The 576716-nt window shown below is 42.7% G+C and overlaps 4 protein-coding genes across 12 annotated transcripts; 2 read left to right on the top strand and 2 right to left on the bottom strand.

Moving 5' to 3' along the window:
* Positions 1-140443: 140443 nt before the first annotated feature.
* On the bottom strand, positions 140444-274043 carry LOC132822256 (macrophage-stimulating protein receptor-like). 2 transcript variants are annotated; one of them, XM_060835390.1, is made up of 21 exons: positions 273834-274043; positions 249674-251142; positions 213173-213340; positions 201016-201132; positions 194990-195160; positions 191116-191276; positions 179080-179218; positions 177709-177845; positions 174494-174664; positions 171421-171514; positions 169603-169821; positions 168269-168412; positions 167487-167643; positions 161549-161641; positions 159573-159776; positions 156373-156453; positions 153247-153428; positions 151073-151182; positions 148359-148524; positions 145833-145969; positions 140444-144403 (listed from the first exon to the last, which is right to left on the bottom strand). In XM_060835390.1, exons 2-21 carry the CDS (start codon positions 250880-250882, stop codon positions 144196-144198), a joined length of 4068 nt encoding a protein of 1355 aa, XP_060691373.1. In that variant the 5' UTR covers positions 250883-251142; positions 273834-274043; the 3' UTR covers positions 140444-144195. The 2 variants fall into 2 exon arrangements, with proteins under 2 accessions (XP_060691373.1, XP_060691374.1); XM_060835391.1 differs by lacking the exon at positions 273834-274043 and adding an exon at positions 259438-259479.
* Positions 274044-285103: 11060 nt separating this feature from the next.
* On the bottom strand, positions 285104-346064 carry mon1a (MON1 secretory trafficking family member A). Of its 4 annotated transcripts, none has more exons than XM_060835394.1 (7): positions 346027-346064; positions 343142-343317; positions 306180-306325; positions 299444-299896; positions 295325-296090; positions 291867-292014; positions 285104-290208 (listed from the first exon to the last, which is right to left on the bottom strand). In XM_060835394.1, the coding sequence occupies exons 3-7, from the start codon at positions 306304-306306 to the stop codon at positions 290068-290070; spliced, it is 1635 nt and encodes a 544-aa protein (XP_060691377.1). In that variant the 5' UTR covers positions 306307-306325; positions 343142-343317; positions 346027-346064; the 3' UTR covers positions 285104-290067. The 4 variants fall into 4 exon arrangements, with proteins under 4 accessions (XP_060691377.1, XP_060691379.1, XP_060691376.1 ...); XM_060835396.1 differs by lacking the exon at positions 346027-346064 and adding an exon at positions 343669-343699; XM_060835393.1 differs by lacking the exons at positions 343142-343317; positions 346027-346064 and adding an exon at positions 316856-317021.
* Positions 346065-346422: 358 nt separating this feature from the next.
* Positions 346423-396767, top strand: LOC132822259 (RNA-binding protein 5-like). Of its 2 annotated transcripts, none has more exons than XM_060835397.1 (25): positions 346423-346530; positions 350019-350116; positions 350655-350868; positions 352999-353154; positions 354574-354646; positions 361485-361558; positions 363206-363286; positions 365921-365981; positions 366480-366542; positions 367871-368031; positions 369935-370032; positions 371526-371613; positions 372047-372127; positions 372494-372584; positions 373360-373433; positions 373753-373813; positions 373900-373991; positions 377506-377673; positions 378649-378795; positions 381239-381325; positions 385126-385317; positions 385829-385903; positions 392350-392447; positions 395093-395222; positions 396466-396767. In XM_060835397.1, the coding sequence occupies exons 2-25, from the start codon at positions 350091-350093 to the stop codon at positions 396589-396591; spliced, it is 2517 nt and encodes an 838-aa protein (XP_060691380.1). In that variant the 5' UTR covers positions 346423-346530; positions 350019-350090; the 3' UTR covers positions 396592-396767. The 2 variants fall into 2 exon arrangements, with proteins under 2 accessions (XP_060691380.1, XP_060691381.1); XM_060835398.1 differs by having other exon boundaries at positions 363209-363286.
* A 13983-nt stretch (positions 396768-410750) lies between these two features.
* Positions 410751-450665, top strand: LOC132822260 (RNA-binding protein 5-like). 4 transcript variants are annotated; one of them, XM_060835399.1, is made up of 25 exons: positions 410751-410852; positions 416922-416995; positions 418051-418237; positions 420929-421081; positions 423070-423142; positions 423940-424013; positions 427949-428035; positions 428522-428582; positions 430509-430574; positions 433207-433367; positions 434802-434899; positions 435764-435851; positions 437020-437100; positions 439997-440087; positions 441569-441657; positions 442414-442492; positions 442652-442743; positions 443394-443558; positions 444617-444766; positions 444877-444960; positions 448338-448532; positions 448639-448713; positions 448799-448896; positions 449524-449653; positions 450176-450665. In XM_060835399.1, the coding sequence occupies exons 2-25, from the start codon at positions 416979-416981 to the stop codon at positions 450299-450301; spliced, it is 2520 nt and encodes an 839-aa protein (XP_060691382.1). In that variant the 5' UTR covers positions 410751-410852; positions 416922-416978; the 3' UTR covers positions 450302-450665. The 4 variants fall into 4 exon arrangements, with proteins under 4 accessions (XP_060691382.1, XP_060691385.1, XP_060691384.1 ...); XM_060835402.1 differs by having other exon boundaries at positions 444880-444960; XM_060835401.1 differs by having other exon boundaries at positions 442417-442492.
* The last annotated feature ends 126051 nt before the right edge of the window (positions 450666-576716 follow it).

A 576716-nucleotide genomic window follows, 5' to 3' on the forward strand; every position in this document is an offset into this window, starting at 1 on the left:
TCCATGGGGGAAGATCAGGTTAAAAGAATGTTCAATCCAATTATCCTTGTGTTGGGTATGGCCTGTTGTAGTGGGTGTGTAGAACCATTAGAAATAGATGCAGGAGGAAGCCGTTCAGCCTCTTGAGCTTACTTCGCTATTTGATAGGATCATGGTTGATCCGACAATCCTCACATTCATTTTTGTGCCTTTTCCTCAGAATCCTTGATTCCGTTCCTGATCAAGAATCTATCTCAGCCTTAACTATACATTAGGACTTTGTCCCCGCAAATCTCTGTGGCAAGGAGTTCCAAAGACTCTCTGAGTGAACAAATTCCTTCTCATCTCAGTCTCAAATTGGCACCCTTTTATTCTGAGACTACATCTTTTGGTCCTAGGCTCTTGCATGAGGGGAAACACTCTCTCAGCACTTTCCCTGTCAAGACCCTTAAGAATTTTATATGAGATCAAAGCTCATTCTTCCAAAGAGAGTAGAGTCTCCACCTGCTTAGCCTTTGCTTATAAGACAATCCCTCTATACCAGGGATCCTCCTCGTGGACCTTCTCTGAACTGCCTCCAATGAAATAATATCTTTCCTTAAGTAACTGTTCACAGTATAGTACATGCCCAATTGTTTTGCTGCTACATATCTTCTAGGAAAAATAAGGGGTTAGGTGTAATTGTGTATTATATCAATAAGATATAGCAATGTCACATGATCTTGCTCCCCCTTGCAGTCTTGTGGTAAGCTGAATCAGTGAAAAGGGGCACAATGGCCTTGTGGTATTATCACTGCGCGTTAGTCTAGAGACCCAGCTAATGGGCTGTGTTTGAATCCCACCATGGAAGGTGGTGGAATTTGAATTCAATAAAAATCTGGGATTAAGAGTCTAACGATGACCATGAAACCATTGTTTACTGTCAGGGGGAAAAAAAGCCATCTGGTTCTCTAATGTCCTTTAGGGAAGAAAACAGCAATCCTTCTGTGGTCTGTCTTACATGTGACCCACAGCAATGTGGTTGACTCTTAACTGCTCTCTGGCATGAGTCAACGATGCCCTCGCCCATGAATGAATTTTTTAAAATGACCAAGGGTATTGTAATAAGCATTTTTTTTCTTTGGCTAGCCAAAACTGTGTTTCAGAGATTAGGACAGTGGATATTTAGCAGTGGGTTAACATTAGCTAATGCTTTCCCCGTACTGATAAAATGCTCTGCTGCATGTTATTCTCCTGAGCTGTGTCTAACTGGGAACTACTAAGTTATCGACAATGTTATTTGTTTGAAACTTAAAAGTTTTACAGCTGTGATTTTGAAATTAGTCAATCAAATGTTACAGTATATGACATATCTTTATGTTGTAATACAATGACAAAAGGCGGGCTTGAAATTTATATCTCAAAATCATGTGCAGATTTTATCAGATTTTTCTGTACTTTGAAGGCAGCTATTTTTTAATTAAACCAGTTTTGATTGAAGCTGCAAAAATATTCAGGTCCAGTGTTAATTATTTAAAGTTGATCTAATTCGAGCACCCACCCACCCCACCTTCCGCTGGCCCCAGTGTTGGTCACTACTTTGTAGAACTGATGTGACGATTCTTAAGATGGTGCAGAGGAAATTTACCAGCATGGGTTCCAGGGGTCAGCAAAACTCATAAGTCAGGTTGGAGAAGCCAAGGTGACTCTGATGAAAGAAATAGTGACAGAGTAAAGGACCTGATAAAAGTGTGCATGGGTAATGACCGGTTTAGATATGGTATAAAAAGGAAAGGAGTTCATATTAACTGTTGGAGCAAGGTCATGGGACAAAGATTTAAGAATTTGGATGAAAACTGTGAGAATTTATATATATATATATTGTGTGTGTGTACAGATTGCTATTAGGAATTCACTGCCAACAGTGGCGTCACAGGTAGATAGGATAGTGAAGGAGGTGTTTGGTATGCTTGCCCTTATTGGTAAGACCATTGAGGATAGGAGGGGGGGTATCATGTTGCAGCTGTACAGGATATTGCTTAGGCTACTTTTGGAATATTGTTTGCAATTCTGGTCTCCTTCCTATCGGAAGAATGTTGTGAAACTTGAAAAGGTTCAGAAAAAACTTACAAGGATTTTGCTAGAGTTAGAGGATTTGAACTATAGGGAGAGGTTGAATAGGCTGGGGCTGTTTTCCCTAGAGTGTCAGAGACTGAGGGGTGACCTTACAGAGGTTCATAAAATTATGAGGAGCACAGATAGGGTAAATAGACAAGATATTTTCACTAGTATAGGGGAGTCCAGACCTAGATGGCACTCTAGGTTTAGGGTGAAAGGGAAAAAATTTAAAAGGTACCTAAGGGGCAACCTTTTCACACAGAGGGTGGTGCGTATATGGAATGAGCTGAAGAAGTTATGGAGGCTGGTATAATTACAACATTTAAAAGGCATCTGGATGGGTAAATGAATAGGAAGGGCTTAGAGGGATATGGGCCAAGTGCTGGCAAATGGTACTAGATTAGGTTAGGACATCTGGTTGGCATGGACGAGTTAGATCAAAGGGTCTGTTTCCATGCTGTCCATCTCTATGACTCTAAGTATGGTGAAAATGGAGATTAGGAATGGTTTCAAGAAGAAATTCAATTGGCACTTGAGGGAAATAAACTTGCAAAACTCCAGAGATAGTACAGGGGAACAAATGAGTCTGAGTAGATTGCTGCACAGAGTATCAGTACAAATTCAGTAGACTGAATGGCCTTCTATGTCCTTAAGGTTCTATATGATTTCTTCTTGAATTGCATCAAAAGCAACGTCAAGATGGCAGACACATTTGGTGAGGGGGCGGAGTTGAAATTGGTGTTGTGAATTGGGCTGGTAACAAACCAGCCACCATCCTGTTTTATACTCTCCCAATGTAACAAATTGGAATCAGTGTCAAAATGGCAGATGATTGGCTAATGATTCATTCTACATGACTGCCACTGTCTAATTTCACTTCTCAGCTTTTTGTATTGGATATAATCCAGTGAAGAAATATTTCAGTGCTCCATTTTAACTCAGAGATTTGAAGTTTGCTACAGCAAGACAAACCAAATAAGAAAAATACATGTTTATTAAATATTCAGAAATAGGTCACTGTATTTTCCTTCCTGAAGGCATTTATCATGAAATAATGCATTGGGAGTCATAATATTTATCTACTTAATGCAGCTAATTCTTTTCTATCTTTATTTCCTCATGGAATTCAGCTAATTATTACAGCATACTTGTGAAATAAGGATTTGAAGGTCACCAGGCCGAGGGTATTTGGAGAATTTAAACAGAATCATGTCAGTTTAATTTAAAAATAAGGTTTCAAATCAGTTCACCATTTTTAACAACTTTGATTTCCTTAATTAATCTCATCCCATGTAATGAGGCTGAGACTCAGACTGGCTCACTTGGCAATAGTGTGTGGCCAATAAATTATATGGAGCATGCAATTTTGACATGAGTTTGTGTGTTGCTTGAAAGCACCATTTGTAGGGATCGACTCCAGTGAGACAGCTGCTGAACTTTTGGATGTAAAAAGATTATCAACAATACAATTTGTTTTCCTAATGTGGTTTTTACACTGTGGGGGGTAGAAGGTCTAGCCAGTAAACAGCGTGTGTGGTTGCAGGGAGGCAGATTCTTTCCTTAAATCCCACTGCTACTGCAGGAGCTGCCACTGAAATTCTCACACCCATGCAGGAAGAATATGTGTTTAATCTCACTGTGGAACCCATATGTAAGAGAAGACCAAGAATACGTGAGCCAGACCTAGCCAGTAGGGATGAATTGCATCTCAGCTTTGTTTTCAAACAAATTACTTTAATAATGAACAGTAGTGATTCCAGTGCTGGGCTAACAAACCACAGGTCTTCAGTATAAATCCAACATAGAAAGTAATGAAATTGATCATTTATGGACTAGGGCAGGAGAATAATGACCATGAAACCTGAGAGATGGACATTAAAAGCCAATTGAATGACTCTTAGCCTTTAGGGAAAGGAACCTGTCCAACTGACTCATGGTCCCAATCTTACATTACATAGTTTAGTTTCAATGCTTTCTGAAGTCATTATTGCCAATCCTCATGCTGAGCATGATTCTTCTTTCATAGAACCCCGACAGTGTGGAAACAGGCCATTTTGGTCCAACCAAGCCTCTGAGGAGTATCCCACCCAGACCCATTCCCCTACTGTATTACTCTACATTTACCTCTGACTAATGCATCTAACCTACACATCCCTGAACACTATGGGACAATTTAGCATGGCCAATTCACCTTAATTAACCTGCACATCTTTGGATTGTGGGAGGAAACCAGAGCACCCAGAGGAAACCCATACAGACACAGGGAGAATATGTAAAATCCACAAAGAAAGTTACCCGAGGCTGGAATCAAACTCCGATCCCTGATGCTGTGAGGCAGCAATGCTAAACACTGAGCCACCATGCCCCCTTTGTGGAGATCTGGGTGAAAGTGAAGTGTTATGTTGGCTATGGCTTCCCAGATGTTTTACGAAACTTTTCTTAACCTTGTCAGCTCTCCATCAATGGGGAAATTGGATTGCCACTGGTGGTGGCAGATAGTTGGTGACGGTAGCCTACCCCACTCTCTGTCACTCTCTCTTTGTAAATCACAGCTCCTCTAGGAACGTGCTCCCTGGTGCAGTTCTGAGGAGGTGCCGTTTTGTTTGAGTATTCTGACAGTACGTCCTTTCCATCTCAGATGATGAGAGATGGCCATGACCACGATATGTTGAGCATGGCCTCTATATACAATATTGGCATTTCTATGACTTGCAGGAAGGTTATGCTTGTTCTTTCATCTTCCCATTTAAATTATCAGGCCACTCTGTTCATTGTTCTAATAGATTGTCTCCCATCTTGTGTACCTTTATAACAAAGAACAGCTAGGGATGATCTATAAAATATGGCCTTGCTCATACATTCCATATCCTGAGAATATTTGTTTGTTTTTAATTGGAAACTGATTTAGATAACTGCTGGACATAGTAAGGGGAGATTACTGCATGTTGGGAGTTGGGAGATCATGTTGCAGCTGTACAGGACATTGGTTAGGCCACTTTTGGAATACTGCATTTAATCCTAGTCTCCCTGGCATAGGAAGGATGTTGTGAAAGAGTTCAGAAAAGATTTACAAAGATGTTACCAGGTTTGGAGGGTTTGAGCTGTAAGGAGAGGCTGAATAATCTGGGACTAGTTTCCCAGCAGTGTGGGAGGCTGAGGGATGACCTTATTAAGGTTTATAAAATCATGAAGGCATGGATAGGATAAATAGTGAAGGTCTTTTTTCCACAGTAGAGGCATCCAAAATTAGGGGGCATAGCATTAAGATGAGAGGGGAAAGATACAAAAAAAACCCAAGAGGCAAATTTTTCTTGTAAAGGGTGGTGAGTGTAGGGAATGAGCTGCCAGAGGAAGTGGTGGAGGCTGGTACAATTACAACATTTAAAAGGCATCTGGATGGGTACATGAATAAGAAGTTTCTAGAAGGCAAATGGGACTAGATTAATTTAGGATATTGGGTGGCATGGACAAGTTGGACCGAAGAATCTATTTCTATGCTGTACATCTCTATTACTCTATGACTATGTCCCACAGAGCACCAGATCGATTTAATCAGGCTGTCAAAGATCTACAAAGATCATGTTTAAAATTGTGCACTGACCTACACTGGCTCCCAGTTAAGGAATGCCTTGATTTTAAAGTTCTCATCCTTGTTTCCTAAGCAGATCTTACCTATTCCTCAAATAAAACAAAGATCTGCAGATGCTGAAGATCTGAAACAAAATGAAAATTGCTGGAGAAACACAGCATGTCTGACAGCATCTGTGAAGAGAGAAGCAGAGTTAACAGAGTCTAGTGACTTGAAACATTAATTCTGCTTTCTCTCCACAAATGCTGCCAGGCTTGCTGAGTTTCTCCACCAATTTTTGTTTTTGTTTCTTTCTTCTCTATTTTTCTGTATTCTTCTCCAGCTGTAAAACCATCTACAATATTAATGCTTTACCAATTCTGGTCTCTCATTTTAATTTCCCCACCATTGGTAGCCATGACTTCAATTCCCAGTTAAGTGGCCTTTTTGCCTCCAAACCCACCACTTCCAGGAACACAAGATTCTTCCCCACCCATTCACCTGTCTACGTAGAATGCTAATATGTCATTTTTTATGTCACTTCTCACTCTCAATGGGTTTGTTTAGAGATACTGCAATCTGTCTCTTAATGAAAGACAATAAAAAGCAGAATTTGGCCATCTTTACCAATGCCAATTTGTTGGTATTGTTTTAAAGTCTTGATTGTTATCATAATAAGCCAGATTCTCCCATTTTCTCATACTCTTTGTTGTTAACACATTCAATTTCAAATCTCTGCACATGTTGTAATTGCCCAACAATTCTACCCTGCAATGTGTAATGTCAACTGGTATTCACATAACTTGTCCAAACCTGTAAAATGTTCTGAAGTGCCTGGCAAGAACATATTCAGACATAACCTGACAGTCAGCCAAATCTGGAGATATTCAGACAGATGAGCAAAACTTTGGACATTAGTAAGGCCACTTCTGGAGTATTGTGTCCAGTTCTGGTTGCCTGGGTTATCAGAAGGATATTATTAAGCTGGAGAAGATTCAGAAAGGTTTATCAGGGTGCTGGGAATGGAACATTTGAGTTATAGGCTAGGACTTCTTTCACTGGAGTGTAGGAGGTTGAGGGGTGACCTTATAGAGGCTGACAAAATCATGAGGGGTGTAGATAAGGTGAATGGCAGGTATATCTTTTTCCTAGGATGGGGAAGTTCAAGACAAGGGGGTATATTGTTAAGGAGAGCAGAGAACAATTTAAGGAGGACATGAGGGGCAACTTTTGTACACACAGAGTGGTTCATTTGTGGAATGAACTTCCTGAGGAAGTGCTGGATGTGGAAACAGTTACAACATTTGAAAGACATTTGGATAAGTACATGAATAAGAAATGTTTGGAGGGATATGGGCCAAAGGCAGGCAGGTGGGACTAGTTTAGTTTGGGATTATGGTTAGAACATCTGTTTCTGTGCTGCCAGACTCTATGACTCCATGAAGTCTTATTCTGAAAATTAAGAGCACAGACTGGAGTTAGGTACGGACAGGCAGTATACTTTAGATGCTGGAAATTGAAAGAAAATGCTTGAAAACTTCCACAGGTTAGATCATATCTGTGGAAAGCGGGGGGAACAGCATTGACGTTTCAGGTCTGTAACCTTTCAGCAGAATGTGAGGGTTCGTTTTCCAACTGGAAGCCTGTGTCCAGTAGGTTTCCCCAGGGATCAGTATTGGGGGCCTTGCTGTTTGTGGTTTATATAAGTGATTTAGACTTGAATGCAGAGGTTGATCAGTAAGTTCACATTGTGAGGTGGCAAATGATGAGGAGGACAGGAAGATATAGGCGGGCTGGTCAGGTGAGCTAATCAATGGCAAATGGAATTCAATCTGGATAAATGTGAGGTGATGCACTTCGAAAGGACAAACAAAGCAAGGAAATACATGATGAATGGTAGGACCCTGGGAATTGAATTGAATTGAATTTATTGTTATGCGTACCGAGGTACAGTGAAAAGCTTTGTCCTGTGAGCAATATAGGAAGCCCACACAGTTAAGTAGCATAGATAGGTAAATAATAGGTAAACAGCGGCAAAAACAAAAACACAGGTACAGGCAAATGTTAAGATTTGTGAGTCCATTCAGTATTCTAATAACAGAAGGGTAGAAACTGATTTGAAACTGGTTGGTGCGTGTTCAGGCTTCTGTACCTTCTCCCCAATGGTAGAGGTTGGAGAAAAACATTACCAGGGTGGGATAGGTCTTTGAGAATGCTGACAGTGGGCCTGGTAGATGGATTCTACAGATTGTCCAGGCCGAGTTCACGACTTTCTGTAACCGTATCCAATCTTGAACAGTAAGCTTAAATGAGGTGTCTTGGTGTGTGTGTCTACTGGTCACTTAAGTTATCAGGACAGCTTGATAAAGTGGTAAGGACATCATACTTGCCTTTATTAGCCAAGACATACAGTTTAAAAGCAGAAGGTTAAGCTGGAACTGTATAAAATATTGGTTAGGCCACAGCTGCAGTAATGGGTGCAGTTCTGGGATCCACATATTGGGAGGAATGTGTTAGCGCTGTAAAGAGTGGAGAGGAAATCTACCAGGATGTTGCCTGGGGTGGAGAGTTTAAATTATGAAGAAGGATTGGACTGACTGGGATTGTTTTACTAATGCAAAGGAGATTGATCGGGAACATGACTGAGATGAATAAAATTATGAGGAGTGCAGGTACGGTCGAGAGGAAGAAACATTCCCCCTTGAAGGAAGGATCAATGATCGGGGGCCATGGATTTAAGGTGAGGGGCAGAATGTTTTGAGGAGGATGTGAGAAAACAGTTTTTCACCCAGAGGATGGTGGGAATCTGGGACACACTGCCTGAAAGGGTGGTAGCAACAGAAACCCCATAATATTTAGGAAGCATTTAGAAGTACACTTTCAATGCCAAGGCATACACGCTTATAGACCAAGCGCTGTAAAAAGGTATTAGAATGGTTAGGTTACGGTTCTTAGCTAGCATGGATGCAATGGACCAAAGGGCTTCCTTCCATGATGTAGATCTTGATGACTCTAAACATGAGATTATTATGTTGGATGTCGAGTTGGATTGATGCTTCTCAGTGCCAATAATCCATTGTAGAATCCCTACAGTGCAGAAAGAGGCTATCCAGCTTATCGAATCTGCACTGACCCAGACTCGTACCCCATCTCCAGAACCCACATTTCCATGGCTAGCCTGCACCAGACAGAAAACACAGCATTGCGAATCCACCTCAGTTGCACATCTGTAGAAGAAAACCAGAGCATCTAGAGGAAGCCCCACATAGTCACAGGAAGAACATGCAAACTCCATGCAGACAGTCACCTGAGGGTGGAATTGAACCTGGGTCCCTGGGGTTGTGATGCAGCAGTGTTAACTACTGAGCCACCATGTCATGTAAAAACTGAAAAAGGCCCTTTAGGCTGTAAAACCTGTGTCAGTGAAAAACTACCACCCTACCTATTCTAATCCAATTTTCCAGCACTTGGCTTTGTATGTCTTGACAACTCAATTAAATACTTCTTAAAAGTTATGAGGGTTTCTGCCTCTGCCCTCCTTGCAGATAGTCACTTCCAGATTCCCATCATGCTCCAGGAGACTCCTCCCCACTCTCAACCTCCTGCCCCTTAATAAATCCTGGAACTCCCATCCTGTGGAGATATTTACAAATCAATCTGTTCAGAGATATTATTACACATCTCTGGAACTGGTTGGGACTTGAACCCAACTCTCTTTCAGAGATAAGGACACCACCACTGACCATAAGGGGTGTCCAATAGCTGCACCATTTCTGCTTTCTCCTGTTGCCTTTTGCTTCTTAAGGATTTTGATTTCACTTCATGTAGAAAGAAACCACCTTCAATGTATGGGGAACATGCTTGTTTAAGACTACTTTTAACTTTAAAAGTAAGCCAATGTTTCTAAAATACTGAATCTTGCAATGGCAACCATATGTTTCACTATGGTAGATGTTACATGCCAAGATATGAGTTACCTCAAATTATATCTGTGTAAATATGGCAGCACTAAAAACAACACAACTGATGTTTCTGATAAAATCCAAGATTCAGCTTCACGTAGATTTTTATAATTCGAACACCATGTGCAAGCAGTTAAGAGACAGCTTTACTCAGGAAAACTGTGTTCCAGTTTGAGTTGATAAGTATTCCTTCAAAGTATTTTTATAAGACACTTCAGACCCTGTCTACATTTGTGATATAACCAGCTAGTGCAAACCACTCCACTTTAACTGGTCTTTAAATTCAGTCAGGTTAATTTAGTCGCAATCTGTCAAGTAGCACTCAGGCTCACTAGCAGACAGCATATCACACAGTCTGGTTATGTGTTTGGCACCTGGTCAGACGCACGAATTTCTTACTGGAGTCTGAAACATTGGCTTGGAAGGAAGTAATGCTGTTCACAGGAATTTAGTTGCTAATAGACAACTGAATGAATGTCATTGCGTTTTTGCAAATGCACATTGGAAGTATTTCTTTCCTCTTCAGTTTATAAATTGGATTATTCAGAGATATGGGTTCAATTTTAAAACAGAATGTTATCATCGTGGGGTTTTGGTGATTAATGTCATACTGCAATTCTGCGGTTGAATTTATTTATTATTGTCGCTAGTTAAGAATGACAGATGGCCCCATTTCTCCACACTATTAAACAAATTAATGTGTTTCCTTCCCTAATAATTTTAGAAGCTTGGTAAAACATGCCTATCTGCTATGTGGTGTGCATACCCAACAATGCTGCACATGCTCCATAGTAACCTAACATATCCAGAACAGGTGGGACACTGGTTTAACGTCCTAACCAATGTTACTGCCTAGTGAATTCAGTGAAGGCTATTTGCAGGTGGACGTAAAACAATATTCCTCCTCATCCTGTAAGTTACCCACCTTGCAACTGAACTGGAATAGCCATATAAATACTATGGCCACAAGGGTAAGAGACTGGGAATTCTGTGCTAAGTAGAATGACTCCTTCCCATCATTATCAAGGCACAAGCCTGCAGTGTAATGAAATATGCTCCACTTACCTGCATGAATGCAGATCCAACAAAACCCATGAAGCTTGATGCCTCGAACCCTGTTTCCACCTTAATTATTTTACCATCTTCATCACAGTACCATTCGTTCGACTCACTGAAATTTCTTCAACACCTTTCAAACCCACAACCTCTACAACCTAGAAGAATGAACCATGCAGGCAAATGGAAACAATACCAGCTGGAATCCATCCTTAGATCAAGTACCACCTTGACTTGGATCCATACCACTGTTCCTTCACTGTTGCTGGGATAGAATCCTGTAACATTTTCTGAACCCCACTGTGATGTACCTGAAGCAGACAAACTACAGCATCTCAGATAAGCAGCTCACCGTCACCTTCTCAAGAGAGATTAAGTTTTGACAATAAATCTGCCTGGTAGTGATTCTCTGAATAGATTTTTTAAAATATTCTCCATCTTATTTTATCAATGATGTTGAGGTGCTGGTGTTGGACTGGGGTGGACAAATTTTAAAATCACACAACACCAGGTTATAGTCCAGAAGGTTTATTTGAAAATACAAGCTTTTGGAGTGCTGCTCCTTCGTCAGGTGGCTAGTGGGGCAGGATTGTAGAACACAGAATTTATGGTAAACAACAAAGTCTCATACACAGATGAGATATACATGCACGTGTGTGTACACACACACACACACACACACACACACACACACACACACACACACACACACACACACACACACACACACACACCCCTTCTACCGCAGAAGAGATTCCAAAGATCTAAAAATGTGAACCCTTTGCCAATGCACCAGCTCCTCAGCCATGCATTCATCTGCACCATCCTCCTATCCCTACTCTCACTAGCGCGTAGCACCCGGGAGTAATCCAGATATCACTACAATGCTGCACATGTTCCATAGTAACCCAGCACATCCCAGAACAGATGGGGCACTGGTTTAACATCCCAACCAATTGTTGAGGATCTTCTTTTTAAATTCCTGCCTAACTTTCTATATTCTCCCTTCAGAATCTCATCCTTTTCCCTTCCGATGCTGTTAGTTCCAATGTGTACAATGATCTCCTGTTGGTCCCTCTCCTCTTTGAGAACATTCTACACCCTCTCTGAGACATCCTTGATCCTGGCACCAGGGAGGCAAAAGACCATTCTGATTTTTCGTTGCTGGCCACAGAAACATCTTTCTGTGTACAGGGTGATGGACTCTCAGAGCATTGTAACATAAACAGCCAAGTTTCTGGTATCAAGATAGGCTGTAGTGCAATGAGGGGTACGTCGGGTTCCAAGTGATCGATTGTGATAGGGGAGTCTCTAGTCAGAGGCACGGATAGGCATTTCCCATAGTGTTAAGGGATGGAGAGGAAGTTGTAAACAGTGTACAAGAAAATTTTCTGAGTCAGTATGTTGATGTACCTACTAGAGAAGGTGCAAACCTTGACCTACTCTTGGGAAATAGGCAGGGCAGGTGACTGAGATGTCAGTAGAGGAGCACTTTGGGGCCAGTGAAAAGGATAGAACAGATCTAAAAGTTGAAGTTCTAAATTGGAGGAAGGCTAATTTGTTGCAATTGTACTAGCCTCCACCACTTCTTCTGACAGCTTATTCCATACACATACCACCTTCTGCATGAAAAAGTTGCCGGTTACATCTTATATCTTATCTCTTATCTCTAATCTCTTATCTCTTATCTCTTATATCTTTCCCCTCTCACTCTCAACCTGTGCCCTCTAGTTCTGGACTCCCCCACCCAAGGGAAGAGACTTTATCTATTTATCCTATCCATGCCCCTTATGACTTTATAAACCTCTATAAGGTCACCCCTCAGCCTCCTTGCAATCCTTCACATTGTTTGTATTTAAATAATCATCTGAAGCCCTCTTGAATACCTTCATGAACAAATATCCATTACATTTACAAGTAGAGCGTTCCAGACCTGAATAACACAATATGTGAAGAATGTTTTTTTCTAAATATCATGTTTGCTTCTTTTGTAAAATCACTTTAAATTTGTGCCCTTCTATTCTTGACCCTTTTATGAGTGGAAACAATTACTTCCTATCTGCTCTGTCCAGACTCCTCAAGATTTTGAAAGTTTCAGTCAAATCTACTTCTCCTTAGCTTTCCCCTCTCCTTGGAAAACAGCCCCCATTTCCAATCTGTCATTACTGAAATTTCCCATTTCTGGAACCATTCTCATAAACCTCCACTGTACTACCTCCAGTGTGTTCACAATCTTCCGACAGTGTGGCACCTGGAACTGTCCACAATACATCAGCTGAAGTCTAACTCGTGTATTATACTGGTTCAGCAGAACTCCCCTCTTCTTGTATCCTGTACCACTGTGCCTTAATGATAGGAAGCTGAGGGTAATAGTGGAAGAATGCTTGTCGGACTAGAGGCCTGTGACTGGTGGAGTGCCTCAGGGATCAGTGCTGGGCCCATTAATGTTTATTATCTTTATCAATGATTTGGATGAGAATGTATAAGGCATGATTAGTAAGTTTGCAGATGACACTAAAGTAGGCAGTATCGTAGACAGTGAGGAAGGTTATCAGAAATTGCAGCAGGGCCTTGATCAGCTGGGGAAGTGGTATGGCAAATGGAGTTTAATACAGATCTGTGTGAGGTCTTGCATTTTTGAAAATCAATTAAGGTCGGATTTCATGGTGAATAGTAGGGTCTTAAGGAACAAAGGGACCTTGGAGTTCAGGTTCTCTGAAAGCGGAGTCACAGGTAGACAGGGCAGTGAACAAGGCTTTTGGTACACTGGCCTTCATAGTCAGGGCATTGAGTATAGAAGTTGGGAAGTTATGGTGCAGTTGTACGGGACATTGGTAAGGCCACACTTGGAGTATTGTGTTCAGTTTTGGTCACCTTGTTATAGGAAGGATGTTATTAACCTGTAAAGAATGTAGAAGAAATTTACAAGGATGTTGCCAGAACTCAAGGATCTGAATTATAGGGAGAGGTTGGACAAGCCAGAACCTTTTTCTTTGGAGCGTAGGAGACTGAGGGGGGATCCTATAGAAGTGTATAAGATCATGAGAGGCATGGATAGGGAGAATGCACTCAGTCTTTTTCCCAGAGTTGGAGAATTCAGGGCTAGACGACATCAGTTTAAGGTTGGAGGGAAAAGAAGAAAAGGGAACCTGAGGGGCAATGTTTTTACACAGAGGGTGGTATGCATATCTGCCAGCATAAGTGGTAGAGGCGGATATGTTAACAACATTTAAGAGGCATTTGGACAAATACATACATAGGGAGGGATTAGAAGGATATGGGTCAAGTGCAGGGAAATGGGGTCAGCATGGATGGACATTTTGGTCAGCATGGAGCAGTTTGAGCCAAAGGACCTGCCTCCATGCCTTAGGACTCTATATGACTCTATTAATACATACTGTTGATGTGAGTTTTGCTCCACCAGAGTATTATACCTGATGCAGCAATATTCACACTATCTCCCATAACATAACACAGGCATTAATCTCCCACCAGCCTGAAAAATATCCACCAACCATTACTTTGTGTTTTTGAATCTCAGTCAATTTTGTAATTTTTCAATTTTTCAAATTGCTATTGTCCCTCTTATTCTATGCACTGCAGCTTTTCACACAAATCTGTTGTGCAGCACAATATCAAATACCTTTTTGGTCACCATATGTACACCACATCAGCAGCATTGCCCTCATCAGCCCTCACTGTTACCTCTTCAAAGAACTCCAGTGCGTTCATTAAGATGATATTCTACCGACAAAATCCATCCTGTCTCTTCCACATTTGTCTATGTAACTGTTAATTCTATCTCAAAGTTTTGTTTCTAGAACTACCGAAGTTAAACTGACTGGCCTTACAAAGATGTATCTGCAACTGCTGGATTTATTTTTACAACCTATTTGTGAACAAAAGTGAAATGTTGGCAATTCTCCAGTCCTTGGACACCATTCAACAGGGAAGATGCAAAGTGACTCTGTAATGTCCACTCTTACATCCTTCAATATTCTTGGATGCATCTCATCTGGACCTGATGTCGTGTCAACTCTATGTACTAACAGTTTATTCAATGCCTTTTCCTTACCATTTTGGTATCAATCCAATGACTGAGTATTCTGTTCTGCCAATATGCCTGGACAACATTGCTTCTTGATAAAGACAAAATATTAAGTTAATATTTTTTTCATGCCCCCTGCCTCCATTGTAAATTTCCTGTCTGGTCCCCAGTTGGTCCTAATCCTCCTTTCACCATTCTCTATTATTTATTTGAAACAACTTGCCTTGTTCAAGGAAGACAGCAATAATGCACAATTATGTCCTAAGCCTACAAAATGTACACATGGAACTTTAATGAAACTCAAGAAAAAAATTCAAATATAAAGAAATCTTGTGCTATGCAATATGAGAATTGTCTTTAAAGTTTTTGTCAGTCATTTTAAAAAATGTATTATTTATCATGCGGAGGTGCTTGAAATCATCTCATGACCCCTTGATTTTTTATCTATTTGTTCATGGGATGTGGGCATCACAAGTATTTATTGCCATCTCTGATGGCCCTTGAGAAGGTGGTGGGGAGATGTCTTCTTGACCTGCTGAAGTCCATGTGGTATGGTGCCTCCACAGTGCTATTTGGAAGTGACAGCAGCCAAGCTGAAACCTTGATCTATACACAAGGCCAAAGTAGAGTACAGGAGGACTGAATGGGCTCTAGCTGTGAGGAAAGTCAATACATGAGAACTTTGTTAGCCACGCGCATGAGGATTTTCTACAGGCTTGCCAACATTTCCCAAATTGTCAGGGAGTCTCAGGGACAATGAGAGGCAATGTTAGCAACCTTTCTTTGCTGATGCAAAATTGACAGTGCCAACAGAGGGACAACTCCACCATGCTTCAAATATAGATTGTCCTGCAGCCATGGAAACCAACTGCCAACCCCAACCCCACCATTCATGTCTTAACATGCCATTCCAGCTCTTTGAAGAAAATAATGTGATGGGAAACAATGAGGAAGTGTCATGTCAATGAATGTCACATAATTGAATACAATGTGGTCAAACATCTTACAATTGATGGTCACATGTTAAATGCCTCTATGATTACTTCTTACCAGAGTTGGGCTACTTTTGAGGCAATAAGCATAATGTCTCTTTAAATGGGTAACGGTTCATGAGAATTATGCACCTGGGAACATATTCCAATTAGTCCTTGCACCACACCTCTATCCGAATGTACATATTAACAACTACACATGAGCTTACCAAAGGTTCCAATGCTCCTTCAAATGTGAACTACAAAGGGCAGTTTACCTTTGAACAGCACTGCAATTGTTTTAGAGATTGTTCTGGCCATGTTTTCATACTAGATGCCAATGATTATTTCATTCTACTGTGCTCTTTTCAGCATTAATATTGAAATAGCTCGTAGACGTTTCCTAATCAACTTGTTCAGTGATGCTGTTACACAAGGCTGGGACAGGTGGGCTTTGTGGCTTATGCACAAAACATCAACTCTCCTGCTCCTCGAATGCTGCCTGACCTGCTGTGCTTTTCTAGCGCCACACGTTTTGACTCTGATCTCCAGCATCTGCAGCCTTTACTTTCTCCTTGAACTCCAGTCTCCTAGTTCAAAGGTAGGGACATTACCATGACACTTCACAATACCCTCTTTTAAAGTGGATCTTAAGTAAAGCTCTAAATGTTACGGTACCTGAAGTAAATCAGGAAATGCAAGCTGATGGTATAGGGAGAGCTAAATAAAGAAATTGCAATTTGCATGTTGTTTGAAACTAATTGATCTATACAGAGGCATTAAAATGGATTCCTATTGATCTGCCATGACATATCTTGGGTAAGTCATATACAGTTTTAAAGAATTTTTATAACACGTAAAATGAGGGCAAATTTTCTGAGAGCTTCCACATTTCAGCAAACATTGGGTTCAAGTCATGGTGGAAAAGGGGAACAAGAAGCAAAACAATCTACCTGATTGTTCTGCTGCTAATGCATAGGGTGGGGTGGTGGGAAAATCTGCAGGAGTTCTAGTATGACAGGAGCAAAGTAGAATTCCCATCCATCCTGGTATCCTGCAGCATCATTGGCTATGCCAGCATTTATTGGCAACAGGGCAGTTGAGAGTCAACTACTTTGCTGTGGGTCTGGAGTCATATGTAGGCCAGACCAGGTAAGGATGGCAGCTTCCTTCCCTAATGGACATTATGAAACTGATAGGTTTTCGAGTAAAAAGTGAGGTCTGCAGATGCTGGAGATCACAGCTGAAAATGTGTTGCTGGTCAAAGCACAGCAGGCCAGGCAGCATCTCAGGAATAGGGAATTCGACGTTTCGAGCATAAGCCCTTCATCAGCTCGAAACGTCGAATTCCCTATTCCTGAGATGCTGCCTGGCCTGCTGTGCTTTGACCAGCAACACATTTTCAACTGATAGGTTTTCCCAACAATTGATTCATAGTCATCATCATCAGACTCTTAATTCCAGATTTTCATTGAATTCAAAATTCACCATCTGCCATGGTGGGATTTGAACCCATGTCCCAAGAACATTACTTGGGTCTCTGGATTTATAGTCCAAAAACTAATAATGTCACTAGGCCATTACCTCCTCCATAAAGTGAGAAAAAGGTTAGCAAAGTCTTGTTTTGAGGCAGCCCATAGAGTCTAAGGATGACTTTCTTCCACTCTCCAGAGTTGTGTGTCCTGAGGGAACAAACAAGTCCAGTGCTAAGCTGCGCACACAGAGGGTAGGGGCCTTTTCAAGAGGTGGGTAGCCAACACAATCAGATTTCCACATGCTCTTTCTACTATTTGTGCTTCGCCTCCCATCAGGCCTGAAAGAGATATTCGAGATGATTAGCACCTTTGAAGGTGCTTTTCCTCCAGTTTAAATAGTCTTGCGCAAGAGATTCTGATGGGCCAGTGATGATATCGCATTTTTCAGGAGAGTTTTGAGGACAAGTTTGAAGTGTTTTCTCTGCCCTTCCTGTTAACCCCTTGCCATGACAAAGCTTGGAGGAGGGAACTTGCTCTCAAAGTCAAGAGTGTGGCGCTGGAGAAGCACAGCCGGTCAGGCAGCATCTGAGGAGCAGGAGAATCGACGTTTCAGGGATAAACCCTTCATCCTGATTCTCCTGGTCCTCGGTTGTTGCCTGACCTGCTGTGCTTTTCCAGCACCACACTCTCGACTCTGATCTCTAGCATCTGCAGTCCTCACTTTCTTCCAGCTTGTTCTCAAAGTCTTGTGCTAAGCATATTTAGATTAGATTACTTACAGTGTGGAAGCAGGCCCTTCAGTCCAACAAGTCCACATTGACCCTCTGAAGAGCAACCCCTACATTTACCCCTTCACCTAATACTACAGGCAATTTAGCATGGCGAATTCACCTAACCTACACAGTTTTGGACTCAGGAAGGAAACCCACGCAGACACGGGGAGAATGTACAAACTCCACAAAGACAGTTGCCTGAGGCAGGAATCAAACCCAGGTCTCTGGCGCTGTGAGGCAGCAGTGCTAACCACTGTGCCACCATGCCGCCCATCATAGAGCTATCTAATGCAGCTGACTGACCATAACAAGTGCCTCAATACTGGGGGTATGGCCTGAGAGAACACATTGTCATTGGAGCATCTGATATAAGACTTATAAACTTTTGTGGGGGTATCTCTGGTGGTGTTATTTCTCATGATATTTGAGATGTTTGCTCTTCACAGCTCTGATACACCCGGAATTTAAAGTCTAATGTTGACCATGAAATTCACATCAATTGTCGTGAACTCCCATCTGGTTCACTAATGTCTTTTAGAGAAGGAAGACTTCCATCCTGACCTAGTCTGGCTGGTGTGCAGCTCCAGATCCATAGCAATATGATTGATTCTTAACTGCTCTCTGAAATGGCCTAGAAAACCATTCAGTTCAAACAATTAGAGATGGATAGCAAAAGCTAGCCAAGCCAGATTCCCATGAATGAATAAAGAATAAGTGCAGAAGGGCAGGTAACGTGACTGCACGTAGATCATGAGCTTGGTGCTGGGCTTAAGGTTGTCGTCACTAGATACTCTGTTTCTCAGATGGTCAAAGGCTGGGCTGACACACAGGAGATAATGTTGAGATTCATTAACAATGTCTGTCCTTTCTGAAGGGAGGTCTTGAAGGTGTGAGAATTGATCCAATGGTTCACTGTGGATGAAGGAAGTTGGGTGACAGTGTTGCGCAATGAGAGCAAGATAGTGGAGGACTTTTGTCTCAGGCGGTTCAGCCTAACACCCATTCTCTCATAACCAATCCCTGAATGGATCAATGATTTAAGCACCAAGGTTAAGGCAGGCAAGTGACATATCAGAGCTCCAGGACTTAAAAAAACATCAAAAACTGATAAGTCCGAATTATATTAATGCTCCTCTGAGATCAATTGGCTTTTGTGTCCAGAACCTGCGCTAGCCTAATTAGCAAAATGTTAAAATATTTTGAAGGCAGTGCCATTAGGGGGCGGCACGGTGGCACAGTGGTTAGCACTGCTGCCTCACGGGACCTGGGTTCAATTCCCGCCTCAGGCGACTGACTGTGTGGAGTTTGCACGTTCTCCCTGTGTCTGCGTGGGTTTCCTCCGGGTGCTCCGGTTTCCTCCCACAGTCCAAAGATGTGCGGGTCAGGTGAATTGGCCATGCTAAATTGCCCGTAGTGTTAGGTAAGGGGTATATGTAGGGGTATGGGTGGGTTGTGCTTCGGCGGGTCAGTGTGGACTTGTTGGGCCGAAGGGCCTGTTTCCACACTATAAGTAATCTAATCTAATTTCTGTGTGCCCTTGTCAAAAAGTTTTGCGCGTCCTACCCCAAGCCACTGGGAAAGATATAGATTACTGAAAATACTCAACAAAGAAACTTTCTGTGCCAATGTTTATACATCACATGACACCCCTTCTATCTTTCTTTCTCTAACCAACAGGATTTTGGATGAGCCATTAAAGTGATGGTCCCCTTTGCTTTTTCAGTTGAATGGTTGTAGTCTCATAGCTCTACCCAAAGAAAAGGAAGGAATTGTGGGTGGCATGGTGGCACAGTGGTTAGCACTGCTGCCTCACAGCGCCTGGAGACCTGGGTTCAATTCCCGACTCAGGCGACTGACTGTGTGGAGTTTGCACGTTCTCCCCTGTGTCTGCGTGGGTTTCCTCCGGGTGCTCCGGTTTCCTCCCACAGTCCAAAGATGTGTGGGTCAGGTGAATTGGCCATGCTAAATTGCCCATCGTGGTAAGGGGTAAATGTAGGGGTATGGGTGGGTTGCACTTCGGCGGGTCGGTGTGGACTTGTTGGGCCGAAGGGCCTGTTTCCACACTGTAAGTAATCTAATCTAATCTAGAATTCTGCCCAACATTTATGACACAATCATAAAAACAACTTGATGGTGTGGTCAATATGTGTGGGTGATTGTGGGAGCTTGCCGTTCATAAATAGCCTGCCACATTTCCTGTGGATATTTCATTGGTCGTAAAGGACCTTTGCATATTCTAAAGACTTGAAAGGTACTATGTAAATTCAAGTACTTCATTTTATTGCAATAGTGAATTGTTCCCTTCTTGGTTGCTTGATATGGTAAGTACGTTGAAATCAAATTAATCGTTGATTAATAAATTCATCCTTACGATCATTAGCATTACATTTGGGTTGGAAGATAGAGAGTCAGATTACAGAATCAGCTGAAGCCTGCAGAAGCTGGCTCTCAATGAACTATGCAAGTTAAAGAGAATCAGTATAGGGTACTTTCTTTTCAGGGTAAATCTAACCAGAGTCTCTGGAAAACTCAGTAAACCACTGGAAACGTGAACTGATTGTGGCTCCCCATTAAACCTGCAAGAGAAACAAGAAATACTGGAAATACTCAGCAGGTCTAGCAGCATCTGTGGAGAATTTCAAAGTTTCAGATCTGTGACATTGCATCGGAATTGTTAACTCTGCTTTTCTCCCTGCAGATATTGCCAGTTACTGAGTATTTCTGTTTTGATTCCAGATCTTCAGAATCCACAGTCATTTGTTTTTATATTAAACGGAGCAATTTGAGTACACGCTGCACTGTTATTTATGCAGCTGTACACTGATTCCCTTCCAGTAAGGTATGAATAGACATTGCCTGAGGGAATGTCCAGATAATTTTGACAAGTTCCCTTAATGCAGAAACAGAGGAAATGAATTAACCATTACATTTGAGAAATACCTCAGAGTATATTTATTCAGTCAATTTGACTGCACCATTTACAGAACAGCATCAGTCAATGAGGATGTTTGACAGCTCACAACAATTTAGATATACATTGCCATTTCTTCATGTCTGGGTCAAATTTCTAGATCTCACTATTTAACAGGTCTTTGAGACTACTCTCACACACAAAGGAAGTTGGATATCGATGTAAAGAGCCAAAAATGTGCAGACTGAGGAGCAAATGGCTGGTGAGTCGGTCTGGTTAAATTGCACTTGTGAGCTGGCATGAACACAAAGGGATAAATAGCCTCCCTCTGTGCAATCACCACTGTATGATTCTACATGGTGGCTCAATGGTTAGCACTGCTGCCTCACAGTGCTAGGGATGTAGGTTCAATTCCACCCTCAGACTGACAGTCTGTGTGGTATTTGCACATTCTCCCTGTGTCTGCGTGGGTTTACTACAGTTTCTTCTTGCAGTCCAAAGATGTGCAGGTTAGTTAGGTGGATTGGTTGTACTAAACCGCCTATAGTGTCCATGATTGTGAAGGCTAGGTGGGTTAGCCATGGGAAATGCAGGGTTATAGGGTAGGGGCTGGGTGGGATGCTCTTTGGAGGGTCAGCATGAACTTGATGGGCCAAATGGCCTCTCACCATAGGGCTTGCATGATTCTCGCAAGGTCCATTGATAATGAAGTGTGAGGAATTATCATAGAATCCATACAGAATATAAACAGGCCATTAAAGAACTGGTGTCCGGTCTCCCTCCTCAGCACGGACTACAAATTTTTTGCCAGGGTGTTGTCTTCTCGCCTGGCTTCCGTGCTGGCCCACATGATTCACCCGGTCCCAGACCGGAGGATACATGACAACGTCCACCTGGCCCGGGACCTGATCCACTTCTGTCGACGGGCTGGTCTGCCAAGCACCTTCCTGTCTCTCGACCAGGAGAAGGCATTCGACAGGGTCGACCACGAGTACCTGCTCAGGACTCTGTGGGCATTCGGGTTTGGGACACAGTTCGTCACCCAGATCTGACTTTTGTAGGCCGCCACAGAGTGTCTGGTTAAAGTTAACGGGTCCCTGACGGCGCCCCTTCGCTTCAGAAGAGGAGTACGTCAAGGCTGCCCCCTGTCCGGTCAGCTGTATTCCCTGTGCGTGGAGCCTTTCCTGCGCCTCTTGCAGAGGAGGTTGTCGGGGCTGGTTCTGCGTGGCGAGGGGTGGTCCTCTCGGCCTACGCTGATGACGTTCTCCTCACTTTCACCGACCTGGCTGACCTGGGGAGGATGCGCGAGGGCCAGGCCGTGTACTCGGCAGCGTCTTCCGCCAGGATCAACTGGGCCGAATGTTCCGGACTACTGGTCGGTCCATGGCAGGTGGACTCTCTGCCGGAGTTACGGGGATTCAGCTGGAGTACCACCCATCTCCTCTACCTCAGGGTCTACCTCAGCCCAGCTGAAGAATCCTGGCCGGTCAACTGCCAGGAGCTGGAGACCAAAGTCTCGGCTCGCCTAGGCCGCTGGACAGGACTGCTCCGAGTGCTATCTTACAGGACCCGAGTGCTGGTCATCAACCAGCTGGTGGCCACCATGCTGTGGTACCGGCTGGTCACTTTGGTCCCTCCTCCTGGCTTTGTCGCTGACATCCAGAGAACGTTGGTCGACTTCTTCTGGGACAAAAAGATGCACTGGGTCACTGCGCAGGTTCTGTGTCTCCCTATTGAGGAGGCCTGTCAGTCGCTGGTGTGAGTCCGCACCCAGGTCACGTCCTTCCGCCTTCAGACCTTGCAGGGATACCTTTACATCGAGCCTCCTCCTAGGTGGTGCGCCCTGGTGACGTAACCTCAACTACAACACGCAGCTCCTGCTCGTCGACCAAGGAGGTCACTCTCAAGACACTGCCTGTCTTTTACAAGGGCCTGATCACTGTCTGGAACGTGGTCGCGCCTACCCACCGGCAGGAGTAGCGGCTGTCGTCAGGGAGCCGTTGCTCAGGAATCCGCACCTCCGTACTCGCGGGTTCGAGTGGCTGTTGGAGGGGAGGGCTGTGGCGGCGAGGGTGACCAGGGTCGGGGACATGCTGAGTGCCAGGGGCCTGGGCTGGACGCTGCCATAGGTCATAGTGAGCAGGGCATCGGTAGACGTCCGGTATGTGGCCACCGCCATCCCACGCCTTTAAATGGCGATGTTCGGACCCGACATAGTGCACCAGTTGGAGGATGCTTAGGTGTGTGGTGGGATCCCATCCGCACTCACCCCAGCCCAGACGGAATTTCACATTGGCCCCAAGGTCCCACACTTCCCGCGGGAGCCTGTGCCCCACAACCTGAGCCGTCTCCGGAATTTTAGTTTTGTCCCTTTTAAGGACATAAAATGGCGAGCCCTGTATCGACTGCTGCTGCACACCGTCCACCTCTTCTCCCTCATCCACCATCCGGACACACCTTGGCGTGCCCATTTGCCACCGGGCGGTGGGGATCCCCAGTGGAGGGCTCTCTACGCGGGAGTCCTCCCCCTTTCTCTCGGGGATCTGGGGTGGAGGGTGCTGCACGCAGCAGTCCCATGCAACCGCAGATTGCGGTGGTTCACGGACTCCCAGCCCAACTGCTTGTTCTGTGGTGCTGTGGAGTCCGTGGACCATGTGTATGTTGGGTGTGGGCGTTTGCACTCCCTTTTTGATTTTCTTAAAAACCTCCTCCTTTGCTTTTGGTTGCACTTCAGTCCCACGCTCCTGATCTTCGGGCACCCGGTGCGGAGGAGGGAGGGCAGGTCTGAAGACCTCCTCGTGGGTCTGCTCCTGGGCCTGGCCAAACTGGCCATAAACAGGTCCAGGCAGCGGGCCGTGGAGGGGGTCGTTAGGGCCGACTGCCTGCCCCTCTTCTGTGGTTATGTTAAGGCTGGGTGTCCTTGGAGAAGAAGCATGTAGTCTCCACCAACACCCTGGAGTTGTTCAGGGAGAGGTGAGCGCCTCAAGGAGTGGAGTGCATTATTTCCCCCTCCAACTCCATTTTGATTTCATCCCTGCCCTCCCTTTCACTGTTTTGATCACACAGCATTGCCCTTTGATGTGAAGGGCACTCGGGTGTTTCCTTTCTTCCTGGTGGTGGAAACTGAATAAAGATTTGTGCACCTTGTGTCTTTCACTGTGTCTCACACCTGCACACACACACCATGGGGGCTGGGGGAAAAAAGTAAGCACTACCGCAGTTAGATGGTAGTGTGAGGGTAAAAGAAAAGTAACAAAAGAAAACAAGGGAAAAAAGAAGAACAGGAGTGTCAGACATCCTGAAACCCTGAGTGCTGGCTCTGAGGGAACTAGATCAATGTCAAGGACTTTACACACAACATGGGTGCTGGGGAAAACAAGCAAAAAAAAGAAAAAATGGAAACAGGCTATTGGGCTCAACAGGTCTACACTGACCCACCCAGATCTAATCCCCTACCCTATTACTGGACGTTTCCCTGATTAATGCACCTAACTTACACATCCCTGGACACTATGGGCAATTCAGCATGGCCAATCCACCTAACCTAGGCACAAGTGAGGACTGCAGATGCTGGAAACCAGAGTTTAGATCAGTGGTGCTGGAAAAGCACAGCAGGTCGGGCAGCATCCGAGGAGCAGGAAAATCAACGTTTCAAGAATAGAGGCAGGAAGCCTTCAGGGTGGAGAGATTAATGGGGGAGGAAGGGCTGGGGAGAAGGTAGCAATGGGTACAATAGGTGAATGGGGGTGAGGATGGAGGTGATAGGTCAGAGAGGAGGGTGGAGTGGATAGATGGGAAGGGAGATAGGCAGGTAGGACAAGTCATGGGGACAGTGCTGAGCTGGAAGGTTGGAACTGAGGTGAGGTGAGGGGAGGGGAAATGAGGAAACTGGTGAAGTCCGCATCGATGCCCTGGAGTTGAAGTGTTCCGAGACGGAAGGTGAGGTGTTCTTCCTCTAGGTGTCAGGTGGTGAGGGAGCGGCAGTGGAGGAGGCCCAGGATCTGCATGTCTTTGGCAGAGTGGGAGGGGGAGTTGAAATGTTGGGCCACCGGGCGGTGTGGTTGATTGGTGCGGGTGTCCCAGAGATGTTCCCTAAAGCGTTCTGCGAGGAGGCATCCAGTCTCCCCAATGTAGAGGAGACTGCATCAGGAGAAACGGATACAATAAATGACATTGGTGGATGTGCAGGTAAAGCTTTGGACCTGACCAGGTAGTCACGGAGGAAATGGTCTTTGCGGAAGGCGGAAAGTGGTGGGTAGGGAAATATATACCTGGTGGTGGGGTCTGTTGGGAGGTGGTGGAAATGTTGTCGGATGATGTGGTTTAAGCAAAGGTTGATAGGGTGGAAGGTGAACACCAGGGGAGTTCTGTCCTTGTTATGGTTGGAGGGGTGGAGTTTGAGGGCAGAAGTGCAGGATGTGGACGAGATGCGTTGGAGGGCACCTTTAACCATGTGGGAAGGGAAATTGAGGTCTCTAAAGAAGGAGGCCATCTGATGTGTTCTGTGGTGGAACTGGTCCTCCTTTCTCAGCGTCTGCCTCCATAACCAACTCATCCCACACAGACTCCGGCCCACCTTTAAACCAACAGAGCTCGGAACCAAACAGGACAAGCAGTACAGACTACAGATTCAAAACCACCAGCAACGGTTCTCCTTCAAGATCCTTCATTCCACATACGCAGCAATGTGCCGGCACTTAATCTCTCTACAGTCAGCCCTGTCTCAGCTCAGGGCCACACCCTCTCAGAACTGCAAAGGACCCCTTCTGTGCTATATTCTCAGGAGAATTCATACTCTCAGCAAACAGTACTTCAACACATCTCAAACATCAAAAACTGTAAGTACAACAAACTTTTATAAACCCACCTCCATAACCAGCACTTATCAAACATTCCAGAACATTCCCCTGGCCTCTGGAACTGCTCGGATGCCATTAGCCATGCGGTTGCTGCAGCTACCATCCCCACAGTGATGGATGACATCACTTCCGCTTCCACAGCCACTTCTGACCCTCACCATTCCTCATGCACCACACGAGACATCACTTCCACCCTTCACTTCATCGCTGATGTCACACGCTCAGTGACTTCCGCCCCCCCCCCCGCAGCCGTGTTCGTCACCACTTCCGCCCCTACCAACACCACTCACCTGCATTCTGCTGACACGCCCCCACCCCCTCCCCACCACTGATCCCGTTGTCACCATCCCCGCCCCCAAGAACCCTGAGAGGAACACCACCTCTGCTCGCGACTCCACCCCCATTCCCCCCTAGCACCACACCCACTCCAGTTACTGGCTCCGACCCCACTCCCAGCTCCACACCCACACCAGATCCCAGTTCCCAGCCCTGCCGAGTTTTCACTATCCCTCCAGACCTCCCCCTCACTGAGGACAAATGATCAGTCCTCAGCAAAGGCCTCACCTTTATCCCCCTCCATCCACGCATCAATGAATTTAATACACGCCGTGACGTCAAACACTCCTTCCGCCACCTCCGCCTCTGAGCGTACTTTCACAATCAGGACTCCCATCCACCTTCCGAGGACCCTTCACCCCCCTCCAACACACTGCATCCACCTGGATACCCCATGCTGGCCTATTAACCGCCCTCGATCTCTTCATTACCAACTGCCGCCGGGACATTAACCGCCTCAACCTGTCTACCTCCCTCCCCCACTCCAACCTCTCACCCTCACAACGCGCAGCCCTCCACTCTCTCTGCTCCAATCCCAACCTCACCATCAAACCAGCAGATAAAGAGGGTGCTGTGGTAGTTTGGTGCACTGAAGCCAGACGCCAACTCGAAGACACCTTCTCCTACCGCCCTCTCGACCATGACCCCACCCCCCTTCACCAAACTGTCATCTCCCATACCATACTGAACCTCATCCCCTCAGGAGATCTCCCCACAGCTTCCAACCTCATAGTCCAGGAACCCCACACTGCCCGAATCTACCGCCTTTCCAAGATCCACAAGCCTGACCACCTGGCCGACCCATTGTCTCAGCCTGCTCCTGGCCCACCAAACTCATCTCCACCTACCTTGACACTGTCCTATCCCTCCTAGTCCAAGAACTCCCCACATACTTTCGAGACACCACCCACACCCTCCACCTCCTCTAAGACCTCCGTTTCCCTAGCCCCCAATGCCTCATCTTCACCATGGATATCCGATCCCTCTACACCTACATCCACCATGACGAGGCCCTCCAAGCCCTCCGTTTCTTACTCTCCCGACATCCCCAACAGTACCCTTCCACCCACACTCTCATTTGTTTGGCTGAACTGGTCCTCACCCTTAACAATTTCTCCTTCGAATCCTTCCACTTCCTCCAGATCAAAAGGGTAGCCATGGGCACCTGTATGGGCCCCAGCTATGTCTGTCTCTTTGTCAGCTACTTGGAACACTTCATCTTCCATAGTTACACAAGCACCACTCCCCAACTCTTCCTCCGTTACATTGATGACTGCATCAACACAACCTCATGCTCCCGCGAGGAGGTTGAGCAATTCATCAACTTCACCAACACATTCTACCATTTCACTCTTCCATCTCAGATCCACACCCCCCAACAACCCATCCTCCCATCCTGGCACCTTCCCCTGCCACCGCAGGAATTGCAAAACCTGCGCCCACACCTCCCCCTCACCTCTGTCCAAGGCTTCAAAGGAGCCTTCCACATCCATCAAAGTTCCACCTGCACATCCACCAATATCATTTATTGTATCCGTTGTTCCCAATGCAGTCTCCTCTACACTGGGGAGACTGGACATCTCCTAGTAGACCGCTTCAGGGAACATCTCTGGGACCCCCCCACCAATAAACCACACCATCCTGTGGCCCAACATTTCAACTCCCCCTCCCACTCTGCCAAGGACATGCAGGTCTTGGGCCTCCTCCACCACTGCTCCCTCACCACCCGATGCCTGGAGGAAGAACAGCTCATCTTCCGCCTTGGAACACTTCAACCCATGGCATCAATGTGGATTTCACCAGTTTCCTCATTTCCCCTTCCCCCACCTCACACAGCTCCAATCTTCCAGCTTAGCACATTCCCCATGACCTGCCCTACCTTCCTATCTTCCTTTCCACCTATCCACTCCACCCTCCTCTCTGACCCATCACCTTCATCCCACCCCCATTCACCTATTGTACTCTATGCTACTTTCTCCCCATCCCCACCCTCCTCTCATTTATCTCCCCACTCTGCAGACACCCTTCCTCTATTCCTGATGAAGGGCTTTTGCCTTAAACGTCGATTTTCCTGCTCCTCGGATGCTGCCTGACCTGCTGTGCTTTTCCAGCACCACTCTAATCTAGACTCTGGTTTCCAGCTTCTGTAGTCCTTGTTTTTACCCAGTATGACCAGGGAAGCTGGGGAGAAAGATATGAGTCTAGTTCAAGATATATGTGCATCTCAGTTCAAAAGTATTGAGCTCCTAAGGTGTTAAGAGTTTGAATGTCCTTGCTTCTCTGACTTATCAGAGCTCACTGAACTTCAAACTCAAGGGATATTGAAGATTTTCACTGAGGCTCAACATGGTGAAGAGAGCATTTGGCTCTCGTTATGTTATTATCCGACATCAGATTACAGCACAAGTTGAAAGAGTGTATTCAAATCCAACTCAATCATACTTCATCAAATATTAAATGTGCCATAATTGCCCAATCAATGCTTGCATTTTCAAACAATATGAGGGAACACTTGATGCCAGTGCAGAGTTAAAATTGCTTCATAATGTAGTCTTCCCATAGCTTTGTTACGAAATTGTTCAGAAGTAGAATTGATTTTCATAGACTCAATATTTTCAGCACCAATTTTCTGAATAATTTAGCCTTCCTCCCTCCACCCGCACACCACCCCATCCACACCACCACCCCCTCACCCCCCACAGGTGTTTCTTTAAAACTTTGATTTGCATTTCCAGAAAGATTCTTTCGATTGTCCACTTTATTTCTAAGGAACTTTTTGAAACTTTATCTTCGGCTAGTCTTTGTGCTTAGTAAGCATTGACTCTTTTAAATTGGAAAGGTCTACAAAGCAGGCTGTTCAAGGCTGTTGGAAAAATTGCATTAGAGCTACAAAAGACATCACTCTCTTTGGAAATTGCAGCATCTGAATAGACGTCAAATGATCATGATTTCATTGTTGCAGTCGAGGGAGGACTAGCTTTTCAAGGCTTCTTTCCAATAACCAGATTTCTCCAAAACAAAGGTAATATATACATGCCAAACATAAAATCATTGAAAGTTTATAACACAGAAGGAGGCCATTTGGCCCACTGTTTCTGGCTGTGTGCAAGAATGGCTCAGTGAGGATTGCTTCTTCGGCCTTTCGTTACAGACCTGCAAATTTGTCTTCTGGTACTTAGCTGCTTCTCTTTCAAAAGCTATGATTGAACATGCCGACCCTACACTTGTTTTCCAAATCCTAACTACTCACTGCATTTAAAAAAAGGTTTTCCTCAGGACACTATTGGTTCTTTTGAAATTCACCTTAAATCAACATTAGTGTTTCACTCAACTTTGTTAGACCTGCGATGAGTAAGGTGACCTATCATGTCTACTTTGATTATTTTGAGCTATCAGAAGAAGCAGCCGGAACGAGCAAATGGATTGATTCTCAGATATATTCTCACTGATTCTTACTAGGGGAAGATCAAAAGTCTGTAAGATATAGGAGCAGAATTAGGGCATTCGGCTCATGAATTCTCCTCTGCCATCAGATATTAGGGAGGAAATGGCCCAGTGGCGTTATTGCTGGACTATTAACCCAGAAACCCAGATGATGTCCTGGAGACTAGGGTTCAAATCCTGCCAAGGCAGATAGTGGATTTGAATTCAATGAAATGTCTGGAATTAAGAGTCTAATGATGATCATAAATTAATTGTCGGAAAAGTCTATCTGGTTCACTAATGCCCTTTAGGCAAGGGAACTACCATCCTTACCTGGTCTGGCCTAGATGTGACTTCAGACCCACAGCAATGTGGTTGACTCTTAACTGCCCTCTGGGCAATTAGGAATGGGCAATAAATACTGACCTAGCCAGAGACACCCACGTCCCATTCATGAATAAATGAAAAAAAGTCAATACATCACTGATATGTCTCTCAATCCCATTCTCCTGCCTTCTCCCCATAATCTTTGATCCCCTTACCAATAAAGAACCTACCTATCTCTTGTCTTAAATACACTCACTGACGTGGCCTCCACGGCCCTCTGCAGTAATAGATTAACCACCCTCTGGCTGAAGAAATTCCACCTCATCTCAGTTCTAAATGGTCTTTTTTTCACTCTGACGCTCTGCCCTTGGGTTCTAGTTTCTCCTACTAGTGGAAACATCTTGTCCACGTCCACTCAAACCAGGACTCTCAGTACTCTGCAAGTTTCAATCAGATCACTCATTCTCCTTCTAAACTCCATTGAGTACAGACCCAGAGCCCTGAACCACTGCTCATATGATGAGCCCTTCATCCTTGGGATAATTCTTGTAAACCACATCTGGACCCCCTCTTATACCAGCATACCATTGCTTAGATATGGGGCTATAAACTACTCACAATATTCCAAATGCACTCTGACCAGAGCCTTATACAGCATCAACAATGCATTTCTGCTCTTGTTTTGGAGCCCTCTCAAAATGAATGCTAACATTACATTTGCCTTCTATCTGCCAACTGAAACTTCTTATTAACCTTAGGAGAAGGTACGGCATGGTGGCTCAGTGGTTAGCACTGCTGCCTCATAGCACCAGGGTCCCAGGTTCAATTCCAGCCTCGGGCGACTGTCTGTGTGGAGTTTGAACATTCTCCCCATGTCTGCGGGGGTTTCCTCTGGGTGCTATAGTTTCCTCCCCCAGTCCAAAGATGTGCAGATCAAGTGAATTGGCTGTGCTAAATTGCCTGTAGTGTTAGATGCATTAGTTAGAGGGAAATGGGTCTGGGTGGGTTGCTCTTCGGAGGATCAGTGTGGACTGGTTGGGCCGAAGGGAATCTAATCTAATCTAGAATCCTGAACTATGTCTCCTGTCCCATTGCATGTCTCTTCCTCCCTCTTGAATGGCTCCCTGTACTATGGTCAGTTTGCTCAACCTCCCTAAAGTCCCCACTCTCATCCACACAGGGAGTAATAATCTTTAAACTGTTAGACAAGCTCAAGGGCTGAAGCTCCCTCAGCACTACCTCCTGGATCTCTCTACCTTCCTCGCTTGTCATCACCTCCCCTTCCCCCAGGCCTTGATTGTTGACTGAATTCAAGGCAATTAATCTAAGGGGCGTGACTGCCTCCTGAAAACAACGTCCAGGTAACTCTCATCCTCCCCGATGTGTCACAATGTTCAAAATTTAGATTCCAGCTCATCAACTCTGAGTCGGAGTTCCTCAAGTAACTAACATTTACTGTAGATGTGGTCACCATGAATCACATTGGGATCCACTAGCTCTCATATCATGCAGTTACAACACATTGCCTGGCCCTGCGTCTGTATTTTATTTACTTAGTTTCAATTTGATATTTAAAATCTTTGTACTGATCTTTAAATTTATAATCTGTAAAGATTTCCCCTATTTACCTTCAATCTGAAAATAACCCATAACATATAGTCAATAACCTATCACCAACAAATGAACTTATGGTTTACCTGTGATATCACTCTTTTGTGCCAAGCTACTGATCCTGGGATTCAATTTATGCTGTTAGAAAAAGACTGATAAACCATGCGTCAGGAAACCAAGCAAAAAGTACCCCTTTCCCTTCTTCACCAAATTCCCACACAGCCTGCAAATTCCCCAGTGTAAAGTGGCTCAATGGTTAGCACTGTTGTCTCACAGCGCCAGAGACCCAGGTCCAGTTCCAGCCTTGGATGATGCTCTGTGTGGAGTTTGCACATTATCCCCCATGTCTGCATGGATTTCCTCCCACAGTCCAAAGATATGCAGGTGAGGTGGATTGTCAGTGCTAAATTGCCCGTAGTGTCCAGAGATGTGTAGGTTAGGTGTGCTGGTCAGGGACAAATGAAGAGTTGTTGGGTAGGGGAATGTTGGGCCGAAAGGTCTGCTTCCACACTGTAGGGATTCTTCTTCTACGTACTTGGGTAGTGTCTCACTCTGCATGTAATCGATCCTTCCTGACCCACTAAAAAGCCAGATTTCTATCAATTATATCAGGATTTTAGCTCTCTTCCATAACTGATGGTGGAAAAGGAGTAGATCATTCAAGCTGTTCCACCATTCAAGTAGCTTACAAATAAACTAAGTCTTTGTATCTTACTTGCCTTACAGAATCAGACCATTCCTGGGATGCAGGCATCTTTCAGATTCCTTTGGGTCTGGAGTCAGATAAAAGCCAAACAAGGATGGCACCTTCATTTTCCTGAAGGACATTAATGAATCAGATTTGTGATAATCAGGATTGATGACAATAGCTTTATGTTCCAGATTTAGTAATTAAATTTGAACTTCATCAGATGCCATGGTGAGATTTGAACCCATCCCTCAAGAGCATTATTCAGGGCTCCCTGGATTACTAGGAGAACGTGAGGTCCGCAGATGCTCGAGAGTCTGAATCGAAAAGAGTGGCGCTGGAAAAACACTTCAGGCCAAGCAGCATCCGAGGAGCAGGACAGTCGACGATTCGGTCCTAAGCCCTTCATCGGGAATGTGGTGGGGTAAGGGGGCTGAGAGATAAATAGAGCTGTGGGGCTGGGGGGTAGGTAGGTGTTAGGTGGATGCAGGTGGGAAGTAGCTGTGATAGGTCGGTGGGGAGGGTGGAGCAGATAGATGGAAAGGAAGATGGACAGGTCAGGAGTGTGGTGCTAAGTTGCAACGTTGGATCTGGGATGAGGTGGGGAAAAGGGAGATTTGGAAACTAGTGAAGTTGATGTTGATGCCATGTGGTTTAAGGGTCCCAAGGCGGAAGATGAGGAGTTCTTCCTTGTTTGGAGTGAGTGTCCCAGAGATGGTCTCTGAAACGTTCCGTGAACTGGCGTTCTGTCTTCCCAATGTAGAGTAGACCACATTGAGAGCAGTAGACACAGTAGATGAGGTGTTTGAAAGTCTCTGCTGGATGTGAAAAGATCCCTTGGAGCCATGGACAGAGGTGAGGGAGAGGTGTGGGCACAGGTTTTACACCTTTTGCAGTGGCAAGGGAAGGTGCCGGGTATGGAGAGTGGATTGGTGAGGGGCAAGCACCTAACAAGGGAGTCGTGAAGGGAATGGTCTCTGTGGAATGCAGATAGGGCTGGGGAGGGAAATATATCTTCGGTGGTGGGGTCTGACTGTAAGTGGGGGGAAATGCTGAAGGATAATGCACTATATCCAGAGATTGGTGGGGTGGAAGGTGAGGACCTGGGAGGGTACTATCCTTGTCACGGTTAGAGAGGTGGGAATTGTGGGAAGTGGAGGAGATGTGCTTTAGGGCATTGTTGCTCACATGGGAGGGGAAATTACAGTCCTTAACATAAGAGGTCATCTGGTGTGTCATTGAGTGGAATTGATTCTCCTTGGAGCAGATAAAGTGGAGGGAGAAGAATTGGGAGTAAGGGAGCATGATTTTACATGGGGGGGGGTTGGAGGAGGTGTAGTCTAGGTAGCTGTGGGAGTCAGTGGGTTTGAAACAGATGTCTGGATTGATTCAGTCGTCAGAGAAGGAGACGGAGAGGTCCAAGAAAGGCAGACATGTGTCCAAGATAGCCCAGGTGAACTTGAAGATATTGGTGAAGTTGATGATAACCTCATGGGAGCATGAGGTGGGGGAGCCGATACAGTCATTGATGTAGCGGAGAAAACAGGGGATGGTGCTGGTGTAACTACAGATGGATTGTTCCATGTACCCTATGAAGCAGCAGGCATAGCTGGGGCCCGTGCAGGTGCCCATAGCTTTGGTCTGGAGGAAGTGGGAGGATTTGAAGGAGAAGCCATTGAGGGAGAAGGCCAGTTCCCCCAACTGAATGAGTGTGTCAGTGGAGGAGACTGGTTGGGTTGGTGGGAGAGGAAGAAAAGGAGGACATGGAGGTTTTCGCCATGGCGGATGGACGTGTATAGGGACTGGATGGTGAAGATTAGGCACTGGGGGCCGAGGAATAGAAAGTCATGGAGGAGGTGTCCCAAATATGTGTGGGGAGTTCCTGGACCAAGGCTGACCAGACGGAATGGAGATATGAGAAGATGTTACTGCTACAACTCAGTTTCTCACTGTGAGTGCTACCCTCTGCTCTCCTACTTTTTCAATTCAGTCCTGAAATTCTTTTCCTTCACAAGTACATATTTTGAAATCCTAACTTAGCAAATACCTATCAGTGTTAGTTTTGGAAACCCCAATTGATTCAACACCCACAACATTCACAGGAAAGAAAAGGTTCTGGTGTACTGTATCCCTTCAGTGATGATTTCTCTTTTAAATGTCTTTGTTCTGATTCCATGGCCATGTCTCCTGGCTCTCCTGTCGATTGGCACAGGAATTGATTTTTGTCTGTACCCATCTTATTTTAAATCCTTCGAACATGATTCTCTCAAATTACAACAGGACCTTGATCAGATGGGCCAATGGACCAAGGAGCGGCAGACAGAGTTTAACTTAAATAAATGTGAGGTCCTGCATTTTGGTAAGGCAAACCAGGGCAGGATTTATGCAGTTAATGGTGGGGCCCTGGGAAGCGTTGCTGAACCACGAGACCTAAGCAGGTACATAATTTCTTGAAAGTGGAGTCTCAAGTAGACAGGGTAGTGACGAAGACATTTGGCATGCTTACCTTTACTAGTCATAACATTGAGTACAAGAGATAGAATATCAAGTTGCAGCTGTACAGAACATTGGTTAAGCTACTTCTGGAATACGGTGTACAGTTCTAGTTGTCTTTCTCTCGGAAGGATGATGTTAAACTTGAAAGCGTGCAGAAAAGATTTATAAGGATGTTACTGGGACTGGAGGGTTTGAGTTACAGAGAGAGGCCCATTTGGTCAAGATCTTGTAATCTGAGGTAATCCTCTTCATTGTACACTACATCTCCAATTTTGGTGTCATCTGCAAACTTACTAACTGTACCTCTTATGCTCGCATCCAAATCATTTATGTAAAGTAGAGGACCCAACACCGAACCTTGTGGCACTCCATTGGTCACAGGTCTCCAGTCTAAAAAACAACCCTCCACCATCGCCCTCTGTCTTCTACCTTTGAGCCAGTTCTGTATCCAAATGGCTAGTTCTCCCTGTATTCCATGAGATCTAACCTTGCTAATCAGTCTCCCAATGGGAACCTTGTGGAATGCCTTACTGAAGTCCGTATAGATCACATCTACTGCTCTGCCCTCATCAATCCTCTTTGTTACTTCTTCAAAAAACTCATGTTTGTGAGACATGATTTCCCACGCACAAAGCCATGTTGACTATCCCTAATCAGTCCTTGCCTTTCTAAATACATGTACATCCTGTCCCTCAGGATTCCCTCCAGCAACATGCCCACCACCTACGTCAGGCTCACTGGTCTATAGTTCCCTGGCTTGTCCTTATCACCCTTCTTAACAGTGGCACCACGTTAGTCAACCTCCAGTCTTCTGGCACCTCACCTGTCACTATCGATGATACAAATATCTCAGCAAGAGGCCCAGCAATCACTTCTCTAGTTTCCCACAGAGTTCTAGGGAACACCTGATCAGGTCCCGGGGATTGATCCACCCTTACCCGTTTCAAGACATCCAGCACTTCCTCCTCTGTAATATGGACATTTTGCAAGATGTCACCATTTATTTCCCTAAAGTCTATATTTTCCATATCCTTTTCCATAGTAAATACTGATGCAAAATTCTCATTTAGTATCTCCCCCATCTCCTGCGGCTCCACATAAAGACTGCCTTGCTGATCTTTGAGGGGCCCTACTCTCTCCCTAGCTATCCTTATGTCCTTAATGTATTTGTAAAAACTCTTTGGATTCTCCTGAATTCTATTTGCCAAAGCTATCTCATGTCCCCTTTTTTCCCTCCTGAGTTTCCTCTTAAATATATTACTACTTCCTTTATACTCTTCTAAGGATTCACTTGATCTATCCTGTCTATACCTGACATATGCTTCCTTCTTTTTCTCAACCAAATTCTTGATTTCTTTAGCCATCCAGCATTCCCAATACCTACCAGCCTTCCCTTTCACCCTGACAGGAATATATTTTCGCTGGATTGTTGTTATCTCATTTCTGAAGGCTTCCCGTTTTCCAGCCATCCCTTTTCATGTGAACATCTGCCTCCAATCAGCTCTCGAAAGTTCTTGCCTAATACCGTCAAAATTGGCCTTTCTCCAATTTAGAACTTCAACTTTTAGGTCTGGTCTATCCTTTTCCATCAATATTTTAAATCTAATAGAATTTTGGTCGCTGGCCCCAAAGTCCTCCCCCACTGATACCTCAGTCACCTTTGCACTTTCTCTAGTAGGTACATCCACATACTGAATCAGAAGATTGTCTTGTACAGACTTTACAAATTCCTCTCCATCTAAACCCTTAACACTATGGCAGTCCCAGTCTATGTTTGGAAAGTTAAAATCTCCTACCATAACCACCCTATTTTTCTTACAGATAGCCAAGATCTCCTTACAAGTTTGTTTCTCAATTTCCCTCTGATTATTAGGGGGTCTGTAATACAATCCCAATAAGGGTATCATCCTTTTCTTAGTTCTCAGTTCCACCCAAATAACTTCTCTGGATGTATTTCTGGGAATATCCTTCCTTAGTACATCTGTAATGCTATCCCTTATTAAAAATGCCACTCCCCCTCCTCTCTTGCCTCCCTTTCTATCCTTCGTGTAGCATTTGTATCCTGGAACATTAAGCTGCCAGTTCTGTCTATCCCTGTGCCATGTTTCTGTAATTGCTGTGATATCCCAGTCCCATGTTCCTAACCATGCCCTGAGTTCATCTGCCTTTCCCGTTAGGCCCCTTGAATTGAAATAAATACAGTTTAATTTAGTCGCCCTACCTTGTCCCTGCCTGCCCTGACTGTTTGACTCATTTCTGTTCTCAACTGTACCAGTCTCAGATTGATCAGTTTCCTCACTATCTCCCTGGGTGCCCCACCTCCCCCATCCCCACCACCATGTTACTGTTCATCCCTTTATATTCCAAACGCAACACCAAAAAAAAGGCAAAGTTTGGTGATTCAATTTGCAGATTTGGTACAGTCTGTGGTGCAGTGATTCCAGTTCAAAGGTGATCCAGTGCCTGATTGACAATTCCAGCATCAGGAAGTCATCTTCTGCCGGAGAGATCTTAATGCTGTGATTTTAGTTATCTTGGCCCTAAGTTCTTGAACCCCCTACCTGAACCCTTCAGTCTCTCTGTCCCTTTTTGATCCTTTAAGATGTTTCATTAGTGACACAATGTCAAATTGCCTGTACCAATGATGAAGGGCTTATGCTCGAAACGTCGAATTCTCTATTCCTGAGATGCTGCCTGGCCTGCTGTGCTTTGACCAGCAACACATTTGCAACTGTTTACCAATGCTGTTTACCATCATTCCCGATGAAGGGCTTTTGCCTGAACCATTGATTTTCCTGCTCCTCGGATGCTGCCTGACCTACTGTGCTTTTCCAGCAATACTCTAATCTTGACTCTAATCTCCAGCATCTGCAGTACCCACTTTCACCTACCAACGCTTCGGTCAACTACCTGGGGCTGTTTCCTTGCAATTAACCCCCTACTGAATGAAATTGAAAACAGAGTGTTGGAGAATTTCAGCACGGCTGGAAACATCTGTGGAAAGATGAATAGAGTTGATGTTTTGAGTCTGATATTTTCATCCAAACTCAGACCTGAACTGACTCATGTTGTATACCACAAAACAGAGTTCCGGTTTAACCAGTATGAATATTTCCAAATACTAGTGTCTTTATTTAACTGGTTTCTTCCTCTCTCAGTGAGTATGCTAACAATGCTTTTCTTGCTCCAAAGAATCCCAATACTGTGGAAGCAGGCCATTCAACCCATTGAGTTTACACTGGCCCTCTGATGAGCCTCCCACCCTCTTCCTGTAACCCTGCATTTCCCATGGCTAATCAGTTTGGTCTGCGCAACTTTGGACTCTATTTTAGCATGGCCAAACCATCTAATCTACATATCTTTGGACTGTGGGAGGAGACCAAAGCACCTAGAGGAAATCTAGGCAGACACAGAGAGAATGTGCAAATTTCACCCAGACAGTCGCCCGAGGGTGGAATCAAACCCAGGTCCCTAGTGTTGTGAGGTAGCAGTGCTAACCACTGAGCCACCGTGCCAGGGGGTCCAGGTTCAAATCCCATCTCCTCCAGGGGTGTGTCATAATGTGTTTGAACAGCTTGCAGAGAAAATATTTCAATTGAAGTTGGAAGGAAAACAAACCATTCAATTGCCTTTTTTTTCCATGTGCTAATATCCCACCCGTTGAGCAAGCCCAGAACCTTGCTCGATATTTTGGCTTTTCATCTCCCGGGCTTGTTAGAAAAGCCGGTTTGGAGACTATTAAGAGTTCACCATTCATTTCTATCCCCTTTTTGTGTCAGAGTTAGCAAAGAGATGGGAGATGCAGCTGGCACGTATAACAGAGGCTGCACAGGCCAATGTTGCTATAGCGATGTGCTTAAAAGCAGTGAAAAAAAAGTACGAAAGGAAATGGAGCTGTTATAAAATAAGAGCCTTCAGTTAGGGACTATTTCTAAAGTGCTGTGTCCTACCAAAAGTGTAAAATATTTTGTTTTCCTTGTGGATAATAATGTCCCATACACTTCTCCTGTTTCTTTGTCTGAGTAAAGGTTATCAAAACAGAGATCCATAGAGAATGTAAAGCACAAAGTAGGATATATGCATCAAAAAAGCTTCCATCCGGATTAAATTTAAGGTCTGATGCTGCATACCAAAAATCATGACCAACGTTTTTATGGATCTTTTGTGGCGATGGGGTGAACCTTTCAGTATTTAATCTTATAATTCTGGAGGAGTACAAAGGATTGGAAAGCTGTTAATGTGATACCTCTATACAAAAAGAGAGGAAGGCAAAAAGCAAGTGACTATAGGCTAATTAGCCTCACCATATTCCTGATGAAGGACTTTTGCCCGAAATGTTGATTTTCCTGCTCCTCAGATGCTGCCTGACCTACTGTGTTTTTCCAGCGCCACTCTCATCTGGATTCTGATTTCCAGCATCTGCAGTCCTCACTTTCGCCTAATTAGCCTCACGTCTGAATTAGAATTAGAATCCCTACAGTATGGAAATAGGCTCATCAGCCCAATAAGTCCGCACCAACCTTCCAAAGAGTACCCACCCAGACCGGTTCTCCTATCCTATATTTGTCCGACTAATGCACCTGACCTACACATCCCTGTGGGCAATTTAGCTTGACCAATTGACCTAACCTGCACAAGTTTGGATTGTGGAAGGAAACCAGGGCATCCGGAGAAAACCCATGCAGACATGGGGAAAATGGGCAAACTCCACATAGACAGTTGCCCAAGGCTGGAATCAAACCCAGGTCCCTGGCGCTGTGAGGAATCTGTGCTAACCACTGAGCCACCCTGCTGCCCCAAAAGTATTGGAACCAATTGTTAAGTGAGTAGTAGCACGTGCCTTAGTCGGTTTCTGCCAGATGCTCTGGTTTCCTCCCACACTTCAAAGATGCGCAGGCTAGGTGGATTGGCCATGCTAAATTGCACATAGTATTCAGGGATGTGTAGATTAGGTGGGTTAGTCATTGGATACACAGGGGTAGGGTCGGGGAGGGTGGGATGGTCTTCAGAGGGCTGGTGTAGACCTGGTGTAGACCAAATGGCCTGTTGCAACTCTCTAGGGATTCAATAAAAAAAGAGTTAGAATTTCATAACCTAATCAAGCAAAGTCAGCCTGGTTTCATGAAAAGGGAATTGTGTCTGACTAATTTATTAGAGTTTTTTGAGGAATTCTCAACCAGAGTGAAGAGAGGGAAACAGCAGATGTACTTTGACTTCCAGAAGGTGTTCAATAATGTTCCTCTCAAAAGGTTAAGTCATAAGATAAGAGCTCACAGAGTTGGAGGTAGTATATTGACATGGATAGAGAACTGGCTCATGGATAGGACATAGCGAGTGGACACAGGGGGTTATTTTTCAGGTTGGTGACCCATGACCAGAGGAGGTCCGTGCAGATTGGTGCTGGGACCACAGATGCTTATGATATTTATTAATGATTTGATGGAAGGAAGTGAATGTACTGTCATCAAATTTGCAAAGAACTCAAAGATGGATGCAAAAGCAGGCTGTGAGACAGATACAAACAGTTTATAGAGAGATATTGATAAAGTAAGTGGACAGAAAGTTGTGAGTATTTGGAATTCCTTGCCACAGAGAACTGTGGGTGTAGATTCCTTCTGCTTATTTAAGGCTGAGACAGATTCTTCATGAGCAGGAGAATGAAAGATTATAGGGAAAAACAGAAAACTGGACCTGAAGAATGTTGGATCAGCCATGATCCTGCTAAATAGTGGAGCGGGCTTGAGTGGGCTGAATGGCCTAATACTGTTCCATGCCCTTGATAAAATAGCACAAGCATCATTGACTAAGGCAAAATAAAGGCTGTGTGGTTCATAACTGGAAAAATTGTGCACTCACCTGCTTTATTCTGCAACAGAGGTTCAACCACCATCTGTACAATGATGGAATAAAAGACATTTTATTCGTATTTGTCACAGATTTATTGTTAGGACCCTTTGTTACTCCCTGTGAGCTGTCAACGCAGCATTACATTTTAAGGGAAACTTGCTGTGTTGTCTCCCCCTGTTGACATGGAGATGGTGTAACACCCATCTCCTCAAAACAAGACCTCTCGGATCTGAATGGATCTGAATCTGACAAATGTTTTGCTTTCAGATTAACATGGTGCGGGCTGTGGTTTCTTAAGGAAGACACCATTACACTCTATACATTTGTTAGTCTCACTCAGAGTGCCTGTTAAATGAGATCACCATCCAGTCCTCTCCCAGTCATGTGATTACCTTTATTCATTCATGGGACATGGGCATCATCAGCTAAGCCAGCATTGATTGGCTATCCCTAATTGTTGAGAGGCAGTTGAGAGCCAATAACACTGCTACAAGTCTGGAGTCACACATCTTAAACAAACTGGGTAAGAAGGGCAAATTTTCTTCCCTGGTGGGCATTGATGAACTAGACGGGTTTTAAACAATAATCACCAGTCACCAGTGGGCTAGTATTTTTAATTAATACTACATTTATGTTATTGAGTACAAACCTCTCCTCTGCCAGTAGTTGATTGAAACCTATGTCCCTAGATGAGTTTCTGGATTGCTAGTTCAATGACATCACTACTATCCCGCCACCTCCCAGCATCATGGACTCAAGACTTTAGAAACCATTTGCTCCACAACTCATCTCGCAAATGAAACCTGTTTCTTCATGTGCATGTGATCTAACTAACTTTAGTCTTCAAAATACTGTTTCTTAAATCCAAGTGCTTTCTTTAAAACTCTTTACTTACAGCATTATAGGTACATACATGCTCTGTAGATCCTCCCTGTCTTTCTCAATCTCTCACATGGCACTGACAACGTTATTGTATCATTATTCATCAGCATCACTCCACATTCTGCTGATGTCTCATTGCTCTATAACACCCAGCGGATCTAAATGGCATTGACATTCAGTGCATTGAGTGGAGTTATCCAGGTGCACCGTGGTTAAGCTTCACTGGATGTGACAACTCTCTTCAGGTCTCTTTCACTTAGAGGAGACAACAAAGCCAATTCTCCTTAGGCACAGGCAGTGAGTTCTACAAAATCTGGAATTGTAGCTCCAGTACCATATCGAAGGAGTTGGCAGACCTCCCTTACTCCATCCATCTGCTTAACTTACAACAGCCTTTGACAGACTCTCTCAGACTCATACTGAGTTGGGTATTTGGAATTGACATGAAGATTTATGAGGATGTTGCCAGGGTTAGAGGATTTGAGCTATAGGGAGAGGCTGAATAGGCTGGGACTGTTTTCCCTGGCGGCTGAGGGGTGACATTATAGAGGCTTACAAAATCATGAGGGGCATGGATAGGGTGAAAAGGTCTTTTTCCCAGGTTAGGGGAGTCCAAACTAAAGGGCACTGGTTTAAGATGAGAGAGGAAAAATTTAAAAGGGACCCAAGGGGCAATGTTTTCACACAGAGGATGAAGCACGTATGGAATGAGCTATCAGAGGAAGTGGAGGCTGGTACAATTACATTTAAAAGACATCTGAATGGGTATATGAATTGGAAGGGTTTGGAGGGAAATGGGCCAAATGCCTGCAAATGGGACTAGATTAATTTAGGATTTCTGGTCGGCATGGACGAGTTGGACCAAACAGTCTGTTTCTCGACCGCGCATCTCTATGACCGTACTAAAAGTTGATGACAATGGCAATGCTATAGCTGGGGTTCTCTGCAAACAAAGTCCTCTCTCTCAAAAATATTCAAACAGGGGAGAACTATTCTGCAAATAATAAATCATGAAGAAGCAACACGGCAAATTCAAAACCACGGCAAAATTAAATTCTCCAGTAACTTCTTAATCCCAGATTTAAGAACGAATGCTCAACAGTTGTTTGGAAACCACAAGGTGAATTAATAAAAAACGATAGAGGTGTAAGGCATCAATTATCTTTCAAAACAATTGGTAGTTTCTTTTATGCACTTGAGGGATGTGGGCCAATATTTATTACCTGTTTTAAATCTGGAGAAACTGCAGCTGCATTAACATATAGAAAGCAATGGTTTGTCACCTAATATTAAGTGACAGCTTGAAGCACCTCCATGAATCAGCCTTATTAATTCCTTGATTTAAATTAATGGAGACACACTCTTGAGTGAAGAGGGCATTTTGAGCCACAGAAGGAAAGTTATGTTGCTTGAGGGAACCTGAAGGGAAACTCATGACATCTGGCTACATGTTGGTACCTTCACTTGGGGGATTTCCAATTTAAGGGAAGATGGATAAGATCATTCAATTTGGTAGGAATAACAGCAAAATGGTGAAAAGTAGCAGCATACTGCTATGCAGAGGGACCTGGGTGTCCTTGCACATATTGGTTTGCACATGCAGTGGGTAATTAAGAATGCAAATAAAATGTTGTCCTTCATTGCTAGATGGATGGACTTTAAAAACAGGGAGGTTATGCTGCAACTGTAAAGGGAGCTGCTGAGGCGACATCTAAGACCATAAGACACAGGAGTGGAAGCAAGGCCAGTCAGCTCACTTAATCATGGCTGATGGATATTTCAATGCCATTTACCTGCACTCTCCCCATATCCCTTAATTCCTTGCACGATCAAGAATTTATCAATCTCTGCCTTGAAGACATTTAACATCCTGGCATCCACTGCATCTGTGGCAATGAATTCCACTCTCTGGCTGAAGAAATGTCGCCTCATTTCTGTTCTAAATTGACTCCCTCTAATTCGAAGGCTGTGCCCATGGGTCCTAGTATCCCCACGTAATTGAAACAACTTCCCAGCATCTACCCTTTCTAAGCCATGCATTATCTGGTAAGTTTTTATTAGATCTCCCCTCAATCTTCTAAACGCCAATGACTACAATCCCAGGATCCTTAGCCGTTCATCGTATGTTAGGCCTACCATTCCAGGGATCATCCGTGAGAATCTCCACTGGACACGCTACAGGGCCAGTATATCCTTCCTGAGGCGTGGGGCTCAGATTGGACACAGTATTCTAAATGGGGACTAACTAGAGCTTTATAAAGTCTCAGAAGCACATCACTGCTTTTATATTCCAACTCTCTTAAGATAACTGACAACATTATATTCATTTTCTTAATCACTGACTCAACCTGCAAGAGAAACCTGGACTAGCACTCCCAGATTCCTTTGTACTTTGGCTTTATGAATGTTCTCACTGTTTAGAAAATAGTCCATGCCTGTATCCTTTCTTCCAAAGTACAAGACTCACATTGAATTTCATCAGCCATTTCCTGGACCACTCTCTTAAACTGTCTAAACTCTTCAGCAGCCTCCCCATCTCCTCAGAACTACCTGCCTGTCCACTTAACTTTGTATTATCGGCAAACTTCACCAGAATGCCCCCAGTCCCTTCATCCAGATCATTGATGTATAAAGTGAACAGCTGTGGCCTCACTACTGAACCCTGCGGGACACCACTTGTCACCTGCTGCCATTCCGAAAAAGAACCTTTCATCCCAACTCTCTGCTAACCTGGAGTACTGTGCACAGTTTTGGTCTGCTAATTTGAGAACGGATGTACTGGCACTGGAGGGAGTGTGGAGGGGGTTTACTATTTTGGTTCTGGAATTGAGAGGGTTGACTTATAATGAGAGATTGGATAAACTGGGGCTATACTCATTGGAATTTAGAAGAATTTGGGTGGAGGGATCTAATAGAAACACATAAAATTATAAAGGGAATGGATAAGATAGAAGCAGATGGATAAGATAGAAGCACTGGTGGCTGAAACTAGAATTAGGGGGCATAACCTCAAAAAGGGGGAACTGATATAGGACAGAGGAGGAACTTTTTCACCCAAAGGGTTGTGAATCTGTGGAATTCAATGAAGCAGTTGAGGCTACCTCATTGAATGTTTGCAAGGCAAAGATAGATAAATATAATGAACAGTAAAGGAATTAAGGGTTATGGTGAGTGGGCAGGTAAGTGAAGATGAGTGGAGCCGGTCGAGGGATCAAATGGCTTACTCCTGCTCCTAGTTCTTATATTCTTAGGTACATATACAGTATCCCTGCAAGGGGTGGGCCTGATGATTCATTCTCATGCCTTTTGTCATATTTTTGTGATTTAAGACCATAAGACATAGGAGCAGACATTAGGCCATTCAGCCCATCGAGTCTGCTCCATCATCAATCATTCAATCATTTCTGGTTTCACCTTTTGCACAAATCAGCCAGATGAAATAATTTTTGCACAACAGAATGTAAAAAAAAATTTAGAGATGGTCCCTGAAAACAACACCAGGCTCTTTCTCTGGTCGTAAAACTGAATTAAATGACAGGCCTGTTAAGCACTTAATCCGATATACATCCGCCTCTGCAATGGTTTCATCTTCAGAGCCTCCCCTGTAATTAGTTCAGCAGAAGCTTCAGCTTATTTCCTTGCAAGACAATGGAAACAGGTTTGCAGTTGCTCAGTTTTCCTTCGAACATGATGTCCATGATGGAAAGGTAGTGGTTGGACTTCTCTTGCAAATTACTGATGCTCTGACTCTTTCTACAACGGAAAGGAAACAAAAGCTTGCTAAAGACTTATTAAAGGAATTTGATTTGACGTGTACCAAGTTATAACAGGAGAATATAGCCTGTTCATTAATTGTAATCAGGAGAAAGTGAGGACTGCAGATGCTGGAGATCAGAGTTGAAGAGTGTGGTGCTGGAAAAGCACAACCAGTCAGGCAGTGTCCAAGGAAAAGGAAAGTCAAAGTTTCAGGTATAATTCTGCCTGAAACATCGATTCCCCTGCTCCCTGGATGCTACCTGACCAGCTGTGCTTTTCCAGCACCACATTAATTGTAATCAACCAAGCGTAGCACATTTGAGCAGTTGACATACAGAGGCATAATTGTCATTACCTGATCGCTGTCTATGGCTGAGATGCAACCTTCATCATTCCTTTTCAAAACCAACTCTCTCCTCAACTTATTAAGAAAAGCTTAGGATCCTTATAGTTTGATTCTCACAATTATTGCCAGTGCTAATTAATTATAGCATAACAAGTGTTACTGCGAACAAGAGCACTAGAAAGGAAACTTTTACTTCAAAACAACAGATGCCAACTTGTTTTCATCTTGTCTCAATTGTTCCAATTCTTATCACAAATGGGTCTTGGCTAACCGTCCTACAACATGGTCGTAAAAAGGCGCATATCATACATCCTGCAGTTTTATGAAACATTTAAACCAGAATGTCTGCTGATATCTAGCCTGACAGATTAAATTCTAATACATCCCAGCACTGTATAACGTTTAGCTATTTCATTAGGTCAAAAGAAACCTAAAACTTGAATCATTCCAATATTTGAGGCTGCAGGATGATTAAACATTAATGATGTTGAGAAAAAGGATTGAGCTGAGTCCAGTAACCTGATACACTTCGACCATTAATTGAATGCTTTCAAAGATGCAGCCTCAGAAGGCTCCTTGTGGTTTGTGGTACTATAATCTCAATCCAATAGATAGTGTAGGGAAACCAGTATATTGCTAAAAGCCAGTCAGCTTTGAGCAAACATTGTGTGACTTGGGCACATGCTCCTTGATATTAAGCTAGGCACCCTGGTGGAAGTTACAATCATACGTCCATATATGCAAGTTGACTCAATGTGGGACAGAAAGTGAATAAAAAATACAAAGTTACAGATGTATATTCTCAGATTCTTTTTCTATTCAGAATCTCTATCTGCGAAGTTAACTGCAGTTGACTTACACTGGACTGCAACCGCCCTCAACAATATCTCATGGTCTCATACTTGTTCAAGATGCTCAGATCCAGGAAATACAAAAATCCATATCGATATCGATCTTTGGCTGTCATTACCAGTCATGCAACAATGCTTTTCATGTTACAAAGTTTGCAACTCTTATGAGCCCAAAGGGTGAATGTTTGTACTAAGTTTTGGAAATTCCTTGTACAAACCTGTCAAATTCAGAACTCATTTCCACCACTTTTAACACCCTGAGTAATCAAAGCATCTCATAGTTTTGACAAAATACATGAGATGCAGTACAGAAAGGTACCAAAATAGCCTAAATCCTTACACGGTTTGGATCTTCAATGAAATACCTAAATGATAAAATCTAAATATACTTCAGTGCTTGTAAAGTAGGATCCACATTTGGGTTCCCATTTCAATATAATTTTAGTCCAATATTCCTTCTTTTAAAATTTTTTCCATCATTTTCCTGTTATCTGCTGAATATGCTTGTCTATTTTTATTCCATGCTTGGCACATGATTTCCTCTTTTTAACTTGATTATTTAGTGTATGCATGAACTTCATCAATTTTCTAATGAGGTTCCATAAGAACCATATTTCAGTGGCTGTTTTGGAGCAGCAGGGTAGAATGAAGGTTATATTAACGTATACTGTCGATCATAGCCATGATGTGGAGGTTTTGGTGATGGACTGGGGTGGACACAGTCAGAAGTCACGTGACACCAGATTTTGGTCTAATACATTTACCTGAAATCACAAGCTTTCGGAGAGTTGTTCCTTCATCACTTGCCCAATGAAGAAGCAGTGCGCTGAAAGCTTATGATATAAATCTATTGGACTATAACTTCGTGTTGTGTGACTTCTGAATTAATTTATAACATCAAGACTTGGATGTCGCTCGCTTTCTCTGTCTCTCTTGATTTCTCTCAACCTCAGAAGATGACATCCAAAAGAAAAGTAAGTTGGAAAGATAAATCAATCACCACGAACTCAGGGGTATCTATAAACTTTTGCTACTGTTCAGTCAACATTGAGTCAACTGCCATCTCGGTTTAGAAAATCTAACACCTCAACATCTCTGAGGACTTTATGTAGTCTTCACTCTTCCCATCTGTGCCAATCATTTTCTCCTTCCTAAACATGTTACCTGTGTTTGTGCGCACATTTAATGTTGCATTATTATTATTTTTTTCCAGGACTAATCCATAATTAGTAATCTTTTTTTCTCTCAGGAACATCTTGTAATTGGCTCATCTGTTTTGATCTAGTTAACTGCATCGTTAAATGCAGTGTGATATCAGCAGGCTAAAAATAATTGTTATGATCCCAGATGAGTTACTGGATAAATCAGATTCCAGGCTCAAATATGGCTTGATAAAACATATTCTGTGAGTTTGACATCAGTGATGGGTGAGTTCTTGGAGGGCATTCTGAGAGATGGAATTTACATGCATTTGCAGAGGCACGGACTGACTAAGCATAGTCAGTATGGCTTTGTACGTGAGAAATGGTGTCTCAAAACTTACCAGTAAACTATTAAACCATTTCATGTGCACAGACTAAATCCACATGGCACTAGTTCAAATCCAAAATCTGAAAACAATTATATGAAAATAAAGATGAATCACACCTCTTACAAATCACAAAAAAATACAATTATTTGTTACAACCAATAAGCGGAGGGTTAATAATTGAGACAATTTCCCCTGTTCACCTGTTTGTAACCAGGTCAAGTGAATTGGCCATGCTAAATTGCCCGTAGTGTTAGATAAAGGGGTAAATGTAGGGGAATGGGTGGGTTGCGCTTCGGCGGGTCTTGTTAGACTTGTTGGGCTGAAGGGCCTGTTTCCACACTGTAAGTAATCTAATCTAATCTAATCTAATCTAATCTAAAAATAGTATTCTAACTGATTTGAACAATCTTTCAGAACCCATTAATTATTTTACATGATTGAACATTATCTCTAGTCCACTTTTTCAAAGTGTTCCTACAGTATACATTCCTCTGAATATGTGGTTCTGTTTGCCGAGCTGGGAATTTGTGTTGCAGACGTTTCGTCCCCTGTCTAAGTGACATTCTCAGTGATTGGGAGCCTCCTGTGAAATGCTTCTGTGATCTTTCCACCGGCATTTGTGATCTTTCCTCTAGAAGCGCTTCACAGGAGGCTCCCAAACACTGAGGATGTCACCTAGACCGGGGTCGAAACGTCTGCAACACAAATTCCCAGCTCGGCGAACAGAACCACAACAACGAGCACCCAAGCTACAAATCTTCTCCCAAACTTTGAATTCCTCTGAATAATTATACATCCCCACTGACATATTTCACTGTGTTGTCATTGATTTATTACAGTCATTTGAAAAGGCACAATGTTTTCCTCATTCCAGAATTGGTGCCTGTGTGTTCAGCCCATCCTGTGCCTCAGGATTCTTATTACTTTTAAAGTCTATATAAATTGATTTAATTTTTCCGTCTCCAAGTCTGTGTTACATCTTTTCGACATTCGCAATCATCTGGAAAATAAAACATCATTAAGTTTTCTCGCATATGAGATGAGGAACAGGTGTCAGTTGGGCAGATTCCCCACTGCCGTGGATCTATCAGTGCTGAGCTTTTCAGTTGTCAATTCTGCTTTGCAAAGCCACCTTTTGTGTTACTTAACTAAAAATGAACACATATGTCAGAGACATGAATATTCATATGACATTCCAGTTTTTAAAAAATTCAACTTGGGATGATTCTACAACTGCATGAGCAGCATTTACTTCAACCTGAGTTTTATTTGAATTTTAAATATCAATTCCGGTTTGTTTTTGCAGTATTGTTGCAATCTACCCTTCATGATCGCCTCAGCTGTGATTATAATTTTAAATCTGACTCCATGCCAACCAGCACTCTAGGTTTGAAATGATTAAACAATTATAGCATAAACATTTTAGGCTGGATGCAATTTTTTGTGATTTAACAAACATTCTGTGCCCTGTTGCCAAAGAATCAGTGCCTCTTTGAATAAGAATGACCACCACCTTCTGTTTTCATGGTTGCTAACATTTCTGGGGAGGTCAACAATTCTCTTGCATGATGCTGCAGTGGTCGCTTCAGTTAAATGCTATTGTAACAGCTAAGAGCTCAAATGCCATCAGTAGAGGCACTCAATAATTGACCAATAACATCATAGAGTCACAGAGTCATAGAGATGCCAGCATGGAAACAGACCATTCGGCTCAACTCATCCAGATATTCTAAATTCATCTAGTCCCACCTACCAGCACCTGGCCCATATCCCTCCTAACCCTTCCTATTCATATCCCCAGCTGAAAATGTGTTGCTGGTTAAAGCACAGCAGGTCAGGCAGCATCCAAGGAACAGGAAATTCGACGTTTCGGGCCAGAGCCCTTCATCAGGAATATCCCCATCCAGATGTCTTTTAAATGTTGCAATTGTACCAGCCTGTACCACTTCCTCTGGCAGCTCAGTCTAAACACATACCACCCTCTCCGTGAAAAGGTAACCCCTTAGGTCCCATTTAAATCTTTCCCATCTCACCTTAAACCTATGCCCTCTAGTTTTGGACGTTCCTACTCTGAGGAAAGGACCTTGTCTGTTTACCCTAACCATGCTCCTAATGATTTCATAAACCTCTATAAGGTCACCCCTCAGCCTCTGACAGTCCAAAGAAAACAGCCCCAGCCTATTCAGTCTCTCCCTATAGCTCAAACCCTCAAAATCATGAGTCGTACAGCACAGAAACAGATTCCTCAGTCCAACTCATCAATGCCGACCACATATCTTAAATTAATCTAGTCCCATTTGCCAGCAAATGGCACAAATCATTGGCTACATTTTTGTGAACTGTAAGATAGCCTGTCAATGACTTTTATCGATTGAGAGTGGATGAAATTGGAACAATTAACACTTCTTTCATCCAAAGACAATATGATTTAAATCCTCAAGCACCTGTTGGTATATTGTAATACATTGACAATGCTATTGGGTTGGTGATCAAAAACCCTGTATGATCCAAAGTTTTGAATATAAATCTCTTCCAATCAGTGTAAACTTAAAATTTGCTTTATCAAATAACTCTGAAATACTAACAAACAAAAACAGAAACTACTGGAGAAACCCAAAGGACTGTGAGTCCACTGACCCTTCTTCAAATCCACTGGATTCGAAACGTTAACTCTTTTCCCTCGACAGATGCTGCCAGGCCTGCTGAGTTTCTCCCGCAATTTCTGTTTTTGTTTGTTTCAGACTTCTCACATCTACAGGTCTTTGTTATTTGTCTGAAATGATAACTATTGAATTGTCATTTAAAACAAGTTTTTTTAGGAAGGAAATTAGTTGTCTTTAGCTGGTCTGGCCTCTGATTGCTAACCCAGTGCAATGTGGTTTTCTGAAATTGAATTTTAAGGCAAAGTTAGATATATTTTTGAACTTTTAAGGCAAAGATAGATTTTTGAACAGTAAAGGAATTAAGGGCTTTGGTGAGTGGGTGGGTAAGTGGACTTGTGTCAATGAAAAGATCAGACATGAGCTTATTGAATGGTGGAGCAGGCTCAATGGGCCTACTCCTGCTCCTATTTCTTATGTTGTTATGATCATATGTAAATGGCCCAGAAAGCCACTTCATTCTGGATGGAAGTTTGCTCGCTGAGCTGGACGGTTCATTTTCAGATGTTTCATCACCATACTAAGTAATACTATCAGTGAGACTCTGGTGAAGCATGGTGGTATGGCCCACTTTTTATTTATGTGTTTAGGTTTCCTTGGGTTGGTGATGTCATTTCCTGTGATGATGCCATTTCCTGTTCTTTTTCTCAGGGGTGGTTAATGGGATCCAAGTCAATGTATTTGTTGATAGAGTTCCAGCTGGAGTGCCATGCTTCGAGGAATTCTCGCGCATGTCTCTGTTTGTCTTGACCTAGGATATACAAGTTGTCCAAGTTGAAGTGGAGATCTTCCTCATCTTTATGTAAAGATACTAGTGAGAGTGGGTCATGTCTTTTTGTGGCTAATTGATGTCCTTGTGTCCTGGTGGCTAGTTTTCTGCCTGTTTGTCCAATGTAGTGCTTGTTACAGTTCTTACACGGTATTTTGTAAGCTAGCCACTTCATTATAAACATCTTCTCAAATACAACTCAGAACAGATAATAATCACTGACCTTGATAGTGATGCCTCCATACTGTGAATGAGTTAAAAACAATACCATCCAGTAACCATTTGCTGCTATATATCACAGGAGTGGGAGAATATTTAAAGTTTGCAGATTTATAACAAAGTTATTACTTTGAGATGTTTCTAATATAATTCTATTACATTGCACCATCTACTCTTAAGTCATTAGATTGTTTAGTAGAGTTAGGAGCGAGGATCTCAGGAACGGGATGACACAACTTTGACAGGAAGCAATCCAGGATACAATGTACCCTTGGAGTGGAATTGTCAAAACGCCTCAACATTTCTAACAGGCAATTCTTCATCCTGAGGGCGAGTCTAGTGAAAGGGGGAAACCAATAGATACACATATCGAGAAATTGAAGTTGCAGATTTCATAAAGGACACATTGCACTGATAAAGTAGAGTTTCAAGACTATTATTAAATTTAATTAATATGCATGCTTTTCATTTGATCACCAACGGTGATCGTATTTAACTTTTTAAGATAATCCCCCTGTTGTGCTTCTTGTGATTTATTTATTTCTTGTCTCGTGTTACATAATACAGTGAGAAGTGTTTTATAGTGTAGCCACTGCCCATGTTAAAACGCAGCAAACTAAACCAAAATATTGTCAGGGTTAGAGGATTTGAGCTACAGAGAGAGGCTGAATAGGCTGGGGCTGTTTTCCCTGGAGTGTTGGAGACCGAGGGATGACCTTATAGTGGTTTATAAAATCATGAGGGGCATGGATAGGGTAAACAGACAAGGTCTTTTCTCTGGAGTTGGGGAGTCCAGAACTAGAGGACATAGGTTTAGGGTGAGAGGAGAAAGATTTAAAAGGGAGCTAAGGGGCAACATTTTCACGCAGTGGATAATGAGTGTATGGAATGAGCTGTCAGAGGAAGTGAGACGAGTACAATTACAAAAGTTAAAAGGTATCCTGATGATATATGAGTAGGAAGGATTGGAGGGAAATGGGCCAAATGCTGGCAAATGGGACTAAATTAGGTTAGGATACCTGGGTGGCTTGGACAAGTTGGACCAAAGGGTCTGTTTCTGTGCTATACATCTCTATGAACCTATGACTCTGTATAGAATATGAAGACAGAAAAATGAAGAAATAAAGAACGTGTCCAACTTTACAGTCCATCGTGTTAAGTGTTTCACCATGGACCATGGGCCACAGGCCTGAGGGTCAGGCCCCAGTCCCCTTCACCATGACACTGCCGTTGCAAGGGAAGTGCTACTCTTCGGCGCCATCTAGCCTCCACCAACATAACTGTCACCATCTTGACTACACAGTTGATTATAAAACCGGAATTGGAAAAAGTAAATAAGTAGAAATAAACAAAGTAAAGCCAAAAGGGGTGAGAAATGACTAGATATTCAATTCTCATTTAAGTCTTAATACCATGCAGGCACCTGGGCTGAGCCGCAGCCGGGAGTCTTGGGAGGAGGGGAGTGTTTGCTGTCCAATCTCCTCCTGCTGCTCCTGGAACATGCTCAGGGCCTGCTCATAACCTCCAAAAGCCGGATCCCTCACTGTCCGAGTGCCGGATCCCTCATGACCTCTGACCGGCAGATCCCTCTCAGTATCTGACCACCAGATTGCTCACAGCCTCCGATTTATGGATCCCTCATAGTCCCCGATCACCAGATCCCTCAGAGTCTCTGATCACTGGATCCCTTGCAGCCTCCAATTGCTGGATTCTGTAACATGCTTGGGCAGGGCATAGTCACAGCCACTGTTTGTGGGACACTGATAGTGTCCCTACTCTGACCTAGGTGGCCAGGGTTCATGCCCTGCCTGCTGAAGGGGTGTGTCAAAACAGATTGATTAAAAATGTCCTCAACGTACATTATTTTATGCCTTGTGGTGCAATTATAGTGTCCTTACCTCCTGGCTAGAAGGTCCAGGTTCAAGCCCCTTCAGTGCTGTGCAAACCAACAGGTTCATTAAAATTAATTAGTTCACTTCCTTTGTTAGAATAGAATCTGTATACTCTGGAAACAGACCATCTGGCCCAACAAGTCCACACTGACCCTCCAAAGAGTATCCCACCCATGCCCCAACACGTCTCCTGACTAATGCACCTAACTTACACATCCCTGAGCATTATGGGGCAATTTAACATGGCCAATTAACTTTACCTGCACATCTCTGGATTGTGAGAGGGAACCAGACCACCCAGATGAAACACATGTAGACACGGGGGAGAATGTGCAAACTCCACACTGTCGCCCAAGGGTGGAATTGAATCTGGGTCTCTGGCACCGTGAGGCAGCAGTGGTAACTACCGAGCCACCGTGCCACCCAACCACTGAGCCACCATGCTACCCTCATTGAATTTGGCCAGACCCAGAGCCAAAAATAAGGCATTTATTTAAGAAGGGCCTTACAGCCAACTCACAGGCTTTTACATCCAAGTCTCTGCTCCAAACCTGTCATTGCTGCCACAGGGTTCACAAACCCAACTGCTCACTATGCGGTCCCAGACCCAGAGGTTCACAACCATCACTATGGGAACACTTGACTAAGAGTAGAGCAAAAGTTTAAGAACTAATTGATACATCATTTAATACTGATTCAGCTACTAATAAATTCAATCTTTTTTTCATTTGTCCATGGAATAGGAACATGATAGTGTAATACAATTGCACTTGAGGGCTCATGGTCATCCAGGGGCTATGCTTGTAATTGTTGGGCTCTTGTGGTGCAATGATAGTGTTCCTGCCTCTAAACCAGGAGATCAAGATTCATGCTCCAACTATTATGGAGGTGTATAATGAGTGGATAAAAGAGTGGAGGTGGAACAAAATACAGCAGGTCAAGCAGCATTGGAGGAGAAGGGGAGTCAATGCTTCAGGTCGGAACCTTGTATCAGGACTGTGAACTGGTTCATCAGAAAACTCCTTTTTCTTTTATCACAACACTGAAGGGAAGAGTGTGCTGAATGTCAAGCCGCACTGGTCTACGAGCCAAACCGAAATGGTCAATTTCTTTTACTTTTTTGCTGTTTTTTGGAGCGAACAAAAACAAAGCACCACTACTTTAGCTGTAATTGTCCTCAAGGGAATAGCTTCTGGAACTTGTGCTGTCAAATCCAAAACGATAAGGATATATTTGAGTCCTGATTTCTATTTTGGTAATGGCCCCACACAATGTGGAATGGTATCTGGTTGAAAATGTGAGTTTGATAGAGAATTAAACATGACTAATTAGTTAAATGCACACAGACATGAAAAAAAAATAAAAAGATAAAGATTTGTAAAGGAGTCAGCTGTGAAAACCTCCATCAAAGCCAGCAGGGGAAAAGGAAAACTCATGTAAAACATTAATTATATTTGTACTCAGCACAGACATTTAAAAAAAAATCAACAATAGTTTAATTATTAAAAAGGGAATGTGGAATGACAAAACCACGTCATACAAGAGTATGAAAGTAAATTGTTAACGTCAGAATCCTTATTGCATCGATACTGTTGGAAACCAGGAGAAGACAACACTGATAAAAGGCAGAAAAATGTAACACCTTTACTGATCAACGTTTATTGAAAGATTGTTTCATATTAAAATAATTAGAGAGAGAGAGAAAGATGAAAGGAATATCCCCAAAATAAAAATGAAACATCTTTACTGTTAAATGTTTAACAAAGAATTCTTTTGAGTTTGAAAGATTAAGGGAGAGAAGACAGAATAAAAAGAACTTCAGAAACTGGTGTGGGTATTAAAGGAGCCAGTTTGATTCTACGTTGAGGTTTTCCCAGTACCTGTTACAGACAGCATATTTTATAGAATTGTTCTGTGTCCTTATGAAAAGTTGGCCAGGTAATATTCCTCTTTATCAGTATTTGAGTTTTCCATATTTCTATGTGCTCTTGTACAGGAATTTCATGTGATACACATAATATCTCTTTATGATATCTGGGCAATACTATAATCTTTGATCAATTGGCCACTCCATCTACAAATCTCTGAGGATATCTCCATATTCTTCTCAGAATTACATTTTAACTTAATAACACTGGAGAACTCAATAAACCTTGACTTCAGTACATGCTCAATGTGCTAACTTGCCTAACTCCTCAATAAATGAAGACTTACTGAACATTCCTTTTGAAATATTCCCATCTATAAAGAAGGCTTCAGTTGCTCTATCTGCTTGTGATATCACTTTGATCTCTGGAATAGCTGGCCATGACCCACACCAGGAAAATACCAGGAACCTGTTCTTGTAACCGCTCCATGTCTTTAACCTCACTTTGGAGGCTCCGTGTCTGTGGATGAAGCTAAGTCTCTCACTCCAGGCTAATCAATATTTAGGAATAAGTCAGTCCATCAATGGTTCATTACTGAATAATTCTGACTGTCACTGTTCTGGATTTTAAGTCATATTCTAAGTGCATGGTATATAACAGAACAAATATATATTCTCCATCAATTATATTTATTAAAACGTTAGCCTTCTCTGAAGGATAAATGATATATTTCTCCAGGAACAGAGTTCACGTAGTTCTTGTATTCCTTGTATCTCTGATCTACATTATTCACCTCTCCTGCATTCATAGTAGTGTTTACCTTTGGTCTCATAATTGTATTTAAAGGTACAATTAGATCCGTGGTATTTTCCTTGTAAGCTCTATTTTCAGAACTCCAACAAATCCCATGGACTTCCCTCACAACCTCCAGCATTCTGAACAAGGGTGTTCCACTTTACTGCAAGTGAAGCACTCTCGTCTTCAATTCTCACTTCCACCCTAAACACCTTCCTTTCCCCACCAAGACTCGATAACATCATCAGTGGGAGTCTCTGGTGAAGTGCTAGTGGTATGCCTCACCTCTCTATTTATAGGTCTTGGTTTCTTAAGGTTGGTGATGTCATTTCTGGTTCTTTTTTTCAAGGGAATACTTAAACTTCAGAAACAGTCATCCCAACACACACAAACGGAGCTGCAGAAAGACATTATCACGAAGAGCTACATCACACTGCAGCACCCGAGAACGACAAAAAAGAGAAGAAAAATATCTATACAATGTTTTCAAGAAAACTGGTACCCGATAAACATAATCCGTCGATTCCTGAGAAACAAACCCAAACAAGCAGATATAATGCAACCAAAAACTATAGCCACGTTACTTTACATCAAAGACTTATCAGAAACGACTTCCAGACTACTCAGACCGCTTGGCATCATGGTAGCCTACAAACCTATAAACACACTTAAACAGTGACAAATGAACCTAAAGGATCCAATTGATACCACCATCAAAACTAACGTCATTTACACGATACCAAGTAGGAACTGTAAAAAAAACACTACATCGGAAAAACTAGCAGGGAATCTGCCACCAGAATACATGAACACCAACTGACCACCAAAAGGTATGACCCGCTATCACTAGTTTCTATACATACAAAGAAGGACACCACTTTGACTGGGACACATCCTAGGTCAAGCAAAACAAAGACACTCATGAGAATTCTTAGAGGCATGGCATTTTAACCAGAACTCCATCAATAAACCTTAAGAAACCAGGACTTCTCAATAGAGAGGGGGACATACCACCAGCGCTTCACTGGAGAATCTCATTGATGGTGCTACCTTGTATGGTGATGAATCGTCTGAAAACAAACCTTCTAGCTCAAATTTTCCACCATCTGACTCTGGCTAGCTGCTACTGCTACCTTCTCATCTTCAATCTTCTGGGATTTGTGGAGTAACAGACAAAAGGTTTGATTTTATTGATCAGCTCATAATTGTCAGCACTTCCCGCTACCTTTCTAGCTATTGGAACCCCATTGATCTTTAAACACAGTTTTTGATTATTGAAGATAGTGAATTTTTAAAGTTTCTCTAAGAGAATGATTTCTCTTGAGGGTTACATGCATTGCATTTATTTCTAACGCCCATATCCAACTCAAAATTGCTTTCCCCTTTCAAATTCAGTAAAGATCTATCCAGGCTGTTTCCTTCCACTTAAAAACGTTTGCATGTATGCTTCAGGAACTAACTCATACATACTTAAAGTAATCTTTTTTACTGTGTCAAAATACATTGGAGCCACTTCTGACAGTGTTAACCTGCTCTGCTGTGTCCATGTTTCCTTCAACTACTTCCTACAAACAATCTAAACGCACCTCCAAATCCTTTGCCTCAAATAATGGTGGGAGAAAGTGAGGACTGCAGATGCTGGAGATCAGAGCTGAAAAATGTGTTGCTGAAAAAGCGCAGCAGGTCAGGCAGCATCCAAGGAGCAGGAGAATCGACGTTTCGGGCATAAGCCTGAAAATGATGGTGGGTCCTATACAAATTTCCTTACAACACTTTAGATACAACTCATTCCTGATGAAGGGCTTATGCCCGGAATGTCGATTTTCCTGCTCCTCAGATGCTGCTTTTCCAGCACCACATTCTTGACTCTAATCTCCAGCATCTGCAGTCCTCACTTTCACCTTTAGATATAACTATGTCTCTCCTCATCAGAACCCATACTCTACACATGAGATCTCCTTTTTAACTCCAACCTTCTAAGTTGATAGTGTTGTCTTGATTCTCTTTATTATTCTTTTCTCTTTTGAACCTCTGGTTTTAAGCTTTTAAATGATTTCTCATTTTCTCCCTTCTTTCTCTGAAGTTCAATTGTATTAAATTCTAATTCTCTTTCCATCCTTCTCAATTCTAAAGTTGTTTCCTTTTTCAGTTTCAAGTCGCTTTATATTGTTCATACTCAATCTACTTTACCCCCTGTAATTGATTTCTTGTTATCTAAAGAGGCTCATTATGTGTTGGGCCTGGTCTCTATTGTAGTTCTGCCAATCTCAAATGCTCAGCTAGTATTTCAATTATCTCTGTGTTCTTAGCTTTTACAAGGTATTCGACCTTGAACTCCTTTGCCAGTTCTCTCACCTTAGCCTGAGTTAAAACTTGCAATCCAGTCCGGGATACCTCCTGCAACTTCAAGAAAGTTCACACACATACAAACTGTGGGAAAAGATTTGCTAACCCATGATAGACCCACAAAAGCAAATTGGTCACATAGTACCAGGACACCTAGAATTCCCGAGCAGCTCATGAACTGGGTCAGATGGCAGGCAGACAATGGAATACGCTTTCAAGTTCGCATGGATATGACAAGAGGCTCAAAGCCCTAACGGCAGTTTCACAACACAGCAACAGCAAAGCCACACAAAGAGTAGGACAGGCAGACAGGCACCACAGGACAGTGGAAGCACCTCAACACTCCAGAAAAGACTTTAACACCTACCTGTGAAGATGAATGGAACCATGATACTGTCAGGATGTTGCATTGTGTGAAGGAACCGGACATTCATCCGATAAACTGGTTTCAATTAGCACCCTTGCAACTAAATTACTCCATTTTCAGAAACATTGTATTTTCCCATTTCTTAATCAGTATCATTGTGCAGCATTACTACAAAGCTGGTCTCATCCTCAGCTCTGGGAGGAGAAATCAAATTCTCTGTGCAGACTGCCAGTTCTGTGTCAAGTTAAAAATCACAAAACACCAGGTTATAGTCCAACAGGTTTAATTGGAAGCACACTAGCTTTCGGAGCGACGCTCCTTCATCAGGTGATTGTGGAGGGCTCGATCGTAACACAGAATTTATAGCAAAAATTTGCAGTGTGATGCAATGTGACAGCTAGTCTGTTTTCTCCTCCAGCGATATCGCTCACAATAAATGGTTTGTCAATTTCACTTCGAGCTGTGTTTTGTGATCTCTAACCTTCTGGGCAAATCTCTCTGACACAAGCCCATACCTACCCACCCACCCCAGTATAGGGACACTTCAAGAGAACAAAATAAAAGGTTGGAATGAGGTCACTTTCTCACTGAGCATTTGGTTTCTTTTCAACAAGATCATGTTGACATCAGTAGATGATGAAAACCTTTCATTCCAGTAGCTGGTCAGTTGGACGTACATGTCATAATTGTGGAGAAAGTGAGGACTACAGTTGCTGGAGATCAGAGCCAAAACGTGTGGGACTACAGTTGCTGGAGATCAGAGCCAAAAAGTGTGATGCTGGAAAAGCACAGCAAATCAGGCAGCATCTGAGGACCAGGAGAATTGATGTTTTGGGCATAAGCCCTTTGTCAGGAATCTCATAACTGTATCAAAGGTTCAACCTACAGTGTTTATGAAAAGTTCAGAGATATTGATTTCTGGAGCTTTTTTGGATTTGCAGGAAAAACTTCATTGGGATGTTTCCTCAACTGTATCTCTTTAAGTGTTATATTGTTACTAACTGAAAGAGAGATGGAGAGAGAGGGAAAACATTGCTTGTTTGTAAACCTATCCTCAACTAAACAACTCTCAAACTGTGGCAAGACAGAAACCAAAGGTTCAGAGGCTGTTTACAGGCAGCATTCAACACTCAACCTATTCCGTCGTGTAGTCTGTTTATCTAGTACTTAGGGTCATTAAATAATCCTATATCTCTTTTGAACTACTTATTCCAAAGCCTCTTGGAATTTTTGTAATCAGGATACAATCCTTAGCACTTTTGACTGAGCTTTTTTCATTCAATAAGTAACATGGCAGCTCCTTTGTAATTCAGAAATGGTCCAATTCCAATTTGCCAATTCTCTGAATCCACAAATATATAGATATTCCCAACAACAGAAACAACTTTAAGGTATCATCCATTAACATTAGAATATCATTGTTAACCATAGAATCTAGTTTCCAATTTACACACGGCTCTCAAAATGTCAACACATAACCTGGAATGATGTCCTAAGTTACATGCAACCCAGTACACATTTAGCATGGAATACGATCTTTCTGTATAAGAGTGAACAGCCGGGTTCTCTCCAGCAGTATGTCTGTCTGCAAGCTTGCGTGTGTTAGTCAGGCAGTTGGAAAGAAGATTTGCCCCTCCATGTTTAATCCCACCACCCATCTCAAAGGGAATTTACCCAGTCTGGTTTATTCACAGTTGACAATTTGCCACCATTATTTTTATATTTCATTTCAAATTCATTGCTAATGCAATATTATCAGAGCAATGGCCTTAAGGGTTATTCAAGACTGTAAACAAAAAAGAACCAAAGAACAATGGATGCTGGGAACCTGAAATAAAGAAAGGAATTGCTGGGGAACTTCAGCAGGTCTGACAGCATCTGTGGAGAGGGAGCGGAAGAAGGGTCATGGGACCTGAAAAGTTAACTCTGCTTTTTATCCACAGATGTAGTCAGACCTGCTGAGTTTCTCCAACAATTCCTGTTTTTATTCAAGATTCTCATACGGGATAACCACATTGACAAAAATTGATCAATTGTTTATTTAATTATTTCTTGGCAATTTTTGTTTAGTTGGGAAAGCATCTCTTGAGGCTGAGTAAAAGACATAAAGTTAAATATGTGTTTTATAACGAGGAATTAGGAGGGCAAGTGGTCTGTTTGTTCTTACTGCAAGAGTTGGAGTAAAAACGTGAGAAGCCTTATAGCTATTACATAGGGCTCTGGTAAGATCACACCTGAAGTATTGTGGACAGTTATCTCACTCACTTTCCATATTCTTTTATAGGATATGAAGATCATTGCCAGCAGCAATATTTAATGTCCATTTCTAATTACTGTTGAATTGAAGGACTTGTTAAGTCATTTCAAAGGCAGTTAAAATTCAACTATATTACAGTGAGTCTGGAGCCTCAGACCAGACAAAGATGGCAGATTTCCTTCTGTCAAGGACGTTAGTGAATCAGATGATTTCAATTCAATATAGTTTCATGGTCACTATTATTGAGATTAGTTTGAAATTCCTGACCTTTAATAATTTAGTCCAAAGTGTTAGGATTTGAACCTATGTTCCCAGTGACTATGGTTTTGGATTGCATATCCAGTGACACTGCTTATAGCAGACTCTTTTCATTTTAAGGAAGGGTCGATTTAGCTTAGAAGGATCATAATAAAAATCGACTAAACTGATTCCAGAGTTGAGAAGGATGAGAAGTGATCCCTTTACAATCTAGAAATTTCCTGAAGAGTCGGGTAGGGTAGATGCTGTTTTCCCTAATAGGGAATCTCACATTGAGGTCATAGCTACACAGGGTTGGTCACATAGAACTGAGATAAGGAGAAACGTTTTCACTTAAAGGGTTGTTCAGTGACTAAGTATTTTCAAGACTAAGAATGACAGATTATTTTGCACACCGTGGGACAGGCTGAGAAAGTGGAGCTGAGGTAGATCAGTTGCAGAAAATGTGTTGCTGGAAAAGCGCAGCAAGTCAGGCAGCATCCAAGGAGCAGGAGAATTGATGTTTTGGGCATGAGCTCTTCAGGAAAGTTGAGTTTCAAACACATTGCTGTGGGTCTGGAGTCACATGTAGGCCAGACCAGATGAGGATGAGAATCAGATCAGTTGCATCCTGACTGAATAATGGAAATGGCTTGAGGGGTCCACATGGTCCACTCCTGTATTTATTTCTGATGCCCTTGTATTAGATTAAACTCTAAAGCTGTAGGCACTGCAAAGAAATGATAGTTGAGAATTAGCACCAGCAAACAAATAAACCAGAATTGTGTAAGATAAAGGGATCTGCAGGCATTACAGATCTCCATAAGAAAAACCCAAGTTGAGAGCTGTAACTTCTAATTTTGTAAATTGAAATGTCTCATTATTCTTATGAGGAGTACACCTCTGAATATAACTGCAATGTTAAAGTCTTACAAAATCCAACAGAGGATAAATTGGACAGAAATAACATGACAGATCAGGAAAAGACATGCATTCTAAATTAACATTTCAGATTAATAATTAGGAATAAATCATCCTGGATTTGCAAAATTGCTTCAGTTAAATTGAGCACTGAGATCAAGAAATTAATAGAATGGTTGAATTTTTAGATACAGTCAAATTGACTCAGCTTCTATAATCGATGTTGCAGTCACTTAAGCATTTGGTATTAAAAAGATTGAAGCTGAAAGAGTATAAAGTATGTGAATTGGATGCAATCATTTATCGTGAATTCTTTGAGACTTTCAAACATGCATGCATGTTATATACTATTTTATAAATGTATACATCCAATATGTGCATTTATCTGTCTGCAGAATTAATAGGATGGATACCTATTCTGTATTGAACATTATCTGTTGTGTTTGTGAAGATAGGTTTATCAGTGACAATCCCTTCCACAGCAATCAGCATTAATCCAGGGTTCATTGATTGTTTATCCTCCTACCGGAGTCTCTTTCTTACCATCTGATGATTTCTTTTTTGTTATTCACTCATGGGATGTGGTCATCGCTGGCTGACCAGCATTTATTGCCTGTCCCTAGTTGCCTTTGAACTGTGTGGCTTGCTAGGCAACTTCAGGGGGCAGTTGAGATTCAAACACATTGCTGTGGGTCTGGAGTCACATGTAGGCCAGACCAGGTGAGGATTGGAATTTCCTTCCTGAATGAACCAAATGGGTTTTTCCAACAATCAACAATGGTTTCCTGGTCATCAGTCGATTCGTAATTCCAGATGGCTGTTGAATTCAAATTCCACCATCTGCCATGGTGGAGTTTGAACCCGGGACCCCAGAACGTTAGCTGAATTTCTGGGTTAATAGACGAGCAACAATATCACTCAGCTGTTGCCTCTTCTGGCCCTCCGTCCTTTCCACATCCTTGCTAACCACTCGTTTACCGACACTCTAGTCAGTAGTAAGGATTTCCCATATATTAACCCTGATCCTGGTCAACCTGCCCTCCTTTCAGACATCCTTGCATCGCGGATATGAACAACCTGTTGATCACATGCCTATTGTAAACTTGCCATGGAGCATGTCTTTAAGGATACGACCAACATCCAATAGACTCACGTGACCCAACCAGGTATGTCTCTGCTGACTCACAAATTTTTAAAAAATTATTTCTTGGGCTATAGGTATCATTATCAAGGCCAGCAATGATCCCAAATTGCTCTTGTACTTCGTGACCTGCACGGCTATTACAGACAGCCATTTAGGGTTAACACACCGCTGTGGGTCTGGAGTGACGTGTCGGTCAAGACAGGCAAAGATGGCAGATTTCCTCCCAAAAAGGACATTAGGGAGCCAAATGGATTTTTAGAACAATAGATGACAGAAGTAATAGTCACTATTTCTGACCCTAGCATTTAATTCCAGTTTTGTTATCAATTGAATTCAAATTCCATCAGCTGCTGTGGTGAGTTTTGAACCAATGTTCCCAGACATAGTGGATTTGTAGCTCTGTGACATAACGTAGAAGCAGAAGTGGGGCTTATGGTTTCTTGAGCTCCACCATTCAATATAATCGTGACTGATCTGTTTCAAATCCACTTTCTCACCTGCCCCTTTATGTGCCTGGGTGTGCTGACAGGCCAAAAGCTTTTCTTCCTATCTCAAAATATCTTCAAAAACAGAGAACTCCAAAAGCTTAATAACCCTCTGAGTGAAATAATTTCTTCTTAATTCAGTCCTAAGTACTGGACTCCTTATCCTGACATTGTACCCAGTGAGCGAGATTCTGCTGCAAGTGCAAACAACTTCTGGTCTACCCTGTCAAACCCCTTCAACATCTTGGTTCCATGAAATCATCTCTCAAACTTCTCAACACCAGTCTATGTAGACCCAAGGTACTCAATGTCTCATCATTGGTTGGACATCGCCCAGGAATCAATCCAATGACCCTTAGCTGTAGTGTCTCTGAAGCATATTTCCTTCTTTAAATTTGGAGATCAGATATGAACATAATCCACACGGGATCCCACCAAAATCTTGACCAATTGTAACAAGACTATTGTTGCATTCCAATCCTTTGCTACAAATGGCCAACACATCATCACATTCCTAATTGTTTGCTGTATCAGCATGCTAACCTTGTCTAAATAAAAACCGAAAGGCTTACGGATGCTTTAGATTAGAAACAAAAACACAGTTTGCTGGAAAAGCTCAGCAGGTCTGCCAGCATCTGCGGAGAGAAGTCCGAGTTAACGTTTTGAGTCCATTCTGAGGAAGGGTTACCGGACCTGAAACGTTAACTCTGATTTCTCTGCACAGATTCTGTCAGACTTGCTGAGCTTTTCCAGCAACTTCTGTTTTTGTTGCTAATTTTCTGTCTGAATAGACCCAAGTTTTTGTGAACATTAACATTTCAAAGTTTCAGACTTTAATTAAAAGGATCTAATTTTCTACTCTAATGTCCAAATTGAGTAAACTCAAACTTCGCATCATGTTTCATTTAACACTTTGTTTCCCATTCGCTTTGCAAGTTCTTTTTCTCTTCATTTCACCCTACACTCTCACCTGGCTTTGTGTCATAACTAATCTGGGATTTCTGTATTATTTCAAGAAAATAATAGAAAGTTGTTATGATTCCACGCTGATATTAATACCAGACATTTCAGATCCCAGACTGAAACTTAGCTCCATAGCTTAGTTGCTTGCTTTATTTTCTCACTCCGGTGGTCAGTTGCTGAATATATTGACAGGAGTGAAAACAGAGAATGTTGGAGGTTCAGGGAGCATCCATGGTGAGAGAGCAAGCTAATGTTTCAAGTTCTGGATTACTCATCATCAGAGATCTCATTGAGACTCGAAACATTAGCTTGCTTTCTGTCTATGGATGCTGCCTGACCTGCTATGATTTCCAGCATTTTTTGTTTTTAGTACAGATTCCAGCATCTGCTGTAATTTGCTCTTGTATTGATGGGTGTCTCTAGGTGTTCCTTGAACACAGAATAAAACAAAACCTGAAAGAAGGGAAATAGATGGTGACATCTTGAAAAATGTCCATATTACAGAGAAGGAAGTGCTGGATGTCTTGAAACGGTTAAAAGTGGATAAATCCCCAGGACCTGAACAGGTGTACCCGAGAACTCTGTGGGAAGCTAGAGAGGTGATTGCTGGGCCTCTTGCTGAGATATTTGTATCGTCAATAGTCACAGGTGAGGTGCTGGAAGACTGGAGATTGGCAAACATGATGCCACTGTTTAAGAAGGGTGGTAAAGACAAGCCAGGGAACTATAGACCGGTGAGCCTGACCTCAGTGGTGAGCAAGCTGTTGGAGGGAATCCTGAGGGACAGGATGTGCATGTATTTGGAAAGGCAAGGACTGATTCGGGATAGTCAATATGGCTTTGTGCGTGGGAAATTATGTCTCACAAACTTGATTGAGTTTTTTAAAGAAGTAACAAAGAAGATTGATGAGGGCAGAACAGTAGATGTGATCTATATGGACTTCAGTCAGGCGTTCGACAAGGTTCCCCATGGGAGACTGATTAGCAAGGTTAGATCTCATGGAATACAGGGAGAACTAGCCATTTGAACTGGCTCAAAGGTGGAAGACAGAGGGTGGTGGTGGAGGGTTGTTTTTCAGACTGGAGGCCTGTGACCAGTGGAGTGCCACAGGGATTGGTGCTGGGCCCTCTACTTTTTGTCATTTACATAAATGATTTGGATGCGAGCATAAGAGGTACAGTTAGTAAGTTTGCAGATGACACCAAAATTGGAGGTGTAGTGGACAGCAAAGAGGATTACCTCAGATTACAACAGGTTCTGGACCAGCTGGGCTAATGGGCTGAAAAGTGGCAGATGGCGTTTAATTCAGATAAATATGAGATGCTGCATTTTGGGAAAGCAAATCTTAGCAGGACTTATACACTTAATGGTAAGGTCCTAGGGAGTGTTGCTGAACAAAGAGACCTTGGAGTGCAGGTTCATAGCTCCTTGAAAGTGGAGTCACAGGTAGATAGGATAGTGAAGAAGCTGTTTGGTATGTTTTCCTTTATTGGTCAGAGTATTGAATACAGGAGTTGGTAGGTCATGTTGCAGCTGTACAGGACATTGGTCAGGCCACTGTTGGAATATTGCATGCAATTCTGGTCTCCTTCCTATCGGAAAGATGTCATGAAACTTGAAAGGGTTCAGAAAAGATTTACAAGGATGTTGCCAAGGTTGGAGGACCTGAGCTACAGGGAGAGGCTGAACAGGCTGGGGCTGTTTTCCCTGGAGCGTTGGAGACTGAGGGGTGATCTTATAGAGGTTTACAAAATTATGAGGGGCATGGATAGGATAAATAGACAAAGTCTTTTCCCTGGGATTGGGGAGTCCAGAACTAGAGGGCATAGGTTTAGGGTGAGAGGGGAAAGATATAAAAGAGACCTAAGGGGCAACTTTTTTTCACACAGAGGGTGGTATGTGTAAGAAATGAGCTGCCAGTGGATGTGGTGGAGGCTGGTACAATTGCAACATTTAAAAGGCATTTGGATGGGTATATGAATAGGAAGGGTTTGGAGGGATGTGGGTCAGGTGCTGGCAGGTGGGACTAGATTGGGTTGGGATATCTGGTCGGCATGGACAGATTGGACCGAAGGGTCTGTTTCCGTGCTGTACATCTCTATGATTCTATGACTATATAACTGGATTCGTAATTGAGTTCAGCTATTTTAGGGTTTGAGGCACATCTATATGTCCTTACCCCATTTCCTCACACACCAGACCTTATTATCACATGGTCTGCTATTACTCACCGCTCATAATTGTCCCCATTAGGAGCTATTTATTCTCCCAGGCTGATCGTTATTGACCCCTTTGTCCATCCAGCTGTTCTTCTGCCTCTTTGAACTCTACCTCCACCTGTAACTCACTCCTTACCCACTCCTGACACCGTCACCTCTGCATAAAAATCATCTTCTTCCTAGTCACTGGACCCAAAATGTTAACTTTGATTTCTCTCCACATTTGCTGCCAGACTTGCTGAAGTTTTCCAGCAATTACTGTTTTTGCTTCTGACACAGAATAAAACCTTTATTTGAGAAGAAAAACAAGAGATATATCAATCACTGACAAAACGGTTGGAAAGCTTTCATGACAAACGTCGTAAAAAGGAACAAATTTGCTATTCCTTTTAGTCAAAAAGTGTGGTGCTGGAAAAGCACAGCCAGTCAGGCAGCATCCAAGGATCAGAAGAGTCAACATTTTGAGCATAAGCTCTTCATCTTATCTTCCTGATGAAGAGCTGACACTCGAAACGTTGACTCTCCTGCTGTTCGGATGCTGCCTGACCGGCTGTGCTTTTCCTGTGCCACACTTTTTGACTCTGAACTCCAGCATCTGCAGTCCTCACTTTTGCCTCACTATTGTTTTTATCCAAGCAATATCTTTACAAACCAAAACCCCAGCAAAGTTTTCGCACTATCACTGTATCAAGGATTCTAGCTCAGACTAGCACAGTGGCAATTGGTTTCCTGCCAGGAATTGTCTGCACAGACACTAAGGTGCCTTTTCTTCAACTGGTATCTCCTCCTGAGGCACCTAAACCCTTGGAGCAAAAAACACACATTCCCTAATCTCAGTTTTGAGCAGTCTTGCCAGATTGCTTACCAGAGTTCAATATTTCTAACTCCACTCTCTGGCACACAGATGCACACACTGACTGACTCCCTTTCTGGATTTGACTGTCTCTCTCACTGTGTCCCTCAACCCTTGTCACTAGGCAACAGTACAGATTTGCTTTTTCCTACCTCTTTTCTCACTGAACTGTACAAAAATCACAACTCTTCGCTTCCCCGCACCTCCCCCCCCTTCACAACATACAAAACACAAATATAACTTAAAACTGTACGTTATTCCAACCCTTTTGATGAGAATTGGCTGAATAGTGTGGTGAATGCCAGAATACATCATGACAATGATGTAAGACAATGAAGCCTTCACTAAAGAATTAGTCATGTAAGAAGTCTCCATTTTATAATCTTTACATACAGTCAATTGTCAGTTCAACAGATTACTAGTTTGCTGGTCGATCTGTTAGTCAGCTGGTCATCTATGTATGTAATACAGTAATAATATAATGAGGTATAGAAACTAGAATGTACATGTGAGACTTATTGAGCATATTAGTGCACAGTTAGCTGTTAATAATCTTCCAGAGACTTGTCTCAAAATGAAACTTTTTCTTTATTATATTTTGTTATGTGGGCTTAAAAGCACATTAAACAGGAAGAGTGGGACTTAATGTATTGCTTTTACAAAGGGCAAGCACTGGTATGATGGGTCAAATGCCAGTCTCTTGCACTGTATGAATGTGCAAGATTGTAATTTGCACAGAGCAACACATGGAATCCTGGGTTTAACCCTCAATCTCTTGGTGCACAGACATGCCACAAACTTGTGCCACGTTTTACTGCAGTGAATGCCATTCTTGTCACCTTAACGCAGTCAAGGAGCTCAAAGAAATCTGCTAAGAGAGCATATTCTAATTATAAACTCAAGTGCATCTGCAGTCAATTATTTATTGGAAACATGAATAATGGCTGTATCCTTACAGTCTGAAAATAATGCAGAAAGTAGGTTGCAAAATGAGTCTAAAAAGAATTCTGTTTCAGTCTTTAATAATAAAGGCAAACATTAAGAAGACAATGAAATACTCACATCTAAGTTTCTTTCCTGATACCTCAACTTTTACCAATAAGATAAGGGTGAGTGGGCACAGAAATTAACTTCATTGACTGATTCTTTAGCAAAGGCTCCATTGTCTTACCAGACCACAGGGCTGCTGCTCTCTCATTAGAAAGAGATAATTGACAGCAGTTTTAATCTTAGGATCACCACATCTCAGGCAAGTCATGTCTTCATGGTAACCTCAGGCAGTGCAGGAATTGAGCCCACACTGTTGACATTCCTCTGCCTTGCAAACCAGGTTTCCAGCCAACTGAACTAGGGCATTCATTGATCACAACCCGACAGAATTATGCTTAGATTTATGAAAGTAACCTTTCCACATAGAGAACAATTAGTGTCTGGCAATGCTTTACTAGTTGCAGTTGGGGCAAAACTAAAGCACAATTTTAAAATGGGATTCATTGAAAAAGGAAGGATATGAAGGAGTACAGGGTAAAAGAGCAAGAATCTAGGTTTGGAATGAACATTCCTGAGTGGCCCCCCTCCAATGCTATATTTCTTATGATTTCATTGCAGGCTAGGTTTAGGCCAGAGACATATTCCTTGCATTGGTTAAATGACTAACACATGACCAACTCATTAATTGCTCACCAAATGAGTAGGTCAGGCAGCATCCAAGGAGCAGGAGAATTGACGTTTTGGGCATGAGCCCTTCTTCAGGAATCCTGAAGAAGGGCTCATGCCCGAAACGTCGATTCTCCTGCTCCTTGGATGCTGCCTGACCTGCTGCGCTTTTCCAGCAACACATTTTCAGCTCTGATCTCCAGCATCCACAGTCCTCACTTTCTCCACCAAATGAGTACCCAGGTCTAATTAACCACTCTCCCAAGGATATGGAAATCACACTGGTGTTCTTGTTTTCTCTCTAAGTCAGTAATTGTAGCCCTACTGTAGGTTTGTGAAAGGGAGGAGGGGAGTTCGCCAGGGGTGGTGCCTGGGGAGAAAGGAAGGGAATATACTTATGGTTCCAAACATGGAGCCAGCACTATCTTTTCTAACTTGTCACAAAACATTCAGACATGGAGTGAGCAGATAATGGAACCGATTCCCATTGCTCATTAATATGCCATGAATCCTGTGGTTCTTCGGTTTGTCTTGTGCACTCAAGAATTCAACTTTTCCCCTCGGGACTGGATGTTCAGAAAAATGGTCAGATAGTGAGCCTTTTGACAGCTACGAATCCAGTTTACTACCATAGTAAAGGATGTGTCCCATTAACAACTGCCAGATAGGCATGTCACTGCATCAGTGTCCCAGCTGGGCTCCGTCAATAGCAATAAAAATATCAGGTTTTTCATTCTGACCTTTTTGTGATGAATAATTTCTTGCTTCCCTCGCAACTCTCTCAGTCCCCTTTTATTTCAGCAGCACAAAATTGGAAGGAATTCTTTCACAGGGAAAGCGTGTCTTCCAAGTGTAAAACTTAATCTCCTACCTGTGACCTATCCCTCTACAGGAATACAGACTAGCTGCACACCAGCTTAATGTTGAGATGAGGAGACATTTCTTCACCCAGAGAGTGGTGAGCCTGCGGAATTCTCCGCTGCAGAAAGCAGTTGAAGTCAAAGCACTGAATATTTTCAAGAAAGGGTTAGGTATGGTTCTCGGGGATAAAGAGATCAGAGGGTATCTGGAGAAAGCGGGAACAGAGTTGAATGAGAAGACACGTTCATATTGAATGGCGGAACAGGCTTGTAGGACCAAATGGCCCACTTCTGCTCTGATGTTCTATGCTTCTCTCTAACTGTGCCACGGGCCATTAATATCACAGTATTCCCTTTGCTAGTGGAAAATGATACTATTTTAATAATTCACAATTGCAATTCAATCCATAATAAAACATTTGACTTTTTTTCTGAGTTTTTTGATCCTTCAGAATTTCATGTGCATGAATAAGAATTGAAATTCCATGTAATGAGCATGAATAGCAAGTGATTTGGCTCCTTAGAACACCAAAGGACGGGAACAAGATAGAAGTTCAATCTGTACAACACAGAATTAGCTAGTCACTGATTCAACAATGGGCAGGTACTCTTCTTGTATCTTCATGCATGCTGTGACAAATGGGTGGAATTCAAAATTGTTACAGAATGTAGCACGGTTAAGCTGTGGGAAAATTGTGAAACACCATTATCAAGGACAAAATTAGTTCTCCTAAGAAAAGCATAGGTTAACAGCAGATATCCAGTGCAAATTTAAGGCAAATTGTGTTAAACAGATTTAATTTGGCCAGCAAAGAAATAGCAATATATTATGTCAATATGGACTGTCAAAGTGTATCACAAAACACATTTATTTAAAGATAGAAGCACAATGATTAATGAGACAGGAAAGGAGGCTAGAGAACCCAGGCCCAAAGGACAGTCAAGCCAGGCTTGAAATATCAACTTTACTTCTGTTCCACAAATGCTGCCTGATCTGCTGAGTTTCTCCAGCATTGTCTGTGTTTGATGCAGATTTCCAGCAGCTGCTGTGTTTTGCTTTTATGGCTTTCACACGCAGCTTTAAGGTCATTTGACTTTCTAAAATCATGCTTTTAACAGGAAGAGCAATCACCTGTCCATGACATTGTGCTGGTGTCCCTGCCTCCAGTCCAGAAGGTTCAGGTTCAAGTGCCACCTGCCCTGGGTGTGCATCAATCATCCCATATTCAAACTGGCTGATTTAAAAAGAAATCAATAGGTTTCAAATGTTGGTGTTAGACAATTGTGATTGATTTCTGGCATGCAATCACCAGGTGATTTCAAAGAACATTATTGCATTGACACTGCGATGCATTGCAGAACAAATGATGAAAGACACTTGGGTTAGGGCCGGATTTAACATGAGACTGTAAATCAGATGATAAAAGGCCAGTCACCCACATTACTTACCTCCCCAATTTCATTTCCACTACCATTTGTTTTGAATGAGGTCCCTGATTCATTTGTTTTGCATGGCTGTACAAACTCAAGAATTACTTTATGTGCTTTGCACATTCGCTGCAGTGCATCTGTGTCCTCTCTTGATCTGCATTTTCTGTGGTAAAACCAACAAATTCTTGGAAGAAAGATCAGTGCTGTGAAATGATGAGTGTCATGATCCAGAGACAGCACGTGGCCCAGTTTTGCGAAGTTTTGGGAATCATTTAACTTCCATGCCTCAATAATGTTTGGCTTCTTTGTTTCAGACTCCTCTTTTGGATGAGCCTTAGTTACATGCACCCTTGAGAATGCTTTCATTCAGCTTGCTGTCTGAAATATTGTGTTAAAAATTACACAACATCAGGTTATAATCCAACAGCTGAAAATGTGTCTGTTTGAGGCAGCATCTCAGGAATAGGGAATTCGACGTTTCGAGCATAAGCCCTTCATCAGGAATGAGAGAGAGTAGCCAAGCAGGCTAAGATAAAAGGTAGGGGAGGAGGGACTTGGGGGAGGGGCGATGGAGGTGGGATAGGGGAAGGAGGTCAAGGTGAGGGTGATAGGCCGGAGTGGGGTGGGGGCGGAGAGGTCAGTAAGGAGGTTGCAGGTTAGGAGGGCGGTGCTGAGTTGAGGGAACCAACTGAGACAAGGTGGGGGGAGGGGAAATGAGGAAACTGGAGAAATCTGAATTCATACCTTGTGGTTGGAGGGTTCCCAGGCGGAAGATGAGGCGCTCCTCCTCCAGCGTCGTGTTGTTATGTTCTGCCGGTGGAGGAGTCCAAGGACCTGCATGTCCTCGGTGGAGTGGGAGAGAGAGTTAAAGTGTTGAGCCACGGGGTGGTTGGGTTGGTTGGTCCGGGCGGCCCAGAGGTGTTCTCTGAAGCATTCCGCAAGTAAGCGGCCTGTCTCCCCAATATAGAGGAGGCCACATCGGGTGCAGCAGATGCAATAGATGATGTGTGTGGAGGTACAGGTGAACTTGTGGCAGCCATGCGTCGCCACTTACACTCTCTGCAATCAGCCCTACCCCAACTCAGGACCCCCACCTTGTCTCAGTCGGTTCCCTCAACTCAGCACCGTCCTCCTAACCTGCAATCTCCTTCCTGACCTCTCCGCCCCCACCCCACTCCGGCCTATCACCCTCACCTTGACCTCCTTCCACCTATCCCACCTCCATCGCCCCTCCCCCAAGTCCCTCCTCCCTACCTTTTATCTTAGCCTGCTTGACTACTCTCTCTCATTCCTGACGAAGGGCTTATGCTCGAAACGTCGAATTCCCTATTCCTGAGATGCTGCCTAACCTGCTGTGCTTTAACCAGCAACACATTTTCAGCTGTGATCCCCAGCATCTGCAGACCTCATTTTTTACTCGAAGATATAATCCAACAGGTTTATTTGGAAGTATATGCTGTCGGAATTGTGCTCCTTCATCAGGTAACTAGTAGAGTAGGTTCATAAGACACAGAATTTAGAGCAAATTTTGGGTGGCACGGTGACTGAGTGGTTAGCACTACTGCCTCACAGCGCCAGGGACTTGGGTTCAATTCCCGCCTCTTGCAACTGTCTGTGTGGAGTTTGCACATTCTCCCCATGTCTGTGTGGGTTTCCTCCGGGTGCTCCGGTTTCCTCCCACAGTCCAAAGATGTGCAGGTTAGGTGAATTGGCCATGCTAAATTGCCTGTAATGCTAGGTGCATTAGTAGGGGCAAATGTAGGGGAATGGGACTGATTGGGTTGCTCTTTGGAGGGTAGGCGTGGACTTGTTGGGCCGAAGGGCCTGTTTCCACACTATCGGTAATGCAAAAGTTCAAGGTAGGCTACATGGATGCAAGAACAGAACTTCAATACTCTACCAAGGGAAATAGTGTGAACTAAGGAGCAGTGCAGAATTTCAAAAAGACATAGATTGGGGGATTGAGAAGACAATGAACACAAAAAGACAGTAGAAAACCACAATCTTATGATTCTACTCCACTAATCCTGTTCCTCTAATGCTGTCTGACCTGCTGTGTGCTTTGCCAGTGCAATTCCTTTAGAATTGTATCTTTGTGGTTTTCTATTGTCTTTTTGTGTTCATTGTAAGATCATAAGATTCTACTCCACTAGCTACCTGATGAAGGAGCAGCGCTCCGAAATCTTGAACTTTCAAATAAACTTGTTGGACTATTACCTGGTGTTGTGTGATTTTTATCTGTCCACCCTAGTCCAACACTGGCACATCCACATCATGAAATATTATGGCCTGTCCTGAGTTTTTAAAAGAATGTTACAGCAACTAGTCTTATTCAGCGCCTCCATAAACTCACCTTCTCTTGAAAAAAATAGACACAATCCAATGTAGGACCATTTTTAAGGCCTTAAATTCCAATTATGTTAAGCAATATAAAGAATAACAACATCTAACTACTGTCACAGTAATGATCGAACTGTGGAGGCTCTTCTTACTGAGCTACAAATCTTCTACAAATCTTCTCAAACCTTGTCTTCTTACTGTACATAATAGTGAAAATTCATAGAATACGTAAAAGCTGTGCTATGATTAATATTTCATGCAGTGCCTTAAGTCCTTTCTCGCCAATTATATTTTATTGAGAAGGCTAATTCTCCTCAAAAGCGTTCAATCAGACAGCCTCTTTTCAAAGGTTCTGAATCAAACTTACAGAATATAGTCTCATATACCACTTTGAGAATAGAAACAAGAGCCAAGCTGAATTTAAGTAATTACCACCTTTCTAAATTTAAGAGACAATCCAAAATATTCATAACCGAATTGCACAGTCTGTGAGAGTTTTGCTTTTTCTTCAAAGGGCTGAAAATGTGTTGCTGGAAAAGCGCAGCAGGTCAGGCAGCATCTGAGGAGCAGGAGAATTGACATTTTGGGCATGAGCCCTTCTTCAGGAATGAGGAGAGTGTACCAAGCAGGCCAAGACAAAAGGGAGGGAGGAGGGACTTGGGGGAGGGGCGTTGGAGGTGCGATAGGTGGAAGGAGGTTGGAGGGTGATAGGCCGGAGTGAGGGTGGGGGCAGAGAGGTCAGGAAGAAGATTGCAGGCTAGGAAGATGGTGCTGAGTTCAAGGGTTGGGACTGAGACAAAGTGAGGGGAGGGGAAATGAGGAAACTGGAGAAATCTGAGTTCATCCCTTGTGGTTGGAGGGTTCCTAGGCAGAACATGAGGCGCTCTTCCTCCAGCCGTCGTGTTGCTATGGTCTGGTGATGGAGGAGTCCAAGGTCCTGCATATCCTTGGTGGAGTGGGAGGGGGAGTTGAAGTGTTGAGTCACGGAATGGTTGGGTTGGTTGGTCCGGGTGTCCCAGAGGTGTTCTCTGAAACGTTCCGCAAGTAGGCGGCCTGTCTCCCCAATATAGAGGAGGCCACATCGGGTGCAGCAGATGCAGTAAATGATGTATGTGGAGGTGCAGGTGAATTTGTGGTGGATATGGAAGGATCCCTTGGGGCCTTGGAGGGAAGTGAGGGGGGAGGTGTGGGCGCAAGTTTTGCATTCCTTGAGGTTGCAGGGGAAGGTACCAGGAGTGGAGGTTGGGTTGGTGAGGGTGTGTGGACCTGACGAGGGAGTGGTCTTTTCGGAACGCTGATAGGGGAGGGGAGGGAAATATATCCCTGGTGGTGGGGTCCGTTTGGAGGTGGTGGAAATGACGACGGATGATATGTTGTATATGGAGGTTGGTGGGGTGGTAGGTGAAGACTAGTGGGCTTCTGTTCTGGTGGCGATTGGAGGTGCGGGGCTCAAGAGCGGAGGAGCGGGAAGTGGAGGAGATGCGGTGAAGGGCATCGTCGATCACTTCTGGGGGGAAAATTGCGGTCTTTGAAGAAGGAGGCCATCTGGGTTGTTCAGTATTGGAACTGGTCCTCCTGGGAGCAGATGCGGCAAAAACGAAGGAATTGGGAATATGGGATGGCGTTTTTACAGGGGGCAGGTTGGGAGGAGGTGTAGTCTAGGTAGCTGTGGGAGTCAGTTGGTTTATAGTAAATGTCCGTGTTGATTCGGTCGTCTGAGATAGAAATGGAAAGGTCTAGGAAGGGGACGGAGGAGTCTGAGATGGTTCAGGTAAATTTGAGATTGGGGTGGAAGGTGTTGGGAAAGTGGATGAACTGTTCAACCTCCTCATGGGAGCATGAGGCAGCGCCAATACAGTCATCGATGTAGTGGAGGAAAAGGTAGGGGGTAGTGCCAGTGTAGCTGCGGAAGATGGACTGTTCCACATATCCTACGAAGAGACAGGCATAGCTGGGGCCCATTTTCTTCAAAGGGACCTGCCTGCTGACCAGCTATTGCAACACGCTCAGATTGTATGACAGTTGTTACAAGTAGACTCTGCACAAAGATTTCCCCTTTGTCACAACTCCAGACAGGATACTGCAAACTTTCCGGTGAGGAGTGATGGAATCGGTTCTCTTTCTTTATCCAACTACCCCCTCAGTTGGCAGAAACAAGGTCAATTCTTAAAGTTTCATTTCCCTTGTGATTATATTTCTCCCAGATGAAATGAACTTATGTTGTAAATTTAACCATACTTTCTTAAGTTAACAAAGTCAATTTATTAGTTAATATTCAGGATTTCTTTTAATACAACTCACAAAGACACAGATTAGAAAGACATGTCCAAAAAAAAATTAAAGTTTAAAAGACAACACAATATACAGTTCAGTATTTGATTTGTTCATGAAGAACAAATAGTTGAAAGTTGTAACCTTTGCAGTGACTGTTAACAGTAGGTTTGATGTTGGGGTTGAGCAGTCACTTTCACGGACCTTAATTTTGCAGATTGGGTGCAATTCGGTAATTCTAATTCCTTTAGACAATAATTAAATTCTAGAATTTAGGATAAGATAAAGTTCTTTTGTTGTTCTGTTATTCTTTTGTCTGGCTGCCAGTTAGCTGACTAATAGCACTGAGAGAGATAGCATGTACAGTAGAACCTCAGTTATCTGAGTGTCAATTATCTGAATTTTGGATTATCCAAACAAGATCTCAAGGTCCTGTGAAAATGGCATTAGGGAACTCAGCATTCAGTTATCAGTTAACCTGCATTATAGCGGGTATTGCCAGATAACCGTGAAATGTTCAATAACCAGCACTCAATTACCGCTTGTTTACGATAAATCGGTTATCGGTTAAATGGCGTTATGGCTTACATTACTGGATAACCAAGAAATATTCAAATAATCAGCACTCAAATTATTGTTTGTTTCTAGTTATCCAAACGACCAAATATCCAAACAAAATACTCCCCGCCCATCTTGTTCATTTAATTGAACTTCTATTGTATTTACCTGTAATGCAGGGGTGCTCAGGTGATAATCTTTGTCTGTGACTTTCACAGCAAACTAATGCTTAACCTAGGCTGATACATATGACAGTATGCAGTTCCAGCTTGCTATTTTAGTGCTTACTCACTCACTCTGATCCCACTTAAATGTTCACAAGATTTCTGCCTTGAAATACCATGCCTTGATTTTTTTTTGTGCTTTTCCCTTTCAGCCAGAGATACCAGGGTCATGTTGCTGATGGTGTGTAATAGTGCACAATTAGCTGTTAATAATCTTCCAGATACATGTCTCAATATAAGCCTATTGTCTGTGGCATATGTTACATGGGCTAATATATAGAAGAAACGCAAGAAGCACTTTAAACAGGAGGAATGCAATTCAGTGCATAGCTCTTTCAAAGGGCCAGCATAGGCATGATAGGTCAAACACTTCCATTTTGACTTGTCATTTGGTGCAGACAAAAAGCCAGAAAGCTTGGCCTCAGTCAAGTCAACAAAGGAAGCCTTCACTCAAGGAATGTTAGTACAGAAAGTGAGCTCTACTCTCTGATACCAGTCCAGACGTTTGAACATGGTCAGTCAGTCACTCAGGGTGGTCAGAGTCTGTATGTGCTCAGCATAAGGGGTTGAAGGCAGTCCCTTGCCCATTTTGATTCTTTCTGCCTGACTGTGGGCTACACTCCTCTGGGAATGGGTGCGAGGCAGACACTATGGGAGGTGAAAGTGGGTGGTTCAGCTGTTACTTTCAGAGGATGTATGGAGGTGTCCCGAGTAGGCAGAGAGAACGCGAGTTTAGTGGGGTCAGGGATTGGAGGTGGGTGAAACTGAGGGGAAGATGCTGCTGAGAGTGGGCGATGCTGTGCGTTGGTGGGAGTTGAGCAACGTTCCCTGTAACCTTCCCTGCACAGCCATTGGGAGATTCCGCACATGCCTATCAGCATGCCAACCGTTGACTTCCGTATGTGAAAATCACTCCCGTCCACAGAACTCTGAGGAAACAAAAGTTAGGGCAGCATTGGTGGTGGGTACAATAGCAGAAATTGAGGTATCATGGAGAAAATGGTAGCACACATGTTGGTGAAATGGGGAAGGCCATTGAAGTTCTTCCTATGGTGTAGAGCATTTCTACAGATACCTCAGGTTTCACAGATTTGGGTGCAAATCTCAGACCAGGCTGGCATGGTTTGAAGTCATGGTCCTCAATGCTTCTGGGGAGAGGAAGATAATGCCTTTGTATAAACCCATCCAACAGGACCTTCAGTCCCAGCCTGTCAATTTCACCCTTTTGGAGATATCTATAGGAAACGTCAGGAATCCTGCTGGGCAGATCCAGACTGGCAGTGCTTTTCCTGATGCACTGTGAAATTTTAAAGATGGCACAGATGCAAAGAGTGCTGGTCTTTCAGTAGATATCCACTTAGTAGTAAGTTGTTCCTGGAACAGCAGTGGTAAGATGGAGTTGGATTCAGATGAGTGGGACACCACAGGGATTTGATAGGTAGGTAATGAAGTGAGCTTGGTAAGGTAAGTGAAAACATTTGGTAAGAAATCTCATAATGCCTCACTGCAATAAAACTTCAAAATGTTTGATGCAACTCACACTTAGTAAAAACAACTTAAGGTGCAGCATTATGTTTCAATGTACAAAAACCAATGCTTTATGAAACTTAGTACAGACGGCAGTGGGGCAATGTCATAAGGTCATTGGGTCTTAGACCACAGAAACAGACCCCTTGGTCCAACTCATCCATGTCAACCAGATATCCTAAATTAATCTCGTCCCATATGCCAGCATTTGGCCCAAATCCTTCCAAACCCTTCCTATTCATATACCCATCCCGGTGCTTTTTAAATGTTTTAATTATACCAGCCTGCACCACTTCCTTATTCCAGACATGTACCACCCTCTGCATGAAGAAGTTGCTCCTTAGGTCTCTTTTAAATCTTTCCCCTCTCACTTTAAACTTCTGCCCTCTAGTTCTGGACTCCTCCACCCTAGAACAACACCTTTGCTATTTATGCTATCCATGCTCCCTTATGATTTTATAAACCTCTATAAGGTTACCCCTCAGCCTCTGACACTCCAGGGGAAAAAGCCTGACCTTATTCAGCCTGTCTATAACTCAAGCATTCCAATCCTGGCAACATCCATGTGAATCTTTTCTGCGCTCTCTCAAGTTTAACAACATCCTTGTTACAGAAGGGCGACCAGAATTGTTTGCAGAATTCAAAAAGTGGCCTCACCAATGTCCTGTATAGCAGCAGCATGACCCCCCCAACTCCTGTACTTAGTGTCCTGCCCAATGAATGCAAGTATGCCTAACACTTTCTTCACCACCCTGCCTACCTGTGACTCCATTGTCAAAGAACTATGCATTTGCACCCTTAGACTTCTTTGTATGGGAACACTCCCCAGGATCCTACCATTACTGCATAAGTCCTGCCCTGCCCTGGTTTGTCTTACCAAGATGCAACATTTCACCTTTATCCAAATTAAACTCCATCTGCCACTCCTCACACCATTGACTCATCTGATTGAAGTTATAGAGTCACAGAGATTTACAGCACGGGAACAGACCTTTCAGTCCAACTTGTCCATGCCAACCAGATATCCCAATCTAATGTAGTCCCACTTGCCAGCACCCAGCCCATATTCCTACAAACCCTTCGTATTCATATACCCATCTAGATGCCTTTTAAATGTTACAATTATACCAGCCTCCATGACTTCCTCTGGCAGTTCATTCCATACACGTACGACTCTCCACATGAAAAAGTTGTCCCTTTAATCTCTTTTATATCTTTCCCCTCTCACGCTAGACCTATACCCTCTGGATATCCCCCCACCCTAAGGAAAAGACTTTGCCTATTTATCCTATCCATATCCCTCATGATTTTTTAAACCTCTCCCTGATCAAAACCACCACTCCCCTCCTCTCTTGCCTCCCTTTCTGTCCTTCCTGTAGGATTTGTATCCCCCTGGAACATTAAGCTGCCAGGCTTGTCCATCCCTGAGCCAATTTTCTGTAATTGCTATAATATTTTCCTGCTGTACTCTGAGATAATTTTCTTCACTGTCCTCTACACCACCTATTTTGGTGCCATCTGCAAGCCTACTAACTATACCTCCTATCTTGACATCCAAATCTTTTATATAAATTATGTAAAGCAGTAGACCAAGCACTGATCCTTGTGACACACCACTGGTCAAAGGCCTCCAGTCTAAAAATAACCCTGTACCTCACCACTGACACATGGCTCACCAATCTATAGCTCCCTAGCTTTTCCTTACAGCCTTTCTTAAATAATAGCACCACATTAGCCAACATCCTGTCTTCCAGCACCTCACTCATGGTGGTCAATGATACAAATATTTCATCAAGCCACCCAGGAATCTCTTCCCTAGCTTCCCACAATGTTCTGGGAAACACCTGATCAGATCCCAGGGATTTATCTACCTTGATGCATTTTAAGATTTCCAGCACCTCATTTTCTGTAATATGAACTCATTTTAAGATATTGCTATTTTCCCCAAGTCCTATAACATCTATGTCCTTCTCCACCGTAAATATTGATGTGAAATATTTATTTAGTATCTCACCCAAGGTTCCACACATAGACAGCCACATTGATCTTTAAGGGGATATATTTTCTCCCTAGTTACTCTTTCGCCCTTAAAGTACTTATAGAATCTCTTTGGATTCTCCTTCAAGCTACAGCTAACTCATATCCCCTTTTTTCCCCTCCTCATTTCCATCTTAGTATACTCCTACAGCCCTTATACACCTCTAGGGATTCACTCAATCCCAGAGATATGCCTCCTTTTTCTTGACCAGAGCCTCAATTTCTCCAGTTATTCTCTCCACCTACCAGCCTTGCCCTTCACACTAATGGAAACACAATGTCTCTGAACTCTCGTTATCTCATACTTAAAGGCCTTCCACTTCCCAAACATTCCTTGACCCGCAAATCGTCTCCCCAATCAAACTTTGAAAGTTCCTGAGTCAGACCATCAAAATGACCCTTCCTCCAATTTAGAACTTTAACTTTTTGATCAGTTCTATCCTGTTCCATAATTATTTTAAAACTAATAGAGTTATGATCACTCGCATCAAAGCGCTCCCCCACTGACACCTCTGGCACATGCCCTATTTCCCAAGAGAAAATCACGTTATGCCCCTTCTCTACTAGGTACATTCACGTATTGAATAAGAAAGTTTTCATGAACACACAACAAATTCTTCCCCATCCAAGCCTTTAACACTATGACAGAGCCAGTCTATGTTTAGAAATTTCAAACCCCCTGCCATATACAATCTTATTATTCTTACAGATAACTGAGATCTCATTACTAACTTGGTTCTCAGTTTCCTGCTGACATTTGAGGGACCTATAATACAACCCCAACAAAGTGACCAACCCTTTCAGCTCAATTCCACTCATATAATTTCACTGGATGATCACCCAGGAATATCCTCCCTAAGTACAGATGTAATGTTATCCTTAATGACAACCATCACTCCCCCTCATCTCTTTCTACCCTTTCCCTGCTTCCTACAACATCTATGCCCCGAAACATTAAGCTGCCAGTCCTGTCTATCCCTGAGTCATGATTCTGTAATCACTATGATATCTCAGTTCCATGTTCCCAACCATGCCCTAAATTCATCTGCCTTACCTGATAGGCCTCTTATTTTGAAGTAATTGCAGTTTAATTTATCAGTCTTACCTCATACTCTGCCAAGCGAGTAATACTAATAAATTTTCCCTCAGGGATTTTAGTTCCCTTGCAATTCAGGTGGAGCCCTCTGAAACAGTGCATTTTTACCCCTGAAGAGATACCAATGGTCAAAAACATGAATCCTTGCTCCCTGCACCAGTTCAAACCTATACAAATTGTTGATTAACCATCCACTTGTATATTGTCTCCAGGCTTGCTCGCATTAGTTAGGAATTAATCAAATAATGAGAGCTCAGATGTTTCGGGGAGATTATTTCTGACTGTCTTTTTTTTAAAAATGCACTTTTCTTCTAAGCTGAATGGTGGATCAGACTCCCTGGGATTGTATTATTTAATAGAATTACAGGTGATTCCAGTCTAATCTATATCATCTGCTGTGGCTCAGTCATTAACTGGAATGCTTGCCTCCGAGTCAGAAAGTTTTAGATAAAAGGCTCACTCCAACAATTCAAGCAGAAAAATGAAGACAGCACTGTTTTTGCCTGTTCTCACAAATTCCATGGTACTGTTTTGAAGAACAGCAGCAGAGTTACCTCTGGAGTCTTGGTTAATAGCTGAAATAACATTGGTCTAATTTCTTTAAAAATTAGCTGATCATTGTCATTTAGATGGCATAGTGATTCAGTGGTTAGCACTGCTGCCTCACAGCACCAGGTTCGATTCCAGCCTCGGGCGACTGTCTGAGTTTGCACATTCTCCCTGTATTTGCGTGGGTTTCCTCTTGCAGTCCAAAGATGTGCAGGTCAGGTGAGTGGGCCATGCTAGATTGCCCACAGTGTTCGGTGCATTAGTCAGAGGGAAATGGGTCTGGGTGGGTTACTCTTCAGAGGGTCAGTGTGGACTGGTTGGGCTGTAGGGAATCTAATCTAATCTTTGCTATTTGAGGGATCTGGCTGTGCTTGTGGGATGAGCTGCTGCATTTTCTATATTCCAAGTTACTGCATTTCAAAAATTATTTTATTGGCTCTAATGCACTTATGGGCATGACAAGGTTAAGAAAGGTGCAACACAAATGCGAATCTACATTTTTGAATCTTGTTGCATCTGATTGCAGGTCAGAGGACAGGGCACAAAGCACCAACTTTGTGTCATCAGTTCATAAAAGGATTGATGTTCAACAAACTAATTCAATTACACACAATTAGCAGAGATTATTGAAGCAGAAGAGACAATGGGCAGATGGTATCTGTATGGTTCAGACACTTAACAGCCATCAAATACCTAGGTGTCAAAACACTTCCACAAAGATAGATTGTAATTCATGAAACGTTAGCAAGACTCTGTGATTTCTTTCTCAGTTTCCAGATGCAACACTGCTAGCTGATATTAAAGAAATATTCAAATTTCCATGTAGAAGGTTCCCCTCTTTGGGAATGTTGCAAAAGAATCCCTACAGTGTGGAAATAGGCCATTCAGCCCATTGAGTCCCCACCAACCCTCCAAAGAGCATCCCACCCAGAATCCCTCCACCATATCCCTGTAACCCTGAACTTCCCATGGCTAATCCACCTGGTCTATGCATCCTTGGATACTATGGACAACTTGATTTGATTTGATTTGATTGGATTGGATTTATTATTGTCACATGTACCTAAGTACAGTGAAAAGTTTAGTTTCCCTTGCAGTATGGGAGGATCATAACATACAAAGGTCAGAGGGTGATTGAACAGACCGAGGAATACAAAAGAAAAGCTGCAAAGAAGATGCCCAAAAAGCAAGATCAGTGTTAGATTTGAAATTCGAGAGATCCATTCAACAGTCTAGCCATGGCTCATCCATCTCACCTGCAGATCTTTGGCAAAAGGTCTGAAAATAATGGTTCCTTTACACCATTTAGAATGCTCGTATGAACATAAATATTGTCAGTGCTACAGTCATCTGGATGAACCCTCTTTCTTTCAATTAGGTGTGCGCTCATGTCCCACCTCAGAGGTATGCTGTTGTAGGTGCTGATGTGTGTATGTACAGTTAAATGGAAGTCCCATTAGTACTCTCTGGCAGATGTAGAATGTCCCACAGTCTATTTCAAAGTTCTCCCCATTAACCTGCCCAATATTTAACAATCGATCGACAGTACGTACTCAGTACGTACTTGTGGGCGGCACGGTGGCACAGTGGTTAGCACTGCTGCCTCACAGCGCCTGTAGACCCGGGTTCAATTCCCGACTCAGGCGACTGACTGTGTGGAGTTTGCACATTCTCCCCGTGTCTGCGTGGGTTTCCTCCGGGTGCTCCGGTTTCCTCCCACAGTCCAAAGATGTGCGGGTCAGGTGAGTTGGCCAAGCTAAATTGCCCGTAGTGTTAGGTAAGGGGTAAATGTAGGGGTATGGGTGGGTTGCGCTTCGGCGGGTCGGTGTGGAGTTGTTGGGCCGAAGGGCCTGTTTCCACACTGTAAGTCTAATCTTTACCTGGTCATTATTACACAGTTGTCCGCATGGGTTTGTGGAGCCCAGATTGGCTGTTTGCTCTTCCTACGAAAGCTTCCTGCAAAACTTTTAGAGGCACCCTATGGCTTAAACAGGGCTAAATAAATATAAATCCTAGGGTCTTATGGAGTGGCATCCCTACCTCTGCATTTAAAATGTCTACATTTAAGTCACGCCTGTCCTGCAGTTGTGTCATTAAATGCCTGAACAGTTTGGTTAAAATAGTTATAAATGCAATTTGTTTTCTTTCACTAGCTTTGCTCACTGGTCTTCAGCAGCTATTTAAATTGTGATCTACTTGGACCCGAGTAACTCGTGCATTTAGATTTGATCTCAACATGTCACAGAGAGTGTCCCACTCTAGGCTATACCAGCCCACACCATGCTCCAGAGAGTGTCCCATTCCTGGCTATACCAGCACACACTGCACCACAGAGAGTCTCTCACTCCAGGCTACACCAGCACACACCATACCACAGAGAGTGTCCCACTCCGGGCTGCACCAGCACACACCATGCCACAGAGAGTGTCCCACTCCGGGATGCACCAGCACACACCATGCTACAGAGAGTGTCCCACTCTGGGCTATACCAGCACACACCATAACACAGATAGTATCCCACTCCAGGCTGTATCAGCCCACACCATGCCACAGAGAGTGTCCCACTCTGGGCTACACCAGCAGATGCCATGCCACAGACAGTGTTCCATTCTGGTAATACCAGCCCACACCATGTTGCAGAGAGTGTACCATTCCAGCCTATACCAGCCCACACTGTGGTCCTGAGATTGCCCCACTCCAGGATTCCTCGGCCACGTCATGCCGCAGAGTGTCCCACTCTGGGATTCCCAGCCCACACCATGCCACTGCTAGGATCCCACTCCACACGGATGCAAGAGTCCCACTCCAGACTTCACAGGCTGACCGACCATCTCTGCAGCCTGCCCCAGACCAACCCCAGCCACACTGTCTCTGAAGACACCATTGCTCCAGAGCCATTGAGGCCCATCGTCGGCCAAAGAGCTCTCTATATCCGGTATGTTTGAGAAAAAGAAGAAAAAAAAGAGATAAAAGTGCAGAGAAAGGGGAGAAGCCTGGGCACAGGAGCCCGTACTTTGCCTGTTCTGCTCTTTGGGTTGCTCAACATCACTAATATCAAAGAATCATAGAATCCCTGCAGTGTGGAAGCAAGCCATTCGGCCCATCAAGTCCACACCATTCATCTGAAGAGTATCCCAAGTAAACCCAAATCCCTACTCTATTCCCATAACCCTGCATATCCTACAGCCAATCCACCTACTTATTTTTGGACTGTGGGAGAATGCCAGAGCACCTGGAGGAAACCCATGCAGACACGAGGGATATGTTTGAGTTGTCCACAAAGTTTAGATACAAAAGACACGGGTGACAATTTTAAAAGATGGTGGGTAATCAGCTTCAACTTAACTACTTTATGCAAACTGGTAAACGTTTCCCAGGCATCTGGCCAGTTCAGTTAGCTAGATGGTGAATATATATTCAACTTCAACACCAACACTACACGTTCAATTCCCATTTCAACCGACCTCCTCCTCCTGAGAGTGGAAGGCAATGGCAAGACACATCACAGGTTGAAACATCAGAGGTGGTGTTGGTCAAGTAGGACACCCAGTGAAAACAGAAGTCAACATGACCCTGCAGCTCACAGAGGCAGCTACGCCAGAGTAATGTGGTATCAATGGGCAGTCACTCAACTGTGGGAATCAGCCCTTTTGGTCATGTTTGAACCCATGCTGTAATGTGAGTTGGTATTTAGTCATCCTGACAGAAGTCCCATCACTGCTCTGACAAAATGTCCCAGACCTTAATCCTCAACTTTATCCCTCTCACCAAAGTTCTCTCCAGTGCATTATGCTTTCAATTCAGATTTCCACCATCTGCAGTCATTTACTTCTGCTAATGAAGGTGATGGTCTTATCACTGGATTGTTAATCCAGAGACACAACTGATGTTCTAGAGATCTGGGTTTAAACCCTGCCATGGCAGATGGTGGAATTTGTACCCGATAAAAATCTAGAATTAATGACGACCATGAATCAATTGTTGGAAAAACTCATTTGGGTCCCTAATGTCCTTTAGGGAAGGAAACAGGCATCCTTACCTGGTCTGGTCTTTATGTGACTCCTGACCAACAGCAATATGGTTGACTCTTAACTGCTCTCTGGGCAATAAATATTGGCCTAGCCAACGATGCCCTCATCCCATGAATGAATTTTGTCCAAAAATGGAAGAGAGTTGACCACTAAGACACAGAAAATTCCCTCACGCAATGGAAGGTTGTGAGGCAAATACTCCAATCCCCTCAATATTCAATTCTCGACCCCACTGTATTGGAATGAAGTGGCCAGCATAGAGTTAATTCTGTTAGTCAGCAATCTGTTCCTCAAAACTACGATTCTGTCGAAAAAAGATTTTACTTCCAACATCTAGTCACACCTTAGGCTTGTTAATTCTGTACTTGTTCCAGTTCTACTTTCAAGTTAAACTCCATTCGACTACACAAACTAATAAAGTGATGCTGGCCAGATGGCATCTGTCGAGTCAGACATCAAACCATTCAGTTCCTCCAAATGTGGTGAAAAAGGCTGCAGCTAAACAACTCGCTTGATTCTTCTTTTGGAGTTCTCTGCCTGAAGGCATATCCTTGGCAATTATTCACCAAACCATGGCAAGGTACCATGTGTCTTTTTTAATATGGGTATCGGGTGAAGAGGCAGAATCTGACTGTAGCTAAACTGTTTGCATGAATCTGATCTACACACAGGCTAACTAGTCTATTCTACTCAACTGACAAATTGATCACTTATAACTTAATCAATTGATAGCTTTAAAACTGAGATTGATGAATGATTTTCTTTTTGCTAGACAAGGTATGTAAGCAAGATGGCTGAATGAAATTAGGATGAAAATGAGTCATGCTTTCAATGAATGAAAAGTTGTCTCAAAACGTTAACCAGCCAAACTCCCGTTCATACGCTAAAATCAAAGAGTTGCGGATGCTGAAGATCTGAGAGTAAAACAGAAATTGCTGAAGGAACTCAGCAGGTCTGGCAGCACCTATGGAGAACAAGCAAAGTTTGAATCCGATGCTGGCAAAGACCCACAGGACTTGATATGTTAACTCTGCTTCCTCTCTGTAGGTGCTGCCAGACCTGCTGAGTTCCTCCAGCAATTTCTGATTTCACTCCTGTTTGGATGCTGATGAGCTGCGTTCAGGGGCTGCTGCTATGCACAGCAAATATATGTATGTGAGTTATACAAGCAGGCCCAGTCAATGTTTATTATTGAGAAAGAAAGACAGTTGAGGCCCCAATTAACTTAACCCCTTAACCTGTTACTGCTGTAACCATGGCAATTCATGGCTTGCAGCAATTGTAAAAGTTAAGAAAAATTGCTATTAAGTAATCCCGTGTTACATCTTTAGGATGGCATAAAACATGTCACAATCTATCAATTATTTTCTGAAATGTAGTCACTGTTATGTCAGAAATTGTGGCAATCATGTTATGCACAGGAAGATGCCACAAATTGGCACAGTGGCTCAGTGGTTAGCACTGCTGCCTAACAGCACCAGGGTCCCAGATTTCATTCCAGCCTCGGGCGACTGTGTGGAGTTTACACATTCTCCCCATGTCTGCATGGGTTTCCTCCGGGTGCTCTGGTCTCCTCCCACAGTCCAAAGACGTGCAGGTCAGGTAAATTGGCCATGCTACATTGCCCATAGTGTGAGGTGCATTAGTCAGAGGGAAATGGGTCTGGGTGCGTTACTCTTCGGAGGGGCAGTGTGGACTGGTTGGGTCGAAGGGCCTGTTTCCACACTGTAGGGAATCTAATCTAAAATCAGCAAAGGAAAGGATGACCAATTTATCATCCTTTATCATGCTTGACCTGCAAAGCTAACAGGCTTTCACCAGGACCACTTAACTCCAGATCTCCATATATCCTTAGTCAAATACAGAACTGTACACCAAAGGTGAAGAGAGGGTGACTGTTCATGACATCAAGGCAGCTTTTTACCAGGCCTGGCATCATTGAAACTTAATGAAATGTAAGTCAATGAGAATTAAAAAGAAAACTCTCCACTATTGAAGTCAGACCTAGCACAATTATTTCAGTCCGAGGATAATTCCACAGGGCTTCCTCAGGTTAGTGGTCCGAGGCCAAAATGTCTTCAACTGTTTCATCAATTACCATTTTCTCCATTCAGTTTGAGCTATAAGGAGAGGCTAAATTGGCTGGAGATTTTGTCCCTGGAGTGTCGGAGGCTGAGGGCTGACCTTAGAGAGGTTTATAAAATCATGAGGGGCATGGGTAGGGTGAATAGCCAAGGTCCTTTTCCCAAGGTAGGGGAGTCCAAATGGAGAAAGTTAAGGTGAGAGGGGAAAGCGTTAAAAGGGACCCAAGGGGCAACATTTTCACGCAGAGGGTGGTGCATGTATGGAATGAGCTGCCAGAGGATGTGGTGAAGGCTGCTACAGTTCAAAAGACATGTGGATAGATACATGAAATAGAAGGGTTTGAAAGGAAATGGGCCCAATGCTGGCAAATGGGACTAGATCAGTTTGGATGTCTAGTCGGTGCAGGTGAGTTGGAACAAAGGGTCTGTTTCCGTGCTGCATAACTCTCTGACTCTATGATAGTTGTGGAACTTGGGTGTCATTGATTGGGCCAGCATTTACTGTCCATCCCTTGTGACATTGGAAACATGGCAGTCTCCTTGAACCATTGCAGTCCATTCATTGCAAGGAGACCCACAATGTTGTTTAGGCAGGATTAGATTAGATTAGATTACTTAGTGTGAAAACAGGCCCTGCAGCCCAACAAGTCCACAACGATCCTCTGAAGAGCAACCCACCCAGACCCATTCCCCTACACCTCCCTATTTTTAAGCTCCATCCAACTCACAATGAAGGACAACATTCTCATTACCTTCTTAGTTATCTGCTGTACATGCAACCAATGTTTTGCTATTCACTGCCATTTGTAGCCAACCAGATCTTTTGGTTGTGGAATTGCTTAGCTCTGTTTATAATTTGTTGCGAATCCTGTTTGGCATGCAAGTAGTCCTATTTGGTAGCTTCAGCAGGGTGACACCACATTTTTAAGTATGCCTGGAACTGCATTCTCCATTGAAGGATTGAACCCTTGGCTCGATGGGGCAATGGTAGAGTGGGGGATGGGCTGGGCCTTGAGTTATGGATTGTATTGGAGAATGACTGCTGTTGATGGCCCACAGTGCCACATGGATGCCAAGACTTGAGTTGCAAGGTTTGTTCAAAGTCATCCATTTCGTTATGTGATCATGCCACATAACAAGATGGAGGAGAGTTTCAACAGAAATGGGGCTGTTCATTGATGACTGCAGAGTGTTCCCCACCAAATAAACTCCTCAAACTGCCTGTGCTTTCATGCAGAAAGACCTGAACAAAGTCTAGTTTTGGCCTCTCTTTGGCAAGAAACATTCATAACACACAAGTGGCCTGGGGAAGTGGAAGAGTGTTTGGCTCCCCAGGCAACCTTCAGCCTTGTATTCCCTTAACGTCCCAAATTTAACATTAAAAAAATAAAAGGTAATATGAATATAAGTTATGCATTTATAGTTACCGTTTACATAGGAACCTCCATTATCCAAATATCAATTTTCCTAATATCGGATTATCCAAAGAGGATTTCAAGGTCCCAATAGAAACATTACGTCAAAGAGCTGTTTTAACCCTGATCGCATCTTTTGTTTACAGGTACAATGATTAAAACGAACTTGGCTCACTGAAATGCTGCCGAGAACACTTCTGGACAGTCCAAGCACTCTCTCTCTCTCGCGCTCTCCCCCCCCGCCCCCGCCACCTCACACTTTCTCTGGAGTTCTACACAGGGGTGAACCCTAAACTCCCCCCACCCCCTCAGATAATGTCTCCAACACTGTCCGGTACAGGGCAGAGGTGGGACCTGTCAAAAAGTGTGCGCTTGTGCACGTGTGTGCTATTTGGAGACTTACCGCACAAAGGCAGCAGCAGTCTTACTGTTGGTGTACAGTCCAGCTGCCCCGGAAGGGGAGGGGGCTGACGGGAGGGGACGGGGGCGGGGGGGGGGGGGGGGGGGGGGGAGGGGGGCAGTATTGGATGGAGTTGGGAGATGGGCAGGGTGGGAGCGGATGGGGTTGGGGGTGGTTGAGGGTTGCTGTGTAGAGTCGACAGGGTTGGGGATGGGCAGGGGCGGGGTCTCACGCGCAGTGTGCTGCTGCCTAGTCTCCTGAACGGGGTGCAGACTTCACAGAAAATTCCAAGACCCAGAGGAAATCAATTAACTGAATAATCAGTTATCCAAACGAAATAGTGCCTCCCCATCTCGTTCGGATAATTGAGGTTCCTCCGTATTTCTCACGGAACGGAGAATATGATGATACTGATTGCATATTCTCACTGTCATAGGGTCATAGAGATGTACAGCACAGAAACAAAGCCTTCAGTCCAACTCGTCCATGCTGAACAGATATCCTAACTTAATCTAGTCCCATTTGCCAGCACTTGGCCCATACCCCTCTTAAACCCTTTCTAATCATATACCCATCCAGATGCCTTTTAAATGTTGCAATTGTACCAGCCTCCACCTCTTCCTCTGGCAGCTCATTCCATACATGTACCACCCTCTGAGTGAAAAAGTTGCCTTTCTATATTATTTACAGAACATGTACCAGAAGAAATACACATCACAATGTGAAATATTGTCCACTGATTCTGCATCTGTTACAAATGAGTTTACACGCAATTTACATAATAAATAACCATCACATGAAGGTGGGCTGCATTAAATTAGGTACTTTAAAATTATTTACTGGTTCATAACTTTCAGAATAGTCATCAGGATGTACACATTTCAAAACTGCTGCACAGACAGGATTAGGAACACGGTTGGGAATTCTGGGAAAGTCTGCAATGCGAACATCTGGTCATTGATGTGTAATTGTAAATTAACGATCGAAATGCTTCATTCCTACCCTTCAGTCAGTTTGTTTACTTGTGTAGTTCCATGAATAGATAATTCAGGACATTGATGGCACTTCCTCCAAAATTTGCCAAACCTAGCCACACCCTTGTTTGCCCAGGTCTTTCAAAACCAAGAGCAAATCTAACCATCTCCCCTTGGGCAGGTCAGAAAATGGGAATTCTGCAGCACCTCCCAAAGCCTATCCACATCTCCATGGCACACTTCAGGAACGTAAAACATGGGACATAGAACAGTACAGCACAGGAATGGGCCCTTTCGGCCCACCATATTGTGCCAAACAAAATGCCAAATTAATCCCCCTGCCGGCCCTTGGTCCATATCCAGGCGAAAGTGAGTACTGTAGATGCTGGAGATTACAGCCAAGAATGTGGTGCTGGAAAAGCACAGCAGATCAGGCCGCATCCAAGGAGCAGAAAACTCGACATTTCAGGTTTTTCATCGGGAATGAACAGCTTTTGCCCGAAACATCAATTCTCCTGCTCCTCAGATGCTGCCTGACCTGCTGTGCTTTTCTAGCACCGCACTCCAGGTCATATCCCTCCATTCCTTGCATATGCATGTGATTATCTAAAAATCTCTTACAAGCCCCTATCATATCTGCCTCCAGCACCAATCCTGGTGCCCAGGAATGCACTCTACTTGCTTGGCCTTTGGCAGCTCCAACAACATTCAAAAAACTCGACAGAGTTTGGTACAAAACAGCCTTTGTTTAAAAGCAATATTTTGCAGGCTGCAGGTTTTGATGGATGGTCCAGCATCCATTGCCCACCCATTGATCAAAACCTTAAATATTCACCCCCTCTACCACCAGCGCACAATGGGAGCAGTGTGCAGCTTCTACAGAATCCACAGCAGAAACTCACTAAGTCTTCGATGACAGCACCTTCTAAATCATCTGTGACCTCTACCATCTCATGGAACGAAACCAACTGAGAAAACTATCAACTGCAAGTTTCAGCCACCCATTAACACACCACCTAGTCGAGGAACTAAATCACACTAACAGCACTCTATGCATTTACCAATACACATAACTTGCAGTGATTCAAGAAACCAGCTCATTATCACCTTCTCAAGGGCACTTAGGGATAGACAGTAAATACCAGCCTTGCCAGAGATGCCCACAACCTATGAATGAATTAAAAAGAAGAATCCTTCTCTTCCTATAGCTCCACAAGGTTTGATATCTCCATGTAAATAGCCAGATGGGACCATCAGTTGTATGCCATTTGACAAATGGCACTTATAACATTACAGTGTTCCCAGAAAACCAGGTTTTACAGTGAGAGAGGACCACACAGCCGCCTGAGTCAGTGGTGAGATTGAAGCAATTGAACATTGTACCTTGAAAATCTGCTTGAGTTTAGTAGGAACCATGGATTCAGTTTTGCAAAAAACGACACCAGGCTCCACCAATAAAAGTGTAAGTGCACTTCAAGGCATGAAACCGTGGTGAAAGTTCTAGAGTCGTAGAATTACAGCATGGGAACAGACTCTTTGGTCCAAGCCGACCATAACTCCAAACTAAACTAGTCCCACTTGTCTGTATTTGACACATATTCATCAAACATTTCTTATTCATGTACTTATCTAAATGCTTTTTACATGTTGTAACTGCACCTGCATCCATCACTTCCTCTGGACATTCATTCCACACATTAATTATTCTCTGCGTGTAAAAATATTGCCCCTCATGTTCTTTTTAAATCTTTCCCCTCTTAAACCTTAAAAGTATACTCCCTAGTCTTGAAATCCCTAATCCTAATGAAAAGACTCCTGCCATTCACCTTATCAATACCCCTTGACATTTTACAAACCTTTTCAAGGTCACCCCTCAACCTCCTATGCTCCAGTTAAAAAAGTCCTAGCCTATCCAGCCTCTCTTTTTAACCCAAACCCTCCCTTCCTAGCAACATGCTGGTAAATCTTTTCTGAACCCACTCCACCTTAATAATATCCTTCCTATAACAGAGCGACCAGAACTGGGCTCAATGTTCCAGAAGAGGTCTCACCAACATCTTGTGCAATCTCAATATGATGTCCCAACTCCTATACTCAAAAGACTGCGCAATGAAGACAAGTGTGCCAAATGGCTTCTTCACCACCCTATCTATATGTGAAACAAATTTCCAAGAATTATGTACCTGAACCCCTGGGTCTCTCTGTTCTACAGCACTAATCAGAGTCTTACTTACAGAAAACCATTGTTGAAGCAGTTAGTGTAGGACATAAAATTGTAATTGTGTCGGGTATTCTACAGTGCAGACATGAGAATTGTGGGAAATAATGAGAGCACATCAAATGCATGAATAAGCGTTGTTAGAATAGAGACATATTGCAAAAATCTCTTCTATGCTGCACCATGTAACACCAACAATTATTATTCTATGCAGGTTCAAAGAAAAAGAGTTGACACCAACAATCTTTCACACACGCAGGAACAAAGTTGTACATTTTAAATGGCGTCTTAGCTTACCTGGTAATGTTAGTTGACCGACACATTGTCTTCTTAGATTACATGGAAAGCAAAAAGACTGATTATCTAATTGGTGACTTTTGACTGTCAATCAAACAACCATATTTTTCCTAATTATAATTTTCTTTCTATTTGGTAAAGAGAAGTGTTCAAAGAAAATGACAAAAAAAAAATTCAAGTACTAAATACTTTCAGCCAGGCCTTATCCATTGCAGTCTTCTGAAGTTTGATCGTTAATTCCTGGAGACTCCAAGCCTCCATGAAGGGCCAGAAACCCTAAACTCAACCCATTTTCGGATGGATGTTTACAAACTGCAGGAGTTTACCATTTCTTTGTGATTAGACTCATTTTCTTCAAAGTTATTTGGACATTGCTTTGCGAAAGGAGCTTCACTAAATGTTGACCAAGAGGTGCAATGCTCTTATAGAGCCATAAGGTCAGACAGTCAAAGTCATACAGCACAGAAGAGGCCCTTCCGTCTGTCAAATCTGTGTTTACACTCATCCCACTTTCCAGCACTTGGTCTGTAGCCATGAATGTTATGAAACTTCAAGTGCTCATCCAAATACTTTTTAAAGGATAAGACATTTCCCGTTGTGCTATGCTCCTAGGCAGTTGGGATACCCATCATCCTCTGTGTGAAAAAAGACTTTTCTCAAATTGCTTCCATACTCTTACCCTTCACCTTAAAATTATACCCCCCTCGTTATTCACTCTTCAACGAAGGGAAACAATTGTTTCCTATCCACCCTGCCTCTCATAAGCTTCGACACCTCTCTCAACCTTCTCCGTTCTAATGAAAACAATCTGAGCTTATCCAGTCTCTGTCTATAACTCAACTGTCGTGTCCCAGGCAACAATTTGGTGAACCTCCTTTGCACCTCTTGGTCAACATTTAGTGAAGCTGCTTTAGCAAAGCAACGTCCAAATAACTTTGAAGAGAATGAATCTAATCCCCAAGAAATGGTAAACTCCTGCAGTTTGTAAACATCCTTCTGAAAATGGGGTGAGTTTAGGGTTTCTGGCCCTCCACAGAGCCTTGAAGTCTCCAGGAATTAACAATCAAACTTCGGAAGACTGCAATAGATAAAGCCTGGTTGAAAGTAATTAGGGTGTTGAATTATTTTTTGTAATTTTCTTTGAACACTTGTCTTTACCAAATATAAAAAAAATTATAAATAGGAAAGAAATGGTTGTTTGGTTGACAGTCAAATATCACCAATTAGATAATCAGTCTTTTTACTTTCTGTGTAGTCTAGGAAGACAATGTGTAAGTTAATTTGAGTGCAGGGGCAAGTCATGTAATGAAATCTCCAAGTATGCATTTATTCATTGATGGCAACCTCATTTGGCTCCCTTCAGTATTTAAGACAGAAATGAGGAAAAATGTCTTCCTTCAGAGGGTAGTACGTTTGTGGAATTGTTTATGACAGAGGACTGTAGACTTCGGATTATTAAGAATACTCAAGGCTGGGATATTATACAGGAATTGGAGGTTCTGGGGCAAAGGTGTGAATGTGAAGTTGACGACTATCAGATCAGCCACAATCTCAATGAATGCCAGAGGAGACTCGAAGGAGCTGAAGTAGGCCATTCTGCCCAATGGGAAAGGGAGGACTGCAGATGCTGGAAAGTTAGAGTTGAAAAGGGTGGTGCTAGAAGAGCACAACAGGTCAGGAAGCAGCCAAGGAGCAGGAGAGTCAATGTTTCAGGCATAAGCCTTTCTGCTCCTATGTCTTGTGGACATATTTTTCTGACAATGAGTTGAACTCATGCAATCGTCTGATGATAGGTCAGATTCCCTTTAAATATCCAGTTATGAGCACAACAGATATTCATTTGAAGATGCAACCTATTCCCTTTTTGAACATGGTTTTCTTCCTAATTGGGTTTCCTTGGCTCCAGCACTCCTTCAACGTTATTATGTTGACTACAATAACAAAGTTGCCTTAACAGTTTCTTTTATAAATTTGCTTTTCAATGGATGTTACAGCACTGCCTCATTGAGCTATCAATAACAGCCTTTGGTCACGGTAACCATAATTGTCTCTAAGATGTAAGGCCTGCGTATCTCTGTCCATCTTACTGAAACACAACTGGATAGCTCATGCAGTTTTTAACTCTGTTGCTGATAAAGATCCTCATAATAATTGCTAATTGACGAGGCCGATTGATTTCTGAGCAAGCACACCTGGCTCTCTTTCGCAAAAACGTTCCACAATGAGAATGATTTTCCACTTTCTTTCTTAAATGTGGGGTTTGCTTGTTAGATAAAAAGTGAGGTCTGCAGATGCTGGAGATCAGAGCTGAAAATGTGTTGCTGGTTAAAGCACAGCAGGTTAGGCAGCATCCAAGGATCAGGAAATTCGACATTTTGGGCCAGAGCCTGATGAAGGCTAACCTGCTGTGCTTTAACCAGCAACACATTTTCAGCTTTGCTTGTTAGGTGGCAATCAACATACCTACCCAGCCCTCACTCTGGTAGGTGATCTGTTGGATTACCTCACCAATCAGCTCATTAAGAGTTGATAGGCAAGGAAGGGTAAGTTCCTCGCCCTATCTCAAGCCCTGACACTAGCCACCTGGATCACCAGAATCTGCCCGCCAGTTACTGACTGACAGAATAAACGTCCATCAGTCAAATCTTCCTCAAAGTAAGGGGTGTCTACTGAAAAGAAGGTAAGTCAGACAGTAAGACATAGCAACAAAAATAGGCCATAGAAGCTGCTTTAAAATTTGATAAGAAAGAGTTAATCTTATTCCATTAGTCTCTGATTTCTTCTCATGCTGTTGGGCAAAGTTGGAAATCACACGACACCAGGTTTTGGTCCAACAGGTTCACTGTGCTTTTGGGGAAGGGGTAGTGGTGAGAGAGGGCTCAGAGCCAAGGACAGCAAGCTTACTTACAGAGGCTACTGCCATGCTTCCCAATTCATGTCTCTGCTTCTCTTCTGATTGGAGCATATGGAAGCCCCTTACACCACTTGCCCTGGTTACCCAGTTGGAAATGTAATAGATTTCTCACATGACATGAAGGCAAGTGATTGGAGAGGTGGTATATTAGTGGCCATTAATCAGCTAATTAAGGAACCTAATTGTTGCTTGGTCAGAAAAAACTCCAAGGACATTCTCACCCTGCATTTAATTCGTAAGGTGGCTAGAAAGGGTTTCACTCGAGGGCCAACTCACCTCCCATCACCTCCAGTAAAGGCAACATCATGCCCACTGGCTTTATTCATTCTTGATGGTACTGTCTGGTTTTGCTGCTCTTCAGCAGTTTTTCATTTTAATATGAGCCTTTTTAAGCACGAATCCCAGCTCCCAAATCACACTGGCTAAATCTCCAGCTTCAAAATTATGTCAAATCACAAGGTGACTGATTCTCATGGGAAAGCCTAAGGGATACATTGTCACTGGGGAGCACAGAAGAAAAGTATTTCCCTTTTGCACAGCACCCAACTTTTTTTAAAGAAATTAATTCATGGGATGTGGGTGTTGCTGGCAGGGGCAGCATTTATTGGCCATGGGAGTAATTAAGAGTCCACTGCATTGCTGTCACTCATATGTAGGCTTGACCAGGTAAGGATGGTAAATTTCCTTCACTGAAGGGCATTTGTGAAACAGATGGGTTTTAGCAACAATGGTCACCATAAATAAGACAGACTACATTTCAGATTTGTTCATTCAATGTAAATGCCACCAGGTGCTATGGAAGGGTTTGAACCCACATGCCCATGAGCCTCAGGATTGTTAGTCTTATGACATTGCCTTCACCCCACCATCTCTCCAACAAGGGATTGTTGAGACAAATAGCAAAAATACATGCTATGGAGGATGGCCTAGTGGTATTATTGACTATTAATCCAAATACCCAGGTAATGTTCTGGGATGTGGGTTTGAATCCCACCATGGCAGATGGTAGAATTTGAATTTTAAAAAAAATTCTGGAATTAAAAGTCTACTCATACTCATTGTCAACTATCTGGGGAAACCATAATGACCTTCATCACCATAATCCTCACCTGGTCCAGATCCACAGCAATGAATGTGGTTGGTTCTGAAATGGTGCAGCAAACCAGTCAGTTATACCAATCACTACAAAGTCTCAACAAAGAATTGAAATGGGACAACTTACCTTGCATTGACCTAGACACTGGAAAAGACAACAGCAGAAACAGTCTTGTCACCCCAGCAAAGTCCTCCTCATTAACATCTGGGGGCTGGAGCCAAAATTGGGAGAGCTGTCACACAGCGTAGTCAAGCCTGACATAGTCAGATTCACGGAATTGTACCTTACAGGCAATGTCCCAGACACCACCATCACCATCTCTGGATTTGTCCTGTCCCACTGGAAGGAGAGACTTAGCAAAAGTGACAGCACAGTGGTATGTAGTCAGGAAGGAGTTGTCTTTAGAGTCCTCAATGTTGACTGCGGCTGTCATGCATTGTAATGGCTTCACCGGGTTGACACCTCATTTTTAGGATGCTTGGTGCTGCTCTTAGCATGCCCTCCTGCACTCTCCCTTGAACCAGGGTAGATTCCCCTTTATTGATGGTAATAGTTGATTGGGGGATTTGCTGGCCAAACATGGGTGATTACCTGCTAATTACCACGTACCATCCACCCTCAGCAGATGAACCAGTACTCCTCTATGTTGAACAACGCTTGGGCACAAAATGTACTCTGGGTGGGGGATTTCAATGTCCACCACCAAGAGTAGCTCAGCAGCAGTACTATTAATCGAGCTGGTTGGGTCCTAAAGGACAAAACATCTAGATTGGGTCTGTGGTAGATGACGAGGCAACAAATGACAGGGAAAAATATACTTGATCTCATCCTTACCAATTTGTCAGCTGCAGATCATCTGTCCATGACAGTATTGAGTAACCAGCGCATAGTCTTTGTGAAGACAAAGCTCTGCCGTCATACTGAAAAAAACCCCCATCATGTTGTGTGCCACTATCATCATGAACAGATTTAGCAACTCAAGACTGGACATCCATGAGGCACTGTGGGTCATCAACAGCAGTAGAACTGTATTCAAACACTATCTGTAACTTCATGGCCTGACAAATTCCCCAATCAATCATTACCATTAAGACAGAGGATCTACGGAGAGTGGAGGAGGGTATGCTAGAAGCAGCACCAAGCATACCTAAAAATGAGGCGTCTACCTGGTGAAGCTGCTAAACAGGACTATCTGCGTACCAAACAGTGTAAGCAGCAAGTCATGGGTAGAGCCAAGCAATCCCACAACCAATGGATTGGAGCTCAGCTCTACAGTCCTGCCACAGGCACTTGTAAATGGCGGACGATTAAACAACTCACTGGAGAAGGAAGTTCCACAAATATTGCCATCCCCAATGATGGGAGAGCTCAGCACATCAGCGCACAAGATAAGGCTGAAGCTTTTGCACCAATCTTCAGCCAGAAGTGCTGAGTGGATGATCCATCTCAGCCTCCTCCAGTGGTCCTCAGCATCATAGACACCAGTCTTCAGCTAATTCATTCACTCTATATCAAGAAATGGTTGGAGGCACTGAACACTGCAAAAGCAATGAGCCCTGACAACATTCCGGCAGTAGTACTGAAGACTTGTGCTCCAGAACTTGCTGCTTTCCTAACCAAGATCTTCCAGCACAGTTACAACACAGGCATTTGCCCAACAAGGTGAAAAATTGCCCAACTATATCCTGCATTTAAAAAACAGGATAAATCTAGCCCAGCCACTTATCATCCCATCGGTAAAGTGGTGGATGGTGTCATCAACAGTGCTATCAAGCAGCACTTATTCAGCAGTAACCTGCTTAGTGACACCCAGTTTGAGTTCAGCTAGGGCCACGCAGCTCCTGACATCAATATTGCCTCAGTTCAAGCATAAACAAAGGAGTTGAATTCCAGAGGTGAAGTGAGAGTGACAGCTCTTGACATCAAGACTGCATTTGACCAAGTGTGACATCAAGGGGCCTTAGCAAAACTGGAATCAATGGGTATCAGGGGACAAACTCTCTGCTGGTTGGAGTCATACCTGACACATAGGAAGATGTTGTGGATATTGGAGGTCAGTCATCTCAGTTCAAGGACATCTCTGCAGGAGTTCCTCAGAGTGGTGTCCGAGGCCCAACTATCTTCAGCTGCTTCCTCCATGGCTCTCCCTCCATCATAAGGTCAGAAATGGAGATGTTCGCCAAATGTCCAGCATTGTTCACAACTCCTCAGATACTGAAGCAGTCTATATTCAAATGCAACAAGAACTGGACAATGTCCAGGCTTGGGCTGAGAAGTGGTAAGTAACAATCGTGCCACTCAAATGTCAGGCAATGACCATCTCCAATAAGAGACAATCTAATCACCGCCTCTTGACATTCAATGGTATTATCATCACTGAATTTTCCACTTCCAACATTCTGGAGGTTACCATTGACCAGTAACTCAATTGGATTCACCACATAATCACAGTGGCTATAACAGCTGGTCAGACGCTAGGAATACTGCTGCTAATAACTTGCCTCCTGACTCCCCAAAGCCTGTCAACCACCTATGGACCCAAGTATGAGGGAATAATCCCCACTTGCCTGGATGACTGCAGCTCCACAACACTCAAGAAGCTTGACACAATCCAGGACAAAGCAACCTGCTTGATTGGCACCTCATCAACAAACATCCACTGCTTCCAACCCTGATGCTCAGTAGCTGAAGTGTGTACTATCTGTTAAAAAATTCACCGAAGATCCTAAGACAGCACCTTCCAAACCCACGACCACTTCCACCTAGATAAACAAGGGCAGCAGATACATGGGAACACCACCACCTGCAAACTCTCCTCCAAGCCACTCCACTTCCTGACTTGGAAATATATTGCTGTTCCTTCAGTATCGCTGGCTCAAGATCCTGGAACTTCCTCCATGATGTCAACCCAAGCACACCGACTGCAGCGACTTCAAGAAAGCAGCTCACCACCACCTTTGGGCAAGAAGTGCTGCCCAGACAGTGACGCCCATGTCCCACAAGAGAATTTTTAAGGCAAATTCAGAACAATACATGGGAAGAACAAAATAGAAAGGAGTGCCAAATGATTGAGACAATGCAGAACTTGTAGATATTCACATGAAAGATGGACACAAGCATGGATAGGTTGGACTGAAAGATCTGTTTCTGTTCTGTGGATCAATTGCAATTCAGTGTGGAAATATAGCACACTGCATTTATAGTATACAGAAGCTCGCTATGATATTTTCGCAACGTCGTTACCACTTTTGCAGCATAGCACACATTTGTTAATGGAAGCTGCAGCTGTTCCCACTTGACATGCTGTGGGAGAGCAGAAATTGGCATGCAGCGAATATGTTACAAATGTAAATCATTCCGTTCAAACTTCAATGCATCGTGCAACTCAACAGCAGATAATTGAAGTGGTTCTAATGAAGAAGTACAGGGGCATAGGTAAAGATGGCGAGAGGGGATAGAAACATGGCCTTCTGATCAGGGAGCTGGCCCAAGATTTATTTTGTATAGATTGTGCCTTCGAAGTCCAGGTGGGCTGCAATGTTGTATAGGAGCAGTCCTCTCCCTCCCGAATGTCCTCAGTACAGTTTACTATGACTGAGAGAGCACAGATACCACAACTGCAAATTATATAATCTGGTTCCAGCAGGGTCAACAGCTCAGTTGACAGAGAGTGTCTTGGGAGAAATACTTCCTCCAGTTTCGTGGATGGACAGGCTTGGATAATTACATGCCCGTCGGTCTGGTTTGAAGTGGCTCAGGTCTGCTGAGAGCCATTGATTAATCATGCAAGGTTGACCTGGTTGGTAGTACAGAATCGAAAAGGACAGTTTCTGGCTGGAAAGCATTTTAAAGCTTCCCTCATCCCTTGTAGCTGTTCAGATGATAAAGATTATGCTATTCTTGGGCATTTAGTGACTACAATGTCAATCTTCAACTAAACATATATGTCACTTCTTGTTGCGAGTTCCTCTTGGAATTTTCTGAGTGTGGGGCAAGCTATGCAGTGTCAGATATAAATGCAAAGGATATGGGTTCCATTTCCATTTTAGGATTTTAGCACAAATTCTAAGGGAGTGTGGCAACATTGGAGATAACACCACTCTTTGGATGTTAAAACAAGGCTATGTCTGCTCTTGAAAGGGAATTTAAAACATCATTTCAGAAAAGGGCAGCAATGTGGAGACAATAAGGACTGAGACGGGCACAGCTGAGAACAGAAGCTAGTCAAACAGTCAGGGACAAGGTAGGACTAATAAATTTAAACTGCATTTATTTCAATACAAGGGGCCGAACAGGGAAGGCAAATGAACTCAGGGCATGGTTAGGAACATGGGACTGGGATATCATAACAATTACAGAAACATGGCTCAGGAATGAGCAGGACTGGCAGCTTCATGTTCCAGGATATAAATGCTACAGGAAAGATAGAAAGGGAGGCAAGAGAGGAGGGGGAGTGATGTTTTTGATAAGGGAGTATTACAGCTGTGCTGAGGGAGGAAATTCCTTGAAATACATCCAGAGCAGTTATTTGGGTGGAACTAAGAAAGGGATGATAACCTTATTGGGATTGTATTATAGACCCCCTAATAGTCAGAGGGAAATTGAGAAACAAACTTGTAAGGAGATCTCAGCTATCTGTAAGAATAATAGGGCGGTTATGGTTGGGGATTTTAACTTTCCAAACATCGACTGGGACTGCCATAGTGTTAAGGGTTTAGATGGAGAAGAATTTGTTTCGTGTGTACAAGAAAATATTCAGATTCAGTATGTGGATGTTCCTACTAGGGAAGGTACAAAGCTTGACCTACTCTTGGGAAATAAGGCAGGGCAGGTGATTGAGGTATCAGTGGGGGAGCACTTTGGGGCCAGCGACCATAATTCTATTAGATTTAAAATAGTAATGGAAAAGGATAGACCAGATCTAAAAGTTGAAGTTCTAAATTGGAGAAAGGCCAATTTCGACAGAATTAGGCAAGAGCTTTTGAAAGCTGATTGGGGGCAGATGTTCGCATGAAAAGGGACGGCTGGAAAATGGGAAGCCTTCAGAAATGAGATAACAAGACTCCAGAGAAAGTATATTCCTGTCAGGGTGAAAGGAAAGGCTGGTAGGTATAGGGAATGCTGGATGGCTAAAGAAGTTAAGGGTTTGGTTAAGAAAATGAAGAAAGCACATGTCAGGTATAGACAGGATAGATTGAGTGAACCCTTAGAAGAGTATAAAGAAAGTAGGAGTATACTTAAGAGGGAAATCAGGAGGGCAAAAAGGGGACACGAAATAGCTTTGGCAAATAGAATTAAGGAAAATCCAAAGGGTTTTTACAAATACATTAAAGGATAACTAGGAAGAGAATAGGGCGCCTCAAAGATCAGCAAGGCAACCTTTGTGTGGAGTTGCAGGAGATGGGGCAGATACTAAACAAGTATTTTGCATCAATATTACCTGTAGAAATGGATATGGAAGATATAGAAATTAGCGAAATAGATGGTGACACCTTGCAAAATGGCCATATTACAGAGAGGAGGAAGTGCTAGATGTCTCGAAATGGGGAAAGGTGGATAAATCCCCAGGACCTGATCAGGTGCACCCTAGAACTCTGTGGGAAGCTAGGGAAGTGATTGCTGGGCCTCTTGCTGAGATATTTGCATCATCGATAGTCACAGGTGAAATGCCAGAAGACTGGAGGTTGGCTAACGTGGTGCCACTGTTTAAGAAGGGTAGTAATGAGAAGACAGGGAAGTATAGACCAGTGACCCTGATGTCGGTGATGGACAAGTTGTTGGAGGGAATCCTGAGGGACAGGATGTACATGTATTTGGAAAGGCAAGGACTGATTAGGATAGTCAACATGGTTTTGTGTGTGGGAAATCATGTCTCACAAACTTGTTTGAGTTTTTTGAAGAAGTAACAAAGAGGATTGAAGAGGACAGAATGGAAGATGTGATCTATATGGACTTCAGTAATGTGTTTGACAAAGTTCCCTATGGGAGACTGGTTAGCAAGGTTAGATCTCACAGAATAAAGGGAGAACTAGCCATTTGGATACAGAACTGGCTCAAAGGTAGAAGGCAGGGTGGTTGTGGAGGGTTATTTTTCAGACTGGAGGCCTGTGACCAGTGGAGTGCCACAAGGATCGGTGCTGTGTCCTCAACTTTTTATTATTTACATAAATGATTTGGATGCAAGCATAAGAGGTACAGTTAGTAATTTTGCAGATGACACCAAAATTGGAAGTGTAGTGGACAGTGAAGAAGCTTACCTCAGATTACAATAGGGTCTGGACCAGATGGACCGATAGGCCAATGGGCAGATGGAATTTAATTCAGATAAATGTGAGGTGCTGCATTTTGGGAAAGCAAATCTTAGCAGGACTTATAAACTTAATGGTAATGTCTTAGGGAGTGTTGCTGAACAGAGACCTTGGCATTCAGGTTCATAGCTCCTTGAAAGTGGAGTCACCGGTAGATAGGATAGTGAAGAAGGCGTTTGGTATGCTTTCTTTTATTGTTCAGAGTATTGAGTACAGGTGTTGGGAGGTCATGTTGTGGCTGTACAGGACATTGGTTAGGCCACTGTTGGAATATTGCGTGCAATTCTGGTCTCCTTCGTATCAGAAAGATGTGAAACTTGAAAGGGTTTAGAAAATACTTACAAGGATGTTGCCAAGGTTGGAGGATTTGAGCTATAGGGAGAATAGGGAGAGGCTGAACAGGCTGGGGCTGTTGTCCCTGGTGCATTAGAGGCTGAGGGGTGACCTTATAGAGGTTTACAAAATTATGAGGAGCATGGATAGGATAAATAGACAAAGTCTTTTCTCTGGGGTGGGGAGTCCAGAACTAGAGGGCATAGGTTTAGGGTGAGAGGGGAAGGATATAAAAGAGACCTAAGGGGCAATTTTTTCACGCAGAGGGTGGTACATGTATGGAATGAGCTGCCAGAGGGTGTGGTGGAGGCTGGTACAATTGCAACATTTAAGAGGCATTTGGATGGGTATATGAATAGGAAGAGTTTGGAGGGATATGGGCTGGGCGCTGGCAGGTGGGACTAGATTGGGTTGGGATATCTGGTTGGTATGGACGGATTGGGCCGAAGGGTCTGTTTTCATGTTGTACATCTCTGTGACTCTATGACTGCAGATGTTGGAAGCCAGAGTCAATAGATGTGAAGGTGAAAAATCACAGTAGGTCAGACAGCATCCAAGTAAGAGGAAAATTAACATTTCCGACCTGACGGAAGGTTTCAGCCTGCCTTTTCTGCTGCTCGGATGCTGTCTGACCTGCTGTCCTTTTCCAGCTTCATTTCTATTGACAAGAGCAGTAATGTTCCAGACAATAATTATTCCTAAGCCAATCAATAAAAAACGTAGAGTGTCTATTCATGACCAAGTTTAAAAAAAGAGGCATGCATTTGTCAAAGCTTTACATCTTACACTCATCTTTTGCAAGAATACAAATTCAAGGAGATAAAAGCTAATACTGCATGAGAGGAGTGTGCTGATTGGTTGGCAAAGTGGATTCTGATTGTTGGCACCAATACCACAGAGAATGCACCCATTAATGTTGATTGACAGTTAACTATCAGACTTTGCTAAATTTTATACTGGACACTTTAACTCTGGGTCTGGGCACTGCTCTAAGAAATTGACAGGGAATGGCTGTCACCACACGTTGCTAATTTGAAACAGGTGCTGTGTATGTAAATGTTTGTGCTGTCTGCAATATGTATACTTGTATGTTAATATACGTAACTCCTGGTGTGCACAAGTGAGCCACATTACAAGCCTGACAATGTAATTCCTTGAAATGTGAGGGAATGCATTTTGGTAGAAATAACATGGAGAGTCAATGCAAGCTCAATGATCCAACACTGCGGGGAGTTCAGGTGCAGAGGGATCTTGGGGTTCATGTGCATTATTCTATGAGTGTGGCCAGACAAGTTGAAACAGTTATTAAGGAGGATTATAGGATCCTTGCATTTAAAAATAGAGGCAGAGAATATAAAAGCAAGGCAATGATGCTATATCTCTACAAATTATTGGTCAGACCACATTTGAAGGACTGTGTTCAGTTCTGAGCACCTTATTGAAAGAAGGATGTTAGATCATTGTAGACCATGCAAAGAAGATGTACTAAAATGATATCAGGATTGAGGGACTTTAGCTGGAAGGAAAGGTTAGAAGAATTGAGCTTATTCCCTTTGAAGCAGAGAAGATTAAGAAGTGTCCTTATTGTGATGTTCAAAATTATGAACAATTCTGACAGGGTAAAAAAGGCTATCAGTAACTAGGGGTCACAATTTCATGATTGTCAGCAAGAGAGCTAGGAGATAGAGATGAGGAGAAGCCTCTTTTCTGAGACAGTTGTTAGGTTCTGGAATGTGCTGCCTGGGAGAGCCGTGGAACTTTTCATAGGCGTTTTCAAAAGCTAGATGTATATTTGAAAGGGATGAATTTAAAGGGCTATGGAGATGGGGCTGAAGAATGAGACAAGTTGGTTAGCTCTTTCGGGAGCTGGTACAGACACGATGGGTTGAATGGCCACCTCCTATACTGCAAATGTCTATGACTCTAAAACGGTATCTCACCACTATCTTCTCACCGGCAATTAGGGATGTGTAATAAATATCAGCCGAGCCAACAGAGCCCACATCCTATGAATGCATAAAACTAAAATATGAATCACAGCGGTTTTGTCAGTGGGCAAAAATTAATAAATTGAACTTAGAGAATTATAATATTTCTCCTATTTGCTTCTTGGAATTTAGAGGAATGTGAGGTGATCTAATTGAGACATTAGATTCAGTAAATGTATGGCTAAGAACTAAGCCTCATGAGAAAATGACCCAGTCTCATGCATACATCAGGTTACTGTAGAAAACAGGAAGCAAGATGCAAGATGGGCGGTACGGTGGCACGGTGGTTAGCACTGCTGCCTCATAGCGCCAGAGACCCGGGTTCAATTCCCACCTCAGGCGACTGACTCCCCGTGTCTGTGTGGGTTTCCTCCGGGTGCTCCAGTTTCCTCCCACAGTCCAAAAATGTGCAGGTTAGGTGAATTGGCCATGCTGACTTGCCCGTAGTGTAAGGTGAAAGGGTAAATGTAGGGGAATGGGTCTGGGTGGGTTGCACTTCGGCGGGTTGGTGTGGACTTGTTGGGTCAAAGGGCCTGTTTCCACACTGTAAGTAATTGAACAAAGCCAGACTGCTGACTCAGCAAATTCCTTTGGGTGAAGGGGCATTTGACCTTTATGTTTGCAAGAGTTACTAAGTTAAGGGCAGATAAAGGAGCAATGGAACAGATGTGTCCTGTTTACTCAACGCTGGATGGATGATCTCAGGGTCATGGGGTTCGTGGACAAGAGAAAGTTATCCAACGTTCTGGAAGATTGAAAGAAATATATAAAAGAAGGAACATCGAGGACATTGGTAATGACCACCCTGGGACAACTATCGCGGGAGGAAGACACTAAGTTCAGAACTCAGAGAAGGCTTTAACCCATTGGAGTAAATCTTGCCAGGCCACCTCACATTGGCGATATCTAAGACCAAGTGTATCTTGTGATTTAGTGTGCTGTGTGAGAAGCTAGAATGGTGAGTTAAATGCAAGTTATTCAATTAAATGAATTGCGCACCTGTACATTTTAAGTGATTCAAGTACTAATAAATACAGGGCGGCCCCCATATCTGTGGAATCATTTTCCGTGGTTTCAGTTAACTGTGGATTACCACGTCATGAACATATTATAGGGAACCAGCGACTAGGAAGCTGCTGGGAAGGTATATTGTCCATTGAAATGAATGGGGTCACTCCCTTCCACAGTGTCAGGCTTCTGATGTAGGACCTGGAATGTATCCCCTGCGGGTACAGGGGGACTACTGTACTGAGTTGTATGAGGCTTTAGTCTGAGTGTCAGTTTGTCTACCACGTCAGTTGAAAACCCTATAGAGTAAAAAATTCTAATGGGGATTGACAGGGTGGATGACTCCCCTCCTGGGATAATCTAGATAAAAGAGCTTCCATATAAGATGGAGTGGGGAGAAATTTAACAAACGATCAGTAACTGTGGAACTCATTTCCGCAGTGATCAGGAGAGGCTTTGTCATTAAATATATTCAATTTAAGTTCAAACCTGGGTTAAACAGATTTCTTTTACTGGAGAGGGAAGCAGAGGTACAATCGGCTTAACCATGATGTTATTGAAAGGCAGAGCAGGCTGGAGGGCCAACTGGCCTGCTCTCGGCTTATTTTATAATCCCACGTTTCTGATAAGCACCTAACAGCACTAATAAATGACTTTAACTTGGAAAGAGTATGTAAATGTATGTATGTTGTTGTTACTCCTTCAAATCTTGGTGATATTCTGCCCTGGGGTCTGGTCCTTCACTTAAATGTCTCCAAGATTAAACAGTCTAGCAAATAGGAATAAAATGTTCTGGGATTCTGCTAAATGGCTCACTCTACAGTAATATAATGTCTTTCTTGAAATGCTGAGTGAATTCTAACATGCTATAAGATTGTAATAATAGGAACTCAGCTAGACTATTTGGCTCATTAATCTGTTCTGCCATTCCATCGTGGCTGATATATTTCTCATCCCCATTCTCCTGCCTTCTCCCTGTAATCCTTGGTCCTCCTACTATTCAAGAACTTATCTATCTCTGTCTTAAATACACTCATTGACTTGGCCTCCACAGCCTTCTGTGGCAATGGGTTCCACAGCGTGACCACCCTCTGGCTGAAGAAATTCCTCCTCCTTTCAGTCCTAAAGGGGCGTCCCTAAACTTTGAGGCTATGCCCTGAGGGCCGTGTCTCTCTTACCAGTGGAAACATCTTCTCCATAACCACTCTATCCAGGCATCTCAGTATTCTCTAAGTTTCAATCAGAAACTCATCCTACTAAACTCCATCGAGTAGAGATCCAGAGTCCTCATCTATTCCTCATATGACAAACTCTTCATCCTCGGGATTATTATTGTGAACTTCCTGTGGACCCCCTCAAAGTCCAGCATATCCTTGCTTAGATAGGGGACCCAAAACTGCTCATAGTATTCCAAAAGAGGCTATATACAGCCTCAGCAGTATATTCTACAAAATGCCTACATTTGCATTTTGCCTTTCTCAGTGTGAACTGAACCTGGATGTTAACCTTAGGAGAATCCTAAATTAGGACTCCCTTTGCGCTTCAGATTTTCCCCATTTAGAAAATAGTCTATGTCTCTGTAGCTAACTTTTCTTTATATGAGTAACATGGGCAAAAGCAAAAATCTGATAAAACCCAGCTGAAGTTGTGCATAATCTGGATTAGTGGTGCTGGAAAAGCACAGCAGTTCAGACAGCATCCGAGGAGCGGTAAAATCAAAGTTTCGGGCAAAAGCCCTTCACCTGGAATATCTGATGAAGGGCTTTTGCCCGAAACTTTGATTTTACCGCTCCTCGGATGCTGCCTGAACTGCTGTGCTTTTCCAGCACCACTAATCCAGAATCTGGTTTCCAGCATCTGCAGTCATTGTTTTTACCTGACATTGTGCATAGTCTGGTGCCTGGAGGATAATGCATTTATGTTTTGAAATTTTACGAAATTTTCTAGGTGAACAAGACCCACGGCAAGGATTGCTACCACAGATGATTTTCATGTTACCCTGGACAATCAATTTAATGCTGTGGCTCACATACCTCCTACGGTCAACTCATCACTATTCCCATCAACTAATGACCTATTATTTTTGCTGTCGCAAATTTCTTTAAAATGACAAAGATTGGCTCTGTTTGTTTCCATTGCCTCAACAGCATCCAGATTCTGTTAGTCAGAAAATACTAGCTTTTTATGTGCACAGTTCCTTTGGATCATTCCTTGATTACTTGCTTTAACATTGTACAGAAAAGCAACATATGGAGCATATAACAGGCTCTAAAAGCCTTTAAATAAACTAACAGATTGCCTATCACGTTACTTCTGACAAATTGATGATGAGCTGTCAACAACAGGAGCTTTATCTCATACACGAAGAGATCAATTATTTTACTGCCAAGGTGTAACTGTCTTTCCCGTTACAATTGCAAAGTCTAATTGGTTTTCAGAACATCCTAAAGTGCTTCACAGCCAACATGATGAATAGTCACTACTTTGTCGACAACGTAGCAACCAATTTCTGCATATCAGGGTCCAATAAACAGCAGTGATAAATGACCAGGCACTCAGTTTGTCATTGGCATTGGTTGATGGAGAAATGGTGGCCTGTGCCCCAGGGGAGAATTCAACTGCCCACCTGTCAATAAAGAGGAAAGAAAGATAAGTAATACTTGAAAATGATGCAAACCGCTCTGACTGATATTATATGCCTGAAAATGATGCGTGATGAGAATGTTTGTTTCCCAGCATTATTGTTTGATTTTCCTGATATAATCTTTATCCGCCATGAGATCATTTACGTCCAAATGAACCATCTTCAATTTAATGTCTCACCCACAAAACAGCACCTTCCAGACATGATCTCAGAATAAAAGGGTGCTGATTTAAAACTGAGATGACAAGGAATTTCTTCTCTCAGAGAGTTGAGTCTTTGGAACTCTTTGCCACAGAGAGCTGTGGGGACAGAGAGTATATTTAAGGCTGAGATAGATAGATTCTTCGCCTGTAAGGGAATCAAGGGTTAAAGACACGGGTGTGGACATGAGGACTGTCAGAACAGCCATGATCTTATTAAATGACAGAGCAGCCTCATGGGGTCACATGGTCTACTCCTGTTCCTATTCCTTATGAAAGTGTCAGCCCTACATAATGTGCTCAAGTCTCTGAAGTAGGGCTTCCAGCCTCAGAAATCAGATAATGAGCAAATATGACAGCAAAGTGAATTTCTAACAGGCTACTAGGCACAGTGTATTGTTATGAAGATATGGGTGAACTATACCTTGTAAAAGAGTTAAAAGCCAGCAGTGACAGCACCAAGTGTTCCCAATAAGACACCATGTAACATGTGCTCCAGCTACTGGAGTAGCTGGTTGCCTGGAAATGACAAAAAAAACAGACTCAAATTCAGCCAATCAGTTTAAGTTATTCCCTGAAAAAAAAACAATTTCCAATCAAATTTGAATTGAGTATATTAACAATCTTAAAAGCCAATGACACAATCTGATGCTCTGGGATATTAAGACCAGGGAAAAATTGAACAGTTAGGAGGAAAACTGCCAAACTCAGCAACTGCCTGAAAAACTGCTCTCTTAAAAGGTACCTTTTTAATCAGTAACCTGTGATGCAGAAATTCCTAAGAAGTAGAAAAGAAGGCACAAGAAGATCCAAAAAGCTGCTTAGTTTTGAGATAAGAAGTGTTACTTTGTAAATCTTAATTGGGAGTTTTATCGGGCTAGTATTATACAAGGGAAGGTAACAAATAGGTTAGAGGAAGGAGTTGTACAATGTTGTTAGTTAATTATTCTCTTTTATACTTTAAGAAATAAAGTTGCTAATTTTTACTTTAAATAGTTCTTGGACACTCGACGTTTTACAGATTATTGCACGGGATAAATATTTTCTGTGTTGCTGATTTTAAATTAAGCAGGAGAGTTTACCCTGTATCCTAACAGTATACATAGATAAAGTTACAACATGAAAGTAGTTTCTTCTACCTCTGCCAGTTATATGCAATTAGAAATTCCTTATGTCACTGTGAAGCATCTTAGGAATGTTTGCCCACACCGAAAATACTATAACAAATGGAAAGGCAGAAAGCTACATTTTAAATGGGTAGGTAAATAGATAGATTATAGAATTTCATTTACAGGCCTCTATTAACTAAATTCCATGTTCAGTATATTAATGTCCATTTCTGAATTTTAAACGTATAGATTTTATATTGTATATGTTGTATTGTTATACACTAATATATATCCAATTCATCTCGACATAAAGGCTTTCCATGGATGAAATGACCACCTTTTATGTTTTTATAATCTGTCAAAGAGGAGGAAGCTAATGAAGGGGAGTGAGACATTAGCACCCTCGATTGTAAGACTTTAGTATTGCAATACACCACAGGGGCCGATATTACAGGAAACTGTAGATCTCCAATAAAACACACATTGACAGCACAGTCAAGAGCACATCAAATCTCAGAACTTCAGCAGGCTGCAAAAATGTCAGACCAACCAATAACATGCAAAATGTTCACTCATAAGAATATCAAAAATAGGTCCAAGTGAAGACCATTTAACTATTTTAAGATGACAGCTGATCTTAGACTATCTGGATATCCCTTGTTCCCTGGCACCTAAAAGTCTTACTGACCTCTGTCTCAAAACCATTCAATGACTAATGATCTACAGTCCTCAGAGTAGGGGATTCCAAGCATTCACTCCCTTTTGAGTGAAGAAATGCCTCATTTCAATCCTGACGGATTAACTTGCAGATGAACAACTTCATACTTCTCTCCATCATTATGAATCTACCTGCCATGGTCTTGTCCACTCTTACAACCCCTTGGAATCCCCTTTGCATCTTCCTTGTATCCTCATCACAATTATATATTTACAACAGACTTGGACATATTTGTTATGGTAACTTTGAATAGTCAACCACAGGAGTCTTGAATACATGTATTTGATCATACATACAAAATTACGCAGGGAGAGTGTATCTTAGGGTTTGTTGCAAAACTCAGGACATATAAGAAAGGACATTATATATAAATATTTTGCCAAATGGGCATCTCATTATCTAAGTTCCAATCTTGCTTCATAAAACAGATGTTCATTTGAGAGCATGGGCTAATGTTGTTAATGTCTTCTTCTTCACCCAGTCTTTTTATTCTGACAAAGGTTTTGCCTCCATCCCTTATCAGTGTCCATCATCTCCCTGTCTCTGAACTTCTCTCTAAGGCTTCACTACAATACTTTGGTAGCACTAATTGTTATTTATAGGCTCCTGCTGATACTATCCTCAAGGTTACATTAGGTTCATCGAGTACAAGATTTGTGAATTACCTGCTCATTTCATTTTCTCTGATTAACCTTTACAGCTTAACTGCTTCTAACACCTTAGACTCAGTCCCTTCATCTTCAAGATTGATAAAGATTTTAAATAGAGTTTCTGGGCAGAGGAGATGACCTGGGGGGTGCAGTGAGAGAGGGACTCACTGAAATCCTTGTAGAGGGAGGAAGAGAGCTTCTTCAAGGAAGGAGTCCTCTTACAAAGATTTTAAATAACTGACATACAGGCATTAACCTTTGCAGTACCCCACTAGTTACATCCTGACAACCCCATAGTAACCCATTTATTCTTATTTCCTATTTACTGTCTATTAATGAATCCTCTACACAAGTTAATGTATTAATCCCACTCTAACTGACCTGAATTTGATATAATAACCTCTTTGAGTAGCAGCTTTTCAAATGTCTTTTCAGGCCCGAACGCGAAACACCCAAAGATTCCCCTTTCTATCCTGTTAGTTAGCCTGATTATCTCATGACCAAGAAAAGTTTAAGTCAAGATGTATCAGAACATTGAAGAATGAAAAGAGATACTAGCAACTTCACCTCCTAATGCACACAGCAAGCAGAACTTGATATTTTTCAACCATTAATAACATTCCCAGTGTTTGTGTCAAAGTCGGCCCATGTGTTCAGTGCAGCAAACACACTCAAAACTTTTCATTTACTTCCACAGAAATGCCTTCAGGTACGGTTATATGACGCTGATTTTACAATATCCCCAATATGGAAGGATACTCTGCAACCAGTGATGTGACGTATAAAAAAAATGCAGTGTCACAACATCAGCCAACATGGATACCATTTGGAACCAACGTTAAGGTACTGCTGCAACTGAAATCAGCATTCGGTATATCTAATCTGCTCCCAGCTCCTGTTCAGTTTATCTTCGACTTTTTGAATGTAATGAGCTCTTGTAAACAATAGGGAAGCAGCGAAATCTCATTCAGTTTATCTTTTCTACACTTTCTTTTCTGTTTTTTTATTCACTTGTGAAACGCGAACATCACTGGCTGGGCCCAGCATGTATCACCCGTCCCTGGTTGCCCTTGAGAAGATGGTGGTGAGCTGCCTTCTAGAACCTCTGAAGTCCATGTGCTGTAGATTGATCTGCAATTCCATTTGGGAGGGAATTCCAGAATTTTGACCCAGCAACAGTGAAGGAACATTAGTACATTTCCAAGTCAGGATGGTGATTGGCTTAAAAGGGAACTTGCTGGTGGTTGTGTTCCCATGTATCTGCTGCTCATGTCCTTCCAGGTGGAAGTATTCATGGGTTTGGAAGGTGTTGTCTAAAGATTTTTGATGAATTTCTGCAGTGCATCTTGTAGATAATACACACTGTTGTGACTGAGCATCGATGGTGGGGAGAGTGGATGCTTGTAGATGTGGGCCAATCAAGCTGCCAGCTTTCTTCTGGATGGTGTCAAACCTCCTGCTCGTTGTTGGAGCTGGAGCCATCCAGGCAAGTAGGGAGTAGTCTATCACACTCCTGACTTGTGCCTTGTAGATGGTAGATGGGCTTTGGGGAGTCAGAAGGTGGGTTACTAGCCACAATATTCCTAGCCCCTGCCTTGTAGCTCCATGTATTTATATCACAAGTCCAGTTGAGTTTCTGGTCAACAGTAATGCCCAGGATGTTGATAGTGAGGGATTCAGTGATGCTAACATCATCGAGTGTCAAGGCGTGGTGGTTAGGTTGTCTCTTGTTGAAGGTGGTCATTTCCTGGCATTTGTACAGTGCAAATATTACTTGCCACTTGTCTGCCCAAGCCTGGATATTGTCCAGACCTTGTTGCATTTGTATGTGGGCTACTTCAACGTCTGACAAGTCGTGAATGGTGCTGAACATTATGCAATTATCGGCGATGATCCCCACCTTTGACCTTATGATGGAGGGAAGATCACTGATAAAGCTGCTGAAGTTGATTGTGCCCAGGGAACTACCCTGAGGAACTCTTGCAGAGATGCCCTGGAGCTGAGATAACTGACCTCCAACTATCTTGCTATGAGCCAGGTATGACTCTAACCAGCAGAGAGTGTGCTGCCTGATACCCATTGATTCCAGTTTTGCTAGGGCTCCGAGATGCCATACTCAGTCAAATGCAGCTGTCACCCTCACCTCACCTCTGGAATTCAGCTCTTTTGTCCATATTTGATCCAATGCTGTAATGAGGTCAGGATCTGAGTAGTCCTGGTGGAACCCAAGCTGGACACCACTGAGCAGGTTATTGCTGAGCAAGTGCTGCTCATAGCACTGTTGATGACACTTTTCATCACTTTATTAGTAGACTGTATGTGACTATAATTGGCTGGGTTAGATTTGTCCGGCTTTTTGTGTCCAGTGTTGTAACTGCACTGGAACAGCTTGGCTCGGGGAACAGCAAGTTCTGGAGCACAGGTCTTCAGTACCATGGTCAGGATATTGTCAGCTCCTATAGCCTTTGCAGAATCCAGTGTCTCCAACTGTTTCTTAATACCACATGGAGTGAACCAAATTTGCTGAAGTTTGGAATCTGTAATGTTGGGGATCACTGGAAGAGGCCGAGCTGGATTATCTACTCCGCACTTCTAGCTGAAGATTGCTGCAAAAGCTTCAGCCTTACCTTTTGCACTGATGTGCTAGATTCTTCCATCATTCAGGATGGGGATATTTGTTGAGCTTCCTCCTCCAGTGAGTTTATTAATTGTCCCCCTCCATTCACGACTGGATGTGACAAAACTAAAGAAGTAAGATTTGATTCATTGATTGTGAGATCTCTTAGCTTTTGGATGTAGGTTTGCTCACTGAGCTGGAGGGTTCATTTCCAGATGTTTCATCACCCTACTAGGTAACATCTTCAGTGGACATCAGGCAAAGCACTGCTGATAATTCCTGTTTCCTATTTGTTTCTTTGAGTTGGTATGTCATTTCCTGTGGTGAAGTCACTTCCTGTTCCTTTTCTCAGGGAATGGTAGATGGGTCTAACTAGTGTGTTTGTTGATAGAGTTACGGTTGGAATGCCATGCTTCTAGGAATTCTCATGCGTGTCTTTGTCCCAAAGAAACCCAAACATATGAATAGAAAGCAGGAATTTTCAGCATTGCTTCACCTGAGGCCCACTGAAAATGTTACCTAGTAGGGTGATGAAATGTCTGGAAACGAACCTTCCAGCTCAGCGAGCAAACCTACATGAAAAACCTCAAACTGAACTACAAATCTTCTGAAAACTCGCTATCACTTAGCTCTGTCTATCACTTGCTGCTTATGCTGTTTGGCATAGAAGTAGCCTTGTTTGGAACTTCACAAGGTTGACACCTCACCCTTCCCGCCTTCCACAAAGACCGTTCCCTCCGTGACTACCTGGTCAGGTCCACGCCCCCCTACGACCCACCCTCCCATCCTGGCACTTGCCCCTGCCACCACAGGAACTGTAAAACCTGCGCCCACACCTCCTCCCTCACCTCTATCTAAGGCCCTAAAGGAACCTTCCACATCCATCAAAGTTTTAGCTGCACATCCACAAATATCATTTATTGTATCTGTTGCTCCCGATGCGGTCTCCTCTACATTGGGGAGACTGGGCGCCTCCTAGCAGAGCGCTTTAGGGAACATCTCCGGGACACCCGTACCAATCAACAACTCTGCCCCGTGGCCCAACATTTCAACTCCCCCTCCCACTCTGCCGAGGACATGGAGGTCCTGGGCCTCCTTCACCGCCGCTCCCTCACCACCAGATGCCTGGAGGAAGAATACCTCATCTTCCACCTTGGAATACTTCAACCCCAGGGCATCAATGTGGACTTCAACAGTTTCCTCATTTCCCCTTCCCCCACCTCACCCTAGTTCCAAACTTCCAGCTCAGCACTGTCCCCATGACTTGTCTGGACTTGTCCTACCTGCCTATCTCCTTTTCCACCTATCCACTCCACCCTCTCCTCCCTGACCTATCACCTTCATCCCCTCCCCCACTCACCTATTGTACTCTATGCTACTTTCTCCCCACCCCCACCCTCCTCTAGCTTATCTCTCCACCCTTCACGCTCACTGCCTTTATTCCTGATGAAGGGCTTTTGCCTGAAACATCGATTTTACTGCTCCTTGGATGCTGCCTGAACTGCTGTGCTCTTCCAGCACCACTGATCCAGAACCTCATATTTAAGTATACCTGGTGCTGCTCCTACCATATCATCATGCATTCCTCACTGAACCAGAGTTGATCTCCTGTCTTGATGGTAATAGTTGACTGGGGCATTACTGGGCCATGAGGTTACAGGTTGTGCTGGAGTATAATTCTGCTACTGTTGACGGGCCACAGTGTCTCATAGATGCACAGTCTTGAGTTGCTATGTGTTTGAAGTTTGTACCACTTAACACGGTGATAGTGCCACACCACATGATGGAGAATTTTCCAATGTGAAGGTGGGAGTTTGTTTCCGCAATGACTGTGCTATGTTCACTTTAATAGATACTAGTTTGGAAGAGGTTAAGTGTGTTTTTCTCACTTATTAGTCCCCTTACCACTTGTCACAGGCATAGTCTAGCAGCTACGTCCTTCAGCTCGATCAGTAGTGCTGTTGCTGCGCCACTCTGGCTAGGGGATTTCAATTTTGCACCCTTGCCACACTCAATGTTTCCGTTAAAGTTCATCATGTGGTGCCATCATTGTCCAAAGATGATATAATCATTTAAACAAAAGCATAAGAATTGGGAGCAGGATTAGACCATTTGCCTCATTGAACCTTTCTCCACCATTCAATAGAATTATGACTGATCTCAGACTTCAACTGCACTTTCCCACCCACTGACTATTTTTCTAGATTCCTTGAAAGATCAGATTTCACTATATTTCTTCCAAGTTTAGGGTGTAGAGGAACCCGGGAGAGAGGGAAAGAAAGAGAAAGAGTCTTTCAGTCTTGTTATAATGTCTGCTCTACTGCTCAAAGCAGCTGCTCAAATATAATTCGGTGTGTATCCCTGAGTCTGGTTTCATAGGCTTTGCAAACTGGCTAACTGGAAGGCAAACCTTTCAGTTTTTTAAAAATTCATTCATGGGATGTGGGCATAGCTGGCAGGGCTCGCAGCATTTTTCCCATCCTTGAGAAAATGAAGAAATCTGCCTCCATAAACCACCATGGCCCATTTCATAATATATGAGATTATTATAAAGGTATGAATTAAAACTGGAGCTGCACATTTCTTGACAATGTTTTGTCTTGATATGCTTGGATCAAATGATAAATTCACTGCTTTTTGTTTCATTTATTGTGCATTGGCATCCAAGATTTGCCTCAGGCTGTGGTAAGGTGATCATGGCAGCCATTTTAGGTCAGTATTTGTCATTTTATTTAAAACACTTTAGACCATGACAGATCACAGGCATAATAATCAGATATTGGTCAGTGTTGAGTACAGGAGCTGGGAGGTCATGTTGCAGCTGGACAGGACATTGGTTAGGCCACTGTTGGAATATTGCGTGCAATTCTGGTCTCCTTCCTATTGGAAAGATGTGAAACTTGAAAGGGTTCAGAAAAGATTTACAAAGATTTGAGTTATAGGGAGAGGTTGAATAGGCTAGGGCTGTTTTCCCTGGAGTATTGGAGGCTGAGGGGTGACCTTATAGAGGTTTATAAAATCATGAGGTGCATGGATAGGATAAATAGAGGAAGCCTTTTCCCTGGGGTGGGGGAGGCCAGAACTAGAGGGCATAGGTTTAGGGTGAGAGGGGTAAGATATAAAAAAGGCCTAAGGGGCAACGTTTCCACACAGAAGGTGATACTTGTATGGAATGAGCTGCCAGAGGATGTGATGGAGGCTGGTACAATGGTAACATTTAAGAGGTATTTGGATGGGTATATGAATAGGAAGAATTTGGAGGGATATGGGTCGGGTGCTGGCAGGTGCGACTAGATTGGATTGGAATATCTGGTTGGCGTGGATGAGTTGGATCGAAGGGTCTGTTTCCGTGCTGCACATCTCTATGACTCTAATGGGCATTAACATTTGATCATACATTTTCACTTTAAAGCATATCCTTCTTTAAATATGGAAATTAAAACTGCATACAGTACTCAAGTTCTGATCTCACCAAAGCCAGTACAATTGCAGAAAGACTGTGCCATAATTTCATGTCAAGGATGCATAGATTTTGAACCTGCTTGCTGCTGTTATCCTCTATGGGGGTGGCACAGCGGCTAGCACTGCTGCCTCACACCACCAGTTTTATTCCACCTCCTGGTAAGTGTGTGGAGTTTGTATATTCTCCCCGTGTCTGCATGGGTTTCCTCCCACAGTCCAAAGATGTGTAGGCTAGGTGGGTTAGCCATGGGAAGTGCAGGGTTACAGGGTAGGGGTTTGTGAATGGGTGGGATTCTCCTTGCAGGGTTGGTGTGGACTCGATGGGCTGAATGGCCTGCCTCCATATTATAGGAATTCTGATACATTATATCCTAGTAATCTAAGCTAAGAGACCTCCCTTCCTCTATTTTATATGTGGAATAGATATCCAACAATGGATTGTTTGCATAGTGGTGAGAGGTTTTTAATGACCACATTCCTGTGGTCAAGTTTTCAAAGGAGCTTTTGAATTGTTAAGAGGCATTGTGCATATAAACTGTCATTGAGGTAAATCAAGATGACATTGTTTATTTGACACAGAAATCAGCACAGCAGGATTGACAAGCCTGTATTATTTATAATGTTTATATGAATAATAGCAAACTAACTGCTTGAGAGGTGTTCGGAAAACCATTCTTGCTTGTACATTGAGATTAATATTTTCCAAACCTCTGAGTCCAATCACCAAGTCAAGAATCACAAGGTTTGAAAATCTCCCATGATTCAAATGCTGGCTTGAAAAAACTACAAGGAAAGGCAAGCGTCAAAGGTGGAAGTAATATTTGACTGATTGCGTTATAAAATGGATGAGTGTGTTGATGGCTTACTGTAGACCCTGACCAATTTCCCTTTCAATCACTGAAACCACTGGAGATAAGGTCAGATGAGTTGTAAGCTATTTACTATTTGAAAGGCAGAATACTTTGGTGAAAATGTGAAAAAATAAAGCAAAAAGCCCTGGAGATTTTCAACAGATTAAGCAGCATCTGCGGAACGAGAAACAGAATTAACATTTCAGATAAATGCCCTTTCGTCAGAACGGGGTAAAGTTAGAACTGCAAAAGGTTTTGCGAAAGGGTTGGGTGGGACATGAACAAATGGGATAACTGGGGATCAGATAAAGCACTGGAGAGGTTGAATGATAGGAAGTCAATCTTCCAGGGCGAAAGGAATGGTGATGGGACAGGAAAACCACTGAAATATTTGTCTTGTACAGTCTTGGTGTCATCAGAAGGCCAAAGCATAAGAAAAAAAGACTTACACAGGCAAAGAAAAAGGGAACAAAACAGGGGATGACATTATAGTTTGAAATTACTGAACTCACTGTTGAGTTCAGAAGGCTATAAAGTGCCCAATCAAAACATAAGGGTGCTGTTCCTGAAGTGTGTATTAAGCTTCACTGGAACAATGCAGCAGGCCAGGGACAGAGATGTCAGTGTGAGAACGAGGTGGAACAGTAAGAAGAAACTTGAAAGGGTTCAGAAAAATTTACAAGGATGCTGCCAGGGTTGGAGGGTTTGAGCTACAGGGAGAGGTGGAATGGGCTGAGGCTATTTCCCCTGGCACATCAGAGATGGAAGGGATGACCTTTTGGAGTTTGTAAAATCATGGTGAGCATGGATAGGGTAGGGGGGTCCAAAATTAGAGCCCATAGGTGTAAGGTGAGAAGAGAAAGATTTAAAAGGGACCTAAGGGGTAACTTTTTCACAGAGGTTGGTACATCTATGAAATGAGCTGCCAAAGGATGTGGTGGAGACTGGTACAGTTACGACATTTAAAAAGCCTCTAGGTGAGTACATGAATAGGAAGGGCTTACAGAGATATGGGCCAAGTGCTGGCAAAACGTACTGGATTAATTTAGGATATCTGGTCGGCATGGACAAGTTGAAATGAAGGGTCTGTTTCTGTTCTCTTAGACTCTGTGACTCTATGACATGCCACCAGAAGGTCAACGTCATCTTTCCACCCAATCAGAGGTGTTGTTCTACAACATAGTCACTCACTCTGTGTTTAGACTGTACAATTTAGAGAAGAAAATATTGTGAGCCATGGAGAAATGGAGAGCGCTCATGGTTCAGTGAGCAGTGAATACAGCAGACTAATTGGAAGGAGTACACAAATTGCTGCTTCACCAGCTGGGGACAATGTTAGGGACCTTGAATGGACAGAGAGAGGAACTTATAAAACAGATATTTGCCTAGGAAGGGGCCTGGGCAGTGTGGGAGGAGGGGTTGAGCACCACACCATCACGATGGGACTATTTACAATTGCCTGTTTTTACGGTATGGTGGAAGCAGATTTTTCAAATCCCATAATCTCTAGAAGTCTTCTAAGCTTGTTAACCCTGAGCAATCTGTAGAATTCCCAACTTCATACATTAAAAGGGAATAAAAATTCAATTTTAAGTAAAGTGCCTGATTGGCCTCAGCTAAGTTGTACCCATGATCAAAACATTTTTCTCCTTGAATGTGCTTGTGTTTGACACTTTGCAATCTAAATCAATCAATATTTATAGCCATATGTTTCTCGTTCTTGGGTTCTATTCGCAACTAATTAATTTATCTGTTTTGGACTGCTATGTCCCACTTCCTTTCAATTCAAATTAATTAGTAATTCTGCAGACAGCCTTCTAATAGTTTCAGAATAAAAGGATTTTGGAAGATGCAAGAAACTCAAAACCAATAGCAGAGGCCAAGAGGTAGACAGATTGACACTGTTGCCATATTGGTTTCAGTCAAGTTGTATCCCATTTACACTGACCAGCTCCGAATGCAAATCTCTTTTGCTTAGGTGGGAGGTTTGAACAGATGGTAGCGCCCTCATCTCTGAGGCAGAATATCCGGAGTTCAGGTTCCACTTCCAGAGATTCAAGTATTATATCCAGACTGACAGTGTAGCCTGAGAAATGGAGAGCACTCAGTGGCTCAGTAATAATACAGAGCATGAAGATAGACACCTTACTAAAACATTTTATTTTGCACTCATCAGGACAAATGGATGGATGCCAAATTTCAAACAGTTACAACAAGTTATACCACAGGACAGCAGATTGTTTGACACGTTGACTCAGATGAGCTGAGATATTGGCATGGAGAAGGCAACTTTTGTGATCCTATTGAATTTGGCATTCTTGCATTTGTCCTGATGAGTATGAAATGAAAAGCTTTGAAACCAAAAGGTCATAACAGCACCAGACCAAAAGATGTAGGAGCAGAAATAGTCCATTCAGCCTGTCCATCTGTCTCACCATTCAATGAGATCATGGCTGAACTGATAATCCACAGCTCTACTTTTCCTTATAACTCTTGATTTCCCTTGCTGATTAAAAATATCTCTATCTCTGCCATCAACCTATTTAATGACCCAGCCTCAATAACCCTCTGTGATAAAGAGTTCCACAGATCTACCTCACTCCAAGGAAATAAATTTCTCTTAAATTTGTGACCAATTACTCTGAAATTCTGTCTTCTTGTCCTAGACTGTACTACAAAGGGAAAAATATTTACCTTGTCAAATCCCAAAGAATCTTGTATATTTTGATGCAGTTTCCTCTCATTCTTTTAAAATCCAGTGAGCCTCAACCTCCACAAGACACTCCTCATGAAAGAGTCCTTCCATAGCTGGTGTCAGTGCAGTGATCCCAATGTGGACTGCCTCCAAGGCCGTTGGGCAGAACTGGGTACTGCAGATGCTAGAGATTACAGTCAAAATTAGAGTGGTGCTGGAAAAGCACAGCAGGTCAGGCAGCATCCAAGGAGCAGGAACTTTCTGATGAAGGGCTTTTGCACAAAACATCAATTTTCCTGCTCCTCAGATGCTGCCTGACCTGCTGTGTTTTTTCAGCACCACTCTAATCTTGGCTCCAATGCCAGTATATCTTTCTTTTAATCAGAGCTGTATTCCAGCCACAATCTGACTAATGCCTTGTATAGTTCCAGCAAAACCTCCTTATTTTTCAACCCCATTCCCTTCCCTGTCACCCACTGAATTTGGATGCTAGCTTTTTGTGTTTTTTTTTAAATCATTCACAGGACATAGACAATGCTGACTAGGTCAACATTTATTGCTCTTCCCTGATTGCCCAGGAAGCAGTTGGGAGTGAACAACATTGTGTGGGTCCAGAAATACACCAAGGCTAAACCATGTAAATATAGCAATTTCCTCCATTAAAGGACACAAGTGAATCAGATGGGTTTTTCCTGTATGGTCAACATTAGACTCTTAACTACAGATTTTGTTTGAAATCAACTTCAAATTCCACCTGAGTCTCTAGATTAACAGTCTAGTGATAGTATCACTGCGTTATTTGTTTGCCCCAGAGATACCCAAATCCCACTGTTCTGTAGCTTTCTGCAATCATTCTCCATTTTAATTATGTTCAGCTCCTTCTGTCTTCCAATCAAAGTGCATAACCTCATACTTCCCCACAATGTATGCCAGGTTTTTGCCCACTCAACATGTCAATATTCCTCTGACAGGGAGTATAACACGGGTAAATGGAAATTTTGCACATTTTGGCTAGAAAAATTGTACGTGGGAATCAGGTGTGATGTACCAAAGGCATTTAATAAGAGCACATGGTGTACACTGCAGCAAAAAAGTTAAAAGATTAGTTAACTAACAGGCAGCTGGGAATCGTGACAAATGGGCACTGTGGCTCAGTGCTCAGCACTGAGAGCCAGGGACCCAGGTTCGATTCTAGCCTCGGGCGATTGTCCGTGTGGAGTTTGCACATTCTCCCCGTGTCTGCGTGGGTTTCCTCCGAGTGCTCTGGTTTTCTCCCACAGTCCAAAGATGTGGAGGTTAGATGAATTGACCATGCTAAATTGTTCAAAATGTTCATGGATGTGCATGATAGGTGCATTAGTCGGGGGAAATAGAGAGTAATAGGATAGGGGAATGGGTCTGGGTAGGATACACTTCGGAGGTTGGTGTGGACTTGTTGGGCCAAATGGCCTGTTTCTAAACTGTAAGGATTCTGTGATTGTTGGGTTGGAATTTTCCAAGTGCTCGAGTGTCCCAGAAATCAATGCTGGATCTTTCAACTATATAGTTGCAATCTATAGCAATGATTTGGAATGAAGGGACCCAGTAGTTAGTGTTGCTGCTCCATAGTCAGGGATCCGGGTTTGATTCCACCCATAAGCTACTGTCTGCGTGGAGTTTGTATATTCTCCCCGTGTCTGCATGGGCTTCTGCCAGGTGCTCCAGTTTCCTCCCACAGTCCAAGATGTGCAGGCTAGATGAACTGGCCGTGTTAAGTTGTCCATAGTGTCCAGGGATATGCAAGTTAGGAGGATTAGCCAAGGGCAATACATGGTTACAGGGATGGGGTGGATCTGGGTGGAACACTCTTCACAGGGTTAATGTGGACTCAATGGGCCAAATGGCCTGCTTCCACACTATAGGGATTCTATGAGGGGATTGAAAGTAGCAGACCTTAAATTTACCAACAAAGCCAAGATAGTGGTCAAGATGAAGTAGAGAATTTGCACAGGGATGTAGACAAAATTAGAATTAGCTTTACTGATGTGTTCAATGCACGGACGAGAATTTGACAAATGCAGTGTGATGTGGGTAATTGTGGAGTTGTACATTTTGGCTAGATGAGTTGAAAAGCAGTATACTATTCAAGTGGAAAAAAATTGCAAAAGTCAGTCTCACAGTCAGACCTGTACGCTCTGGTATACACAATAAAAAGTGAAGGTTATTATACAGATACAAGCAGTTGAGTGCTGTCATTTATTGCAAGAAGAATAGAATACAAAAGTAGGGAAGTTTTGCTGTAGCCACACAGGCACATACTGAGACCACATCCAAAGTCCTTGCATGGTTTTGGTCTTGAAAAAAAAGATATAATTGCTTTAGAAGCCATCGAGAGATTGTTTACTCAACTCATTCCTGGGATGAGGGATTGTTTGTGAAGAATGTTCATATCCAATTGAATTTAAGAGAATGAGAGGTCATCCGACTGAAACATCAGTTCTTGAGGGGACTCACTACTGTAGAAAATTGGAGAATGTTTCCTCTTGTACAGCAGACTAAAAGTATGGGATATGGTTTATAAGAGGTCTTCTTTTCAAGATAGCCGTAAGTCAAATTTCTTGCTCAAATGTTATTAGAATGTAAGATTCTCTTTCAAAGGCAGGAAAGGAGGCTGAGTATGGTCACAGCATTGCATACAGGAGTTGGGAGGTCATGTTGTGGCTGTACAGGACATTGGTTAGGCCACTTTTGGAAAATTTTGTGCAATTCTAGCCTCCTATTATCGGAAGAATGTTGTGAAACTTGAAACTCTGCTGCTATACAGTCAGAGAGTCATAGAGACGTACAGCATGGAAACAGACCCTTCAGTCCAACCCGTCCATGCCGACCATATATCCCAACCCAATCTAGTCCCACCTGCCAGCACCTGGCCCATATCCCTCCAAACCCTTCCTATTCATATACCCATCCAGATGTCTTTTAAATGTTGCAATTGTACTAGCCTCCACCACTTCCTGTGACAGCTCACTCCACACACGCACCACCCTCTGAGTGAAAAAGTTGCCCCTTACATCTCCTTTATATCTTGCCCCTCTCACCCTAAACCTATGCCCTCGAGTTCTGGACTCCCCCAACACAGTGAAAAGACTTTGTCTATTTATCCTATCCATGTCCCTCATAATTTTCTAAACCTCTGTAAGGTCAACACTCAGCCTCCCACGCTCCAGGGAAAATAGCCCCAGCCTGTTCAACCTCTCCCTATAGCTCAAATACTCCAACCCTGGCAATATCCTTATAAATCTTTTCTGAACCCTTTCAAGTTTCACATCACCTTTCCACTAGGAAGGAGACCAGAATTGCACGCAATATTCCAACAGTGGCCTCACAAATGTCCTGTACAGCTGCAATATGACCTCCCAACTCCTGTACTCAATACTGCGACCAATAAAGGAAAGCATATCAAACACCTTCTTCACTATCCTATCTACCTGCAACTCCATTTTCAAGGAGCTAAGAGCCTGCACTCCAAGGTCTCTTTGTTCAGCAACTCTCCCTAGGACATTACCATTAAGTGTATAAGTCCTGCTAAGATTTGCTTTCCCAAAATGCAGCACCTCGCATTTATCCGAATTAAACTCCATCTTCCACTTCTTAGCCCATTATTCAAAGCCTTGCTTCTTTATATGGCTTTGCCAGCCTAGCAGCACTGAATAGAGATAATAACGCTGAAACCCTAATTCAGTAACCTTAAACGCAGCAACTCAAATTATTTAACATTTATATTTCAAACGTTGTGAAATATATATCTTTCATGTCACAGGGTGCACTGCCACCCACTGGTGCACTGCTGTATGTGCAGATCCTCTCCACTATTTCTGAGCGTGAAGTTGAGTACTGTATTCTACTAGGAGGACTGCAGATGCTGGAGATCAGAAGTCGAGAGTGTGGTGCTGGAAAAACACAGCAGGTCAGGCAGCATCCAAGGAGCAGGAGAATCGATGTTTCAAGCATAAGCCCTTCATCAGGAATGAGTCTTTGAGGTGATGGGTCTTGCCCACATCTCATATAAAAACAACTTTTCAACTCAGCTTAACAAAAAACAGAATCTTATATGAATAATCTAACCTGCTCTGTTATCATAGAATCATAGAGTCCTACATCACCTCAAAGACTCATTCCTGATGACGGCCCAAACTGGCCCATGCTGACCAAAATGTCCATCCACTCTGACCCCATTTCCCTCCACTTGGCCCATATCCTTCTAATTCTGGATTAGTGGTGCTGGAAGAGCACAGCAGTTCAGGCAGCATCCAAGGAGCAGTGAAATCGATGTTTTGGGCAAAAGCCCTTCATCAAGAATTTTCCCCCATATCCTTCTAAGTCTAGATTAGAGTGGTGCTGAAAAAGCACAGTAGGTCAGGCAGCATCCGAGGAGCAGGAAAGTCAACGTTTCGGACAAAAGCCCTTCATCGGGAATTCCTGATGAAGGGCTTTTGCCAGAAACATCAATTTTCCTGCTCCTCGGATGCTGCCTGACCTGCTGTGCTTTTCCAGCACCACTCTAATCTTGACTCTGGTTTCCAGCAACTGCAGTCTTTGTTTTTACCATATCCTTCTAATCCATTCCTATCCATATATTTGTCCAAATGCCTTTTAAATATTGTTAATGTACTCAGCTCAACCACTTCCATTGGCAGCTCATTCCATAAGCACACCATTTCTCTGTGTAACGAAGTTGCCCCTTAGGTTCCCTTTTATTCTTTCCCCTCTAACCTTAAACTGATGCCCTCTAGTCCTCAATTCCCCAATTCTGGAAAAAAGACTGAGTGCATTCACCCTATTTATGCCTCTCATGATCTTATACACTTCTATAAAATCCCCCCTTCTGTCTTCTATGCTCTAAAGAAAAAGGTTCTAGTTTGTCCAACCTCTACAACTCAATCCCTTGAACAGAACCTGTCGTTTAAAAAGGCAATGTTCCTTAATTTATAATTTATATTTTAAATGTGACACGTCACTGTTGATTCAAAGGATGACAAGTGGAAAGACATTGGTGTTTTAACTTGAACGAGGAACATTCATCATTACCAGACTTTCCCTTCCATGTGAACAAGTGAAGGTGGCACGGTGGCTCAGTGGTTAGCACTGCTGCCTCACCGTGTCAAGGACCTGGGTTTGATTCCTGCCTCAGGCAACTGTCTGTGTGGAGTTTGCACATTCTCCCCATGTTTGTATGGGTTTGCTCCAGTTTCCTCCCACAGTCCAAAGATGTGCAGGTGAATTGGCCATGCTAAATTGCCCGTAATGTTAGATGCATTATTCAGGGGATGGGTCTGGGTGAGATGCTCTTCAGAGGGTCAGTCAGGACTTGTTGGGCTGAAGGGTCTGTTTCCACACTATGGGAAATCTAACCTAATTAAGTGCCTCTAACAACCTGTATTCAAGTTCCTTTCTTTTCTTATCCTCTCCCACCACTGTAAATGTTCTGTTTTGCCTCAAGCAATAACCTAGGAAGTGCATCTTATAACTCCTCGTCTAAAGAAATATTGCCTGCCCTCTGCTCTCTTTCCTGTCTCATTTGCCCTCAATGCATCACAAAACATGTCGGAGTGTGTTTTTTTTTAACCAAGCCTCATGTTCAGCCAAGTACTCTTAGGACACATGGTATTATCAATTATTCACAAAGCACCATCTGTAATCATTGAGGAAGATACAAATGCAATCTTGAGTCTGGTTTATACAGCTGGATTTAGTCTGTTTATTCCAATTCATTCCACATGCCTGCGACAACACATTATCACTAACTCTCTAGATATCTTTGTATATATAGAGACAGATGTGGCAGTCTGATCTCTCAGTGACTACTCAGATCGCATTTCTCCATACCTTGTCCACTGAGCTGATTTCAATAACGTCCTCAAATCCCAGGGGAGCCATTATTACAAATCAGTGTCCACATCCTGTTACTCTTGACCTCTCTAGAGATAGCTTGTCAGATTTCTGCAATTTCTTTACAAGTTTGGCTTCTTGCTCACTCTATTCTGTCAAGAGAGAGCGTAGCTTTATGGGATGTGGTTTAACCTGGTCCTGATCTTAAATTTAAGGACAGGTTGCATTTAAACAGTGGATGTAATGTTGTGATTAGTCCCACTCCACAGGAAACTTTACCAGACAAAATTTGACCTCAGCTGCAAGGCGATATTTGGCCAAGTGACTAAGCATTTGACCGAAGAGATAAGTTTTGAGGAATGGCTCAAAAAAAAAGGGAGGGTTCTAGGGAGAAAATTCCAGGGTGTAGGGCTGAGGAATGTTAAAGCAAGGCTTACAATATTGAAAATGTGTTGCTGGAAAAGCGCAGCAGGTCAGGAAGCATCCAAGGAACAGGAGATTCGACGTTTCGGGCATAAGCCCTTCTTCAGGAAATGTCGAATCTCCTGTTCCTTGGATGCTGCCTGACCTACTGTGCTTTTCCAGCAACACATTTTCAGCTCTGATCTCCAGCATCTGCAGTCCTCACTTTCTCCTCCAAGGCTTACTATGCTCAAACACCAAAATTCAGGGGCTGTGCAATAGGGCAAGATAGAAGGAGTGCAGACATCATGATGGTTGTAGGGCTGGAGAAAGTTTCCAGATATTGGGAGTTTTCTACGAAACCATGGGAGACTGAGCTAACAACACGCTGTGCTGTTAAAGCTTGAAGCTGCAGATGATGCAGTGGCCTAGCACATTGTAGCAATGGGAGTCCAGGGGGTTGCATAGCAACAGATATCAAAACTGCTAAGTTCCTAATTTGGAGCACAGTGCCATGGCAAGAGGCTTTTTTTTTGTTTTCTTTTTGAAGCGAACGAAGCAGGAAGGGGAAAGAGCTATTTGTGACACACACTTTTGCTGCCAAGGGCTAAAATAGAATGCTGTAGCCATCCCACTTAGTTAACCCATCTGTATTGTTGTTTGTCTCTGTACATGAACAGTGGTCCAAATCTGAACAGGCCACCCTGCTATCTATCGCCCTTTCCCTCAACCACTTTGTATTGGCAGAAGACTATCAGCTCCACCTTTGTACTTGGGAAATGAAACAAGATATGCTTTGGCATCCGGAGGGGTCAACAGTTATGCAGCAGGACACCCCACAGCAATATCGTTGTCTCAATATGTGGCTGAACGTGAATTGCTCTACTGGGTTCTGGATCAGTGGTGCTGGAAGTGTACAGCAGTTCAGGCAGCATCCAATAAGCAGCGAAATTGACGTTTTGGGCAAAAGCTCTTCAGGAATTATTCCTGATGAAGGGCCTTTGCCCGAAACATTGATTTCGCTGCTCGTTGGATGCTGCCTGAACTGCTGTGCTCTTCCAGCACCACTGATCCAGAATCTGGTTTCCAGCATCTGCAGTCATCGTTTTTACTTCGTGAATTGCTCTACAGTAAGTGTGGAGAATTTGGGCACACTTGCACTCCCACACTGTCCAAGTGCCTCATTGGAAGCTCAGGACTGTTGCTAAGGTGTGCAAAGAGCCCTGGAGGGTGTCATAGCAATCTCATCCATCAGCTCAATCCACCACTGCTGAGGTGCTGTGCTGGCCATGGCTCTAGACCGAGTGGGTGCAGTGGACAATGAGGGCTCTCAGGCCTTTGGCTACTTGGGGATGTCGGTCGAGGCCATCTGCAGTGCCCCCTGAGTGAACATCAGCAGCTTAACCATTGGCCATGCTGTAGCCACTGGGGAAACACAGTCTGCATATACCAACACAAGCAAATGAGAGTGTACATTCACCACAACCATCTGACCATAAATTCCAAATGTGCTTGCTCACCTACAATTTTTTTTTAAATACACATACGCATAGACATAGGACAAAGCACAGTACAGGCCCTTCGGTCCTCGATGTTGACCAGCCCTTTATCCTACTCTAAGATCAGACTAACCTACATTATACTATCTTCTATGTGCCCATCTATGAGTCATTTAAATATCCCTAATGTATCTGACTTGACTACCACCACCGGCAGTGCATTCCATACACCCATCACTCTCTGTGTAAAGAACCCACCTCTGGCATCTCCCCTAAACCTTCCTCCAATCATTTGAAACTTATGCCCCCTCCTGATAGCCATTTCCACCATGGGAAAAGTCTCTGGCTATCCATTCTATCTATACCTCTAATCATCTTGTGCACCTCTATCAAGTCACCTCCCATCCTTCTTTGCTCCAATGAGAAAAACCCTAGTTCCCTCAATCTTTCTTCATAAAACAGACCCTCCAGCCCAGGCAGCATCCTGGTATCTCTCCTCTGCACCCTCCATAAAGCTTCCAGACCTTTCCAATAATGGGGTGACCAGAACTGAACACAATATTCTAAGTGTGGGCTAACCAGGGTTCCATAGAGCTGCAGCATAATGTTTGCAACAACATGCATTGTAAAGCTGGGAGCAAATTACTGCAGATACTGGAATCTGTACTGAAAACAACAAATGTTGGAGATCACAACAGGTCAGGCAGCATCCATGGAAAGAAAGCTGGTGAAGAGTCATTGAGACACAAAACAATAACATGGTCTCTATCTATGGATGCTGTCTGACCTGCTGTGACCTCCAGCATTTGTTGTTTTCAGTGCAATATAAAGCTGATATTTTTTTAAAAACATCTAAACAACCACTTAATTTAGCACTTCTTTCCTCTTCCCCAATTTTCTTTTCTCTCTTGAGAAAAGTGGTGCTGGAAAAGCACAGCAGGTGAGGCAGCATCTGAGGAGTGGGAGAGGCAACGTTTTGGAATCCTGATGAAGGGCCTATGTTCGAAATGTCAATTCTCCTGCTCTTCGGATGCTGCCTGACCTGCTGTGTGCTTTTCCAGCGCCACACTTTTTGACTCTGATCTCCAGCGTCTGCATTCTTCACATTCACCTATATTTTTTCCACTTCAGGCATTATTAGCTCTCAGTGAACAGAGACCATCAGGATTTGCCTCATGCAAAAGCAGGAATAAACTACAAGAGCTGGCAAGTATCTCCATGTCCAGCCTGGAACCATAAAAATACATTCAATTTAATCCCCATGGTAAACTTCACAGACACTGTCAAAGCAGTTGTCACTGCATCAAAATGGTGGGTTTAAATGAGGGCACCCTGACTGTGTTCTGTATTGGCACAGTATTCTGTATTCACACAGTGTTCTGTATTGGAAGTGTGCTGTATTGACACAGTGTACTATATGGACACAGTGCTCTTTACTGACAGTATTCTGCGTTGACAGTCTACAGCATTGGCAATGTTCTATATTGACAGTGTTCCATATTGACAAACTGTACTGTGTTCACAGTGTTATGTCTTGACATTGTGTATTGTATTGCCACAGTGTGCTTTATTGACAGTGTTCTGTATCGACATATTGTCATGTATTGACACAGTGTTCTGTATTGGCAGTGTACTGCATTGACACACTATACTGTAATGACACAGTGTAATTCATTGACAGTATTCTGTATTGACTGGCTTCTGTATTGCCAGTGGTCTGTATTGACACACTGCACTGTGGCCACAGTGTCATCTATTGACATTGTGTACTGTATTGTTGTTCTGTATTGGCATAGTGTGCTTTATTGACAGCGTTCTGTATTGACGCATTGTTCTGTATCAACACTGTGTGCTGTATTTACAGTTCTGTATTGACTCAGTGTTCTGTATTGACAGTCTTCATTATTGACAGTGTACTGTATTTACAGTGTTCCGTATTGACACAGTATTTTGTATTGACAATGTTCTGTATTGACAGTGTTCAGTATTGACACAATGTACGGTATTGACAGTTGTGTATTGAAGCAGTGTACTGTATTGACTCAGTGTTCTGTATTGACACAGTGACCTGTATTTACAGTGTGCTGTATTGACACAGTGCTCTGTATTGACACAGTGACCTGTATTTACAGTGTACTGTATTGACACAGTGTTCTGTACTGATTCAGTGTTCTGTATTGATTCCATGTTGTGTGTTGACCAAGTTCTGTATGGACAGTGTACTGTATTATCACAATGTACTGTATTGACACAGTCTACTGTATTGACACAGAGTATTGTGTTGTCACAGTATACTGTATTGACACAGTGTTCTGTACTGACAGTGTGCTGTATTGACACAGTGTTCTGTATTGATTCCATGTTGTGTGTTGACCAAGTTCTGTATGGGCAGTGTACTGTATTGTCACAGTGTACTGTATTGACACAGTGTTCTGGTTTGAAAATATTCTGTATTGACACAGTGTACTGTATTGACAGTGTACTGTATTGACACAGTGTACTGTAATGACAGTGTTCTGTATTGTCACAGTGTACTGTATTGGCACAGTGTTCTGGATTGAAAATATTCTGTATTGACACAGTGTACTGTATTGACACAATGTACTGTATTGACAGTGTATTGACACAGTGTTCTGTATTAACAGTGTTCTGTATTGACACTATTCAGTATTGACATTGTGTTCTGTGTTGACAGTGTACTGTATGGATAGTGTTCCGCATTACACAGTGTTGTATTTTGACAGTGTTCTGTATTGACACAGCATACTGTGTTGTCACAGTGTACTGTATTGACACAGTGACCTGTATTTACCGTGTTCTGTATTGACAGTGTGCTGTGTTGACACAGTGTTCTGTATTGAGAGTATTCTGTATGGACAGTGTACTGTATTGTCACAATGTACTGTATTGACAAAATGGTCTGTGTTGACAGTGTTCTGTATTGGCAGTGTGCTATATTGTCACAGTGCACTATATTGACACAGTGTACTGTAATGACAGTGTTCTGTATTGACAGTGTATTGATTGTCACAGTGTACTGTATTGACACAGTGTTCTGTAATGACAGTGTTCTGTGTTGGCAGTATTCTGTATTGACACATCATACTGTATTGACACAGTGTAGTGTATTGACATTTTCTGTTTTGACATGGTATTGTATTGACAAAATGTACTGAATAGACATAGTGACCTGAGTTTACAGTGTTCTGTACAGTGTTCTGTATTGACACGGTGTACTGTATTGACGGTGTTCTGTATTGATTCCGTGTTGTGTGTTGATAGTGTACTGTATTGTCACAATGTACTGTATTGATACAGTGTTCTGTATTGACACAGTATTCTGTATTGACAGTGTACTGTGTTTTCACAATGTACTGGATTGACAAAGTGGTCTGTATTGACTGTGTACTGTATTGTCACAGTGTACTGTATTGACAGTGTTCTGTTTTGACAGTATTCTGTTTGACACAGTGTACTGTAATGATAGTGTACTGTGTTTTCACAATGTACTGGATTGACAAAGTGGTCTGTATTGTCAGTGTACTGTATTGACAGTGTTCTGTTTTGACAGTATTCTGTTTGACACACTGTACTGTAATGACAGTGTTCTGTGTTGGCAGTATTCTGTATTGCCACAGCATTCTGTATTGACACAGTGTAGTGTATTGACGCTTTTTGTATGATGGAGTACTGTATTGACACAGTGATCTGTATTTACAGTGTTCTGGACTGACAATGTTCTGTATTGACACAGTGTACTGTATTGACAGTGTTCTGTATTGATCCTGTGTTGTGTGTTGACAGAGTTCTGTATTGACAGTGTACTGTATTGTCACAGAGTACTCTATTGAACAGTGTTTTGTTTTGACAGTGTTCTGTGCTGGCAGTGTTCTGTATTGACACAGCATACTGTACTGACACAGTGTAGTGTATTGACGCCTTCTTATTGACATGGAACTGTTTTGACACAGTGATCTGTATTGGCATAGTGTACATTATTCACACTGTGTACTGTATTGACACAGTACTGTATTGTCACAATGTAATGTATTGACAAAGTGATCTGTATTGATAGTGTTCTGTATTGACACAGTGTTCTGTTTTGACAGGCATTGGAACGAGTGCAGAGGAGGTTTACCAGGATGTTGCCTGGCATGGTAGGAAGATCGTATGAGGAAAGGCTGAGGCACTTGGGCCTGTTCTCATTGGAGAAAAGAAGGTTTAGGGGAGATTTGATAGAGGTGTATAAGATGATTAGGGGTTTAGATAGGGTAGACACTGAGAACCTTTTACCGCTAATGGAGTCAGCTGTTACTAGGGGACACAGCTTTAAATTAAGGGGTGGTAGGTATAGGACAGATGTTAGGGGTAGATTCTTTACGCAGCAGGTTGTGAGTTCATGGAATGCCCTGCCAGTAGCAGTGGTGAACTCTCCCTCTTTATGGTCATTTAAGCAGGCATTGGATAGGCATATGGAAGTTATTGGGCTAGTGTAGGTTTGGTAGGATTTGGTCGGCGCAACATCGAGGGCCGAAGGGCCTGTACTGCGCTGTATTTTTCTATGTTCTATATTCTGTTTTGACACAGTGTACTGCGTTAACAGTGCTCTGCATTGGCAGCATACTGTTTTGGCACAGGCTACTGTATTGACAGTGTACGATGTTGAAGGGCCTGACGAAGGGCCTTTGCCCGAAACCTTCATTTTCCTACTCCTCGGATGCTGCCTGACCTGCTGTGCTTTTCCAGCACCATTCTAATCTAGACTTTTGCCTTGTATTGACACGTTATTCTGTAATGACAATGTTCTGTGTTGGCAGTACTCTGTATTGACACAGCATACTGTATTGACACAGTGTAGTGTATTGATGTTTTCTGTATTTACAAGGTATTGACAAAATGTACTGTATAGACACAGTGACCTGTATTGACACAGTGTTCTGTACTGACAGCATTCTGTATTGACACAGTGTTCTGCATTGATTCCGTGTTGTGTGTTGACAGAGTTCTGTATTGATAGTGTACTGTATTGACACCGTGTACTGTATTGACACAGTGTTCTGTATTGATTCCGTGTTGTGTGTTGACAGAGTTCTGTATTGATAGTGTACTGTATTGACACAGTGTACTGTATTGACACAGTGTTCTGTTTTGACAGTATTCTGTTTTAACTCAGTGTACTGTATAAACAGTGCTCTGCATTGGCAGCGTACTATTTTGGCACAGGCTACTGTATTGACAGTGTACTGTAATGAAGGGCCTGATGAAGGGCTTTTGCCCGAAACATTAATTTTCCTATTCCTCGGATGCTGCCTGACCTGCTGTGCTTTTCCAGCACCATTCTAATCTAGATTTTGCCTTGTATTGACACAGTGTTCTGTAATGACAGTGTTCTGTGTTGTCAGTATTCTGTATTGACACAGTGTATTGTATTGATGCTTTCTGTATTGACAGGGTGCTGTATTGACACAATGTACTGTATTGACACGGTGACTAATATTTACAGTGTTCTGTACTGACAGTGTTCTGTCTTGACACAGCGTACTGTATTGATGATGTTCTTATTGATCCCGTGTTGTGTGTTGACGGAGTTCTGTATTAAAAGTATACTCTATTGTCACAATGTACTGTATTGACACAGTGTAGTGTATTGGCGCTTTCTGTATTGACAGTGTACAGTGTTGACACAGTGATATGTATTGTCACAGTGTACTGTATTGACATGGTGACCCGAATTTACCGTGTTCTGTAATGACAGTGTACTGTATTGACACAGTGGTATGCATTGTCACAGTGTACTGTATTGACACAAGCTACTGTATTGACACGGTGACTAATATTTACAGTGTTCTGTACTGACAGTGTTCTGTCTTGACACAGCGTACTGTATTGATGATGTTCTTATTGATCCCGTGTTGTGTGTTGATGGAGTTCTGTATTAAAAGTATACTCTATTGTCACAATGTACTGTATTGACACAGTGTAGTGTATTGGCGCTTTCTGTATTGACAGTGTACAGTGTTGACACAGTGATATGTATTGTCACAGTGTACTGTATTGACATGGTGACCCGAATTTACCGTGTTCTGTAATGACAGTGTACTGTATTGACACAGTGTTCTGTACTGACAGTGTTCTGTATTGATCCCGTGTTGTGTGTTGACAGAGTTCTGTACTGACAGTGTTCTGTATTGACACAGTGTACTGTATTGACAGTGTTCTGTATTGATCCCGTGTTGTGCGTTGACAGAGTTCTGTATTGACAGTGTTACTATGTTGCCACAGTGTACTGTATTGACACAGTGTTCTGTTTTGACAGTATTCTGTTTTAACCCAGTGTACTGTATTAACAGTGCTCTGCATTGGCCGCGTACAGTTTTGGCACAGGCTACTGTATTGACAGTGTTCTGTATTAAAGGGCCTGACGAAGGGCTTTTGCCCAAAACATCAATTTTCCTACTCCTCGGATGCTGCCTGACCTGCTGTGCTTTTTCAGCACCATTCTAATCTAGACTTATGCCTTGTATTGACACAGTGTTCTGTATTGACACAGCATACTATATTGACACAGTGTAATGTATTGACGCTTTCTGTATTGATAGGGTACTGTATTGACACAGTGATCTGTATTGGCATAGTGTACTCTATTGACACATTGTTCTGTATTGACACAGTGTACTATATTGGCAGTGTTCTGTATTGACTCTGTGCTCTGTATTGACGCAGTATTCTGTATTAACAGCGCTCTGTTTTGACACTGTTCAGTATTGACATCGTGTTCTGTATTGACATAGTGTCCGCTTTTGACAGTATTCTGTATTGACACCGTTTCCTGTATTGACAGTGTTCTGTATTGACACAGTGTTCTGTATTGAAAGTGTACTGTAATGACACAGTGTGCTGTATTGACTGTTCAGTACTGAAACAGTATACTATATTGACACAGCGTACTGTATTGACAGTTTCCTATATTGACACAGTGTACTATATTGACAGTGTCCTGTACTGACACAGTGTACTGTATTGCAACAGTGTGCTGTATTGGCACAGTGTTCTGTGTGGCAGTGTCCTGTATTGACAGTGTATTATGTTGTCACAGTGTACCGTATTGACACAGTGCTCCAGTTTAACAGAGTTCTGACACAGTGTCTTGTATTAAAAATGTTCTGCATTGGCAGCATACTGTTTTGACAGTGGTACTGTATTGACAGAGTGTTCTGTTTTGGCAGTGTTCTGTTTTGACTCAGTGTACTGTATTGACAGCGTTTTGTATTGGCAGTGTGATGTATTGACAGTGCACTGTATTGACAGTGTTCTGTATTGACATAGTGTTCTTTACTGACAGTGTCCTGTACTGATACACTGTACTGTATTGAAACAGTATGCTGTATTGACAATGTTCTGTATTCTGAAGAAGGGCTTATGCCCGAAACGTTGATTCTCCTGCTCCTTGGATGCTGCCTGACCTGTTGCGCTTTTCCAGCAACACATTTTTCAGCTCTGATCTCCAGCATCTGCCATCCTCACTTTCTCCCAGTGTTCTGTATTGACCATGATGACAGTGTACTGCATTGACACTGTTCCGTTTTGACACAGTGTTCTGTATTAACAGTGTTCTGTATTGACAGTGTTCTGTATTGACAGTGTTCTGTATTGACAGTGTTCTGTCTTGAGAATGTTCAGTATTGGCTCAGTGTACTGTATTGACAGTGTTCTGTATTGACAGTGTTCTGTATTGACAGTGTTCTGTATTGACAGTGTTCTGTCTTGAGAATGTTCAGTATTGGCTCAGTGTACTGTATTGACAATTTTCTTTATTGACAGTGATCTGTATTGACACCATGTATTCTTTTGACAGTGTTCTGTATTGTCACAGTGTACTGTATTGTCATTGTGTCAATACAGTACACTGTGTTCTGTATTGACAGTGTCCTATGTTGAAACAGCGCACTGTATTGACACGGAATTCCATATTTACAGTGACATTGTATTGACAGTGTTTTGTATTGACCCAGCGATATGTGTGTTGACAGTGTTCTGTATTGACAGTGTAGTATATTGTCACAGTGATCTGTATTGATGCAGTGTTCTGTATTGCAACAGTGCACTGTATTGATACTGTGTTCCGTACTGACACACTGTTCTGTAACGACAGGGTACTATATTGAGACAGTGATCTGTATTGGCATAGTGTACTCTATTGACACAGTGTACTGTATTGACAGATTTCTGTGTTGACACAGTGTTCTGTACTGAAACAGTGTACTGTATTGACAGTGCTCTGTATTGACAGTATTGACAGTGTTTTGTTCTAACACTGCTCATTATTGACATCGTGTTTTGTATTGACACATTCTACAGTATTGACTGTGTTCTGTGTTGACACAGTGTACTGTATTGATGGTATTCTGTGTTGACTCAGTGTATTGTATTGATGGTGTTCTGTGTTGACAGTGTACTGTATTGATGATGTTCTGTATTGATTCAGTGTATTGTATTGATGCAGAGTTCTGTATTGACACAGTGTACTGTATTGACAGTGTTCAGTATTGACATGGTGTTCTGGTTTGACAGTGTTTTGCATTGACAGTGTTTTGTATGGGCACATTGTACTGTATTGACACTGTGTCAATACAGTACACTGTGTTCTATATTGACACAATGTTCTGTATTGACAATATACTGTATTAGCACTTCTGTATTGAATCAGTCAATACAGAGCACACACCACTTTCTGTAATGACAGTGTTCTGTATTGATGCCGTGTTCTGTATGACGTTTCCTGCTAATCCTCGATAAATGCAACTTTCTGCTTAGAGTCATTGAGTCATACAGGTTTGCAGCACAGAAAAAGACCCTTCGGCCCATCATGCTAACACCTGTCAAAAACAACTGCCTTATCCGATTTGGCTCATCGCCTTTGTATGCATTTGTATCACAAGTGCACATAGAGTCATCGGTTGTGCAGATTCATGTACCAATATACAGGGCGACCCTCGTATCCACAGAATCATTTTCTGCGGTTTCAGTTACCCAAACATATTAAAGGAAACCTTCTGGAACCAGAGACTGGGGGCTGCTGGAAAGGAACGTTACCCATTTCAATGAATAGGTTCTCACCAATCTGTGGTTTCAAGTTCTGCGGTAGGCCTTGGAACGTATGCCCCACGGGTACAGGGGGACTACTGTAGATTTCTTTTAAATGTTGTAATTGTACCTAGCTCCACGACCTCCTCTGGCAATGTATTTCATACACGCACCACCCTCTCCCTGTTGATCTTGGCAATTTAAAGTAGCTGCAGAAAGCATCAAACACGTCTGGAATTGAAACGACATCCACTAAAAGATAGCCATCAACTAACCTGTAATTGCTCAAGTCCCCTTTAATCTTTTCCCCGCTCTCCTTAAACCTCTAGTTTTGGACTCCCCTACCCTGGAAAAAAGACCTTGGCTGTTCCCCCTATCCACGTCCCTCATGATTTCCTAAACCTCTATAAGGTCACTCCTCAGCCTCTGACGGTCCAGGGAAAACCGTCCCAGTCTATTCAGCCTCTTCAACACATGGCACTATCTTAGCTACAAAGTAGATTTAAATCTTACATATGAAATGTAGAGAAAATTTTAAAAATGTTACGCTACATTGCAGGTAAGTAATGTATAGTATAAGTTAGATAAAGACTGCAATGTCTATTTTTTTTATTTCTCTAAGGGTTTCCATGTGTCTGTCCAGGTTCCACTGGCTCCCAACCAGTAGCCATCTTCACTCCAGGTCCATTGACTATCCCTGCTCCACTCCAGACACTGGCCATCCCTGCTCTGTTCCAGGCCTGCTGGCCATCCCTGCTCCACTCCGGGCAGAAGAAGAAAATGACAGAAGAGAAACTACAAATATGAGAGAGAAGAAAAAGAAAAAAAAACAAAGAAAGGGAACGATGGAGTGGATGAATTCTTGCTGGAGCATCCTCGTCTGCTGCCATCTTGGAACTGGGAGAATGAGAGTTTAAAGTGAAGCTGACCCCGGCTTGAGTAAGTAGGCATATGTACTGGCAGTCCATACTCCTCAGTATGCCGCAAGGGAGATGGTATACAGAAAACAAAAACAGTGAGACATTACCACACAGCTCTGCATCTGCTAAACAATGGCACTGTTACATCACAATCCATTTCTGGCGGAAATGTCTTGAAATTAGCTTCTTCGCACAGCACTGCACAGATGGTTCATCTACTTCTTTAACGAAGCAATCAGCCCATTTATTTCAAACAGGTCATAGACTGTTCAACATCAAATAAAGAAAATTTGTTCAAATCCACGAAGTACTCAGAGAGCCGAATTTCAAGGCCATCATTATTATAATTTAAAAAATACAAAAATTTACAAAAATAAATGCTGCTTGGTAGCAGCCTGTACACGTTTCACTATTAGAAAATTTCACCAGATGTACAATTTGTTTTTTAATCCCATCAACTCCAGGTAAAGGTGGACTTGATTCTAAATATAATTCTCATCCATTCTTAGAATCTGAATAGTTCAAACTACTTCTCATTCACTCCAATTCCACACAATAAGGCAGAACATTTAAATACAAAGCACTTCTGCAATTATTCACATTTCTAATGCCGAACACAGTCCAATCAACCCGTTGTCCAGCTAAATCTGGAGACAGCAGCAATTTTTCAAAAGCTATGATCCAAAATCTAATGTTTCACACATCTTTTTTAGGTTGATTTACTGGGGTCATAACTGCAGATAAACTGCTCAGATTTGTTCAGTTAAGCATCTGCTGGCAAAGGAGTTAACATTTGGTGCAAGTGAATTAAACTGTGGCTATTGTTTTAAGTGTTTTAAGTGTGAACTTAGTTCCAATGTATATACCCAGCACAAACTGCATTGGAGAATGTGCAGAGATGAGCTTTTAAATTGATTTCGTGTCAATATTAATGAATTAATCAGGCATTGTACCATCTAGATAGAAAGCAGTCAATGGTGATCCTTAATATGATGCATTAAGTATATGGCACAGGAAAAAAACTGTACATCAAAGTAAGCAGCAGGTGCAGTAGGGGACAGCCCAGTGGCTCAGTGGTTAGCACTGCTGCCTCACAGTGCCAGGGACCCAGGTTTGAGTCCAGTCTTGGGCAACTGTCTGTGTGGAGCTTGCACGTTCTCCCCATGTCTGTGTGAGTTTCCTCTTGGTGCTCCAGATTCCTCCCACAGTCCAATAATATGCAGATTAAGTAGACTGGCTGTGTTAAATTGCCCCTAGTGTCTAGGGATGTACAGGCCAAGTAGATTAGCCATGGGAGATGCAGGGTTAAAGGGATGTGAGGTTGGGGGAGGGTCTAGGTGGGATGGTTTTTGGAGGGTCGGTGTAGACTCGATGGGCCGAATGGCCTGTTTTCACACTGTAGGGATTCTAGTCTATGAGAGAAGATGTCGAAGAGTGCGGTACTGGAAAAGCACAGCCAGTCAGGCAGCATTCAAAGAGCAGGGGAATTGACATTTTGAGCATAAGCCCTTCATCAGGAATGTCAGAAGATGCCAAGATGAATGAAGTGAGAAGCAAATTCAAAGCAGACATTCCAGGAGCATTCATTGAAACAGTGATCAACAATCAGACAGGGTGTAGCAAGCCATACAATTAAGCATTGGGGTGTTGCAAATGTAGTTAGATGCTATATTAGACTCCTGTAGGGATTAACTCTGTTGGGCTAAATGGCTATTTCCCAGCCTGAAGCTCGAGAATATTCATTACTCAAACTGACAAGGAATTGAGCAGCAAGTTAACCAGCCAAACACTGGTCTCATAGCAGGGATTGAACATGCAGATTGTGGGGAAATGATAGACACACGGACTTGTTCATTTCATTCTTCAAGTGGCAATATTCATGCAAGCTCAGGTTCACTGGGTTTGGACACACTGCAAATGTTTTACCCTGTCAATAATTCCTTGTCTGCTCACATGAGATAAAATCCCAGAGCTTTCCACTGTTTGATATCCATATTATGCAGGGAATGGAAATGAAAGTTAGACAGGATGAGCAGCTTGTCTTGGGGATAGGTTGACTTGCTTCCATTGGAGTCTACCTGTGTTTGTTTTGGGGGGTGGGGGGATAACCTGACTGAAGAGTGCACATTCGACAAAGAAGATGTCTCCTCACCTGGGCTGGGCTCTAGCTTAATGGCACCATTTTCACATTAAAGATTGCCCTTTCAGACGAGGAGTGAGGAGATCTTTGTTTCCCTCCCAGTGGCTCATGAGGCTTTAGAACTCTCGGCTTCAGGGGCGAGAGGGATCATTTAACATGGTTAAGACAGATACCTGTTTGGCAGGATTTTCAGGAGTTTGTGGAGTTTGGAACATAAACAGTTCAGCTATGACCTTATTGAAGGGCAGAGCTGGCTCAAGGGGCCACAAGGTCCTGTGTGTGTGCATACAGTGGCAGGAAGACTAGAAGCGGAGGGTCAATAATACATCAGTCACCCCTTAATCACTGTAGTGCAAAGGTCCAGCAAATTAGGAAAGCAAAGTGAATGCAAATGTTAGATTCTGCTTTCTTAAATGTTCCTGGTGAATGGCCTCTCCCTAATGCAGCCACAGTGGTGGCACAGTGGCTCAGTGGTTAGCACTGCTACCTCATAGTACCGGGGACCTGGGTTTGATTCCGCCCTTGGGGCGACTATCTGTGTGAAGTTTGCACATTCTCCCCGTGTCTATGTGGGTGTGCTCTGGTGTCCTCTCACAATCCAGAGATGTGCAGGTTAGGTGAATTGGCTGTGCTAAATTGCCCATAATGTGCAGGCTAGGTGGATTAGCCATGGGGAAGGCAGGGTTACAGAGATGGGGTGGGTCTGGGTAGTGTGGACTCGATGGGTTGAATGGCCTGCTTCCACATTGTAGGTATTCTATGATTTCCAATTTCATGAATAGCTAACACAGTATGGTGGTAGAAAGAATAACAGCTTGTTACTGGCATGATCGTACTTTTAACCTCAGAACTTTTTAACTTATCTACAAAACGTTTTGTCAAGGCAAGATGATTGATGGAATGTTTCATTCCTCACTGCTTGCACAGAACAATCAACTAAATTTCAACAAGAAATGAATGGAAGCCATATCTTTGAACAGAACTCTGTATTTGTTTTCCCTTGCATTGCAGTTTGGATGCATGCAACTGGCACCAATAAGGCTTATTCCTTTCTATTATTATTAATTGAAAAACATCCACCTTACCCTGAGAGCATCATTTCATAATTCCTCCTTTCAGCAAAGCCCCTTCGCTGGTTGTGAATCCAGGGGAGAGGAGACTGCAATGGCTTCTCACGACATGTTGCCATCAGTAAGAACCGTCTCACTGGGCCAAAGGGCCTCTTCTGCACTGTGTCATCTCACCAACTCTTACGTTCCTGAGGATAATGTGGTGCACTGATGACTTACATAGGCATCCAGTTAAGCACTGACTTGTTTTTAAAAGTGCCTTTGTGCTTTCAGACCCCTCTATGGATTCCCTTCCTTTCTATCCCTGAAAGTTCTGCCAGTATCCGAGATGTGTGCACTTTTCATGCTCTGGTCACAGGAGCATTCTCAATTTTAAGCACTTCACTCCCAGCTCTAGAATTCCCTCCCCAACATGCTTTGCCTTGTTACACCTCATTCCTCTTTAAGATACTCCCTATAACCTACTCTGAACAAGCTTTTCGCTATCTCCCTTCACGTCTCCTTACGTGGCCCGGTGTCAAATTTTATTGACCGTGCTCCTGTGAACTGCCTTTGAACATCTTGATGCCACATCAATAGAAGTTGTAGTCGATAAAAACCTTTACTCGGCCTTTAAGAAAATCGTCATTGCCTGGATTTGCACAGAACTGTTGGTTGCAAAGTTGCAACTGACCACTTGGGCACCCATAAACTGTTTGCACTGACCACAGGAATTAGCAGAGACAGGTTACCGGAGGGAAAACACAGGGGAGAAATAGTAGCTGGACTGCAGGAATGGCTTCCGTTGTGCTTAGAGATAGCATTCTCCTGAAATTCAAGTCAACATATGAACAGAAGTATTATCACGTGCAGCAAAACGCATTCAGTCTGAATCCAGGTCTTGCTCATCATCAGTAGTGTCGACTGCAGGGTAGGGCTGGTCATTCCCTAAATTCACATAATTTACTTGCAAGTTGATGTAGTGCTCTCCTTGTAACATGGATTGAATCGCTTGAATTTCATAGACAATTTCAGTAAATTGTGGTCGCATTTCAGGTTTTGGATCCCAGCAGTGCAGCATAATGCTATACCTGTACAAGGAAGAAGGTCATTGAAACAATGGCTTGTGAGTCAAAGTTAGAACTCTACCTCTTCCAGCTTTCAGGCTGGAGGATGTTGAGTTCCCAACATATTCCTGGCAAACCTTCCCGATTCTGTACTCGTTCATTATACCATCCACTCTCCCACCTACTCAACTGAAGGGTGATAGATTCAGGACTGAAAATGTGTTGGTGGAAAAGTGCAGCAGGTCAGGCAGCATCCAAAGAGCAGAAGAATCGACGTTTCGGGCATAAGCCCTTCTTCATTCCTGAAGAAGGGCTTATGCCCGAAACGTCGATTCTTCTGCTCTTTGGATGCTGCCTGACCTGCTGCACTTTTCCAGCAACACATTTTCAGCTCTGAGCTCCAGCATCTGCAGTCCTCACTTTCTTCTGAGAGATTCAGGAGCCAGGACTGTTCACAATCTTTACAGCTACATAAGCGATACAAGCAAAAACTTGGCCCTTCCTCTTTCTCTCTAACCACGTTTCACCAGCCCGGCCCACCCCCACCCACTCCAGGGGCCAATTAATCTTCACAACAAAAGCTCAACAAAGAAAGGTTGTTGGGGCCTGTTCAAATGCAGAGATTCAAGGAAATCAAAATGCCAATAATAATGCAAATTATTATTAAAGCAAAATACTGCGGATGCTGGAAATCAGAAACAAACACAGAGGAACTCGGCAGGTCTGGCAGTATTTGTGGAGAGAGAAACAGAAATAATGTCTAGAGTCCGGTGTGACTCTGCTTTTGAACTGATGTCAAGTCAGTTCGTGGGATGTGGGTGTCACAGGCAAGGTCAGCATTTAATGCCCATTCCTTATTGCCCTTGAACTTTGTGGATTGCTCAGCCATTCCAGAGGGTAGTTCAGAGTCAGCCACTTTATTGTAGACTTGGTTCCCCAAGCAGCCAGACCAAGTAAGGTCAGATTTCCTTCCCCATGGGACGCCAGTGAACCGGATGTTGTTTATTTAACAAAGATCCTTTCCTTTTCGTAACTGAACTTAAACAACACCATCGGCCCTGGTGGAATTTTCACCGATGACCCCAGCTGAGGGTGGAGCTTCGAGATTACCAGAGTCAAGAGTGTGGCGCTGGAAAAGCACAACAGGTCAGGCAGCATCCGAGGAGCAGGAGAATCGACGTTTCGGGCATAAGTGTTGCGTCAGGAATGGGGAAGGGGATGAGAGATAGATAATGGGGTGGGGTTGGAGCTGGGGAGAAGTTAGATAGGAAGATGATAGGTGGATGCAGATAGGGGGTAACTGTGAGTGGGGAGGGGGATCTGCAGTCCTCACTTTATCCTTCTAGATTACTAGCCCAGTTATATTACCGCCATGTCACTGTCTCCCACATTAATACAGGTATAATAAACTTTGAAATGAAAGGAAGATAGCCAGACAGAAACAAACACTCACAGCTCATCCGGACAATATTCGGGTTGAGGCAATCTTCGTCCCTTTAACAAAAATCTTGTAATGTCATAAGGGTCGATTTCCGGATAGGGTGGTGCCCCTCGAGTCAATAGCTCCCACATCAACACTCCAAATGACCACTAAACAGAACAATACCAACACAGAGAATGGTCAAGCCTGCAGGACTTACACAAAGCCACACTGGTGAGGTTAATACAAATTGGATTTGATCCTCACACCCTCTGTTACTTCCAGCATTTCCCAGAGCGATTGAAAATACACTTAGAGGTTAAAACTTTCCTAGTCATGTGTTAGTCACCAATTTGGTGTAAAAGTGTTATATGAACAGTTGTAAACCCATTCAGTCTTGTTTACTATGATGCATTTGAAATGATTCATTGTGGAATTTCACACAATCATTTTCCACTCTGGTTCAGTCCTTGCGAACTTGAATTTAGTAAAATAGAGGAACACATTGAGGGTCGGGGTGTTCCAGGGAATTTTCCTCTAAGGTCTGGTGGTGGGCATCATGATGTGCAGGATATTCCCCCACCACTACAAAGTCCGTTGTATCTTGTCAGGCACTTAAGTGGTCACCTGGTGGGCTTTCCGGATCCTGAGATGGTGATGTCCCATCTCACCTGATGGTGCCTGCTGCTCAGGGGCCAGGAGCAGTGCCTATCAAGGCATGATGGGCCGAATAGCCACCGTAACAATTCTGTGAAGCTATTGGGAACAACGAAGCCACTTTAGAGGCTGAGGTTTCTGGGTGCCACTGAAGAGCAGGACCAGCGGGCAAGGCTGGTGATTTTTCGGGAAGGATGCAGAGGAAGAAAGAGGGGTGGGAAGGGTCATAGCTAGGACACGGGGTGGCTTTCAGCAAACACACTCCTGTCTCTATCCATGTTCCCAATCACCTCCAGATTGAGGCCCCCACACCACCGCAACCCCCCGCCTCAGCAGACAGACTATTCTGTTTCGCCAATCAGGCAGTCTGCCAGAGTCCTCATCAGCCAGGAATGGATTTAATCCTGGCATGAAGAGGACCTTATCTGACCATTCATTGACCACGTAAGAGCATCAATTGGTGGTGAGCAAGGAAGGCAAAGCTTGGGCCTCCCTGCCCAGAATTTAATTCCTGTGGCAAGGGGAAAGTCAGCCGAGTGTTCCCCTATGCGGAACCAATCCAATTATCTTCCCCTCCCACCACCTTCCTGGCCACATCTCAGCAGGACAGGTCTCCTCCCTATAATTTGAAGAAGATTGGTTCCAGATTACCTCACTGGGAAGTCTAAGGATCTTCTGAAGTGCTGAATACCAGGAGTTATAGGGACAAATAGTTTTGATCTCCCCAAGGTCAAAGTGGGCAGTAACTTGTGAGGAAGACATTGCGTTTCTAGAGACAGATAAGCAAGGTCAGTCCAGCCTCTAAATATTCCATGCTTATGTGAAATGCAAACTCACTGTGTCTTGTACTGTGACCATCACATAATTGCAGTGTAGGTGGATGCATGATCACACACATTGCAAAACTGAGTAAAGACCTAAATATATAGTGAGCAAAGAGCAAGACAATCAGTTTGTGGTGTTCATGGAATGCTCAACATATCAGTTAAAGACCAGGCAATGTTTGTTTCTGAAATAGATTTTGTCCAGTCACCAAACCATCAGTAATCCTGTCCATGGAGTCGACTGGATAATGAGCTGGTCAGAAGGGAAAGTACAGATTCGGGTTCTCATTGCAGCCTTGAGTGGGGAGTGGGACAATGTTCCCAGTTATAGAGGTGCAGGAGATGGTCACTTAGCTACTATTTAAACTGGAGGATGGTGTGGGACACAGAAATACTTCACAGGAGAAGCAGAGTATACAACATAAAGCACTGTCTCGAGGAAGCCTGAACTCCAGCCTCAAACATGCAGTACAAGACACAGTGAGTTTGCATTTCACATAAGCATGGAATATTTAGAGGCTGGACTGACCTTGCTTATCTGTCTCTAGAAACGCAATGTCTTCCTCACAAGTTACTGCCCACTTTGACCTTGGGGAGATCAAAACTATTTATCCCTATAACTCCCGGTATTCAGCACTTCAGAAGATCCTTAGACTTCCTAGTGAGGTAATCTGGAACCAATCTTCTTCAAATTATAGGGAGGAGACTTGTCCTCCCGCGATGTAGCCAGGAAGGCTGCTTTATGAGGAGAAAACATAAGGCTCACAGTACGGATCCCTGTCACAAGAAGATCCAGGTTGTGTTGGTACTAAATGTTATAACACATCCTACGGGGCCACGTGTTGATCATCTCAGCATCCCAAGGACATATCAAAAGGACATATCATGTGCCCATACTGATCAGTAATAGGGTGAGGGGTTACTACCATAAATCTCACAGCATGCATCCGGAAGGAGATACCCAGGGAGAAGAACTGTATGTGTAATTATAACCAGAACTTGACAATTTAATGAGGAAAGAAAGTAGAAGCTGGCCACGCACAGCAGCAGTGCCCACATGGAACAGATGAAAACCTACCACATCTGATTTAGTTGTGAACTTTTGAGTCTGCAGACTTTCAAGTGCCATCCATTTCACAGGGAGCTTGGCCTTCCGATGGTCCTGAATGCTATAATACTCTTTGTCCAACACATCCCGTGCCATTCCAAAGTCTGCCACCTTCACCACATAGGTCTCATCCAGCCTGGAGCATTCAAGGACATACACAAGTCATACACAGGGAAATCCTCAAGTACAATTGCAAGAGCAGGTCCTTAAAGAAATCCCTTCTGTATCCCTTTTCAAAAATTGATCAACTCTGACATTTTCTTGGACCACTTATCACATTCAATAGGGGTCAACGGGACAGGAAATGGATACTTATACTTGAGCATTTGATGCAGAAATCGCACTGTTGTTGCTTGTGATAGCTGTAGCTCAGTTGGTAGCACCCTTGCTCCTGATTCATAAGGTTCTGCACTCAAGTCCCACTCTGGTCAACTTGTTATAAAGACCATGGACACCTCTCTCCATTACAGAGAGACAATAAGTTACATGTGCAATTTAACTCTGCAATGTGTGTGAGTGTAGGAAGGCAGGCAATACAGGGATTGAAGCTGAAAATGTGTTGCTGGAAAAGTGCAGCAGGTCAGACAGCATCCAAGGAGCAGGAGAGTCGACGTTTCGGGCACGAGCCCTTCTTCAGGAATCCTGAAGAAGGGCTCATGCCCAAGATGTCGACTCTCCTGGTCCTTGGATGCTGTCTAACCTGCTGCACTTTTCCAGCAACACATTTTCAGCTCTGATCTCCAGCATCTGCAGTCCTCACTTTCTCCAATACAGGGATTGAACCCATGCTGGGGGTGGGGTGGCATCGTTCTGCACCAGACTGTAGTTCACGGTAGCTCAGTGGTTAGCACTGCTGCCTCGCAACACCACGGCCCCGGTTCAATTGTAGCTTCTGGCGACTGTCAGTATGGAGCTTGCACGTCCTCCATGTGCGATTCCTCCCAAGGGCCAAAGATGTGCAACTTGGGTGGAATGTCCATGCTAAATTGCTCATAGTGTCCAGGGATGTATGGGTTAGGGAGGTTAGCCATGGGAAATGGAGGGCTACAGGGATAGGGGAGGGGAGTGGGCTTGGGTGTGATGCTTTTTGGAGGGTTGATGTGAACTCAATGGCCCGAATGGCCTGCTTCCACACTGTGATTCTATTCTATGAAATGACCCCAGGATATAAAAAAATCAACTCTAACCCTCCGGCTGCCAGCACTAAGGGAGGTTGCCTGGCAGAGATGCTATTATTTAGAAGAGGTGTTAAGCTGAGGCCCTATTTACTTCCTGTAAACTAATGAGAAAGACCCCAACAGAACTACTTTAAAGAGGAGAAGGCAAGTTATCCCTGGCCTCCTTGATAATGTTTAGCCCACAACCAATTTCACAAAAAGAGATTGGTTGATCATGATCACATTGGTGTTTGTGGGAGCTTTCTCTGCATAGATTGCCCACCTAGTTTCCTCCATTACAACATAGCTACACTTCAAAAGCACATCATTGGCGAGAAAGTGTCTTGTGACAGCAGGTGGTCATGAAATATGGAAGTGTAAAGTGTTCTGTTTCCATGTGTATACATTGACCAGAATCAAGCTTCTAACAGACTCAAAACACAAAATTGTAAGTCAGGTTCTGAACAAATACCTAAACATCTGATAAAAGCAAAACACTGCGAGGATGAAAATCTGAAACAAAACAAGCACTTGAAGAGAGAAACAGAGTTAAAATTTTGCATCTGGTCTGAGTCTTCTTTGGAACTCAACCAGCTGATGTTAACCTCACATTCAAAATTGATAACTTTGATATACAAAGCTTATTTTTAAAAAGCTCCTCATTATTTCCTTGTTCCTCAGCCACTTGGCTCTCTTTGCCTCCGAAAGCCACAGGGTTTTACATAAGGTTTGGTTTCTCTAAGGTTTCTGCTCAAGGGGCAAATCTTCATGAGCCTCAGGAGAATTGAATGTAAATTATTTAATCAAGGAAAGCATCATTGTTGAGCCTAATATCACCATCATCCCACATCCAAGTGCATGCATCTTTCAACTGCTCTCTGGAGCTGATCTCTCTCTCTCTCTCTCTCTCTCTCTCTCTCATGCTGATGTTGAGGTTAATTGAATGCGGCTCAACTCTCATTTTCACAATATCAGCTAACTCAGCATGGACCAAGAGTGTCTAATTGATCTGGATTTGTTGTTGGTGGCGCCAATCCTGATTCAGCTGCTAAACAAAGCATTGTGTCACTTTTAGTTTCAGAACGTTGTATAGCACTGAATGTTAAATTCTCAGCAAAGTTATTTTGTAAAGTTTTCCCACATCTTTACATTTCCATAGAGAGAGGTCAATTAGAGCATCTTTGACAATAGACAATAGGTGCAGGAGTAGGCCATTCTGCCCTTCGAGCCTGCACCACCATCCAATATGATCATGGCTGATCATCCTTAATCAGTATCCTGTTCCTGCCTTATCTCCATAACCCTTGATTCCACAATCCTTGAGAGCTCTATCCAACTCTTTCTTAAATGAATCCAGAGACTGGGCCTCCACTGCCCTCTGGGGCAGAGCATTTCACACAGCCACCACCCTCTGGGTGAAGAAGTTTCTCCTCATCTCTGTCCTAAAATTGAAAATCAATTATAAAATATTTGGTATCTCTCCCAATACAACAGACTGTCAACTTTATAATTTACTCATGTACTTACATGCAGTTTCTTGCTGCAAGATCCCTATGAACAAATTTCATTAGTGCGAGGTATTCCATTCCTTTGGCAACCTGTAGCCCAAAGCCTATTAAGTCTTTCACTGTTGGATTCTGTATATGAAAATGGAAAGATACAAACATTTGCAATCAGTTATGACACTCAACAGAATAAGTGGACACAGAGCATCTTCCATCAATGCCAGTCCAAACTGCTCACCAACGCGATATTTTAAAAAATATCTATTTCCTCCAACCCTTTCTAGGAATGATGTCACAGCATCCGCTTTGTAGGACTATGTGAACGCCAATTTCTATCTTGGCCATTAGGAAGGGTGCTGGTTGGTTGGCAAGTTGACACTGATTGGCTGAGGCATTGCCTTTGCAGAAGGCAGTGGGGAACAAATGACACCCTCAACCTCTAGGAGATTTCAAGAGCAAGGCACAAGGCTTGAACATATCCCATTTTTTGGCAGGGAATGTGTCACTCACACCTTGTTATACACAAAATCGTTATCTGCAGATCCCAGTCCACGGGAGGATTTTCACATAGAATCCCTACAGTGTGGAAAAAGATCGTTCAGCCCAACAAGTTCACACCGACCCTCCAAAAAGTAACCCACCCAGACCCACTCCCCCTATATTTACCCCTGACTAATGCATCTAACCTACACATCCATGAACACTATGGGCAATTTAGCATGGCCAATTCATCTAACCTGCACAACTTTGGATTGTGGGTGGAAACCAGAGCACCCGAAGGAAACCCACGCAGACATGGGGCGAATGTACAAACACCACAGAGACAGTCGCTTGAGGCTGGAATCGAACCCAGGTGCCTAGTGTTGTGAAGCAGCTAACCACTGAGCCACTGTGCCACCCTAATGCGGCAGGTCCTAATGCATCTCAGCTTCCCTTGTGGTAGATACAGGAATTCTATGGTCTGATATTCCAGCACAGTGTAGCAACAATCAGAAGCTGCACTTTACTTTCTATGCTACGACTGTGTGACATGGTCCTCAAAAGCAACATTCCACTGAGACTGTTAGCAAGGGATACCGTGTTGACATCGGGACACCTCTACATCATCAATGATTGGCCAGTGACAATGGATCACACCTGGTTAATCATCCAACTCGATTCGTAAGTTGGAAAATTAGGAACCAGAGTGAAATTAGGTCATTGACATCCAAAGATCCACTGAAATCTTTATAAACTTTATAAATCTGATGTAGATTTTGAGGCTGAGATTGGAAGATCCTGAAAGACAAAGAGTTCAGGAAACTAATACAAATTTGAGTGGTGTGACATTACAGATCTACTACAGAATTACTGGTCCTTCAGCTGTAGCCACAATTGTTTACAAAATTATTTCCTGCCTGGCTTTATAAATATCATTATAAATAGATCAGACCCCCTTGTTACTTCCACAAGGATGAAGGGATGGAGATTTGCCAAGTAAATGCAATTCAAGTGTTCATGGCCAGGAATAGGAGGCAATTTTAACTTCTGTCGATGACTCAAGAAACAGTCGATATTGGACTTGCCACTACATTCTTTTCATTCACCCTCACAGGATGAGGGTATCGTTGGCTAGGCCAACATTTACTGTCCTTCCCTAATTGCCCAGGGGCAGTTAAGAGTCAACCAAATTACTGTGGTCTGGAGTCCGGGTAAAATGGCAGTTTTTTTCCTTAAAAGACATGAGTGAATCAGATGGGTTTTCCCATTTGCCGTGGTGGGATTCAAACCTGGGTCCAAGAACATTACCTTGGTCTCTGGATTAACAGTCGAAGAGAGTGGTGCTGGAAAAGCACAGCCAGTCAGGCAGCATCCAAGGAGGAGGAGCGTCAGTGTTTCGAGCATAAACTCTTTGTCAAGATCCTGATGAAGGGCTTATGCTCAAAAGGTCAATTCTCCTGCTCCTCGGACGCTGCCTGACCGGCTGTGCTATTCCAGCACCACTCTTTCCGACTCTAACCTCCAGCATCTGCAGTCCTCACTTTCTATGAATTATCATTCCAGCAATAATACCACTCAGCCATCGCCTTCCCCATAGATACTTGGCGTGGCCCTAATGGTTTACACACGATTAAAATTACTCCCAATGTCCACAATGTATAATAGGCTGCATCCCCAGTATATTATACCGTTACTATTGAATTAATCTTCACATACCCGGCTTTCCTGACGAATAAAATGCCGAAGGTCTCCATGCTTCATATACGGTAATACTACCAACGGTAACCCTTCCTTAGGAAGGAAAATTCCGAGCAAAGATAGAACATTTTCATGGTGAAAATCCTTCATGATAATCCCTTCTTTCAAAAACTGTTCCACCTCTTCAACATCTGAAATTCCTATTGAAACACCACAGCACAATGAGGATGATTATCAACATGAAGCAGACTGATTTTATTTTGTATTTTTGTTTCTGGACAGGAGGGTTTTGAATATTGATTTTGTGCTGCGCATTGGTCTTCCTCCACAAGGAGGCACACTGAAATTCATGGCTTGGGGTTTCTCGGAATCCTGTTTCTGGAGGTATCACAGAACTATAGAGGAATATATAAAATACCTATATGGAATACTGTAGGTTAGATGGGCTTCAGATTGGTATGACAGGTCGGCGCAACATCGAGGTCTGAAGGGCCTGTGTAACGCTGTAATGTTCTATGTTCTAACATCATTACAGCACAGAAGTAGGCCATTTTGCCCATCAAGTCTATGCTGGCATTTTGTAGACTAACCCAGTGAGTTCCATTCACCCACTCCATCCATGTAAACTTAAAGTTTATAGGAACAACTAATCATTTTCCTTCTTAATCTAAACTTGCTAATAACCTTGTTCATCTTTATCAATTTTTTTCTCGATCCTTTTTCTGCAAGTAAAATAACTCTAGCATTTCCAATCAATTCTCACACCTAAAATGTCTCACCCTGGACTCACTCTAATGAATGTACTCTGCACCCTCTCAAGGACATACAGACAGAGAATAGAATACGTGTAGCATGTAAGCAGGCCATTCAGCCCATACAGATCCTCTGAAGAGCATCCTTCCTATACCCAGATCCCTACGCTATAATCCTGTGTTTCCTATGGCTAACCCACCTAACCTGCCCATTCCTGGGGACCATGGTCAATTTAACATGGCCAATCCACCAAACAGCACATCTTTGGACTGAGAGAGGAAATCAGAGCACCCAAAGGAAACACATACAGAGAGAGAGAAAATGTGCAAACTCCTCACAGACAGTCACACAAGACTGGAATTGAACACAGGTCTCTGACTCTGTGAGCAATGCTAACCACTGAGCCAGCATGCCACTTAATTCAACATTGCTTCTGCTCTTTTGTACTCAATACCTCTACTTCTGAAGCCCAGCGTAAAGATAGCATCTAGAATTGGAGGAGTCATTTGAGGGCTGCCACTACTTGCAAGCAGTTGCATCAGTAGTTGCGACACAGTGCATAGCTAGTTCCCTTTTCTTAAGGTGGAATGACTGAAATGAAAAATTGGCTTTTAAAAATCTCAAAACTCCTTCTGGATTGACACTGCTCAGAGAATCCCTTCTATCTCAATTGTCTTATTGAATAATGGCGTGGAGCCATCCAAAGGTGTAAATGATTGTCAACAATGAAAGGGATCATAAATCATAGCCCAAAATCTCTCATCAGTACATCTCCCTGATGTTGGGAATGATTGGGAGTGCTCTACCCACAATATCTCTTTAGCTGAGAGCGATTTAAACATCTCGGAGGAACAGATTCTCAGGCAGGTGAGGTGCTATGTGGTTCCTCGGGTGCCCCCACGAGAAACAGGATTTATACTTCGCCGACCCAGGAGGTTTGAAGCCATTGAGTCTGATTTTAACCCTGAATAGAGAATGAGTTTTCAATAAATTGAAATCTTCACCCATTGTCTCACCACATTCACTGAATTGCCCAATCTCAGTCAGTCCAGTGAAGAAAGTTGAGGGGGGGGATTGGGGTGAGACACAAGACTTACATCCATGGACAATGTAGTGGCTTTCCCACTACACAGTCATGCTGGTGGGTCTCATACATACCTCCTTGGTTTAGAAATAGAATAGACTTGTCAGCCAGTGCGACAGTGAGTGCGGCAAGAAAAACACATAAAATGGGAGGGAAGCAGAACAGCTTAACACTGATTCTAATTACACTAAAGGTGTATTGTTGCATATGAATTATTATTGTAATAAACTTCAAACCATGCAGGATGGTGCAGAACCATTAAGACAAGAATCCCATATTTAACTAAAACAGACGTTGTTGGAAAAGCTCAGCAGGTCTGGCAGCATCTGTGAAGAGAAATCAGAGTTAACATTTCGGGGCCAGTGACCCTTCCTCAGAACTCACCAGACCTGAGATGTTGACTCTGATTTCTCTTCACATATGCTGTCAGGCCTGCTGAGCTTTTCCAACAACTCCTGGTTTTGTCTCTGACTTACAGCATCCGCAGTTCTTTTATGTTTTATCTTATATTTAATCCCTAGTCTCTTCCAAGCTAGCATAGGACAGGCACAGAGTTAAGAGAGAATTATAATTGGTCTTAAAGTCACAGGGCACAGACGAGGTTCAAGAGGAAAAAAACAGAACACTTTTACTTTAAGATTTGAAATATGTAAATATACAATTCAGTAGGTGACAGGTTAGTTGCCATCTAGCGTGTGGTGTGGAAAGATGGAAACTGATGCAGAGAACTGATATAAAGGAGTCAATTTAACAGGAAAACTAAGATTTATACTGGTTGAGAGAAAAATATTGATTGGTTGGCAAGTGGAATCCGATTGCTAACTGTGTTGTCATGGAGAATGCACCAGAGTCCAGATTAGAGTGGTGCTGGAAAAGCACAGCAGTTCAGGCAGCATCCGAGGAGCAGTAAAAACGACGTTTCGGGCAAAAGCCCTTCATCAGGAATACAGCTGTATTCCTGATGAAGGGCTTTTGCCCGAAATGCCGATTTTCTGCTCCTCGGATGCTGCCTGAACTGCTGCGCTTTTCCAGCACCACTCTAATCCAGACTCTGGTTTCCAGCATCTGCAGTCACTGTTTTTACCCCATGGAGAATGCACCCACTAACATTGATTGACAGTTTCTCTTTATTTGAACTGAAATAGAGGAAGACCAAGCACTTTGATATTTGAACAACTGGGTAGAAGATGAATATGGAAAGGCACAGAGGACAAAAAAAATGTCAAGAAAATCTAAACGAATTATTAAGGTATAAAGAAAGAAATCATGGAACAATGACAGCATACTATTTGTATTCTAGTACGTACTATTCAGAGACTTCACAGCACAGTGGATTTCTTTCTTATTCTGGTCTTTGTACAGCCCATGGTAAACACTACCAAAATGTCCTGTAAAGAGAGGCACCATTACTTTAACATTCCTTTTACTTCACCAATTTTACTCTTCACCTCCAGTGTTGAACAAAGCAATTATTGACTATTGCTACAAACACTTTTCTTTTTTGTTAAAGTTTTTCATCTTGCGCTGATCAGGACATTTCCCAAAAATACAATTCAAGAAGAAAACCAACATTTATATTGCATGTGAGGACAGTACCCAGTGATTGGCAAGTGGACTCTAGTAGAGATGTTTTCATGAAGAATTCCCCCATTATTGTTGATTGACAGTTAACTGCCAGGCTTTGCTTAAATTTTAAGTGAGGTGTATTTTTCAAGACATTGCCCTCAGAAATGAACCAATGATTGTCTTTTTTCTTATATATCCAGAAGTGCTCTTACATACAATTAAATGTTGTTTTTACTGCCCATCACCAAATCATCATGTAATGTTTTCATTGATTAAACACCATCAGTAAATCACTTATGTTCTCTAATTGGTCAATTTACATGCAAAGCCCATTTAAGGCAATGCAGACCACCAAAGGGAAGGGCGGTCAATGACTGTCACCTATTGTGTTAAGTTGAAACAGGTGCAGTGCATGCACTTGTTTTGCTGCCTGCCCCTTAAATTGGTATTCTTGCAAAATGTCCTGACAATGGAAAGCTCTGAAAAATGTATTTTCTCAGAGATATTCAAAGCAAAGTTTGACATAACTTCTCTCACAGCTTTATGGCCAGGTAGGGAGTTGCCAAATATAAAAATCTTGCTTGGTACAAATTAAATGACCATGAAATCCATGAGGGTTGCTGATTGCGCAGTAGTAGCTACACCCACCCATTTATCTCAAAGTAAATTCAAGGTTCAGGGATTCCAGGCTGCACTTGAGGACTGCTGATGTTTAATAAATCAACACCCAGTGGTCTGGATCTTTCCAAGATCGGGGGTTAGTGAAGGTTGTGGTTCTATGCAGTACTGGTAGCAGCCACTGCCTTCCCGATAGCGCTGCAGAGAAGAATTGACTAGCTGCATTTAGAGGGCATGACCTCTTACACCAGGGTGCATGACCCAAGGGAAAGACATGCCACTGGCTTCTTAAAGTACCAATGGAATGAGACTTTCATTGAAGGCGGCAACACAGACACTTCGGCCAGCAAGCGAGACCCCAATGCCATTTCCAAAGGAATCCATCATGGGAACCAGTCATTCAATGTGTTTTCTTTTTCCCCAGTATCGACTGGTCTAACTGAGGGCAGTCTGGGCTCTTGAAGCTGGAGAGCCAGAAGTCACCCAGATTGAAATCTGCAGCAGCCTACAGTCGAAGCTAACTAAGGGAGAGCACATTTGTGTTCAAAATGGCACCCTCTCTTCAATTCTGTCAAACATTAACTTCAAAAGTTAAGGGAGCGACGGGAGACCCTTTACAAGATGGCAAGACAATAAGATATAAGGCCATTCAGACTATCAAGTCTGCTTTGCCATTCCATTGTGGCAGTTATATTTCTCAACCACATTCCCCTGCCTTCTCCCTGTAACCCTTTATCCCTTTACTAATCAAGAACTTATCTGTCTTCTGTCATAAATACACTCAGCAACTTGGCCTCCACAGCAATGAGTACCACATTGGAAGAAATTCCTCCTCAACTCACTTCTAAAGGGTCTGACCCTTCACTCTGATGCTGTGCCCACCAGGTCTTAGTGCTGGTGTCCAATGTTGAAACCAGGTAGGGGAGAGCTTCTGAGACTAGAGAACTGGTTCCCCAGTCTGCCACCTGCAGGCCACCTCTAAGTGACTCGGCTGGCCTCCCAGCTCCTCCAGGAGCATTTATATGGCCTCATGTGATCCTAAGAAAATCACAGTGGAAACACATGGCACTGTCCCTGAAATTGGCTGGTCGGGTGGTGGATGGAATGACTGAATTAGCTAACCAATCAAACAATTTTTTTTATAGATTCATAGAATCCAGAATATGTAAACAGGACGTTTGACCCAACAAGTCCACACCAACCCTCTTAAGAGTATCCCACCCAGATCCATTCTCCCACCTTACCACTCTGCATTTCCAATGACTAATGCACCTAACCTACACATCCCTGAACACTATGGGGCAATTTAGCATGGCCAATTTGCCTAACCTGCATATCTTTGGACTGTGGGAGGAAACTGGGCAAAGCCAAGCAGACACGGGGAGAATGTGCAAGCTCTATACAGTCACTTCTGTAGCTTATCCTCTGACTTTCTAATGAAAATAATCCTAATCTACTCAACTTCTCTTCATAGTTATAGCCCTCCATACCAGGCAATATCCTGGTGAACCTCCTTTGCAAAGCATCCACATCCTTTTGGTAATGTGGTGACCAGAACTGTACACAGTATTCCAAATGTGGCTGAACCAAAGTCTTATACAACAGTAACATGATCGACCAACTCTTGTACTCAATACCCCGTCCAATGAAGGAAAGCATGTCATATGCCTTCTTAACCACTCTATTGACCTGCATTGTCACCTTCAGGGAAGAATGGACCTGAACACCCAGATTTTGCTGTACATCAATTTTCCCCAGGACTTCTCCCTTGTGTCTTGGCTTCACATGTGCACATCTAAATACTTCTTAAATATCAGGGATTCTGCCTCTACCAACCTTGCAGGCAGCGAGTTCCCACCACCCTCTGGGTAAAAAAAAGATATTCCTCCCATCCCTTCTAAACCTCCGACCCCTTACCTTAAATCTATCAGATGGTCATTGATCCCTCCATCAAGGGGAAACGTTTGTTCCCGTCCACCCTATCTATTATGGTGATTAATCATTAAACTGGTTACTGAATATCCCAGAGCCCCTGACAGTGGATTTGGGATGTGGGAACAGCCCCAACTTCTGTTTGCTCCTCTCCCAAGATAAAAACCAGCATCAAGACAAACAGAATGAGAAATTGGGAAAGACAGAAAAGAAAGGAAATGGGCAGACTGTATACACATATTAAAAGTGACCCATACTAACTTCCATGAGAACCTTCATAGCCATGGGAATTTGAGGAGATAATGCTTCAGTCCAGTTTAATGCTGGGCAGTACAGTCTTAAAAACCAGTTGCAGGAACGTTAATGAATCAACAATTGAGCACATACCAACCTTTTCCAATCACCTGGTCCATGTAAGCAGTTAAACATTCTTGAGGGATCAGAATATCTTTTACTTCTTCCAGTAGCTCCGGCCTCAGGTTTTGTGGTTGGATTTCTTTAGGACTTAACAAGGGGATCGCTGCACAGTCAGCGCTGCCTTTATAGCCTCGAAATGTGATTCCACTGGACCCAGACGTTGTGTTGGGACTGAGACCTAACCAAGAGAAAAAAAAACTTTCCTTGAAGAGGCCATATCCTCTCACTTTTATTTATTTGGTTATCTTTTGGAAATGTTCAATTTTAAGACATGTTCTGGAACTCTTTGTTACCCTGCCAGACACACCATGTCTCTCAGTGACAATCTTTGTATATCGGTGATTACTATTAAACAGAGATTTCCAGATGGTTCCATTCTGCATTAGTACATTTCCATGTGAAAGAGAAAATAGAAAGAATGTTTGCATTCATATAGAGGCTTTTCATAATTTCACAAGGTCTCAAAGCATTTTTCTACCAATTAAGTCCTTCTGTGATGTAGGAAATATGGTAGCCAATTTGCACAAAGTAAGCTCCCACAAAAGGCAATGAATTATTTTTGGTGATTTGGCTGAGGAATAAATATTGGCCCTCACACTAACAGGAACAAGGTTTCTCTTCACTGAGGTAACACCATGTAAAGATAAAAATATATATAAACAATTGGAAATGAGTATTCAATGGAATGCAAACATTCCTCTTTCAGGGTGGCTTCAGTTACCAATAAAAGCAAACACAGTCTCTGGGTGTTTTCCATAGGGGCCTACGCAGGAATGGAAAAAGCACACTACATAACAAATTCTTCACTTTCAACAGCTACATCAGTTACGATCAGTCAGAAATACCATTAAAGCTCAGAAAAACTGGGTGTAAACAGCCAGATACAAATGTCTTTCACGTGCCATGAGCAGGTACAGAAAATAAACACAAAGGTTAATGGAATGATGGCCATAATACCAAAGGGACTGGGATAAAAGGCTGCACAAAATCTTATTTTAGATCTTAACTGGAGTATTATGAACCGTTCTAGACACCACATCTTAAGAAGGATGTATTGACTACAAAGGGAGTGCACCACAGGTTGACAAGAATAATGCATGGACACCAAGGGTTTAAAGATGAAGAGAGATTACACATATTAGGGTGTTATTTCGTAAAGGCTTAAGGATTCATTTGATCCAGGTTTGCAAGACTTTGAGGGGAATTCCTGTGGTAGATAGAGAGAAACTATTTGCTCTATTGGAGTCTAGGACAAGGTACGAGAAAGTGAGGACTGCAGATGCTGGAGATCAGAGCTGAAAATGTGTTGCTGGAAAAGCGCAGCAGATCAGGCAGCATCCAAGGAGCAGGAGAGTCAACATTTCAGGCATGATTCCTGAAGAAGGGCTCATGCCTGAAACGCGACTCTCCTGCTCCTTGGATGCTGCCTGACCTGCTGCGCTTTTTTAGGACAAGGTCCTCCAAATATAAGAGGTAAATGTTTTAGGAGTGAATTTAGGGAACACGCACAGAGTGATGACATTTTATAACTCTCTCCTACAAATGGTAGTTGATGGAAGATCAATTGTAACTTGTGAATACAACAGCAATATAATTTCACTAAGCATTAATCATGGCTCTCTCAAATAAGATAACGTAAAAACATTATTTTAAAAATTTCATCTGGGCACCAATCTCACTAGATCTGCAGGGAGAACCTAATTGATATCGGTAAACTGAACACATAATAACCATGGGTTGAAGTACTCATGTCCTTCCATCGACAACCACAGAGTCAAACCTCAACAAGTGCCAGTCCTTAAATTTAAAATGGCGCTGCTTTGTTTAAAGAAAAACAACTTTCTCTTGAAGAACGAGACTTCCTTGCACTTAACAAAGGAATGTTAAAGTAAAATTGCTGACGGGAAACAGATTTTGTGGCATTAGAAGCTGAATTTATACTGGACTCACGAGAATCCCTGTAGTCGCTGGGAGCAGGTGGGACTGCATTGAGAGATATCATATTCACCGATGCCTCCAAACGGTTCAGTAAGTCTGCATGATCTGGAAGACAAGATAGCATTTTTGTCAGCTGGCTTAAAACTTCATACTAAAAGCTTATTTGAACCAAACACAAAGCATTATAATTAAATAATATACCTAGCAAAGATATGTGTATATTAAGGGTTGGTTCACTTTCAGCAAATGGATATCTCACATCACTTTACACCGGATAATCTTGAATGCCGGTAATCAAATGACCTTTCTGCCACGATTCAGAGGGTGCAGTCTCTTCTGGTTGAAGCCAGCATTTGTGGCCTATCCCTAATTGCCTTTGAGGAGATCATGGCAAGTCACATTTTTGAATCACTGAAGTCCATGGGGGTCAGGCCTTCCAGGATTTTGACCCAGTGACAGGAAATGAATGGTGGTGAAGTTTCAAGTCAGGATGTTGAGTGGGATCAAAGGGAAACTTGCAGGCAGTGATGTTTCTATGCATCTGCTCCCCATGTCTTTCTAGATGGTAGAGATCATGGGATTGGAAGGTACTGCTGAAGGAGCTTCAGAGAGTTGTTGCAGTGCAATGTAGCTTGTACACACCACTGCCACTGGTGAATGTTTAAAGTTGTGGACTGGGCATCAAACAAATAGAATTACTACACTGCAGAAAGGGGCCAATCAGCCCATTGAGTCTACATCACCCCAGATCCATTCCCAACATAACCCTGCATAGCTAACCCACCCATCCCTGGACACTATGGAATGCTTTTTTAAAAATATAAGCACAACTAATCCTCCTAACCTGAACATTTTTCAGCACTGAGAGGAAACCCACACAGACATGGGGAGAACATGCAAACTTCACACAGACAGACAGTCATCCAAGGCTGGAACCCTAGAGCTGTGAGGCAGCAACACTAACCCTGGGCTGCTTTGTTCCAATAGCACTGAATTTCTCCACTATTGTTAGAACGGCACCCATCCAGGCAAGTGGAGTCTTTTCCATCCTTGGAACCCCTAGAGTGTGGAAACAGGCCACTGAGCCCAACATTTTCACACCAACTCTCTCCACAGCATCCCACCCAGACCCATCCTCATCTGTGTAACCCTGCGTTTCTCCATGGCTAACCCACCTAACCTACACATCCCTGGATACTGTGGGTAATTCAGCACGGTCAATCCACCTAACCTGCACATCTTTGACTGTGGGAGGAAACCAGACCACCCAGCAGAAACCCATATAGACACAGGGAGAACATGCAAACTTCACACAGACACATACCTATGGGAAGAATCAAACCCAGGTCCCTAGTGCCATGAGGCAGCAATGCTAACTACTGAGCCACTGTGCCACCCTGGCCCATTCTGTGTAGTTGATGCTGTTGGGTATAAGGAGATTATAGTGATAAAATGCCTCCCAGTGAATTCAGCATCCATAATCATTCAGGTGGATTATCGGTGTGGGCCAAAACATGGTTTCTGAGTCTAGTACCAGAATTGGATTTAACAGTGCAAAACACCCCATGTGCCCAAACTAGCAGATATAAGATTTTAGCTGAACGGAGAAAATTGAGAATCCAAAGGATCATGGGGAGAGAACAAAAAGAACTTTCATTTGCAGATCGCCTTTCACATCGAAAAGGGATGGTTTGTTTGCCTTCAGCAGGGTATCTTTAACTGATGTGGCAATGCTTATGTTATCCCATGTAACAGAAGAAACTGGGAAATATACAACTATTATCTTCACAGGTGCATTCACATCAGGGCTAACGTTAAGCTGCTCAGTTAGAAAGAGGAACATGCTTCCAATGGTATGTCATGTTCAAGTGGTCTGAGCTAAGATAGATCTTTATACCCACAGGTCTGATCATATCACAATCATGTCTCTTAAAAATATACTGATAGTAAGAATTTGCACAATATCCCCATTTTATTTAACCAAAGATAGTGAATTATCTCAAAAAACAACATGGTTGTACATCACATGTTGTCAATTCAATAATTATACAAACAGGTTAAAAAATGTAGAAGATTTACAATTTAAACTCCAAAGTTAAGTTTGTTTTGGGAGGTCTAACAGCTCATCCTGATTTGGTGAGCCACACATGTCTGGAAATATTTGCATAGTTCTCTGTTGCACTTGACTATCTTGTCACTTAACATCAACCCACAATTATCACCAGAGCTTTCATTCCTAATTGCTCTGTGCATGACTAGTATGTTATGCATCGGTCTGAGCTGGTTTTGCTTCCTACTCATTACAGCACCGTGATCAGTAATGACTTTGCATAGATCTAGATTGATTGCATATTTTAGAAAACTTTGCTTATATTCGAGACTTTGCATGCAATTTAGGGGAGGTTCTGGCATTGTGCCAATACTATGAGCCAATAACCAAAAGCTCCTGGCTAATGTCATGGCGACAAAACAAAGAACTGCAGATGCTGAAGATTTGAGACAAAAACAGAAATTGCTGGAAAACACAGTGCGTCTGGCAGCATCTGAAGAGAAAGTAGAGTTAATGTTTTAAATCCAGTGAGCCTTCTTCAGAATGGCTTCAGACTGTTGTGGGGAAATGGATTAAATCACAATGGCAGTTAGTGAAATTGGAACTGTGCACTGTGAGACTGTTTCTTACAAGTTGTATTATGGAGTGCCACTTTGACTTGATTTGAACTATTACTGTCACATGTACCTGGGTACAGTGAAAAGCTGTGTTTTGCGTACAGTACAGGCAGAACATACCATGCAAAGTGCATTAGGGTAATAGAACAGACCAGGGAATACAATGTTACAGCTGCGGAGAAAGGGCACAAAGAGCGAGATCAACATTAAATTTAAAAAATAAACCTGAAAGAACTATTAATACTGTAAATCAGAAACAAAAGCCGAAGTTGCTGGAAAAGCTCAGCTCCTCACAACTGACAGTAGCTCGGAAAATTTTGGTTTATACATGAGAAAGGGTCACCGGATCCAAAATGTTAAGTCTGACTTCTTTTTACAGATGCTGCCAGACCTGCTGAGCTTTTCCAGCAACTTCTGTTTTTGTTTCTGATTTAAGTTTAAAATCTGAGGTCCATTCAGAATTCTGCTAACAGCGGGGGAAGAACCTGTTCTTGAATCTGTTGCTGCGTGTGTTTAAGTTTTTGTATCTTCTGCCCGTCAGAAGAGTTTGGACGAGATTATAAATCAAGGTGGGAGGGAGCTTTGATTACTTTGGGTGCCTTCGCGGGGCAGTGAGAAGTGTAGATGGAGTCAATGGATGGGAGATTGGCTTGCGTAACGGACTGGGCTGTGTTCACAACTTTCTGTAGTTTCTTGTGGTTCTGGCCAAAGCAATTGCTGTACCAAGCTGTGATGCATCCATTCAGAATGCTTTCCATGATGCGTACATAAAAATTGGTAAGAGTCTTTACGGACATGCCGAATTTCCTGAGCTTCTGAGCAAGTAGAAATGTTGTCGTGCTTTCTTGACCGGAGCATCAACATGGGGTGGACCAGAACAGATTGTTGGCGAGCTGAGGTCGATGCCTTTCAGGATACATAATGGCAATGTGTGGGCGGCACGGTGGCTCAGTGGTTAGCACTGCTGACTCACGGTACCAGGTTCGATTCCAGCCTCGGGTGACTGTCTGTGTGGAGTTTGCACATTCTCCCCGTGTCTGCGTGGGTTTCCTCTGGGTGCTCTGGTTTCCTCCCACAGTCCAAAGATGTGCAAGTCAAATGAATTGGCCATGTTAAATTGCCCATAGTGTTAGGTGCATTAGTCAGAGGGATATGGGTCTGGGTGGGTAATTCTTTGCAGGGTCGGTGTGGACTGGTTGGGCCAAAGGGCCTGTTTCCACACTGTAGGGAATCTAATTTAATATGTTGGCATTAGCTCCTAAGCCTTGCCCTTTCAGGAGTTATGATACTAACAGTTGCAAAAGCTTCTGATTGCCATAAATTGTTGACATGGCGCATGAGTTAACAATACGGAGAGCTTGACCACCTTGTGAAAATTGCCTTTTATTTGATTGGCTCTGACCCTCATTGATGCGTTTGCATTTACACACCTTCTGAGCATTTTTTCTTACTGCCAGATGGTGGTGTTGTGTTGGCTTGTTGGTAACTTGTTTTTCATTCTGGCATCTGGCTCAGCTTTTCAGAAACTGATTTCCTGCACTTCTGTAACCTATGTCCCCTGGTGCCAGATGTTGGGAAAATCTTGACAACATTTGGGTAGGTACATCAAACTCTATCTGTCGCGGAGTTTGCTGGGTTGGAGAGCTTTGCTGTTCTTCGCAACAGTGTTTGATGCACTCAAAGCACATGATTGCTGTTGACCTGCCATTATGGCTTCATACTTGTGCCCATGCTCAAGCAATGAGTCAATGCTATGGCTCCTTTCCTTTCCCAGGAGATCCTTCCTGAAGGCTTTATTGAGTGTTCGGGTGATGACTAACTCAACGTCAATTGCACTTTGGCAAAACCACACTCGCGTCTTTTGCTGCAGCACCTTCTGACAAACTGGTCAGTAGACTATTGGAGTTGCTGTCTGTATGACTTAGGTTGGACTCTGTTAGACCTGAAATTAATTCTTAACAAGCTATTAAGTACATTCTGGAGATCAGAAATGCTAATTCTGCAAATTTGATGCTAATTAATTGCAAGCAGGATTTTTACAGCTCCTTTCTTGGGATCAACTATTGCTCGATCTATGGAAGGAACTCTACTCATTGTTTAAGCAGTAGTGTGGTAAAGGAATCATTGAATGCTCAGTTCATGATTAACTTTATGCTTTCCAATTCTGTGTTTTTTGAAGTAGAGTGCAGTGCTCAATCATTTCTTTTACATTTTTTTCTTTTCCTCTTTCTTCTTGTTTTCTTTTATACTTCTTGTTGTTACTGTTTTATTCACCTAGGTCCGTTCCAGAGTGCTGTTTTAAAGAGTAGTCTTGTATTCAAAATTGCAGATTTCAGCCAATAGATATTGTCTGCACCAAATAAGGAGGGATGACATCATACCGGCTTCCCTCCCCTTTTATGCCAGTTTGAAGAAAAATAGTGAAGCAAACTCTTGCCATAGGTAAGTCTTCTTAGAGCTAAATATATTTTTGAGTATCTTTTAGCTGTGCTTTCTTTCAGGAGGGGTTTGTAACTATGCTTTCAGGGCCAGACTGCTGCTACTTTTTAACTTTTCTTAAAATTTCATGCAAAGGGTGGTGTGTGTATGAAATGAGCTGCTAGAGGCAGTGGTGGAGGCTGGTATAATTGCAACATTTAAAAGGCATCTGGATGGGTATATAATTAGGAAGGGGTTTGAGGGACAAGTGCTGGATAATGGGACTAGATTAGATTGGGATATCTGGTCAGCATGGATGAGTTGGACTGAAGGGTCTGTTTCCTTGCTGTCCTTCTCTATGACTCGATGACTCTATCAGAACATCGGGCTGGAAGTTCATTTCATTTTGAAGGGGAGAGGAAAGGAAGTAAAGTAATCATTGCCTCAGCTCAAGTCTGTAACCTTCAGCCTTTTGTTTCTACATTAGAGGATTCATATAGATTTCTAGTATTTAGAAGGAATGTAGATTGTAATTGAAAAGCCTTGGGCCTGCTCTGCCATTCAACAGAATCACGGTTTATCCAACATTCCTGACGACCACTTTCCTGCCCTTCGATACAACGCTATAAAGTGAGGTCAGCTTTTTTCCACTGTGGATTTTGTTTCATTCTGTCAGCTCACCTCCCCCCCACCCTTGCCCTCACCACTCCCTGTTTCCCAAACTGTTTGTTCTTTCTTTCCCTCCATGTGTTGGCTTGGATGATGAGACTTGCCGGTACTGGAATAGTACCGGCAAGTACCGGGATACCCCACTGGAATAGTTCTTCCAAGGACAGGAAAGGAGTAAAGAAAAAGGCAAAGTTACCTCTATTTTTCTTCCTGTATATCAACAGGATGGCCACAAAAATCAATGCCACCAACAAAATCACAATAATGCCAATGATAATTCCCAAAATGGTTCCAAGACTTTCTTCGACGTAGATGACGTACCCAATGTCCTTCTCCACATTATTCACCCAGAGCTAAGGGGACAAATGAGAGAAGAACAATGACATTTTTTTAATAAAAAGTCCTAACAGAAAATGTTATTAAGGACTAGATTTCCCACCCATTAGTTTGGGGCTGACAGTGGTGTAGTGATAATATCACTGGACCAGTAATCCAGAACCCCAGGCAAATGTTCTTGGGACAAGGTTTCATATCCTAACCAAGGTAAAATTTGAATCCATTCAATGAAAAAGCATATCTTCTTTGGTGAATTAGCTTAAATCTGTGACCTCTAGTTCTCGATGCTAGAGTGTGACACTAGGGGCATGGACAGAAATCACGGGTCCTGATGTGCCTTAGCACAGTGGGGACCCTATACCCACAGGCCCTGTTAATGGGCCTAATGTTCACCCCCTCTCCAGTGTCTCAGGTCCAGGCGGCACCCAACAGTGGGCATAGAGAAATGACAAACGAGATGTGTCACATTATGGTGGAGCAAGATGATACAACACATTGAGGCACGAGAGATAAATCCCTCTGTGACCTTCTGGGAATCATAACTACAAAGGTGTCCATGAAGAAAATGCTGCAAATCTCACAACAAAACAGCAGAAAATATAGCGAGAACATGTAGAGAGATAAATAGATCAATATGCCAACCTTGACTGGAAGCCCTTCACTTGGGATCCTTTCAGTTTCAACAGTGCAGGTGATCTCTTGCACTAGGATCTTTGGTTCACAAGTCATGTCTCCTACCAAAAGGGTCACATTCAGACAGTTCTTCAGATCGAACAACTTTGCATGCTGTCTCCATGGAAACAAAATGAAAATCATGTCAAAAAGAAGTTGATAAATAAACAGATTGCCTTCCAATCTTCTCCCCTACTTCCAGTAAAATGACTTTTCATGTAGAAACATAATGTTTTTTTTTCCCTCACCTTCAGCCCCATGTTTGAAATCATCAAATAGTGGCCTGTGATTTGCCTAATGCCCAACATGTCTCCTCGAGCAACTGTCCACTTAAGCACCCTTTACAGAATGGTTTCTTTAGAAAATGAAGGGGGATCCGATGGATGTGTTTAATATGGAGTGGCACAATGGAAGGCCAATCAGCCCATCAAGTCCAGACTGGCTCTCTGGAATAATCCAATCAGTCCCAATGCCCCCACTCCATTGTTACATTGCCTTTCCCTCACGTGTTTCGTCAAGTTCCCTTAGAAATGAACTTTTGAAAAGGTGATTAAAGGATTGGATGGAGTAGAGGGAGAGAGAAAAATTTACCTCTGGATATGGCATCTAGATAAAAGGGAGGGGCACATATAGTTTACGATCGAGCTGGGTAACTCAGGATGAATGTTAAATGGCTGGATTTATTTGAGTCACAACACGAATGGGAGTAGGACCTACAACCATCATGTCAGCAGTCTGTGTTAAAACAAATTAGTTGACTCCACCGTGGAACACCTCATTCCAGTCAGCAGCATCACATAGCATCATTCAACAAACGTTGCAAGCTTATTGAGCCTAACTTAATCACATGAAGATACTTGAAAAATAAACTGGGCATCCTTTTTCTCAGTGCAAGCTTTACTCCTTAGCTGGCAACGTTTCACCCACTGTGCAAGTTTCAACACTCTTGATATTCTCAGGATGCCAGCACCGGTCAACACCTACTGATGCAACAGTACCTGGTTTCCATGCACGGGTGCTAATGGTTGAGGGTCTCATCTGTACAGCTAAACCAATGTCAATGCTGAGACATCTGTCAGGCATTGCATAAGCAGCAACCTGAATAACCCCACATTTGGTTTATACATCAGTCCCTTTCAAGACATATTTCTTCTTGTTTCTTTCTTGTTCACAAATTGATGTGTAAATTTCAAAATAACGATTCCAAGAAAGCATCCCAATAATACAGAATTTTTAATCTACATGCAAATACCTCTCCCATTTTATAATGGGAGGTGAAAAGCCAGAAAAAAAGATCAACTCACTTTGAACTCAATTTCATCTTGGTCCTTGGTTAGCTTGTATATATAATGCTCATCATCAAATGGAAAGACCTCATAGTCTTCCTTGTACTCGACCTCAAATGTCTTCAGGTTCTGCACACCATCCATAATCACTGTGAGCTTTCCTTCCACTTCCTCATCCTCAATTGAAGGGGTTTCACACGTCATAGTCTCAGAAGACACTGGTGGCGGGTTACATAACTGCAGTCAGGAAGAAGGGTATTTAGGATTGCGCAAATTCTAATACATCCCACTGATTCACAGAGGAGGCTATAAGAGACCAAGAAAATGCTGGCTGGGAAAAGTCAAGATCCCCAATTCGGGGCCACAGAAGGAATGACAGAAAGATTTCTTTTCTCTTTTTCAAACCTTTATGGAAGAGAGACAGAGTAAGACAGACAGAGAAACAAAGCAATAATAAAGTGGAATGGAAAGAAATAATATCCGTCCATGTACACCACATCCATCTCATTGGCCTCATTGAGGAAGTTAGTTAAACATAATTAGCTTGTGACAAATCCATGATCAATTTCATAGAACATAGAACATAGAACAATACAGCACAGAACAGGCCCTTCGGCCCACGATGTTGTGCCGAACATCTATCCTAGATTAAGCACCCATCCATGTACCTATCCAATTGCCGCTTAAAGGTCGCCAATGATTCTGACTCTACCACTCCCACGGGCAGCACATTCCATGCCCCCACCACTCTCTGGGTAAAGAACCCACCCCTGACATCTCCCCTATACCTTCCACCCTTCACCTTAAATTTATGTCCCCTTGTAACACTCTGTTGTACCCGGGGAAAAAGTTTCTGACTGTCTACTCTATCTATTCCTCTGATCAGCTTATAAACCTCTATCAAGTCACCCCTCATCCTTCGCCGTTCCAACGAGAAAAGGCCGAGAACTCTAAACCTATCCTCGTACGACCTATTCTCCATTTCCTTAATAAATCAATAATTGTCAAAGTGACTGTTAATTTTGTCTCAAGGTATTGTTTTTGAAGGCTTTCCCACTGCTCATTGTGGGGTCAGTTGGCTGGATAGCTGGTTTGCAATGCAGAGTGATGGGGTTTAATTCCCACACCAGCTGAGGTTACCATGGAAGACACTCCTTTTCAGTTTCTCCCCTCATCTGAGGCATGGTGACCCTCAGGTTAAACCACTACCAGTTCTCTCTCTCTCTCTCTCTCTGTAATGAGTCTGGTAAGATTATGGTGACTTTACCTTTCCTCACCACCAAGGTTAAATCAACTGGCCTATCCTTGCTGAGCTCATCCTAGCATCCTTTGTTGAACAGGATATAATATTCACAATTCACCACTCTACTACCACCTCCCCTCATTATCCTTTGATGGACCTCATCCCAATCCTGTTGACTTTGCATTTTTAAATGTGCCTGCCTCTCTAATGGTGTTGCAATGTACTACAGCAACATGCACATCATAGTCTGGAGCTATGGAAGGTGACAGGCGAGACAGCAATTTTCTTTCCCTCATGCCGCTGACTAGAAATGACTTCTTGCTCTTACATGAGTTGGGAGGAATTGCAGTTTTGTTATGCAACCTGATTGGCCATATTACGATCACACATTCCTTGGCTACCAAGGCTTGGAGTGAGACTTCAACCCAAAGCTCTTGGTTCAGAGGCAGGAACACTACCCACTTCACCACAAGCCAACCAACCAATCAAATAAGTCCTCTTTGCTACCTTTTTTCAAATGAATTTTCAGCCGATCCAGTTTTGTGGGGAAGAACGTGAAGCCAAGATGAAACATTTTTAATTCAAAAACATACCTTTACAAATGTATCATTTTTGTCGTCGGTAAATACTAGTTTCGGTTGATAAACAGAGTTCAGATTGGTACCACTGATGGTGATGTTGAGGCCACTGCAGGAACAATGGAATAATAGATACGTGAAAGAGAGAGGGTCAGACTTGCAGACAGAGAGCCACAAACACACATACACACTCTGCACAGTCAACATTGGCAGGAGACTGAGTAACTTCTTTACTTCTCTGGGAAGTAATCAATTATCAGTCCAGACCACAAAGAGAAGATCATCACTGGGCACAGTGGGAAATTCTTCCACCCTGAGAAACACTTCAATAAAGGCCCAGACATAAGCAGTTCCTGCCTGTGTGTGAGTACGCTGAGGGTGTGCAAATACTGTTATTTGAAAAAATAACTTCAGTTTTCTGCACATCACCTCCTGGCAGAAGCCGAGGAAATGCGTGAGAAAGAGGATGTGATTTACACTGCAGCCATTGGGATTGCTGTGGGTGAGTATTTTGTTTTTAAATCTTGAGTTTAGAAACGTAGGAACAAGAGGAGAGCAGGGAATCATCGGGTCATAGAGAAATACAGCACGGAAACAGACCCTTTGCTCCAACTCGTTCATGATGACCAGATATTGCAACCTAATCTAGTCCCATTTGCCAGCACCAGGCCCATATCCCTCCAAACTCTTCCTATTCACATCCCCATCCAGATGTCTTTTAAATGCTGCAATTGTATTCGTCTTCACCACTTCATCTGGCAGCCCATTCCACACATGTACCACCTCTGCGTGAAAAAGTTGCCCCTTAGGTCTCTTTTATATCTTTCCTCTCTCAACCTAAACCTATGCCCTCTAGTTCTTGACTCCCCCACTCCAGGGAAAAGACTTTGTCTATTTACCCTATCCATGCCCCTCATGATTTTATAAGATAACCCCTCAGCCTCCGACGCTCCAGGGAAAACAGCCCCAGCCTGTTCAGCCTCTCCCTGTAGCTCAAATTCTCCAACACTGACAACATCCTTGTAAATCTTTTCTGAACCCTTTCAAGTTTCACAACATCCTTCTGATAGGAAGGAAACCAGAACTGCATGCAATATTCCAACAGTGGTCTAACCAATGTCCTGTACAGCTGTGACATGACCCCCCAACCCCTGTACTCAATACTCTAACCAATAAAGGAAAGCATACCAAACACCTTCTTTGCTATCCTATTTTCCTGCTGCTCCATTTTCAAGGAACAATGAACCTGCACTCCAAGGTCTCTATTCAGCAACACTCCCTAGGATCTTTATTAAGTGTGTAAGTCCTGCTAAGATTTGCTTTCCCAAAATGCAACACCTTGCATTTATTTAAATTAAACCCCACCTGCCACTCCTCAGCCCCCCGTCTGATCAAGATCCTGTTGTAATCTGAGGTAACTCTCTTCGCTGTCCACTACACCTTTAATTTTGGTGTCATCTGCAAACTTACTAACTCTCTCTCTTATGCTCACATCCAAATCATTTATATAAATGATGAAAAGTAGTGGACCCAGCAGCGATCCTTGTGGCACTCCACTGATCACAGGCCTCCAGTCTGAAAAACAACCCTCCACCACCACCCTCTGTCTTCTACCTTTGAGTCAGCCCTTGAACCTGTTCTGCATTCAATAGATTGTGGCTAATCTATGATTTAACTCCATCAAAAACTTCTATTTTTCTTGTACTTCTTTTACATTTGGCTCACAGAATGTACTAAACTCAGTTCTAAAATTAACAATTTACAAAAACACATGCTAAATTTTAAACTGCATCTCACAGTCCTAGACTCTCCAACAAGTGGAAAATAATTTTGTTCTATCTGCCTTATCAGTCAGACTGTCAGTTTTACCAGATTGTAAGAGCTTTGATGTTTCCTTTAGAAGTGCATTTCTAAGCTTTCCATTGCTATTACGCAGCTCCTGAGTTGTGGACATAGTGGATACTGGGTGAGTGGTTAGGGAGCATGTGACAGGGTGGGGGATGGGGCACGAGAACATCAGAAACAAAAGTAAGAGTTGACCTTTGAACCTACTTCCCTCATCAATAGAATCATGGCTGATCTTGATGAGACTTGAAGTCTACTTCCTTGCCCATAAAATCAAAAATCCGTCTGACTGAGTCACGTGTGTATTGAGTGATCTAGAATGACATGGTAGCTCAATTGTTACCTCTACTGCCTCATAGCACCAGGGATCCAAGTTCAATTCCACCCTTGGACAACTGTCTGTGTGGAGTTTGCACGTTCTCCTTCTATCTGTGCAGATTTCCTCAGGGTGCTCCAGTTTTCTCTCATGGTCCAAAGATGCGCAGGTTAGGTGGATTGGTGATGCTAAATTGTCCATAGTGTCCAGGGATGTTCAGGCTAGTGAACTATCCATGGGAAATGGAGAATTGACGTTTCGGGCATGAGCACTTCTTTAGAAATGTGGAGAGTTTGCCAAGCAAGCTAAGATAAAAGGTAGGGAGGAGGGACTTGGGGGAGGGGCGTTGGAAATGCGATAGGTGGAAGGAGGTTAAGGTGAGGGTCACAGGCCGGAGTGGGGGTGGGGGCGGAGAGGTCAGGAAGAAGATTGCAGGTTAGGAAGGTGGTGCTGAGTTCGAGGGTTGGGACTGAGACAAGGTGGGGGGAGGGGAAATGAGGAAACTGGAGAAATCTGAGTTCATCCCATGTGGTTGGAGGGTTCCTAGACGGAAGATGAGGTGCTCTTCCTCCAGCCGTCATGTTGCTATGGTCTGGCGATGGAGGAGTCCAAGGACCTGCATGTCCTTGGTGGAGTGGGATGGGGAGTTGAAGTGTTGAACCACGGGGTGGTTGGGTTGGTTGGTCCGGGTGTCGCAGAGGAAGTGCGGAATGTTTCAGAGAACACCTCTGGGACACCTAAGGGTCTTTTTCCCCTTAGAATTTCTCAGCTCTATCCATACTGACTCTACATCCCCTGATTCTAGGTCCCCCCACGCAAGGGACTGAATATCATCCCTTACCAACATGGCCACCCCACCCCCCTCTGCCCATCAGTCTGTCCTTACGATAGCACGTGTAGCCTTCAATATTCATTTCCCAGGCTTACCTCTGGGTGCTGCAGCTTGGGGAGATGCTGTTAATAACAGGGTTCTTTCGGTACTGGAACTTGAAGTTTCCCTTAGCTGTTACCTTCGCAGAGTCTATCACCACAACAGGAGGCTCTTCCTTCAACAAATCCATTTTTGGAGTTATGCATTCGATACAAGTGCTATTCTTGCTGGCAAACAAAGGTGTAAAAAGAAAATTAGGATGAGAAACATTGGACATTTTCCAAGATGTACTGATATCAGTAAAAGGCACTGAAGTGCTCAATGGACACAATAAATGGAGGATCACACGCAAGGGCTACTTCTGTTCCAGCGTTCTGTTCTACTTGAGAACTTAAACAACAGAGCAGGAAATATTACAGCTATCATTGCTACTCTGTTGTGAACTGAAGAGTACATGGAAAGATGACACTTTATCTTCTGCTATTTGCTGCCTTCTGCCATTCTGGAATCTAAATCACTTTCGTAAATTGGTCATTGTCAGTTGGAGTTGGACAGACCCTTGGAGAACCTCAGCAGGTTTGGCAGCATCTCTGGAGAGAAAGCAAGACTTGACATTTCCGGTCAGGTGACCCTTCTTCAGAACCCTGAACCCAGCATCCTTCTGAAGAAGGGTGACTGGACCCAAAACATAAACACTGCTTTCTCTCAACGTCCCTGTTGAGTTTCTTCAGAAATTTCTGGTTTTGTTTCAGATTTCAAGCATCCACAGTTCTTTGTTTTATTTATTATTATGGACAGGTTTTTATTAGGCAAGGGCAAAAAAAAGACTTATGGATAGAATTAAAATGTAGATCAGCCACAATTTAACTGAATGGCAGAACAGGTTGAGGGGCTGAGTGGCCTCTTCGTACATCCATGTCTCAAGTAATCTTTCATGGACACCTTCAACGTGAAGAACAAAGTGGTTTTCCCGTCAAGTTGGAACTCCTGAACCTCAGAAAACTTGAGTTCCAAATTCCATGAGAGAGGAGGTAACCAGCAACCTACTTACCCATTAATAATAAAACAAATAGGTGCATATTTGAACTGACAAAGATTATGTATGCTGACAGACAAGGTCTGCTTAAGGAAATCACAGAGAAATGTGGAGGGATGCTTCCCAGCAGACCAGCTGGAGTGGTGACTGACAGCTTTATAACGTGGTACGAAGCTTATTTTAGTGTGTGATGTCTTTGGCCCAACATTTATATACAAGATAGCGAAGTGTGAAGTGCTTTAAAACACAGAACAAAGAATATTCCAGTGCAGTACAGACCCTTCGGCCCTCGATGTTGTGCTGAGCTGTGGAACCAATCTGAAGCCCGTCTAACCTACACTATTCCATTTTCATCCACATGTCTATCCAATGACCATTTAACTGCCCTCAAAGTTGGCAAATAAAGATGCAAAGTTAAAACAAGACGTACTGGTCTCAGAAAATCTTTAAACTCTGTTGCTGATACTTCAAAGGTCTGGTTATTTGGTAGTTTTATAGGGCTGTAGCAACAACAATTTTCTTTTAAGAAAAGATTATGAATGGATGTTTTCTAAGCAGTGCCAGACAAGTTCATTACGAGCTTGACAATTTTTTTCGTTCAAAGAACCATTTGCAAATGTAAAGTGGAATGAAATAATTAACTATCTGACCATAAGACATAGGAGTGGAAGTAAGCCCAATCGGCCCATCGAGTCCACTCCGCCATTCAATCATGGCTGATGGGCATTTCAACTCCACTTACCCGCATTCTCCCCATAGCCCTTAATTGCTCGAGACATCAAGAATCTATCAATCTCTGCCTTAAAGACATTTAGCGTCCCGGCCTTCACTGCACTCTGTGGCAATGAATTCCACAGGCCCACCACTCTTTGGCTGAAGAAATGTCTCCGCATTTCTGTTCTGAATTGACCTCCTCTAATTTTAAGGCTGTGTCCACGGGTCCTAGTCTCCTCGCCTAATGGAAAAAATTTCCTAGCGTCTACCCTTTCCAAGCCATGTACTATCTTGTAAGTTTCTATTAAGTCTCCCCTTAATCTTCTAAACTCCAATGAATACAATCCCAGGATCCTCAGCCGTTCCTCGTATGTTAGACCAACCATTCCAGGGATCATCCGTATGAATCTCCGCTGGACACGTTCCAGTGCCAGTATGTCCTTCCTGAGGTGTGGGGACCAAAACTGGACACAGTACTCCAAATGGGGCCTAACCAGAGCTTTATAAAGTCTCAGTAGCACAACGGTGCTTTTATATTCCAACCCTCTTGAGATAAGTGACAACATTGCATTCGCTTTCTTAATCACGGACTCAACCTGCATGCTTACCTTTAGAGAATCCTTGACTAGCACTCCCAGATCCCTTTGTACTTTGACTTTACGAATTTTCTCACCGTTTAGAAAGTAGTCTATGCTTTTATTCTTTTTGCCAAAGTGCAAGACCTCGCATTTAACACTTTACACCCACCATAAAAATACAACCTTGTATTCTTGACTTCATTTTTTTGGTTTGTTTTGCCCCATATTAATGTGATCCAACAAGAAGAGACTGACAGTTGGGAACCACCCTCCTCTCATGCTCACATTTCTATCCTGGGTCTGCTGCTTTGTTCCAATTAAGTACAACGCAAGCTCAAGGAACAACACCTTATTTTACACTTGAGCACTTTCCACCCTGAAGATTTCAACAGTGACTTCAATAACTTCAGATACTGAGTGCTTGACATCCATTTTCCATTTATCTTGCATTCTTTCCCTCCTCCCACCTCCCCCCACCCGTTCCACCACAGTCAAAATTATACCTTTTGTACTTGGCTTTAGCAGAAAGGGCCAATTCTCCCCTTTAATTTGCACCTTCCTACATATTTTCTCTACCATTAAAAACAGCTTTGTTTTCCGCATCTGCCCTCTTGCTCCCCTTCTGGCCCCGTCAAAAATTTAAAACAAACATTATTTTCAGAGGAAGACATTTTTGACTAGGCTGTAATTTTCCCCAGACAGATCAAATCGTGGCATGATAGACATGCCCATTAAACTGTAGAGCCAATTGGCAGTTCAGAAACATTAACTCTGTTTCCCTCTGAAGAGGTACTGACAGACCTGCTGAGCTTCTCCAGCATTCTCTTGAGTTTATTTCAGATTTCCAGTGTCTGCAGAATTGCGCCTTTATTTGGAACCAGGCGATGTGCTTCAAAGTTAAGGCTTTGAATAGCTGCAGTTTGTTCCACTCTCCCGCTCTTACCTCTTTATGAGACAGTCTTTCCCACCAATTGTCACTTTCTGTCCATTGCCAACTGTCAGATGTTTCCCCAGGAATGTGACCAAGGTCCCACCGTCTTGAGGGCCATATGTTGGAGTCACCCGAGTTATAATAGGTTCCTACAAAAAAATAATTATATGGGTTCACAGCTACCTCATTGTTCCTACGATTTGCAGAAATTATAGACCACTGCGGTATCCAAATACATTGGAGCCATTGCTACAATAAGTGTATGTGTTAAGACATTATAGCAGAGGGACAGTTCATTCCTTGATCTTTACAGAGCTAAGTGATTCCAGCAGGGGACAGCTGAAAGAGTGCAACTCGCTTTACAGTTAATGACTACAGGAAATTCCAAGCATGGAAAACTTCTACTTTTCATCAGCAACAAAGACACAAAAAGGAAGACAGAAAATGCTGGGAATCACAGCAGATCAGGCAGCATCCATGGAGAGAGAGCAAGCTAACGTTTGAAATCTAGATTACTCTTCATCAGAGCTTAAGATAGAGGGAAGGCTAGATTGAGTATGGCTGTGGGACCTTCCACAGCCAAAATGGTTCCTGACTCTGGTCTTCCACCAAACAACAGCCACTTGAGGCTATTACAGGAAAATAAGCCAGAATACTAAAACCTCAGCCAGGTTTTCAGAATAGCCCCAACCTTGCTCAGTGGTTAGCACCGCTACCTCACAGCGCCAGGGAGCTGGCTGCAATCACACTCTTGGGCCACTGTCTGCGTGGGTTTCCTCTGGGTGCTCTGGTTTCTTCCCATAGTTTTAAGATGTGCAGGTGAGGTGGATTGGCCATGGGGAAATTGTCCACAGTGTCCAGGGATCTGCAGGTGAGGTGGATTGGCCATGGGAAATTGCCCACAGTGTCCAGGGATGTGTGGTACGGTGAATTAGCAATGGGAAATGCAGGGTTACAGGGATTGCATGGGTCTGGGTGGAATGTTCCTCAGAGGTACCGTGTGGGATTAATGGACAAAGTGGCCTGCTTCCACACTATAGGGATTCTATGACTGTGGAAGGGATGAAATTTGCAATCCGATCTATTCAGATCAATGGAGGTGTTACACAGAAATGGGCTGCATTTGGAAGCCCAGTTGAGTAAGGTGAGCTGCAAGGGGACAGCTATGGGCTGCTTATAACTTTCTCCGGTCCAGTTCTTTTCCCATTGTTACATATTGTAAGTTCACAATGCGAATGACTCAAGTTCTACACTGAAGCCTCAGAAAACTAAACAACAACCTTATGACAGGAGCATATACATTCTAAAGGGGGCATCTTCATGACAAAGTACAGTACTCGAAACCTACTTGTGGGAAAAAGAAACCACAATGATGATGCTCACCACAAATTCAAATCCAGAGAGGGAGGTGGATCCACTGATGACGAACTCCCCGTTATGACTTGCCTCTCGAATGGTGATCTTGATGGCGGTCGAATTGACGGGCTGAGGCTTTCCAGTGATTTCCAGTTTACATGTCAACCTGCCACAAGACACGAGACGCTTGTAATTAAAAATTACATTAAGCATGCACTTAATTCAAAACGAGGCTCAGTGGTTAGCAATGCTGCCTCACAACACCGAGGAACTGGGTTCGATACCATGCTCAGGCGACTGTCCGTGTGGAGTTGGCATATTCTCCCCATATATGTGTAGGTTTCCACCAGGTTAGGTGGATTGGCCATGCTAAATTGCCCAGAGTGTCCAGGTATGGATAGGTTAAGTGGACTAGCCATGAGGAAATGCAGAGTTGCAAGGAATAAGGTTGGGGGGAATGGGTCTAGGTAGGATACTTTTTGGAGGGTGGGTGTGGACTAGATGGGCTGAATGGTCTGCTTCTGCAATAAAGGGATTCTATGACTTGCAACTGACATGCGCTCCCTTGGTCTAACAAGAATGCATTCAATAAGAAGGACAGATGTGTGGGAGGGGAAACGTATTTGATTGCCATCATGCTTTTTAGGAGAATTTCAACTGAATTATCACCCATACTCCAAGAGAGATTTTGGACAAGGTTTGGTCCTTTGAGTCCAAATAGTGTCACGACCCCACACTGTACGGAAACAGCAACCAGGCTGTAATTTTTCCCAGACTGGCCAAACCGTGGTCAGAGGGTGGCTTGGCATCTAATGAAAGATGGTAGACATGTTCATGAAACTGGAGGGCCAATTGGCAGTCTGGAAACATGTCGTGAGTAGTCACCAGCTGGTCTGGTCTACAACACCTGGTAAGGCCCACAGAGCAACTGAGAAATTCTACTCAACTTCCAACCTGTAGGCTTTTAACTGTCCATTATTTAGCTGCCTGCTGTCGTGTATGGCCAACCCTGTCTCCCCTTCATCCCGTAATGATCCAAGGGTGGGAAGGTGCTGGAAAATTGGCATGTATCTCACACCTTGCTGCCTACCACATCGGGGAGGACTGCAGATGCTGGAGAGTCAGAATCGAGAGTGTGGTGCTGGAAAAGCACAGCAGGTCAGGCAGCATCCGAGGAGCAGTAGAATCGATGTTTCGGGCATAGGCCCTTCATCAGTTTATTGCCGAAACGTCTATTTTCCTGCTCCTCGGATGCTGCCTGACCTGCTGCGCTTTTCCAGCACCACACTCTCGACTGCCTTTCACATCTGCCCCTCGCTGTACCCCTCACATATAGGACGGAAACTTTTATGCTAATATTGAAACGATGCTGATATGGTGTTGTCTCTGTTGAGCTCAATGGGCAGATTCCATTAGCAAGTATCTCCAAAGAACAGAAGGAAATGAATGGCTTCCATATTTTTTAAGCAAATAAAGCAACTCTTCATCAGAACTTACACTTATTGCATTAGAAATTTTGTGAAGTCAAGACACTTGGACTACGATGATTTAGCAATGTGCAGTAAGCTCATGACACCTTCTGGTCATACGTAGAATCATTGCCATTGAAACAACAGAAGTAAATTGCTTTGAAACATGTCTGAGCAACAAATGAAAATTCTATAAAGAGTAATTCTTTTCTTTCTTTACCATTATGGTGCACTTTTAAATATCATTTTTAATTCAGATTCTGTGAAAATTGTTTTACTATTATGAGGATGCTACCTCGTGCAGTGAATCACTGTTTGACAGCCAGAAGCTAATCCATTAATAAACTATATGCACAGCCATAATAGATTGTGAAAGGTGTTTTTTTCTGAAGGCAAATGCAATAAATGGAGCACCACCTATTTTTAAATCGATTACAACACAGGATGCACGTTGCCATGGGAACAATTAGAGCACAATGCAACAGATCTCCAAAACACTACATTGCTTTGGTATGTAATGAATTACAGTCAAACCTTGCTCTAAAATTTTGCTTCTAAGCCGAACAAGAATAGGCCATTCGGCCTCTCAATCCTGTTCCACTACTCAATTAGATCATGGCTGACTCCATGTGGATTACATTCAACTGCCCTCAATATCATAGCCTAACAAGAGTTGACCAATCTCAGTTTTTCATAAAATTCCAATTTATGGAATGTCAATATCACAGGCAAGGCAAGGGTCTCACTCTCATCTCCATTTTTTGGGTGGTACGGTGGCTCAGTAGTTAGCACTGCTGCCCCATAGAGCCAGGGACCTGGGTTCGATTCCACCCTCGGGCGACTGTCTGTGTGGAGTTCGCACATTCTTCCCCTTGTCTGCATGGGTTTCCTCTGGGTGCTCCGGTTTCCTCCCACAGTCCAAAGTTGGATTGGCCATGCTAAATTATCTGCAGTGTCCAAAGGGGTGGATTAGCCATGGTAACATGTGAGGTTATGGGGGTAGGCCATTGGACTGGAACTGGGTGGGATGGTCTTCTGAGCGTTGGGATGGATTCGATGGGCCAAATGGCCTCTTTCCATTGTAGGGGTTCTATGAATGGCTAGCTATGCCATTGCTCTGGAAGAACATATAGTTCAAATCAGAAAAGAATTATAGACTTCCCTCCTTTATAAAGGGCATTAATGAACCAAATCAATTTTTCTAACAATCGTTGGCAGTTTCACAGTCACTATTACGGAGACCAAATTTTACCAACTGAACTGAAATTCCACCAGATGCCATGGAAGGATTGAATCCTTGCCACTCGGTGAATTCACTGGGTTTCTGTATTATAATTCAGTGCCAATACCACCACCACCATCTCTCCTGCTGACGACCCAGCCTCAATTGTGTTTTTGTGTAAGAGATTTCCTTATTCCATTAATCAAGAGCAAACATCATCTTGTAGTTTGGAGGGTGGGTGTGTAATCTATTCCACTTTAGAAGGCAGCTCAGTGCATCCAAAGGATGTTTTCAGCTTTTCTCCCCCCAGTAGGGAAATCCTCCAGCCTCAGCAGTCTCCTCACATTGCAGAACCCAGCAGATAGAGGAGCTGATGTTTATCGCCTAGGTAGCATGTGAGATTAGATTAGATTAGATTCCCTAGAGTGTGGAAACAGGTCCTTTGGTCCAACAAGTCCACACCGACCCTCCGAAGAGTAACCCACTCAGACCCATTTCCCTCTGACTAATGCATTTAACACTATTGCTAAGGTTGCTAAGCCTCTTCCTCCCTCTCCACAGGAGTCGTACCGGAGGATTGGAAGGAGGCGAATCTTGTTCCTCTTTTCAAGAAGGGTAATAGGGAAATCCCTGGCAATTATAGTCTTATCTCTGTGGTCAGCAAAGGTTTGGAAAGAATTCTGAGGGATAGGATTTATGACTATTTAGCAAAGCAAAGTGTGATTAAAGGTAGTCAGCATGGCTTTGTGAGGGGCAGGTCATGCCTCACCAATCTTACTGAGTTCTTTGGGAGGTGTCAAGGCAGGTCAACGACAGTACAGACAGGATGCAGAGCTGGGCTGAGAAATGGCAGATGGAGTTCAACCTGGATAAATGTGAAGTGATTTTGGAAGGTCGAACTCGAATGCTGAATACAGGATTAAAGACAGGATTCTTGGCAGTGTGGAGGAACAGAGGGATCTGGGTGTGCAAGTACATAGATCTCTCAAAGTTGCCACCCGAGTGGATAGTGTTGTTAAGAAAACATATGGTGTTTTGGCCTTCATTAACAAGGGGATCGAGTTTAAGAGCCGTGAGGTTTTGCTGTAGCTCTACAAGTCCCTGGTGAGACCACACTTGGAATACCATGTCCAGTTCTGGTCGCCCTACTATAGGAAAGATACAGAGGCTTTGGAGAGGGTGATGAGAAGGTTTACCAGGATGCTGCCTAGACTGGAGGGCTTGCCTTATGAAGAAAGGTTGAATAAGCTCGGACTTTTCTCTCTAGAGAGAAGGAGAAAGACAGGAGACCTGATCGAGGTGTACAAAATAATGAGTGGAATAGATAGAGTCAATAGCCAGAGACTTTTCCCCAGGGCAGGATTGACTGGTATGAGAAGTCATAGTTTGAAGATATTAGGAGGAAGGTATAAAGGAGGCGTCAGAGGTAGGTTCTTTACACAGGGAGTTGTGACTGCATGGAATGCGTTGCCAGCTGTGGTGGTGGAAGCAGAATCATTGGGGACATTTAAGCGACTGCTGGACATGCACATGGATAGCAGTGAGTTGAGGGGTGTGTAGGTTAAGTTACTATATTTTACATTAGGATTAAATCTTGGCACAACATCGTGGGCCAAAAGGCCTGTTCTGTGCTGTACTTTTCTATGTTTTATGTCCTATTGGCAATTTAGCACAGCCAATTCACCTGGCCTGCACACCTTCGGACAGTGGGAGTAAACTGGAGCACGCAGAGAAAACCCACGCAGACACAGGGAGAATGTGCAAACTCCACACAGACAGTCGCTCGATCCTGGAATTGAACCTGGGACCCTAGCGTTGTGAGGCAGCAGTGCCAACCACTAGGCACATGTGCTAGGCTATTTCTTTCTGAAATGATTAGATTTTATCGCAGCAAAATATTTTCGACAAAGGTAATTCTCATTCAAAGGAGACACGAAAATGGGGTATCGTGACCAAATGTTCTTTGAGCAATCCAGTATCAGCATTATTACCCAAATGCTTTTCACTAGAGGGAGTGAAGAATACTTATACCACACTCACATCACACATCAAAAATAACCAACTCCAGTAAAAGATAATTATGAACATCTGCAAAAGTCACAAGTTTCATTTTAAAATTCTAATCTAAGTTATACATCATGTTTTATGCCAAATCTTAATATCCTTAATCTAGGACTTTATAAGAGATAGTATGAATTTATTCAACATGTTTGAATCTGTTTAGGATGCTGCAGGAGGAGAGAGCTAAGTATAATGTAACCTTATGAACATTTTGAATTGTCATAAATAAATTTTGACTCGAGATATATTTCCATGTTCAGTGCATCAGGTTGCTACCACAAATATGCATGCTCCCTGCCAACCGGGAAGACATATAAACATGCCTAATGCCTGGGCAATTTCAAGACTTATTAAGTTGTTTATTATAGTCATACAGCACCACGGTTGATGGCAAAAACTGAAATTAATCCAAAAGAACTCCTAGCCTAACGGTGACAAGAAATGCTGGCTCAACCAGCGACACAAACATCCTGAGAACAAATAAGGAAAAAAAGGTGTTCACAAAGTGCTGCTAGGGAGAGAGATCCAGGGTTTTAGCCCAACAAAACTGAAAAACAGCAATATATCTCATAGCTAGCGCGATGTTTGTCAGAAATGGAACTTAGTTGTGATGAAAATCCTGTGCCATATTCAAGAGAGTTCATCCTGGTGTCCTGGACATAGGACGCAGGACAGGAGCAGGCCCTTTGGCCCACATGTCTGTGCCATTAAAAGATGCAATTCTAAACTAAGCCTATCTGCCTACACATGGTCCATGTCAGTCTCCTGCCTGCTTTTCGTGTGCCTGTCTCAAACATTGTTATCGTTGTGCTTCTACCACTCCCCCCAGCAGTGCATTCCAGGCACCTACCCCCCCATGTACAAAAAAACCTGCCTCGCACATCTCCTTTAAACTTACCCCCTCCCACCTTAAAATGATTCCCTCCCGTCTTTGACATTTTCACTCTAGAAATAGATTCTGACTATTCACCACACCTCTCATAGTTTTGTATAATTTTATCAGGTTGCTCCCTCAGCCTCCTGTGAAACAATCTAAGTTTGTCCAACCTCCCCTTATAGTTAATACATGCCAACCCAGGCAACTTCCTGGTAAACCTTCTCAAAGCCTCCACATCCTTCCTATAGTGTGGCGAACAGAACTGTGCACAATATGTCTAATATTGTATTGATCTAACAATATAAAATTCCAATGACTAACCCAAGATTGGGAGCGAATTTCTCCTACACAGGCAACATAACATTGGTGCAGGGGTCATGCATCGAGGTCATTAACTGAGTGTTTCACATTTTTTCAACTGGGAGCTACATGGTGGGGTAGTTGTTGAGAGGAGGCGTGGTAGAGGATGTGTTCTCCAATCAGACAACTGCCATTTATTTACTTATTTAAGGGCTATGGGTAACACTGGCTGAGCCAGCATTGAGTGCGTGTCCCTATTTGCCCTCGAGAAGGTGGTGGTGAGCTGCCTTCTTGAATTATTGCAGTCCATTGGCTGCAAGGGGACCCACAATGCATCTGCTGCATCTGCTCGGACGAGAAGATATTCCACTCCCAAGCATCCCAGTTTCAAGGCCTTAGGCAGGAAGTGTCAGGATTTTGATCCAGCGACACTGAAGAAGCAGCAACATATTTCCAAGTCAGGATGGTGAGTGGCCTGGAGGGGAAACTCTCAGCTCATTTTGTTCCCATCAATCCACTTCCAGCCGCACAAGGCTGCCATCTGCCTGATGCAATTTGCAGATGGACCAATCAAAGAGCAAGCAGCCCAGAAACAGGTAATTAATTATTTTGTAAGTTCATTTTTCATTTAGTTTTGTGGGAAGTGGGTATCAGCCTTTGTCATTCTTGAACGGGGTGGCTTGCGGGATCATTTAAGGGGGCAGTTCTGAGTCAGCCATACTGCTCTGGGTGTGAAGTCAGTAGTTGCCCAGACCTCCGTCTCTGATGAATCAGAAGGGTAGTGACAACAATCAATGACAGCTTTGTGGCTAGCAATGCCGAAACTAGCCTACTATTTCAGTCTGTTAATTGAATTCAAATTGCACCAGCTGTATGATGGGAACTGAACTGCTGATCCCAGAGCATTGGAAGCTGAGTGGAGGACATGCCCCTGTCTGTAGCAATGGTGCTAAGGTGGAGATGATCAAGAACTTTGAGTTCTTGGGAGTAAATATCACCAGGGAGAAAGTGAGGCCTGCAGATGCTGGAGATCAGAGCTGAAAATGTGTCGCTGAAAAAGCGCAGCAGGTCAGGCAGCATCCAGGGAACAGGAGATTAGATGTTTCGGCATTCCTGAAGATGGGCTTATGCCCGAAATGTCGAATCTCCTGTTCCCTGGATGCTGCCTGACCTGCTGCACTTTTTCAGCAACACATTTTCAGCAGTAAATATCACCAACCAACCACATCAATACTACAATCAAGAAAGTACACCAACACTTCTACATCTTCAGGAGGCTAAGGAAATTTAGCATGTCCACAATGACTCTTACTAACTTACCCGGATGCATCACGACTTGCTATGGCAACTGTTCTGCCCAAACTACAGAGAGTTGTGAACACAGCCCAGTCCATCTCACAAACCAGCCTTCCATCCATTGACCCAATCTATACTTCCCTCTGCCTTGGGAAAGAGCCAACATAACCAAGGACCCCTCCCACCCTGGTTATGCTATCTTCCACTCTCTTCCATTGAGCAGAAGATACAAAAGCCTAAACACACATATAAACAGACTCGAGAACAGCTTCTTCCCCGCTGTTATTAGACTTCTAAATGGGCCTCTCAAATTTTAAATTGAATGTTGTTCTCACTCTTTCTGCACCTTCTCTGCAGCTGTAATATTGTATTCCTCATTCTGTTCTATTACCCCAATGCACTTTATACTGCATGCAAAACAAAACTTTTCACTGTACCTAGACATTTGACAATCATAAATCAAATCAAAAATAAAAGTTGGAAAACACACACCGGCAGATTTACAAACAGCTTCTTCCTCTCGGTTATCAGATTTACGAACAGATCTCTCATATGTTAGAGTTGATCTTTCTCTGTAGCTGTAACACTACATTCTGCATTCTGTTCTACTGTCCTGATCTACTGACGTAAGGCATGATTTGTCTGGTTAGCATGCAAAACGATACTTTTCATTGCATCTCGGTACGTGTAATAACAATAAATGAAATCAATCGGGGGAACATCTTCCCTACATCCAGTTTGCCCAGCCCTGTTAGAATTTGACATGTTTAAGTCAGATCCCCTCTCATCCTTCTAGATTTGAGTGAATACAGAGCCAGTCAAACTCCTTCTCCTTATTGGACACCTCTGCCAGCCCTGGTATCAGCCTAGTGAACCTTTACTGCACTAAATGGGGAAAATGAATCCTGTTTTAAAATTCCTTTTTGTTGTTTATACATGGATATTATCTATATGATGTATACCATTATAGGAGCAAAACAATTCATAAAAACAAAAGAACTTGCATTTATATACTGCCTTTTGTAACCTCAGCCATTGAAGCGCTTTTGCGATATAATCACTGATCCAATATAGAAACATGGCAACCAATTTAGTCATAATAAACTCGCACAACCTGCAATGTGGTAATTTACCAATCTGTTTTAGTGATGCTTTTGTTGACTATTTAAGGGCATACAATTTCCTTCTCTTCTTTCAAATGTGCCAAGGGGGTCTTTGACATCCCCCCCCCACCCCCTCCTAAAAGAGCACAAAGACACTCACAAGTTAGCTTAGAATCTCAGCTCAAAGATAGCGCCTCTGACAGTACAGAACTGCACGGGTGTCAACTGAGATTAAGTGCTCAAGGGTACCTTGTTGTATGCTATAAGCAAAGTGTTGCATTTCTCAGTTTACAGTCGTCTGTCTGCTATGAATCACACAGAGAAAAAAACTTAAGCCATCATGATGTTAAAGATATCACCTTTCTTGATCATTCATCCATTGAATTAACCAGTATCAAAACACGAAGTGAATCAACCCTTCTTGAATGAAGGCACTTATGCAAAGAGACCTATTGGACATTTCGTTCACAGTTATGACCTAAGAAGTAATCAGAGGTTGCAATCTATAGATGAATACTGTGTCATTGTACTAGCCCCAGGAATAATATAGAAGCTGGGCAAAAAACAAGTTCAGAGATAGCAAATCTTTCCAACGTACAATGGAAAACGAGTGCCTATGCAATCCCCAAATGTATAACCACAAATCAGGGCAGTCGAAGACAGTCCTGCCTAACCTCAGGGAGAGTTTGTTTAGTTTTTCAGCATTCTGGGCACAGGTAAAAGATTCTGTTCCCAAGGCTTTTCATAGAATCCTACTCAATCTCCTTCTCACGTGCTGCAGGCATTAGAAGAAAATTGTTAAGACTGCAAAAATGGAGAAAGTGAGGACTGCAGACGCTGGAGATCAGAGTCGGAGAGCGTGGTGCTGAAAAAGCACAGCAGGTCAGGCTGCATCCGAGGAGCAGAAGAGTCGACATTTCGAGCAAGAGCCCTTCATCAGGAATGAGGCCTCAAGGAATTGAAACATCGATTCTCCTGCGCCTCGGATGCTGCCTTACTGGCTGTGCTTTTCCAGCACCACACGCTTTGAAACTGCGAAAAGAGCAAATGTTAAAAAGGATGAGAGGAAGAAGCAGAGGAAACGATAGGACAGGAAGAGAGAGAGAAGAGAAATATTAGAGAATGGAAGACAAAAAGTGGAGAAAGGAAAAGAGATGTGGCAACAAAAGCGAGCAAACAGCCAAAAACACCCACAAAAGTGAGGGAGTAGATCAAGGGGGGCACATATAAAACAAGGAAGAAGTTGAGGGCTGTGTAGAAGGATCAGAAGAAAAGGAGGAACAATCAAAATAGAAGAGGAACAGAAGTGAAGAAATCTAGAAGGGTGCTCACTAGAGATGCCACTGAAGGGAAATGAAACAGATGTGCAACAAAGGTCGCAAGGCAAAAAAGGTAGGGAAAAGGAAAAGGGAAAACGAGAGGTGGAATGGGAAAGCGAAGGTAGAAAGTCAAGCAGAAGAAAATAAATAAATGATAGAGGAGATTGAGATGGCAAAATCGAAAGAGTGAGACAGCAGCAAGAATTGGACAGCAGTGAAATGGGTGTGAGAAATTGACTTAGTTTTGAAGAGTTGAATACAAAGAAGTTTGAGGGGGGTGATTCAGATAGCTTTGTACAAACCTGCCGTCAAGAATAACGATTTGCTTGAGCATGTTTTGCATTTTGGTGAGTGAGTGAGCCTGAAACACCCAGGTCATTGTTTGGTTGCTGGTTGGTTCAGTTTATGAAGTCAGAGTATTTAGTAAATGTCACTGGTGTCTATGGATTGAGTTGACAAACTATTAACAGTGAGCCAGGAAAATCTCCTCCCAACATTTCCAAGGTAAATTCACCATTTCCTTTACAGGATTAGACTTGAGCGATCGAAAGGGATACATTACTCATGTGAAGCTACCAACTCTTCATGGGCTTGACTGAATATTTTCCTGCCTTCCCCCATCCCTAGCTTAATCTTAATTGACAACCTCAGGGCAGAATGGAATCAATGCTCTCCATCCAGCTGAATTAGGGATGGGAACAAAGCCAGGTCTATCAGATTTCCTGTTGCTCCATGTGTTTGCAAACATATTCTATAAAGCACAGAAACAGGCAATTTGGCCCAACCAGTCCATGCTGGATTTTATGCTAGTTTATTGTCCACATGAACCTTCACCTCCAACCCTGTGACAAAGGCCAGAGGTACGTCATTCCAAAGGGGTTTTGTGGAGATGGGGCGGAAGGGTGTAAAGGTGTCAGCAGGATAATGTTTGGTGCCTGTACCACCCCACCCCATCCTTAATCCTTTGATCAAGCATTGAATGTCTCTGAACAATGGACACACCCCTACCCCAGAAACAGCAAGCTGGTGCGTGGTTTTATTTGTCATACATCAACAGATCAATGCCCTCTCTCACTGGGTTAGCAGCGGTGACATAAAGCACTTAAGAAGCTTACATGGCAATGGGGAATTCCCATCTTGAACCTTTCCAACTTAATTCTAATGGAGTGGGGGGTGTGGTTCCACCACCATCCCGCCAAATTAAATATCCTTCCCACCTCAAAGCATAAACTGAGAAAGGAACTAAAATTCCCCAGCTCACTACAGGCCGGGACATGATCTTTACACACCATAAACCCCTGGAGCTACTGACAGGAGTGTATTACAAGATAGAAGATAACAAAAGTTAAAGAGACACTCTAAAAAAAATGGGGCCTTTCAATTTGAAGGCATTACCAACTTCCCTCTCGCACAGCCGTGGCCCCACTGCTGTATGTCACCCTGACCTACAGTCCTGATTGGACACGGAGTCCTCCTCTACTCCCGGAATTAGCTACCTTCCTACCAGATGGTCACCAATTAGCGATTCGGCATGCGTTTGGATGAGCTGAGGAAATAGTAGGTGAGGCAGGCTAGCAGGCTGCCATCTTAGATTCTGATTCACTGCTCTTACTTCACACCGCCCGACACCCGACCCCTCAAAACCCTATAAAAAACCCAGCTCCATGTTCGACTGCAGCTACATTCGGTTATACGGTGAACATTGAACCAGACGCTTGAAGCAAGGTGTTGCACATAGAATCCCTACAGTGTGAAAACAGGCCATTTGGCCCAACAAGTCCACACCGACCCTTCAAAGAGTATCCCACCCAGACCCATTTCCTACCCTATTACTCTACAATTCCTATGACTCATGATCTAACCTACACAATCTGAACACTAAGGGTAATTTAACATGGTCAATTCACCTAACCCGAACATCTTTGGACTGTGGGGTAAAACCAGAGCACCTGGAGGAAACCCACGGAGACACAGGGAGAATGTGCAAACTCCACACAGACAGTTGCCCAAGACTGGAATTGAACCCAGGTCCCTTGTATTGTGAGACAGCAGTGCTAACCATTGCGCCACCTTGGTGCCCCCATTCAGGTTAACACCGTCTCTGTCTCCACTTGCTCCCTGCCTCAGAAATCTAGGAAGTGGAAATGATCTCTGCAATGGTTTCCCTGACCTTTGCGTCACCAGAGTGGACAATCCCCTGGATCAAGGATTGGGAAAACTAATCCTGTAAAGTGACAGCTTCAACCTGTATGGTTGATACATATTTACAAGCAGTAGCTACAAAGTTGAGCAATTTGCCCCATAGCAGGATTTTACCCATGAAAAGGAAAAAAAAACATTGTAAGGAGACTCCTTGACCTAAACTTTTTTTCGTACGAAGATCTTAAATGGGCAAGAATGAAAGGTAGGAACTTACGTCCTGGCATTGCTGCTTTTAGGGATGACTTTGCAAGGCCGGTTTCCCACTTGAACCACATGGGAGGCTGGTGTTATTGGCGGCCCATGTGGAGATTGGAAATCCCGGCCGCATAGTGTTAGCATGGTCTCGCCATCGACAGGAGCACTTTTGGGTTGAAACTGCAATTTAAAGGAAATAAAGAGAAAAAGTACAATGAGAAATGAGTACGTGAGTTCTAATGAAGCAGCAGAAACAGTTAGAGAATGCAAGTTTTTTTTAATTCAGGCACTTGCTCTGATTTACATCTCAATTATCTTGTAATTTTCAAATAGACTTCAACTTTAATTTATTGAAGAGTACTTTGCTCTTTTGCAAATGGCCAATTCTTTCTGCACGGTATAATAATACTGATGGTGTTTGTAGAGGATAATTTGACTGTTCCTTTCCATGGACATTCTGAATGCTAACTGCCTTTACAGAACTTTATTTGGAAAAAGCAAAGCACTCCAATGGACAATACATCTCTCATCTTTCATCATGAAACAATATCTATCACACCCTTGGGGCTATAAGTTTTTGCCCCACTGGATGTGATCACAGAGGGAAGCAGAAACGGAATCTCACATGTTAGGGTGTGTCAAGAATGATGGGGGCAAGATCTGTTGAGCAGGCAGAGTGGAATGAAGCAAGGGTATGGCATCCAGTGGATGGGAGGTGGGTGGCATCTTGAGGGGGATGTGCCTTGTGGTGAGCAAGACCTTCCCACCTTTGTGCATACAGGCCTTCAAAAGCGGCCTGCCCAGTCCCACCTGACCACCCCTGCCTGCTATTATATGGCAAGGACAGTACATTGTTCAGCTCATTAGCCTCATTAATAAGTCGAACTGACCTTTGATCATTGATTTAAATATGGTGGTTAGAGCCATACAGCACAGAAACAGACCCTTCAGCCCAACTCCTCCATGATGGCCTGGTTTCCCAAACTAAACTAGCCCCATTTGCCTGCATTTAGCCCACATCCCTCTAAATGTTTCCTATTCATATACCTGTTCAAATGTCATAATTGCACCTGCCTCTACCAATTCCTCTGGCAGTTCATTCCACATAAGATCCCCTTCATGTTCAGAAATTTAATAGAGGGGTTTAAATTCATGAAAGGGTTCGATAAAACCAATGAGTGGTAAGTGTTTCTACTGGCAGAGAGAGCAGCCATCAGAGGACACAGGTTTAAGGTGAAGGAACTGGAAGGGAGATGAGGATTTTCTTTTTTGAACACAGTGACTTGATGTGGCCTGGAATGAACTGCCTGGCAGGGGAGAGAAAGCAGATTGAGTTTGAATTTTCAAAAGGAAATCCAATAAACCCAAGAAATACCAAAATTTGCAGGACCAAGAGGAATAGAGCAGGGGATTGAGACTCATTGCACAGCTCTTTCAAAGAGTTGCCAAACGCACAAATGAGCCAAATCGTACCTTTCTGAGCTCGGATTCTGAACAGCGTTGTTGATCCAAACAGATTGGAGATAATTAGTAGAATAGTTACAGGATGACAACTTGACTGCCAGCATCGTGGGAAGTTATTCGGCTGCTCTAAAGCAAAACCATTTTCTGTTTGTGATTTTTCTGCAATTTCCTATTGGTAAAAATTTCAGGGTTTGGATTTTTTTTTAGCTACTTTGCACGTGTCAAGCTACAATACATTCCGTTTAATGAGCCACTGCCATTGCTTCTCATAGGCTCAATCATTCTGTTGGCTCAGTGCTGACAATGAAGACGTACCAAACCCACATTCATGTACACTCAGTGGACTTCTGCTGGAAAAAACCAGCAAGGTTGTGCAATCATAAAAGGCTTAAAGTCCAATTTTCAACTGACAAAACTCAAAGGTCATTTGGAAACAGCAACAGAATGTTGGAGTCTGATCACTTTCAGATGAAGTAGGTTCAGGTTAACTCTTTATGCATAAGACAGGCTGTGAAAATGTGGGTTCAGAAATTGGCCATTTGTATCTGCGATTTATGCAAACTTCAAATCTAAATCAAGCTCGACTTAGGAGAATAATTCCAATATCGAACCATTCACTTTACAACCAGGAACATGTAAATTTAAAACAGTAGGAAAACTTGAATTATTACACACCCTCAACAGTTTGACCAATAGCTTTTCTTCACAATTCTCTGACAAATGTTTGTTCATCTGCACTTCTCCCCACCTCCAACACCAACTAAATGGTCTTTCTTCAAGTGTGAGTATTACATGGAGTGCTGGCAAGTCACACAACAATGGATGATATCTCTGCTGAGCACAATTCAGTAATTTTCAGCAGGATATGTTCTTCCAACAGTGGGAATCCTAGCTTGTCTTTTCCTCTCTGATCACTGGGTATCCAGGCCAGCTTTTGCACTCGTATTGCTGATCTGATTGGTCCATACAGGCTAGTGAGAAAAGGAGGTGGAAGGAACAAAGTGGAAAAGGATGACAGAGGGGAAAGGAAAAGCAGGAGGGTGGAAGCAAAGGGTTAGGGCAGGGGAAAGGAGAGGAATAGGATGGAAGTTGTATCTATGTAACATTTTCACACAACCCCAAAGCACTTTATAGCCAATTAAGTGCAATTATATTATCAGATTTGCCACTTTGTGCATTTTGCTCAAAGAAAAATTAAATTTACCGACTACAGGCAGTCTCTGGATTGCAAACAGCTTCCATTTTGGAGTCCGTTCACAAGTCAAATTATATGCAAGTTAGAACACAATCCAGGACATTGGAAAGCAGCTGTTGATAAGTATAGGAAATGTTTGTGCGTCAGGACTTTAAAACTAAATTCTGCATGGGATCATGTTTGTTAAGTTGGATGTTTTTAAATCGGGGGCCTCCTGTATGTTAATTACTGTAGTGCAGGTTGAACGGTAAATCTTGCTGAAGTCACTTTGAGAACTCCCCTACCCAACTTCTAATCTTGCCAGGGATCTGTTATGTGCAGAGAGAGTAGGGTTTAATCTCTGATCTGCAACACAACACCACTCACATATAAATAAACTGCAATTATGAAGAGAGGTTGACTGAGCTCGGACGTTTCTCATTGGAGAAAAGGAGGAGTAGAGGAGGAGTACCTAATTGAGGTATACAAGATAATGAGAGGCATAGCTGAAAATGTGTTGCTGGAAAAGCACAGCAGGTCAGGCAGCATCCAAGGAGCAGGAGAATCGATGTTTCGGGCATGAGCCCTTCTCCTTCTCCTGCTCCTTGGATGCTGCCTGACCTGCTGCGCTTTTCCAGCAACACATTTTCAGCTCTGATCTCCAGCATCTGCAGTCCTCACTTTCTCTAAATGAGAGGCATAGATAGAGTCAATAGCCAGAGACTATTTCCCAGGGCAGAAATGGCTAACATGGGGGGTCATAGTTTTAAGCTGGTTGGAGGAAAGTATAGAGGGGACGTCAGAGGCGAGTTCTTTACACAGAGAGTTGTGAGAGCATGGAGTGCATTGCCAGCAGCAGCTGTGGAGGCAGGGTCATTGGGGACGTTTAAGAGACTGCTGGACATGCATATGGCCACAGAAATTTGAGGGTGCATACATGAGGATCAATGGTCGGCACAACATCGTGGGCTGAAGGGCCTGTTCTGTGCTGTACTGTTCTATGTTCTAATTATTATAAACCTTTCATAACCACTGGAACGAGCCAAAGCCAATGAAGTACAGCATTGAATGGAAACTGTGTGCACAAGTCCCTGGAGTGGTACTTGAACCAATAGCCTTTTGACTGGGAGCTGAGAGTCTGACAAAGAGATCCCAGATCAGTAATGGTCAGCATAGCCAATAGATCCACTGGCTGGCTCACCAGGAGAACCAATCTGCTTCACAAGAGTAGTTTTACACATTGTTGTAAACATACCTCAACAATAACAGGTGTACACGTATCTGGCAACCACTTCTTCTGACATTCCTGTTGCCGGGTACAGGACCCCTCACACCAACCACATTTCATGAAGGAAGGTGCAATCTGACATGATTTACAGGTCAGGAAGTGTTGACAGCCTGGTCCGTCAACTGGTACTTTAGTCACCTGAAATCAAAACAAAAAAAGGAAAGCTGCATATTCCTTTGCATTAAACAGAACATTCCAGAGATATATCGACTATGAAGGGAGACTAGGTAGGCTGGGGTTGAGCAGAGAGGAGAGTGTGGTGCTGGAAAAACACAGCAGGTCAGGCAGCATCTGAGGAGCAGGAGAATTGGCGTTTTGGGCAAAAGCTCTTCATCAGAAATGAACAGAGAAGGCTGACAGAGCTCCTGATTGAGATGATCAAAGTTATGAGGTACATACATGGCCTAGATAGATTAGATTAGATTACTTACAGTGTGGAAACAGGCCCTTCGGCCCAACAAGTCCACACCAACCCGCCTGAGCGCAACCCATCCATACCCCTACATTTGCCCCTTACCTAACACTACAGGCAATTTAGCATAGCCAATTCACCTGACCCGCACATCTTTGGACTATGGGAGGAAACTGGAGCACCCGGAGGAAACCCACGCAGACACGGGGAGAATGTGCAAACTCCACACAGTCAGTTGCCTGAGGTGGGAATTGAACCCGGGTCTCTGGCGCTGTGAGGCACCAGTGCTAAGCACTGTGCCACCGTGCCGCCCAATAGGGAGTAACTATTCCCCTTAGCACAGGCGTCAATAATTATAGAATAGATGTAAGTTCAGGGGTAAGACATTTCGAGAGAATTTGAGGAAATATCTTTTCACCCAGAGCATGGTGGGTATTTGGAACATACTGTGTGAAAGGGTGTTAAAGGCAGGAACCCTCAACACATACAATACTGCAGGCCAAGTCCAATGGGATCAGAATAGATAGATGCTCGATGACCAACACTGACATGCTGAGCTGAAGGGCCTTTTCCCATGCTGTAAAAACTCTATGACTCTACTTCTAACTCAAGGCAATGTATTGTCCTCACTACACAAGATGCAGTTATTCACATGGATGGAAATCTCATTGAGATGTACTAGATGCTGAGGGGATTGAAAAAGCTAAAATAATGTTTCCATTTGGAGGAGAGACTGGAACTCGGGACACAGTTTGACAATCAGGGGTCTGATCATGTAAAGTAATAGTTAACTTATTAGGAAAGTGGTGGGAGGAGATTTCCCAGGCTTACTGTTAATAAAAAGGATGTCAGTGCAGTGTTGTGGTCAGAATCAGGTCAACCCATGCTCTTATTGTCTCACGGAGAGTAGACTCAAGGTGATGAATGGCATATACCCACCCCTAATTTGCATGTTTAAATGCATTTGCTGATTGTATTACACTCTTGAAATACAACTCCAGCCTATGTTAGTCTGTATTACATAAAGAGTTGAATATAAAATTGCTTGATTTGTTTTGCACAAGTATATCAATGATTGTTAATCAACCTGCTCAGAGGAGTTTTTACACATCTCCAGAGAAGGTGGGACTTAAACTCTGGGCCTCCTGGTTCTGAGACAGGGACACTGGTGCACCATTTGGAGCCCTCCCCATGATAGTGTATGCTTTGGCTCTTCTATAAATATTTCTTGAACAGCCCGACAGCTCTCATCTCTACCACCCTGAGTTCCACACCATACTTCCCCCTGAGTGGGAGAGAAACACCCTCTCATTTATCGCCTTGCCTTAAACCCCATGCCCTCCTGTGTTAGTCACCTCTTCACTAAGAGGAAACATTTCTCCCAAGTTACCCTATGTCCCTCAGAACTTTATACAGCTCCGTCCTCCTCCGTAAGGAGAGCAATCCCAACTTGCAGAGTGTGTCTTTGTAGTTGAATCTCTTCCAAGAGATTTGATTTGATTTGTTGTTGCATGCGCCAAGGCGTGTGCTGTCCAGACAGGTCATGCCTTGTAATAAGTACATCAGGGTAATAGAACAGAATGCAGAATATAGTGTTACAGCTACAGAGAAGGCGCAGAGAAAGATCAACTCAAATAAATGAGAGGTCCGTTCATAAGTCTGATATCAGCGGGGAAGAAGCTGTTTTTGAATCTATTAAAATATGTTATCAAACTTTTGTACCTTCTGGCTGATGAAAAAGGGTGGAAGAGAGTATAACTAGGGTGGGAGGGGTCATTGATTATGTTGGCAAAAATGAGGACTGCAGATGCTGGAGATCAGAGTCAAGCTCTGAGTGGTGCTGGAAAAGCACAGCAGGTCAGGCAGCATCCGAGGAGCAGGTAAATTGACATTTCGGGCAAAAGCCCTTCATCAGGAATGACTGATGTAAGGCTTTTGGCTGAAACGTCGATTTTCCTGTTCCTCGGATGCTGCCTGACCTGCTGTGCTTTTCCAGCATTACTCTAATCTTAATCATTGATGAAGTTGGCTGCTTTCCCGAGGCAGCAGGGAGTGTAGACAGAGTCAATGGATGGGGGGCTGGTTTTCATGATGGATTGGGCTGTGTTCACAACTCCCTGTAATGTCTTGCAGCCTTGGGAAGAGCAGCTGCCGTAGCGAGCTGTGATGCATCAGGATAGGATACTGTCTAGGGTGCATCTATACACATTAGTAAGACTCATTGTGGAGATGCCGAAATTCCTTAGAGTCCTGAGGAAGTAGCGGCATTTTTGACCTTGTGCACCAATGTGCATGGACCAGGACAAATCGTTTGCGAAATTTACTCCTCGGACCTTGAAGCTTTCAACCATCTCCAGCTCAGCACCATTGATACTAACAGGGGCATGTCCTCCACTCCGCTTTCTGAAGTCGATGACCAGCTTTTGCTGGCATTGAGGGGGAGATTATTATCTTTACACCATGCCACTGAGCTCTCTATCTCTTTCCTGTACTCTGTCCTGGTGAATCTCCGCTGCATTCCCTCTCCAGATTCTTCCTCCAGATACTTGCCTTTATCAGTGAAACCTTGGTGGATGATGAGTTGAAAAGCATCACATTGAGTTAACTATATGCCTTTTGATCCTGCTTCACAGCTACCCGATGAAGAAGCACCGATTTATAGCTTTAAATTAAGGGGTGGTAGGAATAGGACTGATGTTAGGGGTAGATTCTATACTCAGTGAGTCGTGAGTTCATGGAATTCCCTGCCAGTAACAGTGGTGGACTCTCCCTCTTTATGGGCATTTAAACGGGCATTGGATAGGCATATGGAGGATAGTGGGCTAGTGTAGGTTAGGTGGGCTTAGGTCGGCGCAACATCGAGGGCCGAAGGGCCTGTACTGCGCTGTATTTTTCTATGTTCTATGTATATCTCAGGAGGAGCTGCTGATCATTAGACTGTCCAACATCTCAGACACCACCTTGTCAGAATTTCAAACAACTGCTGCTGCATGCGTACATTCGTCAGCAACAATATTTCACAACATATTTCCAAATGCTTCAGAGATTTGAAAGCAAAACACTGAAAGGTTACAGGATGTTGTTGCACCAACATGTTATATTACAGACTATTAGTTCATCAGTTCCCTTTTTATTCCTGGCCCCGTTCCATCTGAGCTGTCCTCAGAAAGGATTAGCTCAGCAAATTTTTACGCAAGAAGGCAGTCAATTTAAAAAAACACACAAGTTGTGAGTTTTATATTAATTCAGGGGTCATGTGCATCACTACGAACGGCAGCACTTACTGCCATCCCTAATTGCCCTTGAGAAGGTGGTAATGAGTTACCTTCTTGAATCATCACAGTGGTGCTATTAGGAAGGAAGTTTCAGGAATTTGACCCAGCAACAGGAAAGAAACAATGGAATAGTTCCAAGTTAGGATAGGACTTGGCTGGACAGTGGGTTTTGTCTGTGCCCATGTGCTGCCCTATTTCTCATTCTTGGCACAGAGAATATCACTGGATTAGTGGTGCTGGAAGAGCACAGCAGTTCAGGCAGCATCCAAGGAGCAGCAAAATCGACGTTTCGGGCAAAAGCCCGTCATCAGGAATAAAGGCAGTGAGCCTGAAACGTGGAGAGATAAGCGAGAGGAGGGTGGGGGTGGGGAGAAAGTAGCATAGAGTACAATGGGTGAGTGGGGGAGGGGATGAAGGTGATAGGTCAGGGAAGAGAGGGTGGAGTGGATAGGTGGAAAAGGAGATAGGCAGGTAGGACAAGTCCGGACAAGTCATGGGGATAGTGCTGAGCTAGAAGTTTGGAACTAGGGTGAGGTGGGGGAAGGGGAAATGAGGAAACTATTGAAGTCCACATTGATACCCTGGGGTTGAAGTGTTCCGAGGCGGAAGATGAGGTGTTCTTCCTCCAGGTGTCTGGTGGTGAGGGAGCAGTGGTGAAGGAGGCCCAGGATCTCCATGTTGTCGACAGAGTGGGAGGGGAGTTGAAATGTTGGGCCACGGGGCGGTGTGGTTGATTGGTGCGGGTGTCCCGGAGATGTTCCCTAAAGCGCTCTGCTAGGAGGCGCCCAGTCTCCCCAATGTAGAGGAGACCGCATCGGGAGCAACAGATACAATAAATGATATTAGTGGATGTGCAGGTAAAACTTTGATGGATGTGGAAGGCTCCTTTAGGGCTTTGGATAGAGGTGAGGGAGGTGGTGTGGGCACAGGTTTTACATTTCCTGCGGTGGCAGGGGAAAGTGCCAGGATGGGAGGGTGGGTTGTAGGGGGGTGTGGACCTGACCAGGTAGTCACGGAGGGAACGGTCTTTGTGGAAGGCAGAAAGGCGTGGGGAGGGAAATATAGCCCTGGTGGTGGGGTCTTTTTGGAGGTGGTGGAAATGTCGGCGGATGATTTGGTTTATGCGAAGGTTTGTAGGGTGGAAGGTGAGCACCAGGGGCGTTCTGTCCTTGTTACGGTTGGAGGAGTGGGGTCTGAGGGCGGAGGTGCGGGATGTGGACGAGATGCGTTGGAGGGCATCGTTAGCCACGTGTGAAGGGAAATTGCGGTCTCTAAAGAAGGAGGCCATCTGGTGTGTTCTATGGGGGAACTGGTCCTCCTGGGAGCAGATACAGCGGAGGCGGAGGAATTGGGAATACGGGATGGCATTTTTGCAAGAGGTAGGGTGGGAAGAGGTGTAATCCAGGTAGCTGTGGGTATCAGTGAGTTTGTAAAAAATGTCAGTGTCAAGTCGGTCGTCATTAATGGAGATGGAGAGGTCCAGGAAGGGGAGGGAGGTGTCGGAGATAGTCCAGGTAAATTTAAGGTCAGGGTGGAATGTGTTGGTGAAGTTGATGAATTGCTCAACCTCCTCGCGGGAGCACGAGGTGGCGCCAATGCAGTCATTCCCACCCTACCTCTGCAACAGTGAAGGTACAGATTATCTTCTGAGGTTTGGCTAGTGACCTTGGGAGGGGTGGTGTTCCCATGTAACTGCTGCCTTTGTCCACCTCAAGTCTAGATTAGAGTGGTGCTGGAATAGCACAGCAGGTCAGGCAGCATCCGAGGAGCAGGAAAATTGATGTTTCAGGCAAATGCCCTTCATCAGGTTTTTGCCTGAAACATCAATTTTCCTGCTCCTCGGATGCTGCCAGACCTGCTGTGCTTTTCCAGCACCACTCTAATCTAGACTCTGATCTCCAGCATCTGCAGTACCCACTTTCGCCTTTGTCCAACCCAAACCTATTGTTGGTGATTCAACAATAAGCCTAAGAGATTTAAGTTATTAAATTAATTAAGAAGGTTATAAAAGTTGGGGTTCAAACAAAATCATGTCGAGAAAATACAGGAAGGAAATATTTTCTAAATTTTGGTGCTGTGAGATTCTCCCAGAGCCTCCATATGAACTGCAAGGCAAAACCAAAACCCGTCTGTAAAAGGTAGGAACATATGTAATGTAATCTTGTGTCATGGTTTGAAGTTAAAACCAGGAAGTTGTGAACAGAAGGTTGGTTGCATCAGTGACATCTGGGGTTCTGACCGGTTTGCGATCAATTCATCCCCTGTCCAAGTTGAATATCAGTAGCTTCCTCCTGTTTAATTCTTACCTTCGAGCCAGTAACAAACAGCACGGAGTCATCCAAGCGGGCAACTTTTCGAGAAACTGGATCTGTCTCACTCAAGCTGAAATTCGCATGTGGTTTAAATGATCGTTGAATGATCACCTACAAGTGATAAAGGAATTCAGAACTTTTGAAAGTAGTTCAGAAATAAGAGCAAAGGCTGTTCACAACAACAGCCTTCTCAGACCACACCCTTAATCACTGAATGGTTATAGTGTCGTCATAGTCTTACCAGATCATAGGGGCTGCTCTCTTGTTAGATTGTGGTGATTTAACCTGAGGGCCACCAGACCTCAAACGAGGGAAGAGATTGAGAAGGAGAGTTCTTCATGGTAACCTCAAACTAGTGATGGGAATTGAACCCACACTGTTGGCATCACACAGCTCTACAAAACAACAATCCAGCTAACGAAGCTAAACCAATGCCCAGTTATAGCGTAGGAGCAGACTGTTTGTGCTGGCTTTCTGAATGTGAAATCCCCCTCCTTGTCTCATGGCCCTGCACATTTGTCCTCTTCAGTGATAATGATCATTAAGTGATTGTTGAAAAAATTCTCCTGGTTCACCAATGTCCATGAGAAACCTTAACCTGGTCTATCCTATGGGTGTGATTCCAAATCCACAACAATGTGACTGACTCTTAACCACCGAATGAAATGGTCAAGCAAGCCATTCAGCTCAAGGGAGACTCAGGATGGACAATAAATGCTGTCTTTGCCAGTGACATCCACATCCCAATATTAAGTAACAGAAATAAAAGCACAATCAAATTTGGTGTCTTCATTCCCATATCTCTTCCTCTTACTCACCCCTACTGACTCCATTTAACCCAAACTAACTATTTCATATCCCACCATATTGGTCTTCTGCACATTGAGACAGCATTTCAAATTTGGTGGCAGAAAACAGCTACCATCTAGATTCTAACCTCTAAAGCTTTCACCCAAATTCCTTCCCTTTGTTACTTCTCCTGCCGTTCCTGTTCGCAAAGTTCTCCTTGAAATGTATTCTTATCAACTTGCCTTTCATCAGCTTTCAAAACATTCCTATTCCTGCTTTTCCATTCTTTCTGATGTGAAATGATTTGGAATATTTTGGTGAATCAGATACACCATTCAGGCAGCAGCTACGGCAGGACAAATGATTAATATCTGCCTAGAAAATTAAATCAGAATATGACGTTTTGAGAGATTTCAAGAGATTGCAAGCATAGTTTCGCAAATCCAGAGGCTGTACTTTCAGTGTTGTGATTGGAATAATGTGATGAAATTCCCTCCAAAAACACAAATTCCCTTGGACTCAGGGAAATTAAAAACAGAAGGGGAAATGTAATTGTTAGATGCAGCTTAAAAGGTTGACCTTTTGTTCCATTTCCCTTCATTGGGTTGGCTGTGCAAAAAGTGGAAAACAGAGGGAAGCCCATGCTTCTTTTTAATGCAAGTTGTTCACGGATGAGCAGCACCAAAGCAAAAACCCCTTTATTAAAGGACACTGATCTTAAGCAGCCGAGCATTGCCAAGACTGGGCTCAATTAGGGTTTAAGGAGAACAATTAGTGGCAGGAAAAATCAAGTACTTGAACTACATCACTCAGTTCCTGTAAAGTAAACAGACGCTTGGGCTAAACCTCCATTCACATAAGGATTGTAGATTGAAATTTCAACATGAACGGAGGGGTCAGGGATCAAAAGAATTATTACAGGCTATTAGAACAGATTCCAAAATAAGACCAGCTTTTGTTGGCATATAACAGGGACAACACAACCCATGCAGTGCACACAGGAAAACTGACCATGTAACTGGGACAGGCCATGAGACAAGCTTTGCTCAACCACAATCTTATAAGAGCTAGGAGTAAGGGTAGGCCATTCAGCCCCTTGAGCCTGTTCTGCCATATAATACGATTATGGCTGATTTCATCTCGGCCTCAATTCCACTTTCCCGCCCATTCCCCACAATCCTTCAACCCATTACTAACTAAATATCCTTAAACTTAGTCAATGTCCCAACATGCACCGCACTCTGGGGTAATGCCTTCTACAGATTCACGAACGCTTATCCTAACACTATGGCCCATCAATTGCACATTGAAGATTTGAAGGAAAACCCCATGATAGTTCATCAAATATTTCTTTCACTGCATTTTTTTTAAAGTTAGAGCACATATTTTGGTACTGGCTATCGAAACTGTGCAACAATTGCTTGATGCACTGAATTATAGAATCAGGGAATCCCTACAGTGTGGAAAGAGGCCATTCGGCCCATCGAGTCTGCATCAACCCTCGGAAGTGCAGCCCATCCAAACCCACCCGACTCACTACCTCTGCAACCCTGCATTTCTCAAGGCTAACCCACCTCGCCTGCACATCCCTGGACACTGTGGGGCAATTTACTATGGCTAATCAACTTAACCTACATATCATTGGAATATGGGAGGGAAACTCATGCAGATACAGAGAGAACATGCAAACCTTACACTGTTGCCCAAGGTTAGAATAAAATTTAGGGTCCTGGCACGGTGAGGCAGCAGTGCTAACCACTAGACCACTGTGCCACCCACTGGCAATGTTAATATTCAATCTCTTTCCAAGTTGGGATTAAACTGTAATGAGGTCTACATGAAGTCACATCTCTTTCTAATCTAGTTTCCAGCAGTATCATGTCAGTACTTGGATGAAAGTAAACAAGAATGTAATCAGCAATAAAAGCGGGTGTGGATTAGTTGGTAATTAGGCTCAGATTGGGAATGTGCCAGAGCCATTTGCTGCTAAGATGGGTGTTGGGTCCACTGCTTTTCATCATTTACATAAATGACCTGGATGTGAACACAGGAGGTATGTTTAGTAAGTTTGCAGATGACACTAAAATTAGTGGTATAGTGGACAGTGAAAAATGTTATCACAGAGCACAATGGGATCTTGATCAGATAGACCAATGGAGCAGCTGATAGATAAATGTGAGGTGTTGCATTTTAGTAAGACAAACCAAGGCAGGGCTTATACTCTTCCTGTGGAGTGCTGCTGAACAAAGAGACCTTGGTTTTGGGGCGGGCGGGGGGAGAGTGGATGGAAGGAAGCAGGTTCATAGTTTCTTGAAGGTAAAGTAGCAGGTAAACAGGGTGGTGAAAAAAGTATTTGGCACGCTTTCCTTCACTGGTGGGAACATTTGAGTATAGGGGTTTTGGGGGGGGACATCATGTTGTGGCTGTACAAAGCACTGGTGAGACCACTTTTAGAATTCAATTCTGGTCTCCCTGATATGGGAAGGATGTTGTGACACTTAAACGGTTGCAGAAAAAATCTACAGGGATGTTGCAGGGGATGGAGGCTGAATAGACTGGGGCCATTTTCCCTGGAGCATCAGAGGTGATCTTATGGAGGTTTATCAAATCATGAGGGGCACGGATAGGGAGAACAGCCACAGTCTTTTATCCAGGGTAGGGAAGTCCAAAACTAGAGGCCATAGGTTGAAAGTGAGAGGGGAAAGATATAAAAGGGACCTGAGGGTCAACCTTTTCACACACATGGTGGTGTGTGTAGGGAATGAGCTGCCAGAGTTGGAGAGGCTGGAACAATTACAACATTTAAAAGGCATAGATAGAAAGGGTTTTGAAGGATATGGGCCAAATGCTGGCAAATGGGACTAGGTCAGTTTAGGAAATCTGGACAGCGCGGATGAGTTGGACTGAAGGTCTGTTTTCAAGCTGTATAACTCTTTAACTTTATATGCTCCACAGCATAAAGAAAAGCTACATGTGACAATAATAAATCAAATCAGATTGAAAATCCTGAAAAGGCCGGTTCTGCTACAAGTGACGCACATGAAACTGAGCCATCCATCACTCAAATTATATCATCGGAGTGCAGACCAAGTTGGCTGACTGTTAGTTGCCTTCTCATGTTTCATTCTTTTTTATCTTAGTCTTCCATGGACTAAGCTCCAGTGCGTGACTGTTGTTTAAGCTATAATAACACAGAGAAAACTCCCCTTTGTTTTCTTGCCACCGCTCAGTTCATTCTGCCTTTACCTGGGCCATTGTTCCTCAGTTAATCAAACCTGGTAAACTAGTTGAATTCTCAGGAATGTCTCTTCAATTATCTCTCCCCCAGCAATTGCCCACAGAGAAAAAAAAAGATTTATGCCCGTTGTAAGGCAGAGAAGCCAGTTCAGTCACATTCTGTCAGCTTCTTTCTAACAGGGTCCGCCTTATAGTGTTTTCCTCTTTCAAATTCGGCGGTTACAAAGATGGCCGACACTAGTGTCCCCACCCAAGCCAGTATCCGCTGGGCAGAACACTTCATCTGTCTGCTTGATACCAGATTCCTGAAGCAAATAATCACCTCAGATCTCAGTTGGGATGGGAGACTCATAAGAGGATAAGAAAAAAACACTTTAGTGATGCCCTCAAAGCACTCAAAGCAGTGATTCAGACCCTGGCTTGTGACTGACTAAACTGGAGAAGGTTTATCTGGAAAGTTACCCAACACTGGAGGAGGCTTTGTCAGAGATATGCACTATTTTACATTCTTTCTGTTTAAGTCATCATCCAATACCCTCTTGAATCCCTCAGTTGATCCTGACTCCACCACATTTCCAGGCAGCGCATGCCAGGTCGAATTATTTGCGATGTAAAGAACTCCTTTTTTTTCTGGCCTTGCTTCTCTTCTGTTATAAAACATTTTAAAACCGTGCTTTCTGATTCTTGACCCATTTTACCCATTCTGACCTAACCCCTCATGATTTCGATTTTGTGACTAATGTGGTATCACATTTAACAGCAGTCGCCCAGTCAGGTCATTTTAGTCCGTTTTCCAAACGTTTATGCAATTTCTTTTTCCTTTGCAAGTACATGGGAAAATTACTCACTTGGCTCTACACAGGCCAACTGAACAATGTTATTTTAGGCATGAGCTGACCTTACATAAAAATTACATATTGTTTGTAATATTTTGGATTGATCACTGTATCAACACATCCCTTTAATTCCACTGTGTGTTCTCACAGCCTGCCTGATCTTCTTTGAAAAACTCCTTCGTTTCAATTACTAATCAATTATATGAACAAGTTTTGATCCTCAACAGGATCAGCCAATCATCCTTCCTTGCAATTTAAACTGCAGGTTTCCCTTTGGGTATTTTAATCTATTTCTTTGCCAGAAACTGCTCAGGGACCAACAGTAAAAATTTTTTAAAACTCTCCAAACCACACCGCAGTATAAAGATCCAAGATACGGTCACCACAACATTCCCTCAGACAGAAAAGCAAGCTCTTAACCACAATGCTTTAACGATTTTCAATTTTGACATGCAGAGAGACCACAACACACAATCTAAGCTTCTAATATAGCACAATGTCATAGATGGTGGGAGGGGTGTGTGGGGGGTAGCTGGATGTCTAGAAAGGTCAGAGATTCCTTAAGTGGGCTGACACCCCATTCTGCCATGTTCCAAACCTCACCTGGGTTAGCTAGCTGGGACCCCTGTGTTCAATAGCACTTCCTTCCCAGGTCCCCCCATGCCCCTGCCACACCCATTCCAATAGCTCCACCCCTTTCCTTGTACTCTCCAATTTTCTTATTTGTTTTAATTTCTACTCAGGATGAGCAACATTTTATATAAAATGTATTGGGGGTGCAGGTCTGTGGAAATATAATTGAACAAGCTTGTTGACTTGAATGGGGAATCGAACAAGAGAATTGCGTGAGAGAGTGTGGAACTGCAGCAATCTGACCGAGAAGGCCAAACTGCGAACTGACCAATCCTGCATTTTCAGTGGTGAGAGCTACTCAGCAGGAGAAAAAGGCAAACACCTTCGCCATTTCGGGGGTATCCTTGCCATTTCCTTGCAGGATGAGTTCCCTGACTTGGAGGTCCTGGAGTTTGCTCATACAATCAACACACACTCGTTACTAAGCCAATGATATCTGCACTGGCTCGCTCATGTTCACCAGACAGATAAGAGTCATTGAGACACAAAGCACAGAAACAGACCCTTTGGTCCAACCAGTCCCTGCCAACAATCATTCCAAACTAAAACTACTCCGACCTGCCTGTGCTTGGCCATATCCCTCCAAACATTTCTTATTCAAATACATATATAAATGGTTTTTAAAGTTACAACTGTACCCGCATCCACCATTTCCTCTGGAAGTTCATCCCACACATAAACCACTCTCTGTGTAAAAACGTTGCCTCTCATTCTTTTTCAAATCTTCTCCTCTCACCTCAAAAATATGCTCGTCATGAAATTATCCATGCTAGGTAAAAGACACCTGCTATTCACCTTATGTATGCCCCTCATGATTTTACAAACCTCTATAACGTCATCTTTCAACCCCTTATGTTCCAGTGAAAAATGTCCCAGCCTATCCAGCCTTTCTTTGTAACTCAAACCCTCCGTTCCTGGCCACATGCTGGTAAGTTGGCATGGGCGAGTTGGATGGAAGGGTCTGTTTCCATGCTGTACATCTCTTTGACCCTATAAATCTCTCCTGAACGCTGTAAGTGCAGAGACCTTTCGAACTGTGAACTGGACATTGGGTCACAACTTCCTGGCTGTCCATAACTCCACTAGAGAGACACATGCCAGTGGGATATGAAGATGGCGGATATTGACACTGACTACAGGGATACAATCACCGGCAACCATGACCTTGGGAGGTTACCTCTTCGCAAGGGAATTAGAAGAGGCAAACAGAAATAGAAAGCTCTTCTAATCAAGAAGAGGGCCCAGAGGAAAAATTAAGCCAGTGAATCATGCACTTTCTAAGCCTCTGAGGCAGATATTAGGAGATTCTTATCACAGAGTGGACCATCATGGTGCAAACCATTATCTGAGGAGACAGGAGGCTGCCATGGAACTAGGAGAATCTTCAATGCAGAGATCTTTAACTTGAACACAGCACCTACAGCCACTTGGATATCTGTGGAAGGGGGACAAGAAACTGACAAACTTGAAGAAGAATCTTTCCCAGCTAATCAGGCAACAGTAGTTAGAAAAAGCAAAAGCCCTCACAAGACAGCACATAATTCTAAATTCCTGAGTGGGAGTTGGTCAGAATTCACTCAATTCCAATAAGACTTCCAGTGTTTCAATGTTGCCGGACAAAGAGACCTTGGAATGCAGGTTGACAGTTGCTTGAAAGTGGAGTCACAGGTAGGCAGGGTGGTGAAGTAAACATTTGGTATGCTTACCTTTATTGGTCAGTGCATTGAGCATAGGAATTGGGAAGTCACGTTGCAACTGTACAGCTCATTGGTTAGTCCACTTTTGGAATACATTCAATTCTGATCCCCCTGCTATAGGAAGGATGAAACTTGAAAGGATTGAGAAAAGATTTACAAGGATGTTGCCAGGATTGGAGATTTGAGCAATAGGAAGAGGCTGAATAGGTTGGAGCAGCATGGCTGAGAGGTGACCTTATAGAGGTTTATAAAATCCAGATGGACATGGATGGGATGAATAGTCAAGGTCTTTCCCCCAGAATGGGGGAGACCAAAACTAGAAGCCATATGTTTAGGGTGAGAGGGGAAAAAGTTAAAAGGGACCTAAAGGGCAACTTTTCCATGCAGAGGGTGGTGGGTGTACTTAGAGGAAGTGGTGGAAGCTGGAACAAACACAACATGGACAAGTTGAACTGAAGGGCCCATTTTCATTCTGTACATCTCTGACTCTATGACTAAGACGTTGAATGGGCATTTCACTTAATGAAATACTCAATTAAAAAAAGTACACAGTTGGAAGAACTGTCCCACTGAGATCTGTGTGCTTTTCATAACTACAGGGTTGGGAAAGAATCAGAAACACATCTGGAAAAATAATAATTCTGAAGAGTAACCAATTGTTGTTGTTCTGCTTGAAATACAAACTCCCACGCTGAGAGCAAATACTGAAACTCACTTCACACTTAATGGTTCAGGTATCATCACAAAACCACCATCACTTTGTAATGTCAAAACTTTCCATTGTCTGATCAGTAACAATAAGGGTGCTATCACGGTTCTGAATTAGCAACTACACATCATGAGCTTGGATCCCATGACAGCAAATTATTAAACTGTGTTGAGAACGACCAGCTGACTAGCACCAAAAGAAAATCCAGCCTGAGATAACCAGAATCCAACCAGTTCACCAATAAAGATTTTTTTTTTGACTTAACTAGCACCTTTTAAGATTTCAGGACTTCTTGAAGTAAGGTGTTGTGCCCAAAGAGATGCTTTTCTTCCGTGACATCAAAAACTCAGCAGCCAATTTGCAGAAAGCAAGCACCCACAAACTGCAACGTGAAAATGATTGGATAATCTGTTTCTTTGTTCGGTGAGGGAGTGGAGACACTTAGGAATAAAGGTACAACATTTTGTATAATATTGCCAAAGGACTGGATTTTTGATTTATTTATTAATTCATTTGTGGGATGTGGGTGTCGCTGGCTGGGCCAACATTTATTGCCAATCCCTAGTTGCCCCTTGAGAAGGTGGTGTTGAGATGCCTTCTTGAAACGCTGCAGTCCACCTGCTGTGGGTAGACTCCCAATGCCAATAGGGAGGGGATTCCAGGATTTTGATCCAGCCAGTGAAGGAACAGTGATATATTTCCAAGTCAGCCACTGAAAAGGGCCTATATATAAATCGGAATCAAAAATACAACATTGCTGACAGTGCAACATTCCTTCATTGCTGTAGTGGAGCATCAGCGTGGATTTTGCAATTACTCGCAGTTTGGGGGCCATTTTGGAGGCAGAGCCAATTGGCCAGCACCGCTTCACCCCTCTCCAGTCCATTCTCCAGGAATAAGGAACACCATTCTCCCACAAAAAAAAATGTAGGCTATTCAGGGGATTTGTCACTCAAAACTGATTTTCTAAAAAAAACATTCACAGTGTTACTAGCTAGGCCAGCATTTACTGCATATCCCTAATCATCTAGAGGGTAGTTAAGAGTCAATCACATTGCCATGGAGTCACATGTAGGCCAGGTAAGGATGGCAGTTTCCTTCCCTAAACCACATTAGTGAACCAGATGGGTTTTTCCAACAATTGTCAATGGATTCATTCCAATATGGTCATCATCATATTCTTAATTCCAGATTTTTATTGAATTCAAATTCCACCATCTACTGGGGTGGGATTTGAACCCAGGTCCCCAGAACATTACCCGGGTCTCTGGATTCACAGTCCAGCAATGACACCACTCAGCCATCACTTCTTATTTTTAAGGAGGAAGCATTCCCAAGGATAAAGAGGTGTTTTGAGGAAAGGCTGGACAAATTGGGTCTGTGTATATTAAGTTTATATGGTTGAAAGGTTATCCTGAGAGGATCATCATCATAAGAAATGGGAGCAGAAATGGGCCATTCAGCCCATTGAGTCTACTCCACCATTCAATGAGATATTTTGATAATCCTCAACTCTACTTCCACTGCCTTTTCCCTATCTGCTTGACTCCATTATGGATTAAAGGTCCATCTGTCTCAGCCTTGAATGTACTTACATGACGCAGTTTCAAGAGCCCTCTATGGTAAAGAATTTCACAGATTTACTACCCACAGAAGAAAGATTCCATGACAGGACAGATTCTGAAATCATGCTTACCCTGTGGGAGAAGTTGGGATTGGGGGCATAGTTTAAACATAAGAGGTTTCCCATTAATGACTGAGACAAAGAGGAGGTTAGGACCTTTTGGAAATCTCTTCCTCAGAGAATGACAGAGTGACAGAGGCAGTGTCGTTTAATGTTATCAAAGCAGTGGTAGTACCTTGACTAATAAGGGTACTAGCGGTGGGCAGGAAAGTGGAGTCAGCCATGATTTATTGAATGGTGGAGCATGCTCAGGGGTGGGGGGGATGCTGAATGGCCTAATTCTCCTCCTAATTCCTATGTTTGTGAAAACCCACAGACTGGAAATTTCCATTCAGCTTGTACCCTCATTTACACTCCCCACCCCACCCCCTCCGAACTTTGTCACTGTCCAATGACAGGTAGTGGGGCTGGAACGGGGGTCGGGTAGTATTAGTGCTTTTGAATCCTCTCTGCCTAGCCGCTGGCCATTGCCCTCCCTCTGGATATGGCTCCGTCTTCGGCAACGGACGGCCACTTTATTAACTTTAAAACTTACAAAGGTGGAGAGAAAGTGACTCAAGCCAGGAGGTCCCTCTCCCTCTCTTACCTGGACTCTCAAGTGGTTCTTCAGCATACAGGATGCAGGCAGTGTCCTCACTGAATGAAAGTGATGAGCCTGTCCCTGGTCACCAAAGGGTCTATTTGGCAAAAGGTTACAGCCCAGGGTGGGTGGCTGTTTCCCACTGGAGGGCAGGGCTCTGAGGACTACTTGATCCCAGGGTTGGTGTCCCAAGCAAAAACTCAAAACCCTATCCTAACCTCTCTGGAACAGACCTTGAAACTTCTGTCAGAAGTGACAGGTGGAATTCAACTTGGATAAATGCGAGGCATTGTATTTTGGTAAAACAACCAAAGGTAAGACATATATAATTTAAAGTACGGCCTTGGGTAGTGTTCTAGAACAGAGAGACATAGGGATTCAGGTGCATTATTCTTTGAAGTTTACATAATATCTAGATACGATGGTTAAGAAGGCATTTAGCACATTTGCCTTCATTGCTCAGATGTTTCAGTATAGGTATTAGGATGTTATACTGAGGTTGTACAGGACATTGGTGAGGCCTCTTCTGGAGTATTGTGTCCAGTTCTGGTTGCCCAGTTATAGGAAGGATATTATTAAGCTGAAGAGGGTTCAGTTGACATTTACCAGCATGTTGCTAGGTATGGAAGGTTTGAGCTACAAGGAGAAGCTGAATAAGCTGGGACATTTTTCACCACAGCGAACGGGTTTGAGGGGTGATCTTATAGAGATTTATAAAATCATCAGGGTTATAGACAAGGTAAATGCCAGGTGTCTTTCCCCTACACTGGGGGATTTCAAGACCAGGAGGCATATTTTTAAGGTGAGAGGAGGAAGGTTTAAAACAGACAGGTGGGTTTATTTTACACAGAGCGGTTCATTGCGTGGAATGAACTTCCTGAGGAAGTGGTGAATACTGGTCCAGTTCCAGCATTTAAAAGACATCTAGGTAAGTACATCAATAAGGGGAATTGGTCTGGGCGGTTTATATAGAAGGTATTTGATATTCAAAGGGACTGGGGTATAAAAGTAGGGAGGTTTTTTTTAAACTATGCGAAGTACTAGTCGGACCACAACTGGAAAACTGTGATCAGTTTTCAGTCCCATATCGAAATGAAAACTGTCCCACGAGGAAAGGACTGTACCCGCTGGGAGTTAGAAGAATGAGAGGTGACCTTATTGAAACATGACTTGACCGGATGGATGCGGAAAAGTTGTTTCCTGTTGTGGGAGAGTCTAGGACCTGAGGGCTCAATCTCAGAGTAAGGTATCACGCATTTAAGACAGAGATGAGCAGGTAGTTCTTTTTTTAAGAAGAATCCTTACAGTTTGGAAACAGGCCCTTCGGCCAAACAAGTTCACACCGACCCTCAAAAGAATAACCCACCCAAACCCATTTCCCTACATTTACCCCTGACTAATGCCCCTAGCCTACACATCCCTAAACACAATGAGCAATTTTCCATGGCCAATTCAACAAACCTGCACAGGAGTGTGGGAGGAAACCGGAACACCCAGAGGAAACCCATGGAGACACGGGGAGAATGTGCAACTCCACACAGACAGTTGCCCCAGGTAGGAATCAAACCTGGGCCCCTGCCACTGTGAGGCAGCAGTGCTAACCATTGAGTCACCATGCTAACTCTCTCAGAGGACTGTTAACTATGGAATAGGACAGTAGAGGCTAGGTCATTAAGCTTCTTCAAGGCTGAGAGCAGCAATTACTAATTAGTAAGGAAATCAAGCGTTCTGGGGAAAAGGTAGAAAAATGGAATTGAGGATTATCGAATCAGCCATAATCTCACTGAATGGCAGGGCAGACTCAATGGGCTGAATGGCCTGAATTTGTTCCTGTGTCTTATGGAGTCTTATAGCAACTGGGCTGTGCCATACCACTGAAGAGAGGTGAAGGAGGGTAAATGCATCCTTCCTCCAGCAACAGCCATAAGTCAGTACCAATGAGCCAGTTACAAGCCACAAACCACATGCTGTTCAAACCGCTCTTACCTGTAAGATTCTTCCATCAGCTGTTCCAAGGTGACCCACTGTGTAGTTGCCTATCACTGATACAACGATGGAAGTCAGTTTGGTGTCATCCAGCTCTCCATCAAATCGATCAATTCGGTTGAGAGCTTGCGAGGTCTTGGTTGGTTTGTCCCAACACTTTCTCTGCCACTGAAAAAAAAGCAAGGAGAAAGCAAAGGTAAGTCATTGTAATTGCAATGAATCGTCTATCAGTCTGCAGGCTGCTGAACAAGGGGCAATATTGTTCATCTGGAAGATACGGATGTACTCTTTAGGATGACCAATGGATGACATACAATCTTGCAAGATGGAAGTTAGCTTGCGGTGGATGTTTATCAGTGTGTGGAATCTTTAGAATGATCTACCTCTGCAACATGAGCTTTCAGAAAGACTTTCATAAGGAAGACTGCAACCAATTTTTGACCATTCCTCAGGGAGTGGAGCCCAGCTTCATTTTCTTTAAAGAGACAAAAAAGACTGCAAACGCCAGAATCCAAGGTAGACAAGTGGGAGGTTGGAAGAACACAGCAAGCCAGGCAGCGTCAGGAGGTGGAGAAGTCAACGTTTTGGGTGTAACCTTTCTTCAGGGCTAAAGAAGGGTCACACCCGAAATGTTGACTTCTTCACCTCCTGATGCTGCCTGACTTACTGTGTTCTTCCAACCTCCCACTTGTCTACCTTGTTTCCTTTAAAGCATTGCTGAAAGTGTGTTGCTGGAAAAGCGCAGCAGGTCAGGCAGCATCCAAGGAACAGGAGATTCGACGTTTCGGGCATAAGCCCTTGATGCTGCCTGACCTGCTGCGCTTTTCCAGCAACACATTTTCAGCTCTGATCTCCAGCATCTGCAGTCCTTACTTTCTCCTTTAAAGCACGGTTGAGAAAACAGCCATGTTGCTGAAGCTTTCCATTTCTCACTCAGCAGGACCGAGACTCAAGAATATAAAACCTCAAAGTGAACGATGATTTCTTTTTTGGTTTGGTATTCTTGCAATTTTGTTCTGATTCTTGCAAAATGGAAAGCTTCAACAACGCCTCTGTTTTCAACAATACTCAAGTTCAGAGCAACCAAGCAACATTTTTTTTTGAAATGTTAATCTTGTCCTCATTTTCTCCAGCATCTGAAATAGATTTGTTTGTACAATAACGAAGAATCCCTCTACATTTTCAGTCGATACGTACGGTAGAAAATTGAAAAATGCAAAGAAAGCAAAATTCTATATTTGCTCATGTTCTTTGTCATTCATCAACCTGCCCCTGGTAACAGTTAATCTAGCCAGATAATCAAATCTGTTCGAAAGGGATCTCAGATGGTATAAATGAAAGGAAGACCAATGCAGGACACATGGTCAGTAAACATAGGTTACAGAGTCATTGATTCATAGAGTTATACAGTGCAGAAACAGACCCTTCAGCCCAACTTATCGATGGCGACCAGATAACCTAAATCAATCTAGTTCCATTTGCTAGCATTTGATCCATTTCCATCTAAACCTTCTTATTCATGTACCCATCCAGAGATCTTTTAAATATCTTAATTGTACCCACCTCCACTACTTCCTCTGGCAGCTCGTTCCATACGCGCACACCACCCTCTACATGAAAGATTTGCCCTTTAGGTCCCTTTTAAATATTGCCCCGCTCATCTTAAGTCTATGCCCTCTAGTTTTGGACTCCCCTACCCCAGGGAAAAGACCTTATCTATTCTTCCTATCCATGTCCTTCATGATTTTATAAACCTCCATAAGGTCACCCCCTCAGCCTCCAATGCTCCAGGGAAAACAGCCCCAGCTGATCAAACTCTCCCTGTCGCTCAAACCCTCCAACTCTGGTAACATCCTTGTAAACCATTTCTGCATCTTTATCAAGTTAATAAAAAAAACCATGGATGTTGAAGATTTGAAATAAAACAGAGTATGCCAGGGAAGAAGCAATCTACAGATTTGTTTGGCACTTTCTGTTTTAGTTACAGATTCATTTAGCATGGATTCAAAACAGAGAAGGTAATAAACGATAACAGATACAAGGAGGAAGGCTGGCAAAAAGGGTAAATGCAGGAACCCATTTCAGGATAGACTGGACAGGCTAAAAAAATGTAAGGGTGTGAATGACCAAGAAATGTGGCAATGATAAAAAGCATTGATGGTGGAGTTGGGATTGGAATAGCAAAACCTAAAGTTAAAAGTTTACAATCAAAACCATGAGCCTTAGACCCTGACAAAGCGTGTTACAAAATATAACAGTTACACTTCAACAGGATTTCAGCAATTTCTGAGCCAAATTAAAGACCTTTTATAAAACCTCTTACTCTACAGTGCCTAATAGGCCATTCAGACCGTCACATCTGTACTGACCTTCCGAAGACCATCCTCCCCTATTCGTCTCACCCCACAGTTACCATGGTTAGACCACCCAGCCTGCATATCCTGTACACTATGAGCAATTTAGTATTGTCCAATCCACCTAAGCTGTGCATCTTTGGACTGTGGGAGGAAACTAGAGCAAACCCACACAGTGTAGGTTTAAACCAGCTCAGCAGGGGGATGGGGACCTATGGTGTAGTGCCAGTGCACAGGAGGATGTTAGTAGGGAGGACATGATCAGGATTTCACAGTCACAGGAATGTGCTGGCAGACAACAAGTCTACTTTAGCACCAGAAGTATCCAGAATAATGTAGGTGAGCTTTCAGCATGGATAGGTATGTGGGACTTTGATGTTGTGGCCATATCGGAGACATGGAGAGAGCAGGGTCAGGAATGGATGTTGCAGATTCTAGGGTTTAGATCTTTCATTAAGAACAGGGAAGGTGATTAAAAAAAGGGGAGGAGATGTGGCTTTATTAGTCAAGGACAGTATAATGGTGGGGGAAAGAACTTTTGACGAGGACTCATCTACTGAGGTAGTATGAGTTGAGATGATGAACAGGAGAGGAGAGGTCACACTGCTGAGAGTTTTTTATAGGCCTTCACAAAGTTCCAAAGATGTGGAGGAGAGGATTGGCAAAACGACTCTGGATATGATTGAAAGGAACAGAGTGATCATTATGGGGGACTTTAACTTCCCCAACATTGACTGGAAATGCTATAACTCTAGTACATCAGATCGATCAGTTTTTGTCCAAAGTGTGGAGGAGGGTCTCCTACGACAGTTTGTTGAAGGGCCGACAAGAGGGGTGGCCACACTGGATTAGATTAGATTCCCTACAGTGTGGAAATGGTCAATTCACCTAATCTGCACATCGTTGGACTGTGGGAGGAAACTCACACAGACATGGGGAGAATCTGCAAACTCCACACAGACAGTTGCCCGAGGCGGGAATTGAACCCAGGTCCCTGGCACTGTTTGACAGCAGTGCTAACCACTGAGCTACCGTGCCGCCCAAAAAGCATTGTGGAGAATGTGGGCATCGATCCCACTACCTCGCACATGCTAAGCGAGCACGCTACCATTTGAGATAATTCCCCAACGGCACTTGGTAATGAACCAGGCCAGGTATTTGATTTAGTGGTAGGTGAGCGCTTTCGAGACAGTGACCATAATTGGGTTATGTTTAGTTTAGTGATGGAAAGGGATAGCTGCATGCCACAGGACAAGAGTTATAGATGAGGGAAGGGCAATTTTAATGCAATTCAGCAAGTCTAAGGAAGCATAGAATGGGGCAGAAAAATGCAGGGGATGGGCCAATTGAAATGTGGAGCTGGGTCAAGGAGCAGATATTGCGTGCCCTTGATAGGTTCGTTCCTGTCAGGCAGGGAGGAAGTGATAAGAAAGGGTACCATGGTTTACTAAAGAAATTGTATCTCTTGTTAAGTGGAAGAAGGAGGCTTACATGACATTAAGACGAGATGGTTCAGACGAGGCGATGGAGAGTTACAGATTAGCTAGGAAGGATTTGACGAGAGAGTTAAGAAGAGCAAGGAGGGGACATGAGCTGTCTATAACAGGTAGAATAAAGGAAAAGCCTAAAACTTTCCACAGGTAAGTGAGGAATAAGAGGATGACTAGGGTAGTAATAGGGCCAGTCAAAGACAGAAGTGGAAAGTTGTGTGTGAACATTGTGGAGATCGGAGAGGTATTAAACAAATATTTCTCATCTGTTTTCATTCAGGAAAAGGAGAATATTGTAGAGGAGAAGACTGAGATATGGGCTATTAGAATAGAAAGGATTGAGGTTAGTAAGGAGAGGGTGTTATCAATTCTAGAAGGTGTGAAAGTAGATATGTCCCCTAGGCCAAATGGGATTTATCCGAGGATTCTCTGGGAAGCAAGAGATGAGATGGCAAAGCTTTTGACCTTGATCTTTGAGTCATCATTGTCTACAGGTTTAGTCTCATAGGACTGGAGGATTGGAAATGTTGTGCCCTTGTTCAGGAAGGGCAGCAGAGATGACCCAGGTAATTATAGACCAGTGGGCCTTATGTCTGTTGTAGGAAAAAAATTGGAATGGATTATAAGAGATAGAATTTATAACCATCTAGCAAGCAACAATTTAATTGCAGGTAGTCAACATGGTTTCGTCAAGGGCAGGTCATGTCTCACAAACCTCAATGAGTCTTTTGAGAAGGTGACCAAGCATGTGGATGCATGTAGGGAAGTTGACATGGTGTACATGGACTTCAGTAAAGTCTTTGATAAGGTTCCACATGGAAGGCTGTTGGAGAAAATGCAGAGGCATGGGATTGAGGGTGACTTAGCAATTTGGATTAGAAACTGGCTTTTTGTAAGAAGGCAGCGAGTAGTGGTTAATGGAAAATATTCAGTCTGGAGTCTGGTTACGAGTGATATACCACAAGGATCTGTTTTGGGACAACTGCTGTTTGTCATTTTTATAACTGATTTAGACACAGGCATCGGTGAATGGGTTAGTAAGTTTGCAGATGACACTAAAGTCGGTGGTGTGGTGGACAGTGTGGAAGAATGATGCAGGTTGCAGAGTGACTTGGATAAACTGCAGAATTGGGCTGAGAGGTTCAATGCAGACAAATGTGAGGTGATTCACTTTGGGAAGAATAACAGGAAGGCAGAATACTGGGTCAATGGAAAGATTCTTGATTGTGTAGATGTGCAGAGGGACATTGGTGTCCGTGTGCATAGATCCCTGCAAGTTGCCACTCAGGTTGATAATGCTGTCAAGAAGCCATACAGTATTTTAGGTGTTATTAGTAGAGGGATTGAGTTCTAGAGCCGTGATGTCATGCTGCAACTGTACAAAACGCTAGTGTGGCCACACTTGGAATATTGTGTACAGTTCTGGTCCCCCCATTACAGGAAGGGATGTGGAAGCATTGGAAAAGGTCCAGTGGAGGTTTAGCAGGATGTTGCCTGGTCTGGAGGGAAGGTCTTGTGAGGAAAGGTTGAGAGATTTGGGTCTGTTCTCATTGGAGAGAAGAAGGCTAAAGGGGGATTTAATAGAGACATACAAGATGATCAGAGGATTAGATAGGGTAAACAGTGACAGCCTTTTTCCTAGGATGATGGCGTCGGCTTGTATGAGGGGGCACAGCTGCAAATTGAGGGATGATAGATGTCAGAGGCAGGTTCTTCACTCAGAGAGTGGTAAGGGCATGGAATGCCCTACCAGTCAATGTTGTTAACTCAGCCACATTAGGGGCATTTAAACAGTCCTTGGATAAGCACATGGATGATGACAGGATAGTGTAGGGTGATGGGCTTAGATTAGTTCACAGGTCGGCGCAACATCGAGGTCCAAAGGGCCTGTTCTCTGCTGTATTGTTCTATGTTCCATAACACGGGGAGAATGTGCAAACCCCATACAGCTAGTCACCTAAGGCTGGAATCAAACCTGGGTCCCTGGCACTGTAAGACAGCAGTGTCAACCACTGTGCCACCCAAAATTGTTGATTTCCTTCTAGAAGTAATAAAACATTAGGCTGGGATCTGGTGCGGGCATCAGAGCAAGTGTGGAAGCCCCTGAGCTCAGCTACTGCACTATAATGTTTATTTGAAAATGTATTTTTCTGACTGTAATGTCAATTCTTTGACTATGTCTTATTTCTAACTTATTCTTTAAACACTGTAATGAAATGCAACAACCTTTCTGTTTATAGTCCTCTTTTGTAGCTAAGATTTGTACCTAAGATGGTGCTAGAAAGGCAACATTGTAAAAACTTGTCACATGTGACAATAAAGGTGAAACAGGTGATCATTTTATTATAATTATATAGTTATTATTATTAAGACTTGCTTTTAGTTCCAAACTTTATTTCAATTCTATTTTTTGCCATGAATGGGATTTGAACCCATGCCCCAGCTCAGTATCCTGGTTCACTAGGCTAGTGTTATTGCCACCACTCCACCCCTCAAATTTAATTAATTATGGCATAAAGTTTAAGATTGTAACTGGGCAGGAAAATAACTCGTGTACGTATTAGGAGTTGAAGAATTCCACTCACCCCCTTGAGTCTGTTTCATCATTCAGTAATGTCAGTATTGATCTGATAATTCGCATTGCTGCCTACTCTAATTAATCTTTCATTTCATGATTACCAAGAATTTGTGTACCTCCTTCATAAAAACATTTCGATGACACTGTTTCTGTCACCTTTTGAGGGAGAGTTCCTCATGACCCTTTGTTATAGAAAAAAATCATTTCATCTGTTTTATTTGGGTGACTCCCTATTGTTAAACAATGACCCCTAGTTATAGACTCCCATTCAACATCCCCCCATATCAGGAAACCTCCTTTCCAAACCCACTCAGTGAAGACCCCTCAGGAACCTGTACGTTTCAATCAAGTTGCCTCATACTTTTCCCAAACTCCAGTGGTACAAGCCAAGCCTGTGCACAATTTCCTCCTGGGGTGAAGAAAATAATTTTCAATGAATATTTTAAGTAGTTTGATTGTGAGTTAATAAAAGGAGAAATGGGTTATTTGTCAAAAAAACACAGTCAGATCTCTCCCAAGCCTCCAACACCAATTCAGAGTTGAAGGGATTTGTGCAGTCTCCTGGGAATAGGGGGAGATTAAACTTGCCAGGCAATTTCTGCAAGATACATGCCTCTGGGTTTTGTCCAAAAAAGCCAGGCAGTGATAGCATCTCCATTTCTAGGACAGGAGGCACGGGTTCAAGTCCCATCTGTCCTGGGGTGTACAATAACATTCCTGATCAGATTGATTAAAGTAAGTCTAAAGAAACAAATTGGCCCATTTTTTGACCTATCCTGTTGTGCCTTGTCTTGTTCCGGTCTCCTTTTAATTCAGTTCAGATCATTTCCCTCAGCCTTCCGGATAGTTCCTCGTTACAAATTCAGCTACTTGATTCACTGAGCTGCCTGGCTTACTGGAATATGGACTGCGTGTTCGACTGTAACTTGTCAAAAGTTCGTGTATGTAATTTCTGCAAAATTAAAAATGTAGATTATTGAACGCAAGGGCCACAATTCAGTATCAGTTACTCACTCCTGGTTCTGCCACTTCCATTGAGAGCTGTTTGCTTTGGTCAACAGTCTGTCAGGATCCACACTATTTTGGTGTGATGTGTTTGTGTATGTCTGCAAATACGTTCCAGGATAACACTACTCATGCAAGCAATCCACAAGTTACTGACTCAACATCAAATACACAACAGAGACTTATCGTGACATAATGTTCTCAAGGTTTTTCACAGGAGCATTATTAGACTGGGCTTCAGTTTAAGAAGTCTTAAGGGAAGATGGTGAGATGGGGAGGTTAGCGGGCTAAGGCAGCTGAGCGAGCAGTCACCAATGGAAACGCGAATAAAATCAGAGACGCTGAAAAGGTTCAAGTTAGATGAGAATAGGTATGACAGAGGGTTATGAGGCTGGTCAATATGACTGCGATGGAGTGGGGGAGGGAGGCCAAGGCTAGGTTTGTAAATGACGATAAGAATTTAAAATCAAGGCATTGTTTGACTAGAAGCCATCGCAGTGTACAGGGGTACTGAGTGAGCAGGGCAATGTGCGAGCAAGGACACTGGGATGGACATGTTCTAGATGACCTCCAATTTATGGAAAGGAGCTAGCCAGCTGGGAGTACATTGGAATACACATGTTTACCGATAACAGGCATCATTTATGTGAGGGAGGAGCAAAACTAAACGATATTACCTTGGAAATAGGTGGTTTGCACATATCGTTGGCAGCTCAGGAGCAAATCTGACAGCTAGGTTGTGAATAGGGTCAGACAATTACCTGGGGTTTGTGTTGGTAGCTCAGGAACAACATTTAGAGATGGGGCTAGATACAGCTCCTGACCTTTGCAGGTCGGAAATGTCATAGGATCACCCACCCCACAATCACCAGTGCAACACCAGCCCCCACATATCCCCTGCATCTCCTCACACCTTGGCATCCCCCTGTCCCGCTCCATCCCCAGCCTCGTCTCTGCTGAGCTACCCACTACCAGCTGGTATACCAAAGGAAATACTATAATTGACCCAATGGCCATGATAGCTTTCAGATATTGGGCTCGGAAGAGAATTCGTTTTTAAAAAAAATACAAAATATCACAGAAATTACTTCATAAGTGAACTTAGAGAACCATTTTGTAACTAATTTAATATACTTGTGTTTATATACAAAACATTAATATTAAACTTGTCCCATTTCATTTATTGGACTATCAACGTAAACTTCTAAGATCGCGACCCTTTACAGAGGCAGGAACACAGAATTCTTGGCTCACATCCAGAGATCCTGTCTTTCTGATGAGGCATTAAACCAGACAGTTCTGTTAGTAGGATATAAAAGATCCCAAAATTTAGAAATTTGTTGTTCTCAATGTCCTGACCAATATTTATCCCTCAATCAACATTATGTAAACTGATTATATGGTCATGATGATATAGCTGTCTGTGAGAGCTTGCCATGCTGCCTGTTTCTCGACAGCACACGAGCAACTTCCCTTCAGATGTGCTTCGGGACATTCTATGATCGCAAAACAAATGCAAGACTTTACTTTCCAAAATGATCAATGCATCCATCGTAACTTTACAGATTGTGTACAGATGCTGCTACTTTGGTAAGTTCACTTTCTGAATTCGACTCTCTGTGAGAAATCAAAGTTGCAGAGTACGTGCTGTAGTCAATGTTTATATCTTTCATTTGTAAAGTTTAGAAATGGCCATTTGGACATTTGAAAGATAAAGTTTTCAGAGGACATGGGCCCCAGAGCTGAACTGATCCAAAAGTGTTCTGAAAGTACAACAATTCCTCTTTAAGTATATTGACTCAGTTGCAAGAAGTGCATGACTATAAGGGTATCTCATGTTGATTCATGGTCCATTACTCTTAGTCAACCATCAGGTTGGGTATTGAAAGATCAAATCTGTAAGCTCATAGCTCACTAAACATGAACTATTTCTGAACCCAGCATTTTTTTTATACATCACACAAAGTGAATCAACATGCTGAGATTATCCCCTGTTCTACCAATTTCAAACAATTCCGGTATTCTTCCCCAGGTAGACTCAGGTCCTATGTCTCCGAGTCAACATTGCAAAAATAGCAAAAGCTTCCTGCGAATCTTGTATTAATCCACAGCACAAACATCACACAATCCTCAGCAAACATCCCACCACATCATAGAATAGAAAATGTTGAGCCATCTGCCCTGCTATTGCAGCCTTTCATTGTGTTAACTCCCTCGATAGTTTTGAAGATAATCTGGGGTGAGATAAATACACCATATATGAACTGAACAAAATGGTTTCAGTAGTCATAGGTCTATAAACCAGTAATAAACTGGGCACAACTGTTGAATTCACTGTGTGTTAAGGTCAGTGAGTCTCATTGTGTAAGCAAGTTGGACAGATGAAAGCAGGCGCTGAGAAAAGAACATAGATTCCGTGAACGGGTAAAACTGCGGCAACGCATGGATGGATTTGGGAGTTTTTGTATTGAATCAACAAAACTCCACTGCACAGTTATGAAATATAGCCAAACAAGCTAATAGAATGCCGCCCTTTATCCATAGGGAATTGGAAGTGGACTATGTCCCTGCTATACAGTCTTGACAGAACTCTACGTGAAATCTTGCAAACTCTACCTAAGCAAGGATCGCAGCTTTGCAAATGATTGAAGAACAGATAAACAGAACTATCCAAGGATGTAAGGGGTTACATTATGAGCACTGAGTTTTATAAACTTGGCTTGTAGTCTCAAGTCAAACCAGTTCATCAAATTCTTTGATAGGACAGAATATGAATATTGCATAGAAAAGATACCTTATCTTTCATCTTGCACTGGTCAGGACAATTTGCAAGAATACCAATAAAGGGCAACATTTTAGTCATATGTGAGAGGAGACTGCTGATTAGCTGGTAAATTGACTCTGATTAGTAAAAGCATGAAGAATGTAGCAGTTAATGATGATTGACACTTCTCGGCAATGCCCTGACCAATTAGAATCAATCTGTTTTGTCTGAAATCTTACACATAGCCTGACAGTTAACTATCAATCATTAACTGCATCATTGCAACATGTTCACCAATCAGATTCCACATATCAACCAATCAAAATTCATATCATGTTATATAAATGTTAGTTTTTCCCCTTTATTGGTGTTTTTGTGAATTGTCCTGATGAGTACCAAGACAAAAAGCATTGACAAAACGTGTCGTTTTTTTTAATAATCCTCAAGATTGATCTAATTGAGATGTTGAAAGTATGCAGACCAGCTATGATTTAACTCAAAGGCAGAACAGGCTCAACCGACTGAATACCCTGTTGCTGGATGAAAGTCTCTTATGGGGCATGGGTGTTTACACACTGCAGTCTACATCCTGTGAGTTCATCAGTCAAAGGAGCTTCTAAATTCTGAGTGGCCTAGGGTGGAGGAGGGGTCAGAATCACCAGCCATGGTTCCTGCTCTCGAGTCATTCACATTGGCGAGGTATTGCAAATTTAGCAATGGCTAAGAGAAGGACAGAACTTGGCTACAACACCTGTATTGATGGAGAACCTGCTGAGACCTGTTCTCTCTGCTCATGAGTAAGCGTCAGCAGAAATGGACAAAGTACCTTCGGGCCTGCCATCACAAACTGAACATTAATTCATTCTCCATTTTTAAGGGAAGAGAACATCAGAGGGAATTTATTTCTAAAGAGACAACCAAGGCCCAACACTGTGTTCCCCATTTCAGTACGTCAACTCTGATTAACTGTGAAAAGTGAGGCCAGTCTGTGTTGGAACAGTGACATACAAACAGAAATTGCTGGGGAAACTCAGCAGGTCTGGCAGCATCTGTGCAGAGAAAGCAGAGTTAATGTTTGGAGTCCAATGATTCTTCTTCAGAACACAGTATGTTGCTTTTATTTCAGTTGGAATAGCTTTGATACCAAAACATATTTTCTTTAAGGACCAGGGGTTAGAATGGGGTGGGATCACCTCCTTTCTTTATGAAAAACTGTACAATAAACTGAACCCCAAGGTTAAACAATAGAGACACTGGAGATCAGTCTCTGAGAGTAGAATCTAATTGAGAGCACGAAGGAGGTGGTAGACTTCAAGGCCAAAATTTTAAATAACAGTTTTTTTAATCTGACCAAGTATTGCAACTGATTGTCTGGCATTTATTCCATAAACCAATTTTAGGAGAAGGAAGATGCAGAAAAAGGAGCCTGTTTTTCTGATTTATTTTGCCATGCACATATTAAATATTGTCGATGATGTGTAATAAGCTTTCAGATATAATTTGTGTCTTATTTAACATTGCATTCAGACCAAGTAATCCAGTAACCTCCATTTCATGACCAAGCAGTTAAAATTCACCTCCATGTCCAAGCTTCTCATTTATGCTGGGAACCGATAAGATCTGACAAACTTAATTGGGGTGGGGGGCAGTTTGCTGAGAAGAGGAAATATTCTGCCCAAGGGTCTCCTGGTCAAGAAGAGAATAAGATCATAAAGTGTAGGAGCAGAATTAGGCCATTCAACCCGTCAAGTCTGCTCCTCCATTTACAGCATCATGGCTGATCTGATGAGCCTCAACTCCAGTTTCCTGTCTTTGCCCCCTAACCCTTAATTCCCTCATTGATTAAAAATCTATCTCAATGTTGAAAATACTTAATGACTCAGCCTCTACAGCCCCTGAGGTAAAGAATTCCACAGATTCACTTCTCTCTGAGAGAAGAAATTTCATCTCGTCTCTGTCTTAAGTAGATGACCCCTTACTCTGAGATAATGCCCTTGGGTCACTTCTTTCCCACAAGGGGAAACCACCTTACCAGATCTATCCAGTCAGGTACCCTAACAATCTATCATGCTTCAACAAGGTCACCTCTATTCTTTAAACTCCAAGGAGTACTGGTCCAACCTTCTCAAACTCTCCTCTTAAGAAAGTCCCTCCACACCCAGAATCAGTCTGGTGAAACCTCTCTGGGCTGCTTCCAATATATCTTTCCCAATAAGAGTACCAAGATTGTTCATGGTATTCCAAGTGTGGTCTGACTAGTGCCATGTGTAGTTTTAGCCAAATCACGCTATTTTTATGAACCATTCCCTTTGAAATAAAGGCCAATGGTCTGTATGCCTTCCCCAGGCTTTGGGTACTACTGTTTCATGGGTACTAAGTTCATGCATGACGACTCCCAATTCTTTCTGAGCTGCAGCCTGCTGCAGTCTTTCCCCATTCAAACAATATTCAACTCTTCTACTCTTCCTGCCAAAGTGCATAACTTCATAGTTCCCACATTACATTCCATCTGCTGAGTTTTTGCCCAATCATCTGAACTATCTAAATCCTTCTGCAGAGTCTATGACATTCTCACCACTTACCTTCCAATCAAAAGCAGGACTGCGGATGATGTATTGAAATAGATACATATGGACCGTAAATACATGTAAGGTTTAACACTCAACACTAAGGTACAATGAATTGGAGCTAGATATTGGTTATGGTTCCAATTCATGGCACAATGATGCTTCAGTTCAATTATAGAATTCAGAATTTTGCAACGTGTCACCATGCATTATTTATTTTGTAATCGTCCAACAGGTTTATTTGGAAGTACTAGCTTTTGGAGCACTGTTCCTTCATCAGGTAGCTGTGGGATGGGATCATAAGACACAAAATTTATAGCAAAAGGTTGCAGTGTCATGCAATTGAAATAATATACTGTATATACTCAAGTAACAGTCAAAATTTTCTGACTACTTTTTAAGGTTACAATTATGGTGTCGACTATTACATGGATAGTATTTTTGAGGGGCTGAAATTCACGCCCGTCAAAATTCATACTGTACCATTAGCAGAAGCCCAATTGATGTTCAAATAAATAAAAGGAAGAAAAAAAGAATTATGGTAATTTTGAAAACCCAGAGCGGAGCACAACAGCCAGCGGACTGGAAGACTGGGAGCAGCGTGGAACAACCGGCAGACTGGAAAGCTGGAGTGGAACACTGACTCTTAAATGTTGATCTGTTATCTGTGAAGAACTAAGGTCAACTTTTACATGAGATATATGGAAAATTCCAGTTATTTGGCCAAAAATAGGGGCTTGACTTTTACTGGAGTATATGTAGTACTGAACAAACCTCGATGTTGTTAATTCTTTCATCTTTTAGAATGGGTTGCAGGTTTCAGTTCTTTAATATGTAAATCCCAGAACTTCTTTTAAGTCACAATCTCGAGATAAGGTTTTATAAAAAAAGGTAACATCTCAGCTCAGCTGTTGGACTATAACCTGGTGTTGTGTGATTCTTAACTTTGTCCATCCCAGTCCAACACTGGCTCCTCCACATAATATTTTGTAATTGTTCAACTAGTTTCTTGTTTTACATGGTCCACTACTTTGACCTTGTCTTTTGGGAATGCACCTATTCACTGGAAGCTCAGTAAGATGTGGAAGAAGCTTTCTACAAAACCCACTTTCATTAATACTCCTCAACACAATAAAAACACGCAATGTGCTTCACAGAAGTGTTATTACTTTGAATTTGACAGCAAAGGAATGAGGACAGATGATCAAATGCTTAGACAGGAAGGCAGATATTAAAGAGAAATGAGAAGTGGAGAGATATAAGGAGAGAATTCCAGGGATTGGGTTTATCCAGTTGAAAGTGCAGCCAACAATAATCCAGTGATTAAAACTGGGTATGCACAAGGTGCTGGAAATGAACAAATACAGACATCAGGGACACTTGGAGGAATTCCTGATGAAGGGCTTTTGCCCGAAACGTCGATTTTCCTGCTCTTCCGATGCTGCCTGAACTGCTGTGCTTTTCCAGCACCACTCTAATCCACACTTGGAGGAACGGATGAGATTACAAAGACAGGGAGAGTGAGAAAATGTAGAAATTTGAGAACATAATGAGAATCAAACATTGTTGGAGGAAATTGCATCGCCATTGAAAAGATGCTTCACATTGCACCTTTAAAAAGCAACTGGACTTGCATTAGATCAAGTCTGTATTTTCATTGGAGATTTTTTTTACACTGAACACAATCATTTACACTCAGTATAAAATACCACAACCCTGACCTTCCATTGACCCATGTCCACTGAGACCCATGAACAATTTACACTGCACCTGCTCCAGTGGGTCATATAACCTGGCAAACAGAAAGGAAGGGGATTTAACTGCTACACACCAATAATAATTCCCAATGGAATCCAAAACAGATGAGCTGGACCATTCCGTGCTGTATGACTCTATATCTCACAAGTCCTGAGAATTGGGTATTTCCGCAAGGAAAGCACACCCTTACAAGCTTCCATAATGAAACAAAGTTGGAAACCAAAACGTTTAAGTATTTGCAGGAGGAGAAAGAATGTCAAAGGGTATTGTCACTGAAAGAAGTAAAACACAAATTTTGGACAAGCCCCTCCTTTGGCAGGATTGGGAACTGGAGCGGAGAGTTTGAATTTAATCTGCAATGAGTACAGCCAATTCTTCTATAATGTGATGGTTGTGTTTTTGTGCAACCCCGTATTACAGAAAAATCGCACTTTAGAAACAATGTTAAAAGCATTGGCGCTATAATCGCATTACAGCCAATAACCATTTGCTTTATGTGAAACAGCATCCCCAATTTGTCAATCGTGTTACAGAGAATTTGCGTTAACAAAACATATTATAACAGAACGACCCGTAATGCACAGCTCAAGTGCATTTCTTTTTAATACATTCACAGGATGAGGGCTCGGCCAACATTAATTACCCATCTCCAATGCCTAGAGGGCAGTTAAGAGTCGAAACCTGTAGGTCTTGAATCACATGTATGTTCCGTAAAGGGTATCAGTGAACCAGATTGGATTTTCCCCAACAATTGGCATTGGATTTGTGGTCATCTTGAGATTCATAGTTCCAGATTTTTACTGAATTCAAATTCCACCATCTAACATCACGAGATTTGAACCCAGGTCCCCCAGAGCCTTACCTAGGTTTCCGGATTAACAGTCCAGTGATAATTCCACTCGGTCATCACCTTCCCTTGATGAATGGAATGATGTGGTTGTCTATATTAGTTCACATAACATACCACAGAGGCTGACTGTTACATTTTTTGGCTAAGTCTGACTTGTGTTGAGTTTTTTGGAGGGATTCCCACCATGAGGTCTAGTAGAATTTCTCAGCGCATTTTACCAAACTTGCCTTATTAAAGACCTACCTGCTCCAATGGTCTGTATCCTGTCCGACTCTGGCCGTAGCTAAACATGCGCTGTTTCTCAAACACTCGCCACTCATTGGACAACTGCTGAAACAGCAGCATCACTTGTGTACACCTCTTGCAGATGGTACCATGATTCCCTGGCAGGGGACCTGTGAGTCCTTGTTGAGGGATAGTTCAAAGAAGTGCTCTTCCTGGAGGACCGGCAGGCGAGGCTATACTACCACATCCTGACAGCCTGGTCCGAGGATGCAACCCGGGTGAGTGCAGGGGAATGGCCAGTAGTGTTGTAAGAAGGTCAATGCCATTCTCCATTCCACCAGAGTAAGTGCTACACTCCGCTGTCTCTCTGCTTTCTCACACACTCCATTTCTGCAATTGCACCCACCTCCTACCAAGGCTGCCACTCTCATGATTGCCTGCAAGATCTTCCTTCAACTGCTGTTGACCTCCTCCCCCCAACCCGAGCTCCCACACTGCCCTCTGCACTGCCTACTCACTCCCCGGGAACATCTCGCCACCTTTTGCCCACTTCCGTCAACGGTACCATCCACTTTCATCTTGCTCAGTACCTCCGTTTTTCTCATTCCAGGAGAAGGCAGAGCAGAGAGGGGCATGGGTAGAAGATATCTGACATTAGACTCTTAACCCCATTCGGGGAGGGAACCCTCCCTTTCACTGGAGAAGACCAGGACCATTTCTTTGGAGATGCCAAAACATCCATTTCCTGCCAACTGAGTAAGCATCACACTTTATACAACAGCAACTCCCCTAGTAGTGTATTCCTGATGAAGGGCTTATGCCCAAAATGGAACATGGAACATTACAGCACAGTACAGGCCCTTTGGCCCTCGATGTTGCGCCGACTTGCAGAACCAATCTGAAGCCTACATATCCTAGGATATTTCATTTTCATCAACATATTTATCCAATGACTATTTAAATGTCCTTAAAGTTGGTGTGTCTACCACTTCCGACTACTACTGTCAAAATGTCAACTCTCCTGCTCCTTGGATGCTGACTGACCTGCTGTGCTTTTCCAGCACCACATCTTGCAACTCTGACTCTCCAGCATCTGCAGTCCTCACTTTGTCTTAGTGGCATTTTAACCAGACTATTAATCCAGGGACCTCAGCAATGATCTGGAGATCCAACATAGAATCACACCATGGCAAATGATGGACTTTGGACTCAATTATAAATCTGGAATTAAAAGTCAAATGGTGACCATGAGTCTGATTCACTGATAGCCTTTAGGATAGGAAACTTTCTGCTTTAGTCTATATTTGATTCCAGACCCACAGCAATGTGGATGACTCTTAACTGCACTCTGGTCAATAAACACTGGTCCAATCAGCAAAACCCTCATGATGTGTGGTTCACAGGATTCCCCAGGATTCAACATCCTCATCTGACCTTAACTCCGCTGTCAGTGTCATTCATTGCACACCGTTTCTAACCACTGTCCTTCCCTCTTGTGTCTTGTCTAAAAATTGATGTTGTGAATGAGCTGTTGTGATGTCTGTGGGGTCATTGTCTGAAAATGAAAAACTTGTAGCACCCTGGCAGAAAAGGCCGGTGTGTTGGATTGGACAGTTTGCTCCTTCCAGCACAGGCGCAACTGTTCAAATAATCTCCTTTTGTGTCATAACTAGTTTATGGTTCTAGAACAAACCGTTTAACTGGCAACAAAAGGACAGTTCGTCAAACAAAGCTGTCTTGTAAGATTGGTTTTAATGGTGGGGGTGTTACAGGATGAATTGGAGGAAGTGATGAAAAAGAATTAGGAAGAAAACGTGTGGAGATTGAAGTAAGAGGAATCACAAAAAATGGAGAGATGAAAGAGAGAAAGAGAACAAAAAGTGAAAAGGTATAAAACTATAAAACCAAACAGAAATAAAATATCCTCAATTGCCTGTCAGGTCAAAGGAGCTGTTCCTCTGCCAAAATTTCAGGCTGTTTCCAAATTATTTGTCCAGCCCCATTAAGATAACAAATATTTGTTCATTTTAACTTCGATGCTTACTACAAGCCTTTAGCACTAAACATGAGCTAAATGAAACAAGCTGTTTATAGTGCCTCACATCTGTCACCATAACCCTGTAAAGGGAGCACCGCACCAGCAGAATGCAGTCCTGACCTTATACAAGTGCAATATCGTCACTGTTCCAGAAACAAAACACCAGTCTGATACGGGAGCTGGCGAATGCTGATAACAGGGCTTTCTCTTAGAGACAACAGAATTACCCAGAAAGAGAAAAAGAGGTATTTTGTGTCCATCTACAGTTTATAAGTTTGTACATTCATGAGATAGAGGAGCAGAATTTGGCTATTTGGCCCATCAAGTCTGCTCCGCCATTCGATCATGGCTGATGTGTTCCTCCCCCTCATTTTCCTGCCTTCTCTCTATATCGTTTCAACCCATTACCAATTAAAAGTCTGTTTAACTCCTCCTTAAATTTACTCACTGTCCCAGCATCCACCACACTTTCGGGTAGTGAACTCCACAGATTCACAACCCTGAGGGAGAAGTAGTTCCTTCCCAACTCGGTTTTAAATTTGCTGCCCCTTATCCACAGACTGTGGCCTCTCGTCTGAGAATGCCCCACAAGAGGAAGCATCTGCACCACGTCTATTTTATCCACACTGTTAAGGTCCTTCATTTACTGCATTTCAATGTGTTTCTTTTTAAATATTAAAAGAGTACACGGACACAAACTAAATAATCTAATGCTTGCACAACTACGTATTGGTTGATGTAATCAGTACATTGGCAAGTGCCACTATAAACTGAACGCAGGAGGAGATAAAAAAAGGGAGTGCCAGTTTGAAATGGAGTATTGAAAAAAATGAAAATTGAATTGCAAAAGCATACTGGGAAGGAAGGAAGAAGTGGGAAAGAGAGAGAGAGCGAGGATTAGGTTTAGAATGGCGACTTGTAACTAGTGCCACAAGAATTAGTGCTGGAGCCATAATTCCTTACAATACATAAGAATGAATGATGAAAATAAATGTACTGTCGCCAAATGGGGGATGATCAAAAAACAGGCAGGAAGGCACGTGGTAAGGATGACAGAAAGTGTCTGAAGACGGATATAGAGTCAAAAAGTGTGGCGCTGGAAAAGCACAACAGGTCAAGCAGCATCCGAGGAACAAGAGACTCAACTTCTTGGGCATATGTCCTTCATCAGCCGAGGCAGGATAAGTGAATGGGTGAAAATGTGGAGGATGGAATCTAATGTGCAAAAATGTGAAGTTGTGCACTTTGGCAGGAAGAATAGAGGAGCTGAATATTATGTAAATGGAGCGAAACTGCAGGAGACTGCAGCTCAGAGGGATTGACATGAATCACAATAAGTTAGCATGCAAGTTCAGCAAGTAATAGGAAAGGGAACTGCAGTGTTAGCCTTTAGTGCAAAGCAAATGAGGTCTTACTAAAACAATACAAAGCACTAGGAAGACCACATCTGGAACAGTGAACATTTCTCGTCTCCTTAGTCTACAACAAGTTAAAAACAGAAAAAAAAACATAGAAACTAAGAGCAGGAGTAGGCCATTTGGCCCTTTGAGCTGTTATACTATTCAATATGATCCACTATCACAACCTCACATTCCCACTTTCTCTCCATTCCCCTCGATGCCTTTAATATCTAAAAATATAGCAGTCTCTTTCCTGATTACAGTCAGTGATCTGGCCTCCACAGTCCTGCCCAGTATGGGACTGAATTTCATAGGCTGACTACCCGCCCAGGGAAGAAACTTTCCTCATCCCAATCCTAAATAGTCTGCCCTGTCTCCTAGTTCTAGACTGCCCAACCAGAGGAAACCTCCTCCATGCATCCAGTCTGTCTAGCCCTGGTGGAATTTTATACATTACAATCAGATCCTCTCTCAACATTCTGCACTCTAGTGACTCCAGGCCCAGTTGAACCAAACCCCATTCTGTTTCAGACAGACTACGAGATGAAAGAGCTGACAACAGCAAGAAAGTGGGTATGAGGTCATTAATTAAGGTCAACTTCCTGCCACTTTGCCTACATCAGGAGGGTCCACTTTGATATGGGGAGCATGTTAGGACCTTCCAGCAGGGATCAAGGGACATGAGCCTTTTTTGATCAACACACTATAGCCATGGAAGGTACACCTAACAGTAATATGGCAGCCCCCACTATGTCGACTATCCCTCCCCCTCAACCGAACACTGGGGCCTGCTCCCCACTCACTCGAGACACCCACCGCAGTGCCGTCTGAGAATGCTGGTACTGCTGAGGGTGCCAGGGAATGGGTCCTCCGATTAGGTTAACACTTCTTCAGCTAGGAAGCAATCCTCAGTGAGTAGTAACCCCAGCAATCTCAAATCAGCATGTGTCAACAAATACCACTCCCTAGAAACGGGAGCCTTTCCCACTCAGGGCTCCAGCTGCAGGATTACAAGTTGCCAAACCATTCAAAATCCAGCCCCAAGTCTTGTCTTTTTTTTGTGAGCGAGTGTGTTCTGGGGAGCTGGCCATAAAATGAAACCGGAGAGAAAATAAACGCTGACACACTTCTAGCAATGTTGAATCACTATGACAACACTGGTTACACATGTACAGGTTAATACACTCGTTGCCTAACAGAGATACATCTGCACGCAAACACACATTTTTAGACACTCCTTTGCATTCCACCAATTCCATCTGAATTAATGCAACAAATGGGTGATTTTATCAACTTCCCCAAATAATAGGTACAGGTTGTTCTGCTGTAACGCGATTGACGAACTGGGGACACTGTTTCTAAAGTGCAAACTTTTGAAGCGTGTATTGGTTATAATACAATTCTGGTCCCATTAGTTTAAATGGTCTAGTATGACATGATTTTCTTATAGCACAGGATTGCATGAGAACGGAACGGCTACGTTATAGCAGAACTGACTGAGTTGCCCAATAGTTTTTTTTTGGTGACGTTCTCCAGGAATATGATGTGGGGTTGAATCATGGCAAATTGTTGGAGTAAAGCAATTCTCTTCCATTCTCTAGGTAGCTCAGGGAGAGCAGTCAGGAACATTGAACTTACTGAGAGGTGAAGCATCGAATGGAACTACTTTGTTATGGGCAGATCTATTCGCAGACGACATGAGGATCAATGGGACTAGTCATCTCATGCTTGATGAAGCAGGACATTAAGATGAAGCTCCATCCACAATTTGGCATGTTGATGGCTCCAAGAAGCATCTTTGCACCTTTCTCTATGCTACAATTCGCTATTTTGTCATCCAGGAATCAGGGATGGGGTCTCTTCAGCTCAACAAACAGTCAGCTCGCTTCTCCTCTTTGTCCGTGCTACTCCTTTCCAATTTCCCTTGGACAAGCATTTTCTTTCCAGGACGCTCCTTTATTTCAACTGCCTCACACTGATCTATTGATAAATGGTAAATGATGCATTTTGTTCTGTGACTACCGAATTTCCAATCCTCCCCAGAACAGCACTTCCCAATTTACTGAACTGAATAATTGGTTTTCCAACCTTGTATAATGTTGCCCTTTGCAAACCCCAATGTGGGCATACACATAAATCAGCTCACCACCAACTTGGAGTGGTCACCAAGCCAGCGACATCTGCATCCTATCAATGAATTTTTTAAAAAAACATTTCACCACAGCTTTTAAAATTCATAAAGTAATCACAATTGGAGGAGGCAATCTTTACTTGTGTGGTATGGTGGCTCAGTGGTTACCACTGCTGCCTTACAGCACCAGGGACCTGGCTTCGATTCCAGCCCCAGCTGACTGTGGAGCTTCCAAGTTCTCCGCATGTGTGCGTGGGTTTCCTCCCACAGAGCAAGAATGTGCAGTTTGGTGGATTGCCCCAAAGTGTCCAGGGGTATATGGATGGGAAACGCAGAGGTATAGGAGGGTGATTCTGGGTGGGACACTCTTTGGAGGGCCAGTGTGAATTTGATGGGCCAAGCGGCCTGCTTCCACACAGTAGGGATTCTATGGTCATTCAGGTCAGTTCTTTGGCTCCTCCCCCTAAAGGAAGCCAACTGGATCTAAATACTTTCCAAAGCTTTCACCTTCATGAGTACATTGAGGATAACTCGATAGTAAGAACAATAATCGACGTTTAAAGTGCCTTTAACATAACAAAACACCCAAGGTACTTCACAGAAGCATTACTAAATAAAATATGCCATTAGAGCCCCAAAAAGATCATCAAAACTGTTATCGAAGCATAAGATGACATTTTAACATATAGATAGCCCAAAGATCAAGAAACAGGGATTATTTATTCCACTGGCATCAGGTCATTACAAATATGAAGGGAAATCAAACAAGGAAGACACAACATTTGTATGAAATTAGACCCATTGTTTACATCTAGTTAAGGAAATCCTTTATCTAATCCTTCTCCTCATGATTTGGAGATGACGGTGTTGGACTGGGGTGTACAAAGTTAAAAATCACACAACACCAGGTTAAAGTCCAATAGGTTTAATTGGAAGCACACTAGCTTTTGGAGCGCCGCTCCTTCATCAGGTGATAGCGTCGCTCCGAAAACTAGTGTGCTTCCAATTAAACCTGTTGGACTATAACCTGTTGTTGTGTGATTTTTAACTTTCTCCTCATGAGGCCTACTTCCCCAAAAGACATCCTTTTCCCGAAAGAGGCTCCATTTGACTGTTTTAGCTGCCCTCCCTTAGCATCGCCATCTGCTCCTAGGGTTTGGTTATAAAGGTATTAGGCTCGAAGGAGTATCTTAAAGGAAGTGTGCAATACAATGAAGCAAAGAAACATTAGGAGGGTATTCCAGTGCTTTGGGGCCCTAGTAACTAAAGGCACAACCACTAATGGATGAATTGCAGAATCCACAAGAAGCCAGAATTAGTGAAGATTAACTATCTCAGAGTTGTGAGAGGGAGGAGATTACAGAGACAGGCTTTAAAATCTCAATTCTAAATTTACTTTCTAAATTAAATATTTAGAATCTATGGCCCCTACTCCCAAATATACAAGTTAAAGTAATTTTCCATGGAGTATCATAATCGGCTATTTAAGAGCATAACATGGAGACGCAAAGGTAGGCCATTCAGCCCATCAAGTCTGCTCCATCATGGCTGATCTGATAATCGTCAACTCCATTTTCCTGCCTTTTCTTCACAACCTTAGATTCCTGATTAAATATCTGTCTGTCTCCACCTTGAATATATTTAACGACCCAGTTTCGACAGCCCTCTGTGATAAAGAATCCCACAGATTCACTTCTCCCTGAGAGAAGAAATTTCTCCTCATCACTGTCTTAAATATGTGACCCCTTAACCTGAGATTGTACCCACTGACCTGAGACTCTCCCACAAAGGGAAACAACTTTCCCCTCAGGATCTTCTATGTTTCAATAACGTCGCCTCTCATTCTTCTAAATTCTAATGAACAAAGGCTCAATCTACTCAATCTCCCTTCAGACCCAGGTATAGTCTAGTGAACCTTCTCTGGACTATTCTGAGGAAGGGTCACTGGCCCTGAAATGTTAACACTGATTTCTCTTCACAGATGCTGCCAGATCTGCTGAGGGTTTTCCAGCAATTTCTGTTTTTATTTCTGATTTACATCATCCACGGTCTTTTTATGTTTTTTATTTAGCCAGTACCTCTTTCTTTGACAAGGGTCCCAAACTGCTCACACTAGGGCTGCACGATGGCTCAGTGATTAGCACTGCTGCCTCACAGTGCTAGGGGCCGAGGTTCAATTCTAGCCTTGGACTGTGGAGTTTGTACTTTCTTTCCAGTGTCTGTGTGGGTTTCCTCCTTAAGGTGACTATGATACCAGCTGTACTTGGGTGAGACATTTATCCTCCTACTTTTAGATTCCATTCCCTTTGAAATAAAGGCCAACATTCCATTTGCCTTCCTGATTGTTCCATGAATTTGTATGGCAACTCTTTGTGATTTGTGCACAAGGATTCCCTCTGGTCCATAGCCTTCTGCAGTCTCTTTCCAATCCAGCTCCTCTACTCTTCCTGTCAAAGTGCATTTTCCCACATTATGTTGCACCTCCCCACTCACTTATTCTGCCTACAAATCTCTGCAGACTCTTTTTATCATGTCCTCCTACCTATTTCGGTCCTTCCTGCGTGGCATGCATTCTCTTTAAGTCTGCATCAGAGTGCTGATTGTTCTTCTCTCAATCCTGATGAAGGGCTTATGTCCGAACCATCAATTCTCCTGCTCCTCGAATGCTGCCTGACCGGCTGTGCTTTTCCAGCATCACACTCTTTAAACTGCCTTTTTTTTAGATTACTTACAGTGTGGAAATAGGCCCTTCGGCCCAACAAGTCCACACCTACCCATTCCCCTATATTTACCCCTGCACCTAACATTATGGTCAATTTAGCATGGCCCCTTCACCTAACCTGCACATTTTTGGACTGCGGAAGGAAACCGGAGCACCCAGAGGAAAAGCAAGCAGATACGGGAAGAATGTGCAAACTCCACGCAGTCAGTCGCCTGAGGCAGGAATTAAACCCAGGTTTCTGGTGCTGTGAGGCAGCAGTGCTAACCACTGTGCCACCCACTTAAAGACAAAGCTGAAGCATTCACAGTCCCTTTCAGCCAGAAGTGCTGAGTATGCAAACTCCACACAGACAGTTGGTCGAGGCTAGAATTGAACCCAGGACCCTGGCACAGTGCTAACCACTGAGCCACTCTGCCTTCTCTCCACCATCTCCCCCCCCCCACCCACACACCCCCAGCCCTCCATCCTCTTTACAGCAGCTGCTACACATGTGTCTCCTCCTTGGGGTCTGGTCACATCTCTTTGTATATTGACTGCTTTCTCACTCACACTGCTTCCAGGTCAAGGGTCACGTGGATCAATATTTCTTCATTTCCAATAAAACTACAACTGATCCTATCCTGCATCCTCTCTACTGTGCTGCTTCAGGATCAAATATTATCAGGTCACAAAGTTAATCTTCACAAAAGATGGATGGGAAATGTACCAGAGCCACATCCATTCTCTCAGCTGGACACAAAAGGTCCCATAGCATTACTTGTAAGAAGAACAGGGGCATATCCATCCCTCAGTGGATGTCACAAAAAAAAACCAGATGATCTTGTCATTCTTCTGTTGCTGTTGCTAGGAGCTTGCTTTGTTGCAATTGGTTGCTGTGCTTCCTTTCAGAGTCAAAAGGTGTGATGCTGAAAAAGCACAGCCAGTCAGACAGCATCCGAGGAGTTGGAGAGTCAATGTTTCAAGCTTAAGCTCTTCATCAGGAAGAGCTGTGTTTCCTATGTTTATTGACTATAAGTGCTTGAGAATGATCTTGAGGATAAAGGTGATTTAAAATGCAAATCCCCTTCTTCTCCTGACTTTCTGTTTCTCATCTAATCCCAAGAGCTGCCAATCTTAAGAGACCTTGGTATTAAAATTTATCTAATCCCTTTATTAAACCAGAAGCAAATTGAAACCAGCCAAGTATTAGCTGAAACAGGATCACTTTTAAGGGTTATCATGTTAGATCTTGGGGAAACCCATTTACAGGTGGTGTGACTTTCCTGTTTGTTTTTGTCATTACCTCATTGATGAGGCAGAGTCTACTGCACTATGACTTATTATAGATAGCCCAACCCTGTCTGCATAAGTGCTTCTCAACATTGAGTAACCTCATAAAAAAACACCTTATACTAACAATGGTAAAAACATGACAAACATTCCTGCTTCACAATCCCAAAATGGACACACATGCTGCTACCTTCCATGGATTGGGATGGAATGGGATGAAACAAAAATGCAAAGGACATTTCTGAAACAGAGCGATTATCCCAAAATGGCTGTCGGCGCATGTGTAGATGGGGCCAGTGATGTCCTTTCACCATGACATAGCTTTCTTCGGCAGACTGCCAGTTAAACTCACTGTTTGCTGTGATGGGTGCACAAGTGTGGGGCTGGAAAATCACAGCAGGTCGGGCAGCATCCGAGGAGCAGGAGAGTCAACGTTTTGGGCATAAGCCCTTCATCAGGAATGTCCTTACTTTCTCCCTGTTCGCTGTGATGAGTCTTCTTTCTTGTTAAAAGAGAAAGAGAGAGAGAGAGCCTCCCACACCCAGTGAGACTAACATTCCACTACATTCCCACAAGCTCATTTCAGAGCCCCTTCAGGCTTCACTGTGATTTCTACACTTTAGTCCCTTCGTAGGGTCAAAATGGCTGTGGCAGAGCTTCAGGAAGGCTGCTCACCACCAATTCAGGATGGGCCCAGCCATCAAGGCCACATCCCTTTCAAGGTCTGAAATTTCAGGTTGAAATACTTTTCATGGCCATCGCAGCATGAGGTGAAATGTCTGTCTTTGTGCGCTTCCTCAGTCACTGTGCCACTTCATGATGGCAGTTCCCATAAACATAGCTGTTGTGGGTTTCCTCAGGATAGTGGAAGGGGTTTCTGAACTCCACATCAAGCCGCAACGTGGCTGGGAAACAGTCCCACAGCAGGTGGGTGGGGGTAGGTTCTCATTGGAAGACAAGGTGGTGCAGGCACACTAGCTGGCATTGTATCCATAGTAACCAGATGCCTCTGCCATCACTCTAGCAGAGTCATTAAATCCCCTAAATTCAGATAGCTCAATAGGGAAAAAAGAACCAGCATGTCAAGGCCAGATGGCAAAATATCCAACTTGACCCTAAACTCAGTCAGGCGTTGGCTGACACAAAAAAAAAATCAGTTTACCTGAAGTTGTGTGTTTTATACAATGCAGATGTAGAACTACATGTCTAGACAAGGCTAAGTTAACATTTCCAGTCAATTTTGCCTTAGGCATGTCATGAGCACTATTGCTGGAATTCAGAGGTCTTGGGTTCAGGTCTCGTTCAGGAATCCTGAGCATAACCAACTATATCAGCACTCCAGCGCAGTACTGAGAGCATCATCAGAGGTGCCATCTTTCACATGAGACTTTAACCAAGGTCCTGTCTGCTAATGTGTGTAGTGACTGTAACAAGGTCAGCCAGGTGATTAGATTAGATTACTTACAGATTAGATTAGATTAGATTACTTACAGTGTGGAAACAGGCCCTTCGGCCCAACAAGTCCACACCGACCCGCCGAAGCGCAACCCACCCATACCCCTACATATACCCCTTACCTAACACTAGGGGCAATTTAGCATGGCCAATTGACCTGGCCCACACATCTTTGGACTGCGGGAGGAAACCGGAGCACCCGGAGGAAACCCACGCAGACACGGGGAGAACGTGCAAACTCCACACAGTCAGTCGCCTGAGGCGGGAATTGAACCCAGGTCCCTGGCGCTGTGAGGCAGCAGTGCTAACCACTGTGCCACCGTGCCGCCCTCAAAGGTGGACCTCATAGAATATGATTTGTCTGATTGGGACTGTTAATCTGGTCCAATCAGGGAGTCCTGGCTGACAGATAAAAGGGTAATTGTTGCACATTTCTTTTTGATCACGCAGCATTGCCCTTCGATGTGAAGGGCACTGCTTGTCACTGGCCACTCAGGTGTTTCCTTTCTTCCTGGTGGTGGAAATTTGAATAAAGATTGGTGCACCTTGTGTCTTTCACTGTGTCTCACACCTGCACACACACAACACGGGGGCTGGGGGAAAAAATAAGCACTACCGCAGTTAGGCGGTAGTGTGGGGGTAACAAAGAAAAAAAAGAAAAAAAGAAAAAGAGAAAAAAAAACAGGAGTGTCAGATATCCTGTTCACTTAAAAAAAAGGGTAAGTGTTGCCCACTTCTTTTTGATCACGCAACATTGCCCTTTGATATGAAGGGCACTGCTTGTCCCTGGCCACTTGAGTGTTTCCTTTCTTCCTGGTGGTAGAAATTGAATAAAGATTCGTAAACCTGTTGTCTTTCACTGTGTCTCACACCTGCACACACACATCATGGAGGCTGGGGAAAATACCACAGTTAGGCGGTAGTGTGGGGGAAAGATTAAAAGAAATAAACATAAAAAGGGGAATTATCAGTGATACTGGCACTCTGGTACCTGATTCTGAATGAGCAGTACTAAAGTCAAGCTCTGTTCATGTGTATACGAAGGGAGACTTGGTGACGGGATAACGGTCGCTGTGGAGTTTTTCCAGTGACAACAAGAGTAAAGCACAATCCTGCAGAAACACGCCTGCAACAGTTGTCTTTAAGTTGGGGAAAGCATTTTTCACATCATGCCTTTGTTTGGGAAGTTTGACTCATTCAGCCCTGCTGTCGATGATTGGGTTCATTGTGTGGAAAGAACGTGCCATTTTTTCTGGCAGATGAAAAACAGCAAATAATTCTCTTGACTGCCTGTGGAGCTGCAGGTTTTTCTGTCATTAGGAACCTCACTTTCCCTAAAGCAGCAGATACTAAAACCTTTCAAGAATTTACTGACATAGTTAAGGAATCATCAAACCAGACCAATTCGCTAAATGGGCAGTATCGGTCATACCGATTTTGAAGCCAGACAGATGGATTGGCCTTTGAGGGGATCTTAAACAAATGGTAAGTTGTTTTTTTGCAGCTGGTCAAATTGACAATCCCTCAAATAGGGGATGGATACGGAAAGCTGGCACGGCGGCTTCTTCATGACTTACAATTGGATTTAGACCACAATGCCCATGGGTATACCACAACTAATACCCATAAGGCCTTGTATCAATATACAAGATTGCCACTTGGTGTATTGCCAGCCTGTTCAATTGTTCAGCAGACAATGGAGAACACTTTGCAAGGTTTGCCCTAGGTCGCCATTTTCCTAGATGATGTCTTGATAACAGGGACACTTAGAGAACTTGGATGCAGTCCTAAGGGGTTTTCCCAAAGCAGGTGTATGGCGAAGAGGAGAAATATGTGTTCCAGGCCCCTCCAAGAAGCCTCTCTCTTGGCTTACAGCATCGACAAGACCAGCACACCACCATTGGAAGGTTATTTTTAGATTTCATACAAAGTCAATCTGAAGATCTCCTTGCCTTCATTGTTCAGACCTTTGAGTATAGGAACTGGGACATCATGTTGAGGTTGTACAGGATGTTGTGAGGCCCCTTCGGGAGTGCTGTGTGCAGTTGTGGTGGGCCTGCTAAAGGAAGAATATTAAAACTGGAGAGGGTTCAGAAATGATATATCAGAATGTTGCCAGGAAAGGAGGGTTTGAGTATTAAATAGAAAGGAAAGGCTGGGACCTTTTTCATTGGAATGTAGGTGGTTAAAGGGTGACTTTATAAAGGTTTATATTATGTATATTATCTATATATTATGCATATCATATTTTCCTTCTTTAAAGTAAAAGCTAATATATTACAAAGCTCTTAACAGCACAAGCTCACAGTGATTAATGTCTGACAAGATAGTCCTACTCCACATCAACACTTGATATCATTCCTGTTTGTTACTGGAACTATAAAGTAATCTTAGTGCATCATAAAAACACAGCCGATTGATGTCAAAGATATCAGAACCTTCTTATAAACAAAGTTGAGGTGCAAAACCGCTTTATTATGATTCAAATACACGAGTCCTAAATGTAAACCATAGAGAATGTGCTAAATCTACATTAAACATGGACTCATTATCTGGAATCACGTGGACAATTAGAAAAAAGGTAAAGGTATGGAAAACATACAGAGGTTTACCAGGATTTTACCAGGATTGTGCTGGAGTAGGAGACATCAGTTTGTGAAGATTTGGAAATATTTAGACTCTTAACCTTAGAACGTGGGAAGTTAAGGTAAGTAAACATCAGTCAGGGAATCAGGGATCGTATGGGGAAAAGGCAGGAAAGAGGAGTTGAGAATTATCAGATCAGCCATGATCCCATTGAATGGCTGAGCAGACTCGATGGGCTGAATGGCCTACCTCAACTCATATGTCTTATGCATTAAGAGGTAACCAAAAGGAGAGTTTCTGGATGTTAAGAGATTTGCCATGATTCCCGTTCAATCCCTCTGTTGAATGAGTCAATAGAAGTTACAGATTTAAAATTACAACAGGCTTCCTGACCACACAAAATCCAATGACTGTCAATGGTCACTGCTGATCATTTCTGACTGTGCCTGCGCAGAGATAAAATAAAAATAAAGATCCTCATTTCTAAAACATATTATTTTTCTAACACAATATAGTATTTCACTTTTCATTTTCAGGTATTTCTCACACTTTTAAAAATGTATTTAGGACCGAAATCACCACTAGTTCATGTGTCCTATCTCACGTGTGTGAATATGTAAGAGTGTATGCATGCATGTATGTGTGTGTCTGTGTGCATATGCGTATGCGTGTGTGTGTGTGTGTGTGTGTGTGTGTGTGTGTCTGTGTGTGTGTGTGTGTGTGAGAGAGAGAGAGAGTAAAGAGAGAGACAGAGAGCAAGCACAGCATTTGTATTTTACTCTGTGCCTTTCCAGTTTCAACAGAGACTGCAGGTCAGACCATGAAGTCAAAACACCCTCCACAATCCAGCCCCTGCTGCTAAGGATTTTTTTTATTATTTAAAAGATTTTAAGTTGCAGAAAGACCACCCCTGGCTCAAGAAGCACCCTTCCCACCCATCTTACTCACCTGCAAAGGCAGTCTGCTGCCTCTCGGAGCTTATCCACCTTGGCACCTTGTAGCCTCTTCTCCTGTCTCTTTAATTTACTTCATACTTTTTCCCAGTTATAACAATGGCAAGGATCCAAAATATAAACTTACAGGAATGGGAAAACGATCTGAAAGTAGTGGCTTTACCATGTGTTTACCCTCAGAGTTTCACTGCTTTCATTTCCTGCCTCTCCCCATCCCCTCCACCAGTTCCCACAAATCCGAAACAAACTTCCCAACAGTTTTCGCTTATCTGATTGATACAGATTTTGCGTTCAGGGTTTGATTTTGTTACTGGGTCCTGAAACCAGCCCCAAGGGGAGGTGGTCCCATGTCGGGGCTGAGACGGAGGAATCCTTTAACTGTCACAGAGACTGGTTCTTTCCCTCTTTACCGATGCTGCCAGAACTGCCAAACTTCTCTGGCAGTCCCTGGGTTTGGTCGGGGTAGGCTGATACAGTTGAAGGTAGGGGCAGAGGGGTGCATGCAGTTTCAGGCTGTAGCAGCAACAGGCTGTAGGAGCTGGAGCGTGTCAGAGAGAGTGCAGCTGCTGTGGGTCAGGGGTCACACCCAACATGGCAGCCAATGGCAGGCAGAGAGTTAGGAGATCCTTCCATCTCTTCACATCGCATTGAGTGGACAACCCCAGCAGGCCTGCTTTAGGCATCTTAGGATTCCTACAGTGTGAGGAAAGGCCATTCGGTCCATCGAGTCCACACCAAGCCTCTGAACGACATCCCACCCAAACCCTGCATCTCCCAGGGTTAATCCACCTAGTCTGCACATCCCTGGAAAATTTAGCATGGCCTATCCATCTAGCATGCATAACATTGGGCTGTGAACCAAATAGGCTGGGGCTGTACTCCCTGGAGTTTTGGAGGCTGAGGGGTGACCTTATCCAGGTTTATAAGATCATGAGGAGTATGGATAGGGTAAATAGGGGTCTTCTGTTGGATGTGTGAGATGCAAACTTTTCCCCAGAGTGGGAGAGTCTAGAACTAGAGGGCATAGGTTTAGGGGGAGAGGCGGAACATTTAAAAAAGGACCTAATGCGAAGCTTTTTCTCGCAGAGAGTGGTGCATGTATGGAATGAGCTGCCAAGGGAAGTGGTGGAGGCACAACATGTAAAAGGCATCTGGAGGGTACATGAATAGGAAGGTTTAGAGGGATATTGGCCAAGTGCTGGCAAATGGGACCAGATTAATTTAGGATATCTGGTCAATATGGACAAGTTGTTTCCATGCTGTACATCTCAATGACACAGAGGAAATCTACTCAGACACAAGGAGAATGAACAAACTCCACATAGACAGACAGTCACCTGAGAGCAGAATCGAACCCGTCTCCCTGGAGCTGTGAAGTAGCTGTGCCATCCTTTACCACCATTGACAGGGCCCTTCATAGGGAGCTCTGCTGTGCTTTATCAGCACCACATTCAAAGCTGGGTATTGCTGGGCCTTGAACCCACCTCTCCAAGAGGGGCGACTGCTGGAAGTGGGGGCCAGAAACTTGCAAAATCAGCCAATAATCGGTCTTTTTGGGACCCAGTTGTGGATTTGCACCAGGTTGATTCACGTGCAAAAACCCACACTCAGGGCTTCATAGTATCTTAAATTACAATAAGGCCACTGACAAAAGGAATCGGTGAATGCATGTTGCCTCAGGGGTCTTCTGTTAGCTATGTGAGATGTAAATTCTTGCTCTCTGGCTGGTAGAGTCAGCTTCCAGAGAATATATCTATGGCCTCCTGCCCTGATTCCCATACTCCTTCGACCACCGTAAAAGGGAAATGTATGCAACATCCAGATATTTCAAAAATGTCTCCAGTGCGCAACGTGTGGAATGTTTCTAAATATTTCTAGTGCTTAGATTAACAAGCAATTGTTTAAACAACAGTTGACAACGATGGGGGGTGGTCGTTTCATCTCAAATGCAATCACTCTTTTGAAAGAGCCACATTTTCTCGATCACTTGCTGAGAAATCCTGCTACTTACACGGGATTGGACAGGGAGTATGCAGTTTTGGGAGAGGCAGGGGCTGCAGGGGATTGGAGGGGGGAGTAGGTGTAACTGATTAAAAGTTCAGCACGGCAACATCATCGCATCAGTTCTCGCTGGCGAGGTCACCATCAGCCATCTTAAAATCGCCAATTAATACGCCACTAAGGCATCTCACACCCAACTGCCTCCACCTTACCATTGCCATAGCATTTACCACACGCAGGCTGTGACATTATTTGGGAGGCAGCTAAAACCCACACACAGATGGACGGAGGGGATCGGAGGAAAAATGTTTTCCCAAGGAGGGTGATGGGACCCTGGAGTGCACTACATGGAAAAGTATCACGGGTAGGAAACCTTGAAACTTTTACAACATACTTGGGTGAGCGCTAGAAATGTCACAATATTCAAGGCTATGGCCCAAAGTGGGACCAGTGTGGATAGGTCCGCAGAGATTTGATGGACTGAAGGGCCTCTTCTGTACTGTATGACTCTACAAGAGGCCACTTCAGGTGAAGCCCAAGATCACTCACAAATCAGAATGAATGGCAGATCAAACTTGATTTGCCAAACATGGTACTCCTGCCACAGTTTCTTAATAGCTGCACAGCTTTGTCAGCAGGAGGACAACAACAGCTTTGCAACCATACAGCGCCTTTAAAACTTCCCATTGTGAGAGACAGAGAAGGAAAGGTTCAATGTCTATACTTCTCTCTCCATTCAAATTGCCATAGTGTCCCAAGCGCAGTTTACAGTAGGCAGAACATACAGGCTCAGTCGCTCTGGACTTGTTGAAGCAAGTCTGCCATCGATTACAGTTCCGCAGCATAAAATTCACAACCCACGTTTGTTAGCCTTTCCAAAGCCAAACTGAAACCTCAGAAATGAAAGGCTGCTTAGCATTCATGGGGAAAAGGGCTCATGCCCGAAACGTCGATTCTCCTGCTCCTTGGATGCTGCCTGACCTGCTGCGCTTTTCCAGCAACACATTTTCAATTCAAGGGGAAAAGAAAATCACAGAAAAAGCAACAAAAAGTATCTGAATGAGAAAGAGTCAGGCCCATATTGTGAATGGAGAAGTTTAAACAGCCACCATTAAGTTTCCATAAATATTCCTGAAATATTGCCTTATTGTTTCCCTTCCCTTTGGAGTCAAAAGGTATGTCCAACATTATCACATTTTGTTTAAATTTTGCATTTCTTTTTCTATCTAATCTGTAACAGTAGTGCTGCCTGTGTCACCAGTGACAGGTTTTTATAAGCAGGATCCATTAACATTGCTGTGGGTTGTAGTTTGGGTTAGGATCAATAGATCCAGTGGATGGCTAGGCTGTTAATCAATTTTGGTTGAGAGTGTGGTGCTGGAAAAGCACAGAGGGTCAGGCAGCATCCTAGGAGCAGGAGAATCAATGTTTTGGTTCAGAGCCCTTTTCATTAATTTTACCTTTTATTTAACTTTATCTTCTAATTATATACAGAATAGGGTTTAGTGCAAGGTTTCACAAACCATCTCTCAGTTGACTGTCATGTGATCTTACATCATCAATTTACATATTAAATATGAACATTTGTTACAACTGCCATAAAAATGGATTATTAGCATTCAACTTGTCTGGCCAAAACTAGTCCATCATCTACAAGGCATAAGTCAGGAGTGCGATGGAATACTCCCCACTTGCCTGGATGTGTGCAGTTCCAAGAACACTTAAGAAGCTTGAGACCATCCAGGACAAAGCCGCCCATTTAATTGACACCACATCCACAAACACCTAATCCCTCCACCACTGACAGTAGCAGCAACATGCAGTATCTACAAGATGTGCTGCAGAAATTCACCAAAGATCGTCAGACAGCACCTTCCAAATCAATGACCACTTCTATCTAGAAGGACAAGGACAGCAGATACATAGTCATATGGCACAGAGACAACCTTCGGTCCAAACAGTCAATGCTGAACATACTCCCAAACTAAACCAATCCTTTCCTGGCCCATTTCCCTCTGATCCTTTCCTATTCATGTATCCATCCAAATGTCTTTTAAACATGATAATTGTATCTGCATCCATCACTTCCTAAGGAAGTTCATTCCACACATGGGAACACCATCTCCTGCAAGTACTCCTCCGAGGCACTCAGCATCCTGACTTGGAAATATATCGCTGTTCCTTCACTGTCACTGGCTCAAAATCCTGGAATTCTCTCCCTAATGCCATTTTAGGTCAACCCACTGTATGTGGATGGCAGTGGTTCAAGAAGGCAGCTCACCATCACCTTCTCAAAGGCCACTAGGGACATGCAATAAATGCTGGCCCAGCTAGCAAAGCCTACATCTCATGAGTGAATATCTTTCATCATCTGATTCCATATTGAGACCTTCCACGGGCTAGAAACGTTTTTTGTTTAAGAACAGGATAAGCATTGAATTAAAATGGCGGCTGAGATCACCTGACCACAAAGTGAGGCAAGCCTGGGAACCCATATGAAAGAAAGGAAACTGAGTGTATTAAAATCTACATTTATCTAAAAAAAATCAACCAGCTATGTCAGTGGCAAGAAATTTGCATCTTCGTTTAATTCATACTTGCACGATAAATGAGAAATGAATGGTTATCTATGGAGTATTCTGTTTAGGAGGACAATGGAGCAGACTCAGGAACGTACAAATAGACATAGATCAACAGCTGCTTTGAGCAATAAAGAAATACAAATGGAAAACAGAAAGGAAACTGCAGGCGTTGTTCTCCCTGTCTCTCAACCATGAGCCAGTGAAGGAGCCTTTTAAAAAAAAACATTACCAAGTACTTGAGAATATCTACAAATTTTACCACTGATGTAGAACAGGAGTCAACCATCAGATTTAAAATGCAACACCTCCAGGACTCGAAGGACATTTTTTTCCTATCTGCACCAGGCACTTTCTCTGTAAAACTTATTACCTGTGTTTGTGTATATGTATTTTGTCCTTTTTAGGGGCTTGGTAATAAGATTCCTCTTTCAATTAATTAAGGAAACCTTGTAATCCGCATCCTTACTTTGACCTAGTCAATTCTGTTTTATTTGAAGCTAAAAACAAATTGCGACAAACAAAGAGAAGGGTCCACTTATTTCTCATCCCTGGTCATAATATCCGTTATGCCATAGTGGCCTAATGATATTATCACGAGACTCTTAATCCAGAGACACAGGTAGTATGCTGGGGACTCAGGTTCAAATCTCACCACAGCAGATGGTGGAATTTGAATTCAATAAATATCTGAAGTCTAATGATGACCATGAATTCATGGCCAATTGTTAGAAAATCCCATCTGGTTCACTAAAATCCTTTAGGAAACTGTCATCTTTACCTGGTCTGGCCTACATGTGACTCCAGACCCACAGCAATGTAGTTGACTCTTAACTGCCCTCTGGGCAATTAGGGATAGGTAATAAATGCTGGCCTAGCCAGCAACATCTTCATCCTGAGAATGAATTTAAAAAGAACCATAAAGGAGACGGGGAGCAAAGAACAATTACGCATTTGAAAAAGTTATTGGACATCCTTCGGCTTTCATGCTTAAAGAAAATCATCAGCCTAAAACTGGTCAACTGATGGCATTTATAAATAGAAAATAGTTTACTGGCCTTCTTCGTAAGTATCTGTACGACTACCTTTAGTATCATTTCCTCCACTTGACTTCCCCTTCAAACATCTCATTAGCTATTGTATTATAACTCATTCGAATAAAAAGGCTCCCATTGCTGGCCATACCTGAAATGTTTCAGTGATCTGCAGTCATGATGCTAAAACCTCTATATCACATCAGAACAAGCCAATCAAGATCAAACCAGCCTGGAGAGTGGACAGTTTAATCAGTCTGCATATTTTATCAGAGCATAAGGAAATATAAAGGAAGAAATGGTTGCAGACATTTTTAATCAACTTCTTCAAATATGACACACATCAAGAGCTGGCGGGATTTGAACCCAGACTGTTTAGCTCATACTCACACTGCGCTACAAGTGCCATTAGAAATGGTTCTATCATCTATTGTACTGCTACCTCTAAGGAGGTCCACCAAAAATTCATCCCCCAACATCAATCAGTCTTCTGAGTTTAGTGAGTTAGGTATAGACCCAAAGGTGCTGGCAAATTTCAGGCACACACGCAAGCTTAATGGCAATCATGAGACCTGAATCTTATTCAATGCAATCCTTCTTCCCAGCCATATTCCCGCAATCGGTGTTGTGGTTAATTAGCCTTCATTTCAGATTTGAGCACAGGCATTCGGTGGTTCTGAACAGTGCCTGAAGAGAGATAGGGATAGAAAGAAGAAAAATGGGGCAAGAAGTTTATACTCACTTCCGAAGGGCAGTACTCCACCTGCTGGTAGAATTCCAGCCCCCTCTTCGGAGGTTCCTCTGATCCCATACAACAGTCATCCATCCCTTCTTTGATGAACTTATCAATCATTTTGACTGGGTAGGTGCACAGGGCTGACCTGCTCCTCACGTCTTTGCTCTGGGGATCACTCTTTGCGAAAACCCCAAACAGCACGTCATCACTTTGAGAAACACCCAGCTCCTTGGCAAGATGTGCACCCGGTTTGGCCAGGTAAGCGGCTTGCAATATATTGTACCAGGTCTCCTCCCCAGCGGCTGTTCTTCGTCTCCGTCTGGGCTCATACTGGCATTCCAGAACCAGCTCGCGGTAATTCCCCACCTCATACTCGCCATGCTTCAGGCGGGCAACTCTTGTCTGGTATGAGCTTTTCAAACTCGTGCTGTCCTTCTGGACGGTTAGAAAATAGATGTAATCTTCAGTGCTGAAAGAGTAAACATAATCTATAGGATAGGTGTCAAGGAATTCATTCAGGACAGTCAATGAAGACTTGTTTTGAGAAGGAAGTTCAAACCCATCCAAGGATTCCAGCAAACGCTTCATTGATATTGATTTCGGACTGTACGCTTTTGCCACTGAACTATTGAGTGTGGCACCAATGAAAAAATAAGTGACAAATGACTCTGTGCGGACATGCACCTGGGTTCCCAATGGGCTCGCCACACAGTCAGGACAATGGTCAGGCCTGTTGTTTCCCTCTTTGAATAGACAATTTACTTCACTGAAATCTCCACGCTCCATGTTGTGAAGGTAGCAGATGCCGTGTTGAGAACTTCCGCAGTTATACAAGAATGGATCAAATGTATCGAACACAAGGACCTCATTGTTATTGTCTTCCAACCCCCCTGCTGGTTCCCAATTAGTGGTGCAAATATTACAAACTTTACATTCTGGACTGCCAACTGGACCCATCCGCAGCTCAGACGCCTTTTCAAGGGTTACATTTAATGCATACAGCCAGTTTCTCACAGCTAGGTAGATACTCTTCGGATCCAAATCGTACACCACGATATTCTGGATAGGACGCCCTGCATCGAAGCTGGTCATGTTGTAGCGTACGTTGAAGTCGAAGTGTTCTGTCTCTCTCGGACACTGTTGAGAATCGCAGGAGGGAAGGTTTGTCCATAAACAGATTGTCAGCCAAAGGAAGGTTTCTGCTCCAAATTGCATCCTGTTGTCAGAGGTGAGGAGGGAGGCGTAGAGATCGACAGGGACCGAACTTTCACAGGATCAAGGAAAACGGGCGAGAGGCCTGAGCTTGCAAGGGTCCTGTCTTATTTCTGGTATCATGACAAAATAATGAAGAAAAGGGGGACAGAATACATTGCCTTATGCGTAAGAAATGAAATAAATGTTGTACAGTCCAAATTCAGAATGGTATCCACTTCACTGACGTTCTCTTCTTATGGAGATGGGAAGGCTATCCTATTCTACAAAAGTGAGAAAAAAGAACAGTTAGCCAGCTAGAAATTGAGGATGGTAGCAACAACTTAGTTATGGAGTCATAAAGATGTACAGATCCTTCGATCCAACTCCTGCATGCAGACCAGATATCCCAACCCAATCTAGTCCCACCTGCCAGCACCTGGCCCATATCCCTCCAAACCCTTCCTATTCATATACCCATCCAAATGCCTTTAAATGTTGCAATTGTACCAGCCTCCACCACTTCCTCTGGCAGCTCATTCTATTCCCTCTGTGTGAAAATGTTGCCCCTTAGGTCTCTTTTAGATTTTTCTCCTCTCACAGTGGCTCAGTGGTTAGCACTGCTGCCTGACAGCGCCAGAGACCCGGGATCAATTCCCACCTTGGGCAACTGTCTGTGTGGAGTTTGCACGTTCTCCCCGTGTCTGCGTGGGTTTCCTCCAGGTGCTCCAGTTTCCTCCCACAATCCAAAGATGTGCAGGTTAGGTGAATTGGCCATGCTAAATTGCCCGTAGTGTTAGGTGCATTAATCAGGGGTGAATATGGTGGAATGTATCTGGGTGGGTTGCTCTTCGGAGAGTCGGTGTGGACTTGTTGGGCCGAAGGGCCGGTTTCCACACTGTAGGGAATGTAATCTCTAATCTAATCTAATCTCAACCTAAACCCATGCCCTCTAGTTCTGGAATTCCCCACCCAGGGAAAAGACTTGTCTGTTTATCCTATCCAAGTCCCTCATGATTTGATAAACCTCTATAAGGTTATCCCTCAGCCTCCCACGCTGCAGGGAAAACAGCCCCAGCCTATTCAGCTCTCCCTATAGCTCAAATCCTCCAACGCTGGCAACATTCTTGTAAATCTTTTCTGACCCTTTCAAGTTCCACAACATCCTTCTGATAGGATGGAGATCAGAATTGCACGCAATATTCCAAAAGTGGCCTAACCAATGTCCTGTACGACCGCAACATGACCTCCCAACTCCTGTACTCAATACTCTAACCAATAACGGAAAGCATACCAAACACCTTCTTCACTATCCTATCTACCTGCGACTCCACTTTCAAGGAGCTATGAACCTGCACTCCAAGGCCTCTTTGTTCAGCAACACTCCCTAGGACTTTACCATTAAGTGTATATGTCTCCTCTCGTTATGTGTAATGGCTCCTGTGTAATGAAAAGAAATCACAAAAAACCTCACGGAACACTCCATTTGTTAACATACTCACAACACCAAAAGCATGTTCTTTGATGTACCCTGGAAACTTTTAAAATTCTTACCTCAGGGAAAGAAAGTCAAAACAGTTTTTGGATTGGATTTTTGCTTTTGAGAATTTTTCCAACACACGGTCAGTAAGGGTTAAGCTTCTGGGTGGGGTTCATTGATTTTAAAAAAACACTGAAACATAACGGGGGGAACCATAAGATACAGGTTGAGAATCCAGCCACATGAAGATGTGTTGTAGCACGTCCAAGCAGGTTGATTGAAAAAAATAATTAAAAAGGGAAACAAGGCTGATTTATTTTAATCAATTACAACTTTTCAAAGACAAGTACATAGAGAGGAAACGTTTACAGGGATATGGGCCAAACACAGGCAGATGGGACTGGTTTAATTTGGGAAGCCTGGTCAGTACAGATGAGTTGGGCTAAAGGGCCTGTTTCTGTGCTGAGTAAGACATCCAAGGGTTACAGGGGTAAGGCAGGCAAGTAGAGTGGCAGAGTATGGGATCAGCCATGATCTCATTGACTCTGCTCTGCCATTCAATAGCAGCTCCTTTGAGTTTTGGTCCCGTGGTGTTACGGTATACCAAGGGCTGTGATAAGCACGGTACAGTTGTTCAGTCAATAAACTCTTTCACAAGGAAAAGATGTCCTCAATTCACCAGTGGGTTCAGCCCCGACTTAACACTCAGCAGGCCCCAGTTAGATTAAGGCATCCTGGTAGACCCTAATATTGCGCCATGGAGACAGGAGCAGGATTTAACCCATTGATTCCAGGTGGCCTCACATGGAGGTCATAGGGTGGGACTGGTTAGAAGGCCTACCCCAGTTCCCTGGGATTTTGTCTAAGAAGATTTGGAAGCTGTTCAGCCCGCTCTCCCTCATCCTTCACATCCCCTCTCACTTGCTCACTATCTTCATCCCATCCCATCCTATCCCATTCCCACCACATCCCCAACCACTCCACATACCATCATGCCACCCCCATCAACCAGCACCCAGCACAGAGGCACACCTCTGCAGCCATATAGAGATGAAAAAGAATCATCGACCAATCTAAAGAGATCTCGCTATTATACATTTGACAATGAAAACCATTCAAAGTGTTTAAACATCAAATGTTAATCTCTTATATAAAAATAAATTCATTTCTGGATGTAGGTTTGCTCGCTGGGCTGGAAGGTTCATTTCCAGACGTTTCGTCACCCTGCTAGGTGACATCTTCAGGCGAAGCACTGCTGAAAATTCCTGCTTTCTATTTATATGCTTGGGTTTCTTTGGGTTGGTGATGTCATTTTCTGTGGTGAAATCACTTCCTGTTCCTTTTCTCAGGGGGTGGTAGATGGAGTCTAACTCGATGTGTTTGTTGATGATACCCTTACTGGCGTAAAATTCATTAAAGAGGAGGAAAGTAACAAACTGCCATTCCTAGATGTCACAGTAGAGCAGCTAATGAACCGTGTATTCAAAAAGAATGGTACCCAATGAACACAGTCTGCTGATTTCTCAGCAACAAACCCAAACAAGCAGACAAAACACATCCAGAAACTCTAGCCACTCTTCCCTGCATCAAAGACATCTCAGAAGTGACTGCCAGACTACTCAGGCCCATTGGCATCACGGTAGCCCACAAACCCACCAACACACTAAAACAGCAGCTAATGAACTTGAAAGACCTTATACAGACACTAAGCAAAACTAATGTCATTTACAAAATACCGTGCAAGGACTGTAGCAAACACTACATTGGACAAACAGGCAGAAAACTAGCCACCAGCATACATGAATACCAACTAGCCACAAAAATACATGACCCTCTCTCACTGGTATCCTTACATACAGAGGAGGAAGGACACCACCTTGACTGGGACAACACATCCATCCTAGGACAAACCAAACAAAGACACACTCGAGAATTCCTAGAAGCACGGCATTCCAACTGGAATTCTATCAACAAACACATTGAGTTAGACCCCATCTACCACCCCGAGAAAAGGAACAGGAAGTGACTTCACCACAGGAAATAACACCACCACAGGAAATGACATCACCAACCCAAAGAAACTCAAACATAGAAATAGAAAGCAGGAATTTTCAGCATTGCTTCGCCTGAGGCCCACTGAAGATGTTACCTAGCAGGGTGACGAAACGTCTGGAAATGAACCTTGCAGCTCAGCGAGCAACCCTACATCCAAAACTGCAACCTGAGCTACAAATCTTCTCAAAACTCGCCAAATTAATTTCTATTCAGACTCCCCAAAATTAGCTGATCCTTTAATAGTTTCCTTAAACTATCAATCAGATGGTAAACTCAACCTCTTGCTAAACGACATCAATCTGTTAAAACTCAGTCAAGCATTTATTATGATAATAACTCTTTGTTCTGTTGTAACTGCATGATTAAATTTCAATGCCTTTCTCTAACTGGTCATCAAACAATGCAATTGAGCAGATTTTGTTTTCCAATTTTCACTGACAACAGCAGGTTTTTAAAAAAAATCTTAAAACTGTTTAAATAGCAGAAGATGGGAACATGCAAAAACTACAGTTCATGACACATCTTATTGCCCTTCAGATAAGTGCACGCTGCTGCAACCGTCTGTGACCTCCACACCATGTTGCACCAGCCAAAACCACATTAAGTTTAAAAGTCAGGTTTCCCTCCTGCATGAGTCATGTCCTATTCGTTCCCGGTCGTGTACATACTGGATCTGCCAGAAACGGGACAGGTCCTTGGACTGAGTGTCTTTCCAAACACTCAGAAACTCAGCTCACAGAATAACTATACTCTGACTCACTCATTTCAAGCCATACAGCACAGAAACAACCCTTCGGCCCAACCAGTCCATGCCGACCATCATCCCAAAGCAAACTCATCCCACCTGCCTCCGTTTGGCCTGTATCCCTCCAAATATTTCTTATGCATGTACTCATCTAAATGTCTTCCAAACGTTGTAAGTGCACCCACATCCACCACTTCCTCTGGAAGTTCGTTCCACATATAAACCACTCTCGGTGTAAAAAAAAAGTGCCCCCGTGTCTTTTTAAACCTTTCTCCTCTCACCTTAAAAATTTGTCCCCAAGCCTTGAAAACCCCACCCAAGGGAAAAGACACCTGTCATTCACCTTACTTATACCCCTCATGATTGTATAAATCTCTATAAGGTCACCCCTCAACTGCCTCCGTCCAGTGAATAAAGTCCTAGCCTATCCTTATAATTCATACCTTCCATTCCCAGCAACATCCTAGTAAATCTCTTCTGAGCTTTCTCCAACGTGATTAGATTAGAATCCCTGCAGTATGGAAACAGGCCCATCGGCCCAGCAAGTCTACACCGTCCCTCCGAAGAGTAACCCACCCAGACACATTCCCCTAAATTTACCTCTGACTAATGTACCTAACACTATGGGCAATTTAGCATGGCCAATTCACCTGACCTGCACGTCTTTGAGCTGTGGGAGGAAACCGGAGCACCCGGAGGAAACCCACGCAGACACGGGGTGAATTTGCAAGCTCCACACAGATAGTCACCTGAGAAAGGAATCGAACCTGGGTCCCTGGCGCTATGAGGCCGCAGTGCCAACCACTGAGCCACCGTATCGCCTGTAGCCAATGTGCCATCTAATTATTCCAAAGTCCTCACCCCAAATTGCTACAAAAACAGGAAGAGTCTCCCTCACAGACCCAATTCTGATGCCATTCCCAGTTTTATTGAGTCATTAACATCCACTGCAAGAAAAAGGCCCTTCAGCCCATCAAGCTTGCAATATGATAGTGGCCAGAAACGATGGCCTTGCATCTATGTAGCCCGATCTCAATGCAGCATCCTGGATTGTCATCAGTAGATACCAGGGTATCCCGGTCCACCAACATTGTAATGAAAGTCAAGAAAGCGTAACCACATCTCTACTGCCTCAGGAGGCTAAGGAAATTCAGCACATCCACAATGACTGTGAGAACTTTTTTATAGCTGCACCACAGAAAGCATCCTATCTGGATGCAACACAGCTTGGTTTGGCAACTGCTCTGCCTAAGACTGCAAGAAACTACAGAGAATCGTGCACACAGCCCAGTCCATCACATGAACCAATGTTCCATTCATTGATTCCACCTATACTTACTGCTGTCTCAGGAAAGAAACAACTTAATCAAAAACCTCGCCCACCCCATTCAACTGTCTTCCTCCTTCTTTCATCAGTCAAAAGATATAAAAGTTTTCAAACATGTACAAATAGATTTAAGAACAGCTTCTTTTCTCCTGTGATCAGTCTTTTGAACTGACCTCTCAAATGCTAATGCTGATCTCTCTCTCTGCACCTTCCCTGCGGCTGTAACACTGTATTTTGCACTCTGTTCTGTAACCCTGATGCACTTTGCATTGTACAATCTGCCTGTTTAACATGCAAAACAACATTTTTCACTGCATATCGGTACAAGGGACAACAATAAATCAATCAATCACTCAATCATCGTCTCCTCTACATTGGGAAATGAAGTGTAGACTGAGCGACCACTTCGCAGAACATCTACTATTTGTCCACAATAATGACACTGAACTTCCAGTTGCCTGCCACTTTAACACCCTACCCTGTTCCGTGGCCAACGTCTCTGTCTCAGGCTTGCTGCAGTGATCCAGCGAAGCTCAGCACAAGCTGGAAAGCCAACACCTTATTTTCCACTTGGGGACCCTGTAGTCTCTAGACTGAAGATCAAGTTCAACAATTTTAGGTTTGAGGCATCTTCTCCCATGTCCTTACCCCAATCCCACATCCCAGGCCTTGTTGTCACACATTCTGCTGCTCCACACAACCCTTGTTAGCCACTAAACAGTCCCCATTAGTAGTGATTAGATGAGTACATGCATAAGAAATATTTGGAGGGATACAGGCCAAACAGTCCCCTATTCATTGCCCCACTCATATTGTTATTCCCTCCAGCCTCTTACTCTGCCACCATCTTGGATTCTACCCCCACCTATCATTTGCTCCTTAAACCCACCCTCCAAAGTATTTTCTGCATATAAACCAACATTTTCCTCGCTACCATCAGTTCTGAGGAAGGGTCACTCGACCTGAAACGTTATCTCTGATTTCTCTTCACAGATGCTGCCAGACCTGCTGAATTTTTCCAGCAATTTCTGTTTTCCAATCAACTGCATGTCCCAAGATGCTGTTGAAAAATCACAGACCTAAAGCCAGCACACTCTGATGTTATCAGGTTCAGTTAATCAATTCAAGTCAATGAATAGCGCTGTGTAACCGAGAATACTTCACCTTATCCTGCTGCACTCAACCCAGACATAACCCAGATCTAAAGGCTCAGAGTGTGATCCAATCATGTCGATGGGTGTTTTCCCTCTGTATATCAGCAGCTTTTCACCTTCTGCGACACACTTTACACAAATCCTTAAAGGACAAGCTTTCAGTTCGAGAAGGGAGAGAACTTCAGCTTTCATAAAATACTTTGAAGTTTTGCCTTATGAAATTTGGCTAGTGACTCAATTATTAGTAACAAAACCCACATTTTCCAACTTCTTAATTAAAAACAAAACATTTTAGCCTCCTATAAACATTCCACAAAATCTAACCCTCCCACTACAACACAGTCAACAAATACTAATGATACTTTTGATATTAATGGTTACAAGATATTCCCCTTTTAGGTTTCAAAATTCAATAACCTTGATATGATACTAAGTGGCCATTATTAATTTGCAAAATGCACTCCAAATCATCACACACACACACACACACACACACACACACACACACACACACACACACACACACACACACACACACACACACACCCTTACACTCCCACACCTCCGCATTCACACACACCCCACATTCTCATACTCTCCTGCACTCACACACCCCTGCACTCACACCCCCTGCACTCTCACACACCCTCATTCTCACACTCCTGCACTCTCACACACCCCCTTACACACTCCACACTCTCACGCCCCCTCACACCCCCGCCATCTCACACACCCCTGTCCTCCCCCACACCCCTATACTCTCACACCCACTCACATCCCTCTGCACTCTCTCTCACACCCTGTCACACACCCCCACACCCTTACACTCTCACACTCACTCACATCCCCCTGCACTCTCTTACACACATTCTCATACCCCCACACTCTCACGCATCCCCCACACACTGCCAGACTCTCACACACAATGCCACACTCTCACACCCCCATACTCTCACACACACTCTCATACCCCCACACTCTCACACCCCACTGAACTCTCATACCCCCTCACACCCCCAACCTTTCACACACACTCACACCTCACCACACTCACCACGTTTCTCCTTTCCTCATTTTTCCACTTTGCAAACAGAAAGCAGCCTTTCCTTTGTTCTGGGTAAATGCATCTCAAGGAGTAATAGTGCCTATTGTTTTTCATCCATTTACATGAGTTGGATTTCTCAACATTCATCACCCATCCAAAACTGCTCTTGGCCAAGTGGGAGACCCATTTCCCAATGTTGTCCAGAGGGGACCACATTGCCATGAATCCTCATTCAAATACAAGCCAGACCAGAGTAAAGACAAAGATATCCTTCCCTAAGGGACATGACTGAATCAGTTACAATGATCCAGCAGTTCTACAAGTCATCCGCATTGACACCTTTTTCTTTAAAATTCCAGATTCGTTTCTTCATTAAAGTTCCCCAACTGCTGGAAGTTCGTCAATGCCGTAAAGAAACTGAGATGTTCTGAAGTTGTAAAAGGTGCTCGACAACTGCAAGTCTTTCTTACGCCAACATGGAGGATAAGATAAAGAATGATGATTGTGACTACGAGAATAATCGTCTGCACAAAACAAATCTCATCTTGCAGAGCAGCTCATTAAAAGCTGGAACATTGCAATGTGAATCCCTTTCCCCCATCTGCTTTACATTTCTCTTTCTAATGGCATGCGGCTGGCTGATTGGAAGAGAGATACAAGAATAATGTCCTATTTTGTTGCACTTAGTGACTGTTTAGCTAGACAAAAGCATCTCATTTTCTACATTAACCACAGCAGTTGCACTCTTGAACATTTGTGCTCATATCATTTACCGTTATCATCAGGAGAAGCCACATCCTAATGAGGCACTATCTACAAACCTCCGGGCAAGTGTGTCTGAAACAAGGCAGAACAGAAGACGTGTGGGCATCGTTCCAGGGCTGAAGGACTCAAATTGGGTGGATCCATTGGTGAGGCTAGGGCCCTTTATCAGTGAAGGCAACAGGTTTAGAACGAGATTGGATGGAGGTGTTTAAGATTGTGCGTGGTTTGGACAGCGTGGATGGGGACAGACTGTAACTACTAATGGAATGTTTGAGAAACAGAGAACAGCGAGATTGGGTAATGAACATACAAGCAAGAGTTGACACTAGGACTTGCGGTGGGTGATGCCCGGGACTATGATGGTAGCAGATTCCATTGAAGCTTTCCAGTGTGAACTGGATAACTATCTTTTTTTTAGATTACTTACAGTGTGGAAACAGGCCCTTCGGCCCAACAAGTCCACACCGACCCGCCGAAGCGCAACCCACCCATACCCCTACATTTACCCCTTACCTAACGCTACGGGCAATTTAGCATGGCCAATTCACCTGACCCGCACATCTTTGGACTGTGGGAGGAAACCGGAGCACCCAGAGGAAACCCACGCAGACACGGGGAGAACGTGCAAACTCCACACAGTCAGTCGCCTGAGTCGGGAATTGAACCCGGGTCTCAGGCGCTGTGAGGCAGCAGTGCTAACCACTGTGCCACCGTGCCGCCCACTAACTGAACAGCAAAACTAATTTGCGGGATGAGGAAAGGGCAGTAGGCCTGATTCTGTTGCTCTTGCGTTGATGGGCCAAATGGACTCCCTGTCCGCTGAATTCATTTCTTGACTCGACCCAATAATTCCAGTCGGTGCTCTGCCAAATCATTCGTGCCCACCCGCCACCTCATCCCCATTAACAAGAAGGGGTTAGATTTCATTTTGTAAATATTTCAAAATCATAGCAATGACTTCAATTTCTGGCAGTTTAAGAAGACACCTTAACATCCCATTTTTAAAGGAGTCATAGAGTCATACAGCATGGAAACAGACTCTTCGATCCAAGCAGTCCATGTTGATCATAATCCCAAAATAAACTAGTCCCACCTGCCTGCTCCGGACCCATTTCCCACCAAACCTTTCCGATTCAGGGACTTATCTAAATATCTTGTAAACATTGCAACTGTGCCCCCTTCCTCTGGAGGCTCATTCCACACATGATACGCTCTCTACGTAAAAACATTGCTCCTCATGTCCCCTAGTCTTGAAATCCCCTATCCTAGGGAAAATACACCTACCATTAACCCTATCTATACCCCTCATTATGTTATAAACCTCTGTAAGGGTCACCCCTCAGCCCCCTACACTCTAGTGAATGAAGTTCCAACCTACCCAGTGTCTCCTGATAAGTCAAATCCTCCAATCCTGGCAACATCCCAGTAAATCCCTTCTGAACCCTCTCTAGTTTAATAATATCCTTCCTGTGACAGGGAGACCAGGACTGGGCACAGTACTCCAAAAGAGGTCTCACCAACTTTCTGTACAACTCTTCCACTCAAAGGTTGAGCAATTAAAGCAAGCGTGCTAAACATTTCCTTAACCACCCTGTATAAATGTGATGCAAACTTAAAGAATTATGAATCCGAACAAAGGGAAGTAATGATAATAAAGGAAGGAGCAATAAAACTGCACATGAGAAAGGAAGCCTATTATTTATTGTGTTGAGTAATCACCCAGAGCTCTAAGGCGAAAAGTCCCTTCCATTTATACCCATCAGATGTGTCTATTTTGATATCTTTAAACTGTGATTGGGTTAGCGATAACACCACTGCTGTACATCAAAGTCTTTTCTTTACCTATCTCCCATGCCCTCTTCCTCTGGCTAATGCAATGAGTTATCTACAGTTCTTTTTCACAAAACCAGTTTCAACAAAGCTCTTCAAATTTGTCAGCAACCTCTTTCATTGTCAGTATGACGTTCTTGCTGCCAGAAGAAAAGTTTCCTGAACTCCTCCAAAATTTCCCATGGGCAAAGTAAACAGCCGATATAAACTACAGAAGGTTAACACATCAGACAAAAGGCCAACACTCCAATAGAATCAATGATGGTGGCAAAAAGAATCAAATGCATTCAATTTTAGTCAACTTGGAATATACCTGGGTGGAAGCAATCCAATTGCAAACCAAATTAAGAAACTGGTTCCTCTTCAGAAACAGCACAGTGCAAATCTATGTCAGGAAACCGTCTCAAAATCGCCAGTGAATAATTGCAGGTTGTTGGCGTCAGAGTTTGCAAAAATCGCATCACGGCAACTCAGAAATACAAAAGATGTGCAGCTAAAAATCAGGAATAAGTCATAAATCCAACACTCAATTACTCAATGGCTTACCACAAACATTTACACACATAATTGTATCCAAATTACTCTATTTAAATCCTTTCAGTGTTGAGTAAAACTTGAGTACTGCTGAGACAAAGATGAACTTTGTCAAAGCTGTTTGTCTTGCACTCATCAGGATGACTGGCAAGAAATGCCAAGGTAAAAGGGAGCAATATTTTTATACCAACCGAGCAGAGAGTGTTGATTGGTTGGCAATTAGTTCGACGCCTGACAGTTAGCTTTGTTTAAGTTTAAACCAGGCAGGTTGATCCTGATTTAACAAGGCATTGCACTCAGCAAAACGCCAGAGGATGGCTTTCATTTAGTTAGTTTTGTTGGAACAGGCACTGTGTGTTTATTTTGCTCTCTTTCTTGTCCTGGTACAAAACGTTTTGACAGAATCTGTCTATTTTTGGTAGTGCTTATGTACTGTGCCAACAAATATCTATTTAACTAGTAAAACATCCCAAGAAGCTTTACACAGGCATTATCACATTGTAATCGATAGTTACATTATGAGCAAGTTACCAAAAACTTGCTGAAAAGATAGGCTTAAGGACTAACAGAGAAGGAGAGAGCGAGAGATGGAAAAGTTTCAGGATGGAATTCAGGGACTTGAGCAATTGAGAACACTGAATGTGAAGGGAAGGAATTGGAATCCACGTGAGGTCGGAAATGGAGTAGGAAATAGATTGTCGAGAGTCGCTGTACAGTTTGAGTCAGGAAAAACATCAAATTGAATACAAATTTGCCCTAGCTTCAAACATTGTCTATCTCCAAGTTTCAAATGAGTTATTTAGCAGACACGCAGTGAAGCCTGCTCCCAGGCTGACTGCTGTGAATCCTAGGTAGAAAGGATGAACAGGTCACGGTTTAGTTTTTCTATCATGGTCCAAGGACAGGGTCAGTCAGGCAAGGATCAGCAGACTGAGACCCACATAGAGATAGTATTGTAAACAAAAAGCACATGTAACGGCTCAATGCAACTCCAATGACATGTTTACGAATTCCATTCTCCTTTTGACCTCAGAAGATATGCCCTTGTAAACTACAATGCCCCTCAGGAGTCACATGTCTTGACACAACAGCAAAGGGAGCTAGTTTGAAAACTGAAGTGATATCTCTGCTACCTGATAATGAACATGGTCAGAGACAAAATAACTGCAGACACTGGAATCCAAAGTAGACAGGCAGGAGGCTGGAAGAACACAGCAAGCCAGGCAGCATCAGGGAGGTGGAGAAGTCGACGTTTCAGGCGTAACCCTTCTCAGGACTAGCGTGAGCTGCAGAAAAAGGGGGAGGTGGGGGTGGGGTGGTGGAGTGGAGATAGGTAAAGACAGGTAGAGGGTACAACCTGGTTGGTCAATGGGAGGAATGATGCCGGTTGGTGGCAGGGAGGAGTGGAAGGGATGTGAAGTGAGTCAGGAGATGGGAGTGGAGGTTATTTGAAATCGGAGAGTTCAAATGGTGAGTCCTCCGGGCTATAGGCTGCCCAGGCAGAAGATGAGGTGTTGTTCCTCCAATTAGTGGTGTGGTTCATTGTGGTAATAGAGGAGACTAAGGATGGTTATGTCGGAAAGGGAGTGGGAAGAAAAATTGAAATGGGCAGTGACTGGGAGGTCTCCCCCTACACCTAACCCCAGCCCTGAAAAAAGGTTACACCCAAAATGTCGACTTCATCACCTCCTGATGCTTCCGGGCTTGCTGTGTTATTCCAGCCTCCTGCCTGTCGACCGGATCATGGACAGCTGGATTAAATCTATCAGGTAGATCCCTGGCTCTGTTTTCTGTTGCACTGAGTTAGATGGCCTCCAGTGGATTGGTTGGAAAGGACGTTGGAAATGGAAATTCCAATGCCTGATGCAAATCCAATGACTTTGCTGGATCAGAGGATTTTGGGCAAGGTTTAGGATTGAATTTATTGCTTCTTTAGCGCAGCAGGTCAGGCAGCATCCAAGGAGCAGGAGAATCGACGTTTCGGGCATAAGCCCTTCTTCAGGAATGAGGAGGGTGTGCCAAGCAGGCTAAGATAAAAGGTAGGGAGAGAGACTTGGGGAGGGGCGTTGGGAATGCGATAGGTGGAAGGAGGTCAAGGTGAGGGTGATAGGCCGGAGAGGGGGTGGGGGCGGAGAGGTCGGGAAGAAGATTGCAGGTCAAGAAGGTGGTGCTGAGTCCGAGGGTTGGGACTGAGATAAAGTGGGGGGAGGGGAAATGAGGAAGCTGGAGAAATCTGCATTCATCCCTTGTGGTTGGAGGGTTCCTAGGCGGAAGATGAGGTGCTCGCCAACCAACCCAACCGCCCCTTGACTGAACACTTTAACTCACCCTCCCACTCCACCAAGGACATGCAGGTCCTTGGCCTCCTCCATCGCCAGACCATGGCAACACGACGCCTGGAGGAAGAGCGCCTCATCTTCCGCCTAGGAACCCTCCAACCACAAGGAATGAATGCAGATTTCTCCAGCTTCCTCATTTCCCCTCCCCCCACTTTATCTCAGTCCCAACCCTCGGACTCAGCACCGCCTTCTTGACCTGCAATCTTCTTCCCGACCTCTCCACCCCCACCCCCTCTCCGGCCTATCATCCTCACCTTAACCTCCTTCCACCTATCGCATTCCCAACGCCCCTCCCCCAAGTGCCTCCTCCCTACCTTTTATCTTAGCGTGTTTGGCACACCTTCCTCATTCCTGAAGAAGGGCTCATGCCCGAAACATTGATTCTCCTGCTTCTTGGATGCTGCCTGACCTGCTGCACTTTTCCAGCAACACATTTTCAGCTCTGATCTCCAGCATCCGCAGTCCTCACTTTCTCCTCCTTTATTGCTTCCTTCCCTAGGCTCATTAAAAATTTCTTTGTGCTCACTCCTTGCTCGTAAAACCTTGAGTGAGGTGTTCACAGAATCTCTCCAATGCAGAAAGAGGCCATTTAGCCCATAAAGTCTGCACCAACCCTCAGAAGTGCGACCCACCCCATCCCTTTAACCCTGCATTTCCCATGGCCAATCCACCTAGCCTGCACATATTTGGACTGTGGAAGGAAACCAGATGAAACCCACGCAGACACAGGGAAAACACGCAAACTCCACACAGTCCGAGGGTGGAATCGAACCCTGGTGTTTTGAGGGAGGAGTGGTAACCACGGTGCCACTGTTGTCTATCTTTAAAGAACAGATAAATTATATCGGTTTCCAAAAGGTTGTTTTCACAAGAGTTATAAATTGTCTCTGCAACTATTTATCTGCATTAATGCTCCTCCCAAACTACAGCAAATTCCAAGTCAATACCCAGGCTTAAAAATCAAACACAGTGAGTAGATGACCTGTTACCAGACACTCATAGTCAAGCACAGAACAACTGAAACATTGAACTCTGAACCAGGTATTAGCTGACAATATCATAGAGTCACACAGCACAGCAACAGACCTTTCAGCCCAATTATTTTCTAAACTGAACTAATTCCATTTGCCAACATTTGGCCCATATCTCTCTAAACCTTTCCTAATCATGTACCCATTCAGATACCTTTTAATTGTACCAGCCTCTACCACCCTCTCTGGCAGCTCATTCCATACACGCACCACCCCCTACATGAAAATGTTGCCCCTCAGGTTCCTTTTCATCTTTCCCCCTCATGTTAAACCCATGCCCTCCAGTTTTGGACTCCCCCACTCTGGGGAGAAGACCTTTGCTATTCACCATATCTTTATCCCTCATAATTTTATAAACTTCTATAAGGTCACCCCTCATTGGACTAGGGCATTGAGCTTAGTCCTCCAACCATTTAGATCATAGATCAACTGTATGTTCTCCTTATTTACTCACATTAGCTCCAGTCACTTGTTACCCTGATCAAAATTATCAACAATGATTCACAGTCTTGAAAAATTCTTCATGCATAATCTTGAAAAGAGTTTGAGAATTCTGCTAACTTCTGCATGTAAAAGTGCTTCCTCATTTCACTCTTTAATGGTCGAGCTTTAGTTTTAAGATTCTGATTACCCCTTTCTTGATTTTTTCGCCTGAGTGAATAGTTTAGTTGTATACACTGTTACAAATATCGGACTTTACTAGATGGTTACATTTTAAACTGACTCCGTTAATTCAAGGTAAAATAGAATAGTCCGGAGATGGGAGGTGGGGGGCTAAACTTTGTCGAAATCTGTCTGGAGACAAGCCCATGAGATAGAATCCCGACAGTATGGAAACAGGCCATTCGGCCTGACAAATCCACAATGACCCTCCGAAGAGCATCCCATCAGACTCACCCCCCTCCCCATAACTCTGCATTTCCCATGCCCAATCTACCTTACCTGTACATCCCTGAACACAATGGTCAATTTATTACAGCCAATCCCACTAACCTGCACCTCTTTGGACTGTGGGAGGAAACACTATGCAGGCACGGGGAGAATATGCAAACTCCCTGTGCAGGCAGTCGCCCAAGGTTGGCATCAAACCCAGGTCTCTGATGCTGTGAGGCAGCAAGGCTAACCATCTGCTCATTATTAAAACACTCACTTAAATCTGACCTCAGCGAAAGTAAGGTACAGAATTTAACACTTGGGTATAGAAGAGGAGGTAGCTGCTTTTGCCGTGTGTAAACTCTTAAGATTCTCAGAGTCAGTCAGGTGAAGAATAATTGGGAAGAAGGCAAATAATAGGTGGTGCTGTGCCCCAAAGAAAAAAACAGACTGCTTTTGGATGAACAATCAAGCAGAGTACTGGTGAGGATGGATCCATTATTGAAAGAGAAGACGCTTATAAAGGAATAAAGAAGCTTCACTATTGGGTGCTTTGCTATGGGCGTCCATTTGATTAAGATTAGGAGATTCAGTAAATGGACTTTCTCTTAAAAGGACACTGGAAGGTTTACCGAGGTGGGACAGGGAGAAGAGATCCAGTTCGAACCAGCAGAGAGCTTGGGATGTCAAGTGCAAGTCTGCATTTTTGTTGTGAGTTTGGATGCAATTTATAGATTTCAATTGAACCGGGAAGTTAACAGGAATGACCTTTTCTCTGATTTAGTTTACTGAGTAATGTTAATCAATTTTAATTTGTTTGTTTGTTACAGTAAATGTGTTAGAGTATGAAATCTTCTTGAGGTAATCCCTTGCACTGGTCACTGGGCAGGAATTTATGGGGTGCTGTATTCCAAGTCACAACCCTGGATGGTTGTCAGCCTGGCAATTCAAGAGCTGGTTCGTCCCTCAGACATTTCACACTGGGAGCACTCCGAAATATTTCAAGGTGAAACTTCCACCTTCAACAGAGAGGAAGCCCCACCTTAGAGTTTGCTGGCCAATCTGATTCACCAGTTACTCTGAAGTCCCAGTAGCGCCATGTTCACAAACAGTGGCCAATGCTAGAACTGCAGGCAGTCCCTGAAGAAGAGGAGGTTATGAAGGCCAGGGTTCAGATCTGACTGGGGCTAAGTTGGCAGATCTTTGCAAGGGGCTTGTTTTTCAGGTGTATAGTCCTGAAGGGAAGCATATAATATTGGGTTGGGGACATGTCTCCACTGGTGACAGGAGTTTCTCTCCAAGCAGCTCACCACCCTGACTTGGAAAAATCCTGCCGTTCCTTCACAGTCGTTGGGTCAAAATCCTGGAATTCCCTCCCGACCGGCATTATGGGTCAACTCACAGCAAGTGGATTGCACTGATTCAAGAAGGCAAGCTCATCACCACTTTCTCAAAGGCAAATAGGGATGGGCTATCAATACTGGCCAACCAGTAACGTCCAAGTCCCACAAAATAAATAAGAAAAAGAATCCCTAAAGACAACTCCCTTCCCTTCCTTGCTCAACAGAAGCCCACACAGTGAAAGTTCCAACCTGCCCACTTTACCTCTGCTTTTACTTATATAGAGTTATACTGCACAGAAACCGATCCTTTGCTCCAATTTCTCCAGATATCTGAAGCTGATCAGATCCCATTTGCCAGTATTTGGCCTATATCTTTCCAAACTCTTCTTATTTATATACCCATCCAAATACCTTTGAAAGTCATGATTGTACCCGCCACCACTGCTTTCTCTGGTAGCTCGTTTGCAGGTAAAATAGCAGCAGAGACAGAATGAGGCCCTTAGCTTGTCATTTATTGACTACTTAAGAGCTTCTCTGGACACAAGGGTGAGCAGGCTCGTTGACACCTTCCCTGCCCACCCGACGCCTGGAGGAAGAACGTCTCATCTTCCACCTAGGGACTTTCCATCCACACTGGATCAATGTCGATTTCGCCAGTTTCCTCATTTCTCCTCCCCCCACCTGATCCAAGATCCAACCCTCAAACTCGGCACTGCCCTCTTGAACTGTATTACCTGTCCATCTTCCTTCCCATCCATTCACTACATCCTCCTCTCCGACCTATCACCATCTCCCTCCACCTTCATCTACCTATCGCATTCCCTGCCACCTTCCCCCAGCCCCACCCCCCTCCCATTTCTCTTTCAGCCCCTTGGGCCCCACCCCAATATTCCTGATCAAGAGCTTATGCTGAAAACGTTGACTCTCCTGCTCCTCTATGCTGCCTGACCGGCTGTGCTTTACAAACGCCACATTTAAAGACAGTCAGAAGGAAGGCAAGTTGGAGGTGATCATGGCAAGGTGGTGTTTGAGGAGGTGTGTGGTCCTCAACACAATCTATTTTACAAGCCCTGTACTCACTTTCAATCAGGGAAATTGTGAAATCCAACTCCAGATCAATCGTCAAAAGTGACCAGTCTCCACAGGGATGGTAACACAATCAAATATAGTGTCCTATTAACGTTTTAAAAGCCTAAGTTAGCTCAGTCTTCTACAATCAAACCACACATCCTGACAGTATAACTCTCCAAGTCCCAGTGCAGTTCTGGTAAATGTGAACTGCACTGTCTTCCAAAGTTTCGGGATCCTTCTATAGGAGCAGTGTCTAAAACCAATTGCAGGGTTCTCCACGACGTCTGACCAAGATTCTAGACAAAACTGAAGTATAACTTCCTCCTTTTTTAATCTACCCTCATACCTAAAATCACATCTGCGTTTTGTTACTCTTTCAGCCTATCTACTAACTCTGAAGGATTTTGTACATTTTGGAATCTCAAACATCTTTGTTCCTCCACAGTTTCCAGTTTGATAACCATTTGGAAAGTTATCACATTTACCTTTCCTCAGCTCAGATCAGATGGCTTCATACGTGCCCAGGTTTAACTTGACCTGCCTTCGGTTTTCCTGAATCTTTCTGTGCCCCTTTGTAATTTGTCCCTCTCCTCTGCCCTGCCTACCATCTCTCCGAAAGTCAGGGATAACTCTCTTGTTCCTTCATCCTAAACAGCTGAGGCCCTAAAGCAGATGCCGGAGCAACGTTTTATAGTTATATATAATATATAGTTATATATAGTCCACTTTAAAGGAGAGAGGTGATACCACTGGGAGAGGGTGCAGAGGAGGTTTACCAGCAAGTTGCCTAGACTGGAGAGTTCCAGTTACGAAGAGGGATTGGACAGACTGAGGTTGTTCTCCTTGGAGTAGAGGAGACTGAGAGGGGGAGATGATTAAGATGTAAACAGTAACGAGAGGCATCGTCAGGGAAGACAGGAAGAAAGGTTTATCCATGGTGGCAAGATCAATGACTGAGGGCACAGATTTAAAGTAACAGGCAGAATTTAGACAGGACGTGAGGAACTTTCTTTTCTTCCAGAGGGTCATAGAGTCACAGAGATGTACAGCACGGAAACGGACCCTTCAATCCAACCCGTCCATGCTGACTAGATATCCCAACCCAATCTAGTCCCACCTGCCAACACCCGGCCCATATCCCTCCAAACCTTCCTATTCATATACCCTTCCAGATGCCTTTTAAATGCTGTAATTATATCAGCCTCCACCACTTCCGCTGGCAGCTGATTCCATACACGTACCACCCTCTGTGTAAAAAAGTTGCCCCTTAGGTCTCTTTTATATCTTTCCCCTCTCACCCTAAACCTATGCCCTCTAGTTCTGGACTCCTTCACCCCAGGGAAAAAAAACCTTGTCTATTTATCCTATCCATGCCCCTCATGATTTTATAAACCTCTATAAGGTTACCGCTCAGGGTGGTGGGAATCTGGACCTCACTGCCTGTACGGGTGATAGAGGCTGAAAGCCTCCTAACATTTGAGAAGTGTTTAGCTATGAGCTTGCAATGCCAAGATGTACAAGGCTATGGGCCAAGTGTTAGGGAATAGGATTAAAATACATAAGTCCTTGATTTGTAATTTCACAGACTCAATGGGCTGAATGACCTTGAGGTGCAGCTTTGACCAATTTAGAGCTAATGTACTCCCTTCCTCACAGACCCACACTCTCAGACAGACACACACACACACACACACACACACACACACACACACACACACACACACACACACACACACACACACACACACACACACACACACACACACACCTACCACCACCACCCCACCTCCCAAAACTCCTGGGGGCTTCATCTCTGACGTTCATGCCTTAAAATGGAACACAGTGAAAACAGTTTGGGAAGCACAATTGCATTGTATAGATCCCCTCACATCCTCAATACAACCCCTTTAACCCTACTCCTTGCCTACCAAGTCAAACCAAAAAGAAAACAAATTCCATATTTTTTACTGACGATGTTCTGCTTGGAAACTTACTGAAAGGTTTCAGAAAGCACATACTTTTGGTAAAGCTTGTTTTGTGTCAACCCTCAATAATTATACTTTTCCCTCAAGATATGTAACCAAGTGAGTCATACATGATTTACCCTAACACTAAACCACAGAACTCTCCCAGATCAGTGGAGTTTGCACGTTCTCCCCGTGTCTGCGTGGGTTTCCTCCGGGTGCTCCGGTTTCCTCCCACAGTCCAAAGATGTGCGGGTCAGGTGAATTGGCCATGCTAAATTGCCCATAGTGTTAGGTAAGGGGTAATGTAGGGGTATGGGTGGGTTTCGCTTCGGCGGGTCGGTGTGGACTTGTTGGGCCGAAGGGCCTGTTTCCACACTGTAAGTCTAATCTAATCACCTCACAATTGTTCAAAGTACTCTATCCCTGATTCGTACTGATGGGCTTAGTGAGCTTCCTGACAGCTGTGAAACCATGCACTAACAACCGAACATGACTCAGATCTTCAATGGGAGCAGAAAGAGAAGGAAGAAACTTGGCAGGAAGTGACACAATAAAAACCAAAGGCACACCTTCTCAGCAAGCACATGCACACAGAGAGCCCTTGAAAATATTTAGTCATCTCTGCAAATGCCAATTTCGGATATGTACAATATTGCACAATTGTGTCATTGACATCTGCTTGTTATTCCTGAGTTTCAACTAAAATAGCACTGGATCTCCCAGCATGGGTTAAAAACACAAGCCACATACCCTATAACTGACCACTACTGCAATAAAAGGGCTTTAAATATCTCTCTAACTGAGAGCAGCAGGAAAAAGCAAGAACTCGCAAAGGTTTTAATTATCAATGCAATGCAGCAATGTGGCTCACTCAGACGGCTCATTTTTTTTCAAAATCAACACAAGCATTTCCTCAGTGTGCAGCAGCTGGGAGTCCAATTCTGGGAGTTACGCAATGACATATTTCCTTGATTCTGGGCATTACAAAACATTTCTAGATTTCTGACTTCAATTTATAATTGCAATTAGGAATATAAAAGTGCTTCTCATCTATAAACCCAGGAGAGTATTTATTTTCTCAGCAGCCAGCATTGAAAGGTCTGACTAGCTTATCTCTCCATGCTTCAGGCTCTCTGCCTTTATTCCTGATGAAGGGCTTTTGCCCGAAACGTCGATTTCGCTGCTCCTTGGATGCTGCCTGAACTGCTGTGCTCTTCCAGCACCACTGATCCAGGAGCTGAAAGTTCATGTTCACAGGAGAAACGTGAAAGCTTTACGAGGGCAGGGAGGAGGAGGGTTATAGGGATTGTCCTCAGAATGTGAGGGGATCTATACAATACAACAACAATGCTTCCCAAACATTTCTGACCTGTGCTCTATTTTGAAACATGACAATGTCAGAGTGACAAAGCCCCTGGGTTGTGGGAGCTGTGGGCGTTTAGATTAGATTAGATTAGACTTACAGTGTGGAAACAGGCCCTTCCGCCCAACAAGTCCACACTGACCCGCCGAAACGCAACCCACCCATACCCCTACATATACCCCTTACCTAACACTACAGGCAATTTAGCATGGCCAATTCACCTGACCCGCACATCTTTGGACTGTGGGAGGAAACCGGAGCACCCGGAGGAAACCCACGCAGACACGGGGAGAACGTGCAAACTCCACACAGTCAGTCGCCTGAGTCGGGAATTGAACCCAGGTCCCTGGCGCTGTGAGGCAGCAGTGCCACCGTGCCGCCCAGTTTAGTAGGGTTTAAAAGTGTGGGCCCATTAGGAAGGGATGACACTTGGTATGAATCAGTCAAAGCTGCACCTCAGCCTCCTATCGGAAAGCTGTTGTGAAACTTGAAAGGGTTCAGAAAAGATTTACAAAGATGTTGTCAGGGTTGGAGGATTTGAGTTATAGGGAGAGGCTGAACAGATTGGGGGCTGTTTTCCCTGGAGCTTCGGAGACTGAGTGATGGCCTTATAGAGATTTATAAAATTATGAGAGGCATGGATAGGGTAAATAGGCAAAGTCTTTTCCCTGGGTCGGGGAGTCCAGAACGAGAGGGCATAGGTTTTGGGTGAGAGGGGGAAGATATTAAAGAGACCTATGGGGCAACTTTTTCACGCAGAGGGTAGTATGTGCATGGAATGAGCTGCCAGAAGAAGTGGTGGAGCCTGGTACAATTGCAACGTTTAAGAGGCATTTGGATGGGTATATGAATAGGAAGGGTTTGGAGGGATATGGGCTGGCAGTTGGGACTAGATTGAGTTGGGATATCCAGTCGGCATGGACGGGTTTCACTGAAGGGTCTGTTTCCATGCTGTACATCTCTATGACTCTATAATAGTCCCAGCTCTTAAAAGGGTTACAAACGGTTCGGACTAACCACTTTGAAACACAGGAAGAATCGAAGCCCAGGACAGAGGGCTGTCAAAGCTGGGTCATTAAGGCTGAGATAACAGAATAGGGAAACCATGGGGTTAAGGGGTAAGGCAGGAAAAGTGGAGTTTAGGTTAATCAGACCAGCCCCGATCTCATGGAATGACACAGCGGGCTGAATAACGTTCTTCTGCTCTTATGGACATCATTCACAATAAAACAGGTGATCTGTTGGTTTGCAAAGATTAAGATGGCAAGTATTATTTTATGAGAAGGAGAGGGGGAGGGAGCTGTGTATAACTGATTTGACCTTTTAATGGCAAAGTCTTAACAGCAAGGTACACTCTAGGAAACCCTGACTGTTAAAACATTACAGATTGAGTCCTGTCAAGGCAGGGGCTTACAGATTGACAGATTCTTGTGAATTACTGACTCAGAAATAAGCAGGAAAAAAAATTATCTCCACTCTGTCCAAATGTCTCCTGTTCCCTCCCCTCCTATAAATAAGAGGGAAACACAGACACTGTACCTTGACGGCAGGCTTGAAGATTTTGGAATGTTCCTATCCTGGGGGCGGGGGAAGGAAAAGATTTTAAAAACTTGGAATTTCCAAACTACAGCAAATCCAGAAAATATTCAATGGACAGGATCCAGAACAAGACTAATCATAAACATCATATCTCCCCTCCCAAATCCACGCTCCATTTCGCTTTCACTTGGCTCTAGAATTTGATCACTGCTGAAATTTAGACAAATAAGCGAGATTAACCCAACTTTCTGACCAACCGATCTCCCTCTCCCTCAGTAACCAGGACCTCTTTTCAAATTGTTTTTGTACTTTGGGGCCCCTAACTTCCCGCGCCCGAAGGAGTAGGGAAGGGATAGAATTTCCAGTCTTTGCTTTTTAAGTTAGTGTCAGCCCTGATCTTGGGGTTTTGAAGAAATAAAAATCAAATATGCTCATTAGATTCACGAACCTTTCTCGACATCGGTGTTAGAGTGAAGGTAAACTGTGTGTGTGTAATAAAGTTAGCGTCACTCACCTTGAGTTGGTTTCAGGTAAGTTACAGGATGAAAGAAACCGAGACAATGATCAAGATCAGCAAAGCTGCCTCCACCGCTGCCTTTCCTTCCTCGCTATTAAAACATTAACCCCCCCGGCTGACTTTTTTTCTCTCTCTCTCTCTCTTTTTGCTTGTCATTGAGGGGTGGAGACGTTCTCTCCCCTCCCCTCTCACCTGGAATCCAAGTGGCTGTGCATTTGCAGAGCCCTGGGGAAGGGTGAGACCTTCTCCCGAGTTGGGGGCGTGCTCTCACGGCGCTGGGCTGGCACTCCACCGACCGATGACTGTCCACAGCCAACTTTCCAACTATTGCTGCAACTACTCTCTTGGCTACAACTTAAGCGCAAGTCTCCCCCTTGTGACAATCAGCTCTTGGTGTCACATTTTAGCTTTTTTTTAAAAAAGTCACTGTTCAGAAACTTATCACAGGTAAGATTTTAAGATAAAGGAGTGGAAGTGAGGCCATTCGACCCATCGATTCCACTCTGCCACTCAATCATGGCTGATGGGCATTTCAACTCCACTTACCCGCACACTTCCCCCTATCCTTGAATGGGTTGTAAGGTCAATAATTTATCAATCTTGGCCTTGAAGACATTTAACGCCCCGGCCTCCACTGCGCTCCATGGCAATGATTTCCACAGGCCCACCACTGTCTGGCTGAAGAAATGTCCCCTCATTTCCATTCTAAATTGACCCCCTCTAATTCTAAGGCTGTGCCCGCAGGTCCTAGTCTCCCCGCCTGACGGAACAAATTCCCAGCGTCCACACTTCCTAAGCCATGCATTATCTTGAAAGTTTCTATTAGATCTCCCCTCAACCTTCTAAACTCTAATGAAAACAATCCCAGGATTGATTTAGAGGTGCTGGTGTTGGACTGGGGTGTACAAAGTTAAAAATCACACAACACCAGGTTTAATTAGATTAGATTACTTACAGTGTGGAAACAGGCCCTTCGGCCCAACAAGTCCACACCGACCCGCCGAAGCGCAACCCACCCATACCCCTACATTTACCCCTTAGCTAACACTACGGGCAATTTAACATGGCCAATTCACCTGACCCGCACATCTTTGGACTGTGGGAGGAAACTGGAGCACCCGGAGGAAACCCATGCAGACACAGGGAGAACATGCAAACTCCACACAGTCAGTCGCCTGAGGCGGGAATTGAACCCGGATCTCTGGCGCTGTGAGGCAGCAGTGCTAACCACTGTGCCACCGTGCCACCCACAAATTGGAAGCACTAGCTTTCGGAGTGATGCTCCTTCATCAGGTGGTTCCCAGGATCTTCAGCCATTCATCGTATGTTAGGCCAGTATGTCTTTCCTGAGGTGTGGGGCCCAAAATTGGACACAGTATTCTAAATGGGGCCTAACTAGAGCTTTATAGAGCTTCAGAAGCACATCGCTGCTTTTACATTCCAACCCACTTGAAATAAATGACGTTACATTTGCTTTCGTAACCAGAGACTCAACCTGCAAGTTAACCTTTAGAGAATCCTGGACTAGCACTCCCACATCCCTTTGTACTTTGGCTTTATGATTTTTTTCACCCTTTAAAAAAATGTCCATGCCTGTATTCTTTTTCCCAAAGTGCAAGATCTCGCATTTGCTCACATTGAATTTCATCAGCCATTTCCTGGACTCTCCTAAACTGTCTAAATCTTTCTGTAGCCTCCCCACCTCCTCAGTACTACCTGCCTGTCTGCCTAACTTCGTATCATCAGTGAACTTCACCAGAATGCCCTCAGTCCCTTCATCCAGATCATTAATATGTAAAGTGAACAGCTGTGGCCTCAATACTGAACCCTGCAGGACACCACTTGTCATTGGCTGCCATTCCGAAAAAGAACCTTTTATCCCAACTCTCTGCCTTCTGTCAGACAGACAATCCTCAATCCATGCCAGTAGCTCACCTCGAATACCATGGGCCCTCACATTTCTCAGCAGCCTCCCGTGGGGCACCGTATCAAAGTCCTTTTGGAAGTTTTGATAGGTTACATCCACTGGGTTTCCCTAGTCGAACCTACTTGTTATCTCTTCAAAGAATTCTAACAGGTTTGTCAGGCATGGCCTCCCCTTAACTAAATCCATACTGACTTGTTCTAATCCGACCCTGCACTTCCAAGAATTTAGATATCTCATCCTTAACAATGGATTCTAGAAGGTTAGGCTAATCGCCCTAAACTTTTCATCTTCTGTCTTGATCCTTTCTTGAACAAGGGGGTTATAACAGCAATTTTTCCAATCATCTGGGACTTCCCCAACTCCAGTGACTCTTGAAAGATCACAACCAATGCTTCTGCTATTTCCTCAGCCACTTCCCTCAGAACTCTAGGATGTAACCCATCGGGGCCAGGAGATTTATCAATTTTTAAATCTTTTAGCTTTCCTGGCTATTTCTCTTTTGTAATGGCTACCATACTCAACTCTGTCCCTGACTCTCCATAATTATTGGGATATTACTCATGTCTTCCACTGTAAAGACTGACACAAAGTACTTCTTACGTTCTTCAGCTATTTCCTTATCTCCTGTCACTAGCCTTCCAACATCAGTTTGGAGCGGCCAAATGTCTACTTTTACCTCTCGTTTGTTTCTTATGTATTGAAAGAAACTTTTACTATCATTTTTAATATTACTGGCTAGCCTACCTTCATATTTGTTCCTCTCCTTCCGTATTTCTCTCTTTGTTATCCTCTGTTTGTTTTGTAGCCTCTTCAATCTTCTGATGCTGTTGTCTACTTTATAGGCTCTCTCTTTTTCTTTGATACATTTCCTGACTACCTTTGTCAGGCATGGCTGTCTAATGCCGTCCCCGCCAGATAATCTTTCTTTTCTTTGGGATGAACCTCTGCACTGTGTCCTCAGTTACACCCAGAAACTCCTGCCATTGTTGCTCCACTGTCTTCCCGAGTAGGGTCTGCTTCCAGTCGATTTTCATCAGTTCCTCTCTCTTGCCCCTGTAATTACCTTCATTTAACTGCAACACCATTACATCCGATTTTGCCTTCTCTCTTTCAAACTGCAGACTGATCTCTACCATATTATAGTAAAGTGTTCTGTACTTTAAAATCTTTTATAAAGTCTGGCTCGTTAAAAGCTCTAAATTGACAAGTCTGCTCCCTTGTGGGCTCCATCACAAGCTGTTCCAAAAAGCCATCCTTTAAGCATTCCATGAATTCCCTTTTTTTGAATCCACCGGCAACATTATTTATCCAGTTCACCTGCATATTGAAGACCCCCATGATCACAGTGACCTTGCCTGTCTGTCATGCCCTATCTATTTCCTGGTACATCTTGCGCCCCTGGTCCTGACCACTGCTGGGAAGTCCGTACATAACTCCAATTATGGTTTTTTTGCCTTTGTGGTTCCTCAACTCCATCTACACAGACTCCACATATCATCTGACCCTATGTCTTTCAGTGCCAGAGATTTAATTTCATTCTTAACTAACAAGGCAAACCGTCCCCTCTGCCTACCTCCATGTCTTTTCAACAAGTTGTAAATCCTTGGATGTTCGCCTGCCAGTCCTGAACTCCCTGCAACCATGTCACTGTGGTGCCTACCATATCATCATTCACGATGTTTTGTGCCATTAATTCATCTACTTTGTTATGAATACTACAAGTATTCAGGTAAAGTACCTTAATGCTATCTTTCTTAACATTATTAGTGATATTGGAAATCATAAAATGTCCTATGTTTCCTTCCTTTTTGCTGCATTCCCAGTCTGCCTTGAGCTGAAACCCACCTGCACACATGCTGTCCAGCTGCTTACATTTCCATTCAACTCCACACTCCCTGTCACTTTTGCTTCCCCTCCCCCGCCCCTGACTCAGAAGTTTAAAGTCATACTGACCACCCTATTTATCCTTTTTGCTGGAACACTGGCTCCAAATTGGTTCAGGTATAGACTGTCTCAACGGTACATAGAGTCATAGAGGTGTACAGCATGGAAACAGACCCTTCAGTCCAACTTGTCCATGCCAACCAGATATCCCAACCCAATCCAGTCCCACCTACCAGCATCCAGTCCATATCCCTCCAAACCCTTCCTATTCATATACCTATCCAGATGCCTTTTAAATGCTGTAATTGTACCAGCCTCCACCACTTCCTCTGGCAGCTCATTCCATACATGTATTACCCTCTGCGTGAAAGGTTGCCCCTTAGGTCTCTTTTATATCTTTCCCTTCTCACTCCAAACCTATGCGCTCTAGTTCTGGATCCCCCCACACCCCAGGAAAGAGACTTTGTCAAATCATCCTATCCATACCCCTCATGATTTTAAAAATCTCTATCAGATCACCCCTCAGCCTCTGATGCTCCAGGGAAAACAGCCCCAGCCTATTCAAGATCTCCCTATTGCTCAAACCCTCCAACCCTGGCAACATCCTTGTAAACCTTTTCTGAACCCTTTCAAGTTTCACAACATCCTTCTGAAAGGAGGAACACAACTATTGTACGCAATATACAACCGCAACATGACTTCCCAACTCCTGTACTCAATACTCTGAACAATAAAGGATAGCATACTAAACACCTTCTTCACTATCCTATCTACCCGCGACTCCACTTTCAAGGAGCTATGAACCTGCACCACAAGGTCTCTTTGTTCAGCAATACTCCCTAGGACATTATAAGTCCTGCTTTGATTTGCTTTCCCAAAATGCAGCACCTCACATTTACCTAAATTAAACTCCATCTGCCAATTCTCAGCCCATTGGCCCTTCTGATCAAGATCCCATTGTAATCTGAGGTAACCTTTTTCGCAGTCCATTACACCTCCAATTTTGGAGTTATTTGCAAACTTATTAACTATCCCTCTTATGCTCACATCCAAATCATTTACATGAATGACAAAAAGTAGAGGACCCAGCACTGATCCTTGTGGCACTCCACTGGTCACAACCCTCCACCATCACTCTCTGCCTTCTAACTTTGAGCGAGTTCTGTATCCAAATGGCTAGTTCTTCCTGTATTCCATGAGGTCTAACCTTGCTAACCAGTCTCTCATGGGGAACCTTGTCGAACGCCTTACTGAAGTCTATATAGACCACGTCCACTGCTCTTCCCTCATCAATCCTCTGTTACTTCTTCAAAAAAAATCTTCTTCAAAAAAACAGATCCCCCCAGTTCCAAAACTGTAGCCAATGTCCCATGAAATGAAATCCCTCTATCCCACCCCAATCTCTTATCCACGTGTTTACCTCCCTAACTTTCTTATCCCTACACAATTGGCACGTGGCTCGGGCAGCAATCCAGAGATTATAATCCTTGAGAACCTGTACTTCAATTTCCTCCCTAGTGCTTGATAATCCTTAAACAGGTCCTCCACCCTAGCATTGCCTGTGTTGTTAGTCCCAACATGGACCATAACAACTGGATCCTCCTCCTCCTGCTCCAATATCCTTTCAAGCCGGTCGGAGATGTCCTGCAGCAGAAAATGTGTTGCTGGTTAAAGCACAGCAGGTTAGGCAGCATCTCAGGAATAGGGAATTCGACGTTTTGAGCATAAGCCCTTCATCAGGAATGAGAGAGAGTAGCCAAGCAGGCTAAGATAAAAGGTAGGGAGGAGGGACTTGGGGGAGGGGCGATGGAGGTGGGATAGGTGGAAGGAGGTCAAGGTGAGGGTGATAGGCCGGAGTGGGGTGGGGGCGGAGAGGTCAGTAAGGAGATTGCAGGTTAGGAGGGCGGTGCTGAGTTGAGGGAACCGACTGAGACAAGGTGGGGGGAGGGGAAATGAGGAAACTGGAGAAATCTGAATTCATACCTTGTGGTTGGAGGGTTCCCAGGCGGAAGATGAGACGCTCCTCCTCCAGCCGTCGTGTTGTTATGTTCTGCCGGTGGAGGAGTCCAAGGACCTGCATGTCCTCGGTGGAGTGGGAGGGAGAGTTAAAGTGTTGAGCCACGGGGTGGTTGGGTTGGTTGAATTCAGATTTCTCCAGTCACTCACAGTCACACCCTGTTGTCCCTGAACACTTTGAATTATTTTAATCTACCGGGTGTGACTCCCTCCTGAAACAAAGTATCCAGGTAACTCTCCCCCTCCTGGATGTGCCACAGAGTTTGAAGCTCAGATTCCAGATCATCAATTCTGATCTGCAGTTCTTCCAGCAACCAACACTTGCTGCAGATATGGTCACTACCGTTCACGATGGGATTAGCCAGCTCCCACATCATACAGCTACAGCACATCACCAGCTCAGCCATAACTACTTATTTAATTAACTCTCCCAATTTATGTATTAAATAATTTCTAGTGCTACTCTGCTATGGTCTTATTCAATTAACCAATTAAACTTTTCAATTTATATTTCCTGTGTATCGTGTGATTGATAAAAGCCTTACCTTAACGACAGACCACAGTCCTTCTCAGTTACAGCTCCCATTCTTCCTGCTGCTGGAACAGAAATGAAGGGCTACGCCAGTCGAGATAGGATTTTTTGAGACCTTAAAGCGGTGATTCACCTTCCCTGGGCGCCCCTGATTGATGCTCCCGCTCTTCCTGATTAAATAGCAATCACTTGCCTTCCCAACAGCCTCCCTGCCCTGACCTCACTTCCACCCAGCTCCAACTGCTCTCTGCTATAAAAGAAATTTAACATGGGTCTCCTGTCTCAGAGGTATGGACACTCCCACCACAGCAAAAAAACTCCCTCATCCTTCCCCCTAAAACACTTTTCAGATATATTATTGCACACTCCAGAGCAGTGGGACGGCACAGTGGCTCGGTGGTTAGCACTGCTGCCTCACAGTGCCAGGGACCCAGGTCCAATCCCAGCCTTGGGCAGCAAATCTGTGTGGAGTTTGCACATTCTCCCCGTTCTGTGCGGGTTCACAGCCAAGTGCTCTGGTTTCCTCGCACAATCCAAAGATGTGCAGGTTTAGTGAACTGGCTATGCTAAATTGCCCATAGTGTTTAGGGATGTGTAGGTTAGGTGCATTAGTCAGGGGATAAATGTAGGGAAATAGGTCTGGGTGGGTTACTCTTGGGAGAGTCAGTGTAGACTTGTTGGGTCAAATGGGCTGTTTCCATACTCTAGGGATTCTGTGGGTCTTTAATATGGGTCTCCTGTCTCAGAGGAAAGTAATTTGATTCGAAAGTACACTACCACAAACACCCTCATCCTCCAACAGGAGGAATATTTTTTCCCATAAAACCCTGTTTGGAGATATTATGGCATACCTCCAGGGCAGGTGGGAATTTTAAACATGGGTCTCCTATCTAACAGGTAATGACGCTACCACTGTATGACATGCACATCCCTATCCTTTAGTAATTGGAATAGTGCTCCCTAAAAATCCTGTTCAGCGATGTTATAACACACCACTGGAGCATATGGGATTTTAATATGGATCTCCTGTCACAAAGGCTTGGGCACTACCACTATGCCACAAGTGCCCTATCCTTCAGCAGGAATGTTTTCCAAAAACTGCCTGGTGGGGAATGTTATTACGCACCTCTGGAGCAAGTGAGATGTGACCATGGTCTCTTGGCTCAGAGGTAGGGACACTACAATTGTATTGCATTTCTGTATTTCATACCAATTATCTTCATGCATGTGCATGTCGCTTCCCTACATTACCTTATAATCCACATTATTTTTGTGCAAATTTGAACTCTTATCCAGGATATGAGGCAGAAGCAACATTTGTGAACTGAGAGATTCATTAGGCCGCTTTAGGAATCAGTGGCATTGTTGAAGGTCTGGAGTCACATGTTGGCTGATTGCCTTCCCTCAAGGGCCTTAGTAAATCATAGAGGTTTATTTTTAAACAATAATTTGATGTTTAAACTCATCATCACTGAGACTAGCTTTACATTCCAGATTCATGACACAGATGTGAACCCATTCCCCCAGAGCGTTCCTCTGTTCAGTTACATTACCAGAACGCCAACATCGCTTCAATACTCAATGCTTCATGTATGTGTTTGCATTTTTATGATGATGGATTTAGACCCACTTCTGGTCACTTCCTTTTAGGAAGGATATTACTAAGGTAGAAGAGGGTTCAGACAAGATTTACCAGGATGTTGCTAGGAATGGAGAATTTGAGTTATAAGGAGAGGCTTGATAGGCTGGGATTTTTTTTAAACTGGGGCATAGGGGGCTGAGAGGTGACTTTATCAACGTTTATGAAATCCTAAGGGGTATAGATAAGAAGAATAGCAGGTGTCTTTTCCTAAGGGTGGGGGGGTTTCATGACTAGGGGACACATTTTTAAGGGCGAGAAGAGAAAGATTTAAAAAGACATGGGGGCAACTTTTCTTTGTTACACAGCGTGGTTCATGTGTGGAATGAAATGTAGAGGAAGTAGCAGATGCGAGTACAGTTACAACATCTGAAAGACATTTCGATAAGTAGATGAATAAAAACTGTTTGGAGGGATATGGGCTAAACGCAGGTAGATGGGACTAGTTTAGTTTGGGATTAAGGTTGGCAAGGACTGGTTGGACTAAAGGGTCTGTTTCCATGACTCTGTGACATTTATTAATGTTAATTCCAAGATGCATTGTTTTTAAAATGAAAACTGCTGCAGAAAAATAAAATCACGAATATCCTTGCAAAATTCTGTGTGAAGCCAATGGATTGTTGCACATGTAAATTTTCACAGAAACGCCAGCAGGGAGAGGTTTAACATAAAGAGAAAACAGAGGGGATTGATGCTGACAATGTCTCCTCTCGAGACAGAAAGTCACCTCTTGCAGACCTGACTGTTTTACCCAACACAAGTTTGTGGGTGGCACGGTGGCACAGTGGTTAGCACTGCTGCCTCACAGCGCCTGAGACCCAGGTTCAATTCCCGACTCAGGCGACAGACTGTGTGGAGTTTGCACGTCCTCCCCGTGTCTGCGTGGGTTTCCTCCGGGTGCTCCGGTTTCCTCCCACAGTCACTAAGATGTGCGGATCAGGTGAATTGGCCATGCTAAATTGCCTGTAGTGTTGGGTAAGGGGTAAATGTAGGGGTATGGGTGGGTTTCGCTTCGGCGGGTCGGTGTGGACTTGTTGGGCCGAAGGGCCCGTTTCCACACTGTAAGTAATCTAATCTAATCTAAGAGCGTTAAAAAGCCAGTTTCAGCTCGACTAGAGTGGACTAATGGGACTGAATGTCATGTCTACCAGCTTGGCGTTGAGTGTTAGTGTGCGCAGGTGAAGAATTATTGTGTGGTCATCCTGTATTGCAGGTAAATAAGCTCCCTTACTCTGGGTGCTTCAAACCATTAAAAAGACCATCAATTAACCCAGAAAACCAAGAGCCTCAAAACAAAACTATTCAACTCTCAATGTCAAGGCTACCAGTAAAAGCCACTGGAATGTGCAACATTCAACCATCCGCTCTTCATTATCAATTTTGAGCCTGACGCATAATTTTTTGCTCTTGGACTCATCTCTTAATTATGATCAGTATGTATTTGTGTTGTGTAACTAATTCTTCGATCTTTCAGACCCAAGCTGCCAGAAGGCACAGACTACATTTCTGGACTCAGAAAGAACGATTATTACAGAAAAATCAACTTGAGCTACCGAGAAACAATTATAACTCAATGACATATAATGCTACAATTTAAAACTCTAAGCACCCTGTAAATTCCCCTTCTACACATACAGATGGACAAACAGGGTCTGATAGATAGAAGAAAAGACTGGGGAGATAATTCAATTGTCTCTGTTCTCAGGATGTGCCCTCTCCAGATAATTTCACCTGGTTACAGAGGGCACAGGGTGGCTGATTATCACTTATAAAATCTGTGGTTTCCTGGTTAAAAAGGTCAGAAGTCACATGATACCAGGTTATAGTCCAACAGGTTTATTTGAAGCTCCAAAATGAACCTGTTGTACTATAACCTGGTGTCATGTGACCCAACCCAACACCAGCACCTCCACATAATTCCTGGTTAAGAGCCACAGCTTACAGTAAATGTTGAGGCAAAAATAAACTGACGTCCATCAGGCTTATGCTTATTTTTTTCACAGCAGAGAAAATAAACAAATAATCTTTTCTCTGGCAGAGATCTGATGGCTTCTCCCGAAGTATTTACCGCCCACCCCCACCCCTTGCCAATCAGGTAGTTATGGGCAGGTAGGAGGCATTTGCTATTGATAATTGGTCACCACTTTGTATCTTCAACAATGTATGATTCTGACTGTATGATGAGGTATGCATGAATAGTATGACCCCCTGAAGCTGAGCAAGCACTGAATCAAACTCTTCACAGCCAGATGAGCAACAGAGGCTGCATTTGCCAACAACATAGGTATTAAAAACAAGCACGATTAGAAGGATGATGTGGTGCATTGATAGTACAACATGCCTAATAATCCAGTCTACCAGGCTCATGCACTGGGGACATCGCTTCAAGTCCCACTGCAGCAGATTGGGAATCAAATTAATTTTGTTTGTTATCAAAACATCCAGTCAAATGGCGACCACACGATATTTTTGTAAAAACCCATCTGGTTCACTAATGTCCCTCAGGGAAGGAAATCCACTATCATTAACTGGTCTGGCCTTCATGTGACTCCAGACCCACAGCAATGTGACTCTTCACTGTCCTCCAAAATGGCTTGGAAGACCAATCAAGGGTAATTAGAAATGAGATAAACTCCAGTCTCACCAGTGATACCTACACGCCATGAGAGAATTAAAGTACAAACAGGAATATGAACTGCCTGACCTGACATGATTTGGAGACGCCAGTATTGAACCGCGGTGTACAAAATGGACCAGAGGATGGAATAATAAGCAAATCAAATGGCTGAAGAGAGGGTTTTAGTAAACTAAAGGTAGCAACCTCACTGTGGCCTATACAGCCTGTCAGGTCCAGAGTTAAAAATCACACATCAGGTTATAGTCCAACAGGTTTATTTGAAAGCACTAGCTTTCGGAGCGCTGCTCCTTCATCAGGTGGTTCGTCAGACAATCACCTGATGAAGGAGCAGAACTCTGAAAGTTCCTCCAAATAAACCTGTTGGGCTATAACCTGGTGTTAGGTGATTTTTAACTCTGGACCTGTCAGGCTGTACAGGCCACAGTGGGGTTGCTACCTATAGTTTACTAAAACCCTCTCTTCAGCCATTTGATTTGCTTATTATTCCATCCTCTGGTCCATAGTCACCCTTTGAGTGATTTCCCTTATCAAAAGTGTTTAATAACCGTTAAAACTCGTGTTTGTTTCTTAAAGTACATGACAAAAAATTGAATGACAATCGCACGCAATGGATTTTTTTTCTTGCAATTGTTTAATTAGGTAACAAATGTTTTTTTTCTGGTATTTCATTGAAGTAATAATCGTGAAAATTCCAGCCAAACAATAAACATACTTGCATCTTCCTTAATTACAAATGCATTGGCATTTCAATCGTCGATTCTCCTGCTCCTCGGATACTGCCTGACCTGCTGTGCTTTTCCAGCACCACACTCTCAACACATTTCAACATGTCCCCAATTTATAGCCATTTCCCCTAGAGACAGCATTGCTCCAATTGTCCTCCAGAAGCAGACACAAGCAATGAATATTAAATTCCTTCCTGTTCTTGTCACACTTTAATTAAGACTCTAGAAAACAGATGTATAATTATAGTATGTATTTTAATACAATCTTAATAATCTGGGAGTAAAATTCTGGTTCTTTAACGCAGCCACAGTCACCCTCCCTGAGGAGTAATCCACTACTGAATCATCAACAATTATAATTTAAAGTTAGTCTGGCATCAATTAATGTTTGATTTTTAGTTATGAACTCAGTGCTTTACACAGTGTTAAATACCTCAGGTAGGCCTTTCATTGTTTTATAGATTTGGAAGTGGCAGACTCGACAGTAGCATTGCAATACCAGTTATGCACACCAGGCGGTAGAAGAGAGCCATGAAACCAGAGCACTATCTCCAGACACAGGTTGGATTTACATTAACCTGTTTCTGAAGGAGGTTGGGATCACTTACCCACCTTGCATGTGTTTGATAAAGCTAATCAAGCTGATATCTTTATTGTGTAGCAGAACAATTTTGGCCAGACCATGTCACAGGCAGTAACCTGAGTTCAGTCTCACACTGGGTGCAACTGCTGCACAAAACGCCCCTCTCTGTTTCATATAAGTTGTATAGAGTGAAGCAAAAAGCTAAAAGATAACAGCTGGAAAGACTAGGCAGGTTCAGAAGCATCGATGGAGACAGAAATCAAGTTCATGTTTCAGATCTGTGACCTTTCATTATCAAAGACTTTATCCTTGGAAAGGAACTAAAAATGACAAGACAAAAGAAGGAACAGAGAGAAGCTACAATCGGCCCAGTCTGACATATCATATGAGGGGTACAGAAACGGTTCAAAACACACACACACACACATCTGTATCTCTCACTCACACAAACACACACACAAAACAGTGTCATACATACATATAGTTAAAATCACAAGCATCTGTCTTTCTCTTTCACACACACAAACAGTTAAAATCACAAGTATCTCACACACATGCAGTGTCATACACATATAGTGTCTTTCATAAACATACATGTATATAAACACAAATAGTGTCTCACCCACACATAAACACAGTCTGTCTCAAACACACAAAATACACAAACTCACATACATAAAGAACTGTAAATAGTTACAAAGACATAAATATACACAGAGAGCAGCAGCAAGAGCTAAGCATAAAAGATGAACAGCTCGCTCTCATTTAAATACTGAAGACAGAAAGGTTGACAAGTAAAGAACCCATCAGATTGCCATGGTCACTAACAGAGAAGAATAAAGCGAGTCTGGGTTTTATACATTCGTGTTGAGGAGAGGGGGCAGTAATGTCATTTAATGTAAGGGCAATGCAGCAAATGTACCCATGTACCAAACGCAGGACTGGAACATATTTGCTGAGTGATGTCACATCAGGGAGCTTTAATTAACACTGTGAAAATAATGAGCATCTGTGAGGGACTTTTACCCAGTCATGTTTACACTAGTGTGAGTAGTCAAGGTGTCAGTCATCTCAAGATGACATGATAACTGCACCCCACAGGGCAATTCTCCAAATTAATCTCATGGATATGCTGTGTAATCGGTTCACTCAGTCACTTGATCATTAAGGAGTGTTAAATAGGTGCCTTAGTATTTCCTGGTTAGTCATCATGCTCTTTTGAAGGGAAAGAAGTAGTAATTATCCACCAAACCCAACATATTACACTGAGAACTTCAGAATATCAGGTGGGGTGATAAACCAACTCTTTATTTAAACATCCAAAGTCCAAAGCTGTGTCTCCAGTCATTTACAAACACTCTCAGGATTGTGTAACTTTGTTTAACTACCAACATTTGGTCTTCCCTCCTGCAACTCGGTCATGTGACAGCATTGTGAGACCTGAATCCAGGCCAAAGTGAACTGAGTGAAGTGGGGGGGAGGGTTAGTAAGAAATAATAAGGTTCGTTTTAAATGACAACATTCGCTGCGTGTGAAAACACCAGGCTGTTTACCACCGGAGAAACTCACTCAACAGGATTATCGTAGCATTGGAAAATCTCTCCTTCACACACATACATAGATACATTCCCTCAACCACACACATTTTTAAAATTTGGATCAAAAAGACATTGTGCACGTTTTAAAGTCAAACTGCATTCTATGTTCTCCCATTCCTTCCAATATCTCCAGGTGCCTTTTCTGCAAGTCACGTTGTACAGGAACATCTATTTTTGCTAAGCAGGAAAAGGGAGAGAGAAAGAGAGACAGGGGGAGAAAAAAAAGAGATAAAGAGAGAGAGAGAGAGAGAGAGAGAGACGGAGGGGGGGTGGTGGTGGTGGTGGTGGAAAGAGGACATAGAAGCTCTAAAGAGGAGTCGTACATGACTCAAAACATGAACATTTCTCTCCAAATGCTGCCAGACCTGCTGAGTTTCTTCAGCAAATAGTTTTTGTCTATTTAAGATCTTGAAGGGTTTTGATGAAAATGCGGAGAGGAGGTTTCGTCTTGTGAGAAAATCCAGAACCAGAGATCGCTGTGAAAAATAAGGGGTTGTCCACTTGAGACAAGAGATGAAGAGAAGCTTTTTTCTCCCCCTCACAGAGGGTTGTGAGTTTTTGGGACTTTTCTCTCCCCCCAAAAACTGGCAGGAGCATGGTCTTTAAAATCTTTAAATCAGAGGTGGATCAATTCTTGGCAAGCAAGGGGTGAAATGTTGTCAGTTCTCAGCGTGCATGTGAAGTAATCAGATCGGCCATTTTCTGACTCAATGGTGGGGCAGGTTCAAGGGGCCCAATGGCCTACTCCTGATCCTAATTTTTACATCTATACAGCTTCAAGGTTTGTTGTCAGTTCAATCAAAGTCTCAGGCTGACTTTAAGTAATACTTCTTTTTGCACTGCACTACTCTACCAGCAGGGTGCGACAGAGGGTTTTTTAATTAAAAAGCGAGCAGCACGAGTCAGTGAATACTATTATAAAATAATTCACAAAATTTTCAATTCTGCCAGTTTTCTAAGACCAAGCTGCCATTAAAGCAATTCAGTAACTGCAAAACTGTTCACATTCTAAACAGTCACATTGAAAACTATAAAGCTTAAGCATTTGAAGTATGTGTTTAATCTGTTAGGCTCTTTCTAATGATAACATTCTGTTCCTCATTTCCAGGACATTTCTATTCCTTTGAGGTTTTAACAGAACAACGGCCAACATCCTGAGCTCAGGAAGTGGGTGAGAGTGCCTGTGTCATGGAGACAGAACAGAATCTTGGTTATTCAGTCAGCACAAAATGAACACTTGGACGTAGGCAACTGATTGAAATTCTCCCACTTAATCGGAAATCCTTCCAGGGCCTTACTCCTCCCCATCTCTACAGTCTCCTGCAACCCCAAACCGTCCAGGATATCAGCACTCCTCCAAGCCAACCTCTTAGCTACTCCATTTTATTTACTGGATCTTTTGTGGCCGTGCCCTCAGTTCCCAAGGAGCTCTGGAATTCCCTCACTAATCCCCTCTGCCGTCTGCCTTTCTGTTGGGATGATCCTGAGGAAATCCATTATTTGGGACAGTGAGAGATCTGGTGTCAAAGTCCATTTGATAATGCTCCAATAAAGGATGTTCAATGATATTAAAGTCCTTACAAGAAATGCAAGTCGTTGTTCTGATAGAACAAATCCTAACTGTGTCATTCACAGAGGTGGACCTCCCTCTTATTGCCTGGGTCCACAATACAGAAAGAAGATCCTGTGGCAGGGATCACAAACCTTGTTTGGGGACTACCTGGTTTCTCATTGATTTTAGCCAACAGAAAAACACCCCCACCCCACCACCGTTCAATCACACGTTTTCCACGAAACGTGGCAAAAGTCTGAAGAATGTTGACATTTTCTATCTTTTTATCTCTATCACCTTCCTTTTTTTTAAAAATTCCTTTTCAACACCTGATTTATTAAGCATGAGAATTTACACAAGTTCACTTTAAGGTATTCGACACAATCACAAGTGGTCCCCGATCAGTGGCGCCGAAGATTTTCGGCTATTAGGGTTACTTGAGGTTTGTTTTGAAAATGACTGTCCTCTTAAAAGACAAATCTTTGATAGAATGGGCTTGTGGGGCCAAATGGCCTTCCCCCACAGTGACATCATCCACCATCTGTGGCTTCACTCTCACAATCTCTTACTTTGTCAGTGCAACACTTGGGAAAGGTGTTTCTCCAGGGGTTACCTCAGATTTCACGGCAACTTTGGTGGGTGTCTCTTTTTAAAAGGGGAAATCATGTCAGCGCAGGATTTTGTAAGTACTTTTGACAACCCTGGCCCTACTGACCATCAGAGATCATCTCTGAAGCGCCCGAACTAACATGGAGCTGTAACAAAGTTGTCCGAGTTACAGAGGGGCCTGTGAGATTGTTTCTTGACCCGAGAGACCGGCAAATCTCCAGCTATAGATGTATAACTCAGGGCTTGTATATAATGATGGATATTCAGGGTGGGTGAAGAGAATGAAAATGGGGAGATAAAACCCAAAATGGTATTGATGCCCAATTGGTGTACAGTAATTGTAACGGAAGTAGTGTTTTTTTTTGTAATACATCTTACCCCTTCATTTGTTGAGAAAGAAACCTCGGTGACAAACATTAGTGGTCATTAATCTTCCTGGCTCCCTGTGAACAGGCTCTCACGGTCAGTTAGTCAGTTTGTGTTTTTGGTCAGTAGAGAGGGAGTCACTCACTCCATCACGACGCTCTGTCAGTAAGTCACAGGGTTGAGGATGAACAGCTTGTCTTCTTCTTTCCTAATCCACTTCATTAGTTTGCTAATGGCACCTACCGCAGTAGCTTTGGTTCCCAACGGAGAAAAGCACATGTAGAGTTCAAATCCACTCGTGACCTGAACAGCGAGATAGAGACAGGACAGGAGTTAGGGAAACAGAGAGAGTTCTCATCCTTCACATCAACATTGACCAACATTCCGGCCTCAAGATGCGAAGGGGAGGGATGCTTTAGAATGCGCCATCTGGAAGCATGGAAGGACCAGCAGAGACATTTAAGGGGCCATCAGGTGAGTATTTAATTAGGAATAGTGTGCAGGGTTACAGGGAAAGGCACCAGATTGTTGTCGGGTTGAAATGCTCAGGGAGCTAGGAGCAGACACGTTGGGCCAAATGGCCTCCTCTAGCACATAACAATTTCATGTTACTTGAACACCAGTTAATAGAAGTTGCCTCAACCATCTCACACCAACGACATTAGTGAGCGTTCCCAGCTCAGTTGTGATGTGCAGGACTGAAGGCAGACTGAAACTTCCGGTACGTTATCCTACCGCATCCTCTCCACTCAAGGCAAGTTAGGATAAAAAAACCCAAGTAAACTACATTCCTTGACACCGCTCCATCTGTTGATCCTAGCTAAGGCAAACCCTAAGTCAGGTCCAGAATAGAAGTGGTCTCTACTTCAATATAGCACACTGCTGCCTCTCCTTCCGTAATTCCAGCATAGACACGAATGTGAGCAATAGAATCAGGAGTAGGCCATTCAGCCCCTCAAGCCTGCTCCACCGTTCAATAAAATTGATTGGTTAGTGTTTTGAAATCCACATTCCCATCCGCCCTCAATAATCTTTGATCTCCCTGTCTAATGGGACTTCATCTATCTCTGCCTTCAGAATGTTCCACGGTCCCACTTCACCGATTGTCTGACCCCTGACTTTATAACCCCCATGGCCGAGCTATTGCCTCACTGAACATTGCTCCAAAAGGAATTGGCTTCGGCATTCACTCCCTCTCCAGTTAGCCATGTGGCATTCTAACATCAAGTACTGCACTGGGCAGAGAACGGGGCTGTTCAGATTTAGTTGCCCCATCAGTTGCAAGTGGGTGAACCTCTAACCTAGATTCGGGATGATACTCTTAATACTCTACTTCACCAACACACCTCCCTGTGTCCTGACAAGACTGCAATTTACTGCAACCGAATCACATTTCCAATACAGCAACTAACTCTAGGGTTCAAATGATGTTCATTGCTTGGCAACAGCTGAGGCTGAACTCCTCTACAGTAACAGGGTTACATTCCCAGAGCTGCTCAGGGAGCTAGTTCAAAAGCCAAGTACCTTTTTTTTTATTATTCAATGATGTTGGCATCACTGACTGGGCCAGCATTTATTGTCCATCCCCAACTGCGGTTAAAAGTGAACCACATTGTTGTTGGTCTGGAGTTGTGCGTAGGCCAGACCTGGTAAGGATGGCAAATTCCCTCCCGAAGGGTTCAATTGTCAAGAGAGAATATGGAAACTCCACACAGACAATTGCCCAAGGGTAGAACTGAATCCGATCCCTGGGACTGTGAGGCACCAGCGCTAACCACTGAGCCACCATGCCAACCTCATCCATATGATTCTTGAATCTAATAAGAGCTGGACCTGAGAGTTAAGACTGAGCTGGGAGGAGGCTGGTGTAGAGTGTTAGACACTGGCACAGACTGAATGGCCTATATCGGTGCTGTCACTTTGATGTGATGTACCAGAACTTTCCAAGGCTTAGTTCTTACCCATGCCAATAAGTTCTCTCGGTCTCCCGCATAATAGATGTACTTCAGAGGCCTTGCAGAGTTGTGGACTCGACTGTACAGATACTGATACAATCCCAGCAGCCTCTCCTGTTCTTCCTCAGCTACGTAAGGAGCTTCGACCTCTGGGCTACCAAACAGAAAAAAAAACACAAGGCATTTACATCGTCATAGAGTCATAGGACTTTTGGATTTAAAGCAATTGCTGGGACAAGTCTGAAGTAAGAAACAGGAAGAAGTAAGCACGTCATTGTCTGCATGTTTGGAGAACTGAATTTCACCCAACTGCAATATACCATTGAAAGGAAGATGTTTCCTTATCAAAATAAACTTCCTGCATCATCCCTGAAAGAAACTATGCCATCATGGTATTTGTAGGTAACCTAGGCTTATCCTCGAGGGAATCAAAATAGCAAGCGTTGGAAAAACTCTGGACGAGTCATTATGGACCAAAACGTTGACTTTGTTTCTCTCTGAAACGCAACATGGAATTTGTATTCTTTTAGTTTGAAGAGCCAATACTCTATTAAAATGGGTGGTTCACCAAATACCAGCTGACCGTGAGTTTAAACTCACTTTGATAAAAGGAGGCTTGAATAGAGATCTGGATATATATTTATAATGGATGAATTTAGAGGCTACAGAGATAGGGCTGGAAAGTGAGACTGGCTGGATATCTCTTTCAGGAGCTGGTACAGACATGATGGGTTGAATGTTCTCCCTTTGTGTGTAAAATTCTGCGATTCTGTTCAGGTTTGGTTTGAATCCAAACCTTCAGTATCAAATGTTTTGCTTTTATTTTAGTGCTCTGGAAACACAGGTTCAAATCACACTTCAGCAGCTGATGAAACTTAAATTCAGGGTGTGAATCCAGAATGCAAAGTGAGCCTCACTCATGGTGACCATGAAAGCTAGCATCCACGATTATAAGGCGACCCATCTGGTTCACTAATGACCTTGAGGGAAGGAAATCTGTCATCCTTACCTGGTCTGGTCTACATGTAATTCCAGCCTCCTGCCAATGACTCTGAACTGCCCTCAGAAATTGCCTAGCAACTCACCTAGGTCAAGGGCAAGTAGTAATGGACAATAATGCTGCCCTTGCCCAGCGATACCTAAATCCCACAAAGGAATGTTTTTTCTCTTAAATTGAGTGGAATCTGATTGCATGGAAAAGGCTTATCTACATTAAAAGTAGTTAATTCACCATGAAATGCTTTGGGCTTCACATTTGCTGACTTGAGCTTTTCAGGTGAATAGTCAGTTGGTTCTCGGAACGGGGCCTAATTTGTACTTATATTGGAACCCTTGCTGATTTTCCATTATTTTCATGTCTCTTTTTAATCATTTTTGGGTTTGGAGCTGAGAGCTTAAAGGTGACCTTTTGACTGTGAACAGCAGCTTGTTCAAGAGAAAGAGAACAACCAAGCTGTAATTTCTTCATGAGGCCTGGCCTGAAGTTATCGGCAGGTTATTTGCTCAAAGGTGCTCTACAGACACTTCAACAGCAGATTTACCTTATGCTCAAACAGATGGCAGATGTTAAGCATTGACTGGGATCTCATGGCTAGACAATAAGTCTGGCAGGGAGAGGGCAGAGTTTGAACTGGTTTTTGGAGGTCAGATGGATTGCTCCCCCTGGTTGTCACCTCATTATCTTGTTGAAAGTTCAGAGAATAAAATCTCAGTAATAAGAATTAAATTAATATTCCTCAGAGCCTGCTATCTGCATGCATTGGTGCCATCAGAAACAATGCAAAATATAATCTTACGTTCCAATTATGTGACAGGTTGTGAAGTCTGCCTGAACGAACGACCCAGTTACACCTCACTTATTTTTCCTTTTTGATTTAGCCCTTAATCGTGTCTGTCTGTCTTTGTGAAAGAATGGGAGCTAGCATCAAGGAGGATTGAGCTTAACCAGACATTAATTAGATTACTTTGCTGTTTAAATTTGTTGTGTTGAAGTTAATGTGTTGTTAATAAATTATTAAATCTTTTGGTATAAACCCACTGTCTTACATTAATTATTCCCATTAATTTATTAATGAGACCAGTCATTCAAAATGTCTGGTTGGGAACCACTGGGGTAAATTTATAGGGTCTTTGAAGGTTTTAATTTTACTGTGTTGTGAAGACAGAGGTTGGGACGCTGACATTATTTGACTGTCTATCTCCACGTCAAAATGTCAAAGACATTCTGTTCTTTTCTGATCAATATAGGAACACTGATTTTGAATTTCCAAATGTCTGACGCTCCTGTGATCCTGCTTAAAGGGCAGGACATAGCATAATGGTGATCAATTGCATATGTGAGGGCAGGAACCATCTACAGAATCGGTTTATCTCTGAAAGAGGAGAAAACCCAGCAGGCAACCTAACGAATCAAGAATATTCTGAAGAGGAAGCCTTTCAGAACAAGGAAGAAACCTTGGGATGGTGGGAAAGTGAGGAGATGTCTGCCTGACTGAGCTCTGAGAGAAAATCCTCAGACAGTGAGGGAAAATGAAAGCAAGGGAGGATGAGAATGTTATGCAGGAGGATAATCTGGCAAATTACATCAACTGATAAAATAGCAATGAAGTTACTATGTACTGTACTGTCCATGTAAAATTAGCAGAACGATGCAAATTATACTCAAGCTGTTCCGAAACCTTATAACACACCTTGGGAGCAAGTGGGACTTGAACCTAGACCTCCTGAGCAGAGGTAGGAACATTACCACCATACCAAATGGCTATTTAATTCTACTCAATAGCAAACCTATTCCATGCTTCTCACTGTGCCTGAATACAGCAGTCCTTACAGCATAGTTTCTTGTGCTGATAGTCAACCAATGATTTTCTACAGTTAATTTTTGACAGGGAAACTTGGATGGACTACAAATTGAACAGAGCTTGTTTGCTCCGTTGGATCAGAGTCGTTTAATAACAGCAAACAGATAATGAAACTGTTATCCCACTTATTCATTGTGCAGTATTCATTTATTCCTCTTAATTGAAAGGTTGAAAGTTCAAATCCTATTCCCGACTCCAACACAAAATCTAGCCCAATGCACCAGTGCAGTACTAAGGGAGCACCACAGTGTCAGAGATGCCACTTTTCAGTTCAGGTAGTAAAGTGAACACTCTTCATTGTACTGGAGTGGAATAATCTTATGGAACTATTGCAATTAAGAGCAGAGGAGTTATCCCTGGAGTTCTGTTTGATATTTTTCACTCAAACTTCACAAAAAACAGAATACCTGCGTATTGTCACATGACTGTTTGTGGGATCTTACTGTATACAAATTGGTTACTGAATTCTGACATCACCACAACTTCAAAAGTGCCTGATTAGTATTAAATCGCCTTTGAAAACCCTAGGAATATAAAAGGCACTTTGAAAACGGATGCCTTTCTTTCATTTATATCATTTGGATAACTCGGTTTGTTTCTTACCTCGTGAATAGACCTGAGCTTCTTGACTTGTAGATGAAGTGCCTGAGGTCTGGGATGCCCACTTGAGAAACACTGTAGGATGGAGACCGTAACTCTTCGAGCAATGTCTGCAAGGTATTCCGTCTCTTTATGCGTTCCAGAAATTTGCTCTTACAGTTGGAGATGGTGAAGAAGTGCTCGCGATCGGTAGAGATGAGGAGCAAACACAGGCTGCTTGCCTGATCGAGGTAGGAAATGTGCGCATGGAAGAAACCACTGGAGTTGAACTTGGGCAGACAGATGGGAGTCCAGGCCTCTCCCTCTCGGAAGGAGGTGGATGCGCTGATGAGGTTGAAGAGAAGATGGAGATCGATGGGATGAAGGAATTGGTCTTTCTTCCTCACCAGCGTAACCAGTTGGTTCTCAGCGACCAGAATGGAGAAGACGAGACTTTTGTCTTTTGCCTGCTGCAGGCTGCTGCTAATCGTGTCTCTCACAGAAGACGGCAAGGGCCGACATCGCACTGCACACGTTAAAAAACTGGGATCTTTGCCCATGAGATCGAGGAGGTGGTCTGTAATCCTCTCAGAGCCTGCAAGCAGCCGGCGGAGGTCATAGTTCTTCTTTTGCTCGAAGATTCTGTTGAGCTGGGTTAAAGTCACCAGGCTAATTATCTGGTAGTAAACGTACAGAAGCTCTTTAGCCACTTCCTGCTCGGACTGGCGGGTACGAGCGACAGCTACAAAGACCAGGGGGCTCCGATGAACAAATACCACCTTGTAACCCTCTGTCACAAACAAAAGCAGGGAATTAACCACCACATTCTGCACCACAACTGCTTATAGCACGGCTGGTCAATACTGAGCATCTATCCATAGCTATTTCCTCGGAGAAAGGTAACAAGACACCACTCAACAGCCTAAAATACCTGTTCCATATGTCCTGCAGCTAACTAAAGCCTTTAAGGCTAATGAAGAGTCAATGGTGTTCCCAGTGAAGTAAGTTTTTCCTTCTTTGAAAAAATGCTGACAGCAGATCTGCTCACCACTCATTATTTACAGGGGCTCCCTTTCCCCTCACCGACAGCAAAGGGCTCTCTCTAATCTCCCAGCTATAGGCTCAACTGCATGTTCAGGCAACTTCAGCTGACAGTCATGGTACAACTGTGATCCAGCTCTCAGTGCTGTCCTTATCAGTAGGTGTCTCGACGATGGGGTGGCTACAAACAAGGTTCATTGTGGTGGTTACCGGAGATCAACAGGTTTGGGGTATGGGGACAGACCAGGACAACTGGAGACATTTTCACGAAATGAGCATATTGCACAGATTGTGAGGAATTTCAAACAGGGAAAACGTCAGTCACCTCAGCTGTTGCTGTACGTTCCCTGCTGGCTAATTACAGACAATGTTTATGGATAACTGAGAGCAAGCCTTCGCCTACAGAGGTATGGCTTATTTGAGGGGTAACATTTTCACACAGAGAATGATGTGTGTATGGAATGAGCTGCCAGAGGAAGTGGTGGAGGCTGACACAATTACAGCATTTAACAGGCATCCGAATGGGGAGATGAATAGGAAGGGTTTGGAGGGATATGGGCCAAATGCTGGTAAATGGGACTAGGTTTGCTTGGAATTTCTGATTGGTGCGGACGGGTTGGACCAAAGGATCTGTTTCCATGTTGTATGACTCTATAACTCAGAATAATGTAGGGAATTGAGGGGAAGAACTTTTCATATAATAAGATATCACCTATTTGGTTCTGGAAGAGGTGCCCAAAATCAAAGAGGACTAGGGAACAGTTGATGGCTTTATGCTCATTAACATATGATTTCTTGTTCCCCATATGCCATTGGTGGAAGGATTTTTGTATCACAGTGGCAGTGATCCTACCTTTGGACCAGGAACACCTGGTTCAAGACCCACCTGAATAGGTTAATTAAAAATACACCAAACTTTGTTTCAACTGGTACCTTTTGAATTCGGCGTTCTCGATAAACCGACAAAAATTATATACCACAAGCATGGTGAAGTTTACTGTATTATCGTAGTCTCAGTGGTGCCTGAACATCAGTTGAGGGTGTGAGAGAAAATCTTTTTTATTTAAGTGAAGTTGCATTACTATTTAAGTGATTTATGCTGTAAATTAAGTATAACAGGGATGTGTATGCCCCCTGCATAATGTTTCTATTACTTAGTAAGTGTTTTTACATTGATAATGTGGACCTCTTCATGATCGGCCATATTATATCAATCATTCCACAGAGGCCAGTTCATGAAAAGTTTACTGTATCTACATCCAGTGGTGTTGGAGTGTGAGTAAAAATAAAAATCTAATTAGAAAAGAATACGCCTGGACACTGAACAGTATTAACCTCTGGTACTATATGGTAGTATATGGTTATGGTGGTGGTCACAGTGCACTTAGACAGCACGAACTCCATCACCAGACTGACCAAGAATCTTTCCCATTCCTTACTATCTGCCACTTGTGTGTGTTGAAAGGATTTACAAGTTGACACTCAACCTGCTTGGCAGCACGATGAACACACCTTCCTTGGCCATCAACTCCTGGAATGGGACTTGAATTGGGACTTCTGGGTTAGAAACAGGGACATTGCCCAGTGCCACACAAGGCTGACAGAAGATTACAGCACTGAACTCATGACAGCGACAGCACTGTGTTCCTGATCAGCACATGGTACCAAAAGGCAGAGATATTTCCCTGGCCATCCCATAAACCCTTTCTGCATGGTGATCAAGAGATACTGTTTGGGCAGTCAGACAAACGGACATATCTTCCCAGCTCAACACAAGCTGTGTGCAATTTATTTTAAACAAAGAGGGGTAATGTAAATAGTAGTCAGTGTGATATTATTGTGCTAACAGGAGGCAGTGGCAATGTCATTTGACTAGCAATCCAGGCTAATATTCTGGGGACAAGGGTCAAATCCCACCCATCACTGCAGACAGCAAAATTTGAATTCAATATGTCATTACAGAATCATCATAGAATCCCTACAGTATGGAAACTGGGCCTTTGGCCCAACAATCCCACAAAGAGGATCCCACCCAAACCCACTCCCCAACCCTATTACTCTACATTTATCCCTGACCTACAACATCCCCAAACACTATGCAAGTTGCATGGCCAATTCACCTAACCAGCATTTCTTTGGTCTGTGGGAGGAAACCGGAGTATCCGGAGGAAATCCACACAGACACGCGGAGAATGTGCAAACTCCACGCAGACATTCAGTCACCAGAGGCTGGAATCGAACCTGGGTCACTGGCGCAGTGAGACAGCAGTGCTAACCACTGAGCCACCGTGCCACCTATTTTTGGCTATATTTGGAATAAGAAGTTAGCCTCATGATGACCATGAAACCACTATTGATTGTGATTAAAAACTCATCTGATTCACTAGTGTCCTTTAGAGAAGGGATTTTGCGCCATCCTTACCTTCAAGTCAACACTTTAAGCCCAGGAGAGAGTGGTTGACTGTTACCTGTCCTTTGACTAATTAGGGATAGGTAATAAATGCTGACCTAGTTGGAGATGCCCACATCCCAAGAACAAATTGAAAAATAAAGCAATTGCTTCACTGACAAAAGCGACATTCTGTTGAACCTTTTCACCTTGCACTCATCAGGCCAAAGACAAGAGTATCAAATTTCAAAAGGACCCCTGTTTCTCATGTAGTACAAGTTAATGATCCCTCTGAAAAATGGCATTCTTGCAACTGTCCTGACAATCGATTCATGGTCATTATTAAGATTCCTAATTCCAGATTTTCAAACTCCACCACCTACCGTGTGGGATTCAAACCCAGAACAGGCTATGGATTAACCTATTGGTAATCCCACTGGGCTATCGCTGCCCTCAGAGGTGCAAGATTACCAGCTTGAACAGCACGTCTGATTTGTCAGCTGCTTTGTGGCTCTATCCTACCAAGTGACTGTTTCTTGTAGTGGCACTGCAGCAAGATGGTGGATTGAAAAGCCAGCAGTGAGGTATGCCTCTTACAGCAGGTTCAACATCTTGCTCAGCCACTCCTTTAGCCTACTGGGTCCGGTACATGAAACATTAAGACAAAAGAACAGTGGAACCCAACAAGCAGTAACTGAAACTGCTGAACTCACCTGCATGGATGGATTTGATCACATTTTTGCTTGCCTCAATGAAGGACATGAGTGCCACCATTACCCCCATTATAGAGGAGAGAGCTTCCTCTGTCCCATAACGGGAGTAAATCGGCTTCCCGGCATCACTGAAGACAAAGATGTGCTTCCGGTGCTGCCTCCACGACTCAGCTGTTATGTCCTCCTCTTTCTCCGAGAGCACGGACTCTCTGCGTGATCTCCCAGATGACCCCTCTCCTTCCGCGTCACTGTCTCTCATCTCCTTGTTCACATCCATCGCAACACCGGTCAGTTGGGTGCTTAGTTCGTTGAAATCTTTGCTGATCTCTTCAATCTGGGATTCTTCCGTGATGGGTTTGTTAATACTATCCAGACAGCCCTTCACTTCATCATCTGTGGTTAGATCTTCGTAAGACCTAGTGTGGACAAACATTGCACTCTCCTGTCCAGCACCTAGACAAAGGGATACATACGGATAAGTACATGTCTGGCATCTGCCTTGTGGCTGATATGAGGTAACTAATAATGACTAACTGGGAGGGAGTTAAAAGGTCATTGGGTACAGAATAATATCAATTTGGGAATGAGCTACAGACTATAACCTTATCACGAGTGGTGGTTTTTGTATAGAACAATGGACACTTGGGGCAAAAAGTAATCTTCTGAATTTATAAGGCAGTCATAGAGTTCAGGAGCCAAGAAGTGAAAGGCAGTTGTAAAACAAAACAGGACATATCAGATATGTACCTGCGATCAGGCTACGGCCTGCTGTCTAATCGAGTATTTACTGGCTACCTGGGAGAAAAGTGCCAGGCTGCATTTGATATCTTGCTACACAGCTGCTGGCTGTCAACAACAATTTGTATTTTTGTAGAGTCTTTAAAACGGTAAAACGTATCAAGGGAATCCAACAACCTAGTGGTATTATCACTGGACTATTAATCCAGGGATCCAAGCAATGAGCTAGAGACCTGGGTTTGAATCCTGCCATAGGAGATAGAATCAGGCCATTCAGCCCATCGAGTCCACAATGACCCACCAAGGAGTATCCCACCCCTCTACCCTATCCCTGTAACTCTGCAGTCCCCATGTCTAATCCACCTAACTTGCACTTCTCTGGACACTATGGGTAATTTATCATGGCCAATCCACCTAACCTGCACATCTTTGGACTGTGGGAGGAAACAGAGCACTTAACGGAAACCTGGGCAGAAATGGGGAGAATTACAAACTCCAGACATACAGACACCTGAGGAATTGAACCCGGGTTCCTGGTGCTGTGAGGCAGCAATGCTAACCACTGAGCCACTGTGCCACTCTGGTGGTGAAAGTTTAATTCAATAAAAATCTGGAATTAAGAGTTTAATGATGACCATGAATTCTCTGTCGATGGTTGGAGGGGAAAAAAACCAATCTGGTTCACAAATGCCCTTTAAGGAAGGAAACTGATGTCCTTACCTGGTCTGGTGTACATATCACTCCAGGTCCACAGTGATGTGGGTGACTCTTAACTGGGGGTGGGTAATAAACTGCTGCAGAGAGCAGTTAAAATCTGACCACTCCAATGCTGGCCTGGAATCACATGTTGGTCAGGATGTAAGGTTTCCTTTTCTCTCGGACATTGTTGTAAAAATCTGGTTCAATAATCAACGGTGGTTATGTGATTGTCATTAGCAACATTTTTATTTCATTGAATTCACATGACACCACCTGATGTGATGGACTGAACTGCAAACCATAGAACATTAGCCCAAGAGTCTGCATTACTCATGCAGCAATATTACCATTACACTAGCATACCCCACAGCACCAACAAAATCTAATAACAAGCCATAGAGGGAGCTACGAGGACAGCTGAACAAACACTTGGCTGCAGGGGCCGGTTTGAAGGGAATGTAAAAGGAGGGAAGAGAGCTATTGGGAGAGGCATAGGTTCAGGGAGAGAATTGCAGAAGTTAGGGCTTTCAGTAACAGAAGGCACGGCTGCCAATGGTGAAGCATTTAAAATCATGGTTTCTCAAGAGGCTAGAACTGAAGGAGAATTGATATCTCAGAGGGCCGTCCAGCAATGAAAACTAAAGGTCTTTGTTTGATAACTTTGTGGTTATGTTACAGTTGTCCACGTGAGTGTCCGCGCGTGTGTTCCTGTGCGCTAATAAAGAAAATTTGCATTTTAGCTCCATTGAAGATCATTGGCTATCTCAAAGTACCAAGACACCTTTTATCCTGACATGTAGTCAACTGCTGCAGTGTCAGAAAAGCATCAGCCAATTTGGACACAGATTTGCGCACAATTAGCCCTGCCCACACAGTGATAATTAGCATTAAGCGGTTTTTGTTGTGAAGGTGAGTGAATAGAAATGGTCAGGACTTCCTGGAAAAATGTTCCCTGCTCTTCTGTGAAATATTGCTTTGGGATCATTCATATTCATCTGAGAGGGAATGCAGTAGAGTTTAGAATTTCATCCAAAAAAAAAGCAATATCTCACACAATTCTGCTGTGTAGGTAACTGCCAGGAAATGAAAACTGATCCCAACACGCAGGATCTGGCACTCACAGGAGCTTACATATTGTTTATACCTTCTATCTATTAATGAGGGAAACTAATGAGTGAAATATTTGACTCTCCTATGAACCCAGGTAATTACAACAGAGAGATCCAAATGCAACTCAGTTCAGCAACCCCTTCTTTTCAGTTCTCATTAAGCCGAGATCCTTGTGACATTAAGATGTATCATGTCAGATACCAATTTATATTCAATTATGTGCATTTTTGCATGTTGGATTAATATCTGTTGTATTTTTTAAATTAATGGGACATTAATGTAGCTGGATAAGGCAGCTATCAGTAACCATGCCTGATCGTCCTTTACAAAGCTGCTGGTGAATTACCTTCGGGGGGTGGGGGAGGGAGGAAATAGAGGTGAAATTTGAATTTAGTCAAAATGTGTTGAACTGAAAACTACCAGAAAACATTGTTGAAACCCATCTGGTTCACAAATGTCCTTGAAAGAAAGAAATCTACCAATCTCCACGTGACTCCAGACCCACAGATTTAACAGCAATAAATGTTGGTCCAGTCCACATCGCGTAATCAAACAAAAAACGAGTGTCTTTTTCAGTCATTTCAGAGGGCATCATGTATTGGCCATAACTAAGCCAAGGTGGAGAGCATTAGCGAACTAAATAGATTTTTTTTTTAAACTGTTCTAGTTATATTACTGATACTGGCTTCTTTTTTTCAAAAAGGGAAAATATGAAATCATAATTTATTTCATGAACTAAATTGGAATTCCCAAGCTTTATGTGATACATCAACAGGGTTTCAATGCATAGATTCCAGATCAGTAATCCAAGCTTGAACTGCTAACATAATTGTATATTCACCACGCCACCACACCCACCCTACAACTGGGTGCTAGGATTGGAACTGTCCAAATTTATTTAATGTGGAATCTGACAGCTGTCTAAAGTCAAGGACTCAGGTCCCATGGGCAAAAGGATTATTCTATCCACTCATACCACTTAGCACTGCCCTACCACAGAAGTGTTTTTTAACTAATGATGTCTTGATGGCAATTTTAAAAAATATTGATCTGCTCACTCTCCTGTGGGCAGATGGTTGTACAGTGGTGATGTTTTTGGTCTAAGAATCCAGAGACCTGAGCTGATGTCTCCAGAGATTAGATTACTTATAGTGTGGAAACAGGCCCTTCGGCCCAACAAGTCCACACCGACCCGCCGAAGCGCAACCCACCCATACCCCTACATTACCCCTTGCCTAACACTACGGGCAATTTAGCATGACCAATTCACCTGACCCGCACATCTTTGGGCTGTGGGAGGAAACCGGAGCACCCGGAGGAAACCCACGCAGACACGGGGAGAACGTGCAAACTCCACACAGTCAGTTGCCTGAGTCGGGAATTGAACCCGGGTCTACAGGCGCTGTGAGGCGCTGTGAGGCAGCAGTGCTAACCACTGTGCCACCGTGCCGCCCCTAATGTGAGTTCAAATCCAACCAGAGCAACTGCAAACAATTTAATTCATTAATAAAGTACTAATAATGATTCATTTTACTAATAATTATTCTGATTAGTACACTAATGTCCCTTTGCAGAGGGGAAATGTGACACCTTACATGTGCCCCAGCTATCTCGGAGGTTGACCTTGAAATGGCCTGACAAGCAGCTCATGCCAGCTGCCTAGGGGCAGTTAAGGATAGGCAATAAATACCAGCCTTGCCAAGTGATGCCCACATCGCAAGAAAAGCTTTTTTTTAAAATACCCTGCACCTTGCCCTGACCAAGGCACACTGTGAACAAGAGGGGGCATGTTTTCTAGATATCCTGTTATATTACTGATACTGGCTTCTTCTTTCAAAAAGGGAATAAAGATCACAATTTTGATTCATGAACTGAATTGAAATTCCCAAAACATATCAGTGAGGGTTGAATTCATAGATTCCAGGTCAGTAATCCAAACCAGGATTGCTTATCTAATTGTATATTCACCATACTATCACACCATTCTAGGACTGGGTTTTGGTCAATATTCTTCTATAACTATCTTCTAGAAGATGCACAAGCCATGAATCCATCAGCGTTCAAAACCTTCTGTTTTGTCTCTCCTCTGTAAAGCTTTTTAAATTCTTGATAAATTAGACTTACTGATGCACACTATTAAGCAGAGAGTAAGGAGCCAAGGCACTTTACTTCTACTCACTTATATATTGGACCTGCTTGCACTTGCTCCTTGGACCTTATCTTCTCGGACCAGCCAGTTGAGAGAGGATAAGGGTGTGCACTGTTCAGACAATATCGCTTGTAAGTACTTCTCAAATTCATGTTATGAGTTTGGAACAAAAGTGGTGAACGCACAGATCATTTTACTCGGAAGTAAAGGTGACACAGTGTTTTGTCATAATAGGCGTCTTTTTCCAGCTTGCCAGTCACTTCTATCTCAACAAACAAGAAAATCATGATCTGCAGGATTGGAAAACCCCCCTCACAATATTTTGTCAAGTCAGTGCAGACAGGTGGCAGTGTCAGCATTTCGTGCACTTCTTTCAGATTTTCAGCATCTATGGGGTGGGAGTGGGGGTCGGGGTATAGGGGAACAAGGACTCTTAATATCTACCCTCAGATAAACTTAATTTCCGTCTCAAACTTTTCTGAAGTCTCTCACAACATGGAAGCCGAGAGGAAAAACTTCACCCCTTGCTGATTAAGTGGAAAACTTCCATAGCAAAGGTTTGGGGCAGCCATGGTTCAGGTAGTAGCAATTTGCCTTTAAGCCAGAAGCTGGTGGTCCAAGTCCCAGTACAGGACACAAGCACAAAAAAGTGAAGGCAGTCTCTCCACTGTAACAGTGAAAGAGTGCTACACTTCGGGAGGTACTGTCTTTTCGGATGAAACTTTAAACCAAGGCACTGTATTCCCTCTCAGATGAATGGGAGTGATCCCAAGGCAATATTTCATAGGACAGCAGGGGAAATTTTCCCGGGAGTCGTGGCCATTTGTACCCATTCTTCACCAATAAAAACAGCTTACCACTCAATATTACATTGTGTGTGGGAGCCTGCTGCGTCAAGCGGCTGACGCATGTCTGGAGAAACTACCTGTCAAAATAAAAGGGATCTTAGTCCTTTCAGACAGCCAATGGAGGGGGGGGGGGGGGGAAACAGGACATGCAATACACACACACACACACACACACACACACACAGAGTTAATCCAGAGACCCAGGTAATGTTCTGATGTTCTGACCCTGATTCGAATCCAGCTAAGACAGATGGTGACATTTGAATTCAATTAAAACATGGAAATGACAGCCTAATGATGACCATTAAATCACTGCCATTTGTCAGGAGAAACCCATCTGGTTCACTGTCCTTTAGGGAAGGTAATTGCCATCCTGACCTGCAAGTTCAGACCCAAAACATTGTGGCTGGTTCCTAACTGCCCTCAGGGCAATTAGGGATGGGTAATAAATACTGGCCTGGCCAGTGATGCCCACATCCCTTGAATGAAAAAGCAGTGCACACACAGTAAACATGCCTACCAATACACAAACCTCATGCTTACCTCCAACATCCATGTGGAAAGCACCACATGTTTGTTGGAGGAATGGAAGGAGGGGAAAGGTGACAGAGTTGGAGGGAGGATTTGTTTGATGGGAACTGACAACCAGAACCTCACATTGTCAATGATTTCCACCATGAGATTTTCCTCACATCACGTCCAGCTTGGTGGTTGCTATGAGAAACCTATTGTTACATCATGTGGTTACCTAAAAGGGGCCTGAATGGACCTTAGTCTTTTCTTTTGCAGCAAACGCTCCTCACCTCGTTAACCTGTCTGGATCTTTCAGCAACACCAAGAAATTAAGCAGGAGAGACAGGGTAATGAAGGCCCATTGTTAGAGAAGACCATTGGGTCGGGTCTAAGTGTTGCTGGATCTACTGATCTCAACTGGCTCCAAGTGTGTCTGGGCTAGGGGAGAGAGACAGTCATTGGATTTCTCTGGCTGTAATCAAGCAGTGTTTGTGTGCGCACGCATGTGTATTACGTGCGCTTTGTGCATGAAACATCCTTCAACATTTACCAGCTGCTTCAGTTAAAAGCTTAGAGAGTATTGTTTAACTGTCAGATGTAATGCAAGATCTTAAGGTGACAGCCTTGAATGCTCTCTCTCTCGTTCATTCTTCACTTTACTCTGGAAAGAACTTCTTACCTGGCTCAGTACCTTCCACCAGGCCGGGTGTGGGACTCTCTGATCTGTTACCACGCTGGAGGTCAGCTGGGGCCAAGGAACCATTGACCTCCCAAGGCACCTTCCTGTTGTGAACATCAGCCTCCATTTTCTCATTCCCCGAGTGACTGAAATCAAACAGAAGGAAGTCAGCCGCTAAAGCAAGCGTTCATTTAGATGAACATGAAATTCAGACGCCTGGAAATTAGTAACCTTCAGAGCTTGAAAGGGGAGATTGATGACAATAAGAGAATGGGATCTTGTGCCACCTAAATCCCCCTGTGGCTCATCTCTGCTCCAGCTTGATCCCGAGATCATCAGTTAGATGTTCAATAATTGTAAATATTGTTTTCTTGCAAAATTCCCTGATGTGTACAAGATAAGTCTAATGAAGGAGTTGAGTGGCTAGATAACCCCATAGAGATCAGATTAATCAGGGGTTCAATCTTCGTTCTGGCTGAAGTAGGAACATAGGACGCAGAAAGAATTTAGGAAGTAGCCACTCAGCCCCTCAAGCTTGCTCTGCCATTCGACTAGGTCCTTAGTGATCTTCTACTTCAATGCCTTTTTTGTGCACTATCCCCATATCCCATTGATACATTCCTAGATGTTAAAGATCTTGGTCCACTGTTGTTTGGTATTTACATCAACAATTTGGTTGAGAACATAGGAAGCATGGTAGTAAGGTTGTGGATGACACCAAAACTGGTGGTGTAGTGGCCAGTGAAGAAGATTATCTCAGACTGCAACAAGATCTTGATCAGATGGGTCAATGGTCCATAAGTGGCAGATGGAGTTTAATTTAGACAAGTGAGAGGTGTTGCATTTTGGTCAGATAACCAGGGCAGGGCAGGACTTACACTGTTAATGGTGGGGCCCTGGGGAAAGCTGCCAAACAAAAGGACCTCGGGGAGCAGGTACAAAGTTCCTTCAAAGTGGTGTCGCAGGTAGACAGGATGGTGAAAGCGGTGTTTGAGATGCTTGATTTCATTGGTCAGAGCATTGAGTATAGGAGTTGGGATATCATGTAAGCAGGTACATAGTTCCTTCAAAGTGGTGTCGCAGGTAGACAGGATGGTGAAAGCGGTGTTTGAGATGCTTGATTTCATTGGTCAGAGCATTGAGTATAGGAGTTGGGATATCATGTAAGCAGGTACATAGTTCCTTCAAAGTGGTGTCGCAGGTAGACAGGATGGTGAAAGCGGTGTTTGAGATGCTTGATTTCATTGGTCAGAGCATTGAGTATAGGAGTTGGGATATCATGTTACGGCTGTGCAGGGCATTGGTAGGGCCACTTTTAGAATACCGCATGCAATTCTGGTCACCCGCTACAGAAACAGCTCACATAAATTTACAAGGAGGGGGTCGAGTTATAAGGAGAGGGGCTGGATTTTGTTCCTTAGAAAGTCGGAAGCTGAGGGTTGACCTGACAGAGGTTTATAAAATTATGAGGGCATAGATAAGGTGAAAAATCAAAGTCTTCTTCCAAGGGTAAGGGAGTACAAAACTAGAGGCATTGGTTTAAGGTGAGCTGGGAAAGATTTAAAAGGGACCCGAGATGCAACTTTTTCACAGGGGGTAGTGCGTTTATGGAATGGGCTGCCGGGGGAAACGGTAGGGGCAGGTACAACTACAACATTTAAAAGACGTTTGGACAGGGACATGAATATGAAAGGTTTAGAGGTATATGGACCAATTGCAGGTAAATGGGACCAGTTCAGTTTGGGATTCCTAGTCAGCATGGATGAGTTGGACCAAAGGATCTGTTTCTGTGCTCCATGACTATACATCAATGCCTGTCTTGAACATACTCAATGATTAAATTTGGGTGGCTTGGTCTGCATGGGTTTCCTGTGGTTGCTCCAGTTTCCTCCCACAGCCTAAAGATATGTAGGTTAGGTGGACTGGCCATGCAAAAATTGTCCTGTAGTGTTCCAGAATGTGTAGGCTCGGTGCATTAGCCATGGAAAATGCAAGGCTACAGAGATAAGGTGGGACGCTGTTCAGGAGGAACAAATGGCCTCTATCTGCACTTTCGGGAGTCTGTGATCTCCACACCACTCTGTGATACAGCAGTCCAGATGTTCACCACACCCTGAGTGAAGGAGGACGGTTAAAAAGACGTTTGGCATTCTTGTTTTGGCTATTGCTCAATCCTTTGAGTATAGGAGTTAGGACGTTATATTGGAGTTGTACAGGACATTGGTGAGGCCTCTTCTGGAGTAGTGTCCAGTTCCAGTTGCCCAGCTATAGGAAGGATATTATCAAGCTGGAGAGGGTTCAGAAAAGATTTACAAGAATATTGCTGGATACGAAAGGTTTGAGTTGTAAGGAAAAGCTGGATAAGCTGGGACTTTTCTCACTGGAGCTTGTGATGGTGAAGAAGAGATTATATTGAGGGACCGACACCATCCAATACCTCTTTAGTTTCGAGATGATTCAAGTAAAAAGTTTCATGGTGTCACTTACAGGGGAATTCAAATGCAAATAACTACTTCCAGAATATCTCTGAACATCAACTTTAAAATAAGTAACACCAGATTAGACATAAATATGAGCTCAGACGTGTCCAGTTTTAAACTTATACATCAATGTTCCTTCTCATTTAGACCATTCAGAATCTGCATCAGGATGCCGAGGAAGTGCTGAAATTTCCTCACTTATTCATGCTTGGAAAAAGCATTTGTTCCTTTTACCTTAGTAACATACATTTTTTCTCGTGAATCAGGGAATCTTTTACTTATGAAGACAAGAACAGGTAAATTTTCATATCAAACATCCTCAACATTGGGACAATGTCAAGGCTCGTTCCCACGGTCAGTGCAAATTGGACTAAAATCTTATTCTCAAAGTTTTTTCAAGGAGTACTTATACTTGGCGTCTCCTGTACATTTTTTCTTAAATATAAAGATCAGTCAGGTCGTCCCATAAACACCACAGAATATGGCAGTAATCCTTATAAACGAGGGTCATCACAAGTCTTGAATAGCCAGTATTATTTAAAGAAAGATGGTGATTGAGTCTTGGAGGTTTACTAGATTGATGCCTGAAATGAAAGCGTCGTCTCTTAAGGGAAATCTGGACAGGCTGCACTTGGCTCCAACAGAGTTTAGAATAGTGAGGGGTGACATAATTGAAATATACAAGATCCTGAATGGTCTTGACAAGGTGAATATGGGACGGGTGTTTCTTCCTGTGGATGAGTCCAATCAACCTTTGAAATGTTGGGGATCGCCCCCTTAGGACAAAGATTCGGGATTTTCTTTTTCTCTCAGAGGTACATGTGACTTTGGAACCTGCTGCCTCAAAAAAGGTGGAAGAGCAGTCACTCAACATTTTTAAAGCAAATGTAGCTAGATTTTTATGAGGGAATCAAAGGCAAATCAAATCCAAGGGAATCAAAAGTTATGAGGAATGGATGATAATGGGAACACAAAGAGATCAGTTATGATTTTACTGAATGTAGCAGCAGGATTGATGGGCAGAATGTCCTACTTCTGTTACTAATTGGTATGGTTGTGGATGGAATCCTAGATCTACATTCAGTTCGCTGACCTCAGTCAGCCCTGCACGGTGTCCATCTCGATAACCCTAGACCAGAGAAGGGAAACACTGAACAACCAATCCCCAGAAGTTTCAATCTGCATTGTTCTTCAGTAAACACTGCCAACATTGTCCAGTCAAAAGTAAGCAGGGGTAGACTCACTGCAGTGGAACCAGGGTCAAAAAGCCAGGGAACATTCACTCTTCAAACATGCACAAGAATGGGAACTTGACCAAGGACATTAAGTGAAGCATCATTCAATTAATGAAACATGAAGCAGTAAAGAGACAACACACAGCAAGATCCAATTTTGTGATATATCTACTCTTCCTGTCAGCTGAAAGCCACTGGAGGACTTTTTTAAAAAAATTTTAAAAATATGAAATGCTGGACACTAGGATTGTTTCTGCCAAGGTTGTTCTTCCCAGTGTTGTGGGTTCAAGTCCCACTTGAGGATTTAAAGAAACAATGTAAACTGGCATTTTACTGCAGTACTGGGAGTGTTGCTGCAGGAGCTGTTCTCCTCATAAGATATAAAACATTCTGATCTGGGCTGTTCCATGGCACTGTTTAGAGTGAAACAGGAAATTCTCAGGAAGCTTGGTCAACAATTCTCCTTTAAACAACAAACATTGCCACCCAAAACAGAAACAGCTAAACAGATTTATTAATGTTATTTGCTTTGGGACTTGGCTGTGTGAGATTGCCTGCTACGTTCACCCACAGTTATAGGAGTTCCTCCTCGAAGATAATTAATTGCAAACTAACAATCAGAGACAAAAGGTTCTATAAAAGTACAATTTCTATCTTTATTTTCTGGCTTCAATGGAGGCTGTAAAACATGTTGGTATGTTAATAAATAACCACTTATTATTGCATGTGACGAATTTTCCCCCAATAATTGAAGTTAAACAAATTAATCAATGCCTCAATAAAAACAGAGGTCAGAAATTGGTTTGATAATTAATACATCACAAAAGATCGTCCAGGTTCGAGTTTGTTGACTTGAGGCTTATCATGTGGGAACAGCCTTCAGCATTTAAATCGTCCCTTCAATGTCCCTGAGGGAAATACATTTGCTTAGAATTTGGTTACAAATTCAAATGGCAAGTCCACCCATTGTTATTAAAGAGATCGGTTTTGGATGCACTCTGCCTCAAGAAATAATACTAAAAAGTGAGGCTGTTAAATTGAGCAACACAACAAGTTGAACTTCAAACACCTGCAAACTAATCGGAGAGTGGTTTTTTAAAACTGACTTGGCTGGTGCTAATTGATTTTGTTGTATAATCTATCCTAATATTATATGATATAGTTGGGTAACATAGCATGAGGTGTTGGTTAGCTCAGTTAGCCAAATGGCTGGTTTGCAATAATCCACAGTAATAGAGAGAAAACTCCAAATCTATAAATATTAGACAGTAATCTGCAACAGGAACCCTTTATTCATCATTCCTTGCAGGAACATTTGCTTGATTTCCCTATTCTCTAAAATCTAATAACTTAATTCAGAGAAGGGGTGGAAACGAAAAAGAGTTCTCAATTCATTCTAAGTTTAAAGCTGAGATTATTAAAACTCAGAAAGGCTCCTTCAAACCTTGTGAACACTGCCGTCAAAACAAACTTGCTGCCAGTTTATCTCTATGCTCTGTGGGTATACCAACCCCACATAGGCTGGAGCACTTCAAGATAACAGCCTAGCCATCCTGTGAAAGAATCTTTAAAAACGTAAAATGGTGTTTGGAGTGGTTTTAGAGGAATCTGGTAGTTTCAGTTTCACCATTGCTGAAACTAACTTGTAAATTTGGATTGTGTTACTTACTTTGTATTTCACAACTACCAAGTTGGGATTCAAACTTGTGTCTCCACTCATATAACCATGACCATAACCTCATAGTAAAATTGTATTGATACATTCATCATACTCCTTCATCAAAATAATTGTTATTTCAAATAAAGAAACTTTACAGATGTGTTGGATTCAGTCTTCGCTAATTCTGTCTTCTGTCTCCCAAGGATGACCACCTCAGCCCTCCAGCTCTTTGACCCTCCACCTGTCTTCACCTATCCCCACTTCACCACCCTGTCCCTACCACCCCCTTTATCTGCAGCTCCCCCCACACCCACATCCAGTCCTGAAGCATCGACTTCCCACCTCCAGATGCTACCTGGCCCGCTGTGTTCTTCCAGACTCCTGCCAGCTTACTTTGGATTCCAGCATCTGCAGTTTTTTTTTGTCTCTAATGAGGTTTCAAAAACAGGGTCACACAGCAGCATCAGTGAACATCTCCTTTGAATTACAAATACGCTTCCCAAAATGTGAAACTCCAGTTTTTAATTGCACTCTCCTACGGGTCTAACACTGCACTCCTTTACAAAACCAAGAGTTGGGTAACAAACAGACTTGGGTTGTAAGTCAATAATAAATCAAAACACAAAGAAACTCAGCAGGTGTGGCAGTATCTTCGGAGACAGAAACAAAGTTCATTCTTCAATTCTGTCCAACTCTTCTCCTTCGGGACTTGCTCTTTCCTTCAAAAAGTGCAGCGATTTAGTGTTTAAAATTAGGAGAGGCTTTGACAGAGTGGATAGAGTTTGTTCTGCTATAATGCTACAGTTGGGTTCCTCTGCAATCCCAGGCTATAGAAAACCACTGCAGAAAATAGCACTGTAGAAGATCACTATACCCATTTCGTAGAACGTTCATATTATCCGAACACTGTCCACAATTTGTCAATCGTGTTATAACCAATTACCGTTGATGAAATGCGCTTTATACCAGAGCGCCCTAGACGGAGGAATAGTTTCCACTGGCAGGAAGATCAGAATCCAGATGAAAGATCATTGGCATAAAAGAAGCAAATGAGAGAGGAGGGCTTTCTCTGATCTAGAATGTGTTGCCTGAAAGGGTGGTAATGGTGGAAACAGATTCAACAGTTACTTTCTTTAGGGAGATGTGCAGAGATACTGAGGTCAACTGGATAGCTCTTTCAATGAGACAACACACAATGAGCTAAATGGCCTCGTCTCCACTGTACAATGCTGTTAACTGAAAAGCTTATGAAATAGATTTCTGTCGGTGCCACCTGAGTGACAATCTGTCAGAGAAGAGCACCCCAGCTTTATACCAACAGAATGAAAGTTCACCAGCCTAGTGTTCAGACTAGGGTATGGGAGTTTTGCAATAGTTAGCTCAATGAACAAGACGGTGAGTGTGTGGTCCAGAATAATGTCAACTGGCAGGAGTTCAATCTTTGTTGCAGCTGAGACAGACTTGAGAATTGTCTCTTTGCCTTACCCCATGATGAAATCAAACCATCAGTTGCCCATCCTCGATTAATCAAGGATGCTACAAGGGGAAAAATGAGTACTGCTCACATTATCAGCCTGAGCAGGGGTAGATGAAAATCTACCCAAGGTTCTTTTTAGCCCTAGAGCAGTTACAGCCTGTACTCTCTGGATTTAGAGGATGAGGGTACGACAAACAAAGGTATACAAGATACAAATGCTACAGGAAGGACAGAAAGAGAGGCAAGGCAGTAAGGGAAGTGGCATTTTTGATCAGGGATAACATTACTGAGTTATATATACTGAGTGGAGGGGGGTATATCCAGGGAAGTTATTTGGGTGGAATTGAGAAATAAAGGGACAAACACCTTTTTGGGATTGTATTATAGACCCCTAATAGTCAGCAGGAAATTGAGAAACAAAATTTGTAAGGAGATCGCAGTTATCTGGAAGAACAATAGGGTGCTTATGGTAGGGGATTTTAACTTTCCAAACATAGACTGGGACTGCCATAGTGTTAGGGATTTAGACGAAAAGGAATTTGTTAAGTGTGTACAAGAAAATTTTCTGATTCAGTATGTGGATGTACCTACGAGAGAAGGTGCAAAATTTGACCTACTCTTGAGAAATAAGGTAGGGTAGATGACTAAGCTGTCAGTGGGAGAGCACTTTGGGGCCAGTGATCATAATTCTATTAGATTTAAAATAGTACTGGAAAAGGATAGACTTTGAAGTTGACAAAAGTTGAAGTTTTAAATTGGAGGAAGGTTAATTTTGATGGCATTAGGCAAGAACTTTCAAAAGCTGATTGGGTAAAAGGATAGCTGGAAAATGGGAAGCCTTCAGAAATGAGATAACAAGAATCCAGAGACAGTGTATTGCAATTAGGCTGAAAGGAAAGGCAGGTAGGGAATGCTGGATGATTACAGAAATTGAGGATTTGGTTAAGAAAAAGAAGGAAGCATATGTCAGACATAGACAGGATAGATTGAGTGAATCCTCAGAAGAGTATACAGGCACTGGGAGTACACTTAAGAGGGAAGTCAGGGGGGCAAAAAGGGGACATGAGTTAGCTTTGGCAAATAGGGTTAAGGAGAAGCCAAAGGGTTTTTGCAAATACATTAAGGCCAAAAGGGTAACTAGGGAGAGATTAGGGCCCCTCAAATATCAACAAGGCGGCTTTTGTGTGGAGCCGCAAGAGATGGAGAGATACCAAACGTGTATTTTGCATCAGTATTTACTGTGGAATAGGACATGGAAGATATTGAATGTAGGGAAATATACAGTGACATCTTGAAAAATGTCCATATTACAGGGGAGGAAGTGCTAGATGTCTTGAAACATATAAAAGTGGATAAATCACCAGGGCCTGGTCATGTGTACCCTAGAAATCTGTGGGAAGCTAGGGAAGTGACTGCTGGGCCCATTGCTGAGATATTTGTATCATCGATAGTGACAACTGAGGTGCCAGAAGACTGGAGGATGGCTAACGTGGCGCATTATTTACCAAAGATGGTAAGAACAAGCCAGGGAAATACAGACCGGCGAGCCTGATGTTGGTGGTGGGCAAGTTATTGGAGGGAATCCTGAGGGACAGGATGTACATGTATTTGGAAAGGCAAGGGATAGTCAACATGGCTTTGTGTGTAGGAAATCATGTCTCATGAACTTGATTGAGTTTTTTGAAGTAACAAAGAGGAGTGATGACAGCAGAGCGGTAGACATGACCTACATGGACTTCAGTAAGGCATTCGACAAGGTTCCCCATGGGAGACTGGTCAGCAAGGTTAGATCTCATGGAATACAGGAATAACTAGCCATTTGGATACAGAACTGGCTGGAAGATAGAAGACAGAGGGTGGTGGTTGTTTTCAGACTGGAGGCCTGTTACCAGTGGAGTGCCACAAGGATCGGTGCTGGGTCCACTACTTTTCATCATTTATATAAATGATTTGAATGTGAGCATAAGAGGTATAGTTAATACGTTTGCAGATGACACCAAAATTGAAGGTGTAATGGACAGCGAAGAACGTTACCTCAGATTACAACAGGATTTTGATCAGATGGGCCAATGGGCTGAGGAGTGGCAAATGGAGTTTAATTTAGATAAATGTGAGGTGCTGCATTTTGGGAAAGCAAACCTTAGCAGGACTTACACACTTAATGATTAGGTCCCAAGGGAGTGTTTCAACATAAGGGATAGAAGATTTAAAACATAAATGAAAATTACTTCTCTCAAATGTTCATGAATGTGGGGAATTCACAACCGCAGAATGCAGTGGATGCTGGGACATTGAGTAAATTTAAAGGGGAGAAAGACAGATTTTTACTTAGTAATGGGTTTAAGTATTATCGGAGAGCGAGCAGGATATTGGAGTTGAGAGTGAGATGGGATCTGCCATGATTGTATTGACTAGAGAAGCAGGGTCGAGGGGCTGAATGGCCTACTCCTGCTCCTAGTTCTTATCTTCTTATTACTGTGTGGTTTCCTCCAGTGCCAACATAGATGGTCACTTAATAGCAGTGGCTTGTCAATGGGTTAAATGTCTTATCTTATTGTAGGCTGCTGCCAAGCAGACTTCAGATGCTTCCCTCACAAAGAGGAAATTAGTTGACTATAAATATAACTCAGAAGAAAATCTGCCCATGCATATCTGAGAGCAACATCAGCTATCTGGATGGCTGTGGTTTGAGCTTGGGAACATTATAGGACATATAATTTCCTTCATTTCCTGAAGAAGGGCTTATGCCCGAAACGTCGATTCTCCTACTCCTTGGATGCTGCCTGACCTGCTGCGCTTTTCCAGCAATACATTTTTCAACATTAAATGATATGAGGATTAGGGGGTGTGTGTGTGTGTGTGTGTCTTGTGTGTGGGCATGCACACGCATGTGTGTGTGTGGTAGCCATTCAGAATATAGATGACACTTCCCCATGTCAAGAACCTGCACATGGGGTCTTTTAATGCAGCAAAGTTGTTACATTACAACTCCCTCATGGTTGTCCCACTCTTACTAACTACCACACGTAAATCAGAAGGATTTACAGATTGATTAATGGCCATTAATCAACAAACTTTCCAGAGACATCAAGTCTTGAGGTGGGAATTGAACCTGGAGCTTCTAATCCAAAAGTAGTGACACAAACTTCCTCTGAAAAGCAGGGAGGGTGGGCACTTATACAATTACTAAAATAATAGGTTGGAAACTATATTCTTTTGATCTTACATCACAAGCAGCTGGAGTGAGACATTCTAGTCCGGGTTTATCACCTCAGTTCCTCTTTCCAACATAATACTGGTGACTATAAGGCAAGCAGTATGCAACTTGATTATTTTGAAGAAGAATTTCCAAATGCAGATGCTTTAACCTCTTGACTTCCTATCCAGATAGACGGTTGTAATTGCAAACTAATAACACGCTGAACACCGGTAACTGTGAGAACACAATCCCAAGCATGTACTGTCCAACCCATAGACAATACTGCCTCCTTTAATTCACAGCCACATGCAGATTAACACCTTGGACTTTTTGTCTTTACAAACGCGTAAAAAAAAGGCTTTACGATGGAACACTAGTGTTGACCTAAATGCACCTGGAATTTATACCTATCATTTTATATTAAACAGCAGTACTGATCATGTCGTAAGCAACACGATAGATATTTAAAGGAAACTTTTGTCCGCATTATTGGTCATTAATCCCCGATTATATCCTTTCACAACGCAATCAATGTTTCTATTGTCACAAACCTGCTTAATCTTCAGGCCTTTTATTTGCAGATTCTGGCAGGAAGGGCTGAGGGTTGATCTAAATATGTACATACATGCTCTTGGCTATTTTCTCCCGCACTCCGGGATCTTCTCCTCCAGTCCCTCGCTGTGTTTTTTTGTTGTTGTTTGAAATACTGTTTCTTCCCTGAGGACTGCGTTCGAACCTTTACGATGTGTCCGAGAGTCCACAAGGACGTCTGATGCCCTCACGGAAACCTATTCCTTGCATCAGAAAGGTCAAAGCCGGCTTCGCAATGAGGAAGAACCAGCCTCCCTCCCCCTTGCTGCAGCAGCTTGCTGGGACTTGTAGTTCACAGCCGAGCAAGCCTGAGCAACACCCAACATTCTCAACCTATCCGCTTCCACCCCAGAGAACTCAACTGTGTGTTCTTCAAATTACAGCCAGCCATGTGACTGCAAAATCAGGAAACACGTTTTATCCCCCACACAAATAGTGACAAATTCAGAACTGTCTGTCCCAAAAACCAACTAGAGATTCCTACACAAACATAACAACAAAGTGCTGCAGAAGCTACATATAACTGCATTTCTCACTCTCCACAGAGGCTGCTGAGTTGCTAGCCAGCAGCTTTTGTGGTTTTGCCTGATCTAACTCGTGCTCCTAATCTTAAAATATCTGATAAATCACTAACCACGTGCAGTCAGGAATTCCTGAGATTGGATATGTTGGAGTTATTACATTTAGAGAATAAATAGGAATTTGCCACACAACCCAGCCATGCATTTTCTGCTTGTATGTTTTTGGAGTACAGAAGGTCACTAGTAACCAGCAACCGCAAATAGGAAGCCAACATGCTTGTACCCACTTCTCAGGAAAGGTCACTCAACCCAAAACATTGACTCTGATTTCTCTTCAGAGATGCTGCTAGATCTGCTGAGCTTTTCCAGCAATTTCTGATTTTGTTTCCGATTTACAGCATTCATAATTCTTTCGGATTTTGTGTTTGTTTCCATGATGGATGGAAGGCTGTATCCAAATGGTTCCTCAATACACAGTCCCAAGTCGACAAAACGTCACATTGAGAGCTCATATGTGGGAAATTCACACCTAAGTGATTTGTTTCTCTTTCACTGACTGTTGCTTAGGTGGCCCGGGTGGCTCAGTGGTTAGCACTGCCGCCTCACAGCACCAGGGATCCAGGTTTGATTCCACACTGTCTGTGTGGAGTTTGCATGTTCTCCCCGTGTCTGTGTGGGTTTCCTCTGGGCACCCTGATTTCCTCCCACAGTTCAAAGATGTGCTGATTAGATGGATTAGCCCCAGGAAATAGAGGATTACAGGGATAAGGGGGGTGTTGTGTCTGGATGGGATGCTCTTAGAAGGTTGGTGTGGACTTGATGGGCTGAATGACCTGCTTTCACACTATAGGGATTTTATAATGTTCCCTTGCTTATTGGAATGGATTTTGATGTCTAGCCAGATAAATGATGAAGTAACCAGCCACTCAAACTGTACAAGACTACTGCAATATTAAGGTGTCATAATGGCATTGTTGGATTTTCGTAAGGTTTGTAGCTCAGGTTGAGGTTTAGGGTATAGGTTTGCTCGCTGAGCTGTAGGTTTGATATCCAGACGTTTCATTACCTGGCTAGGTAACATCATCAGTGGCGACCTCCAAGTGAAGTGAAGCTGTTGTCTCCTGCTTTCTATTTATATCTTTCTCCTGGATGGGGTTCCTGGGGTTTGTGGTGATGTCATTTCCTGTTTGTTTTTTGAGGGGTTGATAGATGGTATCTAGATCTATGGGCATTGTTGGATATTGTTAACTGTTTAAGGAGCAGTTGGACAGACCTGAATGATACAATTAGTGGGGGAGATGTTTTACTGTATTCTGCATTCTGTTCTATTACACTGATGTATGGTATGATTCGGGTAAAAAATGAGGTCTGCAGATGCTGGAGATCACAGCTGAAAATGTGTTGCTGGTTAAAGCACAGCAGGTTAGGCAGCATCCAAGGAATAGGAAATTCAACGTTTCGGGCACATCACCTGGATAGCATGTAAAACAATACTTTTTGCTGTATCTCAGTACATGTGACAATAATAAAACCAAATCAAAATATATTACTAATGCTCATTAAGCACTTGCTGGGATGGCATTATTGAAAGGTTTAATGAAATTTTGAAGAAATGTAGAAACAATCTATGTCAGCTTCCACAATCAGAGTTATTCTTGGGCTATCTATTTAAAAGACCCTGCCCAACACAGAGATGCACAAACATGCCAATTCAGAGCAGGAGTAGACCACTCAGCCCCTCAAGATTGGAACCTCAACTCCACTTGGGTCTGCTTACCTCCAATGGCCTTTGTATCCCTTGTTAATCAAGAATCTACCTCCTTATGCCTTGAAAAAATTTCAATGACCCCGCCTCCATGCTGTCTGAGGAAGAGCTCCAAATACTCTCAACCCTCTGAAAGAAAAGAAATTCTACTCTTTTCCAACGTAAATGGAAGCTGTCTTAGTTTGAAACTGACCCTCAAGTTCTCATCTCATCACAAAAATTCCAGCGTCCTCGGTCAATTGTTCTGCATCAAACCATGTCTTGAGAAAGGAAAAATGTGCACTTGGAAAGCATGCACTAATCAGCAGAGATAACGGAGATAAAGATTTAAGGAAAGACAGTGGTGTCATGGTATTGTCAAATAACTAGGCATGGATTTGAATTGGGGTTGGTGAAATCTGAAATAAATAAACAAGGCATTTTAAAAAAGCTGGACTAATGGAGTCCTGCTGTGCTTTTCCAGCAGCACACTTTTTAAATCTGATCTCCAGCATCTACAGTCCTCACTTTCTCTCAGGCCATGTAATCATTGTTGATTATCATGAAAAAAACTGATTTCCTAATGTCCTTTAGGGAGGGATACCTGTCAAACTTACCCAGTCTGGCCCACAAGTAACTCTGGACATACAGAAATGTGAGTGACTTCAAATTGCCCTCAGAAATGACATAGAAAGCCATTCAGCTCAAGGGCAATTCGGACTGGGAAACAAATGCTGATCACGCCAATAACACCCAGATCCCAAGTAACAGCCACCAACCTCATAGTCCTGTAACCCCACACTGTCCGGTGTTACCCCTTACTCAAAATTCACAAACCTGATTGCCCTAGTCAACCCATCATCTCTGTCTGCTCCTGCCCCACCGAATGCATCTCTTCATATCTTGACACCATCCTGTAGCCCTTGGTCCAGGAACACCCCACATGCATTTTGAGATACCACCCACACCCAACCATCTCCTCCACGACTTTCAATTCCCGGCCCAGGACATCTCTGCAGAAGTTCCTCACAGTAGTGCCCTAGGCCCAACCATCTTCAGCAGCTTCATCAATGACCTTCCCTCCATCTTAAAGTCAGAAGTGGAGATGTTTACCAATGATTAGATAATGTTCAGCACCATTCACAAATCCTCAGATACTGAAGCAATCCATGAGCAAATGCAATAGGATCTGGACAATATCCAGGCTTGGGCTGAAAATTGACAAGTAACATTCATGCCAAACAAATATCAGGCAATGACCATCTCCACTAAGAGACAATCTAATCACTGCGTCTTGACATTCAAGGGTGTTAGCATCACTGAATCCCATCAACATTCTTGGGGTTATCATTAACCAGAAACCCAACTGGACTCACCACATCAACACGTGGCTACAAGAACAGGTCAGGACAAGGATATACTCCTGACTCCCCAAAGTCTGTTCATGATCAACAAGGCACAAGTGTGATGGAATACTTTCCCCCCTCCCCCCCTTGCCTGAATGAGTGCAGTTCCAATGATACTCAAGAGGCTTGACACCATCCAGAAAAAAGCAGCCTGCTTGATTGGCAGTACATCCAAAAACATCCACTTCCTCCACCACAGACACAGACACTCAGTAGCAGCAGTGTGAACTATCTACAAGATGCACTGCAGGAATTGATTAAAGATTCTTAGGCAGCACTTTCCAAATCCATAACCATTTTCTTCGCGAAGGAAAAGGACAGCAGATATATGGGAACACCACCATCTTTACGTTTCCCTCCACGCCACTCATATTTCCAAGCCATTCCTTCACTATCACTGGGTCAATATCCTTGAATTTCCTCCCCAAGGGCATTGTCAATCTACCAACAGCATGAGGACTGCCACATTTCAAGAAGGTAGCTCACCAGCATGTCAAGGGTAACTGTGGTCAGGCAGCAATGCCCACTTTGCGTGAGTGAATTTTAAAAAAACCCTCTTTAACCTCTCTTTGGCATGCTTTTGGATATCTTCCTTAATGTCTCCTGTTTGACTCAAGACTTTTTTGTCTCATTACACAACCATGAAGTATGCCTTGGGCCATTTCTAAGTCAAAGGTACTTGTTGTGTATAAGTTGTTATTTATTCCCAACTTGGATGTTCTTGGATGTATAGCTGTCTTTTGAGTGAGATGCGTATGGCACAAGAAACAGACTTTCCTACTCTTTTGTCTTTGTATATTACAATTCCTAGATACTGCATAAAGAATGGAAACAGAGAGAGAGTATGTCAATCCACTAATATTATCTTAGAAAACTTCTTATAGCTTGACTATGGACAAAGATGTAGCAGATGGAATTTTTTTTGATATTAAAGCACTTTGGAGCTCCTTCAGACTCAGCTTCAGTGTGAGCTGGTTGTAGCTAACTTAGAGTCACAGAGTTGTACAGAACAGAAATAGTCTCTTTGGCCCAACTTGTCCATGCCGACCAGATATCCTAAAATGATCTAGTCCCATTGGCCAGCATTTTCCCCAACTCTCTCTTAAACCCTTCCTATTCATATACCCAACCAGAGGCCTTTTGAATGTGTAATTATACCCACCTCCACCACTTCCTTTGGCAGCCAATTGCATACACGCACCACCCTCTGTGTGAAAAAGTTGTCCCTCAGGTTCCTTTTAAATATTTCCGCTCTCACCTTAAAGCTCTGTCTGCTAGTTTTGGACTCCCCCATCCTGGGGAAAAGGCCTTAGCTATTCACCCTAGGCATGCCCCTCATGATTCTATGAACCTCTTTAATGTCACTCTTCAGACTCCAATCGTTCAGGGAAAATGACCCCAGCCTATTCAGCCTCTCCCTAAATCAAACCTTTCACACCTGGCAACATCCTGTAAATCTTTCCTGAACCCTTTATAGTTTAACAACATCTTTCCTATAACAGAGACGAGAATTGAATTTAGTATTCTAAAAGTGGCCTCATCAATGTCCTGTGCAACTTCAACACCATGTCTCAAATTCTATACTCAGTGCACTGACCATTAAAGGCAAATATGTCTAATGCCTTCTTCATCACCCTGTCTAACTGTGACTCGACTTTCAATGAACTTTGCACCTGCACCCCTACATATTTTGGTTACTTCCAACATATCTTGAAGAATTTATGGCATCCTATTGTGACAGGATGTGACAGACATAGTCTGAATAAGCATCCTACACAGTTGTAACTGGAAACAGTAATGGAATGAATAATGTGAAATTTCCGCTTTTGTATATTTTGACTAAATCCAAAATAGCATTAGTCTTTTCCACCAGAGGAGATTTACAAATATTTTGAATATTGATTGACGTGTATTTTTGAAAACAGATAGATGCTTGCAAGTTAAAAAGAAGTGTTTTAGTTTCATCCTAATTAGTTCTATTCCACTACCTGGACACTGGGAACTCATGTGACTCTGAAATTGTTGACACTTAACTGAACAAGATAACTTTGAAATTCAGCTGTATTCAAACCACTTTTGTTGCTCAAGGCGGTGGTTCAAAACTGTCTCCCCCCGGGTAGCTAGAGATTGATCATCTCTAATGCTGGTCTCATCAGCACTATCTATATCGATCCAAATGTGGGGAAATGTGAGATTATGCACTTTGGTAGGAAAAACACATCTACGTTCAGCAAGTAATAGGGAAGGCAAATGGAATGTTGACCTTTATTTCAAAGAAAATGGAATATAAACATAGCGAGGTATTGATAAAGCTATACAAGGTACTAGGCAGACCACAACTGGAATACTCTGAACAATCTTTGGTCCCTTATCTAAAGGAGGAGATACTGGCAGTGAAGGCAGTCCAGAGAGGAATTTCTAGGCTGATGCCAGGTATGGAGAGACTGTCTTATAAAGAGAGGCTGAGTAGGTTGTGCCTACACTACTGGAGTTTAGAGGCAATATACAAGATTCTTAGGGAACTTAACACAATAGTTACAGGAAGATTGTTCCCCATATGGAACAGCCTAGGACCAGAGGGCATAATCTCAGAATAAGGGAGCGCCCATTTAAGAGAGGGGTAAGGAGGAATTTCTTCTCCGAGAGGGTGGTAAATCCATGGAATTCTTTATCATAGAGGGCTATAGTGGCTGAGTCACTAAGTATATTAAAGGCTGGGATATATACATTTTTAATCAGTATGGGAATCGAGGTAGTGGGGAACAGGCAGGAAAGTGGAGTTGTGTCTGATCAGATCAGCCATAATCTCACTGAATGGTAAAATGAACTTAGTGGCTGAATAGCCCACATCTGCTCCAGGTTTTATGGTTTTATGAATGAGGACAGATCTTGCTGCCTCACAAGGGAAATGAGGAAAGGAAATCTTAGGATACATTTTGTGAATACATCAAGTAGGTGTCAGATCTTTCAAATATTCCTCCCTTGCTTTGGTGAAAAGTTAATCACCTAGAGGTGCGATTATGCAACTTTCTGGTAGCCATCCGTTGGACAGGTGGGGTATTGGGGTCAATGACTTTGCTCCATGTTCTCAAGCTATATCAGCCTGTACAGGACTGTTCAAGAAGCAGGCAATCGGACTGTTCTTATACCTGATCACATCATCACGGTTCTTCAAGGCTCTTGCCAACCTGACTTCCAGATTGTGTTTTTTGCCATTTGGTTACATTCCTAGGGCAAGTGGAGACTATGTAAATACTGGAGGATGGATGGATGGATTATTACACTAACATCATGGCGAAACGTGAAAAATTTTGAAATTAATACAAACAGATCACATCATCAGAATTCACAATTGTTATATGGACACTAAAATAAAAATAAAGCATAAAATAACAAAAGGATTGCATAATTATGATCATTTCATCATGCAGATCGTTCAATACCTTACAAGATACAGGTCTCCTTCACTTTACAAAATACAAATGAAAGATTCCCTGCAGGTCTGTATTTTGCAATCAATTTCATGGAGCATACATTTCCAGGTTGAATTCATTAAGTTCTCAATTACATACTAATCGTGAGTTTTGTAAAGTTGGGGATTGGGTGTCCCACAGTCTATTTATTCCAAACCTTACTTTTGCAAGTATGCCTTTTCTCCTTAACTCTAATGAGCAGGAAAGATCTGTATCAATGAATATTAATGTTCAATGTTCTAGAACCTCAAGTGGAAAGGATCAGTTCTAAGTAAAGTCAAGCTTCAATTCTACACAATACACTAGACTTGTTTTCTGACAGCAGACTCTTAAATCTGCCATTCTGTCTGCCCTTATCCTTGAACAATGAAGTACCCTCATTGACTGAAGCTTCTAAGTCCTCTTTCTGCCAGGTCTCCCAGCACCAAGACGCATGTTAAAATCAATTGATGGAAAAGGAATGAAAAGCACATTCATGAACAATTTGAAATTTGTGAGTATGTGTTACTCTCCTCCAATTTCACAACAACATGTAATGAATATTTATCCTTTTCGTCCTTTGCTTCCCTTACATTGAAGGCAGACTCTAGTTCTGGAAATAAATACACCCTTTAACATTTGTGGGATTTTATTTCCTGTCCTTCACTAATTTGTGTTTGATTTTCTCAGATTGCTCTCTTCTTTTGACTCTTTCTGGTGTCTACAATGGGGCCTGAGATACTACATTTCAGCAGGAGACAATGGTGTTGTGGTTATGTCACTGGAGTAGGAATCTACAAGCCAAGTTAATCGACCAGAGGCACAGATCAAATCCTGCCAAGGGAGCTGGTTCCACTTCTTAAATGATTAAAATCTAGTATGTGAAGCTATTCTCAGGAATTGTGACTGTAAAGCCATCATCAATTATCACAAAAATCAATCTGTATTTCACTTAAGGAAATCTGCCATGCTTACCTGATGAATCCAAACCCACAATAATGTAGTTGACTCTTATGTGCCCTTGTGGGGGAAAGTGAGGACTGCAGATGCTGGAGATAAGAGCTAAAAATGTGTTGCTGGAAAAGCGTAGCAGGTCAGGCAGCATCCAGGTAGCAGGAGAATCGACGTTTCGAACATGAAACGTCGATTCGCCTGCTCCTTGGATGCTGCCTGACCTGCTGCGCTTCTTCAGCAACACATTTTCAGCTCTTATGTGCCCTTTCAAATCACCCAGTTAAGGGCAATTAGGGATGGGCAATAAATGGTGGCCTTGCATAATGAGGCCCACATCTCATGAAAGAATAGGTGAATAAAATAAATTACCACGATAACATTCTTTATTCGGAGTTGTAGATTAGAGGTTAACATCCACTTCAAAGGGCTGAACGCATAATGGAGACTGAAGTAGGTATTGGTGTGGTGATGATGGGCAAACAGCTTTCCTGTTTATTATTATGTTAAGCCCCATCTGCCCTTTCTCAGTTGGACAAGATCTCATGGCACTATTCAAAGTATAACAAGAGAAATTTTCATACATTTAAATTATTTCATGGATGTAAAACAATTAAGAGCCAACCCATGTTGCTGTGGGTCTGAAATCACATCTAGGTCAGAACAGATAAGGTCACTATAAACAAGATGGCTTTCTTACAGCTATTAGCAGTTGCTGACACAGTCACAATCAATGAGAGTTGCTATCAATTCCAGATTTGCAGATCAAATACAAATTCCACTAAATGCTGTGGGAAGATTTGAACCTATGGCTCCAAAGCATTAGTATGGGTCCCTGGCTTGCACATCCTCTGATGTTACTACATCACTATTTCCCCATTGCTCTACAAGTGCCATTACTGAAGTAGATTATTTGATTGTTGTCGTTCATTATTTGTGGGACCTCACTGTGTTGGACTGAGCCATAATTCTTGCAATTCAACACTTCAAAAGCATTGGATTATTTTCATCCCGAAGCAATGGAAATGCAATATTACAGTTTTCTCAGCCTGTAGTTTTTCAGTTAAGTTCTTCTTTGTATGTGAGTCAGGCCTGTTGGTATAAGTAGACTCGCAGCTGTCAGAAATGTCATATTAAACCCAATTTTACCTACATTCACTGTTTACAGAGGTGCGCGGATGACTCCCATTTCTACTTCACAACAGCTCCCCCAACTATTGCATTGTTACTTCCAATTAAATATATGGAAGACAAACACCATTATTTTCAAGCTCTGTTCCCCCAGCTGCCAATGCTGTTTCTTCACCTTGGCAACTGTCTGAAGCAAAACACATCCCTTCACAAGTTTAGTCTCATATTAGACCCTGAGATACCTGATCACCACTAGGATCACTTTTTCCACACCTACAACATCAACCAACTTTACTCCTGCCTTAGCTCATCTGTTGCTGGAACTCACACTTAAGCCTTTGTGAACTCAAGACGTTTCTATTTCTACAAACTCCTGGCTACTCTCCCACAATCTGCTCTTCACAAATTTGAGGTATCAATTCCAGCCTCAGTTGACTGTCCGTGTGGAGTTTGTACATTCCCCCCGTGTCTGTGTGGGTGCTCCGGTTTCCTCCCACAATCCAAAGATGTGCAGGAGAGGTGAATTGGCCATGCTAAATTGCCCACAGTTTTAGGTGCTTTAGTCAGAGGGGAATGGATCTGGGTGGGTTGCACTTCCGAGGGTCAGTGTGGACATGTTGGGCCAAAGGGCTTGTTTCCACATTGTAGGGAATCTAATCTTTTTAAAAAAAAGTATATCTTTGTTGCCATTTGGCATAGCTCCCCCCACTTCAAAACCTTTTGCAATCAAAGCTGTCATCATTGATTTAACAGAGGTTGGTTCAAATACTGACCTTTGTAGCAGTGTTTAAAACTCTCTCAATGCATTTCCCCCTCTATATACACACACACACACACACACACATACATACATACATAGGCAGAATATATTCTGCCCATCTCTCTGAATCCATGCACTCAACCCAACTGAGAGGCAATGCATCTAAGGCCTCCAGTAAGTTTGATCCTTTTACATGTTAACATCAAGTAGCTGAGGAAGGATTCCTTCTTTCCTGTTAAGACTTCAACAATCGGATCAAGCTTGGGAATTCATAAAAAGGGAGAATCTCTCACATCCACAGGTACAGATCAAGATAGGCAGTAGCTCATTAGACATGAATGTACAAATGAATCTTTCTCCATTCAGTCAACCTGATCAGCCTCAGCTTGTACCTGTAGTAATCAAACTGGAAATGTGCAGATGGGCCAACTGGATACACAGCCTACGTTTGTATGTGAGAGAGAGAGATCATTTAATATTTGCCAACCCACTTAACTAAGGAGAAGGATATAATGAGTTGGGGAGTAGCACTACATGAAAAGCTCCTCAGGAGAGCTAGCACAAAAGCATTGGGTTACATGATCTTCCTCAGTGCTGCAATAAATCAATAATTCCAACTATCTGTGTCTCATACCATTTAAAATCTCAGCAAAGCAGACAATTAATTGGGTCATAGATTCATGTCTGTCTCAGATATTAAAAGTGTTAACAGTTAAGCACTGGGTTTTGGACAGAACTTGATATTGCTGAAAAAGGAGAGGTGCTGTTGAATCTTATTGTCTTGCATTCATCAGGACAGAATTGCAAAAATGTGAGATTAATTGGCAAGTTGGCTTTGATTGGAAGATGTATTGCAATACAGAATGAACTGCAGGTCTTACTGGACAGCTTAATTGGTTTTGAAGCTATAACCAGCTATATTATTACTCAGACAGCTCTGCCTCTGAAAAATCACAGTCCTCTCACTTGTCGCGGCACCTACAGACAGCTTGATCAATTGACTCCTGTGTATGTAGACAATAAGACATTAATTGTAAATGGTTAAATCTAAAATTAACTTTAACACAAAGCTGATTTTCTAGCATTTCTCATTATTAGCAGGATCTTTGGTTCTCTTGAGAAAGCCCTGAAGAGTTAATTCTGTGTAATTCCTAGTTTCTACCAATTATCTCTATTTTCTTGCTTGCTTAACTGATTCTTCAATAAATAAGTCTAAAATGTATAACTCCATTCTTTGTTCAAATTTGGATAGGATGTCTGTGGCCTTCCAATTCACTCTAGGAAATTCGTTTGTCACGTTTTCTGATCTCTTCCTTTTGTAAATACTCTCTATATCTGGGATTTTTAGGAGCCTTGCTACTGTAAGCTTACATTGTATGGACACCCAGCAATTGTAATTCTTTCATTTCTTTTTAATTCTGTTCTGTGTTGTTTTCATCTGTGGCTTGAGCTTTTCTAAAATTTATTTTTAACAGATCAAGTACTCACTTTTCTTATAGTTTTTATTGTTCTGGGATCAAAATGTAGTTGTAACTGCAAGTGTTGTTCAAGCCCTTCTCCTGTGATGTATAAAATTACATCAATACCTTGTTTTAAAGAAAAATCTCCATCACTAATCACCATGTTATCTTTTCTTGCATTATTGACAAGTAACACAGATTAAGTAGTGTGCATTGTTTACTTCAGTTTCTCTTTGGATTTATTTAATAATTGAGGCTACACCTCGTATTTGGACTCTAGCATGCTTTTTTGAAATGTTCAAAGCACAAGTTGGTCTTGTGATTCCATCCTGGTACTTGGTTCATTAGCATATCAAGTTCTTAAAACAATAGAACACTACAAAGCAAATAACAACAAACTGATCAATTAATCATGACACAACAATAATACATACTACCCTCTCTATTTTACTTCTCACCCTACCCATATCAACTTACCTCAAATCCTACACCCCTGCTTAGCTGCCACCCCACCCCTCATCGACCAGCCACTCTCCACCTTCAGCCACTTGGTAAAAACAATGACTGCAGATGCTGGAAACCAGGTTCTAGATTAGAGTGGTGCTGGAAAAGCACAGCAGTTCAGGCAGCATCCGAGGGCCACTTACCTTCTCTCATTAGCTGTCAAAGAGGCATTAGGACCTTTCAGCTGTGTTAATGTGTTGGAATACGGCAGCTAGTGCTGTAAAAAGGAACTTGGTTTCTGCAAAACATTCATTCTGCACAGGACTAGACTGCCTCTATTGGGATGGATCCTGCATTGGAGATTTGGTTTGGAAAATCCTGGGAAAGTAAGTAAGTGACAATTTGTCTAATATGGGTCTGAAATAGGGACTCTGTCACAGATCAGAAGACCGGGCCTATATCCAGTCTTGCAAGCATGGGCTGTTTTGATCCAAAAAGCTTTAGACAAGATTCTGCATGGGAGACTAATTAGTAAAGTTAGATCACATGGAATTCAGGCTAAGCTTGCCAACTGATTACAAAGTTCGCTTAATGGCAGGAGCGTGAGTATAATGCAGGTTTGTTTTTCAGACTGGAGGCCAGTGACTGGTGTACCACAGAGATCTGTGTTGGTTCACTTTTGTTTGCCTTTTATAAAAACGAGTTAGATGAGAATATAGACAGCATGATTAGTAAGTTTGCAGATGACACCAAGATTGGTGGCATCAGGGATAGTGAAGAAGGTTATCTCAGATTACAGAGAGATTGTGATCAGTTGGGTCAATGGGCTGAAGAGTGGTAAACGGAGTTTAATTTGGCTAAATGAGAGATACATTTGGTGAAACAAACAAAGGCAAAACGTATACAATTAAAGTAGGGCCTTAGGTAGTGCCGTAGAACAGAGGGACCTAGGGGCTCAAGTACATAATTCTTTGAAGTTTGCATCACATATACATGGAATGGTTATGAAGGTATTTAGCACACTTGCCTTCATTGCTCAAACCTTTGAGTATAGGAGTTTGGATGTTATTTTGAGGTTGTACAGAATGTCAGTGAGGCCTATTCTGGAGGACTTTCTCCATTATAGGAAGGACATTATTAAGCTGGAGAGCATTCAGAAAAGATTTACCAGGATGTTGATAGGAATGGAGAGTTTGAGTTATAAGGAGAGGCTGGATAGGATGGGACTTTTTTGATTGGAGGATAGGGGGTTGAGGAAGAGTTCTGAGGAAGGGCCACTCAAGCCAAAACATTAACTCTGATTTCTCTCCATAGATGCTGCCAGACCTGCTGAGCTTTTGCAGTAATTTCTATGTTTGTTTCTGATTTACAGCATCTGCCGTTCTTTTGATTTTTTCAATCATGAGGGGTATAGATAAGGTGAATGGCAGGTGTCTTTTCCCGAGGGTAGGGCATTTCAGCATGAGGGGCTTAATTTTAAGGTGAGAGGGGAAAGGTTTGTAAAAAAACATGAGGGACTTTTTTTTAACACAGGCAATGGTTCACTGTGTTGAATGCACTTCCAGAGGAAGTGGTGGATGTGGGTACATGTTTAAAAGACGTTTAGACAAGTACACAAAGAAGAAATGTTTGGATATGGGCCAAGTGCAGGCAGGTGGGACTAGATTAGTTCGGGATTATGGTCGGCATGGACTGGTTAGACTGAAGCGTGTATTTCCATTCTGTATGACTCCATGGCTCTACGATTCTGTCCTAATGGATGGGAGACAAGAAGCTTTGATAGCATGTCTGTCATTTTCAATTGAATTAACATTATTTTTTTTCCCTACTGCTTCTTTACCAGGTACTCAATCAGCTGCTACAGGCCAGAAGGAAACCTGCATCAAGGCAATTCCCTAAAGAAAAACACCCATACTTGAAAATGAACATACTGCTGATATTGAACCTTCCTTTGGAAGTGTATAAAAGAAGTCACACCAGTATGTCATTCACCAGTGTTACTGGTTTTCCTTAAACATTGTTACTCTTTTCAAAATTCCTCTCCCATGTTGATGGTACTGACTCGGAGAGGAACGTAGTAACAGAAGCATGTCATTCAGTCCACCAAGGCTGCTCTCCCTTTAATTGGATCATGGCTGATAAAACACACCAATGATTTTTAACCACACTATTCCCATAACCACTTCTATCACTGACAATCAGAAATGTCAATCTCTGCTTTAAATATACTTAGAGACTGACCTTCCACAGCTAGGTGGGATTGAAAATTCCAAAGATTCACAACCCACTGAGTAATAAAACCTCCTTATCTCGGCAATAAATAGCACCCAAATAATTTTCCTTCTGAAAATGCAAGTATACTTTACACATTGGTTATCAATATTGTCAGTAACATTCCCAGTAAATGAGTTCATCAAATACAATTTTCCATTTAAAAATTAATTCTGTGCCCAATCACATTAGTACTATCCATGTGTCGATTTATCGCTTCCTTGATATTATTTTACAGCACTTTCCTTTTGTAGTTCCTGATTCTCTCTTGCTCCCCTAAATAGCAGGGGGACAGCTGATAACTTCAAATCTGTAGGATTTATTTCATAATGTACAGAGTTTTCGAAGATGAAGAAGAATGAGTGGAGGGGTATTCCATAGCTGTCAGGTGTTACAGGCCCAAGCTCACGTGCAAGAGACATGGATCAAATGTAAATGCAGTTAGAAAATCAGGAATTGAAAGCTAATGGTGATCATTATGAAATAACTCCAAAAGGCCCGTATCCCATCACCAAGTCACCCTTTATTTACACATGCACTCTACACAGACTCTAATCAGCTAGCTCAAAGCCACTCCCTAGAATGAGGAGAATCCCCGAGACCCCTGTTTGTGTGTCAGCCAGGACTCCCTGATTGGCCTAGGTTATCAGCCCCAACTCATACTCAATGAGATCCACATGGCTAACCTAGTTCCAACCACTGCAATTAATTTTTGTCAAAACCCATAAGATTCACAAATGGAAATCTGCCATCTTTACCTGCTGTGGGGAGAGAGAGAGAGAGAGAAAGAAAGAGAGAAAGACAGAGAGAGAGAGAGACAGAGAGAGAGACAGACAGAGATAGAACGCACGAAATAATTTGATCAGACTACCATAGGGAGCATAGTCATTTTGAATGTAGTTATAACCACATTGCCAGGGCTGAGCAGGGAGAAGTAAGAAGCTTGAACCATGAAAATCTTAATCTGAATCGCTGGACAAATTATTGAAATTTTTTTTGGGTTCTTCTTATATTCTTCTGCAGAATTTAATCGCGTTCCAAAGCCAAAAATATGATCGATTTCAGTAAAACACAAGTCTTTATATGAATATCTTCCATCAGCTCTGTGAGGATTTACTGACCTAGGTCATCATTTATCCATTTTAACCCACATTTTTAGTCTAAACTGGCCTCGTGCACATGTACAGATTAATATTTTGATGTCTGGTGCACTTTTACATAGGGGTAGTGAATGCTTCACCAGTATACTTCTGGTCTCATTTAATAGTGCCACTGTCTGACCAAACTGCTGCAAAACTTTACATTTCTGGCAACATATATTAAGCATGACATACACAAAACAGACACACACACACACACACACAGACACACAGACACAACTCTGCAGGATCATTTGAATTTAATGCTGACTTCAAACAGATCTCACCTTGTCTGTTGTAAGGTCTTAATTTGCATGTAGGACTTAGGAATGGATAGAACTGACATAAGGAATTTTGACAGATAGTATTATGACTTAAAGTTGTTTAAATGCTGGGCTCTTTAAACATTAACATAAAACAGGCTGCAGCCATCAGTGGTAGCTAAGAAGAACCCTCCATGGAAAGTTTTGATTGCCGGCGGTTAGATAAAAAAAGATGTCTGATCATTTCAAAAGCTTTCTTTGCTGACTTTTCCCCAGGAATAATAATTGAGTTTATGAATGATTGGCTTAATTGTAGAAGCCACAACTATCTCAGTTAGGGGTTCTAATTGGAAGTTTGAGGAAACTATTAAAGAATTACCTGTATCGACATGTGATCTCAATACAAATTTTGATTGTTTTTATAAGAGTTACTAGGTTTCAATTTGCACACTGGCAAGGAAGCCTTGGTTGAGGTCCCACTTGCTTCAGAAGTCTGTCATAACATCCCTGAACAGGTTGATTAAAAATATCTAATTGATTAACTAGGACATTTATGGTGTAATGGTAGTGTCCCTACTTCTGAGCATGGAAACCTGGGATCAAGACCCACCTACTCCAGAGGTATATGACAACATCGCTAAACAGGCTGATGAGCACAATATCTAAGATATTAACCATTTAAGACTTAAAACCTTTGAATGGATTTTATGAATGGGAGTTTTTTTTCACAATCAAGTGTGTGAGAGAGAGAAAATCCCAGAGAATTGAAGCATGCTTTTGAACCAAACCAGGTCTGGAGTTGACGACCTCTGGTCTGCTCCCAAGGCTGGCAGCCTGGCTTTATTCTTGCCCCACTCCCCCAGGGTGAAAATTACATGTAACATGGATCAATTTACTGAAGTGGGGGAAGATGGGAAAGCACTTGACTTGGAAGCCACATACCTCAGTCATGAAATTCCTGTCCGAGGTGTGAACTAGTCAAAGTTTAATACAGATCCAGGGTCACATTACTAATTTTCAATTTCATCCTTCTTAAAATAAAACCTACACATGACTTGGCTTTTTTAAAACAGTTTCTCCCAGCCAGTGGATCACGTTTCCGTGACTTGTATGTTTGTACCCAAGATCAGATATGGTCTGCACTGGATAGGTTGGGCCTACAACTCCTGGAGTTTAGAAGGAAGGGTGATCTTATTGAACTGCATGAAATCCTGCGGAGCCTTGACAAGGTGGAAACTGAAAGAACATTGGTCCTTATAAGACAGAGTAGAACTAGGATAAACAATTTTAAAATGAGGCATCACCCACTTAGGACAGAGATGAAGAGTTTTTTTACTATCTATTTGTCATTTAGTAGTACAGAATTTGACTATTGCTGAAAAATGATACATTTTGTTGAAGTTTTTAATCTTGCACTCATCAGGACATGTTGCAAGAACACAAATTCATGGGAAGGAAAACACTTTAAATGCTGCATGAGGGAAGAGTGCTCATGATCAGGCTCTGTTTCCAATTATGCAACTTTCTTTTCAAACTCCACACCCCACAGTTACATTCATCTAAGAAGCAGCAACACAGCATCCAACAATAAAAGTTACCAACTGAAACTAACATTTTTGTCCAACTTCACATCCTATTATACAAAGGACAATGAATTATTCAATCCTATTAATGCTTGTGATTTTCTTTGTCTCTTCATAGGGTGTAAACTTCAAGGACAGCATTTGATGCCTAGCCCAAAGTGTCCTTTATGTGAGTGGTTAGCCAGGTAATTTTATGGATGACATTACTGGTCTTGGTGCTACAATGTACCATACTACTGACTGCTATACCTAGGTTCCTGACTTTTACTGAGGTGAACCTTGCAGGACACCCAGAAGCAGCTCTGGGCCTTCATGACCTACTAAACAAAAAAGGTGCGTTGAACCCAACAGTCTGTTTCCATGCTGTATGACCTTATAACTGCTGATGCTGGACATAAGACAAAAAAGTCAAATTGCTAGAAAAGCTCAGCAGGTCTGGCAGCATCTGTTTCAGGTCCAATGACCCTTCTTCAGAGTGGGCTTTTGATAACTCACCTTTGACTGCAGGATCATGACATCGGTGGCAATACTCTAGGGAGGCTTCATGACAGATTGCAGCAAGGATACGAATGGTGGGAGAATGGTGCTATCATCCCAAGACGGGTTATCAGGTAACTGCTCAAAAGAGTCACTGCCACTCCCACGGCAATCCCAAATATCTGCTGGAGGAAGCCTGAGGTCCATAGTCATATCAGATTTCACTCCATAAGTGGGAGTTGAGGTGGGACGCAGCAGAGTAACTTAGTATCATCCTCACTTCCCCCCCCCCCCCCGCCTCCTACCATAGCATTGTGGATAAACCTACAGCATGTGGACTGCAGTGGTTCAAGGAAGCAGCTCACCGCCATCTTCTCGAGGGATAAGCAATAAATACTGGTCAGCCAATGACACCCATGGCCCATAAAATTGGCTATGCTGTGCCGAATGCCACAGACTCTGACATTGCTGTTCCATGATTCTCAGCATCATCTTCTCATCATGGTCATGGGATGGGGTCTACATGACTCTCTAAGTTCTGAGTTTCCATCCTGTTCAGTGTAACTACCTTCTGTGAGGGAGGGCAAATTGGGCAATCCTCTATTTGGGTCATGTGCCTATCCACAGCTAAATATATGTAGATAAGTGGTAGCAATAAGAGGAAAGTATTAAATCCATCAACTTTAATTGCCATCATTTATAGTTGTTAGTGGATAAGATGCGTGTGTGGAAATGTTGAGTGTGAGATGTGTGTGCTGGGTATTGATGAGCGAGTGTTGGAGGTGTGGTCCACTGAAGAACTTGAGATGCTAGTGGACTCAAAATAAATGGTGTGTTTTCTTGTATATTTCATGCTTGGTAATGAAATGTAGCTATAATTCAGAAAGGTTAATCCAAGTAGAATTGTGCATAAACTACTGAGGATTATCTTCATTTCCAGTGCAAGTAAAATCAATACGAGTAGGTGTCTTCATGCTTCCTTGGTTTTAAGATTAGTAACAGCTCTATGCTGTTTACTTTCACCTCACCTTCTCTTTTGTCAATTGTGCTTGACAAAAAGACTTTGGTATCATAATTCTGTCAGTTCTGTTGTCTTGATGTTGATAGTGTTATTAAAAATTGTCGCATCTAATCTTTGTCATATGCATTTACAACCACTTTTCTAGTTTGTGATAATTCATCTTGTTCTTGAAATAGCTCTATTAAGTCTTCAAAATAGTTTAAAATCTTACTTTTACATTATTTGATGATGTTAGTGAGACCACATTTGGAATACTGTGCATCGTGAACATTTATGAAAGAATGTAAATCCACTGGAAGCAGGTCAGAGGAAGTTTAGTAGACAAATAATGGAATGGATGGTATCCCTTGGGAATCATAGAATCTGTACAATGTGGAAGCAGGCTATTTGACCCATTGTGTTCACACCAACCCTATGAAGAACATCCCACCTAGACTCACCGCCCTTACCGTAGAACCCTGCATTTCTTATGGCTAATCCATCTTGCCTGCACATCCTTGGACACTATGGGCAATTCACCGGCCCTACACATCATTGGACTGTGGGAGGAAACCAAAGCACCTTGAGGAAACACATGAAGACACAGGAAGAATGTGCAAAATCCACACAGATACCGGAGGGTGGAATCGAACTCTTGTCCTTTGCGCTTTGAGGCAGCAGTACTAACTACTGAGCCACCATGCCACTAGGAAGAGAAATCACACAGGCTGGGCTTGTAGCTGTTGGAGTTAAGAGGAGCCTTACTTGAAACATTTTAAGATCCTGAATGATCTTGACAAGGTGGATATGGAATGAATGTTTCTTCTTGTGGAAGAATTTAGAATAAAAAAGGGGTTACCCATTTCAAACAGATGAGAAAGTCTTTTTCTCAGAGCCCTTCCTGAGTCTTTGGAGAAACCTCTCTGAAAAGGTGGTGGAAGCAGAGTACTTGAATATTTTTAGAATAGAGACAGAAAGATACTTAGAGTCACAGAGCTGCACAGCACAGAAACAGATCATTCAGTCCAACTTGTCCACGTGGATTAGGTATGAACACCAACTAGCCACGAAACGACACGACCAGCTATCCTTAGTAGCCACACACGCAGATGACAAGGAACATGAATTCGACTGGGACAACACTACTATTGTAGGGCAAGCCAAACAGAGAACAGCCAGGGAATCCCTAGAGGCATGGCACTCATCCACAGATTCTAACAACAAACACATCGACCTGGACCCAATATACCGGCATTGCAGCGGACAGCTGGAACTGACAACCAGAAGCGGCAGAGACAAACCACTATAAATGCCGGAGGAAACATCACAGAAGCACTTCACAGGAGGCTCCCAAGCACTGAGGATGTCACCTAGACAGGGAATGAAACGTCTGCAACACAAATTCCCAGCTCAGCAAACAGAATCACAACAACGAGCACCCGAGCTACAAATCTTCTCCCAAACTTTGGACTAGATATGCTAAAATCATCTAGTCCCATTTGCCAGCATTTGGCTCATATCCTACTACATCCTTTCTTATTCATATACCCTTCCAGATACCTTTTAAATATTGTAATTGTACCAACCTCCACCACTTCCTCTGGCAGTTTATTCCGTAGACGCACCACTCTATATGTGAAAAAGTTGCCTCTTAGTCCCTTTTAAATCATTCCCCCCTCACCTTAAACCTATGCCCTCTAGTTTTGGACTCCACTATCCTGGGGAAGAGACTTTGGCTATTTACCCTATCTGTGCCCCTCGTGATTTTATTAACTTCTCTAAGGTCACCCCTCGGCTTCTGATGCTCCAGGGCAAATAATCCCAGCCTACTCAATCTTTCCCGAGAAGTCAAACTCTGCAACCCTGGCAACATCCTTATAAATCTTTTCTGAACCCTTTTCTGTTTCAAAACACTCTTCCTATAGCACCAGAATCGAACACAGTATTCCAAAAGTGGCCTAACCAATGGCCTGTACAGTCTCAACATCATCTCCCAATTCATATTCTGAATTCACTCACCAATAAAGGCACCAAACGCCTTCTTCACTATCCTATCTACCTGTGACTCCACTTTCAAGGAACTATGAATGTGCACTCCAAGGTCCCTTTGTTCAGTAGCACTCCCAAGGACCTTACCATTAAGAATATAAGTCTTGCCCTGATTTGCCTTTCCAAAATGCAGCACCTCACATTTATCTAAATTAAACTCCGTCTGCCAACCCTCAGCCCTTTGGTCTTTCTGATCAATGTCCTGTTGAACTCTGAGGTAACTTTCTTGGCTGTCCACTATACCTCTAATTTTGGTATAATCTGCAAACTTACTATAATGTGGCATATCACTGGTCACAGGACTCCGTGGGCGGCATGGTGGCACAGTGGTTAGCACTGCTGCCTCACAGCGCAAGAGACCCGGGTTCATTTCCCGCCTCAGGCGATTGACTGTGTGGAGTTTGCACGTTCTCCCCGTGTCTGCGTGGATTTCCTCCAGGTGCTCCGGTTTCCTCCCACAGTCCAAAGATGTGCGGGTCAGGTGAATTGGCTATGCTAAATTGCCCGTAGTGTTAGGTAAGGGGTAAATGTAGAGGTATGGGTGGGTTGCGCTTCGGCAGGTCGGTGTGGACTTGTTGGGCCGAAGGGCCTGTTTCCACACTGTAAGTAATCTAATCTAATCCAGTCTGATAAGGAACCCTTCACTACCAGCCTCTGTCTCCTAACTTCAAACCAGTCCTGTATCAAAATGGCTAGTTCTCCCTGTATTCCATGTGATATAATATTGCTAACCAATGCCTTGCTTGTTGAACACCTTACTGAAGTCCATATAGATCACCTCCACCGCTGTGCCCTCTTCGATCCTGTTTGTAACTTCTTCATAAAACTTAATTAAGTTAACAAGGCACTATTTCCCACACATAAAGCTGTGCTGACTATGCTTAATCGTCCTTACCTTTCAAAATATATGTAAATGTCCCTCAGAATCCCCTCCAACAATGTGCCCACCACTGATGTCAGGCTCACCGATCTGTAATTCCCTGGCTTTTCCTTACCAGCTTTCTTAAATAATGGCACCATGTTAGGCAATCTTCAGTCTTCCAGCACCTCACTTGTGGCTATAGATGACCTAAATATCTCAGCAAGGGGCCCAGCAATCACTCCCCCAGCTTCCCCACAGGGTACACCTGATCAGGTCCCAGAGTTTTATCCACCTTTGTGTGTTTTAAGATGTCCAGCACCACCTCCTCTTTAATATGGGCATTTTTCAAGATGTTGCGATTTATTTCCCCAAGCTTTCTAGCTTCCATACCCTCCTCCACAGTAAACACTGTTACAAAATATTCATTTAGTATCTCCCCTATCTCCTGAGGTTCCACACACAGGTGACCTTGCTGATCTTTAAGGGGTCCTACTCTCTCCCTAGTTACCCTTTTGTGCTTCACGTATTTGTAGATTCCTTTTGGATTCTCCTTAACCCTATTTGCCAGAGCTATCTCATGTCCCCTTTCTGCCATCCAGATTTCCCTCTTTTACTGCCTTTATACTCTGTGTAAGTATTAACTCCATACCTGCTGTCTATACCTGACACGTTTTCTTTGTTTTCTTATTCTCACTGTTAACTGAGATATCCCTACAAATTTGCTTCTCAATTTCTTACTGATTATTGGGGGGGCTTATAGTACAATCCCAATAAGGTGAACATCCCTTTCTTATTTCTCAGTTCCACCCAAATAACATCTCTGCTTGTACTCCCAGGAATATCCTCCCTAAGCACAACCATGATGTTATCCCTATTCAAAAACACCACTCCCCCTCCTCTTTTGCACTCCTTTCTTTAGCATCTACATCCTGGATCATTAAGCTGCCAGTCCTGTCCATTGCTGAGCCATTTCTGTAATTGCTATGATATTCCAGTCCCACATTCCCAACCATACCCTGAGTTCATCGGCCTTATCTGTTAGCCAAAAGTGAGGACTGCAGATGCTGGAAACCAGAGTTTAGATCAGAGTTGTGCTGGAAAAGCACAGCAGGTCAGGCAGCATCCAAGGAGCAGGAAAATTGATGTTTCGGGCAAAAGCCCTTCATCAAGGATGGCAAAAGTGAGGACTGCAGAGAGGTCTTATCTGTTAGGCCTCTTGTATTGAAGTAATTTATCAGTCCTACTTTGTTCTCTGGTTTGTTCCTGCCTGCCTTGACTGTTTGACTTGCGCCTTGTCCAAACTGCACCAGTCTCAGACTGTACTCTTTTCTCATCATCTCTCTGGGTCCCATTCCCTCTTACTAGTTTAAATCCTTCCAAGCAGCTCTAGCAAATCTCCCTGTCAGTACATAGTCACCTTCCAATTCAGGTGCAATCTGTCCTTCTTATACATGTCACTTCTACCCCAGAAGAGATTCTAATGATCCAGAAATGGGAATCCTCCTCCCCTGCACCAGCTCCTCAGCCATGTATTCATATGCTCTGTCCTCCTATTCCTACCCTCACTACCTCGTGGCACCAGCATTCATCCAGATATTACTACCCTCAAGGACTTCCTTTTTAAATTCCTGTCTAAAATCCTCAGAACCTTGTTCTTTTTCTCTTATGTCTTTGGTTTCAATGTGTACAATGACCTCCTACTGGTCCCTCTCCCCCTGAGAATATTCTGCACTGTCTCAGAGATATCCTTGATTCTGGCATCAGGGAGACCACATACCATTCTGATTGCTCAGTGTTCGCCGCAGAAATGTCTGACTGTGCCTCTGACTAGAGAGTCCCCTATTGCAATCGATCGCTTGGAACCTGATGTACCGCTCATTATGTTAGCCAGGTTTCTGGTACCGAGACTGGCCCTGTCAGTGCTACACTCCCTTGAAACGTTAGCAGTTACAAAGGACAATGTGGAACAAATTAGATAAGCCAAGATCTTATTAAACAGTAGAACAGACTCAGGTAGCCCAGTGGCCTCAGCCTGCTCGTAACTCATGTTCTTGTAAGATCACCTCCACCCCCCCCACCCCCCAACCTTTTACTTTACAAGAAATGAAGCAGCAGCAGTAAGTTCATAACCAGTTTGTGTTGAATAAACTAAAATCTCAGATCCAGATCCTCCATTTCAGAAGCAGAATTCCCTCTTATTTCAATACCAAACACTGACACAGTATGGAAAGTTTGAGTAGTAAAGAAAAGCTGGAGAGGCTGGCACCTTCTTTTCCGTGGAGCGTAAGAGGTTGAAAGGTGATCTTATAAATGCTAATAAAATCATGAGAAGGTGTAAATAGGGTTAATGGTGGTTGCCTTTTCCCTAGAATGGGGGATTTCAAGACTAGGGGGCACATTTTTAAGGTGAGAGGTGAGATTTAAAAAAGACGTGAGGGGAAATTCTTTTTTTTACACAGAAGGTGGTTTGCGCATGAATTGAACTTCCTGAGGAAGTGGTGGATGTGAGCACAGTTACACCATTTAAAAGGCACTTAGGTAAGTATATGAATGGGAGAGGTTTGGAGGGATATAAGCTAGAAGCAGGTAAGTGGAACTACTTTAGATTGGGATTATGTTAAGCACTGATTGGTTGGACCAAATGGTTTGTTTCCATGTTGTATGACTATATGACAGTGAAAGCCAGATTTTTAAACTAACAGCTCAATAACAGTTCAGCTCGATAGCACAAGGGTTTGCCTACCTAACTTCATTGTCATAAATCATTTTGTATCAAAGGTAGCCCCCAACATCCTCCTCAACAGCTTCACAAATAGTCAATGATATTCTAAGGACACGAAAAACAGTTTTGGCCAATCCACCTGCTGATCATTATTGTAAAGCAAATCTGACAGATTTGAAGAAATCGTGACAAGGATTGGAGCTAGTTATTAACTCAACATGAAGATGTTGAAGGAGAGAATCATACTAGATTCCTTGCTACAGGCCAACTTGTTTTACTTAATCTGCAGTCTCATCTCATGTAGAGCACATGTTGGTTTTTCCCTTGAAGTGTCCTGAAGAATGCAAGATGAAACGCTTTGACAAAGTATTTTTCTCCAGCAATACTTGGTTAGCTCAACTAGATGGACAGAAGGTTTGCGACACAGACTGATACCAACAGTGTGGGTTCTCTTCCTACATTGGCTGAAGGTTTAGGGTGATAGGGGAAAGATTTAAAAGAGACCTAAGGAGCATCTTTTTCACGCAGAGGGTGGTTTGTGTATGGAATGAGCTGCCAGAGGAAGTGGTGGAGGCTGGTACAAATACAACATTTAAAAGACATCTGGATGGGTATATGAATAGGAAGCATTTACAGGGATATGGGCCAAGTGCTGGCAAATGGGACTAGATTAGGTTAGGCTATCTGGTCAGCATGGACAAGTTGGAAGGGTTTGTTTCCGTGCTGTACATTTCAATGACTCTAAGTTACTACGAAAGACTCTGCTTCACAACTTCTGCCCTTGACTGAGGCATAGTGACCTTTAGACTAAGCTACTCCACTTGTCTGAGTCTCTGTCTCTCTCTAATGAGAAAGCACCCTTATCGTCTGGTAGGACAACAGTTGTTTGACCTTTTATTTATCCCTTTGAGTCTGTTCTGCCATTCAGTGATAACATGCACCTTCAATCCATTTATCCACTTGTGGGCTGCATCCTACAATATCCTATCAATTCTAGTTCTGATATTTTCAGTTGATCTGACCTGAACTGCCTTTTATAGGAGTATGTCGCAGATTGCTGCAACCCTTTGCATGCTTCCAGATACCACTGCCCAGCTTTCTTTCTCTCATCCTGGTTCAGTTGTGTCTTCAGGAATAAAAGTATAAGGATTCTTGATCAAGGGCGGGACCAGTATGGATAAAATAGGTAGACATTGACAGATAGACTATTTCTGTGCACAACAAATGCATCTGATGAATGTGCCACAGTCCATCACAAGACACTTGGAAAACCAAACAGAATATCAATGATGTCGGCAGAGAGTAAAATGTGTGTTTGATGTTACAGCCATTCTCACCTCCTCCAATCCACAGCAAGTTTCTCAACACGATCTCCAGCAAGTCATTCCCTGCAACATTCCAAAGAGTTTCTCTCCCACAAGATTCACAGACAGACAGTCTCTTTTTCTCTTTCTGCCACAAACTTCCCTTCCCCGATCTACAGAGAATCTTTCTCCCCCCAGCTACAGAGCATGCCTTTTTCTCCCCTATGGATCACAGAAAAAGTGTCACTTCTCCCTGTCCCAGATCCATACACAGTCTTTCTAACTCTCTCTCCACTGCCCACCAAAAGTCTACATCGAGTATATCTATCTCTTTCAGCCAATAGGTATACAGTCTCTCTCTCTCTCTCTCTCTCTCTCTTCAGATCCAGTGTCTCTTGCTCCTCCAATCCATAGTAAATATCTCCCTCATCTCTAATTCCTAGATTTGGAAATATGGTTCACTATCATTTAATATCCTGGAGGTAACACTGATTCCTGTCAGGGAGGTGTTGGATTCATTTGGGAATACCACTTCTCAATGTAAAGCTACACCAAAATAGAAATATGGAACCCTGGAGCAGGCCATATAGCGATAAGCCATTCAACTCTTCAAGCCTGTTCTGCCATCCAACTCAGACCCCTTCACAAACTCTTTGATCCCTTTAGCCCCAAGAACTGTACTTAACATCTTGTTGAAAACATTCAATGTTTTGGCCTCAACCACTTTCTGTGGCAAAGAATTCCAAAAACTCATTGTTCTCTATGTGAAGACATTTCTTACCTTACTCAATGTGAACTTGCAGAAGCACCAGTCTCCAGTAGAAATGATCCATGAATGTCCATTTTAGACATAATGGAGATTCACTGAGGCACGTTGGAAGTGGCTGGGAATTTGTGCTCTCTGTTTCTCGTTCTGCCTCTTGAGCACGCGGTTGTTTCCTTTCTGAAATAGGCTCCCTATTGTAACCACAACAATGATTCACATTGAAACAGCTTATAGTACAGTATAAAATCAAACAATGTAAGCATATTACAGCATGTGCATGCAGACCATGTGATCTGCTGAAATGTCCTCAATTAATTGCTGAAAGCAACGTAATTCTCCAACTCCACACTTCTGAATGTGGTGAGGAACTTGATCTGTTATATGCACTGAAGTCGCCATTAGGAAGGATGCAAATGGATCATACAGGAAAGGTGAGATAAGGACTTCTTTTACTCATTGAAAAAAAGCAAAAGAGTAAAATTATGCAGGAAAACAATTCCTTGCTGATAATGAGAGATCTTAAAAAATATATTCTGATCAACCTGCTAAGTGTTATCATCATGCACCTCTGGAGATGGTGGAACTTGAACCAGGGCCTCCTGGTTGAGAGATACGGACACTTCTGCTACAACATAAATGCCAAAGAGGATCTTTTAAAAAAAAATTGTTCAAGGGATGCAAGTGTTGCTGGTTAGGTCTGTCTCCAGTTGCTCTTAACAAGATGGTGATCAGTTGCTTTCTTGAACCATTACATCCTTTGGGTGTACGGAACTCCAGTGATAGTGAAGGAATGATGAAACAGTTTCAAGTCAAGATGCTGAGTAACTTGAAGGGGTACTTGTAGGTGGTCACGTTCCCATGCATTTGCTACCCTTGTCCTTCTAGGTGATAAAGGTGGTATGTGTTGTTAAAAACTTGGTACGCTACTGCAATGAATCTTGTAGGTGGTACTCACTACTTCCACCATGGTGCTTCAGGTGCCTGTCAAGCCAGCTGCTCTCTCCTAGATAATTTTGAGTTTCTTGTGTTTCGTTAGACTGCATTCATCCAAGCAAGTGGAGAATATTTGATCGCATTCCTAACTTGTGCCTTGTAAACAATGGACAAGAAGTGAGGTGACATGAGGAGTTACTTGCCACAGAATTCCTTGCCTCTTGTAGCATCAGCACATACAATGACTAGTCCCAGTTTCTTGTCAATAGTAACATCCAGGAATTCATTAACAAGGGTTTCAGCAATCGTAAGACCTTTGAACATCAAATAACAATTATTAGATGTGTTTTTTTTGGACATGGCCATTGCCTGACAGTTCAATGGTGTAAATATTATTGCCACTAATCAGCCCAAGCTTGAATAATGACTGCTGCATATGGACTTGCTGCATATGGATAGCTTTTGCATCCATATGGAAGCGCAAATGGTGGTGAACATCACACAATCAATGAAGATCACCACTTACAATGGAGGGTAGATCATTGATGAAGCAACTGAAGATGACTGGGTTTAGGACACTATATCTTGTGGTGTGGTTGGTAGTGTCCCTACCTCTGAGCCAAGAAGCCCAGATTCAAGTCCCACCAGCTTCAGAAGTGTATCATCACATTTCAGAACACATCTACATTATCGTGAAGGGCAATTGTGGGACAATGTTAGCGTCCCTCCCTCTGAACCAGGAGACCCAATTTCAAATCCTACCTGCTACAGCGGTATCATAACATCTCTGTAACAAAAATCAGAAGAACTGCAGATGCTGGAAATCAGAAACAAAAGCAGAAATTGCTGGAAAAGGTCAGCAGGTCTGGCAGCATCTGTGGAGAGAATGGTCTGAGTCCTGAGAAAGGGCCACTGCACCCAAAATATTAACTCTGATTTCTCTCCACAGATGCTGCCACACCCGCTGAGCTTTTTCAGTAATTTCCATTTTTATCTCTAACAGTTTGATTAAGAAAATTATTCATCCTATTATGATGTTTTGTGGGTAAACTAATTGACCCCCAACACTGGGAGAAAGTGAGGATTGCAAATGCTGGAGATCAGAGCTGAAAAACGTATTGCTGGAAATGCGCAGCAGGTCAGGCAGCATCCAAGGAGCAGCAGAATTGACATTTCGGGCATAAGCCTGAAGAAGAGCCTATGCCCGAAATGTCAATTCTCCTGCTCCCTGGATGCTGTCTGACCTGCTACGCTTTTCCAGCAACACAGTTTTCAACTCTGACCCCCATCACTATTTGTTAAGACATGGTCTTAGGAAGGGCAACATCATCTACAACAGTTATAATAGAAGCAACAAGTGACACTTAAAAACTTTTCATGTCTTAAGTCATTGAAAGCACAACGCAATACTTTGGAAAGCAAGATTTAAAAAGACCATGGAAACAAATTTAGTTTCACAGGAAAGGTGCAGCACAGCTTTAACGGTCATTGGCTCTCTCATACAGAAATAAATAGCGTGAAAGAGACAAAAATAGAAGTTGCTAAAAAAGCTCAGCAAGTCTGGCAACATCTGTGGAGAGAAATCAGAGCTAACTTTTGGTTCGAGTATCCCTTCCTCAGAATGTGAAATAGGGACCATTCAGATGCATGACTTCTCGCATTGTGCAATTCTTCTGCTTCCTCCCTGCAAACTTTCAGAAGCTCCTTTCCAATAAATGTCTAAATCCCTTTTGAAGGTCACGATTACACCTGTCTGTACCTCCTCAGGTGGAGTATTCCAGAGCCTGACCACTGGCTCCTTGAAAGCTTTCCTTCAAATCACTTTAGCTTCTTTTACCTAAATTAGTTCTAAACACAACCCCCAAAAATAAAAAAAACCTTTCCCAAAACAAAAATTTGACTCAATAACACGATAATGAAATAAATATAAATGAAACTGTTCAGTCAAGAAGAATAGGAACACAAACCCAATTCATTGATCCTTACTGCACCGCGCTTGCGCATTGATGCCTGAGTGTTTTCAACTAGGCGGCGGATTTGCGCACGCGCGTCTCCTGAAGGAATAAAGGCTCATACCGCCAAACAGCATCTTGCGCACGTGCAGTATTGCCAAGTCCCGTCCCATGTCGGAATAAGGGCGCATATCTACAAACATCACCTTGCGCATGCGTAGTATCGACAAGACCCATGCAGGAATGAAGGCCGTCCCTACAAACCACACCCCGCGACTGCGCACACGTGTCCCTCCCTCCCCCCGCTAGCGCGGCAGGGGAGGCGAGGAGGTATGTGCTCATACGTGTCGGACGTGGCGTGAGACGACGCGGCCCTGCGGTCGATGGGCGGACCTTCTCTGTCCCAGCGTGCAGCGCGGCGGCTTCGACTCGGATCGGACGGGCAAGCCGGCGCCATTTTGTCGGTGTCGGCTGCGAAGTGGGACGGAGTTCGGCGTTCTTGTGTCTTTACATCGTCGGGTAAGCGTCGTCCTTTTGAGGTGGTATCGGTGTTTTGCACGATCGTTTTCCCCTCATTGGTGTTTGTGAGAGGGGATGAGCAGTATCAGTTTTCGGGGGAAGAGGCGCTCGGTAGCGAAGCTGTTGTGAGGTTTGAAATCTCGGCCTAGGCACCCAGCCTCAGCCCTGGGTATTGCCGCGCACCATCTTGCAGCATTTCGTTGTGTTACAAGTATCTCCAAGAGCTGGCTTGGGTTAAAATCTACTTCTCTTTAGAAGGAACCAATTGTTTTGCACTGTAGTTTCTGTATTGTGCATCTTTTTAAATACTTTCCGTACTGCACGGTGCGCTTTTCAGATTCATCTTTGTATTTCGAGATGGCCGTTGCCTGCATTTATCCTTTTTACGATATGTTAATCATTTTGCTTCCATATGCTTTTTTCTGTCTTCGGCTTTGCAACTTTTAAGGCAGCATAGAACATGGAACATTACAGCGCAGCACAGGCTCCTCTGTGTTGTGCCGTCCTGTGAGACCAATTTGAAGTCCATTCCGGCCAATGTGGTCGAAAGCTGTGTTCCCTAGATTTTTTTTCTTAATTTTCGTCAAATTTTGTTATTGTAAAGGCTGCGATTTATATCTGATATACAGCATAGATGCAAACGTTTGGTCTACACCCGAGTTTATACTCTAGTCTCCTCCCATGTCAATTGTCTCGGCCACATTCTGTATTTCTATTCTGGTCTCTGTGTGTCAGTGCAATTCTGTTCAGCACCAAACTCTGTATTCACAGCAGTCTCTGAATTCCTTGTTCATTGTTTCGTATGTTCACTTAACCGGCATGATCAAAGTTTCCACATCCATCATGTTGATCTACTTCATTTTAACCAGTCTGTTGGTATCTCAGACTTCTTTTTGGGTACAGACAATAAACTTCCTTGGACTTTTCTGGTGATTACTTTCAATTCCAGTAAATTTTCTTCAAGTGCTTCAACATTTTGTCATGTGGAAATTGGATTCACATGATAGATGTAGAGTATACCAGGTGTAGACTCAACACTGTTTGTGAAGCATTTAAAATTCCTTCTTTGCTTTTTTCATGCAATTTCTGTAGAATCCCTACTTAATTTGCACTAGTTACTTTTTCTTTCTTGGATTGTGGGCATCACTCTCCATTGTTGTCCATCTTTAATTGCTCTTGAACTGAGAGTCCTGCAAGGCCATCTCGGAAGGCAGATGAGAGACAGCTAACGACATTGTGGGTCTGGAGTCATTTGTAGGCTGGACCCATCAAGAATGACAAACATCTCCTTAATGTCATAAGTTATGTTAATTTGCTCTAAGTATTTTGTTAGCTGTCAATTCATGTAATTTCTTACTTTCCAGAGAGCATCATTCTTTGATCATCTGAAGAATCAACCACCTCACACTTCACAATATTGCATTTAATTTGTCATTATACCACATGCTGATGACTGTCACAGAAGTGTCACGTTGCTGTTGGAGGCTGTTTCTTTTTCTATTGTCTCCAGCTCACCAAATGAGGCCATGATTTGCTGCCATTCTCCTGCCTTTTCACTGTCTTTGCATATTGTTTCTATTTCTGTTTGTCATCTTATACTTTGGTGCAGTCCTCAACCTTTTTGACCCTTAATGTGGCACATTACAAAGGCACTTATAAAGTTGGCTACAAATCAACTTCATTTGATGTCCTCCATCGCCAAGAGAGCCCTCCCTTCAAAACAAAAGTGGAACCTTTTGCCCATCTCCAAATTCTGACCACTTGCATCCCTCCCTCTGGCTTCTCGCCATCTCTAATTTATCATTGCTGGCATGACGTTGGTCATCCAAAGTTTTCTGTTTTTCATCACTCATTGAACCCAACCTAACTCCTAATCTCTGCCTCAATTTCGTTTTCAGCTTCATCTGTTGATAGGTGGTGTCCTTGATTGATAACTAGTTTTGGAATGGTTTATCTAGAGCAGAGAAAGCTGAGGGGACCTTTGAGTGTTTAATATTGTATGAGCAGCATGGACACGGTGGGTAAAAAGCAGTTGCTGTCCATAGTTGAAGGAGATCTGCCACCAGGAGAAATAGAGAGCTCATCACTTTTTCCTTGAATGCAGTCTCAATCAGTTCTCATCCACCATTATCCTCAGAACTTTGAACAATTTCTATGACTCTTTGGCTGTGTTTGGACCAGCACCACCACAAGGTGGAGTACTGCATGCGTGTTATGTTACTGTACTCTTAAACTCATCTGCAGCAATGAATGTAAATAAGATCAAGACTAGAGAAATTCAAGTAACTTTGAGAACGATGGTTCCAGGAAACTTGGTGTAACCCTCTCATTTTCTGCTTTAAATATGACATTTCCAACAGTTTCTCTCACCCTTGTTTACTTTTTACTTGGTCACCTTCTGTAGTTCAGCTCTTTTGTCCATACTTGATTCAAGACTGTAATAAATGATACAGGTAAAATCCGGTCTTTGTGGTGGTAGACAAGTTATTGCAGGTAGGCAAAAGTGAGGACTGCGGATGCTGGAGATTAGAGTTGATCGTGTGGTGCTGGAAAAGCACAGCAGGTCAGGCAGCATCCGAGGAGGACAATCAATGTTTTGGGCAAAAGCCCTTGATCAGGAATACCTGTTATTGCAGGTATCTGATTAACATTGTTATTACAACATTCTTTATTTCTTTGCCTTCTGTCATTTGACTGCCCCCCAGTAACATCCTTTTTTTTTGTTTTTATTGATCCTTTAATTCTGAAAAATATAGAAGTTCACTCATTTTCTTCACACAGTTCCAATCATTTGGTCATACGATAGTGAGCTGAGCATCCAATTTTGCTTAAGGTCTACTTCAACTTCCCACATGATAAATTCCTGTATTCATATTGATAATGGAAATGGTAATTGTAATAAACTCTCCTCAGTCAATGCACTGCAGGTAGTCTTTAGTGTTTGAATATTAGAATGGTAAAATGGTTTGAAAAAGATCAATTGACTTTGGAATGGGGTCTGAATTGTGTGTTTGTTAGCTTGTCCAGTTATTTCTCTGCTCAGTCTTCCATTAAATAAAGGATTAAACAATAAAACATTTGCAAACATTCATTGTTCATTAATGGATATCCTGTGAAAGAATTTTGAATCTGGAGTTTCAGCTGAGCATTCTGAAATTGCTGATTATAAGTCAAGGAATTTTACCGAGTAAAGTATTAATATGAATGCTTTTAACCTAGTTTTGCTCTTGTAATTAGTGCCTGGGTTTATTGAAAATTACCCATTTTTGCTTCCTCCTTGCATAGTTGTTAATTGGTGAACTTGTGGGGTGTTTGTGTAGAAGTTTGAGGTTTTTTTTGAAGAGATCCTGCAACAATGAGTGAAATGTTTTACAAGATTATGATATAACATCTGAAAAGTGTTTAGTTGTTTTGGAGAAAGGGAGGGAGCTGTACCTTGAAAGGAATTTCAATTTTTCTGCTTATTTTATCTCCATACCTTTTTTTAGAATCAATTTCTTCACTGTAGATTGCTACATTCAAAAATTTCAGAAGAGCTGCATTTTCAGTAATCCATAACAATGGGCTACGATAAATATGATAAACGGTAAGAACTTATTTTCTAATTTTTAAATCTCTTATCCATGCATGAATTTAAGCATTGCATAGTTTGTAAAAGAGAGGCTTTGCTTACCCTTATGGTGTTAAAAGGCATTAACAGCCCATTTTAAAACATGTCCTTGAATTTGGAAAATACATGATTATTGTGCATGTAGGTATATCTTATAGGTGAAATTATTACTGTTTATTTTATTGTGTGATCAGGTGTTAATGTCCATTCTAATGTGTCCTGGCTTAACCAAAAAAAATGGTTGGCATGGTCCATAATCCTGTTTGTTGTTTTGCTGCTTAGTCTGCTAATGGCGCAGAACAGAGATGGAAATGTGTGCCTTTGGGGAAACCCCTGATCTAAATATATACAACTGTATTTACCTAGATTGAGTATTGTTTTGAAGTACTTCAGAAACATTGGTGAGTAAATTAGATGTTTCTGGAGAATACGAAGATTATAGAAAGTTGTCACTTGACCCCAAGTTAAAACTTTCTTGCAGAGCTAATGCATTTAATGATTGCCTTTTTTTTAGTGAAACCAGTCGAAGTGAGCGGAGTGGCCGTTATGGCTCTGAATGGAACAGAGATGACCATAGAGAGTCACGGGGTAGACGTGATTATGACTATAAAGATGTTGATTATCGTGCTCCGCCAAATCACAGCAGGGACTACGATCGTGATAGACGTCGCAGTGACTATCGGAATAATGACCGCTATCATGATTACAGGAACTATGAGAATTCTGAGGTATACAATCCTGCTGTTAGAAGAGTACTTGACGTTACTGACTTGCAGTTTACTTGGTCTTGGCTAAATCTGTCTGTTCAGATTATTTATCCCTCAAAAGGGCAAGTGAATTCCCTGTCTCACTTATGTTATCACCAGGGTGGGGATTTTTCCGTTAATAATTCTGCCCATTTTATTTTGATCTTGGCATATGGCTGAAGATGCTAATGGTGTGGGATAATGTTGAGCCTTCTCTTTTTTTCAAAGTGTTATTGTCAGAATGTTGCCTGTGCATGAAGGTGTTAGCACAACCCTAATTGCCCATGTCTTGCTGTAATCTAGCAGTATTATTATAAGCGGGGTTGCAATGCTGCCTCACAGCACCTGAGACCCAGGTTCAATTCCCGACTCGGGCAACTGACTGTGTGGAGTTTGCACGCTCTCCCCGTGTCTGTGCGGGTTTCCTCCCACAGTCCAAAGATGTGCAAGTCAGGTGAGTTGGCCATGCTAAATTCCCCGTAGTGTTAGGTAAGGGGTAATTGTAGGAGTATGGGTGGGTTGCGCTTCGGCGGGTTGGTGTGGACTTGTTGGGCCGAAGGGCCTGTTTCCACACTAAGTAATCTAATCTAAAAAAAAGAACTGGACATGAGTCAAAAGCAAATAAATGCATTCCTGACCTTATAGCAGCTGGCAATGTCATCAAAGCAGAATTTGTATATGATCGTTCTCTGGTTGTTTTCTGGAGGAGGTCCTAAAGCAAAATATGCTGCGTTGATTGGCCGTTGACACCACCCATTTGTCGGTATTCTTTGTTAGTCACTGGAAGATTTATGCTGCGATCTGGCCTCTGTTTTGCTGAGGTTCCTTGTTACCATGCTGTATTGCACATTGTATTTATATTGAAGTCAAGGATTGTCATCTCTGTTTTGCCATTCTGTTTGTCTATCTGAATGTTTTCTGCAACATAAATTGTATGTGAGCAAATTTCACTTCAGTTTTGTTTGATTGGGTCCTTTTAATCGCTTTGATTCAGAAGTAGCAGTCTTAATATTTTCAATTTTTTTAATGTATAGACCAGCTGGTGTGAATTCTATCCACTCCTCCCTTTAACAAGAATTCAAAGGAACCCATTAATTTGTGAAACAGCTGAACCCACGAGTATTTTGTCTTGCCTTTATGAATGTTTTTAGTAAAAGTCAGTCTTGACGTATGTGGGTTGGTCTGCATAGTCCTCTGATCCCATAATATTGTAACCATTTATTCAGTGAAGTGTCAAAAATGTTGTTCCTTTATTTTGCAGTTACCTCTTGGCTAGTCTACTGCATTCTGGATCTAGGGATAGTGTGTTGATCTTGCTGTAGCATGCTGAAGGTTTTTTAAGCATCAGTTTTTCAAAGTTCATTTTACGAATGAAAATAATTGGCTACTTCAAAAACCTGAATCTATGATAATTAGTATATATGATGGTGTTAAGATTTGTTGTTGCTAGAGAGTATTTAACTTGACTGTCAACACCCGTCATAAGAGGGTGGCAAATGAAATCAGCCTGGCTTTGGAATTCCATGTTTTTTTTTATTTAACATGGTTTTTCCTGACCAACCTATTCAGAGATGTTATTGCAGATCTCTGGAGCAGCTGCGACTTAAACCCATGCCCCTTGATTCAGAGGTAGGGAACTACCACTGTGCCAAGTCTTTAAGAATATAATCTTCATTAGGTTCAGGTGTCAGTTTGGATTTAATATGCAAATTTACAGCATTAGCTCAACTCCTGAGTTCACTTGGGTCTGTCAGCTATCTACCCCAAAGTTTAACCCCAGCTTTCATTCGTATTGAAGGGAGTCATAGTATATTGGCAGTAATCTGTTGTGATTGAAATAAAAATCAAATTAATACATTATGCTTACAATGTACTGTGCACCCCTTCATGTTTATCATATCCTCACAAGCTCTGTTGCTTCAGAGTGTTATGCAGTGAACATGTTTTTCCATGGGCAAATCACTTGTGGAAGGAGAATGTTGTTAACCATGCTGCTTCTTGTTTTTCACCATTACATTCAAACAGCACATACCCATCATTGTTTTAGTAGAATATTAGTGTTGTTAGAAAATGGATATTTTGTATAATAAATAAAAATGTCTATGCTTCCAGAATTGTGAAGATGACAGCAGATTTGAAAGACCCGAGGGAAGCCAGTACTATGATGGTGACTACAAGGACCATGATTACAGAAATGATGGAACTGAAGAGAGGGAGAACAAAACAATTATGTTAAGAGGTCTTCTGCCATCAACAACCAGGGAGGATGTATGAATATATTTATTAACATTTTCATAACATTTGTGTATTTGGGATTCTAGGAGAATGGAAGGATAGGAGTTCAGAACAGTTTTAGTTGAAGGTTGAAGTACCTGTTATGTGGAATTTGATAATAAAGCAATTTCATTTTTAGAGGGGATGGGAGACTCAAAGATACAACTTTGCTTGAAGGTGGGTATGCTATGAAGTGTCATCCAACAAGCAGTCTAATTTGGAAAATATGGTGATTCCTCAGTGATCTGGCACAGAAGAACTTTTAATTGTCCGTTTTTTGCTTTGCTTGAATAAACAGCAACATGCATTTCTCTGTTGCAATATTGCATAGGAAGTGAGCATAGCAAAATTAAAGAACTTGCAAAATGTATCCTTGCTGTGATGTGAAATGTGACAGGACTTTGGGACAGTTCACTAAAGTTCAGCCCTGAAGATTGTGGTCACCTAAAGATTTGCTAAAAAGACAAATTTCTTTTTTTAACCAAATAAATTTTGTCCCAAGATTTATATTTGTTTAACAAACTGCTACCTATTAAATTTGAAGCAACCAAGAAAGGTCTAGCTTCACTTTCTGACTCAATACCCTTGCGTCACTTGCCATTCATGATGTTCCCTCCTGCCTTTTGTTCTTCTCATTTGCACGACTGCCCTCCTGTATTTCCCAATTTATCAAATGTAGTTGCACAGTTAGTGTACTTATTTTGATTCACTGAATATTTCTTTCTTTGGTGTGCTTTCTGTTTCTAAATTGAAAGAACTTGCATCATGTTCTGTAAAGTCAAATTTCCCAATTTTGTTTGACCTATTACAAGATTTCAGACACTTGGCAGTTAGAGGCAACAGTAGCACTTGGTGTTACAGTCCAAAGCATGTTTTCTCTTAAAGGTGCTGAGCAGTAATATTCCAGTGCAAATTGTAATGAAAGCTTACAAGCAAATGTCATCAGATTATTTAAATATAAAACACAGAAAATAGGATCATGGTAGGCCATCTGGCCCTTTTGAGTCTGCCATTCAGTATGGTTATGGCTGATGCCCCAACTCGATACCCTCTTAGCACTTTTGCTTCCAATCTAACTCCTTGAAAAGAGTGTTTTGGCCTCAACCACTTTCTGTGGTAGAGATTTGCACAGACTCACCATTCTTTGTGAAGAAATTTCTCCTCTTCTCAGTCCTTGGGCTTCAGGGCCACTGTAGTTTATCATATTACCGAATGTCCAATGATGTGTTGACACAATGTGAATGTTCTCACATGTAACCGTGATATTGTACAGCATTTGCATGCCAGATATTCATAAATTTGTACGTCAAAGCTACTTTACAATAACTAATGTAATTATAATCAAATATATCTGTTTGCATGATTTAAAATATCTAGAAAAATAAAACAATGGATTTCAAATTTTCCTTCCAGATTCTTGAAATATTTCAGGACAGTGATGAATTTCACCCCAAGGATGTGCGAGTGATGAAGTGTAAAGTATCAGGTGAGATCTTGGCTGTTCTTGCAGGTATTCTGAGGAAGAAAATGTCACTTCCTCTTTAATTCAGGAAAGCCAACTGATTTTTGTCACTGCACAGGAAAATATAACTGCCTAGACCAGTTAAAAGTCAACTTGCATTAATCTGCAATGGATGGGTTGCAGTGATTAGAGTGGTTGCCCAACAGGGGACTGTTGTTCAGTAGTTCATAACTTCCATGTTTTGCAAGTAACATCTTCCAAAATGAATCATACTTAGTTATATCCTATCTACCTTTGAATGTCTCTTTTCTTTTCCAGAACCTCTTCCTCAAAAGCACTTGTACTATCTCAATATTCGGATGAGACAAACTGGGAGAATGTTATTTGTCTACCACAAATCAATGACTCCTAGTAACGTCCCTTACCAAGAGTATTTTTTCTTGCGAATATTTACATATTCAGGAGGATTTAATTTTTGTCATTTGCAGTCTGATTTTAATTCTTTTCAACTGTTAAAGATTGATCTTTGAATTTGGGTGTTGTTAGTTTGAACCTATTGACCTGAGAATTTTACTTGAAAACACACTCCTATTGAATTTCAAGAGTGAATGCAAGCAACCTCAAAATAAACAAAGCTTCATTATTAATTAATCCCATGAGTCTAGATAGCTTCTTAGACAGGGTGTTGTTTTCTTTAGTTAGCATCAGGGTTGTTTTTATTCTAGCAATAACTATTATTTATATAACATCATTTAATATAACAAACCAGAGGTAGGTCCTTCACAGATGTGATTCTAAGTAGAATCACAACGCGATATTTATCTGTGCTCAGAGAGAAGGCACACTCGTCAACAGCAGCACAATTAAAATGCAGGAATGCTTGAGACCGGAATTAGATGACCACAGATTTGAAGGTTATATGGCTAGAGGTTAATGGTAATACCATTACATCCAAGTTTGCCTTCTCTCTTTCAAACTGCAGACTGAACTCTACCATATGGTTGCTGCCTCTTAAGTATTCCCTTACTTTAAGATCTTTTATAAAGTCTGGCTTATTACGTAGCACTAAGTCCTGAAGAGCCTGCTCCCTTGTGGGCTCCATCACAAGCTGTTCCAAAAAACTATCCTGTAAGCATTCCATGAATTCCCTTTTTTTGAATCCACCGGCAACATTATTCACCCAGTTCACCTGCATATTGAAGTCTTCCATTATCATTGTGACCTTGCCTTTTTGATATACCCTATCTATTTCCTGGTACATCTTGTGTCCCTGGTCCTGACCACTGTTTGGAGATCTGTACATAACTCCCATTATGGTTTTTTTGCCTTTGTGGTTCCTCGACTCCACATGTCATTCAGTGCCATAGATTTAATTTCATTCTTAACTAACACGGCAACCCGTCTCCTCTGTCTACCTCCATGTCTTTTTAACAAGACATCCTTGTAAATCCTTGGGTGTTTGACTGCCAGTCCTGAACCCCTTGCAACCACATCTGTCGTGTCTACCGTATCATCTTTCACGATGATTTGTGACATTAATTCATCTACTTTGTTACGAATACTCTGAGCATTCAGGTAAAGTGCCTTAATGCTATCTATCTTAACATTATTAGTGATATTGGAAATCATAAGATGTTCTAGGTTATCCTTCCTTTTGCTGCATTCCCAGTCTGCCTCGAACTGAAACCCACCTGCACACATGTTGTCCAGCAGCTTACCTTTCCATTTAACTCCACACTCCCTGTTGCTTTCGCTTTCCCTCCTCTCTTAACCTCTCCCCCCCCCCCCCCCCCCCCCCCCCCAACCCACCTCCCGACTTTTAAAGTTGTACTGAACACCTCCTTTTTGCTAGAACATTGGTCGGGGAGGGGGGGGGGTTGGGGAACTATCCCAACGGTACGGATTCCCTACCACCCCCCTGCCCAACCCCTTTCCATAACTTTCTTTTCCCTATGCCAATTGGCATGTAGCTCTGGCAGTAATCCAGAGATTATAATCCTTGAGCACCTGTACTTCAATTTCCTCCCTAGTGTTTGATAATCCTTAAACAGATCCTCCACCCTAGCTTTGCCTGTGTTGTTAATCCCAATGTGGACCACAACAACTGGATCCTTCCCCCTCCAATATCCTTTCAGGCTGGTTGGAGATGCCTGCCCGGTGTCAGGGTGCAGGACAACACAGAATGTGAGACTCCCAATCCAGCTTACATAGGATATTTATCTGTCCCCCTAATTATAGAATCCCCTGTAACGAGTACTTGTCTTTTTGCTCCTCCTCCTTGAATGGCCTTTTGCATCATAGTGCCATAGTCATGTTGCTCATTCTGTCTATAGCCCTTGCCCTCATCCGTACAGGGAGCATGAATCTCATGCCTGTTGGACAAGATCAACGCTGAGGCTCCTCCACTCCTGAACTCAGAATCCCCCCTACCTGCCTCACTCACAGTCACACCCTGTTGTCTCTGCATTTGAATTAGTTAATCTGCTGGGTGTGAGTGCCTCCCCAAACAAAGTGTCCAGGTAATTCTTTCCTCTCCCAGACGTGCTGCAGAGTTTGAAGCTCAGATTCCAGATCATCAATTCTGATCCGCTGTTCTTCCAACAACCAGCACTTGCTGCAAATGTGGTCACTGCCATTCACAATGGGATCAGCCAGATTACTTTGTCTAATTTTGGGCTTTACACCTCGGAGAACATACTGGCACTGCAATGTGTCCAGCAGAGATTCACATGGATGATCCCTAGAATGGTAGGCCGAACATACGATGTACGGCTGTGGATCCTGGGACTGTATTCATTAGGGTTTAGAAGGTTGAGGGGAGATCTAATAGAAACGTACAAGTTTAATCATGGCTTAGGAAGGGTGGACACTGGGAAGTTGTTTCCATTAGGCAGGAGACTAGGGTCTGTGGGCAAGGGTGTCAATTTAGAACGGAAATTAGACATTTCTTCAGGCAGACAGCAAGTGGGCCTGTGGAATTCATCGCTGTGGAGACCGGGATGTTAAATGTTTTCAGAGCAGAGATTGATAAATTTTTGATCTGGCAAAGAATCAAGGGTTATGAGGAGCGTGCAGGTCAGTGGAGTTGAAATGCCCATCAGCCATGATTAATTCAACATCCCAGTGGCCTTATGTCTTATTGTCATATGATATTGAGCCATTGATGGGTGAAGTCATGGAATAGTTCTACAGTGAGGATGTGAAATTTAAAAATTGGTGCCTCCTGTAACCATGAGCCAAGAAAACATAGACCAGGGAGTCCAAGGGGGTTTGGTGAGTGGGCAGGGTGAGTCGACCGGATGTGTTGCTAAAGTGAAGTGCAGAGATAATAGGGCATAGATGAGGATTTCAGTAGTGAATGAAGTAGCGGGTAAGTTGACCTAAGTGATGTAATGGTGGTGGGAACAGGCAAGCTTAGTGATGATGCACATTTGTGATCTTCATCAGTTCATAGCATTAGTCCTAAGTCAAGATCCTACAACTATTCATAGGTTAGGAGTTCTGCAAGAGATAGTGATACTTGTTGTTTGAAATAACACTTACGATATCTATTGAGGCAGTTAGTCATTTGAGAGTCTTATGACTGTTGTCAATAAAGATGGCTCACTTTTCTCCCAGTACTGCATTTCACCAGTCCAGTTCATAGAGTAAATTTGTCTTGCAACCTTAATTAGCCAGCACAGGGAGAATTATTTCTGGAATTTGAAAGATACAGTAGCTACAAAAGGCACCGAGAGTGTTTTAAGCTGTATTCTTGATGTATTTTATAGTTTATGCCCTGTTTTCTGCCTGCGCTCAATCTGGAATCCGATATTAACAATTTTTGCATCTAATATTTCCATTAACTTTTAAGTCTTGATTAGTTTGTGTATAGGGTGAACAATATTTTCATCTATGCACCTAGGATGCCATATCTAGGTAAAATTGGGAATATTAACTTGGGAAGCATTTTTTTTGTTCTGTTTTCAGTTTCTTCTGAGAAACCAAGTTTAGGTGATGGTGGCAAGTAGTATCCCATATACTTGCCCAGAAAAGCTGAGAATGGGTTCGTGACCTCTCCTTAAAAAGTCAATTGCCTTGAATTATTAGGTTTGAAATTTGTTTTTACTGTGTATTGGCGTTATTTTTCTGTGGGACCTAGGTATTGTCAAATGTTAAATATGTTCACTTTCAAAAGTAAAGCAGTACAGTTGCTTAGGATGGTAGTTCCCAGGGACTGCAAAGTTCTATTTCTTCTGGAATAAGAACTGGAGCAGTTTCAACCAATAGGAGTAGATTTGAATAGTTTTAGGTTTGTTTACTGTAGTCCCATAACGTCTGATCATATTTAACAGCTCAAAATGGATTGTTTCATTTGCATGGTAATAAAAAATAATGTACCTGTAAATAAATTGCTTCATACACCTTCTTTAGAACTGTAGAGGAATTTCTTTAACTGGAGGGTAGTGACTGAAATTTGTTGCCACAGAGGACTGAGTGTATTTATGATCGAGAGAAGTTCTTAATTAGTAAGGAGCTCAAAGGTTACAGTGAGAAGCCATGATCAAATGAAGTAAACTCAATAGACTGAATAGCCTAATTCTGCTGCTGTGTTTTATGATTTTAAATCTTAATAAGCGGGAATCATTGACTATACAGGATTCCAGAATATTCATTTTCTAGTTGGATACTTGCAATAAAATATTTTTAAATAACTATAAAAGATGGTTCTTGTCTAGAATCAAAAACTAGTAACTTAGTGTAATGAATAACTTTTAAAAATGATCTTGGTAAAGCTTTCTAGTCACAAATAAATAAAGGTATGGCCGGGTTAGATTAAATAAAAAGTTGTAATTTTTTTAATGCTGGCCCCTTTTTCAGCTGGTTTCTATATTTTTGAAATTGCAGTTAGTATATTGCAAAAACTTTTGTGCAGTTATCATAAGTTTATAGCTGTTCATACAAGAAATGATAATCAAGTGTTTATAAGGCTTCCGATGAATATAACTTGGTAACTGCATTAATACTTGCAAGTATTTCGTTATGACATTAACGAATGAAAGTCAGTTTCCCAGAAGCTTTAATGTGAGGTTTGCTGATTAAATGTTGACACTGTCCAAAGCACAGTTTTTAGAATGCTTTTTAAAGAAAAGTCTTCCTCTTGTGTAGTTATGGTATGGTAAGGTGGCATGCTTTTGTTTAAAGAAGTGTCATAAGCAGCGCAGCATCTGACGTTTGGTTTTGACAGTGAGGGAATCCAATAATTTGTTTGGTCATGAGATGGTCTTTACCCTTGATCAGTGCTTTCATTTGAAGGTTTGAACATGCGCATCTTGCAGTGGCTGTTACTTTAGTCTTACAAGATAATGCATGGCATGAAAAGGGTGGACGCTAGGAAATTGTTTCCGTTAGGCGAGGAGACTAGGACCTGTGGACCCAGCCTTAAAGCGGGTAATTTCAGAACAGAAATGCGGAGATATTTCTTCAGCCAGAGAGTGGTGGGCCTGTGAAATTCATTGCCGCAGAGTGCAGTGGAGGCTGGGACGCTAAATGTCTTCAAGGCAGAGATTGATAAATTCTTGATGTCACAAGGAATTGAGGGCTACAGGGAGAATGCGGGTAAGTGGAGTTGAAATGCCCATCAGCCATGATTGAATGGTGGAGTGGACTCGATGGGCCGAATGGCCTTCCTTCCACTCCTGTGTCTTATGGTCTTATGAGCATTATATTCCTCAATACTACACGTTGCTACATGTTTGGAAACACATCACTTTTTAATAATTGTGGGTTTGTAATGTTGTATTCTGCCTTAATTTTAGAACATAAATATGAAATGATCTAGCTGGACCAGAACTGTCATGCAATTTCATAAATAACAAAAATGGAATGTGATCAATCTTTGTGGCCAGACTGAATTTCAATGATTCAGTTAAGGAAGGGATATTAGGAAAAACACTGCATAAAATATCTTGCTTTTAGACTAATTAAAATAAACAAGTTTGTTACTTCTGGTGTATTGGTGCTTTTCTGTATTTTTGTTTCTGGGGCAGTTTGAAAGAAAATTACTTAAAATACTAAATATCATTCCTGATTTAAAAATTCTAAGTAGAGTAAGTGCACATATTCTTCACTGTTACTAAAAGCAAGCTACCATTTTGCTAAAATTAAACATTGTCAAGATTTTCCTCCAATAATGTAATAATCAGTCATGCAAAATTTCTCCATCAGATGATCTAACAGATCCAATACTAAATCTGTTTGACTTAATGTATTTTGTGCAGTAGAGTTAATTTTATGATGAAGCATAGGCTAATTGCTAGTGGAGATCTCCCGATATTGAGATGCTGGGACCATGATTTTGGATTCAAGTGCATATAACTGGTGGGAGTTAGCTGCCCTAACTACTGTTGCATATTTCCCAATGGTGGTGCTTTCAAGCATGGAATGGTGCAAAGTGCTGTGTGCCCTTTTGTTGGAAGTAGTATAATTGGGAACAATGTGGTATTGGAAACTAAAACACAAATTATTGGAAAAACTCAGCAGGTCCAAATATTTTAAACCAGGTAGGTTATAACTGATGCTAGGAATGCCAGGTTTTTTTGGCAATTATAAACAATTGCAGCACGTCTACTGTAAATGGGGAAGGTGATAGGTGATACTGATACTTGTGTTACAACTGCTTCAAAGACTGTATAAAATTAAATGCATTTTGAAAATGAGTTCAAATTCTGTTCCCTCCCATGATTTTTTTTTAAAAAAACAATAAGGCCTCTATCGTGCCACACAAATAGACATTTGTACATAACACGTGGCGACAGAATGAATGGCTGCTTTAAACACGCTGACTAACACAATCCCGTCTATATCTGAATGCTGTCTCTAGGTCAAAGCCGTGGTTTCGCCTTCGTGGAGTTTAATCACTTGCAGGACGCAACAAGATGGATGGAAGCCAACCAGGTTGCTTCATCACAAGTCTAGATTTATTGAAGGGGGGAAGGATCAAGTGTTTCCCGCTGCAAAAAAGATCCAGAGGGACCAAATATTATCCTGTCCTTTCCCTCAAAAAACAGTACTTCACAATTACATCTGTAAAACAAACACAAGTTATTATATGGGTGTTTGTATATTATTTGCTTTTGTGGCCATGAACCTGATAACTGCTTGTAAAAACAAGTGTGGTGAATTAGTGCTCACTTTAATGGTCAGTGTCATGGGGCACCTTCCCAAGTAAATGTCTGAAATTCAATGCTCCACCATTTAATGTCAACGTGCTGGAAAAACAGCTGGTTTGGCAGCTGGTCTGACTGCTGAGAGATGCTGTCAGACCTGAGTTTTCTAGCAATTTATTTTTATTTCAGATCTCCAACATTGAGTAGTTTGCTCTTATTTTAGTTCCATTTGATGTATTATGGAGAGATCCTTTTACATGTGAAAAAAATGTTTTTGGCAGACATAGCATGCCTGATTTCTATGGGTCTTTGCTCATGTCCTTCAGTAAATGAAAGAGGTAACATGTAGCTTCCACTGCAGTCTCCAGTAAGTGTTAGTCTGTGCTGACTTAGCTGGTCTAATTCTCAGGTGTGACTTCTAGTCACATTCCTGTCAGATTTCTATCTCAAACAGAAGTAGAAAGGTCAGAGCCAAAATCTCAATTTCTGTTGCTCATTGCAATTGTTGATTTTAAGGGGTGACACTTAGGTAATTATTGCTAGATGTTAGTGTACCATGTAAATTCTTGACATTTATGAAGTTACTTACAAATTCCACTGAGCCATGTCTGCTGCACAAATCCCAAACATGCAATTTAATAGTTGTCTAAGGTGTCTTAGAGAACCTCAACTTAAACAGATTTTATTAGCTAGGGGGTTAGTCACTTTACCCATCATCAGTTGAGTGTATGTGGTGAAGAATTGTTGGCTGCAACTCAAATGGAGCTTTATGCATGCACTGATATCTTGTATTTGCGCTGTAGATTTTATAGTTTATCACTTGACTTGAAAGGTGCACTGTAGTTAGCAATTTATTTGCAGATACAGTATCTTTGTCAAGTGACATCTTGTAATGAGAAGCTGAAGGTTCTTGTGGAAATGTTCACATCCTTGATTTTCTCGTGACAAACTGTGGATATTGAAAACTTATTCCTTTGGAGGAAAACTGTAATACATTGCAGTACGTGGACATGCTCACTGTTGTGAGACTGTTAACCCCAACATCAAGATATTTTCTGAGAGATAATCTCAGGATAAAGCTCACTTTGCAGATTAAGCGGGAAGACAATAAATGAGGCAAGCAAAAGGCACCAAGTAATGTTTCATATAGCAAAGAAGAATCAACTGTTTGCCAGTTAAACCCGATCTGCTTAGATTTTACGTCTTGGTAGAAGAAATATCGTGTATCCTACATCTTCCAAGAGTTGAGACCCACTCTCATCTTTGCAGTTAAATCATGACTTGGTTACCTAGGTGACTAGATCGTCTGCATCCAGGAGACCTTTTAAAGATGTATTTGAGAGTAGTTTTCATCCCTTGTTTGGAGCCGATGTTATCTGTAATGTCAAATATTTGCTCCATTTGGTGGGTTCTGACTTGATTATTTTGTTTTCAGCAGCGTACCCTCACCATTCTTGGAAAGTCAGTTTCGATGCACTACAGCACAAAGCCTTTTGAAGACTGGAGTTGCAACAAGGTAAAAAAAATATAGAAACCACGCTTTAGCCGATCTTTTTTAGCTTTTTTTTCTCTTTTGTTAATCTTTCAACATTGTTTTGCATAATTTGGGTTTGGATTTTGGGGGCAAATTTCTCATTTAAAATTGGAAGGATACTGTGTTGTCAATCGAAACGCCTCATGCTACAGATTAATTGTACAGATTTAGGCCGTAAGACATGGGAACAGAAATTAGGCCAAGATGTTAAAAGGGTCCAATGAAGAAACTGTTCTCTTTCGGAAACTCAAGAAAAGTGGGATTTAGCGCAACCAGAAAGTAAATCTTTTTTTTGTACAAAAGGTCGTTTTAAAAATTGAAATTCTCTGTAAAGGCTTTTGCTGTGACAGTAAAATTTGAAGTCCGATTTTTGGTTGGATATGAACCTAGGGCATGAAAGTGGAGTTGGTACAGATTGACAGCGTTTTCATGGAATAGTTGAACAATTTGAGAGATGTCAGTTGATCTACTCTTTCTGATTTATCCTAAGGCTTTTCTCATTTATGAATAGCTGATGGGTACTTATATAAGATTCCAAAAGAGGAAATGCTGTAAAATCTCAGCATGTTTGGCAGCATCTGTAAGGAGAGAAGAGTTGACGTTTCAAATCTAACTGACCCTCTTGACAAAGCTTTTCTCCCCTTTTTTAAATAGGGAGGTATTTATACTAGGCTGAGAGAAGGTGAGTCATGGCTCCAGAAGCAAAGGTAGCAATAAAGAGGTGATAATGACAGTGCATAAAGAGATTATAGAGAGATAAGGAGCTGTGAATGACCAAGGCTGAAGCCAGTGCTATCTGACAAAATGTGGGGGATGAGTGAAGCAGAGGCAAAATGGAAAACAGGGGTAAAGGGTAGCAAAGGGGGAAGAGTAAAGGAAAAAGGTGATGGGAGAGTGGGGGGGGGGGGGGGCAAGAGAAAGAGAGACAATCAAGAAATGAGAGGTACAGAACAGTGGGGTTAAAAAAAAATTTTTTTAAGTTCTGAGGTTGTTGAATTCAGTGTTGAGACTGGCAGGCTGTAACTTGCCTAGTCGGAAGGTGAGATGCTGTTCCTCTAGTTTGCGTTGAGCTTCACTGGAACATTGCACCAGGCCAAGGACAGACATGTGGGCATGGGAGCCAGGATTGTGTGTTGCAGTGGCAAGCCACGGGAAGATCCAGGACCTGATTGCGAACAGACCAAAGGTGCTCAGCAAAGCTTTCACCCAGTTGACGTTTGTCTCTCCGATATAGGGGCAACCACATTGGGAGCAATGAATGCAATAGACCAAATTGAAAGAGATACAAGTGAAAAGCTGCTTAATCTGAAATGAGTGTCTGGGGCCTTGGATAGTGAGAAGAACTGGAGATGTCAGTGGGCTTGTAATAGATATTAATGGATGGACTATTGCTGGAAATGGAGACGGAAAGGAAGGCAAGTGTCGGAAATGGACCAGGTGAAGGTGATGGAGGGATGGAAACTGGAATCGTAGTTTATGAATTTTTCCAGGTCAGAATGAGAGTATGAAGCCACACTGAAATAGTCATCGATATACCAATAAAGCAGTTGTGGGAGGGGCCTGGGTAGGCCTGGAACAAGAAATGTTCCACATACCCCATGAAAAGGCAGGCATAGCTAGGACCCATGCGGGATTCCAGCATCCGCAGTAATTTGCTTTTATTACTTGTATAAGATTATTTCCTTGAATTTGGGATGTGCCTCATCAACTGGTTTAGTTGAGATGTAAAATAACCCATTTTACAAAGAGTCAACATTTAGGGGGATTTTTTGTCTTGCGTCGGCTACTTGTTTATACCACCTTATGATTTTCCCTGTGGCAATGAACTGTTTACTCTATTCTCTGAGGATTCAACTGTTAATTAGGAGAGTTGCAAGACTTAATCTATTTTAGGATTAGTGGAAGATGACTGTGACTCATTGAAAAGTTGACTGAAATTGCATCACACTTGACATTGAATTGTGGTGAACCTTTTGTTTGAGATTGAGGATTATCGATATTTGAAATTTGGCACTTTCCATATGCCATACCAATGCCTAGATTAATTCAGGGTTGAATATAATGGTACATTGTGTCATGTGCAGTGTCTTAGCAAGAAGCATTAATTCCAATTTGAATACTACTAGTTCTTGGTCGTCTACTGCTTCAGGCAATGGCTTGAATGATTTCAGTCTGAACTTAGAAATCCCTACTGTTTTGTGCAAGAAAATAGACTTTTTCTGGCAGCTGCAAATCCAGGTCACAAACTAAAAAGTTGTATTTTCACCTGTTAAACAAATTGGGAATTGGTTACTTTGTTTACTAGATGGCTGGTTTGCAAGCAGAGTTAGTTTAGTTCCCACATTGGTTGAGGTTACCATGAAGGTTTGTGCTTCTCAACTTCACCTGACTTATGGTGACCCCCTACATTAAACCACCATCTGTTGTAATGAGCAGCCTTATGGCCTGGTGGGACTGTGGCAACTTGTAAAAATGCATCCAACTGTCCAAAATTCAAATTTAAGTGCCATTCTCTTGTGGTCTTTGAAACCACAGAGTGCAAATAAAATAAGTTCAATGTCAGTTAATTTATGCTGTAACTTTCAGTGCTTTAAATACAACTTTTTTTTTCTGTAGTGTGGGGTGACTAACTTCAAACGACGAGAGAGATGTTTTAAATGTGATGCTCAGAAACCTGGTAAGTAATGTTGAGCAACTTCTGCCCTCCTGTATGGTGATAGTGTAACCCAGAAGCTTGCTGTGTCACCCAACCACTGTTATGAAGGCGTGATTTGTTTTACACTTTCCATCTCGGCTGTAGACGGTGGGGATCCTTTCGCATTCTTGATGGATGTGAAGCAAATTTGATTGTTGGTAATTAGGTGTGCAAGCCATGATCTTGCTCAGAGAAAATAAATTATCAAGGTCTAAGTTGCAGGTTTTGATAAATGCTGCAAGATTCTCTGGCCATCCACTTTTTTTTTCTATTCACAATTTTAATGTATTAGTAAAATTGTTTGAGATTGTAGTTCATTTAATCTTGTTCATTATGTGACTGAATTTTAGTTGCTGTGCATGAAAGGATACTTCAGCACTCAAATGGTTTTAACATTTTCAGTTGGCTCTTGCATTCTTGGTCGTCTCAGTACAGAAATTAGGAAAAATGTACTGAATTGCATTTCTCAATTTCTTCCAGAAACTGAAGAGGAGCAAGGTCGTGTGCAGGGTGAACCATTTATGTCTGACTATGCAAATGACAGTAAGTTCTTCAGAGTTCTGGGGGGAAAAAAAAGCCAGATCCTTTGTATTTGTACTTAGTGGTGGGTTTTTGAAGGTTTGCTTTTACTGAGCTGCACCAAATGTGGTCTAATTTGGTGTCTGGTCCAATCTTGATTTGAAAAAGTGTTTTAACTGGAAGAGTAACCAAGAGCCCCAGGCTAATGTTCTAATGAAATGGCTTCAAATCCCACCATGGCAAATGATGAAATCTGAATTCAAGACAAAATCGTGAATATCAAGGTAGCCTTATGGTGACCATGTGACTGCTGTCAATTGTCATCCTTTTCACTGATATTCTTTATTGAAAGAAATCTGCCATCCAGGCCCCTAGCAATGACCTCAAGTGCCCTCTGATCACTCAGGCAACAAATTGTGGTTTGATCTGGCACGGTCAACATCCATGAACAAATCTTTTGAAATCTACCCTTATAATTTTTGAGTTTGCATATTGCATTGTATTTGACTTCAGACTCTAGTCTTCATAGTTACTATATTGTGTGTAATATTTGGTTTATTCACAGCAGGACTGCTGACAATTTAATAAAAATTGAAATTTTGCAATTTTAACTATGAAAACTCAAGTCAACCTTAGTCAAAAAGATGGGAATCAATTGGATCTGTGAACGAAGCTGTTGTCCCAAGACCAATTCAAAAAAATAGTTTTGTACATTTTGCTAATGTAGGTTACTGTGGTTGAAAGCAAGGTAGAAATGTTGCTCTAGGCACTGAGCGCTTTTCAAAATTGATTTGTTCATAAACTGGCAGCTGTTCAGGAAATCACATGTAAGTCATGATTCGGAACAAATTCAAAGAACATAACACATAAACCATGCACATTTGAGTGCTTGGTCTTTTAAAGTGTGAGCTTTAACTGTATCCATCGTTTCCTTTTGTTTGCTTGTGCTAAGATGTGTTATGGTAGGGTGTAATGTATTCTACTTTAGCACCTGGGTGTGTGTTGGAAATCCCAGTTTGTTATTGAAACTACTTGCACTATATTAACCTTGTAACTTCTGTTCAGCCTCAACAAAATATCCTTCCTTTATTGCACTAGCTTACATTTTTGTTCTCCATAAGCCCTATTCTGAGTCTCAATGTCAGTGTCAAGTGTAGGAAGCTTTGGTCTCTGGACGTATTCTTAACTAGCTGCCACCATGTCTTTCGTAATGTTTAGAGCCCTTTGTGAGTTTAGTTATTTTCCAATATTGTTGTTTAGGTGTTGAACAATACTGAAGCCATGTTAATCTTCTATGTAAAACTTGGTATTATATTCTAATTTAAATCAATTCTAATTTCTATTTTCAACAGCCATTATTTTAAGAAACATAGGTCCACACACACCAATGGAATCTATCCTGAGTGCATTGGCTCCGTATGCTGTGCTGTCTGCTGCAAATGTCAGGTTGATCAAGGACAAGCAGACCCAATTAAACAGGGGATTTGCCTTTGTTCAGCTGGATTCATCTTTTGTAAGTTTTTTTTGTTTTCCTGTTTTATATGATGATTAATAGCGTCATGGATCCATGGAGTAATTTTGACTGAGGTATTGACACAAAAATATCAGCTCTTTGACCATGAGACATGGGAGCAGAAGTAAGCCATTTGGCGCTTCTAGTCTGCTTCACCATTCAGTGAGATAATGGCTGATCTGAATGTTCTTTGGTTTGAAGCGTTTTATCATATAGTTATGCTTGGTCATCGAGTTTCATAGTTCAGTTAGTGTTGTGCTTTGATTTGTAATACTTGAATAAATTTGAGTGTGAGCTAGCAAGACCTGAGGCATTTAATCAACAATAAATACGGTCTCGCTTCCACCAAGCAATGTCAGAGTAATGTTTGGACAAGTTTTGCACAGTCAAGATTAGAGTGGTGCTGGAAAAGCAAAGCAGGTCAGACAGCATCTGAGGAGCAGGAAAAATCGACATTTCGGGCAAAAGCCCTTCATCGTTCATGCCTGATGAAGGGCTTTTGCCCGAAACGTCAATTTTTTTTTTCCCCCCCTTCTCTGATGCATGTGTTACCTGCTGTGCTTTTCTAGCATCACTCTAATCTTGACTAATCTCTACTACCCACTTCTGCTGAGGTTTAGAGCATGCACAGCTTCTGAAAGGATTTGGTGCCAAGTTTGCAGACACCATGCTCGGTTTGAATGCAGTAAGCTTTATTTAACAGTTTAGCAAATTAAGTTTCTATCGGAATCTTTTGTAATAGACTGATAAAGTACTGCAATTTTACAGTAACTTATTGTCTACTTAGTCTTAGGTCTTGCCTTAGAAAGCAATGAATATGATCAATGCTATTAGTGAGTTGGAAGGTTGTGAGTTTACCATCTCCCTATGCTGCATGGGTGTACTGAATAAGGATCACCACATGATTAATTTGGCTTTAATGTCATTCACAAAGTTAAACAGCACAGAAACAGTCCCTATGGTCCACTTTATCCATGCTGACCAAGCTTCCCAAACTAAACTTGTCCTGAGTTTGGTCCATATCGTTCTAAACCTTCAAACTTTCCGTATTCATCTAACTGTCCAAATGTGTTTGTAAATGTAACTTTGAGTGCATCTACCATTTCCTCTGGCAGTTTACTCTGCATATGAACCAGCCTGTGCATGAAACAGTTGCCCCTTGGATCCCTTTTTAAATCTTTCTCCTAGCATCTTAAACATATGCCAACTAATTTTTGAATGCCTTAGATTAGGGAAAAAGGCCATTGTTATTCACCTTGACTCTGCCCTTCATAGTCATGCAGCACGGAAATAGACTCTTCAGCCTAACTGGTCCATGTTGAACGTAATCCCAAACTAAACTAGTCCCACTGATTACTCCTCGCCCATATCCCTCCAAGCCTTTTCAACCAATGTATCCATCTAAATGTCTTATGAACATTGTAATTGTACTCACATCCACCACTTCCTCAGGAAGTTCATTCCAAACTCCCATCACCCTCTGTGTAAAGAATTTGCTGCTTATGTCTTTTTTTAAAATGTCTCTCCCCTCACCTTAAAAATATGCACCCTTGTGTTGAAATTCCCCACCTTAGTGGAAAAGGCCATTGCCATCAACTCTTAACTGTACCACTCATTATTTTATAAACTTCTGTAGCATCACCCCTCAACTTCCTATGCTTCCATGATCAAGTCCCAAGCTCTCTTTATAACTCAAACTCTCCAGTCCCAGGAACACCTTAAATCTCTTCTGAATCCTCTCCAATTTAGTAGTAATCTCCCAGTAGCAGGGAAACCAGAACTGTGCACAGTACTCAAATGTTTTCTATTGAGCATATGTACAATTTCCAGTGATGAGGCCTCAGTGTTGTAAAAAGCTGCTGTAATATACATTATTTAAAAGTCCATCTTTTCTCTTTTACAGGAAGCTTCTCATCTTATTCAGATACTGCTTGCTCTACAGCCTCCATTAAACATTGATGGTCGGACCATTAATGTTGATTTTGCCAAATCTTTAAAGAAGTAGGTTGTCTTCAAGTGTGAACATCTTTTAAGTTTGGCTAGATGATTGTGATGGGCTTTAAAACATCTAAGTATCATTTTTCAGTTCATTGGCTGCTGGGACTTCTTGAAACTTTTCAACCATGCGACTGTGAACTGACTTATTGCGTGAAGGTTACACTAACAATTATTTCTGTTTTAGCTTTACCCTAAATAAGACCATAAGACATAGGAGCAGAATTAGGCCATTCAGCCCATTGAGTCTGCTCTGCCATTTGATTATGGCTGATGAGTTTCTCACCCCGTACTCCCATTTTCTCCTCATAGCACTTGATCCCCTTGACAATCAAGAACCTATCTATCTCCATCTTAAATGTAGTCAGTGACCTGGCCTCCATTGCCTTCATTGGCAGTGATTCCACAGATTTGCCACGCTTTGACTGAAGAAGTTTCTCCTTATCTCCGTTCTAAAAGACCTTCCTTTTACTCGGAGGCTTTGCCCTTGGGTCCATAATTGAATAGTGAATCTTCCTATGTACACTACATAATATGAACAAAATTTAAAATGGATCAATTCATGCCCAAAGTAGAGTGGCTATCAGTGGTAATCTCCACAGACTGGTCCAACTTGTCCATGCCAACCAGATATCCCAGCCCAATCTAGTCCCACCTGCCAACACTTCCAAACCCTTCATATTCATATACCCATCCAGATGTCTTTGCAATTTTGCGATTGGACTACCTTCCGCCACTTCCTCTGGCAGCTCATACCATGGTTTGATAAATCTCAAAGGCTCCAGGAAAACAGGCCCTCCCTATAGCTCAAATTCTCCAACCATGGCAACATCCTTGCAAATCTTTTCTGAACCCTTTCAAGTTTCACAATATCTTTCCGATAGGAAGGAGACCAGAATTGCACACAATATTCGAAAAGTGGCCGAATCAATGTCCTGTACAGGCACAATATGACTTCCCAATTCTTGTACTCAATATTCTGATGGATAAAGAAAGCATACCAAACGCTGCCTTCACTATCCTATCTACCTGCAACTCTAATTTCAAGGAGCTATGAACTGCACTCCAAGGGTTCTCTTTTCAGCAATACTCCCTAGGACCATACCATTAAGTGTATGAATCCTGCTAAGATTTGCTTTCCCAAAATGCGGCACCTCGCATTTATCTAAATCAAACTCCATCTGCCACTTCTCAGCCCATTGGCCCATCTGATCAAGATCCCATTGTAATCTGAGATAACCACCTTCACTGTCCACTATACTTCCAATTTTGGAGTCATCTGCATACTTACCATCTATACCTCTTCTCGCATCCACCCATAATTTTAATCATGCTTTTCCTCCTTTCCCATTCTTCTGATTTCTGCAGCAGTTAAAAGGACTGAAAATTAACTGGTGATCTTCTATGGGCTTTTCCATCTTTCAAAGTTAAATATAAATTAATTGATTCTGTACTGATTCTGAAGCCCTCATCAATCCACAATTAACTGTTTATCTTAGGGACCATATCCTTTCTGATGGTAATAAGATCAGTTCGTCAACTGTTGCGATCACAGCTATTGCTGCAGCCCAGTGGTCGTCAAGCCAGGTAACAATTTTTGTGGTTTTCCTCTACGGTGTGCAGTCTACTCTTTTTTTTTGCTCAGTAATGTGCCAACAGCGGCTTTGATCTACTTAACCACATTTAAATCTGCCTCCTTGGTTTGATTATAATATTTACATATTGCATTATGTTGTAAAATGTTCCTATGTCATGTAAAGACCACTGGATTTTTTCCAGTTTTTTTTTAACATTCTCCTGAGTTCTGAGCAGAATGAAGGTTACCAAAGCACACAGTGTCCTTGTTTTCTCTTGGCTATACTGTTCTCTACATCTGATCGATACTGGATACTACTAGATTATTGATATCCAGTGATTTATTTCGGCCAAACCCGATCATTTCTCAACTTTCTTGTGTAGTCACTGCCTGGTGGTTGGGAGTAATTTGAATTTGTTAGCCAACGATTTTTAATTGTTGCAGGTGGGACAAGGATCAGAAGACGGCAACATTGACTACAGCTACTTTCAACCTGGACAGGATGGCTACAATCAATACGATCAAGTATGTTAAAGAGAAAAAGGATATGTTGAAGTTCTAATTCTAGAGTATTGTAACTTGTGTGAAATTTATATATGGCTTAAATAGTGGATACTATCCATGCTCAAATAAATAAAAGTATGGCTCTTTGAAAGTAAAATATATCACTATTTTGATGCTGTATTTATGCATATACATTCAAAATGCTTCACGTTTGATGCACAGAAATTTTGGGTGGCAAGATTTTTCACTTTCCCTGTGTGCACCCTGGTACTGGGTAGAGCATCACAGTGGAAACAAACAATGTGTCAATTGTACCAATACAATAAAAATAAACTTGGGTGAAATCAGTAATGTCCAGTCAAAGTGAAAGTTTTGTATCCGCTTTAGATGGCATATTCACAAGATTATGGACAAAGTGGCTCTGCAGATTCCACCCAACAAGGATTGGCAGTGTACCAAACACCTGCAGTAATTTCAGGTGGGTGTCTTCCCTATGTGTGGAATGTTTCTTGAGCTTTGTACTTAGGTGTTTGCACGTCTGCAGTCAGGGAACCTTTTGATGTATCAGATCAACATGGAACAACTTTGGCTGTCTACTTCCCTTGTTTCTTGTGAGAAATTGCCTGAAATGCATTTAATATTGCTCCATGCTGAAACTGTGCAACAGATTGTTTTGGTATTGGTACAGATTTGAGGCTTACCATTTGGTTTATGGGACATCTGTGCCGCCCCACTTTGTCACAGTGAAATAGTTGCTGTTTGGCCTGTGGAACATTTTTTCACGTTTACAATTCCTCTGTTCTCTCTTTGTCAGTGTTGTACTTTATTCTTTGTGCAACATTTTTTCTCCCATCTTCTGCATCCATACTTAATATTTTTAGGTTATCTTCATTCTAATGTTTGTTAATTGTGTTAGTACTTTGTGTCTTCTGCACACACGCAAGTCTCGCTTTCTCTCTCACAGTGGAATGTTGTTTCTCACCAGCGCAGAAACTGACTCTGACTCTGTTTACAGCCAGCTTGCTTCTATAATCATAAGTTGCAAACCTGTTTGCTGGCTGAGCAAATGGATAAACTTTGCCTCATTAGAGTGAGTTGGAACAAACCTGCATCATGTAATTGGGTTACTAAAATATATTGCATTGTGTAGAATAATGACCGCAGCATTTCTTTGACCTACATAATTACATTGACGCATTTTGACAACACTTGCCACCTTATTCCTCAATATATTTGACTTTTTTCTTAAACAGCTCCTCCTATGGTTGCTAAATCTGCAACCGTTTCCCAAGATGGTCAGTCCTATCAGTCACAGAATCAATCTGAGGTATGTTGGAAATGTTCAGTATCCTCCTGCGTTATGGCTTTTTGAAACTACTGCACATCAGATGATATAAAAAGATTCTTTGGTTCACTTAGTCAGTCCCAAAGTGATTTGCTGATCTTATTTGGACTATCCAGATAATTTCTAGTTTGTGGTCTCATTGTCCCCTACCCCAAGTTTGTCTAAGCCAGATGTTCTGCACTTGCTCTTTATGTCTGAGTGAATGGGTGAGACTAGGGAAATTTGGTTAACATGCTAACTATTCATATTGTGTACAGTATTATCTGTATTGACTGGAATTTTCTTAATACCTTTAAAATAGACACAAACTACAGACACCACTCCATCTGATGCTACCACAGAGTCTAAGGATTCAAGCTATCGTGAGTACTTTGCCCAGATTGGTTTTTACTAAATACTTTGGTTTATTGAATTACTTTTCAACTAGATTGCTTTGTTTCTGTTCCAGCTGTACCAGATGTATCAACTTATCAATATGATGAATCATCTGGATTTTACTATGATGCGCAGACTGGATTCTACTATGACCCAAATTCCCAGGTATATATGTGTAAGCAGTAAAAATGTAAAAACTGTTCTGATGCATTGAAATCAGCATTTTGTCAATGACTGAGGCTCGGATGTGCAGAGCCACCAGCATCATTGACTGCTTAATTGGCTCAATCAAATGTTTAAACTAAATTAGTGAATGTGTTGTCCTGGGGATCTAGGTTCAAATCCCACTGTGGCAAATGGTGGAATACGAATTCAATTAAGAGTTTAATGATAACCATGAAACTATTGTAGTTTGTTGGAAAAACCCACGAATGACTTTTCGGGAAGGAAAATGTCATCCTAACTTGATATGGCTGATATGTGGCTCCAGAAGCACAGCAATGGGGTTGACTCTTAACTGCCCGCTTAGCAATTAGGAATGGGCAATAATGCTGGCCTCACCAGCACGACCCTCGTCCCACGAATTTAAAAAATTCAAAAGAAAAGGATATCACAGTACAAAATAAAAATCAAAAACCTTTTACCTTAAAATTCAGCAATTGAACCTATTTCTTCAACATTCAGAAAATCAAACCCATATTTTAAATTTGAACATAGTTCATTGAGTCAAGGCGTATTTTTCCTTTTACAAACTATTTTAAGCTCTGCTTAAAAATGAAATTGACATTAAGTAAATCTATGACATTTACAGTTATTAACTCGTTTAAAAAAGAAAACAGCCTTTCAAGGTAGCCAATGGGTCTTTTAGAGTTAGAGTCAGATGTACAGCACGAAAACAGACCCTCCGATCCAGCTCGTCCATGCTGACCAGATAGCCTAGCCTAATCTAGTCTCGCTTACCAGCACTTGGCCCATATCCGTGTAAACTGCTCCCATTCAGATACCCTTTAAACGTTGTAATTGTCCCAGCCCCTAACACTTCCTCCGGCAACTCATTCCATACACACTATCCCCTGCATGAAAATGTTGCCCCTTAGATCCCTTTTTAAATCTTTCCCTTCTCACCCTATGTCCTCTAGTTCTGGACTTCTCCACCCCAGGGAAAATACCTTGTCTATTCACCCTTCATGACCTTCATGATTTTATAAACCTCCATAAAGTCACCCCTCAGTTTCCGACACTGTTGGGAGTTTTCTATAGGCCTCTGAATTGTTTCAGAGATGTAGAGGAAAGGATAGTGAAGATAATTCTGGATAGGAGCTAGAATAACAGGGTAGTTGTTATGGGAGACTTTAACTTTCCTAACATTGACTGGAAATGCTATAGCTCGAGCACTTTAGATGGGTCAGTTTTTGTCCAGTGTGTGCAGGAGGCATTTCTGACACAGTATGTAGACAAGCTAACAAGGGACGAGGCAACATTGGATTTGGTACTGGGTAGTGAACCTGGCCAGGTTTTAGATTTGGAGGTAGGTGAGCACTTTAGCGATGGAAAAGAGTTCTTGCGGGGAAGAGTTAATGCTGGGGGAAAGGCAATTATGTTGCGATTAGGCAAGATTTAGGATGCATAGGATGGGGAAGGAAACTGCAGGGGATGGGCACAATTGAAATGTGGAGCATATTTAAGGAACAGCTAATGTATGTCCTTGAAACCTCCTTTTTCTCAGGGGGTGGTAGATGGGGACTAAGAACTAGAGGGCATAGGTTTAGGGTGAGAGGGGAAAGATATAAAAGAGACCTAAGGGGCAACTTTTTCACGCAGAGGGTGGTACGTGTATGGAACGAGCTGCCGGAGGATGTGGTGGAGGCTGGTACAATTGCAACATTTAAGAGGCATTTGGATGGGTAGATGAATAGGAAAGGTTTGGAGTGATATGGGCCGGATGCTGGCAGGTGGGACTAGATTGGGTTGGGATATCTGGTCGGCATGGACGGGTTGGACCGAAGGGTCTGTTTCCATGCTATATGACTCTATAATTATCTGGATCTTTAAACTGGGCTGTCCTCCCCTAAGTTCATGAGATTGTTATTGGTAAAGTCAGCATTTGTTGCTCTTCAGAAGGTTGTGATGAGTCGGCAGCTTGAACTACTGCAGTCTGTGCATAATGATGGGGAGGAAGGGGTTTCCAGGTCTATAAAGAAATGTAGGTCTAAGTCAAAATAGTATGTAGTTTGGAGACTATCTTGCAACTGCTGAAGTTCCTGTGCATCTTCTGACTTTGTCCTAGTTGGTTGAGGTCTCCAATCTGGAAGGTGGTGTTGAAGGTGGTTTGGTAAGCAGTGCATCTTAGATGATATCTGCTGCTACTCTGTGACACTGTTGGAGAAAGTGAATGTTTGCCATGGGTGGAAGCTAGTTAGTTGGCTATTTTGTCATGGAGTAAAAAATGAGGTCTGCAGATGCTGGAGATCACAGTTGAAAATGTGTTGCTGGTTAAAGCACAGCAGGTCAGGCAGCATCCAAGGAATAGGAAATTCGACGTTTCAGGCATAAGCCCTTCATCAGGAATCATGGATCATATCAAGCTTTGTGTGGTTTGAATTGTGTTCATCCAGGCAATTTGAATATTCTAGCACCGTTCTGAATCATGGTGGGTAGGGAAAATCAGTTCTTCAGTGTTGAATTCAAAAACACTGTTTCGCTTTTGTAGCCAATGTATTTACGGATATTTTGTAATCAACCTGATCAGATGTTGTTACACACGTCTGGAACAGGTGGGACTTGAACCTGGGTCTGTTGGCTTAGGATTAGGGACATTACCATTATACTGCAAGGATGCCCACCACAGTATTTGTATGTGCAATTCGGTTTATGGTCAGTGGAGGTAATTCCAGGATGCTGATAGTGGGGATTCAGTGATGGTAATGCCATTGAACATCAAGGTAGATAGTTGGATTCTCTTTTTAGTCATTACCTTAGTGCTTGTGCAGCATTATTGTGAAAATATTACTTCAGTCCAGCCCAAGTCTGAATATCATCATTGTTTTGCTGCATCTAGGCACGGATATGAGTATAAGATTTAATAGACAAGTCTTTATTTTGATAATCTCACAGCACAGAAACATGTCTAATATCTCTGACGTTTCTTCATGGATAGCTTGCAAGTGTTATGCACCAATTCTAACTAAGATGCAGTTCACAGATAAATAAACCTGTTTCAGGAAACAGTAAATTCCAGGTCCTGGATATATCGTAGTGCTGTTTCTTAAATCTCCAAAGTTGTTTGTTTTCACTTTTTCACAAAGATGTTCTATTTTGTTGAAGGTTAAAAGGGGACATCTTCTGTTTGAGATATGCGACATTGTCAAAATCTTGGTGTGTAACATAAAAAACTATACCTTGGAACAGGAATGAGACTGGGGGAGGGGGTTATTGAGATGACAAACAAAGGGTCATGTGATCACTGGGGGCATTCATTTTGTAAGATCCATTAAGTAACACTACCCGTCCTTACTTGATAAGTGTTCAGTTCAAAGGCATTGTCTGTACACTTGAGCCTCAGACCTTGGTTACATATTTGGATTTAAGCAGGTTGGTAAACAAAAAATAATGAAATTAAATGTACATTACACTTGTATATTGGAGGGTACTAATGCACTTTTTAAATATTTTGTTCCAGTACTATTATAACCCACAGACTCAGCAGTACATGTATTGGGATGGAGAGAAACAGACTTATTTGCCTGCTCCAGATCAAACTGCACAGCAAAGCAAAACAACCAGTGGGACTAAAATTAAAGAGGGGAAAGAAAAGAAGGAAAAACCAAAGAGCAGGACAGCTCAACAGGTGAGAATTTTGTGGATAACTTGTGAACATGAACTAGTTCCCCCCTCTTCCTGCTTTTCTATTTTGGAAGAAAAGTGTTTTTAAAAGCATCATCTAAAAGGGTAAGAAATTGCAAGTTTCACATACAGTCTGGGTACCTTCAAGCATTTATCGCAAAAGATTAAATTACTTGCTGTATCCATATATTAAAAAACTAATAGAATGGTATCATTTGTCATGAATGAAATTGAATATATCTGTTATGTTTCAATTGTATAAGGGCACTATTGAGACTGCATCAGGAGTATTGTTTGCTGTGTTGGTTACCTTAAGTATCGAAGTAAATGTATTGGAAGCAGTTCAGAGACAGTTAACTACATCAATACGTGGAATGGGCAGGTTGTCTTCTCAGGAAACATTTATACAGGCTAGGCTTTTATCCACTAAGAGTACAAAAGAGAAAGAAATTACTTGATTGAAACAAAATCTTGAATGATCCCGACAGGGTAGATGTGTAGAGGATGTTTTCTCATATGGCAGAATCGAGTAAAAAGGGTCAGTGTATAAATATTCAGGTAAAATGGATGAGTCAAAGACAATTTTGAGTCTTTGGAAATCTCCTTTTGGAAGGGTGGTGGAAGCAGAGGTATGTATACTCTTGGTAGGCAAAAGAGTTCAAAGGTTATCGGGTCAGAATATGAATTTGAGCTTACAATGGGGTCAGCTGTAATTTTGTTGAATGGCAGAATGGGTTGAGGGGCAGAATGGCCTACTGACCCAATAGAAATGTTACTGGAATATACTGGAAGATGGAGTAATCAGCGAGAATGATGTTTACTTTGTTTATCTCTCATGGGGAATTCCTTATCTTACAATGTTAAAACTCAAGAAGTTTGGTGCATGCTACTTGGGCAGTGACTGTCATTCCTCTGTTTGGACACATGGGAAAAAAAAGTGGCCCACTAATGAAGAGTTTTGTTTTCTTTTCACCTGTAGATCGCCAAAGACATGGAACGATGGGCTAAGAGTCTAAATAAACAGAAAGATAACGTCAAAAGTGCTTTGCAGATGATTGCATCTAAAGAGGAGGAGAGGAGAGAATCAGCAGCAGCTGATGCAGGATTTGCTTTGTTTGAGAAAAGGGTATGTGGAATTTACAAATTGTAAATGGATGTAATACTAAACCACGCACCAGGTGATTGCCTGGATAATTTTTGGACAATGCTGTAACTTGGTTGCTAATGTATTTTGCTATTAACTGAAAGAGCTGAAGAAGGATAAGGTGAATGATGGCGGAATCTCAAAATAAAAGCTGAACTTTTCTGTATATATTGTAAAAAGAACTACTAAATGGAGTCTGAGGATTAACTGAAGCCCCAGTACTTTGCTTTCTGTTTACAAAAGAGAAACTTAAGGAGGTAAATCCTAAAACTAGATCAGAAATATTGTGAATATAAATACATAAAGGTCTGCAAATTAACAGGATATCTATGGATATCTTGAAATCTGGTGAGAAATAGTGGAAGTGCAGCAAATGATAGTTTGGAGTCTTAATGTAAATAATTAATCGAACTGAATTTATTGTCACGTGTACCAGGCACAGAGAAAAGCTTTGTCTTGTGAGCAGTACAGGTAAATCAGAGTTAAGCAGCATAGATAAGCAAATAATAGGTAAACAGCGGCAAAAACAAAAACACAGGTACATGCGAATGTTGCAGTGACTGGGATAGGTTTGTCAGGATGTCGGAATAGGTGATAACTCTCCATTGAGATCCTGCTCAAAGCAAACGAAAGGCATTGAGACAATCTGGGAGGGTTGTGTCGTTGTCTGCTATCTTGGACTATCTCTTTAGAATCTGTGATGTCATTCAGTCCTTTCCATAGTCACCGGTGTCTGTCTGGGTTTCTGGTTTGGATCGGTATTGGTCCTTGGCTGTCTTAATGGCTCTGCAAATGTCATACTTAAGTTTGAGTGGGCCTCCAGATCTGAAGGCCTCACGCCTAATGGAGAATGGTTATTCTAATAACCATTTTCAAGGTTATTGAATTATTGGAAATTACTCGTCAGCTAGTTTGGGGAATTCGATCATGGAATTTAAAAATAAAATCAAGCTATCTGTTTGAACAGAAGGAAATAATTTGAGGCAGCAGATAACGCTGATTTCAGAAAGAGCAGTTATGCCAAATTGCCTGATTAGATTCTTGAGCTAATGAATACAGTGGGGGTATTTGAATGGACATGCAAATTGACTTTCAGAAAGCCTTTGAACTAACAAGGATAATATGAAACTGAGAGAACATGTCAAAAGTTAGTGTACAATACCGCTGAATTGGCTAGCTCTGCTGTTCACTGCATTCATGTCTTGGATATGGATCTAGATGGTGGTCCCTGGTTCGTGATTGTTAGATATGACCCATAACTATTACTGAGTACTAAAGGAAGCGGCAAGTAGATGTTGATATAGTGTTTGATTTAGGCAAATGAATGTTGTTATTCAACACAATAGAGTGAGGTGCCCCATTTTTCATTTAGGGGAGAGGCTGGTTGGTGTGGGATCTCAGATGTTAGGACTTTTTGTTTTCATAAGCAGTGTCTCATAGGTAAGACCATAAAGTGGTGATGGAGTACTTTCTTTTACAATTCCAAGCTATAATTGTATAAAATCTTTATAGAATCTTCGTATGAATACTCTGATCTTTTGGACAATGTACTAGAGAAAAGATGTTGATGCAGTGGAGCACAGATTCACTAAAACTGCCCATTCTGATCATAAACAAAGAAAAATTGATTGTCTTTGCTATAGCAAGATATTACATGATCTGATAAAGATCTTTTAAAATTCTGAAGAATGCAACATTTTGGAACCAAGGTCAGAGATCTAGAATACAGGAACATAAATGTAAGCTGAAATGTACAAGGTTTTGGATGGCCTGACTGTGGGAGGAACACCCTGATTGTGTTGTAATTCGTATACTACTTTATAGTCCATTGGGAATCTCTAGTGGCCAATGCTAAGTAATTCATTGTTACAGAAGTTGCTACAAAAACATAAAACATCGAACAATACAGTGCAGAACAGGCCCTTCGGCCCTCAATGTTGTGCCGACCTGTGACCTAATCTAAGCCCATCCCCCTACCCTATCCCATCATCATCCATGTGCTTATCCAAAGATTGTTAATTGCATTAGGAGGCAGAACATTCCACACCCTTACCACTCTGAGTAAAGAACCTGCCCCTGACATCTGTCTTAAATCTTTATCACCCCTCATTTTGTAGCTATGCCCCCTCATATAAGCTGATGACATCATCCTAGGAAAAAGACTTTCACTGTCTACCCTATTTAATCCTCTGATCATCTTCTATGTCTTTATCAAATCCCCTCTTCGCTGCTTTCTCTCCAATGAGAGACACCCAAGTGTCTCAGCCTTTCCTCATAAGACCTTCCCTCAGACCAGGCAACATCCAGGCTTGAAACTTCTGTATGCAGCCGCATTATGTTCCAAAATGTCCATAGCTCCTGACTTCATCTTAATTATTTTTCAAAGATGCAATATTTAAATTAATGTTTAATGTGTCTGTTGTAGGGGATGATGGAACGGCAGCCAATGGTACTTGAACCGTTCAGTGGTTTAGTGGAACACCTACGAGATGATGAAGAAAGTCCATTAAAGGTTTGAATGTCTTTCTTTCAAGTCTCAATGTTGTTTTCTCCTTTTTAATCCTTCAAGCTTCCATTTTTCCAGGCTGGCATTTCGTGATTGACTTAAAATATTTCGTAGCCCTCTATTGTTGCTGGTTCTGCTAAGTACTCCATTTCTTTGGATCAGGGTAGTATCTTTGATTTTCATTATTTCTGTGATGATAGTCCTGGAAAAGTATCAGAAATACAAAGTATTGAAGGACAATCATGCACTGCTCTGGCTGTGTCTGAAAATAGCTGAGATTTGAGTTTGAGCTGAGTAGTAGTTATTGAAGTGAAGTATCAGATCGAAAGTTTTGAGATTTCCTTTATAAAAATAAGTGCTGGAGAAACATGGTGAGAGAAAGAGTCAATGGTTTGAAACCAATCTGACCATTCTTCAAAACTGCTTCTGTCCACATGTATAATACTTTAGCTTTTATTTGTGTTTCCTTATAACCACTAGTGTGCAGCTATCAATTTGCAAAGTGTAACTTGTAATACCGTGTACAGAGGAACCGCGATAATCTGAACGAGATGGACAGGCACTATTTTGTTTTGGTACTTGATCATTTGGTTAATTGATTTCCTGGGTCTCAGTTTTCTGTGAAGTTTGCTCCCCATTCAGGAGGCAAGACAGCAGCACACTGCACGCAAGACCCTGTCCACTCCCACCCCCAACCTCCCCACCCATTCCACACCCCATGCATGTCCTCATCCTCTGTCTCTCCTCCTTCCCCCACACACACACTCACTCACTCACTCGCGCGCACACACATACACACCCCGAATTACCTTGCTGTTAGACAGGAACTGGGTCTCCTAAATTGGGAACGCGTGTTTTCTGAAATGTTCAACAAATGTGGAGGCTGTTTAGGACGCACTTGCTGATGGTGCTGGACAGGTTTTATCCCATTGAGGCAAGAAAGGGATCGTAGGTTGAAAGACCCTTGAGTGACAAGGGATGTGGAACATCTAGTCAATGGAAGAAGGAAGCTTGCTTAGGGTTGAGACAGGGATCAGGTGGGGCTCTGTGGAGGATTACGTGTTAGCCCGGAAGGAACTGAAGAATGGACTTAAGAAAACTCGAAGGTGGCATGATAAAGCATTAGCGGGGAAGAATAAGGAAAACTGAGATGTTCCACACTTATGTGAGGGACTAGAGGCCAGAGTGAGGGTAGGTCCAATCAGGAACAGTGAAGACAACTTATGCCTGGAGTCTGAGGAGGTTGGAAAGGTCCTTAATAATTACTTCAGTGTTCACAACTGAGAGGGACCTTGTGGTTTGAGTGTGAGAGAATCAGTCTGATTATGCTCAAATGCGTTGATGTTAAGAAGGGCGATGCGCTGAAAATTTTGAAAAACTTGAGAATTGATACGTCCCCTGGGTCAGATGAGATATACCCAAGTTAATGCAGGAAGCGAGGAATGACATTTGGCAATCATCTTTGTGTCTTCAATGTCCACTGGAGTAGTGCCAGATGTTTGGAGGGTGGTAAATGTTCCCTTGTTCAAGAAAGAGAATCGGGATATTCCTGGGAATTACAGACCAGTCAGACTTATGTTAATGTTAGGTAAATTATTGGCAAGCATTGAGAGACAGGATATATGATAATTTAGAAAGCCATAGTTAGATTAGACGTAGTCAGCATGGCATTGAGAGGCACAAGTCATACCTCACAAGCGTTGTTGAATTCTTTGAGTGTTGAACAAACACATTGAAAGTGGAGCAGTGGATGTGGTGTATGTGAAGTTTAGTAAGATTAGGAGAAAGTGAGGACTGCAGATGCTGGAGATCAGAGCTTAAAAATGTGTTGCTGGAAAAGCGCAGCAGGTCAGGCAGCATCAAAGGAACAGGAGAATCGATGTTTTGGTCATAAGCCCGAGGAAGGACTTATACCCAAAACGTCGATTCTCCTGTTCCTTTGCTGCCTGACTGACTGTGCTTTTCCAGCAACACATTTAAGTTTTGATAAGATTACCCATGGTAGGCTCATGCAGAAAGTAAGGAGGCATGGTATACAGGGAAACCTAGCTGCCTGGACACGGAATTGGCTGGCCCATAGAAAACAGAGGGTGGTAGAATACGGGAAATATTCAGCCTGGAGCTTTGTGACCAGTATTGTTCCGCAAGGATCTGTCCCAGGACCTGTAATGTGATTTTTATAAATGACTTGGATGAGAAATGGTGGATTAGTAAGTTTGCCTGTCACACAAATGTTGGGAGTTGTGGATAGCGTGGAGGGCTGTTGTAGGTTGCATCGGGACGTTGACAGGATGCAGAACTGGGCTGATAAGTGGCAGGTGGAGTTCAACCTCGAAGTGTGATTTGATTCATTTTGGAAGGTTGTATTTGAATGCAGATTACAGGATTTTTGGCAGTGTGGAGGAACAAAGGGATCTCGTGGTCCATGTCCATAGATCCCTTTAAAGTTGTCACCCAAGTTGATAGAGGTGTTAACAAGGCACATGGTGTGTTTGCTTTCATTAGTAGGGGGATTGAGTTTTAAGATCTGCAAGGTTTTGCTGCAGCTCTATAAAGCTGTTGTCATACTGCACTTGGAATATAGTGTTCCATTCTGACCTTATTGTTGGAAAGATGTGGAAGCTTTAGGGATGGTGCAGAGGAGAGTTATCTGGATGCTGCCTGGATTTGAGGACACCTTTTATGAAAAGATTGAGGGAGCTTGGGCTTTTCTCATTGGAGCGAAGAAGAATGAGAGCTGATTTGAAAGAGGTGTACAAAATAATGATAGGCATTGATAGAGTGGATAGTCATTGACTTTTTCCCCGGATGAAAGTGGCAATCACAAAGGGATATAATTTTAAGATGATTCCAGTCTGCCAGTAGTCTGACTCCACTCCAGGTGTTCCAGTCCACCAACTGTTGTGCTCCGTTCCTAGTTTTGCCATAATTTGTTGTTTCTGTATTTGTTTAGAAATCATGAGCACAAGTCTAATTGATATGAATTTTGCGGGCATTAATTTCACCCATTCAAAATAGTGTCTATGTAATAGTAGATCCTATAAATTTAACATTAAAAAGTAGTCAAAATTTGACCATTACTTGAGCGTATTTCTAGTATTCACAAACTTATGAAAATTATGAAGTGTACAAACCTTAAGAATAAATTTCGATCATTGATCTATGTAATTGGAAATCTTCAATAATCTTGAACTGGCAGCACAGTGGCTCAGTGGTTAGCACTGCTGCCTCACAGTACCAGGGACCTGGGTTCGATTCCAGTCTTGGGTGACACTGTGGAGTTTACACATTCTCCCCATATCCGCGTGGGTTTCCTCCCCCAGTCCAAAGATGTGCAGGTTAGGTGAGTTGGTTGTGCTAAATTGCCCATAGTGTTCAGGGATGCATAGGTTAGGTGCATGAGGCAGGGGTAAATGTAGGGGAATGGGTCTGGGTGGATACTCTTCAGAGAGTTGGTGTGGACTTGTTGGGCTGGAAGGCCTTTTTCCACTCAGTAGGGATTCTTTTTTTAAAAACTGCTTCTGTTGTATCAAGATTTCGTGTGAATTGACTGGAATTTTGCTGGTTAAAGACCATATTGAGAAATTACACAGTTCGTTGTTTACATTTCCTTTTCTGTTAAATTAGTTTACATTTATACTGTTCTTTACTTTTCCATTTTTGATGTACTTCTGTGCTAATATTGAAGTATCATTTGTGGTGCTTGATTATCATTTGAGATTTCTCTGTTCATTGAATAATTAAAATGGGAACAGTTGGTTTAAAAGATGCATGTATCAGACTGAAGCTTGATATCCATCTTGTAGAGAAAATCCAGTCCGCTACAGGGTCTTGTAGCATCATACAGTGGGGAAAGTGAAGAGGAGGAGCAAGAGACAGTCCAAGAACTGGAAGAAAAGCTGACAGATTGGAACAAAATAGCCTGTCTGCTGTGCAGAAGACAGTTTCCCAACAAAGAGGCACTTACTCGGCATCAACAACTCTCTGACCTCCACAGGGTAATAAGAGCAAAGCTAATGATGTGTGCATTCTACAAAAGTAAAGCAATAAGATTTAAGTTGTCTGAGTTTTTATTTCGTCATTTATTAATTCCAAGTTGAAATTGTTCCCCTTTGAAATTGAGTCTGTGAACATAATTTTACTTGAGCCTTCGTCTGGTCTATTGGTCTATGATGAGAAATCATGCACCACTCTGACTTGTACCCAAAAAGATGCACTGGAAATGAATCTGAGACCAAAGAATGAAGGAAATTACTATGTTCTTAACAAATAGTTATAGGCAGGAAAACAGATATGCAAAATTCTACAATAAGTTGGCTGTTTTTAAAAAAAAATTGCTTTACAACTCTATGTAGACTTGAAACTGGATACACTGGCAAAATGCATTGTTCTTGCATATACACTGCAGTTAATTTTAAGTTCTGTAAATTCACATTGATTTATTTTAAGTTAGACTACAAATAAATCATAGTTTGTCAATTATTAAATATTTTCTCTTTGTACCTACAGCAAAATTTGGAAATTCGTAGAAGGTCGAGAATGTCTGACCGGGAACTTGAGGCATTAGAAAAATCAGAAAATGAAGTATGTTCTCTTGCAATTCAAGCATCAAAAGCAAAGAGCTCTGATAATTGATACAGCTGCCCTCCTGTTTCTCTTGTATATGTCACCATTCAGTAATAGTGACCAATAACATGTCAAATTTCCTTAATCCTGTTAGGGTGAAAGGAAAGGCTGGTAGATGTTGGGAATGCTGGATGACTAAAAAAAAATTGGCGTTTTGGCTAAGAAAAAGAAGGAGCTATTGCTCAGTGTAGACACAATAGATCGAATTAATCATTCATTTATAAAGTCAAAAAGTATGGGATACTGGGAGATTTGGCTATCTGGATTCAGAATTGGCTGGCTGACAGAGGGCAGAGTGTGGTTGTAGATGGACAGTATTCTGCCTGGGGGTCAGTGTTGAGTGGGGTCCTGCAGGGCTCTGTTTTTCGGCCTCTGCTCTTTGTAGTTTTTATAAATGACTTGGATGAGGAGGTTATGAGGTGGGTTAGTAAATTTGCAGATGAGACAAAGGTTGGAGGTGTCATCGATAGTATAGAGGGCTACTGCAGGCTGCAGCTTGACATAGACAGGATGCAGAGCTGGGCTGAGAAATGGCAGACAGTTCAACCTGGATAAATGCGAAGTGATTCAATTTGGAAGGTCGAATGCAAATGCTGAATATAGGATTAAAGACAGGATTCTTGGCAGTGTGGAGGAACAGAGGAATCTGGGTGTGCAAGTACATAGATCCCTCAAAGTTGCCACCCAAGTGGATAGGGGTATTAAGAAAGCGTATGGTGTTTTGGCTTTCGTAAACAGGTGAATCGAGTTTAAGAGCCACGAGTTTTGCTACAGTTCTACAAGTCCCTGGCGAGACCACATTTGAAATATGTGTTCAGATTTGGTCGCCTTACTATAGGAAAGATACAGATGCTTTGGAGAAGGTGATGAGAAGGTTTACCAGGATGCTGCCTGGTCTTGGAAGGCTTGTCTTATGAAGAAAGGTTGAATAAGCTCAGATTTTTCTCTCTGGAGAGGAGACCTGATTGAGGTATACAAAATAATGAGAGGAATAAATGGTCAATAGCCAGAGACTTTTCCCTAGGGCAGGATTGACTAGTACGAGGAGTCGTAGTTTGAAGATATCAGGAGGAACATATAAAGGAGATGTCAGACGTAGGTTCTTTATGCGTTGCCAGCAGTGGTGGTGGAAGCAGAGTCATTGGGGACATTTAAGTGGCTGCTGGATATCGCATGGATAGCAGTGAGTTGAGGGTGTGTAGGTAAAGTTATTATATTGTACATTAGGATTAAACCTCAGCACAACATTGTGGGCCAAAGAGCCTGTTCTGTGCTGTACTTTTCTATATTATATGTTCTAAGCCTTAGAGTATAAAGGCAGTAGGAGTATAGTAAAAGGGAAATCAGGAAGTTAAAAAGAGGACATGAGATAGCTGTGGCAAATAGAGTTAAGGGGAATCCAAAGGGTTTTTACAATATACTTAAGGACAAAAGAGTAACTAGGGAGAGAATAAGACCCCCAAGATCAGCACAGTGGACTTTGTGTGTAGCCACAGGAGATGGGGAAGATACGAAACGGGTATTTTGCATCAGTGTTTACTGTAGAGAAGGTTATGGAAGATATAGAATGTCAGGAAATAGGTGGGGACATCTTGAAAAATGTCCATATTACAGAGGAGGAAGTGCTGGATGTCTTGAAATGCATATAATTGGATAAATCGCCAGGACTTGATCAGGTGTACCCTCGAACTCTGTGGGAAGCTAGGGAAGTGATTGCTGGGCTCCTTGCTGAGATAATTATATCGTCGATCGTCACAGGTGAGGTGCTGGAAGACTGGAGGTTGGCTAACGTGGTGCCACTATTTAAGGTGGTAAGGACAAGCCAGGGAAATCTAGACCAGTGAGGCTGACATCGGTGGTGGGTATATTGTTGGAGGGAATCCTGAGACAGGATGGAAATGTATTTGGAAAGGCAAGGACTGATTAGGCATAGTCGACATGGCTTTGTGCGTGGAAAATCATGTCTCTCAAACTTGATTGAGGTTTTTGAAGAAGTAACAGGATTGATGAGGACAAAGTGGTGGTCTTGATCTACCTGGACTTCAATAAGATGCTTCTCAAGGTTCCTCATGAGAGTGTGTTTAGCAAGGTTAGATCTCATGGAATAAAGGGAGAACTAACCATTTGGATACAGAACTGGTTGCAAATGTGTTGCTGGTCAAAGCACAGCAGGTTCGGCAGCATCTCAGGAATAGAGAATTCGACGTTTCGAGCATAAGCCCTTCATCAGGAATAAGAGAGAGAGAGCCAAGCCAGAACTGGCTCAAGGGTAGAAGACAGAGGGTGGTGGAGGAGTGTTTTTCAGACTGTAGGCCTGTGACCAGTGGAGTGCCACAAGGATTGGTGCTGGGTCCACTACTTTTTGTCATTTATATAAATGATTTGGATGTGAGTGTAAGAGAGATAGTGAGTTTGCAGATGACACCAAAATTGGAGGTGTAGTGGACAGCGAAGAAGGTTACGTCAGATGAACGCTGGATCTTGGTCAGATGAGTGGCAGATGGAGCTTAATTTAGATAACTGTGAGGTGCTGCATTTTGGGAAAGCAAATCTTAGCAGGACTTATACTCTTCATGGTAAGGTCCTAGGGAGTGTTGCTGAACAGAGGGATCTTGGAGTGCTGGTTCATAGCTCCTTGAAAGTGGAGTCGCAGGTAGAAAGGAAAGCAAAGATGGCTTTTGTTATGCTTTCCTTTATTGATCAGAGCATTGAGTACAGGAGTTGGGAGATCATGTTGCGGCTGTACAGGACATTGGTTAGGCTACTTTTGGAATTTAGAGGAACCTTGATTATCCGAATGAGATGGGTAGGCGCTATTTCGTTCGGATGTCTGATTATTCAGTGAATTGATTCAGTGCCTCGCCTGGGGCTTGGTTTTCTGATAAGTCTGCTCCCTGTTCAGGAGACTAAGCAGCAGCAGACTGTGTGTGAACCCCTGCCCACCCCCCAACTCTGTCCAACACCCCTCTCCAAGGCAGCCAAACTGGACACCAACAACAAGACTACTGCCGCCGCCTTTTGGGAGAGTGAGTCTCCAAATAGAATGTGAGCACGCGCAACTTTTTACTGTCACATTTTGACAGGTTCCAACTTTGCCCTGCACAGGATGCTGTTGAGATATCTCTGGAAGGGGAGTTTAGGATACATACCTGTGTAGAACTCCAGGCAAAGTGTCGGGAGAGAGCAAGAGGGTTGGATGTCAGTCATTTGGAGACGGTGCCTGGGCTCCCATCAGTCCAGGACTGCTCTCGGCAGCATTTCAGTAAGCCAGGTTCACTTTTAATCGCTGTAAACAAAAGACTCAATCAGTGTTGGAAATGCATCTTTGGTGTAACGTTTCTACCAGGACCTCTATCTCCTTTGGATAATCAGATATTCGGATAGTAGAGGTTCCTCTGTATTGCGTATCGGAAAGATGCTTTGAAATTTGAAAGGGTTCAGAAAAGCTTTACAAGGATGTTGCCAGAGTTGGAGGATTTAGGGAGAGGTTGAATAGTCTGGGGCTGTTTTCCCTGGAGCGTCGGATGCTGAGGGGTGATCTAATAGAGGTTTATAAAATCATGAGGGGCATGGATAGGATAAGTAGACATGGTTTTTTTCCTGGTGTGTGGGAGTCCAGAACTAGAGGGCATAGTTTTAGGGTGAGGGAAAAGATAAAAAAAAACCTAAGGGGCAATTTTTTCACAGAGGGTGGTGCATGTATGGAATGGGTTACCAGAGAAAGTGGTGGAGCCTAGAACAATTGCAACATTTAAAAGGCATCTGGATGGGTATGTGAATAGGAAGGGTTTGGAGGGATATGGGCCGGGTTCTGGCAGTTGGGACTTGATTGGGTTGGGATATCCGGTCAGCATGGACAAGTTGGACTGAAGGGTCTTTTTCTGTGCTGTACATCTGACTCTAAATGGCGATGGCTAGCATGAGGGGACATAGCTTTAAATTGAGGGGTGATAGATATAGGACAGATGTCAGAGGTCGTTTCTTTACTCAGTAGTAGGGGTGTGGAAAACACTGCTTGCAACAGCAGTGGACTTCTCTCATTGTCTGTAGAATCAGGCAGTGCAGAGTTTATCTCCTATGAAAGATTCACAAACTTGACTTTCCTGTTTGACCCAATGTCTCAGTCTGCACCTGTCTCAGTGAACGGATCTCTGCATACCTTGACACTGTCCTGTTCTCACCTACTTTTGGGACACCACCACCAAGATGTTTGTTCCCCTGGCCCCCAACACTTTATCTTGACCATGGACATCCAGACCCTGAACACACCAATCCGCCACAACAAAGGCCATCAAGCACCGGTTTCTTCCTGTCAAGCCGTCCCAACCACTGCCCTTCCACCAACACACTCGTCTATCTGACTGGTCTGGTCCTCGCCCTCAACAACTTCTCCTTCCAATCCTCCCACTTCCTCCAAGCCAAAGGGGTAGCCATGGGACCCAGCTGTGCCTACCTCTTTGTCGGGTACGTGGAACAGTCCATCTTCTGCAATTACACCGGCACCACCTCCCACCTATCCCTCCGCTGTATCAATGACTGTATCTGTGCTACCACGTGCTCCCACGAGGAGGTTGTACAGTTCATTATCAAAACCTTCCACTCTGACCTCCAATTCCTCCCTTCATGGACCCCTCAATCACTGACAGGACTGGCGACAGATTAACCATGGATATCTACTATAAGCCCACCGACCCCCACGGCTGCTTAGACTATACCTCCCACGCCATTCCTTATTCCCAATTCCTCCCCTGCAATTCCCTTGCCTCCATCCAAGGCCCCAAAGAATCCTTCCACATTCGACATAAATTTACGAATACCTCTGCCAGTGTCATCTACTGTGTCCATTGCACAGTGGTCGTCTTTACATTAGGGTGACAGGACGCCGCCTTGCGGATCGTTTCAGAGAACATCTCTGGGACACTGGCACCTACTAACCCCACTGCCCCATGGTTGAACACTTCAACTCCCCTTCCCGTTCTGTCAAGGGCATGCAGGTCCTGGGCTGCCACCATCGCCAAACCGTTACCACCCGACGCATGGAGGAAGAACGTCTCATATTGCGCCTTGGAACCCTGCAACCACACGGGATGAATGTGGACTTTAACAGTTTCCTCACTTTCTCTTCTCCCCCCACCTATCACCAACTTCCTTACCTTCATCTACCTATCACTTTCTCAGCTACCTTCTCCCAAATTTCCCATTTATCTCTCAGGCCCCTGGCCCACAAGCCTCATTCCTGATGAAGGGCTTATGCCCAAAACGTCGCTTCTCCTCCTCAGATGATACCTGACCTACTGTGCTTTTCCCGCACCGCACTCTCGACTCGCCAGCTTTAAGGACATTTAAATAGTCATTGGATAGGCATATGAGCAAGAATGAAATAGTGTAGGTTAGTTTGGTTTTACAGGTCGGTGCAACTTCAGTGGTCGAAGGGCCTATACTGCACTGTTCTATTTCATATGTATGTTGACAACACTTACCTCACAATCTCTCTCTTTTCCATTGTCTCCAATATTTGTTGCTTTTGTGTAATCCAGTATCAGTTGTGGGAGAAATTATCAAATTATCAGTGATACCAAAGCCATTGGTCTCTAAGACATATTTCATTCTTCAGCCTCATTCTCCTTTTCCATTTTCTTAGGCTGAACTGAAACTCTTTACATTTTGTCATGTTTCACGTTGAGCTGAGCTTCTATTATCGATATGATCTACTTCCACCTTCTCATTTTAGCCTGTCTCATTTTGTGCTGTTGTTATACTTTATGCATCTTTGCATATTCCAGTGATCTATTGCCAGGTGTCTCATTCTCCAAGTTCTTTATTTCTTAATTGCAAGGTCTGCAATCTGTTCCCTAAGGCACACCAAGTCACATCACACCCGTGTGTGTTTGTTGACCAAAGTTGGCTAGGGTCACTTTGATTTGAAATTCTTGACTTTGTGAAATTACTCCATGCTGTTGTCCCTCCTGATCTCTGTAGCCCTTCAAACTGTACAGCACTTACCTGTTCACTCGTCCAATTCTGATCTCTTGCTCGTTACCAGTTTCCTTTGGTGATCATACCTAGCCCACAAGCTCGGCAATTGTTTCTGATACCTTCTTCTTGATTTAGGTGCTCATTAAAACCTGCCCCTCAGACTAGTTGGTTGCAGTATCTCTGACTGCCTCATTGGATAATGTTTCTGTCAAATGTTTTGGGCTGATTTGCTATTTTAAAGATCTACAAGTAGAAGTTATTTGCAATAACTGGATTGAGTAAGTGTAATTTGAAACACCTTGAAGCGAATGCAAATTAATGCCATGCAGGCTTTAACTATTTTTGCATCAAATTATTTTTAAGACTTAACTGAAATGAATTAATACCACAACCGATCTTTAAGCACTGTTTTCCCTACCCACGGTTAGATGAAATACCGAGACAGAGCAGCAGAAAGAAGAGAAAAGTATGGAATCCCAGAACCTCCAGAACCCAAGAGGAAGAGGTTTAATCATGCTGCCACCATGTAAGTTTTTGTCATTATTTTCAGGTGTCTAATTTGTCTTAAATGACTAAAATCCTGATCAAAGCTAGAACTTGATTTGAGTATGAACTAATCTTTGTCCGATTCCTTCTGCTTTTTCATGTTAGAAAAGGTTTTTGAATATGAATTTTATTTCTAAGTTGCTGATGTCAATTCCTCTTTTGTTAATTGAATTCTTTACAAAATATATAACCAGGCAGCCAATTAAAATTGAAGAAATTATTTAACTTGGTGTGATGAAAAATGCAGTGGGAAGAAATGAATAGAAAGCAACATGTAGTCACTAGCTGGTTTGCAAAAATGATCAGAACTGAAATCCACGTTAATACGCTTTGATAGCTTGGAGTCATAGACCTATGCAACATGGAAACAGATCCTTCAGTTCAACTGGTCCATGCCGACTAGATATCTTCAATTTAATCTGGGGTTCCATTTGCAAGCATTTGGCCCATATTTCTCCAAACTCTTCCTATTCGTATACCCATCCAGATGCCTTTTTAAATGTTGTAATTGTACTAACCTCAACCACTTCCTCTAGCTGCTCATTCTAAACATGTACCACCCTCTGTGTGAAAAGGTAGCTCCTAAAATGACTTAAATCTTTCTGCCTTCACCTTAAACCTATATCCTCTAGCTTTAGACTCCCCTACCATGGCATATCACCTTATCCATGTGCTCGTTAGTTACCATAGTTAGAATTAGAAAATAATCTGAATTTTGAGCAAACGCATTGTTTTCTTTCAGTTGTCTAATTTGAGTAACTGGATCATTTTAACCCTCTAATGCTAAAATTATTGATTCATCAGAAGTATGCTTTATTTCACAAATGAACAGGCCTAAACCTCAGATTTAATTTAGGCCAACACCTAGAAGAGAACCTTCCTTGAAGGAAAACAAGTAATTTTCTAAGGGCATGAAAGCAAAGCTGGCAAAGGTAAACTGGCAATTTAGGTTAAGGGATAGGTCAGTAGAGACGCAGTGCCAAACATTTATGGGGATATTCTAGAAAGCACAGACATTGACTGACATTCTCTCTGTGTATGCTGCCTTGACCCACTATGATCTCAAGCATATTGTGTTTTCAATACAGGTTCCACTATATGCAGTAATTTGCTCCTGCACAATAAATAAGATTATAGATCAGGTTTCTAAGGGATGGATCTACCATCAATGTATGAAACTCAAAGTCAGACAATTATGCAAAGATAGGTGACAGGTCAGAAAATTGGACAGATTATCTAAAATAGCTAATTAATCTTATAGTAATTATAAAGAGTAAAGAGAAAATCAGTCAAAAATATAAAAACCAGAAATTTTTTTTTGAAGTTACCAAGTTAAGTGAGTTATCCAGTCCCTGGATCCTGATAAATTTCATCCTAAGGTCTTTGAAGAAGCTAGTGAGAATTTTTATATATTTGATTTAATTTTCCAAAATTCATTAGATTTGGGTAAAGTTCTTTAATATTGAGCTAATTGATTAAATACCTGTAACATGAGTAGCTTGATAACTGTAGTTGTATTAATAAATATGAAACCTATGCTTCCAATTTCTCCATTGCCACCTTTCAGCTTTTTTTGAAAATGTTTGGTTCTTGTCTCTCACAAGCAGTTCCTTTTAACAAGGTTGTTTTTGGCTTATGTTCTTCTGGTTTTAGAGCCAAGAACTAGGGGGTATGGTCTCAATTTAAGAAATGAGTCATGAGCACTGAGTTTAAAAATGTTTCCGCTTGGAACCGAATGTGAATCATTGAATTATCTATCCAGGAGTTGTGCATGCTCACTGGGTATATTCAAAACTGCAATCCATGTTTTTGAATTGTAAGAAGGTTTGGAGATTGAGAAACTAGTGATCAGGTTGGGAATCAATCATGGAGTTTAGTAAATGCCAGAACAAGCTTGTAGCTTATTCTTGTATTCTTGGAATGTAGAATTAAGCCATTAAGCCTGTCAGTCCAGCTTCTTTCAATTAGATATGCCTGATCATCCACCTTAATGCCATTTCCTGCATTGCCTCATATCTCTTGGTGCCATTGTTAATCAGAAAACTCCCCAGTTGTCTTGTGAATTTAGACAATAGACAATACAGTAGGTGCAGGAGTAGGCCATTCAGCCCTTCGAGCCTGCACCGCTAATTTGATCAATAATTGAGGTTCTATGGCTCTCTAGGGTAGAGAATTATACAACTCACCACTCTCCTTTTCAGTTGTAAATGTCCTATCCTTTATTCTGAGACTATCCCTTGGTCTAGAAATACCAACGAAAGAACACCCAGCCTGTCACACCCTGCTGAGGATTTATACGTTTCACTGAAATCACCTTTTTTCATTTAGATTATTTCAAAGAATCTTATCTTTATGTGGCTAGTATTGGGTTGACACCACACCAGACTAAGCTATTGTAAAGATGATTATTATTTCAGAATTCTCAGCACTTGAAGGATTTAACAGGTATTGTGGTGAATTACTTCTATATCAAATAACCTTTCTTGAAAAGGGTTAAAGAATATTGGAGTGGAAATCCTGTTACATAACAAACATTTTCAAAAGAACAAATTGAATGCGTTTTCTGACGGTATGAGTTCTGTGCTTATGAAGATCAGAAACCAAAATATGTTTTCATTGCAACAGTGATTTTGAACAGCCAACAAAAAATGGTATTAACAGTGACAACATTGGGAGCAGAATGCTCCAGGCAATGGGTTGGAAAGAAGGCTCAGGGCTGGGTCGAAATCAGCAAGGTATTACAGCACCTATACAGGTATGGTACTTTGTTTTCTATTTTTTTATTCAATTATGGTCATTTGATGTAATTACCATTTAATATCAGTAATTGTTTGTTTGATTCACAAAGTTAATGCCTTGATATCAATAAATGTTTTGTTCTTGATTAATACATTCACAACTTTGAGAAATTGAAGTCTGCCAAGTTAATTTTCACTCTGCATTTGGTGGTCATGGCCAGTGTGATATTTTGGAATACTACCTGATTTGAAGCTGATTCTAAAAAGGATAGATTAGGAGCCAGTTGTGATGCTCACACTGTTGAGGTGCCGGGTACCTGCTGTTCACAACCAGCTGGTCTTTTACTTACAAAACTACTGTAATTAATCACTAATGAGAGATGAATAGGCGTGGAGTGATATTTGAGAATAAGGTTATTTGGGCATTCATAAAGTTCCCTAACTATTAAGTCATTTTGATTTTTACCTATGCATAATAAGGCATTGAACATGGGATATTAAGCCCACTTATTTCTGATCATAGTCGATGTACTAGTATCTACGTATGATTTCTCCTGCATCTTAGCATATTCTGTGGCCCAATTTACTGTTTAATAAAATGGATCTGCTTATTGAGTGATTTGGTGGAGACTAACTATATTTACATAGACAATATTTTTGATTGGATTTCTGTGGTATTCTGCATGGCTGCCAATTAAAGCAGCATTTTGAGACAAGTGGGCTAACAATCTGCCCCAAAATGTTTTGAACTTGTCTTTCAAACACAATCTTCAAAGATTTGAGCTGGGGTGGGAGTAGAATGATAAAATTCAGCAATTGTTTTCAAAATATCTATAAATAATTCAGATGTATTTGTTCAGTGTAAATGTGGAACTGGCAGACCTGTACCAATTCAATTAGGTTCACAATGAGGGTGGAATCTGCACAGTAGAATAATGGAAATTTATTTAAACATTTGTGGTGTTGGCATGAATGATTGTCAAAATATAGTCAAATATATGGTGAGGAATTATTAGCTACTATTAGCTGTCAACCTTTCAATATGGAAACTTTCTACCTTTATAACTGGGGAGTCATGAGAGGCTGTAGTTCTGCTTAAGTAATTGTTCATGTCTGAATGAACCCAAGATCTAATTCCATAACAGTTTGACTGCTTGGTACTTTTATCATTGTTTAGTTTGGTAGGAATGGGGAACATTTGAACATTTTTGAACTTGCATGATTTCTAAAGCATTCAGTTCAATTGATATTTGATTTCAGGCTCAAACAAGGATGAAAGGTGCTGGTTTGGGAGCACGAGGAAGTTCATATGGTGTTACTACTTCAGATTCCTACAAAGATGCTGTTAAAAAAGCTATGTTTACAAGATTTAATGAATTGGAGTAATTTGAAAGTGACTGTACATATGTAAATATTTTTTCCTAATTTTTGCTACTGGATATTTACTTGAGTAAACAGTGCAATTTGTCTGTAGGAAATGTAATTTTTTGATGCTTTGGTTAAATCTTATTTATGTTAAATGTACAATGTACATTTTGTATTGTCCATCAAGTGTATAATAATGTATCTACTGTTTTTTTTTTGCAGAATAAATTTTGAAAAGAATCCAAACACTTGTGTAGTCAGTTTCTACTTTGCAAGGCTGTAATTTTCAGAATTATAAGGGGTTTCTTAACTGCATCATAAATAATCCATTAAAATTGTGATGTGGAGTAGTTCTTGTGTAAGCGTTACTCTACTTCAGTCTTTAAGGTGAATATAGAATGTGTTTCTATTATTTGAGACTTCTGTGCCATTAATCCTGAATACTGTTTCAGGAGCTGCTGCGTTATTACTTTGAGTCTGGACTTTTGACCATGACGTTTATTTGTAAAATGTATCCAGATTTCCAAACATATTGGCCAACAATTATCCTTCAATCAGCACCTAAAACATGACCTCGTCATTTCATTTCTTTCATTCTGGAAGTTTGGTGTGTGCAGCTTTGCCACAATTCGTTAGCAGTGACCACTCTTCAAATGGTGCTTTAGTTTTAAAGGATGGTGAGGTGTTGTTTTTATGCCAAGTCCTATATTTGTAAAGGTCCCTTCCTCAAACTTCTAAGTATAAATTTTAAAATTTCAGGACCTACAAATAATAGGTTTATTATTATTAATAAAGGACAAATGCATTGCTACGTGAATGACAAAAAACAATTAACTAGAGCTACTTAACGTTACAAAGATTTCTTACTTGAGAATTCCTTTCTTCAGGAACAATGTTTTGAGGACAGAACCATTAAAACCATTTGTGATGTTGAATGGTAAACCTGATAATCTACATGTCATGTAAAACAATACAGGTATAAGATTTTAAACTTAAATGAACCACAGCACATCAGTTAATGGTGATGGGGGAACAAAATGTAGGCTGGAGATGCAACAAACATGTTTTCATTTTGGAGTCTAAAATGACATGCACAGCTAATGTCCAAACCGCTATTGCAGCAGGTTTGCCTGTCCTAATGATGCATTGAATGTCTAAGAAAGCTTTTTTTTAAACTGGTGATAATTTGTCAGAAAATGCAGCCATTTATATTTCTTCATATAGCTGTAATTTGAAGGATATGTGGAGACAAACAACTTTACGCAGTCTTTTATATTCATTCACGTGTGTTGGGCCAGCATTTGTTGCCCATTCCAGAGGGAAGAGTCCACTACATTGCTTTGCTTTGGTTTGGTTCTGGAGTCACATGTAGTCCAGACCAGTAAGGATGGCAGTTTTCTTTCCATAAAAGGACATTAGTGAACCAGATAGGTTTGTCTGATGATTAACATTCATAATGCCCATTGATTGTTGATAAACTTTGCCAAATGTTTACTGGATTCAAATTCCACAATCTGCCATGGCAGGATTCATACCTGGGTCCCCAGAACCTATTTTAGTGTCTGGATTCACAGTCCAGCAATAATACCACTAGGTTATTGGCTTTCTGTTTTTTAAAAAAAACAAACTGGTTTCCTGCTTTGTTTTGCTGATCCCTTCCTTTTATAAATGGAAACAAATTCCTATCTTGATTCTCTAAAATGGCAGAATTTAATAAAGTTTATCCACTTCAAATAATAAACACAATCTGTACATAGGTTTGCTTGTTGAGCAAACCTACACCCAGGACCTCAACCTGACCTACAAATCTTCTTAAAACTTGCCATTAGACATAATTGCAAATTTCATGCTTTACATTTGCCTTTGTCTTTTGGTTTTTTGGTAAGGATGTGTGGATGACACATGGTCATCTAAATGTAAATATCATTTAAAGCAAAATAAACAGAAAAGCAAGCTGTAATGTAATGTTTCACGTGGACGTATGAGCATTTGAAAATAAAGTGACACTGAGCAACACGAGATAAAAGATCAAATCATCTTTGGTGATGCAGGTGAGGTAACTGAGAGTCCAGACACTGATTTATAGGGGAATTAGGGCTACGCAAGAGGCCAGAATTAGAATTGCGTGAGTATTTCTTAAGACCATGAAACTGCTGCATAGGCGAGGGCTGGAGAGAAAACGGAAAATATTCTGCAACAATTTGGCAAAAATCGTGTGTGTGAGAGAGAGAGCTGCTGTCAGATGGTCTGAAAAATACAAACCCGTATGGCCATTGGGGCTGAACCACTTATTGGGCACTCTTGGATAAACAACATCGACCATGAAGACAGAGGTAAAATTTAAACAATTGTTTAAATCTTAGATTTATGTAAGAATAATAATGATGTTACAAGAGTTTGAACGTGAGTTGTATCTACTGCTGTGATGAATGGCTATGGGGTGGTCACGTAACCAAATAACAGTGGCATTTCGCCGAACAGCCCTCCCATGAGTTTGGGGGGAAAGTTTGGGAATAGGTAGGGGCTAGTCGGATGATCTTGCAGCTCCTCCGGACAGGGCTGCAGCGACAGCTTGACCTTTCCACGCCTGTGGCTGCTCCGCATTTCAGCGGAAACGCGCATGTGCCAAACCGTTGCCGGCATCACGCCCGACCCGTCTCCACGACCTCGTCGAAACTGCGCATGTGCCCCCCCTCACCGGCAATACGCTGAGCGGTCTCAACGCGCATGTGCAGTATCAAGACTGGCAGTACGCCTGAGCGGTCTCCACGCCTTGGTCGAGATTGAGTGTCTAGAAGCGTCACTGATAATACGCCTGAGGAGGCTTCACGCCCAGTTCGAAAGTGCGCGTGTGTCGACCCGTCACCGGTAATGCGCATGCGTTGAGTCTTCATGACGTCCGTTGTGGCCGTTAACGGTCGGATTTATTTCCAATTGTCGCTCCTGGATCATCCGCTTCTACATTCTTTATCCTTATTATCGATTCCCCGTCAGTCACATCTGAAATAGACAAACAGGTTCTCTCCCGATCCTCCTGAACCGCTGGAAAAACCAAGGAACAAGTATATAGAGAGATCTCAGATTTATGTAAGAATACTAAGTATGTTAATAGTAGGTGATTTTAATTTTCCAAACATTGACTGAGGCTACCATAATGTTAAAAGTTGGATGGTGAAGACTTTGTTGAATGTGTTCAAGAAAATTTCCTTTATCATTTGTAAATCAATTTTCTTTATCAATTTGATCCTCTTGGAAGGAGCGATCACACTATGGTTAAATTTAAAATACAGCTGGATAGTGTGAAGATAAACTCTTATATTAGGGTGTGCTTGAATAAAGGGGACTATGAGAGAATGAGGGAAGCCCTGTCTAACGTTGACGACTGGAAACACTGACTTTATGGTACCACAGTTGACGAGCAGTATGAAGCAAATAAAAGATGGGGAATTATAGACCAGTGAGCTTAACCTCTAGTGCAGAAAATGCTTGAATTTATTATCAAGGAAGAAATAGCAGGGCATCTTGAAAGGAATTGTCCCATTATACAGACCCAGCATGTGTTCATGAAGGGCTTCACATGCCTATTGGAATTCTATGAAGGCACTTCAACAAGGTGGACAACGGGGACCCAGAGGACAAGATGTAAAGAGTGGGGATAAATGAGTGCTATTCTGGCTGGCAATCGTGGTATGCATTAGGGATCATTGTTGGAACCACAATTATTTACAATTTATACAGATGATTTGGAGTTGGGGACCACATGTACAGTGGCAAAATTTGCCAATGACACTGCTTATTCCAAGCAAAATAATATAGTAACTTGGAAGTAATCTTAAGTATATTATGTACACCAATTACGTATTGAGCAGTAACCAGACCAACCTCTTGAACTTCTTTGTGGAAGTGATAACACAAGTACACTGGGAGAGCCCTACACATGATGCGCCTTAGCATTAAGAAAGTTCTTTCAATCTTTCACATTTTTTAAACTGTAAGTTATTGGGATTTAAGATGAACTTGGAAAATATAAGAAGCTAACAGAAGGTTAGAAAATAAGGGTACTTGTGAGAGTTGTGACAGAGTGAATGAAGAATTGAGTGGAATACCTCATGCAAGCAGTAGTGCAAGCAGTACTATGAGTGACCTGGACTTAGGAAGTTAAATCAAAGTGATAAATTTGGAGATGATGTGGTTGCACTTGAGGCAGCTCAAAATACATAATGAGCCTGATAAAATGTGCCTGGAAAGCTAAAGTTAATGCTTGCCATCCTATGAAAGGAAACTGCAGGAAGAGGAGCTTATTTCCATAAAACATATGAGTGGAAGCAAGGCCATTCGGCCCATCGAATCAACTTCACCATTTAATCATGGCTGATAGGCTTTTCAATTCCACTTACCTGCACTCTCCCCATAGCCCTTAATTCCTTGCAAGATCAAGAATTTCAATCAGGACTCCCGCCCACCTTCCAAGGATCCCTTCATGCACCTCCAACACACTCCATCCACTGGACACCCATTCTGGCCTATTACCCACCCTCGATCTTTTCATTTCCAACTGCCGCCGAGACATTAACCGCTTTAACCTGTCTACCTCCCTCCCCTACTCCAACCTCTCACCCTCACAACACGCAGCCCTCCACTCCCTCTGCTCCAATCCCAACCTCATCATCAAACCAGCGGATAAAGGGGGTGAAGTGGTAGTTTGGTGCACTGACCTCCACGTCACTGAAGCCAGACAGCAACTCGAAGACACCTCCTACAGTCCCACCCGCCCCATCACCAAACCATCATGTCCCAGAACATACACATCCTCATCACCTCAGGAGATCTCCCACCCACAGCTTCCAACCCCGTTGTCTGGAAATCCTGCACCACCCGATTCTACCTCCTTCCCAAGATCCACAAGCCTGATCATCCTGGCCAACCCATTGTCCCAGCCTGCCCCTGCCCCACCAAACTCACTTCCAACAACCTCGATACTGTCCTATCCCCCCTAGTCCAGGAACTCCCCACATACATTCGAGACACCACCCAGGCCCTCCACTCCAAGACTTCTGTTTCCCTGGCCCCCAACGCCTCATCTTCACATGTACATACAATCCCTCTACACCACCATCCGCCATGACCAGGTCCTCCAAGCCCTCCGTTTTTTTCTCTCCTGACATTTCCAACAGTACCATTCCACTGACACTCACCCTTAACAATTTGACCTTCGAATCCTTCCACTTCCTCCAGATGAAAGGGGTAGCCATGGGCACCTGTATGGGCCCCAGCTATGCCTGTCTCTTTGTTGGCTATGTAGAACAGTCCATCTTCGTAGTTACATTGGCATCACTTCCCACCTCTTCCTCTGCTACATTGATGACTGCATCGACGCCACCTCATGCTCTCACGAGGAGGTTGAGCAGTTCATCAACTTCACCAACACATTCCACCCCGACCTTAAATTCATCTCCGATACCTCCCTCTCCTTCCTGGACCTCTCCATCTCCATCAACGGTGACTGACTCAACACTGACATTTTCTACAAACCCACCAACCCCCCCCCCAGCTACTTGGATTACACCTCCTCCCACCCTGCATCCTGCAAAAATGCTACTCCGTATTCCCAAAACCTGCGCCCACACCTCCCCCCTCATCTCCATCCAAGGCCCCAAAGGAGCCTTCCACATCCATCAAAGTTTCACCTGAACATCCACCAATGTCATTTATTGTATCCGTTGCTCCCAATGCTGTCTCCTCTACGCTGGGGAGACTGGATGCCTTCCCGCAGAGCGCTTTAGGGAACATCTCCGGGACACCCGCACTAGTCAACCCCACCGCTCCGTGGTCCAACATTTCAGCTCCCCCTCCCACCCTGCCAAGGACATGCAGGTCCTGGGTCTCCTCCACCGGCACTCCCTCACCACCCAATGCCTGCAGAAAGAACGCCTCATCTTCCGTCTTGGATCACTTCAACCCCAGGGCATCAATATGGACTTTACCAGTTTCCTAATTTCCCCTCCCCCACCTTACCCCAGTTCCAACCTTCCAGCTCAACACAATCCTCCAAACCTGTCCTACCTACCAGTCTTCCTTCCCACCTATCTGCTCTACCCTCCTCTCTGACCTACCACCTTCATCCCCACCCCCATCCACCTATTGTACTCTATGCTACCTTTTCCCTAGGCCCACCCCTGCTCCCATTTATTTCTCTACCCTGGAGGTTCCCTGCCTTCATTCCTGATGCCTGAAATGTTGATTTTCCTGCTCCTCAGATGCTGCCTCACCTGCTGTGCTTTTCCAGTTCCACTCTAATCTAGACCCTGATTTCCAGCAACTGCAGTCCTCACTTTTGCCAAGAATTTATCAATCTCTGACTTGAAGACACCCAACGTCCCGGCCACCACTGCACTCCGTGGCAATGAATTCCACAGGCCCACCACTCTGGCTGAAGAAATGTCTCCTCATTTCCTTCTAAATTGATCTCCTTTAATTTTAAGGCTGTGCCCACGGGTCCTAGTATCCCCACCTAACAGAACCAACTTCCCAGCATTGACCCTTTCTAAGCCATGCATTATCTGGTAAGTTTCTATTCAATCTCCCCTCAGCCTTCTAAACTTTAATGAATACACTCCCAGGATCCTGAGCCAATCATCATATGTTAGGCCTACCATTCCAGGGATCATCCGTGTGAATCTCCGCTGGACACACTGCAGTGCCAATATGACCTGTGTCTATGACTCTATGACCTTCCTGAAGTGTGAGGCCCAAAATTGGACACAGTATTCTAAATGGGGCCTAACAAGAGCTTTATAAAGTCTCAGAAGTATGTTGATGTTTTTACATTCCAATCTTCTTTAAATAAATGACAACATTACATTTGCGTTCTTAACCACGGACTCAACTTGCAAGTCAACCTTTAGAGAATCCTGGACTAGCACTCCAAGATCCCTTTGTACTTTGGCTTTATGACTTTTTTCACCCTTTAAAAAAATGTCCATGCCTGTATTCTTTTTTTCAAAGTGCAAGACTTCACACTTACTCATGTTGAACTTCATCAAAGGTGGCATGGTGGCTCTGTGGTTAGCACTGCAACCTCACAGCACCAGGGATCCAGGTTCAATTCCTGCCTCGGGTGACTATCTGTGTGGACTTTGTGCGCATTCTCTCCGTGTTTGCGAGGGTTTACTCCGGGTGCTCCAGTTTCCTCCCACAATCCAAAGATGTGCAGGTCATGAATCACAATTCATGTGAATTGCCATGCTAAATTGCCCAATCCATGCCAGTAGCTCACCTCAAACGCCATGGGCTCTCACCTTACTCAGTAGCCTCCCATGAGGCACCTTATCAAAGGCTTTTTGGAAGCCTAGATAGATAACATCCACTGAGTTTCCCTAGTCTAACCTACTTGTTATCTCTTCAGAGAATTCTAACAGGTTTGTCAGGCAAGACCTCCCCTTACTAAATCCATGTTGATTTGTTCTAATCCAACTCTAATCCGAGTGAGTGAGTAAAGCCTTTTGAAATTGGATGAGATATTATATTCATTATTTATCAGTTCTGCACAGAGAGAAATTTGAGGAATTATATTCACTCGCCATTATCTGCAAGGATAGACTTCTATGGATAACAAAAGATGCAGATGCTACTCCCATGTAATGTGAAGGACCATGCAATTAATATATTGAGGACAGTGGGTGAAATAAAGATGGGGTCGGGGCTGAACTCCTGAGTAAGCAGATCTGCAGACACTGAGGGCTGAGTGCATTATTCCTGCAAAATACAGGAATATCTGACAATGCTTTTATTTAAAATGATGTCTTCAGATTCAAATGTGTTTATGATGACAATTTGTTCTTATTGTGTCTTCATTTCTGGAAATACATTTAACAGTCTTTACATGAAAACAAAATTGTATTATTAAACATCTTTAACCTAATACAGAATAATTAATTTTAGAGGTTAAAAAAAGTCATAATGAGGGTTTTGGCAACAAATAAGCTGTCATGAGCAAAGTCAGATGATGTCACAGAGGTAGAAATTGTCTGTTAGTGATGATATGGAGAAGCTTATCACGTATGACACCAAAATTGCAACCAAACAGTTTTCAAGGGGAAGGGATGGAGCCAGTGAACAGAGTTTGCTGTGAGTTCACTATTTATTGATGGAAATTTCTGTTCGTTCAGCACAGTGGGTAAGGGAGATCTGGGTGTCATCAGCATACAGATGATAACAGGTTTTCTTTGGTGATGTCACTGTCTGTAGATTTGGAATAATGCACTTTAGATACCACAAGTATAGGGTAATTAAGCGCCAAGATTAGAGTAGTGCTGGAAAAGCACAGCCGGTCAGGCAGCATCCGTGGAGCAGGAAAATCAACATTTCGGGCAGGAGCCCTTCCTCAGGAAATTTCTCCCGCCTGAAACGTCGATTTTCCTGCTCCTCGGATGCTGCCTGATCGGCTGTGCTTTTCCAGTGCCACTCTAATCTTGACGGTGATCTCCAACATCTATAGTTCTCACTTTCACCTAGGTAATTAAGTGCCACCCAGTGAGTCTGTACGGGTAACCATGAGGCAACTTCCAGCTGGATGAAGCAAATTTTGGTTTGAAGTCTGACACTTGCACAATTGATAATCAGATAGCTGATGAATAACAGTTTTCAAGAAAGAGTTTATATTTATATGGTAAACCTTCATGACTTTAAGATAACTAAAGTATTTCACAGTCAACAATATGAAGTCATTATTATGTAGAGTGATTTGGCAACCAATTTACATATTGCTAGACCTCGTAAATAACTGAAATAAATTATCAGTTGATCTGTTTTTGGTGGTATTAATTGAGGGATAATTTTTGGCCCAGAGAACAAGACAGTGTGGAATATTTTATGTTCATCTGAGCTGGTAGGTAATCCTTAGGTTAATGTTTCTCCTGAAATGTAGGATTTCAGCCAATTTAAGCACTCTCTTTTAATGTGCTGAAGTTTCAGTCTTTTTTTCGCTATTCATATATGGGAGGTGGCCATTGTTAGCAAATTGTTACCATCCCGAATTGTCCTAGAACTGATTGGCTCTGCAGCCATTTCAGAGAGCAGTTAAGAGTCAACCTCAGGTAGGATGGCGGTAGATTTTCCCTGAAAGACATTAGTGAACCAAATTGATTTTAAAGCAATCCACAGTGGTTACATTGCTGCCATCAGACTCGCTTTTCATTCTAGATTTTTCTTGAAATCAAATTTTACCATGGTGAAATTTAAACCCATTTCTCCAGAACATTAGCTTGGGGCTCTTTATTACCAGTACAGTGATAATACAACTGTCACCAGACCCAAAATGTTAACTTTGATTTCTCTTCACAAATGCTGCCAGATCTGCTGAGCTTTTCCAGCAACTTCTGTTTTTATTTCTGACATTACGACTGTGTCCACCTCCCCATATGTTTAAGTCCTGAAGTGTGCTATGATTTCATTATCCATGTTTGCAGTACACTAGATACTCACAGTTGGCGAGAATTCAAAAGAATCTACTGAATATTCTAGATATAATCTTTGTTGAAAGTATTCAGTTTCCACACCAAGGAAATCAGTTGAAATTGATTAAAGATGTCACTTTGTATTGCGATGTTTCATCTGGTGAAATTCCTGACAACTTGCAGTATAAAGCCACTGTTTAAAGGAATAGGAACTTGGAACTGACAAAATCTCGTTATGCTGGATCTTTTAGTGTGTGCACTCGAGTTTCTAAGTAAACTGCATCAGTCTCTCTACCCCAAGCAGATATCCTTGAAAGGGGTAGTACTGATGGCAATCTTTACAATTGTCAGTTCAGCTCAACATTAGTAGTCTCTGACTACATGGGTTTAGACACCATTTTAGAGGTGACGGCAAGTAATTTATGTTCATGCTTTACTATTGTACTGAGGGAGTGCAGTGTTTGTCAACAACATTCACTTGCAGTTTATTAAGCATAAAGCTTTCTAGAACATTGAGAAAGGCACGATATAAGTGCAATTGCTGTCTTTCTTTTTCAGCTGTCCCCTTTTCTGCCAAATTCTCATAGATTTGCCCTTATTAAGCCTTAAAGCTTTGAGACTTCAATATTGAAACTTTAATACCATGTACCATGATCTGATCCATGTTGGTATCCCTACTTAAGACTTCTCACTTTGCTCCAGTAGTACTGAATTTATCAATTCCTTTCCTCTTCTTTTGAAAATTACTTATTTTCTGTCTTTCTGGGAGCTGTCAGATTTGCTGCTTGGGGGATCCAAGCAGCATTGCAAATTGCTTTTCTGTGATATCAGGTTGTGGAAGGATTCAATTCAGATTGGAACTTCTGTCAGACTGGTTGTATAATGTACAGATGAGGAATTTAGGTTGCATGACAAGATTTATTGGGTATGCGATGTGGAAAGAGCAATACCATATAGCCCAGAGTAGGGAATGTGACCATAGCCAAAAGCAAATATGGCTAAGCTAAATGATTAGCTAAACGAAAGCAGTGTAGCCAACCTTCCAGGATCATACTAGATTCTTTAAATTTAATGGCCTGGACCATGTTGAGCCGAGGGAAATAAAATCATAGGATTCTTGCTCTATTTCTCATCATAACTTTGCAGATGGGAAAGAGAAAAGAAGTCTCTTTACTTCGATAGAATGATTGGGGTGGAGGTGGGGACAGCTCATCTTGAAATTCAAATTCACTTGAAGGGCAAGAAACTGGAGTCCCACAATACCATTCTGGAATTAAACAAAGGAAATTAGGCAGACGTAAGGACTGACTTGTCCAAAGTGGGCTGGGTGGGAAGACTAAAAGGTTAATGAGCAATGGCAGATGTTTAAGGAAATCAAATAAAATTTATTCAAAGAGGGAGGAAAGATTGTAAGGGGGAATAAATAAACATCCATGGCTAAGCAATGAAGTTAAAGAATATAAAGACAAAGCTAAGGCATACCATTTTGCAAGGGGGAATGGCAGTCAGGAAGTTTAAGAAACTTTTAAAGCTCAAAGGGTGACTAAAAAAGTTATAAAAGAGCAAAGATAAATATTGAAAGAAAACTAGCACAATATATAAAAATATATAGCAAAAGCTTCTCTGAGTAAATTAATAAAGTGAATGTTCGTCCCTTAGAGGATGACTGGTGAGTTAATATTGGGGAACATAGAATTGGCAAAGTCATTTAATCAATATTTGCATTGGTTTTCATAGTGAATGACAGTAGCTCCATCCCAAGCGTAAGAAGAAATGCAGAAGTTATAGAAAGAGAGGAACTTAAACCATTATCAGTAGGGAAAACTACTGAGTAAACCATTGGGTTTGAAGGGACACAGGTGACAAGGGTCTGAAGGCCTACATCCTAGGATGCGAAACAGAGATGGTAGATCCATTGGTTATAATATTCCAAAACTTCCCAGATGAGAGAAAGACTCCACTGTTTGAGAAAAATGCTAATGTAACATACTTATTCAAAAAAGAGAGAGATGCAGAAAGTAGGAAACTACAGTCTAGATAGTTTAACACATTGTTAGGAAATTGTTAGAATTGATATTAGGAAGCAATAGGACATTTGGAAAGTCAAAATACAATCCATCTGAGTCAGCATGGTTTTATGAAGAGTTGAAGAACGTGGTGCTGGAAAAGCACAGCCGGTCAGGCCAAATCTGAGGAGCCCCGTTTCAGGTATAAGCCCTCAGATGCTGCCTGACTGGCTGTGCTTTTCCAACACCACACTCTTTGACTCGGATCTCCAGCATCTGCAGTCCTCACTTTCTCCTGGTTTTATGAAGAGTAACTAATTTATCAGAGTTCTTTGAAGACATAAAAAGCAATTTGTCTCAGGGAGATTCTGTAGATGAAGACTGGACCTCTAGAGGGCATCGAGAAAGGTACACACAAAAGCTAAAATTACGAGATAAGATTATATGGGGTTAGGTGTAATTTATCAGTTTGGATTGAGGATTAGCTTGGATAATGGCTAGGCCAGGGTACCTGACAGCGGCAAGCTTGATCCCAGCGCAGGATCCTGCATCAACGGCAGAGGCTGCTCAGCAAGATTGGCCCCGCATCAATTAATGGCAATGGTGTTGGTGGAAGCAAGATGGTACCAGTAAGTGGCAATTCTTTGTTTCAGTGGCACTGGTGCAGCCAAGCATAGCTGCAGCAGTGTCACCAGTTAAACAGCAGCCAGTCAAGGTATTGGGGTGGAGGAGCTTGAATCGAGACCCATGTCTGAGCTAGAAGTAGCAGCTGAGCCAAAGACCACCTAACTTTATTGTGATAAGACTATAATGTGAACTTTATTGTTTATTATTCTGGCTTTATATTCTGTATTTTGGTTTATTTTCTGTGTCTGATGGTGCCAGAGAGTGGTGACACTAAACAACCTTTTTCACTGATAATAAATTGAGATTTGTTAACCAACAGAAAGCACAGAGTCAGGATAAATGAGTCTTTATTTGGTTGGCAAGAAGTAAGTAGTGTGGTATCACAGAGTCTGGTTCTTGGCCCCTAACTATTTACAATCTGTATTAATCAATTAGACGTGGGAATGGAAAATACTATAGCCAAATTTTGCAGATGAGGAAAGTAGGAGGAAAAGTAAATTGCTATGGAGAAATAAGAAAATTACAAATGGATATAGAAATGGGGCAAAAATTTGGCAGATTACGTTTAATGTAGATAAGTGAGGTAATCCACTTTGGACAGGGGAAAAGGAGGGCAACTTATTATCTAAATGGAGAGAAACTTCAGAGTGCTTCAGTGTAGAAGGGGATGTGGGTGTCTTCGTGCATGAATTGCAGAAAACTAGTACAAAAGTACAGCAGGTAATAAGGAATACAGTTGGGGTTTTGGCATTTATTGCTGAAGAAATAGAGTATAAAAGTAGGAAGTGTTGCTGCAACTGTACAAGGCTGTACAAACTGTGAGACTGTACCTGGAGTCCAGTATTCAATTTTGGTCACCTTGCTTGAGGAGGGATGTAGTGGTATTGGAAGCAGTTCAGAGGAGGTTCACTAGATTGATTCCAGAGATGAGCAAACTGTTTAATGAAAAGAGATAGAGTAGTTTAATCTTACACTCTCTGGAGTTGAGAAGAATGAGAGGAATCTAGTTGAGGTATATAAAGGGGATTGACAAAGTAGATGTAGAAAGGATGTTTACTCATGGGGTAATTTAGAGCAAGAGGTTGTATTTTTAGGATAAGGGAGAGCAGATTTAAAACAGAAATAAAGAGAAAATTACTTCTCTGAAACAATGCTGTGTGTCTAGAATTCATAACCACAGAATGCCGAGGATGCTAGGACATTGAGTACATTTTTAAAAATGGACAGATTTTAATAAGTAATGGATTGAAGGGTTCTGGAGAGCAGGCAGAAAAGTGGAGCAGAACTCCGGAGTTGATCTGACCTGCTGCGCTTTTCCAGCAACACATTTTTCAGCTCTGATCTCCAGCATCTGCAGTCCTCACTTTCTCGGAGTTGAGATCAGCCATGTTTGTTTTGATTGGTGGAGGAGGCTCTAGGTGATGAACTGCCTACTTCTGCTCTTAGTTCTTATGCCAGAGAGTGACGATACTAAACAACACTTTTCACTGTATTTGTAGTAGATACACATGACAATAAATTCATCAAATAATATGGACCTCCATTTCCAACAGTAGTGAAATTTTGCTTTTGGAAAATTCAAGAACTGATTAATGCATAACTTAGCACACAGTTCAGTGACTACTAATTTAACTTAAGGATCACCACACTTCAGGAACAATGTTGTGAAAGACAGTCCTTCAACGGTTAAATGTAGAAATTGAATTCACACTGATATATACCGCAAACCAGCCAGCTGAGGTAACCAACATCCAATTCAATAAATCGGTTTCTGTGAATTGAATAATCATGTTTGACAATGCTGAAAAGCACCATATAATGTGAAAAAATATAAGGCGGAGAATATTGTAGCACGATGATATTGTCGAGGCCAGAAAGTTTGTGTTGAAGTCTCATCTGCAGCCAGAGATTTGTGAACGTGACCCAATCATTATAATCAAGGCACGCCCATATTACTTCTGCGCCATTTTATTGTATGGTGCTTTTGTTGGGGTGGAGGGAGAAAACTGGAGGACTACGACTCCCAGAATGCAAAGTGTGTTTAACCAATCCTGAGGGTGGGCTGTGTCGCGGTGTGTTCCGGGAAAGACGGACGCCATCTTATCTGCGTGTCTCTCCCACTTCTGTTTGTGTATGTAATGGCGGTTGGCTGTCTTGATGGGAGTTGAGCCTTAGACCGAGCTAGTCAATCTGGGTATGAGATTCTTGCTACCGAGCGCTTTACGTGGTAGTGAAGGGGACAGGCGACGTCTGTCGGGTTTTCAGAGAAGCAGTGGTGACGAGTTGGGTGGCCGACGGTCATAAAGTTTCAGCAGCTTCATCTGGGTAAGGGAGGCCTATTGCAGTACAGGGAGAGTGGTGGGCTGCTCTTGCAAGTTGTTTTCCATTCAGTGTCATTGTCTTTCACGACGGAAGTAATCAGTCAGTTTATAGAAAGAGTGCCCGCATTCATTTATGCAGCATTAGAGTTTACAGTGACTCGTGTGGTGTTTATGTTTAACACCGTTTTAGGTGTTCGATTGTTGTTTTATTTCCTTTTTTCATTTGCATTAATAATAACTTTCATTTTGGAATCAACTGGCGTGTTCCAAAAAAAACACTTGTGATTCCTAGAGGTATTACCTCATTTATTTTTGTACTTCTGACTTGGCTGCAGTCTCCAAAGACTACATGGACTGCCATTTTTGTGCCAAATTACAAACAGCGGGAAGAACTGGGGCTGGTGTTCAAAATCTAGATTTTTGTGGCACAATTTGAAACGAAAGGGACTTCAGGTTTCGCTACTTGTTGGCTCCTCATCCAGCTCTTGTTTCCGAATCTCTCCATGGTGTCTCCGCTCCCTACGTTTATAATCTCCAGGCCAAAAGCAACCTGGGATATTCATTACAGTAGACTCTAGATCTTGACTCTTGGGCAAGTGTAGCAAACAATTTATTTTGCTATTGAAGGAAGGCTTGCCAGAAAATGTAATTTTGTGCTTTTTTTTTTGAAGAGTCTCAGGATTTTTTTTGTATTCCCCCAAGTATAATTGTTTAATATAACTTGAGTGGCTACATCTCTGCATGGCATGGTTCTGAAGAAGGGTCACTGGACCTGAAACATTAACTCTGATTTCTGTCCACAGATACTGAGAGACCTGTGGTTTACCAGCAATTTTTATTTTTTATTTTAAAAAGTTTTGAAATTACCATTTCTAGATCATTAACCTAGAAAAAAGTCATCAAATAATATTAATCCACCCTAAGCATATTACTGCTTTTAGAGTGGGATTAACCTGAGACACTCATGACTCATGTTCATATCATTAAACAAAGCTGATACAAACTGAAGGAGGTTTTCATTTTTCATAGTAGCTGTTAGGTATTTAGAATTTCTGAATATTGAATTTTTTTATGGCAGCAGAATTTGTCATAGTTCCATCACTGGGGTACTGTGGGATAAGGTTCTGGTCGTTCTGCCTTTTCTCTTTTTAATCTTTGTCACCATCTTGGGTGACCATACACAGTCTTGATGTGTCACCTTATTCTGAGTTTCTTCTAATACATGTTTTGTGAAGGTTTATCTCCCCCTGTTGAATGTGTGCGATGGATGAGCCCTACTGCTCAGAAAGCTGAGTAGTATTGATATTTAGGCTTATATCCTTGGGAGGGGAGGAGGGCAGTAAAGGATTAGGTGTGTGTTTGTAAGGGGCACTTCCTAAATATTTACATTTAATGCTTGTTCATACATGGGGAATATTAAATAAGATGTGATTCTGAAGTTACTGAGTCGAAGATTGTGGAGCTGGCAAAGCGCAGCCAGTCAGGCACCATCTGAGGTATAGGAGAATCGATGTTTCAAGCATAAGCTCTTCTTCAGGAATCCTGATGAGCTTATGCTCAAAACGTAGATCCTCCTGCACCTCGGATGCTGACTGACCAGCTGTACATTTCCACCTCCAGTATTTTTGGCTCTGATCTCCAGCATGTGCAGTCTTCACTTTCTCTTGAGGTTACTGAGCCTCTTCACAAAAATGCATACTGTAAAGAAGGAGAGTTCACAGTTATTTTTTCAAGTAAAAGTCTGGCTATTTTTACTTGTTTGCCTCAATATTCAAAGAGATTACTGAAGTACATTGGATCGGTCTCTAGATCATCTTGAATTGAATTTGTATTTATTGTCACGTGTACCAAGGCACAGTGAAAAGTTTTGTCTTGTGAGCAATACAGGAAGATAAGAGTTAAGTAGCATAGGTAAGTAAATAATGGGTAAACAGCAGCAAAAATAAAAACACAAGTAGAGGCAAATGTTAAGAGTTTGAGAGTTCATTCAGTATCCTAACAATAGGATAGAAACTGTTTTGAAACCGGCTGGTGCATGTGTTCAGACTTCTGTACCTTCTCCCCATTGGAAGATGTTGTAGAAAAACATTGCCAGGGTGGGATAGATCTTTGAGAATGTTGGCGGCCTTTCCTTGACAGCAGGCCTGGTTGATGGATTCTTTGATGGGAGGTTGGCCTTTGTGATTGTCTGGACCGAGCTCACCATTGTCTGTAACTGTTGATGCTCTTGAATGGTACAGTTGCCGTACCAGGTAGTGATACATCCAGACAATGCTCTTGTTGGTGTACCTATAAAAGTTGGCAAGGGTATTTGCCATCATGCCAAATTTCCTCAGCTGCCTGAAGAAGTTGTTGGGCCTTTGTAACCAGTGTGTCCACGTGAGTCCAAGAAAAGCTTGTTGTGGATGACCACTCCCAGGAGCTTGACACTCTCCACTTGTTCCACCTCTGTGCTGTTAACGTGTAGGGTGGCATGAGTAACATCCTGCCAGAAGTCAATAATGAGTTCCTTGGTTTTGCCGGCATTGAGAGCTAGGTTGTTCTCACTGCACCATTATTCCAGGTCTTCCACTTCCTGTCTGTAGTCTGTTGCATCACCATCTGAGATTCGGCTGACTAAGGTGGCATCATCAGTGAACATGTAAATGGTGTTAGTCTGGTATTTGGTGACAGTGATGGGTATACAGTGAGTACAGTAGGGAGCTGAGTACACACTCCTGAGGGGCTCCAGTGTTGAGATTGAAATATTGTCCCTAATCTTCACTGATTGTGGCCTGTGAGTCAGGAAACTGAGATTAGATTCCCTACAGTATGGAAACAGGCCCTTTGGCCCATAAGTACACACAGACCCTTTTGAAGAGTAACCCACCCAGAGCCATTCCCTACCTTATATTTACCCCTATCTAATGCACCTAACACCATGGACAATTTAGCATGGCCAATTCACCTGACCTTTGGATTGTGGGAGGAAACCAGAGCACCTGGAGGAAACCCACATAGACATGAGAAGAAGGTGCAAACTCCACACAGATAGTCACCTGAGGCTGGAATTGAACCTGGGTCCATGGCACAGTGAGGCAGCAGTGCTAACCCCCGAGCACCATGCCGCCCACAATTGAGGATCCAGTTGCAGAGAGTGGGACTTAGTCTGAGATCACTAAGTTTAGTAATCAGTCTCGAGAGGATAATAGTGTTGAAGGCTGAACTGTCGTCAATGAGTAGGATTCTTATGTAGCTGTTCTTGGTGTCAGGATGTTCTAGGGAGAAGTGAAGGGCATGTGATATGACATCTGATGTGGATCTGTTGATGCGATGGGCAAATTGGAGTAAGTCAAGAGTAGTGGGGAGGCTGGAGTTGATTAATGCCATGACCAGCTTTTCAAAAGCACTTCTTTGCCACCGAAGTTAGGGCCACAGGGCAGTAGTCATTGAGACATGCTGCATGAGCTGCCTTCGTCGCAGGAATGACGTTTGCCCTCTTGAAGCTGGCAGGGACAGTGACCTGCTGCAGGGAGAGATTAAAGATGTCTGAGAAGACCTCTGCCGATTGCACTGCGCATGCTCAGTGCACGGCCTGGTACCCCATTGCTTTCCTTGGATTCACACAAAGGAAAACTGATCTGACCTCTGATGCAGTGACTATTGGGATAGGTGCGTCAGGAATAGGTATTGCCTCTGTCGAAATTCTGCTCAAAGTGAACATAGAAGGCGTTGAGATGATCTGGAGGGATGTGTACTCATCTGCTATCTTGCACTATCTCTTTGTAATTGTCATTCAGTCCTTGCCATAGTCACCAGGTGTCTGGTTTGGATCGGTATTGATCCTTGGCTGTCTTAATGGCTCTGCGGAGGTCATATTTGGATTCCTTATATTTTAGTGCATCTCCTGATGTGAAGTCCTCACATCTGACTTTTAGCAGGTTCTGTGCGTCCTGATTCATCCTGGATTTCCTGTTTGGGGAATATCCGGATTGACTTCCTTTTAACTTGTTAAAATTGTTATGACATGGCTCAGAAATAATACCTAACCTTCTTTGTTTCTGGTTCGCTACCACACAGTTGGCTTATTTATTCACTGAGACCAGAGATGTACCTAAATTTTTCATTTCATAATTTCAATTACAAATAAAAAAATTGTTTGAAACCTGGTACAGTGCCTTAATGGAGCTTGTAATCGTTCACCTCTTTTAGTCCGAAGATGTAAAGTGAGATGTTTATAAGCGATTTGGAAAGTGTTGAAATGTCTCATGAAAGATAAGTTATCCAATGTAATTGTCCAAGGAATTCTGTAGTTTTGTGCAGATAAAATTCAATATGTATTTGAACCACCTAAAGGAGAAAAAAAAAGGCAGCCAGGACCAAATACTGTTCTTGTTTAAGAAGCTGTTATGTAGCTAACAGTTAAGCCTGTAACTCATTCCTTCACACTTCATCTTGTTTGCAAATATTTGGCAATAGAATAGACCACATGGCTACCAATTTTTTACTTCAAGTCCTAATTTCTACTTTGTAGCCATAAATACCAGGTAAGAAGTTGCATTTGATGTCTCAATCTTAATGTCAGTAATGATGGATGGATATCTGCAATTATGTAAGTGGACACTTTGAGCATAAAAATTTGTTTGAGCAGGATTTTTGTTTTTGTTTTGCTTGAAGGTGAAGATAGTTTCTAGTTTAACTTCTGACTTGGGTAATCCAATTCTTGTAGTTAGACCTTCCAAATAGGCCAGATCTTGCACCAGTCAAACAGTTAGGGTGTCAAGCCCCATTGTAGAGACATGTGTACATTATTTAGCATATAAGACATTGTTGTGGTAGAAAAGGATTGTGAGCTTCAGTGTTTTGGATGAAATGGTAATTTGAGGATCTAGAAGCCTTTTTGACTGAACTGCAAAGAATACATGTTGCTATTCAGAGCACAGGAGTTCTTCAGGGCACTGTTCAACGCTTATTACTCAACTGATTTTTTTTTTGAAACAGTTGCTCACCTCATTGTCCGCCTTATTCCTGTTTCTGTGACCTTGCCAAATGTCAATTAACAGCTGCAAATTTATTATGTCAACCAAATCATGAAAAGAACTTTATAAGTGCTGACACTTATCTATGTATATGATTCTACTTAAACTTTAGCTACTTTTACCATAAATGAGGGTACGTTGTTTAATATGGCTGACGTTCAGTTGATATTTGGCCAGTCTGATTTGATGAGGTTTCCTCAAATTGCTTGGACATTTATTTTAGATGTTCTCTAATTCCTATAAATGTCCTTTGCTTTTAGACTGATTCAGCACAGACAAAATGTATAAAGCTTCTTTATCAATCTTTTCTGTGTTGCTTTTAGGCCATTCTCTCTTCACCTGTCTCAAGTTCTATCCAAACATCTTACCTGAATTTATTTCTGTTTGTAATTTGGAGAATAAACCCTGAACTCTAGAATGATGCAATGAAAATCAGAATTTTGTTCAGGCAATGTCTAAATGTAGACTGCAAACATGAGTTTAGTTGCCATTATCTAACTAAAACTTCAGGCAGATTATTTGTTATTTCCATTCCTGTGTGCATTGATTTCATTTGGTTTCCTTCTGTTGCTTGAGTTTTCTCAACATGGAGGGATTACTCATAAAATTGGTCCAGTTAGGGCAACCCTGATCCATCCCTTCTGGAGGAACCTTTACTCGCGCTCTGCGCACAGATAATTGAAGGATAAACAAAGAAGAACACTTAAATCCTAAATGCTGAAGAAATACTGTACTGGGATGGTTTTGGATGTTCCAGTCTTCCTAAAACTAGGCCACTTCAAGTAGCTGAGTAGGAAACCGTTAAAGTGAATTAAAACAGTGGCTTCTCCATTGGAGTAATAAGAGCTTGTGACTGTGTTGTAAAGTGGAAATGTTTTTATGTTCAACGAGTTGAACCTTGTTGATTTGCGTCTTATTTACCAGGTCATATAAACAGGTCACCGCAGGGAAGTTGTCCTTAAAATCAATTCCTTTTGAAGGATGGGTTCTAATAAGAGGTGAGTACCTTGCATCCACTTCCTTGTAAGTTTTTGCAGACAATGTATTATTGTGCTTATATAGCGAAAGTTGCTTATGACATTTAAGGTTAAAGAATATTAATGTAAAATTGGTGGGAATGAGCCCTTGAAATCCCTAATTTTTAGTGTCCATTTTACATGTATTCCAGTTCCCAATGCATTCTGCAATATTTGAATTTGATTAAACATAAATGTGTTTTAGTTGAGTTAGTCTTTAGGTTTTGAAGTTTCTGTCATTGATCTTGATTTTTTTTTGTTGTGGGTGAAGTGTAAATAACCATGAATATTGTTTAATCAGGCTTTTAGTAAAAAATGAGGTCTGCAGAGGCTTTTATACAACTAGTAGTCATATTGTGAGGTCATGATGATGGTAACTAGCAGCTTTTTTTATTACAAATAAAATATTTGCACTATTCAAAATCTTTTCTCATCTTTCTCCATTTTAAACTTTATCAATCCACGTTTACATTGGCAATTTCCCATGCAAGTATATTAACACACACCAGGTATTTTGTTTTTTATCTTTTTAATTTCTTGGCATATATTGAGAAATCCCTAAACTGTAAGCAATCCTGCTTCCTAAATTTTAGGTTTTTTTTGCAAGTGCATAAGTGCTACAGTAACATTTGGAAAAAAAGTTCTAAATAAAAACAGAACAGTACAGGGTCGTCATCTATCAAAAGCATCAAAAGTTTGAGGACAGGCATTATCTATCATCTAGTTAATTAGTGGCCTTAGGTCAGTATTATGAAACCTTAGTCCTGATGAGTCGTCATAAAATAAGAAAGGATTCAATGGATGAGAAGGGCCATTGGTAGTAAACACAGACATTCCAGAGTATCTACTTGTGTTTATTCGCTGGAGAATGTTACCTGACACCTAAGACTATTTCATTTATGCCAAATAAAGTTATGATACTACAGATATTGGCAATTGGAAATAAAATAAATTACAGGAAAAAAACTGTTTAGTAGCATTTGTGGAAGGATATATATGTAGGCATTTGTTTTTGTCACAACACCCTCTCTTTTCAGAGTAAGTAGAACTGAACGGAATGGCAGGTATGGATCTGATCAGATCAAGGACCGAGTGGAATTTCGAGAGCGGAGGGATCGGAGCTCAAGAGGCACGGATCGGGATTATGATTACAGAAGTTCCAGTGATGATCGCCGTAATCGTCGACATCAAGATCATCGAAACTCTGAGAGTTCTGAAGTTGGTGTAAGTGAATATTTACTGGAATTTAATACTTAGTGCCCAGCCTATTATTATTATTGGTGAAATTGTCTGCAACATCTGTAGGAAGAATCAGTTAACATTAAAACGGGCCACGGTTTGTCCCACTAACTCATATGTTCCTTGTTCGTTCTTATGTCACTTGCTGCAGCTCCACCTTGTTTCCTGCAAACTTGTACATGAAGTCTTACCTAGGACATTACAATAAGTGATGAAAAGCTAATGCACCAGACATTATTGGGAACACTATCTGATGCACTCTGTTAGTTCTCTTTCTTTCTTCCTGCCCTGTTCTCTCACTTTCAGTTAAGTACCAATATCCATCAAAAAATTGCTTCTAGTGTGTGAACTTTTGCTATTAATTATTCAGTTATATGTGGAGCTTCTCGCAGAGGGAGTTTGTCCAGAAATTCATAAAGCTGCTCTCTTGTCTCTAGTACTATTAACCCTTGAAGCATTTAATTTGATTAAACCACACATCCTTATTTTATCTTTATCTGCCACTTTTCCAAGTGTTAGTTATTCTTCAAAAGATGGCGTGATAGCGTGCAAGTTGTGTAGTCTTATTAACCTGGTAAAATTGATTTTTCTTGGTGAATTGTATGTTCCGTTTTTTTAAATAATTTCCAATAGATGTGGAAATTCTAGCAGCATTTTACTCACTCTTCCCATCGTCCTTGGAATTAAGTAGCTTGTTTGGGCTATTTCCAGGGGTTAGTTAAAATCATCTACTTTGCTGTGGGTATGGACTCTCGTGCAGGACAGACCAGATAAGGGAGGCAGATTTCCTTCTCCAAAGAACATTAATGAACTAGCTGGGCTTTTAAGATAGATTAATTTTGATTGATTAATGTTGTTTATCATAGTCACAGAGATGAGCTTTAATTTCCAGAATTATTTATTTAATTCAAATTCCACTAGCTACATTGGCCTGGGTTTCTAATTACAGATCTTGCACTGTCACCATTGCCTCATAGTAGACAGGAAAATGAGGTAATGTGCATTGTGGCAATGATTGTGCATGACACATCTTGACTACATTACCAATGTGCCCATGATACGGTCATCCTATAATAATTGATAAGTGGCAGCTGTCATAACCACCTAGATGCGTAGTATTTTCCCAAGTGGTGTGATGTTGTGCCATGGCTTCCTGATTAAATCTGGAATTTTATTTAGAATCTAATTGTGGCTCTTGATCTTGAGTTATCAAGGTAGGTAGTTTTTGTATACAATTACACCGACAATCTAGACTTTCTCCTGTTGACTTTGTCATGTGCCACTCATTCAGCAACATATTGTGAAATATTAGCACAATTAAGATAGAGAAAAATGGGGACAACGTCTCTAACATATTGAGCTTAAATTGCTGATTTTTGCAATATTTGTTCACTGCTTGTTTATCATATTGCACATTGGGTTATGCTTAAGAAGCAAGCACATCTTATTACATGATTGTATCATGCAGATTTGTAAGGAACATATATCTACCTCCACAGTAGAAGAATGTAACTCTACACTGCATGTTCTGATTTACTGAAAATGTTAGCGATGTTCTGTAAGTTTAAAGCCTGAATAATTCAAAAGTGGATTGGGATAGGATCTGACTGGAGACAGGATTGATTGAACGACAAAGCTGAAGGTGCAAAAACAGGGGGAGTACAGCTCTTGATCTCCTGCATGCAAATGTGTTAAAAAGGTCCATTTCGGAATAAAACAAATAAAGTATGTCACATAATATGTTGACTGTTGTGCTGCACACTGCCTAACTTGGTTTCTTCATGCAGTCCATCTATCGTGGTATCTGCTTGAGTATCCAAAGTTGAATGTGTTCTGCTTGATGCAAGTCTTTGCTTTTGTACCCTGTCAGCAATCAGTTGAGTACTTCTCTACATTTAGAAAAGGGGAATGCAGAAAGCCAATTTTTGTCTCCTTCATAATTTTGGTTTCCAGCAAGGTTGACAAGTAGCTTTACCATCAAAACAGTGGTAAAAGTTAAAACTCACTAAATATGTTTGCATGTTAGCCAGTTTCTTGATGACCCACCTCATTATGAAATAGACCATTCAGTTAGTGAATTAGAACATTTCCTCATGAACAAAGTTTGAATATATAGATAACTTGCATCTGTGCCTTTATAAAAATAATTGTGTGCTAATCTTCAGCGCCTTTTGAAAGAATGAGAAACTTGCCCTCTGCAAAGTGTCCTTTCAGTCAGCCTCTGGGAAGTAAGCTGCAAATGTGTTGCTGGTCAAAGCACAGCAGGCCAGGCAGCATCTCAGGAATAGAGAATTCCGAGTAATAAGGGTTGGTAATCTGATAATGTCCCCATATGAAATTTCTTTTATGAAGAAGGTATGTAGTTTGTGCTCAGCAATGGCCAGGTAAGGCTGATAAAATAAATCTATAGTGTGTATTTGATTTCCCAGTATGCTTTGTCAGTTCTAAATGGAAACAGAAAAACTTGGGAATAATCAGCAGTTGGGCAGCATCTAGAATGGGAAACAGCAAATGTTTCAGATCAATCTTTTTTCTCAATTTTTATATTTCCAGCATTCTCAATAGTTTGCTTTTGTATGTTTTGTTAGTCTCTTGTCTGTTGAAATGATTGTCACTGTTGAACTGAGATTTTCGTTAGCTCTGTTATGCTCAAGTTCTTCCAAATTTTCATTTTAGAGATATCAAGAAAGAAGAAGCAGCGATCGATCAGATGGTGGTTACCATTCAGATGGTGACTATAGGGATCCAGATCGAAATGACCTGAATAACGAAAAAGAAAGCAAGACTATTATGCTCAGAGGACTGCCCTCATCTACGACAGAGGATGATGTATGTTATTTTCTCCAGTGTTATACTTGAGTAATGATGCTCCTTCAAAAGAAAAGGCAATAGGAAAAACAAATGAGGTTGTCAACTGAATTAAAGAGTTTTAAAAAGAAAGCAAGGGAAATGATGTGGTAGCTTTCAGAGTCATAGATATATACAGCACAGAAATAGACCCTTCGGTCCAACTTGTCTGTGGTGACCAGATATCCTAACCTAACCTAGTCCAATTTGACAGCATTTGACCCATATCCCTTCAAGCCCTTCCTATCCTATTTGAAGGCCCCCAATGAATTTCAAATAGGATGTAGGAACAAAAATAGGCCATTTGACCCATTCACATTTTTCATTGTCAATGCGAACATGGTTGATCTGATCGATTCTCAACTCCATTTTGTTTTGCCTCCCCATAATCCCCAATTCTTGAAACCTGTCAAGATTCCTTTTGAATGCTGTAATTGCACTAGCCTTCACCACTTCCTCTAGCAACTCATTCCATACACGCACTTCCCTCTGAGTGAAGAAGTTGCCTCTTCGGTCCCTTTTACATCTTTTTCCCCCCTCACCCAAACTCATGCCCTCTAGTTCTGGACTCCTCCAACCCAGGAAAAAAACCTTGTCTATTTATCGTTTCCTTGCCCCTCATGATTTTATAAACCCCTTTAAGGTCAGCCTTCCAACGCTCCAGGGAAAACAGCTCCAGCTTATTCAGTCTCTCCCTATAGCTCAAATGCTGCAACCCAGGCAACATGCTTGTAAATCTTTTCTGAACCCTTTCAAGTTGCAAGAATTGGGGATTATGGGGGAGGCAAAACAAAATGGAGTTGAGAATTGGTCAGATCAGCCATTTCGCATTGACATTGTAAAATGTGATTGAGTCAAATGGCCTACTTTTGTTCCTGCATCCTATTTGAAATTCATTGGGGGCCTTCTAATAAAAAGGATTCTTGCTCTTCCTGATTATTTGGGGTCTTTTGATACAATGGTAGTGTTCCTGTTTCTGGGCCTGAAGACCTGGGTTCAAGACCAACCTGTCCCAGAGATATCCTAACATATTCAAACAAATTGAGTAAAATTGTTTTCAGATTTAAGATTGGAATTCCTTGGAAATGCAGGAGGTTCTGGATGTAGGTTTGCCCTCTGAGCTGGAAGGCTCATTTCCTTCCAGCTCAGTGAGCAAACCTACATCCAGAACCTCACCCTGAGCTACAAATCTTCTCAACTCGCTAATCCAGTAGGTTTAACTGCTATCTTTTTACAAACAAATATGTGCTAAACAGATATGAGTCAGCCAGCATTTTTCCTGCAATCAATATCACTAAATACACATACTCATCAATGTACAATGGGAAGTACTTCACTGGCACTTAAATATTTTGCGAAATCTACTCAGCACTTTTGAGTATTAGAAAACCCTGTGGTTTTGGATTCAGATTATCATAAATTTGAGATCGCATGTTTTGCACATAGACCAGTGTTATCTCAGCTCGTGGTTTTGGATAAGTTGCAATCAGTTATGACTGTTAGGTGGGAATGGTTTTCTGTCTGCGGGGAAACGTTTTAAAAAATGTCAAAATGAAGCATGAGATTGCATAAGGAAATTTTTGGTGCCACTTAACGTGGTCAGAAATGGAAAAGATATGGTCAGTATATGACTGCTCAAATTGCCATCTTGTTCGTTTGAGGTTTGCTGTAATTTATCAGTACAAAAATGTTCAGTGTTATTTGCTTTAAAGCAAAATTGTAAAATTTTGACTGCTTTAAAATAGAGCACTAGAATTTTTTTTACATTTTCCTACGTAAATTTATCATTGAACTGATAATGTAACCTGCACATTTTAAGAACTACTTTGTATCCACTTTCCCTTGGCGCAGTCATTCTATAACTTATATTGATTAAGTTCACGTGCTTCTGCTGAGCCTTGTTTAACATTGCAGTTCATACATTGACTTCCAGCATTTGCATTGACTCAGAATTTCCATTTACTTTCTAGATTCGAACAGTTTTAGAGCCTTATGATGGAGTTCAGCCGAGAGATGTGCGACTAATGAGGAGCAAAATGTCAGGTGAGATTTCTGTTCCTGATCCAGGCTTTTCCCCTCCCTCCCACAAAGCAAAAAAAAAATTTGGTTACCCAGTGGCTGAGAGTTCAGAATTAGAATACAAGAATTTGCCATGGCTGAGGAACATGAAGCGTAAAATTAATAGTTTTGTTGAAAACAAGTTGTAACTTCCATTTTAATTATGCAGTGACAACGTAGTCAGTGTGCCTTTCTCCTTTTTATAAGTTACAAAGGCTTACAGTCCAAGATTAAAAAGAGATTCCAACATTAAAGGGAGTTGGAAGTTGCCTTTTCCAAAGTATTATTTCCTATTTTTTTTTCTTGCAGTTTTATTTTTCTGCATTCCTTTACCCTTTTAATATTATACACTTGACTCCACTGCACTCCTTTTAATGCTATGCACAGGGGTGGTGATTGTGATGGTGGTAACAGCTGAAGTAACTCTCAAAAAATAAAATGCCAATGAATACTGAGTTGCAGGTGGGTACCACATTCAGAAGTTGTTGTTTTCTAGGGTTATTTGCACATGGTCCGCATGAAGGATGCTTTTTTCCCTTGCAACTTTTTTCATTCTTTTTGTAGAAGTATTGTCACTCCCAGGCTGTGAACTTTGCACTGTTCAATTCCTTGCCATGGCAAAGAAAAGGAAAAAAAATGAAATCACAGAATCACTGCTTCACAAAATTGTAAATGGAGACGCTTTTGAAGCAGGAAGGTGACTTGAGAGATTCATCTGAGAATGGCTGCTTTAAAACCCATTGACTAACACAATCCCGTCTATATCTGAATGCTGTCTCTAGGTCAAAGCCGTGGTTTCGCCTTCGTGGAGTTTAATCACTTGCAGGACGCAACAAGATGGATGGAAGCCAATCAGGTTGCTTCATCACAAGTCTAGATTTCTTGGAGACAAAAAATAAAAAGGATCAAATTGTCTGTATTGAAAACTGATGTAATGAGACACAGGGGCTTTTCTCCAAAACAAGAGAATTTGTTTTTCTGTATAAATTGCGAGCCCCTTAAGACTGATTGCAAGTACAGCCTTTTTATAAATGTGTTTTAGCTGTGCTTTCTATTCATATACAGGGCCGCAAAGTTAGTGCTGAACATAGGAGAATAGACTGTAAATTAAGTCTAAATTTATAGTTAGCTTTCTGTGGATACATACAAAGCTATGTTGTTCACATTGAAGAACTTGGTCATTTGGTTCAATGTGATCTTCATTTTGGAATGACACTAACGTAATGCCCAAAGTTGCATTTAGTTAGACTTTCATCAGCTGAGAAGAGGCCAGTTTTTCCACATGGTTAAAGTCAAAGCAAAAATGTCAGATGACAAAATGCGTAGGTGAATGAGTCAAATATGAAAAGGGTGGTGGGATATTTGTTGAGAGTAATAGAATCGTATCGTGTTTTTAGCTTTCCATGTTGTTTTCTGTTGAAGAGATCAGGAAGTCGAGTGAGTTGATTCTGGGCATTTCGTTCTCTGGACCCATTTGGTGAAAGGTTTGCTGCTACAGAACTGATTGATTCACCTTTCACCTTAGAGTTTGGATTTCCCTGGTTATAAGTTTGACTGATATAGGTACACTGAACAGTAAACACAAACTTCTATTCTTTATATGAGGTGTTAATACACCAATTGGCCACAATACCTCACTTAAGCAGTTCCTATCACCTTCCTGGTGAAGGATCAGTTGAATTAAAACAATTTTCTTTGAAAGCCACATGTGCTATTTTGAATTTGTTCGCTTCTAAATTACTTAGTGTGTTTTGTACTTTATACAGAACAATGACAGTATCAAAGGCATTTTTTATTAAAATACAAGTTAACTTTTATCACACACTCAAGGTCATGAGCAGCCTAAAAATATATAAATATGAAGCAAGTTACTGCTGAGCATCAGAAGATCAGGAACAAGCTTTAGTTGTAAGTGATGAAAAATCAGTTATTTCAGAGCCTACACCTATTTCTGTTCTGCTCAAAATGCCCATGGTAACACTGTGTTGGAGACAGCTGAGGGATCTGCTTCCAGGCCTCCCTCACCTGCTTTGGAATCTACTGTTGTGGTGTGCAGGAAATCAGTTTTTGAAGGACTTGAAAATTATTCAACTGCGATGAATATTATTTTAAGGAGTATCCTCATGAGACTGAGAACAAACACTGCTCTTTCTCATCTATGACTTGGTTTAAATCTGGCCGAGTATGTTTGAGTGAAAGACTTCTCCAGCACCTGTAAGAATCTTGATGTAAGTCTGATTCATGTTTTAAATAGGCATGAAATCACAAGCAAATTTTCATGATTTGGGAGTGGTTGTGGGGGTACTTTGATAGACATTTTAAAAAGCATTTTACAGTAGGAGGCATGGCATTGAGATTAAGACACAGTATGCAGATTATTTTTTTTTAAAAGATAATTAGCCAATATCTAACTGTTGTGATGGAGGGGAATGTTTAAAAAACACCGAGTAGCTAGGTTAGCACCATTTGCCATTGTTTAATATGTTGCATCATATTATGCAGTGTTCCAGGCAGAATATAAATTGTGCATGATAGAGCAGACTGGTTTATTGCTAATCTGAAATTGATTCTATAGGATGCCAAATGTGGTGATAACAGTGCTTTGCTTTCATTCTATCTTGCCTGTTGGTTTTCATCATGTTATCAGACTTTTGGCAGCTGCTGTGTTCATGTTGTGTGGTGTTGCTGAGGATCAATTTTCAAGTGGTTTTTCCTGCTTGAAGCACAAAGTACATATTGATTTGCATTTTTTTTGAGAATATTGTCTGGATTGTCACCAGAATGATAGAGGAAGGCATGGTGTTCAATAGGATGTAGCTATTTTAATGGTTGTGCAACATCTTTGCCAATTAGGTTGTGCATCTGTTATATGCGTGCACAACTTTTTCACACTTAATGAGATTAAACTATGATTCTTTCAAAGTTGAAATTGGTCGCTTACAATTCCATTCAAAGAATAGATGGGATGTGCAGAGAAGCACTAGCAGCAAGCTAACTTACTGCTCTTTGAGTTGGAGGTGAAGTAATCCACAACAGTGGAGGATCAACCATTGCCCAGACTTTGTGGCAAACATCCTAGAGAGAGTTTTATTTTGTCAAACCTATTGAGACAGCTTGCGTTTTTTCCTCAATGATTAAAGTCTACGGAAAGAGAATTGATCTGGGGTGAAAAGGTAGTATGTTCACAACTTCGCCTCAGTCTTTTTTATTGTCCTTATTAAAAGGAATAGAAATATTACACCAAAACTTGAATGAGGTATGGGGAAATAATATTAGGACCTCATCTAAAATTTAGGAGGCGGTGTAACTTTCCACACACTTTAATTTAAAATATGCTTTATTGTAAAAGCAGTTTTTCCTAAAAAACAAAATTCTTAGTGCAAATTGAGCCAGTGATTTCTTATGACTTTACAAAGTAAAATATTTATAAAATACTATAATCAGCATTCAGAGTATCCATAATCCAAACTGCTCTGATTATGTTATACAATTTATATTATGCCTGGAATATTGCGTAGCATACGTAAAATAATTGCATTTGTCTCCCAGAACCAAGTTTCTTGTGTTTAAAGGAACAAAATACTAAATTTATGAAACTACTGTTGACACTAATGACTTCAGAATTTACAATTTGATTTCATGTAGCTTTGTATTGTCAGGTCCCCTATTTGACCAACTGAAAATAGCAAACAGTTTTGAGAAAATCTAGGTGTCAAATTTGAATTGAGAATTGGAAAACACAGGATTTTTAAAAACACCAACAAATGCAGTTTTCACTTTGTTGCATTATCCTGGTTTATGGATAATATCTGTTAGGTTCTTGGATTACACTGGATTATCTGGTAGGACTAGCTCAGCAGTGGCTGCTGAAGAGTACTTGCTGTTCCTGACTTTGATTAAATGACTTGGACAGGTTCTGAGAATACATTATAAACTAAATCTGTTGATCACAACTTGTGTTTTAATGAAATTAGCAAAACCCTTTGGCGCATCTAATTTGAAATGATTCTGTGCTTGTGGTGTTCCTACCCAGTGACAATGGTTTTCAGTAGTAGCAACAAACTTTCACTAAATGAAGGGTGTGTTTTCCTTTGTCATACCACCAAAATCAAACATGCAAACCAAGCTTTTGTATTTCATACTGAATTTGTTAGCTTGAAAGTACTGCTGGCTTTCAAAAATAAGAAGGTGCCTGTTGAACCCTGAGAAGGTACAATAGGGATTGCTAGTAAATTAGGATTTAAGTATTTGGGTCAGATCAATATAGTAACGCATTTGTCACCAAAGACTTTGCAGCACCATCAAATGCTACTTAAAATTTGTTCAACTTAGACAAAGGGGTCAGAAAATCTCAATTAAGGATATTAGATAATGCAGCAGATTCTGCTACGGTTAGCACTCGATATGTTGTAAAAGGAAGAAAATAGCTTTTTATTTTGTTAAAGCAAAGCATGATTTAAAATAGTTTTCTTCATAACTTTAAAACATAAGGTTTTTTTCTGCAAGCATTAACACAATAGGTGTGTCTCACTCCAGATTGCTTATGGTAATGCTCTTCTTACTGGACCTTTTGTGACTTGGCCTGCTTCCATCTTTTTGAAGACTAATAAGGATGGGCTAAGTGTAGGTAACCTAGTCCCCTGAGCTCCCTTTCTTATATGAACATAAATGAACGTGTGCATTCATGCACTAATTTGGGAGGAATAACTCTCTTCCTACACGTGTGCACTGCCATGGGAATATTGATACTTTGTCTTGAAACAGTACTAAATGACTCTTTATTTTTTACAGAAACATCTGACCATACAAGGGAAGTATGTTACCATGCACTACAGCAATCCACGACCAAAGGCCTATGAGGATTGGCTTTGTGGCAAGGTACTTTGATTACACACAAGCAGAGTCTATGTAGGTTTAGTGTGCGAGCAGTTTATCTGAATTCTTTGAAATATTAATGGATTAGTGCATTCCATGGTATTTTGGAGGATGGGTGACTTATGTCTACAAGATTATTTTTTGAATATTTTTAAATTAAATAATAGCTTTTAGTGAATTATAGATCTGTGATATTGAATGCTGATTTTTTGCTACATTAGAGCCAATAATTGTTTCACTGTCTAATTTCAGTAAGTATTTGCAGTTATTTGTAAGTGAAAAATATGGAGAAGTTGTCAATTTGTGATGAAATGAAAATCACTTAAAGCTAATTTTTTTAATTAGCTAATTTTAATTAATTATTCATTGTATATTTTGTATATGGAGTGCAGTTTTAGGCTTATACACTTACTAGTTTGAAATTACTTTTGGATTTTGTGTATAAATCAATTTTTGATATTGATAAATTTTATGAACTTACAAATACAGTGCGGCATATATAACTTCAAGAGGAGAGAGAAGTGTTTCAAATGTGGGGCATCAAAATCTGGTAAGTATGAACTGATATCGGCTGCAGTGTTTATTCAGGAGATTTTTATTCAGCACTCCACCATTGTGCCATCTGCATAGTTCACTGCCAAATTTTGAGTTTTAATTCTATTTAAAGGAACTCAACAACTTAATTTTAGCTGTCTACAGTCACCTTTTTGATGTACAAACCTTTTTAAAATTATCACGTGTTCATTTACATGCCATTTAAACTTGAGAAAAAGCATATAACTAAGAAGCTGCAAACTAGTCAGCTACATATTAGTAGCTGGAAAAAAATAATAAAATTACAGAATTTTCTGCAACAGGTAAAGAAACCAAAAATAATACAATATCGATTTCAAAAATGTTGGTCTTGCTTGACTGACCTCATTGAATTCTTCGAAGAGGGTACACAAATGTTAGAAGTGGAAATGTAGTAGATCTAATACATTTTAGATTTCTAAAAGTAGTTGGATAAAGTATCACATGAATGAATGAGGCATGAGCTTGCAAATTCAGGGGACAAGTTGTAAAATAGCTGACTGAAAATTAGAAAGCAGGGCTGTAATAGGTAGGAAATGGTATTTTCCCCAAAGAGATTGATGGGACTACAATTGTTCACAATTTATATAAATGGTTTGCACTTTTAAATCAAAAATGTCTCTAAATTTGAATAACGCTAAATTGGGATGGATAATTGGATCCGAAGAGAATTGCAACAAGTTCCAAGAAGACATCAGAAAACTAATTGAATAGGCCTGTACTTGCCAAATGTATTTTCATGGGAGACAGTGAGGACTGCACATGCCTTAGATCAGAGTTGAGTGTGGTGTTGGAAAAGTGCAGCAGGTCAGGCAGCATCTAAGGAGTAGGAGAATTGACGTTTCGTCAGGAATGAGACTTAAAATCTGTCTTAATGCAGATATGTCTGAAGTCTGAGATTTTGAAAAGAAAAGTGAGTGTCTTTACCTGTTGCAGTCAATTCTGCAGTTTTATTATTTTTCCAACTACCTATGTGTAGCTGACTGGTCTGCAGCTTCTTGGTTATATGCTTTTTCTCAAATTTAAACCATAGAAAATTCAAAAGATATTGAGGCATCCAAGTATAAGAATGCACTGATCATTGAAAGTTGTGACAACAACTCAAAAAGGCTACAACTAAAACAAACCAAACGCTTGGGATTATTAATAGAGGAATGGAATCGGAAACCAAAAAAGATATACTTCATCTGGGTCAAATTTGGTAATGTACAATTGAAGTTGTTTTTGCTGTAATTCAGGCCATCCTATCAGAAATGTGATTTGGAAACACTGGAGAGGGTGCAAAAAAAATTTTTTTTGACTAAGTATATCAGATCCAGAAAAGATGAATGGGCTGCCTCTCAGAATGAAGGCTGAGGGGGTAAATTTAATGAGTTGTTTTAAACTTTTGAATAATTGTTTACTTATTGTATGGAGGTGGCCTGTTAGAGCTGATCAATTATATATTAATAGCCTACGTGGCAATTCTTTCATGTGCACAATTTCCACCCTTCATCTATGGTCAATAATGCTTCTTTCAGCTTCCGGGTTATTGAATGCTCGTATTGCACATCCTAGTGCTGAAATTCTATCAATGACTTCATTATGATAGTGATTTTAAGAAAACATCACCCAGGGTGTGGTGGTTATCTGAATTTGCTGTGGTGGAGGTATACACCCTGAAGACATTAAGTATTTAGATGAGGGGGTCAGTTGGAATAGTAGAGTTGAGGTTAAACATCACCTATGAGCAGGGACGTATGGTTTATTTCTAATTCCAATCGTCCAAGTCAACATGCAAAGAACAACAACAGTTTTGTTTCATAAAACACTATCTTTTTATTGGAATAGTTTCCAGTTACTGTTTTGAAGATCACTGATCTCATTTTATTATGAAACTTAGTACCTGTTTTTGTTTACTCAGAGTCTGAACAGGATCAGCACCCTGCATCAGTCGATGTTCAGCAGTCACTTGATTACTACAGTGACAGTAAGTTAAAATTATTTTCTAAGCATTTGCTGCTTGCTTCCTTATGTTTTATTCAAAGAAATTTGTTACACTGTATTTTGTAATGCCTTTTAGTTGCAGAATGTTTTGGCAGTCCATTTGAATTTAGTTTTTCAAACATCTAGCAGTAATGACTCAATTGGGTGGTCAATGAGAAGATCATAGTTTACATTTAAAGCCTTGGAATTATATTCCAAAGCTTTTAAATCTTAAATTTTAGTTTTTTCCTTCCCTTCCGTAATCCTAATCTTTATTGATGCCGATTTGTTTCTTATCCATCTTACAACACCTTTTTGTAGTGTTCCCAGTTAGTGACAAGCTATAATGGTGAGAAAATCAAAGCCACTGACTTAAACAGTGCCTTTTTTTATTTTTAAAGCTGTGCAAAGTGTCCAATATGACAGGTGGCCTGCTTAATGTGTAATAGAGAAAGGCTGCCAGGTCTCTTGGATATGCTTCATCTGCATTTAGAGCACAAGCATGGAAAGCAAACAAAAGTAACTTCTGGATATTTTTGTAATAATGCAACCGCTGCGAGTGTGGGAGTGACAGGTGGAGCTTTGACAGACTTCAGAATGTGTCTATACAAGTCTTTCTAATGGCATGCATTTTGTGTGCAGTGATGTCAATGCCAGTACATGTGCATACTGCCTTACCTTTATTTGAAATTCATTAGCTCTGCTGGCAGCTTGCCCCAGTTCAGTTGTGGGGCTTAACTCTCAAAGTACTCCAGTCAGAAAGAAGGACTCAGTCAGAAGGGTGAACTACCCATGGTTAACAAAGGCAGTCAGTGTACCTGAAAAAAAAAGGCAAATAAATGGCGAAAATTAGCTGTAATCCGGAGGATTGGCATATTTTTAAGATTCTGCTGCGATGGCTAAAAAGCTAATAAAAAGGAAGAAAATTGATACAGAAAGTAAATTGCCAAGAAATACATGAAACATCAAGAGCTTCTGTGGGTATATAAAAAGCAAGTAGCTAAAATCAACATGGGATCCTTGAAAGATGAATGTGGGAAATTGATAAAACAGGGAATTGGTAGATAATCCAAACTGATAATTTGCAGTGGTCTTCACAGTGGAGAAAATTACAAACCATCCCAAAACATAATTTGCATAATATTTGACAAATGGGACTGAAGGCACAAGTCTGTTGAACCAGTTGACCTACATTTAAGCAGTGGATGCAGAGATGGTAAAGGCATTAGTCAAAATATTCCTGAACACTCGGGAAACCACCACTATACCACCATTCAAGAAGGAAATGAGACAGAAAACAGGAATTATAAGTTAGCTATAGAATCATACAGCACAGAAACAGACCCTTTGGTCCAACTCACCCATGCCGACTAGGCTTCCTAAACTGAACTAGCCCCATTTGTTAACATGTGGACCATTTCTCTCTCATTTCCAGTAGGTATTTGGTAAGGTGCCACAAAAGTGCACAAATATTAGTACCGTGCAATGCATTAGAATGAGTTGAGTATTGGTTAATAAAGAAAATGGCTGGTCATGATTAATGGGTATTTTCAGTTGGGAAAATGTAACTGAGAGCCTCAATCCTTGGTCCTCTATTATTTACTATCTATTGTACATTCATGACTTAGCAGAGTGTAATGTGTCCATATTTGCTGATAATGCCAAAATAGTTGGGACATGTTGTATTAAGAACATAGAGTCTCTAAAGGGCTGTCGATGGATTGTGTGTGTGAGCAATAACGAAAGATGGGATTTAATGTGTGGCAATGTGAAGTCATCAACTTTGTAATAAGAATCAAGGGCAGACTATACTTTGAATGGAAAGTAACTGCAAGATAGTGCAGCTTAAAGGTCTGTATTTGTTCTTGTCCTTGAAACTCAGTGTTAGCATAAAAGTGTAACAAATAATTAAGGAGGCAAATGAAATTTTAGTTTTATTGCTCAGGAGTTGGAATTTAAAGCCTTGTCACAATAATTAGTTATGAGGCTGTACCTAGAGTACTATAATGCAGTTTTAATCCCCATAATTGGTGGTGAGCTGCTCCCTTGAACTGCTGCAGTCCTTGGGTGTAGGAACACCTACAGATACTGTTGGGAAGATCAAGTGAACTCTTTTAACTTTACTTCTGCCCAACCTAAGAGACTAGAGAGAATTCATTTTTATTTTTACTTGTTTAATACTCCATATTTACCTATGTTTTATTCTTTGCTTCTCTATTTGTCAGGTAGATAGTCTCATGTGGCAGTTGATGTGATGAATCTTCCCAGGTTGTTTTTGTTTTTTTGGGTGCACTGTCTATACCTAATACATGCAAGTGTTTCCTGAGTAGTGTTATGGGATACAAAAAGACACACTACTCTTTCCTTGCATTCTCCATCTCTTTCCTCCTCTCCCTTCCTTTCTTTCTTTCTCTCTCTCTCTCCCCCCACCCACCCACCCATTTTCTTGCTTGCTCTCTTTACCCCATGCTACCATCTGTTGTGATTCATTCACCTATTCATTGATCAATTGGGTTTATTAGGAAGCAGTGAAATATAGATGTTGACAAGCAGACCTATGGTTCAATTAATCTCAAGTAACTGTAAACATGCTGAGATGGATGTAATTTACATGTATCTTTATTTCCCTTAAACAGCTGTCATTTTGAGAAACATTAGTTCCCACACATCGGTTGAGTCCATCTTAAGTGCCCTTTCGCCATATGCTGCATTATCTCTCTCTAACATTCGGTTGATTAAGGACAAACAAACACAACTGAACAGGGGGTTTGCTTTTGTACAACTTGCTTCTATTGTGGTGAGTTTTATTGTTAAACATTTAAATTGATCTTTTAATGATAAAGCATATGGTTTTGTGTTATCTAATATTATCATCTCCTGAAATTACTCATTGTACAGTTCCTTAAGCTGAGCAGGTGGTAGGCATTTGCTCTGAAACCTACAAATGTTGATCTGTAGTGAATTATATTTGAGACAAAATACCCCAGTGATCTATCTATAGGGAAAGTTGACTTCCATTAGCTGTATTTTGATTGTCTATACTGAATTTTCTGTTACTTATTTGAAGGAAGGCTCAAGTGAAGAATAGTATGCTCCCAGATTGGCCTAAAATGTGATATTATTAGATACCAAGAGCACTGACTACATATGACCATTTTCCACCTCCCATATCAACAGTCCCATGGCCTTGCTGAATAAAACTGCCTGCAACTTGATACCAGTTGACAGATCTATACTTCAGGCCTGTCCGCACTCTAGGAGCTGAGTATAATTGATTAACTGAGCATGGACTTTTCCCATTACTCTTTTAAAAACAATACAACCTATGGTTCTTGAAGGTGAAAATCAACGTACTACACTGTTTGAATAGAAGTTTTATTGCGTCACCAGTGCTGCTAGTACTTGGAAAGAAACCATGCTGTCTGCATATTTTGTATACTACTTAATTTTTAAAAAAAGTTGTTTTTTAAAAGAAAAACTTAAACTTAAATGGGCAACAAAAGGGAATAATTCAAAGTTTTTTTTGTTCAGGCTAGCAAATGTCTGGTCACTAACAAATCATTACAGTGTTTTGTGCTGAGTTGGAAAGACCTCTAAATTTAAAATGCTACTAATGTTTTCTAGAGTACTGTGGCAGCGTCTGGTACTCGCTTTTCATATTAATCTATTTTGCTCAGTCTCATTTTCTTATTTCATATTGCTGTGTGGTGTTCTGAATTTGATCTGTTTTGAGATGCATTAAATAATTACATGTCTGATTAATGATTACGGTATTTGATTTATGTGAAGTGTTTTGAGCTGTTGATTGAACCAAGTGCACACCTTCCTTCTGTGCAGAGGAATAGAAATTTTCACTGGATGTATCTGTTTGGTGAATGACTTAGTATGACTTAGAATTAGCCAAATATTTTTTGGAGCAACTGGAGGAATCATAAATTATTTTAATTGAAGCACCATTATGAACATTGCTGCACATTAAAACCTGGTATGCATTTATGGCTATCAAGTGCTGTAACGAAGCCTGAAGTAGGAGTGCACAACTTCAAAATCATAATATCAAGATCTAAACCAGTAAGTCCACTAAAAGAAACTATGGATGAACTGGAATCTTGCCCATCAAACCACATCTCCGCAAACCATGGATATTGCATCTGATGACCCTCAAACAAAAGCATCTTTAGTGCAATTAAATTGACCACTCGCTGTCTTCCTCCCCTTCTGCAATTTACAGGAGGCGTCTCAGCTGCTTCAGATACTGCAGTCCTTGCAGCCACCTCTGAGCATTGATGGCAAAACTATTGGTGTTGATTTTGCAAAGAGTGCAAGGAAGTAAGTAACTGACCACTAAAGCTAAATTGATCTTAGTTTTAAGGTTGGATCCAATACCACAACATCCCAATTTATAAAAATTTCCGCTAAATGTAAATTTTGTGCGACAACGTATCTGCAAACTGTGTTCTGGACTAAGCTATCAGGTTGAGAATACAGAGACTGACTAAGAAAAGGTGCGTGAAACCAAACTTGCAGATCATCTCAACCTTGTGCCACATACTGGAATCAGATTCTGCATTTCAGCTGCAGGTCCGAGTGCTGGAACTGTCCAAGAGTAATAATTAGATGAATGAAAGATTCTCCATTCTCTCCTCTTTTCCCCTTCCCCTCCCCCTCCACACCCCAAAAAGATTCCTGCCTCCTTTTGATCATTGTTTTGTGCTTTCCATTGACTTGTCTTTTCAAATTTCACTAGAAAATGCTGCACACGGTCTTTTGTCCTGCCATTTCATGTACATCATATTGGACACATACATTGTGCTTGCTTTAATAAAGAAAAATCTTCAGATAAAATGTACATTAGATAAGCACACAAGTTAAGTTTGTTCAGTTCTTGTTGCTGTCGTTCAGCAATGCAGATGAGTCACTGATATATGCTAAAATTAAGTTCTGGCAATTTTACTGTGTTAAACACATCTTTGCCATTCAGAAGCAGCATTATGTTTCAGCTGCATAGTTACTTAGTCGTACAGTCAGAATTAGCACAATTTGATAAATGTCAACACTTCATACAGTTTTCAAATAGCAGCCTGGATTGTCCACTTTGAATCTGTTATGGGACCTGGCCTTGTTCAATACAGATTTTGGTCAAAATTAAACATGACAATGCAGTTTTAATGTTCACCTTTCATTGTTGTTCAGGGATCTCTTCCTTGGCGATGGAAATCGGGTCAATGCCATGACTGTTGCAAGTACCGCCATTGCTGCAGCTCAGTGGTCATCGAGCCAGGTAAAACCTTAAATCTAAAAGAATACAGTTTGAACACAGTGATTCTTATAATATTGTCCTCCATTCAATTGCTAAGAGCTGATGTTAGAATTCATTAATATCTGGTGAATTGGGAGTGTTATATTCTCACTATTGGCAATCATACCTTTTAATAAAGAAAAATCTTCAGATAAAATGTACATTAGATAAGCACACACGTTAAGTTTGTTCTTTCTCCCATCTTTTGTCTACCTTGGAAATTCCATGTCACTGGTAAAGTGTTCTTGGTTCCTTGTCTGGCTGATCAGCTTGATCCTGGAGTCCCAATTCCAACCACACATTTGGCAGATGTTTCTGGAAGGTGGAATTGCCTTTGTAATCGTTACCATACTTTTCTCTGATTCATTTTCCTACTTGCTACTAGGAGTTCTCAAAGAATTGTCCCTTCATATAGGAATTTCCTCCAAGTCGCAAGGATCTCCCATGCAGTGACATATTCTATTTTGTTGGTTAAGTACCAGGTAGATATCTGCAGGGTTATATAGGCTTTCCTGAAGGTTGTATCACAACAATTGTCTACCTAGAATCAAGTTCCTGCAAATGGAATGTCTTATTGCTTTTAGATTCACATACTCCAGATACCTACTTAATGAAGTTCAGTCTCTGTTGTACAAAATGTGAAATGGTGCTGTAAACCAGAGGGTCTCTTGCATACTGATAGTAATCTAGTGCTCCATTGTTTCATGGAAAAGCACAGCAGGTCAGGCAGCATCCAAGGAGCAGGAGAATCGACGTTTCGGGCATGAGCCCTTCTTCAGGAATTTTCAGCTCTGATCTCCAGCATCTGCAGTCCTTACTTTCTCCATTGTTTCATGGCTTACATTAAAACAACCTCAAGTTAGCTGTCTTGGAGTATTGCTGGATATGTAAACTCTGTACTTCACTCTGGAGACAACATAGCTCACTAAGCAAACGAACATGCTTTACAAAATATTTGCCTCTAGGTTATTTGCAACACAGCTTCAGTTGGAGAAATGATCAGTATTGTTCTCTGATGTGCAGAGTTGAGGAAATGCACACACAATTGTATAGTATACCTGATGTTAATTTGTAATTTTAAGCTTTTTAGAAACTCATTCTTTGAAGATATTCTCTATTTTTGACTTGTTCTTTCTGACATTTCTTTAAGGCTCAACAGGGTTCAGATCCAATGGACTACAATTATCCCCCACCATCTGGAGTGGATAGCTATGGCCAGCCCTATGCACAGGTTGGTGATATATTCAGGAGCAATAAAGAGCTTAAAATAAACTGAACCATGGATGTTAAGGAGAGGCATCAGTCACCCAGGACAGTGGAAGGCACTAAACTCACTATCTTCAAAGACTCAGATAATAGGGGACTGTCAAACATAGCGAGTGATGTATAAGTGTCACTACTTAAAATTGTCATGATATGCACATGTTCAGGAACAGAGATATCCATTTACCACTAACAGATTAACAACTAAAATCAAAACCCTGGTTATTTGCAGTTTGCTAATTGGCTCACCTCTGTTAAGATGCCTACAGAATCAAAGCATGTCTTTAAAAGCTATGACTGTAAATGGATGACAGTCCATTTATGCCTGCTAAGTCTTTCTGGGCCTTGTTAACGTCCAGATTTTAATGGTTACTTATGATGAATTTGTAAGGTTCTAAGTTTTAAAGTCAGGGCCTGAAAAGAACGCAGTATTTCTGACCACCAAAAAAAATTCTTTGTCATTTCAAAATTAAGGATAATAGACTTTTTAACTGAAGAGCTGTAAATGTCAGGGTATTTGCTTCCAGTTGTTTGTGTCCCTATTTTTTAATTTAATCTTTTGAAGCTGTGGAGGGAGGGATTAAATGGAAAAATTACTCACCACAAGATGACTGGTAAATTATCTTCAAAGCTCGCTCAGGTGGTTAGTTACACAGGGCATTCGTAGAATTGGGAATAGGTTGTTCACACGTTCACAGCAATGTTGTATCTGAAACCTGTAAGATGGAGAAAGCTAACTGAATATTCCATCAGCAATTCTTAATAGAATTGTTAACTACTTGGTAGTAACATTGTGGTGAACAATTTTGACCTTTTTAAGCTTATCTGAACGTTATCTTTTTGAAGTCAGTTGACTCTGTGTACTCAGGTGCTGAAGGATTCTTATCATTATCAAAGCTTTCCTAAATCTGATGCAGAGTTAAGAGTCTACGGAACTTTAATGTTTCCTGTGTCACCAACTCTGCTTGCAGCCAGCTAGTTGTAATTGGCTTCTAGGACTTGTTTGTCCTGGTGATACTCTTTTCCTTCCTATCACGTAGCAAAATGTGGACTGATCTTTTTTTCCATGATGTGGCTATGCTAAAAATTCCTTTGCCACAGTGGGTGAGTTGTTGGTGTAGTGGTAATGTCACTGGACTAGTAATCCAGAGGCCCAGATTAACACTTCAGGCAAACTGGTTCAAATCCAACCCACAGCATCTGGTGGAATTTAAATTCCATTAACATTTCTGGAATTAATCTCTGCAGTCAAATTTATGAATATATTAGTAAATTGTTGTAAAAATGCATCTGGTTCACTATGTTGTCCTTCAGAAGGAAATCTACCATCCTTTCATGGTTTTCTTGCATGTCACTCCAGACCCACACCAATATGACTGTTAACGGCTCTCTGAAATAGCCTAGCAAAGCCACTCTGTTCAGGATCAACCTTGGATGGATGTCAAATGCTGGCCTTGCCAGGGACAACTGCATCCTGTGAAAAGATAAAGAAAAATATGTTTGGGGGAGGTGCTTGATGCACCGCCCTACCATTCCATAGAAAATTAAATGAGAAAGCAGAATGATGTGATTAATTATCCAATAATCTATTTCTATGCACACATTAAAAAATTAGCAGGATTTAGTTTGATTCCTGCTTAAAAAATGAACTTTAATTGTAAGATTTCATATTGTTCTACAGTATTTATGTTCACGTCTGCTAATTTGTAGCCCCACTGTGCTATCTCCTTTTCAGTGTTCATGCTTTCAGTATAGTATCAAAAGTGCACACCATGCCGACTCTATCATAGGTGCTGTTGAGCTGTGTGCAGCAGATAATATGCTATCCCTGACATGAGAATTTCTGTTCCAGAATTTTCTTTCTCCAGTATCAAAGGCATATTTGTGTTGAGGACTTAATAAACTCCCTTGACAAATCGTGTTTAGTTGCTGCATTAAGTCTGATTTCTAATTTGCTGCCAGTTTCTTATTGTTTTGTTCTTGAGACGTGTACTTATTGACAAAGGAATGATACTACCCAAATTCTTTAAACTACCAGAGGATGTTTTCCAATCCCCCTGGGATACAGTGAACTTTGATTTTAATATTAAAGTGTGCCTCCTTAGTACAGAATTCAATGCACTCAACTTAAAAGTGCATAATATGCAAAGAGCTCCAGATGTCATCTTGTCATAGTTTGCCTCCCTGTGAGAGGATAAGCTTAAAAAAGCTGATTTTTGCTACTGAAATGGGTGGATGCTCCACTGGGTGTAATCACTATTGCCCTTTCCTGAATATTGGCCTGATGATCTTCAAATTTGATTAATGTGACAAATTGACTTATCCAGGGGCATCATGATATGTACTGCAAAGCCAAAGCTTGCATCAGTTATGATGGTCCTCAGCTCTGGGCTGTGCTAGTATCTTTATTTATGATACACATGGTATATTACTGTGCTTGATATTTCATGCAGTCTTGACAGCTAATAGCAAAATCAATTCTGAATTTCCTGCAGTGGATGTGGGTGATGGAGCAGTTATTAGGAGAAACCAGACATTCTTTTTTGCCAAAAATAAAATGCAATTGCAGTCACATTAGGGCCTTTTTTATGGACTTGTTGCCAGTTACAGAGCAATGCTGGCGAAAACCTGGGAATGGGATGTTGTCCTAACTTCTCCAAGCAATGTTGCTGGCAAAGATATCCCTGCAAAGGAAGGAGTAAACCTGTAACTTCCATTTGTACCACAATAGTTTTTGTTTTTTGTTGAGAATCACAGGACAGTGCCTTGTATGTATTTTATATACGGATATTCTAAAGTGCAGTCTTAATTAGAGTTCTTCTATGTGCGCCACACTAACTATGAAATGTGTGCAATCGGCACAGTACTCGCAGGAATACCAGTACTTTCAACAAGACTCTGTGGACCCCAGTCAACCACCACCTGTCACATACCAGGCAGCAGCTACTCTCACAGGTAGGGTGTCAGCGTTCTCTTTCAGAATGAAAGACTGAATTGAGAGGTTGGTGCAATGTTATTCCTTTACTAAACCGCTAAATCAGGTTTAGCCAAAGAAGTAGTAACACAAGTGTTGGTAATTTTGCTTCTTGAGAAATGCATAATAAATTCAGGTTTTTGTGAACTGCAAGTGAAAAAAAGTCAACATGACTGTCTCTGTTCATTACACCCATTGAAACTTATCTCGATATTAGCACAAGCCTATTTATGACATTTACTTCATGTTACTGCATTAGCATAAGTAAAAAATGCAACATTGAATGCATTCTAATACCATGAAGTTCTTAAACAATCGGGTTTGTGCTTACATGGTTTATAGCAAACTTGCACATGTCTAATTTTTTCATTGCGTTGCATTGTTGCTGATTGCAGCAATATTGCTCGGATTTCAGGAAGCATACTAGCCGTTGTATGTGATTGTCCTGTCTACTTGTATTTTAGAAAAACATGCCAGGAGAACAATTAGGGAATTATGTCCTTGCAGTGTGCTCTGCGAGATGCGCTGTCTGTAGCGAGCTCTTAGATAAATGTAACACCAGTTGAGGAACACAGCATTTCTGATTTAAAAAGTACATTAATGTAACAACATTAAAATATGGTAGCTCAAGTGTGCCATATGATAGGTCACTATAATACTCTGCATGAGTATCTTTGGTTCTGATGCACACATTTATAGTAATTCTGCTTCTGAATCAAGTTTTTAGGATTGCGTTAATTGGATTGGAAAGTTGCATACAATGAACAGTGGTTGAGTCCATGTACTCAACATCTCAAAACACATTGTAGTGCAGTATATTGTGAAGCTGAGCCATTGGAATACTATATAGTTGAAAAATGGTTAACCAGTTAAGTGTTGCACAGTTTGTTATCCAAGCCGACAGGCAAAGACTTTCACTCTTGGTTCTATGCTTAGTTTGTGTAGTTGCCTGCAGTTTAGTTACATTCAATATTGTGATTGATTCCCCAAAGTGTTGTTTTTCCAAACATTCGAAAAACAAAACTCTTTAATGACAATAACTTCAGCTAGAGCTCTGTAAAATATTGAAAAAGATCAAATGCTTCTGTATTCTGTTGCTGAATGTTAATTCAGAGTTCCAGGATGTTTAGTAAAATGGTTTAGTTAATTTTAGGAACAAGTCTTCTCATACCCACATTTGTTTTTTGCTGCACAACTTCTGAACGACTGTTTCTCGCATAATGTTCAGCAATAGTCTTCATTTGTCTGGCCTTCCATGAATTGGAGTAAGCCAGTGAAATATTGGATTGGATATGCAATAAAATTGGTTATCTGCAAATTGATTTTTTTTAATTTAAATGTTGCTTTGAATTCAGCAAGCTCAATTATTTTATGTAGAGCTGATCTTTTTATCTACTCTAAGCTGTATATTGCACAAAATAATAAGTGAGCTCATTAATGAAAAATAACTCTTTTTGTGCAGGTCCTGCTGCGAGTACTTCTGCCAGCACTCCTGTTTCACAGGTTCAGGTATATTCTAGAGGTGCACAAAGCTATCAGCAGAGTGCTCAGGTAAGGTTATTTTGAAGTTTGTTTTTCAAAGGCTGTCTTACTGTGCCTCTACTGTTCAGTCTCGGTAGATAAAGGTAGCTTTTGGTGTTAAGAACCTCCAAAGGACTTTTCATAAGCTATGACAGCAAAGGTTTCTAGTATTTCTCTAGCTTGGTAAATCTGCCGCATTCATGCATTGCCTGTTTGTTTACAACTATTTTGTCTCCTGAGACTTCAGTTTGCTGTTTCTGTTGTTATGATATAGGAATGGAGTGGAGGCATTGCTATCACTGCGTCCATGATTCTCAACTGAACACACATTTGATATAAACATTCCTTAAAATGTTGTTCTTTCTCTGCTTTTTTTCCACACATCATATTTCAAAAAATAAAGATTTTGAAGTGGAAGAAAAGATGTTTTTCAAATCACAGTTTGATCAGAATCTAATTCCAACATCTGTTTTGTACATTGAATCAATGATCCTTCAGTCATTGCAGAGATCCCGTAAGAAGTAATAATTATTGTTTGTGTTAAGGAATTTTAATTTCTTTCCTAAAGCGGGGGAAGAGTCATACGTAAAATTGAAGTGGATTTAATCTCGGGTGCCTCCACATGTTTTCTGATTCCTAATGCTTTGCAGACAGTACCTCTGATCTACTGTCATGTTTTGTTGTTATACTTCATTGTTTTATACTTTAATAGGATGTCTATTAAACGTTGAAGTGTTTGAAATGTGATTTTAATGTGTAGTTGAAAAAGGCTTGTTTTGTACTCAGCAGGTAGATGATGGGCAGCCATCAACATCTGGTCAACAGGCTACAGATTCAAGTGCTGCTTCTTCAGACTCTAAATTGTGTAAGTAAACAACCTAAAGTATTTTAATAAAATGCGCTTCTGGTTTCCAATTCCTCATATGCTAACTGTCAGTTAATGCTTTGTCCAGTGAGCTCAGTTCCTTTCTCTTCATGTGCTATGAATTCCTAAGCATAAATTTTACTTTTTTACACGTTACAGCTGCACCTGATGTTTCTAATTACCAGTACGATGATGCATCTGGATTTTATTATGATCAGCAGACTGGGCTTTACTATGATCCTGCCTCCCAGGTAAGAGCCGAAACACTGTTTCTGCTATACAAAATAGGATCATTTGATTAGATTAGATTACTTAGTGTGGAAACAGGCCCTTTGGCCCAACAAGTCCACACTGACCCGCCGAAGTGCAACCCACCCATACCCCTACATTTACCCCCTACCCAACACTACGGGCAATTTAGCATGGCCAATTCACCTGACCCGCATATCTTTGGACTGTGGGAGGAAACCGGAGCACCTGAAGGAAACCCACGCAGACACGGGGCGCACGTGCAAACTCCACACAATCAATCGCCTGAGTCGGGAATTGAACACCGGGTCTCAGGCGCTGTGAGGCAGCAGTGCTAACCACTCGGCCACCGTGAAAAGACACTGTCTCAAAGCACTATTTTTCAAATGTAGTTACCATAATAATTATGAACAAATCAATCAATTTTCACACAGCAAGTCTCTGAAACATCAGATGAGTAAACAAATAATCCTCCTATCTCAGATTATTTGTGAACCCATGAGTGTCATGTTTCAGTTCGTTGATTCTAAATGCCAGGCTTCTGCCACTCGTGCTTCAGAAGCAATCACTGCATAGTTGAGGTCCAAAAGCAGCAGCAAATGCTGGTAGATTAGAGTTAGACTGACTTTTTTTTCCCCCTCATTTGTTTCAGTATTACTACAATACACAAACTCAACAGTATTTATATTGGGATGGAGTAAAGCAGAAGTACCTGCCTGCATCAGAATATACTGCACAGCAAAATGCGGCTGGCAGTGCAGCTAACAAAGATAGTAAAGAGAAAAAAGAGAAACCAAAAAGCAAAACAGCACAGCAGGTAATTAAAAAACTGTACAGTGGTATTGATATTGTATAATAATTTTAAAGTCTCTTTAATCTACCTTTTTTTAATGTGTTCTTCAAAGAAACTTAAGAAATAGGAGTAGTAGGCCATTCTGCTCTTCAAGCTTGTTCTGCTATTCTATGTGACCATGTCTGATCGTCCAACTCAGTACCTGGTTCCTGCTTTCTCCCATTCAGTTTAGTGTATCTAGCCTTAACCTTGTGTAACTCCTTGAAAACATTCAATGTTTTGGTCTCAACCCCATTCTGTAGCAGAGAATTCCACAGGTTCACCTGAATGAAGAAGTGTTTCCTCATCCTAATCCTAGATGACCTACCCTGTATCCTTAGACTGTGACACCTGGTTATGGACTCCCTATCTTTCCATCAGCACTTATCCTGTCCAGTCCTATTAGAATGTTAGGTCTCTGGGATTTCACTCCAGGTGTGTTTCTTTGCTCAGTAGTAAATCTATGGAATTCTTTACCACAGAGGGCTGTTGAAGCTGGGATATTAATTATCTTCAAGGCTGTGAAAATTTTTCAGTCAGTAATAGAACCAAGAGTTATGGAAAAAAGCATGAAAGTAGGCTTGAGGGTTACCACATCAGCCATGATCTCATTGAATGGCTGAGTTGACTGGATGGGCTGAAAGGCCAAGTTCTCAATTTGTACGGCCTTTTGTCATCTTATTTGCTTTTGGTATCATTTCAGACCAAGACTTGGCCAGTTTTTTTTTATATAAACTTAACAGTGATCTGCCTTGGGCTTGATCACTTTTCTCTCAAAATTAACCAATTCTTTTAACTTTGGTATGGTGAGTATATAAAATAGAGTATCAATATTTTTCTTTTGCTCTTGCATTATCTTTTACTGAGTTGAAGAATTTGTGTTGATTTTGCAGGTACAAAAATAATTGGTATCCCATTTGCCTATTGCTCAGCACTAATTGTTGGTTAACTCTGAATCAATTTGCATGCTGTATGATTATGCATGTTTCAGGTCCATATGCACTTTGAGGAAAAGAGTTACTAATTCAGTAATGCTTTCTTAGATTGCCAAAGATATGGAGCGATGGGCTAAGAGTTTGAACAAACAGAAAGAAAACTTCAAAACCAGCTTCCAACCCATTGGAGGGCTTAAAGAGGATGAGCGGAAGGAGTCTGCAGCAGCAGATGCTGGCTTTGCATTGTTTGAGAAAAAGGTATGTTTTTTTTAAACTCTTTTTTTAAAGTGTGTGCTTGTTAAGTGGGAGATTTTGCAGAAGTATATGTCAGTTTCGATAACCAAGTGTTTTGTTGTCGTTTTTTTTAGCAGGGCATTTCAACAGAGCGATCACCAACTGTTGAAGTCTTAAGGAGGTCTTCAGCACCAGATGAGGACGACTATATGCTTAAGGTTAGACTGTACACTACAAACTTATGCATAATGGAGACCAACTGCTGTAACTGATCTCTTTTGTTTTTGCAGCATCTGTTCTCAAGTTTGCAGCAAAAATAAGAGTATGCCTAAATATTTTATGTTGAAAATTAGGGGAATCTGGTTATTGAGGGCAAGAAAACATTCTTCAAGTAGGACAACAGTTTCAGTATGAGTGTGTGACAGTTTTGATTATTTTGACGTTTTCTGAGGGGTTAGCATTTTCATTGGAATACAGGATTATTCTGAAATCTCTTAAGCCGAATGTGTTTTTGTCTTGTCTTGTAAAGCATTCAAGAACATACAGTTTACTGTAGCGAAGTTAAATTAGCTGTTGGTTATTGGATTCCAACAGTGTTTGAAGTCTTTTGATTTGATCTCTCCGTATCACATGTACTAAGATATACTGAAAAGTATTGTTTTGTGTACTACCTCGACACAAGTGTCATACATAAGTACATCAGGGTAATAAAACAGAATGTAGAATATAGTGTTGCAGCTACAGAGAAGGTGCTGAGAAAGATCAATTCTAATATGAGGTCCATTTGTAAGTCTACTAACAATTGGGATGCAGCTGTTCTTGAATATAGTGATACATGTTTTCAAACTTCTGCATCTTCTGCCCAATAGAAGAGGGTGGAAGAGAGTAGAACCGGAGTTTGAAGGATCTTTGGCTGCTTTCCCAAGGCTGCAGGAATGTATAGACAGAGCTTTTCTGATGGACTGAGCTATGTTCACAACTCTAATTTCTTGCAGTCTTGGGCAGAGCAGTTGCTGTACCAAACTGTGATGCATCCAGATGGGCCACTAAAAGCATCCTATCTATAAAAATGGGTAAGAGTCATTGTGGATGTGCTGACTTAATTTCACCTTCTGAGGAAGTAGAGACATTGGTGTGCTTTCTTAGATTGCAACATTTGACGTGGATGGACCTGGACAGATTGGTGATATTTACTCCTTGGAACTTAAAGCTTTCAACCACCTCCACCTCAGCACTGTTGATATAGACATGAGCATGTCCTCTATTCCTCTTCCTGAAATCAATGACTATCTCCTTAATTTTGCTGACATTGAAGGAGATGTTGTTGTCTTTACACTATGCTGCATAGTATACAGCACGGAAACAGACCCTTCGGTCCAACTCGTCCATAACGACCAGATATCCCAACCCAATCTAGTCCCACCTTCCAGCACCCAGCCTATATCCCTCCAAACCCTTCCTATTCGTATACCCATCCAGATACCTTTTAAATGTTGCTGTTGTACCAGTCTCCATCACTTCCTGTGGCAGCCCATTCCACACACGCACCACCCTCTGTGTGAAAATGTTGTTCCATAGGTCTCTCTCATATCTTTCCCTTCTCACCCTAAACCCATGCCATCTAGTTCTGGACTAGAAGGAAAAGACCTTGTCAGTTTACCCTATCCATGCCCCTCATGATTTTATAAACCTCTATATAAGGTCACCCTTCGGCCTTCAACACTCCAGGGAAAACAGCCCCAGCCTATTTAACCTCTCCCTGTAGCTCAAATCCTCCAACCCTGGCAACATAATTGCAAATCTTTCCTGAACCCTTTCAAGTTTCAAGACATCTCTCTGATAGGAAGGAGACCATAATCGCACGCAATATTCCAACAGTGGCCTTACCAATATCCTGTATGCCTGCAACATGACCTCCCAACTCTTATACTCAATTCTCTGACCAATAAAGAAAAGCATACCAAACACCACCTTCACTATCCTATCTAACTGCGATTCCACTTTCAAGGAGCTATGAACCTGCACACCTAGGCCTTTGTTCAGCAACACTCTCTAGGACATTAACATTAGGTGTATACGTCCTGCTAAGATTTGCTTTCCAGAAATCCAGCACCTTGCATTTATCTGGACTAAACTCCATCTGCTGCTCCTCAGCCCATTGGCTCATCTGATCAAGATCCTGTAGTGATGTGAGGTAGCCTTTTTTGCTGTCCATAACACCTCCAATTTTGGTGTCATCTGCAAGCTTACTAACTATACCTCTTATGTTCGCATCCAAATCATTTATGTAAATGACAAAAAGTAGAGGACCCAGTACCGATCCTTGTGGCACTCCACTGGTCTCAGGCCTCCAATCCGAAAAGCAGTCCTCCTCCATCACCCTCTGTCTCCTACCTTTTGAGCTAGTTCTGTATGCAAAAGGCTAGTTCTCCCTGTATTCCATGAGATCTATCTTTACTAGCCAGTCTCTCATGGGGAATCTTGTTGAATGCCTTATTGAAGTCCATATAGATCATGTCCATTGCCCTGACCTCATCAATCCTCTTTGTTATTTCTTCAAAAAAAGCTCAAGTTTGTGAGACATGATATACCACCAAGCCATGTTGACTATACCTAATCAGTCCTTGCCTTTCCAAATACATGTGCATCCTGTCCCTCAGGATTCTCTCCAACAACTTGCCCACCACTGATGTCAAGTTCACTAGCCTGTAAGTTCCCTCACTCATCCTTGCCTCCTTTCTTGAATAGTGGCAGTGTGGGTTCCACTGATCCATTTTGTCAAAGGTTCTGAAAGGGTTCACATGGAGCTCCCCTTAGGCTGATGATGGCATCCAAGTTTGGAGTGGAGAAAAGGGAGAATTTCAAAGGATTTCATACGGTTCAGATCTAGAGTCATAACTCATCTCACCGGCGTGATCATAGTGCTATCGTCTTCATGTAACAGCTACCTGACTGAAATCATACTAAGATCTACACTATGGGAAGATATGGGCTTCTTCCTGTTAAGATTCGCTATTAATTTATCACTGGAAAGCAAATAGCCCTTTTGGCCCAGTCTCGAGGAAATGGCAATGGTGGCAGGATCTGAGTCTGGACTTGTAAAAAGGAGTAAGATGTTCCAGAACTGATTTGCAGTCTGCTTTTGAATGGTGTGGATGAAGCTGCAGAAGCAAATGAACTTGATTATTTTAATGCATCCTGAATTTAACTGGAAGGTTTATTTTGCACCTTTGTCGGTGTTGACATTCCAGTCGTTAACGATGTCTGGTATGATACAGTTGAAAGTTATTTGAATAGGAGATAGTTAGGTCTGCAGATGCTGGAGAGGTCAAGAGTAGTTAGTGTGGCAGTAGAAAAAGCACAGCAGGTCAGGTGGCATCCGAGGAGCAGGAGAGTCGCAGGACCAAAGTTAATTGAATGCTCATTGTTCATTTATTGCAAGATATCTCCATGCTAGTAAAAACAAAAGCATGTTAAATTGAATTGAATCGAATCATTTGAGCACTTGCCTATAAAATACCATTTTAATAAAACCAGATTTTAAAGCATCTTTTCTCAGTGTCTTGAGCAAGCTATTGCTTCTGCTTTAATTCAGAGAAAAACAAGCCCACAACAAGGTCTTGTGGCAGCTTACAGTGGAGAAAGTGATACTGAAGAAGAACAGGAAAAAGCAGAGGATGGAGAGGAGAAGCTGACAGATTGGAAGAAAATGGCCTGCCTTTTGTGTAGAAGACAATTTCCTAGTAAAGAAACACTCATCAGACATCAGCAACTCTCTGAACTGCACAAGGTATCCTAGATCTTTCAAAGACAAACTGGGTGCATGAGATACTTCAAAAGCATAATCTAAAATAGTGTTATTTATTTATTTATTTGCTTATTTCTCACCAACAAAGCAAAATCTGGAAATTCACAGAAGAGCAAAAATGACAGATACAGAACTTGAAGCTCTAGAGAAGACAGAACGAGAGGTATGTTTTCCACAATGAGAAGTACAAATTTGTCGAATTCTCTTGATAGTAATTTACTGCTGCTACATGTTAACTTTTTCAATAGATGAAATACAGAGACCGAGCAGCAGAGAGGAGAGAAAAATATGGAATCCCAGAACCTCCAGAGCCCAAGAGGAAAAAGTTCTTTGCACCACAAGTTGTGTAAGAAATCTTTGCCCCTTTTTATATATTATGCCATTTTGTTTCTTTTCCAAGTCACTTTATATTGTATATAATCTCCTGAAGAGTAGCATGTTGGTTACTTGTAATTCTTGCCAGAAAATGATATACTTTTCCCTTCCCATAACACATTCTCCCTCCCATAACGTTGGGTAGGTATCTGCTAGCTTCCCCCTTTGCTCTTGTCTCTGTAGTTGAGAGAATCCAGATACCATCTCTGGTTATCTTTCTTTTTTCTCATTATAATAAAAGGCTTTGTTGGACCATCTTTATTGCACTCTTGAGGTCATTATGGTTTTACAGATGTGGAAGTTAATGCCATGGGAATCAAATCTGTTTTTTCATTCCTGCCGTTGTCGTATTTGATGTCGATGCATCAGTGTGCAACACAACTGTACTGCAGCATTTTTTCTTTTTTGAATTCTTCCTTCATTGTGACTAGTCAGTACTGCTTCCCACAGTTGAATGGTATCTCTAAATTCCAACTTCCCTTATGCCATATTAAAATACGGTATTGATATTTTAGTATCTTAATAAATAGCAGTATTAACATTCAAATTAAATTGAGTTTTCTTTCCCTTCAACTACATCCATTTTGTTTTTTGGCAGTGATTTTGAGCAGCCAACTAAAGATGGCATTGGTAGCGATAATATTGGAAGCCGAATGTTACAAGCCATGGGTTGGAAAGAAGGTTCAGGACTTGGTAGAAACCAACAAGGCATAACTGCTCCAATTGAGGTATGTCATTGGATATCCTCAGTGGGAATTTGAACTTTATTAGAACATAGACCTACGGCACAGGAGGCACATGAGTCCTCTATTTAATCGTCACTATTCATTTTGTCAAATGTTCTGTGGGAGCAGCAGGATGGTCTGTAGAAATCCTAATCATTCAAAATGGCACTTGAGATGGTACAGTATCCTGGATTCCAAAACAAATGCACAATGACGTTGGTAGAATGTAGGTTTGCAGATAATTTTGTGACTAGCTGCTGATTTTGAATGTCTGTGGAGAAATAGTGAAGACAAGCGAGTCATTTATGTTTTGCAAGACTATTTCACAATTTGTGCCTTCTCACAGGTCTATAGAAAACTGTTCTTTGATAGAGACTGGTTGACGACAGGGAAAACACAAGTGACAATTTTTCTTTAAAATTCTTAAACTAGTTAATTTTTGGGGGGAATCTGCACAAAATGCAAAGTTACATTCATTTTGAACTGCACACTGCTAAAAGAAAGACCTTGATCCTTTTTTAACAGGCACAATTAAGAATGAAAGGAGCTGGACTTGGAACACGTGGGAGCTCTTACGGTGTCAACACGGCAGATACCTATAAAGATGCTGTTCGAAAAGCCATGTTTGCCAGATTCTCAGAAATGGAATAATGTTCCTTGTGTTGTAAATATTGTAAATAATGTTACTATGATTGTTTTGTTGTGCCAGTGTTTGTGCATCAATTGTTTTTCACTTTTCCTGCTTTGGTTAAATTTGTAAGTTTAACAATAACAACCACATTTTAACTCTCTTTAAATTATGATCTTGTAAAACTGGAGGGTTACAGTGGGTATGTGATACAAGCAAAAGATTTGTGTGAAATTTGCTATAAAACTAGCAACCTGTACATTCTGTATTATAGTCAACACCCTTTTGTACAGATTCTGGGAAGGAGTTGCAAACCGGATTATTTCAAAGCATTGTTCTTTTCTTTCCTTTATTCCCTCAATAAACAAACTCCTTGGTGCTAATAAATTTAGATTATTTGAACGTTCTCGTAAATAAGAGCAATAGAAAATCGTAGGAGGTTGATGTCTTGTCTCAGAAGTCATTTGATTAACTTCGTTAACCTGGTAAACCTACCCAAATAAGTTGCTGACCTAAAGGGTAACAGGGCAACCTTTTAAACTACAGCAAACCTGAACACTAAAAGTTTTGAACTGGATTAACTGAAGTGGAGCACAAGATAAAAGACTGAATGATTACTTCCAAGTATTAGAAAGATATGACCAATCTCAACTAAGAGTCATAGAGATGTACAGCATGGAAACAGACCGTTCAATCCAACTTGCTCATGCCAACCAGGTATCCTAACCTAAGCTAGTCCCATTTGCCAGCACTTGGCCCATATCCCTCTTAAACCCTTCCTATTTACATACCTATCCAGTTGCCATTTGAAAAAGTTGCCCCTTATGTTTGTTTTGTAGCTTCCCCTCTCACCCTAAACCTATGCCCTCTAGCTCTGGATTACCCCCCCCCCCGCCCTTACAGAAAAGACCTGGTCTATTTACCCTATCCATGCCCCACAGGATTTTATAAACCTCTATAATGGTCCAGGGACAATATAATACTCTGATGCTCCAGGGACAATAGCCCCAGCCTATTCAACCTCTTCCCTATAGCTCAAATTGTCCAACCCTGGCAACATCCTTAAAAATCTTTTCTGAACCCTTTCCAATTTCACAACATTTCTCTGATAGGAAGGAGGCCAGAATTGCATGCAATATTCTGGCAATGGCCTAACCAATGTCCAATACAGCTGCAACATGACCTCCCAACTCCTGTACTCAATGCTGTGACCAAAAAAGGAAAGCATTCCAAATGCCACTTTTACTATCCTATCTACCTGTGACTCTAATTTCAAGGGCCTATGAACATGTACTCCAAGGTCTTTGTTCAGCAACACTCTAGGACCTTACCATTAAGTGTATAAATCTGCTCTGATTTGCTTGTGCAAAATGCAATACCTTGCGTTTATCTAAATTGAGGTAATTTTTTCCCTATATTATATATTAGGTATTTTTATTGGAAATTTTTTTCATGTTTATTAAAGTAATATAAACAAGTATATGTATCAAAAAGAAATAACCAAACACAAAATAAAATTCAACTAGCTACTAATCTATCCTACAAACAACCAAAATACAAAATAAGATAGTATGCATTAATAGTGGGGGGAAAAAAGGGATAATTAAGTACTTAAAATGAATTAACATCAAGTCATAAAACCCATATATATATACACGTGATTCCTCCTGGGACCCCCCCCCCCCCCCCCCCCCCCCCCCCAGATCAGGCAGAGCCACTACCACAGCCAGGCAAATGCCCTTAACACAATGGTTGAAATATCTGTGTTGATATAGTTTAGAAAGGGCTGCCATATTTTATAGAATAATTCAGTTTGTTTTTGGTGCACCATATTTGTGAGGAAGTCAAGGGGGATGTGTTCCATGATTAACCTGTGCCATTCTGAAAGTCCTGGAGGGCCCTCAGCTACGCAATTCACGAAGATATTTTTCCTTGCAAAGAAAGAAAGGATAGAAAATTGTTTCCTCCCGTGGACATCCAGGAAGGGCAAATTTGAAAAGCCCAGAAGAGACACTGGATCCAATTTAATTTCTGTTCCCAAGTTTTCTGAAAGAGCATTCGCTACCCTGTCCCAGTACCTATGGATCTTGTGACATGTCCATAAGCAGTGCGTCAGAGTGCCCACTTCTGTTTTGCATTTAGGATAGATTGGGGATGTTCCTACCCTAAATTTTGCGAGTTGTTTAGGTGCTATATGAACCCTATGGAGTATCTTTAATTCAACATTTTGGGTTCTATTACAAATAGAGATCTTTCTGGCATTTTCCCAGATAACTTCCCACATTTCTAGAGGGATTTCTCACCCAAATTACTGGTTCCATGTTTTAAGCAGTCATTCCATGTCTTTTGATACCTCGTTATATAAAGAGTACTGACCGAAGGTGGACCCATTGGCCATAGCACTCTTCTCTCCCTATCCAATTTGTAAGGACTGTCTAATAATGTGGTCTTCTGTGCATAATCTCGTTTTTGGAAATACTGAGAAAGGTTTCTATTAGGACGTCCAAACTTCTGGTGCAATTGTTCAAAAGACATCATAACCTCCCCCATCGAGCAGGTCCCCTAAGCAAGAGATAGCTTTGGGCCTCCAGGTTTTAAATGTAGCATCTGTCAGCCCTGACTGAAAACCCGATGCTCCCATTATAGGAGTATAAGGAGAGGTTTTTTGTAAGTTACTCTTATCTTGCCGCATTATCCTCCAGGCTTTAATTGTATCTAATACAATACGGTTTTTGCAATAGTCCATAATAGCTCTTATCTAAAAATAAAAGATTGATGAGGGGATGCTTTGCTTGGAATGTCTATACAAATTGGGTCTCTTGTGACCCACAATCAATCAGCTACATAGCATAATAAAAACTCAACTGATATCTCCTAAAGTCTGGAAAATCCAGTCCTCCCCTTGCTTGTGGAAGCTGCAGCTTTTCTAATTTGATAAGGGGCCGTCTATGATTCCAAATAAAGGAACCAAGCCTGCCGTGTAGTTTAGGCAATGCTAGTCTTGGCAACATCAGAGGGAGCATTCTCGTAGGATATAGGAGACTAGGCAGAATATTCATTTCAACTAGAGCTACTCTGCCTAACCAGGATATTGGGAGATCTCCCCAGCATTGAAGGTCCTGCCTTATTTTCTCTAATAGGTGCACAAAATTGGCTTTATACAGCTGACCAAATACTGGGGTGATAAAAATACCTAAGTATAGAAAATCCTCCAGTGACCACCAAAAGGGAAAGCAAGATCTGTCCGATAAATTGGATATACTGGCAAGCCCACCCAACGGCATGGCCTCCGATTTTGTAAAATTGGTTTTATAACCTGAGAACATACTAAATAGATTGATTACTCGAATTAAGCGGGGCACAGGTATCAAAGGATTACTTAAGAAAAGGAGGACATCATCTGCATAAAGAGTAATTTTATGTTTACCCGAACCAACCCTCGGAGCTGCTAAGTTAGAGTCGGTTCATACAGTTTCCACTAGTGGTTCAATTATTAGCATGAATAATAACGGTGAGAGAGGACACCCCTGACAACAGCCCGTACCCATACTGAAGCTATCTGAACCTAAACCATTGGTAATCACGGCTGCTTTGGGGTCATTGTATAATATTGCGACCTGTTTAGAAAATACCTCTCCGACACCGAACCTTTCCAGTGTGTAAAAAAGATATGATCATTCTATCTGATCAAATGCCTTCTCTGCATCCAGAGAGATAACCAGCCCCAGTATTCTTCCCTGTTGACAGACGTGTATTATATTTAAGACCCTTCTAATATTGTTAGTTGATGTACAGCCCTTGATAAACCCAGTCTGGTCCTCTTTTATGATATATGGTAAGACCCTCTCCAACTTAATGCTAACATTTTAGAAAGGATTTTGAAATCCACATTTAGCAAGGATATTGGTCTGTATGATAAGCAATCTTCTAGGGCCTTTCCTTTTTTAAGAATGAGAGAAATATTTGTTTCTCTCAACGAAGGCGGGAGGCAGCCCTGACTATGTGATTAATTATAATGCTTATTAGTGGACCAGCCAATTCCCCTAAAAATTCTTTATAAAATTCAACCTGGAATCCATCTGGTCCAGGTGCTTTGCCACTCTGAAGCTGTCTAATTGCGTCGAGTACTTCCTGGATTGCCAGGGGAGCATTCAGGATCGACACCTGCTCCAAGGTTAAATCCAGAAGGCCAAGTTTTTAAAGAAGGACTCCATCTTCTTAGTTCTATCCTCAAAGTCCAGCGATTTATACAGTTCAAAATAGAGCTTCTAAAGGCTGTATTGATCCTTTTATGATCACAATCAGAGTACCAGCACTTTCCCTAATAGATGTGATAGCCTTTTTTTTCCCTAGCAAGATATGCTAGGTATCTGCCAGCTTGTCGCCATATTCATATAGCCTTTGCTTTGCAAATAATATTTCCTTCTTTGCTGTTTGGGTAAGTGCGGTATTCAAGGCTGACCTAGGGGCTGTGATCCTCTGTAGCTTAGTAATAGAGGGCCTATCAACATATGCTGTCTCAGCTGCCTTCAAGCGAGTCTCGAGCAGGTGCTGTTGTTCTCCCTTTTGTCTTTTCTGGGTAGCAGAACATGAGATGATCAAACCTCACCCATAAGCCTTAACGGTCTCCCACATCGTAGACGGGTTGCTGGCCATACCTAAATTAATTGCCAAAAAGGTTTTGAATTCCTGAGAAAAATATTTTATAAATTTGCTATCGTTCATTAAGAAAGAGTCCATACTCCAATGTCGGGGCCCTGTCCCATCATCCCTAGTCTTAACTTCCATATATGCTGCAGCATAATCAGAAATTGCTATATTATCTATTTTGCAGGACAATATGGAATTCAAAAGGGTCAAGGGAGCAAAAAACATGTCAATTCTAGTATGACACTTGTGTGGGTTAGAGTAGAAAGTAAAGTCTCTGCCCTGGGAGTGAAGGCACCTCCACACATCTACTAGCCCTAGCTCCTTATTCAGATCCGCCAATTGTCTAGATCTAAGAGATATGCCCATAGTACTCTTGGGTATCCTATGTCTCTCTGAGTCCATAATACAATTAAAATCTCCTCCTAGAATTGTATGGCGGGCCCCAAAAGCCATTAACTTGGAGAATGCTTCTGTTACAAATTTGAAGGAGTGTGCCGGGAGGCAATAAAGATACAAAATCCCATACTCCTCTCCATTTATTCGGCTTTAATCAGTATATACCGTCCAGATTCATCTTTTATCTGGCTCAAGTGTTTGAAAGGAAGATTCTTACAAATGAGAATAACTACTCCTCTACCTTTTGAACTAAAACCCACCCTGTTGTAATTTTAAGCGCTCTTTGTCAAGTAGATGTGTCTCCTGTAAGAGAGCTATATCAACCTTTTCTTTTTTGAGGTTTGATAATATCTTCTTCCTTTTGATTGGTTGATACTTGAAACACGGGTGCAAGATGGCTTCTTCAAAGAGAAACATATTCAAACTATGTTATTCCATGAAGATTATTTTCTTGTTTGGTTACTGAGGCACAAGCGATTTTAAAGAAATGCGCAACCCTGTGGATGAAGATACAGCTAGGACCTAGATTGGAAAGCTTTTATATCGTGCATTTGTCGTATTTAAATAATTGGACCTCAATAATCACTTAGAAATTCTGAATAGGCTAAGGTTACAGTTTTAACAAAGCAGCTTGAAGTTTCAAAATAACTCTTAACAGACTTGTGGATGGAGAAGTGGAAGCAAAAGGGTTAGAATAATTTAACAAGTAATCTGGAAGAATGGGTTTAGGTGGAAAATGTGACCTCGCCCCATTTGATTGGATTAAAATTGCCTTTAGGATTTCCTGTTGTACTGTCTTTCAGATGGGAAGAAAGGAATTCTAGGTAATCCAAAATGGAGGACAAGAAAAGTTTCTGCTTTTTTGAGGTATTTTCAGTGTTGGAGCTGATTTCCTTGAATTCTAGAAGCATTTGTCTCTGTTTTATAAGCAGTTGCAGTATTTTGGAACTTTACTATGGGAGAGAGGGGATTGTGAGAGAAAAAAAATCAAAACAATGGCACTTTACAAAGGAGGAAGACCGATAAAGGTAGTGACCACATGGGAAGTATAGCAAATGGAGAAATAAATTTCAACTGCCGTCCGATCCAAAAGTGAATTTGCACAGCTGACCTGTTTGATTTCAAATATCTATGGACATTGGAGATGTCTCAGAAAAATTTAACAAACTCTTGAAATTCATAGCTGACCTTGGAGAAACCTGTAAGACTGCTATCTTCTGGATCTGTAGAGTCATAGAGATGTATAGCATGGAAATTGACCCTTCGGTCCAACCCATCCATGCCAACCAGATATCCCAACCCAATCTAGTCCCACCTGCCAGCACCCGGCCCATATCCCTCCAAACCCTTCCTATTCATATTATTAAGGAGCAAAGATGGCTTTTAGTAGAGTGATGTGTTCTTCCTGTCAGATGTAGGAGATTAGGGAGAGTTTCCACATTACTGATTATGTCTGCAGGGAGTGTGTTTGGTTGCGAATTCTATTGGGTAGCATGGATTATTTGGAGCAGCAGTTAGAGGCAATGAGCAATTTATGGGCGCTAGGGAGTTTGATGGATGGCACTTGCAGGAAGGGAGATAAAAGAAAGATACATTCAGGTAGATGGGTTCCCTCCAGGAAAGGTAGGAGAGGGAGGTAGGTTGAGCAAGAGTCTCCTATGCCCATCACAAACAAATATGCTGTTCTGGGAAAATGTAGGCGATAATGGTCTCTTGGGAATGTAGCACTGACAGCCAGGTTTCTGATACCAAAACTGGTTCTGATGTAATGAGGGGTACATCAGGTTCCAAGTGATCATTTGTGATAGGCAACTTCAGTCAGAGGCACAGACAGATACTTCTGCAGCTAAGACTGAGACATCAGACTGGTGTGTTGCCTCCCTGGTGCTAGGATGAAAGTTATCTCAGAGAGAGTGCAAAATGTTCTCAATGGGGAGAGAGACTAGCAGGAGGTTGTTGTAGACTGGAAGAGAAAAGGTTGAGATTGTGAGGAGAGAATACAGGAAGTTAAGCAGGAATTTTGAAAGGAGATCCTTGAAGGTAGTAATATCTAGATTATTCCTGATGCCATGAGCTAGTGAGAGTTGGAATAGGAGGATAGAGCAGATGAATGTGTGGCTGTGGAGCTGGTGCAGGGGTGAAGGATTCATGTTTTTGGCTCATTGGAGTTTCTTCTAGGTAGGAACAAAGCAGAGAACGAGATTGGACTAATAAATTAAACTGCATTTCTTTCAATGCAAGAGACCTAACAGGTAAGACAGATGACCTCATGGCATAGTTGGGAACAGCGCCTGAGACCCGGGTTCAATTCCCGACTCAGGCGACTGACTGTGTGGAGTTTGCACGTTCTCCCCGTGTCTGCGTGGGTTTCCTCCGGGTGCTCCGGTTTCCTCCCACAATCCAAAGATGTGCGGGTCACGTGAATTGGCCATGCTAAATTGCCCGTAGTGTTAGGTAGGGGTAAATGTAGGGGTATGGGTGGGTGGCGCTTCGGCGGGTCGGTGTGGACTTATTGGGCCGAAGGGCCTGTTTCCACACTGTAAGTCTAATCTAGATGTGCCCTGTATAAGAAGGACAAATTGCACCTGAACTGGAAGGGGCCTAATGTACTGGTTACGGAAATTTGCTAGAGCTGCTGGGGAGAATTTAAACTAGTAAAGGGGGTGATGGGCTACCCAGAGAAATAGTGAGGAAAGAGATCAGTCTGAGACTAGTACAGTTTGGAAAAGGAGCAAGTCAAACAGTCAGGGTAGGTAGGAACAAAGCAGAAAACGAGATCGGACTAATAAATTAAACTGCATTTCTTTCAATGCAAGAGACCTAACAGGTAAGACAGATGAACTCATGGCATAGTTGGGAACATGAGTTTGGGATTTCATAGCAATTACAGATGGACAGAACTGGCAGCTTAATGTTCCAGGCTATTGATGCTATAGGAAAGATAGAAAGGGGAGCAAGAGGCGAGGAGGAGGGACATTTTTGATTAGGTTTATCCATACTTAGGGTGGATATTCATGGGCATATGTCCCTGGAAGTTATTGGAACTGAGAAATATGAAAAGGGTGATCACCTTGATGGATTATACTATAGACCCAACAATAGTCAGTGGGAATTTGAGAAACAAATTTGTAAGGAGATCTCAGTTATCTGTAAGAATAATAGGGGATGGTTAATGGTAGGGGATTTTAACTTTCAAACATAGACTGGGACTGCCATCATGTTAAGGGCTTAGACGTAGAGAGATTTTAAGTGTGTAGAAGAACATTTTCTGATTCAGTATGTGGATGTACCTACTAGAGATGCCACAAAACTTGACCTACTCTTGGGAAGTAAGGCAGGGCTGGTGACTAAGGTATCAGTGGGGAGCACTTTGGGGCCAGTGACCATAAGTGATGGAAGAGGTTAGGCTAGATCTAAAAGTTAAAGTTCTAAATTGGAGGAAGGCCAATTTTGATGGTATTAGGCAAGAACTTTCAAAAGCTGATTGGGGGTGGATGTTCACTGATAAAGGGGTGGCTGGGGGGGATCCAAGATGGCTGCGACCCAGCAAGTCTGAGTCTATAGTGCTCTTCCCAAGACTTGGGAAAAGTGGGTCACCCACCCCCACCACACTCACCAAATCATTCATAATAGCTGTTAACTTTAAATAGTTGCTTAGTATTATATTTAAATAGTCTAATATTTAGTAAAAATGACCAAAGGGAAGGGATCCCGCAGCTCTCAACAAGCAGGACCCCCTCCTCCACTCTCTCCCTCTTCAGCTGCAGCAGAGGCGTCCACAGCCGCCCCGGGGGACTTACCGACGGTAACAAGCCTTGTAGAGATGATTACCAAGCTGGACGCGAAGATTGATGCCTTCATCGAGGAGTCCCGACATTGCTGGGAATCACTCTCGGCCGAGCTGCAGAAGCACGGCCGAGACATCCAGGAACTGGAGCGCCAAGTCGGAGGGGCGGAGTTAAAGGCCGCGACCTCGGAGACGGCAGCTCAATCAGCCGCGGATCAGGTCCGGACTCTCAAGCAGCGAGTCCGGACCTTAGAAAATCATATTAACGACCTCGATAATCGAGGTCGTCGAAAAAATATTCGGTTGCTGGGCCTTCCCGAACGGGAAGAGGAAGGCCAGCTCACAGCATTCCTGGAGCAGTGGCTGCCACAGCTTTTAAATCTGCATGCTGGATCAGGCCAGGTAAGGGTGGAATGGGCCTACCGGGTCGCAATACGGGGGCCCGGCTCAAACCAGCGCCCACGCCCGGTCCTGTTCCAGCTGCAGAGCTATAGGGAGAGGCAGATGCTCCTAGAAGCCTCAAGAAATCTCAGAAAAGACCCCCAAGCCATGATCTATAAAGGATCCAAGATCATGCTATTTCAGGATTTTTCCCCAGCTCTGGTCCGAAAGAGGAAGGCATTCGATGAGGTGAAGAAGCGTTTAAGGGACTTAAATACTCAGTACTCCTTACGCTATCCAGCGAGGCTACGTTTTAACCACGAAGGATCCATATATAACTTCAGTTCACCAGAGAAGGCTAAGGAATTCTTGGACTCTCTTAAATAAACTGTAAGAGATAGTGGATGCTGGTTTGCCTTTCCCCCCACTTTGGTCTATATTCCCCCCCCTTTTTTTTCTTCTCTCCTTTTTTTTAACCTCAGTGTTTAATATTATCATGGGGGGCGGGGAGAGGGATTTGATTTTCTCCCCCCCGCTTGGTTTGTTTTCTTTTATCACTTTATGTATACGTGTGGGTATGTATGTATGTATATATACGTTGGGGCGATTGGTTAATGTTGGTGGGGGGAGGTGGTTACATTATTCTTTTTTACCTCTGTCTTTAGGAGCGGGGTTGTTTTTCCCCTGTTATTTTGTATTATTATATCTAATTATTACTTGTTGAGATTGTAATTTTATAGTTATATATTTATATACGGTATTAACATTCTCAAATATATCCAGGTGTTGGTGTGGGTGGGGGTAGGGTGCTCATTGTTAACTCTAGCTTTGTATTATATTTGAATTCTCCTCATTTTATTGAGGAGCATCTGGGTCAAGGGTGGGACATTGGTTGAGAGAGGATAAGATGGACTTTTGGAGAGGAAGTAACGCTCCCTGGGAACAAGGGGGAAAATCTCCATTTAGGTACTTTTTATATTTTTTTATTTAGAAATAGTTTTTTATTATATTGTTGTGAGTGTAATAGAGAGCCTTTATTTTTGTAAATTTTATATGCTCCATGCTCGGGATGTTCCAGATAGGGTTTCCCCTCCCAGGGGGTCTCGGATCTGCCCAGATGATTATGGTTGATCAGTCGATTAAGTGGTGCACCTGGAATGTCAAGGGGGAGTAATTCGCCAGTCAAAAGGAAGAAAATATTATCAAATCTTAAGAAGGAAAGAGTTGATATAGCTCTCCTACAAGAGACACACCTGTCGGATAAAGAACATTTAAAATTACGGCAGGGTGGATTTGATCAGGCCTCTTTCTCTTCTTTTAGCTCAAAAAGTAGGGGAGTTGTTATTCTTGTTCGGAAGAATTTCCCTTTCAAAATTCTAAATCAGATAAAAGATTAATTTGGACGATATATTTTGATTAAAGCCCTCGTAAATGGAGAGGAATGCGGGATTCTAAATTTGTACTGCCCCCCGGCACACCCCTCTAAATTTATAACGGAAGCTTTTTCAAAACTGATGGCCTTTGGTGCCCGTCATACAATTATAGGGGGAGACTTTAATTGTATTATGGATCCGGAAATAGATAGGATCCCCAAGAGTGCTGCCGGAGTATCTCCCAGATCTAGACAATTGGCGGATCTGAATAAAGAATTAGGATTGGTAGATGTATGGAGATGTCTTCATCCACAGGGTAGAGATTTTTCTTTCTACTCTAATCCACATAAATGTCATACAAGAATTGATATGTTTTTTGCCCCATTGATTTTTTAAAATTCTATATTATCCTGTAAAATAGGTACTTTAGCGATTTCCGACCACGCCACTGTATATATGGAAACTAAGGCAAGGAACAATGGGACATCCGCTCGGCATTGGCGTATGGACCCCTTCCTGATAAAAGATAGTAAATTTGTAAAGTACTTCTCCCAAGAATTTAAAACTTTTTTAGAAATTAATTCAGGTACGGTCAGCAACCCATCAATGATGTGGGAGACCATCAAAGCTTATGCACGAGGTTTGATCATCTCCTACTCAGCGACCCAGAAGAAACTGAAGGGAGAGCAACAGCGTCTGCTCGAAGCTCGCTTAAAAGCAGCTGAAACAGCATACGCTGATAGACCTTCTATTATAAAATTGCAAAGGATTACGGCTCTTAGGACAGCTCTAAACACTACGCTTACTCAAACGGCTAAGAGGGAAATATTATTTGCAAAACAAAGGTTATATGAATATGGCGACAAACGGGGTAGATACTTAGCATTTCTTGCAAAGAAAAAGAAGGCCCCTCAGACTATTACGACTATCAAGGAAAGTACAGGTACCTTGACTCATGATCATGAAAAGATTAATGCGATCTTTAGAGAATTTTATTCTGAGTTATATAAATTGCAGGATTGTGAAGATAGGACTAGGAGGATGCAGTCATTTTTAAAAAATTTGACCTTTCCGGGCTTGACTCCGGAACAGGTGTCGGTCCTAAATGCTCCTCTAACAGTCCAAGAAATACTTGATGCAATTAGGCAACTTCAGAGCGGTAAGGCACCGGGTCCAGATGGTGTTCAAGCTGAATTCTATAAAGAATTTACAGAAATATTGGCTGATCCACTTATGGACATGTATAACTTTGCATATAGTCAGGTCTGTCTCCCGCCTTCGCTGAAAGAGGCAAATATCTCTCTTATCCTCAAAAAAGGAAAAGATCCAGAAGACTGTACATCATACAGACCAATATCCTTGCTAAATGTAGATTTTAAAATCCTCTCTAAAATGTTAGCACTGAGACTAGAAAGGATACTGCCATATATTATAAAGGAGGATCAGATGGGATTTATTAAAGGCCGTAGATCATCCAATAATATTAGAAGGGTCTTGAATATGATCCAAGCCTGCCATCAGGGAAAGGTACCAGGAGTAGTAATTTCATTAGACGCGGAAAAGGCATTCGATAGGATTGAATGGTCATATTTGTTTTACACATTGGAAAGGTTTGGCGTTGGACAGGTGTTTACCAAATGGGTCTCAACATTGTATAGTGATCCCAAAGCAGTTGTTATTACCAATGGATTAAGATCGGATAGCTTCAGTGTGGGTAGGGGCTGCCGTCAAGGATGTCCTCTCTCGCCATTGTTATTTACGCTAATAATTGAACCACTAGCAGAAGCTATACGGACTGATCCTAATATAACGGCCCCGAGGATTGGTACAGGTAAACACAAAATTACCCTTTATGCAGATGATGTTCTTTTATTCCTCAATAATCCTCTGATGTCAGTACCTCGTCTAACTCAAGTTATTAATACATTTAGTGCATTCTCAGGCTATAAAATTAATTTTTCAAAATCGGAGGCTATGCCAATGGGTGGCCTGGTTATGACACCCCACTTAGTGGATGGATCCCTCTTTCCCTTTCGTTGGTCCCTGGAGGGCTTCATATATTTAGGTATTTTTATTACTCCAGTATTTGGTCAGTTGTATAGGGCTAATTTTGTGCAATTACTGGAAAGGATAAGGCAGGACCTCCAGCGATGGGGAGACCTTCCAATATCCTGCTTGGGTAGAATAGCACTAATTAAAATGAATGTTCTGCCCCGTCTCTTATATCCTATGAGAATGCTCCTGGTGATGCTGCCAAGGATAGCCCTACGTAAATTATATGGCTGGCTGGGTTCCTTTATTTGGAATCATAGACGGCCCCTTATTAAGCTGAAGAAGCTACAGCTGCCACAGGCAAGGGGAGGACTGGATTTCCCAGACTTTAGAAAATATCAGTTAAGTTCCCTATTAAGTTACATAGCTGACTGGGTCTTGTCTGATCCACAATCAATCTGGCTGGACATTGAGGCCTCCCAAGTAAAATACCCACTTACTAACCTCTTATTTTCAGACAAGAGGAAAATCATTACAGATCACTGTAAAAACCCCATAATACTAAACACAATTAAAGCCTGGAATATAATGCAGCAAAATGAGGGTAATTTACATAAAACATCCCCCCATGCACCGATAGTAGGGGCATGGGGATTCCAACCGGGGTTTACAGATGCCACTTTTAAACTCTGGAGATCCAGGGGTATCTCATGTTTAGGGGACCTATTTAAAGATGGGGTCCTGATGTCCTTTAAACAGCTACGTCAGAAATTCGGGTTACCCAATGGAGACCTCTTTCGATACTTCCAAATTCGAGATTATATACAGAAGAAGACTACGTTAATAGATAGTCTTTATAAATCAGATAGACAATGTAATGTCCTATGACCAGTAGGGGTATCCTCCGTTAGTACTATTTATTATTTACTACATGATGAAGTGTCTGGAGATATGGACAATCTGCTTAAAACATGGGATCAGGATTTGGGATTAGAAATCTCTATAGAAACGTGGAATGATATTTGGGAAAATGCTAGAAGAATTACTATCTGTAACAGAACCCAGGCTATCCAGCTGAAGATACTTCATAGTGCCCATATAGCACCGGCTCGATTGGCAAAATTTAAGGCAGGAGCATCTCCAATGTGTCCCAAATGCAAAATAGAGGTGGGCACTCTGGTACATTGCCTATGGACTTGTCATAAGATCCGTAGATATTGGACTAAAGTAGCAAGTATCCTGACAGACATTTTAGGAACGGAAATTAGAGTGGACCCTGTATCTCTCCTTTTGGGCTTTTCGAACTTTTCCTCCCTGGATACGCACGGGAAGAGACTATTTTCTATTCTCTCTTTCTGTGCAAGGAAAAATATTTTGATGAACTGGGTGGCTGAGCGCCCCCCTGGATTTTCAAATTGGCACAGATTAATTATGGAATATATTCCCCTTGACTTCCTTACAAATATGGTGCACCGAAAGACTGAATTATTTTATAAAATATGGCAGCCCTTTTTGAATTACATAAATGCAGATTTTTCAGCCATCCTAACAAGGGCCTTTATTTAGTGAGGACTACAAACCTGGCTGCTCCGGGGCCCCTTGGGAGAGGAATCCCGCACGAATATGGGTTTTATTACATTTGATGTTAATACATTCCGAGCATGTAAGAGACTTAAGTATACACTCTGGTTAGTTATAGGTTAGATTAGTAGAATGTTGAGTTTTGGTTTTTTTAAATTTTATTTTGGTTTTTATTTTTTTTTCTTTCCTTTGTTAAATTTTGACTATAGTATATTTGATTTAATTGTACATCAATGTTTGTATTTGAGAGTTTTGTTTATTTTTATAAACTTGCAAAAATGTTAAATTTCTAATAAAAATATCTATATAAAAAAAAAGGGGTGGCTGGAACATGGGAAACCTTCAAGAGTCCATAGATAGTATGTTCCTGTTAGGGTGAAAAGCAAGGCTTGTAGATGTAGGGAATGCTGGATGACTAAAGAAATTGAGGTTTTGGTCAAGAAAAAGAAGGAAGCAAGTGTCAGGTATAGACAGCAGAGATAGAGTCAGTCCTTACAAGTATATAAAGGCAGTAGGAATATAGTTAAGAGCAAAATCAGGAGGGCAAAAAGGGGACATGCGATGGCTTTGGCAAATAGGGTTAAGGAGAATCCAAAGGGATTCTACAAATACATTAAGGACAAAAGAGTAACTAGAGAGAGAATAGTGTCCCCTAGAGATCAGCAAGGCGGCCTTTGTGTGGATCCGCAGGAGAGGGAGAGTTACTAAATAAGTATATTGCATCAGTGTTTACTGTGGAGAAGGTTATGGAAGATATAGTATGTGCGGAAATAAATAGTGATATCTTGAAAAAATGTCCGTATTACAGAAGAGCATGTGTTGGACATCTTAAAACACCATATAAGTGGATAAATCCCTGGGACCCAATTAAGTATTCCTGATCAGAACACTAGGAAGCTAGGGAAGTGATTGCTGGGCCCTTTGCTGAGATATTTGTATCATTGATAGCCACAAGTGAGGTGCTGGAAGACTGGCGATTGGTTAACCTGATGCCAGTACAGAAGAAAAGTGGTAAGAAAAAGCCAGGGAACTATAGACTGGTGAGCCTGACACCAGTGGTGGGCAGTTTGTTGGAAGGAATCCTGAGGGACAGAACTTGAAAGTACTTGGAAAGGTGGAGACTGATTAGGGACGGTCAACAAGGCTTTGTGCATTGGAAATCGTGTCTTATGAACTTGTTTTGAGTATTTTGAAGAAATTAAGAAGATGATTGATGAGGGCAGAGCGGTGGATGTGATCTATATGGACTTCAGTAAGACATTCAACAAGGTTCCTCATGGTAGACTGGTTAACAAGGTTAGATCACATAGAACACAGAGAGAACTAGCCATTTGAATATGAACTGGTTTGAAGGTAAGAGTCAGAGGGTGGTGGTGGTTGAAGGTTGCTTTTCAGACTGGGGTCCTGTGACCAGTAGTGTGCCAAAAGGATTGGTGTTGGGTCTATTGCTTTTTGTCATTTATATAAATGATTTGGATGTGAACATAGGACAAATGGTTAGTAAGTTTACAACTAACTCCAAAATTAGAGGTATAGTGGACAGTGAAGAAGGTTACCTCAAAGTACAATGGGATCTTGATCAGATGGGCTAATGGACCAAGGAGTGGCAGATGGAGTTTAATTTAGATAAATGTAAAGTACAAATCAGGGCAGGATATATACACTTAATGGTAAGGTCCTGGGAGGGTTGCTGAACAAAGAGACCTTGGAGTGCAGGTTCATAGTTTCTTGAAAGTGAGTCTGAGGTAGACAAGGTCGTGAAGAAGGCATTTAGTATGCTTTGTTGAAGAGTATGGTGCTGGAAAAGCACAACCGGTCAGGCAGCATCCAAGAAACAGGAGAGTGAACATTTTAAGCATAAGCTCTTCATCAGGAATGAAGGGGTGGCTCAAGAGGACTGAGAAATAAATGGAAGCGGGGATCACCGGGCCAGGGAGCAGGTAGCTGGGAATGTGAAATTAGGTAAAGGTGGGGATGAAGTTGATAGGTTGGAGAGGAGGGTGGATTGGATAAATGGGAAAGAAGATAGACATGTAGGACAATTCAAGAGGGCAGAAACGAGTTGGAAGGTTGGATCTGGGATAAGGTGGGGCTAAGGGGACATAAAAACTATCAATTAGGCTGGCTTTTTTTTTGCACAGCTTCAAATAAGCAAAACAGAAAAGAAAAGCCAGAAAACAAACAAACAAACTCAATAAACTATAAAGAAAAAACAAAGAACTTCAAAATAACCTCTTCCTCCTCAATGTGAGGACACCAACAAAAACCAGTCTCCTCTTCTCCTCTCTTTAAAGAGCAGAATCCTTTCACTGCTTGACACTGATCCAGCTCCCTCAGAGGCAGCTCTCAGAGTGTACGGGATGTTTAACACTCCTGTTTCTTTTTGAGACACAGTGAAAGACACAAGGTGTACAAATCTTTCTTCAATTTCCACCACTCAGAAGAAAAGAAACACCAAGTGGCCTAAGCTGGCTGTTATCCTACATGAATGATTGGGCTTGTGGGGATCCTCTTTCAATATGGTTTGATATTGAAACCTCTCAGGCAAAGTGTCCCCTTACTACCTTGCTGTTTTTGGACAAAATGAGGGCAGTTAAGGAATAGTGCCATAACCCAAATGTTATCAATACTGTTAAAGCATGGAAGGCATTTCGGCAGAGGGAAGGCAATATTGGCAAAACATCTTTTTTTGCACCTATAGTGGATATACTGGGTTTTCAACCGCGGATGGTGGATTCAGGATTCAAACATTGGGAAGCTAGGGGTGTGTCTTGCATGGGTGATTTATTTGAGGGAGACACAATGATGTCCTTTGATCAGTTAGCATGGAAATACGAACTATCTAACAGGGACTTTTTCATTTTTTTCAAGTTAGGGATTTTATTCAAAAGAAAAGGCTACATTTATGACTGATCCCTACAAATCTGACATAGAGTGAAGAGAGCTCAGTGCTAAGAGTACACTTTCTGTCTGCACTTCATATCATCAATTGGGGGGCGGCCCCTCAGATGAGTTCGATCGACTCTGCAGGGTGTGAGAGAGAGAGCTAGGTGTTGAGGTCTCCTCGGAGGCAAGGGCAGATATTTGGGAAAATGCAAGAAAGATATAAATTTGCAATAGGACCCATGCTTTATAGTTGAAGATTCTCCACAGGGTCCACTTATCTCCAGAACATTTGTCCAAATTTAAACCAGGGGTAACTTCAATATGTCCCAGGTGCAAGGTTGGTGCGGGCACTCTTACCCATTGTCTCTAGTCCTATGGCAGGCTTCAAACACACTGGAATGCTGTGGCGAGTGCAGTGGAGGGGATTTGGGTGTAGGGGTAGAGAAGGACCCGATTTCTCTTCTTTTTGGCCTGCCCAGTGTGTTCCCTGCATATGCGCATAAGAAAAAAACTTTTCAACATGCTCATTTTCTGTGCAAGAAAGAATACCTTGTTAGGTTGGGTATCTAAAAATCCCCCTGGGCCTGTCGGGTTGGTGGAAGATTGACACAGAGTATAACCCCTTGGATTTTCTCACAAGTATGGCGCACCACAAAACTGAGAATTTCTGTAAGACATGGCAGCCCTTTTTGGAATACCCGGACACAGAATTGTCTGCCGCACTAATAAGGGCTTTTATATAACTGTAACGATTGTACCTTTACCAGTCCAATATCCAGAGAGTGAAGAGCTGTAAACATATGAATAGATGAAAATTAGTGCTCTCGATATTCGAGAGTTAGTGTTTTATTTGGCTGAACTATATTATTATTATTTATTAGTTTGTAGTTGGTTATTATTTATTTAGTTAAGTAGTTGGGGTTTTTCTTATATATATATGTATTTTTTTATACAAATTTATACATTTGTACATGAGGGCAGTTTGGGTTTTTTTTAAACTTTTTTTGGTGTTCATTGTATTGTTTTGAATTGTACTGTTTTATATTCTGTTGTAATATTTTAAAAAATCTATTTTTCAATAAAAATATATTTTTTTAAAGTTTCAAATTGATTATCACAATTTAGTCACAATTTTCTGTTTTTGTATTTGTTTAAAATTTCTAGTATTAATGTATTGCTTTTGACCTTACAAATGAAAGTTGGTAATTGATATGTTTGGAAGCTGATTTGAAACACATTGATACACCATTTCCTACATTAACAGTAACTACTGGATTTTTAATGCCATTTATCAAGCTGGTGTCATGAAAGATGTTACGTGCTTGCAACCTTCTGCTGCTTTTAAATCACCTGGTTTTATCACTTGGCCAGGCTTGTGTACCTGATGGTAGTTGATCAGAGATTGACATAAGCAGATGATCTGACTGCTCGGCCAGGAATCTGTGCAATGCTGACCTTAAAATAGCAATAACTTTTAAGAGAAAGAAAACTCTTTTTAGTGATCAAAATGAACAAATCTATGTAATGGATTGTAGAGATGACAAGAAAATTGGGTTATAATGCAAGATACATGACGGGGAAAGCAATTGGATGGGTGTATTAAATCCATGGTAGAATAGCATCTGTCAAATGATTTAAATCCTTTTGCAATGTCGCTGATGAATCAATATTGTATTTCATGCATTAAATTTACCATTAGTCCCATCCATTTTGTAAAATAAGGTCTTCCTACAATTCTGAGTTTATGCCACTATTACATAGAGTACATAGATTCCCTACAGTGTGGAAACAGGCCATTCGGCCCATCAAGTCCTCACCAATCGTCTGAAGAGTAATCCACACAGACCCTACCCTACATTTCCCCTAACTAACCCAACTCGCCTGCACATCCCCGAACACTATGGGCAATTTAGCATGGTAAATTCACTTAACTTGGACATCTTTAGACTGTGGGAGGAAACCGGAGCACCCAGAGGAAACCCATGCAGACACGGGGAGAATGTGCAAACCCCACACAGACAGTCACCCAAGACTGGAATCGAACTCAGGTCCCTGGTGGTGTGAGACTTCTCTGATTATAATGATGTTAATGACACATTTTTCAGTTGCAAGCTGGTGTGTAGCATAGGAGAATTCGCTTAGGACTTGTGCATTAGTAGTTTTCCTAACTTTGAGCTAGGAGGCCTTCTTTCAAGTCCCACCTGTCCCAGAGTGTGTCATATCTTTGAATGGTTTGATTAGAGGGGAAAAACTACTAGCATGGATGCGTTCAAGACCCACTTGTTCCAAAGGTGTGCAGTAACATATTTGAACAGGTTGATTTGACAATATCTAGCACAGGGGAGTTGGGTTCTTGTGGCGCAATCATAGTGAGCCTCCATTGAGCCATGAGATCTGAGTTCAAGTCCTACCTGCTCCAGTGGTGCATCAAGACATATCTGGATAAGTTGATTAAAAATATCTGGCATAAGGGAATTGCTGGGATCAAAAATAGGATCTTCAACCCAAGAAATTGTGCAACAACAGCATTGCTTCTGGGAACATACAATAGGCAGTCTCTGGGTTGCAAACAGATTCCATTCCTGAGTCTGTTCACATGTCAGTTTGTACACAAATTGGAACACAGTGCAGAGCAATACAAAACACCCATTTGTTCCGACATGGAATGTTTGTAAGTTGAATATTTTAAAAGACATCACTGTAAGGGACCGTGCTCCCTCTTCGGCAAGAATATCCTTTCTTAGGCAGAGAAACCATTGGATGTGTATAACTACATTAGATTAGATTACTTACAGTGTGGAAACAGGCCCTTCGGTCCAAGTCCACACTGACCCGCCAAAGTGCAACCCACCCATACCCCTGCATCTACCCCTTACCTAACACTACGGGCAATTTAGCATGGCCAATTCACCTGACCTGCATATCTTTGGACTGTGGGAGGAAACCCACGCAGACACGGGGAGAACGTGCAAACTCCACACAGTCAGTCGCCTGAGTCAGGAATTGAACTCGGGTCTCAGGCGCTGTGAGGCAGCAGTGCTAACCACTGTGCCACCGTGCCGCCCAAGTTCAGGGTCTGTTGGCTGGACATCTGGCTTGCAATGCAGAATGATGCCAACCATATGGGTTCAATTCCAGCTGCAGCTGAGGTTATCTTAAAAGACTCTCTTTCTTAACCCCTTTCCCTGAGGCATGGTGACCCTCAGGCTAAATCACCATAATTCTGTATTGAGAGAGCAGTCCTTAGACCTAGTAAGACTGGTGATTTACCTTTGTTTTTCAAAACCACATTAAGACATATTTCCTTCCAAACTCAACTCCTCTTCAAAAGGAAGGCCAATATATCATAAGCCTTGCTAACTGCTTGCTGCAGTTGTCCTTTCAGTATCTGGTGTACTAGGCCAACCAGGTTCCTTTGTACATTCGCCCTTCCCATTTCAACTCTGATGAAGGGTCATCTAGACTCAAAACATGAGCTTGCTTTCTCTCTCTGCCTGAGCCACTGTGATCTCCAGCATTGTTTGTTTATAGTTGAGGCAAATACTTGTTTAGTTTCCAATGCTTTGAAGGCCTAATTTCCTTTTGGAAAAGGCAGACAAAGAAATCCCAAGATTTAAACTAAATTACTCCACCTGGTGAGATAATTGCAGCTTATTCTTGACTTGAAGTTCTGACCTGCAACAAATGGCCATGGGCCACATGCAGTTTGGGTTTAGGAGAAACAGTTTTTACCAGACAAAAAGCAGTGTGGTCTCCACGCCAACAAAGCTGGAAGGACGCTTTTTGCAATTCAAGTTGGCAGGGCTGGAAAAAGCTTTAGTTAGCGTTCATTGAGAAAAAGTCAGAAAATTAGCCTGCCTGTGCGTCCTAGGGAGATGGAGAGACTCACATCAGTCACCAAGTGGAAATGCTTGCAACCTCATCAGTTGAGTAAGAAATTTTAGTGAAGGTAGGAGCAATGTATCGCTGGGGTTGTCTATAAAGGATATAGGAAAACTGAAATAGGGCTATATTATTTCACCCCTAGCGTCTTCTCTGCCATTCAATATAATCATATTGTTGAGAAAGAAGTAATGGATCTTTATTTTTGTTATTTATGACAAAGTTTTTTAAAGTTGTTATTTATGTCTGTCTTTTTTCTCTTTTGTCTCACATATTCATGTTCCTTCATTAAAAGTACATTGGCAGCCTCAAATGAATTGATGGGGCCACTTCCGCCCCAATCATAGCCACTCCCAAAGCCACTTCCAGCCCTCACATCATCGCTGATGCCACACGCTCAGTCACTTCCGCCACTCCTACTGCCGTGTCTGCCACCACTTCCGCCCCCACCAGCGCCACTCACCTGCAGTCTGCTGACACGCCCCCCACAGACCCCACTGTCACTATCCCCACCCGTCGAACAATTCTTCCGTCGCCTCCGCCTCCGAGCTTACTTTCACAATCAGGATTCCCGCCCGCCTTCCGAGGACCCCTTCACCCACCTCGACCTATTACCTATTACCTATTACCTGTCCTCGACCTCTTCATTTCCAATTGCCGCCGGGACATTAACCGCCTCAACCGGTCTACCCCCCTTCCCCACTCTAACCTCTCACCCTCACAACACGCAGCCCTCCAATCCCTTTGCTCCAATCCCAACCTCACCATCAAGCCAGCGGATAAAGGGGGTGCAGTGGTAGTCTGGCGCACTGACCTCTACACTGCTGAAGCTAAACGCCAACTCGACGACACCTCTTCCTACTGCCTCCTAGACCATGACCCCACCCCCCATCACCAAACCATCATCTCCCAGACCAGACAGAACCTCATCACCTCAGGAGATCTCCCACTTACAGCTTCCAACCTCATAGTCCGGGAACCCTGCACTGCCCGGTTCTACCTCCTTCCCTAGATCCACAAGCCTGACCATCCTGACCGACCCATTGTCTCAGCATGCTCCTGCCCCACTGAACTCATCTTGACACTGTCCTACCCCCCCTAGTCCAGGAACTCCCCACATACGTTTGAGACACCACCCACGCCCTCCACCTCCTCCAAGACTTCCGTTTCCCTGGCCCACAACGCCTCACCTTCACCATGGATATCCAATCCCTCTGCACCTCCATCCGCCATGACCAGGACCTCCAAGCCCTCCGTTTTTTTTCCTCTCCAGACGCCCCCAACAGTACCCTTCCACCGACACACTCATTCGTTTGGCCGAACTGGTCCTCATCCTTAACAATTTCTCCTTTGAATCCTCCCACTTCCTCAAGACCAAAGGGGTAGCCATGGGCACACGTACGGGCCCCAGCTATGCCTGTCTCTTTGTTGGCTACGTAGAACAGTCAATCTTCCGTAATTACACCGGCACCACTCCCCACCTCTTCCTCCGCTACATTGATGACTGCATTGGCGCCACCTCGTGCTCCTGCGAGGAGGTTGAGCAATTCCTCAACTTCACCAACACATTCCACCCTGACCTTAAATTTACCTGGACCATCTCTGACACCTCCCTCCACTTCCTGGACCTCTCCATCTCTATTAATGATGACCGACTTGACACGGACATTTTTTACAAACCCACCGACTCCCACAGCAACCTGGATTACACCTCTTCCCACCCTATCTCTTGCAAAAATGCCATCCTCTATTCCCAATTCCTCTGCCTCTGCCATATCTGCTCCCAGGAGGATCAGTTCCACCATAGAACACACCAGATGGCCTCCTTCTTTAGAGACCGCAATTTCCCTTCCCACGTGGTTAAAGATGCCTTCCAACGCATCTCATCCACATCCCGCACCTCTGCCCTCAGACCACACCCCTCCAACCGTAACAAGGACAGAACGCCCCTGGTGCTCACCTTCCACCCTACCAACCTTCGCATAAACCAAATCATCCGTCGACATTTCCGCCACCTCCAAAAAGACCCCACCACCAGGGATTTATTTCCCTCCCCACCCCTTTCCACCTTCCGCAAAGACCGTTCCCTCCGTGACTACCTGGTCAGGTCCACGCTCCCCTACGACCCACCCTCCCATCCTGGCACTTTCCCCTGCCACCGCAGGAACTGTAAAACCTGTGCCCACACCTCCTCCCTCACCTCTATCCAAGGCCCTAAAGGAGCCTTCCACATCCATCAAAGTTTTACCTGCACATCCACTAATAACATTTATTGTATCCGTTGCTCCCGATGCGGTCTCCTCTACATTGGGGAGACTGGGCGCCTCCTAGCAGAGCGCTTTAGGGAACATCTCCGAGATACCTGTACCAATCAACCACACCGCCCCGTGGCCCAACATTTCAACTCCCTGTCCCACTCTGCTGAGGACATGGAGGTCCTGGGCCTCCTTCACCGCCGCTCCCTCACCACCAGACGCCTGGAGGAAGAACGCCTCATCTTCCGCCTGGGAACACTTCAACCCCAGGGCATCAATGTGGACTTCAACAACTTCCTCATTTCCCCTTCCCCCACCTCATCCTAGTTTCAAACTTCCAGTTCAGCACTCCCCCCATGACTTGTCCAACCGGCTTATCTTCTTTTCCACCTATCCACTCCATCCTCTCTTCCCTGACCTATCACCTTCATCCCCTCCCCCACTCACCCATTGTACTCTCACCCCACCCCACCCTGCTCTAGCTTATCTCTCCATGCTTCCAGCTCACTGCCTTTATTCCTGATGAAGGGCTTTTGCCCGAAACATCGATTTTGCTGCTCGTTGGATGCTGCCTGAACTGCTGTGCTCTTCCAGCACCACTGATCCAGAATATGTTCAGAGACAACCCACCACAGTAACCAAACTGCAAAGAAAAAACCTATGATCAATCACATCAGGTTTCACTCTGGAATCTGACTTGTCCAGTGTTATCAGCTGGCAACACCATCACAGCACCGTCATCTCTTATTTTAGTTTACATCTGTATGAAAAGTGTTACAATTTGGAGATGCGAATCATCACTTCCAATTATCAAGCTTGGAATCAATAACTCAGAGATTGGAATACACAACCAAATGTATTTCTGGGAGGTTGTTTTGGTATAACAAAAAGATGAAATTAGGATTATATTTTATTGTCAAATGTATTCAAGTAAAGCTACACAGGAGTACAGTGAAAAGTATACAAAGTCATCATTCTCTGATGCCATCTTGGTTATAAAACCAGAATTAACAAAAAAAAACAGGAATAAAAGAAAGCCAAAAGGTAAGAAAAACATCCAGATCTTAAAGTCTAAGTCTTATCTCCATGAAGATGTATGGGATCACCAGAGCCAGCAACCCAGGCCCAGCCATGCCCTGAATCAGCCTGCGATTCTCACATTAACCACCAGGGAGAGCACTGTCCTTGCTGCTTCTGTTGTGCTGCCTCCACCTCAGATTTCTGGAACTTTGACACCACCGCCGCCGGACCTGAATGCCAGGAGGATGCCCTTGCTGCTGCTGCTGCTGCTGCCTCTGTCTCCGCCTGTTGGGAGGCTGCTGCCATTCCGCGCATGGCCCACTCTCACTGCGAATGCTGTATTACTGCCACCTCCCATTGCCAAGAGGAGCCTGGGAGGAACTGCGTCAGCCACTACCGCCACCTCAGACTGCTGGGAGGATACCGCCATCCCGCTCGTGGCCTGCTCTCGCTGCCGGGCCGGAGCAGCTGATTAACCCACTGCAAAAGGAGAGAAGTGAGGGAAAAAAAAGAACAAAGGTAAAAGAAGAAAAAGAAATAAATCAGGAGGGAGCAGATAAGGTCAGGAGCCCATACGCAGGTCTGCTGCTCCACCGCCATCTTGGAACAAATTGGAGAATCCATCTTGGATTTATGAACAGAACAAATTGGAGAAAATGCTATTTCAATTGCTTGAAGAACAAAACATGTAGTAACAACATAAATTAGAAAAAGAAACATCTGGAACACTGAGTATTCCAAGCACAACTGAAATATTGGCTTCTTCTGAGGTTACATGGTCCCAAATTAAAACTTTAAACTTCAAAGGTCTCTCTAAGGACTTTAAACTGTATATCCTCCTTTCACACTGGACTTATCCTTTTGTACTTCTGTGCGTGTAGGCTTGATGTTATGTCTTCATTATTGTCTCAAAGTTAGCAGACATTAAAATTGATCTTTCTTTCACTCAAGAAAATACTACAATTAGCTTTTTATTGAAGCTATAAATATTGGGTAACTACATTTTTATTAGAGAGAGGTTTAGCCTCGTGCTAAAATAGTCTTATATCTGTCACCCTGAATTGGACAGGGAATCTGCCCCTGGCTGCCCAAGTTAAACTACCAGTGAGAGACGGATGCCAGCACCCTCAGGCTGGTGGTGGTGGTGGGGCAGAATGTGGAAATTGGCCAAAAGGCTTCTTCATGTGTTGTAAAAACGTTATGACTCTATGATGTTATAGCTAAACAGGTTCAAGTTTCTACACACGCTGTTAGTGTTGGACCAGATCAGAAGTCACAAGACACCAGATTTTAGCCCAATAGGTTTCGGAGCGGTGCTCCTTCATCAGGAGAAGTGACTGCATTTTAAACTTCAAAGGACACTCTAAGGACTTTAACCTGTACATTCTTCTGTCTTGCTTTTATGCTGGACCTTACCGAATACTATAGGAGCCTGACCTGGGTCAGTGTTGTGTAGGAAGCATTTAATTCAGATCTGAATACGGCTCGTCCTGTTGAAATGGAGGAAGCACATATCCAGGAGGAGCAAGTTGTATTCAAACCCTCAGCAATTTAATAGGTTTCTGCTTTAAACATTCAAGGTGGATAAAATGGGGGCAAGAGGCCAAATCTGGAATTGAAATAGTCATCACCTCCAAGATGCGAAGCTGTTGAATTCCCATGTTATCATTACCACTTCCTTCAACCTTACTTCTCACAGGTTACTAATGTTCACTCCATTTGTCCTCCTGATTTGGGTACATACAATCCCAGACGAAATCAATCACGTGGTTGGAGTTGACTGACTGGTCAAGAGGAGGGGTGGTTTTTGGTTCGGGGACAGGAAGCAGGAATCTGGACTAGTTATGGGTCCTGAAACTGATTGTGCCACCTCTTTTGCTTTTCCCCAGTGGCACGGTCAGTTTCTCACTAGGCAGCAGAGAGTAGCCAATTAACAGTCATTATTGATCGTTAAACACTTTGTTACCAGCGCAACTCGCCTGATTAATATTCATCCACCTGCCTTACCAAACTTGCTAAGCAGGCTCGATGTTAGGAAAACACAACACAAAGGCAGAATGAGCGTCTGGAGATTCAGTTCATTACTTCCTCCAAACAACTTCCATGTCAGAAACTGGGTACCAACACCTTACCAACAGTAATGGCTGTACCACCCACTTTCGCCTACTCTAATACCAAGACACCAGCATTGTTATAGGGATAGGGCATGGAGTGGGTTTAGGTGGGATGCTCTTCGGAGGGTCAGTGTGGACTCAATGGGTCAATGGCCTGCTTCCTCACTGTAGGTATTCTATGATTCTTCACCTTGCTTTCCACAGTATTCTGGGATAGATCCCATCTGACCCAGGGGACCTGTCTAACTTTAAACATTTCAAGTCACGCTTCATTGTTGTTGACCTGCCCAAGAGTGTTCATACACCTTTCCCTAGTCTCAACTTCCTTCTCTTCGGTGAATATAAATGTAAAGTACCCTTAAGACTAGATTGACTAGTTCCCACAGCGTGGAAAGAGGCCCTTCAGCCCAACAAGTCCACACCAACTCTCCAAAGAGTGATCCACCCAGACCCATTTCCCTTTGACTAACGCACCTAACCTATGGGCAATTTAGCATGGCCAATTTACCTGACCTGCACATCTTTGGACTGTGGGAGGAAACCAGAGCACTCGGAGGAAACCCACGCAGACAAGGGGAGAATGTGCAAACTCCACACAGACAGTCTCCCTAGGCAGGAATCAAACCTGGGACCCTGGTGCTATGAGGCAGCAGTGCGAACCACTGAGCCACCGTACCGCCTGTTTCCTCACATCTATTTCCTCTGGCTCCACGCATAATCTCTCTCCTTTCAGTGGGCCTGCTATTCCATAAGTACCTCCTCTTGCTCCTAACGTATGTATAAAATGTCTTGGGATTTTCCGAAGTTGGTGAGCTTGCAATGTCTGTGTTTCCATTAGGTCACAAGTGTCAGTGTTCACAGAAGCCTGTCCTAAAACCTCTACATGTCAAAATGTTTTCTCATTTATGATTTATGATTATTTACAAAACCATAATTTGATTAGACGTCGTCAGCATGGCTTTTAGAGTATTAGGCCATGCCTCATAAACCTTATTGAACTCTTTGAGAATGAGACAAAACACATTGATGAAAGTAGAGTAGTGAGTGTGGTGTACATGGATTTTAGCAAGGCATTTGATAAAGTTCCCCATGGTAGGCTCATTCAGAACATAAGGAGGCATGGAATACAGGTAAATCTGGCTGTCTGGATATGGAATTGACTAGCCCATAGAAGTCAGAGGGTGATAGTAGATGGAAAGTATTCAGTCTGAAGCTCAGTGACCAGTGGTGTTTCACAGGGATCTGTTCTGGGACCTCTGTTCTTTGTGATTTTTATAAATGACTTGATGAGGAAGTGGAAGGGTGGGTTAGTAAGTTTGCCAATGACACAAAGGTTAGGGGAATTGTGGATCAGGTGGATGCCTGTTGTAGATTGCAACAAGACATTGACAGGATGCAGAGCTGCGCTGAGAAGTGGCAGATGGAGTTCAACCTGAAAAAGTGTGGAGCAATTCAGTTTGGAAGGTTGAATTTGAATGCAGATTACAGGGTTAAAGGCAGGATTCTTGGCAGTGTGGAGGATCTTGGGGTCCACATCCATGGATCCCTCAAAGCTGTCACCCAAGTAGGTGGAGATGTTAAGAAGGCCTATGGTGTGTTGGCTTTCATTAGCAGGGAGATTGAGTTTAAGAGCCTTGAGGTCAGACCACACTTGGAATATTGTGCTTAGTTCTGGCCTCACTGTAGAAAGAATGTAGATGCCTGGACTGGAAGGCATGTCTTATGAAGAAAGGTTGAGGGAGCTAGAGCTTTCTTTTTGGAATAAAGAAGGATGAGAGGCATAGATAGAGTGGATAACAGAGACTTTTTCACAGGGTGGAAATGTCTATCAGGAGGCAGCATAATTTTAAGGTATTTGTGGAAGGTTAAGAGGGGGATGTCAGAGGTAGGTTCTTTACACAGAGAGTGCATGGAATATATGACCAGCAGTGCTACTAGAGTCAGATACATTAGAGACATTTAAGCAACTCTTGGATAGGCATTTGGATAGTAAAATGTAGGGTATTGAATTGAATTGAATTTATTGTCAAGTGTACCAAGGCATAGTGAAAAGTTTTGTCTTGTGATCAATACAGGCAGATCACAGAGTTAAGTAGCGTAGATAGTAAATAATAGGTAAACAGTGGCAAAAAAAAAACACAGGTACAGGCAAATGTTAAGAGTTTGTGAGTCCATTCAGTATTCTAACAACAGTCAGGTAGAAACTGTTACGAAACCGGCTGGTGTGTGTGTTCAGGCTTCTGTACCTTCTCCCCGATGGTAGAGGTTCCAGAAAAACATTGCCAGGGTGGGATGGATCTTTGAGAATGCTGGCGGCCTTTCCTGGTCAGTGGGCCTGGTAGATGGATTCTATTGATGGGACATTGGCCTTTGTGATTGTCCTGGCCGAGCTCACCACTCTCTGTAACCATCTCCGATCTTGAATGGTACAGTTGCCATACCAGGTAGTGATACATCCAGACAGAATGCTCTCAATGGCGTACCTCTAAAAATTGGCAAGGCTATTTACCATCATGTCAAAGTTCCTCAGCTGCCTTTTTAACCAGGGCATCCACATAAAGAGTCCAAGAAAACTCCTAGGAGCTTGACACTCTCCACTTGTTCCACCTCTGTGCTGCTAACGTGTAGGGTGGCATGAATAACATCCTGCTGAAAGTCAATAATGAGCTCCTTGGTTTTGCCAGCATTGAGAGCTAGGTTGTTCTCAGTGCATCATCTTTCCAAGTCTTCTACCTCTCATCTGTAACCTGTTTCATCGCCATCTGAGATTCAACTAATTATGGTGGTGTCATCAGCAAACTTGTAAATGGCATTAGTCTGGTATTTGGTGGTGCAGTTATGGGTATACAGTGAGTACAGTAGGGGGCTGAGTACGCACCCCTGGGAGGCTCCAGTGTTGAGTGTTGGTGAGGATGAAGTATTGTTCGTAGGTTAGTTTGATCTTAGAGTAGGATAAAAGGTTGGCACAACATGTGCTGTACTGTTCTTTGTTCTATGTTTATCTTCATTTTACTTATGAAATCTCTGATTGTAAACTTGTTAATCAGCATTATTTATTAACTGGAGTATTGCTGACAAAAAAGACACATTTGTTTGAAACTTTTCATCTTGACCCATGAAGTAAATTCACAATATCAAAGGGACAGCAAGATATGTATTGTATGAGAGGAGCGTGCTGACTGGTTTGTTGGCAAGTGGACTCTGATTGGTAGAGACATTGCCATGCAGAATGCACTAGTTAATGATGACTGACATTTAACTGAAACAAACTCAGAAATGGCTGGAAAAAAACTCAGCAGCATCTGTGGAGAGAAAACAGTCAACATCTCGGGTCCAGTGACTCTCCTTCAGAATTGATATTTAATGTGAAGATTTGTTCAAATTTAATCAAGACAAGTGGACTCTGATTGGTCAAGGCAATGCCCTAAGAAATGAACTGGAGAATGACTGTATGTATATGTTCTTTCTGTATGTACATGTATCACATGTGTATCAATGTGGACATGTGTATCAATGTGGACATGTGTATCAATGCCCGTCACTCCTAGTACACTGTTCTGAAAGCCCAACTGACAACCTTTAAATTGGCTATCAATATAATTTCTTGCATTCTCAGGATAGTTCACTAAATGTTGTCCAAAAGTAGCATTGTATTAAACTTTGACATGGCATTGTCAGTTTTATAAGTGCGGGTTGGCCTGTCACCATTGGTACTTTGCTAGTTGCACACGTCCCGCTATTTGATCCGAGCATTTGGTAAGAATGGCCTATCTCATTGGCACTAAACGTTTAAACTGAATAGTAGGGGCAATGGGATCAAATTGGGAAGATGTGAAGATGCAATAAATCAAAGAGCTGGGTAAAGGTCAAAGAGCAAAGTATTAATATGAGAAATGCTAAACAGCCCCTGAAAGGAAGGGATAGAGAGTATAATTCTACAACTCAACCAATAGGTGAGATTGAGAATTTACAAAGTCAGTAACAGGATAAAACTGAAAGCTCCGAATCAGAATTTAAAACAAAGGCAATAAGCATGCAAATAGAAATGACTAAGTAGAATCTGGCAGCCATTATACAAGCTTGACTGCAGTTTGACATGGGGCAAAAGTGAGGACTGCAGATGCTGGAAACCAGAGTAGAGATCAGGGTGGTGCTGGAAAAGCACAGCAGGTCAGGCAGCATCCGAGGAGCAGGAAAATAGACCTGCTGTGTTTTTGCAGCACCACTCTGATCCCTACTGCAGTTTGACACTGATTGAGGCCAGAAATCTTGAATGACAGGAATGTGTAGAAAAAGAGAGGTGGCTCCCGTACTTAATGACATTTCAGCACAACAGAGAGGGATAGCCTATATTCAGGAAACTGAACTTTGATAACTGCTGCGTTCTGAAGAGGGGTCACTGAAGACGGGATATAAAACATTAAGTCTGATTTCTGTCCACAGATGCTACCAGACCTGCTGAGGTTTTCCAGCAATTTCTGTTTTTATTTTAGAAGCTTGAGTATTGCTGACAAATAGACACATTTTTGCGAAGTTTTTCATCTTGTCCTATCAAGTAAATTCGCAATATTAAAGAGACAACAAGATATGTATTATTTTTCTTTTTTTTGTTTCAGAACATGAAATAACTCTACAGAGGCTGGTATCCCATCACTAAATTACCCTTTATTTACACATGAAAAATCTTTGACACTGATCCAGCTCCCTCAGAGCCAGTTCTCAGAATGAACAGAACCCCGACATTCCTGTTTATTTATTTTTTCACAGTGAAAGACACAAGGTGCACAAATCTTTATTCAGTTTCCACCCCCAGGAAGAAAAGAAACACCTGCGTGGCCAGTGACAAGCAGTGCCCTTCACATCAAAGGGCAATGCTGTGTGATCAAACAGTGAAGGGGAGGGCAGGGACTAAATCAAAATGGAGTCGGGGGGGAAATAATGCACTCCACTCCCTGCGGCGCCCACCTCTCCCTGAACAACTCCAGAGTGTTGGTGGACACCGCGTGCTCCTTTTCCAGAGACTCAAGATATATATTGTATGAGAGGAGTGTGCTGACTGGTTTGTTGGTGAGTGGACTCTGATTAGTAGAGACATTGTCACGCAGAATGCACCAGTTAATACTCTGGGTAGAAATGAGAACAATAAAGGATACAAGTCACTTATGAGAGTGGTGTACAGGCTCATAACAATAATCACACAGGGGCCTAAAGAAAGAAATATAGAGGGCTTTTCAGAAAGGCCCAGCAATAATCATGGGAGGTTTAATTTATAAGTGACTGGACAAGTCAGGTGGCAAAGTTAGCCTGGATAAATAGCTCGTAAAATATTTTTGTAGATTATTGTTGCGTAGTTTGAGAGCCTAAAGTAGACAGGCAGGAGGCTGCAAGAACACAGCCAGCCAGGCAGCATCAGGAGGCTGGGAGAACGCAGCCAGCCAGGCAGCATCAGGAGGGCGGGAGAACGCAGCAAGGCAGGCAGCATCAGGAGGGCAGGGGAACACAGCAAGCAGGCAGCATCAGGAGGGTGGGGGAACACAGCAAGGCAGGCAGCATCAGGAGGCTGGAAGAACACAGCCAGCCAGGCAGCATCAGGAGGGCGGGGGAACACAGCAAGGCAGGCAGCATCAGGAGGGCAGGGGAACACAGCAAGGCAGGCAGCATCAGGAGGGTGGAGAAGTCAATGTTTCGGGTGTAACTCGAAGAAGTGTTATATCCGAAACGTCAGTATTTAATTAATATGCTTCTTTTTATTCTTTCTGCCAAAATGAACAACTTTTTCATTTGATTTGATTTATTATTGTCACATGTACCTATACAGGTCACTAGTCAGATTGCTTCTGCAGTATTGTAGACATTATTTATTGTATTATTTAAGAAAGGATGTAAATGTGTTAGAAAAGACTGACTAGACTAATACCTTTCATAGGCAGGTTGTCTTATGAGGAAATATTAAACATAGAACATAGAACATTACAGCGCAGTACAGGCCCTTCAGCCCTCGATGTTGTGCCGACCTGCCATACCAATCTGACGCCCATCCAACCTACACTATTCCATGTACGTCCATATGCTTGTCCATTGGACAGTTTAGGGCTGTATCTGCTGGAGTTTAGGTGACTTGATTGAAATATTTATTCCTGATGAAGGGCTTTTGTCTGAAACATCGATCCTCCCACTCCTCAGATGCTGCCTGACCTGCTGTGTTTTTCCAGCACCTCACTCTTAACTCTTCTCCAGCATCTGCAATCCTCAATTTCACCTGAAATGTTTGAAGTCCTAACTGGTCTTGTGAGGGTAGATGTAGAAAGGATGATTCCTGATATGGGAGAATGTAGAACCAGGGGTCACAATTTAAAGGTCGGTATTGGCCGTCTAAAACAGATACCTTTTTCTCCTCATAGAATTCAGTGAGTCTTTGGACCTCTTCCAGAAAAGGTGGATGAAGCAGAGTTCTTGAATATTTTTATGGCAGAGGTAGAGAGATTCTTGTTAAGCAAAAAGGTTGAAAGGTTAAGACCATAAGACATAGGAGCAGAAATTAGGCCATTCAGCCCATTGAGTCTGCTCTGCCTTTCAATCATAGTGGATAAGAAGTGCAGGTCAGGTGAAATGGCCATGCTAAATTGCCCGTAGTGTTAGGTGCGTCAGTCAGTGGGAAATGGGTCTGGGTGGGTCACTTTTCGGAGGGCCGGTGAGGACTGGTTGGTCCGAAGGGCCTGTTCCCGCACAGTAGGGAATCTAAGCTAATCTCATAGGTTTCTCAACCCCATTCTCCAACTTTCTCCCCATAACCCTTGGTCCCCATGACAATCAAGAACCAATCTATCTCTGTCTTAAATATCCTCAGTGACCTGGCCTCCACAGCCTTTTGTGGCAGTGAATTCCATAGATTCACCCCTCTCTGGCTGAAGAGGTTTCTCCTTACCCCTGTTCTTTACTCTAAGGCTTTGACCTCGCGTCCTTGTCTCTCCTACAAATGGAAATATCTTCTCAACATCCACTCTGCCCAGACCATTCAGTATTCGTAAGTTTCAATTAGATCCCCCGTCATCCTTCTAAACTCCATCGAGTATAGACCCAGATTTCTCAAACATTCCTCAAAGGTTGAGCTTTTCATTGCTGGGGCCATTCTCATGAACCTCCTCTGAACCTGCTTCAGGGCCAGTACATCCTTCCTGAGATATGGGGCCCAAAGTTGTGCACAATACTCCAAACGTGGTCTGGCCAGAGCCTTATAGGGCCTCAGAATTACATCCCTGCTTTTATATTCAAGTCCTCTCAAAATAAATGCCATCATTGCATGTGCCTTCCTAACTACTGACTCAACCTGCAAGTTTACCTTGAGAGAATCCTGGACCAGGACTCCCATGTCTCTTTGCATTTTAGACTTCTGAATTTTCTCCCCATTTAGAAAAAAATCCATGCCTCTATTCTTCTTCAGAGAAAGTGAGGACTGCTGATGAGGACTTGACTCTAAAGTGGAAAAGCATAGCAGGTCAGGCAGCAACTAGGGAGCAGGACCATCAACCTTTCAGGCATAAGCCATAATGCCTGATGAAGGGCTTATGCCTGAAATGTCAATTCTCTGCTCCTCAGATGCTGCTTGACAGGCTGTGCTTTTCCAGCACCACACTCTCGACCTTATTCTTCCTACCAAAGTGCATTACCTCACACTTTCTCACCTTGTGCTCCATCTGCCATTTCTTAGCCCATTCTCCTAACCTGTTCAAACCCTTCCGCAGCCTCCCCGCCTCCTCAACACGACCTGTCCCTTCACCTACCTTTGTATCATCTGCAAACTTAGCCAGAACGCCCTCAGTTATTGGAGATAGGTAGGAGATTTGACGTTAGAATCCCATCAGCCAAGATTTCATTGAATGGTAGAGCAGGTTCAAGGGGCCAAATGGCCTGTTTTGTATGTTAGTCAAATCAAGCTCCAATTATCCCAGAGCTTTCATTAATGCGAACATTTTCATTAAACCATCAACTTGCCCAATTTTACCTAAATGTCAAATTCAAGTCAAAGGAACATTCAAACCAGGTTCTCATTAACAAGAAGCCAACTCAGTACTCAAAATATTTTAACACAAAAATGGGGGCACTACTCAGGTTTCTGCTGCATTTTAACAGGTGGCTTCACTTGTTACTGAAACATTTTGGGTAACTTTCCAGGATAGCCTGTGAGAAAACTGTGCCCTGTTCAGAACTGAGAACAGAGTCTGCCCTAGGTTTGTTCAGGGCATCCTTTTTCAAAAGTTCCTTTACAGGATGTGACTGGAGGCCAATATTTATTGTTCGTCCAGTTAAGTGTTAACCACATTGCTGTGGGTCAGGATTCATTTGCAGGCTAGACTGGGGAAGGACAACAATTTCATTTCCTATAGGACATCAGTGAATCTGATAGCTTTTTCCTGACAATTACCAACAGTTTCATGGTCATCATTAAGCTATGATTTTTATTAAATTCACAAGTAAATAGGGTGGTAAAGCAGATGTATGGCGTGCTTGCCCTTATTGGTCAGGCAATTAAGTGTAAGAGTCAGGAAGTCATTTCACAGCTTTCTCAGGCTTTGGTTAGGCCAGTATTGTGTTTAGTTCTGGTCGCTGCAGGAAGGATGTGCAGGCTTTGGGGAGGGTGCAGAAGAGGTTTGCCAGGATGCTACCTGGATTAGAGGGTATGAAGAGAGGCTAGAATAGAAAAACATTAGGTTGTTTTTCTCTGGAGCGGCGGAGGCTGAAGGGATCCTTGATAGAAGTCTACAAAATTATAGACTTTATGCATGATATGCATAGATAGGGTTGACAGTCAGAAATCTTTCCCCAGCGTTGAAATGTCTAAAACTAGGGAGCATGTATTTAAGGTGAAAGGGGGAGAGTTCAAAGGAGAAGTGAGGGGTAAGTATTATACACAGAGAGTCTGGAAGGTGCCTTCAGGCGTGATGATGGAGGCAGGTATGATAGGGCCATTTAATGAGTTTTTGGACAAGCACATGAATGTGCAAGGAATAGAGGGATATGGACCAAGGGCAGACAGAAGAGATTAGTTTAATTTGGCACAATAAGTCCCGAGAACATTACTTGTGGTCTCTGGATTAATGGTGTAGCGGTAATACCACTAGGCTATCACTTTCCTTTTACAGGGATGCTCAATTTCTATATACCAAACAGCTATGTATTAATTTAAGGATCCTTCCATTTTCACAATGGTACTATTGTTCCCTTTAGGACAAAAAGTTTCTTTGGCCACAAGAGATTCAGTGTTGAGGTGATCGTTTAATACCTGCAATTAATCTGACTGATGAGCTGTCTGTCAATTTGAATGCGCTTCTGCTCTCATTATCTTTCCCTGTTTTAACCAACATTCAAGTCTGCCCATCCACACAGTCCAACCATCCCACTCTTGCCTCCATATACAGAACAGAGAACAGTGCAGCATAGGAACAGGCCCTTGGACCCACCATGTCTGTGCCGACCAGGTCATATCCTGACCGAGTCCACTTCTAATGGAACAACATCCTGTGAACACATCTTTCCTGCTGTTACCTGTTCTATCAGGTCATCACATTGAAATAGGAGTGGCCAGTAGTCCATTCTGTCCCTCAAGCCTACTCTCCCAGATTCAACGACTGATCTGATTGCAGTCTCAACTCCACATTCAGGTAATGACACTCATGATGGAACAGTTCAGAACTGCAACAGAACCCCATTGGTTATCTAGCGTGGTGTGTACACAAGATGAGGAAGTTGGTGGGAAATCTGTGACCTAATTCTCAAAGCCACCTCAGGAAGCAACATCTACAAGTGCCTTGATAATATTTGGTAATTTTTATAGGAAAGTTCAATGCTGAAGAACTACTCTATAAGAAAATTATGAAGTAAAAGAGATGCTGGGGACAATTTCACTGTGTGATGGTGTGAGGCCAATCAATTTTTTAAATTGATTTCTCTGTTAAAAATCAGACAACCACCTGATGAACGAGCAGCGCTCCGAAAGCTAGTGCTTCCAAATAAATCTGTTGGACTACAACCTGGTCATAGAGACATAGAGATGTACAGCATGGAAACAGACCCTTTGGTCCAACCCATCCATGCCGACCAGATACCCCAACCCAATCTAGTCCCACCTGCCAGCGCCTGGCCCATATCCCTCCAAACCCTTCCTATTCATATACCCATCCAAATGCCTTTAAATGTTGCAATTGTACCAGCCTCCCCCACTTCCTCTGGCAGCTCATTCCATAAATGTATCATCCTCTGCGTGAAAAAGTTGCCCCTTAGGTCTCTTTTATATCTTTCCCCTCTCACCCTAAACCTATGCCCTCTCGTTCTGGACTCCCCCACTCCAGGGAAAAGACTTTGTCTATTTATCCTATCCACGGCCCTCATAATTTTGTAAACCTCTATAAGATCACCCCTCAGCCTCCGACGCTCCAGGGAAAACAACCTGTTCAGCCTCTCCCGAAAGCACAAATCCTCCAACCCTGGCAACATCCTTGTAAATCTTTTCTGAACCCTTTCAAGTTTCACAATATCTTTCTGATAGGAAGGAGATCAGAATTGCACGCAACATTCCAACAGTGGCCTAACCAAAGCATACCAAACACCTTCTTCATTATCCTATCTACCTGTGACTCCACTTTCAAGAAGCTATGAACCTGCACTCCAAGGTCTCTTTGTTCAGGAACATTCCCTAGGACCTTACTATTAAGTGTATAAGTCCTGCTAAGATTTGCTTTCCCAAAATGCAGCACCTCGCATTTATCTGAATTAAATTCCATCTGCCACTTCTCTGCCCATTGGCCCATCTGGTCCAGATCCTGTTCTAATCTGAGGTAACTCTCTTCGCTGTCCACTATACCTCCAATTTTGGTGTCATCTGCAAATGTACTAACTGTACCTCTTATGCTCACATCCAAATCATTTATGTAAATGACAAAAAGTAGTGGACCCAGCATCGATCCTTGTGGAACTCCACTGGTCACAGGCCTCCAATCTGAAAAACACCCCTCCACCACCACTCCCTTTGAGCCAATTCCAAATGGCTAGTTCTCCCTGTATTCCATGAGATCTAACCTTGCTAATCAGTCTCCCATGGGGAACCTTGTCGAACATCTTACTGAAATCCATATAGATCGCATCTACTGCTCTGCCCTCATCAATCTTTGTTACGTCTTCAAAAAACCCAATCAAGTTTGTGAGACATGATTTCCCACGCACAAAGCCATGTTGACTATCCCTAATCAGTCCTAGTCTTTCCAAATACTTGCACATCCTGTCCCTCGGAATTCCCTCCAACAACTTACCCACCACTGAGGTCAGGCTCACCGGTCTATAGTTCCCTGGCTCGTCTTTACTGCCCTTCTTAAACAGTAGCACCACGTTTGCCAACCTCCAGTCTTCCGGCACCTCACCTGTGACTATCGATGATACAAATATCTCAGCAAGAGGCCCAGCAATCATTTCTCTGGCTTCCCACAGAGTTCTCGAGTACACCTGATCAGGTCCTGGGGATTTATCCACCTTTCCCCGTTTCAAGACATCCAGTATTTCCTCCTCTGTAATCTGGACATTTTGCAAGATGTCACTATCTATTTCCGTGTTGTGTGATTTTTAACTTTGTCCACCCCAGTCCAATACCGGCACCTCCACATCATGGATTTCTCTGAACTGACATCAGTGGAGGGGGAAATAGTGTTTAAGGGGCAGTCAAATCGATAATTTATTTTTTTATTTTTAATGTAGTCACCTGGAATAAAATGCCCTGCCAATCTTGCTGCCCTTGTGTTATTTCACCGCCTGCACTAATTGACCTATCCACTTGGGGGCAGCAGTACACAGCTGATCCCAGTCGAATGATTTGGAAGCTTTTTAGCAGGGAGCAGTTTGGATCATTGTTTTCAGTGAAGTGCGGAGAATATCAGCCCCAGCCTTGTTTTGAGGCTGAAACGGGGCAGTGTTTGGACAGTGGGAAGTGAGGAGGGAAAGGCGAGGCAGTTGCATCTCTTGCGAATTGCATGGAAGGGTGGCAGAGGTTGTGGTGGTTGTTTGTATGCAATGGAGCAGGGGAGCATGGAACCATGGAGGGAACAGGCCCTTCAGAATGCTGGAAGGGGGAGGGAAGATGTGTTTGGTGGTGGCAGAACGACAGATGATCTGTTGAATAGCAAGAAGGAGGACAAGGGGAACCTGATTGTCACCGTCTAAGATCCCAAAACCTTCTCTCAGATGTAACACTAATTTACTTGCAATTCTCAAAAAATCAGAACACTGTTCTCACTGCTCATAATGCAATCTCTTCATTATTGAATGAGGAGATTCATTCAATCTCTTCACCAGGAGACCAAACACAGAATGGATTACCACTTTGTCAAACTCCTCTGTTCAGTCAGTAAGTGTCACTCCAACCATTGGTTATCATTTTAATTCAGCACCTTGCTCCCACACTGATCTTTCTACCCTTGGTCTCTCACAGTGTACCAATGAAGCTCCGTGAGAACTTGAGAAACAGCATCGTATCTCGTGACTGGACACTTTCCAGCCTCTAAACTCAATCTTTGGCCCATTTTTGTTTTGTTTTATTGATTTTCCTTTCTCTTAAGTCTTAACCTGGAACATTTAGTTCATTTGACCTACATCACTGGCATCACATCAACACTGTGTGCAGGTCATCTGTTCGAAAGACTGGCAGATAGTATCAAACATCATGTTCCTTTGGTTGTTTGGAACCCAGAAAGTTTCCGACTGTCACAGACAATGTGAGTCCAATATTAAATGTGATTTGGAGATTTGCTAAATAATCAAAAGTGCATTGGGAATTATGCTTACAACCACCTTAAGAGTCAGCTGTACTCACAGTGTGGCGCACTCGTATGTATTGGAAGTTATATATACTAGACAGAAAGAACATGTACACTCATTGAAACTGTTTCAATTCAAGAAAATAGGTGATAGCCATTATGATGTCATTCCTCAGGGCTATGCATGGACCAATCAGTATTAACTTGCCTGGTTTAAATTTAAATAAAGCTTGATAGTTAACTGTTAGTCTTCTTGTAACAAGTGCATTCTTCAAGGCAAGGGCTTCAGCAATCAGTACTCACTTGGCAATCAAACAGTACTCTCCCTTCATACAGTATAAAATGTTGTTCCATTTTATATCGGCATTCTTGTTGAAGGTCCCAATGAGTGTACAATATAAAGCTTCAGTAAAATGTATCTTTTGTCAGTGATTCTCAAGCCTAGACTATCAAACAGCAATTCAAATAATCTCTTTTGCTGAGAATGAAATTTTGGAAACCTCACTGGCTACCATCTTTGCCTACACAACAGCAGCTTCACTTCCTCTCTTTGTTGGTTGTGGAGTGGTTAATGACATCATGAGGAGGTATAGTGGTAAGTTATATAACTGATTGACACCAGTCCCAAAATCTAGTGTCAAAGTAACACCTGCAGGATCCATTGTGTCTCCTGCCAGCCAGGGAACACCAAATGGAGCCATCATAGATAGAATGGTTACAGGACAGGAAGAGGCTATTTGCACCATCATAACTGTACCGGCCCTCTGCTAGCACCACTCAGCTCGCCCCATTCCTCTGCCTTTTTCCCGCGACCCCACAAACTGATATTTCCCTTTTCAGATATCCAATCCTTTAATGAGAGTGATCATTGTACCCAACCCACTCTCAGTCTATACATCTCCCGGTCCTAAACACTTGCCGGATGGAACAGTTTTTTTATGGTATCCCCCTTTCTTTGTGATTGTCCATCACTTTAAATCTCTCTCTTTCACCCTTCAGTCTCTGGGCTCAGTTTCTCCTGAACTACTCTGCCTGATTCTGAACGCTGTTGTCCAACCCAAACTAAGCTCTTCCTTTCTCCAGGGAAAGCAATGCTCACATCTCCAATCTATCCACACACGACTGGCACCTTCAGAGGCAGTGGTGGCTACGGAGTATCCAGAGTGGCACTGTTACCACAGCATGGCAAAGGCTGGTGAAGCCTGAAGTGGGGCTCTGATGGCGGAGAAGGAGAAGTTTTCTCTTTAAGTTACCTCCCTTTCCTTTTGATTTTTACAGTCAGTTCTTCTATAACGTGATTGGTTGCGTTCTGGTGCAATCCCGCGTTATAGAAACATCGCGCTTTAGAAATGGCGCTCAAAGTGTTGGCGCTGAGTTCATGTTACAGCCAACGTGCGATTTAAAGGTTTGTGTTTTAGAAACAGTGTCCCCAGTTCGTCAGTCGCATTATGGCAAATTCGTGTTGACAAAACGCACGTTATAGCAGAACGACCTGTGCTTAAAAGTTAGTGAGAATGGCAGCAGTGCATGACGACTTTTCACAGTATTTTATATCAAACACACATGACAATAAATGGTTCCGTTCAGTTCAATTCACTGAATCATAATTCCTCCAAACTGCACACATTTCCTGTTTTGTGAATCCTTTGTGCTCCCCCCCAACCCCACCCCACCCCAATGTCTTCACATCCTTCCTATAGTGAGGTTCCCAGGATGGGACGCAATATCCCGGGTTGTGGATATTTTTAAAAAAAGAAAGCGTCCCCGTATTTGGAAGCCTGTGTCTTTGTGCAGCTTGGAATATTTAGTTTGCACAGAGCTCCGCAGCAAGATGCCAATGTGAAATATTTGGACCGGTGTTCTCGTTGGCTGGGAATGCAACATTTTTGCCTTGATAGCAATTCAATAATTGTAGGGTTTGGGAATCTGAGAACGTTATAAATATTTTAATATCTGTGTAACCTGCAAGAGCTCAAAGGATTGCAGTTTGAGTTGAGCAATCGAGTGTGTTTTCAGAGGCTGGTGTGTTTGCCTCAATGAATTGGGACGGCTTCAGTTAATTGTAGATTCGAAGGGCAGGGGCTGGGGGTGGGGGTGTTGTAGAATATGATTTCAAATGACCTCCATTACCAGCTGTGGTTATTAGAGGTGAATGTATAATTAAAGCACATTAATTGTCATGTGGTCACAGTAAATAGGGTTTTCTATGAAATCACTGCTGATTATCACTGAGCATTAAATAATTCCACTGCGGAATTAACCCATGAAACACTGAGGAGGCTCTGGGTTTTAATCTCATACGTCCTTAATTTAACATAAGACCAACATTGTTTCTGTAAATGTTCAGCGTTTATTGATGTAGAATTAATGCATGTGTGAGAAAGTGCCTCAGTGTGAAGCAAAGGATGAGAAAGAGCTATGGGTCCTGTCTCGTTGCTGTATGGAGATGTGGTAAAGGAGCAGAGGAGTGTGGGGGTCAGAACAGGAACGCTGGGCCAAGTGGCCTGTTCCTATACTGGTGTGACTTGGGGATGTCGAGGTTACGAGCTAAGTCAGCCTTGGTCAAGAAGACAGCGATGAATGCCACCGTGGGCGGCACGGTGGCACAGTGGTTAGCACTGCTGCCTCACAGCGCCTGTAGACCCGGGTTCAATTCCCGACTCAGGCGACTGACTGTGTGGAGTTTGCACGTTCTCCCCGTGTCTGCGTGGGTTTCCTCCGGGTGCTCCGGTTTCCTCCCACAGTCACAAAGATGTGCGGGTCAGGTGAATTGGCCAAGCTAAATTGCCCGTAGTGTTAGGTAAGGGGTAAATGTAGGGGTATGGGTGGGTTGCGCTTCGGCGGGTCGGTGTGGACTTGTTGGGCCGAAGGGCCTGTTTCCACACTGTAAGTCTAATCTAATCTAAAAAAAAATGCCACCTTGGTCCAATGCGATTGCATGGCCAGAGGGCTCTCACAGTGCCAGCAGGTATTCACTTTGAAGATTTTGACTCAACCATTTCCAAGGAGCAGGTGATAAATGTTCAGGTTGGGATGGGACATGAGGTCTATTCTTGGAGGTGGTCTGTCTGCCTTGTGTGTGTGTGTATTTGCATAAAAGTGGATAAATCCCCAGGATCTGATCAGGTGTACACTAGAACTCTGTGGAAAGCTAGGGAAGTGATTGCTGGGCCACCCACTGAAATATTTGTATCATCGATAGTCACAGGTGAGGTGTTGGAAGACTGGAGGTTGGCAAACGTGGTGCCACTGTTTAAGAAGGGTGGTAAAGACAGGCCAGAGAATTATAGACCAGTGACCCTGACGTCGGTGGTGGGCAAATTGTTGGAGGGATTCCTGAGGGACAGGGTGTGCATGTATTTGGAAAGGCAAGAACTGATTAGGGAGAGTCAACATGGCTTTGTGTGTGGGAAATCATGTCTCACAAACTTGATTGAGTTTTTTGAAAGAGTAACAAAGAGGATTGATGAGGGCAGAGCGACAGATGTGATCTATGTGGACTTCAGTAAGGCGTTTGACAAGGTTCCCGATAGGAGACTGGTTAGCAAGGCTAGATCTCATGGAATAAAGGGAGAATCAGCCATTTGGATACAGAACTGGCACAAAGGTAAAAGACATGGGGTGGTGGTGAAGGGTTGTTTTTCAGACTGGAGGCCTGTGGCCAATAGAGTGCTACATGGATCGGGGCTGGGTCCACTACTTTTCATCATTTATATAAATGATTTGGATGTGAGAGTAAGAGGTATGGTTAGTAAGTTTGCAGATGACACCAAAATTGGAGGTGTAGTGTACAGTGAAGAGGGTTACTTCAGATTACAACAGGATCTGGACCAGATGGGCCAATGGGCTGAGGAGTGGCAGATGGAGTGTAATTCAGATAAATGTGAGGTGCTGCATTTTTGGGAAAGTAAATCTTAGCAGGACTCATACACTTAATGGTAAGGTCCTAGGGAATGTTGCTGAACAAAAAGACCTTAGAGTGCAGGTTCATAGCTCCTTGAAAGTGGAGTCGCATATGGATAGGATAGTGAAGAAGGCGTTTGATATGCTTTCCTTTATTGGTCCGAGTATTGAGTACAGGAGTTAGGAGGTCATGTTGCAGCTGTACAAGACATTGGTTAGACCACTCTTGGAATAGTGCATGTAATTCTGGTCTCCTTCCTATCGGAAAGATGTTGTGAAACTTGAAAGGTTTCGGAAGAGATTTACAAGATGTTGCCAGGGTGTGAGGATTTGAGCTATAGGGAGCCGTCAACTAGGCTAGGGCTGTTTTCCCCGGAGTGTCGGAGGCTGACAGGTGACCTTATAGAGGTTCATAAAATCATGAGGGGCATGGATAGGGTAAATAGACAAAGTCTTTTCCATGGGATGGGGGAGCCCAGAACTAGAGGGCGTAGGTTTAGGGTGAGAAGGGAAAAATATAAAAAGAGACCTAAGGGGCAACCTTTTCAAGCAGAAGGTGGTACATGTATGGAATGAGCTGCCAGGGGAAGTGGTGGAGGCTGGTACAATTGCAACATTTGAAAGGCATCTGGATGGGTATATGAATAGGAAGGGTTTGGAGGGATATGGGCCGGGTGCTGGCAGGTGGGACTAGATTGGGTTAGGATATCTGGTTGACATGGACAGGTAGGACTGAGGGTTCTGTTTCCATGCTGTACACCTCTATGACTCTATGTGTGTGAGAGTGCGTGTATATGTATGTGTATGTGTGTCTGTGTGAGTGCGTGTGTATGTTTGTGTGTATGAGTGTGTGTGGATATATGTGAGACTGTGTGTATAGGTGTGTGTGTGCATATATGTGTGTGAGAGTGTGTGTTTGTGGATATGTGTGTCAGAGTGTGTGTGTATGTATTGTGTGTGTGTGTGTGTGTGTGTATTTGTGTGAGTGTGTGTGTGCGCGTGTGTATGGTCTCATGGTCCAGTAAGTTGCAGTGCATCCTGCCCAGCCTTAGAACAGCCTTGTACAAACTCATCGAGTCAAAGAGGTGTCCAGCATGGAAGCAGACCCTTCGGTCCAACTCGTCCATGCCGACCAGATATCCTAAATAAATCTTGTCCCATTTGCCAGTATTTGGCCCATATCCCTCTAAACCCTTCCCATTCATAGACCCATCCAAATGCCTTTTAAATGTTGTGATTGTATCCGCCTCCACCACTTCCTCTCATTCCATACATGCACCACCTTCTTCATGAAAACATTGTCCCTTAAGTACCTTTTAAATATTTCCCCTCTCACCTTCGAACTATGCCTTCTAGTTTTGGACTCCCCAATCCTGGGAAAAAGACCTTGGCTATTCACTTCCGTCATGATTTTATAAACCTCTATAAATCTTCATGGAGGATAGCGTACAATCTATGGAACAATATCACAGCATGAGTCTCCTCCTAATGGTACCCAGGAACATGCTGAAGGGGAAAACAAAAACACAAACAGAAACTATTGGAGTATATCGCGATTTCACAGTTTTTTACTGTTGAGGAGAGGGAAGGTTGATGATATTCTCCTGATAGAATTAATTCTTTTTGAGTAATATATGATATGACCCAATTTAATTTTACTCAAACTGGACCCTCTGCCAAATGCTTTGAGCACGTACTTTGTTACATTGACCAGGGCTTAGGCCTAGAGTGATGAACTGAAGTTTGGTGCCTGTACCGAAATTTCTCTCAGACTCTATCAAAGTTTAAACTCTTCCATAATTGCTCTGCTCCCTGCATCGAACACTGTGAGACAGTAAAAGGGAATAGCTGGGCATTTGCATAACACCCTGTTGCACACGGCATAGGAATGTCTCAGAAAATGCAACTCCAACCATTACTGACTGCGGTAGACAGGGCTATCAGTTGGCTATATAACTACAGAGTGATGCAGTATTGCGCCTGGGTCAGTTATCATACCCCTGATGTAGGTAGCTCTTGGGGGTCTAGCTCCCCAACTTGGCCCATCATGGTAGCGTAGCAACACGGAGGTCACATGAAAGGAGAATGTGGTCTGTCAGCAGCTTTGTAGCTCATATCCACGTTGCTATGTCCCGCAGACAGATCTCATGCTGCTGGTTGACCAAGCCAGAAGAAAAGCAGCCTGGCAGTGTTAGCCTTATCGAACAGCCTCTTCACACTGGGCTGCCTAAAACGCTCGCCTCCAAGTCACACGCAACCCATCAATGTAGTTGGGAGTGGATTGATTAAAATGTCTTGATGCTTTAATGATGTAAACTCCCTGCTTTACCCCTTCCACTTAGGCCAGAGATTCATTCGGTTGGAGCTGGAAGAGGCAGCAGGGTCCCTCTTAGCTTCACAGAAAGATGAGGGGTGCTAACCTCATCATTGTCTCCCCCTATTCCCTCCCCCTAGTTACATCCCACACCTGTCTTTCCCTGCCCCACACAAACACTTCCCCTAAAGGTTTGTTGCTTCAAGACTGGACTATTCCAATGAGCTCCTGGCTGGTTCATCTTCTAGCCTCTGTGCTCATGATGTCATCCAAAATTCTGCTCCCTTCACTTTGTAGAAAATCCCACTCCCTTATCGCCCTTCTGCTCGCTGACCCACGCTGACCTCTGTTTGAGCAATGCTGTGAATTTTAAGTTATTTTCACCCTTTCAATTTTGAATCTTCCCATGGCCTTCCCCTCCCTATATTCTGCAGCCTCCTGCAGCCCCATTTCACAGCCTGACTGTTCCTTCCACTGCTGGCGGCCTTGTCTCCTAGGCTCTAAACTCTGGAATGACCTGATGAAACCTCTCTGTCTCCCCAGCCCACAGTCCTCAATGCTGCTAACCTCTTGAGGCTATGGAATCCTGCATTTTATCTTCTTAAAGTACAGCATGCAACACTCAAGATACTTGCGACCATGCAGGATAAGGAAGACTGGCACCATATCCACAAATATCCACTCTCTCTACCACTAGTGTTCAATAGCACTCAGTGTCTGCAAGATGCACAGCAGAAATTCACTGAAGATGCTTAGACAGCACCTCTTGGCTATTACCGTCTGGCAGGACAAGGACAGCAGATACGTAGGAACAACATCAGTTACAAGTTCCCCTCCAAACCACTCACCACACTGACTTGGAAATTCAATGTGTTTGGATCAAAATTTTGGAATTCTCTTCTTTATGTATTGTGGGTCTACTTAATATCAAATGAACTGCAATGGTTCAAGGAGGCAGCTGAACACTGCCTTCTCAAGGGTACTAAGGACAGGCAATAAATGCTGACCCAGTCAGCAATGCTCAGATCCCATGAATTAATAAAATAAATATTGACGTGCTGCCAGTCCTCTCACAAGACGCATAAACTGTCAGCATCGGAACTTCAGTCATAATTTTTACGTTGTCTTAAGGCATGAGCTTAAAGGCAGCCCTTGCCAAGAGTGTAATGACACTCCGGTTCACAGATTGCAACATGACCCTGAACTTTTCAATAGCATTTGTCTCTCTCTGTCTGTACTGAGGCTTGGATTGGCACACCCTGCTACTGAAGAAAAGTTAGACAGACATAAACATTGAGCAATGAACACGCGAGGGAGAGAGTACAGAGGATATAAAACAGGTCCAAAAGATGGACATCAGAGCTGAACAAAAGGAAGGAATGTGACTAAGAGGGGAGAGAGAGGTGGGGAGTAATCAAGAAAAGAAGCTGAAGGAGAAGATGATATTTGAATGAATGTGATAACTAGCTGATTCGTTTTGGATCCAGGGAATTGGCTCATTACGGGCAAGGATCAACCATGGGTTCAAATGTGTAATTGTCCATATTTGGACTTGCTAATCCCAGCTGCACAGCTTGCCTGGAGAGATACAAGGTGTATAACTGCTCTAGGGATTGTCCCCACAATTGGAGGGACAGCAACTTGCTGCATTTCCAATCCCAATCTCGCTGGTGGACGTTTCCTTCAATCAGTTCATGTCATAGACAGTTCCCAGAAGGGAACTTCCCCTCTGGTAACCCCATGAGAAAGGTCAGGCTGAGTGACCACATCTTTAACAATACTGCACTCCCTCATGACTGTACTGAAGTGACCGCCTTGATTGTGTGCTCAATTCTCCAGACTGGAACACGAACCCATGGATTTCCATTTGGTGGGGACTGCTACCAGTTGAGTTGTGGCTTGTATTCACAAATATGAATATTGCTCTGGGGAATTTAGGAAAAAGAGAGGGCCCATCATTCTGGAGTGTACATTCTGTAAATTGTGACGTGAAGGCCGAAATAAAAAAAAGGAAACCATTGCTCCATTTGGACAAATGAGAAATCAGGAGCAAATTAATATCACTGTTAGAAATACAGGTTTTTTTATTTTAAATGTGAAAGAGAGCAGTTCCAGAGTTTATTGGAAACATAATTCCCATTGGCATGTGTATTTAAGACCCGAGTTTGTTACACTGTCCTGACAGGTAGTGATTGTTGGTGGCAATTTGATTAATTGAGCAGATTCATAAATTGCAGGTGAGTTTAATTCAGAAGAAAATGCTGAGTTCTTCCTGGGGGACGGACGGACTTCTCCTCAGCAAAAGGTGGAAGCTGATATTTGTTCTAAACTACTGATTTACAATAAAGCTGAGTGCAGACTCCCGGCCTCAAGGGGATGCCCAGCGCACACTGGAGGGATTCCTGGTCTCGAGGGGCAGCCCAGTGGGGACTGGAGGGACCCCTGGTGTTGAGGGGCAGCCCAGTGCGGACTGCGGGGACTCCTGGTGTTGAGGGGCTGCCCAGTGCAGACTGGACGGACTCCTGGTCTCGAGGGTGAGCCCAGTGCGGACTGGGGGACTCCTGGTGTTGAGGGGCAGCCCAGTGCAGACTGGACGGACTCCTGGTGTTGAGGAGCAGCCCAGTGCAGACTGGGGTGACTCCTGGTGTTGAGGGGCAGCCCTGTGCAGACTGGGGTGACTCCTGGTGTTGAGGAGCAGTCCAGTGCAGACTGGAGGGACTCCTGGTGTTGAGGAGCAGCCCAGTGCAGACTGGAGGGACTCCTGGTGTTGAGGAGCAGCCCAGTGCAGACTGGAGGGACTCCTGGTGTTGAGGGGCAGCCCAGTGCAGACTGGGGTGACTCCTGGTGTTGAGGAGCAGCCCAGTGCAAACCGGGGGGACTCCTGGTGTTGAGGAGCAGCCCAGTGCAGACTGGGGGGACTCCTGGTCTCCTGGGGCAGCCCAGTGCAGACTGGAGGACTCCTGGTCTTGAGGGGCAGCCCAGTGCAGACTGGAGGGACTCCTGGTCTTGAGGGGCAGCCCAGTGCGGACTGCGGGGACTCCTGGTGTTGAGGAGCAGCTTAGAGTGGACATTTACGTTTTCACTCTCTTTCTCTGCTTTATAAGGGCAATAATGCTGATTGGTTAATTTTGTAACTTAGTTTTTCTAATTTATACACAGGATTTTGTACCGAGACATCTTTGTAGCTCAGATAGTACCATGTTAGAGGACTTTGTACATCTTTCACTGTCCTCCTGTATCTCGGCTCCAACATCAGTATTTATTTTTAAAAATCAACTTGCATTGATGTTCTTAAATGGAATGAGTTTGATGGGTCAAGCAGCCTTTTTTCTCACCTGAGCTGTGTCTGAATCAGTTGGCAGTTCTCTAATCTCATGAGTCTCCATGTTTGTGTAGCTTAGCAATGTTCTCGGTGTGGGGAAATGGGAGCACCATTGTGATTCAGGCTTGATGATCAACTCCTGGAGTTTAAAACGCTGGTTAGAGAAAGGGCAGTTATACATTTCTAGTCCGAGTTTTAGCCAGATCACATACCACAAACACTAATCCCACTGATTATTAGTCCCCCTCATATATAGCCAGATCCCTACATATACACCTGATTCCCCACAATTAACAGCAATCATCATTTGTTCCTCAGTTACGTTTGGTCTCATACACATGTGGCAGATCCTACAAGATGATACGTTTGGACTAGATGGTCGTTCTTCTCTGACATTGAAGACATCCGAACTCCACTGTAGTGATTGGAACAAGGGCCAGGTGGAACACATTGAGAATGAGATCCCAGACTGGGGCTGTTAACCCCAATGTATGAAATGTAAACTTATTTGTTCTTTTCCTCTCTAGATTTTTGCGACGACTTCTGTTCCCCTTCCCCTTCACCTTGTTTTCTTCTCTGCACCTTCCTCAGCTTCTTCCTCCTCCTGTGCCGAGGGTTGCATTATCTGTGGAGTCAATGTTATTGTCCCTCAGCAACAGCATGCAGTGAATGAGGAGAAGGAAAGGTTCCCAAATTAGAATGGATTGTTTTTGTTTTAATGTCCCCTCTTGAGAAAATACCTTTTACTTCACTGGAATCTGCAAGGAAAGTAAAGTTGGTGTTTATTTTTATTTTAATGAAGCCTTCCTGAATGATGAATAGCAAACGCAGTGTGTCACTGGGTTTATAATTACATAAATAATCACTCACCACTATTCCACTTGTCTGGACAAGTAAAAGCTGGGCCTACATGTTGATGTTAACATTTACACTAATTAAAATAGACTGAATATCTGAAAGCAGCACACAATGCCAATTATTTATTTTAAATAACCACTCTCCACAAACCCCAACTCCACACCTTCCACACCTTGCTGTTTAATAGATGATGCTTCGACCGACACTTTATTAATACATGGGCACGTTCTAATGTCCAATTGACTGCCTGTCAGCAACCAATTTCCACAATGAGAGAGAAAAAAAAGTCCTGCATTCTTTTGAGAAGCTAACAACGGGGGAAAAAAGCAGAGGCAGAAAAGACGAATGCCGAGGACAAATTCCACATTCCTTTCCGTCAACGTGCACGGCTTGCTGCTCATGACCTTTGGTGGCAGCTTCTAACCATTTTTAATCACCGCCAAAACAAACGTGCTGAGAAATCCCAGTTATGGGCTGCAGGGCTGAAGTGATTAATGTGGCAGCACTATCATTGCTAAAGGCCTGTTCATCACTTCATATCACTCTGCTGGGGCTGGTGTGCAAGATCTGGGGGTTGGCTTTATTTCTAATAGCTAAGCCAATTAAGCCCTTGCGAAAGGGGAGGGTGATGGCCTAGCAGTGTTATCGCTAGACTATTACTCCAGAGAGCCAGATAATGTTCCGGGGACCTGGATTCGAATCCTGCAGATGATGGAATATGAATTCAATAAATATTGGGAAATAAGAGTCTAATCATGACCGTGAAGTCGTTGTCAATTGTCAGGAAAAATTAGGGAAAGAAATTGCCATCCTTACCTGGTCTGGCCTGCATGGGACTCCAGACTCACAGCAACATAGTTGACTCTTAACTGCCCTCTGGGCAATTAGGGATGGGGCACTCTCATGAATAATAAAAAAAAATTAATCAGTGTATTCAAACACGCCTCTGGAGTAGGTTGGTGTCAACCCCAGACATTCTGCCCAGAGGAATGGACATTACCGTTGGGCTACAGGATTTCCCAATTGCAATTGTAGACTGGGAATTATTGAAAAATAACTCAGTGTTACTGGTACACTTGTAACTCAGTAACTTAGTGAAATTGTCAACCAATTTTGGTTATAGAAGTGGCATCTCAATCAGTCTTGTGGCACTGTGGTGGTGTCCTATCTTTGGGCTAGGAGGATTTAAGTCCCACCTGCTCAAGAAGTATGTTCTAACACATCTGAGCAAGTGGATGGAAAATATCTAGAGGGCGCGTCTAAAATTCCACTGTTGAAATGAGAACTTATTGTTCTGAAGTCGTTGCCTCTTTTCTCTGTGTTGCTATCTGTCTAATCACTGAGTGTACATCAGATTCAGTGCCGACCTGAGTGCGTCAAGTCTCAGGGCTGTGTATTGAGCTTACTGGAAACCTCTCAACGTGTGGTAGATTGGGGTCTGGGTGGCACGGTGGTTAGCACCATTGCCTCATAGTGCCAGGGCCTGGGTACAATTCCACTCTTGGGTGACTGTCTGTGTGGAGTTTTCACGTTCACCCCGTGTCTGCTTGGGTTTCCTGCGGGTGCTCAGGTTTCCTCCCGCAGTCCAAAGTTGTGCTGATTGGGTGGATTGACCAAGCTAAATTGTCCACAGTGTCCAGGCATGTGCAGGCTAGGTAGATTAGCCATGGGACATGCAGGGTTATGGGAACAGGGTGGGATGCTCTTTGGAGGGTCAGTGTGGACTCAATGGGCTAAATGGCTGCTTCCACATTGTAGGGATTCCTTCTGTATAATATCATCAGCAGGGCGTTTTTACACCATTTTATGCTTTTGAGACTGTGCAAACCAGCATTAGTTATCATTCCATAGATTTGTTCCTTCAGTGCTGTTACCTCCCCCAAGTCAGTGATATGCACTGTCTCTACCTGCAGTGTGGCATGTACTCAGATACTCAGGCCTTCCTCACCATCTGGTGACCCTGTCAACTGAGGTAATCTACTAATTATGTCTGCCATAGATTAACAAGTGGATTGCATGATTTCTCACTCCTGATCAGTGCTGACGCCCCAGCTCAAATTGCTGATTTGTCATCCGATTCCAAATTAATGAAGGAAGCATATTCCTGGCTGTCAGACTGTCTGAGCCACTGGAGTCACTGCTAAAACTGCTCTTGCACATAAACAGGCCGGGCTCAACTAATGTGTAAAGCTGGCAGTACCTGGTGCTATTTATACTGCAGTTCGCAGCAGCATACTTGGAAGAGTCTCCGTGATGCAGAGTGCTGACCGCTGTTCCACAGGGATTCTTACACAAGGAAGATAAGGAAAGTTTCAGCAGTGAGCAAGTGAGAATGGGCACAGCAGCAGATAACTTGGCACCCATGGACAGTCATGTCGAATATTTAAATGGGGGAAATTCAGACACATTCCTGTAAAATGATACTCTGTACATTAGTTCAGAGTCATGGCTCAGTGAACAAAGAACAGCTATTGTGACAACTTGAGGTCTTTACCTTCCCTCCAGTATTACGCCATCCCTATAATGAGGGTTTCCTATAATCTGCCTAGAAACTAAATCCCAGTAGCTTCTGTTGCATCCTGAGTGTGTGTATTTTTGTTAATATTCAGGTAGCCTAGTCATCAGCTCACTGATTGTATCTAATGTTGAGTGAGTCTCGCTGTAACAGTACTGCGGTAATCATTTCATAGCCTGACTTTAAGTCTTTCAATAAAACACTGTCACAATACCACATTAAATTCTCATAAATTAATTAATGTTGCTGTGTAGCAAAGAATAAAGCACAAATTTGGAGCAAGGTGAGGGCAAATAGTCTCTTAAATATTGACAGAGTGGTGTTAGTAACACACTAATTTGAAGGACCCAACTTTACGATGCTCTGTAACATTTGACACTCATGATTTCATGGGCCGCAATCATTTGCCGTCCATTAAAAATAAAACATCTGAAGTGAAATTCTTTCTTATTTTAAGCTATGGGTGTCATCACTGTAAAATTAATCTTGGATGACAGAGCAAATGGGGTCACAGCAGAGCATCAATGGAGATGTGGGGAATCAGATATTGAACAGGTTGTAGACATTTTTAAATCAGCCTGTTGGGAGGTACAACAACACATGTCTGGAATAGGTGGGAGTTAAACCCAGACATTCTGGACGAGAGGTACAGTCACTACCATCATGCCACAAGAGCCTGTGACTTCTGATAATTTATTACTTATTCTCCATGATTGTCTGACATCAATTTCAGCTCCTGATTTCTTATCCACCTCAAGCGTTTAAATTCATTACTATTACATCGGATTCTGCTACTTTTCCTGACAGTGCATTCCTGATCAAAGCAACTTGATGTTTTCTTTTAATAAAAAATTCTGTCATATATGGAACTCTGGAACTTTAGTCAATCACCTCAGATCTGTGTCCATTGGTTACCAACCCTTCTACCATTGGACATTTCATAATTGACACAGAGAGGCAGTGATAATGCCACTGGGTGAATATCTCATGATTGGATTTGAATTTAATTGATAGATCTGGGACTGAAAGCTAGTCTCGGTCGTGGTGACTATGATAGCTATTAAAAACCATCAGAAAACCTGCAGTCCTTCCCTGGCCTGGCTAACGTGATTCCAGACTCACAGCAATGTGTTTGACTTCACTGCCTTGGGAATCGCCCAAGCAAATCCCTCTGTTCATGGGCATATAGAATGTGAAATTAATGTGACAGCTCACATTTTTAAAAAGTGCATTCACAGGATGTGGGTGTTTCTGACTGGGTCAGCAATAATTGCCCATCCCTAATTGCCCTTGAGCTGAATGGCTTCTCAGTTAAGAGTCATCCACATATTTATACCTCCAGAGTCACACACAGGCCAGACTGGGTAACATTTCCTTCATGAAAATACATCACTGAACCAGATGGGTATTTACAGAACCCATTGGGGTGGCACAGTGTTAGTTAGCACTGCTGCCTCACAGCACCAGGGTCCCAGGTTTAATTCCAGCCTTGGTGACTGTCTGCGTGGGTTTGCTCCGGTTTGCTCCCACAGTCCAAAGATGTGCAGGTCAGGTGAATTGGTCATGCTAAATTGCCCATAGTGTTGGATGCATGAGTCAGGGGTAAATGTCAGGAAATGGATCTGGATGGGTTGCTCTTCGGAAGGTCGATGTGGACTTGTTGGGCCAAAAGGCCTGTTTCTACGCTGTAAGGAATCTAATCTAATCTAATTAAATGTCGCCATTAGGCTAGCATTTTAACTCCAGATTTCAAACTTCACTTTCTGCTTTGGTAGGATTTGAACATTAGTTTGGATTCCTAGTCAAATGACATCTTCACTATGCCATTGCCTCTACACCCCACGAATGCATTCGGAAAAAAAGAGTTCTGACACATAATTCATGATTTTGAAGATCTCCGTCAAGTCTTTTGTACTTTACACAAACTGGTTCTGTCTTTGCAGTCTCTCTGTATAACTATCAACACTTATCCCCATTGTCATTCCATTAAATGTCCTGTGTACTCTCTCCTGGGCTTCGACATCTTTCCTAAAGACTGGTGTCCAACATTGAACAGAATACTCCAAGTGAGGCACAACCAGCGTTTTTACAAAGGATTAGCATAATTTCTTTTTTGTACATAACATTCTGAATAATGCCAAAAATCCCAAAAGAGGTTCACTCGGGAAATGGGACCTTGCTTCTTGCATCCAAACTAAGAATCTAATCCCTAAACCAGCGAATTTAAACCAGGTTTAAATGAAGTGTCGTTCCTTCCCATCATTTTCATAACTTTGCTTCCAAACCAGTAGACAGGGTGTTGTCAAAAGAGCACAACCTCTAACCTCTAGGCACTCCACTGAACTGGAGTGTAAAGTTAGATTATATTCTCAAATGATGCTTCAGCCAACTATCCTGTGAATCAAAGGTCAGAGCTCACCATCTAAACCAAGCTGACACTATAAAAGGAATACACATGAGAATAGACAGTGTTGGTTCCAGGTCATTGCCTGGGTCAGGAGCTGACGTTTGGAAGGCATTCAGGACATTATATTCCGGAATCTTCCTCCACCAATGTTGCCATGACATCTTCTCAGTGCTGTGCATAAGTCTGGGAGACAACGTGAGGACGAACATGAGTGACAGCGAGCAAGAAACTGAATCCATGTCCTTTAGGGACAAAGAAATGAATTGCTCACAAAGGAAGGTTGCATCTCCATTTTGCTAGGAATAAGCCCCACAACCCATTCACTTGAAAACCTGATTGTGGCTATTTCTTTTGGATTATTTCACTTCCAGCTAACTCCTGGGGAATTTGATGCTTTCCCATTTAAGTGATAAACTGTTTGGAGAGAAACTGGTTGATATCCATCCACCTGAAGGCCTAACCTCAGAACAGTATATTTATGACAAAGGACAACTTATCGATCTTGATAGACAAGCTATTATCTGAATGGGACTGTTTTTGTGTTTTGTATCTGAATGGGACTGGTGCTGATTTGAAACTGTCGGGATGTGATTGTGGACAGGGTTGAGAGTGTGGTGCTGGAAAAGCACAACAGATCAGGCAGCATCCAAGGAGCAGGAAAATCAACATTTCAGTATAAGCCCTTCATCAGGAACAAGGCTGGGAGCCTCGGGGGTGGAGAGATAAATGGGAGGGGGGAAGGTAGCTGGAAAGCAATAGGTAGGTGAAGGTGGGACACCTCATCTTCTGCCTCAGGACCCTGCAACCACAAGGGGTTAATGTGGATTTCACCAGTTTCCTCATTCCCTTCCCCCCACCTTATCCCAGTCCCAAACCTCCAACTTGGCACTGCCCTCTTGACCTGTCCATTGTCCTTCCCATCTATCCTCTCCACCCTCTCGCTGACCTATCACCTTCTCCCCCATCTTCATCACCTATTACATTCTCAGCGATCTTTCCCCCAGACCCACACCGCACCCCCCTCCCCCTCTCCCATTTATCTCTCAGCACCCCTGTCTCATAGCCTCATTCCTGATAAAGAGTTTATGCCCAAAATGTCAACTCCCAGCTCCTCATACGCGGCCTGACCTACTGTGCTTTTCCAGCACCCTGCTCTCCACTCTGATCTCCAGCATCTGCAGTCCTCGCTTTCTCTTGATGGTGGTCAGGGGCATTAGAAGTGTAACAAGTCCTTGTCACATTTTTTGAAGCTTCCCAGGGAATTTGCTTCCAGAGGCTAGGTCTCTCAGCTGGACAACCTTCTGCGTAAAAGAAAATCTAATCTCCATTCAATTTCCTTTAGTGGTTTTAAATTTGTGACCTCCGTCAGGGCCATGACTTTGCAGATGGTCAGCAGCACTAATTATTGGAGTCACTCAGATTACCCCAGGCATGTTGAACCTCAGCTGTGTTTGAAACCAAGATCTAGATTCCAACATCTAGAAGGAAATAAAGCATTACATTTATATAGCACCTTTCACAACCTAATACAACCAAATAACTTTTTGCAGCCATTTAGGCATTTTTTTGAAACATTGAAAATGGAAGAAAAAGTAGGCTATTTGATTCTTTGAGACTCTCTGCTATCCAGTGATCCTCCAGCTCAGTTCCCTGCTCCTCAAACCTTTTGATCCTTTTAACTCTAAAGCCTAACTTTATCACTTTCTTGAAACCTCAAACACTTTCTGTGACAGAGAATTCCAGAAACTTACCACTGTCTGGGTGAGGAAATTTCTCTTCATCTCAGTCCTAAAGGAAGGATGTGGAAACATTGGAAAGGGTGCAGAGGAGATTTACCAGGACGTTGCCTGGTCTGGAGGGAAGGTCTTATGAGGAAAAGCTGGAGGACTTGAGGCTGTTTTCATGAGAGAGAAGAAGGTTAAGAGGTGACTTAATGGAGACATGAAAGATGATCAGAGGATTAGATAGGGTGGACAGTTTCCTCAGATGGTGATGGCTAGTGTGAGGAGACATGGCTTTAAATTGAGGGGTGATAGATATAGGACAGATGTCAGAGGTAGTTTCTTTACTCAGAGAGTAGTAAAGGCATGGAATGGCCTGCCTGCAACAGTTGTGGATTCACCACCATTAGGGCATTTAAATGGTCATTGGATAAATATATGGATGATAATGGGATAGTGTAGGTTTATTGGGCTTTAAATTGATTTCACAGGTCGGCGCCACATTGAGGGCCGAAGGGCCTGTACTGCGCTGTAATGCTCTTTGTTCAATGTTCTAAACATTCTATTCTGCATCCTTAGAAATGTAATCACTGCTGGAATGTAGGAAACATGAGCAGCCAATTTGTCTAGAGCAAGCTCCCACGTAAAGCAGAGAGATAATGCTCCCTTTCAGTGAAGTTGGCTGAGTGATCAATACTGGCTAGAACACAAGAGTAAAACACAAAAGCAAAATACTATAGATGCTTGAAATCTGAAATAAGGACAAAAATAATCAGAACTCATGAAAGAAATCTGTTTATTCCTCCTCTGTTGCTGCCAGACCTGTTGAGCATTTCTCAGCATTTCTGTTTTTATGACACCTCATGTCTGTGTGGGTTTACTCTGGGTGACCCGGTTTCCTCCCCCAGTTCAGATTAAGTGGATTGGCCATGCTAAATTGCCCTACAGTGTCCAGGGATATGCAGGCAAGGTGGGTTAGCCATGGAAAACTGTATACGGAATGGTGTGGGTGTTGGATCTGGATGGGATGCTCTTTGGAGGGTCAGTGTGGACTCGATGGGCTGAATAGCCTGCGTTCACACTTGTGGGGATTCTACGGTTCCCCTGATCATTTTTGAATCGGGTCTTTTGACAGCTGCCCGAACTGGAGGACAGGACTTCACCTTGAAGCACCTCCAGTAACACAGTGAGAAATGATTTTTCAATCAAAACCATTTGTAACCCGGGCACAACAAGCAAAGTTGTTATTATAAATCATGTCCACAAAATGTCTCAAAACCTTTGTTCCACAGCCAACTATATTGGTTTGCACTGCAGCTACCTGTGATAATTAAGTACTGGTTAGTGGACAGCAAGAAAGCTAGGACCTATCAAAGGAAGCGATGGTGTAATGGTATTAACGTGAGGCTATCAATCCAGTGACCCAGGTATTATTCTGGGGATCTGGGTTCAACACCTGCCATGGAATTTGAATTGAACAGAAGTCTGAAATAAGGAACTTAACGATGACTATGTTGAAGATCACACAACACCAGGTTATGGTCTAACAGGTTTATTTGGAAGCACTAGCTTTCAGAGTGCTGCTCCTTCATCAGGTGGTTGTGGAGTAGCACTTCCAGGTAAACCTGGTATTGTGTGATTTTTAATTTTGTACACTCCAGTCCAACACAAATAATGTTGACCATGATTGTCAGAAAATCCCATCTGTTTCGCTAATGTTGATTAGGGAAGGAAACTGCTGTGCTTACCTGATCTGGTCTACATATGACTCCAGATCCATAGCTATGAGGCTGATTCCTAATCGCGCTCTGGCAATTAGGGACATACTGTATTAGGCCCTGGCACTAGATTGTATTTGGAATATTGTGATCAGCATTAGGCCCCATATCTAAGGAAAAATGTGCTGGCCTTGGAGGGGATCCAGAGGATGTTTACAAGAATGACACCAAGAACAAAGGGCTGTTATATGAGGAGTGGTTGAGGACTCTGGGTCTGTAATCAGTGGAGTCTAGGAGGATGAGAGGGGAATATAATTGAAACTTATAGAATACTGAGAGGCCTAAATAGAGTGGAAGTGGAGAAGATGTTTTCACTCGTAGGAGAGGCTAGGACCTGAGGACACAGCCTCCGAGTGAAGGGATGACAATTTAGAACTGAGATGAGGAGGAATTTCTTCAGCCAGAAGGTAGAGAATCTGTGGAACGCATTGGCGGAGAGGCCAAGTTAGTGAGTGTATTTGAGACAGAGATAGATAGGTTCTTGTTTATTAAGGGGATCAAGAGTTATGAGGAATGGGGTTGAGAAATATATCAAGTATGTTCAATTGACAGAGCGTACTCGATAGGCCAAATTGACCAATTCTGCTCATCCTTGGTCTTATGATGTGGGCTGCAAGTGTAGTGCTAGCTAGTGATGCCCACATCCCATCAATGGATTTTAAAAACTCCTGAAACAAAATCCAAATGCTCTTCAGAAGATCAATTTGGACTCAATGGGCCGAATGGTCTGCTTCCGCACTTGTCTCCTCTGATCACCTTTGATCATCACTCTGAAAGAAAAGGAGTGAATGCTGGATAAACGCAATAGGTCAGGCAGCATCTGTGGAGAGAGAAAAACAGAATTAAGGCTTCCAGTTCAATAGGACTAAAGCTTGAGAAAGACAGACACTTTCACACCAGTTCCATCATTTTGATTTTTACAGTATTTGCTTTGAGAGACCATTTTGGACTTGAAAGATTTACACTCTCTCTTACTGCCAAACTTTTCCAGCATTCCTGACTTTATTTCTTCCCTTTCCTCCCTCCTCAAGATTGAAATGCGCTGGTGAGGTAGTCTGTGTTATGAGGTAGACCTTGAACTCTTTCTCTAGAATATTGGCAACAGTATTGCTGAGGCCAATCCCTTGGCCCGCTCGAACCATTCAAAGGTTTTCATGGTTCCATTGAGAGGGCGACATTCTTAATGTAATGTTTCAGTCTCCGGAATGTTCTATCGAACTGGGTTGTTGCTTTGAAAAGTGGCTGTGTTTAGCAGAGATCATCGCCCCCTCCCCACTCATTTCCACATTTCTCTGAAAACAGCACAGGCACCCCACCCCCACCCCCCCCACACACATTCCTGACGTAAAACAAACTATTCCCAATAGAATGAAATGAAGGCTATTTAACCAGATCGATTTTTTTTGTTGGGTGTGTGGTTCAGATGTGGTCGCATTAGCAGTGTGCGTGTATAGCCCTGTGCGGACCACCATGAAGCCAACAGACACAATCAGTTCATGTGCGGTTTTCCCGATGCTGGGATTCCTGCACAGAGTGGCTGCCTTTAGTAACATTGATCCACAGAGTGCTTTCCCTGGCCAGGTTACACCACTCTAACTCTCCCATCGATCAGCTAATAAGCTCTAATTCATTTCATTTGGGAGAAGTACACGCCAAGTTACTGGCATGTGCTGGAATTTTTTGTTTCAGCACAAGAAAGCTAACTGAAAGCATTTCAGAGAAGCTCAAATTAACACAGAGGAAGCGTCATATCGGACTCAAAGCATTGACTGTTTCTCACTGCCAGACTGGCTGAGGTTTTCTAGCACTTGCTGGTTTATTCCAGGCAAGAGTTTGTTGGTTGTATCTATGAATGCAATGGAGGAGAGAAGAGGAAAAGGTGTTGTAGGCCAGTGAGGGTATAAGACAGAGGTATGAATAGTGTCTGGGAAGATATTTAGATATGAGTCTCCTGTATCCTGAGTAAAGGACTATTCCTTCTAATTGTATCCTTTGTAAAGGGGAAAAAAAAACAGGAACTGCATTTATCTAGCCCTTTTTCACGGGACTGGAGTGTGTCGAAACACTTCACTTGATTATTCTTGGGATGTAGTTAAGTGGGTAAGTGAGGCAGCCATTGCAATGTATAGGATACGTTGTTGGTGTTGATACAAGTTTTGAGGCTACACCTGCATCATTTGCTGCCCACTTACAGAAATGTGAGATTAAAAGATATTCTGAGAGTGTTAAATGCCTTCTGCTGATGAATCAGAGGCCTAACAAAGCATGTTTTCTGACTCGGTGGAATGGTTTATGATATCCGACTGTTAAAACTGTGTGAATCTGTCTCACCTGGAGATCTGTTCAGGAATGAGCCATAAGACATCAGAGGAGTAGTAGACCGTTCAGCTCATCAGGTCTGCTCTGTCATTCATAGAGCCATAGAGCAGCATAGCACGGAAACAGGGCCTTCGGCCTCATCTTCCGCCTGGGAACCCTCCAAACACAAGGGATGAACTCAGATTTCTCCAGTTTCCTCATTTCCCCTCCCCCCACCTTGTCTCAGTTGGTTCCCTCAACTCAGCACCGCCCTCCTAACCTGCAATCCTCTTCCTGACCTCTCCGCCCCCACCCCACTCCGGCCTATCACCCTCACCTTGACCTCCTTCCACCTATCACATCTCCATCGCCCCTCCCCCAAGTCCCTCCTCCCTACCTTTTATCTTAGCCTGCCTGGCACCCTCTCCTCATTCCTGATGAAGGGCTTATGCCCGAAACGTCGAATTTCCTATTCCTTGGATGCTGCCTGACCTGCTGCGCTTTAACCAGCAACACATGTTCAACTGTGATCTCCAGCATCTGCAGACCTCATTTTTTACCCTTCGGTCCAACTCGTCCAAGTGTCCCAAGCTAAACTAGTCCTATTTACCTGCATTTGATTTATATCCCTCTAAACCTTTCCTTTTCATGTACCTGTCCAAATGCCTTTTAAATTTTGTATCTGTACCTACATCTACTACTTCTTCTGGCAATTCATTCCATGTATAATATTTGCCATTTCCCCACAGTCACTGACAACTACTTTTTTAGTCAATGAGATAACAGTTCATTCTCAACTCCTCCTTTTTACTCTTATTCCCTTGCCTGGTTAAAAGTCTTATTTTTATCTCAATGGCCCAGCTGAGACAGCCCCCTGGGATAGAGAATTCTATAGACTCACTACACTCTGACAGAAAAACAATTCCTCCTCATCTGTGTCTTAATAGTGTGATCCCTTACTCTGAGATGATGTCCTCTGTTCCTAGACTCTCCCATATGTAGAAACAATCTTCCTGCATCAATTGCCAAGGTATATCCCGATGTGTCCTCAATGTGGGGGGATCTAACCATTTCTAGAAACTGTATGTAGCCCTCCCTTTAGCTTCCAATAGATCAGTCTAAATAACTAGCAGCACATAGAGTCATAGAGCACTACAGTATGGAAACAGACCCTTCGATCCAACTCGTCCATGCCGACCAGATATCCTAACCTAATCTAGCCCCCTTTGCCAGTATTTGGCCCATATCCCTCTAAATCCTTTCCATTCATATACCCATCCAGATGCTTTTTAAAGTTGAGAGTGTGGTGCTGGAAAAGCCCACTGTACTTTTCCAGCACCTCACTCTTGACTCTGGTCTCCAACAAGTGCAGTCCTCACGTTCTCCGAGATGCCTTTTAAATCTTGTGATTGTACCAGCTTCCACCACTTCCTTTGGCAGCTCATTCGATATACACACCACCCTCTTCGCGAAAATGTTGCCCTTTTTAAATCTTTCCCCTCTCACCTTAAACTTCTGCCCTCTAGTTTGGGACTCCCTTACCTAGGGAAAAGGACCTTGGCTATTGCCCCTGTCCATGCCTCTCATGATTTTAGCACCTATGCTTTAAACACGCTTAATTTATTGCACAGTTGTTGCTGAGAGTTCTTTGTATAGGCTAGACTGGTGCTCCTGAGCATTGCTAAGCAGAGTGCTATATTGTCACAGGTGCTGTCTGTAGATGAAACACTGAGCTGAAGCCCTGAGTGTTTGCTCCGAGGTTTAAGATCGATGTCCGAGATCCCAGTGGCAACGTGTGGAGAAAAATTGGGAAGTGACCACTCAGCCTTCTGAATCTCTGATACGCCATTCATTTTAATCATGGCCAGTTTGAAAGTTAGCTCTGTCCAACTGCTTTGGAGTGCCCTGGCCTTCCTTCAGTCATCACCACCACACAAAACAAACTCACCTCTTCTAGTCAGTGCATTGTGGTCAGGAATTGGGAAGTCATGTTGCAGCAGTAAAGGATGTTGGTTAGGTCATCTTTGAAAATCTGTTTCAATTCTGGTCTCCTTGTTATAGGAAAGATGTTGCAAAACTTGAAAGGGTTCAGAAAAGATTTACGAGTTGCCAGAATTGGAGGGTGTGAGCTATAGGGGAAAATAGGCTGGGACAATTTCCTCTGGAGTGTTGGGGGCTGAGGGGTGACCTTATAGAAGTTCATAAAATCATGAGGAGCATGGATAGTGTAAATAGTCAAGGTCTTTTCCCCAAGGTGGGGGGAATCCAAAAATAGAGAACATAGGTTTAAGGTGATATGCGACAGATTTAAAAGGGATTAAAAGAACAACTTTTTCACACAGAGGGTGGTGCGTGTGTGGAATGAGCTGCCAGAGGAAATGGTGGAGGCTGGTACAATTACAGTATTTAAAAGTATTTAATAGGTCTATAAATAGGAAGTTTTTCGAGGGATATGGGCCAAATGCTGGCAAATGGGACTAGGTTAACTTAGGATATCTGGTCGGCATGGATGGGTTGGACAGAGGGGTCTGTTTCTGCACTGTATAACTCTATGATTCAATGTTGTTGGCTGGTTACTGCATTTGTCTACACTTCGAAAGTAATTAATCGAGTTGTGAGGTGTCGGCATCTCTCAACAGCCTCTGGAAAACAGTGGAGGGAAGTGTTTATAACATTAAGTATCTGTACAGTAACATCATTGACTGTGGTTTTCAGGCTTCACTGACAGGATATGAACAGTGCCATGGTTAGCCAAGTCATTTCCTTTAGGAAACCTGGAAATGAAGATTCCAGGAAAGCGGGGAGCATAGACATGGGAAAGGAAGACATAAGTTAAAAATCACACAACACCAGGTTATAGTCCAACAGGTTTATTTGGAAGCACAAGCTTTCGGAGCGCTGCTCCTTCATCAGGTGGTTGTAGAATCCAACACTGGCACCTCCAAATTCTGACATGAGGGTTCTCTTCACTGGCTATCCTCCTTTACTGTGATGAAGGAGTTCAATACTGACTGAAAAGATCAGATGGATTAAGGAGAGACTGAAACAGACTGAATCAAAGGGTAATAGAACATGATTATTCATCCCAGTGCTATTGACAATTGTGAAATGGACCAGAATGTATTGGGGGCCATCAAAGCAGCAGACTGAGCAGGCGCCTGGTGACATCAGTTACTGGCAACACAAGTCCCTGTGTATGTGCACAATAACATCGCCGTCTACGCATTTGCAAATGGCCTTGCTTGAGGCCTTATTTCCTTGTGCTGCTGAGAAGCCTGGGACTGCGCGGGGGCTGGGAGGGGCTGGTGGGGAGGAGGGAGGGAAGTGCAGCTAGGCAGCACCTCTCTGAGGGCGAGGTGAGTTAGCAGCCCCTGCTGAATTTGGGTCGAGGGGCACCGAGGTCATTCCGTGCCCGGCACTCAGCAATGGGCACTTCCCCGAATGTCCAGGCGTTGGCTAAAACAGACCATCTGTCTGGTTGTGTCTGTCGCTTGCCAGTGTCAGGTGGAGATTCTGAGCCTGTGTTGCCTGTGTTTGCTCCTTCCAAACACACACACGCTGTCTAATGGGGTAAAAGGTGTTAAAGTGTTTAATCAGCCACTGCCATATTGAATGGTGGGGCAGTCTTGGCAGGGCTGAATGGCCTACTCTCGCTTCTCTGAACAATGTACTGAATATACATTGTTTTAATGTGCAGATGGAGATGGTAAAAGGGATTGTATTTTTGCATTGCTCTTATTCTATAATAATAAGAATCATGCTCTTAATAATCAGCTCAGTGCTGTGACTTAAACGTACATTGAGAAATGGGGAAAAACTAGAAATCTCACATTGTAGACAAGCTCAGTCCAATTTGGAGAGGCATGTGTTGAGCAGATGACCCTTTGAGGTTAAGATCCATCAGAATGCGATACAGTTTTGACACCGTTCCTGTATTTTTATTCTGGTAGATCTCCCCCTCATTCTTCAAAACAGAATTCACTAAATCCTCAGAATCCTATAACTGATATTATCATTTCCAAACACACTCTTTTAAAACTAATACTTGAAGGCTCACTGAGTGCTGCATTGACCTCTCCTTATTGGTTATAACCCTGATTTCGATTGCTGTTATGTGCTGAGCCGGTTTAATCCCAGATGGGATCACAGTAGAGGTGCAGTAATTGACTCTGGCTCTGTGAGGTTTCCCCAGCGAGAGGTGCCTGGATGTTGGATTAAGGCCAGCTGTTCGATGGAGTGTGAAGCCTCCCGAGCCTGCTAATACTTGCCTTATGGACTCATACCTCTTCACAGAAACATTGAAAACAGAGGCAGGAGTCGACCTTCTGAGTCTGTTCAACACGATCCTTTATCTCAATACCTGTTCACTCCCTTGACACTTTGCCCTTAAGAAATCTATCCATTTTGTCATCAACATCATCAAGATGGCAGTGGAGTAGGTCTCCTGAGTTGGAGCTCTTCCACTCCAATCACTTCACTTTTCCTTGTTTGTTCCTTTTTCCTTCGCTTACCTTTTCTTCTGAGCTCAGACAGCATCAGCGACAGAGGTGGACCCCTGTGTGGATCTTGTGGTATGGGATCCCAGTGTGGATCTCGTGGTGAGGGATCCCAGTGCGAACCTTGTAGTGACGGATCCCAGTGTGGATCTCGTGGTGAGGGATCCCAGTGTGGACCTTGTAGTGAGGGATCCCAGTGTGGATCTCGTGGTGAGGGATCCCAGTGCGGACCTTGTAGTGAGGGATCCCAGAGTGGATGTCGTGGTGAGGGATCCCAGTGTGGAGCTTGTAGTGAGGGATCCCAGTGTGGATATTGTGGTATGGGATCCCAGTGTGGATCTTGTGGTGACAGTGAAGGAATCCAGTGCGGATCTTGTGGTGTCCGTGAGGGATCCCAGTGTGGATTTCGTGGTGAGGGATTCCAGTATGGATCTCACGGTGAGGGATCACAGTGTGGATCTTGTGGTGAGGGATCCCAGTGTGGACCTCGTAGTGAGGGATCCCAGTGTGGATCTCAAGGTGAGAGATCCCAGTGTGGATGTTGTGGTGAGGGATCTCAGTGTGGAGCTCGTAGTGAGGGATCCCATTGTGGATCTTGTGGTATGGGATCCCTGTGTGGATCTCACGGTGAGGGATCCCAGTGTGGACCTCGTGGTGAGGGATCCCAGTGTGGATCTTGTGGTGAGGGATCCCAGTGTTGTCCTTGTGGTGAGGGATCCCAGCATGGATCTCATGGTGAGGGATCCCAGTGCTGTCCTTGTGGTGAGGGATCCTAGTGTGGATCACGTGGTGAGGGATCCCAGTGCGAACCTTGTAGTGAGGGATCCCAGTGTGGATCTCGTGGTGAGGGATCCCAGTGCGGACCTTGTAGTGAGGGATCCCAGTGTGGATCTCGTGGTGAGGGATCCCAGTGTGGAGCTTGTAGTGAGGGATCCCAGTGTGGATATTGTGGTATGGGATCCCAGTGTGGATCTTGTGGTGACAGTGAAGGAATCCAGTGCGGATCTTGTGGTGTCCGTGAGGGATCCCAGTGTGGATTTCGTGGTGAGGGATTCCAGTATGGATCTCACGGTGAGGGATCACAGTGTGGATCTTGTGGTGAGGGATCCCAGTGTGGATCTCAAGGTGAGAGATCCCAGTGTGGATGTTGTGGTATGGGATCCCTGTGTGGATCTCACGGTGAGGGATCCCAGTGTGGACCTCGTGGTGAGGGATCCCAGTGTGGATCTTGTGGTGAGGGATCCCAGTGTTGTCCTTGTGGTGAGGGATCCCAGCATGGATCTCATGGTGAGGGATCCCAGTGCTGTCCTTGTGGTGAGGGATCCCAGTGTGGATCTCGTGGTGAGGGATCCCAGTGTGGATCTCGTGGTGAGGGATCCCAGTGCGGACCTTGTAGTGACAGTGAAGGATTCCAGTGTTGATCTTGTGGTGTCCGTGAGGGATCCCAGTGTGGATCTCGTGGTGAGGGATCCCAGTGTGGATCTCGTAGGTGAGGGATCCCAGTGCGGACCTTGTAGTGAGGGATCCAAGTGTGGATCTCATGGTGAGGGATCCCAGTGTGGACCTTGTAGTGAGGGAACCCCAGTTTGGACCTTGTAGTGAGGGATCCCAGTGTGGATCTTGTGGTGAGGGATCCCAGTGTGGATCTTGTAGTGAGGGATCCCAGTGTGTATCTTGTGGTATGAGATCCCAGTGTGGATCTTGTGGTGACAGTGAAGGATTCCAGTGTGGATCTTGTGGTGTCTGTGAGGGATCCCAGTGTGGATTTTGTGGTGAGGGATTCCAGTGTGGATCTCATGATGAGGGATCCCAGTGTGGATCTCACGGTGAGGGATCCCAGTGTGGATCTTGTGGTGAGGGATCTCAGTGTGGACCTCATAGTGAGGGATCCCAGTGTGGATCTTGTGGTGAGGGATCTCAGTGTGGACCTCGTAGTGAGGGATCCCAGTGTGGATCTCATGGTGAGGGATCCCAGTGTGGACCTTGCAGTGAGGGATCCCAGTGTGGATCTTGTGGTGAGGGATCCCAGTGTTGTCCTTGTGGTGAGGGATCCCAGCGTGGATCTCATGGTGAGGGATCCCAGTGCTGTCCTTGTGGTGAGGGATCCTAGTGTGGATCTCGTGGTGAGGGATCCCAGTGTGGATCTCGTGGTGAGGGGTCTCAGTGTGGATCTTGTGGTGAGGGATCCCAGTGTGGATCTCGTGGTGAGGGATCCCAGTGTGGATCTCTTGGTGAGGGATCGGAGTGTGGACCTTGTAGTGAGGGATCCCAGTGTGGATCTCGTGATGGGAATCCCAGTGTGGACCTTGTAGTGAGGGCTCCCAGTGTGGACCTTGTGGTATGGGATCCCAGTGTGGATCTTGTGGTGACAGTGAAGGATTCCAGTGTGGATCTTGTGGTGTCCGTGAGGGATCCCAGTGTGGATCTCGTGGTGAGGGATCCCAGTGTGGATCTCATGGTGAGGGATCCCAGTGTGGACCTTGTAGTGAGGGATCCCAGTTTGGATCTTGTGGTGAGGGATCCCAGTGTGGATCTCATGGTGAGGGATCCCATTGTGGATCTTGTGGTGAGGGATCCCAGTGTGGATCTCATGGTGAGGGATCCCAGTGCTGTCCTTGTCATGAGGGATCCCATTGTGGATCTCGTGGTGAGGGATCCCCATGTGGATCTCGTGGTGAGGGGTCTCAGTGTGGATCTCATGGTGAGGGATCCCAGTGTGGATCTCATGGTGAGCAATCCCAGTGTGGATCTTGTGGTGAGGGATCCCAGTGTTGTCCTTGTGGTGAGGGATCCCCATGTGGATCTCGTGATGAGGGGTCTCAGTGTGGATGTCGTGGTGAGGGATCCCAGTGCTGTCCTTGTCATGATGGATCCCAGTGTGGATCTCGTGGTGAGGGATCCAGTGTGGAACTCATGGTGAGGGATCCCAGTGCTGTCCTTGTGGTGAGGGATCCCAGTGTGGACCTTGTAGTGAGGGATCCCAGTGTGGATCTTGTCATGAAGGATCCCAGTGTGGATCTTGTGGTGAGGGATCCCAGTGTGAGCCATATGGTGACTGTGAGGGATTCTAGCACAAACCTTGTGACAATGTGCAGGATCCCAATGTGGATCTTGTGGCAGTGGTGTGTGAAGCCGGAGCTGACTGAGTGAGCTGGTACTTTACCGGGGTGAGCATGGGACCCGGTTTCAGAATCAGCAGCTGCTACATTGACTGAAGTGACATCGGCACAAAAAGGTGGCAGCTGGGCATTGGTTGGGGAGTCGATCATTGGTTTGGTCTGGTGCTGGCTGTGGCAGAAGGGCATTACGGTGATAATGAGGAGGTGGGCCTGGCTGAGAGAGAGAGAGAGAGATGTGACTGTGATGTTAGTGGGTCTGGTGTAGACGGCAGTGAGGCAGTGAAGGAGGGAGAGCAGTGCAGGCATCGTTGATGGTGAGCTGGCTCAGGACTCTTTAAGCTACACCTTTCTGCTGGGTTCTTAGTCTTGGCTGAATCTTGGTGCCAGTGGAAGAGCTTTCTTTCTGTTTTTCTCTCAGAATAATACAGGTGACAATAAAATCATTAATTTCCTTCTTAAATACGTTCAGTCTCCAGTTCTCCATAATCTTCTGTGGAGAGAATTGCACAGCTCCAGTACCCTCTGACTGAAGATAATTCTCCTCCTCTCAGTCCAAAATGGTCTATCACGTTTCCTGAGGGCATAACCACTTGTTTTGGAATCGTCAGCAAATGGAAACATGGTCCTTGTGCCCTGTTTGTCCTGCTGTGACAGGACAATGTATTTCGATGTTTCAGTGAGATTTCCTCTCAGTCTTATGACATCTGGTGAATCCAGGCCGAGTTGACCCCGCTGCAGGATGGGTAACAGAGGCTGCTGGGAATCAGCAACAGGAGACCAATGACCTCTGGCTAGGAGGTGAGCCAGGCGAGATGAGAGAATTACCTGTCCAAAGTGGCTGTCTCATTTTCATGACTTTTTTGACTGAAGGACTGATAATGGTGCAGGTCAGGTCGGTGCGAATGTTGAACTTGACATTCAACATTAAATCGCTGAACACAGGAAATGTTAGTAGAGCTGATGAATGTCTGCTGTTCAACACATGAAAACCTTTACTGTGTGCTCAACCAACTTCGAATTCCATTCCACACCTGGCCCAGTGAGACTTCCCTCCACCTAGCCACAATCAGGCAATCAATCCGGGATTTTTAAAAAAGAATGCCCTGTACATCCTCAAAACTGAGCAAAGTTGAGGGGTGTGAGCTGGATGAGGATGTTCACCCTTTCAGTGGGATCTCATCAGAGAGTGAAAAAAAATGATGCTGGAGCTGGGGATTAATTATGTGATATATGAAAGTCTTCTGACGCACGCAGTTTAACAAAGACCTAACTGAACTGAAGCACTTCCCACAACTGTGGAAGTAAGAGATTAGATTTTATCTTGAGTGTAGGTTTTTTCTCGCTGGTAGCTCAAGGTGTAATTTAATAGAGGGGCCTGATTGAAGTGGTTTTCAGTCGGGGGGGTGTTGGAGGAAATCTTGGCAAACTTACTTTCCTCCTTTTTAACATCTTTGTTAGGCAAGCTCTTTCAGTGCACAATGGCACTGCTGTGCCCTTTTCAGATGTTGTAAGACTTGGGGAGATCATGAATGGATTATTTACAAGACTCTGAACGGCCTGCCAGTTGTAAAGCAGCATTTTACTGATGCCTTTGTTCTGGTAATCACAGCAAGCCCCTCGGATGAAAAAAAACCCCAGAAATTAATATTTGGCAATGATGCGGAAATCAGCCTTTGTTAGTGAAGAATCACTCCTCTAGCCATCTGTCTGTCAGGATGGAAAATGGCACTATCATTTATACTGTCCAGTGCTCTTAGTGTTACATTTTTAATTCTTTAATCATATTTCCTAGCATGAACAAGCGATGGAATGTCAAACTGTGTGCGTGTGTGATTTTAATCCTATCTTGCCAAGTTGCTAAGGGCTCTTTGTAAGTAGGAAAGCACAATCCAACGTTCGTTGGTTGAAAACACCGTGATGTGCCTGCTTTAGCTTCAGAACACATCAGGGGAGTTGCCTTTTGATGGAGCCACTTCGGACTCCACTTGAGACCCAATTATCTGTCCAGTTGTAAAGAGTCCATGGCACTGAGGCAACAAAAGTTGTGCATAAAAGGACGATTGTAAGACGGGCTTTCAGTGGGGGGGAAAGTGGCCCTATCGCGACTTTTCTTTGAGTAAGTCCCTTGTTAATTACTGCGCGTTGTTTTTTTCTTAAGCTGCTTTACTCTTTGTGATTCGCAGCCTCTGTACTTACTGTAACCAATTGATTTTTAGCTGAGCTGAGGATGCTCTGAAGCCATCTCCTGGGAGATGCAATCATTTCTTTAAGCTGCACTGTCAAGTTCTGTTTGTGTATTTTTTGCGCCATCTCTTCCACATTTAATGAGAAGCTGTTTAAATTCGAGCAACTGAACCCTGAATGCTCTGAATGTGTTGGTCTTCATTAACGGGAGATGTGTATGCCGCTGCTGTTTGTTTAATGAAAGAATCTCTACAGGAGGGCTATGATATTCACTGTCTCCTCTATCCACCTCCCCACCAGAGAATCCAGCACTAAATCCAGCTTGGTTCTTGTAAAACAGTTTCGTTTGGGAAACTTGGCTGGCATGGACGAGTTGGACTGAAGGGTTTGTTTCTGTGTTGATTCTATAACTCTATAACTGATTTAGTGCTGAATTCTCTGGTGGGGGGTGGATAAAGGAGACAGCGAATATCATAGCCCTCCTGTAGAGATTCTTTCATTAAACAAACATCAGAGGCATACACATCTCCCGTTAATGAAGACCAGCACATTCAGCATTCAGTTGCTCGAATTTAAACAGTCTCTCTATAACTGAGGATGAGCTGGCCTGAGATGTTGAGCTTGAAATAGTGTCATAGAGTCATAGAGGTGTACAGCATGGAAACAGACCTTTTGGTCCAGCCATCCATGCCGAAAAGACATCCCAACCCAATCTAATCCTATTTGCCAGCACTTGGTCCACACCCCTCCAAACCCTTCCATCCATATACCCATCCAGATGCTTTTTAAATGCTGTAATTGTACCAGTCTCCACCACTTCCTCTGGCAGCTCAATGAGACATTTGAGAGTGGCCCAGATACATATCTAAGACTACCAGACGCTGTTCAGAAGTAATGTATCCAACAGGTTGATGTGCTGCACTCAGTGTGTGATGGGAGAAAGTTACAGTGCCTTTCGCTTCCTGTTTGCGAGTTTGCTTTCCATTTTCAGCCAGCAATACAACAAAGAGAAACAAATGTGTAAAGGCTGAATCTTCTTTTTATGTTTTGGTTAAGTCTGGGTTGCGTCAAATCTGTTGCCACCGTGAGGCCTTCGGGTTTTCTCATCTGATTAACAATCCGTCTTTGGGCCCTCTGGGTGAAGCTGAGCTGCCCAGTTTCTTTGTCCCAGGCTTGGCACACAGGGGCAATTTGGTGCCCTGCTTTGTGGGCAGAGATGTCCTGCTGGACAGGACCTTGCCTTCCCGCAGGACCCAGTAGGGGATGCTGTGACACTAGACCATGCCCTCTCGGTCTAAGCCAGTTGGAGGGATGCCCAGCACTGTAGAAAGAAAGTCACAGACTCCCCTTCTGCCAACACAATTGCGACCATTTTCTCTCAGTACCCTTGCACTGACTCTACCTATGCTACTGCATCCACCTTCCACCAAGGCTCACTCTCTACTGCTCTCACTATTATATCATCCCCACACACTCTCACCCACCCCAACCCTGTGCCGTCCATTCACTCGCTCAGTCTATCTCTGAACCTGCACCAAAAATAATTCTGGGTTCAACATCAGGTTTGATTCTGCAATTGGACAATAGTTGCTCAATAATCCTGAGCGTGTGAAGATTGGTGCTGAGGAACAGTTTAGGGGTCACGGCATGACACACTTATAAGTACAGGAAAGCTCCTTTGTAATAATATCCAGGGTCCTGCTCATTACAGGCAAGAAGAACGCAGAGAAGGGCTCTGCACCTCTTTCACCCCAATAAAAAATCCATCACAGCCACTTCCTGGCTCATTTCTCAAAGGCTTGACCAGTCAGAATCTGACTGGTTTTAAAATTTAAACAAACCCTTGGCACTTAACTATCAGTCATCATCTACCTCCTTCATCGTCATGGCAATACTTTTATCAATCACAAACTAGTTGCCTACCAATCGGCACTCTCCTCTCATTCAGTATAAACATGGCTTTCTCTTTACATTGTTATTTCTTGCGAATTGTCCTGATGAGCGCAAGACGAAAATCTCCAATAAAATGTGCTTTTCCAGTGCCTTCAGTCAGGCAATACTATCACTCCCTCTGAGATAATGCTGTCCCTTAACCTGGGCCCTACTTTTATGAGTTTGGAAGCTCAGCAGACTGCAGGAGTCAGGGAGTTTCTGGAGCCAGGTGAGGTTTGATCAGTCAGCCCCGTCAATACATTTGATACTTCAAACTATGCTGGCTGTCAGGAATCTAAACTGACAAGTGGCCCATGGATTTGGAGCTGGCTGTGACAACCTGCATTTTTGTCAGCTCACTGATGTGGAATCAATCCAATCTCAACAATAGGAACAACCCTGTGACAGTACTAACCTCAGCAGTGTACAAAGATAGAGAAAGCTCTTGATGTTTGCACATTATACACCAAAGTAGTTCCCTTCCAGTTATCCTTCATTGTCATTGTACGGTGGCTGCATTTATCTACATGTACATTGTTTCAATTGATTAAACAAATATATTGACGTTATTACCTGCATTCAACATTATCCAAAGTGCTTGGGGCTATCTCAGTTTAAGCTGATGTTATTAATTGTTTCACTTGATCAGAGAAAAGCACTTTGCACTTTGTTCTACGCATGCTATCCAATGTGGCCACAAAATCTCCCCATACAAACATGGCAAAGGAGCACGAAAAGGAAATATCTGAAATATAGCTAAATGAGTGATCACTATAATCCAGGAGAGGAAACAGAGGACAATAACCTATGCAGAAACTCATGAGTGATAGTGAAGTGTGAATAAGGGAATACCAGATAGCTTTGAATAAAGGGACCACAGAACTTGTTCTAGATTAAGCCTTTGATATTTCATCCATTTTTTTAGATTAGATTAGATTCCCTGCAGTGTGGAAACAGGCCCTTCAGCCCAACCAGTCCACACCGACCCTCTGAAGAGTAACCTCCCCAGACCCATTTCCCTCTGACTAATGCACCTAACACTATGAGCAATTCACCTAACCTGCACATCTTTGGACAGTGGGAGGAAACAAGAACATCCAGAGGCAATCCACACAGACACGGGGAGAATGTACAAGCTCCACACAGACAGTTGCCTGAGGCTGGAATCAAACCTGGGACCCTGGCGCTGTGAGGCAGCAGTGCTAACCACTCTGCCACTATTTACTGGCGAATTGAAAGCCAACATTTCCTACAAGGGCCATGGTGCCATTGGGCAAGTCATTCCCACAGATATTTTTCCAATCAACCCATTTGGAGATGTTGTTATACATTTCAGGAGCAGTTGGAACTTGAAGTCTCCTGGTTCAGAAGTTGGGACACTACCACTGGGCTACAAGAGCATAAGTCTTTCCTGTGTCATATTCTGTTTCATTGTTAGGTACCATGAGGCAATCAGTGGGCTCACCAACTATTGTTGCAAATCATTAGGACAACAGACTATTCCAAATTATGATAAGGGCACTTGTGGTGCAGTGGTAGTGTCCCTACCTCTGAACCAAGAGGCCAGTGTTCAAGTCCCACTTGCTCCAAGGGTGTTAATAATATCTGTGAAAGGTTGATTAGGGCATTTTCCAAATTGAGGTAAAAATAATACGAATGGGCTCTGAAATGCTGTGAAAACATGATTTGAAAGGACAGTGTAAAACCCATCAAGAAATTAGCAATTTTTGTGAAGAACTACACTATTGCTGTGTCCAAACCTAGCAGATTGAATGTTCATTAGCTGAACATTTTGCACTGACTTGGAGATATTTTTCTTCATCAATTTGTTCGGAGATGTTAATACACACCTGTGGAACAAGTGGGGCCTGAACTTCAGCCTCCCAGCTCTGAGGTAGGGACACTATCATGAGAGCTTTGCATAGATAATCTACTCCAGTGTTGCTATTAGCTGACTGAACTCCATTGCCTCTTGCATTTTAATTCCTTCACCATTGGTGGGCCTGTCTCTAGCAACCTAAGTGCTGGAACTCTATCCCTCCAACACAGTGTCGTTATGTACCTCACAGTTTAAGGTGCCTCTTAAAACCTACCTCTTCAACCATACTGTAAACCTAACATCTGATTATGTGGCTCAGTGTCAAATGAAAGTTTGATAATTGCTCCCCAGGAAAAACAAGTTAGAAGCAGGAGTAGGCCACTCAGCCCTTTGCATCTGCTACCCCACTCAATAGGATCATGGCTGAACTGATTGTGGACACAACTCCACACTCCCACCTAGCCCTGAGAACGTTAGCTTCTTGACTAATAACAGAATCACCCTACCTCTGTCTCAAAACTATTTTGAGAGTTGTGAACACACTCACACAAGCCAATCTTCCATCCATTGAGTCCATCTACACTTCTCATTGCCTTGGAAAGACAGTCAATGTCATCAAAGGCCCCTTCCACCCAAGTTTTATTCTCTTCCAAAGTCTTCCATTGGGGCATCAGGTACAAAAGCTTAAACACATGGACGAACAGATTCACAAACAGCTTCTTCCCCGCTGTTATTAAACTTCTGAATGGCCCTCTCAATATTCAAATCTCGCGTTGATCTAGATTTTTGGGCACCTTCTTTGCAGCTGTAACTTTGTATTCCTCACTCTGTTCAATTACCTTATGGTCTTTGTATGGTATGGTCTGCCTGTACTGCATGCAAAACAAAACTTTTCACTGTACCTGGCTACATGTGACAATAATAAATCAAATTAAATCAAAAGCTTTTAATGACCCTGACTCTCTTAGGAAGAGAATTCCAAAAACTCTCAACCCTCTGAGAGATAGAAATTCTCCCTAAAAAAGGCCAGGTGCTGGGACGTTAAAGGTTCTAACACAATGCAAGTTGTTGTTGTTAGTGCTGAAGGTGTTGACACTCTGTGAAATTCAGTAGTTCCAACAATACTTCAGTCAAATGACCATTGCCCCATATCTGATGGAGGGAAGCATCCTCATTACAGCTCACCTAGAAGATTAGATTAGATTCCCTACAGTGTGGAAACAGGCCCTTTGGCCAACATGACCCTCTGAAGAGTAACCCACCCAGTCCCATTTCCCTCTGACTAATGCACCTAACACTATGGGCAATTTAGCACGGCCAATTCACCTAACCTGCACATCTTTGGACTGTGGGAGGAAACCAGAGCACTCGGAGGAAACCCACGCAGACACGGGGAGAACGTGCAAATTCCACACAGACAGTCGTCCAAGGCTGGAATTGAACCTGGTGCTGTGAGGCAGCAGTGCTAACCACTGAGCCACCCTGCCGGCCACCATGGGACTTTTCTAGCAGAGAGTGTCCGTTATTGCAAAAGTAGAGGAATGTAGGTGTCACTGCTTGCTCCATTTCCTGGGGTCCTCTGAAGACCGTAATAACTCACTGGACCCCATCGACTTGGACAGGCGGACTCAGCACTGACTACAGTGTTTCTGGCTTTTCTCACATAATGTAACACTCTCACTTGCTAGTGCATTCAGTCAATTCACTCTACATTGTGTAGAGGAGTCAAACATTCCAGTCAACATTGTGACTTATTGAGTGATAACAGAAGATCTGTAATTTGCCTGCTTGCCATCCATTTGAGACAGACGGACTGGGGAACTCCTTATGCGCTGCATGTGTTGAGAAAGATTGCATTTGAGCGTGCCAGAGATAGGACCAAGGAATCTCCCTCCGAAATCGCATTATGTTGCTGATTATTATCATCCGATCTTTGTATACAAACAAGGTGCCGTGTCTTGCACGAGATGTTGTCGTGTAGATCATGCCATTTTAAAGCAAAGCAAATCTTATACAACAAAATTAATGTCAAAATGAACAAATGGTTTGTTGTGATATTAGCAAATTAACTACATGCAGTGCCACTGAATGATTGACTGAGATCGGTCTTTGCATTCGGCAGATATCACTCTATTGAAATCTCAGGCTGAGCGCTGGAAAGGAATATTTTCACACAAAACATGCCCTTTGTTTTTTGAATAAAAATAAAGGTTGTTGCAGATGTACAAGGTCTGTATCTGTATTCCATTCTGACATTCAGTGTCCCTTTCTGAAATGGCCAATGTCTGCTTCCAATTCTGTAACGTTGTCCAATGCTGCTCCATCCTCACTTCGTCTATTGGTGAAATGCTCATTCATGCCCTTGAGCCTTGACAAAAGGAACACAATCCCCGATTATTGTGAGTCTATTGAACTTTTAATTACAACATGTAGTTTTTTTTTAATATAGAACACACGCAAACAAAAGATTACTGCAGATGTAAATGCAGTGACTGTCTAGAAAAGTCCTGAGAGAAACCATGGAATTTCACACCTAAAACATGCCAAACAAACTTCAACCAGCAACCATTAAAAGGGGAGAAATATGAACTGTGATCTCCTGTGGTGACAGAGATAAGGAGGAGCTGACCACCTGTCTTAGAAAAAACCGTCTCGTGTGGATTATATCCCAAACTGCAGGTATGCTTGTGATTTACTTACAAGGGACATACAATGGAAAAAGATTAAAACTAACTGCAAACCCTGATGTGTGTGTGTGTGTGTGTGTGTGTGTGTGTGTGTGTGTGTGTGTGTGTGTGTATTTATGGCTGGTGTGCTGGTGTGAACTAGTGTGTAATAAATGCAAAATGTTGAGGAAGAACCATTGCATGCTCTAGCTAAAGAAAGACGTTCTCTCACTCTGAGTGTTGGAAGCCATTGAAGGAATCATTGTAAAGGAACACCTCAAAAACTTGTCTGCTAACTTGCAGAGCCAAGGATCTTAAAATCAACTGTTTCATTACTGTCAGCATTTCTGGTATCATTGCATTTAATGGCCACACAAATCCACCATCTATTTTTCACAGAATCCAGAGGCTGATTTTTATATCTTTCTAACTGTTACCTTTTTACTCAAATCCCATTTCTAACCCGTGTGTGCGCATGCCGCGTTTGATTATGTTTTTTCATGTTAGCCAGCTCATAAACTCATCCCTTCTCTGACTCAAGAAAATCTGACTAATTTGTTTCCATTTAAAAGATAAATACATTTGGATGGAAAAGTAAAGGTATCCACAAGGGAAGGGAGCCTTTTAAAATTAATTTGTTGCAATCAACTGAGAGAAGGTTTTAATTAAGAAGGGGAGCCATTTCATCCCTCCTCATCCTAGATCGTAACTACTTGAGGGTATATCATTCGGGATTGTAATACATTAGGACCACATGTGGGACAGTTACAATATGTTATTAACGCTTTCCATAACTATTTCAAGGGCACTAGGAGGAGAGGGGCAACAATAAGGTTGGGGTCGAAAGGGAATAGGAACTTCATTGATGTCGCATATTGTGTGGTGGTCAGCCATTACTCTGCACTGATACTGTTCACATGGAGAACAATGACACAAGGATCAGCACTTCTCCCTAAAATCCTGGGGGAATGGGGAGGAGGGAGAAGGCTATCCACCACAATCTTCTACCTCATAACTACTGGAGAAGACCTAATAGCAGTTTATAGAATCTATACAGTGTGGAATCAGGCCACTCAGCGTTTCAAGTCTGCACAGACCCTCCCCAAAGAGCATCCCACCCAGACCCATTCCCCTCTAACCTTATTCCCTGTAGCCTTGCAGTTCCATTGCTAATTCACCTAACTTACACATCTTTGGACTGTGGGAGGAAGCCAGAGCACCCAAAGGAAGCCCATGTATACATGGGGAAAGCATGCAAACTCCACACAGAGGGTGGAATTGAACTCAGGTCCCTGGAAGTGTGAGGCAGCAGCACAAACCACTGAGCCACCATGCCACCTGTATACCAGTACTGCGGTGTGGGGAATAGATAGGCATGTTAACGATGGTGATACATTTTGTCTGTGGCTGTTGAAATACCAACATGCACTAAAACCAACTACTGCAATGAAGAATGGGGTAGTGTTAAGCAGATTAATCAGGGTTAAGGGATGCTGGAGGTTTCTGTACCACTCTGCATGACTGAAGGGCTCAATACATTCATTTGGAACAAGATGTCTGTGTTGTTTCCCATTGTTCTCTACTCATATATGATTCTCTTAAGACACAGGATTTATTATGTGGCATGCACTTGAGGGGTAGCTGAAGAGGTGAAGATTATGGAAAGGTAGGGACATTGTGATAGACTTTGCTATAAAATAGATTCTACAATTCAACACTGTTAACTGGCACCTTTATCAAACATACAACACTGTTATAAAACTGGATTGGTTCTTCTTGGTTGAGAGGTGGTTTGAAAGAGGCATTCAAATCATGGAGTCATAAAGTCATAGAGATGTACAGCATGGAACAGACCCTTTAGTCCAACTTGTCCATGCCGAGCAGATATCCCAAGTTAATCTAATCCCATTTGCTAGCACTTGGTCCAAATCCCTCTAAACCCTTCCTATTCATTTACCCATCCAGATACCTCTTAAATGCTGTGATTGTATTAGACTTCATCTGGCAGCTCATTCCATACACGTACCACCCTCTGCGTGAAAAAGTTGCCCCTTAGGTCTTTTTTATATCTTTCCCCTCTCACCCTAAACCTATGCCCTTTAGTTCTAGACTTCCAACCACAGGGAAAAAAACTTTGTCTGTTTATCTATCCATGCCCCTCATCATTTCATAAACCTCAATAAGGTCACCCCTCAGCCTCTGATGCTCCAGGGAAAATAGACCCAGCCTATTCAACTTCTCCCTATGGCTCAATTCCTCCAACCACATGGCATCAACATTGACTACACCAGTTTGCAGATCTCCCCTCCCCCACCTCATCCCAGATCCAACCCTCCAACTCAGCACTGCCCTCCTGAACTGTTCTACCTGTCCATCTTCCTTCCCACCTATCTGCTCTACTCTCCCCACTGATCTATCATCATCACTCCCTACCTGCATCTACCTATTTGCCTTCCCAGCTACCTCCTCTCCCAAGTCTCACCCAACCACCCGTTTAACTCTTATCTCCACCCACACATATTCCTGAAATGTTGATTCTTCTGCTCCTTGGATACTGCTTTTTCCAGCGCCACACCTTTTGACTCTGACTTTGCAGCATTTACAGCCCTCACTTTCTCCTTCTTAAAGCTTTTAGATTAGATTACTTACAGTGTGGAAACAGGCCCTTCGGCCCAACAAGTCCACACCGACCCGCCGAAGTGCAACCCACCCATACCCCTACATTTACCCCTTACCTAACACTACGGGCAATTTAGCATGGCCAATTCACCTGACCCGCACATCTTTGGACTGTGGGAGGAAACCGGAGCACCCGGAGGAAACCCACGCAGACACGGGGAGAACGTGCAAACTCCACACAGTCAGTCGCCTGAGTCGGGAATTGAACCCGGGTCTCAGGCGCTGTGAGGCAGCAGTGCTAACCACTGTGCCACTGTGCCGCCCAATCAATATAGAGTTGATCTTGCCTCACACATGCCCTGTGCGATGTAACCTGTATGCCTTACTCCGTCCAAGTCTTTTGATCTGTATGCCCTTGTCTATTGTGTCCTGCCTGTACTGCTTACAAACAAAGCTTTTCACTGTACTTAGGTACACATGACAATAAATCAAATCAAATTAAATAATTTGGGAGCTAGCTGGCCACTGGGCAGGTGATGAAAAGCTGTCACTTGGACAATTTGCCCATCCCAGAATCAACCAACACAATGGTCCTATTCACCTAGAGTCGTCACATAGACACATCTGCTGATAAGGTATCGAACAGTTCTTTGTGGTTCGAATGATGAATTCTTTGAATTACACAATACAATTGCAGGGGGTTATTTAATCACCATTTAGTCAGCAGGAACAGCAAGTCAGTTGACAAATCCTGAATTCCAGTCATATGAAGTGAATGCTTCTTTCTCTGACACATTGTCAAACACACTAAAGAAAACTAGTTGCTAAATTGCTTTGTTTGTGGCAGGCATTAATTATTGGGTGTTGTGGCTCAACGTGAGCACCATTTGTCACTTGTTAGCAATTCCGAAAACACAGAAGCAATTGTTAAATGGCTTGCTATGTGCAAATGGCCTAAATCTGGTGCCGTTTCCCCACCTGTTGGCTGGCTTTAGGTTTCCTGCAGTAGAAACGCTTGTCTCTGTTAAGAGATGGAGAGAGGGCAACACCTAGGTTAAAAATGCATAGAATCGGAGGAAAGGTAATACAAGTAGATGTTTCATTGTCAGTTTCATGAATCAAGGGCTAGGTCTGCCAGGATTGTGTGTCCTCAGGTGGTGTGGAACCCCAGGTCTTTGTTAATGATGTGCAAGGACTGCTCTGAGGGAAGGTGCAAGAAGAAGAGTGTTCTGCTATCTCTCCCTTTGCCTCCACTACTTCTCTGTAACTGAGTTTATTCAGTCTGTTTCTAACTGCGTCGTGCCTTGAGGCACTTCTACATGTGGCAAATGTCTCCCTCATGGGAGTCAATGTATTCCTTTATCAATGAAGCCTTCCAAGTGTTCATATAAATTATTTCTGTGCCTTCCTGGAGATCAGCTGCCATGCTTAAGTTGTGCTAAAGCAATCTGCTACTGAAGACGTGACATTTGACATGTTTGGGTTGGTACTGATTGATTAGGAAAATGAGAGGTGACTGTATTAAACCAAAAGATCATTCAGTATAGGAGCAAAATTAGGCCATTCAGCCCATTGAGTCTACTCCGCTATTCAATCGTGGCTGATATGTTTCTCATCCCTATTCTCCTGTCTTCTCTTGATCCCCTTACCAATCAAGAACCTATCTATCTCTGTCGTAAGTACACTCATTGACTTGTCCTCCATTGCCTTCTGGCTGAAGAAATTCTTCCTCATCTCAGTTCTAAAGAGTCACCCCTTCACTCTGATGCTGTGCCCTTGGGTCCGAGTCTCCCCTACCAGTGGAAACATCTTTTCCATGTCCAGTGTATCCAGGCCTCTCAGTAGGCTGCAAGTTTCAATCAGATCCCCCCCTCATCCTACTAAACTCCATTGAGTATAGATTCAGAATCCTCAACTTCTCCTCATATAACAAGCCCTTTTGTTCCAGGGTAATTCTAAAACTCCTCTGTATCCCCTCCAAGGTCAGTACACCCTTTCTCACATACAGGCCAAAAGATAGTGGCGGAGTAGGACTCCACAGCAAGAGCTCGTCCGCTGCGCCCCCTTAATTTCTTTATTTTTCCCTTTTTGTGTTGCTTTATTTCCCTTCTTTCTTCTTACCTCCTATCCTTGAGCCTCGAGTGATGTCATCATGGACTCTCGGCCTCAGCGTGGACCCGTAGCCTCAAGGTGAGGCCAGTGCAGAATCCCAGCCTCTGCAGCCTGAAGGTGAAAGCCCAAGGTGGTCTGGAGGCTAGGTGCTGGTGTGGACTGGCTTGGCAGGTCTGTGATTCTGAACTTTTTATTTAATTATTCAGGTGAGGATTTCAGTCTAGAAAGATACAAGGGAAACTGTACGTTTTAGGGCCACAATTACCACAGTGCAGCATATTCTCCACATTTCAACAGTGACCACATTCCATTGGCATTTCATTGGCTGTAAATATGATTTGGGATACTCTATGGTTGTGAAAGTTGCACTGCTGCCTCACAGCGCCAGAGACCTGGGGTTTGATTCCCACCTTAAGTAAATGACTGTGGAATTTGCACATTCTCCCCGTGTCTGCATGAGTTTCCTCCAGGTGCTCCGGTTTCCTCCCACAGTCCAAAAATGTGCAGGTTAGGTGAATTGACCATGCTAAATTGCCCGTAGCATTAGGTGAAGGGGTAAATGTAGGGGAATGGGTCTGGGTGGGTTGCGCTTCGGCAGGTCGGTGTGAACTTGTTGGGATGAAGGACCTGTTTCCACACTGTAAAGTAATCTAATCTAAAATCTAATCATATATAAGGGCGGCATGGTGGCTCAATCATTAACACTGCTGTCTCACAGTTCCAGGAACTCAGTTTCAATCCCAGCCTCGGGTGACTGTCTGTGAGCGGTTTGCACGTTCTCCCCATGTCTATGGGGGTTTTCTCTGGGTGCTCTGGTTTCCTTCCACAATCCATTGGCCATGCTAAAGTACCCATAGTGCTTCAGGGATGTGTAGGTTTGGTGCAGTAGTCAGGGGAAATGTAGGGGAATGGATCTGGGTGGGTTACTGTTCGGAGGGTCAGTGTGGACTTGTTGGGCCAAAGGGCCTGTTTCCACACTGTAGGGGTTCTATATATGATTTTGTTTAATTTAATGCTTCTGAACCCTGGATGTATTGAATCGCCTTTTCACAGGACAGTGGTTACTCAGATACACTTTATGATTGCAGTATGGGATTAGAATAACTAGATAATTAGCAGCATGGATGCGATGGGCCAAAGGGCCATTTTCTGTGCTGTAAATCTCTCTGACCCTCTGACACATGGGAACAGGAGAATGAACACCATCCTACTGCGAGATCACTGTCAAACTCCAAACCTCACTCTATGTTACTCACTGACAAATCTCCAGTCGTGGAGCTCAAAGCAACAAACCAAATTAAAATGTGCAATTATATATTTTAAGACGACTGTAATGCCACATGCTATTCTTACAATGGGCAAAACCTGATAGATTGTTAAACTGTAAACTCATGGTTGGAACATTATTTTACTCCCATATTTTTATACCATACTTGAGAGAGATTGATAATGAAATTTCCCTCAATTTGGATCTTGGTTCTTGAATGTTAGTAAATAAATAAAATTTTGGTGAACAGGGAGAGATTAGGCATGTGTTTGTGGATGCACATCCTTTCAACTCTGTGCTTTGATCAGTGAACCAATCATAAGTTGAGGGGGGCACGGTGGCTCAGTGGTTATTACTGCTGCCTCATAGCACCAGGGACCTCAGTTTGATTCTATTCTCAGGCAGCTGACTGTGTGGAGTTTGCACATTTTCCCTGTATCTGAATGGGTTTCCTCCGGGTGCTCCAGTTTCCTCCCACAGTCCAAAGATGTGCAGGATAGGTGGATTGACCATGCTAATTGCTCATAGTGTGCAGGCCAGTTAGATTAGCCATGAGAAATGTAGGGTGGTGGGTGGGATGCGTTTCAAACGGTCAGAGGAGACTCAGTGGGCTGAATGGCCTGCTTCCACACTATGGGGATTCTAGATATGAATCCTTGTGGAAGGGAGATAGAAATCTTCCTCTGAAATTCATTCCTTTGTTCTTCTGCTAAAACATTAATCATTTTTATTTAATGAGGTTTAGTGAACCCTAAAAAAAAATAAATTTCAGTTAAATGCATTCAATGAGTGTATATTTCTAACTCACATGGTGAGTTTAGCAGAGATTGTTGGAGATGCTGATTTCACAGTGTGGCTGCCTTCTCTTTGACATTTCTCATTCTAATTCTGAAACGTACTGCTATCGCTGAGGGCATTTGAATGTCGGATGAATTCTGTTTGATGTTGGTGTCCATCCTTTGATAGTTATTCATTAGCCTGTGAGGAAGGGTCACTGGACCTTAACTCTGACTTCTCTCCACAGGTGCTGCCAGACCTGCTCAGCTTTCCCAGCAATTGTTGTGAGATATTTTGGCATCTCCCTGAGGGTGTGCTTATTAATTGCAAGTTTTGTTATGTTCTGACTTCTGAATTGGAATATTCTGGTTAGGTTGGAGTTGTAGAGTAATACAGCACAGAACAGACCCTTCGGTCTAACCAGTCCATGCTGATTATGATCCCAAACTAAAATCATCCCACCTGCCTGCTCCTGGCCCATATCCCTTCAAATGTTTCCCATTCATAGTCTATGTGTTTGATTTATTGGGATTGGAAGTTTTGCGCAGTAATGTCTCAGAAGAAAAACACTGCCATGATGAATAGATAGTTTGTTTTTGGTGATTGAAATCAATGGATGAATGTTGTCCTGAACACTTGGGAGGTCTCATTATTTATTTCTTAGAAATTTCTCCAGTTTCCTCATTTCCCCTCCCCCCACCTTGTCTCAGTCAAATCCCTCGAACTCAGCACCGCCTTCCTAACCTGCAATCTTCTTCCTGACCTCTCCGTGCCCACTCCCACTCCGGCCTATCACCCTCACCTTGACCTCCTTCCACCTATCACATCTCCATCGCCCCTCCCCCAAGTCCCTCCTCCCTACCTTTTATCTTAGCCTGCTTGGCACACTCTCCTCATTCCTGAAGAAGGGCTTATGCCCGAAACATCGAATCTCCTGCTCCTTGGATGCTGCCTGACCTGCTGCGCTTTTCCAGCAACACATTTTCAGTTCTTAGAAATAGGGCCAAGGATCTTTGATGACCTCTGGGAGTGTAAACAGGGCTGTAGTTTAATGTCTTATCCAGAGGGACTGTAGAGAGGTTGAGTTGATTGAGTCAATAGAGTTTAGAAGAATGAGAGTCAGCCGTATTGCGACACACACAATTCTTCAGGAAGTGGACAGAGCAGATGCAGATAGCTTGCTCCCCCCTTATGGGTGAAACTAGGACCAAAGGACATAATGTCAGATTACAGTAATATACATTTAAGGTGGAGATGAGGAGGAATTTCTTCTCTCAGAGGATTGTGAAGCCCTGGAATTCTTTACCACAGAGGGCTGTCAGGGTTGAACTATTAAGTATATTCAAGACTGAGATAGGTTGAGTTTTGTTCAGAAAGAAATCAAGGGCTATTGGGATAAGACAGGAGAGTGGAGTTGAGAATTATCAGATCAGCCGTGATCTCATTGAATGGTGGAACAGAATCATTGGGCTGAATGGCCTACTTCTGCTCCTATATCTTATCATAAAATCATAGTGATATACAGCATGGAAACAGACCTTTTGGCCTAATTAGTCGATGCCAAACATAATCCCAAACTAAACTCGCCCCATCTTTCTGTGCTTGGTCCATAACCCTCCAACCTTTCCTATTCATTACTTAGCCAAATGTCCTTTAAACATAGTAACTACTCACATTCATCACTTCCGCTGGAAGTTCTATTCAGACATGAACCACCCTCTGTGTAAAAAAATTGCCTCTCATGCCTCTTTTAAACCTTTCTTCTCTCACCTTAAGAATGTACCCCCTAAGTCTTGAAATTCCCAAATCTAGGGAAAAGACATCTTCCATTCACCTTATCCATACCTTTCATGATTTTATAAAACTCTGTAAAGTCACCCCTAAACCTCCTATGCTCCAGTGAAAAATGTTTCAGCCTATCCAGCCTCTCATTATAACTCAAACCCTTCATTCCTGGCAACTTGCTGGTAAATCTTTTCTGAACCCTCTCTAGCTTAATAATATCCTTCGCTTTCTAGGGCGACCAGAACTGTGCACAGTACATCAGAAGAGGCCTCACCAATGTCCTGTACAAGCTCAATATGATGTTCCAACTCCTGCACTCAAAGGTCTGAGCAATGAAGGCAAACACGCTAAATGCCTCTTAACCATCCTGTCTACACGTGACACAAACTTCAAAGAATTATATACATGAACCCTCAGGTTTCTCTGTTCTACAGCACTACCCAAGGCCCTACTTTTAACTGTACAAATCCTGCCCTTTGTTTGTTTTACCAAAAAGCAATATCTCGCATTTTACCAAATTAAACTCCATCTGCCACTCCTTGGCCAATTGAACTGACTGATCAAGATGTCTCTGTAATCTTAGTTAAAAATCACCCAACACCAGGTTATAGTCCAACAGGTTTAATTGGAAGCACACTAGCTTTCGGAGTGACGCTCCTTCATCAGGTGCTTGTGACTATCACCTGATGAAGGAGTGTTTCTCTGAAAGCTAGTGTGCTTCCAATTAAGCCTGTTGGACTATAACCTGGTGTTGCGTGATTTTTAACTTTATACACCCCAGTCCAACACCGTCATCTCCAAATCATGTCTGTAATCTTAGATATCTTTCTTCACTGTCCACTATACCACCAGTCTTGGTGTCATCTGCAAACTTACTCATCATGCCTACTGTATTCTCATCTAAATCATTTATATAAATAACAAACAAAAATGGGCCCAACACCGATCCCTATCAAACACTGCTGGTAACAGGCCTCTAGTCTGAAAAATAATCCTCTACCACTATCTGTCTCCTGCCATTAAGCCAATTTTGTATCCAATTGGGAAGTTCACCGTGAATCCCATGCGATCTAACTTTACGAATCAACCTACCATGCAGAACCCTGTCAGAGGCTTGACTAAAGTTCAAATGAGCAACGTCCACTACTCTGTGCTCATCAACCTTTTTGGTTACTTCCTGAAAAAAAAACACAATCAGGTTCGTGAGACATGATTTCCCACACACAGAATCGTGGTCTTATAATAATAATAGTGTTAGACTGAATCTTGTGTCCAAGTCTCTGGGCTGGGACTTGTTCCCACAATCTTCCAGTTACTTGGTGAGAGTGTTAGCACTGAGCCCCGTACTGAAGACAACCTAACATTATTGAGAAATAGTGTTTATGACAAAGCCCTGAAATATCAGATTTGGAGCTTTTCTTGCACTGCAGAAACTCAGGCTTATCAATAGATCAGGATACCATGCCATCCCTAATATGCTTGATGTTGAGTGGCGGCTGATCTTCACAGTATAATGATGCTCCACTCTAATCTGATCCCTAAAAACCTTTGAAACAGAGTCTGTGTAGACTACACTGAAGGGACACTGTCTCTTTTAATATAACAAGGTAACTAGTGGAGGAAGTTATCAGAGATGATAGTGCTGATAAATGCTAATGTCAGTGAGCAGTGTCTCCATCATCCCTTTTGTAAGTAAGAAGGGGGGAGAAGATTGAGAAATCTCCTTGACATATTTCGTGCAAATCCTCCCTTATCATTATCATCTTATCTCCTCCAAGAGACTTCTGCATCAATAGCAATTAACTGGAATCAATTGACACATCTGGTTTAGTGATAAAAAATAATTGCACGAGAATTAAAAATGAGTTTTTGTTTTTTGTTTGAGCTGCCTACAAGGCGAGTGAGTTCTCTTGCATGCTGGAATGAGTTTTTAAATTTCTAAAAGCTGCGAAACTCAGATAGACGAGGGTGAAGAACGTCCTCTCTTTCTGTCATTGAGGGTGAGGAGAGGCGCCTGGAAACATAAGAAATGATTCTTAACGTTTTGTGGAGCTGGGATCCGATCCAATTCAGAGACGGTGACACACAAAGCTTTCCCTTTCTTCAAGAGCCTGGTGAGGAATGGGAGAACAGCGGGTTAGAACAGCGTACTTTTTCTCTCAAAACCTGACTTCAAATCCAATCCATACTGCAGAGATAGATTCTTTCATCTATTTGCCTCTCTCTGGCAGTGAGAAACTCCATTCGATTCCCAGAGGTATTTGTTAGCTGCAAAAAAAACACCTGCAAATTTGACACAAATGTTTCAGGCAATGAAAAATATATTCTGCTGCATACCTAATTATTTTAGATTAACGTTGGTTTCTGTTGAAAGATATTTTACGGCATATTAGGATTTTATATAAATATTGTGTCAGGTAACTCATCTGACATTAAATCTTTTGTCTTCATGTTAATGAAACTAAATAGCGTAGAACCTTGAACAAACCATGCTGCATTTAATAAGATTTTAATATAAGCTCAATCTGTCATGATTTAGTGCAGTTCTGTTTATTCTACCACTCAATATACTACCTGGTGAGTTATTCTTATTGAGTGCAGACTTTTTCTGCAACTATATTCCCTCTAAATTGACGTGAAATCTCTATTCAACAGTTTTATCCATGCATTAGAAAACATAGAACACTGGCAAGAGGCACATTTCACCGTCAGAGTTCCGAATAATTAGCAGAGAATAAAATTTCCTCCAATTCTCCAACCAGAACACATGACTCAACAGCCAATCCTACTGTAGGTACTTTAGAACATAGAACATAGAACAATATAGCACAGAACAGGCCCTTCGGCCCACGATGTTGTGCCGAACATCTATCCTAGATTAAGCACCCATCCATGTACCTATCCAATTGCCGCTTAAAGGTCGCCAATGATTCTGACTCTACCACTCCCATGGGCAGCGCATTCCATGCCCCCACCACTCTCTGGGTAAAGAACCCACCCCTGACGTCTCCCCTATACCTTCCACCCTTCACCTTAAATTTATGTCCCCTTGATTTTGATTTGAGTTATTTATTTATTTTCATAAAAAGTGTTTTGAAGCCACAATCTGGCACCATTTTGAGTTTCAAAAAAAAATGAAAAGAAATTACATAAACAGAGTTCATCTTCGGTTCAAGGGGTCTTCAAAGCCAGACCAGTAAGGTCTCTGCAAGTTATGCCGGGCTGTAAGGAGTCCCTACTCTGAAAATAACAACAACAACCCTGCCAAAAGTCCATGCTTCAGGCCGACTGCAGACAAGAGCCCTGTTCTCTGCACTGTCACTGCCACAGCTGCTGAGCTGCTGAGTCCACTGTTTCCTGTTCAGATGGGGATTTGACTCTGTTCCCACAGTCGCCACATGTCCACAGCGTCTCCCTGCTGTAACTGCAGCTGTGTCTCTTCAGGCCAGATGACCAGCCGAAAGCTTGCCCACACATACGTGGGGTGACACGGTGGCTCAGTGGTTAGCACTGCTGCCTCACGGCACCAGGGTTCCAGGTTCAATTCCAGCCTTGGGTGACTGTCTGTATGGAGTTTGCACATTTGCCCCATGTCTGCGTGGGTTTCCTCCCACAGTCCAAAGATGTGCAGTTTAGGTGAATTGGCCATGCTAAATTGCCCAGAGTGTTAGGTGCATTAGTCAGAGGGAAATAGGTCTGTGTGTGTTATTCTTTGGAGGGTTAGTGTGGACTTGTTGGGCTGAAGGACCTGTTTCCACACTGTAGGGAATCTAATCTCTAATCACACACATGTGCTCACATATACAGGCACATGCACAACATATATGTGTGTACACAAATACACACACAACATATAAGATTTTTCCTGACTGCAAACGATGCTTGTTCCTTCCATGTTCACATACCCCTGATATTCCAGTTACAGTAAGTCAACTGTCTCAGATCCTGATATGTGATGTCTGGTTTCTGCTCCCTGACAGCAGATCCTTCTCCTTGTGTACCCTTTATGGTGTTTAATCTGGCATTCGGTTGAACCATATTCCACAGAATGACCAGTACAACACTGGACATCTGTATGAAGATTCAGAAAAGAGTCAACACAAAAATGCAACATTTTCTCGTGACAAATACATGATGTTGCTGTGGCTGTCAATATATGCCAAATATGAGACATATCAGCATCTTTATGTGGCCAACTAAGCTAGTCTCATTAAATGAAAAAGATAAAGGTAAAGTCACCATAGTCTTTCCAGATCATAGGGCTGCCGTCTCATCAGTGAGAGACGACTGGTGGCAATTTAGCCTGAGGTGATAGGAGATGTTGAGAAGGAGAGTCCTTCATAGTAACATCAGCCAGTGTGGGGATTGGGAAATGATGCTGTTGGTATCACTTTATGTTGCAAATCAGCCATCTAGCCAACTGAGCTAAGTGACCCCTCAGTCTCATTAAACGATGTTGGTGCGCATGAGTCATTGAAGTCAATGTCCCGTGAAATAATTACTAGTGAATGTTACATTTGAAATCGCCACCTTTGTGTTCTCAATTAGTTTGACGTTAATGCCATGGGAGTTGTGCTGAGAAGTTGTGGCCTTGATTCAGACCCTCCCTGTTGGGCCAGAGATCTCCTTTATAGAGTCATAGAGATGTACAGCACGGAAACAGACCCTTTGGTGCAGCCCATCCATACCGACCAGATATCCCAAACCAATCTAGTCCTACCTGCCAGCACCCAGCCCATATCCCTCCAAACTCTTCCTATTCATATACCCATTCAGATGTTGCAATCAAAGCAGCCTCCACCATGTCCTCTCGCAGCTCATTCCACGCACATACCACTCTCTGTGTGAAAAAGTTGTCCCTTAGGTCTCTTTTATATCTTTCGCCTCTCACCCTAAACCTATGCCCTTTAGTCCTGGACTCCCCCACCACAGGGAAAAGACTTTGTCTGTTCATTCTATCCATGCCATGCTAAGGTCACCCCTCAGCCTCCTACGCTCCAGGGAAAACAGACCCAGCCTATTCAGCCTCTCCCTGTAGCTCAAATCCTATCGCCTGTTTGTAGCCACTGTATTGCCAGCTGATAGTGGGTTTCACTGCAAAGCTCCCCACCCGTGTTTTGCACTTGAATTGGAATCATTATGGGAAGCAGCAAATAACTAGGGAGCAGAACAGCTGCCACTTCCTGTTCTGTTGTCAGAAATGGAGGCCACATCCCATTAGAATTTCACTCCAAATGTTAGAGAATAACACTCAAAGTAAAAAACATCACTTTTCTGAAATCAGTAACGTACCATTTTGCGCGCACGCATATTGCTGGATGGCTTTTTGTTTAATTCATTCTTGGAATGTGGGCATTGCTGGCAAGACTGGCATTTACCAGCTATCCCCGGTTCAAGGATCTTTCTTGAATCATAAAGTGTGTAATCCAACTCTGAGTGGCACTGGTGTGGGACTGGAGTCACATGTAGTCCAGAAAGCAGGTTTCCCTTATTGAAGGGCACACCGTTTTGACTGTTTGGGTTCTCGACAGCAAGTGAACGGTTTTGGACCATTGCTGGATCTTCTGCTCAGATTCTCCGAACTGAACTCAATTTGTTAAACTAGGATTTGAATTCATGATTCTTGGCTAATTAGGTCATATCTCCTGAATGCAATGTTCAATAACATAACCACTTCACTTCAGTAAACCGGTTGTTAGATTGGAGAGGGGTCTTGTTTGAACCAATGAAGTTTGATATTCTAGGCAACTTCAATGACTTTATAATCTGCTGACATCCAATAATAGGCCCATCTAATTATTCAGCTCACTTGTCAAGGTATGTAGCTGAGATCTCCTAACTGAAGCTCTCACCTTTGCATCATTCCCCACCTTTTGACCTTCTTAAGGCTCTCGTCCTCTCAGGTTCTCATTAAGTGTGAGATGCAGACAGTGCTAATGAGAGATTTGGCAAGAGAAGAGACCTTTCTGAGAATACTGAGCAATATGACAGCACACAAGGAGCTGGCCCATTATAGCATATACTGGTTACTGAATAGACTGAAAGCAACTTGACTATTTCTTGACTGCGATTGTTGTAATGCCTAATCCAGTCACCAATTTTGTTTTACGACAGTCAACATCAGTACGTTTGTGAAAAATAGGCACAGAATTCAATGAAACTCCACTTTGAACTTACCACTTATAAATGAAATACAATGCAGTGATTTGTTTAGGGAGTAGTCAAGTTGAAGTTAATTTGAAAGATTCCTCATGCAGTCTTCGACATTACTTGAACACCTTGATTAGATTTATTCACTCGCAGGTATCCATTACCCTGTGTGTAAGCTGTTTGAACTGCCTGATTGGATTACAGCCAATTGCTTGCTCTCAGGTATCGGTTATTTGATCCATAAGTCAGGAAAGGACTGTATGCTCTGTGTTCATGGTGCCCATTTTACCCAGTTATTTAATAGCTAAGCATCTGCCCCATGTGGTTTTAATGCAGATCATCTTTGAGCATAGTTCAAAGCTAGTGGGTACCAATCAGAGTTGATGAGAATCTTTACCCGGGTGCCTGGACTCCAGCTGAATGCTGTGTGCTTAAAAGTTTATGAGAGAAGGATTCAAAGCTGTAGGAATTGTACAATGTACCACGTGACTGTGGTGGAATGATTGGTGCCTACAGCAACATCCATTCGGATAGACTCTATCCTATCTTGCAAAATGGGTGTTTCACTGGTCCCTGTGCTATCACCAAAAGGGGATTCCACAACCTACCCTGATAGATACCTATGCTATCTTGCACCTGCTCACCCATCAGTCATAAGGACATGGATGATAGGAGCACAAGAAGGCTATTTGACCCCTCGAGCCTGTTCTGCTATTCAATATGATCATGGCTGCCCATCAATACCCTGACTGCCCCCATATCTCTCAATCCCTTTAGCCACTGACTACAATGGCTCCTGTTCCAGCAATGTCTCAAATTAATTTTAATCCAAATTGACCTGTGGTCTTGACTCTTCCTATCTTTAACCTTCACTGGTGCTTCAACCCTTCAAGGAGTTGACGTTCCTCCATCTCTGGCCTCATGGGCTGTGCCTTCAGCTGCTTCAAGTCAAGAATTTTCTCCCTAATCCTCCCCATTTCATTTCCTTCCTCCTTCGAGTTGCACTGTGAAACCAGATCACATGTTCCTTCATGATGGGGGTGGTTCCATCTATTCTCACCATAGGGGGTAATGGTGTAATGTGTCATCCGATTAATTTTTAATTTGCTCTGAGGGAGCTACAGATATATGTGCAATCTTGTCCAACTCTGCAGTGCTGTCACCAATGTATGCGATCCCTCATTGATGATGAACCTATGGATTCTATCTTAACGAATTCCTCATGTGTGGAAGTGCCTTGATATTTATTCAGTAAGTTAGTATTAGGGGACGAGAAACAGAACCATGTGGGGTCAGATTTGGCCTTTGAAGAACCTTAGGACATTTTACCGTGCTAAAGGCACTATATAAATGGCAAACTCTGAGCACTGTGATTCTCTCCTCACAATGTAAGGAAACGTACTGGAGTTTATCCACAGAGGGACAACAAACACTGTGAGAATTTATGTCAAGATGCTGATGCTTCCGATGTTGACTGACTTGACCTTATACTGTGTGGGAAAGATAGCCACTTCCCAATGCAAACTGAGCACCTTAATGAGAAGTAGCCAAAAGTTCGGAACGCCAGTCTCTTTTTTATCTGTTGTTTTCTGAGCGCTAATATTATGATGCTGGACACATAACTCACCCTTGCAAATCTGCACACACTCAAGGCTGCTGCAGGGAGCATAAGTCTTTTGCTCTGATTAACTGCAGTGGAGTGTCAGAAAATATGCTTGGTTTGGAACTGATCTTTCAACTATTGGCAGATTTCTGAATCCGAAAGTAGAAATCAGATCCTTGGGGATATAATATTGGAGGAATGCAGCCTTGAGCTGAACACAATTCGGGGTTAACCTTTTCATTCTTGAAGCTGCTTAAGGAATTGGCAGATAGTAATCTGTATGTTTGCAGCTTTGGCTGCCCTTTACCCACCTCGCCAGGTCCCACGTTACACAAATTCATACAGTCGTTGGTTCATTTGTTACCCTCTCCGGTCTATTAGATATACTCCTGATACACAAACCCTGTGTGAACTGTGCACTCGGCACAGGTCAGTGATTTCAGAAAACATCTTCGTCAGCATAAAATTCGGATAAGGGCTCCTTCCTACAACTTCAACATACTAACATGGAAAACGGGAGGTGGAGAAGGCCATTCAACCCTTTCAGTGAGCTCTGCTATTCAAAGTGCTCATGGCTGATCTTCCACTTCAACACCATGTTACTGCACTGTTCCCACATCCTTTCATATGGTGAAATCAATCAATTTCAATCTTGAACATACTCAATGTCCGAGGATCCCTTGCTCTCTGCTGCAGAGATTCCAAAAGATCATCTCTCCCTGAGTGAAGAAATTCCTCCTCATCTCAAGCCTGACCCTTTATTCTGATAGTCTTCATTTATGCTGTTACCAAAGATAGGATGATGAAACAGGAAATTTATCACAACAGATTCCAGGCTCAGTTAAAGTTTGTTAAAGTGTTTCCCCTGGTTCTGACTAACCACAACCCAAAGCTATAACCAAATCTCAATCTGCCTGGCCTTGCATCATCCATGCATCTCTTGAGAACGCTTGGGTATTCTCCTCCTCATCTCCATTCAAAGCAACTTCACATCAACAAATGCATTCCCGAGAATGTCAGTGTTGCATTGTCCATTCTCTAACACACAAGCAAGTTCCTGATTGTATGTTGCACAATAGGGTGAAGCCATGTCCCAAGATATTCCAAGGCAAAGTCAAAACCTTTAAGAGCTGCATTTCTGATGTTGATGCAGTTGGATTCTGGGTGAAGCTAAACAGCATGTCACTAAGATACTAACATAACATCACCTTGAAGACCTGAATCTTGCCTTCAGTAAGCAATGTAGAAGTCACCCAATATTTCTGAGGGGAGAGCGTAAGAGAGCCACCTGAATCATGTTAGGTTTAGCTGCCCCCTTTCAATTAAAAAAGGCTTTCCAAATTTCTCTAAGGGGAAGTAGATGGGAAGGTTACAGCACAGGAGTCCTTTGGGTCCATGCCTGTTCTCAAGAGCACCACAGCTTATCTCATTTCTCAGCACTTCTCATAGATAAGTATCCAAAATGGTACGGCTGAGTTTTTTAAAAAGTGTATTTGTGGGATGTGGGCATTGCGCGCTGGTCAGCAATTTTATTACATGTTCGAGTTGCCCTTGAGAAGGTGGGTGGTGAGCTGCCGTCTTGAACTGCTGCAGTCCATTTATTATAGGTTGACTCACAATGCCCTTCACAGAGAGAATTCCAGGATATTGACCCAGCAGTTGGATTACAATGGGATCTTGATCAGATGAGCCAATGGGCTGAGGAGTGGCAGATGGAGTTTAATTTAGATAAATAGAGGTGCTGCATTTTGAAAAAGCAAATCTTAGCAGGACTTATACACTTAATGGTAAGGTCCTAGGGAGTGTTGCTGAACAAAGAGACCTTGGAGTGCAGGTTCAAAGCTACAGGTAGAGTCGCAGGTAGATAGGATAGTGAAGAATAGCGTTTGGTATGTTTCCTTTAATGATCAGAGTATTGAGTACTGGTGTTGGAAGGTCATGTTGCAGCTGAACAGGACATTAGTTAGGCCACTTTTGGAATATTGCATGCAATTCTGGTCTCCTTCCTATCGAAAGGATGTTGTGAAACTTGAAAGAGCTCAGAAAAGATTCACAAGGATGTTGCCAGGGTTGGAAGATTTGAATAAGCTAGGGCTGTTTTCCCTAAAGTGTCGGAGGCTGAGGGGTGATCGTATTGAGGTTTACAAAATCATGAGGAGCATGGATAGGGTAAACAGACAAGGTCTTTTCCCTGGAGTGGGGGAGTCCAGAACTAGAGGGCATAGGTTTGGAGTGAGAGGGGAAAGATATAAAAGAGACCTAATGGGGTCTTTTTCACCCAGAGTGTGTTGTGTGTGTGGAATGGGCTGCCAGAGGAAGTGGTGGAGGCTTGTACAATTACAACATTTAAAAGAATCTGGATGGATGTAAGAATAGGAAAGACTCAGGTGGATATGGGCCAGGTGCTGGCAGGTGGGACTAGATTGGGTTGGGATATCTGGTTGACATGGACGAGTTGGACCGAAGGGTCTGTTTCTGTGCTGTACATCTCTATGACTCTATGTCACTGAAGGAACAAGGTCCAAGCTGAAAGGCTTGAATGGAATTTGCAGGTAGTGGCATTCCAATGATTCTGCTGCCCTTGTCCTTCGACATGGAAGCGGTTGTCAGTTTGGAAGGTGCTATATGAAAATCTTTGGAGAATTGCTGCATTGCACACTGCTGCTCCTGAGCATTGCTGGTGGATGCTTGTGGATGTGGTGCCAATCAAGAGGGCTGCATTGTCCTGGATGGTGTCGAAATTCTTGAGTATTGTTGGAGCTGCACCCATCCAGGCAAGTGGGGAGTATTCCATGACACTCCTGACTTATGCCTTGTTGATCGTGGACAGGTTTTGGGGAGTCAGGAGAGGAGTTATTCACTGCAGTATTCTTAGTCTCTGACTTGCTATTGTCGAGCCTTTAGAATGGAACTGTAAATCTTGCCAGCACGGAGTTCAAAGCAGATCCAGTGACCTTACAGGTGTGCATACAAAATCTCCAGGTAATCCTGTATCTGAAACAAACAGGATGTGCACCTTTATTGGATAGCAGGGACCCTCAATGGGGGTCAGCTAGGTTTCAATATCCATTTCATATCCAACAAAATATACCCAGAGGTTTACCAAGAGTACACATCGGACATGCTAGGTAAGAGCAATGTACATGTGTCAGCTCACATATACGTTCTCACTCTCACCTAGAACCATGCAGTCCTTCGAAATGAAATGGGAGTTAGTGAGTGTTGTGCTCCCAGTTTAACATTCATTGTTGGCCTATTCTTTTCAGACAGAACAAAGTGCCTGGTATTTAATAATTCAGAGAGATGCCCTGCATTGACCGTTTGACTGCACCTCCCAATACTTCAGAACAGTTTTTTCTCTACAGTCTATGTGCCCCATGTACAAAATGCCCCTGGTTTAAAACTGGAGAGGGCATTCTCCTCTCCCGTTATCTCAATTCAAGACACACATCCATTTTATAGCCAGCAATGTCCTGTTGAAAGGTAGTCGCTGTTGTAATGTTGGGAAACACAACGGCCAATTTTCAAATACAGCAAATTCCTACAACCAGCAATTAGATAATGGCTAAATATTACGTTGTCTGGCAATGTTGATTTAGAGACAAATATTGAGCAGGGCATTGGAAGGATGCTAATGTCCATGCTCTTTCTTAAGGTATCCCTCAGAATGTTTTACATTCATCGAAGTAGGCAGATAAGTTCTCATTTTACATCTCTTCCAAAAGTCAGCACCTCTGACAGAGTGGCACTCCACCTGTACTGCAATGGAGTGTCAGCATTGTACTCTATGGATACGGAAGAATGGAGGAACAGCAATGGAGGAAAGTGGAATGATTGACCCTGTTAAATTTTGGAGTGAGGTTAAAAAACAAACAGGAACTGAACTTGACCTGGTGTGAGTATTATGGCTACAGGAGCAGGTTAGAAGCGAGGAATTCAGGAGGAGAAAGTGAGGACTTCAGATGCTGGAGTACCAGAGTTGAAAAATTTCATGCTGGAAAAACACAGCAGGCCAGACAGCATCCGAGGAGCAGGAGAATCGATGTTTTGGGCATAAGCCTGAAGAAGGGCTTATGCCCGAAACGTCGATTCTCCTGCTCCTCGGATGCTGTCTGGCCTGCTGTGTTTTTCCAGCACGACATTTTTCAACGTTAGGAATTCAGAGACAGGTATCTCATTTCCTGACTCCCCAAAGCTTGTCTATCCACTTACAAGGCCCAAGTCAGGAATGTGATGTGAATGAATGCAGCTCTAACCATGGTCAAGAGCCTCCACATCATCAAAGCAGCCTGCTTGATTGTCACCATCATTGCACAGTGGCAGTGGTGTCGACTATCTAGAAGTTACAACCCAATTCAACAAGGTTCTTTGAACTAGAACCATTTGAACTAACAGCTGCAAAAAAGGCAACCAACATGGGCTAGATTTACCTACAGATGATTTTGTTTTGCTTTCTTTTGCCAAATATTGGAGAGGAATATGTGAACAAGGACCTAATTCCAATCTTCTCATCTGGAACACTGTGTTGGAAAATCCTCCACTGTTACATTTTACTTATAATGACTGGCTCCTTCAAATGGAGCCAATTGACCTTGTGATTGATGTGAAGCGAAATAGGTTGTAGGGCAAATACCATTTAACTGTTGTTTCCACTGCATGCCATAACCTTTTTCCAGAGAAATGATAAATGCTCCTGTCAGATATTTTTATGGTGGTTTTAACTCTTTGCTTCTATAGCAGATTTACCAAACATGAAAATGTTTTTACATTACATAACGGTGAGAGAAAACACACATTTTTTTTAACAAGGGGATATTTTAGTGTAGCTGTCATTCTAAGATACAAGCGAGGTTTTAAATGGGATTGGGGTGTCTGGGCATGTCGATGTCCAAGCAGGTGGAAAAGCTGCCCCCACCTCAGGGCTGAGGTCTGGTGATTTCATCTCCTGAGTCCTCATTTTGATTAATTAGATTAGATTTCATCCAGTATGGAAACAGGTCCTTCAGCCCAACAAGTCCACACCGACCCTCCAAAGAGTAATCCACCCAACCCAACCCATTCCCTTACCCTGTATTTACCCCTGACTAATGCACCTAACACTGTGGGCAATTTAGCATGGCCAATTTGCCTAACCTGCTCATCTTTGGACTGTGGGAGGAAACCAGAGCACCCGCAGGAAACCCATGCAGTCACGGGGAGAAGGTGCAAACTCCACACAGACAGTCACCCAGGGCTGGAATCGAACCCAGGTCCCTGGTGCTGTGAGACAGCAGTGCTAACCACTGAGCCACCATGCAGCCCACAGTGATTACCAGAAGGGGGCAGCAGTGGATGACAGCATGATGAATAGTGGCAAAAGGTCACCTTAGCAGGAACTGGGCCCTAGAAACCACGAGGGGCATAGCTAAGGTGAATAGCAAAGGTCTTCTCCCCCAGGTGAGACAATTCAAAACTGGAGCGCATCGGTTTAAGGTGAGAGGTGGAAGATTTAAAAGGGACCTGAGGGGCAATCTTTTCCGCAGAGGGTGGTGCGTATATGGAATGAATTGCCAGAGGAGGTGGTAGGTGCAGGTACAGTCACAGCATTCAAAAGACATTTGGACTGATGGGTGAATAGGAGAGGTTTTGAGTGATATGGGCCGAATGCAGGAAAGTGGGACTAGTTTAGTTGGGAAATTTGACGGAAGAGTCTGTTTCTGTGCTGTACGACTCTTCAGGGACATGGTTACAAGTCGCATGATTAGGACAGAGGTGGATCCCAGGACAAAAGAGACCTCAGCTTTGCTTCTTATAATGGCTGAAGATTTTAGGAGCAAAATTGAGAAAAGTAATTGATTTTGAGATGTGAGATTCCTCTCTTGCTTTAGGAACAGGATTAGGTCATTCAGCTGCTTGGGTCCACTTGGATATTAAATCCACTCATGACTAAACGAAGCCTTGGTCCCATTTTGCAGCCTCGATACCCTTACCAAACTGAAATTTACTTGCCCTGATTGGTCCAATTGACCCAGCCTTCACATCCTTTTGAGAGTTGGAATTCCCAAATCTCACCAACCATGGTGCGAAAAATGCTCCCTCATTTTACTCCTGAACGGTTTAGCTCTTAAGATTACATCCACCTGATCATCATTGACCTACTCCCAAGAATTAGTTTCTCTGAACCCACCATGTCTAATCTTTTTAACATTTTATAAATGTAGGAACAGAAGTAGGCCATTCAGCCCCTTTAATCAGAGGATGTTGGTGTCACTGGTTGTCCCTCCCTAGTTGTCCTTTAGAAGGGGGTGGTGAGCTGCCTTCTTGAATTACTGCAGTTGATTGGTGTAGGTATATCCACAATGCCGTGAGGGAGGGAATTCTAGGACATTAAAGGATCAGCGATGTATTTCCAAGTCAGGGTGGTCAGTCGCTTGCAATGGAACTTACAGGTGGATGTGCCCCTATGTGTCTACTGCCTTTGTCCTCCTAGATGCACATGGTCATGGGTTTAGGAGTTGCTGTATAAGGATCTTTGGTGAATTTCTGCATGCATCTTGTAGATAATACACACCCTGCTGCTAGTGAGTGTTGGTAGTAGAGGGAGTGGATGCTTGTGGATTTGGTGCCAACCAAGTGGGCCGCTTTGTCCTGGATGTCATTAAGCTTCTTGAGTGTTGTTGAAGCTGCACTCATCCAGGCAATTGGGGAGTATTCCATCACACTCCTGACTTGTACCTTGTAGATGGTGGACAGTCAGCGACACCTGTGTTTCATGGATGAATTAAAAAAAGAAGCCCAAGCTTGGATATTCAGATCTTGTTGCATTTGATCATGGACTGCTCCAGTACCTGAGGAGTCGCGAATGGTGCTGAGCATTGTACAATCATCAACAAACTTCCCCACTTCTGACCTTATGATGGAGGGAAGGTCATTGATGAAGCAGCTGAAGTTGGTTTGGTTTAGGACACTATCCTGAGGAACTCCTACACAGATGTCCTGGAGCTGAAATGTCTGATCTCCAAGAACCACAGCCATCTTCCTATGTGTCAGCATGACTCCAACCAGTGGAGAGTTTGCCCCGATTCCCAATGATTCCAGTTTTGCTAGGGTTCCTATGTCCATCTCAGGAAGCCTCTAATCACGTGTTAGCGCTGTTACAAACTTCTGGGATCAAATTCGACTCTTGTCCTTGGGCATGAAAATCAAAGCTGAGGAAATGCTCTTGCAGTTGGACATTCTGTCTTTTTGATAAGGTGTAGAGGCAAGGCCTCATCTGCTGCTTGTCTGGATGTAAAAGGTTCCATGTCTCTATTACGAAGAGGCATTAGCTCTGGCATCCTGGGTATTTTTCTGACACTAGCCCCTTACTGTCCAAGCATGTCCAAGCTGTAAATGAATTCATCTTCTTCTGTGGCTCCTGTCAGTTTGGATCTCCACTGAAGTGGAAGCTCATTGTTGATGCTTGAGGGAACTCCTGAAGCAGTACCACCTCTGGGCTGATATTTATCACTTGATCACCATCGCAAAACCAGGTCGTGAGGGTCATTCTCACTCTTCCTCTAGCATATTTCGGCAGGTGTGCCGCATTGATTGTGAAGTGCTTTGAAAGGTGCTATATAAATGTAAGATTTTTTTAAAAAGCCAAATCACCCGCTGTTATGATATTTGCAAATAATTATGTTGAGGCTTTTTAAAAATTGTTTTGATGACTGTGTATTTGGTATGTCACCCACTAAATGTTCATGTGAGTATGGTAATTAAATTTCACATCAGAAACAGGAATCCCAATCAATATGGAAGCAGTGGGGAGTAACAACACAGTGGAGAGCTGAGCTGCCTCTGAATCTCAGTTTGATTTTTAAAAATGGCTCCATTTGTTGTTGTGAAACGTAGCCCATCTCAAGGGAATCAGGCATAATTTTGTCACAATTAAAAAAAGGCATAGGCAGAGGGAGGACACAAAGCTTTTCCCAATATGTACAAAACCTGTCAATTTTCATTCTGCATCGGTATGTCTGAGGGTCCGTGTGTAAGTGTCTGTTGAGTGTGTGTGTGTGTGTGTGTGTGTGTGTGTGTGTGTGTGTGTGTGTGTGTGTGTGTGTGTGTGTGTGTGTGTATTAAAGAGCGCAGGAGTGTGTATGTGTGTGTGTATGCATGTGTGTAGATGTGTGTGTTAGAGTGGATGTGTGTAGACATTGTGGGTGGCACGGCGGCACGGTGGTTAGCACTGCGGCCTCACAGCGTCAGAGACCCAGGTTCAATTCCCGCCTCAAGCGACTGACTGTGTGGAGTTTGCACGTTCTCCCCGTGTCTGCGTGGGTTTCCTCCTGGTGCTCCAGTTTCCTCCCACAGTCCAAAGATGTGCGGGTCAGGTGAATTGGCCATGCTAAATTGCCCGTAGTGTTAGGTAAGAGGTAAATGTAGGGGTATGGGTGGGTTACCCTTCGGCGGGTCGGTGTGGACTTGTTGGGCCGAAGGGCCTGTTTCCACACTGTAAGTAATCTAATCTAATCTAATTTGTGTGAATGTATGTGGGTGCGTGTGCTTGTGCGTGTGAAGGAGTGCGGATGTGGGTGTGTGAATGTAAATGAGTGTGAGTGTGTGTGTGTGGTTGTGAATGAGTGTGGATGTGTGAGGCTGTGTTTATGTGGGGCATGTGGGTTCTTTGTTCTGTTTTTGATACCTATTTGGAAGCAGGCAAAAGGTAAATAAAAGACCACACATCTGAAAAGGGACAACTGTTATGAATGACCTCTTTAAAGCATACCCTTCACATAAGAACGTTCCACACAAATTTATAACATGACCAAAGGTGATTTTCTCTCGATAGACTGGGGATTCTGTGAGGTGAAACAGCCGGTGCTAAACCCTGGACTTATCGTGGTAATAATCAACTTCCATTTGAGGCTCATAAACGTGTGTATACCACAACTTCTGTGTTTGTTATTATTGAACTCCTGTGGGCAATGAATGTCGACCGAGGTAAAAAAATGGGCAAAGTTACAATTGTAGCTGCACTAGCTGTCAACAGTCAGAAAATGTCACTGAAACAGGAGTTCTCTCCTGGCCTCCCAGAATATTCCAGCAGTCTGTGGTGGGGGGGGGGGGGGGGGGGCGGAGAGGAGTCTGATTTAAATTGCCCCACACACCTCACCCTTCCCCCTTCCCTCCCACACACTCAATGGGAGTGACCAGTGTTGGGAATGTGTGGTACTTTCATCTGCAATTTAGGGGTTTGTGATTGGGAGACAATGAATGAGTTTCGGAATATGGGGGAGAGTTGAAGGATTAGGAAAGGGCCAATGGGACTCAGAAAATATGGGATCATTGAGTTGCTGTGGTCATGTGTGCTCTGATTCCAACGTTGCATGCAGGAGCCCTGTGTTGAGGCGGGAGACACACCAATGGCCTTTGTGTCTCAAGGATGGAATCACCAGGAATCATTCCCGCATTTACTATCGGCCATTGTTAGGCCACATTTGAATGCACCATCCTTGACCATCCACTTCTGACATTGGACCTGATCTTGGAGATTCTCGCTGAGTACTAGGAGTATGCCCAGGTAACACAGTTACCAACCAACCAGCCCACATCGTCTTTTTTGAAACTTCCCATTGATTATGCCACAGCTATTTTTTTGGGAGACGAAATTCCTCATGTGGAATATTGTGTGCAATACTGGTCTCCCTCCTATAGGAAAGATGTTATGAAACTTGAAAGGGTTCTGAAAAGTTCACAAGGATGTTGCCAGGGTTGTAAGACTTAACCTATAGGGGGAGGCTGAATGAGCTGGGGCTTTTTTCCCTGGAGCCTCACAGGCTGAGGGGTGACCTTATGGAAGTTCATAAAATCATGGGGAGCATGGATACAATAAATAGACATGGTCTTTTCTCTGGGTTGGGGGATTCCAGGACTACAGGCCATTGGTGTAGGATGAGAGGGGAAAGATTTAAAAGGGACTTAAGGGAAATGTTTTCACACAGAGGGTGGTGTGTGTGTGGAATGAGCTGCCAGAGGAAGTGATGGAGGTTGGGACAATTGCAGCGTTTAAAAGGCATCTGGATGTGTATATGAATAGAATGGGTTTAGAGGGATATGGGCCAAATGCTGGCAAATGGGACTCAATTAATTTAAGATATCTGGTCGGCATGGAATAGTTGAACTGAAGAGTCTGTTTCTGTGCTATGCAGCTCTATGACTCTATGTACAACCAAGGAGGCCATTTGGCCCTTTGAGCCTGATCTGCTGATCAATAAGGTCAAGGCTGATCTGATTTTAACCTCATTCCTGTATAACCACCTACCCCCCTCCCTTTCCCTGCCGATAATCAAGAATGTATCTCCTTCTGTCTTAACAATATTATGAAGTGGAGGTGCCAGTGTTGGACTGAGGGTGGACAAAGTTAAAAATCACACAGAACCAGATTAGAGTCTAACACGCTTATTTGGAAGTACAAGCTTTCAGAACGCTGCTCTTCCCAAGGCTCTGTGTCCACTGTCATTTGGTGGTCCAAAGACTCTCAATTCTGTGAGAAAAAAAAGGTTCTTATCTCAGTCTTAAATGAGTGACCCTTATTCTTAAACTATAACCCCTAGTCCTACATTCGCCCTCAAGAAGAAACATCATTTCAACATCTACCTGTTCAAGTCCCCTCAGGACCTGTTTCAATTAAGTCATTTCTGACCCTTCTGAATTCCAGAGGATACAAGCCTAGCCTGTTTAACCTTTCCTCATGAGACAACCTGGTCAATCCAGCTATTAGTAAAAAGCGAGGATTGCAGATGCTGGAGATCAGAGTTGAAACGTGTGGCACTGGAAACATCAGGCAACATCCGAGGAACAGGAGAACTGTCATTTCTGACATGAGACCTCACATTCCTAATGAAGGGCTTATGCCCAAAACGTTGACTTTCCTGCTCCTCGGTTACTCCCTGACCTGCTGTGCTTTTCCAGCACCACCCTTCTCAACTCCGATCCAGGTATTAGTCCAGTAAACCTTCTCTGAACTGTTTGTAACATTAACATGCTTCCATAACTGTGGTGACCAGTACAGGACGCAGTACCCCAGATGTGGTCTCACTAATGCCCTGTATATCTGAAGCATAACCTTGCAATTCTTGTCTTCAATTCCCCTTGCAATAAGACATGACATTCTATGAGGGCTTTCCTGATTACTTGCTTTATCTGTATACTGACCTTCTGTAATTCATCCACTAGGGCACCTAGATCTTGCTGCATCTCATAACTCTGCAAACTCTCACCATTTAAGTAATGTGCTTCTTTCTTTGTTTATTCTTTCTGGCACTTTCCCATTTTCCTACATTATATTATATTTCCCAAATCTTTACCCACTCACTTAGCCTATCTATATTCCTTTGTAGGCCCCTTATGTCCTCTTCATAACTCAGTTTCCTACCTACCTTTGTGTAGACAGTAATTTAGCTTCCGTACCTTCCATCCTCCATCCAATTCATTTCTATAAATTGTAAAAGCTTGAATCCCCTGCAGCAACTCATGTGACACACCACTTGTGTCATCCTGAATAAGACCTATTTATTCCTATTTTATGCATCCTACTAACCAACCAACCATCAGTCCATGCCAAAACCATGATCTTTTAGTTTCCATAATAACTTTTTATGTGATACTTATCAAAGGCCTTTTGGAAATATATATACAATGCATCTACAAGTTCCCCTTTATCTACAGCATAAGTTACTTTTTCAAAGAATCCCATCAATTAGTTCAATAGAATTTCAATTTGACAAGACCATGTTGGCACTGTTTAATTACTTTCAACTTATCCAAGTGCCCTGTTACAATGTATTTAATAGCTGCTTCCCTGTGACAGATGTTAAGCTAACTGACCTGCAGCTCTCTGCTCCCTTCCAACTCTGTTTTTGAATAAAGGAGCTACATTAGCTATTTTCCAATCTAATGGAACCCTCCTGAATCTACTTCTTTTAAGACCCTGGGATGAAATCCATTGGGACCAAGGGACTTGTCAACTCATATTTTCCAACCAGTTTTTATATTTTTGGCTGATTTCCAGTTGTATTCTAATTGTTCCCTCCTCATCAATTTTTTACCGATTAAGAGGGTGGCATTTCCATTTAAAAAAAACATTAGAATTGATTGTGAGTTGTGTTTACACTGTTGCTTTATTCAAGTAGTAAGGAATATGTTGAAAACACCATGGCACCATGGTTTTGCACAGAGAGCCAACTTCTCCCCGGGACAGATTGCTGATTGGTTTCTGCAATCAAGACCAGTTATCATCAGCATAATGACAGATCTCTGTTTGGTTGTTGGGCAGGTGAACAAAGTGTATGTAAATAATACAGGGCCATACATCTCCATATTGCAACCAAGAAAGTGCCTCTCCCTTTCTCTCTCTTCCTGCAGTGAATTAACCAAAACTTGGAAAATAGCTAGCAATTCTCTCCCAAGTTAAAAATCACACAACACAAGGTTACAGTCCAACAGGTTTAACTGGAAGCACACTAGCTTTCGGAGCGACGCTCCTTCATCAGGTGGTTGTCATCAGGTGAAGAAGGAGTGGTGCTCTGAAAGTTACTGTGCTTCCAATTAAACCTGTTGGACTATAACCTGGTGTTGTGTGATTTTTAGCTGCAAATGTGTTGCTGGTCAAAGCACAGCAGGTTAGGCAGCATCTCAGGAATAGAGAATTCGACGTTTCGAGCATAAGCCCTTCATCAGGAATAAGAGAGAGAGAGCCAAGCCGGCTGAGATAAAAGGTAGGGAGGAGGGACTAGGGGGAGGGGCGATGGAGGTGGGATAGGTGGAAGGAGGTCAAGGTGAGGGTGATAGGCCGGAGTGGGGTGGGGGCGGAGAGGTCAGGAAGAGGATTGCAGGTTAGGAGGGCGGTGCTGAGTTGAGGGAACCGACTGAGACAAGGTGGGGGGAGGGGAAATGAGGAAGCTGGAGAAATCTGAATTCATACCTTGTGGTTGGAGGGTTCCCAGGCGGTTTTACGTTGTGTGATTTTTAACTTTGTACACCCCAGTCCAACACCAGTATCTCCAAATCAATTCTCTCCCAGAATTTATTAAGAAGCTGTTGTTTTTAATTAGTGGCTGAAAGACTGAGCAATTAGTGTGCCAACTGCCCTCTGCTTGCAGGAAAAAAACTAAATGAACTGGCATTTATAGTACCACGAGGGACATAGATAAATGAATAGCCAAGGCCTTTACCCCGGGTGGAGCCATCCAGAACTAGAGGGCCTAGGATTGGGGTAAGAGAGGAAAGATATACAAGGGACCTAAGGGGCACCTTTTCACACAGAGGGTGGTGCATGTATGGAATGAGCTACCAGAGGAAGTGGTGGACACTGGTACAATTACACCATTTAAAAGGCATCTGGTAGATGAATAGTAATTGTTTAAAGAGGTGTAGAACAAATGCTGGCAAATGGGTCTAGATTAATATAGGTTATCTGATCGACATGGATGAGTTGGACTGAAGGGTCTGTTTCTATGCTGTGCAGCTCTATGATTCTATGGAAGTATAAAAAGATCAGAGGTCAGAGAACTTGAGAAGCAAAGGGAATACCTCATTGAATCCTGTGGACTGGTGCTATTGAACTGTGCATCCCCAGTACTTTTGTTTGCCTGTGCTTGCAATTGATTAATTTGTAATAAATATTGATCTGTTGGAAAATTTACAAACCTTGTGAGAAAGGGAAAGAGTATGAATAAATAAGTATTTACTTAATTGGCAGTATGTGACAGGTAAGGTTCTGCAGTGACTTGTGATATGACCTCAGCTTTCTATATTTTATATCGATGACTTACATGTGGGGGAGTGAAGGCATAGGGTGAAAGCAGATGACACAAAGGTATTTAGGAATCTATGTTCTGCAGAGGACATAGGAGGATGCAGATGGATGTTCATTGGTTGAGTGAGAAGGCAAAAACCTGGCTGATGGGGGAAATTGTGAAGTTGCTGACTTTTTCAGGAAGAATTTTTAAAAATGCAGAGCATTACCTAAATAAAGAACAGCTGCAAAATTCCAAGCTACAGAGGAATTGAGATGCTTAACAGCATGAGTCACATAAGGTTAGTGTCAAGCTTAGGCAAGCTCTCCTTTATTATGAGAACAATTGCACTTAAACGTAAGTATTGGACAGGGCATTGGTGAGACCATACCTCAAGTACTGTGTGATATTTTGGTCTCCTTATTTAAGACGGATGTAAATGCTTTGGAGGCAGATCAAAGAAGGTTTACTAGATCAACCCTTGCAATGTGAAGGTTATATTATTAAGAAGCATTGAGCTGGCTGGGCTTGTTTCCATTGGAGATAACAAGAGTGAGAGGTGGGTTGACTGAAGTATTCAAGATACCGAACAATGTTGACAAAGTGGACTTGGAAAGGATGTTTGCTCTTGTGGATCAGTCAAGAACTAGAAGCACACTCTAAACATTAGGGATCACCCTTTTAAGACAGCGATGGGAAGAAAGATTTGTATTCAGAGGGTTGTGCGAGTTTAGAACTCTCATTTGTCAAAGACAGGGGCATTATGGCAGAATTAGATTCTTAAATACAAACCGAAAGTGCTAAGAAACTCAGCAGGTCTGGCACCATCTGTGGAGAGAGAAACAGAGTTAATATTTTATGTCCAGTTTGACTCTTTCAAACTGAATGCGATTGGAAAATAATGGTTTTTATACTATAGACAGGGGGTAAGGAGAAGCAATTGGAAAAGGTTCCCAAAACCAAAGACAAAGGGGTTGCTACTAGTGGTGAAGGACTAATAGAGATATAAAAGGGGTGTTAATGAAGGTGTCAAAATGAGGAAGTGGGTCAGCGAAAAGTCAACAAGGTAGATTCCTGCCAGATGGGGACATCAATGATAATCGGACATTTTGAGTACAGTAGAATCTCGATTAACTGAACAGGGCCACAGGGAGTATTTTGTTCGGATAATTGATCGTTCAGATAACCGATCTGATCATAAACAAGCGGTAATTTATGAGTGCTGGTTATCCAAACGTTTTTCGGTTAGCTGGCAGTGCATGCCATAATGCTGTTTAACCGAGAACTGATCTATCATAAACAAGCGGTAATTTGAATGCCGGTTATCGAACGTTTCTCAGTTATCTGGCAGCACAGGTCATAATGCTGTTTAAGTGGTAACTGAATGCTGAGTTGCCTAATGCCGTTTTTCTGGGACCTTGAGATGAGATCTTATTCGGATAATCTGAAATTCGGATAATTGGCGTTCGGATAATCGGCGTTAAGATAACCGAGGTTGCACTGTATAGGAGTTGGGGTATTATGTTAAAGCTGTACAGGATATTGGTGAGGCTTCTGCTGGAATACTGTGTCCACTTTGGGTTGCCCTGTTTGAGGAAGAATATTATCAAGCTGTAAGGGTTCATAAAAGATTTACCAAGATGTTACTGGGAATGGACTGTTTGAGTTATAAGACAAGGCTGGATACACGAGGAAGTTGAGGGGTGACCTTATAGAGGCTTATAAAATCATGGGAGGAACCGATAAGGTGAATGGCAGGTGTCTTTACCCCTAGGGTAGGAGATTTCAAAACTGGGGGACATATGTTTAAGGTGAGAGGAGAAAGATTTTAAAAAGCTATGAGGGGCAACGTTTTAAACAGAGAGTGTGTCGTGTGTGGAATGAACTTCCAAAGGAAGTGGTGGATGCGGGTACAGTTACAACGTTTAAAAGATATTTAAGAAAGTACATGAATAAGAAAGGTCGGAGGGACATGGGCCAAGCGCAGGCAGGTGGGACGAGTTTGGGATTAAGGTCAGCACGGAGTAGTTGGACCGAAGGGTCTGTTTCCATGCTGTATAGCTCTAAGACAGAGGGGGATGTGAAGGGCTGAGCAGGCGTGAGCAACTAAATGGTCTAATTCTGCTTCAATTCATCTGTTCATAGCTCCTACAAAGAATTGGTGCATGCACAATAGGATGAATAGCCTGGATCTGTACTGGAAGACTCTGTGTTTTTGAAGCATGGTTTTTTTTGAAAAAGAACAGTGTAAGTGTCCAGTTCCTGTATCAGAAATTTACAGATCGATCATCTAAAAAAAATTGTAATTCTCGATAACTCAGCTCTGTCATCTGGTAATTTATTTCAGTACCAGGTGGCCAAAATTCACATCTATTGTAGCAACGGTCAGAGCCGATTTATACAGGGGAGATTGAAAAGCAGCCTCTGTTCACTGAATCCTTTACTTGCTATTACTGCATTGCTTCAGAGAACAAAACAATATTCCTCTCTATTAAATTGTGCCATTTCTTTCCCATAAAATTGCTGTAAGGTCAATGGTTCACATGAACGCCATATATCAAAGATGATGCACATTTGTCACTGTAGTAGGTGAAGGAATATTCCCCAGATGACACTGAAATGGAGATTTCCAGTTGATTTATCCTTGAACTCGAGGCGATTATTGTGCCAGCAGTAATCGGACTCTGATAGTCATTAAAGTAACTGGTCCCTAATGGAATGACACACGAGTTCTGTTACACTCCAGCAATACTGGCAACTTGTAGTTCCTTACAGAAGTGCTAAGGCTGGGATTTGGTGTAGCCTGTTGGTCTGGGATTATTAACATCATGCCCTCGTAAACCACTGCATTATATGTACAGTGAGCCTTGTGTCTGTCTCTCAGGTATTTGGTAGGAACACGCAGTGAAGCAAATTCCTCACTTTCAAGTTCAAATTGTTTTTTGTTCTATTTTTCACCAAATCTATTTAAAAAGAAATTGGGACAACCAACTCCCTCCAGCGCAGTTAAAGAATGCCAGCTGCTACATTGCAGATATAAATTTGAGTTTGTAATAATGTCCACAGCTCTCAGGTTGTAAAACACTCCCTGTGGCTCAATTCAGAGCACTCTCATTTCTGAGCTCAGAGTTCTGGGTTAGGGTCCCACTCCAGAACTTGAGCAGGAATGGTAAGGTTGACACTGCAGTGGCTGGACCACGAGACAGCAGGAAGGAAAGTCCTTGTGCATATTTGAGGCTGAGATAGATCAATTCTTCATTCAAGCATTGTGAGGAAAACACTGGGAAGTGGACGTGAGGAATGTTGGATCAGCCGTGGATCCTATCAAATGGTGGAGTGGGCTGGAGGGGCTGAAGAGCCTACTCCTGCTCGTATTTGTTATGTTCTGATGATTGTATGTCACTTGGACCAAATGTTAAACCCAAGCCTCATCGATCTGCTTTTGGTGGATGTAAGTGATTCTGAGATGCAAAGCAGAAGGCCATGCTAGCCAATTGGACAAGAGGTGACCGTCAGCCAGAATGACCTTGCTTTATCCTCCATTTTTAATACATTTATAGCGGGTGACAAGAAGCATAGGGAGGAACTGAGCGAAAGATCACTCTTCTGAGTAATCTCCTTATGAGTTTGCTTCAGGGTTGTAAGGGGCTGTCTTCAATTGCTGAAGACTCCAGGATTATCCCTGAGGCTTGTCGGCTGTACACCCTACTCCCTTGGGACAGGGCATTGTGAACCACATTACACTGACTGAAGACAAATATAGGAATTGTTCCTCCGTGCTCCAGCTGCCAGTGACTGTATTTATTAAACACAAACATGCTTAAATGTAGAAAACGGTTTTGTCTTACTTGGTGGCATTATTGCTAACCTGACATCGTTTCAGATTTAATCTATTTCTTGCCGGTGAATATTATATTTGACAAGCACTGCATCTTAGCTGCAATCTCTGCAGGCAGATCCGTGCTGGTTTTGAAACTTGTAAGCTTCAGGTAATCTCTCTCAGTCCTGCATGCAGTAGTTGTGCAGATAAATGACGGATAAATGAGCCATTTACTGTGAACGGGATTGTCCTTTGCTAATGTTTTCACTTCATTAATCAGATGAGAGGTTTACCTGATGTCTGAGAGGTGGAGGTTGTTGTTGGGAGTAAGGGCGTGGAGGGGATGGATTTATTAGCCCCTCCCTTAGGGGGTGTGGGCACTTGGGGATTTTACCCTGCCACCTATGTGTCAATTCCCCCACTCCATTGCGATCCTGGTCTTCTCACCAAAGGTGAGGGTGTTGGGACCATTTGGTCTGCAAGAGGGTAACTGTTGGTGCAAATTATGGCTTACAGTCAGAGGCTAAGTGGGATCTTCTAGCCGACATCCAGATCTCTGCGGATGGGCAGGGAGGGGGGAGCCCAGCTGCCTGGAAGTGTCCTCCCAGTGATTGCTCGAGGTGCCCACGCTCCAAGCAGGCTTACAGTCACCTCTTATCTTCTCCTTCCCAATTGCCTGCACAGATTCACCTGCAAACACCATCTGTCTGTCATGGGACTTCTCCTCAGTGACACCCACTGTTATGGCTTCAATTCCCACACCAGCTGATGTCACCATGAAGGTCCTGTCTTCTTGCCTGAGGTTTTGGTGACCCTCGCCACCAGTTCTCTTCACTGTCTGATCAAAGAGCAGCCCTATGGTAACTACTGCTATCTCCACAATAGTGGCAGCAAAGACCTTGTTGTGTTCTCATTTATAGAGAGCTGGAGAGTGGCCATCGCCTGGAAGCAACCTCTCTCTTACATCCTACATCTGCTTCCTAACTGGAGGATCTCCTCTTCGTCCTTCAGCTCCAAGAGCTCGTCTGTGGGACTAGATTGGGTTGGGATATCTGGTCAGCATGGACGGGTTGGACCGAAGGGTCTGTTTCCATGCTGTATGTCTCTATGATTCTATTACTCTTTGTAGAATAGAATCATAGAAACCATACAGTGCAGAAGCTGGCCATTCAACCCGATTCTCCACCGACCCTTTGAAAAGCATCCCACCCAGACCCATCCCTACCCTCCTCCCTCCCCCCCCCCTCCACATAACGCTATCCCTCTAATCCCGCATTTCCCATGGCTATTCCATCTCTCCTGCACTTCCCTGCGCAAATTAGCTTGGCCAATCCGCCTAACCTGCACATCCTTGGATTGCCATGATGTGGAGGTGCTGGTGTTGGACTCGGGTGGACAAAGTTAAAAATCACACAACACCAGGTTATCGTCCAACAGGTTTATTTGGAAGTACTCGCTTTTGAAGCGCTGCTCCTTCATCAGGTAGCTGTCAATCTTTGGATTGAGGGAGGAAACCAGAGCACCCAGAGGAAGCCCTCACAGACATGCAAACTCCACACAGACAATTGCCCGAGAGAGGAATCAAACCTGGGTCCCTGGCACTGTAAGGCAGCAGAGCTAACCACTGAGCCACTATGCCACCCATCAATTAGCCAATTCAGTAGGTGGCAGCTTTACACATGGTGTGGGAAAGGTCTTGTGGCACCATGATAATGTCCATTTATCTGCCCTACGGTCCTGCTTCAAATCCCACCTGCTCCAGAGATGGGAGATTAAAATAAAAATTTGGGGCTCACATGGGATAAATGGACGCATGAATGAGACGCGGTTGGGAGTCAAAACCCATACAGACAAAGTGGGCCTCTGCCTCCAGTTGTGCCAAGGGAACGCAGGGAAAATAATTCCCTTTGAGTTTGAACATCTCCCTCCTCACCAACTGCAGTGGAACCTCAGCCATTCTGCCCAGACCGAGGAGATCGGGGTGAGTACAGCAGCACAGGGAGTGGATGGAAGTGGCTCTGACCATCCTGTGTGGTGGAACTGACTGGGACAGCAGGCCTGGGAGAGTTGGGCCAAGTTCAAAGCTCATTCCTACCTCATGCTCAAAGCCAAAAACTAAGCTAATTGGCATTGAGTAAAGGCCCGACGACCTGCAGAGTTGTTTCTTTCTGAGATGACAACTTGTGCGAGAGACTTTAAAGCACAGCATGATGGGACTGATGCCAAGATTTTGGTGTGCTTGACATTTCTCATTGCCGACCATACCAGTGGTAACTATGTCATCTTCTGCTGCATATTGAATGGTGCTTGTTGTCTGTGCCTGGGCTTGTAACCTGAACAGGAAATTAAAGTGAGGGATACCATAAGGAACACTTATGAGCTGAATTGCCCCAGGCATATGTAATATAAATAAGACATTTATAGAGTTAGCATTGACAGATTTTAAAAAGACTTCATGTTTTCTTTTACTCAAACAAAAGCCTTCTGCGCTTTTAATGCTTGAACTTTATTTCAGTGGACTGATTTCTTTTGGAAAAGCTGCCAGGTTAAGTCACACTGCAGCAGTTCCCCAAACTCCTTCCAAACCCATGACTTCGACACCAATAGGAGGACAAAGGGAGCAGAGAGATGGCAAAACCACCATCTACGAGTCCCCCTTCCAAGCCACTCACCATCCTGACCTGGAAACATATCGCCATTCCTTCTCGGTCACTGGGTCAAAGTCCCAGACCTTCCTCCCCGAGGGGACTGTGGGTGCACCTACACCCCAAGGATGACAATGGTTCAAGCACTTGGTTCATCAACACCTTCAAGGCAAGCATCGAATGCTGGCCCAACCAATGACATGCAGATCCCATGAAAACAAAAAAAAATCTTGAGCTTTCATCCAGTGACATAGAATCCCTACAGTGTGGAAGCAGGCCATTTGTCCCATCAGGTCCACATCAATACCAAGGAGCATCCCATCCACACCCACCCCTACCCCCATATAACTCTGCTTTGCTCCATGCCTGATCTACCTTGGCTGTACTTCCCCTGAACACTATGGGGTAATTTAGCATGGCCTGCCCTCCTAGCCTACACAACTTCGCTCTGTGGAAGAAAACCAGAGTAGCTGGAGGAAACCCATACAGATGGTCGCCTGAGGGTAGAATCGAACCCAGGTCCCTGGTGTTGTGAGGTAGCAGCGCTAATCACTGAGCCACTGTGCCACCCCTGCTGACTTCCAGGTTGTGGGCCTCACTCTTAAGGTTTTTGGTATGAATCCAAGAAACCCTGTACTTAAAAAGGCTTCAGACTGTGGATGTAGAAAAAGAAGGATGTTCAGTGGCTTATGTGATCACTGGTTGTCCAGAGCAATTTATACCCAATTGAGTGCTTTTGATTATTGGAAAGAGGAAATAGAGGTAGTTCCGAAGAAGGTTGCTCGAGTGATTGTCTTGTGAGGGAAGATTAGACAGGTTGACCTTGCTCCCACTGGAGTTTCACAGAGTGAGGGTTGATTTGAGTGCATAAGCTGTATGGAATCCCTACAGTTTGGAAGTAGGTTGTTTGGCCAAGTCCAGACTGACCCTACAAACAGTAACTCACCCCTACCTATTATTCCATGTTTATCCTGACTAATGCGTCTAACCTACACATCCCTGAAAACTATAGGCAATTTAGCATTCACCTCTTTGGATTGTCAGATGAAACCAGAGCACCCAGAGTGAACCCACACAGAATAAGGGAGAATGTGCAAACTCCACACAGAGAGTCACCTAAGGCAGGAATTGAACCCAGGTTCCTGTCAGACAGCAGTGCTAACCATTGCACCACTGTGCTGCCCCAGATGTATAAGATCCTGTGTAATCTTAACAAGGTGGATATAGAAAGGATATTGCCTCTTGTGGGTGAGTCCAGAAATAGGGGCTCTGTTTTAAAGTTAGCGGTCACCTTTTTGGGACAGAGACTGAGGGTAATTTTTGTGTGATGTTCGCACTCTCTGCCTCAGTGGGAGGTGCAAATGGAGGCTCATCAAATATTTTTACACTTTAGGTAAATAGATTTTTGTTAGGCAGGGGAATCAAAGGTTATCGTGAATAATTGGGAATAATACAGACAGTGGTTAGCACTGCTGTCTCACAACGCTAGAGACCCAGATTCAATTCCCGCCTCAGGCGACTGACTGTGTGGACTTTGCACATTCTCCCCGTGTCTGCGTGGATTTCCTCCGGGTGCTCCGGTTTCCTCCCACAGTCTAAAAATGTGCAGGTTAGGTGAATTGGCCGTGCTAAACTGCCCAGTAGTGTTAGGGGCATTAGTCAGAGGGAAATGGGTATGGGTGGGTTGCTCTTCGGAGGGTCAGTGTGGACTTGTTGGGCAGAAGGGCCTGTTTCCACACTGTAAGTAATCTAATCTAATCTAATCAACTGTGATCTTTGTGAATCCAGAGCATGCTCGAATAGCTGAATGGCATGCTCTTGCTGATAATTTGAGTGTTTGTGTAAGTCCAGCAACTAATCTGTGCACAGCAATTTCCTACAACAATGTGATTCATAAAGAAAGGTCTACAACACAGAAAAAAGGCCTTTGTCCATTAGGTCTGCACTAATCAAAAACAACCACCAGATAATATACTGAGCAGATAATCTGCCCTGAGGCATTGGTTCAAACATTCACCTTGACCATGACACCAGTGAACACCTTTCCCGTTTACAAATACCTATCTGACGTCCTGCACGTGTAACAGTGCAGCGTGCAGCAGCATATCTACATTTGCCTTACGGGATCTTCCACTTCCCAGAGAAGGTCATTGCTCCAGACCGGGCTGTGATTGAACTTGAATGTCCAAGGTCAAAGGTCGAGTGTCAAACCCACTGCCCCACTCAGTTTGTCCACAAGTGAAAGGCCTTCCTTGCTCGTTCACACGACTGTGCAGCTGAGATTGGAATTTAAGGGGATTGTAAATGGAAACTCTCCTGCTTTATTCATGCTGTTAATGTGCAGGCCATTGGATGTAATGAAGATAGGCAAGTCCTAATTGGAGGAGGAAAGCTGTGCCAAGCTCCGGGATTGCTCGATTACACCAGTACCAAATGTGAGAGTGATTCATTCACTATACACACACACACATACTTACTCACACTGTCTCATACACACACTGTCATACATTTACTGACTCACACACACTCATACATGTAATCACACACATATCACATATATACATGCTCACTCTGTCACACATTCACTCACTCAAATACTCTCACTCACTTACACATGCATTCCACACTCAACCACACACAGTCTCACACACATGGATGCACGCATACACAAGCAGGCTCTCTCTCTCTCACATGCACACACCCACACAGCAGACATGCATTGTCTCTCACATTCATACACACACACACACACACACACACACACTCAGACAGTCTCTCTCTCTCACACACACACATACACTCTCGCACACATACACACGCAGTCTCTCTCACACATACACTCAAACACACTCTATCACACACACTCAGACACATAGGCTCTCTCACACACAAACCTCTCACAGGTACACAGGGAAAGAAATGAAAGATTAGGAAAGAGGGAAGAAACGTGAGAATGTGAGGTGGCAGAAGAAACGTATACTGTGCTTCTTACAACCACTGGACATTGTGAATGTCTCTCAGCCAGTTCAATAATTTTGAAGTGTAGCCACTGTCGGGGAAATAGCAGCTACCTTCGTGCACAGTAAGCTGCCACAAGCAGGAACTACCCCATCCTGGAGTTCAGTACTTGGGTCAGCCTTGCTGTTTGTTTTTCTCTCTGTTCATGTCCTGGAGTGGAAGCTGCAGCGAGTGCTGGGAAAGTCCTATGAAATGCTGCTTATACCTTTCACTGGGGGAGATGAGGTAAGTGGAATTCCTGACTTAGAGCACACAATATCCCTGGTCTTCATACTTCAATATTTGACATCTTGCTGTGCTCTGTTGCAGCAATGACCTCACTTGTTATTCTTGTTGGTCTGCCAGAGAGTTGTAATTGGGGTTGGCATCTTTTAACTTGCTAGGCGTTCAACTCTCATTCACCTTATCCGGGACGGGGAAGGACTTAACATAACAACGTTGGTGATTTGTAAAATTTGGCTGGGACTTTAAAACGGCATGGTTGCTGAGTGAAGCGATTGGGCAAACCGACTTCCTGTGGGGATAGGAGGAGCTCCATCCTGTTGTGTGGTTTCCCTGAGCAGACTGTTACAGTCACTTGGCAGAATGCCCCATAGCCAGGGCTTCCCAACAAGGCACCAAGCTGTAGCTTGGCTGTTGGTGAATAGGGCACTGCCCTTCAGCTGGATTCACTGAGCCATCGCACTCTACCCTTGAGATAGCTGTGGTGGTGAGGAGACGGTCACCCAGCTCCTTCTGGAATGTTCCTATGCAAAGGAAGCCTGCAGGGAGATGTGGTGGTTAACGTTGAGGTTTATCCTGAGCAGTTCTGAGAGGCTGAACTCTATTCCCTAAGGTCTGTTCCACGGGAGGCACACTAAGACAGACACCGACTGCACCTGGAAGACCACCAATTCAGGGGAAGGTGCTGTTTGATCTGCCAAAACTTGCTGGTCTTCCAGAGCAAGGTGTTGACCTTAACCGAGTGTTGCAGACTGACACATTCCAAGGCCCAGGACCACGTGCTGAGGGACACACTAAAGGCTGGGGCAACCACCTGTAAGGCAGTGGGGAAAGACCACCATCTAAGGCCTTTCTGCCATATATCCCCTGAGGTCAGTTAACTTATAAAATCCCTCATCACTTGTACACAGTTTCTTGTCATAGTTAGTAAATATTCCAATTTTTCCAATGTCCCACTAAAATGGATTCCAGGCAGGATTGAGTCAGAGTGCAGGACAAAAGGCCACATCACAGGATGGTCAGAGAATGACAAAACTGTTTCTGTGAGGAGGGAGGCCATTGAGTCTTGCCAGTCTGTTCTGGATATCTCAATGAGCATCCTACCTAGTACGACTCCCGCCCCCTCGAGATTTTCAGGGAGAGGTGGGAACCCACAGGGATTGGAGTGGATTATTTCCCTCTCCAACTCTATTTTGATTTAAGCCCTGCACTCTCCTTTACTGTTTGATCACATAACATTGTCCTTTGAGAAGGGCACTGTTTGTCACTAGCCACTCAAGTGTTTCCTGTCTTCCTGGTGGTGGAATATAAATAAAGATGTACACACTTGTTGTTTTTCACTAAAAAAAAGTACGACTCCCCCATTTCTCCCTGTAACCCTGCATAGCCTTCCTGTCTCAATTAATTTTGAAAAATCCTACATGAACATACCTCCCTCTACCTCACTCTCGACACTCTCAGGTGGGCCATTCCAAGGCATATTCCATGCAGCATGGAACAGTTTCTCTTTGTTTGGCCGATTGGCTTCAATTGGTGTTCCATTGGTTCTTAACTCTCTCCCAACAATGGGAACAGTTCCTCCCTTCCTAATCAAACTTCCCATCTCCAAGAACTGTCTCGGTGTTTCAGATCGATCCACTTCACTGAGGTCCCTCATCCCAGGACGTCTGAGATGATTGGTCAACTTGGAACACAGTGAAGGACTTTGTCATTTCTTGTTGCTCCCTATTTTGACTATAGCCAGAAATGGGAGCAAGTTAAACTAATGTCTTCCTCCCTTCAGTACCACAACCACCCCCACCTCCACAATGTTCTAACATTAAATGGAAAACATTTATACCGTACCTTTTCGAATAGCAGGATGTTCTGATGGACTGTCACAGTCATAGAGCCATAGAGTCATAGAGGTGTATGGAAAGGAAACAGACCTTTCAGTCCAACCCATCCATGCTGACCAGATATCCCAACCCAAACTAGTCCCACCTGCCAGCACCTGGTCCATATCCCTCCAAACCCTTCCTATTCATATACCCATCCAAATGCCTTTTAAATGTTGTAATTGCACTAATCTTCATCACTTCCTCGGGCATCTCAGTCCATACACGTACAACGCTCTGTGTGAAAAAGTTGCGCCTTAGGCCTCGTTTATATTTTTCCCCTCTCACCCTAAACCTATGCCCTCTAGTTCTGGACTCCCCTACCCCAGTGAAAAGACCTTGTCTATTTACCGTATCCATGCCTCTCATGAGTTCATAAACCTCTATAAGGTCACCCCACAGCCTCTGACGCTCTAGGGAAAACAGCCCCAGGCTATTCAATCTCTCCCTATAGCTCCAATCCTCCAACCCTGGCAACATCCTTGTAAATCTTTTCTGAACACTTTTAAGTTTCACAACATCCTTCCGATAGGAAGGAGATCAGAATTGCACGCAATATTCCAACAGTGGTCTAACATGACCTCCCAACTCCTGTACTCAATACACTGACCAATAAAGAAAAGCATACCAAACACCTTCTTCATTGTCCTATATACCCTTGACTCTACTTTCAAAGAGCTATGAACTCCAGGGTCTCTTTGTTCAGCAACACTCCCTAGGACCTTACCATTAAGTGTATAAATCCTGCTAAGATTTGCTTTCCCAAAATGCAGCACCTCGCATTTATCTGAATTAAACTCCATCTGCCACTTCTCAGCCCATTGGCCCACCTGGTCAAGATCCTGTTGTAATCTGAGGTAACCCTCTTCTCTGTTCACTACACCTCCAATTTTGGTGTCATCTGCAAACTTACTAACTGTACCTTTTATGCTCGCATCCAAATCATTTATGTAAATGACAAAAGGTAGAGGGCCCAACACCGATCCTTGTGGCACTCCATTGGTCACAGGCCTCCAGTCTGAAAAACAACCCTCCACCACCACCCTCTGTCTTCTACCTTTGAGCTAGCTCTGTATCCAAATGGCTAGTTCTCACTGTATTCCATGAGATCTAACCTTGCTAATCAGTCTCCCATGGGGAACCTTGTCGAACGCCTGACTGAAGTCCATATAGATCACATCTACTGCTCTGCTCTCATCAATTCTCTTTGTTACTTCTTTAAAAAACTCAATCAAGTTTGTGAGACATGATTTCCCACGCACAAAGCCATGTTGACTATCCCCCTAATCAGTCCTTGCCTTTCCAAATACATATATATCCTGTCCCTCAGGATTCCCTCCTACAACTTGCCCACCACCAACATCAGGCTCACTGGTCTATAGTTCCCTGGCTTGTCCTTACCACCCTTCTTAAACAGTGGCACCATGTTTGCCAAACTCCAGTCTCTGGCACCTCACCTGTGACTATTGATGATACAAATATCTCTAGCTTCCCACAAAGTTCTCGGGTATACCTGATCAGGTCCTGGGGATTGATCCACCTTTACCCGTTTCAAGACATCTAGCACTTCCTCCTCTGTAATCAGGACAGTTTGCAAGATGTCACCATCTATTTCCCGCCAGTCTATTTCTTCCATAACCTTTTCCACAGTAAATACCAATGCAAAATACTCATTTAGTATCTCCCCCATTCTCTACGGCTCCACACAAAGGCCACCTTGCTGATCTTTAAAGGGCCCTATTCTCTCCCTAGCTACCCTTTTGTCCTTAATGTATTTGTAAAAATCCTTTGGATTCTCCTTAATTCTATTTGCCAAAGCTATCTCATGCCCCCGTTTTGCCCTCCTGATTTCCCTCTTAAGTATACTCTTACTTCCTTTATACTCTTCTAAGGATTCACTTGATCTATCCTGTCTATACCTGACATATGCTTCCTTCTTTTTCTTAATCAAACCCTCAATTTCTATAGTCAACCAGCATTCCCTATACCTACCAGCCTTTCCTTTCACCCTGACAGGAATATACTTTTTCTGGATTATCATTATCTCATTTCTGAAGGCTTCCCATTTTCCAGCCGTCCCTTTACTTGCGAACATCTGCCCCCAACCAGCTTTTGAAAGTTCTTGCCTTATACAGTCAAAATTGGCCTTTCTCCAATTTAAAACTTCAACTTTTAGATCTGGTCTATCCTTTTCCATCACTATTTTAAATCTAATAGAATTATGGTCGCTGGCCCCAAAGTGCTCCCCCACTGACACCTCAGTAACCTGCCCTGCCTTATTTCCCAAGAGTAGGTCAAACTTTGCACCTTCTCCAGTAGGTACATCCACATACTGAATCAGAAAATCGTCTTGTACACACGAAACAAATTCCTCTCCATCTAAACCCTTAACCCTATGGCAGTCCCAGTCTATGTTTGGAATGTTAAAATCCTCTACCGTAACCACCCTATTATCCTTGCAGATAGCTGAGATCTCCTTACAAGTTTGTTTCTCAATTTCCCTCTGATTATTAGACTGTCTATAATACAATCCCAATAAGGTGATCATCCCTTTCTTATTTCTCAGCTCCACCCAAATAACTTCCCTGGATGTATTTCCGGGAATATCCTCCCTCAGCACAGCTGTAATGCTATCTCTTATCAAAAATGCCACTACCCTCCTCTCTTGCCTCCCTTTCTATCCTTCCTATAGTATTTGTACCCTGGAACATTAAGCTGCCAGTCCCGCCCATCCCTGAGCCATGTTTCTGTAATTGCTGTGATATCCCAGTCCCATGTTCCTAACCATGCCCTGAGTTCACCTGCCTTCCCTTTTAGGCCCCTTGCATTGAAATAAATGCAGCTTAATTTCTTAGTCCTACCTTGTCCCTGACTGCCCTGACTGTTTGACTCGCTTCTGTTCTCAACTGTACCAGTCTCAGATTGATCTCTTTCCTCACTATCTTCCTGGGTCCCTCCCACACCTTCCTAGTTTAAATCCTCCCAAGCAGTTGTAGCAAATTTCCCTGCCAGTATATTAGTCCCCTTCCAATTTAGGTGCAATCCGTCCTTCTTGTACAGGCCACTTCTACCCAAAAGCGATTCCAATGATCCAAAAATGTGAACCCTTCTCCCATACACCAGCTCCTCCGCCATTCATTCATCTGCTCTATCCTCCTATTCCTGCCCTCACTAGCTTGTAGCACTGGGAGTAATCCAGATATTACTACTCTCGAGGACCTCCTTTTTAAATTTCTGCCTAACTCTCTGTAATCTCCCTTCAGAATTTCAACCTTTTCCCTTCCTATATCGTTGGTTCCAATGTGGACAATGACCTCTTGCTGGTCCCTCTCCCCCTTGAGAATATTCTGCACCCTCTCTGACACATCCTTGATCCTGGCACCATGGAAGCAATACCCCATTTTGCTTTTTCTCTGCTGGCCACAGAAATGTCTGTCTGTATTTCTGACTACAGAATCCCCTAACACAATTGATCTCTTGGAAGCCAACGTACCTCTCATTGCATTAGAGCCAGTCTCAATACCAGAAACTTGGCTGTTCCCCTGAGAATCCATCACGCCCTACATTTTCAAACACAGCATACCTGTTTGAAATGGGTATATCCACAAAAGTCTCCTGCACTAGTTACCTACCTCTCTTACCTTTCCTGGAGTTAACCCATCTATGTGTCTGTATCTGAGACATTTCCCCCCTTCCTATAACTGACATCCATCACATACTGTTGCTATTGCAAATTCCTCATCGCTTCTATCTGTGTCTCCAACTGATCCACTCGATCTGATAAGATTTGCACCCAACAGCATTTATGGCAGATAAAATCCGCAGTAATCCTTAAACTCTCTTTATAGTCCCACATCTGACAAGAAGTACATATCACTGCAAAGGCCATTTTTGCTCCTTCACAATCCACAGACCCAGAAAATAACACCATCTTATTCCTCTACCAAACACTACCCCAGGTTAAATTAATAGTTATGGCTTATATTTAGGTTTAATCAAGAGACATATCTCCAAAAACGTATAATCAAGAAAGAACCCACTCTATTCACTAAGGGGCAACTTTTTCACATAGAAGGTGGTACGGGTATGGAATGAGCTGCCAGAAGAAGTGATGGATTCTGGTACAATTGCAACATTTAAGAGGCGCTTGGATGGGTATATGAATAGGAAGGGTTTGGAGGGATATGGGCCGGGTGCTGGCAGGTGGGACTAGATTGGGCTGAGATATCTGGTCGGCATGGACGGGTTGGACCGCAGGGTCTATTTCCATGCTGTACATCTCTATGACTCTCTGACTCACTAGGACCTTACGATTAAGTGTATAAGTCCTGCTAGTCACTTGGCAGAATGCCCCACGGCCAAGGCATCCCAACAAGGCACCAAGATGGAACTGGGCAGCCTGTGAGAAGAGCACTGCCCATCAGCTCCTGCCTGGATTCACTGAGCCTCTGCACACCATTCTTGCGATAGCTGTGGTGGTGAGGAGACAGTCACTCATCTCCAACTAACAGAAAGAGTTACTGCACAGAAGGAGGCTATTTGGCCCATCATGCCTGTGCTGGGGTGATGTACCTCTCAAGCAAGGTCACACAAAAAGCATGGCATGATGCTAATGGACAGATAATCAGGTCTGATGAATAAACTTGTTTATGGCTTTTGGTGATCTTGATCGAGATCAATTCAGTGGTAAAGCTGAAAGCCTCTGTGGAAAATATGGACAGAAACTGGAGAGAAAAACCTGAAAGGGAATTTGCAGATTCAAAATTTGGATCAATTAAGCCATATCAAAAGGAAGAGGTTGTTAAGTCTGATAGAAAGTTGTGGTGGTCACTATCAATTATTTAGGAGCACAGTGCGAACAAAAACGATATGGGAGCATTGTGGGAGTGATCCAGGAGTACAGTGCGAGTGGGAGTGAGCTGGGAATACAGTAGGAGTGATCCAGGAGTGCACTGTGAGTGGGAGTGAGCTGGGAGTATAGTAGGAGTGATCCAGGAGTGCAGTGTGAGTGGGAGTGAGCTGGGAGTACAGTGGGAGTGATCCAGGAGTATATTGTGAGTGGGAGTGAGCTGGGGGTCAGTGGGAATGATCCAGGAGTTCAGTGGGAGTGATCCAGGAGTACAGTGTGAGTGAGAGTGAGCTGGGAGTACAGTAGAGGTGATCCAGGAGTATATTGTATGTGGGGGTGAGCTGGGAGTACAGTCTGATGGGAGTGAGCTGGGAGTACAGTGGGAGTGATCCAGGAGTGCAGTTTGAGTGGGAGTGAGCAGGGACTGCAGTGGGAGTGATCTAGAAGTATATTGTGTGCGGGGGTGAGCTAGGAAAGCAGTGGGAGTGATCCAGGAGAATGATATGTGAGTAGAGTGTGAACAGGCATGATCTGGGAGTACAGTGCAGGAGTGAAGGTCATTCTGTGAATGGTCAGGAATGATGTAGGAATATGGTGTGAATGGAATTGAACAACCTTCTGGGAATACAAAGAGTGCTATCAGGAAATTAACTGTCTTGGGAAGCAACTATATCTCATTAGGATCATCCACCAGGACACGACAGGAGACCTTCAGAGTGAGGTTCAACCTGAGCAGGAACATGATGATTGAAGGGTGTGAGCAGATCTGTAGCAACCATCTGTTACCTACACTGGCCTACTCATCACCTCCTCCGCCTATTCCCAGTTTTTGATGCTTTAAGTGTCATGTGTCCACTGGAGCATTAAACAGGGTGTTGATGTTCCCCTTTCTTAGCCAGAAATGTGAAACACTACCAACTTAATCTGATCTCAAATCACACACATCCAATCATGAAAAGGCATGTTTGTAATAGATAGTGCCAGAAGTAGTTATTGAGTTATCTGGAGCCAGATATTACTATTGTGCTGGCTGGCTGAATCTGAGTCCAAATGCCACCCTGTGTCTAGTTTCCTCATCATGTCTCTCCCAATTTGAGGTTTCTATGTTGGCTGATGCCTCACGTTGGCTGGTGCCTCATGTTGGCTGATGCCTCATGTTGGCTGATGCCTCATGCTGGTGAGAAGTGCTGCTGTAAAACTAGACAAACAGGCCATTCTTTTAGTTTACACACTTAAACAGATAGAGGGAGCTGATGGCCTAGTGGTGTTTTTGCTGCATTATTAAACAGAGACCCTGGTGATATTCTTGGGATCTGGGTTCGAATCCTGCCATGGTGGAATTCGAATTATTTTTTAAAAAATAAAAACTGGAATTAAGTGTCTAATGGTGACTGTGAAACCATTGCCAATTGATGGAGACAAATCCATCTGGATCACTCACGTCCTTTAGGGAAGAAAATCTGCCATCCTCACCTGGTCTGGCCTACACATCCACATCAATGTTGACCCTTAACAATTAGGGACGGCTAATAGCAAGGGACAGGTAATAGTGCTGGTCCAGTCACAATCTTGTGAATGATTTTCTTTTTAAAAGTTACTTATGTACTCCTTGTGAGTGCAATCATTGTCTTGGATTCATAACAAATCATAGAAAATATAATTAGATTAGATTCCCTACAGTTGGAAACAAGCGCTTTGGCGCAACAAGTCCACACTGACCCTCCAAAGAGTAACACACACAGACCCATTTCCCCTCTCAGTAATGTACTTAACACTATGGGAAATTTAGCATGGCCAGTTCACCTGGCCTGCGGGAAGAAACCAGAGCATCCAGAGGAAACCCACACAGACAGGGGGGAGAACGTGCAAGCTCCACACAGACAGTCACCCGGGGCTGGAATCGAACCCAGGTCCCTGGTGCTGTGAGGCAGCAGTGCTAACCACTGAGCCACCGTGCTCCCCACAATTGATGTGATGAACACCCTTAGCTAGCTGCCTGTAACAAAAATTTGCACTTGTACAAATATGGAGTCTCAAGCCTCCTGGCTTGGTGAGATGGTGGAGGACTTGGTAAAATAGGACTAAGTCAGCATGGCCTCATCCAGGGCAGTTAATGCCTGATAAATCTGTTAGAATTCTTTGAAGAGGTGATGAGCAAGTTAGACAAAGGAAGGCCAGTGTATGTGATCAGTTTCGATTTCCAGAAGGCCTTTGACAAGGGGCTGCACAGGAGGCTGCTAAATAAGAACTCATGGCGTTCATGGCAAGGTACTGGCATGGATAGAGGATTGGCTGACTAGCAGAAGGTAGAGAGTGGCCATAACGGAGTCTTTTTCAGGATGGCAGCTGGGGACGAGTGGAGGTCCACAGGGGTCTACTTTGAGATCACGACTAATCACGATCTGGATGAAGGAACAAAGAGCATTGTTGCTCTGTTTGAAGATGACACAAAGATAGGTGGAGGGACAGATAGTGCTGAGGAGGTGGGGAGACTGCAGAAGGACTTGGACAGGCTGGGAGAGTGGGCAAAGAAGTGGCAGATGGAATACAACATGGGAAAGTGTCAGGTTATACACTTTTGTAGGAAGAACACAGGCATAAACTATATTCTAATTTGGGAAAGGCTTCAGAAACCTGAGGCACAAAAGGACTTGGGAGTTTTAGTTCAGGATTTGCTTAAGATTAACATATAGGTTCAGTTGGCATTTAGGAAGGAAAATGCAATGTTAGCATTCATTTCAAAAGGGTTGGAATAGAAGAGCAGAAATGTACTGCTGTGGCTGTGTAAGGCTCTGGTCAGACCACATTTGGAATATTGTAAGCAATTTTGGGCCCTGTATCCAAGGAAGGATGTGGTGGCACTGGGGAAGGTCCAGAGGGGATTCACAAAAAAGATCCCAGGGTTGAAGAAGTCATTGAGTACTCTGGGTTTGCACTCAATGGAGTTTAGACGATGAGGGAGGATCTGACTGAACCTTAACTGAGGCTAACAAAATACAGAGAGGCCTAAATAACGTGGACAGGTAGAAGATGTTTCCACTAAAAGAAGAGACTAGGACCCGAGGGCACAGCCTCAGAGTGATGGGCGAACATTTAGAACTGATTTAAGGAGGAATTTCTTCAGCCAGAGAGTGATGAATCTTTGGAACTCATTGCTAGAGAGGGCTATGGAGGCCAAGTCATTGAGTACATTTAAGAGAGAGGTAGATAGGTTTGTGATTAGTAAGATCATCAAGGGTTATGGAGAGAAGGCAGGAGAATGGGTTTAAGAAACATTTGAACTGTGATTGAATGGACAGAGCAAACTCGATGGGCTGAACGGCATAATTCTGCTTTGATGTCTTATGGGAGAAAGTGAGGATTGCAGATGCTGGAGATCGGAGTCGAGAGTGTGGTGCTGGAAAAGCACAGCAGGTCAGGCAGCATCCGAGGAGCAGCAGAATTGACGTTTTGGGCATAAACCCTTCATCAGGAATGAGGCTTATGGGCCC

The sequence above is a fragment of the Hemiscyllium ocellatum genome, chromosome 14 (assembly GCF_020745735.1).
Source record: "Hemiscyllium ocellatum isolate sHemOce1 chromosome 14, sHemOce1.pat.X.cur, whole genome shotgun sequence".
NCBI lineage: Eukaryota > Metazoa > Chordata > Chondrichthyes > Orectolobiformes > Hemiscylliidae > Hemiscyllium > Hemiscyllium ocellatum.

What these genes read in the sequence shown, in the direction of transcription:
- LOC132822260 (XM_060835399.1), top strand. An exon ending in ATGTGGGGCATCAAAATCTG is followed by an intron (nt 428,583 to 430,508) that starts GTAAGTATGAAC and finishes TTGTTTACTCAG; the next exon opens with AGTCTGAACAGGATCAGCAC. An exon ending in ACTATGATCCTGCCTCCCAG is followed by an intron (nt 442,744 to 443,393) that starts GTAAGAGCCGAA and finishes CATTTGTTTCAG; the next exon opens with TATTACTACAATACACAAAC.
- LOC132822259 (XM_060835397.1), top strand. Translation starts at nt 350,091, where the DNA reads ATGGGCTACGATAAATATGATAAACG. An exon ending in GGAACTATGAGAATTCTGAG is followed by an intron (nt 350,869 to 352,998) that starts GTATACAATCCT and finishes CTATGCTTCCAG; the next exon opens with AATTGTGAAGATGACAGCAG. An exon ending in CCCAGTGGTCGTCAAGCCAG is followed by an intron (nt 371,614 to 372,046) that starts GTAACAATTTTT and finishes TAATTGTTGCAG; the next exon opens with GTGGGACAAGGATCAGAAGA.
- LOC132822256 (XM_060835390.1), bottom strand. Translation starts at nt 250,882, where the DNA reads ATGCAATTTGGAGCAGAAACCTTCCTTTGGCTGACAATCTGTTTATGG. An exon ending in AAGATGAAATTGAGTTCAAA is followed by an intron (nt 168,413 to 169,602) that starts GTGAGTTGATCT and finishes CCATGGAGACAG; the next exon opens with CATGCAAAGTTGTTCGATCT. An exon ending in TTATTCGTCAGGAAAGCCGG is followed by an intron (nt 151,183 to 153,246) that starts GTATGTGAAGAT and finishes TTTCATATACAG; the next exon opens with AATCCAACAGTGAAAGACTT.
- mon1a (XM_060835394.1), bottom strand. Translation starts at nt 306,306, where the DNA reads ATGGAGGCTGATGTTCACAACAGGAAGGTGCCTTGGGAGGTCAATGGT. An exon ending in GATCAAATCCATCCATGCAG is followed by an intron (nt 296,091 to 299,443) that starts GTGAGTTCAGCA and finishes TGTTTGTGACAG; the next exon opens with AGGGTTACAAGGTGGTATTT. An exon ending in AGCTCAGGTCTATTCACGAG is followed by an intron (nt 292,015 to 295,324) that starts GTAAGAAACAAA and finishes TCTGTTTGGTAG; the next exon opens with CCCAGAGGTCGAAGCTCCTT.